Source organism: Mustela lutreola, chromosome 4, assembly GCF_030435805.1.
Source record: "Mustela lutreola isolate mMusLut2 chromosome 4, mMusLut2.pri, whole genome shotgun sequence".
NCBI classification, from domain to species: domain Eukaryota; kingdom Metazoa; phylum Chordata; class Mammalia; order Carnivora; family Mustelidae; genus Mustela; species Mustela lutreola.
In genome coordinates, this window is record NC_081293.1 from 116997126 (window position 1) to 117499565 (window position 502440).

At 38.1% G+C, this 502440-nt stretch overlaps 6 protein-coding genes, 1 long non-coding RNA gene and 2 other non-coding genes across 19 annotated transcripts; 5 read left to right on the forward strand and 4 right to left on the reverse strand.

Moving 5' to 3' along the window:
• Window positions 1-25992: 25992 nt before the first annotated feature.
• Window positions 25993-99281, reverse strand: LOC131829298 (uncharacterized). Its single transcript, XR_009352812.1, has 3 exons — window positions 98862-99281; window positions 31870-32143; window positions 25993-29756 (listed from the first exon to the last, which is right to left on the reverse strand). It is a non-coding gene; the product is annotated as an uncharacterized LOC131829298 (long non-coding RNA).
• A 397-nt stretch (window positions 99282-99678) lies between these two features.
• On the forward strand, window positions 99679-193206 carry PTPN12 (protein tyrosine phosphatase non-receptor type 12). Of its 2 annotated transcripts, XM_059170928.1 has the most exons (18): window positions 99679-99870; window positions 139986-140094; window positions 150901-150977; window positions 153216-153311; window positions 154148-154186; window positions 156196-156267; window positions 161732-161791; window positions 163002-163144; window positions 166435-166501; window positions 169076-169153; window positions 169285-169383; window positions 176826-176914; window positions 181448-182424; window positions 186543-186620; window positions 187509-187576; window positions 188383-188413; window positions 192003-192110; window positions 192343-193206. In XM_059170928.1, exons 1-18 carry the CDS (start codon window positions 99772-99774, stop codon window positions 192402-192404), a joined length of 2352 nt encoding a protein of 783 aa, XP_059026911.1. In that variant the 5' UTR covers window positions 99679-99771; the 3' UTR covers window positions 192405-193206. The 2 variants fall into 2 exon arrangements, with proteins under 2 accessions (XP_059026911.1, XP_059026912.1); XM_059170929.1 differs by lacking the exon at window positions 192003-192110.
• Window positions 109917-326358, reverse strand: TMEM60 (transmembrane protein 60). 4 transcript variants are annotated; one of them, XR_009352811.1, is made up of 7 exons: window positions 325998-326358; window positions 308127-308247; window positions 287164-287292; window positions 246515-246622; window positions 244712-246385; window positions 224182-231231; window positions 222771-224022 (listed from the first exon to the last, which is right to left on the reverse strand). XR_009352811.1 is itself a non-coding variant. In XM_059170931.1 (4 exons), exons 1-4 carry the CDS (start codon window positions 245064-245066, stop codon window positions 110650-110652), a joined length of 459 nt encoding a protein of 152 aa, XP_059026914.1. In that variant the 5' UTR covers window positions 245067-245339; the 3' UTR covers window positions 109917-110649. The 4 variants fall into 4 exon arrangements, 3 of the variants coding, with proteins under 3 accessions (XP_059026914.1, XP_059026916.1, XP_059026915.1); XM_059170931.1 differs by lacking the exons at window positions 222771-224022; window positions 224182-231231; window positions 246515-246622; ... (1 more) ...; window positions 308127-308247; window positions 325998-326358 and adding exons at window positions 109917-110771; window positions 162420-162477 and having other exon boundaries at window positions 244712-244758; window positions 244835-245339; XM_059170933.1 differs by lacking the exons at window positions 222771-224022; window positions 224182-231231; window positions 244712-246385; window positions 246515-246622; window positions 308127-308247 and adding an exon at window positions 261618-261749 and having other exon boundaries at window positions 325998-326346.
• On the forward strand, window positions 217715-218266 carry LOC131829296 (small ribosomal subunit protein eS24-like). Its single transcript, XM_059170934.1, has one exon. The coding sequence runs from the start codon at window positions 217753-217755 to the stop codon at window positions 218143-218145; it is 393 nt and encodes a 130-aa protein (XP_059026917.1). The 5' UTR covers window positions 217715-217752; the 3' UTR covers window positions 218146-218266.
• On the forward strand, window positions 231243-231759 carry LOC131829294 (large ribosomal subunit protein uL23-like). The gene has a single exon (XM_059170930.1). It carries the CDS (start codon window positions 231255-231257, stop codon window positions 231723-231725), a length of 471 nt encoding a protein of 156 aa, XP_059026913.1. The 5' UTR covers window positions 231243-231254; the 3' UTR covers window positions 231726-231759.
• On the forward strand, window positions 245377-313648 carry RSBN1L (round spermatid basic protein 1 like). 3 transcript variants are annotated; one of them, XM_059170925.1, is made up of 8 exons: window positions 245377-245947; window positions 283049-283165; window positions 291573-292216; window positions 302609-302746; window positions 304228-304370; window positions 308092-308259; window positions 309517-309625; window positions 309715-313648. In XM_059170925.1, exons 1-8 carry the CDS (start codon window positions 245377-245379, stop codon window positions 310354-310356), a joined length of 2532 nt encoding a protein of 843 aa, XP_059026908.1. In that variant the 3' UTR covers window positions 310357-313648. The 3 variants fall into 3 exon arrangements, with proteins under 3 accessions (XP_059026908.1, XP_059026909.1, XP_059026910.1); XM_059170926.1 differs by having other exon boundaries at window positions 291576-292216; XM_059170927.1 differs by lacking the exon at window positions 283049-283165 and having other exon boundaries at window positions 291576-292216.
• Window positions 271016-271126, reverse strand: LOC131830952 (U6 spliceosomal RNA). The gene has a single exon (XR_009353482.1). It is a non-coding gene; the product is annotated as a U6 spliceosomal RNA (small nuclear RNA).
• Window positions 326359-326540: 182 nt separating the features above from the next.
• PHTF2 (putative homeodomain transcription factor 2) lies at window positions 326541-446733 on the forward strand. 5 transcript variants are annotated; one of them, XM_059170935.1, is made up of 18 exons: window positions 326543-326728; window positions 355969-356048; window positions 391024-391080; window positions 397538-397607; window positions 398192-398350; window positions 404765-404930; window positions 405850-406014; window positions 416437-416623; window positions 418484-418639; window positions 423335-423553; window positions 430563-430691; window positions 432098-432370; window positions 432580-432711; window positions 436007-436093; window positions 438729-438884; window positions 440076-440171; window positions 443386-443511; window positions 444144-446733. In XM_059170935.1, the coding sequence occupies exons 2-18, from the start codon at window positions 356004-356006 to the stop codon at window positions 444162-444164; spliced, it is 2244 nt and encodes a 747-aa protein (XP_059026918.1). In that variant the 5' UTR covers window positions 326543-326728; window positions 355969-356003; the 3' UTR covers window positions 444165-446733. The 5 variants fall into 5 exon arrangements, with proteins under 5 accessions (XP_059026923.1, XP_059026919.1, XP_059026920.1 ...); XM_059170936.1 differs by lacking the exon at window positions 423335-423553 and having other exon boundaries at window positions 326542-326728; XM_059170937.1 differs by lacking the exons at window positions 397538-397607; window positions 398192-398350 and having other exon boundaries at window positions 326542-326728.
• On the reverse strand, window positions 331499-331637 carry LOC131830899 (U4 spliceosomal RNA). Its single transcript, XR_009353434.1, has one exon. It is a non-coding gene; the product is annotated as a U4 spliceosomal RNA (small nuclear RNA).
• Window positions 446734-502440: the final 55707 nt, after the last annotated feature.

The following is a 502440-nucleotide window of genomic DNA, read 5'->3' on the forward strand; positions in this document are numbered from 1 at the left end:
GGAGTTCACGTGCAGCCAGGGAAGAGGGAGACCACCCTGGTGAGCAGGGGCAGGTTGGGGAGAGTGGGGAATAAGCATGAACAGGCAGGGTATGAAGATCCTTGAGAATTAGGACCTGATTGACAGCAACCACTGAAGTTGCTGGAGTACAAGAGTGCCCGTCTAAAGGTTTTGATTAGGAAAATCAGTGAGACAAAAGAGCGCAGGATGGACCTGAGGGAAATAGATTAGCCCAAGTGACAACCCAGTTTAGATAGTATTAGAGATCCTATTGGCAAACACAGTAGAAAGGAAGGGGTAAATGCAAGTGTCATCTTAAAGCACAAATCCCCAGGGCTGGACAACAGAGGAAAAACCAGGAAACTGAAAGATGATTCAGTTAGGAGCTCTATGTCTAGCTCTAACTATGTCTAAGAGTAACTCCTCGAATTTTAACTTCTAATGCTTGAGGCATAATATTTAATATCTGTTTTATTCTTCCTCTGTAAAATGAGGAGACAGAACCAGAGGTCCCCAAAGTTCTTTTCATCGGGGGAACCCAGTGGTTATGAAATCACAAAGGAAAACATAAAACAATATAAGTGACTTATCCAGTAGGAGGTAGAGAAAGGGAAGTACTCTACTGGATGGCTGAAACAGTTTATTTGAATTATTTTTTAAAGATTTTATTTATTTAACACAGAGAGAGATAGACAGCGAGAGAGAGAACACAAGCAGGAGGAGTGGGAGGGGGAGAAGCAGGCTTCCCACTGAGCAGGAAACCTGAGGCAGGGCTGGACCCCAGGACCCCAGGATCACCACCTGAGCCAAAGGCAAATGCTTAACAACTGAGAGACCCGTTGTTGCCAATCTTTCATACTAGAATGTAGTAATGCATGATGCAAAAGTACTTTAACTCTCCAAGATTTTCACTTACACCTTGGTTTTAAGAACAAGATCTTGAACATAATTTGCTACAACACTTACACGAGTTGGAGTATTCTCTCTTAGAGATGAAAATAACTCTAAAGTTTATTTTCTGATTTTCAAGATAAAAAATGTGGAAATACTTTTTTAAAAACGTTGTTTCACATATATGCAATATCATCAACTTTATCATTACCGTCACATCACCTTTAGCACTAGCTACTTTTTTCCCTAGATAACTATGAAGAAGGTAACATTAAAATGTTATTTTGTTTTCTTTCTTTTATGATTGAAGTATAATTGACATATAATGTTATTTTAGTTCCAAGTGTATAACGTACTGATTAGACAATTCTACACATTACTCAGTGCTCACCATGATAAGAGTAGTCACCATCTGTCACCATACAATATTACAATATTATTGGCTATATTCCCTCTGCTGTCTTTTTCATCTCTGTAACTTATTTATTCTACCATTGGAAGTTTTTTGCTCTTAATCCCCTTTATCTATTCCTCTGCCCCCCCACCCACCTCCCTTCTGGCAACCACCAGTTTCTTCTTTGTATTTAACGGTCTGTTTGTTTCTTTGTTCGTGCATTTGTTTTGACTTTTAGATCCCAAATATAAGTGAAATCTTATGGTACTTGTCTTTCTCTGACCTATTTCACTTAGTGTAATACTGTCTGAGTCCATCCATGTTGTCACAAACGGCAAGATCTCATTCTTCTTTATGGTGGAATAATGTTCCACTGTTAAATATATGTACCACTTTATCCATTAATCTATGGGTAGGCACTTGTGTTGCTTCCATATCTTGGCTATTGTAATTAAGCTGCAATAAACATAGGGGTGTCTGTATCTTTCCAATTTAGTGTTTTTGTTTTCATGAGTAAATAAATACCCAGTAGTGGAATTACTGGATCATACATTATTGCTATTTTTAATTTTTTGAGGAGCCTCCATACTGTTTTCCCCAGTGGTTCCATCAATTTGCATTCCCACCAGCAGTGCATGAGGGTTTCCTTTTCTCCACATCTTCACCAACATGTTATTTCTTGTCTTTTTGATACTAGCCATTCTGATAGGTGTGAGGTAATATCTCCTTGTTGTTTTGATTTGTGTTTCCCTGATGAGTTAGTGATATTAAGCATCTTTTCATGTGTCTGTGGGCCATATGTATATGTGTTTTAGAAAAGTGTCTATTAAGGTCCTCTGTCCATTTGAAAGAGAGAAAGAGAGCAGAGGAAGAGGGGGAGAGAGAGAGAATCTCAAGCAGACTCCCCTGTGAGAACAGAGCCCAATAGGGGGTTCGATCCCTCAACCCTGAGATCACGACCTGATTCGAAACCAAGAGTCCAACACTTAACTGACTGAGCCACTCAGGTGCCCCTGCTTATAATATTAAGAATGCACCTACCCTATGACCCAGCAATTACATTCCTAAATACTCACCCAAGGGAAAGGAAAACAATGTTCACAAGAAAACTTGTACAAAAATGCTCACAGCAGCTTTATTTATCATGGCCCAAATGTGAAAACCCTCAGATTTCATCAATGGAAAAATGGAGAAACTAACTGTGGGATTTCATATAACAGAATACCACTCAGTCAGTAAAAAAGGAACTAATTACTGGTATACACAACATGGATGAATCTCGACATTATGCTGAATGAATGAAGTCTTTCTTGCCCATAAAGCAAACAATAATCCCATCCATAGGAAGTTCTAAAACAAGCAAAACTAACCTATGGTGGAAAAAATGAGAACACTGGTTGCCTGAGGTAGGGGCAAGGTGAATGAGGATCTACTGGACAGAAGCACGAGGAAAGGTTCTGGAGTGATCGTGACGTTCTCTGTCTTAAAAGTGGTTGAGGTTACACAGGTATCTACATTTGTCCCAACTCAGCAAATGGTAAGCTAAATATTTGTACAGGTCATAGATGTATATACCACTTGAAAGAAAAAGAAATTATAAACCAATCTAGAACAGTAGTTAAGATTTGCATGCTGAAACTTTAGAGATGAAGTATATCGATATCAGCAATTTGTTGCATTAAAAAATTATGATGGACTGACGGATGCATGGAAGAATGGATAAAAGCACAGTTGGGTGATAAAGATAATAAAATGTTCATAGTAGAATATATATGTGTGGGCATACATATATTCACTCTACAATTATCTCAACCTTTCTGCATGTTTGAAATTCATCAAAATAAGATGTTGGGTAGAGAAGGAAAAAAATGGGACTTCAATTCTATTTCTTTTTTTTTTTTTTTTAAAGATTTTGTTTATTTATTTGAGAGAGAGCATGAGAGGGGAGAAGGCCAGAGGGAGAAGCAGATTCCCCGAGGAGTGAGGAGCCCCATGTGGGACTCGATTCCAGGACTCCGGGACCATGACCTGAGCCGAAGGCAGTCGCTCAACCAACTGAGCCACCCAGGTGCCCTCAATTGTATTTCTTATTGTGATGTTTGATCAAAAGATAATCACCATTGATAAAATAAATGTTAGAGCAACAGGAAAAGGGAGATTTGGCCATAAAATGAGGTTACTGAACATTTAGTAAGCTCCTGATTCCCTAAGATGTGCCTGGCATTTTATGAAACATATTAGATTTAACAAGTGTTAAAACCATGGACACTGACGTCAGTATCCACCTCTGAAGGGATCTGCAGAAAGAAAATCAGTGTGGGGGTGACGGAGACTACAAAGAACAAAGGAAATAAAGCTGAATTGGAGAGAATAGGAAAAAGCAAATGAATAGAACAAAATGGGCATTTTCATATTGATATATTTCATAATACGGAAAAGCAAGGTGGCCAATTTTGAACTCTACAGAATCATGGTAGTGATGTTTTGTACACATATATTCAGGTTCTGAACTAAGTTCTTCAGTGAGATTTTACGTGCTATTTGAATATTTACTATGCAAAATGACTGTGGCAGAAAACAGGCACATTGATCTTGGTTTTAGTATCTGTCAAGGCAGTAATCAAGGTAAATGTGACTGGAGGCTCCACTTCGAAAACAAAGGGAAGGGCAGAAAAACTCCGCTGACAGAACCGTGGGGTAAAGTGTTAAGGAGGGCACTTTCAGAACTGAAGATGGAAGGTTTCATCATTACTGCAACACAAGTCCGTCTGTAATGAAGTATTTGACTCCTGTCTTTTTGAAAACAGATTTTCTTAGAGCCTTAAACCCTGAATGTGTCCCTAAAGACATCACAGAATGGCCTGGTTTTCACTTGTTAATCCCAGCCCTAAATGCTAATCTTTGACCTCACCTGTTAGAGGACAGTTAGCTTTACTGATCGAAGAACGAGGCACGCTTTTATAGTCCCTTACCAAGCAAAGCATGAGAAATATCTGAAGTATTAAATAAATTCAGAGTGGTGTTGGTAAGGGGTTGTATTTTCAAGCATAACCACAACATTTAATTTCCATTATGCATATTCTTTTAATTCTACAGAGAAGAAAATTACTTGCAATATCGAACCACCATTGTCTGCAGTAGGTAAACATAAAGAATCTCAAATCAATTGATTTAATCAATTTAACACATTGCCATGTCTGTTTCAAGAAGGGAATTCAATATCCTGTCACCCCAACACCCTTACCTGCAGTCTTGATACACAGGTTGCGATCTTTTAGAAGGTAATACTAGAATTTCACCTAGTTAACCTCATTTGAATGTAAGTACTTTAAAAACCTCTTTATTTAAGAATTAACTAATTTGTTTTTCTGGTTATTAAACATTTTCTTTTTTTTTTATATATATATTTTTTAAATATTTTATTATTTATTTGACAGAGAGAGATCACAAGTAGGCAGAGAGAGAGAGAGAGAGAGAGGAGGAAGCAGGCTCCCTGCTGAGCAGAGAGCCCGATGCGGGACTCGATCCCAGGACCCTGAGATCATGACCTGAGCCGAGGGCAGTGGCTTAACCCACTGAGCCACCCAGGCGCCCATGGTTATTAAACATTTTCAAGCTGTATTTATGAAATGGGATTCTGCTAAAGAATTATTAGTCCAGAAAAGCCTTCGAGATGACATTCTGGAAAGAGATCTTACTTGCCACTTAAAGCACGAGTGTAACTTGCCTTCTGCAGTTTTGCTGGGGTGGTCTGGCCAAGCATGGTGGTACTGAGCTGTAAGGTACCTGGTTTGGCCAGTGGCCCAGAGGTCCTGTGCACACGCACGTGAGGGCTGACCAAAGGGCACTTCTGCCAGATGGGCATTAGCGACGGCTAGGGGAGCAGAGACTTCAAATACTCAGAAGCAGAGCAAATGGCTTCTGCCCTACACCCCTATCCTTAGAGTCACCCTAAGAATGACTGAGCCACATAGGAGATGCAGGACGAGGAAGTAAGAACCATTAGGAAGGGCTCTGTAATAGAGAGAGAGATGCAGATATAAAGATAGATAGATACATAGGTAGAGATGGAGATATAGCGATACAGATCCATCGATATCTCACTTCATCGTCACAAACATTTGAATGAAGTAGTTACCATTATTACCTCTTGCACAGATAAGGAAAATAGATGTCAGAGACATTAATTTGTCTAATGCCGCAAGGTGGTCAGGAATGGAACCTGGACTCAAACCCAGGACTACAACACCCTGCATTGAATCATTACACTGTGGAAACAGACCTGAGCCTGAGTTCCCAGGGAGGCTTTCCAGAGGAATAAGACAGGCGGTAGGTATTGCAGGGATTGGATAAGCAGAAAAGGAGGACTTTTTTTTTTTTTTAAGATTTAATTTATTTATTTGAGAGAGGGACAGAGAGTGAGAAAGAGGGCATGAGCAGGGGGAAGGGCAGAGGGAGAAGCCGACTCCCAGATGAGCAAGGAGCCCCATGTGGGACTCCATTCTAGGACCCTGGGATCATGACCTGTGCCAAAGACAGACGCCTAACTCATGGAGCCACCCAGGCATCCAGGAGAGGGCTTTCCAGGCAGGGAAGAACAGAAGCAAAAAGACAGATGTGGGAATGCTTATTGATGGGACAGTGAAGGAACAGGCCCAACTGGACTAGTGGACTGTTTTATTATTAATAATACCGTAAGACTTTACCACTTTAAAGCACATTCATATACATTTCAAGGGTCCTTCTTTTTTTAATTTAATTTTTTTTTTTTTTTCAGAGAGAGAGAGTGAGAGAGTGAACGAGCACAAGTTGGGGGATGGTGACTACAGGGGTAGAGGGAGAGAAAGAATTTTAAGCAGGATCCACACTTCGCACAGAGCCTGGGGTTTGATCTCATGACCCTAGATCCCAACCTGAGCCAAATCAAGAGTCAGATGCTTGAGAGAGGGGAACTCTCTTATACTGTTGGTAGGAATGTAAGCTGGTGCAGCCACTCTGGAAAACAGTGTGGAGTTTCCTCAAAAAGTTGAAAACAGAGCTATGCTACGACCCAACAATCGCACTACTGGGTATCTACCCCAAAGAAACAAATGTAGTGATCTGAAATGGCATCTGTACCCCTTGTGTTTATAGTAGCAATGTCCACAATAGCTAGACTATGGGAAGAGTCCAGATGTCCACTGACAAAAGAACAAATGAAGAAGATGTGGTATATACATATAATGGAATACTAGTCAGCCATCAAAAAGAATGAAATCTTGCCATTCTCAACAACATGGATGCAACTAGAGGATATGTATTATGCTAATTGAAGTAAGTCAATCAGAGAAAGAGAATTATCATAGGATCTCACTCATATGTGGAATTTAAGAAACAAAAGAGAGGATCATGCGGAAGAGAGGAAAAAATAAAATGAAATGAGAGAGGGAGACAAACTATAAGAGACTCTTAATCATAGAAAGCTGAGAGTTGCCGGAGGGGAGAGGGTGAGGGAATGGGGTAACCGAGTGGTGGACATTAAGGAGGGCATGTGATGTAATGCACACTGTGTATTTTAAGATTTTACTTATTTATTTGAGAGAGAGAGAGCAAGCACAAACAGGGTGAGCAGCAGGCAGAGGAAGAGGGAGAAGCAGGCTTCTCACTGAGCAAGGAGGCTGACACAGGGCTCGGTCCCAGGACCCCCGGATTATGACCCAAACCGAAGATAGACATTTAACCAACTGAGTCACCTGGGCACCCCGAACACTGTGTATTATGTAAGACTGATGAACCACTGACCTCTACCTCTGAAACTAATAATACATTATATGTTAAGTAATTGAATTTAAGTAAAAAAATTAAAAATTAAAAATATTACCCTTTCCTTTATGGATTAAAAAAAAGAGTTGGACGCTTAACCAACTGAGCCACCCAGATCTCCTCTTTTTCTTTTCTTTTCTCTTTTAAGTAATTCTTTTAATAATTCTTTTAATAATAATTCTTTTAATAATAATTCTCCGCATATATGTGGAAATTAATGATCAAACCTCATCACATGCCCTATCCACCACAGGGCCTTTGTACATATTTCTCCTTCTAAGAAAGCAATTCTTTTCCTCATCACCTTGGTACCTACAAGCCATCCATCTGTTCAGTTCAACACTGACTTCCTATGAGAGCCTTAGCCAACTTCGCCTGCCTTGGTCAAATCTCTCTTTTGTGTATGCATTCACTGAACCAAGCACCTCTTGTTAGATTTTATTTTACTTATTCTACTTACTAATGGGAATAAACGCAAAATAAGAATCAATAACCGAATACACAAATCCACAGAACCCAGGTCTGCCTAGGACAGTTGCTCCTACATTTTCCACATTAGTACACTATTTAGAAAAGGTCCAGTTAGGAGACCTGAGGCTATCTTACCTGGCAAAGAGAGAATTTATGGGAGAGGATCCGACAGCTGTCCTCAAATGTCTGAAGAACTATGCTGTTGAAGAAGGATTAGACATATTCCACATAACTCCAGAGGGCAGAACAAAGACAAAGGAGGTGAAAGTCCAGGGAGGCATATTTCATTATAGTGTAAGGAAGTCAAATATGTAACAATGAGACCTGTCCAGATAGGAAGTGGCTGTCTGTGAGGGAGGTGAGTGTTCAAACAGAGGCTGGAGACACCTGTCAGGGCTGCTGTAGTGGAAATTCCTGTTCTGGTAGGGAAATATTTAGCTACTTCAGCTTTTCTGAGCCTAATGTGCTTTTATAGGTCTGAGAGGGACTTGAAAGCAAAACCAAATTTGATTTGAACTGACCTCAAGGATAGAGAGATGCAGTGAGTTATTTTGATGACTGACTACTATTGGGCCCGTAAGTATACATCTGCACCTGTGGGTGGCACTTGGGTGCCACTGAGGAGGTCTTTGAGGGCCTGCATTCCAACGGCAGTCAGAGCCTTGCAGCTGCCACTGTGACTAACGGCAGGGAACACTCCAGCGCCAGCTTACAAGGGACTGATTCCAGGGTCACCTCTCCTCCTTCAAGTAGAATATGTCCCTATTTCTCCTCACACCCCCCCCACACACCCAGTCCACTTACACCCAACCTGCGTCTACAGTGGAAGTGGTCATGGTGTGCTGACCGATCTCCTTCCAAACTACTTCTGGAAGATGTTCTTTTCCCCAGCTTCTCAAGGCTACCTGTAGTGCGGAGGGCAGCTTGACAGCCATGTTTCTCTCTCCTCATGCAAATGTTCCGAGAATGAAAGGGGCCCTGAGAGAAAAGAAACTATAAGTCATCTTTTTTTTTTTTTTTTTAAAGATTTTATTTATTTATTTGACAGAGAGAGATTACAGGTAGGTAGAGAGGCTGGCAGAGAGAGAGAGAGAGAGAGAGAGAGAGAGAGAGAGAGAAGCAGGCTCCCCGCCGAGCAGAGAGCCCGATGTGGGACTCAATCCCAGGACCCCGAGATCATGACCTGAGCCGAAGGCAGCGGCTTAAACCACTGAGCCACCCAGGCGCCCCTATAAGTCATCTTTTTAACGCACCGTCTCTATCTTGATTCCACAAAAACAAAGACCTCACAAATTATGTGGAGGCCTACAACTAGGAATCCTGATTTGGAAACCGAGGTCACCAATATTTGGATGGAGGTGAACTGGCAGATCTCTAATTGTTATTCTCAGCGGGTCCAGACCTAGACCAACAATGATGGCTTTTCTATAGAGAAATGTTATCTGTCAGATAACCAGTTAAGCAGATTCTGGACTCCAACCTATTTGTGAGCAATCAAATTCAAAACATTGTAATGGTGTTAAAAATTTCAGGATAATTTATCATTGATATTTCAAACCACAGTGTCTATTTTGCTGTCTGATTAAGACCCTTGATAATCCAATCATGAAATATTTATTGAACACCTACTACGTGCTAAGCACTATGCTAGGCACTGGTTAGGGGGAAGGAAACAAAATGGACACGATCTTTCACGTGACAGGGTTTATTATCTAATTCAGACAATGAAATAAGAAGCACCAAATTAATACAAAACCACAAACTGATCATCCCTAGGAAGGGAAAAGGTCAGCAGACTCCTAAAGCCACAGTAGGCTTTCCTGAGGAAGAGACCTTTCATTGATCAATTAAGAATAAATGAGAATTGGGGCACCTGGGTGGCTCAGTGGGTTAAGCCTCTGCCTTTGGCTCAGGTCATGATCCCAGGGTCCTGGGATGGAGCCCCACATCAGGCTCTCTGCTCAGCGGGGAGCCTGCTTCTTCCTCGCTCTCTGCCTACTTGTGATCTCTGTCAAATGAATAAATAAAATCTTTAAAAAAAAAAAAAAGAATACATGAGAATTAACGGTGTGAACGGTCAGGGAAAGGACATTCCTGGCAAAAGACACAGCCCAAAGCTCTGGGGTATGAAAGAATTTGGTTCCTTTCAGAAATGAAGAGAAAGCCAAGATGAGCAAGGGCGAAAGTCTCGAGATGACGCCAAGGAAGAATGCAGGGCCAGATCCCGTTAGAGCCTCGGCAGCAACCGAAGGTTATTCTAAAAGCATTCGGAAGCCCCACAAGAGAGGAATGATGCAATTTATATTTTTAAAATGATTATTCAAAAGGTCAGACATGTGGAGAATGGATTAAGTGAAGGAAAGAATCACTCTCTTTCTACATAAATTCTCCATTCACAAAGATGACAATTTCCAATTTACAGCCATATTAATGGAACATCCTTAGAGTCATTTCTTTTAAATGATTATAAAAACCTAGGATCCCACACATTTTTTGTTTACTAGGCAACTCTCTCCCAAGGAAACATACTATTGCTAACTGAATGAAAATCACAGTCTTTTTTGTTTGGGCATTATAAATTCTAACTCACATTGAGATGAAGACAAATGACTGTCTCCATGCAGAGGAGGGAGTAAAAATAAATGCCTTTTTATGTAATGTCGCGTTTAGAATTTATCTCTGTTTTATAATCAAGGGAAACTATGCACTTCCCTGAGGATGCTGGGATAGAAACAGAGCTAGAATTAGACATTCTCTATTCTTGACCATTTCTCTGTTTTTGTTGCCCGGTACTATTTCTTTCTGTGGCACATCGTAGGAGTGGGCAGTCAGTCCTCTTCATCGTTCTCGTCAAATTTCAGTGTAGACTCCTAGCAAAAGTGAAAAGTATGACTGGGTAATTTGATACTTTAAAAAATGTGCTCTTCCCTTACTGCTCTGAGAACAGGATCCTTGGCATAGTGAGTTCATGGTATCCATCAGGAAAGCGGGGTGGAAATTCATCTATCTTAAAGAAGGAATGCAAAGGCAAAACAGTTTCTGGCATCCAAAAGTGGATCATGCAGCAATCCAGGCTATTTTCCAAATACCTATTCCCTCCCCACTTTCCAACAAAGCCCAAAGGGCCCATTCTCACCATTTTGTTGGTTTAGTTTGTTAGTTGCTTGTTTCGTTAAGTGAGGTCAATACCAAAGTGAATGCTTTATGGAAGTAGGACATCATATTAGGGAAAGAAACAAAGCTTATTCTTTCTCAATCCTAGGGAATTGTGGGAAGAAGAGAGAAAGAGACCAGGAGCAAAGGAGAATCAGTCAAACATGTATTTTGACGCCTCCTTTCAGTGAATTGCATTAAATCCGTGACTCTCCAACTTTAATGTGCCTCCAATCAACCTGGAAGACTAGCTCAAACACAGTTGTGGAGCTCCACGCTCCCCCTCCCCCCGCCACAGTGTCTGATTCAGTAGGGCTGAGGTAAGACTTGAGAATTTGCATTTTTTACAAGTTCCTGGGTGCTGGTGAGGGTGCTGCTCCAGGGACCACACTTTGAGAACTGGTTTTGAATAAATGAAAGTAATACCAACAGCATAGGAGCTTGTCCTTGATTTTCAGGTAGTGCCTTGGAAAGAGATCACTCCTGTGGCTGACCCTTGCTGAAACCTGATGTGCAGCCAAACCTTTCCAATTCACCCCACATCAGTAGGGACACATAAACCACATCCTCTTCCGTCATAACAGGGCATCTGTTTAAGGCGAGAAACAGGATGGGTGGGGGTACCCCAGAGATTGACCATTTTTTCCTAGAAAGAGATAATGTTGCCCAAGGGACTGTTTAAATTTCCAAATCAAGCTATTCATAAATCATACTGGACACATGGTCAGGTTTCTTTCGCCTTTGCTTCCCTTTCCAATAACCATGTCAGGTTTCATAGGGCCATTGGCTTCCCCCATTTCCCTTTCCCACTGGCTAGGATGTGGACCCAATGGGACTGGTGGTGAGCCATAGTCTGCAGTGTGAATGATAAAGACAACATCTTCAGGAATGGCAAAGCCACAAGTTAGAAGGAGCCTCAGTCCCAGACACTGGGAAACCACCTTATTAACCCTGGAGTTTACCTGTTTAACTCATTATATGTTGGGCCCATTTGATATAGTAGTCTACCCTGCATCCCAACCCATACAAATGGAAGGAGAGGTAGGAGTTGTGTGAGAGTACACACACTCACTGCAGATCAGTGTTTAAGTTGTGCAAACACGGTCCACTCTTCCACAGTGATTGTTAGTGCCCTATCCAGGGCTTCAGTCAGATCAGTCCTTCAGGGCTTCACTTTTCTCACTTCCAGTCTCCCTCTCCTCCCCCATCAGGATTTTAATTATGAATTTGGGAGGGGGGAGAGTGTGCACAAGCAAGGGGAGGGGCAGAGGGAGAGGGAGAAGCAGATTCCCCACTGAGCAGGGAGCCCAATGGGTCTCGATCCCAAGACCCAGGGATCATGACCTGAGCCCAAGGCAGACACTCAACTGACAGAGCTACCCAGGCACCCTAGTTCCCCTCTCCGTCTTGACAGTTCTTTGTCTATCACGGTTGCATTTACTGAGGTCTAGCAATCTATGTAATGTCACCTCATACTTAGTATTTCTTCTACAGCTTCTTTAAAGTCCTTACAAATGTCTCAGGCATTTTTAATACTGCATAAGAACTTTTGAATATCCGAGTAAGTAAATAAATACCCAAAACAATACACTTGTTTTAAACTGTCATTATCAACTTTTCACCTTTTAGTGAGTTCATAGATAATTTGTGAATTTATTAATAACAGATATTTTCATTTAGACAATAATGTGAAAATTATATACAGCTGAATCTTAGCACAGCATATATACATATAGTTATGTATATGTACATACATATAGTATATGTATGTATGTATAGAATATATACATATAGTTATGATGTAGATGTGCATATTTATTTCTATTTATTTTAATTTACTTAAGCGTATATAACAGACACATACCTTCTTTTGAATAAAACAATCTATAAAATACATTCTCAAATCCCTATTCATTTAGCCTTCAAATAGTTTAATCAAGTTTGTCTCTTTGTAAACTCAGTAGGCATCCACATAATGTTGAATATTCTTAAATTTGGGTTTTTGCCCCCAACTACTTACTGTATTATCTGTTAAAAACAAACAAAAGACCTCCCAGACATTGACACTCAGACTGTAGGACCCATATCAATGCTAAGGTCCTATTCAGTCTTGACTGTATATCAATTTTGAAATAGTTTTGGTGTTTATAGAAGTCACAAAGCTTCACAATCAACTGCTCAAAGCAGCCAGTAAGTACTCTTTGAATTCCGTTCTGACCTGTCACATCACTGACTTGGTTCGGCCAAGATTAAACTATTTGAAAAGCAAATAATCACAGCTCATCTTCCTCCTGGGCCAACTAATATAATACTATTTTGTACCTCCCTCCATTCAAAGCACCAATAGCCAGGCAGTCCTCTTTCCAAAAACAAAACAAAAACAAAAGCAAAAACAACCCCAGAGCTTTAAAACGTCAAGTACGGACGGGCACCTGAGAGGCTCGGTCAGTTGAGCATCTGCCTTTGGCTCCGAGATCATAACTGCATCCAGCTCTCAGCTCAGGGGCAAGTTTGCTTCTCTCTCTGCCCCCACCTCCCCACCGCCGCCCCAAGCTTGTGTGTGCTTGCGTGCACGCTCTCTCTCTCTAAAACATAAATAATTTTTTTTAAGTATAAAAAAAGTAAATTACTCAGCATCATCAATACAATATTATACAAACATGGCAAATTTTATTTAAAACATTTCAGAGTGCTTTCAGGGGCACCTGGGTGGCTCAGTGGGTTAAGCCTCTGCCTTCAGCTCAGGTCATGATCCCAGGCTCCTAGGATCAAGTCCGCATCTGGCTCTGCTCAGCGGGGAACCTGCTTCCCTCTCTCTCTCTCTCTGCCTGCCTCTCTGTCTACTTGTGATCTCTGTCAAATAAATAAATAAAATCTTTAAAAAAAAAAAAGACAAGAATTCAGAATCATATATATGGCATGTCACACTGTCCTGTCCATTGGTCATTTGAGTGGATCTAGTTGCAACAATGCTAGTAGGTATATAGCAGCTGAAGGTAAAGCAGTCCCAGCCATTCCTTCCGCCATAGTGGCCTCCCAGGGAGGAGGATGAGACATGCCATTCGTCTTCCCCACTATCCATCAGTTGGGGCTTCAGGAGAAAAACCAGACTGGTTATAGACTAAATGAAGAACTTATACTTTTTCTTTGTGTCTGAGTTGTAGTGTGAGTTACATTTCCACCCTGCTACATTAGCTATTGGCTGGACTTCAAGCAGAATCAAAGGGCAAAGACAGCCTGAAATTAGGCATGGGAATGTCTAGCTAGCCCTAGAAGTACAAGGAGACAAAATTAAATGAATCACATACACCCCTTTTTTCTTTTTTTACAGCTTTATTGACATAACATTCACATACTGTATAATTTACCCGTTTCAAGTATATAATCCAGTGGCATTTAGTATGTTCACAGACTTGTACATCCATTACCACAATCAATTTTAGAACACTTTCATTACCCCAAAGAGAACCCCCTCACCCCAGCCCCCAACCCATGCTCTCACTCTAGGCAACCACTAGTCTACTTTCTGTCAGTATGGATTTGCCTATTTGGAAATTTCATATAAACAGAATCGTAAATATGTGGTCCTTTATGACTGGTTTCTTTCACTTATGTTTTCAACATTCACACATGTTGTATCACGTGTCATACTTTAATTGCTGAATAACATTACATTTAATGGATTTACCACATTTTATTTATCCATTTAGTCTATTTGTCCATCAACTAATGGACATTTAGGTTGTTTCTATTCTTTGGCTGTTGTGAATAATACTGCATGAACACTCACGTACAAGCTCTTGTGTAGACAAATGTTTTCATTTCTCTTAGGTACACCTACAAGTGGAATTGCTGGATCATATGGTAACTCTGTGTTAAGCTATTTGAAGAACTACACCATTTTCCATTCTCATCAGCAGTGTATGAGGGCTCTAATTTCTCCACATTCTTGAAGTTACTTATTATCTCTTTGTCATTATACCATCCCACTGCCTATTTAAAAATCTCAAACAGAAGTTCTAGATTTTTGGATCTGGCAACTGAACCAGTTCCTTGGTTAGTGAAGCCCACCTACAAAAAGCAAAATTCTCGGGTGCCTGGGTGGCTCAGTCTGTTAAGTGTCGGACTCTTGATCTGCAATCCGTTCTTGATCTCAGGGTTGTGAGTTCAAGCCCAACGCTGGGCTCCACGCTGGGCTCCACGCTGGGCTCCATGCTGGGCTCCACGCTGGGTTCCATGTTGGGCATTAAAAAATAAAAAAGGCGGGGCGCCTGGGTGGCTCAGTGGATTAAGCCACTGCCTTCGGCTCAGGTCATGATCTCAGGGTCCTGGGATCGAGTCCCGCATCAGGCTCTCTGCTCAGCAGGGAGCCTGCTTCCCTCTCTCTCTCTCTCTGCCTGCCTCTCCATCTACTTGTGATTTCTCTCTGTCAAATAAATAAATAAAATCTTTAAAAAAAAAATAAAAATAAAAAAGGCAAGAGGCGTCTGAGTGGCTCAGTGGGTTAAGCCTCTGCCTCAGGTCATGATCTCAGGGTTCTGGGATCAAGCCCTGTGTCATACTCTCTGCTCAGCAGGGAGTCTGCTTCCCCCTCTTCCTCTACCTGCCTCTCTGCCTGCTAGTGATCTCTCTCTCTCTGTCAAATAAACAAAATCTTAAAAAAAAAAAAAAAAAGGCAAAATTCTGAGCACACACATACCTAAAGAGCAAAAACAGAAGGAAAGGTCATGGGGGACCCAGGGCACCCAATCCTAAGTATAAACACAAAGGAGCCTGGATTGAGACTGCTTCTACCTGAACTTACTTGAGGCATGGCTAGGGCATGACAAGTAGGTGAGAGAAGATGAGCAAGGGTTGGAACTTCACTTGAAAATTCAATGGAGTGGGGAATATGGGGCCTTTGCTAAACTCACACTATTATCTTCTCTCCTCCATTCCCACTTGGTAATTTTCCACCAGAGTACATACTAAAATCTCTGGGGATCTCCTCTACTGTTAAAGTCCTATGATTCTATGACTTTCTTCCTGTAAGCACAATTTAAATCGATTGTGCAATGTATTGCTTTTATAAATAGAAGGCTTATATCTTAATGAGATTCAGTTTAAGTGTTCTTAATGTTTTTTAAAAATATTTTTACTTTTTGTACACCTGAAACTAACATAATATTGTATGTCAACTACACTTTGATTAAAAAGCTTTTCCTTTTAATGTGTCCTGAAGCTTGTTGAAATATTATAACTCTAGCCATAGCATTAGTGTTTCCTAGAAGTCACTAAAAGTTCCTGTAAATGTACCTAAGGAAAAAAAAAGGTGAATATAGTTAAAAGGGAAAAAATACATTTATTCCTTGGTAAGTACACTGATTATTATTTAGCCAGCTAGAGAACTGTGTTCTTTCACCCTTGAGAATTGTGCCATGGAGTAAATAAATTTCTTTGAATTGTAGTATAATTACCACACCTGAAAATATAGGAAGAAATGAAATAGAAAGATGAAGGATTCGAAATAAGGAGGGCCATTGCCAAACAAAATACCAACCAACCAAATTAGAACATACTACACATGCTCTTCCTTATTTAACATGGAAGGAAACTGCAATTATTATTTGGTTAATAAGGTACTTCCTGGGTCCTAAAGTTACTCGTCCTTCACTTCAACATACATTTGTTGTGTAACGGCTGTGAGCCGGAAACTTGTTAATTGCCAAAATAAATAAGGGAGTCTCTGCTGGCAAAAAGCAACAGAGGGCTTGACCTCTGCCAGGCAGATGCAAACACACATTATCCAGGGGCAATCCATTCTATGACAGACCTATAGGAAAGAAGTTATGATAGGAAAGAAGCAGAGTGGAAATGGTGAAAAGGAGTGATTTACCCTAAACTGGGGAAGGAAGGGGAAGAGAAGAGGGATGACAAAGGAATAAGGGCGTAGGGAACATGACCAGTGAACGTGGCTTTACAAGGAAGGGGAAGGATTTCACCAAGCAGGGAGAGACAAGACATTTGTGAAAACATTCTAGTGGGAAAGCAAATATTTTGGAGACTTATACGGTTTAACCATAAGAAAATGTCAATAGTCTACCCTTTGTGGCCTATAAAAAAATAGCACATTCACATAGTTCCAACTCATACAAAACAAAACAAAATTAAAAAATCCCCATGGATGTGTAGAGTGAAGGCTGAGGACTTGTGTAGGAGAATTAGAAAAGAAGTTAGGGTCAGAGTAAGAAGAGCCTTGAACTGCCTTCTAAGGTTTCAACTTTATCCCACAGGTGATGGAGCAGTCAATTCACAAAAGAACTTCTAACAAATGACCAATAAATTTATTTATTTTTAAAAAAAAAGATTTTATTTATTTATTTGTCAGAGAGAATGAGAAAGAGAGAGATACGACAAGCAGGGGGAGCAGCTGGCAGAGGGAGAGGCTCCCCACTGACCAGAGAGCCCGATGCGGGGCTCAATCCCAGGTACCCGGGATCATGACTTGAGCCGAAGGCAGATGCTTAACCCACTGAGCCACTCAGGCGTACCCCCAAACATTTATTTTTAATGTCCAAAGAATTTCAGGCTTCAATGAAAACTGTATTATTTTTAATACCACAAAGAAAAACAATTTTTTTGTTAAATCTTTTTTTTTTAATTAACAAAGAAAAACCATTTTAATGATAATATTCAATGCTATTAAGGACACAGGGAAACAGGATGCTCCATGCACTGCTCTGTATGTAAACTGGAATGCTCTTTCTGGAAGACAATCAGAGTGCCCTTTGACTAAGCATTCTAGGACTTTATCTCCAAAGAGAGTCTTGGATATCTAAAAAAAAAATTTAGCCACCAAGATATTCCTAATGTCCGAGAACAGCAAATTGGTTAAACCAATCAGGAATCATCCTTAAAACTGAACACTATGAAGCTACTTTAAGTATTTAGATGAATATTTAATAACATGGATGTGCTCATGAACTTTTGTTATGTGAAAAAATTAGGTTATAAAACAGAACATGTGTCAGGCAGGGCTCTGAAGAACTAGGTCAGCTGACCAGGTTTGAGTTTAAAGTCGTGTGGACCCTGAGCAAGTAACCTAACTTCTCTGTAACTCAGTTTCAAAATCTGCAAAATGAAGATAACATCAGAACATTCACGATAAGTTGTAAAAAAGAAATGAATTAATACACATGGAGCATACTTCATACATAAATATATTTTGAAATTTGCCTGGCATACAACAAACACTAAGAGTTGGTAGTTGTTAATATCATTAGTATTTGTTGCCAGGAAATTAAGGTAACTTTTAAGCTAATTTAAGGAGTAAAGGTAGAAAAGACAAACCACTGGGCAAGAGCCACACCCAAAGCACTCTGAAAAAACTGGTCCTGTGAAGTCATGACCGCAGCTGCCAAGCACAGACCTCGTGATTTGCAATGCCAAGTCCTTGGACGCTGGACACTGCACCCTGCCACAGAACAGCTGTCCCTCCTGCCACTGGAAACCGGACGCAGCTGCCATTGCTGCTGTGCCCTGGCCAGAACAGATTCTGCGTCATCCCCTCTGCTTTGAGTCACCGGCTCTTGAATCAAAGTCTAGAGAGGATGCATCTGCTTGGCTGCACCAAGTCCTGAGTTCCCAGATGTTAACAGAGGTCAAGAAAGGGGGCAGTGAGCACTTTTATCATATGGAGAAGGCAGATGGTACTTTAGGAGATAAGGGATTCAACACACTTAGCAAATGCATACACTGTGCAACTAACCAAAGAATAAATGATCCCTCTATTGTTTTAAAAATAGAAATAAAACCTGAATATATTTATATGCAAAGAAATAAAGGACCTGAAGGATATATCTAAGTGTTAATGATTAATTTTGAATTGACAATTATGGTTGATTTAAAATTTTTTAAAGGTTTTATTTCTTTATTTATTTATTTTACAGAGAGAGAAAGAGAGAGAGAGAACACAATCAGAAGTAGCAGCAGAAGAAGAGGGAGAAGCAGACTCCCGGCTGAGAGGGAGCCCAATGCGGGGCTTGATCCCAGGACTCTGTGATCATGACCCAAACTGAAGGCAGACGCTTCACCAACCGAGCCACCCAAGTGCCCTGTTTGAATTTTTTATCTTCTATCTCTGTAACTTTCCAAGTCTTTATTTATAGGTTTTTGAGGCCATCGGAGGTTTTCGAGGATATTAATGACATTATTTCACTTGAATTTTAATAGAATCATTCTAGCTGCTATTTTAAGAACACAGGTAGGAAAAGCAGATGGGTGGCTCTTGTAAATCCCAGGCAGGAATAATGGTGACTTGGACCAGGTACTTGTGACAGTTTCCTCTCTTTTCAGATAGCTACATTTTTATCCTTCCAATATGTCGTACTGAAGTGGGTGGGAAGAGGAAGGAGAGACTATGTATGTAGCAGAGAAAGGAGTACACATCTCTCAACTCTTCTAGCTATATAAATCTAGGCATTTTCACATTTATCTTCAGCCACCCAGAATAAAATGTGTAAGCAACTTAAATACTTAAATTTTGTGTAAATATTTAATATGTTTAAATAGTATGTTTGAATCTTCTACATTATTATAGCTTCAAGGAAATGTTTAAAAAAAACACTAAAAACCATTATCATCACCATGTCAATAAATTTATATTTAGTTCAAGGTAACAATAAAAGAACCTGATAATTTATTTTAAAGACATGAGCAGTATTTTTGAAACATAGAGTCACTGAATAATGACTAGCTCTGAACGGTGTAATTTTAAACCTTCCACTCTTTCAATGCTATAATTAAAACAAAAATGAAAGTGAGATCAGAGAGTACACACACAGACCTGGGTCACACTGGGACATGTAATTTGCTTTTTCTATGGATATGAGACCAAAGGCTTCATTTATTTGCTAAAGATTTAAAGGGATAAACTGATTATTTCTTATTTTAAAATACAAAGGCAGCTAAGTCAAGTTAAATATTGATTGAGAGAAAAGAGTTGTCAACACTGTGTTAATATTACCCTGGACCTGCAGTGGCTTACTGTTTACAAAGCACTTTCGCTGCCATTATCTCATGTGAGCCTCACAATAGACCCATTAATATCATTGTTCTTAATTCATAGACTCACTGAGCTTCAGGGACTTACCCAAAGGCACTCAACTATGTAGCAAGTGCCAGAGCTGGGAACGGAATCCTAACTTCCTAGTCCACAGTTCTTTATGCTATGTCAACCGGTGTTCGCTTCCAAATACAGAAATTGGGGAATATTTTTCTTGTGCAGGAATTATCCAGATCAGCAAGACCAAAGGTGGAAGAGCACTAAGGAAAGGTACTGGGAGGGGGCGAGTGGTAGTTTTATGGTAAATTCTGTCATCCCCATTATATGTTAGAAAAACCAAGGAACAGAGCCTTGTTAACTCAAACAATTACTCTTCAATTACTCTTCAGTAATTGGCTCTTCAATTACTCAGGGGCTGGTGTTATTTGGGCTTACCCTAATCTTTTGCACGATTTCTATTTGCCTTATGGCTTGCTTGATCTCCTGGCCTGCTCTTTAACACCTCCACCAGAGGGCGGGCAGGGCAGGATGAAGAGCATTGGTTTGCTCAAAAAGTCGGAAGGAAACTTAGGGCATTATCTTATTTTGGTTTTTAGAGTCTTTCTAGATTTCAGTATTCATGCAAAATTGGCCTCCTTTCTCCTATGTGGACCTGGAATAAACAACACAGTAAAATGATTTCAGAACTAGAGAATAGAGTTTTGTTATACTTCTTTATATTTCCACTACTGGTTTTTTCTAAATGATAAATATAAAATGTGAAGTCTTTAATAAATATAACACTTAAAACCATTTGGGGAAATAGATGGGTAATGAACCAGAACAATTCACAAAAGAAGGAATTCAACTGGCAGTGAACATGAAAAAAAATGTCTCACTTCACAGACAATTAAAGAGATAACATTTGAAATAAGAAACTGTCATCCTTCATCTGTTAAATTAATAAATATTAAAAATGAGAATTATTGGTAAGGTTGTGGTGAGATGGGCATTTTCACATATTTTTAGTGGAAAAGCAAATTGGTACCATCTTTCTGGAGAGAAATCTAACCATTTAGGCAGATTAAGCCTGGCAGAAGAAAATCAGAGTAATTTCCTACTACCCCAGTTGGAACTAAAATCTGGTTCTTTTTCCTCTAATCAAGTGAGCCCTTACATGAAGAATACAGATGTATGATACATCATAGAAAGAAAAACAAGCTTTGTGCCACCACCTCCCTGCCACAGACTGAGTGAGAAGGAAAGATGAGGGTCCCTACCCCAGGATGCGGAAGGGCTCTAACTCACCATGCCAGGGAAGAGGCAGAGCACTGGCAGTGGAGAGAACTGGGAGCATCTGAAGGCCTGTGGGTCTCCCAAGATCAGGGTTTGCCTCATCCCCATAGGAGAAGAAAGTAATGCTTTTTGCAGGTTCCAGCAGCTGTAACACATCACACTGACCCACATCCTACTATGCCAGGTTGTCCTAGAGAGAGAGCCAGAGAGCCAGAGGGCTCTAATGTTTCTGAGACTCTTGAGATAATATTTATGCATCTTTCTTTTCTTTTCTTTTCTTTTTTTTTTTAAAGATTTTGTTTATTTATTTGACAGAGGGAGACATAGCAAGAGAGGAAAAACAAGCAGAGGAAGTGGCAGAGGAAGAAGCAGGCTTCCCGCAGAGCAGGGAGCCCAATTCGGGGCTCGATCCCAGGACCCTGGGATCATGACCTAAGCTAAAGGCAGACATTTAACGACTGAGCCACCCAGGTGCCCCTGTAAATCTTTTCAATAATGGTCATGCATGCCTGCGCCGGCTTAGCCAAGCACCCTCAACTACACTGCTATTAAGACTTGAGGCGCCTGCATGGCTCAGTGGGTTACAGCCTCTGCCTTTGGCTCAGGTCATGATCTTGGGGTCCTGGGATCAAGCCCCACATCGGGCTCTCTACTCAGCGGGGAGCCTGTTTCCCCTCTCTCTCTGAGTGCCTCTCTGCCTACTTGTTCTCTCTCTCTCTCTCTGTCAAATAAAGAGATAAAATCTTAAAACAAACAAACAAACAAACTTACAGGTCAGGGGCGCCTTAAACATCTGCCTTTGGCTTAGGTCATGATCCCAGGGTCCAGGGATCATGACCCATGTCTGGCTCCCTGCTCAGTGGGGAGCCTGCTTCTTCCTCTCCCTCTGCCTGTTGCTCCCTTTCTCTCTGTCAAATAAGTAAAATATTTTTAAAAAAAAGACTTATAGGTGAAATACAGTTGCCCCTAAATTCGAACAACAGGACTGTTAAAAGACTTGCTCAATCTTGCTTTTAACTTAACATCTACTAGCTCTTGCTAATTTAAGAGACAGTCTAATGGTGAAAAGGAGAAAGAGTCTCACTATAAAAGGAATGTGCTTGGAAGGTCCTGGCCCCACAAAAAGATTCTCCCAAGTTCTAACTACAAACTCATCACAATTTATAACAGGGAAAAACTGGAAACAAATCCCCAACCGAAACTGTGGTATGCACCTGTTAACTATTTAACAAAAACGTAAAGTGCTTATTCTACAACTATGAGATACAGAACAGAGAGGTTCCAGGTCCACATGGGCGACTCCATCCTATGTCTCCCACTGAATGCGGACAGAAGATGGACAGAACACTGAGGACTCTAAAATGAAATGGTAGCAGGCAGTCTGGGAAAGAAGAAAATTGTGGTCCTGCTGAACCAGCCGGAAATCTCCATTTTCTCTTTCCTCCAGCATCTCCTAGCCTGAACTCAGGTGAGCCCAAAATCAGAAGTGGAAACCAGGCCCAGACGGCGAGAACACCAGAAGAATACTCCAGTTTTATCCCAAAGAGCAAGCATGGAGATTTCTAATGCTCAAAGGAAACAGAAGAAAGCAACTGGGTGTGTTTGTTTTTTTTTTAAATCTTTCCCCCCCTTCACCCTTTTCTTATTTCTTTCATGCTCCACACTCCAAGTAAACACTGTGCAGGGAGCAGGGGGCCTCGGTCCCTAAAAGTCTAAGGGAGAGGATACTTATTGAGAGGATACTTACTGTGAGGTTCTGTATCAGGACTGGAATGGTAGACCTGGCATGGGGAAAATGCTGGCCGGAGATTCCATGTGGATTTGGGACGGGGAGTTGGAAATGGAAATCTAGAACTCAGAGGAGAGGTCCGGTTTAGAACTGTAAGTCTGTGAATCATCGGCAGTTTGAAGTTATTTAAAGCTAAATACTCTAGAAGTTTTCTCCTTAGGACTGCGTAACAGCTAATTACTGAGCTTTTCGTGCAGCGTTCTTTAGCATCTGTTTCACTGGAGAAGTAAATAAACTGATTATTACAATTCTAAACATGGAGTCTATGTTACCACTGGAAAAAAACAGTATTTGATTTAGTCCTAGGATCTGGTTCCTGGCTCCTAAGTGAGTGGTCTTTAGACTCTAATTTTGAAAACAATTTTGAAAACTTTATAGTCCCTCGCAATTTCTAAATTTGCACCTAAACTTTTTCATCATAAATTTAAATGGTGGCAAAGGACGTGATTTCTGGTGTATTCTAACTACTGACATGTTTAAAATTAAACTTTTATGTGACTCTTAAATATAATCTAGGAATATAGACATCAGAAAGATTTGATTCCCACATCTTAAAAAAATATATACTGGAGGGCCAACTGGGTGGCTCAGTTGGTTACGTGTCTGACTTGATTTTGGCTCAGGTCATGATCTCCGGATTGTAAGATCAAGCCCTGTGTCAGGCTCCATGCTTCTTCCCCCTCGGCCCCCACTCAAGCTCTGTAAAAGAATATACACATACACACACACATTGTCAGAAATTTCACATTACATTTTCTCCTTGAACTCCTATTTTCATTCCATTTTCCTCACAAAATTTTATCCGAATATGCCATATTTTGATGCTTAAAAGTCCTTGATTGATCATTCTATCAAAATCCTTACAATAGAAATATGGATGCACACTGAAATAGTCTCTGCTTCTATCATGCTATTATTTTTTTCTTCTGTAGCTACTGTCACAGTAATTAAATGACTTCACTGGTTAAACAACACAAATAACACATTTACATAAATGTTAAATGCAGGTTAACATATTACTGTAAGCATATCTTTTAATAAGGTAATGGGACCTTTTTCCAATTAGCCTTTGTATCTGTGGGTTAATATTACTTATGCTAGAATTAGGCTTACACTTAACTCTCTTTTTTAATGGCAGCGCTGAAGAACTTAGTCACATGCATAGAAGAGGAGACTGAAAGTTTTATTACAGCAATGACCTACAATTACTTGAACCCCTTCAGAGTTCTATAATTGAAATCACATAGTAATGAATCATAAAAATTATTTTTTAATGAATCACCAGCTGACCGCTCAATTAGTTCCTCCTTTAATTCTGTTGAAAGTAAAGAATTGAAAACCTCCTGAGTTTCAAAAGGATTATTATAATTACTCCCCCTTCTCCCCATCCAATAATTTGAATTGTCTTCTTGTCTGACTACTCAGAGGTTCTCCTACCCTAAGGCAATGTGCTGCTGCAATTTCCAGTGCGAGGGAGGCCCTTTCATAATGTAGGAGGTGGAGAAGGGATTATGCAAGGGGCAGTGAGAAAGGAGAAAGCACCACACCTCAAGCATATCTCCAGGCAGATCAGTTTTAAGGGGAGTGAAGGAAGCTGAAGATCTAGAAATGACTGGATTCCATCCAGTAAATCTAGGCCCTTGTGCCTCGTAGAAATCTTGTGCACCCTCAGTTGGTTTAGGCTAACTAGCATTTCCTTTCCTGTGTCCTGCCCTCTTCCGGGGTGGGGGAGGGAGAGGTAAGAAAGAAAAGAAAGAGGTCCTCAAGTATTGTGGGAGGGTTGTATGGAAAGTCAGTGTGATCCCTACAGATAAGGAAAATTCCTCAGGGAAAGGGACTTGGGCGGTGGAGAGCAAAGGAAGGAGTGGTGGGTGTCCATAGGCCGGGTAGATCAGGGACTGCACCCTCCATCCCCCCAAAACTGGGAGAACCTTGAGGCAAGGTTCTCTCCTTCCTGAATCAGCACCCTGGGATGGCATCTCATTTATTCAACAAACATATTTTAGGCACTATGTCAGGCTCTGTGCCAGGCCCCAGGGATGCAAAGACCTTGATACTCTTGGTCTTCAAGGAAGGTGATCAGGATTCAGCATCTTCACCCAGCTGTTCTAGTCCACCCAATTACCCTCCCTGCTTCCTACCAAATGCTCCCTAAATCCTGAGATTTCTCCCCAAATCCCTTGTTCCTTGTTGCCTATTCTACCACTAACAAAAGCTATGTTTGTTTCATTTCCTCCATGCTTTCTAGTGTAGAATGGGCCAGGCTACAGTGGGTGATGGAAATGCCTTACAGTGAGTTACAGGGATGCCTGAGATAGTTCTTCAGCCCCTCAGTAATTCAGGATGGGTGAGTGGGGGGTGTTGAGACCTAAGCTTTAGGAGGCCACAGAGACCTCTAGGCAATAAGAAGCTTCTTTCAGTGTGCTGTCCAAATGTTATATATTTTTTAAAATTTTTTAAAAAGATTTTATTCATTTATTTGCCAGAGAGAGATCACAAGCAGGCAGAGAGGCAGGCAGAGACAGAGGGGGGGGGGCAGGCTCCCTGCTGAGCAGAGCCCCGCCCCCCACCCCCCACCCTCCCTTGATGTGGAGCTGGATCCTAGGAACCGGAGATCATGACCTGAGCCGAAGGCAGAGGCTTAACCCACTGAGCCACCCAGGTGCCCTAAATGTTATCATATTTTTATGTGTGCTTTGGTGTCAAATATGTTGGGAAGCACTGTAAATTAATTTGTGAAATTATGAACCAATAGGTCTATCTGAGCAAAAGTCCAAATATGCTGCCCAGAAGCTACATCTGTCCTACATACCTCTTTGGTTTGGCAGAGACAGTGCTGACAATTAAAAAATAACTTATTTTCAACATTAAAAAATTTCACATAAAAATCTAGATATCTGGCTTCTCATGAAAAACTGCTGTGAGGGTGCCTGGGTGGCTCAGTGGGTTAAGCCGCTGCCTTCGGCTCAGGTCATGATCTCAGGGTCCTGGGATCGAGTCCCGCATCGGGCTCTCTGCTCAGCAGGGAGCCTGCTTCCTTCTCTCTCTCTCTGCCTGCCTCTCAATGTACTTGTAATTTCTCTCTGTCAGATAAATAAATAAAATCTTTAAAAAATAAAAAAAAAAAAAAAAAAAAAAAAAAAAAAAAAAAAAAAAAAAAAAAACTGCTGTGAGCTATAACCTCCTTTTGTAGCAGTCAGTCGACAATGAGTCCTAGCTGCTTTTGCCCTTTCCTTTTATTTTTATTTTTTTTTAAAGATTTTATTCAGGGGCACCTGGGTGGCTCAGTCGTTAAGCATCTGCCTTCGCTCAGGTCATGATCTTAGGGTACTGGGATCGAGCCCCACATCGGCTCCATTCTCAGCAGGAAGTCTGTTTCTCCCTCTCCCAGTCCCCTCCTTGTGCTCCCTCTCTCACTGTGTCTCTCTTGGTTAAATAAATAGATTTTATTTATTAATTTGACAGAAAGAGAGAGGGAAATCACAGATGGAGTGATAGGTAGAGGGAGAGCAAAGAGCCCAATGTGGGACTTGATCCCAGGACTCTGGGATCATGCACCACCTGAGCCGAGGGCAGACACTTAATCGACTGAGCTACCCAGGCGCTCCAGACCTTTCACTTTACCTGCTTCTTCTCACCCATGTACGCCCTCCCCAATTCCATCATCACTTGAGCTTCTCTCTACCTTATTGGTGGAATATTCTCTTATTGATAGAATAAGTTGGTGCTCATGCAACCTTCAGACTTACATTGTAAGCACACACACAATGCCTGCTGTCTCAGTAACAATACCCTCAAAAGTATATTTAGAGGGGTGCCTAGGTGGCTCAGTGGGGTAAAGCCTCTGCCTTCAGCTCAGGTCATGAGCTCAGGGTCCTGGGATCGAGTCCCGCATCAGGCCCTCTGCTTAGCTGGAAGCCTGCTTCCCCCCTCTCACTGCCTGCCTCTCTACCTACTTGTGATCTCTCTCTGTCAAATAAATAAATAAAATCTTAAAAAAAAAATTAAATGCAATTTAATTTTTATTATAAAAATACTATTTATCCATCAGAGAAAATTTTTTAAAATGAAAGGAAAAATTAGATATAAGAGATCTTGCTACCCTGAAATCATGTTAATACCTCAGGATGCATTTTTCTGATTTTTTCACATACAAAGCTGCACAGAGCCATACGTAGTTCCAAGTGGGCTTGTATTTTTGTGTACTTCAAAGCCATTGTGATTTTCCTTTGTGTTTAAAACCACGGGTTTTGTTTCATGATGATGATTTCCTATTGAAAGAAATCATCGACTTCTAACTTTATTGTTCAATATATTACATACATCAAACCTTACATATTTTATTTGATATAGAACTCATTACATGCTTAACCTTATATAACATTTCTAACTTCGCTGAACTTGGTTTAAGCTTCTCAGAGAGCACATTAAATGCTTTAGAACTTCATTGGGATCTACCACTCCGTTCTGGTAGAGAGCAGTGTGCTATCACTTTTGTTTTTCACTAGCTCAGATGTCTGCAATAGCCAATTTCAGGTAATTGTCAACTGAGTATGGCCTATAATTTTACCATGTTTGTGTGCGTGTTGAGATGTAGCCGGTTGAAAGACTAAAGAGCAAACACCTCTCCTCCCTGCCCCTCTGAGGTCCGGGAACTAAATGGGCCCCTGGACTTGGAGGATAGAAAAAAGAGAAGTCCAAACTGAGCTAAGATTCTGTCCCCTCTCATTCTGGCCTTCCTACGAGGGCATAGATAGAAATTAAATGTATAGAATGGCAGGCATACAGAAAAATAAGGAAGTACTTCCTGGATGCCCAAGTTTGTGGAGATTAGTCCTTGCTTTGCCTATTGTTCCTCCCTAAGAAAGCCTACTGTGGCAGCCTGCATTTTTCACAGAATTACATTCTGTACATTGCGAATATATAAATAAAATTTTCTAATCATTTTACAGAAGCAGTTGAAAAGGTATACTCAGTAGTTTTCTCTTCTGTTTTAACCGGAACACCTGAAGTTTCAGAGATTTAAATGCCAGTAGCAACCATAGTTTGAGAGGGGAAATCATGAACTCATGAAATTATGAGGGAGGGGGAGGCTTCCTTTTCTTTTCTTTTTTTTTTTAATTTATTATTTTTTTAAGATTTTATTTATTTATTTGACAGACAGAGAGAGAGAGATCACAAGTAGGCATTGAGGCAGGCACAGAGAGAAGGGGAAGCAGGCTCCCCGCTGAGCCGAGAGCCCAATTTGGGGCTCGATTCCAGGACCCTGGGATCATGACCTGAGCTGAAGGCAGAGGCTTTGACCCACTGAGCCACCCAGGTGCACCCCCCCCTTTTTAAGATTTTATTTATTTATTTGACAAAGAGATCACAAGTAGTCGGAGACGCAGGCAGAGAGAGAGAGCGAGAGGGATGCAGGCTCCCTGCTGAGCAGAGAGCCTAATGCGGGACTCGATCCCAGCACCCTAAGATCATGGTCTGAGCCGAAGGCATTGGCTCAACCCACTGAGCCACCCAGTAAAAGAGTATCAGGAAAGGTTGTTGTTTTAGTGGTTCTTTATAGTCAAGGAGAAAATGATGTTTATTATTCGGAGTTATCTGTACTGTTGTGGGTCACATTTCTGTTGTATATTATAGCAGCTTTAGTAGTATTAAATATAATGTGAATCTGTCATAATAATCCCATTTTAAAGTTGTTCCACCTTAAAAAAAAATAGGTGTTCCATGTTGAACTTTACTTTCCTGGATTATTTACATGTTGGTTATTTTAACATACATTTACAGAATGCCTGCTCCGTGCCAAGCACTATGCTAAGTGGTGTGAGAAAAGGACAAATGAGACAGTCCTTCCCTTCCAAGAATCTCAGTGTAGGGAGACTGACAATGGCACTAAATGCAATGATGATATGCAATTTAATTTTTTTAAAGTTTTTTTTTTATTTATTTGAGAGAGAGTGAGTGAGAGCATGCGAGTGCACACACAGGTAGGGGGGAGGGACAGAGAGAAAGGAGAAGCAAAATCCCGGTTGAGCGGGAAGCCCAACACAGGGCTCAATCCCAAGACCTCAGGATCATGACCTGGCTTAACTGACTGAGCCACCCAGGTGTCCCTGAAATGCAATTTGGAGTAAAATGAGTCATGTGATAGGGCATGCACGGGAACACACTGGTGTAACACCCAACCCGAAAGAGTGATTCAAGTTGAAAAAAGGAGATGGTGGCTGAATCTTAATGGATAGTAAGAGCTTCCCAGATAGGAGAAAAGTCATTCCAAGCAAAAGGAGCAGTATGTGCAGTGAAGAGTAATGAGAAACAAGGTGAATTTAGGAAACTAAAATATGGTTCAGCATGACCAAGAAATGAAGCTGGAGAGCGGAAAAGAGTGCTGGCAGGTGAGGCTGAACAGAGGGGCAGATCACAATGGATCTTATAAGTCACACTAAGGGTTTACATTTTATTTTCAAGTTAACGGAAATTCACCTATGGCTTGTTAAAAGAGGAGGATTGTGATCAGACTCATGTTTGAGAAGGTCAGCTTGTTGACAGGATGGAGAATCAATACTGAAACCTGGAAGAGCAGCTGGGAGCTGGTGCAGTTGTCAGGTAAGGACAACGGTGTGAGTCTATGCAGTCACAGTGAAGACATGGGAAAGAGGTTGCAACTGACGATGTTCAGGACATAGGTTGCGTGAGAACTGAAAACTTCCCAGATGTACGAAACGGAGGACTTTCTGTTCACGGACATGAAAAACACTCGTGAAAACGTTCGATCTCCTTCATTGGTGCAAAAATCAGATTAAAGCACCTAAGAATCATTCTTATTTTTGAGTCTTGAAGGTTTAAGTGAAAACTGTTTCATCCTCTTGAATAAAAAAGATCCTGATGGTCTTGTTTCAACCTTCTGTACATCTTTTTCCGAATCATAAAACCACCATTTGCTGAGAAGGTGACAAAAAAATGGGGATGTGGTTCTTGAGAATAGCACCAATTTCACATGTCTGTCACCACAATCTACTACACCTGTTCAGACACCCACTGCCTGTCATTATTAATAGCCTTTTGCTTTCTCCATTTTCCATTCAAACCTGATTTCTTAAAAAAAATAGGTTGACTACCAAATTGGGTGAGTCAGTTTTAAAGTCATTCTTTGGGTTAGCGGAGTTTCGGTTCTCAAATTTGTTTTAAATAATGAATTATCCTAAATGTCCAAAAATGTGGTTGAGTAATACCATCAATGCATCTTAAATGTATTGGAAGGCAGCAAGGGAATTGTAATGCAATATGAGTTTAAATTTAGGACTCAAGTCATGTACTATGATAGGTATGATTTGAAGGAAAATGTAATTGCTAATGTCAACATAAATTTGAATCAAAGGGAAGAGACATTGCTTAACAGACTTCATAGATGGGCGCCTGGGTGGCTCAGTGGGTTAAGCCGCTGCCTTCGGCTCAGGTCATGATCTCAGGGTCCTGGGATCGAGTCCCACATCGGGCTCTCTGCTCAGCAGGGAGCCTGTTTCCCCCTCTCTCTCTCTCTGCCTGCCTCTCCATCTACTTGTGATTTCTCTCTGTCAAATAAATAAATAAAATCTTAAAAAAAAAAAATTTATAAAAAAAACAGACTTCATAGATAAAAGTTGTAAAACATAATATTGCATTAGCTAGAAACTTTGCAAGCTTATTGAATAAGCTCATTATCATATGAGATATATCAGTATGCTTTTTATTAGAACCACTTTTTTTCCATATGCCCTTGAATATAATATTAAATTGCTGTTGTTATAACAAAATACTTAGAATTCTATTACCAGTGGCACTTAATGGTAGTACTAAAGAATTATTGCTAAATGGAGTTTGGGAAATTTCTGACTCCACTAACAATGATATGAGACTCAGAATGTCCAAGACAGAAATTTGGGCCTTGTGGTTTTTTTCCTCCCCTAAGGTTTTGGGTCTTGGTTTACACAATAAGTTCCTGTAACTTGAATTTACAGAAGGAACCACAGAGATTATCTTGATGAACCCCCTAATATTAAGGAACTGAGCACCAGAGGATTATTTGATACAACCAATGAGACAAAACTGGTCGATAATGGCCCTAGAATATAGACCAGAGCTCTCCTCAAGCATTCCTGCTGTCTCTTCCATGACCTTATCACTGACATAGTTGAACCAGAGAATTTCCAACTACAGAAGGAAATCTTTTTCATAAAGGTAATAACCATCCTCTAAATTATACTACATTTTATTTAAATTCTGATTTTCTTATCTGTATTCAGTGTGCTTTAAAGGAAAATAAATTCAAATAATTACATGTGTCAAATTTCAACTAGATGGGTTTGGCGGTTATGGGGAGACATAGTCTAAAGGATGAAGCTTTTTAAATTTAGAAGAATTTCTTTCTTTGGAGTAAAAACAGCATAAATCAAAGTTAACCATGTCTTGCTCAAAGAGATCAGAAATTCTGTGTTAATTATGATACGGCTGAGAGGTGATCAGCACCTGTGGAGCCTAAGCTGAGTTGTTCCATACAATCTTACAAAGCCCAGCAAGCTTTTATTGATTTTGTGATTTTCAGAAGTTTTAATGATGATGTTCCTGTAATCATGAAAAATCTACAGCAAAGAGAAAGAGGAGGCCTGGCCAGAAACTGCATCAGGGGTTTTCGATGCAGCCCCAAACGGGTATATTCTCTTCTTTCTACCTCTTTGTTTCTTCCTCTTATCACGAAATACAGAAAAAAATGGAAGAGACAGTCATAATAAGGGGACATGACATGTAATGAGTGCTGGGAATGTGCTGGAAATCCTGGTCTTCCTAAGCAATATTTAGTTGGAGTTATTTGATTTCTGGCCTTTAAATTCTTTTTACAAATTTGTGTTGAGAGTGCTAACAATTGAGGAACACTTGGCCGCTCAGTCGTGTTCATTTTCACATGGGCTGGGTGGGGCCCTGTGCCAAAGGAAGTTCAAAGCCATAAAACAATTACTCATGCCCTTGTGGCTGAGCCATTGTGATTCAAGCAGCAGGCTGTCCAGAAGACACACTTACCTTCGGAATCGAAGTCACACTGATAAGTCCTTTCATAAAATGGCGGCTACTCCTCGTCAGTAAGGGAAGGGAACTGACATTTGGACACCTGCAATGTTTTACATGTTTCCACATTCTCACAATAGCCCTGTAATAAATGTATTACCCCACTTCACAGATGAAGGAAGAAGTTCTGAGAAACGAAGAAAGTTGCTCAAGGTCACGCAGCCAGAAGACCGGTCTGTTTCAACTCAAAATTCAGGTCCGCTCCATCGTGCTCTCCTTTGTTCCCAATCTAGGAAGAGGTGCTTGGTCTCAGAATCTCCATACAGAGTAAAGATATATTGCAAAATCCCATGTCCTGTGGATATGAAGGGAGTTGCCCTTGCTACGACACCATATTATGCCTCTGTGCATTTTATCTGAAAAATCTGCTGGCTCTCTTTCACTTCAAATAGCCAGAATGTATCTCCGTGATGAACTAACTCTAGGGTAGGTGTTAACGAAATGCAATTTGATGATGACTGTGGGAACACTTGCTTCCCAGCCAACAAACCAGACCTAGGCCCAGTTTCAGCGCGCCAAGATTGGCAGTTGCCAAAGCAAGTGATGACAGGGGGCCAAGGCAGATGTTATTTTAAATTAACAGGGGAGACTGTAGGCCAGGAAAGAGTCATAAGATGTCTCGGGCATACGCTGAAGTATACTTTCAAGTCATCTAACATCACTGACTGAAACAGGCCGTCTGAAAAGTAACAGGGTTCTGACTAAAAGAGCCACAGAGACCAGCCCGCTGAGCTCCCAGGCAGATCTGGTTTTGTCATTAGTAGTTTCGCTGCTATCTAGCTAAGCAGTTGAGCTGGCTTTCACATGCTGAGCGATGGTGTAAGACGGAACATTAGGTCATGGCCAGTTGGCCAGAGCCAGTCAAGTGTGTTCCACATTTAGAGAAGAGGAAGAATTTCTGGGTCTCTGCCCCCTTAAAAAGCCACAGGACAAGCTAGCCTCAATCAGAATGACAACGTCTTGGTTTTACTGACCCTACACCCACATGGAAACTATTTCTAGCACCATTTAGGCCTCATTTTTATATTATTCAATTTGAGAAAGTATCAGTAGCAGAGTATTTTCATCATATTGACAAAGATGAATATGAAAGACCTGCCGAATTCTTTCAATTCACACGCATTAGGGTACACATCACCAGTGCAAATTATCTCCCAAATATGCTGATCACAAAATACAGTGGTGTACTGAAGGGGCTAAAGTACATATGTGTTAAAACAGAAATACATAAAAACAGAAAACTTTTTACTGAAAACCAAAGGACCTGCAAACAGCATTTTAAAACAGGAAAAATGTTCACTGTCACAGATAATCACAGATGTGCAAAGTAAAATTGCAATGAGATCACTTTTTTTAATCTTTGGGATTAAGAAATTATAACATTCAATGCAATAAAGGATACTGTGAGACAGGCTTTCTCATACTGATCTGATAAAGACATAAATTGCTATGAGCTCTCTGGAAAGTAATTTACCAGTATATTTCCAAGGCCCTAAAACGTTCATATGCTGCCAAAAATACAGTGGTATCAGAAATTCTGGGGGTGGGGCCAAGCAATCTGTGTTTTAACAAGCTAGCCAAGTGATTCTGATGCACATTTCTGTTTGAGAACCACCGCCCAGTGGACTCTCCTTCCCTCCAATGGTTAATGACCATCTATAGGCTGATGAGACCTACTATATCTACATCTGTGCCCCAGATGTTTTTCTGAATTCCAGGCCCATAGAACCTACTACCCACTTGATATTTCCTATTGCTGTCTCATAGATACTTGAAAAATAAGTAAGTTTAACATTAGGTTTAGATATTTTGCCCCTAAATATTCTCTACTGACATGGATTCCAATCTCCCTAAATAGCACTATTACTTCTACTCAAGTCAGTAACCTAAGCTCATCCTTGACTGCCCTACCTTCTTCTACCTCATTCCCACATCCAATCAAGCACTATTTCCTAAAGATATCATATATTGCTATGGATTGAATTGTGTTCCCTGAACTCCTTTGTTGAACCCCTGACCCCCAGAGTGACTAACTGGAAACAGGGGCTTTAGGAGGCAACAAAAGTTAAATGAGTTCATTTATAAGAGGAAGAAAGAAAAAGATCTCTGTCATGTGAGGACACAATATAAGCCATATGCAAGCTAGGACTAGAGCTTTCCACCAGAAACCAACCCTGGTAGACCTTTTAATCTGGGATGATTAGCCTCCACAACTGTGAGAACATAAATTTCTCTTGTTTAAGCCCCCCAGTCTTTATTACATATTTTATTATAGCAGCTTGAGCAGACTAAGACAGGTATCTGTGAATCCTTTCCTGCTACCATCCTTGTACAGACCATTTTCATCTCTTGCCTACATAGACTACTGCAATATCCTTCTAGCCGTTTTCCCTTAAGATCAGTTCTACCTACTTCCTTCCAGCCGTTCTCTGTACCCAGTTAGATAGATATCATCAAGACGGGTTTCTATTTAAAATCCCTCAGTGGTGGGGTGCCTCAGTAGCTCAGCGGATTGGGCATCCAGCTTTTGATTTTGGCTCAGGTCGTGATCTCGGGTTCGTGGGATCTAGCCCTGCATCCGTCAGGATCCGTGCTCAGCAAGGATCTGTGCTCCCCTCACCTCTGCTCCTCCTACCCTCTCTCTCATAAATAAATAAATCTTAAAAACAACAACAACAACAACAAAAACCTTCAGGGGCGCCTGGGCGGTTTAGTCAGTTGTTAAGCATCTGCCTCTAACTCAAGTCATGATCCGGGGTCATGGGATCAAGCCCCACGTTGAGCTCCCTGATCAGCAGGGAGTCTACTTCTCCATCTCCCTCTGCTGCTCCACTTGCTTGTGCTCACTCGCTCCCTCAAATAAAACAAAATCTTAAAAAATCCCTTAGTGGCTTTCTACTACCTTTCAGATTAACACCCAATACTTAACATAGATATGTCAGGATGATACAAGAAATATTAACTGATGGCCTCTAACCCCACCCCAATGTACTGATCCCTTGTCCTTCCCACTCTAGACACTTGCTGCCCTCAGTATTTGCGCTGCCTCACAAGCAACCTCCTGGTCAGCCTACCTTTTAGTGTCACTTTCTGGTCACACTGGAAAATACTGGGCTGCTCCCCACAGCCCTCTGGGGATCACCTTCATCTTCTAGGTTCCTTTTCTCAGGTACCCTAGGCAGGTGTTTGGCTTTACTCTCACTTAGTAAGCATATGGTCCCAATTTTTCTACTGTCCAGCCTATTATTTTATTTTATTTTTTTGGCTTGGACTTAGCCAAATATTTAAAGTTTCTGTTATTGATTTTCTTTGAAGTACTTCCTCCACCTCTTAGGGGAATAATCTTGGCTTATAGCCCAAGTGGTGGAGGGTTGACAGTTAATAGTAATACTGGCATTAAAAACACATCAATTAATAACTTTACAAATTACTCCCGTGCATTGGCTAGAAAGCCTTGTACAATTCAGTCTCTATCAGTAGCTCACTACTCTCTCCAGCTTTGATGGGGAAAAGCCATGTTGACTTTCAGTTTCTCAAATAGCCCAGGCCCTCTCCTACCTTTGGGCCTTTACATGTTGTGGCCCATGGACCTGGAATACATTTTTTGCCTTTCCCTTTGCCTAGTCACCTTTTATGTCTCAACTTAAACACCATTTCCTTAGGAAGAACATCCTATACAAGGTTAGGTCTCCTGTCGTACATTCCCAACATACTCAGGATTTTTTTCAAGTTGTAGTTTATGTACTTGTAAATTACTTACAACTTTTTTTTTTAGTGTCTACCTTCCCTGCTAGGCCATAAATTCCATGTGTCTGTTTTCTCTAATACAACCTCGGTATCTAGAATATACTAAGAGTTCAATGAATATTTATGACTAACCCCTGGCAAAATTAAATAATTATAGGGTAGATTTCAGAATTAGGGTTCTGGTACCATATCAGTTTACTTTCAGTATGCCAAGATTGCAAAACATGTTTTTGTTTTTAAGTGTTCATTTGTAACTACTCTTCTGAATGAATGAATCAGGATTTTATCAGACTTGCAAAGACATTTGTTTGCTCACATAGAATGATTGTCCTTAAACCCTAGCTTTAAACTTTTATCTCCATCAAAACAGTCTCACTGTTCTCATGGAACCTAGGCAACATGTTTAGAATGAGTAAATGGTATATATTTGATTTCAATCAAGTATAGTTACATTTCTGAAATACTTTTTCTGCATAAGATTTCACTCAAAGAGGGGCACCTGGGTGGCTCCGTTGGTTAAGCAACTTCCTTCAGCTCAGGTCATGATCCTGGAGTCCCCGGACTAAGTCTGCATTGGGCTCCCTGCCCGGCGCGGAGTCTGCTTCTCCCTCTGACCCTCACCCTTCTCATGCTTTCTCTCTCTCTCAAATAAATAAATAAAAACTTTAAAAAAGAAAAAAAAAAAAAGATTTCACTCAAAGAAAGTTTGAAAACCACTCCTAAACAGTGACTTTAAGTCCTAGAGAAGAAACAGAACTTTTACAGTGGTTTGGAAGAAAAAAATAAAGAGTTCTCCTTTACACAAAGACCTGCGAAACATTTACATTTACTGTTATATCTGCAGTTTTGGGTTTTAATCTCTTCTCTTACATTTATCCTTATAATTTTTCCTTCCCCAATTTACATACCTAATGTATATTTGTCAGCAGGGTAGAGGAAAGGGAAGGAAGGACTAAGGGAGAGAAAAGGAGAGCTCTAAGGGAAAGAGCTGGATCTTAGGCATCTCCTAGGTGACCTATAACACTGGTTATCTTACCATGAATCTTCTCACCTTTCCTTTTACCCAATTTGGTAAAAAATACAAAATATATTTGATTCCATGTCATATTGGAAAGACACAAATAGATGTATGTCATCTTCAGGACAATCATGGTTGTACCACACTCCAGAAATAATTTAGCTGCAGCAGTGATTCTCTGAAGTCCACACAACAGAGAATCCAACCCACTAATCAACCCTCAGACATGAATCATCAATCCATTACAAGCTGCCAACAATATATCATCTTCGTTTGGATGTCAAACCCGACATGTCTCAAGTGGAACTCATTATTTCCTCCACAAACAGGTTTCCCTTCTTAATTTTCCTCTTTGAACCAGTGCTACAATCAGAATCATAGTCATCCAAATTTACAACCTAGGGGCTCCCTTTATTGTCTCTCTTTTCTCATCCTTCACAGAACAGGGAAAAGGGAAGGAGTTAGACCCTAATCTCTGTCCTAACCACTCAAGTGGTTTACACACTAACATCGCAGAATTGTCAAGGTCTAGTATAAGGCCCAAGTGGGTCACAATGCCCTGCTGAGAGTGTTAAAAATGTAGACTTCAGCTCTATCTCAGACCTACTCTTTCAGGGTTGAGTTGGGGAATCTGCATGTTAAATGAGCTCCTCAGGGGACTTCTTAGGCCAAATAAACAGAATCAATGCTCTAAAGGAAATGACCCAGTTACAGGAAGTCACAGTGCGGAGGAGGAGCAAGGGGAGTAAGACACCCTGTCCAAAGGACACAGAAAGAGGGACTAGAGTCCGAAGCAGGTGAGTGGAACACAGAGGCAGAGCAAGGGGAGTAAGACACCCTGTCCAAAGGACACAGAAAGAGGGCCTAGAGTCCGAAGCAGGTGAGTGGAACACAGAGGCAGACAGAGTAGACAGTATGTCAGGGTTTAATTGTTCTGAAGCCACCATTTAGATCTGTCTATGAATAGCCTTCACCAGGGTAAGAGACTCCAGTTCACCAGAACCAGGACCAGTCAGAGCTTGCCAGAGACCAGTTCTGAAAAGTAAAGCACACAGAGGAGAAATAGTAGCAACTCAAGCAGCAACTCCAGAGCTATCACTGCCCCACATGTTAACAGCTGGTTGACAAGAAAGAGATGTAGGGAAAAACGGGAGGCTGATAGGAGGCTGGGAAGAATGAGGGGCCTCATCTGTGTTAGTCAAGATTTGGTTGCCAATAAAAGAAGCTATTCTAGCTAATTTAAACTCAAAGGTATTTATACAGAACTACGTGTTTATAAAACAGTTGGAAAGCATGGAGAGACAGACTTCAAGATGAGCTTCCAGGAATAATCCCCAGAAGTGCCCACCTGTGCAATGGTCAGAGAACTGGGGAATGACCAGAAAGCTGAGCAGTAAGGAAATAGCAGCCTCAACTCCTGGCTCCAGGCACATTGCTTCAGGGCAGATCCATGCCCATCAAAACGGATGTCCCTGGCACCCACAGAAATAGGTGCCAGACTCTGGAGCCTCCTCTACATTGCCAGAGAAAAACCAGAGTCTCCTTATCTCTGCTTGCTAGTGGAAACAGCAGAAAGCGCCACCTCTGTCTCACTTCTGCCTTCCAAATATAACTTTCATATGTCTGCTTTGGCAAAAGCTGGGCCACATATGGAATCTGAGGAAGTCTGGGAAATGGAAGCTCTAGCTCTCTGTCCTCTAGCATGTTACAAGGGGAGAGAGGTGGAGTAGTATGCGCCATACATCTCTCTTGGCATCATACTTAGCCATAAGCTTCTCTACTAAACCGGAAGCTATCAGAGGCCAGGGACCTGATACTAACTGTTTCAGAAGTCTCAGCACTTAGCAGAGTGTCTGATGAATAGGAGGGCAAGAGAGGGAGGGAGGAAGGGTGAGAAAGGTGGGTAGCAAGGAGCTCCAGACCAGGTCCAGGCAGAGTCTACAGATAGAAAACATCGGAAAATTCTGTTTGGGCAATATTTAAAATTGAAAATGAAATGAAGCAAGGGCTGATACTAATAATTCTTATTTCTTAGTAGCTTTTGAATTCAGTCTGCTTCTCTTCATTTCCATGAATATGAACTTGATACAGTTCAAATTCCTTACATCTGGAAAAAAATCAATTGTCTCCTAACTGGTGGCCTACCCAATTTCTCTCCATTCCTCCCCATTATACACACTGATCTCTGACTGGTTTCCTAAAATAGTGGTCTTCAAACTTTTTACTTGCAAACACTTCCAAAATAATTATGTAAAGCTTTGTATCTTCTGGCACATTATTAAGCTGACATCCAAAACTTTTTATCTCAAGTTAAAATACTTGCAAAGGATGTAACTTCCGGGGCACTGTAAATATTATCATTAAAAAATATATACATACCTAACACCACTTACAAGATACACTGAATAGAATCTAAATACCACATCATCTATTTTTTCAAAAATACACAAACAAGTTGTTCTTTAATAATCAGAGATTTTGCATCTTTCCTTTCTCTCCTTGAACTCATATTTCTATTCTGCTTCTACCAAAAACCTCCATCCTAATATGACATATTTTTATTCTTCAAAGACTTTGGTCAATTACCTTATCACAACAAAAGGCATGTATGTTGAAATTGTATTTTTTTATTTGTGGTGACCATGAAGTTGTATTTAAAAATTATTATGGATCAAGTTATCTCAACTACTATTAGCATACTACTGATGAAAACAAATGGGTTGTATTAAAAATTTTGCTAAGTAATTAGACAGAAAAATCACATTCTTTATTTTAGATGCATCTTAATGAGCTGGATGGGGACTGGCTAGTTTTGCAAAAATTATGTCAAGTATCTAATTTTTGTGAAAATTAGGTCAGGTATCAATTTAGCCATATTTCCTTACTACTTGTGGCTAAATTAAGACAGGGTTCAACATCAGTTTTACACTCCCACCTTTTTGTGTTTTGAAAATGTTGAGAAAAAAACTGTTTATGTAAATAGGTTGGTGGGGATAGAAGGAGCTTTGTCCCAACAATGCCCTCAATTCCTTGCACTTTCAGCCATATGCCAAAAATCATGGGGAAACCTAGCACCAAATTTTGTTTTTAATTATCAGTTGACAACTGATTATAGATATTCTTGCGATTTTACTGAAAGCAAAGTAGGAAACCATCTAACTACAAAAGAACTTGTTATTCATTCATCAGTATGACTCCCTTTCTCAACACTGATACCAATACCGATGCTATATTAGAAACATATTTCTAATTATATCAGTGGGGTACAGAGGTTTTTCTACTGTAGGATAATATGCTATAGAAAGATTAGGGTGATAAGGGGGCCTCTCTTCTTTAAAATATGAGATAATGAGGAATGGCTGTGCAGAAGCAGAGCTGGAAATATATCCTCCATGTTTTAAAAATTATCTTCTTCGCTTTATTGATGAGTAACTTACAAATAAAATAATTAGATATTTAAAATGTACAATGTGATGATTTGCTATATTATACATTGTGAAAGGATTCACTCCACTGAGTTAATTAATATATCCATCACATCACTTTGTGTGTGTGAGACCATTTAAGTTCTCTCTAAGCAAATCTCAATTGTACAATGCAGTGTTATCAACTACTGTCATATTACGCATTAGACCTGCAAACCTTGTTCATCTTATAACTGGAGTTTGTGCCCTTTTACCAATCTCCCTCTATTTCCATCACTTTCCAGACACTGTAAACTACTTGCCTACTCTCTGTTTCTATGATTTTATTTTTTAGATCCCAGATATACAGGATGCCATGTAATATGTGCCTTTCTCTCTTTGGCTTATTTCCTTACCATTATACCCTCTGGTCATCTAGATTGCTGCAAATGAAGGGATTTCCTTCTTTTTTAAGACCGAATAATATTGCACTGTATATGTAGACATATACCATATTTTTTTGATCCATTCACAAATAATGAACACTTAAACTGTTTCCCCACCTTGGATATTGTAAATAACACTGCAATAAACATGGGAGTCCAGTTATCTGTTCAAGACAGTTATTTACTTTCCTTTAGATATGTACCCAGAAGTGGAATTGTTGGACCACATGGTAGTTCTAGTTTTAATGTTGTGAGAAACCTCCATACCATTTTCCACAGTGACTACACCAGATTACATTTCCACTAACAATGAACAAGTTTTCCCTTTTCTCCATGTCTTCACCAACACTTGACATCTCTTCTCTTTCAGAGGACAGCCATTCTAACAGGTGTGAGATAATATCTCATTGTGGTTTTGATTTGCCTTTCCCTGACGATTAGTGATGTTGGGTACCTTTTCAAAGTACCTGGTGGCCATCTGCATTTCTTTCTTGGAAAAGTGTGTATTCATATCCTTTGCCTATTTTCTAATTGGGTTATTTCCATTCTTGCTATTAAGTTATATGAATTCCTTATTTATTTTGGATATTAATGCCTTACTGGGTATGTGGTTTGCAAATATTTTTCTCACATTCCATAGGCTGCCTTTTCATTTTGGGGATGGTTTCCTATGCTGTACAGAACCTTTTAGTTTTATTAGTCTCACTTGTTTATTTTTGCTTTTGTTGACTAATTAAAAAAAAAAATCATTGCCAAGATCAGTTTGAAAGAGCTTCCCCCCCTGAGTTTTCTTCCAAGAGTTTTACAGTTTCAGGCCTTACAGCCAAGTCTTTATTTATTTATTTTTTAAAGATTTTATTTATTTATTTGACAGAGAGATCACAAGTAGATGGAGACAGAGACAGGCAGAGAGAGAGAGAGAGGGAAGCAGGCTCCCTGCTAAGCAAAAAGCCCAATGCAGGATTCGATCCTAGACCCTGAGATCATGACCGAGCCAAAGGCAGCGGCTTAACCCACTGAGCCACCCAGGCGCCCCCAGCCGAGTCTTTAATCCACTAACTCCACTTGAGTTGGTTCTGGGGAGGGTGTTAAGACAGGGGTCTAGTTTCATTCTTTTGCACATGGCTGCCAAGTGTTCCCAGCATCACTTATAGATGATACTATCTTTTCTGCTATGGTCTTGTGGGTCTTATGGATGTCAGCTCCATTGACTTTCAAAGGTGGGTTTTTTGGGGGCCAGCCAAGTAGAAGTCTTACGAGTGGGGCACTAAATGTGGAGTCCAAACCCTTCACTCTTCACGGAGAAACTGGGAGTTAGGAGTGCAGAGAGTGGGGGGAGGTTTATGGCAAGAGTGTGTCTCAGCCTTTCCTACCTGTTTTGATGTGGGTATTTTCTTGCTCATCTGATGTGTAGAAGTTGCTTAGCTAGTTTCTGGGTCTCTTTCAGTAAGAGCTGCTCCATGTGTAGCTGTGCTCTCAGTGAGTCCATGGGAGAGGGGAGCTCAAGAGCCTCCTATGTCACCACCTTGGTCCCCTCTCCAGAAGTTATTTCTTCAGATCAATTTTAAGGAATGCTAAGGGAAACGGAATATTCAAAACCTCCATTCCCTTAAAGCTCTCCTTGGCCTTTATATCTTCTGTAAAGTCTTCCTACATGATAGTATAGATAAAGGTAAAATTTGAAGACTGATATCCTAAAACAACTTGCCTAATTAGTATCTCCTTGTTGGCAAAACAAAACAAAACAAAACAAAACCTCACACTTAAAAAAACAAAAACAAAACAAAAATTAAAAGGATGAGAACAACTTTAAATCAGTATTTTAAAAGAGCTTAGTATTAAATGATAACCAGTAAACTTATGTGCAATGTTATCGTTCTAAGAACTGACAGATAGTTTTGCACTTAATATTTCTAAAATTCTGCCCAAAATGTAGGACTTCTTTTTGCACAAGAAGCTGTTGTTAAATCAACAGTGTATCTTACAACTTGAGAAAACAGACTTCTAAAGACTGTCGCGGGCAGGAGTGGAGTGGTGGTTTATTGTTCTTCTTGCCATCCCATAGCCAATTGGAAACTTCCCCTAAAGCTTAGCTGTGAGTCGTTACTGTGTACTAGACAAGTACACAGTACCTGTGCCCAGGCCTTGTGCCCAGGCCTTGCTTCCAGTGATCTGTTCTGGAACGTGTGTGGTGAGGGGCGGCTCTCCAAGCATTCCAAACGATATGTGTGCAAATGAACCTTAGTCACACTTTGGGATACTTTCACCTAAAGGCAAAGGGTCCTGGAAAATGTATAAATTGAAATTTGTAGAGGTGATTTATGAAAGGAAAGTGTTAATTAAACATAATTTGGGCCAAGGAGACCACTACAAAATGCATGTATTATGAGTCCAGGACTGACTCAAATAGGAAGACCACAACCCTGCCCCAATTGTTCATCTCCAGTGGATCTCTGAGGTCAGAAGGTGAGCTCAGACTGGTGAGTTTGCTCGGTGCTCTGGAGTCTGTGGGCTCTCCCAGGGAAGAAGAGGACCCACTGAGTCACCTTACCATCTCTATAACAAAGCATTTTGTATGTTGGAGAGGCTCTGAAGACATCCCATTCTATAAGCTACTCTGCAGACTAAACAGTTTAAATGGCAGAGAGACCTGACTTCAACAAGATCTTTACTGTCCAGGAATGCCTGGAGTTCTTAAAAGTTTTTTTTTTCAATAGGTGGAGGAGGGAACTTATAAAGAGGACAAACAAGTCATTGTAACTTGATACATTGTAATAGAAAAATATCTCTATATTTACATTTGATAATATTTATTCATTAGTGTTCATAGTGCAGAAATACTGTAAAATTAAGAACAGGGACGCCTGGTTGGCTCAGTCATTATGTGTCTGCCTTTGACTTGGGTCATGATCCCAGAATCCTGGGATCAGCCCCGTGTGTCAGGCTCCCTGCTCAGTGGGGAGCCTGCTTCTCCCTTTCCCATGCCCCCTGCTTACGTTCCTTCTCTCTCACTGTCTCGCCCTCTGTCAAATAAATGAATAAAACTTTAAAATAAAATAAACTTAAATAAAAAACAACGATGAGCTAAAATAAGAAGTCAGGCACTCTTTGGGGTAAAAGGTAGAATTTTTAGTATACATTAATTTCTTGTTTTACAGTATATATTTAGTTGCCTACGTAGTTATCTTTAGAATTCCCAAAAGACTGTTTATCAGCATATGAATATATACTAAAATTCTTTATAGCAAAAGGTATTAGAGGTCCTCATAAAAAACTCAAGATTCTCTCAACCTACGGAGGGGATAGTGAACTGATGACATTGAAGTATAGGTGCATCTTTATTTAATTAATTAATTTATTTATTTAATTTGACAGAGAGAGATCACAAGCAGGCAGAGAGAGAGAGAAGGAAGCAGGCTCCCGGCTGAGCAGAGAGCCCGATGCGGGGCTTGATCCCAGGACCCTGCAATCATGACCTGAGCTGAAAGCAGCGGCCTAACCCACTGAGCCACCCAGGCGCCCCTACGTGCATCTTTATATTTGTGAAAACGATTATGCCTTTCCAACCCACAAGTTCAAGATGAAGGGTGACTATAATGTGATTTTTAAAAAACCTTTTATTATTCAAAGTTTTGAACATGTGCGAAAAAAAGATGTGCAGGACCAAATACAATGAACCTCATATGGCTGCCCTCGAATTCATTTGTACTCCCCACACTGCCCTCTCCTCCCACCACTGGATTATTTTAAAGCACATCTCACCTTAGTATTTCAGTATGCATCTCTAAAATATGATTTTTAAAGAGATATAACCACAATATCATTTTCACACCCAAAAATGAACAATATGTGACTATTTTAAAATATACTAGAATTTGCATATCCAAAGGAGTGTTCTCCGAGAATCACCTTAAAAGGCTATAAAATGATGTCAGCACTTCTCAAAACATTTTTGGAATACCTCTCAGGATTATTTTCAGAATGTGCAACATATTCCTCAATCATCCCAAATGATGACAAATCTTTACTCCTCAAGGATAGACTTGACTTGAAAACAGTCACAAGTCTTTGGTAATAAACCCCAACTGATAGGAAGAATAATCAGCCTAGGCAAACTGGTTTTTTAAAGAGAGTAATAGACACTGAGAGGCACAAGGTGTGTCCCGTTCATGAAAAGAGTCTGATGCTCATAAACTAGCCGAGAAATCACCTACTCAACAGCCAGAGATGCTGGGTGAGAAAGAAAGCTCTGTTGTATTGGGGGCTAAAGCAGGAGTAAAACAGGAGAATGTGAGAGGCAGCTGAGAGCCAGCCAACTGGTGAAAGAAAGTTATGCTTAATCTTTGTACCCTAAATTCCAGTGATTCCAGGCCACTTTCAGGATTTATCTTGCATTTCAGGCCTCTGTGCTTTTGCAAACAATGTTCCCTGTGATTGGAATGTCTACTCCCACAGGGGAAACCCACTGAGTGAATCTGTAGTCATCCTTTAAGACCTTGGTCAAATATTACCACATTTCTTGCCTCTCTCTCTCTGGTACAAGAGGTCATTGCATTGTCTGGTCCTGGTGGTCCTTTGTAAATATCTCTTTTAACAACCTCTGATGACTTCATGATTATTCAGATATGTATAAATTTCCCCAATGGGACTGGGAACATCATGACTATATCTTGGGCACACAGTGACTAGTACATAGTAGGTCTTCAGTAATCATTTGTTCCCTACACAGACACAATTAATAATCTGCATATCTTTACATGTTTTAGAACCCAAAATTTCCTCATAATGCAGCAAAGAAGTTGCAGGCTCAAAATGTTATAAAACAAAACAAAGAAGGAAAAACCTTATGCAAGACCAGTTTTTGTAACAGAAACCCTAGAAGTTTCATATGTTGAAGTGGAAAGTTACAACACAGAACTGCCCAAAGAAATGGTAGCGATTTCTTTCCCTCTTTTTAAAAATAAAATTTCCCAGTCCATTTTTTGGGATTGTAACTTTTATTTACTTACTTACTTACTTACTTATTTTTGAGGGCTAAATACTTGAGATTTAGCAAATTAAGCATCAGTTAAAACCGAGTTCAAACTTAGTTGATCCACGTGCTTCTCAAAATAAATTTGGAAGGCAGAATAAAACACATAAAAAATGAATCATCTACTTCAAAGGAAATAGATGACTGACCCTTAAGGTCATCATGTAAAAACCACAGAAATTTGAAATGACTGAAACTAGGACTTAATGTGTTGTCTCCTCCTTTCTGCCCCAGAGCAAGAACAAATCCACCCATTCCTAGGCCACTGACCTGGACCTGGGCCTGCGTGGGAAGCAATGCCACGCCTACCACACCTGTGGTATAGGTCTAGGATGAGGAACAAAGGCGTTTGTAGGTAGCCCAGGTGGGCAGAAAGAAGAAAGGGAGAGAGCCACCTGTCAAGAACAATTGCATTTGATGACACCTGTTCTTGGCTGAACCCGAATTTTACCCAGACAATAAAGCCTGTTTTTTTTCCCATAGTGTCTTCCCAGCTCCAGTGGACTCATGGCATATTTTCAAATTAGTTTTTTTTTTTTTTTTTAATTCAGTAAGTCCACAGAAATTTTTGCCATCCTTCTTGTCAGGTGGTAAATATTCTATGGAACCACATGTGCATGGGAATAACCTGATCTGGATACAGAAGAAACAGGATTGAAGTAGTTGAACAGGTTTGCTTGGTTTTAATGGTTACATTGCACAACCAGGGCAAGGCATCCCATGATATCAAAGGTGGTTCTCATTCAACCCGGAAATCCTGTCAAACTACCCAGGGACTCAACAAAAGCACTTAAGCTCCACAACAAATGCATGATTTCATTGACCTCATAACATGTGGCCTCTTGGATTCTGTGGCCATTCCCAACTGGAGAATATATTAAATAAAAAGCACTTGTTTTTTTGCTAGCTTTATAAGAAAGTTTATTTATTTTTAAAAATAGAAGCAGAATCCAAAATTGGAGTCTAAAATGAATGAATGCACACAAAGTTGAATATACAGATATGAGGCAAATTCAAATAATAGCATCATTTTTATGCTGTTGAAAACAGCATATTTTTTAAAGATTTTATTTATTTATTTGAGAGAGAAAGATAGTGAAAGAAATAGCCAGAGAGGGGCGCCTGGGTGGCTCAGTGAGTTGGGCCTCTGCCTTGGGCTCTGGTCATGATCTCAGGGTCCTGGGTTTGAGCCCCGCATTGGGCTCTCTGCTCAGCGGGGAGCCCGCTTCTCTCTCTCTGCTTGCCTCTGCCTTACTTGTGATCTCTCTCTGTCAAGTAAATAAATAAAATCTTAAAAAAAAGAAAGATTTAATTTTGTTTCCAGATTTCAGGGAAAGCTATATGGTGATACTTAAATTCTCAGGGAAAACAAATTAAAATATTTAAAATGATTCCTAAAATGTATATTTAACAATTTTCTCTGAAGATCAATGTGTTAAATTTGGATCTATCTTTCCTAAAGGTTTAATTTTTATTTGTTCGGTCCAACTTTTACATACGGAAATTCAAAACTGTTCATTGAAACTGCTGCTTTCTAGTTAATCATCAGTTCAGTTCCCATTAATAATGGGAACTTTTACATGCAGATCTACCCATGATATTCTAGTTGCCTGGAGGAACCACGTATTAAAAGGATGACAGAGAAGTCACCACCCTCATTACTTCTTTTAAGCATACTCATGAGAATAAGTCATCAATTATGGTAAATAAATCTTAATAGGATGGTAAAGGCTAAGACTATAAACATTTTCTTTTTTACTTAAGATTTTATTTATTTATTTAAGAGAGAGAAGGCATGTGCACAAGTGGGGCGGAGGAGAGGGAGAGGGAGAAGCAGACTCCCCACTGAGCAGGGAGCCCAATTTAGGGTTTGATTCCAGGACCCTAGGATCATGACCTGAGCTGAAGGCAAATGCTTAACTGAACCACCCAGGTGCCCGGACACTGACTTTTTTTTTTAAAGATACAGTGCATTTGTTTTTACAATATCCTTCAATTTGGATTTCTTTGAGGTTTCTTCATTAGTAGATCAAAATATGTATTTCTGGCAACAACGCCTAATGAGTGGTAATGTTGTGTCTTCTTCAGTGCACACAGAGAGCGTTTCTCTCATTAGTGATGTACCTTGGTCACTTGGTTAAGGTGGTGCCCATTAGCAAAACAAGATAAAGTATTGGTTGCAATAAAGAAATAATTAGATGACATTTTAGAGTTGTTTTGTGTGGGTTGTTTTACGAATATTAAAATTTCCTATTTAATGACAAAATACCAGCCACACAAAATAAGAAAAGATACAGGTCCTGCTATTAAATGAAATGTCAAGGAACAAGGCAAGAAATATTACTTATATTAACAACTAATTTGACTGTATGTTCTGATAAAAATAGCTTTGACTTATTTTATGCATTTTCTCTGTAAAAACATTTTATGTAGATGATTTCTAAGCTTTATGACAGGCCTGAAAGTCCAGCTCCATTTTGCAAAGGAGGAACTTGAGGCCAGAGAATTTAGTGATTTTTGGGGGATTAACAAATAGTAAGAAGAAAAGACAATATTTGAATTCAAATCTACCTGGATCTCAAATCCCTACTTTTTTGAGGATATTACACAGCAATTTTTTTTTAAAGATTTTATTTATTTATTTACTTGACAGAGAGAGAGAGATCACAAGTAGGCAGAGAGGCAGGCAGAGAGAGAAGGGGAAGCAGGTTCCCCGCTGAGCAGAAAGCCCGACCTGGGGCTCGATCCCAGGACCCTGAGATCATGACCCAAGCAGAAGGCAGAGGCCTAACCCACTGAGCCACCCAGGTGCCCCACACTGCAATTCTTTTAAATGAAAAAAATCTATTTCTATATGTCAGCCCAAAACAAATATAAGTATTATTAATTTTTCACCATACAAAAAGATTATCTTTTGAGGAGAATTTTAAAAATAGTAATGGCAAGTTTAAAAAATTATCTTGAGAGCTTGTTTGGAGGTTCTAGCAGGGGAGCGCAGCTACTCGTATACCCTTGACCGAAGAACGGTCCTCTCCTCTATCGGGGAAGGTCGTCCTCTTCGACCGAGCGCGCAGCTTCGGGAGGGACGCACATGGAGCGGTGAGGGAGGAAGGGGACACCCGCCTAGCCAGCCAGATCAGCCGAATCAACCCTGGCGATCAATGGGGTGACAGATGTCGCAGCCAGATCGCCCTCACATCCTAAAAAATTATCTTAAGAATATATTTTAAGGGGCGCCTGGGTGGCTCAGTGGGTTAAAGCTTCTGCCTTCGGCTCAGGTCATGATCCCCGGGTCCTGGGATCGAGCCCTGCGTCAGGCTCTCTGCTCAGCAGGGAGCCTGCTTCCTCCTCTCTCTCTGCCTGCCTCTTTGCCTACTTGTAACCTCTGTCTGTCAAATAAATAAATAAATAAATAAATAACTCTTAAAAAAAAAAAGAATATATTTTAAAATAGGCACTGGAAATAATGGACAGCTGGTATACCAGCTTTAAGAAAGACTTGATGTATATATTAAATTTTGCTTACTTACTCACTTATTGAACTTTGTTTATCATATGTCTCTCTGTTACAAACTTTTTTTTTAATGTTCTCCCATTTAGCCTTATTACTCATGTATATCTTTCTTTCTGACTATTTGGATCTCTAGATCTCTCTCTCTCATTCTGGCCTCTTTTCTTTCCAAATATTTCTCCACCTTTTCGATGTTTCCTTATTTCCAGTATACCACAGCTAATAAGGACTTGGGCATTGAAGACTGTTTTAGAGATCCGTCCTGAACCCTCTGACATTTTGCATTTCCATTAATAATTTAAATGAGGCTAGGGGCGCCTGGGTGGCTCAATCGTTAGGTGTCTGCCTTCAGCTCGGGTCATGGTCTCAGGGTCCTAGGATCGAGCCCCGCATCTGGGCTCCTTGCTTGGCGGGAGGCCTGCTTCCCCCTCTCCCTCTATCTGCTTACTTGTAATCTCTATCTCTCTGTCAAATAAATAAATAAAGTCTTTAAAAAATAATAATAATTTAAATGAGGCTAATTAAAGAGTAATTCCGTAGTGACTGGAGTGGCTACAGCAAAACTGCAATAAAACTAGAATTTCTAACAAGAAAGGAAAACAGATGGATAAGAACAGAAAATGCTTTGCAGGATACTGGTAGCACATTACTCTAGGAAAGAAAAATAAGGGTGCCTGGTTGGCTCAGTCACTCTTGATCTTGGGGTTCCTAAGTTCAAGCCCCAAGTTGGTTTGTAGAGATTACTTAAAAATAAAATACAAATTAAAAATAAATAAGTTAATTAAATAAAATAAATAAACTATGTCTAGATAAAGAGAGTGGGGGGATGGCAGAGGGAGAGAATCTCAAGCAGACTCCCACACGCACAGAGCCTGATGTGGGGCTCAGTCTCAGGAGCCATAAAATCATGACCTGAGCCCAAATCACCAGATGCTTAGCCGACTGTGCCACTCAGATATCCCTAGGCTGTACACATTTTAGAATGTAGGCATCTTATAGAAATACTGGAAAAGCAAATGTTATGGATATATTATAAATTGAAGATTCCAAGGAAAAATATCTAAAACTTTTAAATGAATATAATCAAACCTATAAGGTCAAATTTAAGAAACTGAGCTTATTAGCTGACTATTTCAAAACTATTAATATGGACTGTATTAAAGCACCAAATTCTTCAGATAAGGCCATAGAAATATTATTTATAGGATCAAAGACTATTTGGACTCCAGGATCTGATAATAGTAGGTACTATTTGCTTTATGGCTATAATCTACTAAGCACTTTATCATTATTATTTCTAAACTTCACACAGTCCTGGAAGAAAGGAATATTAGCTCCAACTTCTAATAGCTTTCACTGATAAGCATTTTATTTCTTAATCAATAGGTGCTTGCTTTAAAAAATAAATACATGCTAGAGAAAAAAGGCTTTTCAATCATTCATATCTAAATGAAAAACATTTCATCAGGTAATCACTCTGCTCCACTCAATACCTAGTAAGTAGCTGTTCTGAAGGGGTAAGGGAGAGGAACAGAATAATTTGGGGGTCTTGAGATTTAATGGAACAGCCAGTTTGAGCTGAGCTTCCAGAGTAGAACTACTGGCACTTACAGGTATGGTGGACATGTCATAATTTGTTCTGCCCCTCACCAGCCAACAACCACGCCCTCATGCACTCTCTGCTTAAGAGTTTGGGAAGGCTCCCGGGTGAGTAAATTTCTCTCCAGCTCACTCCCACCATCCCAGCAGGCAGTCAGACAAAATGCAATAGGGATCATATATGGTAGATGCAAAGATGAACTTCCTGCTTACAAGGATGGGTAAGCACTAGAACCAGCTACCCAGAGAGAGAGTCTGTGGAATCTCCAACCCAGAAGAAGTCGATATATCACAGGGAAAAAGCTCTCTAATGGAGAGATGCTCTTGGGACCATGTACACCTGACTAGACATGACTGGGGGTATGGACAGAGGACAAAGCTTTGCTATAAATGAGACATAGGAGTTGCTGTGTTTTACAAATGAAATGGCATGAATATTCATTTCAGTCCAAAGCAAAAAGAGATACTAATCACATTACAAAATTTTTCTTATACTGCAAGAAATCTAGTAGGCCATCTGGAGAACCTTATAGTTCAGGTTTTCAGAGCTAACTTTTCTTTTTATAAACCCCTCCTAATTTTTAAACTTTTATTTAATTATTTTTTAGAAGATTTTATTTATTTATTTGACAGAGAGAGACATAGCGGGAGAGGGAACATAAGCAGAAGGAGTAGGAGAGGGAGAAGCAGACTTCTCATCAAGCAGGGAACCTGATGTGGGGCTTGATCCCAGGACCCGGGATCATGACCTAAGCCGAAGGCAGACACTTAACCGAATGAACCACCCAGGCTCCCCATCTCCTAATTTTCTTAGATAACAGAAGTACTTCTAATTAGAAATTGGTAAAGGGTAAGCCAATTTGGAGGAATTCTATACACCTAAAATATACTCTTATGATCTCTCTAAACTCCCACATTCTCCCAAATTTATAAGCATGTAACAGGAAAACAGGAGGTAAGCAAGGGGAGGAATGGGTGGGGACCACAAAAGTTCAAGCACTAGATTTTGTTCACTTAGTTCCCTGATGTTTGCTCTACTGCCAACAACATCCTTCTCTCCACAAAAAGTTAACAATTATCACAGTGTCCTCTTGTTTATTTATTAAAATGTGAGTGCCAGGGCGCCTGGGTGGCTCGCTTGGTTGAGTGTCTGACTCATGATTTCGGCTCAGGTCATGATCTCCAGTCCCATGTTGGACTCTGTGCTCAGGGGTAGTCTGCTTGAGATTCTCTCCCTCTACCCCTCCCCCTGCTCACCTGCATAATGCACAGCTGAAACCTCTCTCTAAAATAAATCTTTTTAGGGGCGCCTGGGTGGCTCAGTGGCTTAAAACCTCTACCTTCAGCTCAGGTTATGATCCCAGGGTCCTGAGATCAAGCCCTGCATCGGGATCTCTGCTTGGCAGGGAGCCTGCTTCCTCCTCTCTCTCTGCCTGCCTCTCTGCCTACTTCTGATCTCTGTCTGCCAAATAAATAAATAAAATCTTTAAAAATAATAATAATAAAATAAATCTTTTTTAAAAATCTGCCTATGATATATTGGGCAAAGAATTAAACTGGTTCAGTACGTAGTGTGGAACTTTGGGCATGTTACCTAACCTCCTTTGGAGCAAGCCTCCTCACATTATTGCAGCATTACAATTCCCACTTCGCGTGCACTCTGTTGCTTACATTACTTAACCCAAGTCTGTTCCCTCTTGTATGAGATGCCATGGACAGGACCTGAGAACATATGATACCTATAAAAATTATCTAGCATAATGCCTGATACTGTCTCTCCTGTGAGAGCCTCCTGCTATCTTTGGAGAGACTCCTCAGCCATTTCAAACTAATGTCACACATAATTTCCCATGAAAACAAAGGACAGAAGTAGAGAAAATTGTTAGGTTTATACTTTGGAGTTTGACACAGGCTTCTTTGCAGTACAATATTTTACCATTCTTCCTTTATCACTCATTATGATTAAAATCATCTGGCACGTATATTAGCCAAGGCTCAAAATAAATGCATATATGAGAACTTGACCAGGAACACTTGATTTATTAGAAATACAAATGGCTAGATCAAATAGCCAGACAAAAGTTTGAAGGTCTGGAACTTTTTCTGGTTATTTATAATCCCTTGCCTCTTATTATTTTAATTGTTTGTACTAATAATTTTAAATGTTCTATCCAAACTAGATCCATGGAATGTTTTAATTTTTTTCCCATTTAGGTGCATACCATCACTTTACTGAAGATGAAACTTAATCATCTATAGAGTTCAAGAAAACAATAGAATCTAATATGTATGTATCTCAGAGAGTGAGCTGACGGTAAGAACAATTTTCCCTTAGAATCAAGTGGATGTACACATCATAAAAAAATACTTAGGGACCATTTAATGATAAGATATTCATGAACATTCTAGAACACATACAGAAAAAACATATATGTAGTGACATCAATAAATACCTGCGAGTTAACTCCAATTAATTCAAATTAACTCAAATTAAAAGATCTCAGAAGGTTTTTGTCTTGAAACCTGTTGTGTTCAATATTTTTTTTCATTGTAAACTCAGTGGACATTCTAAGAGGCATAGCAATCATTGAGTCTATACTTGTTCATGTTACAATCACCCCCAAAATTACAAAATTAATCTGTATTTCTTCAGCTTTCATATAAATCTATTTATTTAACATTATGTTCTTGAACATCTGCCAAAAGCCTATGCTGACACAACCACATAAGGACTATTTTGGCATCTTACAGAAAATTTTAATTTGATGACACTTTTGTTTACCCTCCATAATGAGATCTGTGTGGTAAGTCTGTCTTTGAATTTAATGCTTGGCAATATTTGTTTCTTTTCACCAACTAGCATGTTTCATCTTAGTTGCTGGTAAGAACTATGCAACTTATATATCCTCCTTTTTTAAAAAAGATTTTTTTTTTATTTATTTGAGAAAGAGAGAGAGGGTGAGAGAGAGGGCATGAGTGGGTGGGGATGGGTAGAGGCAAAAGGATAAGCAGACTTTCAACTGAGCAGAGACCCTGACCTGGGGCTCAACAGGGTGCTCGATCCCAGGACCTTGAGATCATGACCCAAGCCAGAGGCAGAGGCTTAACAGGCTGAGCCCCCCAGGCATGCCTTATACTTCCCTTTTTACCAGGAAGTCCAGAGTTAAGTTTTCTACTCAATTTAAACATCTACTCATTCTTTCCAGACTAATGATCCACTACACCTTTCACGCCCAACAACCTGTTTGAAAACTGACCTCTATTTTTTCTTCCTGTTTTTTTAAATGTATCTGCACTTTATTATCAGCTACTTCAAATCTTTTTGGAAGGAATACAAATATTTTTACACGGTCAAATGAAATATATTTTTTTCTTAATTTAGCAATTATTTTGATTGAAGCTAACATTATGGCTACATATATAATTTTAAGCCTAAATCTGACTCTTGATAAATAATATCTACCATAAAAGCCAAATGCTAGGGATATGTGTTTATTTTTTGTAATCTACTGACACCCTATAGCATAGTAGATATGGTTACCTCCAAATATGTCAAACAGTTCCAAATGGATATACAACATTATTAATGTAATGCCATGTACTCCAAATGCTATAAAAACTTCCTTCATTTATTTATTTAAAAGATTTCATTTATTTATTTGTCAGAGAGAGAGAGAGAACGAGTGCAGGCAGGCAGAGTGGCAGGCAGAGGCAGAGGGAGAAGCAGGCTCACTGTCAAGCAAGGAGCCCGATGTGGGACTCGATCCCAGGATGCTGGGATTGTGACCAGAGCTGAAGGTAGCTGAAGGTGGTTATTACTGAGCCACCCAGGCATCCCTAAACACTTCCTTTAATTAACAGTATAAATCATACGGCTCTCCATATTCATTTAAAAAATTTCAGTCATTCCCTGGATTTATAGTCTAAAAAGAAACAAGCCTGATATACTTCCAGATGTGGTCAAATTTTTATTCCCTTTGACTTTGATTAGCTGAGTATTGGAGCTCATCTTGAAATGGGAACCTTGCCAGTCCAGGAGTTATGCACATTTTATATTTGTCCTAGAGGAGAGGCTAATGGCGATCACTGCAGTAGAGCATTCTCCTTGACTTAACCTTAGTGGTATGCATGCATCAGAAGGGCTGGACTGTGAAAGTCACTATATGAGAACTGACACCCACGAATCATGCTGACATTTCAATAGTACTCTTTGGTTCTGTTAACATTACTGGTCAAACCTTTTCCAGTCACCATTATCTATGAACTCTGAAAGGCTTCCTACAAGTAAGAGAACAGCAAGCCCTACTATCAGTAGCAGAAGTACAAACAGAAGAACAAAAATGAGGAGGAAGTGCCTCCTGGGTGCTGCCCTGAGGTCATTTTTGGCTGCTGGGTAACAAGCTAGGCCTCTTCTGGCTTGGTTCCAAGTGTAGCATGGAAGAAGACCAGCTCTAAAATTAATATTCTGGAGAGTATTGATCATTTCACGAAAACTGAGAAGGAATATATTAACTTCTCTTCCTTTTTGGCCTTCTATTCAGGAACGCAGGCCATTAAGCAACTCTTACTCTTGCAAGAGGAAGTTGGTCATTACTCCAACCCAGAAAAAAACTAGAACAAGTCTATGTGCTGAAAAAGCATAGTCACGGAGATGATCTGAGGGATATGAAATTAATTCATTCCTCTAGATAGTCAGTCACAAAATGAGGTCAATTTAGCTCACAGAAATACTTTATTGGGCCCATGTAGTATCTTTAAAAATTTGAGCTGACACTGAAAAATTCTGAGATTTCAAATACAGAAGGACGGGCAACACCGCACGGGTGTCCCCACATGGCAACATCTGCCAGAGCTGAGATATGGCAGCCATTCCTTTTCATTAGGGCAGGGGCTCTCCAGGTGATCATGGTCCACACATAACTGCCTTTGCTATGCCTACAAATATTCTACGACCAGTGAGGACCAGCAGAGAATGGGATGCTAGGATTGTATGGTGTACTGCCATTCTAGTGTCTGTATGGCTTTTACTGATTTTAATTTTGGTGGCTGTCACCAGCCTACATTTAGGGATGCTATAAAACAGCTTTAGAAACTCTGTATTTGGCTATAGTTAAGAGCATGGATCACATGTTCTTCACAAAGTGGAATCATCTGTGAGGACAATTAGGAGAGATTTTCTTCTGCTTCTATTAAGAGGCCTATGCACATGGTTGGTTCACTTTCTTCTCCTATGGTATCTTGTGTGTCTCATCAGCTTATTCTCTTCTTGGTCAGTATAAAGTCTAAAGACAAGTCTGCAGCCCATTCTTAGCAACTATCTAGGGCTCAATGGTATACGTGCCCCCTTGCCTGCATCTAACAGTTATTTTGTCTTTTGCCTCAGCCTTCATTCTTGCTTTACATAAAAAGTAATATATCTTATACATTAATAGAGGAAAATAAGAAAGAGATAGCAAAAATGGAATATCTAGAGAATTCCTCCTGATATTTATTTAAAAAGAAAATATGTAGCCAAAGTTAGAGAATTCAAATAGTGTAGAGAATAAGTTAAAAATGTCAAGGGGTGGGGCGGAGTCAAGATGGCGGAGAAGTAGCAGGCTGAGACTACTTCAGCTAGCAGGAGATCAGCTAGATAGCTTATCTAAAGATTGCAAACACCTGAAAATCCATCGGCAGATCGAAGAGAAGAAGAACAGCAATTCTGGAAACAGAAAAACAACCACTTTCTGAAAGGTAGGACCGGCGGAGAAGTGAATCCAAAGCGAAGGGAAGATAGACCCCGGGGGGAGGGGCCGGCTCCCAGAAAGCGGCGGAGCAACAGCGCACAAAATCAGGACTTTTAAAAGTCTGTTCCGCTGAGGGACATCGCTCCAGAGGCTAAACCGGGTGAAGCCCACGTGGGGTCAGCGTGGCCTCAGGTCCCGCAGGGTCACAGAAGGATCGGGGGTGTCTGAGTGTTGCAGAGCTTGCAGGTATTGGAACGGGAAAGCCGGCTACAGAGACAGAGCCGACAGTAAGCTCACAGCTCGGTGTTACCTTGAACCGGTCGCAGGCTCGGTGAGCTCGGAGCGCGGCCGGAGGTCAGGCAGATGGGAGTAACTGGGCACTGTTCTCTGAGGGCGCACTGAGGAGTGGGGCCCCGGGCTCTCAGCTCCTTCGGGCCAGAGACCAGGAGGCCGCCATTTGTATTCCCATCCTCCAGAACTCTACGGAAAGCGCTCAGGGAACAAAAGCTCCTGAAAGCAAACCCAAGCGGATTACTCACCCCGGCCCCTGTTAAGGGCGGTGCAATTCCGCCTGGGGCAAAGACATTTGAGAATCACTACAACAGGCCCCTCCCCCAGAAGATCAACAAGAAATCCAGCCGAGACCAAGTTCACCTACCAAGGTGTGCAGTTTCAATACCAAGGAGAGCAGCAGAATTCCAGAGGAGGAGAAAGCAAAGCACGGAACTCATGGCTATCTCCCTGTGATTTTTTTTAGTCTTGCAGTTAATTTAATTTTTTTGTTTTTCATTTTTTGTTTTTTTTTTTCTCGCCTTCTGGTAAATTTTTTTTTTAACTTTTACATTTTTCTTTTTTAACGTTTTTTAACTAGTTTATCCAATATATATATTTTTTCTTTTTTATATTTTTCTTATTTGTTTTCTTTTTTAAATTCTTTTCTTTTATTTTTTTTTCTTTTATCTTTTTTTTTTCTTTCTTCCTTTTTGAACCTCTTTTTATCCCCTTTCTACCCCCTCACGATTTGGGATCTCTTCTAATTTGGTTAAAGCATATTTTCCTGGGGTTGTTGCCACCCTTTTAGTATTTTACTTGTTCCTTCATATACTCTTATCTGGACAAAATGACAAGACGGAAAAATTCAACACAAAAAAAAGAACAAGAGGCAGTACCGAAGGCTAGGGACCTAATCAATACAGACATTGGTAATATGTCAGATTTAGAGTTCAGAATGACAATTCTCAAGGTTCTAGCCGGGCTCGAAAAAGGCATGGAAGATATTAGAGGAACCCTCTTGGGAGATATAAAAGCCCTTTCTGGAGAAATAAAAGAACTAAAATCTAACCAAGTTGAAATCAAAAAAGTTATTAATGAGGTGCAATCAAAAATGGAGGCTCTCACTGCTAGGATAAATGAGGCAGAAGAAAGAATTAGTGATATAGAAGACCAAATGACAGAGAATAAAGAAGCTGAGCAAAAGAGGGACAAACAGCTACTGGACCACGAGGGGAGAATTCGAGAGATAAGTGACACCATAAGACGAAACAACATTAGAATAATTGGGATTCCAGAAGAAGAAGAAAGAGAGAGGGGAGCAGAAGGTATACTGGAGAGAATTATTGGGGAGAATTTCCCCAATATGGCAAAGGGAACGAGCATCAAAATTCAGGAGGTTCAGAGAATGCCCCTCAAAATCAATAAGAATAGGCCCACACCCCGTCACCTAATAGTAAAATTTACAAGTCTCAGTGACAAAGAGAAAATCCTGAAAGCAGCCCGGGAAAAGAAGTCTGTAACATACAATGGTAAAAATATTAGATTGGCAGCTGACTTATCCACAGAGACCTGGCAGGCCAGAAAGAGCTGGCATGATATTTTCAGAGCACTAAATGAGAAAAACATGCAGCCAAGAATACTATATCCAGCTAGGCTATCATTGAAAATAGAAGGAGAGATTAAAAGCTTCCAGGACAAACAAAAACTGAAAGAATTTGCAAACACCAAACCAGCTCTACAGGAAATATTGAAAGGGGTCCTCTAAGCAAAGAGAGAGCCTACAAGTGGTAGATCAGAAAGGAACAGAAACCATATACAGTAACAGTCACCTTACAGGCAATACAATGGCACTAAATTCATATCTCTCAATAGTTACCCTGAATGTGAATGGGCTAAATGCCCCTGTCAAAAGACACAGGGTATCAGAATGGATTAAAAAAAAAAAAAACCATCTATATGTTGCCTCCAAGAAACTCATTTTAAGCCCGAAGACACCTCCAGATTTAAAGTGAGGGGGTGGAAAAGAATTTACCATGCTAATGGACATCAGAAGAAAGCAGGAGTGGCAATCCTTATATCAGATCAATTAGATTTTAAGCCAAAGACTATAATAAGAGATGAGGAAGGACACTATATCATACTCAAAGGGTCTGTGCAACAAGAAGATTTAACAATTTTAAATATCTATGCCCCCAACGTGGGAGCAGCCAACTATATAAACCAATTAATAACGAAATCAAAGAAACACATCAACAATAATACAATAATAGTAGGGGACTTTAACACTCCCCTCACTGAAATGGACAGATCATCCAAGCAAAAGATCCGCAAGGAAATAAAGGCCTTAAACGACACACTGAACCAGATGGACATCACAGATATATTCAGAACATTTCATCCCAAAGCAACAGAATACACATTCTTCTCTAGTGCACATGGAACATTCTCCAGAATAGATCACATCCTCGGTCCTAAATCAGGACTCAATCGGTATCAAAAGATTGGGATTATTCCCTGCATATTTTCAGACCACAATGCTCTAATGCTAGAACTCAACCACAAAAGGAAGTTTGAAAAGAACCCAAATACATGGAGACTAAACAGCATCCTTCTAAGGAATGAATGGGTCAACCGGGAAATTAAAGAAGAATTGAAAAAAATCATGGAAACAAATGATAATGAAAATACAACGGATCAAAATCTGTGGGACACAACAAAGGCAGTCCTGAGAGGAAAATATATAGCGGTACAAGCCTTTCTCAAGAAACAAGAAAGGTCTCAGGTACACAACCTAACCCTACACCTAAAGGAGCTGGAGAAAGAACAAGAAAGAAACCCTAAGCCAAGCAGGAGAAGAGAAATCATAAAGACCAGAGCAGAAATCAATGAAATAGAAACCAAAAAGACAATAGAGCAAATCAACGAAACTAGGAGCTGGTTCTTTGAAAGAATTAATAAAATTGATAAACCCCTGGCCCGACTTATCAAAAAGAAAAGAGAAAGGACCCAAATAAATAAAATCATGAATGAAAGAGGAGAGATCACAACTAACACCAAAGAAATACAAACTATTATAAGAACATACTATGAGCAACTCTACGCCAACAAATTTGACAATCTGGAAGAAATGGATGCATTCCTAGAAACATATAAACTACCACAACTGAACCAGGAAGAAGTAGAAAGCCTGAACAGACCCATAACCAGTAAGGAGATTGAAACAGTCATTAAAAATCTCCAAACAAACAAAAGCCCAGGGCCAGATGGCTTCCCGGGGGAATTCTACCAAACATTTATAGAAGAACTAATTCCTATTCTCCTGAAACTGTTCCAAAAAATAGAAATGGAAGGAAAACTTCCAAACTCATTTTATGAGGCCAGCATCACCTTGATCCCAAAACCAGACAAGGATCCCATCAAAAAAGAGAGCTATAGACCAATATCCTTGATGAACACAGATGCGAAAATACTCAACAAAATACTAGCCAATAGGATTCAACAGTACATTAAAAGGATGATTCACCACGACCAAGTGGGATTTATTCCAGGGCTGCAAGGTTGGTTCAACATCCGCAAATCAGTCAATGTGATACAACACATCAATAAAAGAAAGAACAAGAACCATATGATACTCTCAATAGATGCTGAAAAAGCATTTGACAAAGTACAGCATCCCTTCCTGATCAAAACTCTTCAAAGTGTAGGGATAGAGGGCACATACCTCAATATCATCAAAGCCATCTATGAAAAACCCACCGCAAATATCATTCTCAATGGAGAAAAACTGAAAGCTTTTCCGCTAAGGTCAGGAACACGGCACGGATGTCCATTATCACCACTGCTATTCAACATAGTACTAGAGGTCCTAGCCTCAGCAATCAGACAACAAAAGGAAATCAAAGGCATCCAAATCGGCAAAGAAGAAGTCAAATTATCACTCTTCGCAGATGATATGATACTATATGTGGAAAACCCAAAAGACTCCACTCCAAAACTGCTGGAACTTATACAGGAATTCAGTAAAGTGTCAGGATATAAAATCAATGCACAGAAATCAGTTGCATTTCTCTACACCAACAGCAAGACAGAAGAAAGAGAAATTAAGGAGTCCATCCCATTTACAATTGCACCCAAAACCATAAGATACCTAGGAATAAACCTAACCAAAGAGGCACAGAATCTATACTCAGAAAACTATAAAGTACTCATGAAAGAAATTGAGGAAAACACAAAGAAATGGAAAAATGTTCCATGCTCCTGGATTGGAAGAATAAATATTGTGAAAATGTCTCTCCTACCTAAAGGAATCTACACATTTAATGCAATTCCTATCAAAGTACCATCCATCTTTTTCAAAGAAATGGAACAAATAATTCTAAAATTTATATGGAACCAGAAAAGACCTCGAATAGCCAAAGGGATATTGAAAAAGAAAGCCAACGTTGGTGGCATCACAATTCCGGACTTCAAGCTCTATTACAAAGCTGTCATCATCAAGACAGCATGGTACTGGCACAAAAACAGACACATAGATCAATGGAACAGAATAGAGAGCCCAGAAATAGACCCTCAACTCTATAATCAACTAATCTTCGACAAAGCAGGAAAGAATGTCCAATGGAAAAAAGACAGCCTCTTCAATAAATGGTGCTGGGAAAATTGGACAGCCACATGCAGAAAAATGAAATTGGACCATTTCCTTACACCACACACAAAGATAGACTCAAAATGGATGAAGGACCTCAATGTGCGAAAGGAATCCATCAAAATCCTTGAGGAGAACACAGGCAGCAACCTCTTCGACCTCAGCCGCAGCAACATCTTCCTAGGAACAACGCCAAAGGCAAGGGAAGCAAGGGAAAAAATGAACTATTGGGATTTCATCAAGATCAAAAGCTTTTGCACAGCAAAGGAAACAGTTAACAAAATCAAAAGACAACTGACAGAATGGGAGAAGATATTTGCAAACGACATATCAGATAAAGGACTAGTGTCCAGAATCTATAAAGAACTTAGCAAACTCAACACCCAAAGAACAAATAATCCAATCAAGAAATGGGCAGAGGACATGAACAGACATTTCTGCAAAGAAGACATCCAGATGGCCAACAGACACATGAAAAAGTGCTCCATATCACTTGGCATCAGGGAAATACAAATCAAAACCACAATGCGATATCACCTCACACCAGTCAGAATGGCTAAAATCAAAAAGTCAGGAAATGACAGATGCTGGAGAGGATGCGGAGAAAGGGGAACCCTCCTACACTGTTGGTGGGAATGCAAGCTGGTGCAACCTCTCTGGAAAACAGCATGGAGGTTCCTCAAAATGTTGAAAATAGAACTGCCCTATGAACCAGCAAGTGCACTATTGGGTACTTACCCTAAAGATACAAACGTAGTGATCCAAAGGGGCACGTGTACTCGAATGTTTATAGCAGCAATGTCCACAATAGCCAAACTATGGAAAGAACCTAGATGTCCATCAACAGATGAATGGATCAAGAAGATGTGGTATATATACACAATGGAATACTATGCAGCCATCAAAAGAAATGAAATCTTGCCATTTGCAACAACATGGATGGAACTAGAGCGTATCATGCTTAGTGAAATAAGTCAAGCAGAGAAAGATAACTATCATATGATCTCCCTGATATGAGGAAGTGGTGATGCAACATGGGGGCTTAAGTGAGTAGCAGAAGAATCAATGAAACAAGATGGGATTGGGAGGGAGACAAACCATAAGTGACTCTTAATCTCACAAAACAAACTGAGGGTTGCTGGGGGGAGGGGGTTTGGGAGAAGGGGGTGGGATTATGGACATTGGGGAGTGTATGTGCTTTGGTGAGTGCTGTGAAGTGTGTAAACCTGGTGATTCACAGACCTGTACCCCTGGGGATAAAAATATATGTTTATAAAAAATAAAAAATAAAAAAAAAAGGAAAAAGAAATGTCAAGGGGTGCCTGGCTGGCTCAGTCAGTAGAGCATGTGACTCCTGGTCTCAGGGTCATAAGTTCAAGCCCCACACTATGTATGGAGCTTACTTAAAAAAAGAATAGAAAAGTCTCCCTCCTCATCTCCAATTCCTTTCCTCAAAGGTAAATACCTACAGATAAATATATATATATATATATATTTTTTTTTTTTTTTTTTAAATATCAGGGTAAAGATATGTCATCAAGACTGAAGAAAGAAGTTCCCTTCCTAATACTTAGCATTTTCTGGAAAATAGTTTAGATGTATTTTTAAAGAATTTTACTATCTTGGGGCACCTGAGTGACTCAGTGGGTTAAAACCTCTGCCTTGGGCTTGGGTCATGATCCCAGGGTCCTGGGACTCTCCTCAGCAGGGAGCCTGCTTCCTCCTCTCTCTCTGCCTGCTTCTCTGCCTACTTGTGATCTCTGTCTGTCAAATAAATAAATAAAATCTTAAAAAAAAAGAATTATACTATCTTGCTCTGAATAGTGTAATTCCTTTATAATAATTTATAGTACTAGATTTTCTTTCAAGTAAAAAATGAACCTTCACAAAAATATTTATAGGACAATCAGGAAAATAAGAATACTTACAGGATAACTGATGATACTAAAAAGTTACCATTGTTTTTGAGTCTACAATAATTTTGTGATTATGTTTAAATGGTGGAGTCCTTATTTTTAAATATGTGTAATAAGTATTTACAAATATTTATAAAATATGATAGTTAGGACTTCAAGTAATTTGAGTAGAAAATGAAATTGGTGAATTGATAACTGTCAAAACTGGGTGATGGCCTTTTTAATACTGGGATATTATTATATGTTTAAGACTTTCCATAATAGGGGCGCCTGGGTGGCTCAGTGGTTTAAGCCTCTGCCTTCGGCTCAGGTCATGATCTCAGGGTCCTCGGATCGAGCCCCATATCAGGCTCTCTGCTCAGTGGGGAGCCTGCTTCCCCCTCTCTCTCTCTGCCTGCCTCTGTGTCTACTTTTGATCTCTCTTTATCAAAATAAATAAATAAAGAAAATCTTAAAAAAAAGTTAAAAAAAAAAACTTTCCATAATAAAAAGTTTAAAGACTTCATAGGTCCTATTAGATTTATTTAAAATGTGGTAAAACTGAGTTTTAAAAATATCATCTAATACTTCTTTAAAGATTTTTTTTTAAAGATTTACTTGAGAGAGAGAGAAAGAGAGAAAGTGGGAGGGAGGGGAAGAGGGAAAGAGAAACGTAAGCAGACTCCCCTCTGAGCACAGAGCCCGATTCAGGGCTCTATCTCACAAGGCTTAGATCAGGACCTGAGCTGAAGCCAAGAGTCAGATACTTAATTGACTGTGTCACCCAGGTGCCTCTCTTCGAATATATTTTTTTTAAATATTACCCAAGAAAAATACAAAGATCCTTAGATCATCAAAGGCATTATTTTTTACAGTTCTAGCATGCAAGTGTTGTTTATCTGTTCTATTGAAATATAATTCACATAACATAAAATTCAGCTTTTTAAAGTATACCTTTCAGTGGCTTTTCATATTTTCACGAATTTGTGGAAGTATTATCACTGTCTAATTTTAGAACATTTTTATCACCCCAAACAGAAACTCCATGCCGTTAGCAATCTACCATGAGATCTGACAGCAGACACACTCCACTGTAATCTGGCTCTTTCTTTCAAGATGCCAATACAAGTAAAGCACTCTTCTGCAAAGAGAAATAATTCTTTCTTTCTTCTTTTTTTTTTTTTTTGAAGATTATTTACTTATCTATTTGACAGAGAGAGAGATCACAAGTAGGCAGAGAGAGAGGAAGGGAAACAGGCCCCCCGCCGAGCAGAGAGCCCGATGCGGGACTCAATCCCAGGACTCTGAGATCGGGACCTGAGCCAAAGGCAGTGGCCCAACCCACTGAACCACCCAGGCGCCCCGAGAAATAATTATTTCTAAGCACTTTTCCTTTCCTATCCCAAGAATAAGATCTCAATTGTACCACTTTCTCCTCATCTCCTCATCACACCCACATCATAAAAAAAATATGGCCACGTTCTACAGAAGACTACAAGCACAGGCTTCCTCAAAGATTATGTATCCCCACTTAAAGATGATGGGTCTGGCCAAAAGCACGTGAGCAGATATGATACACATTATGTCTGAGCAGAAGCTTTAAAAGACATTGTGTTCCCACCAGCCACCTTTTTCCTGCCATGAGAAGGGAATTTGTCACAAAGGGAATGCTTCTTTAGCAAAATGAGGAGTCACGTGAAGCCTACCAGAAGGTTAACAGAGGTGCAAGTGACCTACAGGCTAACATGCAATATGAGCAAACAATGAGATAACCTTGTGAACCCAATTTATCTTCATGTGGCATAAAAACTCAGAATAAACACCAGTTTTGTTTTACTCAGTGTATATTTCGGAGTATTTGCAGAGAAAATGAGCTGCTAGTGGAGAATCCTAGAACAAGGCCGAAGATTCCCTACCTCCTAAGAACTTATAATCTTATAATATTATAAGAACAGTAACCTTTGGAGACATTTTGACTTTCATCTTCTGTCAGAAAGCCCACCACAACTCAGTTCTGGTACCTTCAAAGACAGAAAAACTCTGGCTCATCAAGGTCCACAACAGCCAAAATATGGAAAGAGCCCAGATGTCCATCAACAGAGGAATGGATAAAGAAGATATAGTATGTGTATATATACAAGGGAATATAACTCAGCCATCAAAAAGAATGAGATCTTGCTATATGTAATGACCTGGGTGGAACCAGAGGGTATTATGCTAAGGAGAAAGAAAAATACATATGATTTCACTCATATGTGGAATTTGAGAAACAAAACAGATGACCATAGGGGAAGGGAAGGAAAAATAAAATAAGATGAAAACTGAAAGAGGCAAACCATACGAGATGCAGAACTGTAAACAAACTGAGGGTTGCAGGAGGGGCGTGGGGTGGGGGGGATGGGGTAACTGGGTGCTGGGCAGTTGATGGAAGGCACTTGATGGAATGAGCACTGTGTGTTATATGCAACTGATGAATCAGTAAATTCTACCTCTGAAAATAGTAATATACTATATGTTAATTAAATTGAAATTTAATTTAAAAACATTTTTTAAAAAGAAAGAAATAAAAGAGAAATTCCTGCTCAGAAACACACAAAGCTAAAAGACATTGGGATAAGGACAGTGGTTCAGAAACTAAGAGAAAAATCCTTGTCTGTGTCAGAAAGTGAATTTTTCTGAAGCCCTTGACAGTGCCAGGTACTGTAGAGGGTTTCTAAAAGGGCTGGGAGAGGGATCTCTAACGGCCGTTTCCAGTGAGCAAGAACAGAAAAACAACAGTTTTTTTAAATGTTGTTTAAATCAAATTGCTAATTCAACAAAAGAAGGCCTCAATTACTCTAATCAGGGGATCATATTCAGAATTCATATGAGAAAACAGATGTTTACAGAATGAAAAAAATACATTTAAGATTGATTGTTCATTTAAGAATCGAATTCTGTAAATATAACGTATTGTTCCACTTAAAAAACTCATTTTACACAGTTATTGTATAAATTTAGGTGGCCTTGGTGGCATAGGTACTTATATACACAGATTCCATTTTCGTTTGGAGCTGGCTTTCATCTGGTTAAAATGTTAACCATAATTTTACTTGTGAACGTGGCTATCTATACATGGTAGCCTGTTTATTTAGCTGCTTGATTCTTCGGGGAATCTCAAATGCTGGGAGCGGAGGGTGTTTGTTATGCTTTTCTCATTGAAAATGGAGGAAGTCATGTTTTTATCCTGGTTCTACTTCCTGTTTATAGGCTAAAGATGGAATTATCATTATGCTGTGGAAACACCTTATATATTCTTTTCCTCCCACTCTTTCATGAACAGGATATAACATGGAGGAATTCTTGCTCAGTCCTAGGATATCTGAATGTTTATGTATGAACTATGACAAAAACTAAATTTCAGGATAAATTGGTATAGCTTTGTGAAAGATAATTTAGTGGTATGTTTAACTAAAAAACATTTTTTAAAAAAGATTTTATTTATTTATTTGAGAAAGAGAGAGTGAAGATGGAGAGCATGAGCAGGGGGAGTGGCAGAGGGAAAAGCAGACTCCCTGCTGAGCAGGGAGCCTGATGCCACAGCTAGATCTCAGAACTCTGGGATCATGACCAGAACAGAATGCAGACACTTAATTGTCTGAGCCACCTGGGTGGCACTCCGCGCCAAAATTTTTTTGAGTAGGTGTAGGTGCCATACCCAATATGGGGCTGAAACTCATGACCCTTAGGTCAAGAGTTGCATCCTTTACCACCCAAGCCAGCCAGACACTCCTTAGTGGTACCTTTAAAAAATATACATACAAATCCTTTATGATAACAAATTATAGAAACTTATCCACAGAAACACTTTTAAATATATGCAAAGATCTATAAACAAGGATGATCTAAGTGAAAGAAGGCAAGATCCAAATGTCTTTCCATACGATTAAACCAGTTATGGTATATCCATATTGTGAAATACTGTTCAGACTTTAAGTGGTATGAGGTGGTCTTTCAGTCAGTCAACAATGATGCACTGATTACTCTAAGTCTCATTTAAATGACAGCAAAGGAATAAAATAGAATATAAACCCATAATGACAAAGACAACAGAAAATCAGAAGTTGACTAAGACATTTAATGAATATCTAAAGATGATAGAAGAGAGGGAACCAGTGACTCAGCCCATGAGCCATCTTGACGCCCACCCCCCCGCCTCCCCCAGCTGGTCAAGCCTGCAGACCAGGCTAGAGCTTACTTGCACCCTTACGAGCCCAAATCACCCAGTTTTGCCATGCTCGAAGTAACCCACAGAAACTGTGAGATAATAAAGTTGTATTGTCTTAAGCCTTCAAATTTTGGGGTAATTTGTCACACAGCAATAGATAACTAAAATTGAAAAGCCTTAAATTGAAAAGCCTTAAATTGAAAAACTAAGAAACAGCACTCTAAGCATGCTGAGTGGTTTTAGAGGTAACTATTTTAAAACTCCCCACTATTTGATTTCAAATGGCATGCAGGTTTTTGCTGATTAAATTTAAAATTCTTTTTAAAAAGATATAGATTTATATATGTTGAAAATTTTAAGCTGTAGGAGTTTCATATACTTATACACACAGATATGTGCATATATAAGTATCTACACCACATGTACACATATAGATATACACACATACATATAAATGCATATATATGTATATAACACATAAATGTATCTTCAAAAATAGATTGAGAAGTATCTGGAAAAACTGAATTAGAACAGAACTGAAGGGGAGGCTGGGAGAGATGTTCACTCTACATATTTTACATTGTTATTTTAAAATGAGTATATTTTACTTTAGCTATTTTGTTAATTGAAAATTTTTATAGATAGTGTGTAACTGCTGGCATAATCCAAGGGTTAGGTTAAAGGCACTAATAAAGAAGAATTCTCTTTCCTAAAACAGAAGAGTTAATTCTGAATCAAAGGAACACTGCCTGTGTTTGAATCACTAGCTTTGTCACTTAAAATTTGCAGGATCTTGGGGCGCCTGGGTGGCCTCTGCCTTCGGCTCGGGTCATGGTCTCAGGGTTCTGGGATCGAGCCCCGCGACGGGCTCTCTGCTCGGCGGGGAGCCTGCTTCCCCCCCACCCCCCTCTCTGCCTGCCTCTCTGCCTACCTGTGATCTCTGTCAAATAAATAAATAAAATCTTAAAAAAAAAAATTTGCAGGATCTTGACTTCTCTGTTTCTCTGTGTCCGTCCTGTCATCTACAAAATGGGGATATCATAGGGTCCATGGAAAGATCAAGTCAGTATACATAAAGCACATAATACATAAAGCACATAACAGAGTCCCTGGCCAGAGTAAGTGCAACATAAGTATTACTGTAAGTACGTTGTGAGTGGATTCAGTAATAACACCATAAGGAAAGGAACTGTACTTGAAGTCAGAGGAACTGTGGCTTTAACACACTGACGACTCCAAAATTCATACAGAAGAAAGAGATACAAGGGTAGTAATTTGATTCATGAGTGTATAGAAATACAGGTTTTAAGTAAATTCAAGGTGATCTGGGAAATTCCAATAGATTTTAGGGTCTTTAAATTTTGTAGTGTAGTAAACACATTTCTATTTAGACAGTTCAATTCAGGTGGTCGGGAGAAAGGGCATGTAGTAGTAGCAAGCCCTCTAGCCATTCCTTGGCATAACTTGTTTCATCCCATTGGGAGAGCACCGAATCCTAACCACTAGACCACCAGGGAGGTTTCGTCCCATTGGGCAAATCATTTTAACCTCTCGACACATTAGTGTCCTCATCTGGAAAATGAAAAGGTTGGACCACATAGTTTAAAAAGTCTGGTCCAACTTTTGGATTCTGTAGTTCTGACATTTTGTGACATCTTTGGGTGGGGGGCACTGAGGAAGAGAGAGAGAGAGAGAATAGAATTTTAGGCAGGCTCCAAGCCCAGTGTAGAGTGTAGGGCTCAATCTCACAACTCTGAGATCATGACCTGAGCCAAAATCAAGAGTCAGATGTTTAACCAACTGAACCATCCAGGCACCCCTGACATTTTGCGACATTCAAAACTCAGATGAGAAAAACATTAATTACTGGGTCATGGTTATCAACTAACTTTCGAATACAATTTAGGTAATAAATTCTGAATTTTGAAAATTCTGTGAATTTTACAACTTCATTAATTGAAACAATATAGTAAACCATACAAAAAAGCATACAATTAACAATCATTTATAGGGAGGCACCTGGGTGGCTCAGTGGGTTAAAGCCTCTGCCTTCGGCTCAAGTCATGATCCCAAGGTTCTGGAATCGAGGCCCGCATCAGGCTCTCTGCTCAGTGGGGAGCCTGCTTCCTCCTCTCTCTCTGTCTGCCTCTCTGCCTACTTGTGATCTCTGTCTGTCAAATAAATAAATAAAATATTTTTTTTTAAAAAAAAGAATCATTTATAGGGGCACCTGGGTGGCTCAGTGGGTAAAGCCTCTGCCTTCAGCTCAGGTCATGGTCTCAGGGTCCTGGGATGGAGCCCCGCATCGGGCTCTCTGCTCTGTGGGGAGACTGCTTCCCCCACCCATCTGCCTCTCTGCGTACTTGGGATCTTTCTCTCTGTCAAATAAATAAACAAAATCTTTAAAAAATCATTTATATTTAGATAATATATTATAGTATGTGATATTTTAAAGCAAATATGATAATTATTTTTACTCTATTTTATTCCAATGCTAAAATAAATGACACATGTGGGCAATATAATGAACCTGATCAGTAACTGAAAATATGTTTTAAATAAAATTTAAAAATGTAGAAAGCTAAAAGTGACTTGACAGAACATTCCTACCAAAAATAGCAAACATCTTCCATATGTTTTTTTTTTTAAAGATTTAATTAATTAATTTATTTATTTGACAGAGAGAAATCACAAGTAGATGGAGAGGCAGGCAGAGAGAGAGAGAAAGAGAGAGGGAAGCAGGCTCCCTGCTGAGCAGAGAGCCCGATGCAGGACTCAATCCCAGGACCCCGAGATCATGACCTGAGCCGAAGGCAGCGGCTTAACCCACTGAGCCACCCACGCGCCCCTTCCATATGTGTTTTAACATGACCATGAATATATAGCCAACACTTTCAGGTACTTAAGAGCCTGAACTTTCCTTTCAAATAGAACTAAAGTTACTTTATATAAGTTATTTAAGCTCTTTGAACCTCAGTTTCCTGATGTATAAAAAGGAAAATTAAAAAATATTATGTACTTCACAGTAGGCTTATGAGAATTAAATGAGGGCCTGGCATATGGCATATGCTTAAAACAGTTAATTTCTTTCTTTTTAGTGTCCTTAAATACCATATTTACTCAACCTTTTGCTTACTTTCAAATAATATGCCAGTATATTATTTATAATATGCTATAATTGGAGGCATCACGGACTTATGATTAAGAGTTCAGACTCTAGGGGTGCCTGGGTGGGTCAGTTGGTTAAGCAGCTCCTTTCAGCTCAGGTCATCTCAGGGTCCTGGTATCAAGCCCCATGTCCCACTCAGCAAGGAGCCTGCTTCTTCCTCTCCTTCTGCCTGCTGCTCCCTCTGTTTGTGCTCACTCTCTCTGTCAAATAAATAAATAAAATCTTTAAAAAAATAAAAAAAGAGTTCAGATTCTAAAATGTAAATGTCTGTGCTCAAGTGTCAACTCTGCCAATTAAATGCTATGTAACTCTGAGCATCTGTAAAATCAAAATAAAAGATAACTAATTCATAGAGTTGTTTGGAGGCCTAGATACAATAGTCCAAAAAGGATAAAAAAAAATGTCAACCACTACTATTATCCATAAGGCTACAGAAATTAATCATCTAACATTGGATTTAATGGTAGACCAACACTGTGGAAGAGGCAATGCTCTCTTCCTACTTTGTCATTGTCACTGCCTTATTTTGTCTGCAAGAAATGAAGGTGAGGAATACCTTCACTGGGCCATGGGATGGATCCTTCCTCCCCTCTGTCCTTCCCTCCCTCCCTTAAATTTATTTATTTAGGGGCACCTGGGTGGCCTAGTCAGTTAAGCATCTGCCTTCGGCCCAGGGCATGATCCCAGGGTCTTGGGATTGAGCCCCACTTCAGGCTCCCTGCCCAGTGGGGAGCCTACTTCTCCCTCTCCCTCTGCTGCTCCCCTTGCTTCTGCTGTCTGTGAAATAAATAAATTAAATATTTTTAAAAACCTAAAAATGTATTTATTTATTTTAGAGAGAGAGAGACAAAGAGTACATGAGCAGCACAGGGAGAGAGAGAGAAAGAGAGGGGAAGCAGTTTCCCCACTGAGTGGGGACCCATACATGGGGCTGGATCTCAGGACCCCAAGACCATGAACTGAGACAAAAACAAGAGTCGGATGCTTAACTGACTGAGCCACCCAGGTGCCCTAGGATCCCTACTTTGAAGGGACTTTAACATGGATCTTTGAAGAAACATCTATGAAGTTCACTTTATTACAATGATTTTTTGTTTGTTTAAGCAATGAGCCCAGGAATATTTGTTTAGCTGCTTTTTGGAAAAAAATAAAATACACTAACTATGGCAAACAGAAACACAAAGAGCTGTCCAAAGGACATCATAAGCGACTTCTCAAAAGGAAAATCTTTTCCTTTTTTAAGCTGCTCATTTTTTTTGTTGTTCGTTTTTTAAAAAGTAAGCTCTATGCTCAATGAGGGGCTTGAACTCATGACCCTAAGATCAAGAGTCACGTGCTCTATTCCCTAAGCCAGCAAGGCGCCTCCTCAACAGGAAAATCTAGACAACATTAAAACCATCTTCCTTACTCTAATTTTAAAACCTCATCACACTGGCAGCATGCTTTTCCCCCCACAAATGATGACCCATATTATATCCAATACAGAAAAATCCATTTATTTATTTATTATTGTTTCCCTAAAACTTGTATTATGACCAGACTCCTCCCTGCTCTTCAAAGTGCAGCTCCTCTGTGAGGCTGGCACTGAGATTTCTCCTGTTTCCCAGACAGAACCAAGCCCTTTCTGTTTTTGCTTACATAGCACACTGGAGTTAGCAGTAGCCAACATTTATAATCAACAATCATCATTTTTTATTACTTTGTTTTTCCTGTCCAAATGGAGCTCACAAAGGATGTCTTATTCTGCAGTGTACTCTTTGAATTTGGTTTTGGTCCAACTGATTTCTGTTTTGTACCTGGCCTGCCCACCTTTGTGGAGTCTGTTTTTCTCACCTGAGACATCCTTCCCTTTTTTGAAAGAGATTGAGCCTACAACTTGGCTTCTTCGACTCAAGCCAATTACATGGTCTGTTTTCTGAAGGCATCTTCTTGCTTCTTAGCCCTCCTTTATTATGGACAGTGACATTAGAAAAGTCTTTAGGGTTTTTAAGTTTAGAGACCGTGGAAAAAATGGTTTCTTGGTCCCTATATCTATTCTCTCTCTTTCCTATGGCAATAGAGACCCCACTTTTCACTGAGCACATGGTGGTCCAAAGGAAGGATGGCACTTCTTAGCAACCCCACGACTGAATGTGGTCTTACAAATTTATTGTCAATAACCGGTGTCCATGACCTTCATTCAAAGACTACAGGAAAAAGCCAGAAGTTGAACAAGTTGGGTTCACTGTTTGTTGTCAGGAGGGGTAATGCACCTCCTAGGAAACCATGGTATCTCAGTAAGAGGGTGTTAGACTTTAGTATAGAATCTGGCTTGTATTAGGCCATTTTAGGACGTGTTGAAGAGGCAGAGCTTTACTTTGGATTGCATGCTGTCAGGAAGCAGGGGCAATTCTATAATTAGGTATCTTGAAATATTATCAGGAGGAATGAAACACAACCAAAGCTGTAATTGGTAACAAAGTAGCAGTCGTTCCTATTGGGCAAAATAGGGAGATGTCTGGTCACTTTGTGGTTTGGACAATGTTCATTATTTTTGTTTGTGTTCAGGCATAATTATGGAGTAGTCTTGTTTTTATGGCCTGTCTGATGTTGGTGTTCTTTGAAATTGCATGTGCTTAACAGAATACCAAGGCCTGTGAGTGCCAGAGTAGTTCTAGGACGTCATGGACTGCTTTTCTCTTTCTTCTAGGTAAGCAAAGTATGGCACTGAAATCTTTAAAAGATAGCTAGCATGTATCCTTTATACTTGATTCTTCTTTTCCTTCTCCAGACAGACTGGAATGTGGTTGTGATGGCTGTGGTAGTCAGGTGGAACATGAAGTGATCTTGGGAATGGAGCTACAACAGCTATGGACCACCTTACCTCCAGGCTTTTATGGGAGAATGAAGCAAAAGGTCATTTAAACTCCTGTTACTGGGGTCTTTGACTCACAGCTGAAGTTATCCCTAGACACAGGGATCTAATGATCAGTTCTCTTTTCACTGTCTAAGGTTGTTTTCACTTCCTTACAGTGTATAAATTGACAAGTGCCAGAACTAATTACCTTTGTGCAAATGGAAGAATATTAGAAATCTGTACTGTGTAAGCTGAAACACTAGGACAGAGGTCCCAAGCTGGTGTGCTGAGCACTGGTTTATCTCCAGTTTACCTTTACCACAAAGGTGTATTCTTTCTGAGTTTCAACAAACTGTATGAGTCCCTATTGCCTATAGACTCCTTGATGTGTGGCCCAAGCACTTTGATTTCTGTGTCCTTGGCTCCATACAGCTATCAAAATTAAAGTTGAAAGTTTTCTAGGGATCAGCAGGTGTTTTTAGCAAATGGATTCTGTGCTCTAACCTCTCTGAGTTTCAGTTTTCCCGTATTTTTGATGTTTTTAAACTCTTTCTTTATATTTTTTCTTTTCTTTTTTTTTTCTAAAATTTTATTTATTTGACACACACAGAGAGAGAGAGAGAGAGAGAGAGAGAGAGACCAGGAACACAAGCAGAGGGAGTGGGAGAGGGAGAAGCAGACAGGACCCTTGGATTATGACCTCAGCCGAATGCTTACAGTTGAGCCATCCAGGTGCCCATTTTTTCTAGCATTTTTGGTGATTTTTAGAAGATTTAAATAACATAGTCTACCATTAAGAGTCAAAGCATTTATAATGTTAAAACTTTTCCCTTATTTATACATAAATTTTATGCATGAACATGTATTACTTTTGGAATAAGAAAAAAATACAAGTTATTATCAAAGTTGTAATGCTAGAAACAATAATTTCCTTACTATCTTTAAATTCTATTATCCATAATTTAGAAAAGACTTTAATGTGAGCAATATTTGACTTTCTTATGAACTGATTACTTTTTGATCTAGAATTTGGTAAAACAATATTTGATTTATTTTAAAAAATGAGACTGCCTTACACTGTCACTACGTGAATATCATGAACACATTATTACACTGACGAGTAAAGCATTCCTGAGTGTTAGCATGCATTCCCTGTAATAGCCTGTTTATGTTATTGACAAACATCATTTGGGCCCCTTTGATTAAAAAAAATGTTACTTCCTGGGGCGGCTGGGTGGCTCAGTGGTTTAAGCCTCTGCCTTCAGCTCAGGTCATGATCTCAGGGTCCTGGGATCGAGCCCCATGTCTGGCTCTCTGCTCAGCAGGGAGCCTGCTTCCCCCTCTCTCTGCCTGCTTCCTCCTCTCTCTGCCTGCTTCACTGCCTACTTGTGATCTCTCTCTCTCTCTCTCTGTGTAATAAATAAATAAATAAATAAATAAATAAATAAAATCTTTAAAAAAAATTACTTCCTTATCATTTGTACTATTGTAAAGAATTCCTAGAAGAAATCATGTCATACATCCTTACATTCTATATATTATCTCACTCAGTATTTTTGGTATGTAAATTGTGTTTCTAAAGTTTTGAGAGGGACACCTGGGTGACTCAGTGGGTTAAGCTTCTACCTTCGGCTCAGGTCATGATCTCAGGTTCCTGGGATTGAGCCCCGCATTGGGCTCTCTGCTCAGTGGGGAGCCTGCTTACCTCTCTATCTCTGCCTGCTGCTCTGCCTACTTGTGATCTCTCTCTCCCTCTCTGTCAAGTAAGTAAATAAAATCTTTAAAAAAAAATAAAGTTTTGAGAAAGTTTGTTACATAATAATTCTAATATAAAATGAGGTTTACAAGTAGTTTTAAAATTTTAATATACTAATATGCATAAAAAAGTAACAAGGAGGCATTGCTACAATGTAGTTTTCCTTTTTATATCTACGTTGTATTTTGAGAACTAGATACTTTATAGATTACAGAAGAGATTTGTGGGGATTTAAGATTACTTAGTACCTGAGAATCCAGGTTGAAGATTTATCCATATCTCTTCTGCCTCCTGTCTTTTAGACTTATTTCTCATTAATGTCTCCACTGAACATGAGCTAAAGAGAGAGAGAGGAAAGACAGTCAGGTCAGCTGATGGGACTAGTCACTTACAGCTCTGGGGAAAAGTAGGGTAGAAAGGAGTTTTAAATTATTATCTAAGTTATTATTTGAGATGAGACTAAGGAAATACAGCTCTTCCTTATCTGCAGAGCCAAAGACCTCTAATGAATGCCTGAAAGTGTGGGTAGTACTGAACTCATGTATACTGGTTTTCCTATACATACATACCTATGATAAAATGTAATCTGTAAATTAGGCACAGAAAGAGATTGGCAACAATAATAATAAAAATAGAACAGTTATAAAAATATACTGTAATAAAAGTTACGTGAATGTGGTCTCTCAAAATATCTTCTTGTCCTGTATTTGCCCTTTTTCTTGTGATGATGAGATGATAAAATGTCTCCCTGATGAGAATGCCTGGGTGGCTCAGTTGGTTAAGTAACTGCCTTTGGCTCAGGTCATGATTGTGGAGTCCTGGGATCGAGTCCTACATCAGGCTCCCTGCTCAGTGGGGAGTTTGCTTCTCCCTCTGACTTTCCCCCTCATGCTCTCCTCACTCTCTCTCAAATAAATAAATTTCTTAAAAAATGCCTCCAGATGAGATGAAGTGAGGTGAATGAGGCAGGCATTGTGAAGTAGTGTTAGGCTGCTAATGACCTTCTGACAACAGGATCATCTGCTTCTGGGTTGTAGTCTCCCATGGGTAACTGAAAGCACAAATGGAGGAGAGGCACAACTGTAGCTACAGACTGACTAGCTGTACCTGAGACGTGTCCATTTAAACATGTACATTCTAATGGTAGTCGATATTTTCATTCAGAGAGAACTTCGATTAGAGGAAGCCCAAATGAGACAAAAAATTAATTCTTTTTTTTTAAAGATTTTATTTATTTATTTGACAGAGAGACAGAAATCACAAGTAGGCGGAGGGGCAGGCAGAGAGAGGCAGAAGCAGGCTCCCTGCCGAGCAGAAAGCCCAAAGTGGGGCTCAATCCCAGGACCCTGAGATCATGACCGGAGCCAAAGGCAGACGCCCAACTGACTTAGCTACCCAGACGCCCCCCCAAAATTAATTCTTATGTTCAGTGATCACATGCTCCAGATTTTTCAGAACAGTTCCCATTTTAGACAGCGCATCTTATTGTTACTATTGGTACACTACAACATGTCCAACATGTATCCTGATTTGTGACATAAATATATCACCATATCTATAGGTACATTTAAGAAACTTCTAAAAAGTCTCCTGGTAAATTTCATCAAGGTATCTCTGATATCCATTTTGTGGAATCTTTGCAAATGTTCCAGAATACTTCCTAAGCATTATGACTTTGTATAATGTATAGAGCAAAACCTCCATTTCCAGTGAATGGCACCATGCAGTTCATTCAGCGGGAACCTGGGAATCATGACTTTCCTTGCCCCTGGTTACTTGAGTATGTTTCTTTTCTTTCTTTCTTTTTTTTTTTTTTAAGATTTTATTTATTTATTTGACAGAGAGAGAGATCACAAGTAGGCAGAGAGGCAGGCAGAGAGAGAGGAGGAACAGGCTCCCTGCTGAGCAGAGTCTGACGCGGGGCTCGATCCCAGGACCCTAGGATCATGACCTGAGCTGAAGGCAGAGGCTTAACCCACTGAGCCACCCAGGTGCCCCGTGAGTAAGTTTCTTAATCTTGTACTACATGTCCCCCCTTCCCATGTAATGCCTCACCATTCATCCTCCACAGTAAGCCAAAATGGTCTCCTCTAAAAGAGCAAATGAATTCATGTTATCTCTGCCGTAAAATATTGTCCCGTAACTCCCCAGTGTTTAGCAAAATAATAATAATAATAATAATAATAATAATAAACTCAAATATCTGCAGGGGTAGATAGGAAACCTAACTATGTGCTTAGTCTAGTCAAACCCAGTATGAAGAGGTGGGCCTGGGAGACAGGAAACTGGAGGATGTGTGCCTGCTTAAAGGTATTCAAATTAAGAACAATAACAACAAACAAACAAAATCCCACCAAAAAAACCTACACCAAACAAAGCATATCTGTGGACAAGATTCCCCCTGTGAGGAGACAGTTTTAATCCTCCTTCCTTGTTAGTGTGGGAAAACAAACTTTTTGTTATCTTGTCTATAAGCATCCATTCCGCTTTTCAATTATTCTAAGTACCGTGGCTGCTTAACTAAACGAAATTGTAGGAGTTAGTATATTCCAACTGCAGTTTTAAAATGTTCAAGTGCACAGAGTGGAACTGTCTGTCAGAAATGTTTTAATGAGCAGATAAATATTAGCTACCACTGGCATACACGTTTATGTGAGCAAATGAAGCCAAAGATGAGCACCCTGGGATCTACCCTCTCTCATGCTCAACAGAAACAACACAGTAATGACCAAAAGTCTGAACTCTAAACCCGAAACTCCTGTTTGTAAAATGAGCATGATTAGCAGTATTTACTTCGTAGTTTACCATAAAGATTCAGTGAGATAAAATATCCAAAAGCATTCAGTAGAGTGTCCAGTGCATATAAGCACTCAACACATACTGATAATTATAGTAGTATATATTCTGAGATATTTACCCATGATTTTTTCTTCCCTCCATTTTCCTTTTCCCTCTCAAAATTCAAAGAGACAGCTACATGTTCACTCTCTCAGGGAAGGGATCGGAACATGGTTGGAAACTGCTAAGCCAGCAAGTTTTTTGGCTTTTATTTCTAACAGTCCTGGAAATGATGAGAGGATCGAAAGAACAAAATATTATGGCCGTAAAGGTGGGTAAGGATTTCTCCAAGACAGAAACAAACTATCCCCAGGCTGTGAGTGAAGGGTGGGGGGAGGAGGTCTGCGAATAGGTCTGTTTTCAGGAAAATGGGGAACTTAGGTTTTGCTTCCAGAGCACAGAAAATAGGAAGGTACAATCCCAGTGAAAGAATAATTACATGGTGTGTTGGGGGTCAAAAGGGTGTAAGCAAAAGACAATGTTGATATGTGAATGATCTGTGATGTATTAGGTATGCATTGCTGTACAGCAAATTGCCTCTCCAAAACTTCGAGGGTTAAAATAACAACAAACATTTATCTTGCAAAGCATGGCTTAGCTGGGTGCTTCTGGCTCGGGGTCTCTCATGAGGTTGTAATCAAAATATCAGCCATGCCTGCAGTCTTCTAAAGACTCGACCAGGGCTAGAGAATCCACTTCTAAAATGGCTCCCTTACATGGCTGGCAAGTTGGCGCTGGGTATTGGTAGGTGGTCTGTTCCTCACCCCGTGAACCTCTCACAGAGCTGCTTGAGTATCCTTGAGGCATGGTGGCTAGCTTCACCCAGAATGAGACAACCAAAAGAGCTCATCAAAGGTGGCGATGTCTCTTTTTTGACCCAGTCTCTGAAGTCACAGGCTATTATTTCCCTAAATTCTATTCGTCACACAGACCAACCCCATATGATGGGGGAGAGGGTGACACAAGAGGAAGTCAGGAGGTGAGAATCGCTGGAAGCAGGCTACCACACAGAAAACTGGCATGGTAACTGTTTCAGTGGCAAGCTGCTTTGCCTCATCACCTCAACAAGGTGCCAATACCTGACAACTTGGCAATGTGGAAGATACCAGAACTTAGCATAATTGGGGAAGGAACAGAGGTTTAAAGGATTGCTCTTAAGTTTTCTGTCAACCTGGTGGGGTTGGAGGCACAAAGCAGAATTTAAACTGTTATAAAAAGGTAAAGGAGGGGCGCCTGGGTGGCTCAGTGGGTTAAGCCTCTGCCTTTGCTCAGGTCATGATCCCAGTGTCCTGGAATCGAATCCCGTATCGGGCTCTCTGCTTAGCAGGAAGCCTGCTTTCCCCTCTCCCTCTGCCTGTCTCTCCACCTACTTGTGATCTCTGTCAAAAAAATAAATTTTTTTTAATAAATAAAATCTTTTTTTATAAAAAGGTGAAGGAATGTATTTTTCTTTTCTTTCTTTATTTTTCAAGATTTTTTTTTTTTTGACAGAGAGAGAGAGACAATGAGAGAGGGAACACAGCAAGGGGAGTGGGAGAGGGAGAAGCAGGCTCCCCGCTGAGCAGGGAGCCGGATGCAGGGCTTAATCCCAGGACGCTGGATCATAACCTGAGCCGAAGGCAGAGGTTTAATGACTAAGCCACCCAGGCACCCCAAGGAATGTATTTTTCTTATACAGTTTATAAATAATGATAGCAACTGCCATTATTATTGTACATGTGGGAACAACTCTGTCTTATATCATTGTTCCCAAGCAGTTTAAGGTGATTCCAGTTCCACTGGGTCACTAATTCTCAACTTGGGAATCAACTGTAGAATCAACTAGGAATTTTTTTTTTTAATATTTTGTTTATTTATTTGAGAGACAGAGAGCATGAGCTGGCGGGGATTGGGGTGGGTAAAGGGAGAGGGACAAGCAGACTCTCCACTGAGTGCAGAACCTGACACGGGGCTAGACCCCAAGATCATGACCTGAGCCCAAGTCAGATGCTTAACCGACTAAGCCATCAGGTACCCGTCAACTGAGAAGTTTTAAGAAAATACCGACCCACAGAGCAACTGAATTAATTGATCTGGAGCAGAGCTGGGGCAACAGTAGTTTTAAAAGCTCCTCAGATGATTCTAATATGTAACTAGGGTCGAGACCCAGTGGCTTCTGCCAATCCCAGGCTAATTCAGACATCTATGATTCTATCAGGAGTTCACCTTATAGAAAGCTGGGTAAGTTTTCCGGCTAACTGCCTATGACAGTTTTCTTTAGAAACATGAGAATAACTTCTCAGCAATCTACTGGAGAGAGGAGCAAAGGCTAAAGTTCGCTGAAAACAAAATAGGACTAATGGAATCTCAGTTGGCACTGTATTCAGAAACAGTGCAACTCTGCCTGTTTGCCTATCATCCTCAGCAAGTGGTCAAAATTGAAGCCTGACCCATCAACTGTAATCTCTCTCACACGCATACCCCTCCACACTTTCTCTTCTTTTATTCTACCTTATTTGACTTCTTTAAGAAATCTGAGACTTTTATTTATTTATTTATTAAGATTTTATTTATTTATTTGACAGAGAGAGATCACAAGCAGGCAGAGAGGCAGGCAGAGAGAGAGAGGAGGAAGCAGGCTCCCCGCTGAGCAGAGAGCCCGATGCGGGACTCGATCCCAGGACCCCGAGATCATGAGCTGAGCCGAAGGCAGCAGCTCAACCCACTGAGCCACCCAGGCGCCCCAGAAATCTGACACTTTTAAAATGTATTCATTTCTCTGGACTTGAAGGACATAATTGATGTCTAGTTCTCCTACTTTTGTGACAATTTCTTTTTGTCTTTTGCTAGCCCCTCTTTCTCTGCCAGCCCCTTAAATGATAGTGTTCTCTAAGATTCTGTTCCTGGCTCTTGTTTCAACTCATACTTTGTTTTCCATAAGCAGACCCTTTTACCTCAGTAGTTTCATCTACCATCTACTTACTGACAATTCCCAGGTCTTTATTTTCCAGTTCAGGCTTTTCTTTGTCTTTCTGACCTACATTCAGCGGAGGCATCTCACACTCAACATGTTCAGAACGTCATCATCAGCTTTCCCCACGTCACCTCCCAACCTCCTTCTCCTCCTCCCTTTCCTATCTTATTGAATGGCGCCATACTTTCCTACTCATTCAAACTGGAAAACAGGAGTCATCCTAGAAGACAGGCTGCAACCTCTCTGCTTACTCGTTAAAGTTGTTTTTGTCTGGTTCAGAGAGAACTTTAGAAAACTTTGTGCCAACATTTCAGACTTGGAACATTTCCCATAGAAAGACAGATTTAACGTGTCTTCAGAAATCAGAAGATGAGGCAACATCAGGTCCTATCTGCATGGAACAATCAGCTGAGTAACAGATGTCCATGTAGACTCAGATAAGCTCTTAGGTCATACAGTAGTCGTAATGGCCACCTTGGAAGCTGAGGCTCCTTTTCTTCATCTGTGTCATCTGTCTGGCTCTCCAGGCATCCGAGATTGTAACTCTTGTCCTAAATCCTTCCTCTTGCCATCCCTTTACTACAATCAATCAGCAAATCCTATAGATTCTAGCATTTCTCCAATATGTCTCCCTCCCCTTCCTCTTGATTGCTATATTACTACTTCGGGATCTCAATCATTGCTCATCTGGACTGTCTTTAACAGTTTAGCCTCCCCTAGCTCCACCTGTCTAATTCATTGCTGACCCATCAGCAAAGTAAGCTGATGTTATTATCTTGCCGAAATGACTTTACTGGTTCTCCACTGCCCACGAGATAAAGTTCAAATTCTTTTAGTCCATGGAACCAGACCATCCATGCCCTGACCCCCAACCACCACTCCAGCCTGATCTCACTTGACACCATCAGTGGTAGTAGCATATGTTCTCAATCTGCCTGACAATTCTGCTAACCAGGTAGATTGCTGCAAACCTCTAGATCATGCTGCTCTTTCTGCCTAGAATATCTTCATCTCATCCATTCAGCCCATCCAACCACATTCTTAACTCCAGAGAGTCAGTTCAAGTATTGTTTTCCTTTTGAAGACTTTTCTGCCTCATTCCCAGGCCTGCAGTTAGATATGACCTCTACCCCTTCCTGTCCTCTGTAAGACTGCTATCTTGGCAGTCATGGCATTTTATTGTTCCTCTTTGTTTACTTGCTTGTATTCCCATCTATATAATGTTGTTCCTTAAGGGCTGGGCCTCTACCTAACTGGTCCTTATATTTCCAGACTCGTGCTTTGTGCCGTAATTGTAATGTGTGACCACTTAATAAATACTGGATGAATGAATAAATTAATGATTACTTCAAATGATTACTTACAAATAGGTTTTTCTCCTTAAATAGGATGATCATTTTCCTGTAATTCTCTTTACACCACTGATTTGCTTTTGTTCATGAGTCAGGCAAGGGTTAAAAATGTTAGCTCAGGTCAAGCAAATTAACTCAATTTCTGAAGTGGCAGGGGCTCAAATCAATGAGGTATGTTTGTATTAACAATGTTTCCCCAGTTTTATTCTTAAGATACCATATATTGCCTCTGACACCTAGGAGCAAATGATTGATAAGCAATTTATGACTCAGGTTAATTATACCATATGTAGGACACACTTCAATGTGCCTGTGGGTATAGCTTATAAATAACACTAGGTTAGAGCTGTCAATCCTTTTAATGAGGAAAAGAATACAATAGGACCTTTAAAGAACCAATTATGCATCAACCAACTTTTACAGCATAAGGGAGCATAAATGGCACTCCTCCAGGTAATATACTTTGTATTTCTCCCTAGAAAAGTACATTAACATAAAATTAAAAATATTTTAAGTCTTCAAACTTTCAGATAAAATCACACAAAAACACTTCTCTTGGAGTTCTAAAGACATTCATTCAGGAAAAATTTATTGAGCACCTACTATGTGCTGGATACCACTCAAAACTCCAGGAATACTGCTGCCTTTGTAAAATGGGACTAAGGGATGGGGGAAGCCAGTACAATATACCAGGCTACAAGATAAGAAGGGAGCCTAGGGCTGATTATGTAACATGTCAAAACAAATGCCACTTTGCTGGGGAACTGAATAATTTTTTTCACTGGCACCAACCCACATTTTGCAGCTGCCTAATGAAGTTTACATTTTAGTGTGGTTGTGAGGGAGGCAGACAAAAAAATAAACAAGTAAACAAGTAAAATATAAAGTCTGCTCAGAGACTACTAAGTTCTACAAGAGAAATAAGGCAGGGAAAAAACATGAGGAGTGCGGGAGGGTAGAGGTACAATTTTAAACAGAATGGTCAGGGAAAGCCTCACTGAAAAGATGGCATTTGGGCAAAGAGCTAAAGGTAAGGAAGAGGGAATGAGTCATGTGGATAGCCATAGAAGAGCATTCCAGCAGAGGAAATAAGCAGCAAATGCAGACAGAGGTCCAGAGGTGGCTATAAGCCTGGAGCTGTCATGGAACAGCAGGGAAGCCAGTGGCCAATGTGACTACAAGAGAGCACAGAAAACAGTTGAGAGATTTGATCAGAGGTAATGTAGGGGAGGGAAGGGACAGGGGAATACAAAGGACAGTGCTTCTCTAATCTTACAGGCCCAGCATTCTCTTTCTAGAACAAATATTTTGTATTCCTCCTTTACTATCCTGAAATTGACCTCATACAAATGTAACCTACCTATACACTGAACTTCAAAAGAGCCAATACAAATGAGAAATAAATGAAAGAACATATAACATAAATGAGAAATATATGAAACTAATTGATAATAAAATAATTTGTATTGCAATATGTCAATGTTCAGACATGGACTCTACAAACGACATAATGAAATATGTCACCTTACATAGAATCACTATAAATGTGACAGCTACATAGAATCACTATAAATGTGACAGCTACAAGTACAGACTGAGAGAGGAATGTATTCTTGGAAACTCAAATGCCACAAATGGTGATGCTCACGCAGTCTCTGACATGATTTTCCAAAATGGCAAACCTCTGGTAAAATTCTGAATGGCGTATCATCTCCCTTCAATTTACATGATAGCTGCATTTCTGGAAAAGCAAGTGTACACTAAAACCATGCAAAACATATTTTGTATTTATACATAAATGGAGTTAGGTTCCAGGCCCAGATCATTATAAACAGGTTTTCCACTTCCAGAAATGTCCAAAGGATACCCAAAAGTTATGCAGAAGACACACGAGGGAACTTTTTGTACGATGGGAATGGTTTTTATCTTGATTACTGTGGTGGTTACCTGGATGTGTACATTTTTCAAAATGCATCAAAGTGCACACTTAAAATGGCATATTTTATTTTACAGCACTAGTCCTCAAAAATTATACTTATAAACTGTATCTCAAAAATTGATTTTTAAAAATGTCACACATGATGAGAGAGAATTCTTTAAAGTGAGAGAATCTGCAGGATGGGCCAGCAGCCCAGGCCCCCATACACTAAATGTTAATCAGTCATGCTATGTCCAGAAATGTTTGTCAAAGATTTCCAAAATACACCATAATGAACAATACCAGTCCCATTGAGAATACTACCTGCTCTCTCTTAGTGGGTAGGAAGCCACTAGAAGTTTGGAGCGGAGGAGGGATATAACCTGAAATGTCTGAAAAGGACTGTTCTAACCTTTCGGGCAGAGGCAGGCAAAGATCATAAAAGGCAGGTGAGAGAAGAGAGTGGCTTGGCCAAAGGTAGAAGCAAAGTGGAAATATAAGATGTATCATAAAAGACAGTCATAAGTTTCAAACAGAGCACCAAAATGGCAGATGGGAAACAGAACTCAAAAAATGTTTATTAGATTAAACGAAGTAAAGAGTAGTAATTTTCAATACTCTTAACAATACTCCTATAAAACTACTTCACCATGTGATGCAATTAAAAAAAATACCTTGGGGTTCTAGCTATGCCATTTTATATCTAAATATAATGAAGTGGGGCACCTGGATGGCTCAGTCAGTTAGGCCACTGACAACTCTTGATCTCAGCTCAAGTCTTTACTTGAGTCCAAGCCCCTCGCTGGGCTCCATACTGGGCATGGAGCCAAATAAATAAACTGAAGCATTATTTTCTGGTAAAATGAGATTCAACAAAAATGTTTTTTTAAAAAAACTCTGCCAGAAAAAAGAGTATAATTTTTATAAAAGATTCTATGTATTTGTCAGAGAGAAAGAGAGCTCGCGTACACAAACAGGGGGAGCGGCAGGCAGAAGGAGAAGCCGGCTCCCCACTGAGCCAGGAGCCCAATGCAGGGCTCCATCCCAGGACCCTGGGATTATGACCTGAGTCAAAGGCAGATGCTTAACCAACTGAGCCACCCAAGTGTTCCAAAAAGAATATCACTTTCTTAAGTAAAACATTTTATTTTGGGTATTTCTTTGATACTTTAAGTTCAAGGTAATGAATATCAGTTTACTGTCTGAGGTTTTCTAAGTGTAGTAATTTAGTAGATTGTGCTGCAATTGTTTAAAGACTAGAACCTACAAAGTTGAGTATTTTAAGCTCTGAGATCGCAGATCATCTCTTATAATTTGTTTTGTTCTCTTAAAGCTGGAGAATAATTACTTAAAGGCTCAGTTTGGCTGACCCCAGTACACTAAAGTTTTATATTTAATGTCCAAATTTTTCCCATGAAAATGTCAGGAAAGTATTTATGAATGAAATAATTTCTTAGGTTTACTTCAAAATAATCCTGTGGGGAGACAGAATTGAAGGGATTTAGATGAAAGAAGACTAGCCCTATGTTGATCATTGTTAAAGCTGATTAATGAAGAATGGTGATTCACTTCACTATTCTCTTTACTTCTGTATAAATTTACAATTTTTCATAATAATAAAGTTTTAAAAATCCAGGGCCTGATAATTCATTCAATACTTGGGCCAAACTTTTACTGGGCACTTGGGAAAGATTTATTAGCTATAAAGATAACACACATTAAGGAGCTCATATCCTAGATATATAAACAAACAATTATAAAGCAATGTAAGGTTTATGGTATTGTGCTAAATGTATAAAGTGCTATACGAGCAAAGGAAGAGTGACTGATTGGTGAAATCCCAGAATCTTCCCAGAGAACTAATGTTCAGACTGGGCCGTGAAGATTAAATAGGCTTTTTCTCAAACAAAAGGAAGGCAGAAAGGCTCCATAGAGAAGGCAACCTAACTCTGGAAATGGATCATATTCAGGCATTCAGAGGAATACAGAAGACAACAAAAGAAATAAAAAGGTGTCAGATAGTAAATAATATTTGTATTTTTACTGCTGGTACCTAAAACAATGACTAACAATATACTGAGAGATCAGAAATTATCCTATTGAATAAAGTTAATGTCTGAAAGAGCGATAGGAAAAACAGAGCAGAGAAAACCCAAAAGGAGACAGCCTATAGAATGGGAAAAAAATATTTACAAATCATCTAACCGGTAAGGGTTTAGTTATCCCAAATATATAAAGAACTCTTACAGTTCAACAACAAAAAGACAAAGAATCTAGCTAAAAAATTGGCAAAGAACTTGAATAGACAATACTCCAATAAAGATACAGAAATAACCACCAAGCATACAGAACAATGCTCAACATCGTAATAATTGGGAAAATGAATTCAAAACCAAAATGCAATTCAAACCCATAAGGATGGCTAAAGATTAAAAAAAAAAAAACAAAAACTTTTTTTTAAGGAAAATAACAAGTGTTGGCAAGGATATGGAGAAATTAGGACACTGTGCATTGCTAGTAAGAATGTAAAATGGTGCAACCACTGGGCAAAACAGTGTGGTGCTTCCTTACAAAGTTAAACACAGAATTACCATACAAACTAGTGATAGTGCTCGAAATACATGTACTTGTATGTTCACAGTAGCACTATTCACAAAGCCGAAAGACAGAAACAATGTCCATCAATGAACAGATAAACAAAATGTGGTTTATACATGAAATGGAACATTATTCAGCCATAAACAGGAAAGAAAATCTCATCACATGTTACAACATGGATAAACCTTGAGGATATTATGCTAAGGGAAATAAGTCAGTCAGAAAAAAGACAAATACGGTAGAATTCCACTTATTTGAGGTATCTAAAGTAAGCAAATGCATACATACAGAAAGTAGAATGGTGACTATCTGGGGCCATGAATAAGGCAAATAGGACTGTTGTTATTAATACAGTTTTGAAAGATGAAAAGATTCTAGAGATCTGTTTCACAAAAAGGTGAATATACTCAACACCACTGAACTGCACATTTTTAAAGAGTTAAGATAGTAAATTTTTTAAAAAGATGATTTATTTGAGAGAGAGAGAGAGTGTGTGTATGCATACAGAAGTAGGGGGAGAGGTAGAAGGAGGAGCAGATTACCTGCTGAGATGGAGCCTAACTTGTGGCCTCATCTCAGGACCCTGAGATCATGATCTGAGCTGAAGTCAGATACCCCACTGAATGAACCACTCAGGGACCTTAGATAGTAAATTTTATGTCACTTTTTTTTTTTTTAACCACAGTCTTTTTTTTTTTTTTTTTTTTTTTTTTTTAACAAGGCAAGACACCATTCAATGTAACACTGGACATTGCAGCAATAAAAATTCTAAATCCAAGATAATAGTTATTTCTGGGGAGGGAGGAAAGGGAAGGACTACAAAGTCATCTCAATTCTATAAGGAATGTTTTGTTATCTAAATAAAATCCGAAGCAAATATGATAAATATTAGAATTTGAGATTTAAAAAAAAAAACTTAAAAACTCCATTAAATGAACGAAACCAGGTACAAGGGGTCACGACTGTATGATTCCACTTAATTGAAATATCCAGAATAAGTAAATCCACAGAGAAAAAGCACAGATTGGTGCCTGTCAGGAGCTGGGGGGAAATGGAGGGGTAGGAAGTAATTGCTTAATGGATATAGGGTTTCCTTTTAGGTCATGAAAGTAGTTTAGAAAAATAGAGGTGGTAGTTACTAAACTTATGAATGTACTAAATGCCATTGACTCGTTCACTTTAAAATGAACCTCACACTAAAATAAAGTCACCTCACACTAAAAATAAAACTAAGTAAGGGGAGAAATTCAAGAAAGGAAGGAAGGATATTTGTCGATAAGAGTTAGATGCTCCACATGAGTTGAGCAGGGTATAAACTAAGAGATCATTCATCTAGCAAGTAGGAAGTCCATTTAAGAGAAGTGTGCCAGTAGTCAGACTGTTAACAGATCACGATAGATGGGCCAGGGCTCATGGGAGTCTTGAGCATTTTGTAGAATAAAGGGAGCCTGTAGAGAAGTAAAGGCTGAACACAGATAAAGGAGAGGAGAACTTTGTACAGCAGAACTAGAAAGAGATAAAAGAGGGCAGAGAAGGTTCGACAGGGAGAGAGATTAGCTATGGAAAGAACTGTAATAATGGAGAGAAACAAGTAAGTACAGAGTAAATTTATGATCTCTAAATTTTACTTGGAGAGCAGAGAGAGTGAGTAGATTCAAACTTGGTAACTCCTATATTTCTCTAGGAACGAGGAAGCAGGGTGTAGGGCTTGTGGAACCACGGGAGTACCAAGAATGAGTAAGAGAATTGCCTGAAAGGAAGAGTTAATGACTATTCTTCTGAAGCTATTCCAAAAAAATAGAAAAGGAAGGAAAACTTCCAAATTCATTCTATGAGACCAGCATTACTCTGATACCAAAACCAGATAGACGCTACAAAGAGAGAGGGAGAGAGAGAGAAAAAAAGAGAGAAATACAGGCCAATATCTCTAATGAATGTAGATGCAAAAATTCTTTTTTTTTTTTTTAAAGATTTTATTTATTTTATTTGACAGAGAGAGAGATCACAAGTAGGCAGAGAGGCAGGCAGAGACAGAGGGGAAAGCAGGCTCCCTGCTGAGCAGAGGGCCCGATGCAGGGCTCGATCCCAGGACACTGAGATCATGACCTGAGCCGAAGGCAGCGGCCTAATCCACTGAGCCACCCAGGCGCCCCGCAAAAATCCTTTTTTTTAAAAGATTTTATTTACTTATTTGACAGACAGAGATCACAAGTAGTCAGAGAGTCAGGCAGAGAGAGAGAGAGGAGGAAGCAGGCTTCCTGCCTAGCAGAAAGCCCAATGTGGGGCTCGATCCCAGGACCCTGAGACCATGACCTGAGCCGAAGGCAGAGGCTTTCACCCACTGAGCCACCCAGGCACTCCAGATGCAAAAATCCTTAACAAAATACTAGAAAATCAAATCCAACAATACTTTAAAATAATCATTCACAGAGTACTTTGCTGGCTCAGTTGGAGAAGTATACAATTCTTGATCTTGGAGCCTGGGATTGAGCCCCACGTTGGGTGTAGAGATTACTTAATAAATAAGTAGGGGCACCTGGGTGGCTTAGCCGGCTGAGCATCCAACTACTCATTTCAGCTCAGGTCTTAACCTCAGGGTTTTGAGTTTAAACCTTACTACATTGGGCTCCAACATGGGCATGAAACGTACTTAAGAAAAATAAAATAAAATTAAATTAAAAATAAACTTCTTTAAAAATTCAAGTCGGATTTGTTACAATAAAGTGGGATTTATTCCTGGCTTGCAAAAATGAAGAGTTAATGACTATTAATAGTCTAATAGTTAATGACTATTAATGACTATTAATGACTATTATATTCACAAATAAATCAATGTGGTACATGACATCAATGAGAGAAAGGATAAGAACCATATGATCATTTCAACAGATGCAGAAAAAGCACTGGACAAAGTACAACATCCATTCACGATAAAAATTCTCAACAAAATAAGTTTAGAGGGAATATACCTTAACATGATAAAGGCCATATATGAAAATCCCACAGGTAACATCACCTTCAATGGTGAAAACTGAAAGCCTTTCCCCTAAGGTCAAGAACAAGACAAGGATGTGCACTCTCACCACTTTTACTCAACAGAGTACTGGAATTCCTAGCCACAGCAATCAGATAAGAAAAAGGAATAAAAAGCATCCAGACTGGTAAGGAAGAAGTAAAACTTTCACTATTTGCCGATGACATGATACTCTACATAGAAAGCCCAACAGACTACACCAAAAAACATGGAAATCATTTTGCAGGATACAAATTCAATCTACAGAAATATGTTATATTCCTATACAGCAATAATGAAGCAGCACAGATAGAAATTAAGAAAACAATCTCATTTACAGTTGGGATCACAATTTACAATTGCACCAAAAATAGTAAGATACCTAGGAATAAACCTAACCAAAAAAAGACCTGTACTCTGAAAACTATAAAACAATGACAAAAGAAATTGAAGATGACACAAAGAAATGGAAAGATATTCCATGCTAAAGGATTGGAACAACAAATATTGCTAAAATGTCTACACTCCAAAGTACTCTACACATTTAACACAATTCCTATCAAAAAACCAACAGCAGGGCACCTGGGTGCTCAATTGTTAGGTGTCCAACTCTGGATTTTGGCTCAGGTCATGATCTCAGCATCATGGGATTGACCCCTCTGTCAGGCTCCAGGCTTGGTGCAGAGTCTGCTCAAAATTCTCTTCTTCTCCCTCTGCCCCTGCCCAACTCGAGCACTCTCTCTCCTCCCTCCTTCTCTCGCAAGCAAATAAATAAATAAAATCTTAAAAAGAAAACCAATAGGATTTTTTTTTTTTACATAACTAGAACAAATAATCCTAAAATCTATATGGAACCACAAAAGACCCTGAATAGCAGAAGCAATCTTGAAAAAGAAAAGAAAAGAAAAGCTGGAGGCATCATGATTCCAGATCTCAAGTTATATTATAAGCTGTAGTAATCAAAATGTATGGCAACTGGCACAAAAAGACACATAGATCAATAGAACAGGATAGAAAATGCAGAAACAAACCCATGATGATATGGTCAATTAACCTTTACCAAGAAGGTAAGGATATGCAACTGGAAAAAAGATAGTCTCTTCAACAAATGGTGTTGGGAAAAAGGGACAACTATATGCTTAAGGATGAAACTGGACCACTTTCCTACACCATACATAAAAATAAACTCAAAATGGATCAAGGACCCTAAATGTGGGATGTGAAACCACATAACTTTTAGAAAAGAGCATGGATGGTAACTTCTCTCACATCAGCAATAGCAACATCTTTCTAGATATGGCTCCTGCAGCAAGGGAAGCAAAAATAAAAATAAACTTTGGGGACTACATCAAAATAAAAAGTGTCTTCACAGCAAAGGAAATAATGAACGAAATTAAAAGACAACCTACTGAATGGAGGAAATATTAGCACATAACATATCCAGTTAAGAGTTAGTATCCAAAACATATAAAGAAATGATACAACTCAACACCCAAAAAAACAAATAATCCAATTAAAAAATTGTTAGAAGATATGAACAGACATTTCTCCAAAGAAGACATCCAGATGGCCAACAGACACATGAAACAATGCTCCACATCACTCATGATCAGGGAAATACAAATCAAACCCACAATGAGATACCACCTCACGCCAGTCAGAATGGCTAAAATCAAATACACAAGAAACAAGTGTGGATAAGGATGTGGAGAGCAAAGAGCCCTCGTGCACTGTTGGTGGGAATGCAAACTGATGCAACTCTAAGAAAAACAGTATGAAGATTTCTCAAAAAACTAAAAATAGGGGCACCTGGGTGGTTCAGTCAGTTGAGTCTGTCTTAGGCTCAGGACATGATCCCAGGGTCCTGTGCCCCATGTCCGGCTCTGTTCAGCAGGGAATCTGCTCCTCCCTCTGCTCCTGCCCCCACTCGTTCTCTCCCTCTCTCTCTCAATCATTCTCTCTCTCAAATAAATTAATAAAATCTTTTAAAAAATTAAAAGTAGTTGGGGCGTCTGGGTGGCTCAGTGGGTTAAGCCGCTGCCTTCGGCTCAGGTCATGATCTCAGGGTCCTGGGATCGAGTCCCGCATCGGGCTCTCCGCTCGGCAGGGAGCCTGCTTCCTCCTCTCTCTCTCTCTGCCTGCCTCTCTGCCTACTTGTGATCTCTGTCAAATAAATAAATAAAATCTTAAAAAAAAAAAATTAAAAGTAGAATTACCATATGACACACTAATTCTACACTGAGAATACCCAAAGAATACGAAAACACTAGTTTGAAAATGTATGCACCCCTATGTTCATAGCAGCATTATTTGCAATAGCCAAATTATGGAAGCAGCCCTAGTGTTCATCGACTGATGAATGGATAAAGAAAAAAAATGGCATATATATAAATAGGTATATATGTATATATTACTCAGCCACTAAAAAGAATGAAATCTTGCCATATAAGTCAGTCAGAGAAAAACAAGTGCCAGTTGACTTCACTCATATGTGGATTTTAGAAAGAAAACAATCAAATTAAAAAACAAGGGAGGGGAGCCTGCGGCCCAGGTCATGATCTCAGGGTCCTGGGATTGAGCCCCACATCAGGCTTTCTGCTCAGCAGGTAGCCTGCTTCCCCTCTCTTTCTGCCTGCCTCGCTGCCTGCTTGTGATCTCTCTCTGTGTCAAATAAATCAATAGAATCTTAAAAAAAACCAAAACCCGGGAAACCAAAAAACAGACTCTAAACTATAGAGAACAAAGCGATGGTTACCAGAGAGGAGGTGGGCAGGGCAATATGGGAAACAGGTGAAGGAGATTAAGAATACACTTTTCATGATAAGCCCTGAATATTGTACAGATTTGTTGCATTACTATAGTGTACATGTGAAACTAATATAACACTGTATGTTAACTATAGGGGAATTAAAAAACCAAAAAAACCACAGCTGCCCTGTTACCCCTTCCTTCAGCCCCTAGTAATCACCATTCCACTTAATATTTCTATGAATTTGAATGTTTCAATTACCTTACATAAATGGAATCACAATTTATGTTTTTTCTAATTTCACTGAGAAATAATTGGCATACATCTCTATATAAGTTTAATGCATACATCATGATGAGCTGATTTATATATATTGTGAAATGATTACCATAATAAGTTCAACTAACCTTCATTACCTCATGTAAGATAAGAAAAATAAAAGCTTTCTCCTTGGGAAATGAACTCCCAGGATTTACACTCTTAACTTTCCTATATATTATACAGCAGTTTAACTATAATTATCATGTTGCATATCACATCCCTCATACTTATTTAATCTTATTAAGTGGAAGTTTGTACTCTTTGATCATCCCCATCCAAATCCCTTTTTCCCTCACCATCTGCCTCTAGTAACCAAAAGTCTGATCCTTTTTTCTATGGGCTTGGTTTCTTTTTTTCTTTTTTAAAGTCTACATATAAGTGAGACCGTTCAGTATTTGTCTCTGTCTACAATTTATCTTTAATCTAAAATATTAGCAATCACTGAACTGAAGGAATTTTTGCTTGTTTTGTTTTGGGGCTTTCTGTTGATAATTGGGTCTTAGTCCAATCAATACACTGGATGGACTTTATATGGTACAATCATATTTCACAGCCCTTGTAAATGATCCATTCCTGAATACAGAAAGTAAATGTCATTATGTTGAAGGATCACTAATTAGATGCTAAGATACTTCCTAACTTTGAAATTTTTTATAAAATTTTAATTTTTCTTTGAATTTTAAATGAAACCATATAAGAAATATGAGATAAAAAAGTTAAGAAGGTAGATTTAATTACTGCATTCACCTGCAGTTAGTATATATTATGACATTATTTGACCTTTGTTATATAACACTGGAAAATTTTCATTGAGTAGAGAGTCACTTGGATTTTGGTTCCAGTTCTGCCATCTATATGACCTTGGGCAGATCATTTAATTCTTTTAAGCTTGGCATTATTATTCCCAGTAGCATTCTAATGCATAAAGAAAGAAGGAGATAATCATACTTGACTTACCTACTTTAGGACAGAGTTGAGAATAAATGGGGAGGATTATGTCAAAAGGCTCTGAAATATTAGTTTTAGGAATACATATTAAATATTAAAGAAATATCATCCTTTCCAAACTTCTCTCCATTTTTATGTCTTCTAAAACTGTTATGCCATACTAGACTAAAAAGTTATACTGTTATTTTCCCCGGTTCCCCATCTATGGGACTACATACCTCAAAAATAAACTCACAGACTAAAAATGGTCAACAGCTTTTTTGCTGTGAACAGGTCTAGGAATGAGGGAGTAAGGGATACCAAGAATAAATTAGAAAAGAATTTTCCTCCCTTCTTTCTTATTTACTCTCCCATAACTTCCTAGTTAGGAGTACTTTAGTACAGACGACTGAGGGATGTTTCTAATGACAACTTAATATTAGAAGTGCTACTTTGGGAGAATCTCAGGAATGATGTGAATCCTCATCTGTAGTTTCACTTAAATGACACCAGGTATTGAAGCATTGTGACTCAGTGGTTTATGCAATAAGCTGGAAACTCAGGACCTATGGGTTCTGGATACGTGTCTGACTTTTTTTTTTTTTTTTCAACTGAGCTAGTCATGTTCACTCCCATGTTTTATTTAGTTTTTCATCTATTAATGAGGACAATGATGCCAAATTACCTCCCAGAGTTGTTAAAAAGAACAAAACAGAACTCACAAAGAGCTGTAAGGCCACACAAGCTATAACAAAGGTAGTTTTCATGAGAAAATAGTAGTAAAAATACTCTAAAAGTTAGAATTTCTACACAGACATAAAGCATTACTTTTACCTGAGTAAGAGGGGAAAGGGATATCGTGAATATTAAACAGGTAGATAATTCTGAAACCCGTTCTGAATTATTGGTTTCAAACTCTCACTCCAACCCTCACAAATGTACTAAGAAGATAAATTTTGAAACTGGTATTTTGGCTTTCTTTTCATCCCTCAGGTCTTTACCCAGAGTGAAGGTGGCTAGTGAGTAGGGCAAGAGCCTAAAGAAGAGATAGGAAGTTAAAAAAAAGTAAAAGGTCCAGAAAGCATTCATTGCTTGTTTGTTTAACTGGTTCTTATTTTGTGTTTTCTGGGAGCAAGGGTGATGTCTGTTACATTAATTCTGCAACACACTTTCCTGGAAGACGAAACCAAGGCTTGAGCTGAAGTGACACACCGGGCAAGAAATGGAGTGGGCGTTTGAAACTTCCTCTCTCTTACTTCAGAGCCCAGGCTCTTTATTCTTGCCCTATTCTGTTTCAGGAAAAGCGAACTTACTTATGGAATAAATGCCAACCAAACCTGTCCTGAAAAGTCCTCGTCAGTCAAGTTGTCCCAGGAAATCGCCCCATCTCTCTCATGGCTGCAAGGGTCATATCGTGACATCTCTACCTATCTCTACATGCTTGCTTAATGTCCCTTTTGTGACTAACCAGATTCTGTATAATTTCTCTTCTTACAAGGCCTGCTCTACCTAATTGCATCCCATGTCATTCAGCTTCTGCCCTTGCTGTTTAATGGCTTATTCTCCCTAGGTTTCTAAGTTTAGATTCTGAACAGTGAGAACTAACCAGATCACAGGTTGCTGCTGGCCAGTTTACATGGATTGGTTAATGTGGGTCAAGTGCAGCTGTGGCTGAGAATGAGGTGGTCGGTTCTTGAGAACTGTGTGTTAAAAAGGTCGGCATTCCGAAACTTAGCCTGGGCCATTTAAAAAAAATCTCCTAAGTAAGATCTGCTTCCATTTTCTTCATTTGGGTGTTTTTATTAAAGATACTGTCATTCTTCCTATCACCTAGATTGAAGTCTAAAAAAATCTGAACAGATTTAATTTTGTTGGAAAAGTAATGCATACACAGAAAGGTATTTAGAATATAAAAGGGTATACACATTGGAAACGGTCTCCTTTCTACCCAAGATTGTCAAGGACTTCCTAAAGGCAAATACAGCTAACAGTTTTTGAAATATCCTTCAGAAAAACTCTGTGTTCAAGCATTTTATCCACATTCCATTTTACATAAAAGTAAGAATACCATAAACACAATGCCTAGCTTTTCTCATTCAGTAAGTAGATCTTGGGACGTATTCCACATCAATATAGATTTTTTTTTTTTTTTCAGATTTTGAATGGCTTCAAAAATTAATTAGGGGCATCTAGGTGGCTCAGTCAGTTAAGTGGCTGCCTTTGGATCAGGTCATGATCCCAGGGTCCTGGGACTGAGCCCTGTATTGGGTGCCCTGCTCAGTGGGGGTCCTGCTTCTCCCTCTCCCTCTGCCTGTGGCTCCCCCTGCTTGTGCTCCTTCTCTCTCTCTCTGTCAAACAAATAAATAATAAAAACTTTTTTTAGAAAACCTTAATTATAGGTGTGTGATTTTGTTTTTTAACGAGTGCCTTTTGATATGCAAACACGTTGTTTCTACTCTTGCCATTACAAATAAGGCTGCAATAAACATATATGTTTGCATATACAGTTGTAAATAATATCTATAAAATTTTCAGCCAAAACACGCATGATGTTTCCATTTTTGTACATTTATGGCCAGACTCCTTCCAACAGATTTCTCTCACCATTTGTTCATGAAAGTTCCCATTTGCCCAAACCAAGCATAGCCCTGTGTTCCGTCAAACTTTCTGATCTCTTCCAATCTGGTAATTTCAATCCTTTTTAATTCTACCTTCTTTCTTGTCCACTAGGTCAGTCAGTCAGTCACCTAGTTCTGTAAGTTCTTTCCCTGTCTATCTATCTATCTATGTCTTTGTAATTGCAGAGCTATGACCTTAGTTATAGCTTTTGTTGCTTCAAATATTGGCGGCTCATACCTCTTTCCATTCTCTCCCCTTATTAAGTCACAATTTATCCAAAAATGCCAGATTATTATTTTCCTAATTTTTCCTTCTATTCTCAAAAATCTTTGGTGGCTTCCACTGACAATATGAAGTCCAAATCATTAAACAGGCATTCATTCATTCATTCATTTTTTAAAGACTGTATTTATTTATTTGATAGAGAAAGACACAGGGAGAAAGGGAACACAGGCAGGGGTAGTAGGAGAGTGAGAAGCAGGCTTCTTGGGATCACAACCTAAGCGGAAAGCAGCCACTTAACAACTGAGCCACCCAGGTACCCCTAACCAGGCATTTAATGCTCTCCAGAGTCCAATCCCTATCTACTTTAGTATCTTCACACACATATAAAAGTTCTGATTCAAACTTCTGCTTTGCTGTCTTCATGTTTTTTGTTTCAACACTTCTTTTACCTGGGAGTTCTTTCTGTTCAAACCCAATTTCACATGTCCTTCATGGTCCCCTGTGACCACAGTATGTGCTAACCAGTTCACAATTCTCTCTTCTCGGAATTGTTAAACCACTCAACATCTGTATCACTCATTTGGTATTTAGTAACTCACGATATAACTAAGTCTATTGTTTTCCTGTCTCCTGAACCAGGCTATAAACTGTAAGAAGCCATCCCTAAAACATTTTTGTATCGCTCTCACACACACAGCACAACCCCTCATATTCTGAGGTGCTCAAAAATTATCTGTTGGTCGAAATGTTACCTAAGTATACTAAAATGAGGAAAGCATTGGCAAAAGAGTTGTAATACATAAGGATACTTTACATTTGTTTTCCCTAACCTTTATCAGATGCCAAAGGTAGCTGTTAAGAACTCAAAAAACCTTCATGTTTTACAAGAAACAGAGGGAAAATTACCAGTAAGAGGAAAAGTAAAAATACGCCAAAAACACTAGCTAGAATGAGACTCAATAACTCAAAACAAGTAACTCTTTCCATCAGACTGTCCTGACTGTTAGACAACTTGTCTAGCATACAGTCTTTATCACCCTCTGGTTTGTTCAATCTTTTGAGATATCAAAAGTACAGGCACTCCTGATCATCTGTCCATTTTGTTGCTTAGAGTCTAATTTCTTCCCGAGTTCCAGGAGAAAAGGGTTACCTATAGTGAGCTGTCTTAGTAGGTGAGTAAGCCCAGATCCTGACCTTTTCTTATATCCAGTGAAAACTGAGTCTCAGTATCTGATTAAAGTAAAATACCCTGTCTTCAAATAAAGCTTACTTTAGAAACTGAACTATTCCTCTAAGTGAATTTTTAAATACAGAACAAAACTGTATCTTTTTATATGCACGTACAACATATAAATGCATACGATTTAGAAGGGCACATTTGGAAATGCATATTTCAAAATATGCATTTTGGAATGGGGCACTGGATCGGTACACATTAGTTATTATTTTAAAGAGAAATATTGTTCTCTGAAACTAAGAGAAAAAAAAAACTGTGTCTACCTGTTTTCGTCATGGAATTTATCATTAAATTTCATAGTGGTTCTAAACATTCATTTGGGAAGAGGGGGCTAGCACTATATGGTTCCTATTTAACCAAATTCCCTAAGCTTATCCGTAAAAAATGTTTTCTGCGGGTATAGGGACTAAAAGAATTCCACGGATCAAATCCTTCACTTCTGCCACATTACGACATGTTTATCTTCCTAAGTAAGAGGCAATATAAAGTGTTGTACTGAAAGCAACAAGATTTGAGTTCTAGTTTTGGCATTGCTATGAATATGCTGAGGGGACTAGACAAATTGTTTTCTTTGTAAAATAGTGAATTAGACTAAAACAGATATTCTCTGATTACTACAAGACTTGCCAAGATGTATAAAGATTTATACATTCTATGGAGAAACGTCTCCTAACCACTTTTGAAGGGCTGCGAATCTAAGCGCAGGACCACAAATTCCCTTTCATTCAGCAAACACTGAGCCCTCGCCTCCTGCGTGGTAGGTGTTAGGATGGACTCCAAATCTCAGGTGCTCACTCGTCAGGGTTTCGACGGATTTGCAAAGTCCTTTCACTCAAGAAACGTTTCATTTCTCTCGGTCTTAGCCATTCCCTAAAGTGGCAAGGTGTAACCGCCGTCAACAGTCACCAAACCACTAGTAAGATGAAGACATACCTGCTGTGAACGCGGAGGTGACACTACAGTTCCCAGCATGCCTCTCCATCCCACCGCCGCCCTCTCCAGCCCCCACTCCTGGATTCCCGCGGGCGGGGACTTGTAGTCCCAGCCCACAGCCGTGGGCGGGGCGGAAGCACTCTAAAAATACGCTTTTCCCACTAGTAGGCCTGGAGCCCGCAAGTTCCAACTAAAATCTTATGCGACTGACTAGGGTTTACCCTGCTCAGAGGCAAATTCCCTCCTTCCAGACTTCCTCAAATTTACATACAGCTCGACCGAGACCACGCCCCGGAAGTAGAGTCAAGTCTCCCAGCCGACAATTAAGAGTCTTCCAGCCACTCCGAGAGGGGCTGGAACCAGCGGGGCGGGCTTGGGGGAGTGGTCCAGAGGCGAGGTGGACGGGGGCGGATCGGGCGTCCCAGCGCCTGGGGCGGAGCCACAGCACGGGGCCGCGCGTCTGGGTGGCGGCGGGGCCGCGCCCGTGGGGAGAGGCGGCTGCGGCTGCTAGGAGGGAGGGGGGTGAAGGAGGAACCGGGAAGGGGGGGCAGGGCGAGCGGAGAGCCTTGTTCCTGAGGCGGTGGCGGCGTCTCCAACGAAAGAGGAGGAGGGCGGGGAAGGAGGATGGAGCAAGCTGGGGGTTGGGGCTGGCGCTAGCCGCAGCGGCTCGCCTCGTACTGTGGGAGAACGGCGGCTGCTCCTGGAAGTTGTGGGGTCGGGAGCCGGGCTGGGGCCGCCGCTGCCGCCGCCTTAGGCGGTGGGGAGGAGCAGGGAGCGGCGAGGCTTGGCGGGGGTCGAGAGGGAGGGGAAGGGCTGGGGAAGCGAGCTGGGGAAGACTGAGCGGGCTCTGCGCCGGGCGGGCGGGCGGCGGCGGGGGGGCCAGCCACCGCAGCCGGGGGGACGCGGGAGGATGGAGCAAGTGGAGATCCTGAGGAAATTTATCCAGAGGGTCCAGGCCATGAAGAGTCCGGACCACAATGGGGAGGACAACTTCGCCCGGGACTTCATGGTGAGTCGTTCCCCTTGCTGTCGCCTGCTCTCGCCGGCACCGGAGCCCACCACCGCCGCGCCCGTCCGGCCCGGGCCGCCAGCGCTTTGTGTGCGGCTGCGAGGAGAGGGGCGGAGGAGGCGCGCACCGACTCCTAGGGCCGGGTGGTCTCGGAGGCCGGCGGGAGGTGAGACCGCCTCCGTCCCTCGGCCTTCTTTCCTCCCCTCACGCTTTCGCGGCCCCGTCCGCGGGCTGCCAGGGCGCGAAGGGAGCGGCCCCGGCCGAGCCCGCACTGTGCACTGCCGCCCGCGACCACCTATTGTTTCTCGGGCCGGGAGCCGGAGGAGACTGAGGTGCAGACCCAGGGCTGGGGGATTCGTCTCTCCACCCCCCACTCCTCATCCAGCATGCCCCTCCTTGTAGGGTCGAGGCAAGGTGTCCGAGAGCAGATCGCGGCTGATGGAGGAACGTGGGTGTTGAGGTTAGCATTAACCGTGGGGTCCCTTTGCTCAGGCTGGTCTCAGAAGTGGGCAGGGTAGGAGTTCTGCCGTTTTGGGGTTCGCAGTTATTATCTCCAAGGCTTGGGAAAGGATTGTCCGTAGGGAATCCCGTGGCTTGCCCAGTTCCATTTGCCCTCGTCCCATCTCTTGTCTCTTGAGACTCAGGTTTGAGATGGCGTTGGAGTCATGGTGACTTTAGGTTAGAGGGGTAAGTAGTGTGTGTGTGAAGGGGTTGGTTATCCTGAAGGAAGCCTACTTCGGACTCCCTAGGGGATATTGTGGAAGGCGGAGGGGATGTGACTATCACTTCCTATCCGGGGTGGGGGTGGGGAACTTGGGAACAATAGTCCTGGTGGGGCGGAGGCAACGAAACGGGCCGAAGCCCTGAACCGGGAGATAACCTTTTCAGCCCCCCCGCCCCCCCTTTCCGCCCTCTACTTGGGCAGGCAGGCTGTAGGGGAGGTTAACAGTCTTGTTCGTGAAATTGCTCTAGATACATCACTTATGAGGGGGTCAGATCCAAAGGCGTGGGACCAGAAGTCGACTTCCTACATTGCCCCCCCACCTTTTATTTTTCTGCTGGACAATGTTCCCTTTAGGGTTGTTTCTCGGCTTAGGAGGCGGTGGTTGCGGCTGCTGCTCCTACGGATATTGCGCAAGACTGGGGCGTTGGAAACTCTGGAGGTCTGGGGAATGGAAAAGGAAGTGGGACTTTGGGAAGTGGTTGCTCCTTAGCCTTGGCGGGGTTTGGGAATGGGAAATAAGCTGGGGAAAATTTTGCTCCTGGACAAGATACACCTCCAAGAGTAATCACTTAACTCCGAAATTCTTGACTGTAAAAAGGACACACAGTTAATGTCTATAAAAATGAATGAGCAGCAAACATTGGCTAGTTTTTGTTTCAAAGTACAGTTTAATTGTTTACAAGGTGCAGGTGAAATGACTTTTAGCACTGAAATACTTTCTCACATTTTAAAGAGACTAGGTAGGATCTAGTAAAGTTTTAGCATTAAAATTATTAACTGCATATAAAATAGATCATTGACCTTATACAAAATTATAATATTGTTGAGCTTTTGTGATTCCCGCCTTCCTAGACCAATAATAGAGGATAGGAGTAAGATTTCAAATCTTTTGAAAGTGGAAAAATATAGATAAAACAATCTATGCCATATTTTAAACATTTTCTGTTGATATTTAGTCTATGTATTTTTGAAAAAACAATTTTTGATCTGTGGAAGGTAAAGAAAAAAGGACATTTTCTCTTCTTAATAGTGAGAATTTTTATTGTGTTGGTATCTTTTGGATAGTCACTTAACAGTAATTGGATGGAGTCCCCTTTTCGCTACTTTTAAGCAAATAGAAAATATTTACTTAGGATAGTTTAAAAGCTTAAAATTAGTTTACAGTCTTATTTTCGAAGAAGAGGTGGTGTGGTCCTTGGTCACTTCTAGTTTGCTTGCTAGTCATCTTGTTATCCCTGGGCATATCCTGTCAGGAAAGAGCATTGTTTGGTGATGAAGGCCATCAGGACAGGTGCCCAGTCTCTGAACTTCTGTACTGGGGAAGTAGCCTTGGGGTTCATGCTTTGGGGATGAATCAGGGATTCCTATTGGAGATTTCGTTTCTGAAGGACTGAAAGAGTTACTTTTTTCTTCCATAATACTTAGGGATAGCTAGGTGATTCCACATTCGAGATTTGATGACTAAGGCTATTCTTTTATAGTGCTTGCTTTTTTTATTCCATGACTTGATAAGCAATAGCTATAATTAAGACTGATAGATGGTGCTGCTTTTTTCCCTTGAGTAGAAGGCTGGAGGGAAACCATGTTCCCTCTGCCATGGAAAGAGAGTAGAAGATCAGCTAATAATTTTAAGTGTTCTGTTATTTTTAAATTGTTATGTGGATCAAAAATGCATTTTTAAATTTTAGCATTCTAGAACTGAGCCTTAGAAATAATCTAGCTACTATAATTCTATTCAATTATGAAGTACTAGTGTTCATTATTTCAAATTTGGAGATTATAGAATGATAATTAATAATGCCTTACTCTTAAGAAAGTGGGGTGGACATCCAGACTGTGTTCTTCCCATTGTTGTATCCAGCCTTCCCAGTCCCATCACCCAAAGGTGGTCTTTGTTAATGTTTTTATTTTATTTTTTTTTATTATTTTTTTAAAAAGATTTTATTTATTTATCTGACAGAGATTACAAGTAGGCAGAGAGGCAGTGAGAGAAAGGAGGAAGCTGGCTCCCTCTTGAGCAGAGAGCCCAATGTGGGGCTCCATCCCAGGACCTTGGGATCATGACCTGAGCCGAAGGCAGAGGCTTTAACCCACTGAGCCACCCAGGTGCCCCTCTGTTAATGTTTTTAATGCATCTGTATGACCATGCTATATATTTCATTTTATACTGTTGGGTTTTTTCCCAACTTAACATTTTGAAAAGCGTTTTTCATTTGTAAAAATCATTTCAGTGGCTGTATAATATTTTACTTGGCAACTATTTTACAGCTTAACCATTTCCTTGTGGTTGAATGTTTAGGCAATTTATTTTCTATTACATATTATAATTCTCTATTGAACATTTATCGTAAAACTTCCTTATTTTGGATTGTTGCATAAGATATCTTCCAATAGTGGAAGTTAAAGCATATAAACATTTAATACAGGTTTATAAATAACTTTTTGAAGAAGTTGTATCAGTTTATACAATGTCAGTAATGCATGAGTGTTCATTTAATTATCTTGATCTTTGATAATTGGATGGTTGGGAAATGGTATCTTTTATTAATTTGAATTTTTTTGATGACTAGTAAGGATAGAGAATTTTCTACTTGTCATTAGCTATTTTTCGAGTTGTCTGTTCTGGGCCTTGGTGTGTTGTGTACTCCCCAGCCCACCCCTAAAGAAGAGAAAACTGAGATACTGAGATGGTGTAAACTACAGCACCAAGATGATTCTTACATGTTGAAGGTTAAACATCTGATTTATGGCAGATCCAGAACTCAGTTTCAACTATCTTGATTTTAAGTCTTTTTTGCAAGATGGCAGACAGTGATCATGACAAGCAAATGTAGATGGTAGAGTGGTATGTATTCATGTTTGGAAAACCTGGATTTTATCCCATCTCTTTCATTGTCCAGCTGTTTGACCTTGGGCAGGCCACTTAGAAGAAAATAGGAAGAATGATTTGTCTCGCATTTTAAAGAATAAAAATGCAACATACTTCACAGGGCTGAGGTATGGGACTCATATTGATGGTCATCATCTAACACATTTTTGTACTAAGGTCTGTATAGACCTATACAGCTGATTTATGTAGTCAGTTACAGATAATTGGACATAGAAGGCAAGAGGTATCTGGGCTTTTGTTTTCAGTCATTCTCTTGTGCTTTTTAAAGCTTTATAATGTCAAGAGGCACCTGGCTGGCTAATTTGGTTAGGTGGCCAACTCTTTTGTTTTTTTTTTTTAAGATTTTATTTATTTTTATTTGAAAGACAGAGTTCACAAGCACGCAGAGAAGCAGGCAGAGAGAGAGGAAGGGAAGCAGGCTCCCTGCTGAGCAGAAAGCCCAGTGAGGTGCTTGATCCCAGGACCCTGGGAATACGACCTGAGCTGAAGACAGAGGCTTTAACCCACCGAGCCACCCAGGCGCCCTAGGTGGCCAACTCTTGATCTCAGTTCAGGTCTTGATGTCAAGGTCGTAAGTTCAGTAGCCCCCATTCCCCCAGCTCCATGCTATTCATTGGAGCTAACTTAAAAATAAGTAAGTAAATAAAGTAAGATTTATAATGTCAAAAGCATTGAAGCAAGAAGTAGATTTCTTTTGATCAGACTAAAATTTATCTAATTTACTGCTTCCCTTCCTCTCTCTCTGCCTGCCTCTCTGTCTACCTGTGATCTCTGTCTGTCAAATAAATAAAAATAAAATCTTTAAAAAAGTGGGGGGGGGGCGCCTGGGTGGCTCAGTGGGTTAAGCCTCTGCCTTCGGCTCAGGTCATGATCTCAGGGTCCTGGGATGGAGCCCCGCATCGGGCTCTCTGCTCAGCAGGGAGCCTGCTTCCCTTCCTCTCTCTCTGCCTGCCTCTCTGTCTACCTGTGATATGTCTGTCAAACAAATAAAAATAAAATCTTTAAAAAATAAATAAAAATAAAATAAAATTTATCTAATTTACATTTAATACTTGGGTATTTAAAAAAATCATAAAAGATGACACTTAAGCTACAAGCAAATATAGCAGTTTGAGCTTAAAAACCAGTTCTCTCTCCTTTTCTGAAGGTGAAAACAAAAATATAATGAGTGAATTCAGTGGAGTATTTAAAAAACAGGATGCAGTAGAGGTGTGAATTCTAGTACTTTTTTGTGAAATATTGGGAGGAGAGTATATAAGGACATTTTTCTAAGGTTTAACTGAGGTATAATAGCAAGTGATGCATCCTAAGTTAAAATGGTATTTAAAATAATTTTGATGTTTTAAAATAATCTGAACTTAATTTATCAGTGATAGCCAAGAACTAACATAGAAGTTATCCATTTCAAGGGATTATTATATAGAACCATCTGTTCTACAAATAGTAATCCTGACAGAACTATTCAAAACAACCATTCTGCTTTGTTATGATTAAATAATTGTTAGATGGTTTTTATTTTCACTACACTAATGTTAGTGACTTTACAAATTATTTTAAGTAGAGAAGAAATTCACACTCTGAGGAGTTAAGTATTCAGCTTGACTTTAAAGATTTATTTATTTATTTATTTATTTGACAGACAGAGATCATTAAGTAGGCAGAGAGGCAGGCAAAGAGAGAGAGGTGAAAGCTGGTTCCTCGCAGAGCAGAGAGCCCGACATGGGACTCGATTCCACAATCCCCGGGATCACGACTAGAGCCGAAGGCAGAGGCTTTAACCCACTGAGCCACCCAGGCACCCCTCCGCTTGACTTTAAAACCTCTATTCTTGTGGGGTTCCATGGTGTAATGGTTAGCACTCTGGACTCTAAAACCTCTATTCTTTTTTTAAAGTTTATTTATTTTACTAATGTTTATAACCAGCATGGGGCTCCAAGTCATGTCCTGGATACTAAGAGTCACATTTTCCTCCAACTGAGCCAGACAGGCACCCCCAAAACTGTTCTTTTTATTCTGTTTCTCCAGGATACCTCTGAGGTTCTTTGGGACCTGGCTAGGACTAGGGTTGTGGTAGAAGATGCATCACTATGCAGAGGGTGGAGGTTTTAAAGTTGAACTTGTTTGGGGCACCTTGGCGGCTCAGTTGGTTGAATGTTGAACTCTTGGTTTTGGCTCAGGACATAATCTTATGGGTCCAGGGATGAGGCCCATGTTAGGCTCAGCATGGAGTCCACTGGAAATTCTTTCCCTCTGCCCCTCCCTCCACGTGCATACTTTTGTGAGCACACACACACATACACACACACACTCACATTCTCTCTCTCTCTCTCAAATCTTTAAAAACAACAAAGTTGAACATGTTTAGGGGAGTGGTAGGTAATCAGCTATAACGCAGCAGTTAACACCTTTTGGTCTGAGGAGTCCTTTACATTCTTAAAAATTATTGAGGGCTCCAAAAAGGTTATTTATTTGTTGTGCTATAAATTAAAAACAAATATTTTAAAAAATAATCCTTTTGAAGATAATAATAAACCCATTCTGTATTAACTGTATAATAATTGTTTTTCAAAACAAAAAGTAATTGGTGAGAAGAATTATTTTTATATTTTTGCAAATTTCTTTACTGTCTGGCTTAATAGAAGAGAACTGGATTCTCATATCTGCTTCATTCATATGGTTGCAATGTTACATTTCACATAGCATTACATGTCATATACTCTAGAAAATTCCACTGTACACTCCTAAGTGTACACTATAGTGTACACTGTGCACTCCTAAAAATTACTGTGTTGGGGTGCCTGGGTGGCTAAGTAGGTTAAAGCTTCTGCCTTCGGCCCAGGTCATGATCTCAGGGTCCTGGGATCGAGCCCCACATCATACTCTCTGCTTGGCAGGGAGCCGGCTTCCCCCTCGCTCTCTTGCCTGCCTCTGCCTACTTGTGATCTCTCTATGTCAAATAAATAAATTTTAAAAAAATTACTGTGTTAAGGTCTGTGTTTGCAGGGAGGAAACATAACATAATTTTTAAAAATTACTGTGTTAAGGTTCTGTGTGTTTGCAGGTGAGGAAACATAACTTAGGCTTACTAGGAAAAGAGTTTTAACTTCATGGACTTGCTGAAATGGTCAAGGGGTGGGCTGTCCCTGAGTCATACTTTGAGAACCAGTGAAGTAATGCATGGTAAGGGCTATTGCATCATGGTAAGGTGATGCTGAGAAAGTTAGGTAGGGGTTAGATTGTTAAAGTTCTTCCATCTGTGCTGTATTTTATTCAATAGTTCAATACCAGTAATTTTGAATAGTTCTGTACTACAACTCTGAGTCACCTGGACCAGCGGGCAGATGCTAAGAAAATACACATAGTAAGTGAACATTCTAGCAGTGTTTCCCCACCTCTCCCCACTCACCACCCCCCCCCCCCTCAGCCTGCTTTAGTATGAGTCTTCACTTTTATCATTCACATAGGTTCAAGTAGAAAAGCTAAGAATCAGTACTGTGGGTCCCTGGAGAGCCACTGTATGTTTTAACAAGAGTAAGCAGTCATTCAACAGATTCATGTTGTAGAAAGTTGATTCTGGTGGCAGTATTAAGGATGGAATTAGTGATTAAGGAGAGCATTTTGAAAGCATTTGAAATAGAAGAAGTGAGATGAGGGCCTGAACTTAAACTAAGACAGTGGAATATAGAGTGTATGTACGATCTGATAAGGATTAAGAAAGAAGTCTCAATGACTCACTAGATGTGGGTAGTCATGGAGAAAGGAATATTTGCAGTATGTCTCCACGGTTCCTAGTTTGGTATACTATCACCCAAGTTAGAAGATACCATTTGGTATGGTTCGGAGTATGGGAGGAGAAAGAAGTAGAGGGGACCAAGCAGAAGATGTTTGGAGGAAATCTCAAGATAGAAGAGAATTAGTTTAGTTTTAAATGGTAAACTGAAGTGCCTGAGATACTGAGTACAAATGCAGAGTTCAAGAGAGCTGTGATAGGGTGTAGTTAAATATTTGGAAGTTGTCATATAATCATGTAAGAGGTAGTTGAAAGCATGGGAGTGAATAAGTTTATTCAGACGAGCATACGAGTGACCAGCTTTAGACTGGAGAGCAGCAACATTTAAAGAGCAGCCTGAAAAAGAGGTGCCAGTGACTGAAAAAGAGTGTGCTCAGATAGGAGGAAACGGAACACAGAGGATGTCAGAAAAGCCCGGGAGAGTTTCAGGAAAGGAGTAGTTAGCAAAATCAGGACTGGTAAGGTGAGGTTGAGACTGGTAAGGTGAGGTTGAGAATGTCCCTACTCCGTTTGCCAAGTAGGAGTGATTTGGTGACCACAAAAAGTGGTTTGGGTGTGATATGGGAAGAATCTAAATTATAGTTAATTGAGGAAAAAATAGGTAAAATGGGTATAAATTCTTAACATTTTCATTTAACATTCTGAAAGTAGATGGTATAAGCTAGAGGAAGACAGATTGAAGGAGAGCTCCCATCCCACACTCTGCCTTTTTTTTTTTTTTTTTTTTAAAGAAAAGATAGGTACAATATTTTCCATGTTTCTTAACTATGTGTATGTCCTCTTTTGTGAAATGATTGCTATTTAAATGTAATTTTGAAAGATAGATAATAAGAACTTGTCTTTTGGTTGAATGAGACCCCTGAAATTGTTTATTTAAAGTTTGGATTTGAAATGTTAGAAAAAAGGAAGGGAGGAAAGACAGGAAACCTGGAAGATTTTATGCTGCACAGCCTAAATAAGTATAAAAATTTTCATGTTAAGCTGTTTAATATTGTGGCTTGTAGGTATTTTAAAAATCAGCAACAGCTTTTATGAGAGGTTCACCTACTATGAAATTTATTCATTTAAGCTGTATAATTTAATAGTTTTTAGTATATTAAAAAAATTTTACAGTCATCATTATAGTCAATTTTTATCATTCCAAAAGACACCCCATGCCCAGTAGCAGTCATTCTTCCTCCTTTCCTACCCTCCAGCCCTAGGTAACTATTAACCTACCTTCTATAGATTTGCTTCATATAAATGGAATCATACAATATGTGTTGTTTTGTGACTGAGTTCTTTGACTTAATGTAATATTTTCAAGGTTCATCCATGTGTTGCTGGAATCAGAAATACTTCATTTCTTTTTATGACTAAATAGTATTCCATTGTATGGATATACCACATATTGTTCATCCATTCATCCATTGATGGACATTTTGTGACTGAGTTCTTTGACTTAATGTAATATTTTCAAGGTTCATCCATGTGTTGCTGGAATCAGAAATACTTCATTTCTTTTTATGACTAAATAGTATTCCATTGTATGGATATACCACATATTGTTCATCCATTCATCCATTGATGGACATTTGAGTTGTTTCCGCTTTTTAGAATCTTTTCTTTGTATGATAATACGTAAAATAGAGTATTTTGTATTTTTAAAAATGCTACTATGAACACATTTTTGTTAGAATATATGTTTTCTTTGGGTATATATCCAGGAGTAGCATTAATGAATGCCATGGTAACCGTTGAACATTTTGAGGAACTACTAGAGTTCAAATTTTACATTCCCACCAATTTTTCTACATCCTCACTAAGCCTTGTCTTCTTCTTGATTATAGCCATCCTAGTGGGGTGAAGTGTATCTTGTGGTTGGCTTGTAGGTTTTTTTTAAATAGTAAGTTTATATAAATGGTGCTATATGTTTAATATATCTTCCAAACCTAGAGTGATAAGGAAATATTTTCTGTTTTTAGATTTGCGACTGGATGCCCAAGCGAACATACTTTGATTCTAACTAACTTTGCAATTGGAAATAAACTTTTAAGTAACTCTCCCCACATGGTTTACCAGAGACCGCATACTACAAATTTAAAAGTGTTAATTCTCAAGAATGTTTTATTGTATGTATTTACTTTTAGAATACTGTTAGCTTTTTTCCCTTCAATATTTGACATTTAGTTTGGAAAAGGTTTTTGATGGTTGAAACTTGGAAGTAAGACATTAACATTTAGATAGATTAAAAATTTCTTGTTCTTATGTTAAACACTTCTGTGTTTCTATAGCACTCAGTTCATTAGATTCATAAACATTTACATTTCTGACTTCCCCAGACTGAGAGCCTCCAGGGCTAGCAACTGGGACTTAATTATCTCTGTATCCTCATTGCTTAATATAGTGCCTGGCACTTAATAGGCATTAATGGCCATTGCATGAGCAGAAGTTGTAGTTGGCTTTAAACCGTAAGACAGATTTATTCTTCAGATGGATTCTTCAAATGGTCCAAGGGGCTTGTCTTCTTAGATGAGCGTGAGAACTGCTTTTCCCCCTTCTATGTGTATTTACTTGGTGTGTGCTTACACAATGTAGTTGTATTTTCAGTATCCACTGAAAAAGAAAATATGAATAAAGTACTAGGCTGCATTCAGGAAAACTTTTAGATAAATAGGGTTTTATTAATTGTAATATCTTCTGCATAAATATGTAAAATAGTACATATTTTTCTCTGGAAACTGCTTGGTATGCATTAGGATTCAGGGAACCATTTAAAGTAACTGCTTACATATCACCCCACCCCATGAACCCTACTTGGAGAACATGATCTTAGAATATTAATTTTATTAAAATACCTACTTTTAACTTTTGATTTTAGATTTCATTAGTAAAATCCAGATATGGGACACCTGGGTGGCTCAGTCGGTTAAGTGGCTGCCTTTGGCTCAGGTCATGATCCCAGGATCCTGGGTTGGAACCCCACATTGAGCTCTCTGCTCAGTGGAGAGCCTTTTTCTCCCTCTCCCTCTGCCTGCCGCCCTGCCTACTTATGCTCTCTCTATCTCTATGTCCAATAAACAAACAAATAAATCTTGAAAATAAAATAAAATCCAAATATCTTGTTACTGGCATTTCTTCAAAAATAGCAGTATCTTGTAACTTGTGGGTGTTTTGGGAGTGATTACAGCAGTAGCTGTTCTCTTCTTGCCTCATCCAATCCATTCCACATATCATACTCACTTTCCTAAAATACCATTTTCAAGTGTTGGCATCTGTGGGATAATAGAAAGCAAACTGATTGTAAAGTCAGGATATGTGAATTTTAGTCCCTGTGTTGATGTTCAGTTTGTTTTCTTTCATATGTTTATTTAGTACTGTATCAGAAACAGGGTTTTATTTTTGGGGTGTCTGGGTTCTCATTTGGTTAAGCTTCATAACTCTTGGTCCCATCTCAGGTTTCCATCTTGGGGTTGTGAGTTCAAGCCCCACATCAGGCTCCATGCCTAGTGTGTACCCTACAAAAAAAGAAAGAAAGAGACATGGTTTTATTTTTATCCAAAAAATGTAAGTTCAAAAACAACTCAGGGCTCCCTTGGAAGACCATTAAAATGATTAGAATTTTAAATGGCTAAGCCAAATCAGAGCATCAGATCCAAGCTCTGCTTATTTTCAAACTGTAATTATATGCTGTCTTCCCAATTTCCATTTCTCTTGTCCTCCCAATTTTGTAACGTTTGCCCTAGTTTAGAATCACAGCCCAGTAGGATAAAGTCTATGCCTAGCTTGGCATTCCAGAGTCTTCTTAACATAGTCTCATGTTACATTTGCAGTATTAAACTCCTGTACTCTGTAGTATATATCCCCTTACCTCTAGAGTAAGCTATTTCTTGTCCTTGAGCATACCCACTGAATGAATGAAATCTTATCTGTTGTTGTACTATTAAACATACTTTTTCTATTTCTCCTTATTGACCAGTACTTTGAAGATCAAAACACTAAAAATTGGGGCGCCTGGGTGGCTCAGAGGGTTAACTGTCTGCCTTTGGTTCAAGACATGATCTCCAAGTCCTGGGATCAAGCCTTGTGTCAGGCTCCCAGCTCAGGGGAGAGTCTGTTTCTCCCTCTGTCTCTCTGCCTCTCCCCCTACACATGCTCTCTCTCTGTATCTCTCTTTCTCAAATGAATAAACAAAATCTTAAAAAAAAAAAAAAACCCACCAAAAATTTAGAATGACTTTACTATGTTTACCTTGAACTCAGAAGCAAAAATGTAATTAATTCTCACTTTCTAGGGTAAATATTTTAGCCCAGTTTATCTTAAGGACTTCTCCATTGTAATATCTCATGTAATGATATCTCTGTTAATCAGTACTGTAATAATACGTCCATTGTAAAATTTGATTTTTAACGTCATGGAGAAAAGCCTTGCATTAGATTTGAGTTCAAGACTTGCCTACTACAAGTCCAGTAGTACGCAGTTACCCTACACCTTAAGACCCTAAGTTTCTTCCAAGTAGTTGAACTTCTCTTCCAACGTTTTGTGTTTCCTGGGATTTTTATTTTAATTTTATTTTTAACCAGTAGTATTTTTAGATTCTTAGGTTCTTTAAATTCTAAAATAATTTTTTAGATTCATGCAGTCCAACCCTGACAATTATCTCCTTCTCTATGAAATACACAAAAGTCTTGTTTCCATTTCATAATACTATACTATGAACTGATTTATGGCAGATAGAAGTAGTTCATCCCTCAGAGTTTTTCCTAGAGAGTGTGGAACGTGGATCATATTAATCTCAGAGGCTTTGGGATATATGCTACATTACATTTCTTTCTTTTTTTTTTTTTTTTTTTTAAAGATTTTATTTATTTATTTGACAGAGAGAGATCACAAGTAGGCAGAGAGGCAGGCAGAGAGAGAGGAGGAAGCAGGCTCCCTGCTGAGCAGAGAGCCCGATGCGGGACTCGATCCCAGGACCCTGAGATCATGACCTGAGCCGAAGGCAGCGGCTTAACCCACTGAGCCACCCAGGCGCCCCTACATTACATTTCTTATAATAACTGTTCTTAGATGCAATCTGTATTTGAAAGGCTATTTAACAACATTTGAGTAGCTACCCTTCCTTACAGCTCTGAAGGAATGCAAAAATGTATCCCTGTCCCTTTTCCATGATTCTTGCCATCCACTCTTCATATATAAGATATTCCTGGAGTGCCCACTACGCCCTCGGTAGTGTTGTAGAATTGGCAATTGAAAACAGGAGTCATTTTCCTTAAGTTTACCAACTGTGAACAGACTTGGGAGAAGCAGCAAGAAGTTTTTCTGGGGGGTATTGGATAACATTCAGGGGGTCTGAACCTTTTCTAATCATACATAATATTTTGTGTATAAGCCCATTTTGGGAGGTGGGATAGAGAAGGTTCATAGCTCTTATATTCTTAAGGGGCTTGGGTTCCAGATAGCAAGGTTTGGAGCCATACAGGAATTTTTATCCTGGCTGTGCTATGATTATAAGCAGGCTATCTGGGGAAATTGTAGATATTATACCTACCTGGATAGACCAAGAACAAGAGAGTTTGTGTGTAAAGCCACTAACATAGTATATACAAGATACTCAGTAGTAATTCAAAAGGTCTTATTATTGCAGTGGAATTGTATTCAGTATTTAATCCTTAGAGGGAGGATATGGACTATTTCAGCAAGGAGACCACATTTGAGCTGACTCTTGAAGGAAGAGTTTGTCAGATGGACTAGTATAAAAGGCATTTCAGATATGGAAAACTAATAGTGCTTACAAACATAGAGATAAGAATTTTGGGTTTTAGAAGAGAGGAACTGAGTGGCAAAGTATAAATAAAAAATAAGCAAAGCCCATATATTGAAATAAGAGTAGATTTCCAAAGGGAGAACAACTTAAATGCTGAGTATGACATGAATGTGAAGTTGGCCTTTGCATCCCTGAATGTTTTGGTGAAGAGTATTTTGATGTCTTACTATTTTTTTTTTTTAAAGATTTTATTTATTTATTTGACAGACAGAGATCACAAGTAGGCAGAGAAGCAGGCAGAGAGAGAAGAGGAAGCAGGCTCCCTGCTGAGCAGAGAGCCTGATGCAGGGCTCTATCCCAGGACCCTGGGATCATGACCCTAGTCGGAGGCAGAGGCTTTAACCCACTGAGCCATCCAGGCGCCCCTGATGTCTCATTATTATGGTGTAGTTGTTTATTCTTGCAGTGTACGATTTGGTTGGTATGAAAGATCTTTAAAACTGAGTTCAACCATATGATCAGTATTCTTAATTAAATCTGGTAGTTTTACTTTATCTCAGATACATAAAATAGTACTCTGTGTATATAGTTCTTAGATGATTAGTTTAGGGTTTTTCATTGGCTTCTGTTAAAAGTGCCCTGTAAAAAAATTACATTAAAAAAAACTCTTTAGGACCTACACATATTATTTATAGTGATAGACCTCTTGCTTAGTTTGGATTTCTTAGCAGATGTGAGTTTTGCATAAGATAACTCTCAAATTTTGCATAAGATAACTCAAGAGGTTTTGAGACTACACATTTGGGACCAGAATCAAAGTGAGAAACTGAAAGGAGTTCTAGAGTCCATGATACAAACACGTGGAGAATAGCTTTTCTGGATACCTTCTCCTCCCATTATGTACAGTGGATTTATTCATAAGTTATAGACCATTTGATGTTAAAAGAAACATTAAAACTGTTTAAAAATTAAGGAGCTTATTGCATGTTTTACAGTTAGAAGTTGGCAGAGTTGAGTTTGTCCCAAGTTATAAAAGCAGATGCTTTTTCTATGACATGATGTCTCCTAGGCCAACAATTGCATTCTTACTATTTAGGGAAAAGGTCAATGAAAAAAAGTAGGACATGAGAAATACAGAACAATTCTTTATTGGTATAGATTTTTGTTTGCAGGCTACTTCCAAACTAGCGTAAGTGGGAAAAAAAAATGTTGTAATACAATACTGCTTGAAGGACAGGAATCAAGAAATAGAGAGCTCTCTCTAATCTTGCCTTTTCTCTTCACAGCCCCTCTTTCTATAATTTATCAGTTTCTGTGGGTCTAGAGGGCTGTTTGGATGCTTGTCTTTGTTTCTTTGCACCTGTTTTATTCTCTGTGCATTTTGGCTTTCACTGTTTGGGACTGTATATTCTGGATAAAGGCATCCTTTTGCTGTCTAACCTATCTTACTCACTTTATTTCAGGTTAGGGTAAGAGAGCAGAAAGACTAGCGTTGCTGCATCTCATTTTCACATCCCTGAAAGAATCATTCGACTTGCCAGTGAGAGGAGTATTGTGTGAGGTGACGGAGGTAGGGAGCTTGTTCAAGTTTATGTAAGGGAAGGGACTTTTCTTAGGGAAAGAGAATGAGAGTTTACTAACTAGGCAGGCAGTCTGAAGAGCACCTAGTACAAAGATACTTGAAGCAAAACTGAAAAAAATTTTTTTCTTAACTATTAAGGTTTTGGCCCCAAATAAACTTCTACCCACTTTCTTTCAGAGAAGGGAAAAAGAAGCGTAAAGAGTCCTTACGACTTGAGAGAACATTCTTTTGGCTCTGGTAGAGCATTATTTCACATACATGGTACATGTTAAACATTAGACAAGTTTTCGTTCGTGTGGAAACTAAAATTAAGATAGTCTATAAGCTTCATATTTATGGTATTTAAAATTTAAATTGCATTTTTTTAGTGTTAAAGTGTGGAACCAGAACATTACCTTCTTATAAGTAAATACTGTTCCGAAGGTCAGTTTTATTGAAGTACTGTCTAGTCCATCTTGGTTGACTCCTTGACTATAAATCTGAAATATATCACTGTCTGAAAGACCAGTATATTTTCTTCATAATTGTGTATCAATAAAGTAAATCTATAATTCCTTTAGTTCACCAATCATATAAAAATTAAGTATTGTAATATATTTCCTTATTGTCAGTGTGCCTGTCCTGTGTATCTGCTTGCCTTTGTGCCTCTCTCTGCCACCTTTGTCTACTCACCTTTTCTCTACTCTGACAATTGACCTGTGTGTGCCTGAGATTTGTTAATGTGTGTTGGAAATGGCTGTTAGAAATAGATCAGGATGTACTGTGCAATTTAGAAATTTCCTGTTATTTATGCCTAGTGTTTGTAATTCTTTACTTTTTTTTTTTTTTTTTTTTTTTAAATAAGCTCTACTCCCAGCATGGGTCTTGAACTCACAGTCCTGACCTCAGGAGTCCCAGGCTCTACCAATTGAGTCACCTAGGCATCTCTGTAATTCTTTATTTTTAATATAGTAAGTAGATTATACATAAATGCCAAGGAGGAACATAGAGTAGATGGAGATCAATAATAGGATTCTGTAACCGAAGTAACTGGGTATGTTCAAGCACTTAACGCTAAACCTATTCACTGGCATTATTAAATGTTCAAAATAAAAAGTTTTTCTTGTTTAATTTGTAATATGGATAGAGAAGATTATTAAAGTAAGAAAAATGTGGTTTTAATGCTTAATATACCAGATGCTTTAGTCTTTTCATTTTGTGGAAAAGTAAGGAGGATGAGTATTTTAATAGTTCAAAAGCTTGAAACAAAAATTTTGTATTTGTGAAAATCAACATTCATAGGCACTATTATTTCCTTTCTTGGTTGAGGAATTAGGTAAGCATTGGCTAACTCCACATCCTCAGCCTCTTCTTCATTCCTTTAACCTCCCCCATTGTAATTTGATTTCAAGGTCTACCATTTTGCCAAAATAGCATTTACTATGGTTGCCTCACATCCCCTGGACACATCCAGTAGATTCTTTACAGTAGTATGTTTGTCGATGCCTCTTTAGCATTCAGCACTGTTCACTATCTTTTTCTTCTTTAAAGTCCTTATCTTGATGTTGAAGCAGCATTTATACTTTTTTTTTTTTTAACCTACCTCTTTAAGTCTCTCTCCACTAATAGTGGCTCAGATGCAACATAATTTCTATTTTTTAACCCTGGTATGTGCAATGGGAAATATAACAGAATACTTGAATATTTAGAAATGAGAAAGAATCTTACTAATCCTATAAAACTGACTATAGTGATATGGATTACTCTAATGTTGCTAAAGAGTCTTAAAGAAAAATAAAGTACTGCTTATTTTCTCATACTCTACATTCTTGTGATGACTGACAGATTATTTTTAAAGTATTTTTGGAAAATGTAACTTAATCTAAACTACAAGTGTAGGATGAATACTTAAACAATACACTTAACTTTCTGTCACTCTATTATGTGCTAGTTTTTATATTATTTATAAGCCATATACTGGTTGCAAACAGTATATTGTTTACACCATATCTAATATTTTCAAGTATGCCCTAGAATTATCTCACCATTTATTATTTTTCTCATTAAAGGTTTAGAAAATTTATTTCTAACATAGATATATAAATTGTCACTTTTATCTTTAAAATATGTTGTGACTAAGAAAACTAATCTTTGATACTGGTGGGAGGGAATTTAATCATAGAAGGTCAAAGAAGGAATGTGTAGATGTCATGAAAGAAAACACCAGACAGAATAGTAGCATATTTTTATGATATATTTGATTTTAGCAATTTGAGTGTCTGGTGCTGTTATATTGGATACTCTAGCAAATGTAGATCACAAGAGTTTTATCTGGATTAAATTTAGCCATTACTTACATATCTATGTAATTTTTGAGTAAGTTATTTAAGCTACTCTAAATCTGAGTTTCCTTATAAAACAGGAATATTTTGCAGTTCAAGAATTAGTAATAATATGAATAAAGGACATAATTTAGTGTTAGATGTTATTCTAAATAAATAATAGTTAGAAATGAAGAACGTTTAAGGACATTAAGTGAGAAGTGAAATAAACGTGAAGGGAAAAGGCAACCCTTTGCTCTTTTTCTCTTTTGGACCTCTTTGATGATAGAGAAAAAAATAATGTATCTTATGTGATTATCTGACAATATCATTGATAGTAACTTGGGAGTTTTGGCTTTATCCTCTAAGCCAATGATCTCTAAACTTTTGGTTACAATAAAAACTTTTAAGCATGCATCTTAATATAGTTTTATTAATTTATAAATTATGTACTTCTACAACTATGCTGAAATTTATTATTATAAAATACATATAAAAATTAGAATGGGATGAGATAAAGCCTATACAAATAATATTCATAAATTAAAAAAAATATATTCACTAATGAGGGGTGCCTGGGTGGCTCAGTGGGTTAAAGCCTCTGCCTTCAGCTCAGGTCATGATCCCAGGGAGCTGGCTTCCTTCTCTCTCTCTGCCTACTTGTGATCTCTATCTGTCAAATAAATAAATAAATAAATAAATATCTTTTAAAAAATTCACTAATGACAAAGTATATTTGTTAAGTAAAATTACCATATGTTATAAAAGTCTTGATTTTAACACTTTGTGAAATATTGTTTGAAAGAGTAGCTCTGTCTGAGTTTAGTGGCTTCCATAGGTTAAAAAGATACCTGACAGTTGCACCTAGGTGGCTCAGTCAGTTGAGCATCTGCCTTAGGCTGGAGTCATAATCTCTGGGGCCTGCGATCAAGCCCCACCATGGGCTCCATGCTCCGTGGGGTGCTGCTTCTGCCTCTCCTGCTGCCCCTCCCCCCTGCCCGTGCATGCTCTTTCTCTTGAATAAATAAATAAAATCTTTTTTTTTTTTTCAGATTTTATTTATTTCTTTGATAGACAGAGATCACAAGTAGGCAGAGAGGCTGGCAGAGGTAGAGGAAGGGAAGCAGGCTCCCTGAGCAGAGAGCCTGATGTGGGGCTTGATGCCATGATGCTGGGATCCTGATCTGAGCCGAAGGCAAAGGCTTTAACCCACTGAGCCACTCAGGCGCCCCAATAAATAAAATCTTAAAAAAAAAAAAGATACCTGACAAAGATACATAGGTACAGATGGTTTATTAAATCATCATGCTTTTTTAAATTTTTTATTTAATAGTTACTGAATGCCTACTGTGTGCCAGGTTTATTCTAGGCTGAAGACTACAACTCTTCATGGAACTTACATTCTGTTGGCAAGAGTCAGAGAATAACCTAATAAGCAAGTAAATGTAACTAGGTCAGATATTAAGTGCCATGGGACTAGTAAAACAGCAAGGAGTAAAAGGAGTAGAATCTATCAGTTATCTGTTACCACAGTAGTGTTGTATAACAACCACAAACCTTAGTAGCATATGTTAAATATTTTTACATGCTATTGGTTGTCAGCTAAGCAGTTTTGCTGATCTTGACTGGGTTCATTCATGTTTCTGGGGGTTAGCTGGCTGTCAACCCACCTACCTTGGCTGTGGCTGGGATGACTAGGATTGCTTGTCCCTTGTCTACATGTTTCATGTTCCCCAATAGGTTACCAGCTGTTGCAGAGGTACAGGTAAGGAGAAAAAATAGGCAAGACCTATCTAGCCTTGGAACTGGCACAGTGTCACTTTAATCACTTTCTGTTGACCAAGGCAAGCTACAGTGCCATCTCCACTTGAAGGAGTGGGGAAGTAGATTTCATCTTTTTAACAAAAGAACTGCAAAGTCACATATGATTTTGATACAGGAAGGATGAAAAATAGGCTTTTAATATGATCAATCTATCACGATAGGTATAAGAGATACTATTAGAAAAGCTGGTTAGGACATTGAACCAAAGCTTGAAATGCAGTTATTTGGAGGAGAGAGACAGCATTAAGTGCCCATGGACCTGAGTTAAGAGTGTTGAAGGAAGCCATTGTGCTTGAGCAGAGTAGGTGATGAAGAAAGTACTATATTTGTGGTTGGGTTGGGAGTTAGGGCCAACTGTCTAGGTTCTTGTAGGTCATTGTAAGAATGGCTTTTACTGTAAGATGAGAACCTTTGGATTTTACTCTTAGGTATGATGTTAACCTTAACAGATCACCGTGGCTGCTGTGTGGAGAATAAAATGCAGAAAGTTAAGGACTGAACAAGAGATCATTTAAAGCTTTTCCATTAGTTGAAGCAGGAGGGCCTCAAGATAATGCCAGTGAGTATGAGGAAAAGGGATGAATTTGGAAGGTATTTCCTAGATAGCATTCACAAGACTTGGTCATATTAGAAAGTGAGGAAGAGGGGCACCTGGATGGCACAGTGGGTTAAGATTCTGCTTTCCGCTGCCTTGGGTCGTGATCCCAGGGTTCTGGGATCCAGCCCCGTATCGGGCTCTCTGCTCAGCAGGGAGCCTGCTTCCCTTCCTCTCTCCGCTTGCCTCTCTGCCTGCTTGTGATCTCTGTCTGTCAAATAAATAAAATCTTTAAAAAAAAGAAAGTGAGGAAGAACTCATGTAAGCTAAGTTGGACACAGTGATAGTGCTGAGATAGAAAATACAGGAGGAAAGGTATAAGGAGTTGGGTACTACTGAGTTCTGTTATAGATGTATTGAGTTTGAGATGAACATAGATTTCAGATCAGTGTCCTGGTTTCTCCTACAGATCTTTAATTTTTTTGTGTATGGGTAATTACTGAACTCATGGAAGAAGGTGACGTTTCTAAGAGAATATATACCAAGAATAACAGAGAGAAGAATACAGAGCATTAGAGATACATGTTTACTTGAGGTTGATAGATTCTCAGTGCTTGCTAGAGAGTTAGGAACAGAATCTGGAGGTTAGTGTGGAGGCCAAATGGACTGACGGTTTTCAAAGAGAATTTGAATTTAAATGTGGATTTGGTAATTAGGAGTCATGGGTGACCTTGTCAAAAGCACTGAGAAGAGGGTATGATAAATTTGCATTTTTTTGAGAAATAGGAGATACTAAGGGAGTTTTAGGCAGTTTTTAATAGGTAAGAATAGATTTTTATTTTACTTTTTAAAGCAGTAGGAGAATTACCATGTTTGTGAAATCCTATCGTACATAATAGTTGTCCTGAAAGGTAAACCTGCCATAGTCATTTTAAGGAAAAGAAATTGGGGAAGGGAGTGATTGCAGGTCTGTTGATTTGGCTTATTATTATTCTCCATTCTCTAAACCTTAGATCCCTTCTTCTCCCATTTCTACCCTCTGCTGCCATTGTTGTGCTGCTGTTTACATTGCATTCTGCCACTGAAGCAAGGTGGTCATCCATTGCAGCTAGAGCTGGCTTAAATCCCAGAGATTATGGAATCAAGGAAGTGATTTTAAAACCCTACAGGTGTTGCGGTGGTGCCAGTTTTTGCTTAATGAACTCTTATACATCTTACTACAACCCAATGAACAAGGTGTTATGGCCATTTTACAGATGAGGAAACCCTCAAATAGTAGGTAATGCCATGCAGAACTTTTCCCTTTAAAGGTACATCAGTCAGTGGTAATCATTAGATGGTAGCATATATGGCAGAAACTGTTGATAAAGTAAATAGAGTTCGTCAGAGTAAAGGTATAACATATTTATCCTTTCTTTTTTTGCTCCCATGGTACTTTGCATCTGTCTCTATTATAATTCGCCATATCATACTGCAATTACATATTTCTTTTTTGTTCGGTTTCTACTGGGTTGTAAGGACTTCAGTGAGCAGAGATCCAGATTCAGAGATTCTAAGATCCAGTGGCCTGGATCTGTCTTGTCTTTTTATATTTCTGGTACCTAGTCAATGGCTACATGATAGGTGCTTAGTGAATCTTGTTAAATAAATTGTTATAATATACTTGCAAAATATATTTACAAGATAACACAAATAATGGTGTATATATATTAAATGCTATATATCTTATTTATATAATGAACTCTGCAAGAAATGTTACCAGGTTCTTTATATTGGATTCTCATACTGACCCAAGTCCTATTTTTGCAGATGAGGAATCTGAACTTGCCCAAGGTCACATGGGTAGTAAGTGGCAGAACAATCCCAACTATTAAACTTAGGCTATTAACTGTTAGGTTCTATTGCCTCTTTCAGTGCACTTGTTGCCACCAGCAGCATGATCATTCATTCCTAATTTGAGAGAGTGAGTTGTCTGACACCTTAGGATTTGTTAACGTATCTGCTGGCTGACAACTATTTGTCAGAATCCTTTACCTTAAATACACTTGAGCGTAGATTGAACATGTTAGTGTCCCATAGCTTTTAACATGGAATTTTTTTTTACATGCTACGTGTTAACCATTTTTTAAAGAAAGATTTTATTTGTTTATGTGACAGATCACAAGTAGGCAGAGAGGCAGGCAGAGAGAGAAGGGGAAGCAGGCTCCCCGCTGAGCAGGGATGTGGGGCTCCATCCCAGGACCCTGAGATCATGACCCGAGCTGAAGGCAGAGGCTTTTAACCCACTGAGCCACCCAGGCGCCCCCATGGTAACCATTTTTAATTATAATTGGGAGTGGAAGGTGGCTTCCTCTCTGCAAACTTATCAGTCAAAACATTTCTGTTCATATATATTCTCCTAGTTAGTGTATATTTTGATAAATAATATTCAGTGGTATAATGATAAATTATTATCATGTTTTTAAAATCTCTTATCAGTGTAATAACTTCATTGAACCAAAACTCCGTTTGAAAGTAGAGGTTAACACTAATTTAGTATGTAAAAGTAAAGCTAATAGGCTCCTTTTCACCTACCGAAGTTATAAAACATGTTAAGTGGTCCACCTCTGTATTTCTTAATCACATCAGAGTTGGAATGAATTGTATGTAGAATTATCCTAAATTTGATTCATTTCAGAGAGAAGTGAGTTATTCTGAGTTTTTTGGCAAATTCAACCCACTTAAATTCCATTCCCTTTCCTGTATATGTGATCTTTTTCCTAAGGGAATTTTCAGTAGAGATGGGGAAATAATGATGTATACAAATCCCTAATGCAAAAACTGAGCATAATACTATAGAGCAAAGTGCCATAAGGATTCTTTTTTTTTTTTTTTGCAACTTTTAAAAATTGTAGTAAAATGTACATCAAATTTACCCATTTTAACTATTTCTAAAAGTGTATAGTTAAGTGGCATTAAGTATATTCACATTTTTGTGCAATGAAGATTCCTAAAAGGGAAAAATCACATACTGTTAGGTCACAGGATGCTTCATAAGAAAAGAGTTTTAAAGTGAATCCAGAAGGGGTGCACCTGGGTGGCTCAGTTGGTTAAAGCATCCAACTCTTGATTTGGTTCAGGTTGTGATCTTGGGGTTGTGGGACTGAGCCCCACATTGGGCTCTGGTTTGACAAGGAGTCATCTTAGGACTTTCTCCCTCTCCCCTGCACTGCCCCTTCCCCCACACCTGCTCTCACACTATGTCTGCTCTCTCTTTCTCCCTTTCTAAGTTAAATAAATTTTTATTTTTTTATTTTTTAAAGCCTTTATTTATTTATTTGACAGAGAGAGAGATCACAAGTAGGCAGAGAGGAAGGAGAGAGAGGGGGGAAGCAGGCTCCCCACTGAGCAGAGAGCCTGATTCGGGGCTCGATCCTAGGACCCCGAGATCATGACCCGAGCTGAAGGCAGAGGCTTAACCAACTGAGCCACCCAGGTGCCCTTAGGTTAAATAAATTTTTAAAAACGATATGATTACAGGGGATATGCTCTAAAATAATTTAACCCCAGAGATTGTTAGCATACCCACACTACACATTAAATACTAAGGCTTATACAAGCAGTATTGTATGTCTCATAGGAATCAAACTGACAGTGTAGTACTGAATCACGCTGATATCCTCATCCTATTAGAAAGTAGCTGGGTACCTGAGAATTGTCACTTCACAAAGTGATGTAGAAGAATACCACTTTGCCTAAAACTTCTTTTTGTAATATAAAAAGTAGCTGAATCATAAGATTTCCTCATTTTATTTTAAAATAAGCAAGTTCAGGGGCTCCTGGGTAGCTCAGTTGGTTAAGCGTCCAGCTCTTGGTTTCAGCTCAGGTTACAATCTCAGGATTGTGAGATCAAGCTTCAAATTGGGCTCTCTGCTGGACATAGAGCCTGCTTAAAATTATTTCCCTCTTCCTTTGCCCCTCCCCACCTCAAAAATAAGTTCAAAAAAGACATAATATCTACCATATTTCTTTCTTTCTTTTTTTTTTTTTTAAATATTTTATTTATTTATTTGTCAGAGAGAGAGGAGCAAGAGCGAGCACAGGAAGACAAGAGTGGCAGGCAGAGGCAGAGGGAGAAGCAGGCTCCCTGCCAAGCAAGGAGCCCGATATGGGACTCGATCCCAGGACGCTGGGATCATGACCTGAGCGGAAGGCAGCTGCTTAACCAACTGAGCCACCCAGGTGTCCCCACCATATTTCTTTTTTTTTTTTTAAAGTAATAAATAATTGCTTAGAGGAAGTCAGTATGCCTATGTAAGGATATTAGTGGAACATCATTTAGGGGTAAAACCAAGTCTGTATTAGAATGAGCACAAATATAATAAGAGTCAGATTTGACCTCATAAGAATAAAAAAAAAAAATCTATGATAACAAAAGGTAATGCAAAGATAAGCAATAGATTAAGAGAAAATGTTTTCAATACATTTACCAGATGATAGGTTATCTAAAACATGAGTAGCTTCTATATATCAAGAAAAAAGAACACTCCAGAAGAAGAAAGAACATATGAATGGTAATTAACAGAAGAAAAATGTAAATAATTACTGTACATGGAGAAAAGTCATCAACTTCTCTAATAATTAGAGAAATATAAGTTAATCAACATTAAATTTGGGGGAAGATGTTCATCAGATTCGACCAAATTTTGTAAAATCCAAAAATTGATAATTGTAGCAATTCAAAAATTGATACAACAAATGTTGGAAAAGAGAAAAACTGGCATTCTTGATTTGTTGATAGTAATATAAACTGGTGAAACCTTTTTCAAAAGGCAGTTTGGCACTTCTAATAGAATTGTTGTATGTACTCTGACCCAGCATGTCCATATTTTAAAGAATCCTTTCTTTACAATATTTGCTATGTACATAAAATAGTACGTTCAAGTATTTCACTGCAGCAGTTTTTGTGAAACAAAATAAAATATCTGTCAATAAAGAGGTTTAACATGGTTGGCTAATTCTAAGGAAAAGAATATAGAGGAGGAGGAGTTATTTTTTTCATTTTATAATTGTATGCATAAGAGATTTAACATAGCAAGCCTGAAACTGCTGTTCTTAGAAAGGCCTGCTTGCAAGATTGGCTCTTGGAGAGTCTCTGGGAACATGCCCCTTTGGGAGGGTTCCCATCATTCCATGATAAGAGTGGCTCACCATGTCTTTACTGTATGTATATGGTTTATGCTGAACACTTATTTGCTTCTGAGAATCTGGAATTTTGGCTCATGGTAGGCCGGAACCAGCCCCATTGAAAACACCAGGCACTAAATCTCTAAAAAGCTTCCCTGGTAGACAACATTTCACAAATGTTGTCACGACTTGTTACTGGAGGAATTAAATGGGTCTTATGTGACTCCATTAGGAGAGGACTCTTGAAAGCTTATCCCTACTTTCTTCTGGACTTTGCTTTATGTGTCTTTTCCTTCGCTGCTTTGGCTTTGTATCCTTTAGCTGTAATAAATCATAGCTGTGAATGACTGTATAGATAGTCCTATGACCTGTCGTGAATCATTAAACCTGAGGGTGGCCTTGGAAATACATGACACAACTTGTCCGTATGGTTTGAGTGTTTTAGCATCTGCATGTATTGCTTGTATAAATTTTAAAATATTAAATTTAATGTATTACATGTTTAAATTTTAAGTGTGTATGTATATACATAAGGTACATACAAATATGCCTTACCACCTAAGGATATATTGATGGTTTTTGTTTTTTTTTTAAGATTTTATTTGACAGAGGGAGATCATATGCAGGCAGAGAGAGGGGGAAGCAGACTCCCTGCTGAGCAGAGAGCCTGATGTGGGGCTCGATCCCAGGACCCCGAGATCATGACCTGAGCCCAAGACAGAGGCTTTAACCCACTGAGCCACCCAGGCGCCCCGATGGGGTTTTTTTTATATGTGTGTATTATGTGACCCATTTATTTTGCATACCTTCCCCTGGTAATGGAAGATTGAAGCTTTCCTTGGTGACATTGTAGGTAATATAATAAAGAACCGAATAAAAGGGGTTTAAGTATATACTCTACAGTTACACAGACTATATTATCTGAACTAAATGTGTTATAACTGTGATGGTAGGGTGCCAATTTCATTGACTATGTGATTTGAATGTGCTTATCTGTTACCATTATGTCTATAAGACTTCCCATGCTTTATTTGATATATAATATATGGAAAACACTGGGCACTGTCGGGGAATAAAGAGAAATATAAAAAATTGTCACAGACAGGGAATTATCTTGGTTGGCAGCAGCTGTGATAGTGATGGGCTAAACCATATAAATGTATGATGGATATAAAAGGCAGAAATGATAAATGCTTTACAACCAGGGTGTACTTTTGGACTGTATACTACATGAAGTCAGGATTTTGTCCTGTTTATCACTGTAGCTATAGCACCTAAGAGAAAACCTGGCACATGGGCTCGATTAGGAGAAAATTATGTGGGATCAGTCATCCTCATGAAGGTGGTAATTGAGTATCACTCTTCCTTTTGTAAGTGTCTGAATCCAGTATGTCAGCAAACTGAAAAAGAAGATGTTTTTTGAAAACTATAACTGTTCAAACATTCAAGAGTAGAGCCGAATGATCTAATTTTTTTTAAGATTTTATTTATTTACCAGAAGTGGAATTTGTGGATCATCTGGTAATTCAAGTTAAAATTTTTGGAGGAACTGCCCTACTGGTTCTCATAATGGCTGTACCATTTTACACTCCCACCAGTAGTGCACAAAGATACCAGTTTCTCTGCATTGTCACCAACCTTTGTTATTTTATTTTTTTGGTAGTAGCCATTGTAATGGATGTGAGATAATACATCATTGTGTTTTGATTGCATTTGCCTCCTGACTAGTGATGTTGAGCATCTATCTAATCCTGTGTGTGCTGACTATTTGTATATTTTCTTTGGAGAAGTATCTACCCAAGTCCTTTGCCTATTTTTTAATTGTGGTGTTTAGTTTTTGCTGCAGTTGCTGGGTTGTGGGAGCCCTTCATATCAAGGTATTTCTATATACTCATTTTTAGCATTGAGAAGCTTCAATCAGCTTATAAATGTTTGTCAGTCATAATAAAACAAAACTTATGATTCATTTTCTCTCTCTCTCTCTTTTTTTTTTAAAGATTTTATTTATTTATTTGACAGACAGAGATCACAAGTAGGCAGAGAGGCAGGCAGAGAGAAAGGGGGAAGCAGGCTCCCCGCTGAGCAGAGATCTCAATGCAGGGCTCCATCTCAGGACCCTGAGATCACGACCTGAGCCGAAGGCAGAGGCTTAACCCACTGGGCCACCCAGATGCCCCATGATTCATTTTCAAATGCTCTCATCATACAGGATAGTTAGGTGGCATCATATTTCTAGTTTAGTTTTAGTTCTTAAAATCAGCTGAAGTTTCAGTTATTTATTATTTTCCTCTCAAGACTGCTTTACAATTGACATATATTATGCTTGTCTCACTAAAGTTTCTTCTGGTGAATATATTAGTATATTCTCTTCAGTGACTTTGACTACAGTTTGAAAAGTCAAAATACTTCATCTTTTACATAAAACTTTGGCTTATTTTGTAACTTTTTGGTAGTAGCCATTGTAATGGATGTGAGATGAGATGTCATTGTGTTTTGATTGCATTTGCCTTAAAAGGTGAGATACCCATTCTAGATGATACTTGTAAGTTCTTTTTAGTTATGTATTTCATCTATATTATAGGTTTATATATTTTTAAGATTTATCTATTTATTTGAGAGAGAAAGCAAGAGAGAAAGAATGATAGTGTGCATGTGAGATATCATGCATGATTGGGGGAGGGTAGCAGGAGTGGGAGAGAGAATTTCAAGCAAACTTCCTGCTGAGCATAGAGCCCACATGGGGCTTGATCCCAAGACCCCAAGAGATGATGACCTGAGTCAAAATCATGCGTTGGACACTTAACTGACTGAGACACCCAGGTGCCCCATAAATTTGTATTTTTATTTTAGGTATTGCATTAAACAAATCATTTTTGTTTGATTTTACATGTTGGAAGAAAGAGGAGCACATAATAATATCATTATTACAGAGAGAAATTTGAAGACAAACTAATGCCCTAAGTAACTTGGGGTGCATATATTCATTATCTGGCCTTTCAAGAGTAAGGCTAAAATAATGCCGGAATGAAATACTATTTGCAAAGAATCTGAATGTTTGGTATCAAAAATAACCTCCAGTTTGTTTCCTCAGAGAAATATACAAAAGCTTTAAGATTACATATTTGTTTAATTACCAGGTTTGGGTTTAATTCTTTGATTTTAGTCTTCTTTCCTATCTTGGGTTAGAGTTACAGAAGTGATAGCATTTAGATTTTAACCCTAATTTTAGATAGCTTAGCATTTTCCCTCAGCATTTTCTGTTTACTCTCTTCAGCTTAAATATCTAGTCTTCTAGGTTAGTTGTCTAGCTTCATTAGTGCAGTTTGGACATCAGGTTATGTTAAAACCTGTATTTTTTATCTTTCTCACTCATTGTACTTACTACTAACCTTCCCTGGAAAAGTTTCATATTCTAAGTTCACTCGCCAAAGTTTCTAGTAGACCTAATTGTTTGTTTGTACTTTCTTCCTGTTACTCCTATTTCATTCGAATTCTGCATTGTTGTTATGTCAAAATAATATTCTAATGAGAAAGTCTACAGTAAAGAATCGGAGCTTCGCAATATCCATTTTGAGGAAGATGGGTATTCTTTATTACTGGCTGGAACTGAATGCCTTGGTTAGAGTGCTCTGATGCTGTCAATAATTACTATTAACAATATAACCTAACCTCCTTTTAAGGATTTTTTGTAACAGCTTTTGAGGTACATTCACATGTATTGAGATTAATTCATTTATACCATGAAATTTACCTCTTTGAAATACACATTTCAATGGTTTTTAGTGCACCTCACAAAGCTGGACATCTTTCATCACTATGTAGTTTTGGAACATTTCATCACCAAGAGAAACCCCAACCCATTACCAGTAACACCTTATTTCTCCCTTTTCACAATACCGAGGTAACTACTAATCTACTTTCTGCCTCTTGATTTTTCTAGTGTGGACATTTCATATAAATGGAATCATATAAGATACACTTTGTATTTTACATAGTATAACATTTTCAGGGTTCATCTGTTGAGTATGTTATCAGTACTTCATTCCTTTTTATTGCTGAACAGTAGCCTACTGTATGAATAGGCCATATTTTGTTTATTCATTCATCAGTTGATAGACATTTGGGGTGTTTCCACTTTTTGGCACTTATGAATAATGCTGCTATGAACATTGGTGTATAAGTTTTTGTGTGGACACATATTTTTAATTCTCTTGGGTTTATACCTAGGAGTGGAGTTCCTGGGTTGTAACTCTATATTTAACCTATTGAGGAATTGCCAAACTGTGTTTCTATTAGGAATTTAAAACCTAATTCTACAGACAAAAGTTTGGTAACTTAGCATGACTTTATCTCTCCTTGGTCTCTCCTTTTAGAAAAGTGGTAATGATTGTGTTCAAGCAGATCATTTATTATACTTAATTTTTTATATCTCAAAACAAATACCTTTTATTAAACAAAGAGTGTTTTTGTGCATTCATAGGAAAATTGGCAAGCAGATTTCTTAATAGTAATGCCTTATGTATTTAACTAGACTTGGGAAGTTGAAATGGAAAGGTGCAAATGTGTGGCTTGTAGACTTATTCTGATTTGCCAGGTAATTTGCAAGCCTTTGGATATATATAACTATTTGGACTTGTGTTGTCTTTGTATAGATTGATTGTGGAAGGATTAGAGAGAACATCAATGACAGTTTGTTTTGTGCCATTTTAGATATTGGCTTACTATTTATTTTGTTTAATGGGCCTAAGTAGACTTACAGTATACAGTTAAAAATTGCTTACTGAATTTTTTAGAGAGGAACTGGAGCTTCTAATAATCAGTGTGGTCTCAAGTATCCTACTCCGAGTAGGCATCAAATCTTAGGGTACACACAGAAGAGGATTAAAATGCTCTTTAAGAACAAAACTTTGGCAGTATTTGAATATACAGATAAAAGGTAATTTGGTGTCTGCCAATTTGGCTAACTTGAGGCAGCTAATTAAAATTTTCCCTTAAGGGGTGCCTGGGTGGCTCAGTGGGTTAAAGCCTCTGCCTTCAGCTCAGGTCATGATCCCAGGGTTCTGGGATGGAGCCCCCCCATCTGGCTCTCTGCTTATCAGGGAGCCTGCTACTCCCTTTCTCTCTCTGCCTGCCTCTCTGCCTACTGTGATCTCTGTCTGTCAAATAAAAACACAAAATCTTTTTAAAAAATTAAAATTAAATAAAAATTTCCCTTAAATTCCTCATCTATTAGTAAATCTTACACGCTCATTTCAATTTTTCCATATTTAAAGACATGCTGTATGGTAGGTGCTATGTTGGGTGCTTTACACGCATGGTTTAATAAATGGATTTCTTCTGTCTTTACTCCTTGATTTATATTTAGTTTAATCGTCACATTAAAAATAATTTTACAGGGCACCTGGGTGGCTCAGTGGGTTAAGCCTCTGCCTTCAGCTTGGGTCATGATCTCAGGGTCCTGGGATTGAGTCCCGCGTCGGGCTCTCTGCTCAGCGGAGAGCCTGCTTTCCCCCATCTCTCTGCCTGCCTCTCTGCCTACTTGTGATTTCTCTCTCTGTGTGTCAAATAAATAAGTAAAATCTTTTTAAAAAGATAATTATTACATAAATAAATTATTCATTTATTTATAGCATTTATATTGTTATATACCCACCAAGTTTGTTCTTTTCCCTCTTTCAAAGTGTTTCTTAAATCTTTTCATTTTTAATCAAAAGGACATTGTAATTAGAGCAAAGAAAAGTAACTTACTATATCCTGTATTAAAATAGCTTTCTGTCTTCATTGGCGGTGGGACTGGAAAGTAAGGGTCCAGGTTTGGGAGTTGTTTAATGAGCTACACTCACCAGAACTTGAAAATGATTAGGTGCGAGAGGAAGCAAGTGGGATAAGAGGGAAAAGGCTGAAACTACCAGGAGGCCTTAAGCCTGAATGGGTAAGGAGTGCAGAGGTGCCATGAAAAAGAGACATAGGATCATTTGAAAAATCAGGTAGGTTTCTTTTTATCTAGTTAGGTTTGAATTGCTGTTGGGGATGTTCAGGGATGTTCAGTAAGCCTTTTTAATATGGAACTAGAATATGGAAATAGAGATTCTGGAATCGTCATAAATGTACTTGGCTAAAGTCACAATGGGAAGGGGATAAACTTGCTAAAAGATGAAGTCTGAGGAGAGAATAGTTCCATAGAAAACACAACATTTTAGGGGTTGGGAAGCAGAGGAGGCAGAAAAGACTTATTAGCAGGGTAAGAGGAGAATCAAGAGACCATTTTTGATAGAATCTAAGAAAGGAATTAAAAAAGGGGAGGATCATCTGTTTTAAATTTAGAAATTGAGGCTTTGAGACTTTGATGCTGCCTGGAGATTATTGGTGACTTCATAAAAGTAGTTTCAGTAGAATTGGTAAAGAGAAGATTGAAATTTTTAAGGGGTTTGGGAGTTAATGATTCACCAGTAAATGCAGGTTTCTCTTTAGAACTGTGGTCTGTTGACCACAGCTTTGTGACAGTCTGGCTGAGCAAAAAAATAATTTATTTCCATATAGTGGTAAATACATTTTGAACTCTTAAACTGCTAAGGTCACTCTTCCTGTGCTATATTTGTTTTTGCAAAGATGAGCAGGAATTCTGCAACCATGCTATTAATTTGGGGATCCTTCTTAATTTTTTTGTTGGACAATTGATGTTATTGTGGCTTAATGTGTTAAAGCTGGAACTCTGTATTCTCAATTTTACATTATGTTTATACTCTATGTTATGAAATAATGAGATTGGTGACAGATTGCTTTGGAATACTGAGAGCCTGGGCTTGGTAGGGTATACCCCTATGGAAACAAAAGGGCAACAGGGGCTTAATGACAGTGTTTTGTTAAATCAGGACACATCACCAGATCATGGTCAGGAGCCATAGATTTACTACCCAAATTCTGGAATTTCTGAGCAGTTTGCTTTGGAGACAATGGGACAAAATATTTGAATTTGAATTAACCTGTACAACGTAGAACCAATGGTTTCATGAGTTAAATGGCTAGAGGAGCATTAGATAAATAAAGGATGATGATGAAGGAATGAATGAAAAGGTGAGAACCTGTGTGTAGAAACAAATCAAATCTAGGAAGACTTTTCTTTGCCATTTGTTGTATTAAATATCTTCATTTCAATGAATGAAATATATATAACAAAACAATTTGAGTGTCCTCTTAACTCAAATGAAATTCTACTTTATTTCCATAAGAATATAACTTGCAAGTAGACAGAGGATAGATTTTCATTACATCTTCTTGACTTACTTTGATCTTTTTTTTTTTTTTTAAAGATTTTTATTTATTTATTTGACAAGTAAGCAGAGAGGCAGGTAGAGAGAGAGAGGAGGAAGCAGACTCCCCACTGAGTGGAAAACCTGATGTGGGGCTCAATCCCAGGACCCTGAGATCATGACCTGAGCCGAAGGCAGAGGCTTTAACCCACTGAGTCACCCAGGTGGCCCTTGACTTACTTTGATCTTGAGAAAGTACTGCATTTTCTTTTCCGACCCAAGAACAGGAACCTTACCTTTAAGGAAGTATTGCTTGTTGAATAGGCTGTGCAAAAAAAACTCGACAATCAAAAAATTATTATAGACTTGTGAATTTTTTTAATAACCTTTTTTCCTTTTAGTTTTTATGCTTTGCTGTATTTATTATTTTTAAATACAAAGCATATAGTACAAAGTTTTATTCTAAACAAGTTGTCAAGGGGCACCTAGGTGGCTCAGTCCATTAAGCATCTGACTCTTGATTTCCACTGAGGTCATGATCTCAAGTGAGGGGATAAAGCCTTGTGTCACACTCTGTGCTCATGGAGTCTACTTAGGTTTCTTGCCCTCTTTCCCCACTCCACCTGCCCCCGCTGTGGTCAGCTGTGGTCACACCCTCGCACATGTGTGTGCTCTCTTTCTCTCAAATAAATAAATCTTTAAAAAACAAAGACAAGTTCTCAAAACTAAGGTCTGTCGCTACCCCTTCAGGGAGAATTTTTAAAACTACTATGTTGAAGAGATCTCCTTTGCTAGTAGTCGATGGAACTAGGAATTGAACCCCAGCTCCTCTGACTCAAACCTGCCCCATTGTGAAGTACTAATAAAATGTTAAGAGGGCAGAGAAATTTGTTTCTTAAGTATCCTGGTCCATTCTGATTTGTATTAATTTTCTCTGAACATTACCACCAGAGAAGGCCTAAATGGTATATTTACTCTCTACTGTTTGTCATGGATTATGTTGGTAATAGCTGATACTAATAGAAAGAAGACGTGGTCTGCATTTTCAGGGAATTCGTGTTCTAATGTTATATATGCATATGTAAGTAACATTGGGGTATGTCCTAGATTAGAGGTAAATATAAAGGGCTGTGGGTAGAGATGAGGAAGCACTTCGGGAGGAAGTGGAAGATGGGGTTTGGTGCTAGGACTCGTCTCAGGAAATGTTTTAGTGGGAGGATTTCTGTAGTGAGCTAGAAGAAAGTGAGGAGTTTGTTTGATTGTATACTATTAGGAAAATAACTGAAGCATTAAAATTAATCTGAATAAATAATAAAATCATTTTGTTACCCAAAGACTCGTATGATAGGCCCTACTTAAAAATATGTCCTTTGGCCATTAGTCCTGACTTAGCTTCAAGTAAGTACATGCAGCTTGCTCTCCGAAGAAGAATGGCAAACAAGTTTGTCTGTTGTATAGCAGTAGTAAAGCATGAACAAAGATTGGAAAATGCATTTTGAAAGGCAGAGTTGCATGTTTTGCAGTTAAAGGTAGATGTTGCAGTTGTATAGTTTAAAGACCCTTTGGTTGTTTTGATTGATTGTAATGGGTATTACAGATTTGCATATTTTTATATAAATAGGTTTGTAAAGATTTAAGTAAAGCTGGTTAGAGATAGTATACTTTTGGTGGAAATTAGACTCTGATTTTACTACTTGTTGCTGTTACTTTATATTTGGGGTTTTAAAAAATTTGTTTTGTCTTAATGATCATATAACTTCTATAGTGGTATTAGTAATACTACAGTTGAGTGGCTTTTGTGACAGACGGTTACATGTTTCAGGTATAAAACCAGATGAATCTATTCATTTAACAGTTATTACTTAGTGCCACACATGTGCGAAGCCCCCACCCTTTTAAACTTCAGATGGAGGGGTGCCTGGGTGGCTCAGTAGGTTATGCCTCTGCCTTCAGCTCAGGTCGTGATCTCAGGGTCCTGGGATTGAGCCCTGCATCAGGCTCGTTGCTAAGCAGGGAGCCTGCTTCTCTCTTTGCTTGCCTTTCTGCCTACTTGTGATCTTCTCTCTTTCTCTCTCTCTCTCTCTCTCTCTCTCTGTCAAATAAATAAATAGATAGATAGATAGATAGATAAATAAATCTTTTAAAAATTTCAGATGGATTCAGGGCATCTGGGTGACTCAGTTGGGTAAGTGTCTGATTCTTGATTTCGGCTCAGGTCATGATCGTAGGGTTCTTGGGATTGTGATCGAGCCCCACACTCAGCAAGGAGTCTGCTTGAGATAATCTCTCCCTCGTCTCCTACCACCCCCACCCTCACATATGTTCACTCACACTTGCTCCCTCTAAAAAAATTTTTTAAATTAGGGATGCCTGTGTGACTCAGTTGATTAAGTGTCCACTTTCGGCTTAGGTCATGATCCCAGGGTCCTGGGATCAAGTCCTGCATTGGCGGGGGCCGGGGGTCCCTCGCTCAGCAGGGAGCCTACTTCTCCCTCTGCCTTCTGCTCTCCCTGCTTGTGCTCTCTCTCCTTGTGCTCTCTCTCTCTCTGATAAATAAAGTCTTTTTTAAAAATTTAAGAAATAGGGACGCCTGGGTGGCTCAGATGGTTAAGCGTCTGCCGTCAGCTCAGGTCATGATCCTAGGGTGCATCCTAGGATCCTAGGGTCCTGCATCGGTCTCCCTACTCAGCGGGAAGCCTGCTTCTCTCTCTGCCTGCTCTGCCTGCTGCTCCCCCTGCTTGTGCTCTCTCTCTGACAAATAAATAAAATATTAAAAAAAAATTTTTTAGGGCACCTGTAGTTAAGCCTCTCTGCCTTTGGCTCAGGTCATGATCTCAGGGTCGTGGGATTGAGTCCCGTCTTGGGCTCTCTGCTTAGCAGGGAGCCTGCTTCTTCCCTTCTGTCTCTCTCTCTGCCTGCTTCTCTGCCTACTTGTGATCTCTCTGTCAAGTAAATAAATAAAATCTTTAAAAAAAATTTTTTTTTAAATAAAATAAAATTCAGATGGATTCTCCAGTAATTGCCTCAGAAATTTTTCAGATGAGTGGCAAATGCATTACTATTTTATGGGTTGGTATTATATTTTGGTACAGTATAACCTTTAAGCTTCAAGTATAATTTGATTTTTATTTCAATTTAAAGTACAATTTCCTGATTTGTATATTCTTGTGTGCATGTTTACTGAAAGTACTGTCTTATGAAACATACACTGTTTTTTAAGTGTTGACATTGAGGAATTTGGGGCAGTAGTGTGTGGCCTGGTAACAGCATAAGAAGTCTTGAGCTCCAGTATTTAATTAATTATGTTCCATCTGTCTCTATTACTTTTTGTGTCCATTGTTTTCTTAGTTGTTCTGATTTAAAATCCACCCAATTAAGTTTAATACTTATCTCAACATATTCTGAATTCTAAGCACTCAGTGAATATGAAGAGAATTTGATATATTTTAGAAGTGGAGCTAATACAGCATACTGATGCACTGGATATTGTAGGCGAGGTAAAGGGAAGGAATCAAGGATGATTCCTAGCTTTTAGACTAGAGTAGCTGTTGAATGGTAGTGCTGTTTGGACATGTTTGTGATGCCCATGAGACACCCAGTGGACAATCCAGTAGACAGATCTTTGGAGAGATTCAGCAAACATTACACAACACACATTTTTATTAGCTTAAAGCCATAGATAAACAATGAAACTGTTCTACCTTGTTAAGAAACTCAAATCTTGACACACAAATGGATACCTTAAAAGAGGATAGTTACATTGCTTGTGACTTTTAGAAGCTTTTGAGAATCAGTTTATTGATTTAGGATTAAGGGAATAAAACTTTTGAGTTTTAAGAAGTAAAAAATAATTTGGAACTTTAAAACAAGTGCATATTAAACTTCGTTTTTATTTGCATCAAAAATTCTAATGTATTAGAGACATCTGTATGACTTGCCTGAGAAAGCTCAATAAGTTAATGAATTCACCCATTTTTAATGTGATTTGCATTAGATCTTGGTCTGTCAAGTCTAGTAAGATAATCTTGTGTGTGCCTTTATAGTTCAGTAGATGAGACCAGCAAGATTGAAATCTCACAAGCGGTAATACAGCAATGTATTCAGACTCATTGGCACTGGGGGCTGAGGAACCGTTAAGGGAAGGGTCAAGAAAGCTCCACAAAGGAAGTAACACTTTAGCCATGGTTCTACTGTTAACTCACTAGCAAGGGTAAAAATTGTCAAACTGTGATGTTGAGGGGGCGGAGGATTGTTTGTGGTGGTGGTGGTAAGTGATTCTATGTGACTGAAGCATCAGATTCTTAAGAGAGTGTTACGAAAAGAAGTTAGGAAATTGAATAGGCAGCATTCAGAATGTTATAATTAAACAAGGAATTGTTAGTTTATCTTGGAGGTGATGGACCCAGAAGATTTTTAAGTGAGGGACTAAAAATGATCGGATTTACCTTTTAGGACAGTAACTCTGAGATGAGAAATTATTTAAAAGAATTTATTATGTGACTTTCTCAGGATGGTTAAGGGTAGACCGTTGAAAATCTTAGTCTTTTTGTTTTGTTTGCATGTTAAAAAAATCCATATGATAACAGGATATGGTATTTAAAAGTTTATGTAAATAATACTGTTTGGCTACATTTTGCCCAGTTAGGATAGTAAGTGATTAAGAATGCTTTCTTGCTTAGGTTTATATTAAATAATTATGTCAAACTTATTTTTTTAAAGATTTTATTTATTTGACAGAGACACAGCAAGAGAGGGAACACAGGCAGGGGCAGTAGGAGAGGGAGAAACAGGCCCCCCGCCGAGCAGGGAGCCCCATGTGGGGCTCAATCCCGAGACCCTGGAATCATGACCTGAGCTGAAGGCCGACACTTAATGACTGAGCCATCCAGGTGTCCCAATAAATGAATTACTTTATTGGTGTTTTAGTTCAGTGCTGTTTTCACACAGTCTGTCACAGGCGGTATATTTATGAATAAGAGTCCTTAGTATTTTACAGCATTTCTCAATTAATTAATTTCCTAGTAATTAATTTCACCTAGAGACAATGGAATTTGTGGCCAGGAAGTTAAAATGAAATTACATATAGATACTTCCGTTTCATATAGTTATATGAGCTTTGGTGCTACCTCTACTTCTAGCACTATTTGAACATTAACTTTGATGTATTAAAAGAACAAAATCTTTTGTTTAGGCTAGCATTCAAATCTTATTCTAAAACTAATGTATTTAACGTATAAGCAGTTAATATGTTCTGGGGTTCAGGGATATTACAAATATTAATCTGATTATAATCTTACGGAGCTTACAGTTTAGTTGGTAAATACGATGTATTCTCTTTATGTATTTATCATAAAGAGAAAGAAATGATGTTTTAAGAGGGCATATAAAATCTAAGAAGAATTCAAAAGGGAAAGATTACTTTTGCAAGAGAGGCTTAAGAAACTTTGAAGGAGCTGGGACTTAAAAGATGGATAAGATTTGGAGGCTTGTTTACTGAGTGTTATTATCCTCATATTACAGAAGATGACACAGGTTAAATACGTTCATTGTCATACAGCTAGAAAGCAGCAGATCCAGAATTTTAATTCAAGCAACTAACTGTAAAGCTGGATTTATTTTGTTTTGTTTTGTTAGGAAATAAGACCCTACTTGATATCTTTTAAAAACACTTGGGTAGAATTTTTTTTTTTTAATGTACAAAGTTTTCATGTTTAATGGACCGCCATTGTTTTATTTATACTACACCAGAGATGAGTATTGCTGATGAGTATGAAACTTTTTAAGTATACTACTTATGTAGACTTAGTTTAATAGGACATTGGAAGCTTGAAGTAGAAAGCATTCCGTGCTGTGCTGGGCTTTAAGAAAACTGGATATATAAAAATTCAAACTCAGTGTTTATTTGTATACCATAGTCTTCTTAAGTTTATTTGAAAAATGTAGTCATTCCATATAAAAATTTATTTTGCCCATTTCTCAATCAACATAATTCGTCATGTAAAAAAGGAAATGATTGGAGTGATTGCAGGTATTCCAGAAGTGTATTAACATTTTATAATTATAATTTTATAATTATAATTAAATTAAATTTAATTAATTTAAATTAATTTAATTATAATTAAATTAAATTAATCCCCTCTTCCCTTTTACCTAATTCCTTGATAACCTTCTGTAAGTCAGTCACATACAATATTTTGTAACGCATTAAGATACTATAAATAACTGAAAATTAAAATCTTTGAGCAAAAAAATAGAGATTGTAATTAAATATGTAAGATGTTTATGTGTATAACTGGGAGGGTCTTTGTTAATATGGATTAAGAAAATCATGAGTAATCTTTTCTATTTTCCTTTTTTTAGCATTTAATTTTTTAAAACTTTTTTTCTTTTTTTCTTTCTTTTTTTTTTTTTTTAATTTTTATTTAACTACTCTCTACACCCAACATGGGGCTCAAATTCATGACCCTGCATTCCTTCAACTGAAACAGTGAGGTGCCCCTTTAGCATTTAATTTTTTGAATAGACAAGATATTCATATTTTCTAATAGGTAGGAAATAACATATAGTTATGTTTCTTTCCCATTCATTTCCTATAGCTATTCATTTCTGTTCTTCACTCATAATAACAACCTTGTTCAGTTTCTTTCCCAGAGATATTTTGTGCACGTGTACAAGGAAGTGCAAATATATTTTTATTCTTAACACCAGTGGTAGTGTATTATATACACTATTGTGTGCCCTGCTTTTTACACTTAGTATGTATTTTGAGGCATTTCCATATCACTGTCTATAAAGAGCTTCCTTGTTTTCAATTATATGATATTTAATTGTATGAATGAAACAAATCTATTTAGCAAGTCCTCTATTAATAGACTTTTATTTGCAGTCTTTTGCTGTTTTTACAATGCTGCAGTAAATAACTTTGTGCATAATATGTCATTTCACATGTGCCGTTTAAAGGATAAATTTTTAAAAGTATACTTGCTGGGTTAAGGGGTTATGTGTATTTGCAATTGTCAAATTACCCTCCTTAGGGCTTGTGTTAATGTTCTCTTCTACCAACATTGTATTGAAGTTTTGGTTTTCCCACACCCTCCCACATCCCATCTACTTTTAAATGCAGGGTTTTTTCCCCCTAACCTACTTTTGAGAACCTTATTACCATAGAAAATAGCGTCATAAATGTGGGTAATCTAATTTCAGCATTGTGCCAAGGCAGAACAAGATTCTAATAAGTCTTTTTTCTCACTGAAAAAAATGTGCATTTCTGTTTTACGTCTCTGTTATTGTCATTATAAAATTTAGTAGTTTTTCAAGGAAAAAAAGATTGACTATTCTGTGTAAAATTGTCTGCTTATAAGATTATTTCAAGTGCTGTATATTGAAGTGTATCATAACAATAGTAAGTTACGAATCTTAAATAAGTTCTGGGATTAAAAAAAAAAAAAAAGTTCTGTTGCTTAAACATTAGCATCACAAGTAGCAAAAGTAAAATGGTGAAAAAGTTAAATGTTACCAGACTTTTTGTTCATTTCATTTGTATTCAATAATTTGTTGAATAGTAAAACCAGAATGCCTTCAATATGTCTTTAAGCTTGGAAGAAAGTAGGCTCCTTTGAAATTAAATTTCAGCAATGTAGTTGAGTAGTGAATTTAAACAATTCACAATGCTGACTTTCACTGCTTCTGAAAGCAGGAAGTGTATTACTGACACGCAGAAATATTCCAGCCCAAAGAACATCCCTACTGCCATATGTGGTAAGAATTTGTCACTAACTCACAAACCACTTCTGTAATGCAGTGAATAAGCAGAATTGGTCTTTGTTGGACATTTCCAATTCAATATGAAAGAACTTTGTTTTGCAGTGTCTTATAAGTAATTATTAGCTTATGCCTTGGAAGGAGCCTGGCACATCATGGGTGCCCCAGGTTTATTGAGAGAACGAATAAAGAAACTTGTACATAATCTTTTAGGCATGATTTACTTGATTTTAGGGACCCATAGTTAAACATAGAGATTACTTGAGTAAGTTAAGGACCGAGTTAAATATTCTGACTTAACTTATTAATGATTTTTTAAATAAAATTGCTTACTTTTAGTGTCCCTTTTCAATGCTACTTGGAAAATTAATCTTGTGTTTTAGGGTTTAAAAAAAATTATCCTCAGGGTTAATTATTAAAGGATAGGGAGATACTGTGAACTTAGAAAAACAGGAAAATGAGTTGTAAGGAATTTATATTTTATAAATCGTTAAAATTTTGAAAATACTGTTTTTATAAACTTGAATTTTTTTGTTTATATTTTAAGCGATTAAGAAGATTGTCTACCAAATATAGAACAGAAAAGATTTATCCCACAGCTACTGGAGAAAAAGAAGAAAATGTTAAAAAGAACAGATATAAGGACATACTGCCATGTAAGTTTGATATGCTCTTATAGGACGATTGAAAATGTTTATTAGCAGCTTGTAACCTAAACTAGTTTTATTCTTCCTAAGAGTTTGACTGTAAAGGAGTTGGTAATTAACTTCTCTGTTTAAAGTGCACTATAACATAGCTTATAATTGTGCTTCATTGTTCTTCCGAAAGTAGTTTTTGTTTACTTTTTTTCTTTAAGTGTCACGATTACTGATACTAAGTTACTTTTAAACCCCCAAAAAATCCAAGTAGGAATGTCTTTTTTGCACTCCCTGTTCAAAGAAGGTATTTTGTTAAAATAAAATAAAATAGATAATTCAGTAAATATAATGGAATAGATTTTACAAAATACTAAAAACATTCTTATCTGTTCACAAGTAGAACCGTAATTAATTATGCATGAAAAAATGAACAATAAGGTGATTCCTGCCTGCTTACCTGCTTTCTCAGTAGTCTGAATATGTGTCTCTGAGAGTATATCTTAGACTGATACCATTATATTATAATAATATAATTATATTTTTAAAAAGCATGTTTTTTAGCAAAATACCTTTAACTCTAAAAGCATGCATACTTGGAGTGCCTGGGTGGCTCAGTCATTAAGCATCTGCCTTTGGCTCGGGTCACTAATCTAGGGTCCTGGGATCCAGCCCCGCATTGGGCTCTCTGCTCAGCGGGAAGCCTACTTCTCCCTCTCCCACTCCCCCTGCTTGTGTTCCCTATCTCACTGTGTCTCTCTGTCAAATAATAAATAAAATCTTTTTTTTAAAAAAGCATGCATACTTAAGTGTGTTCCTGTTTTATATAAAAACTACATTGTACACGCTCTCTCTTAAAGATGCTAATAGTCTTTTTCTTTTCCTTCTACTGTCTCGAAATAGCTACATTCCATGGTACCATTCCCTCAATTATCATGTTATTTTCCCCAGCCTTAAGTTGAGATATAATTGACAAATCTCATTAATTTTTAAAGGTTCTCTCTAAAATGAATTTGATAAAGTTTCCATTGACTTTCTTTCTTCCAGATTTTATAATCTGGAATTTTATAGTCTTTTTTCAGTGCTTACTCCTTTCTGTTAACTGTTTTGATGCCAGTGCCATTGACTAGTGTCTGTTTCTGAAATTGTCTTCTTCCAATACCCTTCTTTCAAATTGCCTCGTCCCTCTCTTTCTCACTGTCTTTTTTGCATAAATTTAATCCTTCATCTCTTCTTGTTGTTCAGCTGTATTCTCATCTGTAGAAACTAGGTGTCCAGTATTGGCAGAATTACTAAGTGGCAAGTGTACATAGTATACTGGTGAAGAGTTTTGGCTCTGGAAGTTCAAATCCTAGCTTTACCACCCGCTGTTTATTTAACTTTGAACTTTACCACCCGCTGTTTATTTAACTTTGAACTTATCCTCTCTGTGCCTTTTTTTCTTTATCTATAAAATGGAGGTTGAAATAATAAAACATGTACCTGTTAAAAAGCTTAGAATTATACCTAGCACATAGTATCTACACATTCAGCTTTTGGAAAACACAATATACTTTCTTACCATTCCCCCTCAGAATGGTGGGTGGTCTGGGTTTCTGGACAGTTTTGTTAAGCAGCATAATCTCAACATACTCTTAATGTACTCTGGAATTAATGCACATAGTCTTAAAGAGACAGTTTCTCTACTTCTTTTTCTGTCATCTGGGGAGATGAATCTTAAACAGCTCCAGCTTTCTATTTTCATATGTTGTGTTTTATTCATTCATTTTACAGAAAGGTTTTAGCATTATACTGTATGCTGGAGATGCAGCAGAGAACAAACGTCAAAAATCCCTGCCTTTGTGGAATTTATATTCTAGTCAAGGGGGAATGGGCAATAAATACAAATAACCTCTATGGTGTCTCAGATGATGGGTAGTGGTATTGAGGATAATGCAATGGGGATGAGGCACATAGAGAAAGCTGAGACTAGAAGAGGGAAGCTTGACAGTTTTAAATAATGACAGAGGGAGAAGTTCAGTGGTGTGCTATAAAATTGGCCCTCTAATAAATAAAAACCTTAATTTGTATTGTTTGTCAGTCTGTAGTAAATGGATTATTTGCCATAATCAGCACAACAAAACTTTATGGTAAGTACTAGTATATGCCACTTTGCAGATGGGGAACTGAGAGAGAAATTAAATAGCTTGTCACGTAACTAATAGAATAGCTGAAAATTTAAACTCTGGTAATTCCTGTCCAGAACACTTGTTCTCAACAAGGGTGATTTTGCCCCTAGAAGAGACAGTTAGCAAAATGTCTGGAGACATTTTGGTTGTCACAGCTGGGATATGGAATGGCAGGCTGCTACTGGCATCTAGTGGGAGAGGCTAAGGATGCTGCTGCAACCTATAATACAGAGGCATGAATGAGTCACATGAATGAGGGTAATTAATTGGGATTCCTCATTACTGGCAAACCTGGTGAGAGGAAGGAAGCTTCGTGTAGTTACTTAACTCTCATGATCGTAACTACCAAATATTCCCATTTACCAGAAGATCGAGTGAGATAAGAAATAGAGCATTGATAAAAAGACAGACATTCTTGTTTCTAGAAACATAGAAAAGAGATACAATTTTAATTGGAGGCTAGTATGTCTTGTTTCTGTATCTCTTCCTCCAACAAAGAATTACACAAGGCCAAAATGTCAGTAGTGCTGAGGTTGAGAAGACTTGCCCTAGATTCTGAGTTCATCATCATTGTGCTATCGTCAGACTGGCAATGTCTTTCTTCCTTTTAAGTTATTTAAGGTTTGATAAGTCAGTTTCCAGTAAATTTCTAGTCATTTTAATTTGGAAAATTATATTAAAAGCAATTAGACTTAGAGATGTATATTTATTTACTTTCTGTCATAAAAAGAATATAAGTTGGGGTGCCTGGGTGGCTCACTTGTTAAGCATCTACTTCAGCTCAGGTCATAAACGCAGGGTCCTGGGATTGAGCCCCATGTCAGACTCCCTGCTTAGTGGGGAGCCTACCTCTCTCCCACTACCCCTGCTTGTGTTCCTTCTCTCACTGTCTCTCTCTGTGTCAAATAAATAAATAAAATATATATATATATATATAAAAAGTAAGTTGTCAATTTCCTTTACATGTTTAGCATATCCAGTGCTTCCAGACAGTATTTTTTAAACAGTTTTGAAGTATAATTTACATACCATAAAATTTACCCACTTTAAATATACAATTAAATAATTTTTAGTAAATTTATGTAGCGTTGTGTAACCATTGACATGATGCAGTTTTAGAGCATTTCTGGTAGCCGTCCAATGATCATTTATGCCAGTTTGTAGTCCTTAGCCCCAGGCAACCATTAATGCTTTCTGTCTGTAGCTTTTCCTATTCTGGAAATTTCAAGTAATTTTAAGTATACAATATGTAGTCTTTTATGTCTGGATTTTTCGTGAAGCATGCTTTTGCAGTTCATCCATGTCGTAGTATCTATCAGTAGTTCATTCCTTTTTATTTTTAAGCAGTATTGCATTGTAGGGATATCACATTGTGTTTATCCATTCACTGGTTGATGAACATTATGAATAATGATACTATGAACATTTCCACACAAATCTTTATATGGACAAATGGCTCTCTTTCTCTTGGATAGATACCCCAGAATGGAATTTCTGGATCTGTGGTAGCTTATGTTAACTTTTTTTTTTTTTTTTTTTTAAAGATTTTATTTTTTCAGGGACACCTGGGTGGCTCAGTTGGTTGGACGACTGCCTTCGGCTCAGGTCATGATCCTGGAGTCCCGGGATCGAGTCCCGCATCGGGCTCCCAGCTCCATGGGGAGTCTGCTTCTCTCTCTGACCTTCTCCTCATTCATGCTCTCTCTCACTGTCTCTCTCTCAAGTAAATAAATAAAATCTTTAAAAAAAAAAAAAAAAAGATTTTATTTTTTCATTTGACAGAGAGAGAGAGATCATAAGTACACAGAGAGGCAGGCAGAGAGAGGGGGGGAAGCAGGCTCCCCGCTGAGCAGAGAGCCCAATGCGGGGCTCAATCCCAGGACCCTGAGATCATGACCTGAGCCAAACACAGAGGCTTTAACCCACTGAGCCACCCAGGCGCCCCAAGCTTATGTTTAACTTTTTAAGAAACTGCTACACTTTTTTTGAAAGTAGCTGTGTCCATTTACTTTCCCACCACCAGTACATGGGGCTTCCAGTTTCTCCATATTCTTTTTACTCAGTCTTTTTGAGTATAGTTATTCCAGTGGTTGTATATAGGTATCTCATTGTGGTTCTAAGGTCCATTTTCCTAATGACTAACGATGTTGAGCATTTTTTCATGTTCTGTTAGCCACTTATATATCTTCTTCTGTGAAGTTTCTTCAATTTCTTATAATTCCATTAGGGTTTTGTGTGTGTGTGTGTGTGTGAATTCTGTTGAGTTGTGGGGTGCCTGGGTAGCTCGGTTAAGCGTCTGCCCCCAGCTCAGGTCATGAACCAGGATCCTGGGATCTAGCCCCGCATCGGGCTCCCTGCTTGGCAGGGAGCCTGCTTCTGCCTCACCTCCCTGCTTGTGTTCTCTGTCTTTCTTGAATAAAGAAATAAAATCTTAAAAAAAAAAAAATCCTAGGGCACCTGTGTAGCTCAGTGGGTTAAAGCCTCTGCCTTCAGCTCAGGTCATGATCCCAGGGTGCTGGGAATAAGCTCCACATCAGGCTCTCTGCTGAGCAGGGAGCCTGCTTCCCCGCCTCTCTCTGCCTGCCTCTCTGCCTACTTATGATCTCTGTCTGTCAGATAAATAAATAAAAATCTTTAAAAATCTGACTGAGTTGTTAAAGTTCTTTAGTTATCCTAGATACAAGTCTTTCTTTACATATATGGTTTGAAAATTTTTTCCTCCCAGTTTATGGCTTGTCTTTTCATTTTCTTAAGGTGTCTTTTAAAGTGTGCAAGCTTTTACAGTTTTTCAGTTTTATGGATCATGCTTTTGGTACCCTCTCCGTGAACTCAAGATCACAAAGATTTTCTCTGTTTTCTTATTTTTCTTCCAAAAGTATTGTAGCTTTAGCTTTTACATTTAATGGATTACATTTACTGTAATCCATTTTTAGTTAATTGTCTGAAATAATCTGTGTATGTAGGGTTGTTCTAATACCATTTGTTGAAAAGACTGTCCTTTCTCTGCTGAATTGCCTTGGTACCTCTGTTAGAAATCATTGGACCCTAAATACAAGGGTTGTTTTGTTTTTGTTTTTGTTTTCCTGGCCTCTTAATTTTACTACGCTGTTGTATTCTTAAGCCAGTTTCATACTGTCTTTATTATGGTAGCTTTGTAGTGTTTTTTTTTTTTTAAATAAAGATTTCATTTATTTATTTGGCAGACAGAGATCACAAGTAGGCAGAGAGGCAGGCAGAGAGAGAGAGGCAGAAGCAGACTCCCTGCTGAGCAGGGAGCCTGATGGGGGGACTTAATCCCAGAACCCTGAGATCATGACATGAGCCGAAGGCAGAGGCCTAACCCACTGAGCCACCCAGGCACCCCTCTAGTAAGTTTTAAAGGCAAGAAATGTCAAGTTCTCCAACTGTTATTTTTTAAAATTTCTTTTCTTTTCTTTTTTTTTTTTTTTTTAAGATTTTATTTATTTATTTGGCAGAGAGAGAGAGAGAGAGATTGCAAGTAGGCAGAGAGAGAGGGAAGCAGGCTACCTGCCGAGCAGAGAGCCCGACGCAGGGCTCAATCCCAGGACCCTGAGATCATGACCTGAGCTAAAGGCAGAGGGTTAACCCACTGAGCCACCCAGGCACCCCATATTTGGTTGTTTTGGTTCCTTTATATTTACATATAAATTGTGGGATCAGCTTGTGAATTTCTGCAAAAAACATGGTATTTTAATAAGATTGCATTGAATCTATGGATCAGCTTGGGGAGAATAGCCGTCTTAAACCATATTGATTCTTCAATCTGTGACATGAATTGTGTCTCTCCATTTATTTAAATATTTAATTTCTCTCAGCAGTGTTTTATGGTTTTCAGTGCACAAGTCTTGTATTTATTTTTTTAATTCTTTATCTGAATGAAAAAAATTTTTTAAGATTTTATTTGTTTGTGTGAGAGAGAGTGCACAGCTGGGGGAGAGGCAGAGGGAGAGGGAGAAGCACTCTTTTCCCCAGAGGGATAAGTCCCCACTGAGCAGGGAACCCCATGTGGGGCTCTGTCCCAGGACCCTTAGATAATGACCTGAGTCAAAGGCAGACACGTACTTAACCAAACGAGCTACCCAGGTGCCCTTGAATGAAATTATTTTACTCTAATTCTTTATTACTAGCACATAGAAATATAAGTTATATTTTTGTATTGATTTTTTAAAATTTAGTGACCTTCCTAAACTCATTTATTAGTGTAGTTGTTTTTTATGGATCCTTTAGGATTTTTTTTTTAACATACTGAGCCATTTTATCTCCAAATAATGACAGTTTTACTACTTCCTTTCCAATCTGAATGCCTGTTTTGCCTTGTTCTGCTAGTTAGAACCTCTAGTACAATGTTGAAATAGCCAAGAGAAGACTATTTGCTTCTGCTCTATTAAAAGTAGTTTCATCATTGTTCAAAGATTATATAGGTTTTTCTAGAGCTATCTAAGAGATTTGATTTATTTTATAGTAGAATACTAAGGCCAGTTCCAGAATTAAGAAATATCTTGATGCTCTTTTGTCAAGAATGATCTGTGCTTTGTTTGCTAAGAGGACTAAAGTCAAGCTGGCTAGCCTTTAGAAGTGATGCATCAGTGTAATATTGTACTATAATTTAATTATGAAGATTCTTGTTTTTCCCTGAGACCTAGGATTTAATCAGTAGGAAGTTTCAGTTTCTTCAGAGATGACATTATCTAAATATTTTCTTTTTGTTGCCATAGGTTGTTGATGTTTGTTTGGAGGGGAAAAGTTGCTGCTTAGAGAGCCTCCTGTGTGGCCAATCTTGGTTTTATCGGTTTGGAATTGGATTCTTGGGAGATTTTAGAGGCAGTCAGCAAAACCATGGAGAGGAATGATTGTTTTCATTTCTTTAATATTCTTTAAGTTATACACATGTTTATGCTTCATAGGAGTACCAATGAAAAACTGAAAATACATGTGATCATGTGTTATGTTATATAAACAACCTAACATTGTTTTATAAATTATCAGTAATACACTATGCTTATTTAGTATAAAGCAGTGATTACAAAATTTGTGGTTTAGAGTTTAAAATAAGTCATTTTTCTGCTTGAACTTACAGAATCTTGAACTTATGGAATCAAACCTCTTATAGAATATGGTACTCAGGGGGCACCTGGACAGCTCTGGACAGCTCAGTTGGTTGAGTGTCTGCCTTCAGCTCAGGTCATGATTCCAGGGTGCTGGGATCAAGACCCGCATCGGGCTCCCTGCTCAGCAGAGAGCCTTCTTCTCTCTCTTCCTCTGCCTGCTGCTCTGCTTGCTTGTGCTCTTTCTCTCTCTGTCAAATAAATAAAATCTTAAAAAAAAATAAGAATATGGTACTTAGAAATCTTGTATTTTAATTTTCTTTTATCGCCCTCCAGGTGTTATGATTAGAGACAGATGAAGTAAGATTGGCAAAATGTTGAAATTATTTAATATTACACTGTATGTTAATTAACTGGAATTTGAATAAAAACTTTAAAATGTTGACATTATTAAAACAGGGTAATGATTATATGGAGATTTAGTTTGTTATTTTTGTGTATGCATAATATTTTCATCATGGAATATTTTTTAAAAATTAACAGCATGGGGGTGCCTGGGTGGCTCAGTGGGTTAAAGCCTCTGCCTTCAGCTCAGGTCATGATCTCAGGGTCCTGGGATCCAGCCCCACGGAGGGCTCTCTGCTCAGCAGGGAACCTGCTTTCCCCTCTCTTTCTGCCTGCCTCTCTTCCTACTTGTGATCTCTCTCTCTGTCAAGTAAATAAATAAAATCTTCAAAAAAAAAAAATTACCAGCATGGATGTAACAGCCTGATACCAGTATTGACTATCATTTGGGAGCTGCTGTTCTCATTTGTGTTCATAATCCCCAGAAACATTTACTGAGGATCCAGTAGTAAACCAACTATTGTACTGGGTCCTGCGTTTGAGATACTTTAACTGGAGACTAATACCTCACATGAATAAGGGTAGTTAATTGGGACTCCTTGTTACTGGTAAACAATGGTGAGAGGAAGCTTCGTGTAGTTACTTAACTGTCATTATCCTAACTACTAAATATTCCCATTTACCAGAAGATCAAGTGAGATAAGAAACAGAACATTGATAAACATACAAACATTCTCTTTTCTGGAAACACGGAAGAGATACATGATTTTAATTGGAGGCTAATACGTCTGTCTTCTGTATCTTCCTACAAATCCTCAAAGATTTCACCAAAAATTAATAAAATCAGCAGAACTGGGCCTTAGTACTAATGTATAAAACTTGAGTCATTGGGGCATCTGGGTGGCTCAGTGGGTTAAAGCCTCTGCCTTCAGCTTAGGTCATGATCCCAGGGTCCTGGGATCAAGCCCCACATCGGGCTCTCTTCTCAGTGGGGAGCCTGCTTCTTTCTCTCTCTCTGCCTGCTTCTCTGCCTACTTGTGATTTCTCTGTCAAATAAATAAATAAAATCTTAAAAGAAAAAAGAGTCATTGACAAATTAGTTATTCATTAGTTGACTTTTAAGGGTTTGCTAAAAAGTTTTATTCATGTCTGTTACTTTTTCTGTATTTTTCTACTCTAATTGCCTTTAATATTCATCATCCCTGGATTAGACAGGACCATAATATGATAATGGCATCTTATATATTAATTGCTGTGGTTCTTTCTAATCTAGATACTTGTGAATATTAGGCAGTCCTACTGCTTTAGGATTGTATAGGCTCAAAGTATCTCCCCCCAAATATTTATTACTACAAATGGAAAGATAGTAACTTTATAGTGGGAGACAACCAGGTAATACCATATTAACGAAGTATTCAGGATTAATATCACAAATAATATGAAATTGACATCATAAACCCCTTGGTATGTCTTTTCACTGAGAAGGACACGTCATCATTCCCTGGTATTCTTGCTAAAAATTCATAAACCTCATTCCAATCATGAAAAAAAAAATAAAAGCAACTTTTGTAGACTAGAACAGACTAAGGAGAAATAATAACTATATGTAATGTGGGATCCTGGAAAGACCAAGAAAATTTTTAAGAACACAAAGTGAAACAAAGCTATTTGCATTACTTATGACTAAAGACTGATTCTTTTTTTCATTTAAATTGGTAGAAAAACATAGACATAGGTAAAAATGTGTAAAGGATATAAAGAAGTAGTATATGGTAAAAGAAACCTCAATAATCAGTAACTATGAAAATGTGTGACCACTTGCATAGTTCAAGAGATACATGTCTAATTTTTTTTTACTTTTAGAATGTCACCTATTAAAAAGTATAATATCCAGTCACTCTTACAAATGGCATTTGTATTGTGTAAGTTAGTATACAACTTTTAGAAGGCAAGTAGCATTTTTTCTGTTAGGAACTTAGGTTATACCACAGTGAAAGCAGATACATGTACCGCAGTGTTCAGTGTGGTAGATTTTAATAGGAAGAAATGGGCCATCAGAAATGTAGCTGGTTAAATAAATAACAAAACACCCATACAGTGGATTTTATGTAACATGTGAATAAGATAGACCTGTATTATATCAGCTCTAGGAAGAGTTCCAGGATATAGGATTAACTAAAAAGTGAAATAACAGAGAATGGGATGATTACATTTGCATAGTTTTCAAAGAATGTAGGTATATGCATAAAAATTACTTCTGGAAGGGGAAAAGAACATTAATAATGTCTTTATTGGGAAAGAGATACCTGGACTTCAAGGACAGGGAAAGATTACTTTTCATTTTATTCCTTTCTTTAATGTGTGCCTGGGTGGCTCAGTTGGTTAGGTATTTAACTTGATCTCAACTAAGGTCTTGGTCTCAGAGTTGTGAGTTCAAGCCCCACACAATCCTTTAAAATCTGATTTTAAAAAATCATATACATATTTTATTTGAAAAAATAAAACTGCAAATTTATAAAACTAATGAAATTTATATATGTATATTTTAAAGATTTTATTTATTTATTTGACAGGAAGAGAAATAGTGGGAGAGAGGACAAGCAGGGGGAGCAGCAGAGGGAGAGGGAAAATCAGGCCCCACCCTGAGCAAGGAACCCGATACAGGGTTTGATTCCAGGATCCTAGGATCATGACCCCACCTGAAGGCAGACGCCTAACCCTCTGAGCCACCCAGGCGCCCTTATATTTTTTTAACTTTTTGGTAAAGATATTTTTTACCTTAATTTGGTATTACCTAATAATATATATTATTGCCAAGTGCAGTATTTAGCACTTTTTATGCATCATCTTACTTCATTTGTTATAATTTACTCAATATTTGTAATTTCTTATGAAACTTGAAAGTTGCATTTCCTACTAAGGATTTTGGCAAATGAGCTTGTGCATTAGTGGTTAGTGTCCACTACCTCGTATGTTTGTTAAAAAACTGCAGCACTGGGCTCTTGTCTAGCCAATCTGGGATGATGCCCAGGAATTTGTATTTTAAAAGAGTTCCTGAGATTATTCTGATTATGGCTTTAAAACACAGCTTTACGTCAACCAATTTTTGTTTTTATAGACTTACTTTCTATAAATATGATGTCAGAAATTGTTCTTCAATGAAAATATTTTCAAGTTATATAGTTTATTAGAAAACACATGTTTACCAATAGGATGTAGTTTATGAAATCCTTTTTTTTCCCTTGTAGTTGATCACAGCCGAGTTAAGTTGACTTTAAAGACTCCTTCTCAAGATTCAGACTATATCAATGCAAATTTTATTAAGGTATGTATTAACTTCAAATGATGTTTCTCTGCCCCTACTTAATGTCCTCCTACATACTAGTTTTATTAAAGTTTTTTAAATTGCCTAAATATTATACCAGTTGCAAAGACAAAACAAAAAAATCACAGCCCCAACTCTGTGTGGTTTCCTTCCTTCCTTCTAACCTTATTCATAAAGAAAGAGTTTTGCTTAGTTTCATGATACTTGAGATTGCTTTCCATTTTTTTTCTTTTCTTTTTTTAACATTGAAGGCTTATAAACAGTTTACCATTTGATAAATCATCTTCTCCATTGTCCCTTTGGTTTATATACACAAATATACATACATGGTTATTCCTTGTTTTTGAGCTATATAGGTCATTTCCAGTTTTCTTGATGGTAGTATTGCAGTGAACCTTGTTATTCTTTTGAATAATTTCTTAGGATAAATTATTAGGGCTAGAATTACTGAGTAATACTGATATAAAATTATAGAATATAAATTCAGATTAAAACTTCTTGAAAATTGTCACTGTGTTCTAGTGACAAGCCAACTGAGTACAAGATTAAATACAGCATTTACGTAGATAACCATTTTTGAATACTCATATCGAAAGCAGTCAAGTTCTTGCATAGTAGTTACCAATAGACAGATTGAAATTGCTACTTGATTAAATAAAAACTACTTTGTTCCATTAGTTATTCTGGGTTTTTGAATGACAGTATAATTTCAGTTCTTTTATATATGGTATTTATAGATACTTTTAAAAAAATATTTTGTTGGGGGGCGCCTGGGTGGTTCAGGGGGTTAAAGCCTCTGCCTTCGGCTCGGGTCCTAGGATCAAGCCCCACATGGGGCTCTTTGCTCGGCAGGGAGCCTGCTTCCTCCTCTCTCTCTGCCTGCCTCTCTGCCTACTCTCTGTGAAATAAATAAAATCTTAAAAATAATTTTTTTGTTGGGGTGCCTGGGTGGCTCAGTCGTTAGGCCTCTGTCTTTAGCTCGGGCCATGATCCCAGGGCCCTGGGATTGAGGCCTGCATCGGGCTTCCTGCTCAGTAGGAAGCCTGCTTCTCCCTCTCCCACTCCTCCTACTTGTGTTCCCTCTCTCTAGCTGTGTTTCTCTCTGTCAGATAAATAAATAAAATAAAATAAAAAATAAAAATATTTAGTTGACAGAAATATTACAAGTGGTACAACTTACATGGTAAAATTAATATTACCCATGGCAACATGAAACAGTCATGGTTTCATATAGCCCCCCACCAACAAAATCAATTTAATTAAAATTATGACAAAACCCAAAACTAAGAATAAGAAGTTCAACAAAAACTAATATGTAGGTGGTTTGCTGTTTCAGATGTTGTCAATGTTGGTATTCTTTTTATAAGGACATTGTTAGAAGTTCTAGTTTTGTGGGGCACCTGGCTGGCTCAGTCAATGAAGGATGCAGCTCTTGATTTCAGGGTTGTAAGTTTGAGTGCCGCATTGGGTATAAAGATTACTTAGGGGCGCCTGGGTGGCTCAGTGGGTTAAGCCGCTGCCTTCGGCTCAGGTCATGATCTCAGAGTCCTGGGATCGAGTCCCGCATCGGGCTCTCTGCTCGGCAGAGAGCCTGCTTCCCTCTCTCTCTCTGCCTGCCTCTCCATCTACTTGTGATTTCTCTCTGTCAAATAAATAAATAAAATCTTTAAAAAAAAAAAAAAAAAAGATTACTTAAATACAAAATCTTTAAAAACCAAAAAAAGCTCCAGTTTTTAATTCTACTTAGTAACACTGATCTATCATGTGATTTAATTATGTACTAGTTTAGTATTTTAGACTGCTGTCTTATTTGGTATATTCCCAGGCTTGTTATTAGATATATATATATAGTAGACACCCCAAAAACCTTTTAAGTTGTGTAAATAATTGAAGGTAGCTATGGAATAATCTAGCTAAGAAAGAACTATTAGGTAGTTTTACTCTTATTTTTAGAATCAAAGCATGCTTTTTATGTTTCTGTCTAGTTAGCTTTGGTGAGTAGGTATTGGGGCTTTTTTTTTTGAAGCCAGGGAAATAATAATTTGTAAATTAGCAGAAGGCAGTTCAATTATCAATTCTGTGTGCCATTTCTAATAAATACACAAAAATAGTATATTATTTGGAAATGCTTAAGGTGAAAAGAGGAGTATTACTAATAAAATTTGAAACCTTAAAATTAAGTAAGGAAATACTTTTGGTAATTGTAATAAATATGAAATTTCCTTTTAACCATTTTAGGGTGTTTATGGGCCGAAAGCATATGTGGCAACCCAAGGACCTTTAGCAAATACAGTAATAGATTTTTGGAGGATGATATGGGAGTACAATGTCGTAGTAAGTAATTTACTTTTCATAATCTGTTTTGACAATTATTACATGTGATGACATAGGATGTTTTACTGAATAAGGGCTGAGAAGACTTTTTAGCTATAATGATGTGTTAATTATAACTTACGTTATACTAAAAAGACCGAAACTGAAGTCTAGGATGTTTCATTCGATTCTCACAAATTAGTTGAAATATTTTAAGGGGAGAGTATGATAATACTTTAAATCTTTTCATCAGTCAGTAACTGTTAAGATATCTACCAAGTTAGATGGATACAGGGATAGCTATGTGATAGAAAAAGAGTGAAGTGTTAATGGTAGAATATAGATGGTGGCTATATAGTATTTACTGTTAAGACTATTTCAACTTTGCTATATGTTTGAAACATTACATTATAAAATGTTGGGATAAAGAAGCAAATCTAATAACCTTCTTGTTTAAAGACAGTATTAAATGTATTCAGCCTTCAGATAATTTTATTAAATGTATTTAAAATATTTCATAGTGCTATTTGGGTAAATACCCTAAAAGTGATATTTTAATGTAGTTTCAAAAGTCAGAGGCCGTTCTATAAGGATCATAAAATTTAATTCAAATTAAATACATTATGATAATTGAAGCCAATTTAATTTGTTGCTATATAGTTATTCCTTGATTACAAGGTGTGATTTTGATCATTTCTTTAGTTCCTACTTTTAATATTAAAACTCCTTTTTTTGACAGGCTAGATATAATTACGCTCAGTAAAAAGTAATTCTTAGAATTCATATTTTATTTTAAAAGTAAAATTGTGTTTCATTGATACAGTCTTCCTCTCATCCCATCTCTCATTTCTTTTTAGATCATTGTGATGGCCTGTCGAGAATTTGAGATGGGAAGGGTATGTATACCTATTAATACAAAATAATTGTGGAGGATTGTTTTTATCATTTCATTTCTAGGGATATATAGTTCCAGTCCTTTGTTATATTCTGAGCCCAAGTAGATACTTCTTTTTTGTGTTCTGTTACTGGTTTTACTTGATAAAAGAAACATGATCATCTCTAAAAACCACATAAGCTCTTTTTTTTTTTTATATTTCACAGGTATATTTTATGACACACTTAAAATAATAGATACTATATCATTAGTCTTTTGATGTTTAATGATTGTTGTAAGTAGAACACTTTGGACTGAAGTAGAGAGGTATTTTTAAAATAGGAATTAAATTGAGCAAATGAAAATGAGTTCCATAAAATAATTTTGATTAATTATATCAGTTTATAGCTGGAATATTCTTATTTTTCTGAGAGTGCCATTACGTTTTTTTGTTTGTTCATACAGAAACAAAATTCCTTAATCTGAAATTTTTATCATTGGTATTTTTATACTCTGTGCAAGTAAAATTAGTTTTAAAACCGTTGTGATCTCCTGCAGCTTCAAGACCAACGAAGTTTTTAATGTTGGAGGTGCTAATATATTTACAGAGAATAGATATTAAATAAAACAAGTGTGTCTTCTATAAATGTGACACACATCAGACTTAGAAACAAATTATGTGATGATTTCAATTTTCCTTATACTAATGTGGTAGATTAGTTAAAGTAAAGTTTTTTTAAATCTGTTTCACCTATCCCCTCACCCACCTCCCCTCTAGCAAAAAAGTTGTAAAAATTCTTGTTAAATTTTTTTCAGTAAAGAATATATTGCATAAAGCAAAGTAGCGCATCTTTTAGTTATGTGAGACATTGTAATATAAATCATTGGGAAACTTTATTTTTTAACTAATAATTTTTGTCATTCCTCATTAAATCCTTTATCAGTAGTAGAAGTATTACATAATATTGGATAGAAAATTAACAGTCTAAGATTAGAAAATATATAAGCCAGTAAATTAGGTTATCTGTTTAAGAATTGACAGGATGTACTTCAATACCAGTATTAGTAATTGTTTGTATTAGAAAATTTAAATTTCACTCTCCTACTGTTTTTTTGTTACTCTTAAGGTTTAGGATTCATTTCTTCTTTCATTCTGTTAATATTTGCCACTTGTATTTCAGTAGTAATACTTGATGAAAATAGGTCATATTGAGTACAGAATTTTTGAAGCTAAAGATTTTGTGATCATAGTATTTTGTTAGTAATAAATTGTCAGTGAATTAGGACCTACGAATTTATTTCATAAGCTTGACTTTGATTTTGACCTAGAATAAGACCTAATGGAAAGAACATGAGTAATGAAATCAAATAAACCTACACTTTAATAGCATTTTCACCTTGGTGCTTTAGTTTCCTCGTCTCTGAAATGACTGTGATAATATGACTATAGATTATTCAATGTATGAATTTAGCACATAGTTTTTGGTGTCAATTGTTTATTAGTTTATACTTGGAATGTAAATACCAGTATATTCCTTACTTAGTTACAACTTGGGAAATTTTTCTTATAGCAAGTAGAGTTTTCTTTTCTACTATCCCACAGATTTTATACCTAATGGGAATTCAGCTAGATGTTATAAAGGTTGTCATTTTACAAGCATTGAAACTTGCGTGGCAACCTTTATACTAAACAGACTTCCTTGTACCAGGCACTTTGTTTTTTTAAAGTAGTGTTTCTTTTCTAGAGGAGGATCTTTGGAATCTACTCTGTTGACCAAGCAGATAGCAGTGAACAGCTTAGACATTTATATTAATAAAGTTCTTATGAGTAATCTTGGAAAGCAAATAGTAGCTTACCTTTAAGAACAGTTGGGTAAGTCTAAGCTCTTCTAACAATTTGCCTACCTATGTCAGTTTTTCTGTTTTCTGGGAAGAGCAACAAGCTGAACACTAGGGCACAAAATATTTATAGAAGTTCAGGAAAAACTACCATATGGATTACCTACAGGCTTTTTTTTTTTTGTACAACAGAAAAAATGTGAACGCTATTGGCCTTTGTATGGAGAAGAACCTATAACGTTTGCACCATTTAAAATTTCTTGTGTAAGTACTCAGTTATGTATATATTATTCAGAAAATGGAGATGGTAGGGGCACCTGGGTGGCTCAGTGGGTTAAACCTCTGCCTTTGGCTCAGATCATGGTCATGGTCTCAGGGTCCTGGGATCAAGCCCCGCATTGGGCTGTCTGCTCAGCAGGGAGCCTGCTTCCCCCTCTCTCTTTGCCTACTGCCCTGCCTACTTGTGATCTCTCTGTCTGTCAAATAAACAAAATCTTAAAAAAAAAAAAAAAAGAAAAATTGGGATGCTAGACTGATAAATGATTATAATATGGTATGAGGCCAGTTTTATATAAGCCAAGCATTCAGTATTTCCATGTACACTTAATTATAACAAATATATATTAATAATAATGTTTGTTTTTGGCGGTGTCTGGGTGGCTCAGTCAGTTAGTAGCCAACTCTTGATTTTGGCCCCGTGTCATAATTTCAGGATCTTGGGATTGAGCCCCAGGTCAGGCTTCATGCTGGGCAGGGAGTCTGCTTAAGAATTCTCTGTCTCGGGATGCCTGGGTGGCTCAGTTGGTTAAGCAGCTGCCTTTGGCTCAGGTCATGATCCCAGCGTCCTGGGATCGAGTCCCACATCGGGCTCCTTGCTCAGCAGGGAGCCTGCTTCTCCCTCTGCCTCTGCCTGCCATTCTGTCTGCCTGTGCTTGCTCTCTCCCCCTCTCTCTCTCTGATAAAGAAATAAAATCTTTAAAAAAAAAAAAAGAATTCTTTGTCTCCCTCTCCTGCCCCTCCTCCTGGTCTCTCTTAAATATATAAGTCTTCAAAAAAATAAAAGTATTTGTTTTTATACTGGTTTTATCATTTTTTTTTTTAAAGATTTTATTTATTTATTTGACAGAGAGAGATCACAAGTAGGCAGAGAGGCAGGCAGAGAGAAGGAGGAAGCAGGCTCCCTGCCGAGCAGAGAGCCCAATTCGGGACTCAATCCCAGGGCCCTGAGATCATGACCTGAGCCGAAGGCAGCGGCTTAACCCACTGAGCCACCCAGGCGCCCTATACTGCTTTTAAATTTAAAAGTTTTGAAAATTACTTCATAAATGTGTAATTTCCTTTTACTTTATTGTGTTAATTTGCTGTTAGTCTTTGTATATAAGTCGATAATAAATTTTTATGTATATAAAGTGAAAATAGGGTAACCTAGCTATGCTTTGAGTGATCTATTTGGAAATTGGTATTAAAGTTGAGGTATCTGGCTGGCTCAATCAGTGAAGCATGTGACTTTTAATCTCAAGGTAATTGACATAAAATTTCAAGCTGAAATGGGAAAGACCTTTGATGACTAAAGTTTAGTGTATCATGTTAATCTTTCATGTTTGTTATGCTATCCAGAATTTTTGTAATTATATACAAAGATGGTTTTGAGAACTGCTGTCCGAGGAGTAAAGATTGATCTTATATGGCAGATAATTAATTATGAAACTTAAAATATACACCTATTTAATAAGCTCTGGAAATGAGCTAAATTTAAGTTCTAAAACTAACACAGCTGAAAACTGAGAAAATGAATTAGTAAACAAAAATAATGAAGGAAAAGCAAAAAAGAGAAACACAAGTGAGCTTCAGAATAGAACCAGCAATTTGCTTTTAGTATTATACCCAATGGCATCTATCTTAATCACCTGAAAGAAATATGTTGTCTTGCTTACTCAAACTCAAAATTTATGACAATATAGATGAAAATTAAATAACTTCCCTGTATTAGGGTTTTCTAGAGAAATAGAACCAGTAAGAGAGGCATATATATATATAAAGAGAAAATATTTATTATAAGGAATTGGCTGATAGGATCATGGAGGCTGGTAAGTCCAACGTCCGCAGGGTGGTCAACCGAACTGGAGACCCAGAAAAGTTGATGCTTTAGTTTAAGTCTGAAGACCAGTAACCCGAAACTGGGAGAGCTATTGGGGTAGTGGTTCTGGTCCAAAGGCAGGCAGACTAGAGACCCAGAAAGACTAATACTCATTTCCAGTTTAAAGACAGTCTGTGTAGGACCAGGAAGAGCCAGTGTTGCCATTGAAAGTAGTATATTGGAGAATTCTCTCATCTGGGCAAGACTGGTCCTTTTATTCTTTCTGTCAGGCCCTAATTGATTGGATTAAGGCCACCCCCTATAGAGGCAGTCTGCTCTACTCAAAAGTTCACTGATTTAAATCCTTTTTTTTTTTTTTTTTAAGATTTTATTTATTTATTTGACAGAGAGAGATCACAAATAGGCAGAGAGGCAAGCAGACAGAGAGAGAGGAGGAAGCAGGCTCCCCGCCAAGCAGAGAGCCCGATGCGGGACTCAATCCCAGGACCCTGAGATCATGACCCGAGCTGAAGGCAGAGGCTTAACCCACTGAGCCACCCAGATGCCCCCATTGATTTAAATCTTAATCTCACCCCAAAACACATTCACAGGAACATGAAGAATTGCCTGGATTTAATAAGTAGCCAGTATTCTGAAGTCCTGGTTAGAATTAACTGTGGGTTAAACATAAAATTTTAAAAACCTATTGCGTTTCCTGTTAGTTGGAATGGATAAAAATAATACATACCACATTGTGTATTTCTGTGAGGCAACACCTCCTTCCTCAGCAATCTATAAAGTATTCTACAATGTCAAGTTCCTGGACAGTTCAGGAAACCTATTTTCTGTGCAATATAGTTGTATTGAACATTTGTAAGTTTAAATATAACAAGGCATCTACTAAATGTTAAATTTCAACTGAAAACAAATGCTGCTTAACATTCAACAACTAAATGAGTTGAAATTTCCGAAGTGTTGGGGTTCAAGAATAGTAAACAACATTTAAAATAATGACTAGAGGAAAGAAAGAAATAGATTATCATTTGGAAAAACTTGAAATGACTTTTTTGGGTGATTTCTTAAATTGAACTAAAAGATAATTTGAAAAGGCCCTGTGAGAGGTTTGATTTGATTAGCAGTAGCCTTGACTTACCAATATTGGATTGAGCCATTCTAATGAAGCAATTCTTATTCTTAAGTTCTAAATTCTTAGAAGATTTCAAATGGAAAGTAATTTGTATGTCTTTTTTTTTTTTTTAAGATTTTTATTTATTTATCTGACAGAGAGAGAGAGAGATCACAAGTAGGCAGAGAGAGAGGTAGAAGCATGCTCCCTGCCAAGCAGAGAGCCCAATACGGAACTCGATCCCAGGACCCTGAGATCATGGCCTGAGCTGAAGGCAGAGGCTTAACCCACTGAGCCATCCAGGCGTCCCGTAATTTGTATGTCTTATGGCTGTTTCCAACAACTCAAGATTTGTTATCACTGATGTAAACAAAAATCAAGTGTATAGGGACACCTGGGTGGCTCATTCGATTAAGTGTCTGACTCTCGGTTTTAGCTCAGGTCATGGTCTCAGGGTGGTAGCAGCGAACCCCAAGTTAGCCTCCCACACTCAGTGGGGAGTCTGTTTGGAATTCTCTCTCTTTTCCCTCTCCACCTGCATATTCTCTCTCTTTCTGAAATAAATAAATCTAAAAAATTTTTTAGGTTTTTTTTTTTAGATTTATTTATTTGACACAGAGAGAGATCACAGGTAGGCAGAGAGACAGGCAGAGGGAGAAGGGGAAGCAGGCTCCCCACTGAGCAGAGAGCCCAATGTGAGGCTCGATCCCAGGACCCTGAGATCATGACCTGACCTGAAGGTAGAGGTTTAACTCATTGAGCCACCCAGGTGCCCCCCCAAAATTTAGTTTATAATTAGAAAACAGGTTGGTGGTAATGACCATAATAAGTGACTTGACTACTTGACATTCAGTTTTTGAGACTGAGAAAAGACAGTATCAGAAGCTGTCTTGGTTTGGGGATGAGAAAGAGGGTAAAGTATTGATGGGAGAGGGAGGACTACCTAGGAGGAACTCAGTCACATGTTGCTGCATGTAACCACTTAGACCAGATGTTGACACATTATGCATAGGTCAGTGTAACCTGCTGCTTGTTTTGTAGATATTTAATAGAATACAACCATGTCCATTAATTTATATATTTGCTTATCACAATAGCAAAGTTTAGTAGACAAAGACTTTATGGTCCACATTGCCAAAAATATTTGCTATATAGCCCTTCTTAGAAAGAAAAAGTTAAGTGTAGGGGCTCCTGGCTGGCTCAGTTGGTGGAGTATGCAACTTTTTGATTTTTAGGATTATAAATTCAAACCCCACATTGGGTGTAGAGATTACTTAAAAAATAATAATAAAATCAAATATTTTTTTTTTTTTTTTAAAGCAAGTTTTTTTTTTTTTTTTTTTAAAGATTTTATTTATTTATTCGACAGAGATCACAAGTAGGCAGAGAGGCAGGCAGAGAGAGAGAGAGAGAGGAGGAAGCAGGCTCCCTGCTGAGCAGAGAGCCCGATGTGGGACTCGATCCCAGGACCCTGAGATCATGACCTGAGCCGAAGGCAGCGGCTTAACCCACTGAGCCACCCAGGCGCCCTAAAATCAAATATTTTTAAAAAAGAAAAATTTTGGGATCAATGTTTTCACCTATACTCGTTTTTTTTGTTGTTGAAAGTAAAAACATAAACTTTCTCTTAATGTTATTTGAAAAGTTCAAAATGAACTGCTGTGACTTAAAAAATTAAAGCAGGAATATTATTGAATATTCTTTTTATTAAAAAACACCATATCCTATTCTTGACAGTCACTGCCCTAGATTATATGTGGTTTTATTTACAAAGCAGAAAGAATACTTTCCTAAGGGACAAATATACAGTGGCTTTATTCTGATACTTTGACAAATGATAGTAAGAGACTTTTAAAGTGGTTATATTGTCATCAACCAAAATAGTAATTTGAAATTTTATGAGCACATATTCTTCCTTCCCAAGTCTACATCCAGTGAACTGAGAGGTGAGCGTCAGGTAGGGTAAATCAAGCTTTAGGGAAAGATAAAAGAGTTGAAGGTGGTAGTGGGTTCTGAACATTGTATATTTTGTATTATTTCTGTTACATAATTCTGGGAATGACTGTAACTTTGCAACCATGCATGACAGACTCCTGGTTAAGTAATTGGTTAACAGACACTTCTGGATTTTTGTTTTTAAACTGTAAGTAGAACTTAGATAAACAGCTTGGTGACTTTTAGAATGATTTTTATTTGTTTTGGACAGAGAGAGCATGGGGTGGGAGGGGAGGGCAGAGGGAAAGAGAGAATCTTACACCCAGCTCTACACCCAGCCCACAGTCTGTTGCAGGTCTTGATTTCACAACTCTTGAGATCATGACTTGAGCCAAAATCAAGAGTCTGATGCTTAACTGACTGAGCCACCCAGGTGCCCTAGAATGGTTGTTTTTGTAATGACCAGATATACCTGGAGTTTTAATGGTTAATTTTATATTGTGGGTTTTGAATACAAGGTTATTTGTTTTGGTGTGTTTGTCTTTGTTTCAGTGTTCTCACTGACTCACAAGTGTTTTCCTTTATTTTAGGAAGCTGAGCAAGCAAGAACAGACTACTTCATTAGGACACTCTTACTTGAATTTCAAAATGTAAGTATTTTCCATTTAGAGATGGTTTCTAAGGATAGTTTTTAAAGAGAAGACATATAAATTGTATGCCATCTTATCTTGCATAGTTAAGGAAGTTTGTTAATTATTTCTCTTACGTAAGATAATAAAGAAGAAAATCAGAGTATAGTGTTTTATTATTTTTAGCTGTTAGCTTATCCAATTAGATAAAGTAATATAAATTTTAACTTTTAAAACAATTTTCCTAAATTAAATTTACTATACTTGGAATATTTGGTTCTTTGCTGCAAATATTTTTCCTCTATTACAGTTAGCAGATTATAGCATTGTTTACAAAATTATTACCCACTTTTGCTAGTTTACAACTTTTTTAGAAACAAACCACCATCAAAGCTAAGTTTTCATTTAGATATATATTTTTCTTATTTGAGGCCTTTGGCTTCAGTGTGTCAGATCAATATAAAAATGTTAATTTTCTAGGAAGAAATCAAAGAAAATCTGATGGACATTAGAGAATGCTATTGGCTTCTCCCTCGATCTCTGTATTTTTATTTTAATTTTTGAAAGCATTATGAAAAATTAAACATAGCCATCAAGTGCATCAGTCTTCCTCAATTATTATTTTCGTAAACAAATTTATACCTCCTACCTTCTGGTTTACAAGTAGACATGGTTCCAGCACTCCATACTTTGAGACATACGTTGATCTAAAATAAGGAAATGGATTGGGGTTAGACATGTTAGTTTCTAATTTTCTTTTTCAGTTTAAACATTCTGTTAGTCCTCTATTTACAATAGATTTGAATACAAGTCTATATTGCTCAAACATTTACTGTGAATTACTTAAAGAATATGCGTAGTGTAAGGGTTAAAGTGCATACTCTGGAGATGCCTGGGTTCAGATCCCGCATTTGTCACTTGATGTGAAACATTAGGCAAGTTATTTAATCTTTCTGTCTTGATTTCCTTACCTATAAAATGTGGATAGTATTAACAGTACCTTCCTCATACCATCATGTAGAGAATAAATAATTTTTATATGTGAAGGCCTTATATAAATACTTGGTATATGAGAGTCAATAAATGTAGTTATCATTTCTTTTTTTAAAGCATTGTTAAATACCACATAAATATCTTATAAATGACAGTCAAGTGAGATGTGTGGCTTTTCTGTGTGCTTTAAAATGTGTAATATCTTTTTATAACTGCTGAATTTCTGTTATTCTTGAAGGAATCGCGTAGGCTATATCAATTTCATTATGTGAACTGGCCAGACCATGATGTTCCCACATCATTTGATTCTATTCTGGACATGATAAGCTTAATGAGGAAATACCAAGAACATGAAGATGTGCCTATTTGTATTCATTGCAGGTACAAAAGAATTTTCTAAATATTTAAATACTTTGAAATATAAGTGGCATTATTAATATGGGTGATGTTTGATATTTTAAAACCTAATTTATAGAATTGCCAAGTGAGATAGGTCATTATATTGGTTTCCAAATAGTAAAACCTTTCTGAATCCTGAGGCAGTTTTTAATTTTTAATTTACATTATATTTCTTCTAAAAGACTTAGAAATATAGTACATGTTTCAGAAAACTGCTATCAGTTTCTTTAAGTGACTTGTATCTGCATTCACATTTGCTATAAAGAGTGAATGAAATTTCTGAGACTCAGAAATTAACTGGTTAAAGAGTTCAGAGATTTTTTTAATGGAGACAGAATACCAAAGATAGTTTTTCTTATCCAGTAGGTCTGATTGTAATGTTTATTCGTGATTGGAAAGGCTGCTATTTATTTATGGGCCAAAAAGGTGACATGCTGATGGACATGTGGTAATCAGTTGACAACTTGGTTAATTAAAAAATATTTTTCTATAGTTAATTCAGTGGTTAGTTGACGATTTAATTAAGTAGTTGACTGTTTTAAGAAGAGAAAAATCTAATTATAGAAATTGCTTTGACTTGACTTCTTCACAGATTCATCACAATCATTTTTTGTTCTGTGTTGCCCAGTGTACATAGTTCATAAATCCAATTTGATAGGAAGGTTTTCATTTAAAAAATGAAGTAGACCATTTAATATTTTTAAATAGCCCAAAATAGTATTTTAACTGTAGTGACTTAGAAAACACATACATAAAAGGAAGAAGTCACAATTCCAGTAGAGGTGCTCATTGTTAAAATTTCAGTATATGTCCTTCAGTTTGTGTCCACACAGTGTATGCGTGCTTAGTATTTAAAGAATGTTTCCCCACGTAATATAATTGTGTACATTTTTTCCCTAAATCATGTAACTGTTCTTTCTGCAATGAATTATGACTACCCTATATTTTATATTTAACTTTCATTCCTTGGCATTTACTACCCCTCCCCATCCTTTTTCATCTATTTTAACTGTTTAAAACATTTATTTATTTTAAAAGATTTTATTTATTTGTCAGAGAGAGTGAGAGTGCACAAGCAGGCGGGGAGCAACAGGCAAAGGGGGAAACAGACTCCCCACTAAGCAGGGAGCCCAATGTGGGGCTTGATTCAGGACCCTGGGATCATGACCCGAGCCAAAGGCAGATGCTTAACAGACTGAGCCACCCTGGCATCCCCTTTTTTCATCTATTTTAAACAATAGTTTAAATGTCCAAGTGGCTCTTTTCATGGTGCAATCTTTGAGCACATCTGTAATTACTTCATTGGGATAGATACAAGCAAATGTAATTTCTAAGTAAAAGACCATGAACTTTTTCATGCTTTTAATACATATTTTAAATTTTGTTACCCATAAAGCTAATGTTAATTATAATTAGTTTGTGGGGTGGCTGTGTTCCCGTACTCTCCCTAATACTGTTATCTTGTTTGATTTAATGCCGGCATGACAGGCTACCCTTTTTTTTTTAAAGATTTGATTTATTTATTTGAGAGAGAGTAAGAGAGAGCATGAAGGCGGGGAGGGTCAGAGGGAGAAGCAGACTCCCTGCCAAGCAGGGAGCCCAATACAGGACTCAATCCACGGACTCCAGGATCATGACCTGAGCTGAAGGCAGTTGCTTAACCAACTGAGCTACCCAGGCTCCCTTTTTTTTTTTCTTGGTTGTTTATATTCTTTTGTCAATTGCTTGTTTGTATACTTCGCCAGTTATTTCATAGCAGGCATTTATCTCTTAACAATTATGTTATAAACTCTTCATTTATCTTTATATATTCATTTATCTTCATTTATCTATATATATTTATATAACTAAAAGTTAACAACTTTTAGTCGTGTTGTCAGTAGCATGGTTTTTAAGTGGTTTTTATTCTGCCAATCTTTTGCCACAGATAAATTTTAAGTTGTATGAGGTCAGAGTTATGAATCGTCATTTATGAGTTCCATCCATTGGGATGCTTAGAGAGTCCTTCTGTGATAGTAATACATAAACTGTCTTTTTAGCACTTCTATAGGTTTTTTTGTAAACCTAATCCATCTGGAGTTTTTTTATGATAAAGGTATGAGGTACGAATCCAGGTTTTGCTCTTGTTAGGCTTACATTCCCCGTATCATTTATTGAATGGTCTAATCTTTACCCTTTCATGGGAGACTCCACCATTATGTAATACATACATATACTCAGATCTGTTTCTGAATTTTGGCAGTGTGTTTTATCAGTCTGGTTGTGTATATCTTTGTGTGACTTTAGTCACACTTTTAACCGTCAGATTTTAAATATATGTCATTTAACCCCTAGTAACTCAATGCAGTAATCTAGAAATGTTTTGATGTGAGGAATTGATAAATGTATCAACAGTTAAAAATTAATATTATGGATTAGTAAGAGCTTTTTAAAGATTACATTAAGTTGCTTATAGATTTATTTTATCAGGAAATCTTAGATGACATGTTTGACAAACTACTGATATTTCTAAAGGTTCCAAAATATGCATTAAAATGCTACCCAACTTTTTTTCTATCTAAAAACTACTCTGGTGATGTCAGTAATGTCTTCAGTTACTCACAGTGATTCCCAATCCTGAGATGCACGTCTCCTATCTCCCTCTAGTTGAGAGCAGTTGCTCTAATGTACTTTTGTCATATTTTTAAAAAAAAACCCTGCAGAATTTCACTTTACATTCTCTGGGTTCTATTAGTTCTTTAGGAGATGAGTACGTCACTCATCTTTGTTCTTCTGCTGAAATCACTGCTAGTGTTCAAACCAATTTCTAGGGCTTTGGTATTCCTCATCTTTTCTATACCTTTTGCAGATTGAAACGGTGTATTGTTTCCTCCTCTAAGGCACCAGAGCCATACTGGTGTGTGAAATTACATCCATACTGGATGTAAAATAAATTTCTCTCTTCAAGTTATTATGTTGGCTAGACAGGATTTTCTGAGATAGAATTAGATTTCCAAATTAAAAGCTACTAGATATTCTGTGAATCACTTAGGTGTTCTCTGAATGTTAGAAGTTCCCTAAATTAAATAAACACAAGATGTAAATACTAATGTTTAAGATGTTTGCCATGCATATACTTTAAGATATGATTTGTTTACTGAAATAGTAGAATATTGTCAGGTTTCTTAAATGATTTTTTTTTTGCTACTAAAAATTAACATGTTCATCCACATTTATTTTATAGTTATTTTATGACAAAAATCAAATTGTTCTTTCAAACTTTATATTTATAGTGCAGGCTGTGGAAGAACAGGTGCCATCTGTGCCATAGATTATACGTGGAATTTACTAAAAGCTGGGGTAAGAATCATTTTTATATAGCATTATATTCAGTTGATCTGTTATTATTTTCCAACTTAAGGGTAAAATGTAGTAAATTACAGCATGTGTTTCATTATGTTACTTCTTTAGAAATAGCTTTACTATGTAAGAAAAAAGGTAATAGAACTGGAAAAGGTATCAATGATGTATGTTACGTTGAGATAATTTGTGAGGCAGAAAAGTAAACATGTTACCATCCCTTGTTCTATGTGAATTGACACCTAGATTTAGAATGGAAACTCCAGGTTGACTTTTCCAAATACAGAATCCTCATTGCCTTTTATATTTATTCTAGGTGTAAGTATAATCAGTTCAGTAAATATTTATGCCTAAATGGAAATACTATTTTATAGCGGTTAAGGATATTGAGTTTGGAGCCGAACTGCCCAGATTAAAATTCAGTCATTTACTGTCTGTGGGATTTGGGTTCAGTTACTTAATTTCATTGTGCCTCAGTTTTTTCAATATTAAAATATTAAATTTTAATTAACTTAAAATTTAATTAAATTTAATTAATATTAAAATATTAATAACTTGTAAAAAATAAATAAACCTTTGTAAAGTTCCTAGAACTATGTGTGTCCTACAAATAGCAAGTGCTCAGTTCAGTGTTAGTTTTCATTAAAACTGGTGTTAATTGTTGTTACTACCGCTACTATTTCAAAGACGTTGTGTTCAATACTATGGAGGATATAGAGATAAATAAAACATAGCCCTTATTACAGATTTGAAAAACATTAGGTTGTCTCATTGTATGTAGATTTGCTTCTCTTGCTCATTCTGTAGTACTCATTTTCAATGCACTATTTCTTACAGCTTTTTAAAAAAATTATTTTTTTAAACAGTATGTCCAACATAGGCTTGAAGTCACAACCCCAAGATCAAGAGTCACATACTCTACTCACTGAGCCAGCCAGGCTTTCCCCTTTTGTAGCTTTAAGGTGTGTTTCTGTGAATATGTCAATTTTTATTTTATATCAAATAGGATTAATAAAATATTTAGGGTTTTTTCATTCTAACTTCTTTCCTCCCTCTATTCCTTCTTTTTTCCCCTGCCTTAACATTTTTGAGTGTTGCTAGGGAATATTTAAATTTTAAATTTTCTTCAAAAGCCCTCTGGGGTTAAATTTTATTTTTGTATTCCTCAAAAATGTAATCATCACCTGATACTCAAATGAAAAAAAATTTTTTTAAAGATTTTATTTATTTATTTGACAGAGAGAGAGCACAAGTAGGCAGAGAGGCAGGCAGAGAGAGAGGAAGAAGCAGGCTCCCCACTGAGCAGAGAGCCTGATGCGGGGCTCGATCCCAGGACCCTGGGATCATGACCTGAGCCGAAGGCAGAGGCTTTAACCCACTGAGCCACCCAGGCGCCCCTCAAATGAAAATCTTTAATTGAACAAAATTTAACTAGGATTCTAACCCATTTTTAACATGAAGGTCAAAGATTAAAAATGGGATGGAAAGAGGCATTTAAATAAATGCCAGTAAGCAGAATAAACATCTGGTCATTCCAGGGACACCTGGGTGGCTCAGTGGGTTATAAACTTCTGCCTTCAGCTCAGGTCATGATTTCAGGGTCCTGGGATCAAGCCCTGCATCCGGCTCTCTGCTCTGCAGGGAGCTTGCTTCCCCCTCTGACTCTGCCTGCCTCTCTGCCTACTTGTGATCTCCCTCTCTGTCAAATAAATAAAATCTTAAAAAAATTTTTTTTTCAGGATTTTATTTATTGATGAGAGAGAGTGCATGCAGAAGCAGGGGGAAGGGGCAGAGGGAGAAGGAGAAGCAGACTCTGCTATCAGGGAGCCTGATGTCAGACTAGATTTGAGGACCCTGGATCATGACCCGAGCCGAAGGCAGACTCTTAACTGACTGAGCCACCCAGGCACCCTTTAAAAATCTTTTGAAGTATATAAGGACTCTCAAATAGTAAGCCTGGGAACCTTTTTTTTTTTTTTTTTTTTTAAAGATTTTTAATTTATTTGACACAGAGAGATCATAAGTAGGCAGAGAGGCTGGCAGAGAGAGATGGGGAAGCGGGGCTTCATCCCAGGACCCAACTTTCTTAGCTGGTCCTTACATAGCCAGCCCAGAAAGCAGTCACCTGTGGAATGAGTTCAAGCTCTATTATGTTTACAGACTGATTCCAGGTAGCCTTGTCCTCTTTCCTCCTTAAATACCTCTCCTTCTTTCTGTTTTAGGCTGTATCCACAACAAGTTTCTCAATTCCCCAAACCGATTATACATTTAATCTGCTGTGCTTAGGTGTATTTCCTTAACTTTTTACTCCACACACCAATCAGTGCTAGTCAGTGTTTTTATTCCCACTGCACTGCAGTTATACTGTGGCTGGGTACTTACTTGTTCACTACCTCACTAGCTTGACGGCTGAGGGTCCAGATTAACTTTCTGTCTATAATGCCAACAACAGTGTCTGATGGATGGTAGGTCATGCTCAGCAAATGTTTTCAGTCATTCAGCATGTATAGAAGGTCTGTCTGAAACGTTAAAGGTCTATATGAAAGAGTTGATGTATTAAATTCTTTGTTTTAGAAAATACCAGAGGAATTTAATGTATTTAACTTAATACAAGAAATGAGAACACAAAGGCATTCTGCAGTGCAAACCAAGGTACTGTTTTTTGTTTCACTTTATAGACTGTATTTTTTTTTATGCCTTCTTGGTTTGTTTTTTGTTTTTGTTTTTCCAAATGTCTTTCCCTTGTTTATTTTCCCCTGTTTATCATGTCATCTCCCTAATAGGAGCAGTATGAGCTTGTTCATAGAGCTATCGCCCAACTGTTTGAAAAACAGCTGCAACTATATGAAATTCATGGAGCGCAGAAACTTGCCGAAGGAGTGGTAGGTGTTCTTGGCCTATTAATTTTAGAAAACTTCTTTCTTTCTTTTCTTACTTTCTTTCTTTCCTCCTAGAAAACCAGCCTTTCTTTCTTTTCCTTCCTTCCTTCCTTTTTTCTTTTAATTTTTTTAGGTAATCTCTACACCCAGTATGGGGCTCAAACTTGACCCCAGGATCAAGAGTCCTATGCTCTACGACTGAGCCACCCAGGCACCCTGAAAACTTTTTTTACCAAGATGTAATATTTAGCTTTTTAACAGTCATCTATGTTTTACTGACATCAGTATATCTGTGACAGTTGTTCTTTTTATTTGACCTTGATTTTATTAACTCCTTTCCTTCTTCCTGTTTGCATCTCTCAATTGTCATGGATATTTAATGACTCCAGTACAAGTTAAATAATATTCAAAGTAGAATATAGTTAGAAAGATAGGTCTTGGGATGCCTGGGTGGCTCAGTTGGTTAAGCAGCTGCCTTCGGCTCAGGTCATGATCCCAGCGTGCTGGGATCGAGTCCCACATCAGGCTCCTTGCTCGGCGGGGAGCCTGCTTCTCCCTCTGCCTCTGCCTGTCATTCTGTCTGCCTGTGCTCGCTCTCTCCCCCCTTCTCTCTCTGATAAATAAATAAAATCTTTAAAAAAAAAATTCTTTAAAAAAAAAAAAAAAGAAAGATAGGTCTTATGTCAAAAATCTTTACTGTTTCACATACAAATTACTTCTAACAAAATTAACTGCATTGTTCTCTCTTTTCTTCTACCCCCCAACCTAAGTAATTTTAAGTTGATTCTACATGAATTAAATTGTGTTCTTGGTCATGATGATAAAAAGTGTTGTAGTTAATTTTGTAGGCTTTTTAATTAAGCAGAATTATAGCCTACAGTGAAGTCCCTTTTTGGCATGTATTTAGTTGTGTCATTTTAGCCTTAAAGATCTTATTGGACTTTGAGACATTTTGACTTGACAAAAATAGTTTGTTCTCATAGTGTTCTCATGTCTGCCTCTTTAGTTAGAAAAACTAGTTCTTTTATTTGCTGTCTTTCTGTAATCATCTTGTCCTTGAAAGTATTGAGTTATTTTTTTGATAAAATTTCTTTGTTTTTATCCCTGAACCTGATAGCCATCACATGATAAATCAACTTAGTCTCAATAACTGAAGTAAAATGAGGAAATAAGTTGTAAAATTTATAACCTTTGTTTCCTTTTTCTTCTTCACATTGTTTTTGGCATTTTCCCAGACTATATGTTTGAAATTTCTTGGTTTTATAAATGAGAGACTTATTACCAAATGCTGATCTCAGTGTCTTAATTTAATATTGATCCATGAGTTTTAGGGACTGTGTATTTCCTTTATTAGCCAAGTGATAATTATAGATTATTTTATAACTGGAAGCTTGCGTCCTTTGACCTCCTTTACCCATTTCACCCACCTCCCACCTCTGGCAAGCACCAATCTGTTCTTTTTATCTCTGAGTTCAGTTTTTTGTTTGTTTGTTCTTAGATTCCACAGATAGGTGAGATCATATGGTATTTGTCTTTCTCTGTTAGACTTCTTTCACTTAGTATAATGCTCTCAAGGTCCATCCCTGTTGCTGGAAATGCCAAGAATTCTTTCTTTTTTATGACTGAATGATATTCCATTGTGCGTATGTGTCACATTTTCTTTATCCATTCTTTGATAAATGGACATTTGGGTTGCTTTCATGTCTTGGCTCTTGTAACTAAGGCGACAGTGAACATGGTGGTACATGTGTCTTTTTGTTTTCACTTTCTTTTTTTTTTTTTTTTTTTTTAAAGATTTTATTTATTTTATTTGACAGACAGAGATTACAAATAGGCAGAGAGGCAGGCAGAGAGAGAGAGGAGGAAGCAGGCTCCCTGCCGAGCAGAGAGCCCGATGCGGGACTCGATCCCAGGACCCTGAGATCATGACCTGAGCCGAAGGCAGCGGCTTAACCCACTGAGCCACCCAGGCGCCCTGTTTTCACTTTCTTTAGATAAATACCCAGAAATGGGATTATTGGATCATATGATAGTTCTTTTTTTTTTTTTTTGAGGAACCTCCACATTGTTTCCATTCCATATAGCTGCACCAGTTTACATCCCCACCAACAGTGCATGAGGTTTTCCTTATCTCCACATCCTCTCTAACACTTGTTATTTCTTGTCTTTTTGATGCTAGCCATTCTAACAGGTATCCGGTCTCGTCGTGGTTCTGATTTGTATTTCCGTAATGATTAGTGATGTTGAACATATTTTCCTATATTCCTGTTGACGATCTGTATGTCCTCTTTGAAGAAATGTCTATTCAATTCTCCCATTTTTAATCAATTTGTTTGTTGGGTTTTTTTGCTATTCAGAATAGTTCTCTTATTTCATAGTTGCCTTTTCAATTTGTTGATAGTTTCCTTTGCTGTGTAGAAGCTTTTTAGTTTGATGTAGTCCCACTTGTAAACATTTTTGCTTTTGTTGTCTTTACTTGAAAATAATTTTAATGCAGTATTTAGTGTCTTCAAAGCTTTTAAGTGTATTTAAGTAATTTCTAGAAAATGATATGTGATAAATATTGCATTGCTCTTTCAACTTTGTTTTCTCATTATCTGATTGTTTTTAGGTTTTATTCCATAAATTAAACTTCCATTAGTCTGAATTTCACACTAGGATTATAATTGTGTTATAGAATGTTTCTGTCTGATACGTCAGAGGTTTACAGATAAGGAATAGAAGAAAGATGGTACGCATGTTACAGGATGAGATGAAATACCATCTTATGGCAGATTAATGGTTATTTCAAGCCTACTTTCTTATCTCATTGCCTGGTACATAGGAGACACCCACTAAATGTTTGCTAACTGAATTTAAAATGTTAGATTATGTCCTTGCATTTTAAAGCTGAAATGGTGACTGCTGGATTACCTCTGGGCGAGATGGGTTTCTATTTTGTAAAAAAGAAAAAGTTTTCCAAGGAATCGATTCTGAGAAAACTGTATTTGGTAAGAATAAATATATTGCCATATTGCCAAAGGTTGTATACTGTAGTGTCTGACACTGTGTAACTATATAACTCAGTGGATGAGTGGATTTGAAAAGGGGAAGGACAACTGAATAGAAGAAAAGATAGCTTTATCATTCTAGGTAATTTTTTGGTAGTGTCCTCTTAAGAAATCTTGCTTTCTAGGTATTTCTGAATCTAGTTGACTATTTTTATAGCAGGTTTATATGTGGTTGGAGACCATAAATCCCAGTCAGAAAAAAATTGGGATCTAAAAAGTTGGAGAGAATCATCTTGGAACTGTGTGGTTGAGTAAAATGATTAGAAATATATTACTTAATGTTTCTGAACCTATGTTGTGAGATACAGTTATAAATATATTTATTATTTCTCTGATTTAAAGGTAAAGTTTAAAAAAAAAAAACAGACAAAAAACTCTTAAAATGTTTGTTTCAGAATTACTTTCATAGTAATTTTGGTTGGAATGCTGATCAACAATATAAGACTCTACAATAAATGATATTTGCTAGAGATATTTACAACCAAGATGACTTTCCAGAGTAGGAGATCTAAAAAAGTTTATTCTGGAATTGAGTAGCCTATTGATCTGGGATTTAGAAACACTTCAGTAAGCAAATATCTGTAAGATGTACACATGCCTTTTTATCTCTTATATAAAAGACCAGTTATCAATACCAGGATTTTCAATTCTAGAATGATGGAGTAATAGCAACAATAGTTTGTGTTATCATCTTTCTGTTGTTATTGTATATTTTATTTATTTTTTAAGATTATTTATTTATTTATTTGACAGAGATCACAAGTAGGCAGAGAGGCAGGCAGAGAGAGAGAGGGGGAAGCAGGCTCACTGCTGAGCATGGAGCCCAATGCAATGCTCCATTCCAGGACCCCAGGATCATGATCTGAGCCAAAGACAGAGGCTTTAACCCACTGAGCCACCCAGGTGCCCCTGTACATTTTAGATGTGATACTGAATTCTGAGTATTTTTTCCTCAAATATAATGTCCTTTGTTTTTAAAGCACTTTGGTTTAATATTTATTTTGTTTTGCAGTTGGTAATATATCTTTTTAAGTATTTGATGATTAGGTTCATATCTTCTTTTGTGGCCTCTGATATGGCTGTTATGTAGTAAATATTAAGACATAAAATTAGTGAAATGAGTGAAGGTGGTCAAAGGAAAAAAAATAACTTTAGTAAGCTCTTCTTGAAACAAAAGAATATACTAGAACCTAATTTCAGTAGATTATTTAATTGCTAAAATTCCTTTCACCTTCAAAAGTTGGTGATTATTTCAGTTGGTAATAAAAGCCCCTTAAGAGAGCTATATACATTAGGACAAATGAGAAGACAAAAGCTATGTTAATATTGTCAGGAGATCTGAGTAGAGCAAACGTTACTATAGGAAAAATAAGGAATCTAAGAAGAACATTGTCCTATTTTGAAGTCCAGTAGCCAGGAGGATTTGTTCACGCTGTGCAGGCAGTGGTTCCCTGAGCTGCATTTCTATTCTACCACATTGATTTCTTTCATCAGATGAAATAAAGCATGTTCAAAAGTCTTACCTCCCCCCAGAGTTTGTTTTCCTCTTTTGGCCCTTTCTGTTAATGGTTCCACCATTCTCTCATTTATCCAGAATGAGGAATCCTTCATGACGCCTTCTTTCCGTCGTCATATTTGTTTGAAAATGCCCTTAATTTATCTTCTTACTCCCTTCCCACCGATTCCCTTCCATACTCTGTTCTTTTCTTTTTTCTTTTCAATATCTTATCTATCTCTCTTGTTTATTTTTAATGTATTATTTAGTTATTTGAGTGAGAGCGAGCAGGATTAGCAGTGGGGGTCAGAGGGAGAAGCAGACTCCCCACTGCGCAGGAAGCCCAATTTGGAGCTTGATTCCAAGACCCTGGGATCATGACATAAGCCGAAGGTGGATGGCCAACCCACTGAGCTACCCAAGCGCCCCTCTTACCTGTCTCTTAATGTCATTCTACATGCTGCCTTAATACTCTCAACTTCTTAATATTTTTCAGCTATATCCTTTTTTTTTTCAGCTATATTCTTAAGATTCAAGCCTACTTTCTTATCTCCGCTTTCACTACTTTATGATTTTATGATTACCCCTTTACTTCCTAATTTGGTAATATTACTAGACTATACATCTTGGAGTTAAGTACTAGTTACTTGACATTTTTTGTATCCCCTCTAGTGATTACTGTTTAGTGCATGTCTCATATTGATCCACATTGCCTTACCTACTATTCCAGAATCCAAAATGCTCTGAAAACCTAAAGTTGTAGGGAGGAGGGGAGAGAGAAGAGAAGGGGAAAAGAGAGGTGAGAGTGTTGATTTGGTATTACACTCATTTGACAGGAAAACCTGACTTGACTTGAGGCTGTTCTTATTGTACTATAAAAAATCGGTGTGTTTTACAGATTAGAAGCAGTTTCATATGGTTAACCTTTATTCAACCTACTTAATGTAAATGTGTACAGATTTTGCTACAAAAATATTAACTGTTATGGGACTGTGTAAGCAAATGAATTATCTTTATGATGCAAAGAATGTCTAAATTCTGGTGATGTTTGAGGATCTAAGTTTGGCATCCAAAAGACCTGATCTACCTGAGGCAATACCAATTTATATTTGTCTAGGTGTAATAATAATTAGTGCTCCCATTTCCGTTCGCAAAGAGCCCTGATTCGGACAATAGATTACCTGGTACCCTACCTTAGCAGATATCCCTACAAGAGATGCCTTTGTTATGGCTAGGTGACTTTAAGAGTGAAAATAGGTCAGAGTAAGATACATATTAAGATGCATAAAACTCTTCTAATACATCTGATTATGTGTCAGGAGACGGGGTGCACTGAAAATTGTGGAAAAGCTGAGATCTCTGTTTTCCTTAGTTGGGCATACTTAGTTAAAAAAAAGTCACTGGCAAGAAACAGTTACAAAGGCAGAGAAAGTGCTACGATGGACACAGTAAGAGTGTCTTTTGATGTAAAAAAAAAAAAAGGCAACTACAGTTTGAGAGTTCTTTAATCATAGTGTGTGTAAAGATAGCTTCTTTTCTTTAAAATTAATCTGAGATGTTGGCAAGGGTAAAAATCATTGTCTTCTGGCCTGTTAACATATCCTAGCCAGATAAAACTGAGTTACTTCCTTGAGGGTAAAACTAATTCAAGGCAGTGTTTTATGTATTAATTTCACAACTCTTCTATTCACAGTTCTAAACACAACCTAAGATTCTTTAAACTGTATTGACTCTGGAACATCCATGTGAAGGAATATTACTGGTCCTCGAGACCAGCAAGAACAAGGAAATCCCTGAATTGGGCTCTGTCTGCCTTTTTGGGGTTTATTTGGTTAGGGAGTGATACAAGGGCTATATATGCTAATGGAGCAGGGCACTCTGTGGTGATAAAGGGAGGGCAAAGAGTGATTGAAATGCAATCTGGGCCTGCTTAAAAGTACTAGATAGCAAGAGGAATCCCCCAAAATTGGGAAAAGTAAAAGATAGAAGCCTTATTTTGTTGGCTTTATCCCCCCTCTCTGTACATGTTTAGATTATACTGGTAGTGATGTCTGAAAAAGGTGGTATCTTTTTTTATCTTTATATTCTTGGAAATTTGTAGCATTTGAATAGCATTTATAGGAGCATTTGAAATGTGTTGAAAAGCCATGGTACACAATTAAGTTTTCAGTAACTGGAGATAGACTGGGTTTGTTTTTGTTTTTGTTTTAAGTTTATTTATTTATTTTTTAGTAATCTCTATCCAGTGTAGGGCTAAAACTCATGACCCCAAGATCAGGAGTCACATGCTCTTTTGATTGAGCCAGCCAGGAGTCCCAGACTGATTTTTTGTTTTGTTTTTTTTTTTTTAATCATTTAATTTTATTTATTTATTTATTTATATATTTCTAAAGATACATATGTATTTTTTATTAACATATAATGTATTATTTGCCCTAGGGGTACAGGTCTGTGAATCGTCAGGCTTATACACTGCACAGCACTCACTGTAGCACACCCTCCCCAAATGTCCATAACCCCACCCCCCTCTCCATACCACACCCCTCCACACACACCCCCGCATTTGTTGATATTAAGAGTCTCTTATGGTTTATCTACCTCCCAATCCCATCTTGTTTCATTTTTTCCTTACCTACCCTCAAACCCTCCACTTCGCCTTTCAAATTCCTCTATCAGGGAGATCATATGATAATTGATAGACTGTTCTTTGATACTAATTTTTCTCATTGAAGTTTGGCCCTCATTTAATCTAAAATATAGAGAATATAAAACTTTTTGTTGTTTGGGAAAATTGGCATTATTTTAAAAATTGAAAAGCCTAGAGGCAGTTTATGTGAAACATGAAAAAGGAGAATTATTTTTCTTCTAACTTTAATGAAGCATTTTTCCTCCCCTCTCAGGAGAATGAAATTAACACTGAAAATATGGTCAGCTCCATAGATCCTGACAAACAAGATTCTCCTCCTCCAAAACCACCAAGGACCCGCAGGTATTGTACGTCACATTTTCTTTGAAAGGATATTTTTATTTTACCCACTGTTAATTAAATTCTGATTATTTCCAAATTATTTTTATAACTTTTATCATTCTTTTGTCTTGGTTTTGGCATGTACATGGCAGCTGATTTGTTACTGGTGTACTAAAAATTCTGTTGCACTTTGGGTAAAATCTCAGTAGTACCCTGTACCAGAGTAGTGAACATAACCGTGAATTTATAGTAGCTCATATTTTGGTATGTAGTACAATTAAATTTTTAAATACTCTATAAAGATTTCAGTTTTTGCATAATGACTAAAAAAGTAATATTGTCAAAAATTGTATGCACATTAAAGAAATTAATAATATTATTAGCAAAGATGAGTTTGTTTCTCTCAGCATTTTATTACTTTCATACCAAACTCATTTGTAATAAAGTCAAGATATATTCTTGTATTCCTTTTTATTTCTTTTTTCTTTTAGGGTAGCTGCTAAGTCAGTTACGAGGTAGTATAGAAAGAATATAGGTAAAATCAGAAAGCTTTAGTTTCAAGTCCTTTTCACCTGTTTACCACCTTTGAAGTTGTGATTAAGTTACTTAACTTACTTGATCCCGGGTTGGTTTTGTTTTTTTGTTTTTTGTTTTTCCTTTTTTAAGATTTTATTTATTTATTTGACAGATAGAGATCACAAGTAGGCAGGGCAGCAGGCAGAGAGAGAGGGAAGCAGGCTCTCCACTGAGCAGAGAGCCCGATGCGGGGCTCGATCCCAGGATCCTGGGATCATGACCTGAGCCGAAGGCAGACGCTTTAACCCACTGAGCCACCCAGGCGCCCTGGTTTTGTTTTTTTTTTAAAAGTATTGTCCTAAGGATGAAATGAGATAAACTATGTGAAAATGCTACATATAGGACTTGGCACATACTAGATTTCCATTACATATTAGTTTTCTCATGATAGTGTAGAATTAAAATGGTGTTAATTGAATTACTTTTTAATTTTTTTTAAATTAACATAAATTGTATGTTGCCCCAGGGGTACAGGTCTGTGAATCGCTAGGTTTACATACTTCACAGCACTCACCATAGCACATACCCTCCCCAATGTCCATAACCCCACCACCCTCTCCCTCCCCATCACCCTCAGTTTGTTTTGTGACAGTAAGAGTCTCATAGTTTGTCTCTCTCCTGACCCCATCTTGTTTCATTTATTCCTTCCCTACCCCCCCAAGCCCCTCACATTGCCTCTCAAATTCCTCATGTCAGGGAGATCATATGATAATTGTCTTTCTTTGATTGACTTACTTTGCTAAGCATAATACCTGCTAGCTCCATCCACGTCGCAAATGGCAGGATTTCATTTCTTTTGATGGCTGCATAGTATTCCATTTTACACACAAACACACACACACACACCACTTCTTCTTTACCCATTCATCTATTGATGGACATCCAGGTTCTTTCCATAGTTTGGCTATTGTGGACATTGCTGCTATAAACATTTGGGTACACGTGCCCCTTTGGATCACTCTGTTTGTATCTTTAGGGTAAATACCCAGCAATTGCTGGGTCGTAAGGTAGCTCTATTTTCAACTTTGAGGAACCTCCCTGCTGTTTTCCAGAGTGGGTGCATCAGCTTGCATAATTGAATTACTTTTAAAAGGAGGCACAGTAGAAGATCTGTAATAATAAACTATTAGAATGGCTTATCCAGGATCTTGTTTTAAGCAAAGATCTGCCCAAATGGATTGGCCATCCCTCAAAGTAGGACTTCTTTTATATAGGATTCAACAATTTTTTTTCTCCTTAAAAGTTTGCTAGACATTGGGGTACCTGGTTGGCTCAGTCGGTTAAGTATGTGCCTTAGGCTCAGGTCATGATCTTGGAGTCTGAGGATCGAGCCCCATGTCCTGCTCCCTGCTCAGCGGGGAGTCTGCTTCTCCCTCTGCTCCTCCCCCTGCTCCTTCTCTCTTTCTCACTCACTCTCTCAAATAAATAAAATCTAAAAAAAAAAAAAAAAAAAAGTGAGGGGCGTCTGGGTGGCTCAGTGGGTTAAAGCCTCTGCCTTCGGCTCAGATAATGATCTCAGGGTCCTGGGATCAAGCCCCGCATCAGGCTCTCTGCTTGGCAGGAAGCCTGCTTCCACCTTCTCTCTGCCTGCCTCTCTGCCTGCTTGTGATCTCTGTCAAATAAATAAATAAAATCTTTAAAAATAAAATGTGAGTGTTGGACACTATAGTGAACAATCCATATGTTGCATATATTTTTTGTGGCTGGGCTTAGAATAAGTTCTATTTAAGTGTTTTAAGCCTTGTTGTAACCTTACATCAAGGAAGGATGAGGAAAAAAAAAGTCTGTTAGTGTAATTACCAGTCACATTTGAGTAGCCACAAAAACCCACAAAGGGACACAAGGAAACTTTGAGGTGATGGATATATGTTTATTACCTTGATTGTGGTGATAGTATCATGGGTATATGCACATGTCCAAACTCATCACATTATACATAAAACATATTGGTTTTTGTATATCAACTATACCTAAGTAAAGCTATTTTTAAAAATGTGAATTATCAACATATCCTACGCAGACTGCTTCCAAAAAGACTTGATTAAGGGATACCTGAGTGGCTCAGTCGGTTGAACATCTGACTCTTGATTTCATCTCAGGTCATGGTCTCATGGGTTGTGGGATCAAGTCATGTGTCTGGCTGTAAACTCAGCAGGAGTCAGCTTGAGATTCTCTCTCTCCCTCTCCCTCTGGCCCTCCTCACCCACACGCAAACATGTGTGTACACGCTCTCTCAAATAAATCTTAAGAAAAAGATTACTGGTTAAATAAGCCTGCTTGAACACATTTAACTCTGGTCCCTCCATGAACTTCCTAAAATTATAGTGAAGGGATATAAAAATGTATAGAGATTAAAAAACAAAATTGGAGAGGGGTGGCATCAGATACGTCAACAAAATTGTAGAAAGCACATGGCCATTGAAAAGGGACTTAAAAGAGAAAGCTAAAACTTGCTTTCCTGTAGGTGGAGGTAACCTGTAAGAACCAACATGATTTTCTTTTTCTTTCTTTTTTTTTTTTTTTTAAGATTTTATTTATTTATTTGACAAAGAGATCACAAGTAGGCAGAGAGAGAGAGGAAGGGAAGCAGGCTCCCCACTGAGCAGAGAGCCCAATACGGGACTCGATCCCAGGACCCTGAGATCATGACCTGAGCCGAAGGCAGCGGCTTAACCCACTGAGCCACCCAGGCGCCCCCAACATGATTTTCCAAAGAACCCCCAGAAAAGCTCAGAAATTGGAAGGCCTCCTTAAGGCTGGTGTGTAGGATGGGACTAAAAACAAGAAGAGTATTGAAGTACTCTATAGAGTGTTTTGAGTATTAATGAGTTCATGATACCAGATTCCTTACATTAAATTGAGCAAAGGACTGCTTCTCCTTACATCATTTGGACACACAGGAAGGATTTACTCTGGAGCAGTTGAACCAGGGAGTCTCTGGATTCAAGGACATCAGGTCCAGGTGATGGTGGGGTTTGTAGTGCCTTGCTGCAAACAGGAATATGTATGCTGAATGGTCAGATCCTCCAGCTCCCTTGCTGCCAGATTGCTGCTGGGAGAGAATCTCCCTCTGGAAGAACTAACCAACCCAAGAGATGAAATGTGTACTTATTCATGGTCGTGGCCCTCCAGTGGTTTGCAAGGGCGGTACTCAGTTACCATGCAGTTAGATGACCACTTAGCCACAAGCCTCAAGCCTTCCCCCTTACATAATATGTAGACATCTTATAGTAATTTTTAATACTCCATTCTTTTTTTTCCCAAAGATTTTATTTCTTTATTTGAGAGAGAGCAAGAGAGTGAATGAGTAGAGGTGGGGTGGGGCAGAGAAGAGAGGGAGAAGCAGACTCCCTGTTGAATGGGGAGCCTGATGTGGGGCTTGATCTCAGGACCCTGAGATCATGACCTGAGCTGAAGGCAGACACTTAACTGACTGAGCCACCCAGGCAGTTCTGCCTCCTGTATATAGTTCTTAAGGAGCAACTGAGGATATGGCCACCAAAACAAGGAAGTGGAACTAGAAAAACTAAGTTGGGACCTGGAAAACAGAAGGGTCTGACACAGGAGAGAACATCAGCTCTGTGGTGACCTAGGTAGTCAGTGGTACACACTAGAGCACAGGGCCAAGGATCTTAAAGGAACATCTGTGGTATTGAGAAGATGGAAAAGATACACAGTAGGAAGACAATGGAGAATGTGTGAGGGAAATCAAGAAATAGCAATTTATGCATTTTGAAATATTTTGAAATTATGGAAATGAATCTTAGAAGCAGCTATTTAAAAAAGATGAAAGTTCATGTCTCTGGATAGCGGAAGGGCTGTGGGAGGAGACTGCTGTTTTTCATAAAAAATTCTTGTATTGGTAAATAGTGCACATGTATTACCTTATTAACCATTATATTTTGTTTGACAGTTTATAATTTTTTATTCATAAAGGAATGAATATTCTTATTATACTCTTTTCTTATTGTTTTTCAGTTGCCTTGTAGAAGGGGATGCCAAGGAAGAAATACTTCAGCCACCAGAACCTCATCCAGTGCCACCCATCTTGACACCCTCTCCCCCTTCAGCTTTTCCAACAGTCACGACTGTGTGGCAGGACAATGATAGATACCATCCAAAGCCAGTGTTGCATATGGTTTCATCAGAACAACATTCAACTGACCTCAACAGAAACTACAACAAATCAGCAGATCTTCCAGGGAAAAATGAATCAGCTGGTGAACAGATGGATAAGAAATTGGAGCGAAATTTAAGTTTTGAGATTAAGAAGGTCCCCCTCCAAGAGGGACCAAAAAGTTTTGATGGGAACACGCTTTTGAATAGGGGACATGCATTTAAAATTAAATCGACTCCACCTTGTATAGGTGATAAAATCTCTAAGTCACAGGAATTGAGTTCAGGGGATCTAAAAGTTGATGATGTTTCTCAGAATTCTTGTGTGGACTGTAGTGCAACACAGTTGAATAAAGTTCCACTTACTCCACCAGAAGAATCACAGAAGAATTCATGCACACCTCCAAGGCCAGACCGCTTGCCTCTTGATGAGAAAGGACATGTAACATGGTCATTTCATGGACCTGAAAATACCCTACCCAGGCCTGATTCATCGGAAAGCAAATCCTCAGATATCCACTGTCAAGCAGTGAAAACTGTGAGTCTAACACCGAGCCCCGCAACACCAGCTGAGATCCAGGATCTTGCAGATCATCCCAACAGTCCGCCTCTATTCAGAGCACCCCTTAGTTTCACTAATCCTCTTCACTCTGATGACTCGGACTCAGATGAAAGAAACTCTGATGGTGCTGTGACCACAAATAAAACTAATATTTCAACAGCAAGTGCCACGGTTTCTGCTGCCACTAGTACTGAAAGCATTTCTACAAGGAAAGTATTGCCAATGTCCATTGCTAGACATGATATAGCAGGAACAATTCATTCAGGTGCTGAAAAAGGTAATAATAACAGTATCTAACACTTAAATATTTTTATTCTGTGCCAGTCACTGTTCTAAGCATTTATCTGTATTAATTTTGCTCTATTCCACATTTCACTCTAGTACCTACAGCAGAATTTCAGTATCTTACATACTTTTTTCTAAAAGTAAGCTTTTGTATATTGTTTCCTTGATTTGGTTAATTGAATCATTAGTTTTTGTGTTTCCCAGATATTTCAGTTGATGTAACTGAAAATTTTTGTGTTTTTTTTTTTCTTCCTGTGTTACAGTTTTTATTATTTTCTGTGGGTTAAGAGATTTAGCTCACTGAATAATTAGAAATCCTTTGGGGAAGATAGAATGGCTTAAAGTAACAGTGACACAAATAATGTGGGATGGCTTGACTGGCCATTTAATTTCATCCACGTTTATCACAAATACTGGTTAATCATCTTTTTCTGCTTGTTTAACTACAAAACACCTTTTAAAACAATTCTCTTCACAAAATACTTGCAAATGAAGCTACTTTCAACTCTGAGATTAACCAAGAAGCAAAATTGCAACTACTTAGCAGAATACAGGAAATTTAATTAAGTCAGTAGTGAATGTGATATATCCTCCTTATCTAAGTCACTGCTACTATTATTTAATTAATGACTCTCTTTTTAAAACTGTCTTAGGTTTTCAAGGTAATACGTACATTTGGTTCCCAAGATGTATTGTTGGTTGTTGAAACTCATATTTAATCTACTAAAAAAAAACCTGGCTGCCTTCTTAAATAGGCCATAAAGTTGAGAGCTAATGTAATAAACACAAAAGCTATTACGGGTAGATTGATTATCAGTGGTCATTTACTTGTCAGTGAACTTTGGTCTTGACTTACATAGGTTGGTATTTACAAAGTGCAGGCAGAGTAAGTACTGTGAACTTGAAAGATAACTTCGTTTTTCTATTTCTAACCTAATAAGTACCACTCATACTATGGTGCCTTTATTTCCCCCAGCTCCCACATACTGTGTTTTTTAATCTTGAGAATGTATCTGGTAGAGTAAGGAGAATCTAAGTAGTTTCTTAAATTTACAGGATTCTCTGTAGTCTTGATTCTTCTCTCTGTGTGTGTGTGTGTGTTAAATAAATAAAATAAGATTTTATTTATTTATTCCAGAGAGAGAGTGGAGGTGAGGGAGAAGCAGTAGGAAAGGGACAAGCAGACTCCATGCTGAGTACAGAGCCCAGTGCAGGGCTCCATTTCAGGACCCCAAGATCACAACCCAAGCTGAAGCTAAGCGTCAGACACTTAACTGACTGAGCCACCCAGGCACCCCTCTTCTGGATCTTCAGAAGATGATGGTTACCGCCATAAATACTACTTTACCAGTTAGCCATAATTTAAAATTGTTAATATCTTTTTCTTCCTCCACTTTGGAGTTTGAAAAATGACTGCCAAGCTATAACTATGCAAGAAAATGAGTTGAAATTTTCATTTTAGGTTTTTGTAGCATGTCAGGCATGTATCTTGTACCTAGGAAATATATTTCTTTAAACCATTCATGGAAATAGAATTTGGTGTGAGGACAGAAAGGATATGCTCATAAAAAGATATTACTACCTGATGAGTCTTTCTCTGATAATAGAAGGAGTTCCTTTAAAATACAAAATACTGTGTAAGGATAGTTGAAATCATCCTGCTGTATACCACCTCACTTGTATTCTCTCTATTTTATTTGTATGCCAAGGCAAAGATAGTTATAAATGTGATTTATGGTTTCCTTTTGCCCTATTCTAACTATACTAAATGGGTTTGGTATTAACTGAAAATTTTCCTGTGTAAGTATTCCATACTATGACTTGACAACAACAAGGAGTCCTATTTTTAATGTTTAGTTTAATTTGCTTTATAGATGAATCACTGGCATAAGAATTAGGTTTTTGTTTGCTTGTTCTAGAACTTGTTAGGGAGTTAAACAGAATAATTTTGTTTTGATTCCTTAAACACCCTTTTGTGTAAGTTACTGCCTGACAAAAATTCCTGGCTGTGAATTCTTATTTTAATATTGACTCAGGCCTCCTGAAAGATTTCTCCAACTTGGCTACACTAAGTCCCCATTCAGTGTATGGTTTGCAAAAAGCCTGTGTAAAATATGCAGTCCTTGGTTGGATACCCTATAAAACAGAAGTTCATAACATAGGAAAGGCGATCCCGAAATCCAAGGAAAAACATGGAGCTGAGAAGCAAGAGCCACAGTTAGAAAATAAAAGCCTTTAAGAATAAAGATTGTCATGAGAAAAAGAGATACAAAGTTTCTGGAAAGATACCTGATATTTGATGTAAACTAAGCAAGACTACTCTTCCTGATTTGTTCACTTTATTATGAAATGGCACAGTGGGAGTTTATGTATCCCTTCCTTCCAGCAGACATCCCTTCAGTTGTGAGCGGTTACTAATATAAAGGCAAGGGAAGAATGGTGATGGCTGTAATTATTACCACTGGATAAGGTGGATTGTTCTATAGTGGCTTAACTTTATATGCAGGAGAGAGTTCCAGTTCCAGTGATGGACTGTGTATAAAGTAATGAGCTGGAATTCTTTTCTCAGCAGGATCCAGAAGCTGTATTTTCTTTGGTCTTTAGTTAAATAAATGTAGGAAGGATAAGAGCAATCCTACTAGCTCATGCTAGTTGAAACTTGAAAAGGCTTTGCTGATTTTTCAGTCTCATTATACAAAGCCTGTCAGATATGGTTAAATAGCGAAGTACCATGGCAAGATTGTTCTTTTTTTTTTTTTTTTTAAAGATTTTATTTATTTATTTGACAGATTACAAGTAGGCAGAGAGGCAGACAGAGAGAAAGAGGAGGAAGCAGGCTCCCTGCTGAGCAGAGAGCCCAACGTGGGACTCGATCCCAGGACCTCGAGATCATGACCCGAGCTGAAGGCAGAGGCTTCAACCCGCTGAGCCACCCAGGCGCCCAAGATTGTTCATTTTTTAAAGAGAATAGTTGTTGGGCCCAGACAAAATAATACAAGATTCTTGTATTTCCCTTTCCTCACTCCATCCTTTCTAAACTGAGAATAAATACACAGAATTATATCCTCACATTTTCTTTCTCTGTCTCCAGTGAAACCTCAAAAGATCTAATACAGAGACACCTGGGTGCCTCAGTCGGTTAAGGGGCTGCCTTCAGCTCAGGCCATGATCCCAGGATCCTGGGATCAAGCCTACGTCCGGCTCTCTGCTCAACTGGAAGCCTGCTTCTCCCTCTCCCTCTGCCTGTTGCTCCCCCTGATTGTGTGCACATGTGCTCTTTCTCAGATAACTAAATAAAATCTTTTAAAACGAAATCTAATATGGTCTATGTTATAAGTTAACTGATGAGACTCACTTAGTGCATTATCTTTTCCTAGAGTGATTTTGTTTTTACTGGTGAAAAGCTTTAATATGATTTCAGTCAGTATTCTCAGAGTAGGTCATATGCCACTGTTCAGAAGATTTTAGGCATTAAATAAATGAACATTCAAAAAAGTTTAATAGTTCTGTGTATATTAGAAAAATAACACTTCAAATTTGGTATTTGTCGTTACTGTTTAAAATATGACCCAAAAAATTAATGAAATGTGACCAAAGGGCATAGTTAAGTTAAAAATGAGTGGAATTTAAGTTAAAAATGAGTAAATAGGACAGATGGTAGTATGTAATACGGCACAATTCATGAAAGGAATTAAGTAATTGATTCCAGTTTGGGAAACACTGGCTTAAGTCAAATGACCAAAGCTTTCCTTCATGGAACCAAAGCATCATCTGAAAACCCTTGCTTTCTACTGAAAACTGCTTCCGACACAGAGGGCAGAGTGAGTAACATCTGCAGGGTGTCAGGAAAGTCAGGAGAGAATGCAGCAGTGATGGGAGTTCATTTGTTCATTAAGCTTTTGTTCATTAAGCTTCATAATTCTTGATATCGAGTCAGGTAGTAAGGATTTCTTGTTTTTTGCTTTTTTAAAAACTGGCTTTCTTAGATACTTGTGGAATTGATTTTTAGAATGTCAGAGTTTTCTTGGTTAGATAACAGATTGATTCTTAATATTAATTAATATTCTTTAACAAGTTTATAATTGTCTGAATCTTATGTATTTAATATAGATGTTGACGTTAGTGAAGATTCACCTCCTCCGCTACCTGAAAGAACTCCTGAATCTTTTGTATTAGCAAGTGAACATAGTGAGTGTCTTTTCTGCTTTTACATACTTCATACCATATTAATAAAATCCAAAAAACATGGCTGATTTTAGTCTAGTTGCTGCTGAATTGCATAATAAAATTCAAGAGGTTTGAATTGATACTGACAAATGTTTTTAATTCCTTATATGAAAAAAACTTTATTTTTTTAAATACTTGAAAATGATATTTATTTGCAAGATTGCTAAAATGTTACTTAATTTTAGTTAAATTCAGTACAGTTGTATTTGAAAGTTGGTGTCTTTTCATTCACTAAATATAGCACTTATTTATGAAAAGGCATTAATTGCTTCACTGGGTGCCATTTTAGGTAAGTAAATATTTAAATTGGGTTGTAGGTGGTATCAGTTCAGTTGGTGTGAATTGAGGGAGATGTTAGGCCACCTGAGTATTAGTGAGAACAGGGAGAAAGTGATAATATTTCAGAGCCTTGATAATGTATTTCTCCTCTGTCTCTTCTTAAAAAAGAGTATAGAAACAGCTTTAATGTGTTTACAGTGTCTCATGCTTAGTGGGGTCCTCCCTAGTCTTACCTGAGTTATATTTTACCAATATTTTATTAATTTCAGCTGATTTCAAGAATGTTAAAAACCCTGAAGCCATATACTTCAGTACTACTAAATGAGTACATCTAAGTCTATTTCATGTGTAGATTATAATGAGCTTATTTATAGTAACATAATAAACTCGGATGACTGAATTCCTTTAATTAAATCTTAAGAAAGGAAACCTAAGGGGATTTTCTTGAATTAATAGATAAGAGATTATTTTATGGAAGTGACAGTTTCTAAAATATAGGGACTATTTGTGTCTTTAGTGCAAGAAATTTAAGAATTAAACATGTTAATTGTAAGATTTCATTTTTCTCAGATACACCTGTGAGATCTGAATGGAGTGAACTTCAAAGTCAGGAACAGTCTGAACAAAAAATAACCGAAGTGAGTCCTTTTGGGATTGGAACAGCTATATACTCAGTATTTTTGTTCTTTTGTTATTTTATCTTAGTTTGTTACAGAAACTGTCACCTTAAGACCATTAAATACAATTTTTGATCATGACTTCATTTTCTAGACTGTTTCTGAAATTTCTAAATTATGATGTTCTAAATCATTTTGGAGGTGCGACTAGTACAGGAGTTATATTTTCAGGGTCGTGATACTTTCTTAGATGTTCCCTCCCACTAACACTAAGTACATTGTCCCATCCTTTGGTTTGTCTGGTCACAAGACATTTCCTTTCACATTCAGGTAATGTTTGGTAGCTAAATATATTAGTCATGGGAAATACCATTTTTCATCAACATTAATATTTTCCATATTTCCCCCATATTATAATGTCTCCCAAATTAAGGTACATCTTACAGTTGATTAAGAAACATAATATACTTGGCACATAAAATAGTGGTAACCTGTACTAATGATGTTATATCTTATGTTATCATAATTTGATGAATATGGTAGAGGACTGGCAAAATGGAGTTGCATCGTGCTTTGTGTAGTAGCTCCTGCATTTTCCGTTTCATCTAGAAGGAAAAAGTAGTTCCCCTGTCTTTCTCATCTCAGTATAAAATACCATAGCATTTAAAAATTTTAAGCCTAATTGAAAACACCATTGTTTTCTTTCCCTTTGACAGTGAGAATTTTAGTAGATCTTGATTTCTTGGGATATATACTCAGACCAAATTTTTTCTTATTTATTATAAAAGGGATATATTGTAATAGCTATTCAAATATCTTCCTTTTAGGGCTTGATACCCTCTGGCACTGAAAAATGTGGTAAGTTAGATTTTTTTCCTTTTTTTTTTTATAGATTATATAAATTAATCTTCATTAAATAGCATGACTCATGGTGTTCTGAACCTGAACTATGTAGTGTAATTCTTCTAAATTAATTGCTGTCTCAGATATTATTAATCTGGAAAGTGACATTTATAATTGGTAGTTACAGGCTAATGGAGAAAAATTTATTTTAAAAATATTTTTTCTGTGTTTTAATTTCTGTTGCTTATAAAAACACTTAGAATCTGGATCTGACTGTGATTTGAATAAATGTCCCAAATTCATCTAGATTATTGAATGAGGTCCCTAGAAATCAGTTGTTTGGAATTCTTCCTTTTAGCACTTCGCATCCGTGAAGACCAGTAAGATTATAAGGCTTAGCCCAATGTTATAATCCCAAATTAGAAAATTTTTCTGCCACATTTCTTATATTATCCTGGTAAAATATATTAAGGTATTATTATTAATTCCTATAAATCGGTGCCATGAAAGCAGCTCTTCAAACAGCCTAACCTGTATAGTTCCCCCAGTTCATCAGTCATCTCTGCCCTTGCCCTCCCTTCTTTTTTTTTTTTTTTTTTAAATTTTATTTATTTATTTGACAGAGAGAGATCACAAGTAGGCAGAGAGAGAGAGAGGAGGAAGCAGGCTCCCTGCTGAGCAGAGAGCCCGATGCGGGACTCGATCCCAGGACCCTGAGATCAGGACCTGAGCCGAAGGCAGCGGCTTAACCCACTGAGCCACCCGGGCACCCCTTGCCCTCCCTTCTGCTTTAGCTGGCCACTCCCTGCATCTCTGCTTAATGGGGCTCCATTCCCTCTCATAAATGCTTATTACTCTTTGTCTCCTTTTCTGGGGCAACGTATCATAAGGAAAGAACAGAAGCTTTAGAGTCAAGCCTCACCTGGTTTGCAATTTCATTTTTACCATTTTACTTACTGTGTGACTTAGGCCAAGTCACCTCATCTTAGCCCTGTTTGTTGTTGTTGTTTTTTCTCTAAGAAATGGAGGTAATAATTGCACCTACCTGAGAGCATTGTTGTGGGAAGTTAATCAGATCGCATTCATGGAATATCAGTACTGTGCTTGTCACATGATAGGCAACTCAAACGGAAGCCAGGCTATTACTGTTACTGCCTTTATTCTCTTACTTCTGCTGATATTGCTGGATCCCTGTGTCCTTTATTTCTGAATGTATGCTAACTCCTTTCTGAATTCTCTTCTCTAGCCCATCTAGACACTGTCCTCCATTACTCCAGTCACACTCTAAATTATCCTCCACTTTCTTGCTCTTAACTCCCATGCCATTTTATTTTATCCCTTGAAACTCCTCAGTGCTGCTGGGGAACATCACTCTGCTTTACAGATTGGGCCTGCAGTTCTGGATCCTCATCCATAGTTGGGCCTTTAGCTTCGCTTTATCTTATATGTTCTGGTTGGTATCCTTTCCATTTTCCTTGATTTCTCTAAATCTTTAATTTCTTCTGGGCAACCCTCTCAGGTCCCCTCCCTCGTCGGGAGCTTTGTACTATCCCTCAATAAACTTTGCTTTGCTGCCCACCAAAAATAAATAAATAAATAAATAAATAAAATCATCAGTCCTGCTCTTACTTAGTAGATGACCTTTTACTTCACTGAGAGAATCGAGGTGTTTTGACTAGATCCTCATTTCTTTCTAGAACTCAGTCCTGAAGCCACTAGTTTCATTGCCATGCATCTCCTCTCTGTCCCCACTGCACTGTACATCATTTTACTATCAAACTTACCATACCAGGGGTGCCTGAGTGGCTCAGTTGGTTGGGTGACTGCCTTCAGCTCAGGTCATGATCCCGGAGTCCCAGGATCAGGTCCCGTATCAGGCTCTCTGCTTACCAGGGAGTCTGCTTTTCCCGCTGACCTCTCTCCTCTCATGCTTTCTCCCTCTCTTAAATAAAAAAATAAAATATTAAAAAAAAACTTAGCACACAAGTACAATGATAATGTGCTTGTCAGTCTCCTACTAACTAGGCCTCGGCTTGTTTTTGTTCTGACTTTGAGCTGAATTAATTAATTCTTAGGTTTTTGAAGAGTTGTTTAGGGGTCTCTGGCTGGCTCAGCTGGTAGAGCATGGGACTCTTGATCTCAGGGTCATGAATTCAAGCTCCACTTTGGGTTTAGAGCTTACTTTAAAAAAAAAAAGTTTTTGGGCGCCTGGGTGGCTCAGTGGGTTAAGCTGCTGCCTTCGGCTCAGGTCATGGTCCCAGGGTCCTGGGATCAAGTCCCGTATCGGGCTCTCTGCTCAGCAGGGAGCCTGCTTCCCTCTCTCTCTCTCTGCCTGCCTCTCTGTCTACTTGTGATCTCTATCTGTCAAATAAACAAATAAAATCTTAAAAAAAAAAAAAAAAAAGTTGTTTAAAAACAAAGAAACAAGCAAAAATGAAGAATATGTGACAGAGACTGTATGTGGCTTGCAAAGCCTAAAATAGTTATTCTCTATAGCCCTTTATAGAAAAAGTTTGGTGACTCTTGTCTAAACTATAAGCACTTAAGGACAAGGATCTTAAATTCTTCAATCTGTATCCCAAGTTTCTGTAAAAGTTTCTTTAACAAAATTTCTTTTGTTATTAATCTTAGGCATTGGTAATTAAATAAGTAAACTAAAATTTAAGTGCTGTAAAACTTTCAAAGAAAATAATTACAGTTAGAAACCAGTAGTCCAGGGGCACCTGGGTGGCTGAGTGGGTTAAGTCTCTGCCTTCGGCTCAGGTCATGATCTCAGCATCCTAGGATCGAGCCCCACATCGGTCTCTCTGCTTGGCGGGGAGCCTGCTTCCCCCTCTCTCTCTGCCTGTCTCTCTGCCTACTTGTGATCTCTCTCTCTGTCAAATAAATAAAGAAAATCTAAAAAAAAGGTGGGGGGGCGCCTGCGTGGCTCAATGGGTTAAAGCCTCTGCCTTCAGCTCAGGTCATGTTCCCAGGGTCCTGGGATCGGGCCCTGCATCGGGCTCTCTGCTCAGCGGGGAGCCATCTTGCCTTCCTCTCTCTCTGCCTGCCTCTCTGCCTGCTTGTGATCTCTGTCTGTCAAATAAATAAAATTTTAAAAAAACAAAAAAACAAAAAACCTTAAAAAAAAAAGTGGGGGGAGGGAGATGGATAGCAGCTTGAAAAAAAAAAAAAAGAAAGAAACCAATAGTTCAGGAAAAAAAAAAAAGCCAGTAGTCCATTAATTAACTATGAACTTGATTGTCATTGATTTCCATATAAGGCATTTCACTTGCAATTTTTGCCTTAAGATATTGGCACATAGTATAACTACCTTAAGGAAATATGAAATGGCAAGATTGAGATTTATTAAATACGAGCATAAGGAGAATCCATATATTGCAGAACAACTTACAGAAGATTTCTGTGTACCCCTAGGAACCCGTAACACATTTTCTTGTGTTCACTACCATTGCATTTGTATGTATCTGGGCCTCTGAAATTATGATCCCCAAGAGAGAAAACTTGCTCTTTTAAATTAATACAGACATTAAAACAATTAGAGGATTCTACATACGATGCTACAAATGATGGTGATTAACAATGGCTTTATTTTGCATTTTAGATCATCCAGCAGGAGGTATTCACACAGAGACTTGTACAGAATGTCCACCTATTTTCAGTAACAAGAAAGATCAAATTTCAGAAAGTCCAACAGAGGCCACAGATATTGGTAATTTGTTTACTAAATAAGTTTAAAACTTTAGTTCTGTAGTTAATTCTGGCAAAAATGAGAAAAGGTTATTTGTCATCATGTCATGCTTTCCTGAAGGCCAAGCTTACCAAACTTTTTGCTATGATTTATTCAGGTTCTTAAGTGAACTACCCAAATCAAATTAAGAGTTTTTAGTAAATGAAAATACATTTCCAGACACTGACCAGTTACTCTGGTGTTTTGATTACAGGTTTTCGTAATCGCTGTGGAAAACCCAAAGGACCAAGAGAACCACCTTCAGAATGGACATGATTCAGGGAGCTAAAAGACACTTTAAATTATACTGGAAAATTCAAGTGCCACTGAAAGCCAGATTTATAGTATTCCATCTTACAAATGTGGGACTAACAGCAGTGTAGATTGTTACCTTAGTATTTTTTTGCTGGGACCATCTACCTGCCTTATACTACACTTAGGAAAAAGTATTATGTATGGTTTATTTTGTAACTTCAAGTATTATTGCCTTAATGTCTCTTAACCCTGTTACACGCTGCTTGTAGACATGTTAATATAGTAATACTTTTATGATCAATTGAGTTTAAGGACTACTCTTTTGCTAATGTTTTATCATGTATGCATTATTTTGTATATGTACAGGGCAAGTAGGTATATAATTTGATAAAGTTGCAGTCATAAAATATTATTAACAGAAGATGTAAGAAATTCTGCATGGTCTAAATCTTTGTGTACCTTATTTGTAAATTATTTGCCCTGAAGTTTTAGAAAATAGTTTCTGAATTTTAAAGTTGCTGGATTCATGCAGCCAGCTTTCCAGGTTATCAGAGATCAAAGATTGTAATAATAATACATTTTGTAAATTGTAAGCAAAAAGTTATTTTTATATTATATACTGTCTAATTGTCCTCCTAATTGTCCTTGTTTTCATCTAGTCATGGAGATTCAGTAAGTGCCTTTGAACAATATTGAATTCTCTTAGCTCGTGTGTGTTACTTTAATATTTGAACTCAAGTGAGATTAGCAGACTGATATCAAAATACATGTATGTTTCAGGATATTTGACCTGCATTAAAAAAGCAAAAACAATTTTACAGTGCCTACTTGTCTCGGTTTTTCATTCCTCATTCCTAGGAAATTACAGTTAGCATCCACCTTCCTACTGGTTCAGCCTTAAAGTCATGAGTGTGAATGGGGTTTAAACTCTTAATTAAAGAGTAGGGAGAACCGTCTGCAAAATCATAGCTTCACAATTTTAATATTTCTACTAATTCTAATACTTATCCTTAAGTCAGCCCTAGGCAGCCTTCTCGTTATTGCCTACTAAGATACAATACAATAAAACACCAAGCAAAGAGACATGAGGCTAGGAAAGGGAAACTGGTTTCTTCCCACTCCACAACTGGAGCATGGCTCCCATCCGTAAGTCTCAAGGTTGAATTCTGACACCAGGGATTGAAGGTAATGGACGTTTGTATTTTCCCTCTGTATACAAAAGAGAGAAGAAATTATGAGACTAAAGTGAGCCAGAGTGACCTTATATGAATAGGATTGCTGTGGAAGAGAAAATAATACTATAATTTCTTGTCAGTTTTTCTTTAAGCTCAATGGTCTTCATGTTCATTCCTTAGAATCTCTCATTTCCCCCGCATATTTTGGTCATAAGGAAATGTGAATACAATGGACCTTTGACATTCACGAGACACAGACACCTCTGTAGCATATGATTTTCCTAAAAAAACTTTAAACTGAAATAGAGTGTAACTTAAAAAAAATACTTAGCTCCTCTACACACTGGATGATTTGTGTAATATGGTACTAAAATCATTTACAAACATTTTTTTGTTAGGAAGCAGTTGCTTGGAACATCTTCATTGAAAAATAACACATATTCAGAAGAGTGCAAAAATCATATTAATCATCACAAAGTTTACACACCTGTGTGAGTGTGACCACCATCTAGGTTGAGCAACAGAATGGGATCAGCCACTGAGAAGCTTTCCCCTTGGACTTAGATTTGTTTGTTGTCCCGTGCGTAGCAGTTACTTATTTTTCATTGCTATAGAATTTTGCATTGTATGCATGTACCCCTGGGGTACCCATTCTGCTATTAATAGACATTTTGTTATTTCTGGTTTGGGAATATTACAAACTATGCTACTCTGAACAATTTTTTTAAGATTGATATGAGAGACAGCAGGAAAGAATCCCAAGCAGACTCTGCACCAAGCACACTACAAACATTCTTTAATGTTTTATTTGGTGTACATATATACATAAATCTGTTGGCTATATATCAAGGAGTAGAATTTTGGGATTATGATGTATGCATACATAGTCTCCTTTAAAACAATTGTCCTAAGTGGCTCTGTTAAGTATTTCTTGGTATTGCCCTTAATTTTCATTTTAGCCTTCCTAATGGGTACAAAGTGTTATTGGTTAGGATCCGAATATATATTTCCTTCATGACTAATGATGTTGAGCACATGTTACATGCTTGTGACCAACTACACAGATATTCTTTTTTTTATGAACTACCTATCCTAGTCTCAAGGAATTTATATATTTTATCTAAGACTACATTTTTTGGTTCAGGGAATGATGTAGATTTTATTTCCCCATTGATCAATCACCTTTAATGCCCTTGCTCCACTGTCACACAGTTTTGTCAGGTATCCATTGATACCAGTTAGGTGTCTGTTGATATGCAAGTATGTTGCTAGGGCTTTTTTTTTTTTCCTTTGCATTCTGTTGCCTATCTGTAGGATGATCTATATTTTTTCAGATCTTATTTATTTATTTGAGAGCGCACATGTGAGCATGAGTAGGGGGAGGGGCAGAGGGAGAAGGAGAAGCAGAGGCTCCAGTGAGCAGGGAGTCGGATACAGGGCTTGATCCCAGGACCCCGGGATCATGACTTGAGCTGAAGGTAGACACTTAACTGACTGAGACACCCAGGCACCCTTAGGATGATATTTTAAATTCTGCCTTTTTCTAGCTTAAGCTTTCTCTCACAGGTTAATTTTTATAATGCCTGGAACACTTGGTAGAACAGTTAACTCATTTTTCTTCTTTCATGTAAAGCATATGATAAGTTCCTTTCTCTCTTTTTTTTTAAAGATTTTATTTATTTGACAGAGACACAGCAAGAGAGGGAACACGGAGGGGGAACAGCAGGGGGAGGGGGAGAGGGAGAAGCAGGCTTCCCGCTGAGCAGGGAGCCCAATGTAGGGCTCCATCCCAGGACCCTGGGATCATAACCTGGCAGACACTTAACGACTGAGCCACCCAAGCACCCCGGTGATTCTTTTGTATCTGAGTTAAATCACTGCCAAATTCATCCTGCCTCTTTATCTAAAACTTCCACCTTGTATAGCTGAGGCTACAAAGGCCTTTAAATCTTTAAATCTTTCTATTAACATAATAATCAGGTTAGCTTTCCTTTGGAAGCAATTTTTCATAAATAGTACTTTTCACTCTAGTACTTCCTACTTTATGGATGTCTTCTCTATATATTGATAAACAGCAATAAAGTTCTAGGTCCCTGCTGAGCCAGCCTCAGTCTTCAGCTAGGTAACTAAGTATAACAGCCTCAGGTAAGACATGAGGGAAATCAGGTCCTGAGGGACAGGAGGGAAATCACAATCTGTGTTCTAAATTCCTGGGGTCACTTAAAGTCGTTGAAACTGAAGGTTAAATTCTTGAATGTGAAGAGTTTACTGCATATCAGTTTGTCTTTTTATCTTCTCAGACTGAATTTACAAATAAGTAGAGAGTTAAGTTCTTATTCCTATTTGAGTAACTAGATGGATATGAGGGAAAGGGAGGGTCTCTTGGTTCCCAGAATTCTGGTTGGGAAAGGGAAATCTCAATTTTGAATATGTTAAGTTTGAGATAACCCCCAGATCACCCAGGAGGTGATGTTTAGTCCATAGGCAGATTTGAGGTTCATAAGAAGTGCCCAGACTATGGGGCGCCTGGGTGGCTCAGTTGATTGTCTGCCTTCGGCTCAGGTCATGATCTCAGGGTCCTGGGATCTAGCCCTGCATCGGACTCTCTGTTCAGCAGGAAGCCTGCTTCCCCCCCTCTCTCTGCCTGGCTCTTTGCCTACCTGTAATCTCCCTCTTTCTGTCAAATAAATAAAATCTTAAAAAAAAAGAAAAAAAAAAAAAAGGACATGTCCAGGTAGAGATCAATCATAGGGAATTAACACAACCAGGAATGAAACCATGAGAGCACAAAACCCCCAGGAGATTGATATTTAAATGAACTTTTGTAGTAATATTGTAAATCTTCACATATCTATTTGTTGACACTTGATTTAGGTTAAACATGGGCACCATCCACCACCTTGGTGAATGGTGTTTTCATTCTCCCATTACCCGTACTAGTCACCTAGTACCCCATTTATCTGTCAGTGTACTTAAACCTGCTCTACTAACCTAGTCCCTTGAGAGAAATGATCATGATATTCAGTGAAAATGTTGGTATATACGTATATACTTTGAAAACATCTAAATATACAAAGTAGAACTAATTTCAGATATATGTATTTTCTTAAACAATGTCCTGACAGAGTAAAAAATAAATGTCCACTGACTAGGTGAACTGAATCCAAGTCCATAGCACATGTTAAGATAGTTAGTCCACACCTGATTTTGGTTTACATTCCCAACCATACTTCTATTAAGTTTTTATATTTTCCAGCTTCATACCTTTTGACATGTGATTTCAAGCACCCACATAAATACATAAGTGAAGCTTAATAATACGTTGTTTATATACTAGTCCCTGCTCCTGGAGTCAGCTCCAAAGTAAGAGTGGTCAAAAACGTGACCCACTAACTGTGAGTATCTTCCCAAGAATATATCCATAGTTTACAACCAAATAGCTGGCTCTGTTCTGAAGACACTATACATAAATATTAAGGACTTTTTCACAATTAAACTAAAAAAAGACTGTTTTGTGCTAAATGTGAAAGGGAGCAATACAAAGAATAACTGCAATTTGCAATCTGAAGCTTTTGAGAGAAACTCAAGGGAAGAATGCCATCTTAATTATACTGAACCCGAAAATGTATTCTGATTGTAATATTTTTCTTGAAATATGTATTTGGCACATATTTGGTACATGGATTGCAATCCATGAAATCATTCTGGTTCAATCCTAAATGTAGGATTAAATTGAATTAAATCATTATTATGCTAATTTGGGAAAAGGTCTTGCTGCTTTTGTTTTCTTATACATATATCTCCTCAATATCTGATTTTAGTGATGTTACATTGGATATCAAAAATTCTATTAATAGCTTTCCTTTTTAAATTTTTTTTAAGTAAGCTCTGTGTCCAACATGGCACTTAAACTCACAACCCCCAGATCAAGAGTTGCACACTTTACTGACTGAGCCAGCCAGTAAATAAAGCTATTAATAGCTTTCCAAATAATGAAATTTGAATTAATTTCCGATTTTAAATTCTCTATTCTCTGATACTAGATCTTTGTTACACAGCTCTTAAAGGCCTGAAGCTCAGATTTTCATTCTGGCAGATGGAGAATTGCAAAAACATTAAACTTAAGATTTTGGCACATATCCACTCAATAAGAAGCCCTTGCATATTTCCTAAAAGTGCAAAGCAGATGTAGTTTTGAATATAAACTATTTTCTTAACAGATTTGCTGCAATCTGTTTCCTCAGTTACTTGTCTTTAAGGTGCACAAATCCCCTAAGATGTGCAAATGACCAGTATATAGATCATTAAACCAGCAAAAAGCAGTGATGCTTGGGTAGCTCCAGGAGGTATCTCTGTTCTGTACTATAACAAATCTGGGCTTTGTTGAATTAGTGGGGGAAGGGAATTCCAAAGAGTCAGGTCATTTTACATTTTTTAGAGATAGCATGGCATATGTACTGCTATCATGACTTAATAAAGTAGCATTTGTGACTTGAAAATGTGCTTGCCAAAATGTCAATAAGAACATACTCTTAGCTACTACAGAGTTATGCCCAAAGAGCTAAGCAGGAAACAGGAAAACAGTTCTAAATTTCTTTAAAATACTATTTTTAAAAAAAAATCAGTAATTGTTTTTTTTTAGTTAACCTTTTTTTCCTTTTTTACCATGTGAACTTTAGAGATCCACTCTCTTAGCAACTCTCAAATATGCAATACAGTATTAACTACAATCATTGTACATTACATATCCATGACTGACTTTTTATAATCAGAAGTTTGTACGATTGACCCACTTCACCCATTTTGCCTACCTTAACTCTCAATATTACATTTTTTCTGATTGAAAAATTCTTCAGTAGGATTAAGTACAAAAATGTGCAGATTATCTAGACCTCTGTAATATTTTAAAGTACTCTCCCTTCTAAATTGTAGCTTTATCTACTTATATATAACTTATTAGAATATGTTCACTTTTTTTTTAAGATTTTATTTATTTGAGAGCGAGAGAGACAGAAATAGCATGAGTAGGGAGGAGAGGGAGAAGCAGGCTCTCCTCTGAGCAGGGAGCTTAGATATAAAATCTCTTATTGTATTTGAAGTAAGCATACAATAACATTTTCATGCAGCTTCTATGCAAAAAATTGAAACTACCAATCTAAGGATACTACATATGTCATACTTTGAAAGATGTAGAGATTAGCTGAGATTTACATTAGAAAAACATTTTTAAAATTAAAATTTTCTATATACACATTTGTTTCAGAAAAGTGAAATGCAGTTTTTAGGGAATTTCCTATTGCTAATCAGCATAACAAAGTATTTTTTACCATCTTTTCCACCCAAAGTGAGCTGTCCATTTTAACATTACTGTTCCCTCTGTCACTATCAATTTGCCCGTTAACAGAAATAAACTGAAATGTATATGTACAAGTTTTATGTTTAGATGTTACTTTCATCTGAATTTACTTAGGAAGTTAGGACCAAAGATTTTTGAAAGTTGGATTCCTGGACAAAGGATTTCAAATAGAACTTTTACTGTGGCTGTAAGCATTGGACTATGATCGAACTTTTCCCCATTCAACCAGAAGGGGGCAGCAAAGCAAACCAAGAGGAAATGGATGGATCCAAAAAAGTCCGGAAAGGCACTCAAGAAAATTGAGAAAACTAACAGCCTGAAAGCTTCTGTGGGTGGCTTCACTGTTTGAGAATGTTTATCAAGTCCCTAATATCAAGTGTCTCACTTTGCAAGAGGCAGGAGCAAATCTTAAGGCATCAATAGCCTTCAGGCAGACTGAGACTTACCTAATAAAAATTACCAACTTTGCTAAATGCTTACCAGGTGCCAGGCACCCTGATCATCTCTGAACACATATTACCTTGCTTAATTGTTATAAAAACCTTGCCAGGTAAATATCCCTGTTTAATGGATGAATCTGAAGAACACAGACTTTAGGTAATTTTAAGTCGCACAAAGAAGCAAAGCCAGAATTTAAACTGAGCTCCTATTCCCAAATCCTTAACTCCTCAGGATTTAAGGATTTAACTCCTCACTATATGCCTCTATTCAGAGAAGCTAGGGGTGTATAGGCTTCAGCCGGCAAGAAATGTTTGCTCGTGGGGCGCCTGGGTGGCTCAGTGGTTTGGGCTGCTGCCTTCGGCTTGGGTCATGATCTCAGGGTCCTGGGATTGAGCCCCGGATCGGGCTCTCTGCTCCGCAGGAAGCCTGCTTCCCTCTTTCTCTCTCTCTCTCTCTCTGCCTGCCTCTCTGCCTACTTGTGATCTCTGTCTGTCAAATAAATAAATAAAATCTTAAAAAAAAAAAAAAAAAAGAAATGTTTGCTCGTTAACTGACTAGAAAAGGGGCTAGTTACTTAGGTCAAATGTCATTTGTAAGCTTTAAAACCTACGGCCTGAACACCAATGAAGCCTAGAAATCATGGCCACAGTATTTTGCAGCTTCTCCCACGGGGGTGGAGTCTGGTTTCTTACCTTTGGTACCTAGGCTGACCTTCTACCTTGCTTTGGCTAATAAAACACAGCAGATGTGGACTGATTTCTGGACTGATTCTGTTTCTAGACCCTAAGAGGTCAGACTCCTCCCACCTCCTGGAACCCTGCTGCTGGCATGTAAAGAAGTTAACCACATCACTCCTGAGAGACTGTGTGGAGCATCAGCCCCAGCCAATACCACGTGGGAGAGAAGCAACCCGCTTCACGCTTCCTGTCCCCAGAATGGTGAGAAATATTCAAGTGTCTTGAAACTGTTATGTTTTATGGTGGTTTATTATTGTGCAACAATATATAAGTGAATATAAGTCAATATAAGTGAAACAATGACAACAATGAAAAACCAAAAATGTCCCAAGTCTACGAATACTTAATGTAGGTTCGACTTTTTTCCTGTCTACTGTCACTTTTCCACTATTCAGAGGTGTAAGAAATAGCCGTGTGTCCTTTGACTGCCTTTTCTCAAATATGGTTGCAGATGCACAGTGGAAATGTCAAAAGGCTGTAGCTTAAAGCAAAGGAATTTCCAAAGTTTTAAATTCCGCCTTAAGGAATTAGAAATGTACCCAACTTATATATATGTATATATAAATAAAAAATATAAATATTTATTTATATATTTATATAAATACACACACACACCATATATATACATATATCCACAACACATATATTTTCAAGTAATCTCTATACCCAGTGTAGGGCTTGAATTCAAGACCCCAAGATCAAGAGTCTCATGCTATTCCAACAGCCAGTCAGTTACCCTGAAATGTAACACCCATTTAATAACCCTCTGTAAGCAGATCTTAGGGCACGAAAACCAATTTACATGAGCTCTAAAATGAAAGGACATCCTAGGAGTCCTTTTAGGTATTACATTCAAGCTACAATATACATAATTTTTAATAAGAAAAGTCTTAAGCCCATGGTTGGGAGGTAACACGGATCTAAAATTCGTCCTTTTTTTTTCACCTATGCCTCAAAATGATTGAGAACGTTTGACAAATAACTTATTTAACAAACACTCATATGATGCCTCCTATATCCACATACTATTGTGAATGACTCATTGAATGAGGTAGGCACTGTCTTTAATCTCCATTTTATAGAAGAGAAAGTCAGGGTACAAAGAGAGGTTAACTAACTTGTCCAAGATCACACTCACCAAAATTTTGGTCTTTTCCTACTGGATGAAGACCGTGGCGGTGGAGGTGGATATGGGGTTAGGCGGCATTATGTATTCAAATAACAGTCCCCGTCAGTAACCCTGGGAACTAACCATGAGAGCAGGGAGGCCTTTACGCGTTATTTGAGATCCCCGATGTGGCTCCAAGCTTTCTAGCTCCACCTGCCACCACTGGCTTGTCATCCTACACTTTAGCTAGAAAAAGGTAGCCTGCACATATACCTTGGAATTTTTCACCTCTGTGCTTTGTTCTTTGGGTCTCCTCAACACCCAGCCCCTGCATGGAATACCTTCACCACCTTCTTAGCGGGCGTTGGTGGTATAGTGGTGAGCATAGCTGCCTTCCGTCACCACCTTCAAGAGCAGTGTGCACTTGCCTACCTTGCACAGTCCAGCAGCGGTCCTCTCTTCATAAACCTTCCTACTTCTCAGTGCATCAGTGCCATGACTTCTGGCCCAGTCACCTGCTCTTCCATCAAGTCTCCTTAGCTCTAGCATGCTAAGCAATTTTTTTCCACATCATTTAAAATTAGCTGTTTTAGGGGGAGCCTGGCTTGCTGTCAACGGAGCATGCCACTCTTGATCTCGGGATTGTGAGTTTGAGCCCTACATTGGGTGTAGAGATTACTTAAAAATAAAATCTTAAAAAACATATATAATAAAATGAGCTGTTTTGTAAACGTATCTTCTGCGTTATCTTGCAAACCTCCTGAGTGCCTCACCCAGTTTTCTCTCTACATTGTGAACACATTAGTTGCAATAAAATCATGTGAATAGAAGTGGCATTCAGTCAGGGGAAAGAGGAAATCTTTTTCAGGCTCGAATCCTGTTATATACACTTTAGAGACAAGTAGAATGACATTTCTGGTATTACCTCAGCGCAGTGTTGGTTTAAGGGTATGGAAGAGCAAATTCACGTCTTTGGTTCAAGCTAGAAAATTCTAGCAGTTCCATATAAGCAAGGGGGTAAAATCTAGAGGTGTAGGACACTAACTCTAAATTGTTACCTACTAATGGGTTTTAAGATTGTTTGCGAAGCACAAAGTTTAGTAGAGACTAGTGATCACTAGTTAATAAGCTCGCTGTAAGAATAGCTCAAGTTAACTGGGGCTGCAGTTCCCCAAGGGAACTATTCAGACCTCCCTTTAACCAACTGATCCCCAATTATCTGTAAGGCAGAGATGCACAGTTGAAGAAAAGTGGCATTTGGGAGATTAATTTTAGAAAAACAAGGTAGCCTTTTGATTTTGTAAGCTATTTGAAATCTGGGGGGAAAGACGTAATCGCCGTATCCTAGATAAAACATCTTTTGGCCTAAGCCAGTGTCTTAGAAACTTGTTTCTATTATCAGCTCCTCATTACCCTAGGACAGAATTTTAGAATGCATGGGCTAAGCCTATTAACACAGAGATTTGCAAGTTCAAGATTGTAGCCAGCTAGTTCTGGGGGGCACAGATTGCCCCTGTGTCATCCCCTTGGCTGCAGCTGATGACACCAAGGCTCTCATTGTGCTTCTCACACTCATCTCACCTGGCTGGGAGTGTGATTTGGGTTGTTCTTCCTATTTTTTTTTTTTTTTTTACAAAGATTTTATTTTATTTATTTGAGAGAGAGCAAGCATGAGTCAGGGAGAGTGGGGGCAGAGGGAGAGGGAGAAGCAGACTCCCCACCAAGCAGGGAGCCCAACATGGGGCTTGATCCCAGGACCCCGGGATCATGACCCAGGCCTAAGGCAGATAGATATCCAACCGACTGAGCCACTGGGGCCCCTGTTCTTCCTCTTTAAAATGAGACAAAATGTCCTCTCATACTTTCAGGGATAAAAAGAAGAGTAAGAAAATATTTTAAACATCAAATCTAGTGTTTACTCTATATAAATTAAGAAGTCTTAAAAAAAAGAGATATTATCTGATAATTTACTTTCCCTATAATTAGCGGTATTACTTCTCTGAAAGGCTGCCTGCCTTCTTCTTCACTCCTAGACATACCAACTATACTTTAAAATAGACATTTGTGGGGCGCCTGGGTGGTTCAGTGGGTTAAAGCCTCTGCCTTCAGCTCGGGTCATGAACCCAGGGTCTTGGGATCGAGTCCCACATAGGGCTTTCTGCTCAGCAGGGAGCCTACTTCCCTCGCTCTCTCTGTCTGCCTCTCTGCCTACTTGTGATCTCTGTCAAATAAATAAATAATTTTAAAAATAAAATAAAATAGACATTTGTTTTTATCCACTTCCAGAAAGGCTGTGATAGATGTTTCTCTTAATGAACACTATGATTTACCTTCCTCACAAGCACTGCTATAAGGATTAAGTTATTTAACATATGTAAAATGCCTAGCACAATAAACTTTCTAGCATAAAAACAGAGCCATAAATTAATTATGAAAGAAACAATGTATAACAACATGAAAAGACAAAGAGCTTTTTGTAAAAGTGATTGGAGTGATTATTGACATAACTGTAATATCTTTATGCATCTAAAAAATTAACAACTGGAGCACCCAGGTGGCTTAGTGGTTAAGCCTCTGCCTTTGGCTCAGGTCATGATCTCAGGGTTCTGAGATCAAGCCCCACTTCGGGCTCTCTGCTCAGCAGGGAGCCTGCTTCCCCCTCTTTGCCTGCCTCTCTGCCTACTTGTGATCTCTCTCTCTCTGTCAAATAAAAATAAAATCTTAAAAAAAAAAAATAAAAAATAGGGATGCCTGGGTGGCTCAGTTGGTTAAGCAGCTACTTTCGGCTCAGGTCATGATCCCAGTGTCCTGGGATCGAGTCCCACATCGGGCTCCTCACTCAGCGGGGAGCCTGCTTCTCCCTCTGCCTCTCCCTGTGCTTACTCTCTCTGACAGATAAATAAACAAAATCTCTTAAAAAAATAAATAAATAAATAAAATTTAAAAAATAAAAAATAAAAAATTAACAACCATTCTAGGGACGCCTGGGTAGCTTATTGGTTAGGCATCTGACTTTGGGTCATGATCCCAGGTTCCTGGGATCAACGGCCTCTCTGCTCATTGGAGAGCCTGCTTCTCCCTCTGCCTCTGCCTGCTGCTCCCTCTGCTTGTGCTCTCTCTCTCTGTCAAATAAATTACATCTTTAAAATAATTTAAAATAAAAAATTAACAATTCTTTACAATTATTTATTGTGACCAATTATTCAAGTATGTGTTCAAATTCCTAAGTCTCATAAAATGTTTTTGACAACTGGTTTGTTTGAATCAAGCCCCATGCTGCATTTACTTGATATGTCTTTTAAATCCTTCTATTTTCCCTTCCCTGCCCTTTTTTTCTTGCTATGTATTCATTGAGGAATCTGGGTCATTTGTCCTGTAGAGTTTCCCCCATGCAGACTGCACCAGCTGCAACCCTGTGGTGGTGTTAATGTGTGCCTCTATCCCTCTATTTCTTGTAAACTTGGTGTTTGGATCTGGAGGCTCTCAGGTTTGCTGTTTTGAGGCAAGAATGCTTTATAGATGCTGCTACCTACTTACTACTTGCATCAGAAGGGTCATAATATCTAAGTCTCAGGGGTAGTGCTGATCAGTGTGTTCAGATACTGTCAGCCTGTTTGTTGTGACCTGTTCACTCAAGTTTCCAACAGCCTTTCATCTCATGCCATCTTTAGCATCAGGAAGGCTAATAACGTATTTCTCAAACTCCCTTGCAGCTGAATTATAGATATAATTTAAATTCCACCCCCTAGAGGCACTCGTGTACCGTGAAGAATCTAGAATTGTGGGGGGGGGGCAGGTTCTGAGGCATCCTCCTCAATGGGGCATATTACAGTGAAGGTGACACAACTGTAACAGTGGCTGTCATATTACAATGAAGGTGACGCAACTGTAACAGTGGCTGTAAGGGCGGCTTCCCTGTTTAGCAGGTGGCTACCTAATCATGACATGAGCAGCGGTCCTTTTACAGCCCAGTCCCAAAGCATGGACTAGTGAGTCACTCCTGAAGCTCAGGTTACAGCCCTGCCATTTGTAATGTACCACACAGTAAATCCCTTTGGGCTTAAATTACTTAAGGGTGGATTTTGTTCTCTGCATTGAAGCCTGACTAATTGTTGGAAATTGTCAAACAACTGCTTCTCTGATTAAAAAAAAAATGAATCTAGTTAACTTGCTAACAACTGCCCCAGTGTGTAAAATAAATATTCCAGGAGGATAAACATTTATTTAGTTTTAAAATTCCAGTGTCTAACATACAGTGTTATATTAGTTTCAGGTGTACAATCTAGTGATGCAACAATTCTATATGTTACTCATTGCTCATCACCGTAAGTGTACTTTATTTTTTTCTTTTAAAGATTTTATTTATTTATTTGACAGAGAGAAAGATCACAAGTAGGCAGAGAGGCAGGCAGAGAGAGAGGAGGAAGCAGGCTCCCTGCTGAGCAGAGAGCCTGATGCTTCGGGGCTCGATCCCAGAATGCTGGGATCGTGACCTGAGCCGAAGGCTGAGGCTTTAACCCACTGAGCCACCCAGGCGCCCCTTAAAAAATTTTTTTTATAGAATTTATTTATTTATTTGAGAGAGAGAAACAGAGAGAACATGAGCGAGGAGAAGGTCAGAGGGAGAAGCAGACTCCCCATGCAGCTGGGAGCCCGATGCGGGACTCGATCCCGGGACTCCGGGATCATGACCTGAGCGGAAGGCAGTCGTCCAACCAACTGAGCCACCCAGGCGTCCTTCCTTAAGTTTTTTGAGGAAACTCCATATGGTTTTCCAGTTTCCAGTTTGCATTTCCACCAAAAGTGCATGGAAGTTCCTTTTTTCCCCACATCCTCTGCAACATTTGTTTCCAGAGTTTTTGATTTTAGCCATTCTGACAGTATGAGGTGTGTATCTCATTGTAGTTATGATAAACATAAAAAAAATCATATAACTATTTCATAGCCTCACTGTATAAACTTTCTTAAGTGCTTTTTAAACATTTAGAAATTAATCATGTTAAGGAAAATTAATCCATGTCCATTAACAAAGACAATTTTACTGAAATTGTCTAAATGTTTTAAATGTCTAAAAATTTTAATACAGTAATGTCAACTACAAGACATAAATCTTCAGAATCTAGCCAAGAGATTTTTATTCAATATTTTATATAATGTTCCAACCCATATACCTGTCACCAAGATTCTACAATTAGCATTGTTGTTTTTGCTTGACCACAGATCTAATCATCTATGGTAAGATCTGTTTATCTCTTCATACATTAATTCATCTTATTTTTTGGGTATATTTTTTTAAAGTAAGTTGCAAACACAAGTACATTTCACACCTAAACCGTTCCTTCAGCACAGCAAAAGGATTTTTTTTTTTTAAGGTTTAGTATTTGGCCACTGGAGGGCTTCCAAATACCATCAAATGCATCAGGAAATCAGTCAGTCTATAGCATCCTACAGTATCAGAAGGTCTCTGGAAGGGGTTGCATGGAGTATAAACAGCATCAATTAGAGTGAAAGACTTAGTCTGAAATCTAGCCAGGGGTCGCAGTACCTTTTATCTTTACTCTCCTCTTCTTACAGCTACTTTCATTATAGAAGAGAAAACACACAGTAGACCCCTCTCCCCAACACGTGATTTATGCCCCCCTGGTAGCTACTAGCTATTCTTTAGCTCAGAATCTCAGAAAACTTGATGGAAATCAGGATGCTATATTTGTGGAGACGAGCTGGTATCACGGACTCAAAATTAACTGGCTGACTGAGAACTCTCCACAAAATCAGGGGCTGTCTGTTTTCATCAATTACCCGCACGGCCTGACCCAACCTCCCATGGGGACCACTGCCCAGCATATACTAGTGCTCAATAAAATTACTACAAGAATGAGGGGAGGCCAGTGCTTGATGCCAAATATAATCTTCACACATTTAATGTCATCACTAACCAAAGATGCGGGTCTTTCTTTATAAATGACAATAAGCCTTAATATAAAAATAACAGCATTGCTGGGTTATCCTCTGGCCAGACCTGCAACTGAGAAGAAACAACCATGTTTTCCATACGTACTTCAGTAATTCATCATAAACCTATGTTTGCATCCCCCTGGGGTGCAGCCGACTCTGCTGGGCAAGTCCTGCAGAGTCTTAAGGCTGGACAGAAGCAGGGCTGCAGGGCCAAAGGAAAGCTCCGTTGGGGGAGGGCACACAGTTGCTTTTCAGACCTGTCCTGGGGCGTCCCTGAAATAAACGCGAGATTCCAAAATAGGACTGATGCCATCTGTGAATCAGTAGAGGCTGGAGTCAGTGGAATTCGAACCATTAGTGCCAGTGTTCTTCCCCTTTTGTACCTTCAGACTGGTGATACCTGAGGAAGTTAAGGTACTTTGCAATTTTTTTTTTAAAGCAAGCTGTCCTCCCAACTGGGGCTTGAGCTTTCCACCCCAAGATCAAGTCCCATGTGCTACTGACAGCCAGCAAGGTGCCCCTCCATTATCATTTTTAAACTACCCTTTATAAGGTGATAATTTTCTTTGATTCTTCCTTGGCCTGGAAGGGCATTTCCATATTCAGCACAAGTTCATCAAGTTAGCACATTTTTTTTTTTTTTGAAGATTTTATTTCTTTATTTATTTGACAAGGATCACAAGTAGGCAGAGCGGCAGGCAGAGAAGGGGTTGGGGAGAAGCAGGCTCTCTACCTAGCAGAGGGCCCCATGAAGGGTTCTATCCCAGGACCCTGAGAGATGTGGGGCTTGATCCTAGGACCCTGGGATCATGACCTGAGCCAAAGGCAGAGGCTTTAACCCACTGAGCCACCCAGGTGCCCCTACTATGAATTTTTTAACAAACAACAATTTGTCTCTACAGAAGAATGAGAGACAAATTGTTTTTGATTGTGACTGTATAGAGAACATAAATAATCATTTCAAATCTTTCAGTTTTCCTGTTAGAGGTAACATGTGGGAACCAAGAGAGAGAATTGTGAGATTTAAAAACCATAAAATCACCTTGTATTTTCTTCTCAAAATAGGTATGAGAAGGAATTTTAGGACATAAGCTATAAAAAGTTAGAAGTGCCAGCAATCTCTTACTACAGCTAGTGCTGCCCTCTCACAAAAGGATGTTGTGTTGTTGTGTAGTCCCCAAAGACTTTCTTTTTTTTTTTTATTTATTTATTTTTTATTTTTTTATTTTTTATTTATTTATTTATTTGACAGACAGAGATCACAAGTAGGCAGAGAGGCAGGCAGAGAGAGAGAGAGGAGTTAGCAGGCTCCCCGCAGAGCAGAGAGCCCCACGCGGGGCTCGATCCCAGGACCCTGGGACCATGACCCGAGCCAAAGGCAGAGGCCCCAACACACTGAGCCACCCAGGTGCCCCCCCAAAGACTTTCAAATGGCCCAGTAATGCCTGTTGTTAAAGTAAGCCTAGAGAAAATCCACTCTTCTAGATGAGCCAGAAGAGGCTACCTGCCACGTGATGGAAAGAGACACAGCACTGGATATAGGCAGAAGGTGGCTGACTGGGAGCAAGTATTCATTTGTTCTTTCTCAGAACACTGCTTCTCTATGTCAAGTTGCCACCAGTGATGGGTACAGCCCCCAAAATAAAAAACATGTGATGATGACATTTTCATAATGGTAAATTTATCCAATTAAATTAAATTTTATTTTGGGGGGGCACCTGGGTGGCCCAGTTGATTAAGCCTCTGCCTTTGGGTCAGATCATGATCCCAGGGTCGTGGGATGGAGCCCCACATTGGGCTCCCTGTTCAGTGGGGAATCTGCTTCAGCCTCTACCTCTGGCAGCCACTCCCCCTGCTGGTGTTCTCTCTCTGTCAAATAAATACATAAAATCTTCTAAAAAAATTTTTTTTTCTGTAATGATTTTTCCGTGTATTTTGGTGTTAAGATGTCCTTTTATGAATAGTGGTAATGGATGATAGTTTTTGTTGTTGTTGTTTTTTACTTTTCCCATGACACTTACCTTGGCAAAAATTAAAGTATCATCCATGCTAGTTGCTGAAGTTATTTTGGAAATTTTACTTTATCTAAAAGTCTAATGCCTAGAAAGTCTAAAATGTCTCCCCCAAATTAGGATTCTATAATGCAAAACATAAATAATCAACAATTTTATGAATTCATTTTTCCTATGCGGGTATTGGGCATGAAACTAAACAAACTGAAAACTACTGAGGTAGGACAGGAATTCCTGTCTCCCACAAGCATCTCAAATTCTCTCAAGGGATACAGAAAAATTAACTGATAAAAGATAGTTTCTAAAGTGAACTGCCTACATTTAATTCCTAGTTCTGCCATTCACTAGCTACATTATCTTGGTCAAATTACTTACCTACTCTGTGCCTCAATTTCCTTATTCATAGAAGGGGGATAATAGTAGTGTGTAGATCATAGGGCTGTTGTGAGGATTAAATACGATAATCCATATCAGGAGCTAAATATACTGACTAACACATAAATGCATATTTACCTGTAGCTGTATTAATGTCTAGGCTAAGTAAGGTGCTATAATAAAGACCCCCAAAATACATTGTTTTATTTTATTTATTTTTTTAAAGATTTTATTTATTTATTTGACAGAGAGTGAGATCACAAGTAGGCAGAGAGGCAGGCAGAGAGAGAGGAGGAAGCAGGCTCCCCGCTGAGCAGAGAGCCCGATCTCAGTGACCCTGAGATCACAACCCGAGCTGAAGGCAGAGGCTTAACCCACTGAGCCACCCAGGCGCCCCAATACATTGTTTTAAAATAAGATATGTTTCTTTCTCCCTCTTGTAACAGTCTGGCAAAGGAAGACAGACTGCTCCATGAGCTCATTCAAGGACCCAGCTGACAACATATCTCTATCAGCCTCAGTATATGGATTCTAATCAACATCTGAGTAAAATGCAACTGCTTCAGGGGCACCTGTGTGGCTCAGGTCAGGATCTTATGGGTCATGGGATGGAGCCCCACAAGGCCTCAGACTCCATGCTCAGCAGGAAGTCTACTTGAGGATTCTCTTCCTCTACCCCTTCCCCTATTCTTTGTCTCAGATAAGTAAATACATCTTAACAAAGAAAAAAAGCAACTATTTCAGTTGTTTTTTTCTTTTTTAAGTAAACCCTAGCCACAGTGTGGGGCATGAACTCATGACCCTGAGATTAAGAGTCACATACTCGGGGTGCCTGTGTAGCTCAGTGGGTTAAAGTCCCTGCCTTCAGCTCAGGTCATGATCCCAGGGTCCTGGGGTTGAGCCCCATATGGGGCTCTCTGCTCAGCAGGGAACCTGCTTCCCTTTCTCTATCTGCTTTTCTCCCTACTTGTGATCTCTGCCTTTCAAATAAATAAATAAAATCTTTAAAAAAAAAAGTCACATACTCCTCTGACTGAGCCAGCCAGGGGCCCCTTGGGTGTCCTCATCCTCATACCCTGAGGTAGCTCCCCAGTAATCAGGTCTAGAATCTGGCCCATGGGTGAGGAAAAAGAATGTGTGAAGAGTAAGCATTTCATTTTTAAGGACACTGAAGTAGAAATTACACCTATCATTTCTACTTATGTTTACTACTCAAAACCTAGTTTACATGGCCACATTGAGCTGCCAGGGAACCTGGGAAATCTCTCTAGCTAGGCAGTCATGCGCTCACGTCTCATTCAGTGGGTGGTAGGGAGGGTCTTGGAAGAATGGATACTCAGAGATCATAGTAGTCTCTGCCATGTTACATTATTTTTTAATTGTGGTAAAATATCCTTAACATAAAATTTACCATTTACCCATTTTGAAGTGTATAGTTCAGTGACATCATGTGCTTTTACATTGTTGTACAGACATCACCACCATCCATCTCCCAAACTTTTTCATCACCTGAACTAAAATTTACTTAAAAAAAAAATTAAGATTTTATTTAAGTAATCTCTACACCCAACATGGAGCTCAAACTCACGATTGCGAGATCAAGAGTCACATGTTCTACCCACTGAGCCAGCCAGGTGCCCCCGAAACTCTCTACCTATTAAACAATAACTGGAGACCCTGACAACTTCCTTTCTATTTTCTTCTGTGTGAATTTGACTAATCTAGGCATCTCATATAAATGAAATCATATGGGCGCCTGGGTGGCTCAGTGGGTTAAGCCGCTGCCTTCGGCTCAGGTCATGATCTCAGGGTCCTGGGATCGAGTCCCGCATCAGGCTCTCTGCTCAGCAGGGAGCCTGCTTCCTCCTCTCTCTCTCTGTCTGCCTCTCTGCCTACTTGTAATCTCTCTCTGTCAAATAAATAAATAAATCTTTAAAAAAAAATAAATGAAATCATATAATACATACAATGTATTATATAAATATGTGTAATATGGACATAATATATACACAAAAATGTATATAAAGTCATACAATCATACAGTGTCCTTGGAGTCTTATTTCACTTAGCTTAAAATTTCCAAAGTCTATCCATGTTGTAGCATGTGTCAGAGTTTTATTCCTTTCTAAGACCAGTAATATTCCTGTATGTGAATATACCACATTTTGTTTAACCATTACTTATCAATGGGAATTTATGCTGTTTCCACCTTTTGGCTATTGTCACGTTACATATTCTGAATAAATTACTTCAATTATTTATTTATTTAGTTGCAAGAGAGGGTACACTTGTGAGCAGGGGGAGGGGCAGAGAATCTCAAGAGGGAGAATCTCAAGCAGACGCCATGCTAAGCACAGAGCCTGACTCGGGCCCAACCTCATGAGACTGAGATCATGACCTGAGCTGAAATCGAGTCAGATGCTTAACTGACCCTGCTACTCAGGTGCCCTTAGTTGAATTAATTTTTAAATTATATTTTATTACTTTTGTGAGGATCTTATATACAAGGCACAAAATCAAATGAGAACTGACTTTTGGTTTCACATCCCATCACCCCCAAATGAATGGATTGTGCTAATAAAATTACCATAAAGCTGTAGGTAATTCATCTTTTTTGCAGTATCAGTGCAAGTCACTTAAAGGTTCTCGGTTTCATCACTTGTAGAATAAGAATAGATACCAAAAGCAAACAATAAAAGCAAAAATAAACAAGTGGGACTACATCAAACTAAAAAGCTTCTGCACAGCACAGGAAACTATGAACAAAGTGAAAAGGCAACCTGCTGAATGGGTGAAAATACCGGCAAATCAGATATCTCAGGAGGGGCCAAGGTCCAAAATAGATAAACAACTCATACAACTTCATAGCAAAATAACAAACAATCTGATTAAAAACAGAAAATCTGAAAAGACATTTTTTCAAAGACAGAGATGGCCAACAGATACATGTTCAACATCAGTAATCATCAAGGAAATGCACATAAAAACCACAATGAGATATCATGTCATACCGGTTAGAATGACTATTATCAAAAAGACGAGACATAGCAAGTGTGGGGAAGAATGTGGAGAAGAGGAAACCCTTGTGCAATACTGGTAGAAATGTAAATTGGTGCAGCTACTGCGGAAAACACTGTGGAGCTCCCTCAAAAAATTAAAAATTGAACTACCATATGATCCAGCATTTCTATTTCTAGGTATCTGCCCAAAGAAAACAAAAACATTGATTCTAAAAGATACATGCACCCCTATGTGTATTGCAGCATTATTTACAATAGCCAAGATATGGAAATAACGTGTTTCGGACAAAGAATATGTGTCATACACACACACACACACACACACACACACACACGAATATTATTCAACCATTAAAAGGAATGAAATCTTGCCATTAGTGGCAACATTGATGGATGGACCTTGAGGGCAATATACTAAGTGAAAAAGTCAGACAAATATACAGATACAGAGAATTGATTGGTGGTTGTCAGAGGCAAGCATGGGAGTGGGGGAGAAATGGGTAAATGGCTTTTGTTTGTTTAAATAAACTGAAGTTAATAAAAGGGGCCCTTGGCTGGCTCAGTTGAAAGTGCATGCTGTGGTCGTGAGTTCTAGCTCCACATTAGGTATAGAGATTACTTAAATAAACATAATTATTTAAAGAACACTAAAGGTATCTATTAAAGGACTGTTTATGAGATAATACATATAATGCATAGCAGTGCTATATTGCTTTTTTATTATCAGTTTGTCAGAACAGTATTTCGGGCACAATGGACAAAGTTATTTGCCCACTGACTGTCCCTTTTTCTCTTTCTCCTTCTTAACAGATCCTTTCCAGGTACCTATCCCTTGCCCTTGTAGCCCATGAGATTTACAGATGTTAGTCAAATTCCCAGCTCCAGGGATAGACTCTCAGTGGACTAAGCCAACTGTATTTATCTACTTCTTCTTGCTAATAATAGGCAAATAATCCAGTGCTGGTTAATTCAATCCCAGGAGAGCACTGCTGGAAATTTCCAGAAAAATTCTAATTTTTTTAAAATTAAGTTTTTGTTATTATTATTATTTTTGAGAGATAATTTCTGTCATAATGGGTTAGAGAAAGGGCCTAGTGTTGTGGAGCCCAGTGTGGGGCTCAATCTCATGATCCTGATTCATGACCTGAGTTGAAATCAAGAGTTGTACACTTAGCCAACTGAGCCACCCAGGTGTCCCTCTCCTTATTTATTTTTTCTAGAAAGATGATTTTTTTAAAAGATTTTATTTATTTGACAGAGAGATCACAAGTAGGCAGAGAGGCTGGCGGGGGTGGGGGAAAGCAGGCTCCCTGCTGAGCAGAGCCCAATGTGGGGCTCCATCCCAGAACCCTGGGATCATGACCTGAGCCAAAGGCAGAGGCTTAACCCACTGAACCACCCAGCTGCATCCCCCTCTCCTTATTTTTAAAGACAGTGACAGAAAACCAGTCTTGCTAGACAAGGGCGGTGTTGATTTTTCTGCTAATGCTAACAACTTCAAGTGGTATGATGGGGTAATGTGCTGGAAATTGAATCATCAAGAAAAGTGATTCACTGTAACTCTCAAAGGAATAATTTATAATTTAAAGGATCTGCTGATCGAATACTGAAATGGGGGATCAAAGGAAACAGAAGATCCCAGGGAAGGGTAGGATGCAAATAGCGATGTAGGGCTGCTATACAAAGTACCACCAACTGGGTGGCTTACAAAATCAGAAATCTATTTTCTCACAGATCTGGAGGCTAAGTCCAAAATCAAGGGGTTGGCAGGCTTGGATTCTTCTGAGGCCCTCCTCCTTGGCTTGTAGATGGCCATTTTTATGTTCACATGTGTCTGTCCAAATTTCCTCTTCTTATAAGGACACCAGTCATACTGGATTAGGGCCCCACTAATGACATAATTTTAACTTAATCACCCCTCTAAAGACGCTAGCCTCTATAGTCACATTCTGAGGTTCCAGAGGTTATATAGGACTTAAACATAGGAATTTTGTTTTTGTTTTTTTAAAGATTTTATTATTTATTTGAGAGAGAATGAGCAGGCAGAGGGAGAGGGAGAAACAGGCTCCCCACTGAGCAAGGAGCCCAATACAGAGCCCAGTCACCAGGACCCTAGGATCATGACCTGAGCTGAAGGCAGGCGCTAAACCCATGAAGCCACCCAGACACTCCTGTTCTTCAGAATCCTAATGGTAAGAATGCTATTTGGGTTATTAGTAAATAGCTGTTTTCATTTTACATTTAAGTCTGACCTTCGTAAGTTTCCATTTCAAGCCAGGAAAAAAGCTCAATCAACACTTATGAAATGTTAATTTTTTGAATCAAAGAAATGAGCTTTGAGAATAACAGGGATCAGCAGACCAAGGAATGAATGTGGTGGCTGTTGGTCATGTTACAGGATTCCTTTTCCCTTAGTGTCCCTGGTTTCTGGTCACACCTCTCTGAAGAATGAAGAGGTTAACCAGACGAAGTGGTGGGCAGCAAAGCAAAGTTTATTGAGCGATTGTACAAAGCTCCGGAAGAAGGAGGGGACCCGAGAGGGTTGCTGTTGGAGGTCCTAAATCTAGGGGATCTTATGGGCTTGCTGGCAGGCTGTTTTAATCTGATTACCCTCTATGCGCCAGCCATGCAATCACGTTTTTGTCACAGGCTCATCTCCCCATTAGGCAGTTGTTCACGTGGGAAAACGGTGGAAGGCTCCTTCCAGGGCGGTGTAAAATCATTTTAAGGGTGGTTTCCTCTTAGGGCAGGGGCCCCTTGTCCCTGCCTGCCTTTCTTCTGACTATCCTTTATTAGTCATTAGCTAATACTTAGTCCTTAATTAGGAGTTCAAGTTCTGTTGAATGCAATAGGGTAAGATTTAACATAGCAGGGATACTCAGAAAAAGCTTCATGGACACATGGAATAGAATGTGGCAGAATAGAGCAGAAGTTTATTTCAAGGGAGCGTTATATGAGCATAATAAATAGCATAATATAAAAAAGAGCCTGACTTATAATAACAATTCATATTTGTAAGTTTTATAGGAGTTCTGGGTTGAGCCTATGCTCTCTCTGTTCATGCTGAGATTAAGCCATGGATAGGTTTATTTGGAGCACTGTGGAGCCAATGTACCTGAGGATATATTTGCGCGAGGGGCTAAAAAGGCTTTTAGGAGTCAAAGCTCATGCATTTGGTTTAAGGCAATGTCAAGAACTGTAAATAATCTGAGATTTTACTCTACTGGCAAGCTAAAAAGTTAGCCTGCCACATGAATGTTGGTAGAAGATACGAGACTCTTGAGTCAGAAATGAAGCAGAGTTTATTACAGAAACAGGAGTATCCTTAATATCAGCTTTCCTGGGAGGAGGAAGACACCCGTTCGTAGAGTCCCAATACCCTGCACATGCAGTAGGTTGCATTCTAGGAGAGGAACCTTCAGCTTAGGGAACCTGAACCTTTTATGATGGACAATAAGCGTGTTTGCTCTTTGCTCCAGAAGATACTATTTCTGTTTTCTAAGGGTGTTTGCCAAACAAACATCTTGAAGAGACAGCCCAGAACAAAGGGCAGTCAGGGCCACAGTCACCCTATGTGTAGAAATGTCAAATTCATGAAGAATTATCTTCAAATAGGCAACTGGGCTAGTGTCTGAGGGACAGCATCATTCCGAGTGCCTGTTATAGTAGCCTCGCATCCATCCTTGCTCCTAGAGATTCAGGCCAGGGCTCTAATCCAAGGGGGCTGTGATAAAAGAAAAAGAACTAAAGGGACCATGTCATTAAAACCTTGTTGAGTCATTGCAAGTGTAAAGACTTCTTGGCACCGGTACAGTTACTTTGAAGAACTGATGAGTTTGACTTGGGTACCAAGAGGAGGCAGCACCACACTTACACAAACACTACTGCAACAGAGGAAGAGAATGGAAGATGCTACTTAGTAACCAGAATGATGTGTTCATAGATGTTTATGGTATTCCAACAATAGCCTGGATTTTGTCTCTAAGAAATTAAAAACTATAAAGTTCTATCAATATTTAGTGATTTCTGAACTATCTGAAAGAACTTGGGGGTATTAAGGAGCATAGGATTTTTTTTTTTTAAGATTTTATTTTATTTTATTTTATTTTTTTAAAGATTTATTTATTTGACAGAGAGAAATCACAAGTAGACAGAGAGGCAGCCAGAGAGAGAGAGAGAGAGGGAAGCAGGCTCCCTGCCGAGCAGAAAGCCCGATGCGGGACTCGATCCCAGGACCCTGAGATCATGACCTGAGCCGAAGGCAGCGGCTTAATCCACTGAGCCACCCAGGCGCCCCTAAAGATTTTATTTATTTGACAGAGAGAGAGAGGTAGGCAGAGAGAGAGAAGGGAGGAAGCATGAGGAAGCAGAGCAGAGAGCCCGATGTGGGGCTCGATCCCAGAACCCTGGGATCATGACCTGAGCCGAAGGCAGAGGCTTTAACCCACTGAGCCACCCAGGTGCCCCCATAGGATTGTTTCTTAATCATTATGCCACATTATCACAGAGGATGGATGATATTTACCTATGGCACATTCATGGTCACCACCGAAAAAACCACCAAAAAAGAAAAAAAGGAAAAAAAAACCCCAAGCAATTTTGTATATAAATGAAGAAAATTGCATTACAAAATACTTTGTTAAATGTTCATCTAATAATAGTATGAATACAATAATAATAAAATCAGGGGGCCCTGGATAGCTCAATGGGTTAAGCATCTGTCTTTGGCTCAGGTCATGATCTTGGGGTCTTGGGGTCCTGGGATGAACCCCAGCACTGGCCTCCCTGCTCAGCGGGTGTCTGCTTCTTCTCTCTTCCTCTGCTTTCTCCCCACTTGTTGTGCTCTCTCTCCAAGAAATAAATAAGATCTTTAAAAAATAAAATAAAATCAGCCATTTAAAAGTCAAGAAGATACTGCTTGTGTATTTTTGAAAATGTCACAATTCTCCCCAACCTCCATTAACATTATTAAAACAAGTTCATACTATTGAAAACCACATAAATCAACCTTATTTTATTACTAAAATAAAAACATAAAATTGGTAGATTGCACCCTCACCCCCTCGTTACCAATGTAAGAAGGACTTTTACATCACTTTGAGAGCTCGTCTTTGGCCATTGTAACTATTAGGTCTCAATTAATAATAATGCCGAGTGTCCTCTCCGGCTGCTTGAAGCTCGACCGCCATCATGAACGACACAGTAACTATCCAGACCAGGAAGTTCATGACCAACCGACTACTTCAGCGCAAACAAATGGTTATTGATGTCCTTCATCCTGGAAAGGCAACAGTACCTAAGACAGAAATTCGGGAAAAACTAGCCAAAATGTACAAGACCACACCAGATGTCATATTTGTATTTGGATTCAGAACCCATTTTGGTGGTGGCAAGACAACTGGCTTTGGCATGATTTATGATTCTTTGGATTATGCAAAGAAAAATGAACCCAAACATAGACTTGCAAGACATGGTCTGTATGAGAAGAAAAAGACCTCAAGAAAACAGCGAAAAGAATGCAAGAACAGAATGAAGAAAGTCAGGGGGACTGCGAAAGCCAATGTTGGTGCTGGCAAAAAGTGAGCTGGAGATTGGACAACAGAAGGAGTAAAGATGCTGCAGTGGCTTTATCTTTGGTGATTGTGCAGATTTTTCATGAGAGGATTAATAAACTAAGAATGTTAATGTGAAAAAAAAATAATAATGCCTAGAGACATTTTATTTTTGTGTTACTATAGATTTGGATGCATTCATTTGTAATTCCCTCATCTAGTCATGAACAAAAATTTGAAAAGTGACTCAAAACATGAAAGTAGGGGCGCCTGGGTGGCTCAGTGGGTTAAGCCGCTGCCTTCGGCTCAGGTCATGATCTCAGGGTCCTGGGATCGAGTCCCGCGTTGGGCTCTCTGCTCAGCAGGGAGCCTGCTTCCCTCTCTCTCTCTCTGCCTGCCTCTCCATCTACTTGTGATTTCTCTCTGTCAAATAAATAAAATCTTTAAAAAAAAAAAAAAACATGAAAGTAATTCAAAACGGGTGCCTGGGTGGCTCAGTGGGTTAAAGCCTCTGCCTTTGGGTCAGGTCATGATCCCAGGGTCCTGGGATTGAGCCCAGCATCGGGCTCTCTGCTCAGCAGGAAGCCTGCCTCCCCCTTCTCTCTGCCTGCCTCTGCCTACTTGTGATCTCTGTCCGTCAAATAAATAAATAAAATCTAAAAAAAAAAGAAGAAAATAATTCAAAATGGCTACAAAGATAGGCTATGGATTATGTAGAATTCCCTGCATGTCAGCTAGAATTTTAACCCTTTCTTTCTCAGGAACTCGTATTGGAATGCATATGAGTGATTTTTTTTTTTAAGGTTTTATTTATATGTGTGTGAGTGAGTGAGCGAGAGAGCACAAGCAGGGGGAGCAGCAGGTAGAGAGAGAGGGAGAAGGAGACTCCCCATGGAGCAGGGAGCCTGATGCTGGGCTCAACCCCACGACCCTTGGATCATGACCTGAGCTGACAGCAGACCAACTGAACCACCCGGGTTCCCTGAGAGTGATTTTCAAATCACTCATAAACGTGTGTGTGTGTGTGTGTACATAAATCAAAACTCTGATGACTTACTAAATTATTTGTGATTACTTCATATCAGAACACACAAATGTGGGGCGCCTGGGTGGCTCAGTGGATTAAGCTGCTGCCTTCGGCTCAGGTCATGATCTCAGGGTCCTGGGATCGAGTCCCGCATCGGGCTCTCTGCTCAGCAGGGAGCCTGCTTCCTTCTCTCTCTCTCTGCCTGCCTCTCAGTGTACTTGTAATTTCTCTCTGTCAAATAAATAAATAAAATATTTAAAAAAAAAAAAAAAAAGAACACATGAATGTGTTATTTCACCGAGGTTGCAAAACACAAAAAACAAAAACAATCCCACAGGATCATTCAAGTCTTAGTTCTTGAGCCCCCTTGTACTAAATTCACATTTATACCAACTGTTCACAAAACAATCTTTGAAGGAAAACTACGTGGAAGAAATAATTTTATAGACTTAACATTTGGCTTTTATTATGCTACTGAATTGTAACAAACATGTGGAAATACTGGCTAAGAGAGCCGTGGATGAAACAAAGCCAAGTGAGATCCAACAATTATGGCTGATATTAAATTGGATGAGTCTTCTCTGTGTTGAAACAGGAGACAAATGCTTTAGAAGACTGTATGAAGGCTTACGTGTGAAAAAAAGAAGCAATTATTTTTGCTTTATTTGGCGTTGGGCAGGCTTCAGCTGGAACAAACTGTATTTAATTTTCATGTCATGCTGTATAAAGAGAAAAAACTTGGAGAGTGTTCAGAGGAGAGCAGCAACTGATTAAAGGTTTGTAAAATTAGACCTATGAGAAATTGTGAGAAGAAGTGGGCATGTTCAGTCAAATGCAAGACATTCAGGCAGGATGAACAATTACCTACAAGTATGTAAAGAGATGGTTCCCAAGCCTGAGGTTTAGGTTAAACAGAAAGTTAAATCATAGGATTAAGAACACAAAACAAAAACCAGAGCAAGGGAAGTTAGAAACTAAATATTGTAAGAATTAAAAAACTTTTAAGAAACTGATGAATGGAGCAATCTATAGTTTGAACTTCTGCAAAAATGATTATGAAAACAATTCAATTTTGTACTTAGTTAAATAGAAATAATTTAGAGGGCGCCTGGGTGGCTTAGTTGGTTGGATGTTTGCCTTTAGGCTCAGGTCATGATCCTGCCAGCCTGGGATCAAGTCCCCAATCCGGCTCCTTGCTCAGCAGGGAGCCTGTCTCTCCCACTCCCTGTGCCACTCCCCCTGCTTGTGTTCTCTCTCGCTCACTCTCTCAAATAAATAAATAAAATCTTTTGAAAATAATAAAATAAAAAAAATTTTAGAAAATAGAGAAAGCATTCAACGGATAGCATTAAAAAGTAAAAATCTCTAAGTGACATAAGTCAGACAGAGAAGGACAAATCTCAAGATTTCACTTACATGTGGAACCTAAAAAAATAAAACAAATGAACAAACAAAACAAAACAGAAACAGATCATAGATATAGGAAACATACTGTTACCAGAGTTGGAAGAGACTGGAGGGGTGCCAAGCAAAACAGGTGAAGGAAATTAAGAGATACAAACTTCCAATTGTAAAATAAGTTAGTCAGGATGGTGTAATGTATAGCACAGGAAATATAGTCAAAAGTATTGCAATAACTGTGTATGGCGACAGATGGTAACTAGATTTATCATGGGGATCATTTCATAATGTACAAAAATACTGAATCACTATGATATACATGTAAAACTAACAGGGTATTATTGTATGTCAATTCTACGTCAATTAAAAAAAGGTAAAAATCATCAGCTCAGTATGAGGTATTTTTAAGAAAAAAATATATCTGGCGGTCTTCTTTAGGATCCAGGATAACAAGAACAGAAAGGAGCTCTGATAGTCTTTGTGCGCCTAAGGGTAGTTCCTCTGCCTGTGTATGGTGGAGAGGCAGTATATTTAGCAGTTTCTTTGACCTCCTGGGGAGGGGGAGATTTACCAGGAATCCTCACCATGACACAGTGATTCTCCAAAGTGGTCGTGAACTATTAAATTATTGTTTGTCCAGGGGAAATAGTTCTCTCTCTGAAGTATCTTCTGCTTTTTGGCAATCTTCTTGGGCAAAGCATGTAGACAAATATTTACTCCCCAGTTCACACTCTTTTACCCCCTAAATGCAGGGGAGAAAGATGAAACCACAAAGTGTACACCATCTTTTACTTTAAAGTGGTTCTATTAGCCTGATGATAATTTTTTTTAACTTAGAAATATAGATAATCTGGGCACCTGAGTGGCTCAGTGGGTTAAGCCTCTGCCTTCGGCTCGGGTCATGATCTCAGAGTCCTGGGATCAAGTCCCGCGTTGGGCTCTCTACTCAGCAGAGAGCCTGCTTCCCCTCTCTCTCTGCCTGCCTCTCTGCCTACTGCCATTTCTCTGTCAAATAAATAAAATCTTTAAAAAAAAATATATATAGATAATCTAACAATAGTCTCACTTAAGTGTTCTAGTTCCCTCTCTGTGTTTGGCACTTGAACCCTGTTTACTACGATTCCAACACCAATCACAATGTGTGTATGTTTTCCCCACACTAAGTAATTCTCAGACCCCAGCTGGGTATCCTACAGTTAGTTCAACTTCATTCTGACTCTATCTACCTGGGATAGCTTCACATTCCAGTTAAAGATTCTGACTGGCAAGAATGCCCCCCAGTCAATCGTAAGTCCAGGTTGTTTCGTGGGTTTCTGACTGATGAGCTCTCACCTAGAAGTTCCCACAGCCCTGTCATTGGATTCGATTAATTTGCTAGAGTGGCTCACACGAGGAGAAACATTACTTACTGGATCACTGGTTTATTTTAAATGGATAGGACACCTCCAAGGAGCTCTGATTCTTGCCTTCCCTTATGCCAGTTCCATAGGACCTCCCTAGAAGACACCTGACAAGTTACTGATCAATTCAGTTAATGCAGAATTCTGTTGATTATATCACAAAAGGGCCCAGATCAAAGTTGTAAAATCAGGCAACACCCGCAGATGTGCACTATCTTTGAGGATACCACCCCTCCCCCCACCAGCTCTGGTGATAGAACAATTCGTTGCAGGGTTTCACAGGGCAAAGTCCTGTCAGGACATTGTGAGGAGGCTGTTAACAAGATCAAACAAAGTCCCAGACAGCACCCATGTCTGTTGGGCCTAAACAGATCAGTGATAAAGCAAGTATGGTATCTGTAACATATTTAACTACTGCTGAGATCCAGGTTAAGAGTGTTTACAGAGTAGTTCACTGTACTAATCCCTTCATTTTTAAAAATAAAAAGTGGTGGGGCACCTGGGTGGCTCAGTGGGTTAAGCCTCTGCCTTGGGCTCAGGTCATGATCTCAGGGTCCTGGGATCGAGCCCCCCAACAGGCTCTCCGTTCAGCAGGGAGCCTGCTTCCTCCTCTTTTTCTCTCTACCTGCCTCTCTGCCTACTTGTGATCTGTCAAATAAATAAAATCTTTAAAAACAAAGAACAACAACAAAAAAAAAAAAACTTTGGATCTGCTAAAACATTTCAATGAGCAGCTGGTGAAACCATTCCTTGCCATGCCATATGAAAGAGAATTTTTTCAGTAATATACATCAATACATAATATACAATAATACACATCAGACTAAATTAAAAAGTCTAATGTAAGTTTTATTTTAAATATCAATATTTATAATGTTAGAAATTATATCCTCAGTAAATATTTAAACTCATGGTAAAAATTTGGGGATGTCAACTTAAAATTGTATAAAAAGGTGTACAGTTTTTCCACATTCTCTTGGGGTCATGATTTTTTGAGGGTCATTGTTTTAACCCAACCATTTCTGCCTCCGCAGGGCACAGAGAGTGAGTGCTCCATTCTGGGCATCAAAGGGGATGAACAACTAATGGGGGGGGAGGTAGGCAGATTGAGAACTGAGCTGGGGATCTGTGATGCCCCTGTGTGATGTGGTCACATGAGTACCCTCTTCTGGTGGCTACACCTGGTGCTCCTGTCCTTTGATATAACTCAACACTAGTTAACACAGAATGAGGCAGCCAATGAAGCCTAGGGACCTTCAACATCCAACTGAATCATTCCCAAGTGACCAGAGCAGTTCAGTTCTGCATCAAGACTGACAAAGTCAGAGCCTCCTGGGGACATCATGGCTTTCTGCTTTCTCTTTGCCCCCCTTTCCCTTCCCCATTGCCTTTCAGCCTCTTAGAGAGAGCAAGGACATTGCTGTGTTCTCCCAATTTCACCAACATTTAAAGTGAATGTTGACTACCAAGTAAGGGAGTTGTTAAACCCGTCTGCCAGAAATAGAGAATGTGGTGGAAAGACATTTTTCCACCCCTCAGAAGGTGTATGCACATCTTCTCAGGTAGATCTCATGGGACCAGGGACTTGGTTTACAGCAAAGACGCTCAGCTTCTCTGTCATTTCACACTCTCATTCTGAGGAATGATCTCAAGCACTAATGCAACACAACTCATTGCTGTGCAGAGTGCCTAATTTTATTTTTTGGAGGGGCTTCTCCCACCCTGTTGATTTTATTTTGATCACCTCCATTTGTGTTCTGTGTTCCACATTAGGATCCAAGTAGGTCTCTCTGCAGTTGGCCATTTCCCCACAGCCAGGATCCTAGATGCAGACTGTCTGAGGTCTCAGAAGCTTGCTTTGTAGGGGTTGTTTGCATGGTCATCTTGGAGTGGTGTTGCTCCATAGCGTCTGCTGGGTCTGGCCTGGCTGCTTTTGGCTCTCAGCCTACGGCAACGGCTGAAACTTGTGGGCCCTTCTTGCCCTCTTCTTTCTTCTGGAAGTGGTTATAACTTTAGGAGAGTATTTTTTTCTTGAACTCATGTGAAATGATCTTTTTACCTTCTTGTAGATCTTTAGCACCTGGTAAGGCAACAAGGTGAGCCCAGAGGGCACTGAGTTGGGAGGAGGGAATGGAGGCTGGGTGGAAAGTGGAGGGCTAAGGAGGAGAGGGAGATTATCGGGGGGGGGGGGGGATAAGATAAAAGGGGGAGAAGAGAAGCTTGGGTAGAATCATCTGACCTTGCTAGCGCCTCTTGATCTGGACCGAGACTGGTTCTTCCTCTTCCTCCACCGCTTGGTGTTTGTGGTTTGTGACTCCCATGATTTCTCTACCACTTTTGCCATGTTGCAGCTTCTCTGGTGTCTACTCCAGGAGTCCTGTCCTCTGTATATATACCTCTCCAGAGACACTGAGGGTTCACGCCCTCTCAGCTTTGTTTGGTCAGCAGGGCAGGGCGCTCACCACAGCCAATGGTGGCCCCAGGGAGCTTAGACATCACAAAGGACCACTCCCAAGGGGTGGGAAGGCAAGGGCTAAGATACTCTAGCTGGAAAAGGCAAGGGCTAAGGAGCCTTCAAACTCCAACCTGCCACTCCTCTTTGTCTCTCCCAGGTGGATTCTGGTTGTACACATGACAGAGAAGGGTGCTTTCCCCAAGTCATTCCCCATGGTTCATTAGACTGGCTCCCACTCTTTACTGTTACCTAGTAATTTTGAGATCATCTCACCTGAAATCAGCCAGAATGAGATATGGCAGCCTGCTATGAAGAACCTAGGTGTTCTTCAAAGAATTAGGGCACAGTGTTGGAGGCACAATGTCCTTCACTGCCTGGTCAGACAAGAAGGCTGTGAAATGTCAGGGCCAGGGAGTGTGTGTGCATGTGTGTGCACTAGATGACTCATTCATAGGAAAAAAGATTAAAGTTATGAAGTAAGATTAAATTTAGGAATACATTTATATTTACATATATTATATAAGATTATCTTTTGGAGATCAGGTGGAAATCTTTGGAAGAACATCTTCAAAGGAGCAAGAAATTTAACTTCAAGTTGTGGGGATGGTGGAGAATCAGAGAACAGAAGTAGGAGCTCACTTCTGAACCAGGGCCCACTTTTCTCCCCATCTGTACCTGGCCTCTCTGCAAACAGTAGGAATGACATCTACAGAGACGGAGAGTAGATGAGTAGTTAACTAGGGCTGGCAGAAGAGTAGGGGAAATAAGGAGTTACTGCTGATGGGTGTATGGTTTCTATCTGGGGTGATGAAAAAGTTCTGAAATCAGATTGTGGCAGCAGTCGCACAACTTTGTGAATATGCTAAAAACCACTGAATCAAAAAATACTGGGGTGTGATTTAGTTATATTAAAATATGATTGTGGGTGGCTCAGTTGTTAAGTGTCTGCCTTTGGCTTAGGTCATGATCTCAGGGTCCTGGGATCGAGCCCCATATTGGGCTCATTGCTCGGCAGGAGGCCTGCTTCTCCCTCTCCCACTCCCCTGCTGTGTTCCCTCTCTCGCTGTCTCTTTCTGTCAAATAAATAAATAAAACCTTTTAAAAAATAAAATAAAATAAAATATGATCGTAACTACACAGAGAGCAGAAACCAGGTAAGGGCTAAAGCTCTAAACCTCAAATGGATACCTGACACTATGAAATTTGTTTGTTTTTAAGCTTTCATTTATTTGACATAGAGAGCATGTGCAAGCAGGGGAAGCAGGAAAGGGAGAGGGAGAAGCAGGCTCTCTGCTGAGCAGAGCGCCCAAAGCAGGGCTCTCCATCCCAGGACCCTGGGATCATGACCTGAGCCAAAGGCAGACGCTTAACCACCTGAGCCACCCAGGCGGCCCAGAGTCTATGAAATCTGGAAGACACAGGAAAGGATCAGATGAACTAGGCCTTTATTTTTTCCATGGGGAGAGGTGGCATTTCAGGAAGAAAAAAAAAAATAAAAACAACAAAAAACAAGCAGTCTTTTGTGAAAATCTGGGAGGAGAAGAGGTAAAAGATGAAGACTGTGAAAGGAAGGAAGAGAGGGAGGGAGAAATAAGGCAAGAAGAATCAAGTCAGAAAACAAGGAAATGCCCACAGGATCACTGTCTTACAGCTTAAGTCATGAGACCTCTGTCATCTGTTCGCATGCTTATCTGTAAGGAACTGAAGTAGATAGACCAGGGCTGATCCTTTTCCCAGACTGGTGCCTATTCTGCCCCACCCCCCAATTTGGCAAGAGTGAGCTCTACTGGCACCTTCACTGAAGACTACTGGGCAGTAAGAAGTACCTGTCTGCCCACAGCTGATGACCCAGTTGAAAGGCAGACAAACAGTGCAGCTAGGGATAGGCGCTGTGAAGGAGAAAAGGAACAGAGCCTGCTATGTGAACTACAGACTCAGGTTAAAGATAACAGAATCCTGGGACACCTGGGTGGCTCAGTCGTTAGGTATCTGCCTTCAGCTCGGGTCTTGATCCTGGTGTCCTGGGATTGAAACCCATATTGAGCTCCATATCGGGCTCCCTGCTCAGTGGGGAGCCTACTTCTCCCTCTCCAGCTCCCCTGTGCTTGTGTTCCTTCTCTTGCTATCTCTCTCTGCCATAAATAGATAAAATCTTTTAAATAATATATTTAAAAAAATAGATAACAGAATCTCATTCTTCACAGGCAAGAATAAACAGTTTTGCACCTCTCTTGTCACTACCACTGTGAGGTAAATTAAAAGTAAAATAAAGAATGTAAGATTGAATAGACCGTATAGTTGCAATGTACTAAAAAGACATAATAAGATTAGGATCCAATAAAAAATACCAAAATAGGGGCGCCTGGGTGGCTCAGTGGGTTAAGCCGCTGCCTTCGGCTCAGGTCATGATCTCAGGGTTCTGGGATCGAGTCCCGCGTTGGCCTCTCTGCTCAGCAGGGGGCCTGCTTCCCTTCCTCTCTCTCTGCCTGCCTCTCTGCCTATTTGTGATTTCTCTCTGTCAAAATAATCAAATAAAATATTAAAAAAAAAAAACCAAAATAGTGGTATTTTCATGGTTATTTCTACCGACTCACAATTCCCTTATTAGATCTTAATTCCCTAGAAAGCCGGGTGATTACTACTAAAATAGGTACTTAGTAAATAATCTGGTGACTTGCAGGAATGAATAAATGTATAAAAAAATGGATCAGTGGGTTTGTGTTAGTGTGGTACAATTATAGATGTTTACGTTTCTCTCTTTTCCAAATGTGATATGCTTGTACAAATGATTATACATGTTGTGTTACTGTTTCTGGTACAAGCTGGCTCACTGACAGTGCATATTTAGCCCTTCTCCTTTGAGGAGGCCCCAATACATTGATAATAAAAGAATTTCTTATTTTTTAAAAAAGATTTTATTTATTTATTTAAGAGAGACAGCATGCACACACAGAGGGTGTGGCAGAGCAGAGGGAAAAGTATGAGCAGATTCCCTACTGGGCACAGAGCCCAACCCATGTCTCCATCCCACAACCTTGAGATCATGACCTGAGCTGAAACCAAGAGTCAGACACCTTACAGAATGTGCCACCCAGGGGCCCCTAAAGGAATTTTTAAAAAATGGTGTAAGACTACATGAAGAGTATGGCACAGAACTTATATTTCTGGAAGAGAGGAACAGCTCCTGAAGAAAGAGAGCAAGAGACAGTATAGTACAGAATATGCTGAGGGAGAAACAGCCAAAGGACAGCCGCTCTGCTCTGCAGAGGTCAGGAGTGCCTCAGGATTGGGAAGGATCAGGTCCTATCAAAGTCAAGGCAGTGAGAAGATGGGTATCCTAGAACTCAAAGTAGGTAACTTTCTACCAGTTCTGTAAGTGACTTAAGAATGGAGAGGGGGAAGAGAAGGGGGCAGTGATCTGCTTTTCAATTATTTTGGCTAGGGGCACCTGGGTGGCTCAGTGGGTTAAAGCCTTTGCCTTCAGCTCAGGTCATGATCCCAGGGTCCTGGGATCGAGCCCCACATCGAGCTCCCTGCTCAGCAGGGAGCCTGCTTCCTCCTCTCTCTCTCTGCCTACTTGTGATCTCTGTCTGTCAAATAAATAATAAAATCTTTAAAAAAAAATAAATTATTTTGGCTATTCTTCTTCTTTTCTTTTTTTTAAAGATTTTATTTATTTATTTGACAGACAGAGATCACAAGTAGGCAGAGAGGCAAGCAGAGAGAAAGGAAGGAAAGCAGGCTCCCCACTGAGCAGAGAGCCCGATGCAGGGCTCGATCCTAGGACTCTGGGATCATGACCTGAGCCGAAAGCAGAAGCTTCAACCCACTGAGCCACCCAGGTACCCCGGATGGGTCCTTATAAATGTGGTTCCACTACTGGAAAGCTATGCCAAGCACAAGCTCTATGATCAGAGGTCAGCAGCATATTTATTATTCTCTCCTACATAAATTTCTTCTCATTCTGCTAGCAAATTACAGTGAATATTGAAAATATATCCACAAAATATAGAACTTCCAGACTAGATGTAAGAAAAAAGATTTAAAACATTAAGGTATGCTTTTACAAATGGCCAGTCCTCTATGATGGGTAAACTGCTAATGCAGTTATAGCATATTGGGGTTCCACAAAGAAGTTTAAGAAAGGGTTCTATTACTTTAAAAAGTCCAACAGCTATTTGTCTAAAGGATGACAGAGATATTAAAAATACATCTGAATTTTCAGAAAAGTATTAGTACTTCAAAATGCTTTAGTTGACTTGCATAAATAAGACCAGAAATGATCAAATATTTCATACCCTACAAAGACCTAAAATAACAAAAGTATACAAAAGTATTTATATATGTTAATTGTATTAATATGTAAATATATTTTGTTTATAAACACAATAATTTATTAATATGTTAATTAATATATTACTGACCTGGTTTTATATTAATATATTAGTTAATATTAAGTAATATACTAATTAATGCACTGCTGATTTCTGGATTTTGCAGACCCACACACAGGTTTCAAAGACATACATTGAGTTTAAGGTGTGGCCTTGAACACTGTCTCAGTTATACTACTTTGGAAACTCAGGCACATAACTAATGTGTAACTTGTACAAAAAGACTGCTTGTCTTTAGCACTTGAAGATTAAGATAGCCAGAATAATACATGCATGGGCTACAGTCCTCCCTGCACCGATGATCAGCCTATTCACAGCTATGAATTCTGTTGGTAGGGCCCTATTTCTGATTTTGGCTCCACTTCTGCCTAATGGGGTTCTTATATATATATATATATATATATATTTAAAGATTTTATTTATTTATTTGACAGACAGAGATCACAAGTAGGCAGAGAGGCATTCAGAGAGAGGAGGAAGCAGGCTCCCTGCTGAGCAGAGAGCCCGATGCGGGGCTCGATCCCAGGACCCTGGGATCATGACCTGAGCCGAAAGCAGAGGCCTTAACCCACTGAGCCACCCAGGCGCCCCTGCCTAATGGGGTTCTTAAACATAAATTTTTCTCCCTAAAACTGTTGCTTATCACCACCCTGTTTTGAACTAAAGGTCAAATATTTCCCAGTTCCTTCTTCCTCTAACAAAAACTACACCAAACACAAATGTGAACAGATGGTTTTCCAACTATACTGGGTTTAAGAAATAAAGTACTGAGAAGCTAAGAAATCTCTTTAAGTTAAAATAAATTATTAAATACAGAGACTACATAAAGACAGGACATATGTAATGTGGACTCTTAAACATAAACCAACTCTTCGGGGCACCTGGGTGGCTCAGTTGGTTGGACGACTGCCTTCAGCTCAGGTCATGATCCTGGAGTCCCAGGATCGAGTCCCACATCAGGCTCCCAGCTCCATGGGAAGTCTGCTTCTCCCTCTGACCTTCTCCTTGCTCATGCTCTCTCTCACTGTCTCTCTCTCAAATAAATACATAAAAAATCTTTAAAAAAAAAAACAAAAAAAACCCAAAAAACCAACTCTTCAATGGCTCTCATTCTGTAACTCGGGTCTCCAAACTTTCTGACCATGCACCATGTGTTAGTTTTCAAAGGCTGCCATGGTTCTCCTCGTTAGTATAGTGGTGAGTATCCCCGCCTGTCAAAGGCTGCCATAACAAAGTACCACAAACTGGATGGCTTTAACAACAGAAAAGCATCTCACGATTTTGGAGGCTAGAATCCATGACCATGGTATCAGCATGAATGGTTCCTTCAGACGGCTGTGAGAGAAAGATCTGTTTTATGCTTCTCCCACAGCTTCTGAGGGTACGTTGGCCATCTTGGACTTCCTTGATTTGTAGAAGCATTAATCCAATCTCTGCCTTCATTTTCATATGTCATATGCTCTATTTTATAAGGACACCAATTGTATTGGATTAGGGGCCCATACTACTCTGGTGTGATCTCATCTTAACTACCTACATCTGCAAGGACCCTATTTCTAAATAATGTCATATTCTGAGGGATGCCTGCGTGGCTCAGTCATTAAGCATCTGCCTTTGGTTCAGGTCATGATCCCAGAATCCTGGGATGGAGCCCCGCATTGGGTTCCCTGCTCAGCAGGAAGCCTGCTCTCCCTTTCCCATTCACTCTGCTTGTGTTCCCTCTCTGTTAAATAAATAACTAAAATCTTTCAAAAAAAAAAAGTCATATTCTGAGAGACTAGGGGTTAGAACTTCAACATGAATTGTGGAAGGACAAAATTCAACCCATAACACACCATAATACGTGTGTGTATTTACTTATTCATAAATTATTTACGTCCACTACTGCATTAGGAATTACATACATAATAACCAGTTTAATTGGAAAATAAAAAGATAAGGCAAAGGTAAATATATAAGTGGTAATATTTTCTTTCTGAACCCTGACAGATTAAGTCTTGCAGCCTCTCTGGCTTACACATAACTCACCCATCTCAAGGATAAAATCAAGCTCTTTGGCTTAACACACCCAACCCTCTGCCCTCTGATACTTTACCTGCCTTGTCTCCTGTCACCCCCAACGTATCTGGCATTCCAACCTGTCTGAACTATTTGCAGATTCCCACATGTGCAAGGCTCATTCTCCGTTCAACGACTCTGCACATGCTGTTTCCTATTTCTGGAATGCCCTCATTCTCTTTGCTTCCTGTAAACGCACAGTGAACTCCCAATCATTTTCTAAAACTCAGCTCAAATGTCATTTCCTTTGGGAAGCTTTCACTGAGTGTTCTGGGTAGGATGAAGGACCTTGGTGCATACAGAACCTTGTTCCTGTCTCTATCATGGCAAATCTCTGTTCACCTACACGTGGTAGGCTGTGCTGGCATTTGATCATTTTGACCTAAAAAACCAAAGCAGACGAAGATGGCGCCGAAAACTAAGAAGGAAGCCCCTGCCCCTCCCAAAGCCGAAGCCAAAGCAAAGGCTTTGAAAGCCAAGAAAGCGGTGCTGAAAGGCGTCCACAGTCACAAAAAAAAGAAGATCCGCACATCACCTACGTTCCGACGACCCAAGACTCTGCGTCTCCGAAGGCAACCCAAATACCCTCGAAAGAGAGCCCCCAGGAGAAACAAGCTTGACCACTATGCCATCATCAAGTTCCCCCTGACTACTGAGTCAGCCATGAAGAAAATAGAAGACAACAACACACTTGTGTTCATTGTGGATGTCAAGGCCAACAAGCACCAGATCAAACAGGCTGTGAAGAAGCTCTATGACATTGATGTAGCCAAGGTCAACACCTTAATCAGGCCTGATGGAGAGAAGAAGGCATACGTTCGGCTGGCCCCTGACTATGATGCTTTGGATGTTGCCAACAAAATTGGGATCATCTAAACTGAGTCCAGCTGGCTAAATCTAAATACAGTTTTTTCATGATAAAAAAAAAAAAAAAAACCAAAGCAAATTCATGCGGTTCAACTTAACATTTCACTGGATAACAAGTCTGAGAGCAGGAACTGTGTTTTATTCATATTTATATTTCCAGTGGCTAAAATGGAGTTTGGCACAAAGTGCTTAATACATGCTTCTTGAAATAAAGGAAAGTCTTACTTTAACACCACGAACAGTCCTCTTTCAAGATTTTCCTTTTTGAGAGTGGGTTAAGTATTGACTTGATCCCTCCTATAAGTATAAACATTGGTTTACATTTCATTGGCTTTAGTTTAACAGTATTTTAAACCATTTTCCCCTCCTTTGGCATCTATATGTGTGGCAAATATCTCTTCAAAATAGACTTTTAACTTTTAAAAATAGAGTAAAAGAAAGAAGAAGCTACCTAAATACTATTTTACAACCAATGTCAAAGTATTTAATGATTTTACTTTCAAAGTATTTTTATGCTTTCAAATTAAAAAAAGTCATAAATAGGAATATAAATTAGACAGCTAAACAAAGACATTAGTTGTGAATATGACACTTTAAATTCCAACAGTTTTTTTTTTTTTCAACAGTTTTTTAGTGAGAGCAAAAATAAATCTAATTTCAGAATTTCAAATTTTTCCTATTATTATTTGGTTTACAAAAAGCTGTAAGGGGTGCCTGGATGGCTCAGTCTGTTAAGCATCTGACTCTTGGTTTCAGCTCAGGTCATGATCTCTGGGTCATGAGATCAGCTCTGCAGTGAGCTCTTGTGCTGGTCCCGGAGCCTGCTTGGACTCTCATCCTTCCCCATCCCTATCTCTAAATGAATAATAATAATAATAAAGCTGTGATAACTGGAATGGGTGTTTAAGTATCACATAGATAGTCAAAAGGTAAACGAGTCTTACATGACAGGCAGAACTATTCAGCTAAAGTCAGGAAGCAGTACATGGTGAAACCATGAGCAATTAGCAGGAAGTGAAACACAGTTACATGAACATTTTTCACTCTTCCCCATTAAAGCCCTTAAGTTAGTAATAAGACGTGTTCACTGACTCTTCAGCATGCTAAGGTAGTCGCAAACACCTTTCACAATCTGGCCTTAGCCCATTTGAGAAGCTCCTTTCCTTTTATGATAGTTCATGTCCTTTATACTTGAACTATGATGTTATACAGAGAGTATCACATTTAACATATGGCTCCTTATCTTCTTCCAAATGTTCCTTCCTCAGCCTCAAAAGTCCTTCTCCATCTTCTTTGTCTACTAATCTTTAATCGGCTTGAATATTATCTTCTCCAGGATGCTCTTTTCTGTTTCTCCAGCTAGAGTTGTTAATCTACCTTTTCTATCTTCCACATACATAGTTCATGCTACCACTGCATTATTTTAACCACACTGCTAGAATTTACCTGTTATGCCTCTCTCTCTCTCTTTTTTTTTTTTTTAGATTTTATTTATTTATTTGACAGAGAGAGAGAGATCACAAGTAGGCAGAGAGGCACGCAGAGAGAAAGGGCGAAGCAGGCTCCCTGTTGAGCAGAGAGCCCGATGCAGGGCTCGATCCCAGGACCCTGAGATCATGACCTGAGCCGAAGGCAGAGGCTTAACCCACTGAGCCACCCAGGTGCCCCTCTTTTTTTTTTTTTTAAATTTAGAGGCAGAGAGAGAGAGACAGTGAGAGAGAGAGCACATGAGTGGTGGGAGGAGAAGGGAGAAGTAGGAGAGGGACAAGCAAACTCTGTCCTGAGCACAGAGCCCCATGTGAGGGTTGGTCTCATGACCCTAAGATCAAGAACCGAGCCGAAATCAAGAGTCTGACGCCACCCAGGCGCCCCTGTTATGTCTGTTTTCTTAATTATATTGTCATGCTATGCTAGCTACACAGAGATACTCAATACTGTTTGTTGTATGAATAAATGAGTAACAAATGAGACGACAGTCTTGAATAACGAAGCATCAATGAAAGGCTTATTGGAAATGTATCTTGTGACTAGAAAGGAAGGTTTGCTACATGACGACAGGGACCATGTCTGCCTTGTCTACTGCTGTGTTCCAGAACTTAGCCTACTGTCTGGGATCATGCTTAGTAAGTATTTGCTAACTCAGGGTGCCTGGCAATTCAATCTGAGGTTGTGAGTTTGAGCCCCACATTGGGTATAGAAATTACTCAAATAAATAAAAACTTAAAAAAAATAAGCATTTGCTAACTGAACACAATGTACACGGAAAATAAGAAGAAATGGACTAATAATTATTTGAAAATAAACTGAAAAAGAGAATCCATAAAATGTAGTAAAAGAAGTACCTCTAGTTTAAGTGGTAGTAAACCAAGGAATAAAGAAACTGTAGAAAATAATATCAATGATCAGCAAAATAACCCTTTTAAAAAAATTATTAAACACATCATCATAAACATGAGAGATTATTCTGGGGGGCAGAAGAGGCAATGTGAGTTGATATAAGTAGGATTTATAGTTTTACTTATAGAGGGATAAAAGACATTATTAGTATGCCAATAGAAAAAATAATGATGTCCTTCATATCTTCAAACAAATCTGTATCATTTGCCACTAATATATTTGTCTTTTTCTGTTTAATACCTCTAACTGAAGTATCAGTAGTAGTACTGAATCTCAGCTAAGTTATTTATTCATTTATGAGTACCACACATTATGACCATATACCTGTTGTTTACATTGGTGTTGCATTATTTTGGGCTTATTTTCCTGTGATCATCACTGAAGCACTTCCCTTGGTATTTAGAACTCTAATACCTGTGCCTCTGTATTGACAGTTCACCGTGAATAGGTTGAAGAGACTGAACGTCCATACTCCTCACACTTCTGACCTACACCAAGGTGATGAACAAGGGACACTGTTAGTATTTGTGAACTTGGGTGGCAAGATTAAGCCTTAAGGCAAACTCCACCCAAGTTACAACAACTTTACAAAAAGAGAGTTTCTCCTCTTTGGCACTTGCCAACATCTATGTTGGCAAGGTTGGATATGGCAAACTTTGATCCCAGGTTTTGTGCCTTGGTATTCAAGGTTTCCAGGGACCAGATCTACGCCTTCCTTTTTCTGTCTGCTTTATCTAACAGATATAAAACTCCCAGTAACAATAATAAAGAACTTAGAATTTTTCACGCATTAAAATTAAATATAGGCGAAGATCAGGATTCAAATCCTAAGAATAGGAATTACAGAGGCATCTGGCTGGCTCAGCTGGTGGAGCCTGCCAGTCATGGTCTTGTAGTTGTGAGTTCAAGCCCCATGTTGGGTGTGGAGATTAGTTAAAAATAAAATCTTAAAAAAAAAAAAAAAAAAGAACAGGCATTACAATGTAAGCAGATTTAATCATAGCTTGAGTTAGATTTGAAAGTTAACTTCAGAAGCAGTGATTTATTTGATGGTTCTTTAGCTGTTTAATGTTACATCTATTTTTCAATCAAAGATAATAAATACTTATACATCTGAGGAAAGAGGAGCCAGCATGTGAATCTAAGGCAAGATATGTATTATTTCATGGCCCTGTAAATAAATTATACAGGGGCGCCTGGGTGGCTCAGTGGGTTAAGCCTCTGCCTTCAGCTCAGGTCATGATCTCAGGGTCCTGGGATCGAGCCCCACAGCTGAGTAGGGACCCTGCTTCCCCTATGCTCTCTCTCTGTGTGCTGCTCTGCCTACTTGTGATCTCTCTGTGTCAAATAAATAAATAAAATCTTTTAAAAATAAATAAATAAATAATACAGAAGAGCTTTTCAAAGTAAAATCTGTGAAACTAAAATAATGAAAAGATAACTTCGTGATAGTCGTAGCTTTATAATTTCCTGGCTCTAGGTGCAGTATTTGCACAAAACTGTTTTCTTCTAACTGTGGGTCCACCCCCTCACCCTTCGAATCTGTGAGACCTGCTTCAGGATGTTGAGGTTACCCAGAGTTTTTCTGGGTATCTGAATTATAAAGTGTCTCTGGAAGCTGAGGCCACTGTGTCTATAGGTGTATAGTGGGAGAGTGGGATACTCTCCCAATCTCACTCCTTTCCCTAGAAGTAATCTTGGCCTATTCTTTTCTTCCCCTAGAAGTAATCTCTGGCCTATTCAAAAGCACCAGTGCCCTAAGAAATACTGCATCTTTCTGGAATGCCTGTTTTCTGAATATAGCAATTAAATGAACTGAAACTTCTAAAAAGGCCCAGTGAATGTTTGAATTTAAAATTTTGATCTTTAGACTTCTGCTTCCCCTTGCAAGATAGGACATATTAGAAAGAAAACTGGTTTGAGGTTCAGAATGAATGTGGAATTCCAATTTAGTTTTGAAAAGTGCCTTGGAGGGGCGCCTGGGTGGCTCAGTGGGTTAAAGCCTCTGCCTTCGGCTCAGGTCATGATCCCAGCCAGGGTCCTGGTATCGAGCCCCACATCGGGCTCTCTGCTCAGCAGGGAACCTGCTTCCTCCTCTCTGCCTCCTTGTGATCTCTGTCAAATAAATAAATAAAATCTTTAAAAAAAAGAAAAAAGTGCCTTGGAAAACTTTTCAAAGCATGGAATGAAGTGAAATGTCCACAAACATGAGGCTTATATAAGGCACTCAGTAAATATTGTATTTCTACCCACAGTGGTGGTCTGATGGTGTGGCTGAAACTATGAAGCAGAGAACAGTTATTCTGGAGGCAAAGTGCTCCTGTTCAAGAAGAAAGGAAAGGGTATGTGGTAAAGAAAGTTCACAAATTGGGTACAGATTGGTTTTTCAATCCAGACATTCTATGAGTTTATCATTTTTTTTTATACCTCTTTGCCACACCTAGGTTTCAAGGTTTTAATATACTTTACCCTCTATTAGTTAAAATAGCTCCTTCTTCCTAGAGAACTCAAGAGAACAAAATATGATTTTCTTTTTAGAGCTTTACAACATTGAATAAAGCTCCTGCCATACATTTTATAGGCTTCCTATCCCGTTCTAAAATGATCTGATGTTGGGGTGCCTGGGTGGCTCAGTGGGTTAAAGCCTCTGCCTTCGGCTCGGGTCATGATCCCAGGGTCCTGGGATTGAGCCCTGCATCGGGCTCTCTGCTCAGTGGGGAGCCTGCTTCCTCCTCTCTCTGCCCGCCTCTCTGCCTACTTGTGATCTCTGTCTGTTAAATAAATAAAATCTTAAAAAAACGATAATAAAAAAAATAAAATGATCTGATGTCCTTCCATATAAAAGTTCTGGCAACAAAATTAACTCCAAAAGAGACATTTATGGATGTTTTCTATTTACTCTATTCGGCCCCCTATATTCATATCTTCTTTCTGCTTTGTGGTTCCTCCTGGCTCTTCAATGAAGCCTTTAAACTGTGGGCCACTCCCTCCCTTGCAATTTTCAACTTCTTTCCCCTACTTTGCTCTCCTTCTGCTAAACTTGAGTATACACTCAAGCTGGAAAGAAGATTGTGGTTGAGCAAGTAGTTGGCTCATATTTATTGGAAAACTGTATTACTGGTTAAGAGGTGAGAATTCAACTCACCTAAAGTGTTGAATCAAAAAAAAAAAAAAGTATCTATAGGCTGAGAGTTTTCAATCTTGACTAGTTACTGCCCTTTCTTTTTTTTCCTTTATCCAAGTTGCAGGCAGTAGAGAAAGAGGGAAGGGAAAATAGGCCAAGTGCCTCTTCCCACCCCTAAAGGAGCTTCCTGAAAACCTTACCCTAAGACTCCCACCACATCACTGGCATCTTCAAGAGTAAGGGAGGTGGGGCAGGCTATTTTTTTTTTTTTTTTTTAATTTAAACTAGGCACATAGCAAACTAAATGAAATAAAGGTTCAGACAGTAAGGAAGAAGGGGGGCAAACATACACTAGCCATCTCTGCCAAAGACATGTTGCATGTGAGGTGTTTTTGACATAAATGTGGAAGATGCAGAGTAGTCACGTCGCAAACATAGAGGAGCAGTCAGCTTTAGAAGTGTCCATTGGGGAGCTGTTACTATAAAACAATCTATTAAAGTTATGGCATTTTTGAGGTTGACCAGGAAAAAGAATAATGTGAGGCAGAAAAAAGGGTCCTTGAATTGAAACTTGAGGTTTTTTCCTTTTTCAAGATTTTATTTATTTATTTGACAGAGATCACAAGTAGGCAGAGAGGCAAGGAGAGAGAGAGGGGGAAGCAGGCTCCCTACCTAGCAGAGCCCGATGTGGGCTTGATCCCAGGACCCTGGGATCATGACCTGAGCTGAAGGCAAAGGCTTTAACCCACTGAGCCACCCGGGAGCCCTGAAATTTGAGGGTTTCTACCATTTAATAATGCCTGAGGAGAGGAGAAACCTATAAAATATTGTGAGAAGAAACTGTATGATAAATCTGAAATGTTTTTTGAGACATCCAATTGGCAGTTGAATTTAACAGATAATTCTCTCCCAGTCACCCCCTTTGTTTACATGCTGTCTATGGCTGCTTTTCTGCAACTAGTAGTAGTTGCTAGGAAGACCATGTGGTCTGCAAAGCCTAAAATATTTACTACCTGATCCTTTAAAATCAAGTTTGCTGGCCCCCGTACTAGATGTAGACTAAATTAGAACTGACAACACACTAGCTAAAAAGGTCAGGCTTTCCCAAAGCGCAGAACCACCCTTTATAAGCCATAACTCAAGTCAGAAATATACATAAAGATAAGCCGGTCAATGTGGTAGAGGCAGGACTTTGAGATGTTTGAACCAGATGGGTAAAAGAGATGTCTTTAAGGTTCATACAGGGTTTTATAGAGCACAAGGACCTTTACCCAAGGGTGTCAGGAACATGGACAAGGCCAGGGGATAGTGTATTTGTAGAGTGAAGTAGAGTGAAAATGTAGTTCAGCTCAGGAATATTGGACGTCATCATGTATAGAGAAAGCAGATTCTAAGACTTGTAGAGGTCAGCTCAAAGCACTGCTAACAAACATTTATTATGGGTGGAAGTCTAAGTTGACCCCCGAACAATGCAGTGTGTAGTCAAAAATCTGCATACAACCTTTGACTCCCCCAAAACTTAACTACTTATAGTCTACTGTTGACTAGAAGCCTTAACGCTAACAGTCAACTAACACATACTTTGTATATTGTATGTATTATATATTGTATTCTTATAAAAAAGTAAGCTATAAAAAAGAAACTTATGAAGAAAATCCTAAGATAGAGAAAATACATTTATAGTATTTCACCGTATATATGGGGAAAAAATCCACATATGAGTGGACCCACACAGTTGACGCCTGTGTTGCTCAAGGACCATTTTTATTTACTTAGCATCTATTCCAGCAACTGACAAAGGTAGGGCTGTGGATTAACAAACAAACAAAACCCTCAAAAGGTACTTAACCTAAACTGAGCTATTGTTTTCTAGATCAGAAGTCAGACTGGGTTACATGACCCACAGATAAGTTTTGTTTGGCTTACACAGCTTCTTAGGAAACTTCCATTAAAAAAAATCTAGAGAGTTAGCAGGTTGGTCCCCTTCATTTTCATATAGAACAATCAGCTAGAGCTGAGAAGCAAATGTATCTTGTAGGTAAAGCAAGTATTCCCAGTTTTCCGGTCATCACCACTTCCTATTATATTACATTTATCCTGCCTTATTTTATTACTTGTTAGCCTTTCAAGACCATTTGGCATTCAAGTTTGTAACTGTGGGTCCCCGTCTTACTGTAAAGATTACAAACCTGCACTTTACATACTTCTTTTCAACATGCATTTATTGAGCAGTGATCATATACCAAATATGGGGCACATAAATATAAACACAGTATTATCCCTGCTGTAGAGGAGCTCACAGGCTAGAAGCAGAGACCAGTGTGTTAAATGATCCTATGCAGAATGATGATGGCACAAAGGCATGACTAGATTTTGATTGAGAAGTCAGGAACACAACACAAGGGAGATTTTTGAACTAAATCTTGAAGGTTAAGTAGACTTTAGTATTATATTCCAGGCAGAGAACAGAAAATGCACACAGCGACACAGAGTACAACTCTTTTGGGAATTACAATGGTTCAGAATGGATGAAAGAGAGGGAAGCTGTAGGAAAGTGAGAAAGATAGGAGTGCTGGGGTTATATATCAAGAATGGCTTATATCTACACCAAAAAGTGTGACTTTTATTCCACATGCAAAAGGGAACTACTGAAGAGACTGAAGCATAGTCAGGTTTACATTTTAGAAATACAATTCTGGTAGCAGCATGGAGGACAGTTCAGAAGATGGAAGACTGAAGGCAGAGAGACCAGTCAGTAAGGAAATAAATCATCGACAAAGCTCAAGCGACCTGAGACCTGAGGCGTGAAGGCAGGAAGCAGCAGCAAGAATGAAGAGAAACTGACTAGAGATAGTAACTAATTGAATGTGGAGGCTGAGGGAAAAAAAGAAGTCAAAGAAGATTACCAGTTTGTAGCTTGAACGATAAGGAATGTAGCAGATGACACATGGGAGGATGGGCATGGGTGGCATGAACTGAGGTGCTTGTGGTTACATCCCCCTGGCATCTGGAAAAGAGTCAATAATCAGGTGCAAGGTTAAGGCAGGAGGGAATGTGGGAAGAGTCAGCATTCATGAGCTATCAGAAGACACTGTGATGCATAATATCACACAGAAGGGTGCAAAGTGAGATCAAGAGCAGTGACATACACCTAAGAATCATCGACACTTAAATCGAAAAAAAGCAGCAATGCTCAGGAGCCTGGATACAAAGAGCAAGTAGAGGGGTTACCAGGAGCATAGAAGTGAAGAAAATGACAGTTTGAGGAATTGCGACTCTAGCAAGTATTTGGTACCAGTTACATACCATAGGCTCTAGGTCTGAAAGTGAAGAAAGTACAGAAAGGATAGATTAGTGTAGGGCTGTCAGATACGTTGAGAAAATTAAGAAGGGACATCCGGTTAAATTTGAATTTCTTTCTTTCTTTTTTAAAAGATTTTATTTATTTGAGAGAGAAAGCACAAAGTGGGGGCGGGGAGGGGGTAAAGGGACAGAGGGAAAGGGAGAAGCAGGCTCCCTGCTGAGCAGGGAGCCCCACCCAGGGCTTGATCCCAGGACCCCAAGGATCACTACCTGAGCTGAAGGCAGATGCTTAACCAACTGAGCCACCCGAGAGCCCCTAAATTTGAATTTCAAATAAACAAAGAAAAAAAAATATATATAAATGTAAATAGTTATTTTAGTATAAATATGTCCCAAATACTGTATGGGACTTATACTAAAAATTTATTCATTGTTTATATGATATTCAAATTTAACTGGGAATCCTCTATTTTATTTGGCAATCATAATTAGGTGAAAAAGAAAGATCTAGCGTCAAAGGACAAGGGCACGGTATAGAGGGGTAAGGACCCTGAATATTAAAACATTGTAGTTTAGGATTTCAGAGATGGAAGGGCAATGAAAAGGATCAAGGAAGGTCCACTGCAATTTGTGACTGAAATGCAATGGAAATTCAACTCCAAGAAGAAACAGAGGCAAGAATATTGCACAGCTCATTAGCATGGACACTGAGGTTAAAATGTTGGCTGAAGAGTAGAAGGGATGAACTTGAAAAAAGTATCAAAGTCTTCATTAAGTGTGGCAAAATCATCAGGAAGTCGGTGGAGGATGGTACAGCCATACTACAAAAATCTGATAGAAGGGAGGGCTTTTGGCATGATATTGAAAGAGTAATAATAATTTGAAATTCAGTGATGTAGAATTGGGGAAGTGATCCCCAGCTTAGTGAGAACAACTTTCAAATGTATAGACTGTCCTCAGAGTTTCAAACAAGATCGAGAAGCAGAATATACAGTAGTATGTTTCCAAAAAGAGCTGTCGTTATTGAAAAGGGAATAGAAAGGCAGAGATTATCAATGAGCTGACAACAACCAAAAGTGAAAGAAATGGGGATAAAGAGAGCAGGAACAGACAAGATATGAATCTAGTCTTGATGGGGAAGAAAAGGTAGGCTTTTCTAAACAACTGAGACTTGGCTTGAGCTGAGATCCAAAGGATGTGATTATTTCATAGGCACCTCATGTTCATCAGGTCCAAGGTCAAGCAGTAGCCCAAACTTGTCACTCTTCCCCAATGTTTCCTAGTGCAGTGAATGATACAACTGTCCATCAAGGCATGCGGGTTAGAAATATAGGAGGCATTCATGGTATCTGCCTCCATTATGCAAACCATCATATAAGCATCAGGTAAAGAGAAAAGCATTTCAGGTAGTGGAAACAATCCATGCAATATTCTCCCCCCACCCCAAGATTTTATTTATTTATTTATTTGACAGAGAGATAGGAGAACACAAGTAGGCAGAGCACCAGACAGAAGGAGAGGGAGAAGCAGGCACTCTGCTGAGCAGGGAGCCTGATGCGGGACTCGATCCCAGAACCCTGAGATCATGACCTGAGCCGAAGGCAGTGGCTTAACCCACTGAGCCACCCAGGTGCCCCCCAATATGTGCAATATTCTTATGCTGAAAGATAGCACAGTGCAATCTAGACACTAAAGAGCTTTCACCTTGATACAGAAGAGACTAGGGTGGCTCAGTGGGTTAAGCCTCTGCTATCAGCTCAGGTCATGATCCCAGGTTTCTGGGATTGAGCCCCGCATCGGGCTCTCTGCTCAGGAGGGAGCCTGCTTCCCCCCCCCCCCCTCTCTGCCTGCCTCTCTGCCTACTTGTGCTCTCTGTCAAATAAATAAAATGTTAAAAAAAAAAAAAAAAAAGAAGAGACTAGTTCATGATGCGTCAAGTAGGTCATATTAAGGATTTGTGCTTTATTCTTAGAGCAAGGAAAGTTACTGGCATGTCTGAAGCTAGGGAAGTGATATGATCACATTTAGGTTTTTAGGTTTTTAAGAAGAACATTCTGGGTAGAATGAAGAACAGATTTGAGAAAACAAGAATATAAAGAAATGACAAAAAAAAGCCAGTGTAGTCATCCTGGGGAGAAGAGATAGTACTTTGAATAGGGTGCCAACAATGGGCATGGATACAAGTGGATGGTTTTAGTGGTAGCAGAGATGAAGCCAACAGGAATTGGTGATAGTGGTGGGAATTCTCTCCTAGTTCAAAGTCAGGAGGACTGACCTAATTGAAAGGGGATGGCTGATTACTCAGGAGAGAAAACAGATCATCAAGCACTGATAACGGATAAACGAATTGCCCTCAGACCTTGAAGGATCTTCCTCTTATTACAAAGAGCAAGAAGTCTATGAGATTAAGGGGACAAGTCTGCCTAGATCAGAGGGCGGAGAGCTGCTGATTACACATCAGTATTTGCAAGAAGGGGTGTGGACATAAGCTTGGACATGTTAGGTGCTTAGGTGCATGCAGGCATGGTCCCTTCTGGTGTGGTGGGTGAAGAAGCTGGGAATAGGAAGAGAACAGGGCCTGGCTAAGAACACTGGAAGTCTGAGAATTATAAATTTAAACCTGGCCTTCCAGATCATTATTTCAGTCAAGGTGGTAGAGCAGAATACATTTAAAAATTTTTTTAAAGATTTTTTTTTTAAAGATTTTATTTATTTATTGGACAGAGATCAATAGGTAGAGAGGCAGGCAGAGAGGAGGAAGCGGGATCCCTGCTGAGCAGAGAGCCGGATGCGGGGCTCGATCCCAAGACCCTGAAACCATGACCTGAGCTGAAGGCAGAGGCTTAACCCCCACTGAGTCACCCAGATGCCCCCCAATTTTTTTCTCCTAAGTAATCTCTACACCCAATGTGGAACTCAAACTCACAACCTCAAGATCAAGAGTCACATGCTCCATTGATTGAGCCCACCAGGTGCCCCAAAATACATTTTTTATAATTTTATAGTAGTCTGTTATCTTGATTTAGAACTTAAAGATTTAGGCTCACATGGTATGTGAGCCTCCAAACCATACTCTTGCCCAGGCTCTGCAAATTAAGAGTTAGGACTGATAAGGGTGTTTAACAGTATAAAAGACTATATATAGTGCAAGCAGAAACAAATTCATGAGGATGAGAGTACACTTTAGCTGGGGCCTTACCAAATTGGACTTTCCAGGCTTCTATGTGAGAGATGAAAAATGGTGCAAGTTTCCAGGTACTGTATTAATATATATGAGACACATTTATGTATCTGGAAGGTCAACAATTAAGAGGCTATTTTAATTCTAATGGTTTCAGTGTGATTCTGGAAAGCTCCTTGGATATGGCAGAAGTTAAGAGCATGTAAGAGACCTTAGTGGTCATGTAACTGAATTTATTAAAATAAAACAGAGGTTCTGACAGATGAAACACTGTGACTGAGGTTACAAAGCCAGTTACTAGTCAGTGATTTCCAGCCCCATCCTCTGTCCTCTCTTCCAACAATGCTACTTTTCATGAAGACACATGCTGACTTTCACTTTTCATCGGTATGTATTAAAGGTAAATACTTTCATTCCTTTAAAAATTTGAGGCATCTAAAAAAAGTCTATTATTAAATTTTGACTCCAAAGTATTCTAAACAAACAGAAAAGGGAAAACAAAAAATTCCAACATCCTGAAGTAACAAGAATTGGTAATCCTGGAGGACAGTTACTTTTTAACTGTTTTCCAGAAAGTTACAGGAAACATAGGGCTCCTTTTAGAACTTAGAACATTCTCCGACTTCTCATTTCCTTATGTGGCTACTTTTTATTCTTACATCTATCTCTTTGATTTGTTAATCTTATGTGAGACCTGAGCTGAATTAAAATCATGCTTCATGCTTTGGTTGCAACCTGTTACTGTAACCCACCGCGCCCCCCAATTCCTCATTTCCTAAGCTAGAAATGAAAATACACGCTTACAAAACATCGAACATTCAGGGCGCTAACCACTATTTTACCTTCTAAAAAATCCTTCTTTTCAAACATCAATAAATATCGCCAATGGATTTTTCTCAGCAAGTCTCAGTTATAATAATTGCAATAAAATTAAGATCTTTAACACTATATCACTAAAGTTTAAAAGAAAAATTCTCCAAGGAGTCTTACCTCAAGCTTAGAAGTAATCCGAAAATTCTGGGTTTGCAGGAAGTTCTCTCCCTTAAAGCATTGGAGTTGACGATTTTAGCAACAGTAACAAATCTTGTCAGGACACCAAATGATTTTTAGTACCTCCCGTCCAGTAACTGTTGCCTTTCAGAAGGAAGGACTGAATTCCGCATAAAAATTTTCTCCTCTGACTGAGCATCAGCGAAATTCGGCTTTCTGCGCGCGAAGAGACGGGGAGGGACCAAAAGGACCCCGGGGGGAGAAAAGGAAGAGAAGGTGATACATGAAAAAGTCTAACTACATATGAGCGCGCCTGGGTGGGGGCAGGTTTGAGGGTCCGGAGTTGGGGGTTCATTCCGGACACTCCCGGGGCACCAGAGTTCACGCTGGCGACTAGTGAAAGACCCTCCCCTCAGAGCTTGCTCCGCCACTAACCGCGCCCCGCGGAGCTTTGACCTCCAAAACTGGTCCGCTTGGCGATACCGCCTCTTCGGCTCCAGATTGACGCCTTTGGTTGGTTCTCAGAGGGATCCCTCAGCAAGGCTCGTCCAATAGAGAGCTCTGCCGATGGCCGGGCCGCTCCACCCCTCCCCCGCCCCTCGCTGAGGGCCCGCCCCTGCCCCGCGCCCGGGAGCGGAGGAGAGTAAATACAACAGGAGCGCAAAATGGCGGACCCGCCGAGCCCGGTGGACGGCGCTGCTGCCGCCGCCGCAGCCGCTGTCGCCTCGGAGAAAGAACCGTTTGGCAAATTGCAGCCCTCCTTCCGGGACCCACCGGGTCCTCTGTCGGCCAAGAAGGTCCGTACTGAGGAGAAGAAGGCGCCACGGAGACTGAACGGAGAGGGGGGCAGCGGCGGGAACAGCAGGCAGCTGCAGCCGCTGGCGGCACCTTCGCCTCAGAGCTATGGCAGCCCCGCGTCTTGGAGCTTTCCCGGGCTGTCTGCTGTCCCCTCCTCGTCCTCTGCTCGGAGCAGTTTCTCTTTTTCCGCTGGCTCGGCGGTCCCTTCCTCAGCCTCCGCTTCCTCGTCTCAGCCGGTGCCGCGCAAACTGCTGGTCCCTCCTACGCTGCTGCACGCTCAGCCTCACCATCTCTTGCTGCCGGCCGCCGCCTCCTCGGCCAACGCCAAGCCGCGGCGACCTAAGGAGAAGCGAGAGAAGGAAAGGAGGAGGCACGGCCTCGGCGGGGCAGGCGGGGCCGCTCGGGAGGAGAACGGGGACGTGAAGCCGCTGCCGCGAGGTGGGTACCGGAGCTGGGAGGGGGAGGGGAGGGCGTCCCGGGTCCCCGCCACCTCCTCGCGCCCGCGGGGCCGGGGCAGGGGGAGCGCGGGGGCCGCGGGCGCCAGCCTGGAGGGGGCGGGAGGCGTCCCGTTCTCAAAAGGCGATTTTGCAGTCCCCTTGGGGACAGGAAATGGAGCCTGTAATTTCGGTTACAGCGAGGGGAATGGCCGAAACTCTTTATTTTTTATATTGTTTCTCTCTCCCAGTTAATGCGCTGCAAGATTTATAGAATATGGTCTAGAGTACCCGCCTAGGTGTGCTGGTCTTCGGAGGGAGATGGGGGGAAATGGGATCGCCAAGGGTTTGGTCTTCTAAAAGGTGCTTGATTCATTATTAGACGGTTTAGAGGTGATCACAGAATTCGTATTTGTGACACAGGCTCCAACGCCAGAAAATCCTGTCAAAAAAAGGGGTGTGGAGAGCCTTGGCGTCAGCTGGAAGCTACCAGAGGCCTGAGCTTTCATCCCTATTAGGGAAATGAGGTAGAGTGCAGGGCCCGAAGTGTGTGTGCTGTTTCGTAAGGTACCTGTCCTGCAGCCTCCTCCTCATCGTTTCGTATTCTCAAGTGTTCTGAGTGGTCCTGTTTGGAATACCACCACCCTTCAGAAAGAATTTTCAGCCATATTCTTTTTTCCTGCAGCAAATTATAAAATCAGGAGCGTTGACGTTTTTTGGCCAGATCAAGTGACGGCAAAATGTTTTAGCATCAGAAAATGGCAAATTCGTAAGCGTCCTTTTCAGACAGGTCTAGGTAGTTCTCTTTTAAACTGTAGGCTAGCTGTGTAGTTTGCAGAAAGTATTTATTTAAAATAGATCGTCCTATTTATTTAGTTATTGATACACGGTGATCTGACGGTGGTACAACATGGAGAGTGGTTGAAAATTAGATATTGATGTGACCAAAAGCCTAAGGCACGTGATGACCTTTAATATAAATATACACTGAGAATGTATTATGAGAGTATTTTTGTTTTTGAGGAAAAATGACATGTCAAGGAGTTTTAGTATTGCTGTTCTAACTGCAGCTTAAATCGTGAATAATTCTCTATATGTTTGAATTAGAATGGCTGTTTTTACAATTTTTTAAAATACTACACAGGAGCATATAGTTAGCAGGGTTACTTCTTCCCTGCTGGTTGCGGGTAGAAAAGCTTGGACAACTAAGCATAGCCACCAGGTACTCCCGCACAGGGAAAAGTTCTCTCAGTTTTAGAGTTTTGCTTCTAGGAAAGTGGTTTTGAGGATGGAACTTACACTACTTTTAGACTGGAATTTTAGGTGGTAAGTTATTTTAAAGCTATTTTGTCATAATGCTCACCTTTAAAAGTTAAAAGTGCCCGAAAGTCTGTGCCTTTGCAGCTTGGTATTAGTCTTATTTGTGATGTGTAAGCCACGTATTTTTTCTTCCAAGTTCTTTGAATGAGGAAGTGAATGCGGGGTGTAACATTGTCAGGGTAGGAATGGCTGAAAGGAAATAAGCATTCTTTCACAAGTCTAACTTAAAATGTGGAGCATAAAGATGGCCCTTAATGTGAAATGGCTGTTCAAGAGAGATTTCTCCAGTTTTTAAAATTTCATTTAGAATCCTCCTTTCGAAGGCTCCAGCTTATCTTACGAAGCCTTAATATGAGGAGTGATAGCTTCTACGTTAGGATGTGGGGAACGTGTTTTTCCGTGACCTCTGTAGGATGTTTTTGATTAGTGACTAGATACAAAAACCCTTGTAGGATTTTCTTTTTTTTTTGAGAGAGAAATGCTGCTATTTTACTGAAGAAAAACTAAAAATCAAAGAGAAGGATTTTTCATTGTCTTAATGATAATGGTGAAAATCTTAAGTATTCTCCTCCTAAAGTTCAGGTTTAACTAAATTGAGGTTCTGTTTTAATCATTTTAAGAAAATTCGTCAGCAACAGTGTTATTAAAATAGAAAATTATATATTCATTCAATATAAGCATAATTACAAATAGGAAGGTTCTAATTTGTAATACAGTCTGTTTCTCTGGGCTTTATGTAAGAATCTTAGTGAGTGGTTGGGGCATCTGGCTGCCTCAGTCCCTGGAGCATGCAGCTCTTGATCTCAGGTCAGTGAGTTCGAGCCCCACCCTGGGCTTAGCCTTAACTTAAAATTAAAAAAAAAATCTTAAACAGTGGATGTCTTTTGTTTTAAATACATAACTCTTTCTAATGTTGCTCGAAGTTCTATACTTACTTCATGGATAGCACAGGATGATAGAAGTTATCCCATCCCTGGCTGATGGAACAAGCTGAATCAGAACAGGAAGTGAGCTATAAAGACACCTAAGCAAAGAAAATAGATCCTTCCCTCAAAAGGCAAACAGACATCCAAAAAATCAAGCTCCAAATTCCAATACCCAGTTGAGTTTCTGTATGGTAGTAGGATTTTTTTTTTTTTTTTTTTTTTTTGTCTTTAGTGAGAACTGCCTAAATTTTTACATTGGCTACTATCCTAACAGAAATTACTTGTAGTAAATGAAACTGTGTATGAAAAGGGTTGGCAGGCCATTTAGTAAATGTCATTTGAGTCAGAAACATGATGATTTGTTTTTTAACCTCCTAATAAATTAAAAAGTGGATCAGTCCAGATAGAGTAAGGATCGTTGACAGATCTAAAAGTGAAGAGTGATTAACAGAATTACAAAGGGATAGCAGTCCAAGCCCTTTTAGCATAAGAGTTGGTGCCTTAACACACCAAAAACCTGTGAGGTCATCTAGTCATAGTGGGTAGCTGACTTCCATGATAGTCTGAGTCATCATGTAAAAGTTAAATTTATTTTTTTTTATTTTTATTTTTTTTAAAAATTTTTATTAAATTTATTTTTCCTAAAAAGAAAATGTGCAAGACTTTTTAGATTTTAAATGAGAAAAATAACCAGATTTAGTGGTTAGAGAGGTAATCTACTTAAGAGTTCACAGCCAATTTTTCTGTAAGATTGAATAAATTTTTGAATTGGTAAATATGGAAGGTAAGAGTGGACATGTACTGAAGATGTTCGACATTTAGAATTATGTTATGGCAAACAGCAGAACAAACATATTATTAGATAACAAAGTGCCATAAGGATTGCAGTAACCAATAAAACTTGTATAGATCTTATTTTTGTTAGTGCTTTTGCTTTGCATTTATTAACTTATTTTTTTCTTTAGGATGATCCTGTGAAGTATTCCAAGATAAAACCAGGGCATTTCACAGAACGTTTGGCTTGGAAGTATTGTTACAGAATTTAACTGTAATGAAAATAGAGTCTTTTTTTAGAATTGAATAAAAATTACTTTTGTTTCTATTTTAATTCGTTAGTATACAGTGTTATATTCGTTTCAGGTGTACTGTACCATACAGTGATTCAGCAGTTCCATCTATCACCAGATGATCATCATAAGTGCACGCCTTAAACCCCATCACCTATTTAACCTATCCCCCACCCACTCGGAGGAGCCTTTGGTTTGTTCTCTATAGTTAAGAGCCTGTTAGAAGTGAATAGTTTAAGGTATGTAAATGTCAGTGATTTAAGGGGGTAGGTATTGGAAGACTTTTCAAACTAGACTTTTCCCTATCTTTCTATGTTAATTCCACAATTTTAGGTTAAATTTATACTCAGAGGGGTGCCTGGGTGGCTCAGTGGGTTAAGGTTAAAGCCTCTGCCTTGGCTCAGGTCATGATCCCAGGATCCTGGAATCAAGCCCCACATCAGGCTCTCTGCTTGGCAGGGAGCCTGCTTCCTGCGCTCTCTCTCTCTCGCTCGCGCTCTCTCTCTCTCTCTCTGCCTGCCTCTCTGCCTAGTTGTGATCACTATTTGTCAAATAAAATAAATAATAAAAATCTTTAAAAAAAATTCATAGAGGTTTTGTCATTATGACCATATATTTGTCACTGCTGAAATAGTTTACTGTGATTTCATTTTCTTGTGTAACCTTTGTTGTTCATGCCTCATTTTTTCATTTGCTTAGTTTTGTCTGGCAAAGTCTTTCTATACCCTCCAGCAGCTGCATAAAATGCTTCTCAGTACAATTTTCCACATGGTCAAATCTGTCAGATAAACTTATCAGTTCTATTTGTTCCTGTAGTCATCTCCTCTGTAGCTGTCTTTCTTCCTGCTTTAGTCTGGATTGTTTTCTCTTTAGGCCTGCTGCAAAGCTGTCATCGTGGGACTTCCCTTAACTGACATTCTGGGAGTTTCTTTCACTTTCGCTGAGTCCCTTTTTTCTGGACCCTATGCCTTCTTTTGGTTTATTCCTTCATTTTTGTTTCCCCAATTATTGCTGTGATAATGTGTATTGGAAAAACAGTTTTTTAAAATTTATTTTTACGCTCATGCTAGACTGTTGGGCTGTTGAGAGATTTCTATATCGGAAATCATTTTCCCTCAAAAGTTTGGAGGTGTTCCCATATTGCCTGGCTTCCAGTATTGATGTTGAGAAATTTGATCTCCAGAAGTTGTCTTTTTTCCACAATCTGGGAGATTTCAGCCTTTTTTTGAGTTTTTAAATTTTAGCTCTTTTAAAACAGTGTTTTATGAACTTTTGTTTTTTGTTCCTGTAATTGTAACATCTTGTACTTTTTTCATGGGTGCAGCATCTTCTATTATCTCTTCAAGGATATTAATTATAGTTTCTTCATTTCTTGCATGGTTTTTGGTTCCTCTAAAACTTTTTGTTATTGTTGATTTTGGTCTTGTTGGAGGCTTTCTTCAGATCTCTGTGATCCTTAGCAGTTCCTTCATACTCAAGGAATGTTCAAAGCTGACTGAAAGCTCACTGGACATGCATGAGCATGGCTTAGTGACTAATAAACTCTGATGTTTTACTTTTTCTTTAAAAAAAAAAAAAAAAGATTTTATTTTTAAGTAATCTCTACACCCAATGTGGTGTTCGAACTTACAACTCCAAGATCAAGAATCACATGTTGTACTGACTGAGGCAGCTGGTTGCCCCTCCCATATTTTATCTTTACTTCTTTTCTCTGGGTAGTGGGTTGAGAGGGTTTTCAGTTTCTTCAGATAAAGATCCTTCATTTTTCTGTGTGTCTGTATAACTGGAATAATGGAGAGGAGGGGATTTGCAGAGGTAATGAGTTTAGATGGTGGGGCTCTAGTGGTTGGTGGAGGAAGGAAGCTACAAATTTCACTATTCAGTTTCTAAATTTTCACCTACTCTCCCTGTTTCCACATCAACATTTCACTTCTTGCTTTTTCTGTGTGGGATGCACCTGAGCTTGGAGCCATTCTGATTCAGTTTTGCTGGAGATCATACCTCATTCCTGTCGGGGTGAGTTGAACGGGGGTGGGGTGAGGGGGGAAAGCGAGCATAATAGAAGGTTAGTGTAAGTCCCTACAGAGATAGTTTCAAAAAATCCTATTTACTCTGCAGTATCCCTAGAGGGGCTTAGAAATTGGAGGTACTGAAAGAGGCAAGAGGGCAGAATCAATCCCCGCCCCTCCCACCGACACGGACACACATTCACTCTCCCTCTCTCATGTTGCAGCATGTGTCAGAATTTCCTTTTTAAGGCTGAATAATGTTCCATTATATGTATATACCACATTTTGTTTGTACATTCATCCCTTGATATACACTCGGATTCTTCTACCTTTTTGGCTGTTGTGAATAATGCTGCTGTGAACATGGGTGAAAAGATATCTATTTGAGTCCCTGCTTTCAGTTCTTTTGGGTATATGCCCTGAAATAGAACTGCTGGATCATATGGTAATCATTTAATTTAAGGAACTGCCATACTGTTTTCCCTAACTGTTTTCCATAGCAGTTGCACCATTTTACATTGCCACCAGCTGTGCGCAAGTGTTGGGTTAACTATTTAGTATCAGAAAAGTAAATCTAAGTATGCAGACAAAAAAACTCTCAGTAACATTTATTTGGAGCAGGTACTTGTGAAGTCAGGGTGCGGTCAGCCATGACAGCTTAGGAAATAAAATTTGGGGGCTTGGTGGGAGAAAAAAAAGGCATTTATCGAGTGCTTGTCATAAGCCATGGTATTATCTCAATATTTTTAGATTAAAACTCTGAGTTTTTCTTAGCTCACTCAGAATTGCATAGCTAATGTGTAAAGAATTTGGATCAGCCCCATCTCTGGAAGAGTGTGAGCCTAACTACACAACGCTACAGTTAACTTAATTTTTTCCCTTTAGGCTGTGATAAACAGGAAGAAGAAAGAGAAGATGAACTTTAAAACTTTTTCCAAGTTATTTCTTTTTTCCTAACTTTTTATTATAAAAAATTTTAAGCATACAGAAAAGCTGAAAGAATAATACAGTGATCTTATTTATATAGATTTCCTCCTAGATTCAACAGCTGTTAATATTTTATGTTATATATGCAGTGAATCATTTGAAAGATTTCTTTTTTTTCTTAAATTCATGAGAAACAGAGAGGCAGAGAGAGAAGTAGGCTCCCTGTGGAGTAGAGAGCCCGAGCAGAACTTGATCCCAGGACCCTGGGATCATGACCTGAGCTAAAGGCAGACGCTTAACTGACTGAGGCACCCAGGCACCCCAACCCTTTTTTTTAATTTATGAGAGACAGAGGCAGAGGCAGATGTAATGAGTCATTTAAAAGTAAACTATAGACATCATGATACTTTACTCTTTTTTTTTTTTTTTTTTTTTTTTTTAATTTTATTTGACACAGAGAGAAAGAGCATGAGCAGAGTGAGCAGCAGGGAGAATGCATGAGCAGAGGGAGAAGCAGGATCCCTACTGAGCAGGGAGCCTAGTTTGGGGCTCTATCCCGGGACTCCGGAATCATGACCTGAGCCAAAGGCAGATGCTTAACACTGAGCCACCCAGGTGTCCCATGATACTTCATTCTTAAATATTTCAGCCTTCATTTTCTAAAAGTAACCACATAATTACATTAACTTTAAAACATTTAAGAAAATAATTATATAACCAGTGCGTGTTTAGTCTTCCAATAACTCCCAGTTTCCCCCGTTGCATCCCAAACATACTACATGTTTATTTAGTTAGCTATTTTTATAATACCATTTACTTGAGTGATACTTTCTTTCTTTTTTAAAAATTTTTACCTTTTTTTAAAAAAAATACAATTAATTAATTTTTTAAAGATTGTTTATTTATTTGACAGAGATCACATGTAGGCAGAGAGGCAGGCAGAGAGAGAGGAGGAAGCAGGCTCCCTGCTGAGCACACAGCCGGATGTGGGGCTCCATCCCAGACCCTGGGATCATGACCTGAGCCAAAGGCAGAGGCTTTAACCCACTGAGCCACCCAGGCGCCCCTTTACCTCTGTTTTTAATCTGGAACTGTCCTGCTCCCTTTTTCCTTTATATGACATTGACTTTTGGAAGGTACTAGTTCAACATACCTTCTTATTTTGTAGGTTTTTTTATACTCATAATTTCTTTTTTTTTTTTTAAAGATTTTATTTATTTTTTTGACAGAGAAAGATCACAAGTAGGCAGAGAGGCAGGCAGAGAGAGAGGAGGAAGCAGGCTCCCTGCTGAGCAGAGAGCCCGATGTGGGGCTCGATCCCAGGACCCTGGGATCATGACCTGAGCCGAAAGCAGAGGCCTTAACCCACTGAGCCACCCAGGCGCCCCTATACTCATAATTTCTAAACATTTATTTTATCATGGTATTTATTTTTTTTAAGATTTTATTTTTATTTTATTTCTTGTAAAGGTTTTATTTATTTGTGAGTGAGTGTGTGAGAGAGCAAGCTTGAGCAGTGGGAAGGGCAAAGGGAGAGGGATTAGAGATAAGTAGACTCCCCTCTGAGCAGGAAACACAACATGGGACTGGATCCCAGAACCTTGAGATGCTGACCTGAGCCTGAGGCAGCTGCTTAAACCATTGAGCCACCCAGGGTACCCTTAAAGATTTTATTTTTAAGTAATTTCTACATCAGTGTTGTGGTATTTAGCTTGATTCTTTGTATTTATTATAACTAGAAATTAGGTATCAAGATCAAGCCTGATTAATCCAGATTAAATAGTTTTGGTAAGAATATTTCATAAGTGTACTTCATATTGCATCCCCTTTGAAGGCATATAATATTAAGATTGTGCCATTAGTAAATTGGTTGAGGTGACCATAATCCCCATTACACTAGTTCATTTTTCTGTTTACATTTAGTTTGTAATCTGTGTGTTGATGATTTGTGAATATCTAATTTCCTAGCAATTTTTTACTTGATGGCTTCAGTATTAATTAATGATTTTTGCCTGAGTCACCCATTCTTTTCATGCTTAAAGAATGATGCCAAACTATTTCTAAATAAAGGAATTAGATTTGGGAATGGAGAATTCAAAATAATTTGTTACTCTTGTATTTAGATTAAAATTTGGCATTCTATTTTGATTTTGGGTACCAGAGTAAATACGTTCATTGGTATGATTAGAATCTATGGTAAACACTTTTCTTGTATTCTTAATTCATCACAATTTGAATTTTGGAAAGTTACTTGCAGAATGCTTTTCATTAAAGATTGAGTGTAGTAGTCCAGTTACAATAGTTATCGGTTATAATACTAGTAATATGGGCCCAAAATATGAAGTCCTGCCAGTTTTTTTGAATATACTGAATATATATTAGTATAGTGTCTTAAATACTATATATATTTCAAAATTATGACCTCTATTTCATAATGTTCTCTGTTGACTAATATAAATTAACTATATACCTATATGAATTCACATTTAAATAGATTATATGACTTCCTTCAGAGCACGCATCATTTTAGTCATCATTTTATGATCTTTGCCATGTACTCAATAATTGATTTGAAGAAAAAAATACTTTTTATTAAGAAATTAATTCTGTCTGTTCGCTTTGCACTAGAAATTTAAGTAACTATTCTTGTTAGTTTTTTTTTATAGAAAGTGTATATATTTTCTTTAGATATTATTTAATTCAGAACCACTTTCAGTGGTTTGACATGTGGAACCATGTTCTGGAAAGCTGATGACCCAGGGCATTCATTTTCTGGCTGAATCACTGATGAACTTTATACCTTAAAGGAGTAAGTAATCACCAGTTTTCATTTTTCTCCTTTGAGGATGATGAAAATATCAGGATTAGTAAATTCTGTCAGGCTTTTTTGAGTTGGGCCAAAAGTTGATGTAGTGAGTACAGTTTGAGCTAGAATTTATGTTTCTTGAGGACAGAAACAACAATAATAAAAACAATAATAACAGTAATTAACACTTACAGAACTGTACTCAGCACTTTGTATTTTTATTTAATTTTTACATCTTCTTAAAGTTTAGTTAGATATTAGCCTCTTGTAAGTACTGAATGGAAGCTCAGGAAATTTAAGTAACTTGCCCAAGGATATTAAGTATGTAGTCTGTCTAAGTTTTAGATCATTGTGTAGTTTGACTTAAGGGCTCCAGCTCTAAACTATTGTGCAAACTGTGTTAATGTTTTTAAATCTCCTTCATTCAGAATTGTTCCTTACATTATGAGCTAGTTTGCCAAATAAACGAACCAGACTTCAGAGGAAAAGTAGGACTTAGGTAAGTGGAGATGATGGAGACGGACTTGTTAGGGGGAATGGTGTGAGCAAGATCGTAGAGATAGGAGTGTACATTGCCATGTTCTGTGGTCTGTGACTAGAACCATTCAGCTAGGATTGGTGATCTTGTACAAAGTTGGGAAAAAGCACCTCATGCCAGTTGAAAGTTTGCCACAATATGCCTGCTGTTTGCCAGGATAGGGAGTTTGGACTTCATTCTGTGGACAACAGCAAGGCATAGTTTTTTATTTTATTTTATTTTTTTTAATAGAGTAATTTATTCAAATTGGTATTTTAGGAATACTAATTTGTTAGCATTGTGTAGGATGAATTGGCTGAGAGAAAAATTAGAGACAGGGATATTGGAGACTACTGTAGTAATAAAATGGAGTGATTTAGTGGTAAAATGATTGATACTCCTGGACATGGGAAAGAAAAGATTTTGAGAGGGAATGTATGCTTGAGCTTCATGATTATCAAATATGTAGCAAGAAAGGAGGAATTTTTATATTTAATTTTATAGTCTCAGATGGAGGGAATAAAATGTTGGTGGGTCTGCAGGAGAACTAGTTGAAAAAGATGGATAGGAGTTTGAGATACAGGCAAATACCTTTATGTTAAGAGTTCTGTTATCAGGGTGCCTGGGTGACTCAGTGGGTTAAGCCTCTGCCTTTGGCTCAGTCATGATCCCAGGGTCTTGGGATCGAGCCCCGTATCAGGCTCTCTGCTTGGCAGGGAGCCTGCTTCCCCCTCTCTCTGCCTGCCTCTCTGCTGGCTTGTGATCTCTGTCAAATTAATAAATAAAATCTTTTAAAAAGTTTCATAGTGGCAGGCAACAAATACTGCTTTTTCTGTGGGCAGCAATAACCTCAGATCCTCTCTTAGGTAGCCAGCTGTTAACAGCCATTTAAAGGTCTCAAAAAGGGGCGCCTGGGTGGCTCAGTGGGTTAAGCCGCTGCCTTCGGCTCAGGTCATGATCCCAGGGTCCTGGGATCAAGCCCTGCATCGGGCTCTCTGCTCAGCAGGGAGCCTGCTTCCTCCTCTCTCTCTGCCTGCCTCTCTGCCTGCTTGTGATCTCTCTCTGTCAAATAAATAAATAAAATCTTTAAAATAAAATAAAATAAAGGTCTCAAAAAAATCAAGATTATGCATGGTTCCTTAACCTTTACTCCATCCTAACAACTTAGCAATTTACCTTCTATTTGTCTTCCCTCTTCTGGCCTCCCTCATCATTGTCCTTATCTCTCCTGCTACTACTTCAGCCTTTAGATTAGTTTGGGACCTTTTTACAGTCTTCTCTCTGGCTTTGCTAATCATTCTGTTGGTTTTCTAGTGTCTCTCATTAGCACTTGCCAAATCTTTGTTTAGAGTTTTAGATCCTTATATTCAGCTGCCTCTTTGACCTAGTCACTATTAGATGTTTCACCGAACTGTAAAATTAACATGTTCAAAACTCAGCCTTCGTTACTCAAATTTGTCTTGCTGTGTATGTTCCTTATCTCAGTGCTTGAAAACTAGATTCTACACTTTACCTTCATCCAACCTGTAGCCAAATCTTGTTAGTTCCAGTCACCATTTTTTATATCTGTCTCCTTTCCCTGTCCTTTCCACTAGTCTTACTTAGTTCAAATTACCATTATTTCTAGCCTAAATTATTGTATAACTGCCTCCTTATTGGGCTCCCTACTTTAGATCCGTGATCTTTCATTTCATTTTTCATGCTACAGCCTAAGTGATAGCTAGAGATCTGATCACATATTTGATTATATCACTTTTCTCTTTATGAGATGATGTTTAAATTCCTAAAAATGTCCTCCAAGGCTTTTGTTTACCTCTTTAGCTTCTCCTTGGTGCTCCTTGCTGCAGAACTTTGTCTACCCATTATCCCTAGTCCCACCTTTTTACTGCACTTAGCTGTGTCTTCTCATATTTTAGGACTCCACTTGAAAGGGAGGCCTTTGCTATTTCCTAGATGAGGTTAGGTCCCCTTGGTGTCTCTTCCCATGTCACCTTGCCCTAATTCCATCCTGACTTTATTCACTTCATTTTAATCACTTCTTAATTGTCCTCTTCACTAGACACAGAGCCTGTGAAATCTGGGGGCTGTGGTTATCTTGTTTCACATCAGGGTCCTCTGGGTAGTCAATAACTGTTTGGGAAATGAACAAGTTATACTGCAATTCAGCCCTTTCTGCCTGCTGTGAAGAGATATCTGGTGGTTATTCAGGAAAATTTTGGCAGGTATTTCAAAGTAAGATCAGCAGAAAAGTGATAATGGGATGAGAAGTTGATCAGCAGCTCACAGACAATGGTTAAATTGTCAGGTGAACACAAGAGGTAGATATTAATGGCATGAGAACTAGGAAGGAAAGTCACTATGTGGATGATAATAATTGTATTGTGTTTGACTCACCCTGAATTATCAGAACTGCCATTTTGTACACTCCAATCTCAAAAAAATGAAGCTTATCACTATATTATGCAAAAAGGAAATTTTGCTTTTAATCTGCATATATTTACAAAACCCATAAGGGCATTATAAATGGAATTGTAATTTATTTAGACATAAAATTAGATAGAAATTAAGATTAATTTTGTTCCAACAATCAGATAGTTTTTAATACCATTTTAACAGCATTTATTAAATAGTTCATTCTTTGCACTCTGATGTAGAATGCCAGTTTTTATCCTATACTAAAATCATGTGTGCTTGGATTTATTATTATTTTCTAAATTATTTATTTATCTATTTATTTAAATTTTTTTTATTTTTTAAATATTTTTATTTATTTATTTGACAGACAGAGATCACAAGTAGGCAGAGCAGCAGGCAGAGAGAGAGAGAGAGAGAGGAGGAAGCAGGCTCCCTGCTGAGCAGAGAGCCCGATGCGGGTCTCGATCCCAGGACCCCGGGATCATGACCTGAGCCGAAGGCAGTGACTTTAACCCACTGATCCACCCAGGCGCCCCAATATTTTTTTATTTTTAAGTAATCTCTGTACCCTTTGTAGGACTGGAAATCACAACCTGGAGATCAACAGATGCATGATCTACTGACTAAGCACCAGCTGCCTCCTTGGGTCTGTTTTTAGCTTTCCAGTTCTTATATTTATCAGTTCATTTCTGCTCAAGTAACACTCTTATCTTTACTGTATCTTTAGAGTAGATTTGGTATCTATAGGGCAAGGCCCCCCTGCTTCCGTACTCTTTTTCAGAATTTTCTTGGCGTTTTAAAATATCAGGCTTATTGAGGTATAATTTACTTAAGATAAAATTTATCCGTTTATAGTATATGGTTCAGTGAGTTTTTTTGTTTTTTTAAGATTTTATTTATTTATTTGACAGACAGAGATCACTAGTAGGCAGAGAGGGGAAGCAAGCTCCCTGCTGAGCAGAACTCCCCATGTGATGCGGGACTCTATCCCAGGACCCTGAGTTGATGACTGGAGCTGAAGGCAAAGGCTTCACCCACTGAGCCCCCTAGGTGCCCTGAGTTCAGTGAGTTTTAATAAGTGTGCATTGTAGCCACCAGCACAGTCATGATATTTTATCTAAGTTCACGATGTTCCCTTTTGCCACTTGTTGCTCTTACCTCCAATCCCCAGGGGTGATTTGTCTTTTGTCCCACTAGTTTTGCCTTTTCCAGAATGTGATGTAAGTTGAATCTTAATCTGTCTTCTTTATGTTTGGCTTCTTTCACTTAGTATATTGCTTTGAAGACTAGTCAGTATTGTTGCATTAATCAGTTTATTCCTTTTATTTCTCAGTAGTAATTCATTGCATAGAGATATTACAATTTGTTTTTTCATTCTCCAGTTGATGACATTTGGATTGTTTCTGTTTTTTGATGATTGTGAATAAGCCTGCTATAGTCATTCACAGATAAATCTTGTGGTGGACACATGCTTTCATTCTCTTGAGCACATATCCAGAAGTGGAATCACTGGGTTGTATGGTTAAGTTTATATTTAACTTCTAAGAAATTTCTGTACTTTTCTAAAGTGGCTGTACTTTTTTTGTTACCGCCAGCCCTTGATATTGTTATTGTCTACTAAATCTTCATCATCTTAGTGGATATGTAGTAGTGGTTCCTTATGGTTTTAATTTGCAGTTCCCTAATGACTTCTGCTGTTGAGCATCATTTTATGTGCTTATTTTCCATTCCTGTCTCTTCTTTGAAGTGTCTGTTCAGATTATGTGTTATTTTAATTTTTAAATTGCAGTCATTCTTTATATATTCTGTGTACAAGTTCTTTATCAGATACATATTTCACAAATGTAGTCTCCCGTTCTGTGACTTTGCATTCCCTTAATATTGTCCTTCACACTTTCTCATAGCAGAAAAATGTAATTTTGGTGAAGTCCACTTCATAATTTCTTTTATGGTTCCTGCTTTTTGTGTCTTAACTGAGAGAGCTTTGCCTAACCCAGGGTCACACAGGTTCTCTCTTATGTTTTCTTTTAGATACTTTATAGTTTTAGGTTTTTACCTTTAGAACTGTAGTACATTTTGAGAATTTTTGTATTTGAGGTTTGGATCAAAGTTCCCTTACTCTTATTTTTCCTTGTTGATTAAATTGAAATTATTTTGTGAAGTCCACTCTCCTGCCCCACCCCCACTCCCACCCCAATCACCTAGGGGTTTTCATTAAATTTATTGATTACTTTATAATTAAAAGCTACATGTATGCTTTACCTATTCTTATATTCTTTTATATCTTCATAACATTTATCGATAATTTTCAGAAACTTTATTTATTTATTAAGATTTTATTTATTTTTATTTTTAATTTTAATTTTTTTTTTTAGGGACTAACACACCCTTTTAATATGTTTTTAAATATTTTTAAGGTTTAAAAAGTGTTTAAAGTTTGTAGTTCCTAGTAGGAAAACATTATCTGAATGAAAACCCTAATGGCAAACCATTGTAGAATATTTCAGTTGCGTGGGGAGCAGAGGGGTAGGGATTCTCTTCACAGCACCCCAGCTCTCTTCATGAGAAGGTCGGAGGTACACTGGTTTGTATTATTGCGACATCCATTAGGTGAGCGAAGTTGCTTTTCCTTCAGCAAGGGCTTTATTTGTTAGATGGCATTATGCTTGACCTCCAAATTTGGCTGACAATTTACTGATGAGATTCATAACCTTTGGGTGTTCTGATATTTTGACATATTCGCTGGGTTCTGGGCCACATCCTGGAAGGCCACCATAACTTCTGGATCCTGCATGGCTGCAAGAACTTCCAGATCACTAAGAATTTCATTGAGCCCAGGCATTCCTGCCATCCCAGGCATCCCCCCTGCCATTCCAGGCATTCCTCCAGGAAAATTACCAGGCATTCCCCCAGGAAAGCCACCTGGGAAAGAGCCATACTGAGCTCCTGATTGTTGTCTGGCTTCTTCCTCCCTCTGGGCTCTCTCATGTTCTTCCCGAGCCTTCTTTCTTTCTTTCTTTGATCTCTCGCTCTTCACGTTTTCGCTCATATTTTCTCCGATGTTCAGCAATTTTCTGGGCCCTCGGTTGAACTTCTTTCAGCATTGCACTAGCATCTTCATCATAATCCAGTTTACAAGCAAAGGCAAGAGCATGTGCTGCTTCTTCCCAATGACCCAGAAGTCTGTGTGCTTTCCTGCGCCACTTAAAAGGCTGAGCTGAATCAGGATTTATTTCAATAGCTCTGTCACAGTCTCGAATGGCAGCATTTGGCTTCTGTAATTTGATGAAGACACTGGCTCTCTTGGCATACAGAATGGCCAAGCGAGGATTTAATTTGATGGCATCTGTGAACAAGTCAATGGCTTTCTGTAGTTCACCACCATTTAGGGCATCAATGGTAGCCTTTTTTTTTTTATCATTTGCCTGATCCATCATTTCCTCAGTTATCTCTACATTTTCATCTCCCATTTCTTGAGGGGCATCAGTATCTGGTTCAGTCACACCTTCATTGGCAATTTCTAGATCACTCTCCTCACTTGATGGTTCATCTGTCTTTATGTATTCCTCCGCCTTCTTACTATCTTGTTTTTCTTCCTTGATACTGTCTTCTGATTTAGTTTTATGAGTGGCAGGTGGTATTTTACCCCCCATGCTCTCCACCCACTCCCGCGGGAAACGCATTTCCTCGGTGTGCAGAACGCTCGGATCCTGCTTACACATTTTCACGAAAGCCCGAAGCTCGCTGTTCCAGAGGCAGTGGCAGGCGCAGCTGAGGTTGCAAACCGATTCCAGGCGCGGGTACTAGCTCAGCGTGATCCTGTGGAAGGGGGCGGCTCTAAGATTTTATTTATTTCTCAAAGATCACAAGTAGGCAAAAAGGCAGGCGGGGGGTGGGGGGGGGAGCAAGCTCCCTGCTGACTAGAGAGCCCAATGGGGACTCGATCCCAGGACCCTGGATCATGACCTGAGCTGAAGGCAGAGGCATTAACCCACTGAGCCACCCAGGTGCCCCAAATTTATCGATATTTAATATAGATTATGAGTTTTCTTATGGTATTTTGTTTCATTTTGGGGAGTCCCCTCCCCCAGATTATTACGGGTATATAAGAAAGCTTTTGTTTTTTCTGCATATACTTGATAATTGGGTATGTAAGTATATAGTAGTGAAAGGTTTTCATTTCTTCATAATCAGGAACAGGTTTCTTTTCTTTCCTTCCTTCCTTTCTTTCTTTCTTTTTTTTTTTTAAGTAGCCTCTATTCCCAGTGTGGGGCTTGAACTAATGACCCTGAGATTGAGAATCACATGTCTACTGACTGAGCCAACCAGGGGCCCCAAGAAACAAATTGAATCACAATCAGGTACTTTGTGATATTCAGGAAATAATTTCTTGTGATACTTCAAGCATTGTTTGTCTTTGAAATCTGAGATCTCTGTTAGCAGAGTATAACTGTTGAGCTTGACAAACATTTTTAGTGCTTAGGTGCTGTGGTAGGTTTTAGTAAAAATTACAAAATCAATAATACGTTTCTGCCTTAAAGAACCTTAAGCAGTCTAGCAGGATACTAGAAAAAGTAATTATAATATTTAATGCTATAAGTTAAACACCACAAGACGGATGGGAAGTAATATTGGGACTAGTGGAAATGGGAGTAGGCAGATATTAAGAAAGGGGGAAGAGGTGCACGAGGGAGGAGGGGATGTTTGAGAGAACCTTTGAAGGACAGTATGGTAGGATTTCAGTAAAGAAATAAAGGAATTGGGACTCCTGCGCGGCTCAGTCAGTTAGTGTTTGCCTTCAGTTCAGTTTGTCTGGCTCCTTACTCAGTGGGGAGCCTGCTTCACCCTCTGCTGTCACTCCCCCATTTGTGCATACTTTCTCTCTCTCTCTCTCTGTGTCAAATAAATACATAAGATCTTTAAAAAAATGAAGGAGGGGCACCTGGGTGGCTCAGTGGGTTAAAGCCTCTGCCTTCAGCTCCGGTCGTGATCCCAGGTTTCTGGGATCAAGCCCCGCGTTGGTCCCTCTGCTTGGTGGGGGAGCCTGCTTCCTCCTCTCTCTCTCTCTCTGCCCGCCTGTCTGCCTACTTGTGATCTCTGTCTGTCAGATAAGTAAATATAAACAATAACAAAAAAAGGAATTCTAGGTAGAGAGCATTATTTGAAGTGTAACATTCATGAAACTTGATAGGAAAGCAGTGATGCAATGCCGTAAAAGCTAAAGGAAGAAAATAATTTTGAGATGTTTGATTATAGTTCTGACATTATATATTGCTAAGCATCTTTCTCCTAGCCCTTCGCTTCTGATTTTAAAATATCAGTGTGTTTTATAAGACAAATTCTGTTCTGAAGTCAGTGCAAGTTTTGTACATATATAACTTATGAATATATAACTTTGTGAAGGATATATTATCTATTGCTGTGTAACAAACTTAAAACTTAGTGGCCTAAAATACAACCATTTTGTTACATTTGATGATTTTATGTGTCAGAAATTCCAGCAGGATTTACTAGGTGATTTTGCTTCATGCGGGGTTGACTTGGGTTTCTCAGCGGTGGTCAGTTGGTGGCTGGTCTTTTTTAGTAGGTCCCAAGATGGCTTTACTCACTTGGGTGTTTTCTCATCCCTCTGATAACTAGATGCAAAGCTGAGCCCCTCTCTGTCTGTGTCATCTTGGGGCCTTTCCACATAATCTCATCAGGATAGTTGCATTTCTTACATGATAGCTTAGGACTCCAAGAGACCTCAGTGTAAACAGCAAGGCTTCTTATAACCTAGCTTTGGAAGTCTGAATCATTTCCTCCCTGTACACACATTAAGGCATTAATATTTGTAATGTATTACAAATTATATTAAAATAATTAAAATAAATTAAAATAAGAATTTGTAATATATTACATAATAGGTATATTTGTTTTATAAAATTTCTTTTAGAGTACATTCTAAATTGAAAATAGATAAAACACCTATAGGAACATTATTTAATGATATTAATATAAAACTTTTTAAAATTTAGAACTTTAATTCATCATATGAGAAACATAATTAAGAGTATACAGTAAGAGTAGTGGTTCCTATATATGCTGTTATTATTAACTGAAAACTGTATGATTTACTGTTTGCATTATAGAGTATAATAGTAATTAAATATTCTAATTGTATAATGTTGACTTTAGAGATCTAGAATGCCCCATTTTGTGTGTGAATCACATTTTATATAATAGCTGTAGTATAAAATTCAGTGACCAGAGTGTTTTAAGTTTGTGATCTAGATACTGAGTATAATGCCTCAGTACTTTTATGTCTTGCTTTTACAATATTTTGAGAGGAGGAAAACTAATTGTACTTCTGTTTTGGAGGCAGATCTTTTGTGGTAGGTCAGTGAAATAAGCCTGACCTGAACTTTTTGATTACAGTAGGAGAGGGAGCCCAGACCACTATTTCTTGTTATGCCTAGCTTGGCTTTCATGTAGCTACATATATCTTTATTTTTTGTTTTCCTTTTAGTGATTCTGTGTTTTTGTGGCTACTGTAACTGTACTGTTTTATCACTCTATGTGTGTTTTTCTAGATGATTTCTGAATGTGATTCTACTATTTCTATTTAATAATGATAAGTGCCTATGATATATATACTGGGCATAGTGTTGGAAATAATGTACATGTTGCCTTTAATCATAAAAATCTAAAAGATAAGTGCTACTATGTTTGACAGATGAGAATACTGAGGCACAACACAGTTAATAAGTAATTTGTTTTGTGTCACTTAGTGGCAGGAGCAGCTGGTAATTAAGTATGTCTAATTACAAAGCCAGAGTTATTTCCAGTGTATTACAGTATGTTTAGAATTTCTTAATACCCAGCTATCTTAAACTACATCATTTTCAATGTTCTCTTCCTTGGTTTTTTTTGGTCTCAATATGTTAGCCAGAGCAACCTGCTTATTCCTGAATAGTAAAAGAGGAAAGTATTGTACTGTTTGAACATCTCATAATGTCTTCAGGCAGAAACATTTTTTGCATTATTGTATAAAACATAGGACGTTGTTGCTGTAGGAGTCATACTAAATTTTTCCCTTTCTTTAATAAGAAAAGCAGAAAGAAAGAATCATAAAATACTAGCTGAGAAAGATTCATCAGAGATCAGTTAGCATAAGCCCCCGATTTTTACAAGTAGAAGCAGCAGAAGCTCCATAACGCTCCCTCAGTTCAGCAGTTCACAAGTCCTTAATGTTCTTAGTTACTGGAACTGCACAGGTCTTTCATATCTCAGGGTTCTTAACACGGAGCAGCTTTTACAGTTAAGTCCATAAGGACCTTTAACCGTTTTAGCATTTGCCCTAAGTGTGGATGATTTTCTTCTTAGCCTTCCAAGTTTCTGGAACCCATTTCTATGTCATTCCTGCCCCTATTATACAACTTCCTACTGGGGAAGTTTTGGTGCAGAAGAGCTAGAAGTAGTGCTGCTACTAGAACAGGTACACAGAGAAGCAGAATTCAAATCATAAGAGAGGGAGGAGGAAGCAGTGGTCATTTCTAGTTGTAGGGATCAAGGAGTCCTTAATGAAAAGCTGAAATTCAGCTGAATCTTGCAGGATGTATAGGATTTTGGTCTGCAAGAGTTGGGATGGGCATAGGCCTTCTACCTAAAGGGAGTAAGACTTGAGTAGTAATGAATAAAAAAAATCTAGAATCTTGTGTACATATATATATGGTTGGATAGTAGAAGAAATGATTCATGTGTGAGTCTGCACTATACAGATTCTTGAATGGCATAGTGTGGGCATTTTCTTTTTTATTTACAAAAGGTGTATTCATTTGTTTAAAGTGGAAGAGAGTGACATGATAAACTATAATTTCAAGGAATATTTTTTGGCTACTGCTGGGATTGGTGGAGAGGAGAGAAACAGTAAGTAGGAAGATCACTTCTTTCAAAAGAGAATTAATCAATTATGATGATAGTTGTGGAAAGGGAAAGGAAGATGGACATATTTCAGTAGATTGAACTAAGCAAGTGCTTTAATGTTAGGGAAAAACTGAAGAGGAGAGTATAAAGGTTTTGAGAATTTTGAATTTGAATGTTGGGGAATATTAATGGAATTAAAAGAAAGGCTTGAATCTTATTTATATAAGAAAGATGATAATTTTAGTGTTAAATATTTTTTAATTAAAATTTTTTATTCTTTAAAAATTTATTTATTATTTTTATTGACATATAATGTATTATTTGCCCCAGAGGCACAGGTCTGTGAATAGTCAGGCTTACACACTTCACAGCACTCACCATTTCACATACCCTCCCCAATGTCCATAACCAACCACCCTTTCCATACCCCCCTTACTCCAGCAACCCTCGGTTTGTTTTGTGAGAGTAGGAGTCTCTTACGGATTTTCTCCCTCCCAGTCTCATCTTGTTTCATTTTTTCTTTCCCTACCTCCCAGACCTCCCACTCTGCCTCTCAAATTCCTCATATCAGGGAGATCATATGATAATTGTTTTTCTCTGATTGACTTATTTCGCTCAGCCTAATACCCTCTAGTTCCATCCATGTTGTTGCAAATGGCAAGGTTTCATTTCTTTTGATGGCTGCATAGTATTCCTCTGTGTGTGTGTGTGTGTGTGTGTATATATATATATATATATATATATATATATATATATATATATATCACATCATCTTTATCCATTCATCTGTGGATGGACACCTAGGTTCTTTCCATAGTTTGGCTACTGTGGATTTTGCTGCTATAAACATTCAGGTGCATGTGCCCCTTAGGATCACTACATTTGTGTCTTTAGGGTAAATACCCAGTAGTACGATTGCTGGGATGTAGGGTAGCTCTGTTGTCAACTTTTTGAGGAACCTCCATGCTGCACCAGCTTGCATACCCACCAACAGTGTAGGAGGGTTCCCCTTTCTCCGCATCCTCGCCAGCATCTGTCATTTCCTGACTTGTTAATTTTAGCCATTCTGACTGGTGTGAGGTAGTATCTCATTGTGGTTTTGATTTGTATTTCTCTGATGCTGAGTGATGTTGAGCATTTTTTCATGTGTCTGTTCATGTCCTCTGCCCATTTTTTGATTGGATTATTTGTTCTTTGGGTGTTGAGTTTGATAAGTTTTTTATAGATTTTGGATACTAACCCTTTATCTGATAAGTCATTTGTGAATATTTTCTCCCATTCTGCAGTTGTCTTTTGGTTTTGTTGACTGTTTCCTTTGCTGTGCAAAAGCTTTTGGTCTTCATGAAGTGCCAGTAGCTCATTTTTGTCCTTGCATCCCTTACCTTTGGTGATGTTTCTAGGAAGAAGTTGCTGCGGCTAAGGTCGAAGAGGTTGCCACCTGTGTTCTTCTCAAGGATTTTGATGGATTCCTGTCTCACATTGAGGTCTTTCATCCATTTTGAGTCTATTTTTGTGTGTGGTGTAGGGAAATGGTCCAGTTTCATTTTTCTGAATGTGGCTGTCCAACTTTCCCAATACCATTTGTTGAAGAGACTATCTTTTTTCCATTGAACATTCTTTCCTGCTTTGTCGAAGATTAGTGGACCATGGAGTTGAGGGTCTATTTCTGGGCTCTGTTCTGTTCCATTGATCTATGTGTCTGTTTTTGTGCCAGTACCATACTGTCTTGATGATGACAGCTTTGTAATAGAGCTTGAAGTCTGGAATTGTGATGCCACCAACTTTGGCTTTCTTTTCCAACATTCCTCTGGCTATTCGGGGTCTTTTTTGGTTCCATATAAAGTTTAAAATTATTTGTTCCAGTTGTTTGAAAAAAAAATTGATGGGATTTTGAAAGGGATTGCATTAAATGTGTAGATTGCTTTAGGTAGCATAGACATTTTCACAGTATTTGTTCCTCCAGTCCTTGAGCATGGAACGTTTTTCCATTTCATTGTGTCTTCCTCAGTTTCTCTCATGAGTACTTTATAGTTTCTGAGTACAAATTCTTTGCCTCTTTGGTTAGGTTTATTCCTAGGTATCTTATTGTTTTGGATGTAGTTGTAAATGGGATCGACTCCTTAATTTCTCTTTCTTCTGCCTTGTTGTTGGTGTAGAGAAATGCAACTGATTTCTGTGAATTGATTTTATATTCTGACACTTTACTGAATTCCTGTACAAGTTCGAGCAGATTTGGAGTGGAGTCTTTTGGGTTTTTCACATAAAGTATCATATCATCTGCAGAGAGTGAGAGTTTGACATCTTCTTTCCCGATTTGGATGCCTTTAATTTATTTTTGTTGTCTGATTGCTGAGGCTAGGACTTCTAGTACTTTGTTTGCCATGTTCCTGACCTTAGGGGAAAAGCTCTCAGTTTGTCCCCATTGAGAATGATAACTATCTAGCTGAACTCCTGCAACTTGATGTCATTTTAGTCTGCTACTCCTCTGCCATCTTGCCTCTCCAGTTTTTTAATTTTTTAAGTCATTTCTGTACCCAGTGTGGGGCTTGAACTCACTACCTAGAGATCAAGAGTTGCAGGCTCTGCTGACTGAGGTAGCCAGGTGCCCCAGGATGTTAAATATCTCCTATGGAGATGACGTGGTGAAGTTTGGCCAAGCGGCTGGGTTGAGATACTAGTTTGGGGATTCATTTGCCTAATGGTTAACAGTTTAAATCTTGGGAATTCATTTTTAGACAAGTATAGAGAATGAAGAAAGAAGTACACCTAAGATAAAATCCTAAGGAGAATGTGCAGGGTTTTATGATAGGATCCTGAGTTATGGTGTCGTCAGTGCCATTGACCTTAGGAGAAGTTTTGAGTAAGACACTAGTAATGTCTCTTGCAGTGAGGACTAATAAAAAAAAGGCTGTTAAGTGAAATATGTCAATCAGAGAAGACAGTTATCATATGACACTCACATGTGGAATTTAAGAAACAAAACAAAGCATTATAGGGGAAGAGAGGAAAAAATAAAACAGGATGAAACCAGAGATTGAAATAAACCATAAGAGACTCAGTCATAGGAAACTGACTGAGGGTAGCTGGAGGGGAGGTGAGTGTGAGAATGTGGTTACTGGGTGATGGACAGTAAGGAGGGCATATGATATAGTGAGCACTGGTATTATAAGACTGATGAATGTGCACTGAGCTCTACTTCTGAAACCAATAATTCATTATATGTTGGTTATTTGAATTAAATAAAAAGATGGAAAAAATAAATGAGTGCTGACAACATAGCCTTAAAGCAAGTCTTTAAAAACGAGTGTTCTTTTTTTTTTTTTTTAAGAGTTATTTATTTATTTGACAGAGAGAGAGAGGGAGAGATCACAAGTAGGCAGAGAGGCAGGCAGAGAGAGAGAGGAAGGGAAGCAGGCTCCCCGCTGAGCAGAGAGCCTGATGCGGGACTCGATCCCAGGACCCTGAGATCATAACCTGAGCCGAAGGCAGCGGCTTAACCCACTGAGCCACCCAGGCGTCCCAAAAACAAGTGTTCTAAACAGTGCTTCTATATCATACGTAGAATGGCTCAATGATTTGATCAGATAATTAAATATTCTCATTAAATATTTGTATACCAGAAGAATAAATAAAATCTTTAAAAAAAGGCTGAGAAGGCATTAATCCTTTTTTTACTTTATCTTTAATTTTTTCCTTTCCATTTTTGTAATGTTACTTTCCTTTTACCTCCCCACTTCAGTTCTGTATTATTTCTCATCTTCTCCTCTTTCCTGCTTGTTTTAAATTCTGTTTGTAGCTATACCTACTCCTGTTGGGGGAGGGTGATCAGGAAGATCAGTGTTGTGTCTAAGATCAGCTTAGACTAACTGATTTCATAGACTGCATTATTACAGTGTGAATCATGGCACATACCCAAAGCAGGCAAAAATGTGATAGCATAAAGTCTGTTTTAGGTTTGTGCTGCAAAAATATATTGTGGCTGAAAGCTTTAGTAGGAAATTCTACCAATACTTCTTAAGAGGTAAGTGTGGATTTTTATGACACTTTTTTTATTACTATTTTTTGTGTAAGCTCTTCGCCCAATGTGGGGCTTGAACTCATGACCCTGAGATCGAGAGTTGCTTTACTGACTGAGCCAGCCAGGCCCCCCATGACACGTCTTTAAAAAAAAAATTCTAATGAACCTGTATAAGTGTCCTTTTCTGTACAAAAATTTTTGGTTTAATGAGTCGTGGTATAGTATGGGATTTCTGTCTTTTCCTTAAAATCTCTTAAGTCTAACAAACATTGTATGTATTATGTACATATTCAGAATACATATATAATTATATCATATTTTCTCCTTTTGTTCTTTTTACTAACTATAGCATGATCTTGAGATAATGTATATAAAGTGAGGTAGAAATGCACTTAAACAATTTTAACAAAGGGAGTACTTTGTAAAAATTAAGAGTATTTTCTTGTGTGTGTGTGTATTAGGTTATATATTAATTCATTGTTATATTTTGAAGTGCTTTTTTCTTCGTTTTCTGATGGACATTGTGATTTATTTAAAGATAAATCTTTGAAAAAATACTTGTCTGAACATAATTATCCATTCTTTCAGAAAGAGATGTAGGCTAACAATTACATAAGCAATAAATATGAATCCCTTTCTGTCATAGAAATTATAATTAATAATAAGAGTAAATAATTTAGAAGTAAAGGAAATAAAAATCAGGACTTCCTTTTATTCCTTCTACAGGAGTAAACTCTGGTAGGTGTTTTGTGTTCTCCCTTCCAGACTTTTTCCTGTGCATTTACATATATACATAAATATATGTACACACAGAAAAGAATATGTAGCCTATTTTTAAAAACCTAAATATGCTATGTGCATTTTTTTAGAACTTGCTTATTTTACTTAACAGTATGTCTTGGAGCTCTGTCCATTACATAAAGTGAAATTTATACACATATATACACAAACTATGTGTGTCTGTGTTACTTATGTATGTATGTATAGTTGACACACAGTGCCACATTAGCCTCATGCACACAAACTGTCTGTATGTATTTCTTATTTATTTATTTGACTGTGGTTGACACACAGTAGCACATTGGCCTCAGGTATACCAAATAGTGATTTGACAGTTTATACATATGTTATGCTCAGCACAAGTGCAGCCACCATCTGTTCCATAAATATGGAAGGCTTCATGAATTTGCATGTCTTTCTTGCTCAGGGGCCATGCTAATCTTCTCTGTATGGTTCCAATTCCAATTTTTGTGTATGTGCTGCTGAATTAAGCATTGTATTTCTTTCTTTTAAGTTTTGCCTTTATACATTTTTATAAATATAATTTTTAGTAATTCCTTAATTTTAGAATAGTTTTAAATTTAAGAAAAATTACAGAGTACAGAGTGCCCATGTATTGTGTACTTTTTCTTTTTGTATCTTGTACTTTCTCTTACTAAAATTTCACATTTGTATTGTACATTTGTCATAGTTAATCAGTATTGATACAATATCATTAACTAAAGACCATACTTAATACAGGTTTTCTTAGTGTCATTTTTCTGTTCAAGGAATCCCACCCAAGATACTGTATTACATTTGGTCATCATGTCTACCTAGGCTTTTCTTGACCATGGCAATTTCCTCAAACTTTTCTTGCTTTTGATTACCTTGATGGTTTGAGGAGTACTGATCAGGCATTTTGTAAAATGTTCCTCAATTGGGATTTGTTTTATGTTTTTCTCATGATTAGAATTGGGCTACTGGTTTTTGAGAGGAAGGCCATGACTTTAAGAATAAATTTTTTTTTTTTTAAAGATTTTATTTATTTATTTGACAGACAGAGATCACAAGTAGGCAGAGAGGCAGGCAGAGAGAGAGAGAGAGAGAGAGAGAGAGAGAGAAGCAGGCTTCCTGCGGAGCAGAGAGCCCGATGCGGGGCTCAATCCCAGGACCCTGAGATCATGACCCGAGCCGAAGGCAGCAGCCCAAACCATTGAGCCACCCAGGCGCCCCAAGAATAAATTTTACTAAAAAAAAAAATCAAGGGTTGCTTGGCTGGCTCAGGTAGTTAAGTGTCCAAACTCTTCGTTTTGGCTCAGGTCATGATCTCAAGGGTCCTGGGATTAAGGCCTCCCCCACTCACTGCAGGGAGTCCCCTTGAAAAGTCTCTTCCTCTGCCCCTCCCCCGAGTTGCACACATGTGCACACGCTCTTTCTCTCTCAAATAAATAAAATAAATCTTTTTAAAAAAATCAAGTAGTACTGAAAGGTTTATAATGAGAAATGGCCCTGTTTCCATTCCCTGCCCTAGCCACCAGCTGTTAACTCTTTTAGTTCTCATCTCTTAATTCCAAATTTCTGAATAAAGTGTTCATACAGCCTTTTGATTTTTGATTAAAAGTTTTAGGCATATATTGCATTCTTGTTAAGATTAAAAATAATTTAGCATTTTTATAACCTAGCTTCTTTTTTATCCAGTAATTTCATAAAACTTAGTTGTAACATAATAATCAGTGTTAATTATGACTTGGCAAATACTTTTGAGTGCAGATCAGAGATCCTTTTCTGTACAGCCTTCTGGGTTTTCATAATACTTAAAAATTACCTCTCTTTACACACAGATGGTCCCCACCTTACAATGACTTACAATTTTTTGACTTGAGTATAGTGGGAAAGTGACGCAATTCAGTTAGAAATCATACTTTTGAATTGAACTGTGCTTTTTGAATTAGCAATATGTTGTAGGATATTTTCTGGTGATGATGGGTGGGGCAGTGAGCCATAATGCCAGTCAACCATGGGATCACAAGAGTCAACAACCCAAACATTTATAACTCTTCATTCTCCATAAAACGGTTTTGTTTTTCAGTTTTAGTAAAATATTCAAAAATTACTTAAGATACTCAACACTTTTAATAGTCTTTGTGTTGGATGATTTTGTCCAACTGTAGGCTAATGTAAGTGCTCTGAGCCCATTTAGTAAGTTAGGTGTATTAAATGCATTTTTGAGTTAATGTTACTTTGAATTTACAATGAATGGGTTTACTGAGATGAAATCCCTTTGTAAGTCAAGCAAGATCTGTTTATATCTGTTGCATATTCATTTTCTGTCCTGTTCTCTTTGTTGTGTGATAATTCCTCTTTATTCCTGGAGGTACTTTCTGCAGTGCTCTCTTGCTGTCCTTCAGTCTGAACTGGCTGCCCTTTAAGCCAGCTGCACAGCTTTCATACGGATAGTTCCTTGTGTGCTCCCTTCGGCAGCACATATATGGATAGTTCCTTGTGTGCCCGCCTGTGCTCAGTCTCCTATTTCCTTGGTCTCATGCCTTCTTCTTCCTTTGTTTACTCCTTCATTTACTTGAACATATCCTAAAGGGGGATGCATGTGTGGTAAAAATGTTTGAATTTTTGCTTGTCTGATCATGTCTTCCCTCATATTTGATTGATAATTTGGCAGATGAAAGAATGCTAAGTTAAAAATTCTAAGTTAAGGGCGCCTGGGTGGCTCAGTGGGTTTGGCTCGGGTCATGATCTCGGGGTCCTGGGATCAAGTTCCACGTCGGACTCTCTGCTCAGCAGGGAGCCTGCTTCCCTTCCTCTCTCTCTCTGCCTGCCTCTCTGCCTACTTGTGATCTCTCTCTCTCTCTCTCTCTCTGTCAAATAAATAAATAAATAAATAAATCTATCTTTAAAAAAAAAAAGAAAAAGAAAAAAATTCTAAGTTAAAAAGCATTCTGGAGGCACTTGTTTGTTGTATTGCTTTCTAGCATCTACTGTCATATTCAAGAGTTCCACACTATTACCTGATCTTTTGTATGTGATCTGGTTTTCTTTTGTGTTGTTTTAATTCCTTAGGAGACTTTTAGGATCTTTTCTTTATCTCTGGTGTACCTGGTATGTGTGTGTGAGAAGGGGGGCTACCACTGTGAATTCCATTCTTTGTGCTCATCCCTTAATGGAATCATCATTTTGGTGTCTGATCTTTTCAGGGAAAATTTCTTTTATTTATTTATTTTGGTATTTTTTTTCCCTATAAAATTCTGTTTTCCTTTTCTGAAATTTCAGTTAATTTGATATTGGATCTCCTGAATCTTTTGGGAATCTGGTCCTTGAGGTCACCTTATTTTCTGCTGTTTTCCACTTCTTTGTCTTGTTGTTCTTCTTCTGGAAGATTATCTCAACTTTATCTTCTAACTTTTGAGCTTTTCAGTTTTGCTATTTTATTTTTAAATTCTAAAAGTTCTTTTTTCCTAATTCAATTCAGTTTAAGCACTTAGAGAAGTACAGTCAGCTTGTTTTTATCTCCACCCTTTGCCTTACCTGGGGTACCTGAGTTTCAGGCCTGTTCCTTTTCTCCTGAAAAGGAAAAGTGGATGTTCTGCCTTAAGGAGTGAGATTGAGTGATTACTTGACTCTCTGTGACAAGGGTAGGAAGACTGGGAAGTCCAACTATTTTTTATATAAATTTTTAAATGATTTCGATTGTTTTGAGACTCCTGTGTGTGGTGTGTATACAACAGATGTATATGTGTATATGTTTGCATGTACTTAGATCTGTGTACATGACAGATGTGGGATCATTTTATAGATTTACATTTATATATGTTAAATTGCCATTTTCTTCTAACATTTCATGAACATTGTCCCCACTTCATGATATTAACTATTATTCAGTCATGAATTTTTTTTTTTTTAAGATTTTATTTATTTGACAGAGAGAGATCACAAGCAGGCAGAGAGGTAGGCAGAGAGAGGTGGGGGAAGAAGGCTCCCTGCTGAGCAGAGAACCCGAAGTGGGGCTCGATCCCAGGACCCTGGGATCATGACCTGAGCCAAAGGCAGAGGCCTTAACCCCCTGAGCCACCCAGGCGTCCCCAGTCATGATTTTTAATGGCTTTGTATTTTCCCATTAATGAATATACCCAAATTTATTTAATCAGTCTCCCTTTATTAAGCCTTTAAGTTATTTACAGTTTTTTGTAATTGTAAATAATATGAGATGAGGACTCCTGTACATGTATATTTGTGCTGGCTTGTTACTTCCTTTTTATTAAATACTAGCAGTGGATTTCTGGGATCATAAGAATGATTGGGCTTTTGTTTTGTTTTTGTTTTTCAGAGAAGGGGAAGAGGGAAAGAGAGAGAGAGACTCTCACACAGGCTCCATGCCTAGAACGGAGCCTGTCACAGGGCTCCATCTGTTGACTCTGAGATCATAACCTGAGCCAAAATCAAGTCTGAGCCACCCAGGCACCAGGTGCAAGGTTGAACTTTTTTTAAAGATTCTTTTTTTAAAGATTTTGTTTATTTATTTGACAGACAGAGATCATAAGTAGGTAGAGAGGCAGGCAGAGAGAGAGAGGAGGAAGCAGGCTCCCCGCCAAGCAGAAAGCCCTATGTGGGGCTCGATTCCAGGACACGGGGACCATGACCTGAGCTGAAGGCAGAGGCTTTAACCCACTAAGCCACCCAGGTGCCCCAGATTGAACTTTAAAAAAAAAAAAATTATATTTTTGAGAGAAAGAGAGAGCATGAGAGGGGCTTGGGAGAGGGAGAAGCAGAGTCCCCACTGAGCAGGAAGCCCGATGGGGGGTGAGGGGGCTTGATGCTGGGACTCTGGGGTCCTGACCTGAGTTGAAGGCAGATGCTTAAGCGGCTGAGCCTCCCAGGCGCTCCAGATTGAGCTTTTTTTTAATGTTAATTTGACATTAAGAGTTTTTGGAATTTGTTTTATGTCCTTTGCACCTTTTTCTATTTTTTTTTTTAAGCTTCATTTATTTACTAGAGAGGAAAAGCACGTGAATACCCATGCTCCTAGGGGGTAGGGGGAGGGGCAGAGGGAGAAGAAGAGAAAATCCCAAGCAGGCTTCCTGCTGGCATGGAGCAGGAAGCAGGGCTCCCTCTCAAGATTCTGAGACCAGGACTTGAGCCAAAATATAGAGTCAATTGCTGAACCAACTGATACACTTAGGCTCTCCTGCAGTGTTATTTTTTCTAATATTTTTTTCTATTTAAAAAAAAAAAAAATACTATGTTGTAAGAATTTTTCCTATAAAAAGAGATCTATATAAAAAAGAAATTACCACATGGTCTTTTTTTTTTTTAAGTTAATTTTTTAAATTTATTTGACAGAGATCACAAGTAGGCAGAGAGGCAGGCAGAGAGAGAGAGAGGAGGAAGCAGGCTCCCTGCCGAGCAGAGAGCCCGATGTGGGGCTCGATCCCAGGATCCTGAGATCATGACCCGAGCCGAAGGCAGAGGCTTCAGCCCACTGAGCCACCCAGGCACCCCTACCACATGGTCTTTTAAGGAAAATTATTGTTTTTATTATTGAGACTTTACACACAATAAAATTGTGGATCCCTAATGTTTTTGGAGGAGTGGTTTCATTAAATCTTAGGATTTTTTGTTAAAAGCAACCAGGGCAGTTAGAAAAGGGAAATACAAATTTGAGGAACTGCTCCTGAAAGGCTGTAAGGACTAAGAATTTACTTCCTTGCTATGGTATGATAAGGAAAGGAAGGAAGAATTAACAAAGATCAATGTAGAGCACATAAAAGAAAAGAAAGTCATGATGTACTGAAGAAAATAACACAATAATTTCTTACTATGTCACAGGCTCTGTTTCATGACTCAAACATTGAGGTAAAGGCTTAAAAAAAGGCTCTACTTAAAAAACATATATGAGGTGTGCCTGGGTGGCTCAGTGGTTAAGCCTCAGGTCATGATCTCAGGGTTCTGGGATCGAGTCCCGCATTGCGCTCTCTGCTCAGCAGGGAACCTGCTTCTCTCTTTCTCTCTCTCTCTCTCTGCCTGCCTCTCCATCTACTTGTGATCTCTGTCTGCCAAATAAATAAATAAAATCTTTAAAAACAAAACAAAACAAAAAAAACATATATGATACAATGCTTATAAGGAGAAAGATACATTTATAGCAGAAAGAATACAATGTGAAATTTGCTGTAATAAGGCTAGATATAACCTGCCTACTGTATTATACAGGATAGTATCAATGGGCCTGGTTTGATTTTGTAGCACAGAGTGATGAGAATGAGCCTGTTTGTTGGTGATGCCAGAAGTTATAGCTGTCACCTCTCATACGTGGAATGATAAATGATACCTGAGAAAATAAAAATTAAATGATACTCAAATACTGTTTTTTAGTTTTAAACAGGTAAATTTTGTCTTGTTTTTGTATTCATCAATATGAGTATGATAATGAGTTTAAATATTTGTCACAATGAAAAGAATATATTTCTTAGATTTTTTAAACAGGGAAGTATATAATACATTTTTGAAAGTTATTAGAACAATTAAAAAATAGTGGCAGTCTTCTGTTATTTAAAACTATGAATTAATTCGTAAGATTCGAGATAAATGGATTTTTGTTGTATTATGAATCTCTTAAGGGGTGCCTGGGTGGCTCATTTGGTTCAGCAAGTCTGTCTCTTGATTTCATTTCAGGTCATGATCTCAGGGTTGTGAGATCTAACCCCCAGTCAGGCTCCATGCTGGGCTTGGAGCCTGCTTAAGAGTCTCATTCTTTCTCTGTGTTCCTCTCTTATTCTCCCCCTCCCTCTCTCTCTAAAAAAATTTAAAAATTAAAGAAATCTCTTAAAAGGATTCTCTAACAATGCTTTTTATAAGTTTGACTTTCTCCTTACTGAAGTGATTCACCTAATATTTGTGTGTGTATGCTTTCATCTCTGTATTATAATGACTTTAGTACAGGTGAATACTAGTAAATTTTATTATAACCAAATAAAAACAATTATTTGTTTTTAAGAACTGATTTTGCATAGCTTTACCAGCAGTAGGAATCTAATGATATTGTTGATTGTAACACTCTTTAGTTCGCCACTATTATTTATTTTTATCTTTTGCATGTAAGTGCTCAGTAGAAATATATTGCTAAATAAATAGAATATTATATTATTATAGAAAAATCCCTTTTATATCTTATTTGAAGTTATTTTAATCAGTTTTCTTTTTTATATCTTAACTTTTACATACAGTGTATATCTTTAGCACATGTGTATTTTTCCACACATGTAATTTATAGTTTGTTCTGGTTCATAATGACTTAGTCATTTATTCCATTTCCTTTTCTCCATTCTTATATTCCTTCTGCTCCTGTAGGTTCAAACTCTATAATGGGTCTGTTTGTATCTGTTTTTCCTCTGTCCCCTGACCCCCTTTTTATTTTTATTTTTTTAATTATTTACTTTCATTTTTAATTTTTTAAAAAAGATTTCATTTGTTAGAGGGTGAGAGAGAGAGAGAGCATGAGTAGGGAGGGGGGAGAGGGAGAAGCAGACTCCCCTGCTGAGCAGGGAGCCCCATGTGGGGCTCAATCCCAGGACCCTGGGATAATGATAAGGCAGACACTTAACTGACTGAGCCATGCAGGCATTCCTCCCCCCACCTTTATTTTAAAATAAAACTTGTAGTCCTTGTGTTAATTCAAAATAGGTATTTTCTTGTTCTTATGGTAGAGTGATTTTTACTTTTATTCCAATAATTAGCTAAATATTCCTTCCAAACCTTAGGTTAGACTATGAAGGATAAAAATCATACAAATTCTTGGTCATGAAGAGAAATGATTTTTTAAGAATGACAGTTTTTTAAAGAACAGTATGTTACAGTAAACATGGGGCTAGGGAGCTGTTTTCCTTGTGAAAAGATGTAGAAGTGCCTTTTTTGAGTATGAATGCATTATAATGTAATGACAGCAGAGTTGAGATTTTTATAGACGGTGGTGTTTTGAATTGTTATGACCAAAAAATGTTTATTATGGCCCAACACTATGGATAGAGAGCTAGACATAGATAATATAAGGCTTATATCTTTGCAGTATGCTTTTGTATATATTTCCTATTTAATCTTTATATAAACTCCATTTTACAGCTGAAAGTTTGTTATCAAGGTTGCAGAACTTGATCTAGGTCTTCTGAACTTGTAGGCTTTCCACTTTGTTTTAGCTGTAACATGTTTACCTGTAACATATAAACACATTATAACATCTTTGTGTTATCTGTAACATGATGATGAAACATTTAATGGAGGCATTTAAAATTAGCTTTTTTAAAAGATTTTATTTATTTATTTGACAGAGAGAGAGAGAGAGAGATCACAAGTAAGCAGAGAGGCAGGCAGGGGCGGCGGGGGGTGGGGAGGCAGGTGAAGTTAGATTTTGAAAAAGGATATGCCCTGACAAGAAGCAAAAATTCTAGGAAGAGTGAAAGGTAGCTTGAAAGATTGAGACAGGTATGTAGGTTGGGACAGCAGTTATCCCACAAAAATGCTTTTCTGCTATGAATATGTAGGATGACTTGTTTGCTTCCTTTCCTTAGAAGGTTTTGAGTGTGGGGTGGGAGGTAACTATAGTTACGTTGTCCATCACTCTTCTTGTCTTGGCAGTGCCATTGTTTTGTTTCTGGATGTTTGTCATATAACGACTTAATGTCTTCAGTTTATCTTTACATAGCATTATACCAGAAGGCATATTCTAGGACCTTTTTTCCTGTTTTATGAAATTAATATGGATAATATTGGTCCTTTTACAGAGACTTTAAAACTTTTTGCTACTTAAAAATAATGGCTTTTAGGGGTGCCTGCCTGGCTCAGTCAGTAGAGCTTGTGACTCTTGATTTTGGGGTCATGAATTCAAGTCCCACCTTGGGTGTAGAATTTATTTATTTTTTATTTTTTTAAAAAAGATTTTATTTATTTATTTGACAGAGATCACAAGAAGGCAGAGAGGCAGGCAGAGACAGGAGGAAGCAGCCACCCTGCTGAGCAGAGAGCCCGATGCAGGGCTCCATCCCAGGATCCTGAGATCATGACCTGAGCCGAAGGCAGAGGCTATAACCCACTGAGTGACCCAGGCACCCCCTAGAATTTACTTTAAAAATCAATGGCTTTTAATAATTTGTGCTATTATCTTTCAGTCTGATTTTTTTTGAATGTGTTTGTATTATATTTTCAAAAAACTGGGATATATATTGGGGCATCTGGGTGGCACACAGTTGTTTAAGCAGTTAAGTGGCCAATTCTTGGTTTCAGCTCGGATCCTGATCTTGGGGTCATTGGATCCAGCCCCATGCTCAGCATGGAGTCTGCTCAAGATTCTTCCTTCTTCTCCCTTTGCCTCCCACCCATGCTCCTGCTCTCAGAGATAGATGGATGGATGGATGGATGGTTAGATGGATAAGGATGTATAGGTACAGGAGTTGTGTGTAGAAAATCTGTGTGCACTTTCTGTTCAGTTTTGCTGAGAACCTAAAACCTCTCCAAAAAATAAAGGCTGGGAGCCCCTGGGTGGCTCAGTCGGTTAATGTTTGACTCTTGATTTCAACTCAGATCATGATCTCAGGGTCCTGAGATTGAACTTCACATCTGGCTCTGTGAACAGGGTGGAGTCTGCTTGTCCCTCTCCTTCTACTCCTCCCCCTGCATTAGTACATGTGCGTCCACGCTCTCTCTTTCTCTCTCTCTCAAATAAATAAATATCTTTAAAAAATCAGGCCTGTAATTTATAAATATATTTATAAATAAAGTTTATTAGAAATAGGGTAATACCATATTACACTTTTTTCCCTGAAAAGCTAGTTTAATTTTATTTTGAAAAATATTTGTTTTGTGACTGTGATACATTTATATTATATCATAATTATATATATGCCATTATAATTCTACAGTTATTTTAATCTTTGTGGTTAGAAGTCAGGATTGTAGTTACCCTTAGGGATGCTGCATAAAGACTGGAAGGGAAGACAAGAGGGGTCGCAAGGTGCTGTTCATTTGTGTTTTTTTAAAGATTTTATTTATTTATTTGACAGAGAGAGACCACAAGTAGGCAGAGAGGCAGGAAGAGAGAGAGGGGGAAGCAGGCTCCCTGCTGAGCAGAGAGCTGGATGCGGGCTTTGATGCGGGGCTGATCAGGGGCGGATTGGATCGGGGCTGATTGCAGAACCTGGGGATCATGACCTGAGCGGAAGGCAGAGGCTTAACCCACTAAGCCATCTAGGCGCCTGGGTGTTGTTTGTTCATTTTTGTAAAAATTAAGCTGTATACTTACATTTTTTTTCTGTGTTTATATTATGTCTTAATAAACTTAAAAAAGTTCAGTAATTACTGAAATAACACTTTAAAATTAATAAAGTTAATAGGGATGATTGGGAAAAGAAATGTGGAGATAGGTAACTGTTTTCTTCAGTTGTGATTTTTAAGGGATATGTAAATAGTTCATTAAAAAATGTATGTTTACTTAGGAAATATTAACTTATATATGTGTCTAAGCTCCAGCTATTTGCAGTAACACTTTATGGCTGGATGACAGCCTGTGACAGGATTTCAAGGACTTTAGACATCAAGAAGGAAGAACAGCAAACTAGTCTGAAGCATGAGAACAGCTTAATCTATTTCTAGAATTTAAGTTATATATGAACAGACTTCCTGTTTATTCACTTCTATATCCCGAACCCTTTGCTTATACTTAGCAATGCATATTTGTTAAATCAGTCTGTCCCTGTTTTCGTTTGCTCTGCCATCAACTATCCTTTCTTCTGCATTGAGTATTACCACTTTTAAAAAAGCACTTTGTCAGTTTGGTAGGTAAAGTATCTTATTTGAATTTGTATTTTTTTATTATTAATGAGTGTAAGTTTTAAAATGTTTATTAAGTAATGACTTAATTTTTTGAGAATTATCTGTTTAAGTAGTGTAAACCTGATTTGTTCAGTATAGTAGCCACTAGTGTCATGTGACTCTTGAACACTTTGAATTGAGATGTGCTGTTAAAGTATATACTGGATTTCGAAGTCTTATTGTGAAAAACAATGTAAAATGTCTCATTAATAATTTGTTAATGTTGGCTTTATTTTGAAATGACAATTATTAGATCTGTTGGTTAAATAAAATTTATTATTAGTCTTAATGTCACCTGTTTGGTTTTGTTTCCAATGCGACTCCTAGAAAATTCAAATTCACATATCTGATAAGCATTATATTTCTACTGGGCAATACTGATCTAGATGGTAATCTAATATGAGGTGATATAGGACTTGAATTTGGGTAGTATTTATAGAAAGGAAAGTAAGGGGGCACCTGGGTGGCTCAGTAGGTTAAAGCCTCTGCCTTTGGTTCAGGTCATGGTCCCAGGGTCCTGGGATAGAGCCCTGCATCAGCCTCTCTGCTCTACAGGGAGCCTGCTTCCTCTTCTCTCTCTGTCTGACTCTCTGTCAAATAAATAAATAAAACTTAAAAAAAAAAAGAAAGTAAGGAAGGATTTTAAGAAATTCGGCAGTATGCGTATATACTATATAATCTGTCACATTACAAGATATTTTATACTTTTTATGTGTTTCAGTTATGACTTTGTAATCAATTTTAAGCTTTTTTTTTTGAGGGCAAAGGCTACATTACTATTTTGAAATTCTCTACATCTTCTGTTTTGCTGTGTACATAGTAGCTTGATGAACAAGAATTGGATATGAAATAATCTTATAAGCTCAAATTTAAATTTTTAGAATGCAAATCAGTGATTCCTAGAGTTCTTAAGCCTTTTATTTTACTGTATTTATTTATTTAAAAATTTTTTTTCAGTGTTCCAAGATTCATTGTTTATGTACCACACTCAGTGTGCTATCACCAGCTAGCCAGATCAGTCATATCCTTTTTAAAAGGAGTAAGGATAAGGGAACTAACATCTAGTCTTACGTTTACCAGGCTCTGGGTAGTCATTTTATATATTTTTTCATTTAATCCTAATGGTAACCTGTGAGAAAGATAATGACTACCATTTTATAGGTTAAGACACTGCCATTGAGTAATTTTTCCACTGTTAGGATATTAATCCAGATAATGGCCAGTTTCAAAGCTAGCATTTTATCCATTGTAGTTTACTGTCTGGATTGAAGTTAGTTATTTTACGTGACCTGAAGTTAGTTTAATATTGTGGTTGACATGAATTAAAGAATAATCTCAAGAATGAAATGTATAATGATCAATTTTGATAGTTTATGATGTATATATGTTTTATGTTAATACATGACAGGAAATTTGGAAATCTTTTCCCAGACCTGAGAGGTAGAACAAAAGGCATGTTTGTTTTAAATTTTGATTTTTCATGGTGTATTCTAGAAATTGCACTGTAGTTCTTGGGGAAAAATTATAAAGTGGTTTTAAATATTTTCTTTGTTTTGTCTTTCAGATAAAATCAAAGACAAAATTAAAGAGCGAGATAAGGAAAAAGAGAGAGAGAAGAAAAAGCATAAAGTAATGAATGAGATTAAGAAAGAAAATGGAGAAGTAAAAATTTTGCTGAAAAGTAAGTTTATATTCAGTGATTTTAGTTGTACTATATTATATTCCTCAGTTTACTTACTGGCTTAGTGATTCAAATAAGAAATGTTTGTCACTGAATTTTGCTGACAGTAAACTTTAATTGTAAGAATATGGAAAGATCTGTAATAGTGGGGCGTTCTAATCTGTGTAATAATGTCTTTAGTATATTTAATTAGTGAGTTATGAAAAAGCAGAAAAGTTAGGCTTTTAGGTTCCTTTAATATAGGTCATCTAATTCTGTGTTTGCCTTACTAGTCTTTATCCATATTTAGATCTAAAAAGGCTAAAACAGTTTTAATATGGTAGGAATGATAGAAGAAGTGAGCTTAAAAATGCTTGACTGTAATCACCATACCATAGTCTGGTATCAGAGGGAACGTTTTACTCTGAGCTGAATTAGAAGGTACACTGTTTTACTGTGAGTTTTTTGCAGGCTTAAAGAACACCCTCTTTTTGTTTGCTGTTTTTTCTCTGTTGTTACATTTGTTTTCAGTTGCTGTTTATGCATGGTGGGGGGTGGCTGGATTATAATACAAATCCTACCAATAAATCTGAACTTTTTCAGGGAATATGTATGGGAGAAATACAAGTAAGGACAGTTATAAATTCACTCTGGTAACAGAAGCGTCAGTGGCACTTTGGTTGCTAGACAGCTAACAAATTCATTATCTGACCCTATTAAGTTGAGAATTTGTAGATCAGAACACAGTGACTTTGATTAATTTGACACTGAATTTATGTGTTAATAAACCATTATCTCTACATTAAGAAGAAAAGGCTGCAGTATCATATGTGTAATGAAATAACTGGTTAAAATTTATGTTATTTAAGAAACAATACTAGATTCTGTATTTTCATTTCATTCTTTGTCTTGTTTCTTGGTCACACTTTATTTAAGCTCTGTTTTCTACTTGTCAGAACTTTATACTTTATAAAATTCTTTTGACCTTGGAAGAAGTAGTCAGAGCTTAAGATGATGACTTAGTTAGGTGCATGGTCCTTTTATTCTATTTCTTTTGACAATGTGTTTTTGTTATATTCTCTAATAAGATCGTAAGACTTTGAGGCAGGAATCAAATCTAACCATCCTAGTGTTGTACAGCAGCTAATTCATGCTTGAAGTGTTTACTTAACTTTACCCTGTTGGTTTAGTCAAATAGTCATTTTTTACTGGTTTAGTCAGATAGCTATTTTCTTATCCAGTGGAATGTACAGTGATGAACATTCTTGTCGCTTGGTTGAATGTTGGATTCCTTACATACCATTTATGTGAAATATGTGAATCTAGAGATTACATATACAAATAAAATTTTAAATAGCCTCAGAAAATGGAGATTTTTTTTTTAGCAATAGCAATAGTAACCTTGACTTCTAAGTAGATGAAGAATGTAGGAGATACTTTGAACTAAACGGAAAACCCAGTGATGATAAAGGGAGGAAAATGAGGTAGTTTTGGAAATGAATTAGTGACCTCTAAGATGACCAGGGGAAGATGAATTTACTGTAAAACAGAAATAAATAATAATTTAATTACTGCTTTACAGCGTTGTGAAGATTAAAAGAGGTGTAAAGTATGGTGGAAGTTCCAAGTAATGTGTTTGGTCCACAGATAATTCAATAAGTGGCTATGAATTTTTTTTTTTGTAAACATGTATGAAAGATTAACTCCTGTGATTGCAAACAGCACAAAATTATCTCCTACCTGGGTAAGATAAAAATAATTAAATTAATAAAACATGTTTCGTTTGGAAAATAGTGCCTGTCCCATTGTAAGCAGCCAGTAAGTGTTAGCTATTATTATTATCCAGTAAAAACAATTAGCTCTGCTAGTTTATGAACAGGGAAGGGCCTTCTTTATTATTGGTCTCGTGCAACAATAACAGAATCAATATGGTAGGGGTGGTGTGCCGTTACTGCTATGTCCCCCTTTTTCCTTCATGACTTTCAACCCTTATTTTGTCTTTATAATTTTCTCCTTCTGTGATAATGCTAATGTTGCAAGCTGTGGCTACTCGGGCATTGATTGTTTGATGACAGCACTTGAGCATCTAAAATAGATGCTAATTCTTACTTTACACCAGTCTCATTTCCTTCAGGTTTTCATCAAAAACTGCATCAAACTGAGTATGACTAGAGAAACGTACATAATTATATACATGCCAAAAAGGTTATTTATTTATCTGAGAGAGAGTCAGAGAGAGCACAGAGGGAGAGGGAGAAGCAGACCCCTATTGAGCAAGGAGTCCAATTCGGGGCTGGATCGCAGGGCCCTGGGATCATGACTTGAGCTAAAGGCAGCTGCTTAACTGACTAGCCACTTAGTCTCCCCAGAAAGTTTTTATTAATGCAGAAATCCTATAAATGTTTTTCACTGATGAAATAGGATTACTTGCTTTATGAGAAATAGTCTAAAGGAACAAATGAATTTAACACATAAGCTTATTCAGCTCATCCTTTTATAGTTAATGTCTGCCAACTACTTTTTCTGAGCATACTTATATCCTCTAGCCATTTTTATGTTGTGAAAAGTGATAAGAACAGAAATGTTATGATTATAGTATTTTTTTTTTTAAAGATTTTATTTATTTGTCAGGGATAGAGGGAGAGAGAGCGATAGAGCACAGGCAGACAGAGAGGCAGGCAGAGGCAGAGGGAGAAGCAGGCTCCCTGCCGAGCAAGGAGCCCGATGTGGGACTTGATCCCAGGATGCTGGGATCATGACCTGAGCCGAAGGCAGCCGCTTAACCAACTGAGCCACCCAGGCGTCCCAGATTATAGTATTTTTGAGGGTAAGTTTTATCATTATAGTATATCACAGAAGCTTGCTGGTGAGCAGCAGGCATGAGGGTTGGAAGAAGCCAATATCCAAGATTATTGGTAGTATACCAAAGGTCACAGGTAGGTAATTCTTGTTAGGAAGAGTGAAAATAATTGCTATGCAAAAAAAAGCAAAGTCATTCCCGAAAGACCAGAGGTTGAAAATAACTAAGCTAATTACTCCTTTTTTTTTCTATGTATGATAATGGAGTTATATATAAATATTAGTTCTTATATTAGATATGAAATCAGAACCAGTTTTTCTGGACAGCCTTTTTTTTTTCTATTAACACTAAATGTATACTAAGGCTGGTGGTGGAAATAAATGCCAGTGAATTTGTGATTTTATTTTAAACTTTTTTTTTTGTATAATTAGCCATTAACAACATATACTATTTTTGTTTCTGTTTCTGTGTGTGTGAAAAAGAGGGGCTTTTTTTCTCTAGCTATGTGTGTGCACCTTTCTCTGTAGCTGAATCTCTCTTTGCCTTGCTTTGTATTTATGTGTCTGTGGTGCTGTGTGTCTGTGTATGTGTATTTGTGTGGGGTGCACTGTGTGCATAGATCCATGGATCTGTGGAGGAAGGATCCCCTATCAACCTTATACCTTTAGGGTCCAAAGTACTAAGAACCCATCTTTCTTTTATGGGTGGTTATTAGGATCCTTTTAATAAGATATGCTCTGATTTGAAGAATTACAAGATATAGAGAAAGTGTACTTTAAATACTTTTTAGGGTCACCTGGGTGTCTCAGTTGTTAAGCATCTGCCTTCATTCAGCTCAGGTCATAATCCTAGGGTCCTGGGATCAACTCCCTGCATCTATCTCCCTGCTCAGCGGGAAGCCTGCTTCTCCCACTTCTTCTCCTTGTGTTCCCTGTTTCGCTCTCTCTCTCTCTCTGTCAAATGAATAAATAAAATCTTAAAAAAAAAAAAAAAAAACTTTTTAGTGGAAGAGAAGAACATTGATACTCAAAATTATCTAATTTCCTTAAATTATTTCATTTTTGTTTCTCCTTAAATTATTTTAAAATTTTGTCACTATATAACTACTGCATTTCATATGTCATTCTAAGACAGGAAATGAATGTCAGATTATATAAAACTTTAAAAATCTGTAGTGAATGCTAGACAGTTTGGTTTAAAGGTAAAGAGTATATTTTACCTGTGTCCATCAGAGGTCCTGGAGACTACCCATAGGTTTGGTGATTCACTAAGACGATTCATAGGACTGCATATAGATGAGATGTCCTCATGGCTATGAATTACTGTAGTGGAGGATATAAAGTAAAATCTGTAGAGAGAAAAGGCACACGGGGGGATGTCTGGAGGGAACCAGGCACAAGCTTCCAAAAGTACTGTCCGAGCGGAATCACACAAGATACACTTAATTTTTCAAGTACTGAATTGTGCCAACACATGTGAAATGTTGTCTGCCAGGAAGTTCATTAGAGACTTGATACCCAAGATTTCTATTGGAGGTTGATTACACAGGCATCTTCTGTCCAGCATGTATAAAAATTCCAGGCTCTCAGAAGGAAGATATGTTCAATATAATACATATTGCTTACACAAAAAGTTTAGGTATAGTGAGCCACTCTTAACAGGGAGTTGTGGGAACATTCCCAAAGAACAAGTTTCTCAGATGCCAGCCAGGGGCCAACCTTGCAAGCAGGCCTTTCTAAGATTAGCAGTCTCAGGCATGTTACTTTAACTTTCTTCTGCATCTTGTGCTTAGTTTAGTATTTAATTACAGAGTAGCTTGTCTTGGGAATTTAATTCCTTAAGGCTCAAAATGAGACTCTCTTAACTGATTTTTTACTATTTTGCATTTTTTCATCTGACTATTTAATACTATTGCTATTTTCATCCCTCTCCTGTTGTACCTATTTCATTTCAAAGTAACATATATCCTTATGACTGGATGTTTTCTATTTTAAACATGTGTTAGGCATAAAAGGAATAGGATGTTGAGCTTATATTCTCATTCAAATGAAATTGTTTATTTTGGCAGTCCACTTAATGCGTAATTTTATAAGTTTTTTTTTTTTTCATTTTAAGGTTTTATTTATTTATTTGACAGAGAGACAGAACGAGAGAGCATAAATAGGCAGAAGGGCAGGCAGAGGGAGTGGGAGAAGCAGGCTCTCCACTGAGCAGGGAGCCCAATATGGGGCTCCATCCCAGGACCCTGGGATTGTGACCTGAGCCGAAGGCAGTCGCTTAACCGACTAAGCCACCGAGGCGTCCCATTTTACATGTATTTTCAATTTAGTTATTATATTTAGGCCTTTTAACCTTTAAGTTCTGTTTTTTTAATTCATTGCTGTCTTTTTTCCTTGACACATTTAGATTTTGTTTACATATAAAACGTCTTGTCTTTTATTCTGATTACCTATTTTAATTTTTTTATTACTGATTTTGTTCTTAAGATATTAACCTGAATCTAATGTTTTGATAGTTCATCCTAGGTAGCAAGTATGAATTTGTTAATATATTTACTTACTTCAGGGGCACATGGGTGGCTCAGTGGGTTAAGCCTCTGCCTTCAGTTTGGGTCATGATCTTGGGGTCCTAGATCAAGCCCCGCATCAGGCTCTCTTTTTGGCAGGGAGCCTGCTTTCCCCTCTCTCTCTGCCTGCCTCTCTGCCTACTTGTAATCCCTCTCGCTCCGTCAAATCTAAGTAGACTCTTCAGAGAATTTTGTGACTTTACAAATATGTCTAATCAATAAAGTTGAAAGGTTTTAGTTTTGCTTTTCATGATTATACCAGGTTAGTCTTCATGGCATATTTGTGAATTTTTAGAAGTGATGATTTACTGTTCACATTAAACTTCCCCCTTTTAGAATTGCCGTCAAGTTGAGAGAATTTTATTTATTTACTTATTTATTAAATATTTTATTTATTTATATGACAAACAGAGATCACAAGTAGGCAAAGAGGCAGGCAGAGAGAGAGGGAGGAAGCAGGCTCCCTGCTAAGCAGAGAGCCAGATGGGAGGCTTGATCCCAGGACCTTGAGACCAGAGCTGAAGGCAGAGAGGCTTTACCCCACTGAGCCACCCAGGCGCCCCGAGAATTTTTTTGTTTTTTAGTATTTATTTATTAAAGAGAGAGTGTGTGTGTGCACACAAGCTTGAGCTTGGAGCCTGTTGCAGGGCTTGATCTCACCACCCTGATACCACAACCTGAGCTGAAACTAAGAGTCTGATATTCGACAGCTGGAGCCATCCAGGTGTCCCAGCTTGAGAGCATTTTTATGTTTATTGTTTCCAAGATTAGGATTTAGTGGCATTTATATTGTGGAAAGCTTTGACTGAAAGGGAGACAAGGAAAAATTCCATAAACCTCAGTTAGCTTGTTGGTGAGAGAAATCTTCTCATTCATGGATTCATTAAATATTTATCTGTAACGATGTATTAAATGCCGTGATGATTACTGTGACGGGGGAAAAGTATCACTTCACTCTGAATTCCTATAAAAATTACTTGTTTCACTCATACAGTATGTGCAAGGACATCTGATACAGAGGTATCCTCTGAGTGAAAAAAAAATGACTTTATATGAATTTAGAATAAAGTGATTCCAGTTCCTACTAGAGAATTGAGGGAAAGAAAAATGAAGGAAGTGATACGAGTTATTTCTAAGGAATGGGTAAGAAAGAGTTCTTGACAAGGGTATTTTAGGGAGAGGAAATGCCTTTGCAAGTAGTAGAGAGATAAGGCAGGAAGGACTAAGTGTTTTATAAGAAATTGTAAGTAGTGCAGATTGAGCAGTGAATGAAGTGCTTGAGAGTATTGTCTTGGGATTCCATCCTGGGGTGGTTATATTTTATGTGCTAAGTATAGAGAACCCTTGAAAGAAGTTTACTCAGTGGATGAGTATGATCAAAGAATATATAAAATTTATAGGAAGATTGATAAGGCTTCAGCATTCAGGATGCTGGTCATGAAGCTGTTAGACCAAAACGTAGTAAGGAAGTTAAAAAATCAAGGATGAACTGGATTATTGTTAAACCTTGGAGAGATCAGGAAGAGTGACTGAAAGAATATCACTGGATTTGACATTTGAACGTTCTGGGAAAGTAAATTTGAGTAGACTGGATGCAGACCTAGAATTTAAGGGATAAGAGTGATAAAGTAATAAACGGAAGGCACTTGAAATAGATGGTTCTTTATGAAAAGTTTTGTCATAAGAGGAGAGGGAACTATTTTTGTAAGGGCTTTTGGATTTGGTGGGAAGGACTTACTTTGAACAGTAGGCAGGACATCTCACTCACTGGAGACATGAATAAAAGACATGTGAATATAGAAAAATTTAGTTAAGGAGATTGAGAAGATTTAATTCATAACAGGGTTGTCTATAAAAGTGAAATAACAGGTAGAAACACTGAATGCCTTCTTTTCTTAAGTCTTACCTTATTGGCTTTCTCATATTATCTTAGGAAGCATAATATTTTCTTGTGAAGATGTTTACTTTCTCCTTTTTTCTTACCGTACAGAAATATATCATGATAATGTTACATGTTTATATGTAGCTGTATAGACTCCATGGATGATTCTTTTATTTTTTGGAATTCTAAATTTCTGGGTACTTGACTTCAGTTACAGAAGCTTATTAATATATAAGCTTATGGGCGCCTGGGTGGCTCAGTTGGTTAAGCAACTGTCTTCGGCTCAGGTCATGATCCTGGAGTCCTGGGATCAAGTCCCACATTAGGCTCCCTGCTCGGCGGGGAGTGTGCTTCTCTCTCTGACCTCTCCCCTCTCATGCTCTCTCTCTCATTCTCTGTCTCAAATAAATAAATAAAATCTTTTAAAAAAAGAAAAAATATATATGCTTATAATGCCCCAAATCTTTTACTTTTATATTTATCTCTTTACTAGTACATGGTATAATTTATGCCTAGGACATGAGAAATTGTTGTAATTCTGTCATCTTCTTTATGGTGCCTTACTGGGTTTTCATCAGGAGCTGTGCAGACTCCAGTGGACCTGTACAATAGCCCATTTTAGATGTGAGAGTAATTTACTGAGGAAATACAGTAAAAAGCCAAGGAATTGCTGCATTTGTTGCTTTTCTACTATGCAAGTCGCTTTCTCCCTTTATGGTTTACAAGTCTTGACACATATAATTTTGAAGAACTTAGATGAGTAAAAATGATGCTATATATCAGTGGGAAACATCTGGAGGTTGTTATCCATATTGACCTCTGTTTACCTTCCCATTTTTTATTTTCTGCATTTAAATGTGAAGATAATGCTTTCTAAAACTTCCATTTATTACTTTAGTAAACAGTGACTGAGAATCTGCTACATGTCAGAATGGTACTGCACACTATAGGTATAAGTTTGTCCTAGGCCTTTGTGTTCGTTTGTGTGTGTGTGTGTGTGTGTATGTGTGTGTGTGTAGAAAGAGGGAGAGAGACTAAATTATGATTATCAGTACTTTGTGAAACAAGTCCTAAATATAAACCGAAATCTGAGTAAACTGCTTATTTATTGTAAGACAGTTCCTTAAGCATGATTTTTTAAGTAACTAAAATACAGAGACTTTAAAGAAATTTTTTCCAGCAGGTGGGAAGGAGAAACCAAAAACAAATGCCGACGACTTACAAATTAAAAAAGTAAAGAAGAAAAAGAAAAAGAAACATAAAGAGAATGAAAAGCGGAAGCGTCCAAAAATGTATAGCAAATCTATTCAAACCATCTGCTCAGGATTGCTATCTGATGTTGAAGATCAAGAAGCCAAAGGCATCCTAAATGATAATATAAAGGATTACAGTGGAAAGAGTTTGGATAGCAAGAATTATGAGTCCAAAATTCCTGAGAATAGTGAGTTTCCATTTGTCTCATTAAAGGAGCCACGGGTTCAGAATAACCTCAAAAGGTTGGACACTTTGGAGTTCAAGCAGCTCATTCATATTGAGCACCAGCCTAATGGAGGTGCAAGCGTTATCCATGCCTACAGTAATGAACTCTCCCACCTGTCTCCTGTGGAGATGAAGAGGTTTGCAGAAGAGTTTGTGGATCTAGTGTTCAGTGAAAATGAAAACTCTGCAGCTTTCTATGTAATGGGTATTGTTCATGGGGCAGCTACTTACTTACCTGACTTTTTAGACTACTTTTCATTTAATTTTCCCAATTCGCCAGTGAAAATGGAGATATTAGGAAAGAAGGATATAGAAACGACGACTATGTCCAATTTTCATGCTCAGGTAAGAGGTTTTTAGTTTTGTTTTGTTTAAAGCTTACATGTTTAAGACAAGTTTCAGTTTTTTATTTTGCTACAGGTTTGAAATAAAAAGGTAAGGATGTAATGACAACTCTTGTGATTATTAAGAATAAATTACCTTCTTGATGTGATCATAAGAGTTTAAATTTCAGAGTCTGCTTAATCTTTTTTTCTTAAAGATAATTAATGAAATAAGATTCTGCTGTCCTTTCTTGCAAATACTTATTTTGGAAATAGAAGGAGTGAGATGAATTTAGCCATATATTTTCCACATAAGCAGTTCTCTTACCCAAAAATCGCCTAAAGTTGTCTTCTTGCTGTATGTCTTAAAATTGCTTAACACTGGATGTGTCAGATAGTGGGTGCTGAGTAAATGTTAGCTGTTAAATATATTGTGGTACAAAGGAATCCGCTAATTCTATATTTATGTGAGGAGATTAGTGTAGCAGTGCATTTATTGAGCTAACTTCCTTTTCCTACCCTTCTCTTTGGCGTAGAATGTATATTATTTTAGGAAGCAGAGGCAGAATCAAGTTGGTTGGCTCTTGAAAGCGAATGTGGACTCATCTAAAAGGCCATTGCCATTTGTTACCGCTCTCAGATCAGGGACGGCTTAGGCCAGGAGATCAGCCAGTTTTCATATTTATGGGTGCTAAAGTTCCCAGTTTCCTAAGTAATAATCGGCATCATTCTAGTTTGGAAGGAGGGAAAAAAGTAAAGAAGTCTCAAAGAGGTCTTAGTGATCATCTGTCCTAACCTTTCTCACTTTACAGATAAGCAAACAAACATAGATAGAAGTAACTATTTTAAGGTTGGCAGCAGTACCAGGAGTAGAACACAATATCCTTAATCTTCATCCGGAACTGTTTTACTTACTCTGAGTACATTTCTTTTTTTGATATATGTTTAAGTTATAGTCTCCATCTTAAATGATAGTCTGGATATCCAGTCACATGCACACATACTTACTTTTATTTCTGATTTCTTGAGTCATTCCCAGGAAAAGTCCTATCTCTTAATCTAATTTGTGGTATCCCTCCAGAGACTGATTTTTTTTTTTTTTTTTTTTTAGGATTTTATTTATTTACTTGACAGAGATCACAAGCAGGCAGAGAGGCAGGCAGGCAGAGAGAGAGGAGGGGAAGCAGGCTCCCCACTGAGCAGAGAGCCCGATGTGGGTTCGATCCCAGGACCCTAGGATCATGACCTGAGCCAAAGGCAGAGGCTTTAACCCACTAAGCCACCAGAGACTGATTTTTAAAAAATCATTTATAGCGTTTTTTTATTTGGGAAAATGCTTTGTGAATTATAGGGATTAACTTATAAACATAGGTTTAGAGACAGATCAGTTTATAACTTGAGGCTTTTCTTTTCCTGTGAGAACCTTTCTTTCAAATTTGATTTGTAGTAATACTGTATAGTCATTGTAGTGTGACTGGGTTAGTGTGGGTAACTTGATGAGCTCTGATACGGGCTGGATGGAAAGAGAAGGGAGCTTGTCCTTGTCTTGCCATTTACTAGCTGTGATACCACACAGATACTTAAGCTCTTAAGTCTGAGTTTCCTCACCTACAAAATAAAGATAATATTACTCAATTCACAGGGCTATTCGTTAGAAATATTTCCTAGAATATTAACAGGCTATACAAAGAGTGTTGTTATATTGACTTAGTATAGTATTATGACTTCCCATTTTGTTGAATAGGTGATGGCTAGCTTCTGAATGAGGATTTTTAGTGTGTTAATTTAGGGTAGGGAGTTAAGCAAATACTGAAGATCAAAAATTAGCACAAATAAATTATATACAGATAAGGAGTTGACTAAATTATAATATATGGACATAGTGGGAGATTACTGAGCCATAAAAGGAATGAAATACGGGTACATGCTGATGCATGTGGTGTGGATGAGCCCTCAAAATATGTTGAGTGAAAAACTAGATGTAAAAGCTCCCATATTGTATGATTTCATTGACATGAAATAATCAGAATAGGTAATCTATAGAAACAGACTGCAGATGGGTGGCTGCCAGGACCTGGGGGAAAGGGACCTGCAGTAAACATGGGGGGTGCATCTATCTGTTCAATATAATGATTTCATTTCCTTTGGTTTAATACCCACAAGTGAAATTGCTGCATCATATGATAGCTTTATTTTTCATTTTCAATAAAAAATTTTTTTAAAGATAAACTTTTTGAAGCTTTTGTTAAACTGATTTTCTTTTTTAAGATTTTATTTATTTGACACAGAGAGAGAACAAATGCAGGGAGGAAGGGCAGAGGGCGCTGAGCAGGTTTCTTTTGGGTATGTATATAAGATTGGGATATCAGGATCAAAAAGTATGCACATGTTTAGCTTTACTAGATACTACGGGTTTTCCAAAGTTATTGTACCAATTTACATTCCCACCAGCCCTGTTCCACAGGCTATCTTGGTTAGTGTCTGTCTTTTTCATTTTAGCTATTCTGGTCCCTGTGGAGTAATATCTCATTGTGGTTTTAATTTGCATTTCTCTGATGACTAAGGAAGTCAAGCTTTTTTTTTTTATAATTATTGTTCAATTGGATATCCTCTTTCTAAAACCAATGAGTTGAGTGTACTCAACTTTGAGTGTACTCTTTTGTACATTTTCCTATTGGCTTTTCTTTCTCATTAGTTTGTTGGACTTGTGGGTGAGAATCTTGTCAGCTATATGTATTGTAAGTATGTCCTCTGAGTGAAAAAACTCTTAAGAGTGTCTTTTGATGGTATCTAGTGGAGTAAGTATCAGTTTTGCTGTTCTTCCAGATTTTCTTGGCTCTTTATATTTCTGTATAAACTTTACAGTTAGCTTTTCTGATTCCACAGAAAAATCTGCTTAGGATATTGATTGGGATTACACTGAAGCTGTAGTTCAAATTTGTGTAGAATCGGTGTCTTTACAATATTGAATCTTCCAGTCTGTGATCATGGGAATTTTCTTCGTCTTTTTTTTTCCCTCTCAATAATAAGTACTTTTTTTTTTTCATCCTATAGCTCTTACACATCCTTTTGAGTTTTATTCCTGGGTGTTTAAGGACTTCATTTTATTGATCACTCTTTTTGAAAACTTAGAAGCTCTGAGTACCTTTTAGAATATGACATTAACACTCATCTCGAGAAACTGAAAATGTGTCTTGTGCCTTACTTCTCTTCCAGCATCCTTCTTCCCCTTATCTATGCTATTACTGTGCATCATGCATGCATGTTAGTAGAATCACATAGTGAAGCTATGCATTTTGGTGATGGCAAATGAATTAGCCTACAAACTGCTAGGTCAATTTGTTTTCACCAAAACAGTTGGTTGACGTAATGTTAATAGAATTAATTGTGATTAGTATTCTAGGGGAGCAAGGAAAGGAGGTATCAGTCAGTATTGGAATATAGTTTCACTTAATATCAACCATAACAAAGACAAGTTATAGAAAATAAAGCCAAATTCATGTTCCAGCCTGATGATTTGGTCATGACTTTGTGTTAACAAGTTCAAGGGGTTAGAACCTGCTCTATTTGAGAAAGAGTGATTTTTACAAAGCAGAGGAAAGCAGAGCTGTAGAGAAGTTCTGAATTTTAAAATTTTGTAATCCAGTAACTACCCTTTAATTCCCCTTTCTGCCTTTTATATTCTGAAAAACCTTTGATCCAGTCAAAACCAGTCTGAAAAGCATTACTCAAAAGACCTAGAAACATGTGAGAAGAAATTATTGAATGAGTTGATAGCAAAGGATGCACATCTGACCTTGGTTGTTTTTACCTAATCTTAGTTTGGAAAATATACTTAATAGCGTTAAAAAAATCTGTGTAATGAGTTAGCACTATTTTTTAGTGGATTAAACAGTATATATTTTAATGTGTCATTAATAATAATTAATGATTATATTAATTGCACAATTAACTATTATATAATGTATTATTTATATATTGAATAGCTATAGATTTTTATTTATAATAAAATTCTTAAACATTTTATTTATGATAAAAATCTATGATTTATATTAATTATATAATTAATTAATATATAGTATTTATATATAAAATAATTATATAATCAATTACATAAATAATATATCAATATAATAAATGATTATAGATTAATAATTAAGATCTATATTCCAGGGGCACCGGGGTGGCTCAGTGGGTTAAAGATCTATATTCCAAGTTTTCTTGTATTCTAATATTGTGCTCTCTGCATATATTGAAGCTTGAAATGTAAAAAAAGCCTCATTAATTTCAGTGTTAAAAGAGGTCTTCATATGCCCAAGTTTAGATCAGACCCAAAGGGGCGCCTGAGTGGCTCAGACAGTAAAGTGTCTACCTTCCACTCAGGTCATGATCCCAGGGTCCTGGGATCGAGCCCCACATCATGCTTAGCAGGGAACTTTTTTCTCCCTCTCCCTCTACTGTTACCCCTGCTTGTGCTCTCTTACTCTCTGTCAAATAAATAAATAAAATCTTAAAAAAATAAAATAGATCAGACCCCAAGAATTAATACCACCAGCAGGGTAACTGTATATGATGACATAATTGTTACTGCAGCTATTGATAATGCATCCTGGTGATCCTGACTACTAGTGGCTTGTAGAACCCAAACTAAGTCCATCTTCATGAGATTAGTTTCTTTCCTCCTCCCTCCCTCCCTCCCTCCTTTCCTTTCTTCCATTCATCCATCCATTCTTCCTTCGCTCCCTTCCTAATTAAAATCTGTGCAATCAAAATTTAACCAAAATTCGTTTGCCCTCAGTTATGTTGAAACTAAAAGATGACAAATGATGTAGCCATTTCTATGATCTTTATAGTAATAGTGTTTATGTTTGTAATAATTACTCTGTAGTTGTCATAGAAACTCATTTTTGTACCTGTTTAGCTTTTATCCTTAAAACATTTGAGGTTTTTTGGTGGCTATGTGTGTACATATGTATACAGCAGAGTAACACACACACAGATGACACACACATGACAGTGACAAGATCAGGGCATCCTAGTCTGAATTCTTTTGGTTCTGGAATTATTTTTACTTGTATAATAATGTTTTCCATCTTCATCTTTATCCTTGTGAGTTGCCTGAAAAATTTTTAAATGATGTGAAATTATATGTTAATAGGTCATGTCATTTCTCTAATGTTGTAGCTTTGAGGTTAGTGATATAATGTCACTCAAACTGGATGATAAAAGTCTTTGAGAATAGAAACCTATACATGGATTTTTATTTTAAGTTTATAACCTATCTATATCAATTCTTTTGCTGTAGAAAACAAAACCCTGAAAACGTAATAGCTTAAAGTGATTTCTCACAGTTCTTTGGGCTGTCTAGAGTGTTCTTATGGTCTTTGTTATCTTGTCTGGGGCTGGATGATCTCATTCACGTCTGGTGGTTGGCAGGTCAGTTGGGAGATCTTGCTGTATGTCTAGTGGTTTGGTGCAGTGTCACCTGTAGTGGTGATCACATTTCTTTCATCATGTAGTGGGTTAGCCTGGGCTCATACACATGATGGTTGTGATAAGAGTTCCATAGAGCAAAGAGAATGCAATCCCCAGTGACAAGCCTCTGCTTGTGCTGTGTTTGCTAATAATGTCCATTGGCTAAAGGAAGTGAAATGGCCAAACCCGCATTCAGTTCGGGATGATAGGACTGGTGCAGTCATGTTGCTGAGAAGTGAGCATAAATACTTGAGAAGAATTTTTGGCCATTTGCAGCCTCCACATTTGTCCTAGTTTTACTACCAGCTCCATTTTGTTCAAATACTCATTTGATAGCAGGGAAACAAAAAAGGGAAGTAATACAGGAGTTTTGTCTGTCAAGGAATAAATGAGATTTCTTTCTTGTCAGCTCTATATTTAATCAGCATATACTCTGAGCCCTGCAGTTAGAGCTGTGAGAATATGAAAACTGGAGCAATTGTCTTCGAACCATGCTTTCCCTTCCACCAAACTCTAAATCTTGTTTTTATTTTATCCTGGTTCCAAGTTGTTTGTATCAAATAACTTAGGTCAAGGTGTTAACTCATGACTAAGTGGCTAATATTTTAATAGTAAACAATTATTAAATCTGATCTGATCTTTTAAGCTTTGCCCCTCTGCAAAATGAAGAAAGAATTAACTTTTTGCTGGGGTCATTCACTGTGCTAGGGAATAAAGATCATTTGATATGCCATCTTTGAACCATTGGCTACCTTTGCACTACATTCTTATTTTGACCATTTGTGCCTGTCACATCTTCCTTGAATGCTTATGAGCTGACCTGTACAAAATAATACTGTGGCAGGTACAGATGCTCTGATTGAGAAAGGGGAATTTTTCCTTTATTGTACTGATTTTAAAATGAATAATAGCACTTTCATGCCTATTTTAGTTGAAGTTATATGGATATTTTTGAAATAGAATGTTGACTAAATGTTACTGCCTGTTACATTTTGATTTGAAAGGCTAGGCCAGATGTGATGGGAGATGGCTCCCTCTTGTGGCACACTCATTTATGTTAGATTTTAGATGCCTAATAAGAATGTGAGGAGCTGAACTGTTTCTTAAAATAAGACTTTCCCTCTCTTTTTACCCCTCCGCTCAAAACACCTGGCAGAATTGAACCAATAGTCTCTTCTGCCCTCTTTCCCTCAATTTTTTTTCTGATTACTCTCCTTTTTTTGTATTCTTCAGATCGCTCACTATTATTCTGTGGAACTTTTGATGTCTTGAGATGTCGATTGGTATGCTATAACAACTGAGAAAAGCAGATTGGAAATCAGAATACTTTGTGTAATACTGAGCCAAATAAGTTATGTTTACTCTAAGACTTCTCAGAAATGTCAGTAATAGTCAGTGTGTCTGGTGAACTTCCCAAACAGAAGAGTTTTCCAAACTTAACTGGACTATATAGAATCCTCTTTTCAGGGGCTGTGATTTCAGGAAACATATTTTGGGAAACAGCAAGTTGTTTCAAGTGAGTCATTCTTCATGGTTTTTTGAATTACTTATTATGATATTTGCTTCTTCCTTTGTTGTAGCAATTTTTATACATAAAACAGTTTTAAGTCTTACAGATTTTTGGCATTGTATTCTCTGTCAAAAAAGCTATTTTACTCTTTGTAGCAGGCTGACCTCAGAGTCATAGGTCTTTTGTTTTAAAAATCACTTTTCAAGTAATGAATAATGAATAGGATTTTAGTTTATTTTTTAAAGATTTTATTTATTTCAGAGAGTGAGTATAAGCTTGAGTGGGGGAAGGGACAGAGGGAGAAGCAGACTTCCCACTGGGGGGTGGGGGGGTAGCCATGCTAGGGCTCAAACCCAGGATCCTGGGATCATGACCTGAGCCGAAGGCAGAGGCTTAACGGACTAAGCCATCCATCCAGGACTTCCTTGGATTTTAGTTTAAACATAATTGAACAGTTCATTTCTTGTTAACCAAAATTTCTGAGATTTTGTTATTGGCACTTACTGGAAGTGGGTACAAGAAGTCTCTTATTTCCTGTTTTTTCTTTCCCTTTATAACATTTATAGAGAATGTATGAGGGGAAAGATAAACATGCAGTAATGATGTTGGTAGGTGTTTTGGTGGGGGTGGGGAGGGTGGGGAAAGGAGCTGTAGGGAGGAGATTTAGATTAAAAATGGTCTGTTCTTTTTTTTATTTATTAAAAAAAATTTTTTTAAGATTTTATTTATTTATTTGACAGAGAGAGATCACAAGCAGGAAGAGAGGCAGGCAGAGAGAGGAGGAAGCAGGCTCCCTGCTGAGCAGAGAGCCCGATGGAGGGCTCCATCCCAGGACCCTGGGATCATGACCTGAGCTGAAGGCAGTGGCTTAATCCACTGAGCCACCCAGGCGCCCTGGTCTTTCTGTTCTAACAGGCACTATTTAAATGTGAACTATTGAAATATAAGCATTTGCAAGTAATAAATATTATTTCTTTTACTGTGTTGTCTTTTGAAAGAGCTATATTTAAATTGAGAGGAAAAATATGTGTACTCTTTGTAACAATGCATTTTCCTTTTAGGAAGCATGTAGGATATGTTTTAAAGCAGTGACATATTTGGTATTTGGTATTTTCTAGTAATTTTGTAAACTGCATTAGAAAACTGATGGTTTGATTAATGTTTACTGAAGTTAAAAAAAAAAAAAAAGATACAGTAATCTCATGTCCAGTATCATCAGGATGTGAGGTTTTTCAGATAGGTGGTTTTTCTAGATAATGGAATTCTTTTGTTTTGGGTACCAAGATTTTAATGAAGAATCCTTTTTTCAGTCTAGGCTTGTCATTATGATGCTATGTATGCTTGCTTCTTGCTACTCCACCCCCTTCAAATTTGTAGTTTCTTACCCTTTATGATTTTAGAGATTAGTGAGAATTCTACCTAATGTAGAAACACATGTCAGAAGAGACCCTTTTATGAGTCATGGTCTTAAGGCATTTATTTCAGGCTCTCTAGAGGTTCTTTAAACCCTTATCTGTTTCCTCCCCTACCCCATTGTCCTTGAGTTGTAATAGTTGGGTAAAGAGTCTTGAAGAATTGAGACTTTTTATCTTATGATATTGTAGATTTAATTTCTTTCCATGTGAAAGGAATATTTGTTACGTAGTATTTAATAAAATAAATGTCACCTGAATCAAGAACTCTTTATATTTTTCTGAGAGGTATGTGTACTGTATTCTTAGATTTTGTTTTACTTGCATATGTGCCATCTGTATATTTTACTGAGATAGATATTGTTTTAATTTGATTGCATTGTTATATGTAATTTGCCATGTTTAAAACACTAATGATTCCAACTGACTTCCTTTGAATATATTTATTTGAGTATTGGGTTATTAAACTAGAAAGTTGAGTTAAATGGCATATAAGTAAAAGTTACATTACAGCGCACTTTATTTTTAAAGATTTATTTATTTATTTATTTTGAAGATAGAGTGGGGCAGAGAGACAGAGAGAGGGAGAGAATCTCAAGTAGACTTCCTGCTGAGCATGAAGCCCACCTGTGGTGTAATCTCATGATCCTGAGATGATGACCTGAGCTAAGATCAAGAGTTGGGTGCTTAACTTACTGAGCCACCTATGTCCCCCATGAAAGGAAGTTGTTTTGCTTTATAAAGATTCTTGTTTCCTAACATTAGGATATGAAAAGGCATCGATTTCTTTGCAGGTTTTAAATGTGCTCGCCAGAATTCAGGTATCAAGATTCTTTTATTTTATTTTTTAAAAGTGGGTGGGGAGGTGCAGAGGAAGAGGGAGAGAATCTTAAGCAGGCTCCACACCCAGTGTGGAGCCCCATGTGGGGCTTGATCTTATGAACCTGAGATCACGACCTGACACAAAATAAAGAGTCAAATGCTTAACTCACTGAGCCACCCACATACCCCCAGGTATCAAGATTCTTGAAATGCAGGTTGGTTTATTTCAGTTGATACTTGAATGCTACCCATTTGCTAGCATTGTACAGGTGGCTTTCAGCTTTGTAATTATTAAATTTCCTTCAGCAGTCTGAGGTAAATCATTCCACTTAAGGAAACTAAAATTCAAGGAATTCATGTGATATCTGAAGGTCACATAGCTGTTAGATAGTAAAGATAGAGTTGGACCTAGCACTCCTGATTCTCAATCTCTAGTAGCTTTTCACAGAATAGTTAACCACAGAAATGCAAACTGGATCCTAATTAATATGGTATGATCTAGAAGGGAAGATCATTCCTAGTAGCCTTTCAGACATACAAACCACTGGTAATGGTTAAATATAACATCTCAGGGAGACTACTTTTAGAAATTCCAATAAAAGATATGAACCGTGGGCGCCTGGGTGGCTCAGTGGGTTAAGCCGCTGCCTTCGGCTCAGGTCATGATCTCAGGGTCCTGGGATAGAGGCCTGCATCGGGCTCTCTGCTCAGCGGGGAGCCTGCTTCCCTCTCTCTCTCTCTGCCTGCCTCTCTGTCTACTTGTGATCTCTCTCTGTCAAATAAATAAAATCTTTAAAAAAAAAAAAAAAGATATGAACCGTTTAGGAAAATGTAGGTATATAAACTTTTGACTATAAATTTCATTGGCCTTATAGGTCAAATAATAAGCTGTACTATGAGGAGAAGTTATAGTCTGCTATCTAGAATTATGCTGTGTATCTTACCTGTGTTTTCATAAGCAGTGCATAGGAATAGCTAGAGAAGGTAAAATATTTTGCTCTGTATGGATTTTTTTTTCACGCCTTATTTTTGGTTTTTTTTTTTTTTTTTTTTTTTACTGTTTTTAAAGGCTTTTTGTTTTGATTTGCTTACCTCACATTACGTTCTAATATTCTCAGACAGTATAATTTGGTATTACACAATGATAGCAAACATTGTTTTATTTATAACCTTTAATTAAATCCGTATCCTTCAGGTAAAAAGAACATATTCTCACGGTACTTACAGAGCTGGCCCAATGCGACAGATCAGCTTGGTGGGAGCAGTTGATGAAGAAGTGGGAGATTACTTCCCTGAGTTCCTTGACATGTTGGAAGATTCACCATTTTTAAAAGTAAGAGAAAACAATACTAAGCAATCTAGATTGTGGGTATCACTTTCATGCTCTGGGTGACAGAAATCATAGTTGTTTCAGAAATACAATTCTTGTATAGTGTGTGTGCATGTGACTCAGATATTAATTATAATGGCAGAGCTAAGTTTTGAACCAAAAAATAACACTTGCTTGTTGATGCCACTTTAGGATATTAGGTTCCATCTGTATATTGACTTTTTATAAATTTAAGTGCCAGAGGATTTAAGAAGTACAGGAAGGATGCCTACTAAATTAACTGTTTAGGACAAAGAAATGGCAATCTGGCATTGTGGAAAACTGGCTTGGGAAATTGTACATCTGTGTTTCAATCTTGGCTCTACCTCGCTGGGTTGGGCAAGCCATTTAAACTTTCTGGATTTAGTTTCTGCATCCATAAAACATCATGTTTAGGCTAGGTAGCTTTAAGGCCCCTTTGAATTCTTTAAATGATTTCTAGCCAGATTCTTTTTACTTTTTCAGTAATCTCTGCATTCTAGAAAAATTTTACTTCTTGTGGGCTGTTAGGGCTGTCCCACTGAGAGAGAAATTTCTGAGCTATGTAGTTATTTAATTAGTAATTCAGAGGTCAGAATGTGACAGAATACATGTCTCTAATATTTGCCATATAACCTGTTGTAGATCTATTCTTTTTTCACTTCTTGTTCCATTTTCTAACTTTTTCTAACTTATCTTTTTCACTCTAATCCATTCCCCTTTCATTTACTTTTTTATTCATTTTAAACCTTTTGTTACTTTTATTCCCAACTAGTGACATTATGGAATTTGATTGCATTTATTTTGAGTGACATTTTAAAAATACCATTAATTAAACATTTTAGTTTTAGATTTTAATTTTAAAGACAAATGAGCTAAATGCATTCTTTTAAGAAAAATTTCATGTGACAGTCCTGCCCTTTCTTAAAAGGGGATGGGGTGAATGAATGGTTTTCTTAAATACTATTCTCACATTCCATGGACAATGGTCCTTAGACATATCTCTATTTTTTTAAAAGAAAAGTTGCTCTTAGATCAGCAACCTTTTTCAGGAACTACTAAAGAGAAATAAATTTTGATTTTGATTTGGTTTTCCTCTTTGTTTTGTTAGGTTTTCATTATAGCTAATCAAAGAGGTATCCTTTTTTTTTTTTTTTTTTTTTTGAGATTACTATTTTTTAAAACAAATTTTTAATTTTTATAGATTCTCGTGGAGAACACCTGCTTATTTTGCTAGCTTATTAACATCATGTGACCTTGTATTTGGTAGAAGGAAGAATAACAAGTGTGAATATAGTGAAGGAAAATGCATGACTACACAGGGATATATTCAGTATAGGTTTGTATTTCAAATGTATAAGTATAAAGGCATATATGAAAATTTGTCAGGGGGGCAGTATTCTTTCATGTGTATTTGAAGATGCATTTTGAAAATAATTGGTTTCTATGTAATTATTTGCCTCTAGTGTACACTGCCATGGGGGACACTATCTAGTCTAAAATTAGAGAGTCGAAAAGACAGTGATGATGGTCCCATCATGTGGGTACGCCCAGGAGAACAAATGATCCCTGTGGCTGATATGCCAAAGTCACCTTTCAAAAGGAAAAGGTATGTTGAATACAAATTTTTATTGCCAGGGATAGATGTTTATACAAGGGGGTGTGTGTGTTTGTGTGCGTTAGCTGAAAACTGGAGAAGGAAAAAAGGGAAAGTTAAGAGTATTTGAAATGAAAAGGGCTACACATGCTAATGAAATTTTTAATAAAATATCAAATACAAATAAGGCTTGAGAAATGTGGGCAAATGACAATAAATTGTAATTAGGAATGGAAAAAATGTCATTTACAACAAAGACATTGTAAACTTTTAGAATAAGTTTAATAAAAAATATCTAGAACCCATATTGAGCAAAACATCATCTGCAGGATATAAAGTAATACCTAAACAAATGAAAACCCCTACTATGTTCCAGATTGGAAAAAAATGATAGTCCTTTGAAATTTTTTAGCATTTTAGTTGAACTCACACTTCCAGCACTGGGTATAATGATTTTAAAGTTGAGAAGGAAAAATAAAGTCAACAAATAGCCAGGAAAACTGTGAAAGAGAAGATAAGTGAGGAGGGCCTTGTGTTACTAGATATTAAAAATAACTATGAAGCTCAAAAAGGTCATTGGAATAGGGTAGAGGACCCAAATAGGTTAAAGTATATTGAGAACTTAATGTATGAGATAAATAGCAAAAGGAAGATTTATTTAATGAGTAATGCTGACATAATTGAAGTCCATTTGAAAGAAAACAAAGCCATAGCCCCATCTCATATAAGAAGTAATTTTGAGATTTAAACATAATAGATAAATTAAAATATAAGAATAAAGTTTTTAAACCTAGGAGAGACCTTTCTTTTCTTCCTTTCTTTCTTTCTTTTTTCTTTTTTTTTTTTTTTTTTTAAGAATTTATTTATTTATTTGTCAGACAGAGATCACAAGTAGGCAGAGAGGCAGGCAGAGAGAGAGCGGGAAGCAGGCTCAAGCAGAGTCCGACATGGGGCTCAATCCCAGGACCCTGAGATCATGACCCGAGCCAAAGGCAGAGGCTTTAACCCACTGATCCACCCAGGCACCCCTAGGAGAGACCTTTCTAAACAAGATAAAATATGTAATGACAATACTGTTTATAAAAGAATAGTTAACAAAGTTCAGAACTATGATACACTGAACTAAAACATTTGTAATATGTGACAGACTAAAGTTAATATCATAGAGCATTCCCAAATTGACAAGAAAAATGTAACACAACCCAGTAAAAAAATGGGCCTCAGTCAATTATATTAAAAGAATTATGAGATATTATTTTTACCTATTACACTGGCAAAAGAATATACAGCAATAATATTACTGGCTGGGAGTTATGTGAGGGAACAAGATCATTTATATATTGTTGGTAGAAAGGTAATTTAACAATAGCTCATGAAGTTTAACACACAGATGGGCATCCATGCACACACACACACTCTCTCTCTCTCTCTCTCTGATCCAGCGCTACTACTTTTGGAAATCTGTCCCAAGATAGGAAAGCACTAAAGGTAAATGTATAAGAATATTAATTACAGCATTCTTTATCATGAGAAAAAGTGTTCAGGATGGTCTGAATGCCCATTAACAGTGGAATGGTTGAGTTCATTTTGGTACATTCCAATTAAAAATACAGCAAAATAAAATCTTAAAAAATATATATATATCCATTCCTTTGTGGCTCCTAGCTGGCTCAGTCAGTGGAATAGGAGACTCTTGATCTTGGCGTTGTGAGTTCGAGCCCCACGTTTGGTGTAGAGATTACTTAACAATAAAATCTTAAAAGAATATATGGTGAAATAGTTCAAATAAATGAGTTACTTATGTGTGTTGATCGGGAAGGATGACATTTGAAAAGAGCAAAATAATAGAGTAATATGGTACATAGTATAAGTCTATTTGTATGAAAAGAAACGTGTATTTATGTGAACACAGAAAAGTGTGGAAAAAATGTACACTGAGTTAACATTGGTGGGAATGGAGTGGGTAATAGATACCTTTATTTAGATCTGTAAAGATGTTTTATTATTAATTACAGTGATTATTAATCTTGAAAGAAAAAAAACAGCGAAAATGGTCACTAAGTAAACTGTAGGACAGGGGCTATGTTGTGCTTGTTACTTAATGTGTTTTTAGCACATAAACAGAGTGCCTGCTGCTTAATAAATATGTTTTGAATGAAATTTCTACAAGTTAATTTATAAGTTGGTAGTAAATGATAAAATTGTATGTTCCTCAGTGGTTCTTAACTTGGATTTATAAATCATTTTGAGATCCAAAAGCCTCTCCCCAGAACAAATACAGACATCCACAAAGTTTTACATGTCATTTAAGGGAATTCACCAGCCCTCAGAGTAAACTGTTTGTACTTCAGGGATTAAAATCCATGTTAAAATGTGATGATTTCACATCACACTATAGTCTGAGCAACTAATAACACTGCCCAAGGCACGGTGCTAAATGCTTCATATAAAGTCTTAATTCATTAAAATGTGGTGTTAATGAGAACAAAGTTGTAGGCATGAAAGCCTACTGGCTTTCTGTAGGAATCAAGGTCATCATCTAGCTCTCTGAGACCTATAGAAGAACATCAATCACAAAGGTTGAAAAGGTGAAAGGGTGATGTTGTATATCACCTGTGTGTGCATGTGTCTATGTGTGAGTGTGTAATATGACTGTAATACAAGCATACATACACAAAGAGCAGTAAAAGTAGAGATTGGGGGGGATTAGAGAACTAATACGACAGAGTGATTCCAGGTAAACTAAAGAACTAGTAAGAAAAGAGTGATTCTAGGGAAATTAGAGAACTAGTAAGAAAGAGTAATTCTAGTGGTTTAGACGAAGATGAGAGGAGAAAGTTACAGGGGCAGTCTGGAGTTGTCTCTGAAAGCAACAGAAACTGTACAGAAAGGTAAATAAGATGATGACTCCTAGTCAAAGAAATTCTCACCCTTTTCCCCTTCTGTAGCTAAATTAGAGAGAGAGGGTTTTTGCATTGAATGAGGCTAAGTAACAGCTTCCATGTGCATATGTAGGTGAGCAATAGAATAGAGTGCCAGTGGCACTCTTTAAGAGGGAACTAAGGTTTTCTGTCTACCTCCAATAAATTCTGCACATTTTGTGGAAACACTTATTATTTGGTGTTTTCTTGCTATTTACTTGTTGGTCTTTCTCTCACTGGAGTATGAACTCCCACAAAAGTGGGGAACTTGTCTGTTACATTCATTACAATCTTGTTCACTAGCTGCAGTGCCTAGATAGGACCTGGTATATAATAGGTATTCTATAAATATTAATTAATACATTTTTTTTTTAAGTTCTGTTTTTTCCCGGATATGTATCTTACATTAGCCATGTGGCTTGAGTGGGGGCATGGTTCTACAGATAAGACCCAGACAAACCTCAGGTAAAGATTCTGGACAGGGTAACTTTTGGGTAAACCACACCATCTATAATTTAGTTGTCTATCCATCTTACAGCTACCACTTCCATGAAGGGTATGTTAGAAAAAGGAGGGGATTATGTATTTGTTTTTGTTTGTACTTGTTAATTTTAAAGATAGAACCTGATTTGGGAACTGGTGATTTAAAATTTCATTCTGTCTGAATTGTGATTATTAAATGTTTCATGGCAATTAAGCCTCTGTACATCAATACAAATGTTTGAAGGCAATTAAACCTTAATATATAGGGCTGCTTCTCTTTCTTTCCCTACTCCACTTTATATTATATATATGTAATTTTATTTTAACAGAACTACCAATGAAATAAAAAACCTGCAGTACCTACCTCGAACTAGTGAGCCCCGTGAGATGCTCTTTGAAGACAGGACAAGAGCCCATGCAGATCATATAGGACAAGGTTTTGAACGACAGACTACAGCTGCTGTTGGAGTGTTGAAGGCCGTGCACTGTGGAGAGTGGTATATATTAACTACTGCTTTTTTTGTTTATTTTTGAAATACTGTTATTTTAGTGAAAGGTTTTCTTGGGAAGTTTGTTAGTAATATTCCATAAGGAAAGTTTCATTTTTCACTGTTATTTGGATATCCTAATGGTATAATTGCACTAAAAGTTTTCAGTTGTTAGAAAGTAGTTTTATTCTTTTCAGTTTGACTGTAATAATTTCATTTTCTAAGTGACTAGATGTGAAAACAGTTGTCTTAACTAAGGTTAAAGAAAACCTAAGGTTCACTTGGTGCTTACTGTATCGTCATTATCCCTGATGAGAAGCCTGCATCATTCTTACCCTTCTTTCCCTGTGTATTAATGTAATGTATAAGGCTTAGTTTAAAAAAAATTTTTTTTTAAAGATTTTGTTTATTTATTTATTTGAGAGGGAGTGCAACATGAGTGGGAAGGAGAGGGAGAAGCAGGCTACCTGCTGAGCAGGGATCCCAAAGCAGGACTTGATCTCAGGACCCTGGGATCATGACCTGAGAGCCTCAGACTGAACCACCCAGGAGCCCTAATGATTGGTTAGATTTTATCACTGGTTTTTAAAAATCTGTTTATGATTTGCGTTGGTATGATTTTTTGCAGGGGGGCATTATGTTGCTTGGAATTTCATTTCAGAATCCATTTTTGATCATCTTCTGTAAAAATTGCTTATATATTGCTAATTAATTTAAGAATTTGGGGATTTTTTTTAGAATTATATTTAAAGATACTATTAGCCCCTACAAATAGATTGATAGTAGTTTATTAGCACTGTTATAATGAATCTCTCTTAATTTATAAGGGTTACCAAGGAATTTTAGATGTAACTGCAGTTATATATGTCTTTATTAGAAGAAAGTATTTTTTTCGCCCCATATTTACCTCTAATTTTTATGTAGTAGTTTCATCTTCAGCATTTAATTTGTTGAAGTATTGACCTTTAAAATAAAGCCCTTAGTTTTTTGATTTGCATAATTAACCAATTCAAATTATTATAATTTTTAAAAATACGGTTATACATAGCTATAATAAAATGAAGTTAGTTTTATTTATGTTTAGGTCAAAACTCATGGTTTTATCCTTTTGTTTAAATATGTACAGTGATCTTCTATATTACATTTTAACTTTATTTCTAGGTACTTTTGTTTTGACCACAAACTGTTTTTGCTTTAAATTTAATAAGGACTTAACAGAACAAAACATTAATGGAAGATTCTTCATTATCTCATGTTCTTTTTTAGGCCTGCTCAACCCCGAATAACCAAAGATGTAATTTGTTTTCATGCTGAAGATTTCTTAGAAGTAGTTCAACGAATGCAGTTAGATTTACATGAACCTCCACTGTCCCAGGTATATCTTAAACCATTATTGTCTTCAGTTTAATTTTTATTGTAGAAAAGATTTAATGGTATATTCCTCTTTATTATTTTTTTTTTTAGTGCGTCCAGTGGGTTGATGATGCAAAACTCAATCAACTGAGGAGGGAAGGTATCCGCTATGCCAGGATTCAGCTGTATGATAATGACATTTATTTTATTCCAAGGAATGTTGTTCATCAGTTTAAGACAGTTTCAGCAGTGTGCAGTTTAGCATGGCACGTTCGGCTCAAATTATATCACTCAGAGGAGGAGACTGCTCAGAATACAGCTACTCATGAAACAGGCACATCACCAGAATCCACATCATCAGTTCTTGGACCTCACACGGACCACGTGGTTTGTGCTGTAAGCAAAACCTCCTTGGATTCTAATTTTTCAGATAGACTTCATTCTAAATCTGAATTACAGCAGATTAAACATGAACCTATTGCATCTGTAAGAATCAAGGAAGAACCTGTGAATGTTTATATTCCTGAAAAGACTAGAGCACCGAATAATATGGATGGCAAGAATGTTAAAGCAAAATTGGATCATGTTCAATTTACAGAATTTAAGATTGACAAGGACTCTAAATTTGAAAACAGCAACAGAGATTTAAAGGAAGAATTGTGCCCTGGAAGTCTCTTAAGTCTAGTTGATACAAGGCAACATAGTTCAGCACATTCAAATCAAGATAGAAAAGATGATGACATTCTGTGCTAAATTTGTACATACCATTTAAAATTCTTTTTTTTTTTTTAAAGTTAATAATGTAATAAAGATTCATGAATTCTGAAAGCAAGCCAAGTACTTGCTCCCAAGTCTGTTACAAAATAGAGTTTATGTAGCTTTGTAACATTCCTCAGTGCCTGTCCATAACTGTGAAGGATCAAAGCACTTAGGGCCAGATGCACTGTAAACATAACAGGTTTAAACAAAAGGAGTCTTTAAGAATCATTTGATTTGGAATTGTAGGTTTTAGAATAGAGCTGACATTAACATATATATATATATATATATACATATATATATATTTTGTAATATGAGCCAGAATTCTTTTTTGACAATTTAAGGCTTTTCCATAGAGCTTATTTATACCAATTTTTTTTTCATTTTAATGTGTCAGCACTGTAGTGTAAATAGCTTTTTAAAAATCTTTTTAGTGTGATTTATATGGAAATGTGAGCCACTTAATAAAGGTTCATAATAATAAATAGTTTTCTGTTGGGTCTGCAAAAAGACAAACTGACAATTCAGTTAAATCATTTATTTGGTCTGTTATGTTTCTGCTGGTGTATCCATTTAGAGTGGTAATGGAGTGCAAATGTACGTATTCGAATCTAGTGAATATTTAAATTCCCCACACTGTGTAGGCATTTTTAAAACCAAGATTCAGTTATGAAAGCATATTTATATATGTGTGTATGTATGGGAATATATATAGATATGTATATCATATTTTGCATAACTTCTTAAATTGCTGAATAAGATGAGTATGTGAATCTCCCTAGCCTCACTCCCTGGAATACATTTTAAAATATTTATATTCAACATTCAGAAAGCAGTTTAGGTAATAGAAGCAGTTTTATAAAGTTGGGAGAAACAAGGTCTGTTAGTGGTATTTAACTCTTATAACTCATGAAGCTATATGGTCAGATTACATAGCCCTAACATAAGTCGTCTCTATAGTGCTTGGAATGAGAAAAAGTTGAGAATTTTCTTACTAATAAGCACCTGTACTATATTTAATAGTAGCTTAGTAAAAATCTGTAGTTTACAGAATGTTCAGTTGTGAGCAGTTAAAATCCTCTTTTACATTTTTCTCACAGAACAGGAGGAAAGTATGACAAATACAAAATCTTAAGGGCCATGATTCAACTGCCATATACAGAGATATAACAAAATAAGTTGTGTTACCTCATTTTTCTAAGGATCCTTCTCCCTACCCTGGCAAGGTAAAAAACTCAGAGTACTGTTTTGTTTTGTTTAAAAAAAAAAAAAAAAAAGCTCTGGAAAGTAAAATTAGGATAGGAAACAGGATTCCCAGTGCCTAGCTAAAGATTAAAACAAACCTCTTCAGTGACAGACTTCAGCACTATTTGAGACTGCTTCCACTACTGTAATTAAAAGGCAAACAGATGTTTTTAATGTATCCTTTGATAACAGAAACTCTGCTCATTGGACATTTATTTTATTTATCTTTGGTATTTTTCTGGGCTCATACTTTGGTTGATGACTTTTAACTGAGATTCTTTGTGCTGTCTTTGGTTTAGTGTTGCTGTTGAAATTGTTTCTGCTCCAGCCTCATTTGTGGTACCCATAAAACTGCTTATCTTTATGGTTAGGAAGAAGCCACTTAAGAGGCATTTCACCAGAAAAGATCAGTTGCAGCAGTGAGGTCATTTCTCGCCCACAGTTTAAAAGGGTTAGGCAAATACTGTAGGAAATCTCATCGGTTTATAGGAAATCAATATATTTGCAATATAGGAATTTTCATGGGATAAGGAAGGTATAAATCATATTGTAAATAGGGATTTGGTTTTATATGTTACAGTCTTAGTCTGCTCCTCACCACTTTAATCTTCTCTTTTAAGCTAAATTTATCATTTGCATCTACCTTTTGGGGAAAAAGTTCGTAACAAACCAGTATTGAGAAACAGGAGAGCATGTGGTTAATGTTTCTTTTTTTTTTAATTGAAGGGCGATATATTTAACAATATTTTAGTTTTCCAGTAGTATACACATAGATGCACGAGATCATACAGTAATAAAATGTCTTTAGGGTATCCCTCCAAAATATTTTGAGCCTTAAACTTTTAACTAAAAGATGTATCTAAAACAACCACAGTGGTTGCTTTTAGGTATAGTTCCTTATATAACCAGTACTCAAAACTTCTCCATATTCTGAAAATTCAATGTTTTGTAAAATGCATTTTTACATTTGACAAAATGTATGCATTTAACAATATAAATATATGAAATATAAATCAGTGGGCTCAGGATTTCAAGATACAGCTTTGTCACCTTGAATAAGGTAATATCCCTTGTCTTACGGGTTATAATTTTAAAATCCTCTTCAGATGCAATCTAAGAACTTGCTGATTACCTTTGTTAAACACAGATGATTTCTATTTCAATATTGCATTATATTAAAGGTTTCCTAGTTACTACATTCCAGTTCTTTATCTGAACGTAAGTTTTTTTGTTGATATTTCTAATTTCTTGGACCAGAACGATAAAGCACTTGAGATGTAGTTTCTGTATGATCTTACGCTAAATAAACAGTCATCATGTAAATTATTAAACTGATACACAGACCTTTAAAAAAAACTAAGGTACCTCAGTGGTGTCTGCTACAGTGTTTGCTTTTTGTTTTTTGTTTCTTTTTAATTATTTTGATTCATACCCTTTAGCTATGGAAGAAGTAGAATCTTTTCCATTCTCAGGTTAGCTGGTTGGCTAGCAAAAGAATTAAGCATTTGTGATATTTAGTTGAAAACTTGACTGAAGCCATATTCATTATCTCCCTTGTCCTGAGGGCTGCTGACCTTAAATAAAAATTAGGTTGATCTGGCACAACACTCTGTGTGTGTGTGTGTGTGTGTGTGTGTGTGTGTACACGCACGTGAGAGAGATTATTGGAAATACTTTGTTTATTCCCATATAGACTCATTTTCAATCCATTCTGTAATGGGAGGGAGGGGTCCAGAAAGGGTAGGACAAATTTTATTTCTTGTGTTATGTCTTCAAGGTATTTCATTAGTGTTCCTGAGTGTGAATTGGTTTTTTTCCCCCAAATACTTCTTGCGGGTGAGATCATTTTTGTAAATAATAGATTAGCACTGTTTTGGTAAATTTGCATTCAGTTATTTTGTTGGACAAGTTTATTGTCATGTAAAGCAAATATCTAAAAATTCATTTTACACTTAGCAGAGATACAGGATTTGTTTTTAGAGTTTGAGAGGAATTTTCCTTGTCTTCCACCTTCAATAAATACTAAAATTGATAACTGTAATCTTTTTACCTTTGTTTTGTATTATTTTCTTACATTTGACATTTTATTTTCATCTCGTCTTTAAAAGTTCTTGTTTCTGTCTTCAACTGAAACCATAAGACCTTGAAAGTGATTTCAATCTGAAAGTCTTTTTTCTCTTAAAAATTATGAGAAGTTGACTCATATACCAGCTTAGAATATTGAGGATTACCTAAAGCAAGGCTGTTAAACTAGTTTGGTGTGGGTGCTGAGATCACATGCCAAGTCACTTCCCTTCCCTCTAGACAGGACTATTTCTGTCCCAGGAGGGGAAGACAAAAGTGCATTGTTTTCAAAATAACTTTTAAGCTGGTAAAAAGTGACATGATGGATTTTAGGTCTTCAGAGTGATAAGAAGAGCTCTTGACTATTAATCTTCCACCCGATGTAACTACGTTGATATGTAAACAGAATTTTACTGGTTTTAGAATGCTTTGTCTATTTCATGAAAGAGTTATGTTTGACATGTTTGGCTCTGACAGTGTACCTCAGATAAAATAATTAAAAGGATAACTCGAAAGAAGTATAAATTTCTATCTCTGCTCTGGCTTTTCTCTCTTTAACATACTGCATATTGCAGATGGAAACCCATCACTTTTTAGAATGTCAAGCACAAGAGGCTAAAAGCAGAGATGCCTTTTCTTCTTTAAGTTTATAGATGTTGTATGTCATATCTCTACTGGGAGATCAGGGAAAGGAGGGGATAACATTTTGCATTTCAGATTATCTTCCCTCTAGGACTATAGACCTAATCAGGGAGTGTGAATGAGCTGAGAATATAAATGCGGGCAAATATAATTTATGTTAATTAGAAATTAAAAGTAAAATTAAAACATACTACTTATATTTGCCTTCCAAGAACTACACTCTTAAAATACGTCTGGATCCTTCCACATATTTTGAAATTTAGAATTTATGCATCTGTTTTTTTAAAATGTCATATCTGTATGCTTCCCTATAAATTCTTTGCTTTGGTACTATTGAAGACTACAAACAGGCAGATTCAGAGACAAGTCAGCATATTTGCAAATATTTTGCATAATATGGTGCTTAAAAGTTTTATTTGGACTGGCAGTTCCACATCTTCCTTCTACCCAAGTTTCTTCTTTGAAATTTTGTTTTTGTTTTTAACTGAGCCAGACATTTATATGAAAAATCACGAGTCTTTCTTCTTTAAATAAAAAAAAAAAAAGAAAGAAACAAAAACTTTTCTTTAGTCTGGCTTTTGTTTATGCTACTGTTTCATACCTCTTCCTCAATGACAGAGTTCTTGGAAATCTCTGTCTGCCTTCACATCCTCATTTCCTTACAATTTTGTCTCAATCCTCAAATTTAATCACCCAGCTGAAGTGGTTCTCTCAAGGGTCACCTTTTGACTGCCAAATTCAGTGTATTCATTTCTTAATACTTCTGTTTTCCTTATGGCACTTGTTAGCAATCTTTTACCCCCTCAAACATTGTATGTATGACCTATCTGTTCTGTTTTGCTTTTCCATTTCTTTAGATGTCTTCTTTTGCCTTAGCCACCACTATTTAAAGCCGTCTCAGGTTCTTTAGGTCTCTGCACTTTGCCCTGAATTATCTTCATAACCCCATGACCTTAGTCTGCTGCTTGCAGTCCTCTGCCCCTGCCCCCATTCCAATCCATTCTTTGTTACCACCAAGTTAATCTTACTAAGACACATATGATTATTACTCTCTTGCTTAGAAATATTCCGTAGCTCCTTTCCGAAAGAATAGAAGCTAGATGCTCAGCATCACACCAAAAAGCCTTCATGATATGGCCCTTCCTTTCCAGCTTCATCCACTAGTCTTCCATTAGTGTGCTCAATTTTCAGCTTTACCAAGTGCCAGGACTTGCCATTTCCTTTATGTACTTTTAAAATTGTTTGCCTTTGCTGGGGAAATCTCTGCTTGGAATACAATACTGTGGAATCTTTTTTTCAGAACTCTAGTTAAACACCTCTTCCGTGTGTCTTTTTACTGAGTTCATCCCTTACAGCTGTCCCTTTACCCCAAAGCTGGTATAGAACCATTTCTTTGCCCTGCTTCTTGTGTCCCTTTGTTTACATCATTTAATGTACATGTTAGTTAAGTACATGTTGGGCTGTACTTAAACCATGAACTAGAAGTTACAAGTTTTTTTTTGTTTTGTTTTCTGTTTTTTGTTTTTTGTTTTTTTTAAAGATTTTATCTATTTACTTGACAGATAGAGATCACAAGTAGGCAGAGAGGCAGGCAGAGAGAGGAGGGGAGGAAGCAGGCTCCCCGCTGATCAGAGAGCCCGATGCGGGGCTCAATCCCAGGACCCTGAGGTCACGACCCGAGCCAAAGGCAGAGGCCCTAACCCACTGAGCCACCCAGGCGCCCCACAAGTTTTTTTTTTTTTAATCCCTTTGTATCCTTGACACCTAACATATACACTTGGTATTCAATAAATATTTGAAGGAACAAAAGTTGTACCTTAACTTCACTGTGGGTGGGAAAAATAATTACATACGTTTCTATGATATAAAACCTGTCTCTGACTTTAATTCATAATGTAATTCTAGAGTTGCAATAAAAACGTGGAGAAAATTAGATCAGCAGGTGCTATAGAGAGACCGAGTTTCTATTTTGTACTTCAGTCTTATGAGTAAGAAGAATTAAGAAGCTACTTGTTAAACATCTAGGCCCATTGGGCAATGTGGAGAAAATATTACAAAGATTGTTAAACCTGTAAAACTCAACATAGTCGTTACCAATTGAGGATATATTTAAACTAGACCTAAAGTGATTAAAACGGGAAATATATAAGAAGCACCTTAATATCTTATAGTCAGAGTTTTAGCTTGCTAAGCCTTGGCAAGATAAAGTCTCCCTATTGATACAAATATTCAAAAACTGAAAATACTGAAGATGATAACATGCACTTATTTTTTTAAGTCCATATCCATGCTGTTGCAGGAGTGGGACAAGGACACAAAGGTGGCACATTTTCACAGACTTGTAAAGCCACTTCACTTTTATGATACTATGCTGAGGGGATTTGAGTCGTAGAGCTATGGCTAATGAAAGGGGAATACACTTGTGTAATGTGAAGAAATCACTTAGCTTTTATTTCACATCTGTAAAAAGGGGGAGGAGGGAGTACCTACTCTGCTAATTGGTGGTGAAAATTAAAATGACAGAATATGCCCAGTGCTTAATCCATTGGTTTATATATTGTAGACACTACGAACGTTAGCTTCTGATCCTGGAACTAACATAGTAAAAAGAAGAGTCAGAAGAGCTATGTTCTGGGCCAGCCTAATCATTTTATGCCTTTCTCACTAATTACCTTTTCTCTGTATTCCTCTCTCTAATTTTGGGCAAAGGATAGGCATCTGGGAAGAGGAAGATATTTATCAAGGGGTCATGAGGAGGTAGACAGATTTCCAAAACGTACTTCTTCCTAGATCACGGTTTTGCCCGGGGCCAGCAATTCAAAATCATGTCTTGTTACAGACTGCCTTTCCTGATTACAGATTTGGGTTTGTAGTATATAGATAGTGGTAATAAATTTACTTTGTGGTGTAAGATACCAGTATGATTACAGTATGGCAATTTGCACACAGGACAAGCAAAGTGAGAGTAAAATATTAAAGTGTAAAGTAGATCCCTCTCATAAAAGCTTTTAGCCCAGGGTTACCTTATCTGGCATTTGATAACTGGGATATATCTTCCATGGATGCATTATATATTTTTTTTCTTCAATAGCAAACCTATTTTGAAAGTAGCATTTGGAGTTAAAACTTCACCATCTGTCAATGACCATGGACTGATTTCATTGCATTTATCTGTGCTTTAGTTTTTCCATCATTATAATGAGGGTTTTTTCCTTGTTTGTTTTATCCTGTTTCTAACACTGTAATTCCCATATACCTTCACTAACTATGTCATGAATTTTAAGAACCCCAACAACACTTTGAGGACCGCTAACATTTACTACGCAAACATGACCAATCAAGATTAAAGGAAACTCCTGGGGCGCCTGGGTGGCTTGTTGGGTTAAAGCCTCTGCCTTCAACTCAGGTCATAATCCCAGGATGGGATAGAGCCCCACATCAGGCTCTCTGCTCAGCGGGGAGCCTACTTACCACCTACCTTCTGGCCTGCCTCTCTGCCTACTTGTGATCTCTGTCAAATAAATAAAATCTTTAAAAAAAAAAAAAAAGGAAAGGAAACTCCTTTTGTAGTTCGTGGCTTGTTTCTTGATATAATGCTAAAAGGACTCAGGTTAATTTTCTCTCAGTAAAGAGAACTATTCTGGACACAGATACATAGTAATATGCCTGCATATTACATATATTACTATAATAATGAAAATTGTTCTATGGTTTCCTCTTTTTTTTGGCCATCACTTCTGTTCATTAGTCACCATCAGCTTCTCTTACTTGCTGCACTATAAAAAAGCAGAGTGAAAAGCAGATGACCTAATTTGAAGGTTAATAACTCTTAAAATCACAGTAAACTTTAGCCCACAGATGGGCCTTTACTTCTCGAAGCTGTGTGTAACAAAATTTCTTAGTACTTGAAAGCTCTCTCGGTGGATTCATGTTAATGTTTCATGTGGTGGATTGATGGTACCACCATACCCAGCATCTGTGTTCATGAAATACTGCTGAACAAGTTGTGAATTCTTTGAATATTTTCTACTTTTCATATTTTCAAGTCTTAAAAAAAGTTTTGTTCACAAGTTGCTTTTGCTTGGAATTATTTTTAAAAATTTTTAAAGACTTTTTAAAATTTATTATTTGTGAGAGAGAGAGAGAGAGTGCGTGCGAGCAGGGGAGCTGCAGGCAGAGGAAGAAGCAGATTCCCTGCTGAGCAAGAAGCCCAATGCAGGAGTAGCTCCCACAACCCCAGGATCATGACCTGAGCTGAAGGCAGATGCTTAACCAATTGAACCACCCAGGCATCCCTCAGAATTTTTGATAAATCTTTCGCTCCAAACCAGATTAAGTTATGTCTTGTGCATGCTGACCTGGAAAATACTGGCTTCATAAGGAACTTTTCATGTTTAAGTTAAATCTTTGTATTATAAAGATAATATCCTAGAACTAAAGATAAATGTGAAGGTATTTTTCTGCAATATTGTTTATATATTATTCTGTTTTGCTTTTTCTATCTGTGATCATAATTTCATCCCCTTTAATTAATGTTTTAAATGTATTCCAACCACTAAGGCTGTAAGACTGTGATTTATAAGAAATATGAATCTGGTCTTTATCCCTATTCCAGGCACAGGAATTTAACACCTTTGGAATTCCCTAGTAGTGTGATAAAGGTGTCTTTTGAACTTATGTTAACATGGTGACTTGGAAAACTCCTAGGCAACCTAAGGATAGAGGCTGGTTACAGGGAGAAACAACCACGTGATTAAAGGGTTGGAACTTTCCTCCTTCCTTATCTCCCAGAGGAGAGGAACTGGAGATTGAGTGCAGTCACCAGCGGCCAGTGATTTAATTAATATGCTATGTAATCAAGCCTCCATAAAATCCTAAAAGGACAGTGTTCAGAGAGCTTCTGGGATGGTAAACACAAAAAGATGGGGCAAGAGTGGTATATCCCGGGGCGTCTGGGTGGCTCAGTGGGTTAAGCCGCTGCCTTCGGCTCAGGTCATGATCTCAGGGTCCTGGGATCGAGTCCCGCATCGGGCTCTCCGCTCGGCAGGGAGCCTGCTTCCTCCTCTCTCTCTCTCTGCCTGCCTCTCTGCCTACTTGTGATCTCTGTCAAATAAATAAATAAAATCTTAAAAAAAAAAAAAAGAGTGGTATATCTCGTGAGCATGGAAGCTGCTGGCCCCTTCCCCATACCTTGCCTTACCATTTCTTTCGTCTTGCTGTTCTGAGTTATAATATTCTTTTATAATAAACCAGTAATCTAGTAAGTAAAATGTTTCTTTGAGTTTTGTGAGCTGCTCTAGCAAATTAATTGGGAGTAGTGGGAACATCCGATCTATAGCTGGATTTGTAATTGGTATCTCAAATTTGGAGGGAGGAGGGACATCTTCTGGGATTGAACCCTTAACCTGTGGGATCAGATCCTATTTCCAAGCAGTGTCAGAACTCAAAGAATTCCTTGGTGGTTTGGCGATAAAACACACATTTGAATTGGTGCCAGAATCAAGGAGGCAAACATAAGCAAATAACTTATGCTGCTTCAAGTTGTTTACAGTAAGTAAGGTCAGGTCATGTAGTTTCAAGTTGTATACAGTAAGTAAGAAAAAGCTGTACTTTCTGGGAACCTCTCAGATACTACTACAATTAATTGCGCCTCATGGGTCAACAGGTTAGTTACTATGTCACCTTTTAGATATAATTCTTACCCAGTTTCTCTCTTATTTCCTTGGAGACCTCTCCCACCTTTTCTCTTAGAAATCTCATACAGAATTTCCTAGCTTAGGAAATTTTATGTTTTACGGCCTAGCTTAGGGGTGTTTTTCGTATGGCTGTAAGGCAAGAATAGTTTTTATAGTTTTAAGTAACTGGAACAAAGGTCAAAAGAATACTACTTTGTGATATATGGAAATTTTACAAAATTTAAGTTTCATTGTCCATAAAGTTTTATTTGAACATAGCACATGGTTTATGGCTGCTTTTTCATCACAGAAGTGATTTGAACTGTTGAGATAGAAACAATATAGCCCACAAAGCTTAAAGTATTTACTAGATAAACCTTTACAGAAAAATTTTGCCGGGGCACCTGGGTGGGTTGGTGGGTTAAAGCCTCTGCCTTTGGCTCAGGTCATGATCCCAGGGTCCTGGGATCAAGCCCCACATCAGGCAGAGAGCCTGCTTCCTCCTCTCTCTCTCTGCCTGCCTCTCTGCCTACTTGTGATCTGTCTGTCAAATAAATAAATAAATAAATCTTAAAAAAAAAAAAAAAGAAGAAAAGAAAAATTTTGCCGACTCCTGACCCAGCTAATTACATGTGGTGCTGTCCTTTTCCTTTTCCCTGTGAGAGATCATACTTAGTTAATACTGCATAAATACAGCTTTTGCTGAATTTCAGAATCTTCCTATCTGGTTTCTCATAGAGATGAAAGCCTTCTTCTACTTTGAATCTATCATCAGAGAGACCAAATTGTTTGGATCTCTCAGTTGAATTAGGAATATCTAATCAAGCCTGGAACATTATGTTCCCTATATTAACTATCCTTTTCCATCCTATTTTTAGATGCTCATAAAAGGAATATGTACCAATTATAAGACAGAAAAATGCTTGTAACTGATCAATTTTTATTTATTTAGTTTACCTCTGTAGTTTCAAACAAGGAGTTAAGCTATATTAATTTGTGGTGTGTAGCTTAAACTTTTTTGTCATGTTTTCTTCTTTACAAAAGAGAACTAGACCAAAATGCTACATTCAAAGCAATCCTCTCAAGTATTAGCAGCCAGGAATCACTATCATGTGTGTTAGGTATTTTTAAAACAGACAAATTACTACTCTGGGTTCTTACCAGAGCTAAAAGTGAGGGCTGTATAGGGCGAGAACAATCACCTGCTTTAGGGTTATATTGCATGTAAGTAAGACTGTTTGGAATTCTTGTAAGTAATATCACCTATGTTTCACTGGAATGGGCTGAGTGCTTTGGTAGGATTATCCATAAATTCTCAAGCCAGAACACTTTTAAGAGTGAAAGGAGCACTAACTTCCTGAAGCCCAGGACAACAGGCATAAACAGGAACTGTCCTGATTCAACCAGGATGAAAGTTCCCTCTAACTTCAGGAATAGGCAAGCCTCTGCTCTGTTTTAATATTGCCACCTCTAATTCATGGGCCATAAACAGAAGGGAGAAGTAGCAATGAAGTTAGCTTACATAGAAATCTGGCAAACTCCCAGACTCCTTCTGAATATAAACACGAAGTGGCACAACTATTTCAGTAACTAGGTTTTTTCCTCTGTAATTTACAAGCACAAATGACAATTTACTTTGGTCATAATGGGGCTATATTAAACTTCTACCCAAATAATATAGATTAAAGACTTCATATTTATGTACTTTACAAATTGACCACGTACGTTCAACAGATTATTTAAGAGTCAAGTAGAAAATAAGGTCAAAAACAAACTTTATTTATATAGGGATAATAAGGATATTAATAACTGAAATACTGAATAATTAAGCTTTGGATTGACTAGAAGTCCATGATTCACAAAGACTGTTTTATGGAAGCAGTATAAAACTACATTTGGTTATTTTTCTCAGTTCTCTGGTATTCTTCAAGCTTGCAAGGATTCAGAACACTTTAATGATAGCTTGTTGAACAGCAGTAAAATGAAATGATGTCCTTAGAAGTCAGTCTCTCACAAAAAAGACGTTATATCCAAGTTCTATCAAAGCCCCAGCCAGTAAGGCCCATAAAGGAATGAAGACATAGGACAGATTCATGGTAGTAAACTGTTCCAGTTTAGCACAGAGTGCAAGGCAGAAGGCTAATTTAAGTAACATTGCAATGAGGTACCAGGCTTTTTTTTTAATATTGTGCGATCCATGTCGAGGGTCAAAGCCAGACTTACATCGCCCAGCCATTTTCACAATCAGCATGACAAGAAGGATAGTATCAAATATCCAGACTGGAATAAATATGAGGAACCAGTTCCAAGGTGCCTTCTCATCCAGTTTCAACACCAACATGATCAAGAAGAGTAATGTGAAAAGCCAGGTGAGTAGTACTCTCTGAGCCAAGGACATTCTCATTTAAACAGTTTAAAGAGGCTGTTGCAGAGTCGAAAAAAGGAAAATATACCCTAAGAGAAGGAAAAAAAGTCAGGATTGTTTTGATACCGGAAAAAAAAAAATCACTTCCATTCCTGTAAAACAAAGCTGGCTCTTCCCCACTCACAGATTTCTTAATTTTGAAAACATGCTATTCTTCTTCCTTTCAAACCCTGTAAAATTTGTAGCCACCTTTGACAATATTACATTCATAATTCCTTAGCCGATGACAAAATACAGTAAAACTTTCAGTATCAACTGGGCATAAGCTCTATTCAAAATGTCTCAAGAATAGTCTGTTCCTTTATATTGCTGTCACTCAAGTCCAAGTACTCATGACTTCATTCCTGTACTTCAGGGATATTCTTAAATTCTTTTTGTACATCTGTACGTCTATAAATTTTCATTCAATTTTGAGATGTACTAAGAAAAAGCATCCACAATCAAAGTAGCGAAAAAGGAGGAAGTGGTTATCAGGTCAAGGGAGGAGAGTTTTAATAGACTGGGTAACAATTCAGATAGTAAACAGAAGTTAGGTTGTGAGGATATCATTGGGCTAAATAATACAGAATATGTTGATAATACTGGATTTTCACATAGTTTAGTCTGTGGGTCTTTTTAAATTAAACTATCTCACTGCAATTCTTATAAATACCTATTAGTCTGAATTTTTCTTTTTAGTACTACTCATTAAGTATTTTTTGGTTTGTGGTATAGATCCTGATTTTTTTGCTAGTTACTATCCAGTAATCAAGACCACTTAAGCTTTTGACATTGTTATTACTAGATGCTATATTACTCAAGAATTTAGGCTCTTTCTCTTGCTCTCTCTCTTTTTAAAGAATGTAGGGCTTGAATTTAGGCCTCTGAAATCAGTAGTTGCATGCTCTATCAACTGAGCCAGCCAAGCAACCAGAAGTTATTTCTTATATCCCTTATTTAACAATTTTTTTTAAAAGATTTTATTTATTTATTTGACAGAGAGAAATCACAAGTAGATGGAGAGGCAGGCTGAAAGAGAGAGAGGAAGAAGCAGGCTCCCTGCCCAGCAGAGAGCCTGATGTGGGACTCGATCCCAGGACCCTGGGATCATGACCTGAGCCGAAGGCAGCGGCTCAACCCACTGAGCCACCCAGGCGCCCCTTATATCCCTTATTAACTGTATCTGTCTATAGATCTGTCTTACTGACCTCTATTTCTGTTTTTCATTAGTACTATACGACTATGATTAGATGTGTTCTAGGATATACTCTAATATCTGAAAGGACTAGTAGTACCTACTATTCATAGATTTCTTTTCCAGAATGTTTTGCCCTTTCTTTTTTTTTTTACTGCTATAAAATCACTAATTCTTAAAAACTTGGAATTTTGGTTGGGACATATTAATCTATAATACTTAGGTATAAGCATTTATTTAGCCTTCACATACAGGTTGACAGTATAGTCTATACTTGTTCAAGCTTTTTGTATCAACTTTGGGACCATTTGGGAAAAGGGTAAGTAGATGGAAATCAGAAGCCAAACTGCAGCAGCTGGGTGAGGAGTTAACACAAGATAACAAAATGTAAACAGCTGACAATACTTTATTCCTCTGAAACACTTGGAGAAGATAAAAGATAAGACACATAATGAGACTGAGAAAGGGTCAGGAAGAAATTTTTCAGTAAAGGAAGAATCTATGATTAAAATGGAGGGAAATAAACCACAAAGAGTGACAGAGAGAGGACACTTGATGGAAAGAGAAAAACATCAGAAAGTGGTAGGTAGGATAGCAAAAGATGAAGGGTAGGAGTAAAAATGCAGAGAAATAAGGAAAAAGTGAAGGAACTGGCTAGGTGAATAAAATGCCGAAGACTAGCATGTTTAATTAATTATATTTTAAAACTAACTTTGAGGGGTGCCTGGGTGGCTTAGTTGGTTGGGTGTCTGCCCTCAGCTGGGGTCATGATCTCCAGGTCCTGGGATCAAACCCCACATCAGTCTCCCCACTCAGGAGGAGCTCTGCTTCTCCGCCCTCTACCCTTTCCCAACTTGTTCTCTCTTTTCTCTCCAATAATCTTAAAACAAAACAAAACAAAACAAAACAAATTTTGATATTCTTTGCTACACCTCTATTACTTTAAATAGTGGGCTATTATGGAGCAAAACTGCGTATCTGTTTTACTGTAAAGGTGAATAACGGATCTCCTAACTCCCCTTTCCCATGATACCCATCTGCTAGCACCTGTTTTCTTAGCTGGCAGATTGGAGGCTTCATACTGCAGTATGAAAAGCAGATGCTTTTGCTCCCAGGAAGGCTTTTTTCTCCAGGTCTCCTTTCCTGACCAAGGGCTGCTACAGTGGGATACGGGGCTGAATTTGGAAGAAGTGTGAGGGATGTGATTATTAACTGATTATAACCGATTATTAACTAAAATGGGTTTATACTGTAAATCAAGTTTGCTCAAACCTGATCTCCAATCTATCTGGCCGTTTTTGTGAACCTTTAAAAAGTTTATGGTAATACACTTGTTTAAACACAACTTTCCATCAGCCATTGGAGGAGTCAGGGGTCAAATTTTCCCATACAGCGCTGAGTAACAACTGGTCATAGAAACAGCTGCCACACTCAGCATAGGTACTTTAGGACTGGAGACGGAGGGATGATACAAAGAGCACACAGTATTGTGGCTTCAGGTTTTATAATGTGGGATGCCACAAAGTTCTGTAAGCACTTCTACTAAAATGCTCTCAAGTGGGAAGCACTATGCTGATATTTAAATGACGCCCGAAGAATTCTGGATGCTGGGCTACAACGCCAATTTTTACTTGTTCATAAATCTTCACTAATTGAAGTAATCGTACTAGTCTTCTTTCTCCTCAAGAGAAGGGGCTGCATACTCCAAAACAAAAATTTGCTCTACTAAAGTCCTATTCGAGTTGATTACTTCCGGTACCAGGAAGATAGTTAGTTATTAGTTCATATGCTTCCTCATCCATTGTCAAAATCTTCTGCATTGTCCCACAATGGAAATCGAAAGGGCTCTACCCACAGTTCCAGCATCTAGCAGTTGTGTGTGCACTCATTAATTTGCCCACGGTGCGGTCTACACCACCCCCCATTTCCTTCCCTCGCAACTGCCAGCACTCTTCCAAATGAACTTACCCTATCCCGAAGACAATTTTGCTTATGAGTCCACAACAAAATTCCTCTAAATGAGTCGTTTTCGAAAGGCTTCTACGGCCTTGTCGAACTAAACCTCCCTTCAGCGGAACAGCGCTCTGCTTACAACTTAAATGATTCTGGGGCCTACTTGTCCCTAGAACTTCAGGACGTTCATAAACGATAAACGTCAAAGACCTACCGTCCGCCCTAATTGGGACACGCTTTGGGCCCAGTATACTTTGAGAGCTGAACGCGGTTTCTTGCACACGATCCAAAGCGCATGCAGAAGCCTGGTGCCAACCAGGTGTCTGTACGTTTGGCGGGGAGTGTAAGGAGCTGGGAGGCAGCGACAAACCCCCTGAGGTCGGGAAGTCAGCGCCGGGGCACCCGGTGGGCAAATTCACCTCGGGAGAATGCCGGCCCACTGGACCCCGGGACTCACCTGGCAGCGCCGCTGGCCGGAGAGCGGGGAAGGCCGCGAAGATCAGAAAACTCGCCAGTTTGGATCCTTGGCCTTTTCCACGCTTTCTCCTCCATTAAATCCAGAACCCGTCACATGATAATCAAGGAAAAGATCTCAGTTCCGCCTCCCCAAACCACCGCGGTGGAGGCTCCGTGTTCTACCTCAGGGCCACGCCCACATCCGGGGCAGGTTCTCACCGCCTCCGGCTCTACCCTCTCTACTTATAGGTAGAGAGGATGCCAATCTAGGTTCAGAGGCCCTTTTCCCTGAGGTAATTGGACCATTTGGCCACCAGTGCGAACCAACCGACCTTTTCTTACGTTCGGGTTCGTCAAAAAGGCGGCTATAAAAGAAGCCACTAGGCCCGCCTCTCTACCGCTACGGGCTAAGAGGAAAGTCAGTCTAAGCACAGCCTGGAGTACCCGTGGTCCCATTGGGTCCACAGACGCCAATCAGACCAACCAGCGCTCGGCTCCGCCCCCGAGGGGGCGCCCCGCCTCTTTTCTCGCCCTCCCCGCCCACGCGCGGAGACTGCAGGCTCCGGCGCAAAATCCTGCGGGAGAGGGGGTGGGGCGACAGCTCCGGAGGCAGCGCTCCCGCCAGCAGCCTCGTTGTGACTTCTCCGGCTCCCGCAGCGGCGGCGGCACTCGCCTCGGAGTCTCCCGCGCGCACCCCAGCCGCCTCCTAGCGGCGCGGCGCCCGCTCCTACGGTAAGAGCCGGCATCACCTCCGCGCTTGGGCGGGCCGTGTGGAGGTCGTTGGGTTCTGACAGAATCCTGGGGATGGAGCAGGACGAGGGAGGGTAGCGGTGGGCGCGATGGAGGTGGGGGCTCCGGGGCCAACGCATTGCCCTCCGCCGCCAGTGACTTCCTCGGCAGCCGCGGGCACCTGCGCGCCGGGGTCAACCGCGGTCCCTTCCCATCATTTGACCGGTGGCAGAGGCTCAGCCTCCCGCCTCCCGAGTCCGTGCAGTCCTCGAGCCTGGATGGTGAGGTGACGGGCCGAAACCCAGCGCCGCCTCCCGTCCCTCCGCCCCCTCTCGCGGCCCCTCTCCTTGGCTTCCTTCCCTTGGCGCTGTGCTGGGGGCGCGCCGGGTCTTGGAGGGCGTGCGGGGGCATCGGGTGGCCGAGCCCGGGCGTGCAGGAGAGGTCAGCTAGCGGCCGTAGGAGCGGGCTCGGGCGGAGGGGGGACTGTGCGCACGCCGGACGCTGGCTGGAGGGAGGGTCTCTGCCCTGCACCCACTGGGCAGGCAACAGTTTAGTTCACTGATTCCAGCACTGACTGCGGAGCGGGTGCTGAAATCCTCTTGGGGGCCCTGAGGGCTCTCTCCCCTCTGGAAACAATACTGCAGTCCATCAGCTTGCTTTACCTTTTCTTATTTTTATCTGCCTGATGTTGACAGCCAGTAGTATTTTGGTATTGTTCCTTCGAGTCACGACTTTTAAACTCAACACCTCCTTCTTTAACTTTGGAGACCATTCTGTCACTGACCCATCATCATCACTCTTTATTTTTAGCCTGACCAAAAAATAATAATAATAATAATAATAATAATAAAATTTTTAAAAAGTGCTTTATATACCAAGTAGTTTTAAAATCCGTGAATTTTAAATGTATTGTAATGTATACTTACTGTCTTTGTTTATGGTATATCCTGATTACTTTGAGGTTACTTTGTTAATTGTGTGCTTGATTTTAGAGTTTTTGGTTAGCTTGAGCCAACTAGATATTTTAGGGTTTTTTTTTTTTCCCCCTCTAAGACTTTGGGCATAGCCATAGTATTTGATCTTGTTTTTAGATAACTTTTTTTTTTTTTTTTTTTTTTTAAGAAATTTGTTTCCTCCCCACGTGGATTTTTTTTTTTTTTTTTTTGGCATTTTTTTAGCGTGGTTTTTTTTTTTTTTTTTTTTTTTTTTTTTTAGCATTTTTAAAGTTGAAGGGGGCATTCTGAGAATTTGGGAACTATGCACTTTAGCCTAAAGAGCTGTAAAATGGTATAACAATTTGAAATCCTAACTTCTTGGAGTAAACATTGTTAAGCTGAAGAGAAGAAAATTGGTGTCCGCTCTCAGTTGTAGTGGTTCAGCCTCCACAGATTCCAGAGGAAAGCAATCTAGAGGTCTGGAGAGAATGAGCCATGCCTGAGACCAGACATAGGTGATTCCATGGAAATTTATTACTGGGGAAATAGCTTGACTCCCACACAGGTTAGTGGATCAGATAGTATTAAGTTAGGTGTTAGGAAGGTAGGAAGTGTGTTTTGTAACTTTTACCACTTTCTGAGAGGGCATGAAAATGTAGTAAGAGAAAAAAGTATAATGTACAGTGGGGGCACTCTTGTATAGTCAAACTTCCCAGAGTAAAGGTTTTTTTTTTTTTTTTTTTTTAGTCCAGACTGGCAGTGGACAGTTTGTCCTAAAAATGAAGTAGATGGTCTGAGCAATTTTTATTTGTTTTGTTATTTTTAAGTTAGCTCCACATCCATTGTGGAGCTGGAACTCACAACTCTGAGATCAAAAATCACATGCTCTGCTGACTGAGCCAGCTGGGCATCCTGGCCTGAGCAATTTTATTTTATTTTACTTTTTTTGGCCTGAACAATTTTTAAACCAAGGAACCTTTTTGCTAGTCCATATAATACAGAAGCTCAAGGAATTTGTAATTAAAAAGTCTACACTAAACTAAGCCAAAGAAAATTTAGGGTGGCATGTAGGAAAAATGAGAATTGAAAAATAGTTGGATTGCTTCCATACTATCTTGTTTAATCTTTATTATGCTATAAGGTATGTACTATGATTACTGTTCTATTTTATAGATGAGTTAACCACAACTTTGGTTAACTCATTTGTTCAAGATTTCACAGCTAATAAGTTGGTGGAGGTGGGATTCACATCCAGGCAATGTTACAAAGCCTAAATTCCAAGCCAGTATGCTTTACCACCACAGTGGCTTCTTAGATACCTAGTACAAGGAGAATAATCAGTGGAAAATAATGCTGCAAAATCATAAACTGAAGAAGAGTATTGTACATATTGGGTAACACTTTGAGTCTCTGTATGTAGGCACTGTTGAGTATTGCTGGGGATATATGGATGGAGTCCACTTTCCTGTCTTCAGTGGGGGAGAGAAATAAATAATGATAATACAATACAATATATACTATAAGAGAGTGCCATAGAGTCTGATTTTTTTTTAAAAGATTTTATTTATTAATTTGACAGAGAGAGACAGCAAGAGAGGAACACAAGCAGGGGCAGTGGAAGAGGGAGAAGCAGGCTTCCCACCAATCAGGGAGCCCAATGCTGGGCTGGAACCCAGGACCCTGGGATCATGACGTGAGCCGAAGGGAGATGCTTAAGGACTGAGCCACCCAGGCACCCTGAGTCTGATTTAATGGAAGAGAATTCAGTTGAAGTTTAGACATACCAGTATTTGAATTCCTGTTTGGCCTTGTGACCTTTAAAATGATAGGGTAAGCCCTGAATAAAGAAGACTAAATAATATTCAGAGTGGAGAGGGGTTGGAGGAGTTGCGGAGAGCTAGCTCTGGAGCCTTAAAGGGTTAAGTGGTAGTTTTTCACTTCCTTAAAGGGTTAAGTGGTAGTTTTTCACTGTTGGGGAAGGAGGGCATCCCACAGAGAACAGGAGGCAGGGTCAAGGACAGGAATATGGATTGTTGAGGGAATGGCAAGTAATTGTAGCTTTGTGTAAAAAGTATTTGTGAAGGCGAAAATTTAAATGGTAATTGTGTATAAATGTGGCTGGGAAAGGTGAGTATGACCCAATTTTGGCAGTTGGAAGTTGCAAACTTAGATATTAAAATTGTAGGAAATCCTCAACAGTTTGTGCATTGTTACATTTTTATGTACTATTTACCATTTAATACTTATTTCCCCCAGTGACAATTAAAACTTCTTTTCCAAACGTGTCCAACTAAGCACTTTAATTATTTCATTGCAATGTTTCATTCTAAGCTATAAAGGAAGACTTATAACACTACAGGCATTTGCACTTAATTTGTGGAATGTATTTTGGGATTAAAAAAGAAGAATCTTAAAGTGACTGTTGTTTCCCTTAACCCTTTACCTAGTATGTAGCCATATATAGCCAGTATTGTAAACTACCCTTTGATATATGCTGACTGCCTTTTCTGAATCCAAATTTGAGACCTAATGGTGGGACAGAATGTTTTAAATTGGGGCTGTTCTTTAAAAATCTGAGAAAAAACCCCACTTGTGTATCTTCCCTTCAGGTTAGCACAGAACCATAAATAACTTTCATTGGATTTATAAATGTAGATCACTTCATGACCAGAATTATTTGACTAAGTTGAAAATATTAAATGCCATTTAGGAAGGCTGTGTTTTAATTCCAAATTGTTAGCCTCATACAAATTGCTAAAAGGACATAAAATATAAAGATCAGTTTTCACGTGAGAAAAACAGACTGCTTCCTAGAACAGGTAGTTTTACAACACTAGGAACGAAAATATGCTGGACTTCATTCTGAGTAGTGAACAGGAACTGGGCAGGAAATGGCTGTGGCTGAACCACTACCTGATAATAATCATAACATGATTGAATTTGACATTTAATGAGAGGAAGTAAAGAGGGGGAAAAGTGCACTGTATGCAGCTTTCCAGTTTCAGAAACAGTGGGAGAAAAGGGCTGTTAAAAGTGTTTCTACAGAAATTATGAAGATGTGGAGCGGGTACTGATATTTGTTGCATGAATGAAAACACCTTAATAAAACATCCTGTAAAAGGTCTGTTACAGATAGTAAAAAGCTTAAAGTTGCATGGCATGAGTTTTGGTCCTCTGCAGACTTGGGTTCAAGTCTCAATTCTACAGTCCATCAGTTGTGTGACTTTGAGCTCATTATGTAATCTTTTTGAGGTTCAGTTTTATTTAATCATAAATGGAGATATTTACTGTATAAGATTTTGAAAATTAAATGAGCTAATGTACATAAAGCCCTTGACACATTGCCTGGCTTATAAGACATGTTCAGAAAATGGTTGTTGCTGTTATTTGATTAAGTTGAACAGGTGTGTTTGTTTGTTTGTTTGTTTGTCTTAGTGGAGATGAGCAGAGAGGGAGAGCCAGAGAGAGAATCTTAAGCAGGCTCCACGCTGGGTGTGGAGCCTGGCACAGGGCTTAATCTCACAACCTGAGATCATGACCTGAGCTGAAATCTAGAGTCCGAGGCTTAACTGACTGAGCTACCCAGGTGCCCTGTACAGGTCTTTTGTTTTTGTATGTGTGTGTTTTTAAATTTGATTCTCAGATACAGTAAAGAAAGCCAAAAAATGGCAAAGAAATAAAACCTTAAGAGGAGACAATAGGATATTATACAGGCAACAGGCAGAGTTGAATTAAAAATCAAGTCATTGCATGCTCGCTTTGGCAGTATATATAATAAAAAGTCATTGCTGCTACTTACAAAACAATAGAAAAGATAGGAAAGAGCTTCATATTCTCAACTTTTTTTTTTTCCTGACGAAAGTAGGTCAGACTCATTAAACCAGGTAGAGTAAATAAATAGGGTTTTGCTACTCTATTAGCAATAATTGCACCTCGGATAAACCTCATTGGCCACGATACTGCCACTGCGCAAGGCTTAGGTTTTGCTACTCTAAATAACAATAAAAAAGAATACTGAAATTGGATCTCTTGTACTGTGAGTTTAGTATATACACAGAAAGGGGCTTTTTTCTTCAAATCACTTTGCCACATTCTTATCTCTGAAATTCTTTTAACAGATAAAAACCATTAATTTTACAGTTATAGAGAAGGCTTTTAATACAAGTAATCTTGGGAGATAGAGCAGGTTAATTTAACTACATGTATTTCACAAGTATTGATTCTCTATATCCCATTGCCTACTATGTATCTCTTGGGCAGTGAATGTATCATATATTGGAAGGTAAACCTGTCTTCTTGTTCCCAAATCTGTTTCTTCTCTGTATTCCCTATCCTAGTGAATAGTTCTTCTATCGTTAAGCCAAGAGTCATGGAGCATCTTTTCTTCTGTACCTTTCATGTCCATTCAGTAAATACGTCTGGTCTTTGTCTTTATTAGCTATCCATCTTCTAACTATGCCCTGTCCTATCATCCATCCCTCATTGCCACTGACTTACTTTAGATGCTTATCATTTTTTCTCCAGGTCATTAATAGTCTCCTTGGTTTTAATTTAGCCTCATATTAACCAGTTCACACAGCTTCCTTCTAGAATGATGTTGCTGAATACTAATATAGTCAAATTAAAATTATATTCTTAATGCCAGCACATGATGATAGTTAATAAATATTAGATCCTTCAGTGTATCTTGAACTTAAGATAATACTAAGTGACTTGTATACCTATACCTAGAGTTTTCTTTGTGGGAAAGGTTTTAACAACTACTTTAATTTCATTAATAAAGGGCTAGTTTCTTTATTTGTTTTTGAATGAGCATCATTAGTTTCCATCTTTTTTTTTTTTTTAAGATTTATTTATTTGAGAGAGTGAGAGCATGAGCAGAGAGAGAGGGGAGAGAGTCTTAAGCAGACCATGCTGAGCACAGAGCTAGACTTGGGACTCCCTCTCAGGACTCTGAGATCATAATCTGAGCTGAATCCAAGAACTGTATGCTTAAGAAACTGCTCCATCCAGGCACAGCAATTGTTTATCTTTCAAAGAGTTTGTCTGTTTAATCCAAGTTGTTAAGTTGGCATGAAATTGTTCATAATATTCTCTTATTATCTTTTTAATGTTTTAAGATCTATAGCTATGTTCCCTCTTTCATTCCTGACTGTTAATTTGTGTATTTTTTTCCCTTTTTTCCCTTTTCAGTTTGGTTAGAGATTTGTCTATTTTATTGCTAGTCAAAGGAACAGCTTTTGGTATTCCTCATTGATTTTTTTCTTCTCAATTTCACTGATTTCTGTTCTTTATTATTTTCCTTTTGCTCTTTACTTTGCATTTTATTTGCTTGAGTTTTAAAGGTTATTATTGTCTTCTGATATAAGGGTTTAATGCTATAAAATTTCCTCTAAATAGTGCTTTGGCTGCATCCCATGAATTTTGATAGGTTGTATTTTCATTTTTATTCAGTTCAGAAATCCTTGCTGATTTTATTTGTGATGTCTTCTTTGACCCCAATGGTTATAAATGAGTATGCACATGGAAATTTTTGGGTATTGATTTCTGATTTAATCTCACTGTGCTCAGAGAATATCCGTTGTGAAATTTGAAGCATTTCGAATTTATTGAGACTTGTTTTATGACCCCAGAATATGCTCTGTCTTGGTAAATGATTCATGTGCACTTGAAAAGAAAGTTGGGTGGAGTAGCTGTAAATGTCGGATCAAATTGACTAATAGAATTGCTCAAGGTTTCTCTATCCTTATTGATTTTATGTCTACTTGTTCTAGCAATTTTGAAAGAACGGTATTGAAATCTCTAAATATAATTGTGGACTTGCCAATTTCTGCTTATATTTTCGTCAGTATGGCTTCATATATTTTGAAGTTCTGTTACTAGATTGATTCATATTTAAGATTGTTGTGATTTTTTTAATAAATTGGATCCCTTTATCATTGTGAAATGGCTGTCTTTATTTCTGGTAATATGCTTTGCTCTGAAATCTACTTTGTCAGTATTGCCTCTCTAGCTTTGTTTTGATTGATATTAGCGAGGTGCATCTTTTTCCTTCCTTTTACTTTTATCCATTTGTATATATTTGAAGTAGATTTCTGGTAGGTGGCATATAGTTCAGTCTTCGTTTTCTTATCCAGTTTTCTAATCTTTGCTTTTTAGTTTAGACCGTTTATATTTAATGTGATTATTGATATTGTTGGGTTTAAATCTACTATCTTGCTATTTGTGTTTTATTTGTCCCATCTGTATTTTTGTTTTTGCTCTTTGCCTTGTAATTTGTATTACTTGAGTATTTTTTATGACTCTTCCTTTGTATCTTTTTATTATCTATAGGTTTTTTTTTTTAAGATTTTATTTATTTATTTAACAGATCACAAGTAGGCAGAGAGGCAGGCAGAGAGAGAGGGAGAAGCAGGCTCCCTGCTGAGCAGGAGCCTGACATGGGGCTCCATCCCAGGACCCCGAGATCATGACCCGAGTCTTTAACCCACTGAGCCACCCAGGTGCCCCTTTGGGTTTGTTTTTGTTTGTTTGTAGTGTTTCAGTCTATTTTTAGGTAAAATACCACCTCACATATTATATAACAGCCTTATAACACTCTAGTTCCATTTCTCCTCATTCTTGTGTTGTCATACATTTTAGTTCTACATATGTTTAAATCCCACAATATATTTTTAGTTTTTTAGCTTTAAATGGTCAATTCCCTTAAGTGGAGTTAAAAATAATATTTAGGAAAAGGGTTCTTATTTTAACCATATTTGTCCCACTTTCAAGCCTCTTCCTTCCTTTGAAATTCCTTTTCCATCTGGTATCATTTACCTTCTCCCTGACTGATTAACTTTAGCATTTATTTTAAGCTGAATTACTGCTGGGAATTTTTTTAGCTTTTATATGTCTGAAACTACCCCCTTCCCCTTTTTGGTACTTCAGTTTTCAAATGTATTTTTGCTGGGTAGAGAATTCTAGATGGGCAGTTTTTTCTTTAACAACTTTAATGATAAGACTTTTATGATGCTGCACTATCTTCTCACTTGCATTTTTCTGACATGAAATCTACTGTTAATGGTTATTTCTTCATACTAAAAGTGTTTTTTGTCTCTAGTTACTTACAGAATGATCTTTTACTACTGGTTTAAAGCACTTTTATTTTGATATGCTTTGGTGTAGTTTTATGTTTCTTATACTTAGGGTTGGTTAAAGTTCTTGGATTTGCAGATTTATTATTGTCTTCAAATATAGAAAAATTCTCGCCATTATTTTTTCAAATAGTTTTTATCTCTTCCTTCACTCTCTCCTTTCATTTTGGTACTCCAGTTACACATACATTGATGAATTGATAATTGTTTCACACCTAAGTGATACTGGTTTTTTTTCTTTTTTGTTTTTTTTTTTATCTCCCCCTTGCTTCAGTTTGGATAATGTCTATTTCTGTGTCTCTAAAATTACTAACATTTTCTTATACAGATTTCTAATCTGCTGTTAATCTTATCCATTGTATTCTTCTTATTAAACATTGTATTTTTCATCTCTAGAAGTTTGATTTGAATCTTGTATGTGTCTTCCATGTCTTTCCTTAACAGTGCTCATGCTTTCTTCTTTTACTTTCTTAAATATGTGGATTCTAAATAGATTTTTAAAAAAATTATGATTAAAAATACATCTCATAAAATTTACCATCTTAAGCATTTTCACCCTTTTTACTTAACCAGGCTGTGAGTATTAAGTATATTCACATTGTTGTGAAATAACTCTCTGGAACTTTTTCATCTGATAAATCTAAAATATATCCTGTTTTTTTCCTTACCCAAATCCAGATAACTACTCTTCTATTTTCTGTCTCTATGAATTTGACTATACTAGGTATTTTATATAAATGAAATCATATAGTATTTATCTTTTTGTGACTGGTTTATTTCATTTAGCATAATGTCTTCAAGATTCATCCATGTTGTAGTTTATGACAGGATTTCCTTTAAGCCTGAATAATATCTTATTATACATATGTACATCATTTTTTGTATCCAGTGATCCATTGGTAGACGTTTGGCTTACTTCTACCTCTTGGTTATTGTGGATAGTGCTGCTCTGAACATGGGTATGCAAATATCTCTTCAAGACCAAGCCTTCACTCCTTTTAGATATATATCCAGAAATGGGATTGCTGGGTATATGGTAATTCTATTTTTAATTTTTTGAGCAACATCTGTACTGTTTTCCATAATGGTTGCACTATTTTACCATTCCACTAACAGTACACAGGGTTCCGATTTTTCTACATCATTATGAACCCTTGGTATTTCAGTTTTGTTGATATTAGCTATCCTGATGGGTGTGAGGTGATATCTCATGGTTTTGATTTGTATTTCCCTGAAGTTTAGTGATTTTGAGCACCTTTTCATATGTGTGTTGGCATTTGTACATCATCTTTGGAGAAATGTCTATTCAGGTGTTTTGCCTGTGTTTTAATTGAGTGATTTTTTGTTGTTAAGAAGGAGTTCTTAATATATTTGGTTATTGATCCCTTATCAGTTATATAATGAGCAAATATTTTAGACTTTTCACTCTATTGATTGTAGCCTCTGATGCACAAAAGTTTTAAGTTTGAGATGGTTCCATTTATCTGTTTTTGCTTTTGTTGTCTATACTTTTGATGTCATATCCAAGCAATCATTGACAAGTCCAAAATCACGAAGTTTTGTGCCTAAGTTAATCTTCTAGGAGTTTAATAGTTTTAGGTCTTTATTCATTTTTTTGTTAGTTTCTATATGTGGTATAAGGGGCCACCTTCATTCTTTTACGTGTGACTCTCTAGTTCTCCCAGCATCAGTTGTTGAAGAGTGTTCTTTCCCACTGAGTGCTCCTGGCATTCTTTTCAAAGATCATTTGACCATATACATGACCATATACCTGAGGGTTTATTTCTGGACTCTGTTCTTTTCCATTGGTCTTTTTGTCTGCCTTTATGCCAGTAGTACACTGTTTTGATTAGTATAAGTTTGTAATAAGTTTTGAAATAAATTGTGAGCCCTTCAACTTTGTTCTTCTTTTTCAAAATTATTTTGTGTATTGGGTCCCTTGAGATTCTATATGAATTTCAGAATGGATTTTTCTATGTTTGCAAAAAAAAAAAAAAATTTAGCCATGAAATTTTGATAGAAATTGTGCTGAATCTGTAGATCACTTTGGATAGTGTGGACTTCTTTAATAATCCTAGGTCTTCCAATCCATGAACATAAGGCTGCTTTCACTTATTTTTGTCTCCTTTAGTTTTTTGCAGCAATGTTTTGTATGTAATACCTGTTTTAAAGTCCTTCCTTACTTACACTTTTGTCATTTCTGGGTCCATTTTTAGAATTGATTTTTCCTCCTTCAGATGGATTGTATTTTTGTATTTCTTTCCCTGCTTACTAATTTTTGTTTGGATATCAAACATTGTGAATTTTGTTGTTTGGAGCTGGTTTTCTTTGTATTATTTTTAATATTTTGAGGTTTCTTCTGAAATATAGTTAAGTCACTTAGATATAGTTTAATTTTCCAAGGCTTGCTTTTTAAGCTTTGTTAGGTGAGACCTGAGCATCCTTTAGTATAAGCTAATTTGTTCCTACTACAGGCACAGTGCCCTTCTGGGTATTCTAGCTGTTGCCCATTGTTATAGGATTTCTTCACTCTGAACTCTTATCAATCCTGGGTGAACTTTGGTGATTGTTTTCCTTGCTCCTTTCTGGTGGTTCTGTCCCTGGTTTCAGATAGTTTCCCTGCATTCATGTGCTGATCAGTATTTCAGCAGGAGACTCAGGGGGAATGCTCTACAGAACTCCAGAGCTTTCTTTGTGCTGCTTTCTTCTTTCTGGTACTTTGCCCTGGGAACTGTAGCTGTCTTGTTGTCCCTGAACCCCCTTATCAGTCTTCTCAATTTGGGGAGTCTGTCTGGATCTTGTTTTCCCATCTTAGTATTGTATCCTGGAAACTCTACACTTGGGAAGTCTTATAGCTTACTTTTTTTTGCCTCTTTCAGAGATTGTGCTGCCTGTTGCCCAATGTCTGAAAGCTTTTCACTATTGTGTCCATATTTTTAGTTTTAAGATGGGAAGATAAATCTGGTCCTTGATACTTCATCATGGTTAGAAGTGGAAGCTCCTGCATATTAAGTTTTAAAGTTATAACTTTAAGGGAAGGTACATAAAGTACCATTTTTTATTGTTTTAATTAAGTCCCATGATTTCAGAATGTTATTAGCTTTACATATCCAGAACCAAAATTTACCATATGTTTCGACTGGATGAATGTATCTATGTTCATCCTCCTCAGCATTCCTATTTCATTTAAAACAAATGTAGGAACGTATGATGAGTTAAAAGGTGAACAACTAATTGCATTTTCTTCTTTTATAAACCCAGTTCTCATGGCAAAAATTGTGTGAGTGTGAAAAACATGACTAGATTATTACTAGGGGACATTAATGAGAAGTGTTTGTTTCTCTAAGGCAGTAATCATTCAGTTTATTTTTACCACCATTAGAAAATATTTGCAATAATGACAAAAATGCTGCTGTGATCCAGAGTTATTTTTTATATTGTGATTAGTCAATTTAACTTAACCTTTGAAGTAATAGGTATTAAACACTGTTAAAAATCTCTGTGGAGGAAATGGACTTTAAGATATTAGAGGAGTGTATCTAAAAATGTCTCCTCATTGATCACAGGCAACTGAAATGACCTTTGTCTTTTGATGGAGGTGGATTTGTAAATTTGTAAAATCAAAAACATAGGGATAGTTTTCTTGTGCTTATCCTATTCTTATCCATCACTGCAACCACACTAAATGAGAAAATAAACTTAATTATAAGAGGAAGGCTGTTTGTGTATTAAGTTGATATTTTGTATATAGAAAATTAACATGAAAAGGAAGGTTTTAAAATTTGAATTAAAGCTTATTATAGCTATTTTCTTTTTTACTTTGACATAATTTCAGACTTCAAGGAAGAGTTACATAAGAATACTAGGGTGGTCTGGGTGGCTCAGTTGGTTAAGCATCTGAATCTTGATTTAGGCTCAGGTCATGTTATTGGAGTCCTGGGATTGAGCCCTGCATCAAGCTCCAAGCTCAGCAGGGAGTCTGCTTGGGGTTCTTTCTAACCCTCCCCCTCTGCCCCTCCCCTTGCTCATGCTTCCTCTCTCTCTCTAAAATAAATTAAATCTTAAAAAAAAAAAAAGTAGTATAAAGAATTTCTGTGTACCCTTCAACCAAGATTAACTATATATTACCATTTTCCTACATTTGTTTTATCCTTACTTTTATTCATATGTACAATTTTTTTTCCTGACTCATTTGAGTCATGTTATTCCTTTACCTCTGCATACTTCAGTTTTATTTCCTAAAAACAAGATGAGTCACCAACATAAGCAAAATACCAGTGACTAAAAATCAGGAAATTAACATGGATACAATACTATTACTTAATCTGCTCAGTTTACTCACATGTCACCAATTGTCACAATGCTATCCAGATTAACAAAAGAAAATCCAGGATTGCATGCTGCATTTAGTTATCATGTCTCTTTAAGTTTCCTTTAAACTAGAATATTTCATAAACCTTTGCTTGTATTTCATGAAAATGACTTTTTTTTTAAGTGTTGAGATGTTATTTTGTTGAATGTCCTTCCATTTTATGTTGGTTGTTTTTTCTTCCATGGTTGGACTTAGTATATATACTTTGGGCAGAAGTACCACAGATATAATGTGTTTTCACAGGGCATTATATCAAGAAGCAAATACTTTAATTTCTCATTGAGCTCCATGCTGGAACTTAAGAGAGACATAATTTCTCTTTGCATAAGGAGAACTTTGAGGCAGACTCTTAATGGAGTGAGTTACTTTGAAAACTTCAAACTCAGTTATTACCTCTGTAAAATCAGAGGGAAAGTTTGCACATTTTAATATAATTAATTCATGCTGTGAGAAGTTGGAAGTACTTGAAAGACAGCTTAGTATGCTATATTTAGTGGCTTAGTTAATTGTATGTCTCACAAGATGCACCGTGAAGAAAGGATTCTGTTCTAAATAAGTGTAACATAATGTGTACATAGTCTTCTCTTGGATATTAATAATGCACAGGAGAAGTCTCTGAGGCATCCTTAAGTAAGGAAACTTTTATCTGACTTTTTCTAAACTAGTAGATTTAGGGGACAGGTTAGGCTGCAGATGGAATCTATATACATCGTATCTAAACCAAGATACCTGAAGTGATCACCAAGGTACTAAATAAAGCCAGAGAAGATGTCCAAGCACTGAACTCAAGGAGAAGAAAAGAGCCAGCAAAGAAACTGAAGAGTAGCCAAAAAGTTAAAACCCAAGAGAAATTTCCTAGAAGCTAAGTGAGAAAGTGTTCCAAGAGGAGGGAACATAATTGGGTGCATCAAATACTGCAGGTAGATTGAGTACAATGAACAACCGAGACCGGACCATTGGATTTAGCAATGAGAGGTCATTGGTATCCTTCAAGAGAGCTTTCAGTAGTGTGGGGAGTAAAAGCGTGGTTGGATTGGAGTGAAAAGGTGGAGAAACTGGAAGAGATGGCAAAGCTTTGCTGTGACAGAGAGAAGAGAAATGGAATAGTTGCAGTTGTTGAGCAATTACTTTAATCTTTTATTGTTGAAAAGATAAAACAAAAATGAAAATAATAAACTGTGTAGTTGGGCTCATGATTCTGGTTTAAGTAGTAGTTGTAGCATGTTTAGAAAGTACTTTTTCTCCATGGTATGGGTTTGAATGTACTGGAAATTAAACTATTACTTTCCTGATTTATAGAAAATTCTGTCAGATTAGAAGAATGTTGTAAGTTTAGGGACACCCAAGTGGCTCAATTAGTTAAGAAACTGCCTTCAGCTCAGGACATAATCCGGGATCCTAGGATCATGCCCCATATTGGGCTCCCTGCTCACTGGGGAGTCTGCCTCTCACTCTTCCTCTCCCTTGCCCCTCTTCCTGACTCATGTTCTCTGTCTCAAATGAATAAAATCTTAAAAAAAAAAAAAAAAAGAGAGAGAGAGAGAGAATATTGAAAGAATGTTGTAGGCTTAGTGGCTATTAAATTGTGGTGCATTCCTGAGTTTCCAGGTAGTTTAGGTCACTTGGCTTGGTAGTTTGTAGTAATATGGAACAAAGCCCCCCCCTCCCCGATTTCATTTTTATTAATCCTGAGTTGATGATGTGGACATATTAATAATGGTGTTGCGTAAAATAGTGAGATTTGCTGACCAGCAGTATGTTGATCATTTTAAAAATGACTTGGTTTCTGACGATAGCTTGCTCATCGCATAAGAAGTATTCTGGTACATAAAAGCCATGAATCCTAGTTTTAAGTTGGCTGCTGTAACTATAGAAAAAGAAAACCCAAGGAACACAATTTGATTCTCATTTCTACTTTACCATTAACTCTGCATCTATTTTCTGAGAACTAACCCCGGTCACTAAGTCCAATTATAGTTGATTCTTGGTTTTTACAGTGGTTGTGTTCTATAAGGCGGGACAAACATTGAATTAGTAAACATTAAAGCCTAGCTTCAAGGGGAAATACAGGGTTAAATTCCTGTGAGCCACTGGTCACAGCATTTTCATCAACTGTTTAATGCACAGCCTTGTTCCATATGTTTTACTGTTTAAAGACATCTTACTTAGTTTTGGTTTATTAACATTGAATTCATGGTGAATAGCATTGTAACTCATATGTAAATGAAATTTATCTAACACATTTTTCTTCATAAGGTATGTTAAAGCCTTCTTTTAAAAAAAATTTTTTTTGGGGGGGGGGCGCCTGGGTGGCTCAGTGGGTTAAGCCGCTGCCTTCGGCTCAGGTCATGATCTCAGGATCTTGGGATCGAGTCCCGCATCAGGCTTTCTGCTCAGCAGGGAGCCTGCTTCCTCCTCCTCTCTCTCTCTCTGCCTGCCTCTCTGCCTACTTGTGATCTCTCTCTGTCAAATAAACAAATAAAATCTTAAAAAAAAAATTTTTTTTTTAAATTCTATTTAGTTAACATATAATGTGTTATTAGTTTCTGGGGTAGAATTTAGTGCTTTATCAGTGCTCATTCCATCAAGTGCCCTCCTTAATGCCCATCACCCAATTATACCATCTCCCTACGCACCTCTCCTCCAGCAACCCTCAGTTTGTTTCCTGAAGTTAAACATCTCTCATGGTTTGCCTCCCTCTCAGTATTCATCTTATTTTATTTTTCCTTCCCTCCCCCTATGGTTGTCTGTTTTGTTTCACATAAGAGTGAAATCATACAGTATTTGTCTTTCTCTGACTTTTTTAACTTCGCATAATACCTTCTATGGCTTTTTGATTAATATTCCATTCTATGTGCATACACACACACCCCCACATGTCTATCCATCACCTATTGATGGACATCTGGGCTCTTTCCACATTTTGGCTATTGTGGACATTGCTGCTATAAACTTTTGGGGTGCATGTACCTCTTTGGATCATGATGTTTTTATTGTTTGGATAAATAATAGTGCAGTTGCTGTGTCATAGGGTAGTTCAGTTTTTAACTTTTTGAGGAACCTCCATACTGTTTTCCAGAATGGCTGCACCAGTTTGCATTCCAACCAACAATGTAAGAGGATTCCCTTTCTCCACATTCTCCGCAACATCTATTGTTCCCTGAGGTTTAATTTTAGCCATTTTGACCAGTGTTAGGTGGTATCTCATTGTGTTTTTGATTTGTACTTCCCTGATGCCAAGTGATAGTGAGCATTTTTTATGTGTCTGTTAGCCATTTGTATGCCTTCTTTGGAGAAATGACTGTTCATGTCTTCAGCCCATTTCTTGATTAGATTTTTTGCCTTTTGGGTGGTGAATTTGGTAAGTTCTTCATAGGTTTTGAGTACTAGGCTTTTATGTAATGAATCATTTGCAAGTATCTTCTCCCATTCTGTAGTTTGCCTTTTAGTTTTGTCAACTGTTTGTTTGCCCTGCAAAAGCAATTTCTTGTGATGAAGTCTCAATAGTTCATTTTTGCTTTTGTTTCCCTTGGCTTTGGTGATGTGTCTAGCAAGAAGTTGCTGTGGCCAAGGTTAAAGAGATTGTTGCCAGTGTTTTCCTCTCAAAGACTTCTTGCATTGGGAACACTAGACAGCACTTCAGCACTACCCTTGGGGGTCATTTTAAACAAAAATCAGCAACAAAAAGCAAAAAATTGAAAAACTGTCACAAAGCAGACCACAAAAAGGAAACTTATTTATAGTTGAAAGCTATCTTAAGAAGACAGCATCATCTTGTTTGATGTGAGCTGGAAACCTGCACATCAGGCATCTCGAGATTTTTGCTACTCTGTGCATGTCTGGAAACGATTAGGAAAGTACTATGAGTATTGATTTTGAGCTTACAAATTAAAAATTAGATAGCAGGCAAATTTGCATATAGCAGAAACTGTGAATAATGAAGACTACATTAGGTAAGTGGTGGTTGTCCAAAATGTTAAATGAATGTTTTGGAAGATATTTACATAATGAAATCATATTAACGAACATTAGGATTCCAGTTTGCTGAAACTGTAACTATTTGGAAATTGAAATCTAAAACTTGTAATTTTATCGAAGTTCTTCAGATATATGTATTAAGAGTATAATTCTGGTGCCAGTTCCAATGTGTATGTTTTTCCCACACCACCAAGCAATTTTCCAGCATCAGCTGGGTATCCTATAATTCAGCTCAATTCTGGCACTATCACCTGGAGGTAACATTACATCCTGCCAGTTAAGGGCTGTGTTGTACAACACTGCTACCCATCCCGCATGCCAGTCACAAGTCAGGTTGTCACCAGTGCTTCTTACTTACCTATAAATTGGAGGTTCCTATGACCCCCTCCTGGAGTTCAGGTAATTTGCTAGAGCACCTCACAGTACTCAGAGAAACATTTTACTTACTAGATTCCTGGTTTATTACAAAGAGGTGTAACAGGAACAGATAGATATGAGAAGCATAGGACATGATATGGAGAAAGGGCACAGTTTCTATGCTGTCTGAGCACACCGTTCTCCTCCAGTCTCCACATGTTCACCAACCTGGACTTCTCCAGATCTTGTACTTTTGGGTTTTTATGGAGACTTGATTACATAGGCATGATTGATTAAATCATTGACCATTGGCAATTGAACTCAATCTCCAGCCGCTCTCTGCTCGCAGGAGGTTGGGGGATAGTGGGGGTACTAGGACTGAATGTTCCAACCCTTTAATCACATGGTTAACTCCACTGGCAACTAGTACCCTTATATAGGAGCTTTTCAAAAGTCACTTCATTAAAACAAACGACACCTTTACCACTCTCTGTAGGACATTCAAAGGGTTTTAAGAGCTCTGGGCTGGTAATAGGAACGAAGACCGAATATAGAGGACCCTTCAGCAGCAGGGGTTTGAATTCTGTGAGTCCAGTTGTATGCGGATTTTTTTTTTTTCATAAATATGGTACTACAAATGTAATTTTTCTTCCTTACGATTTTCTTTTCTTTTTCTTTTATTCTTTTTTTTTTTTTTTTTTTTTTTTTTTAAGATTTTACTTATGTGTTTGACAGAGATTGCAAGTAGGCAGAGAGAGGGAGAAGCAGGCTCTCTGCTGAGCAGAGAGCCCAATTTGGGGCTTGATTCCAGGACCCTGAGATCATGACCTGAGCCGAAGGCAGAGGCTTATTAACCCACTGAGCTACCCAGGTACCCCTCTTCCTTAAAAATTTCTTAATAACATTTTATTTTCTCTCGTTTCCTTTACTATAGGAGTACAGTATATAATACGTATGACATACAAGATTTGTGTTCATCGGCTCTTTATGTTATCAGTAAGGTTTTCAGTAAACTGCAGGCTATTAGTAAAGTGTTGGAGAAGTCAGAAGTCATATGTGGATTTTCAACTCTGCAAGGGGATCTGTGCTCCAACCCTTGTGTTCAAGGTTCAGCTACATTTCTTACTCTGTATCAAAATATCACAAAGAGATGGTTGTACAAAGTTAAGGAAGAATAACCGCCCTAGAGCACCTTGCCCACATTTTCCCTTTTCCAGAGGCAAGTACTTTCAACTTTTTTATTTGATAAATTTTATTTACTTGTCTTTGTAGAGATACACACATGGCTTTGTCATCTGCAGGAACATGGAGAAATAGTCATGCAGTGATACGCAGTGAGAGTGTGGATTTGCTGTTTTAATAGTTTTCAACTAGATCTGCTGTCTTAATAGCTTTCAACTAGATCTCCCACTTCTAGTGGAACCTGTGCTACAGCCTTTGAAACATTTGTTGGTTTTTATGGTGTAAATTGGGTTGATACTCTCTTTGATGCCATATTGTCTTCTGCTGTCTCAGATCTGCTAGGTCAGTTATTAGTCCTGTATCTTATTTCAAGCTTATTTTTTTTTCTTTATTCTCTCTGTGCTTATATGTGTATGCCTTTGCTATAGTTTCAGTTATATATTGTAAAGGAGTAAAGTTAGATGCTGTGTTTAGTCTGCCTTTTTTTCCTGCTGGTTTGAAATACTTAAATCTAAAATTACTCTTTTAAGTAATTAAGTCATTTGAACACCACTGCTAATATGTTCTCACAATTTAATTTCCCGATGATTGTGCCTTAGAAGAATCTGATATGACTTGTCAAGTAGGTCAGAACAGGGAGAAAGTTATTTTAGGCAGAGAAAATATGGCCAGGACTAGAAGGCAAGCATGAAAATGTATGGTACATTCAGAAGCCCACATGGCTAGATTGTAGGATATGTATATGGATGGCAGATTAGATAGGGTAGGTGAGAGGTTGTTAATGGGAGAAGATAAAGATAATGGATGCTACTGGTTGTAAAGGTGATAAATCTATGATTGGGTTGTTTAAAAAAAAGGGGTCTTTTGTCTACTGATTAAACTATTTTCTTAGGTAATGGGAAATCATTAGATAATTTTAAGGAGGAGATAGACATGTTGAGGTCAGGAGTTTAGAAAGTGAGGAAGTAGTAAAAGACTTAAAATAGTCCTGGTAATAGATGATGTGGACTTGCACCAGGTCTGATAGTGGGTCAGGGAGGGGTTATATGAGAGGTGTTTTGGCAGTATGACAAATAGACAATATTAATTTATTCCTTCATACTTACCGAATGGCTTCTATGTGCCAGATACTGAACAGGTGGTAGTAGGAAAGGGAAAGAGACAAGAAAGATTATCTTGAGTTCCATGCTTGAACAGCAGATTGGGTAGATAGTAAAAGAGGAGTCAGTTTGAGGAGGGAAAATGCATTTTAGTTGGTCCCCCCTCCCCGCCCCTTGGAGTTACTCAAAACAGGTTTACAGAAGAGCTTAATTTATGGTCCTGTATTTTCTGTTTAGTATCTTGAATTTAGAAGAAGTGAAACTGGGTGTCTTCCCTTTACTTCCTCTGTCAGGAATAACAGAAGTAAAAGTGCAGCTGTTGTTAGTTTTGGTAAAACAAAACAAAACAAAACAAAACAAAAAAAATTCAACTGAGTGATTTTGAAAATTCTGTTGGCTTTATTCAATGATTCATGAATTGGGTGGCATCCCATCTAGCAAATAGAAAGGAGCTCCAAAAAGCTGACCAAATGGAATACTTTTATAGGCAGAAGGGGCAGAGACAAGGAAAGAGGAGATTATTTCATCTTTCTTTGTGGTACGGAAGGGGTCTATTAGGCAGATTACCTCACTAGTGCTGAACAGGAAGTTCCAGATTCACTGGTTTAAGGTTATATTTCTAGGAGGGGTTGAAGTTGCAGTTAGGTTAGGTAGTAAGTCTTAGTTTGCTGATGTGGGAGTTAGAACAAGTGACTCCATTTTGAGCTTGTCTTTTGTTGTTGTTGTTAACATTTTACAACTGTATCTTAGAATATTTAAGTTTTACTTTTCAGTTGAGCCAGTAATTTAAACGAATACATTTAGTACTTGAAATAACAGGGTTTTTCTTCACTAAGAAAGAAGGGAAGAGTAGGTGGGGAGAAGAGAGGGCAAAAATTAGAATAGAAAAGGACAAAAAGGGGTATGTGCAACTTAATGCCAAATACTTCAAAAACTAGAAGCCAAGGAAGGAATGAGGAGATACTTGGTGTATAGGACAAGCTTTGTAATCCCAATCCCATATTCCAGAAGCCAGACTAAGGAAAGATAAGGCCTACAAAACAGTGAGCATGCTCACCAATACTCTCCAGGGAGGCAGAGCTAAGAGGTGAGTAGGGAGCAAAAAGTCAAGAAAAAATTCTTGAGAAGTTCCTACACACTAAAGCTGAACCTCACAGAGTGAGAGAAAATTGCCATTTTGAATTATGCTTTGATTATGGGCAAGAGCCAAAGCTGATGAAGGTACAATACAGGACACTCAATGAAATTTTAGCAGTGGCCATACTCAATCTAAGCTTAGGTCTCCCTTTTCCTATTTCCTGCATCTCTGGGCTACAGAAAAATAGATTTAAAAGCAGTATCCAGGGACGCCTGGGTGGCTCAGTTGGTTAAGCAGCTGCCTTCGGCTCAGGTCATGATCCCAGCGTCCTGGGATCGAGTCCCACATCGGGCTCCTTGCTCCGCAGGGAGCCTGCTTCTCCCTCTGACTCTGCCTTCCACTCTGTCTGCCTGTGCTCGCTCTCACTCTCTCTCTTACAAATAAATAAATAAAAAATCTTTAAAAAAAAAAAAAAAAAAAAAAAAAAAAAGCAGTATCCAGTTCTCAAACTGAAAATTGTGTGTATGTATGCATACACATACACACATGTGAGTATAGAAATAAAAATGGTTTCAGCTAAAGTGAGAAGGGTGTTGAGGTTGTCAAGCAGAACCTGTTGGATGTCAGAATAAGCGGGAGCTCAGTGTTGACTTCCCTCTGTTAAACACGATCAAGATTTAAGTAAAAAAAGAAAGCATGGCAGCTCTATAGATATGCCACAGGAAAGAAATGACCATGAAAAGACTGTCCTGCATCAGAATAAAGTGTATCCCTGAAATAGAGATTACAACAAATGAAAGAGGAAAAACTGCTCAGGAATATAATACAAAAATTTCTGAAATGAAACATACATTTGCAAGTTGAAAGGTGCTAACTACCAGGAAATTTTTTTTTGAAATGCTTAAAATTGACTGTACCCCTGTTGTTCGTAACTTTGAAAATGAGAGAATTATTTTGGCATCCTGGCCAGAAAGAGAACATGACCTACAGAAGTGGGACAGAAATTTAGTAGGCTGTAGACTCCTCAATTATGGTCAATTCCGGGAGATGACAGAACAATGTTTACAAAGTTTTGTTGGGAGAAAAGGGTGACACAAAATTATGCCCAACCGTATCCTTTAGATTTGGTTGGCTGCTAATAACTGTAGCTGCTGCCAGTCAGCCATATGATTTATATCGAAGTGATCTTTGAAAGGTGCTTTTTTTTTTTTTTAAGATTTTATTTATTTCACAGAGCGCATGCTCAAGTAGGGGGAGCAGCAGGCAGAGGAAGAGGGAGAAGTGGACTACCTACTGGAGTCGTGACCTGAGCTGAAGGCAGATGCTTAACCAACTGAGCCACCCAGATGCCCCGAAAGACACATATTTTAATGCAGTATACGTTTGTTCAGTTTTGACAAATGCATATACTCTGTAACCCACCTCTGATTTTTAAATCTTGACAGTGTGTTTATGGCTTCTAAACTTATATCGCCATCCCTCATCATTATCTCTGGCTTCAGACTCTTCTTGCTACCTATTTGACTTTTTTATTTTAACGTCTAGTCACTTTAACAGGTGTAACATTTTTGTATGTACTCTCATAAACATTTTTTTTTAAATATGTGGCCATCTCAGAAAATGGCTGAAGCCAAAAACCCAAAAACCTAGATTATTCTTTCTTTCCCCCAGCCTGCCTATCCTAGTCCATTTCCAGATCTTGTTGATTTTACTCACAAGTAAAACAGAATTGCCCACTTTGTGCCATCTCTACTGATTACACCTGAGCCCAATATATTGTTATCTTCTGCATGGGACTAAGACTTTCTTAACTAGTCTCACTGCTTCCAGTCTTAGCTCTTCAGTCCATTCTGTTCTCTATATAGCTGTCAGAGTGGTCTTTGCAAGACAGAACATCACTGCTTTCTAGAATCACTTCAGTAACTGCCTATCTTTGTAATAAAATTGTTTGCTATGACCTGTGACCCCATAGCCCTTAACCCTCTTTCGTACTTCATCTTGAAGTACTGTCACTTAAGTTCATTATACTAGTGTCACGTTGCCTTCCTTTCTGTTCCTTAAAAATACTAAGTTCAGGCTGCCTGGGTGGCTCAGTCATTAAGCCTCTACCTTGGGCTCAGGTCATGATCCCAGAGTCCTGCAGTGGAGTCCCACATAAGGCTCCCTGCTCAGCGGGGAACCTGCTTCTCCCACTCCTACTCCCCCTGCTTGTGTTCCCTCTCTCTCTGTGTCAAATAAATCTTAAAAAAAAAAAAAACAAAAAAAATACCAAGATCATTCCAACCGCAAAGTCTTTTGTGTTTGCTCCTCCCTCTGCCCTCCCTCAATTAATTCTTCATGGAGTTGGCTGTTCTCATCCTTCAGATCTCGTTTTACATGTCATCTCACAGGGTCTTCTTTGACCATTCTTTTCAAAAGTTCTCCACTCTATCCCAGTCTTCTCTCCTTATGTCCCTTAGGACACTTCTTCAGCACAAAATTATCTTGATTTTCATTTTCTATCTTTGCTCTTTACACTGTAAGTTGCATCATGGCAGGGACCTTGTTTCTTGTTCACTGTTGTATTCTCAGTGCCTAGAATAGTCCAGTATTAGTAAGTGTTTGTAAATAGGTATTTTTATTAAATGATCAGACACTGGATTAACTATCTCTGAATGAAGTAATGATTTTCAAATTTTATTCATAGCATTTTTTTTTTAAAGATTTTATTTATTTATTTGACAGAGAGAAATCACAAGTAGTTGGAGAGGCAGGCAGAGAGAGAGAGAGGGAAGCAGGCTCCCTGCTGTGCAGAGAGCCCGATGCGGGACTCGATCCCAGGACCCTGAGATCATGACCTGAGCCGAAGGCAGCGGCCCAACCCACTGAGCCACCCAGGCGCCCCTATTCATAGCATTTTTGATGAGGTATAGTTAGGACTTTTTAATTTCTAAATAAAATCATTTTTAAGATTTTTACATCTTTAAGCCATTTGAGTATTACTTAGTGCATTATTATTTTGATAAAGAGTCCTGGACCACTTATTTAGTTAATGTTTCTACTAGAGGCCAGTAATAACATATCCATATTTGAATGGAGCCTGGTTGGTTGATGGTAAAAATTTCTTGAGAGTAAATGAGGAATTTAAACCTAAGTTAAGTGAATTATAAGTATTTGATATTTCCAAGTGGCACAATAGTTAAATAAAAGTATTAAATATTTTTAAAAAACAACACAAAAGAATGCTTAAGAAATTGTAGACATGTTGTGGGTATATGCTAATGTTAAAAAACCCTGAAGTTTACAAAGTTGGAGTAAAGGACATATAGGATGGGTTAGTTGTACCCATCAGGAAGTTCATGGATGTCTTTGTGGGTACTATTAAGACTAGAACTCTAGAGATTCTCTTAAATTTCACAATAACCCAAAAATGTTTTTGTACATGCAGCTTTAGAGAGAAGTTAATTGCCTGTAATTTTCCTTCTCAGGTTTTATCCTCTAGCCCAGAATACAAACACTATGCATTGGTGCCACGCAAGAAAATAAAAATTATAAATATTCTTTTTACGAACTGGTTGGTGTAAGAGGAAATGCATAGTTCTTTGTATTAGATCTCATTTTGCTTTTCATTCTTCTAAGATTGAAAACAACTTTAAACATGTAGTATGCGGTGTTTATTCTTCACAACATTTCCATGAAATCATATCCTCATTTCAGCTTAGAAATGTTCTAAGAAGTTGTAACACTTTATAGGTCACATGATTAGAAAGTTGCAGCCTTGAAACTAGATTTCCTTCTGCCTATACCGTGTTACCTCTACCAGAGTTTCACTGTTTTTGGTATCAGCATAAAAATTTTGATTTGACTGTTAGCATTTATTATCTTTTTAAGGGCAGACGCACTCTGTTCCTGGTTTCTGAAGTAAAAAAATTGGTTATTTTAGCTGTGGAGGAAGCAATGAGTTATATTTAATTATAGCATTTGGAAATGAAGTTAGGCTAAATGTGGCAGGTTTGACTTCAGCTCTTTTTCATTGTACTTTTTAAATCTACAAATAGTCATATATTGGTTGAGTGACATGTCAGTAAAAACCTGCCATATTTATTATACTTCACCATAATTTTATACCTCTTAGTGTTAGGAAAGAGTATGTTTTTGTGTTTATGCGCATGGTGGTTGTAGTACAAGAGTTGGAGCAGGTAGAATTTTCTGATCTGGTTGTTAAATTGGTTCATCTGTGAGGGTATTTTGGCTAGCAGTTTTAAATTTGGTTTGTGTTTAATATGTACAAAAAAGCTATAGGAGAATTCAGAGATAACGAAGACATTGGACTTCTCTCAAAAAATTTATGGTTGGGGTGGGAGCACATATCAAAAGTACATAAAAAACAAAACAATATATTAAGTATAATGGGAACCTAGAAGAGGATAAGCAATCTTTAGTGGAAGAATTTGGGAGAAACTCATAGAGAAAGTGGAATCTAGGAGGCCTTCTGGAAATCCCCGGTGTTTTGGAAAGAGGTGTTAATTTGGGTACAGAGGTAGCACACTGTAGAATATGTAGTGTGGTTGAAACAGGATTTATGAGAAGATGGTAGCAGTAATATTGGTAAGTAGGTTAGGATGAGATTTTAGAAGGTTTGAGTATAATTCTACAGGGTAGTTGGTCTAAATGGCTTTCTAAAGGCAGTAGGGAGTGATCTAAGGCTGTTGAACAGAATAATACTGAGATCAGGACTTAGGGAGATTTACATAAACTACCTTTTAAAAATAAGTTTTGTTCCATTTTGTCTAAACATAGTTTTTGCTATGTCAACTTCTGTATATGTAATATTGGTTTAACTAATAGTAGTGTTTTTGGGTGAGTTAGTAAAGGAATTCAGAGAAACTCCTGTACATTATTGGAATTGTTAGTTGTGTAGCCTTTCTTGGTTTGTGGAATGTTCGGCTAGATGGCAAACATTCTCTTAAGTGAGAAACTAAGGAACTCAGAAACTTACTCAAAAGCACATAGCATTTAGCATCAGAACTTGGTTCTAGAACCCAATTCTCCTGATGCTTAGTCATAGCTTTTTCTCTGCTCTACTTCCTCTACTGCATATTATAATGTCCTGGAGGATTACAGTCACGAAGGAGGAAAGACTCCTTTTTTTTTTTTTTTTTAACTTTAGGATGTTTATATATAATCAAATGACTTGTGGCTATACTGCTTTTCATATTTATTTGTTTATTTACTTAAGATTTATTTATTTATTCATTCGACAGAGTGCACAAGCAGGGGGAGCAGACAGAGGGAGAGGGAGAAGCAGGCTCCCTGCTGAGTAGAGAGTATCCTGGGATCATGACCTGAGCCACCCAGGTGCCCCTCATTTTTATTTAAATACGAGATTTCATAGTACAGATCAGTGCTGGGAGAGCCATCAGGCTTCAATACTTTTTGTCCAAGTCAACACTAGTAGGAGGCTTCATCTTGGAGTAAGTAGGATTTGAACTGACTTAAAAGGATGGATGAGTGGAGAAAAGGAATGAGAGTGACAGCAAAAGCAAGACGTCAGGGATGGGTGTAATTTGTTTCCGAGCACAGTAAGAGTCATAATTAGAACAGAAAAATTTGTTTCAGAATGAGAGAAATGCATTGTAGTATTGATAGACTGCCTTTTTTTTTTTTTTTTTTTTTTTTTTTTTAGATTTTATTTATTTATTTGACACAGAGAGAGATTGCAAATAGGCAGAGAGAGAGGGGAGGATGCAGGCTCCCCCACAGAACAGAGAGCCTGATGCGGGACTCGATCCCTGGACTCCGGGACCATGACCTGAGCTGAAGGCAGAGGTTTTAACCCACTGAGCCACCCAGGCGCCCCAGTAGACTGCCTTTTTTTCTAATATAGGGAATGGTTAAAAACCTGACCATTTCTTTGGCTACAAAGAGTACCCCTGGGCATTACTATATTTGATAGTGAGATTTCATAAAGGCAGACTTAACATACAATTCTCTCATTGTCCTCCTTTTCCTCTACTCAGGCTTTTGACTTCATAAATGCATTTTGTGTGATTCTTGACATGGTGTAAAGAGTAATTTCAGATGTTTAGACAAGGTGTAACGATTAAAGCAGTGTTAAGGAGAGAATTAGCTCAGAGTAACTGTCTATACCAAGATTTAAATGTGCCTACAGTTAGCTCTGTGGTTTTATAATTGGATTATTTCTATCTTAATACCCATCCTTCTGTCAGATCAGATGGTCAGAAAAGATTAAGAGTCTCAGTTCAAGGTACCCAGTAAGCTTTCTATGCTCCTTTCCCCCGCTGCCCTGTAAATTAACTTTAATGTCATAACTTAGCATTAAAACTGTTGGCTTGAACTGTCATGACAGTAGAGACTATAAACCTGTATTCCTGGACTGCCAGAATCAAAGAAGTTAGAAAGGCTTTGGAAATAATCTTAATTATTCATGAAATCATTTGTTGACTTATTCTTGTTATTTATATTCATGTAAAATTTGGGTGACTTTGGGTGTACTTTGTCAGATGTCTGATTCAGAACTCTATCTCAGCATGTTGTAAAACCTGTTTTAAAAATAGGTATGAGCCACTTGTGTCACTGAAAGGTTGTTGACACAATGGAAAAACTATTAAGTGAGTTTGCAGAGCAAACCTTGCCATTACTGAAGAAAGACTTGCGTAAGTTTTTTTTTTTAATAGAATTTTACTTCTATAGATCCAGATAAATAAAATGTGTATAACATTCCATATACCTTGGGTCCTGTTATAATTGGTTTTCAAAATTTATTTCTAAGTGTAGCTTGGTATAAACCAAAGTATATTAAAAATTATCTTAAAGGATAATAAAAGATCATTTTATTTGAAGGAGGCAATGTTTTCCTCACTTTCATTGAAGCTTTTAAAATAAAATTATTAGTACTTATAAGCAACCACTTAACTATTCCCCAAATAGGTTAAATATCCCATATACTTAATAGATGGAGTGAATAAAAAAACCTTTCACATTTTGTATATGAAAGGCATGTTATTTATACTCTTGGGGGCTTAGGAGAGAGGATCTTTATCTAAGTAGATAATCTGGAATTTTTGTCAGTAAAGATTGGGTGATGTGAAGAGAGGGTAAAGTGAAAAGTCGATGTTCTCCTAGCTTTTGTACCTTTTTTGTAGTGCATTTGGCAAGGGTGAGGGGCAGGAGAGGGAAGAAGGAGAGTTCTAACCAGTTTGGAAAATATGTGTCTTGACAAGCATACATCTTGACAAATATAATGAAGGTGCAATGTCACAATTAGTTTTATAGCAGAACCAATGAAATGTGTTAAAACTGATGAATTACCCCTAGACGTCTCCAGGACAGAAAAACCAAAATGGAAGATTTTAAATCAGTAGAGGAGAGCTTCCCCAAAAACCCTGGTGGGAGAAATGAAAGAAGCCACACCTGACTGAGAAACTTCAGTGGAGGTGAACTTTGAAATCTCTAAATACTCCATATTCATATAGTTGGGAATTGACATTGTGATTTTATGATAGTCTGGTAGCTATTTTTATTTTACATGTCAACAAAAACTGATTGCATGTGTTCCTTTTCTAAACTGTTTGCAATGTTTTAAAAAAGGGAGTACAAATACTTCCAAGTTCCTGGCTTGCAGAATTTTTAATAAATTAATAATAACAAAAAAATTAATAGTAACAGTAATTATAACTGAACAACTGCTGTATATCCTGGACTGTGGTAGGCATTTTAGGTATGATACCTCATCAGTTACGGAAACCCTCCAAGGGATGAATAGGTAGTTATTCCTGTTGTACAAGTGAAAGAAACTGACATTGGAGAGATTAAATGACATCTTCAATATTATATATACTGGATAGTATTTGAATCCAGGTCTTTGACTCTATGCTTCTTCGGTGACAAATGCCAGGAAATTTGTCAGGAATTTCAAAACCTAGCTTGCTTGAATTTTGTCAAAGACAAAATTATTATCTTAGGAAAAGGAATAAAACAATCTGGTTCATAACACTGTCAAAAATACAGGCTTCAAATAAATTCTGACTTAAATTTTATTTTAGAGATTGATCATCTAAACATTTGACCTTCCTGATAGTAATTTTCTTTATATTTGAATCCTAATATGCTTCTGAGAATGATTTATAAACCTCTGGTATTCTGTGGACTCTGGGCAAACTCTGAAGCGGTAGCATCTAGCTGTACAGTAGCAGATCTGCGCGTGCTAGAATCAGCTCATTACGGTGTGTTACTCCCAGGATTGTCTCTGAAATCCTCTGTGGCCTTGGATGATCTTGGTTTGTAATGAGTTCTGGGGCACATGGCTGTATTTGAACCTGTTTAGGCTCATCCTTAACTCCATACCAGAGGCACCCTCCGTGCCAGCCTGGTCTTATGACTATTGAAGTCATCCAGAGTTAACTGGAATCAGCCTGGAATTAATTCTCTCCTGGGCTAAGGAACCATTAGGTTGAGTATGCAAAACTGTTTTAGGCAAACACAAACAAGATGCTTATAAAATGGTCTGTGGTAAACTTCTAAATATTAGCAAAACTGTGATATCTGAAAAGTCTTCATAATAATTTTTCCTGTGTAATTCTCATCTCGGTTTAGTATTTAACATAATTAAGTTTTTCCAGTTACTTGATTTTAGTTCAAATTGGTGTTTACTGAGTGCCATGGAATATTAAATATGATTATAAATTTTGGCATCTTTATCAAGCCATCCTTTAGCAATAGCAATTGGCATTAGTTCTCAGGTGGGAACTATAGCAAAACTGATCTGATACTGAGTGAATGAATTGATTTCTATCATATGTGAATTTTTAGATGAATTTCCAGTATAACCTGGGAAATTCTGATATTTATTTAAAAGGCTTATTTTACAAAATCCACCAGGTTAGAAAATTCAGGTGTTATATTCACATAGAAAGATCCTTTTATTATGGCAACTGATTTTTGTTTACCTAAGAAGAACCTGTTGCTAAAATAGTAATGAGGAAGGGTGTAATATAAGTATAGTCATACACCCCTTGCTCTACAGAGTGCTATGTACGCATGTTGTTCAGTCTCCTTTTGGAAGGTGGAAGTAAAGTTGTCTGTGTGTATTTCTCTCTTGCACAGCCTAAAATGACGAATGTGTGATTGCAGTGGAATAAATGGCGTCCAAAGTCACAGATGCTATAGTCTGGTATCAAAAGAAGGTAAGTTCATAGTCAAAGTTTTCAACCTCTTAAATATTCTTATCTAAAAATGTGTACATTTTCTTTTGGTGCTATGGAGTTATGTAAATTATTACCCGAAATAATGACAAATAGATTTCAGGAACTTTTAAGTGGAAGGGGGAGCAATTTGGTTTTCCTGGCGCTAATTTTACTTCTAAAGAAGTTAGAAAGATGATGCTTAACAATGTTTTTCTCTCTTCCCTTTATTCCACATTATTAAAGTAGCTAGATGAATTATTTTCAGCTATAATATAAGCCAAATTTCCAGGATTCTGAATATAAATAACATTTTATAAAAGCATTAAATTTTTCTTGGGTGAATTTCTTTTGAAGCTAGATTAGCACAGAGCTGTCATAATTTCATAGCTGTTTTATATTGAGAAACTATAGTCTTACTCTGTTTCTTGTTAAGTTACAGTTCAACAGCTGAATCCTTTTAGTGAAATAAAACCTTTGAGGACTCTATTTTGCAAACCAAAATATTAAACTGTTTATTTTGATGTTTTAGGATTAATTGTCATAACTAATTAACTAGCTGTGTCATCCTATGTTTCAAAATAAACTTTGCCAAAGTAATTTTTTATGAAGTGTAAGAGTATAAATGCCTTTTTTGAAAAAACAGTATTTACTACACTTGTGCAGGGGAGTTTACTCCTAAAGAGTGTGGTTTACACACTTTAAGATTTATGTTGTTTTATGTGGTATTTTCAATTTTTAGTGTATATAGTGAATTTTATTTCTTTTCATATTTTAAAACATTTTTGGTGCCTTATTCTTCAGGTCCCCATTTACAAAATATAGTTATTTATATATTGAAAGCTTTTCTGATGGGGGTAAAATCAGACAATTTGTAAATTTAGTTGAATTGGAAGTGATAATTAGAGTGCTTTAAAGATTAAACCTAAGAATACAGTCTGTCTTTGGATGTGTTATTTCTTTTTTGTGTAGAACATGCCACAGATACACACTATCACATTTCATACAAGGTACTGATTTGGAAGTACGGACGTTGATCATACTATTAATTTAGTCTTTTGTAGTTCTATGTTAGTGTCATCTTTGCCTTTAAACTTCCAATCTCCTTAAATGTGAATTAAATAAAACTAAAAATTATTTTGTATTTCCTACATAGGTCTTTGAAAGCTTTTCTCTTAATGTCTACTTACAAGAGTTAGTAATGTTTCTTGAACATCTTATCTATTTGGCTTTTTGTGTTAAACGTTTTGAACTTCTCTGAGGATCATTTGTAGAACATACTAGACTGATCTTTCTTGGTAACAAAGGGTTTGAAATACTATACTTGCATTCAGTTAGCACACTAATACCCTTCTTATCTGAGGGTCATTTACCTAGTAGTTCTCGATATGTGCTACCAAAAAAATTCTCCAGAGCAACCATCACAAATGTCACAAATTATATCTAGCAAATGTAATCATGCATTTTATGGTAGTGAGCCACCAGAACCATTAACCAGATTTTTATTTGTTCTGTTCTTTAATATTGCTTTTAAATTTTATTTTCTTGAAGAAATACATGTGAATACTTAGAAAGATTAGTGTTTTAAGGCCTATTAAAAAAAAAAAAAAAAAAGCCACTGATACTATGTTTCTCTACCTTTATCCAGCCTCTGAGTTCTGCTCCCCAGAGGCAATTGCTTTAAATTCTTTTTTTTTATTTAATTTTTTTAATTTGTTTTTTATTTGACAAGTAGGCAGAGGGGCAGACAGAGAGAGAGAGAGAGAGAGAGAGGGGAAAGCAGGCTCCCCACTGAGCAGAGAGCCCGATGCGGGGCTTTATCCCAGGACCCTGAAATCTTGACCTGAGCCGAAGGCAGAGGCTTAACCCACTGAGCCACCCAGGCGCCCCTAAATTCTTTATAGCTTAACTAAAGTTCTACTACTCCTCATCCCTGGTAGGGAATTGGGAAGGAAGGGTTGCAAATGTGCAGTATGAAGTTTTGGTTTTCTTTATTACTTTTGGGGGAAGGCTGACATTTGTGGGTTAGGAATCAAATATACTAATTGTGCTACAATACTGTAAACTAGGGTTGGCAAACTTCTTCTGTAAAGGGCCATATTGTCAATATTACTTAGGCTTTGAGAACCATAAGGTTTCTGTGACAGTTACTCTATTCTGCTGACTTATAGTACAAAAGCAGCTATAGGTAGTATGTAAGCAAGTGAAATGTATGGGGATGATTATGTTCTAACAAAGTAATATAAAAACAGGCAGTTGGCTAGATTTGGCCCACCCGTCTTATCTGTGCTCTAACATAGCCCCACACAACAAAGAATTGCCCTGCTCAAAATACAGTAGTGCCCTGTTAAATTATATTGACTGGGTTTTTTTTAAGAGTATTTACTTTATGATTTTAAACCTTGCTTTTTCTTTCTTTTTTTTTTTTTTTAAGATTTTATTTATTTATTTGACAGACAAAGATCACAAGTAGGCAGAGAAGCAGGCAAAGAGAGAGAGGAGGAAGCAGGCTCCCTGCTGAGCAGAGAGCCTGACTCAGGGCTTGATCCCAGGACACTGGGATCATAACCTGAGCCGAAGGCAGAGGTTTTAACCCACTGAGCCACCCAGGCGCCCCAAACCTTGCTTTTTTCTTGATTATTCGTTATAGATGTTACTTTTGACTTCTGACTGTATAATAAAGATTTAGTCCCAGTCTTCCTTCTCCTAGTCCTCCCAAATGACTACAAATTTTCTACAGATTTTGTTGAAGTCAGGGCTTCTGTTCGTGTATGCATTGTTTATAACTGCATCATATAATATATTATGATACTTTCTGTCTGTGCAACTTTTTTCCTCTTTCGCTTGATTTTTCTAATTCTCCAAAGTCTCTGATATCCTTTTGTTGTAGTCTGTCATATTCAAGTACTCCAGTAGTTCCTTTTTTTTTTTTTCCCCCCTTTTCCCTTGGAAATGGCCTCCTAGAACTATGCCCCATGCTCCACACCAGGAAGATTGTTCTCTTGTTACACCTCTCATCTGCCATCTTGGTATTCCCTTTTATCATCAGCCTAAGAGTTCCCTTTATTGCTTTTAAATGTAAGCTAACAGTGGGATTCATTTAATGTTTAATTTTAAATGAGAAACTAGCCTGAGTAACATCAGTGTGGCTGACACTTGATATTCTCTACTTTTTTAGTAAAGTTCAGTGTGTGTGTGTGCACGCGTGCGTGCATAGTTCATGGAGCATTTCAGAGTTGCAGAGATGATTAAGTGTTACATCTTGGGGCACGTGGGCTGCTGTTGGTTTAGTGTCTGACTCTTGGTTTCACCTCAGGTCATAATCTCATGGGTTTTGAGAACAAGCCCTCTGCTCTTAGCAGGAAGTCTGCTTAAAGCTTCTCTCCCTCTGCCCCTCACCCCACTTGCTTGCTCTCTTGTGTGCTCTCTCTAAAACAAATAAATAAATCTTTAAAAAAAAAAAATAAAAGGAAGAAAAAGAAGTATTAAATCTCAGCTTTCAGCATGCCTGGATGGCTCAGTTGGTTAAGCATGTGACTCTTGATTTCAGCTCAGGTCATGATCTCAGGATGGTTGGTTCGAGCCCTACATCAGGCTCCATGCTCAGCACAGAGTCTGCTTGGGATTCTGTCTCTCCCTTTGCCCCTTCCCCTTCTCATGCTCTTTCTTGCATGTGTGCTCTCTCTCTCTAAAATAAATTTTTTAAAAAAGAAATGGGCATATATTCTAATTCTGGCTTATGAAATGTGAAGCTTCTGGGACAAATCTGCCATCTCTTAAAAAGAGATCCAACAATAATAATAGTGAAAGTTTTATGACATTTATTGTGTTCCAGGCATTTTCTAATTGCTTTACATTTATGAACTAATTCAACATGGGTAAAAGGATGAGTTGAAAGAAAAGGTCTAGGGGTACCTGGCATCTTGATCTCCAGGTTGTGAGTTCAAGCCCCGTTGGGTGTGGAGCCTACTTAGAAAAAGAGAGAGGAAGAAGGTCTGTTTCCTGTTTCTAGACTTTGCTGGGTGAGGCTTTGTTGCCTGAAGCTATCCTAGTAACTTGTTCCCAGGAGGGAGCTTGTCAGCAGGCTGGGGATGGCAACGGTGACAGATGGAAAGAACCTGAGGCTTTCAGGAGTTTTGAGCCACAGAATTAACTATGGAATGTCCTGCTTGGGAACTTCTTATTGTGAGAGTTAATAAATCCCTTTTTTTTTTTAAGTCACTTGAACCAGAGTTTTTATTTCCTCACAGCTGAAAGCATTCCAGGTGATACACAAGAAATGAATTCTAATGGGATGTGGTTTCCCATGTAGTCATCTTTTGCCTATGGATGGTTATAGTAGCAGATAGCAAATTAAGGCCTACCAAAATAGAAATACTGAGCCTCAGACAAATGGGTTTATTACATTTTCTCTATTAATTTTTTTCTTGAACCGTGTTCTCATATGTACTATTAAATCTTTAATGTGATTTAAGGCTGCTGTGACTCATAGTATGTTATGGTTGAAAGAACATTTGAATTTGATATTGTGACATCTATCAGCTTATAATATTGAACATATTACTTTATCTCTCTGAGCCTCAGTTCCTTCTTTTGTAAACCGAGGATAATCATGCTTCCCCTATGTGCCTCACAGGGTTATGAAGGAGCAAGTCTATTTTTAACTATGATGCTTAAAAAGTTTTTTAAAGTGGTTCATGAGTTCTTTAATAAATATGAAACATCATTCTTAAAAATAATATTTATGTATTTTGTGAGGTAGGATATAATAGATGAAGAATTAGAGTGGTTTTCTGTACTGAACAGTTTCTTTAATAACCATATTTATAGTGCAAGTATTCCTCCTTCTATGTGGCCAAAGAGGTGGCTATAGGGCTACGACACGACCAGAGATGGTACCTCAGCTCTTTGGCCACAGTAGTTGGCCCAGGGATATCTGATAACCCAACTCTCCTTGTACAAATGCTTTTTCGATTTATTTATTTATTTATTTATTTATTAGAGAGTGCACAGGGGCACATGCAGGGGGTGGAGAGCAATGGCAAAGGGATTGGGAGAAACAGAATCCCAAGCAGGCTGGAGACCCAGTGCCGAGCCCAACCCGACGACACTCAGTTGTACAACCCTGAGATCATGACCTCAGTGGAAATCAAGAGTTGGCCACCCAGTCAGCTGAGCTACCCAGGTGCTCCTAACCTTTTTCTTTTTAATTAGAGCTGATGGAAAAGTCCCTTTTGCTTCTTTGAAGGAGCTACAAGGATGAAAGTCTGCAGCAGCCAGAAGAGAATGAGACAACACCAAAGTGGGTCAGGAATTGGTGGTAAAAAGAGACACCACAGGCCAACATGGTGGTCTAGTCCCTGGATTCACTCCACTCTGACATTCACTTCACCCCTGAACTTTGAGTTATTTTAGCTATGGAAGCCAAGAAACCCCCTGTTTTTGTTGATGTGAATGTGTTTTGAATTTTTACTTGTAAAAGAGTTCTGAATAATGCAGAGGCCATATATATATACATTTTACTGAGGTATGACATACTCAGAAGACCACACAGATTTTAGACTTACAGCTTCATGGATTTTGACAAACTGAATACCTGCTTGTGTTCAGGACTGTTTTGTCCTGTTTGTGTAACAGAGCTCAGGTCTAGAAACCATGTTTCCAGCTCTGCAAATCCTCCCCCCCCCCCCCCCCCCCGCCATTCAGTCACAACCTGCCCTCTTTGAGATTGATCACTGTATGAGGCAGTATATCTTCATGGGTGAAAAGAATGTAGGTTTTGTGGTTGGAAAGCTGAGATTTGAATCCTTGTTCTTGAAAGCCAGTATGATTTTGGACAGGTTGCTTAATATCTGAGTTTCACTTTCTTTGTGCATATAAATGCAATATTTTGGTATTTATTTGAGGATTAATTGATGATATATGTAAAGTATTAAGCAAAGTGCTCCACGGGGTAAGCCATCAATAAATGAAAGTTATTTCTATTATTATTACTTCATGTTCCCCTTACTTATCAGATGAATTGCTCCTCAAACTTACCAGAGTGCTTTATTTCATGGATTTTAAAAAATCTCATGAGGCTAAAAAAAGATCCTTGCTCTAACTTATAAATGAAAAACCCAGAATGTCAGGCTTCTGATACTCAGTGCGAGAACAGTGGTATTTGTTGACATTTGCTGTCTAACAGTCATATAGTAAAGTCATGATTAAGTGTAGTTTATAAAGCCCAGCTGTCTTTGCTGCAGTCACTGGTCATGTTTTCCATTTCTTCCTTTTTACTGTCACTTACTTGCCAAAAACAAGACTTTTCCTACCAGAAATAGGTTGGTTAGCTTAGTTACTAAAATATTTGCCTTTTCACTTAAGATCCCCCCCCCCCCCATTTTAGTCATGAAGTTCATTTTCCACCCTCATCCATTTCCAGGTTGGGCATTTCTGGCATAAATAATTTGAGTTTTAGTTCTCTTTACAAGGAAGAAAGAAACTATGCTGTGCAGTAGTCATGATAGTTTGACTTTAGAGATCATCTAGTTTCTGTTAAACTTTTTGCTTTATAGCTAAGAAACCTGACGCCTGTAGATCTAATAACTTGATTGTAGTCATGAATCCGTAATAAAGCCAAAACTTAGGTCTATTGACTTTTCGTGCATTCTTCCTTTTGTACTAAAGTTGCTTTGAAAAATGAGCTAAAGAAACTTCTATAAACTTACTTGTTTAGGGGCGCCTGGGTGGCTCAGTGAGTTAAGCTGCTGCCTTTGGCTCAGCTCATGATCTCAGAGTCCTGGGACTGAGCCCCACGTCAGACTCTCTGCTCAGCGGGGAGCCTGCTTCCCTTCCTCTCTCTTTCTCTCTGCCTACTTATGATCTCTGTCTTTCAAATAAATAAATAAAATCTTTAAAAAAAAAAAAAAACTTCCTTGTTTAATGTGAGACTTTTTTGGGATGACTTCTGATGTGAAGGTGGGGAAGTATACATCTTGTTTTAAAAAAAAGATGATTGGGGCACCTGAGTGGCTCAGTGGGTTAAAGCCGCTGCCTTCGGCTCAGGTCATGATCCCAGGGTCCTGGGATCGAGCCCCACATTGGGCTCTCTGCTCAGCGGGGAGCCTGTTTCTTCCTCTCTCTCTGCCTGCCTCTCTGCCTACTTGTGATCTCTCTGTCAAATAAATAAATAAAATCTTAAAAAAAAAAAAAAATAAAAAAAATAAAAAAATAAAAAAAAGATGATTAGTATCATATATACATATCTATTGATTTAACATCAGTAATGACAGTGATGATGGTAGTACCATCACACAGTTAAATAGCATTTATTTTGCAGAGTACTTCCATTTCTATTTTTATGGTTGTATTTATTGTGATAATGAAATGACTTAACTTAGTGGTTATAGCAAGAAGATATTATAAGAAGTTGTATAAGTTTCCTGGGGCTTTTGTAACACAGGACCACAAACTGGGTTGCTTAAAACAACAGAAATTAAATTTTTTCACAGTTCAGGAGGCCACAGGTCCCAAATCAGACGTCAGCAAGGTTGGTTCCCTCTGCGGGGAAGGTTGAGGGAGAAACTGCCCCATGCGTCTCTTTGGTTTCTGATGAGCACAACACCTTGATGATAACAAGGTGTTCCTTGTAGCTACCCCCAGCTACATGTTGCCTTCTTCACTCTACTTATAAGGACATCAGTCAGTGGATTTAGTTCCACTCTAAATCCAGGAAGATCTCATCTTGAGATCCTTAACCATTTACATCTGCAAAGACCCTGTTTCCAAATGAGGTAACATTCCAAGGTCCTGGACAGACATGAATTTTTGTGGGATACTGTTTTCCCCACTACGGAAGTATGTCTGAAGCATGTGATTGGATTGGTTTGAGTGTATTCTGTGTGGAGATGTGTAGCTTTATGTCCTTTTGTATAGCTTTATCCTAGACCATGAGTATTGAATTGAATAAAAGAAGATTAGGATCCTCATATTTTCTTCATATTCTTAAAAGTTAAGGTTGTGATTTACTTAGCTCCTCCTATATGTAATGTTAAGGAATAAGTTTGTAATAAAATTAGGCACAATTTTCTGCTTCTAGTTCTTACTAAATACATAGATATTTATGGTCTTTATTTAATCTAATTATATGAGGACTAGTGTCTTAATATAAATAATAATAGTATTCTTTCCCTTTAAAAAGTGCATGTAAATGACATTACAGTATGTATTTCTCAATGTTCTAGTCCTTGAGGGTTGGCAGAACTACTTTTTTTTTTTTTAAAGATTTTATTTATTTGACAGAAAGAGAGACAGCAAGAGAGGGAACACAAGGGAAGGGAGTGGGAGAGGGAGAAGCAGGCTTCCCATGGAGCAGGGAGCCTGATGCAGGGCTTAATCCCAGGACCCCGGGATCATAACCCCAGCCGAAGGCGTACGCCCAGTGACTTAGCTACCCATGTGCCCAGATCTACTTTTTGATACATTTTTGACCGTCTCATAAAATACCAATTATTTCTATCAGAACAAACAGTACTGTATGTAAAAGTAAATATTTAAATGTGTATAAAATATTAATCTATTCCAGATAAAGAATTGTAGCAGTTGAGTTAAAGTGTGAAGTTTGAAAAATTGAAACTCTTATTGAATCAAATGTGTGAGAACATATTTTTTTCTATTTTTTCCCCATAATTGCTATAGACGTTTGAACAACCATCTATCTCTTTGATGCTTCAGGTGTTTGTATTTGGGGCTAAATATGTACAACACGTTAGGCTGATTATGTGCTGGAGGACATATTTGGCTTTCCTGAGAGATTATAGGTTAACTCATTTAATTTATATTTGCTTATCTTGAGTTAGTTTCTTAACTTTAGTGAGCTTAATTTGTCTATATTATTGAGATGAGAATCCTTAAAGATCACTATGATAATTAAATGAGATGACATACTAACACCAAGTACATTGTTGATATATAGTAGGTGTTCAGTAAATATTGCTGAATAGCAGTTCCTCTGCCCTATGTTCTCTTTCACTTAATATGGAGTGTTGTCATTAATAATATATTTGGATAACTAAAGGTTTGGGTTAGTAGTTCTTCTAAACTGAACATTTATATGTGTTATATATATTTATATATGTACACATATATGTATACATACATGCATACACACACAATGGAGTATTATGTATCCATTAAAAAACATGAAATCATGGCATTCACAACGACATGGATGAAACTAGAGGGTATTACGCTAAGTGAAATAAGTCAGTCAGAGAGGGGCAATTATCAAATGATCTCACTGATATGAGGAATTTGAGAAACAAGACAGAGGATCATAGGGAAAAAATGAAGCAAGACAAAACCAGAAAAGGAAACTAACTTTAAAAGGCTGTTGGTCTCAGGAGACAAACTGAGGGTTGCTGGAGTGTGGGGTCGGTGGTGGGAGGGATAGGGTGGCTGGGCGATGGACAGTGGTAGTGGTTTGTGCTTTGGTGAGTGCTGTGAATTGTGTAAGACTGATGAATCACAGACCTGTAATTAATTAATTAATATATGTTGATAAAAAATGATTAAATATTAATCCCATCCACCCAAAAAATAAAAAATTTAAAAAGATAAATTAAATAAATAGGACAGGTACAGTTTCTTAAGTTTAAAACTTAAAAAAAAATTTTTTTTTAAATATTTTATTTATTTATTTGACAGAGAGAAATCACAAGTAGACAGAGAGGCAGGCAGAGAGAGAGAGAGGGAAGCAGGCTCTCCGCTGAGCAGAGAGCCCCATGCGGTTCTCGATTCCAGGACCCTGAGATCATGACCTGAGCCAAAGGCAGCGGCTGAGCCACCCAGGCGCCCTTTTAAAAAAATTTTTAAAGATTTTTATTTATTAGAGAGATAGAAATCATAATTAGGCAGAGAGAGGGGAAGCAGGCTCCCCGCCGAGCAGAAAGCCTGATGTGGGACTCTATCCCAGGACCCTGAGATCATGACCTGAGCTGAAAGCACTGAACCACCCAGGTGCCCCCAGTTTCTTAAGTTTAATACCACCTAACTTTACACAGTATTTGCAAACATACTGCACTATTTGGTGAATTTTGGGGTATCTTTCTTTAAATGACCAAACTTTGTTTTATTTTTGACTCTTTTCAAAAGTTCTTTAACTTTCACTGCAAATGGAATAGAAATGGCCTTTTCTAATATTTTCCTGAGCAGTGGTTGTTTTTGTCTATTAATTACAGCTTTGTACTAAAAGGCATTGTGATTTATCTCTCTTCCTTTGCTGTGAATTTTCATTTTCCATGGACTTATCTCCATTTTTTGTTTAATCAAGTAGGAGAATTGTAGGTAAATTAATTACATTGCCCTGAAGCAAAAATCTGAGGGAAGGCTCAAGGAATTTCAATTTGGGTAAAAATTCAAGTACTCCAGTGAATGGATTTTTCAGACAGATCCTTAAAGGGTTGAGAAAACTTCCCTCCCTCTCCCCTCCCCTCTCTCTCTACTCCCATTCCCTCCCATCCTGTCAGGTCTGTTCACCTGAGGCTATCCCTGAGGTTGCCTTGTGCTAGAATCTAACTTCTTACCAAGAAATCATAAATGTAGAGAGGGAAAGGACCTTAGAAAGTAACCATTCTAATATTTTGGGTTTATAGATGAGGACACTATGAGATAAGGAAACAAGGTTTTGTTTTTTAAATCTAGTCTGGAGATCTTGTCAGCTGTACCATGAGTTATAGAACTTCAGTTTTTGAATGAGTAGAACCTATACTTAATTGTGATAGCCAGTTCAACTCCCATGAGTAAAGAAAATGGAAAAAATAGAAAAACAAAAACAAAAAACCTTGCACTGTTCCCTAGCAGTATCCTTCTGGGTTGCTACCCAGTAATGTTTACAGACTCCAAAGGGACCGATATTCAGTACTCCTGAGTATAAAAGTACTGGTTTCACAAAAAACACTTTACATAGAAAATTCTTTTATCTATTTTTAAAGTTTTTGCAATACCTTTTTACCATGTTGAGATACTATGACTACATAAACACATAAATAATATTTATGTTGGTCCTCTTTAGAAAATGAGTATTTGGTAATAGAAGATTTTTGTTTTTGTTTTGCTAGTACTTTGCTATGTCAGAAGTAGGGATTTGTACATAGTATATAACTTTGAAATGCTGTGGTTCACTTACTTATTTGCTTATGACTTTTTTTTTTGTTCTGGATAAATGGAATAAGTTATTCCATTAAGAGGAGACGTCTATTTGCCTGCAGCACTTGCCAAATACAGGGTCCAATAATTAAAATAGTTTTTTACACAGGTATGAGAAAATCTAAAAAAACGATGTTATTTGACAAGCGTTTAAGTTTTTAATGGATAAAGCTTAGTATACCTCTTGGGAGTTAGGAAGAAAATTATTTTATGACATACTGGAAAACTAGTTTCTAACCATTTTCACTTTCTGATGAATAGATTTAAAATAGAAATGTTAGTTAAGGATATAATGTTTGCCAGTTATACTCCAAATATCTTGCAGTCAGTTTATCTTTAACCATAGTAACAGACACAGTGGTAAAATAAGTTGGCAGGTTGCCACTGGCTGCCTAAAATTAGGCAAAATGTACCAGCTTTGAAAAGGCCTGAGTGTCTCAAACACTGGTGTTAACCTGCTGTATGTTTATAGTTCCACAAAGAACAACATTTATAAATTCTGTTTAACAGAGTAACTTAGAAGCTAAATTGCTCTTTGCCATATGGCCTGAAGAGTTATTCAAATGAAAGCTGTTTATTCAGTACCAAGGATTGATTCCTAAGAATAAAATGCTGAAGAAAGTATACAAGCGAAACATTTCTCATTCAAATTTTTGCCTAAAATTAATATCGTTATTAAATGGATGTGTTATACTTGTTCATTTAAAGAACAGTCTTACCCTTACTTCGGTTTGCTTTTTGTCTTTAATGTCTTCCCCACCTCTCCCCATGATGGGATTAGAAATACCAGTAAAGACTTCTGGCTTACCTTGTTTATGGAGAAATGGGTTGGTATGTGGCTGTAACCAGGTACAGGACAGTATTATAAAGAGAAGGTCAGGTGGCCTTATTAAAATTTAATTCTTTAGAACTTTAGGAAATGAGAAGATGAGGTCTTATTTTTCCAACTCAAAATGGTAGCCAGGAGGATATATTTGTACTTACTGCTTTATGAATACTGCAACACTTTGTTATATGATTTATTTTTAATTCACTAGTAGAAAACTAAGGAAATTGCTAGGTGAAGCCATATTATATTGACTTCATCTAGGGAAAATTCAGTACATTTAGTTTTACCAGTACAGTTTGACTTTTAGAATTAAAGACTTTTATCTTTCCCAGGACTTTCTCTCTCTCTCTCTCCAGAAATATAATTTCCTGGTAAAATTTGCATCTCTCTATACTTAAATAACATTTGTGATAGACTTACTATATATTAGACACTGCATACTTATCTTAATACAACTCTGTATCATGGGGGAACCAAAATGCAAATAACTATTACATGTTATGGTAAATGCTACAATAGAATTATTTATAAAGCACTGTGAAAAGTCACATAAAGTTCCATCTAAATTTGTTTTTCCAGTCACTGTTTTGTCACTACTTTTATCTCCTAAATATTTTTCGGATTTGCTATGATCTTCGTTCCTTCATTGTTTTCTTCTTATTGCAGTTAAATACTTTCTCCTCACAACCACCAGGGTGGTTTATCTTAAATAAAATTAGACCTTGTCTTTACCTATTGAATTATACTCTTCTAAGACTTCTTCTCATGGGTGGTAGAAACTCCCAACTTTCTTCATAAAGCCAGTAAGGAATTTTTTAAAAAGTTTTTTATTTTAATTTTAAAAATTAATTAAATCATAATAATTTATAATTATTATAATTACATAATATAATAAATTATGATATATATCATACATTATGATATATTATAAAATATAATATATAATATAATATTTATATTTAATTTATATATAATATAATTATAATAAATAAATAAAATGATTATAATGAATTAATCATAATAATATAATATTAATTATGATAAATAATAAATTATGGTTAACTTATATAATACAATTATTATAATTAATTAATTAATTAAAATACTAATTTGATTTTTAATTTTTAAAAAAATTTTTAAAGAAATCTAATTTCAATTAGCTTTCTAGCCTCATGCAGCCTTTAGTTTTTATTCACTAACTCCATCCTCCACCAGATCCAGATACCAGATCTTTTGACATCTCCCCATGCTGTTTTTCACCTTCCTGCTTGGGATGCCCACGTCTGCTTTTTCTTTCTTTCTCTGTTGTGTGTGTGTGTGTGTGTTTGTGTTTGTGTGTGTGTGTGTGTGTGTGTGTGTGTGTGTGTGTTTAATCTAACTCAGCTTGGTACTTAAAACTCAAAGCTAGTCTTCTTCCTCGAGGATATCCTTCATAATGCGGTGGAGACTGGATTAGGTCCCAAGCTAGTGCTCCTCTACAAAAGTTGGATGTGCTCTGTTCATGGCAGTCGTGGAGTATTCTTCTTTTTTTTTTTTTTTTTAATCTTTATTCTTTCTCTTTTTACTGGTGTACAAAGTAATGTGGTAGTCACCTACCACCCTTCAAATATCAACACTGCTATTTTGTTTGTTTGTTTGCTTTTTAAAGATTTTATTTATTTGACAGAGATCACAAGTAGGAGATAGACAGTCAGCCGAGCAGAGAGCCTGATGTGGGGCTCAATCCCAGGACCCTGGGATCATGCATGACCTGAGCCGAAGGCAGAGGCTTTAACCCACTGAGCCACCCAGGCGCCCCATTTGTTTGTTTTTAATTGTCATTGTGAACTCTGGGCCTAAAGATACTTGATGTGATTCAACCTGGTGCAGTTGTTGATGCTCAGATTATTCTGTCTTGCCACTAGGAACCTGTTCAGGTCGCTTCTGAGTCTCTAGTCCTATTGGTGTTCCTTGGAAGAAACAAATTTGAAATGGGAGCAATCCTTTCTGCGTAGAGACAGGGAAAGCTACGGGGAGATCTTGATCCTTTTTACCATCGTAGATAGAAACATGCTGAGTTGGTGGGAAAGTTACAAACTGAATTCATTCTGCTTCATCTAAAAGCAGTTACAGGGAGCTCGCTCTATAAATTCATTTTCTTCTACCTCTTTTACAGTGGTATTTTGTGTATTTTGATGTTTATCTCTGCTCAACTTGCATTATAATTAATTTCCTCCTGCTAATCTGTAAGAGTAGAAATCATTATTTTTGTATCTCCATTATTCTAGTGCCTTACCTTATAGTTGGTACTTGGTAAATGTTTGCTGCTTGGGTAACAGTGCTGTCAGGAGACAATACTGATATTAAACTTCTATTTAGTTTGTGTAGTTCTTCATTATTATACTGGAGTGCCTAGGAGGTGCCATGTACCAAGCTAGACACTCAGGTAACTTAATTTATTTAGTACTAATATGTGAAATAGTCCCTATGTTGGATATCTATTATATTAAGTGATAATAAGCATAATGCTCTAACCTATAGCAACATTTCCCGAAGTATGTACTGCATAATATTGGTAGGTGTTAGTAGAATAGAGGAATTTTGTTGTCAAAAAGTTTGGGAGATACTGAGCTAGACAGTGATAAGCAAGTATTTGATTTCAGGATTTTATTATACAAATATGTGTAGTGTTACTACTGAAGAGGCAGACAGGGAAGATATCATTTCTCAATTTACTAGACTTAGTTTATTTCCCCTAAGTGTATATAGAACATACTTAGGAAAATGCTGGCCAAGTTACATAAAAGAATGTGGTGCAGTGGAAAGGGCATGGAGTTGTAAATCAGAACCTGGGTTTCTACCCCAAATACTAGGTGTAGGACTTTCTGACACTTCTTAAAATCTCAGTTGTCCCATCAGTATAAGAAGTTAATACTGGTCTATACACATAACACTGCAAATCCTTTACAAAGCATTTGACAAATATTGGTACTTTTGTACAGTCTTAGTGTCAAGATAATAGTTCATTACAAATTTAACAAATGCTGTAAGTGAATATTTCTTCTTCTGCAGTTTTTCCTAAATCTCCATACTGAAGATTAGAGGTGTAACTTCTGTAGACAGACTTGTGTCATAACAGTTTTTTAAAATTATAGCATATCTTTTATTTTTTTCTTTTTATGATTAATTATTTAATTTGAGAGAGTGTGCATACACACGCACGCACGCACATGGGGCAGGGAGGAGGGGCAAAGGGAGAGAGAGAGAATTGCTCAGGCAGATTCCCGAGTGAGCATGAGTCCAATGTGGGGCTCCATCCCAGGACCCCGAGGTCAAGAGAGCCAAAATCAAGAGTTGGCCGCCCAACCAACCAAGTCACCCAGGCACCCCACAGCATATCTTTTCTTGACCAACAATGATGGTGGTCCAACTCCCTTATATTCTTATTCTGGGGAATCTGGACTAAGGACCCAGAAGAAATTTATCTTAAGTTTTTTCTCCATTTTAGTGTTATCCTATATAGTTTAATGGAAGGAAGCCAAACAAATTAATGTATTTGATTTTGAATAATTTAGTTCCATTTCATGGTCTCGTTTTTTATTTCAAATGATAGAATGAACAGCAGTAATGTTAGGTATTTCCTAAAATATAAATGTACTTAAATAAACAATATATATTAATACTCTTGACATTGAAATTGACTTAAAATATACACATTTTTATGCTACTTATAGTACAGTATTAGAAATATGTAAACAAGGAAGGTACTGTCATCTTGATTCGTATTATGTACACAAGGTTTAGTCAGGGTTATGTTTGAGAATAATAAACCAGAGTATATCCTATGATAAATACTGAAAGAATGTAAATAAGGCAATATGTGTTCCTTCCTTGTTTCATGCTGCAGTATGAGGGAAAAGGAAGCACTGGGTAATTCATCCAAATGACATAATGGCTAACTTTTATTGAGCTTTTATGTGTCTGTTACTTTTCTTAGCGCAGTATGTGTTAGCACATTGAATCCTCATAGTTACCCTGTGATTAATACTATTTTACATATTTTTAGGGCTGAATAAGTTGGACTTTGTGAAGTTTTGTGTTTTGCTTTTTTAACAGGGTCTGATAGCTTCCCTACTGACAAGGCAGCCAGGAAGAAACAAGAAAGACATAAGTATCTGACAGTATTTAGGGGTTAAATACCTCCTTTTACAGGCATCTTAGCGATCAGAGCCAAGGCAAGAGAACATAGGTGGGTTTTGTGTAAGGATGTGAATGAAAATACTGGTAGGTAATTACTGGGTCAGTTGTGGAGCCAGTCACCTGGATTTGAATTCCTGTATTCTACTACTTATGTTTAACTTTGTATAATTTAATTTTTTGTGACTATGCAATAGGGATACAATAATATCTACTTTATAGAGTTGGGAGGATTAAATGAGTTAGTACATGGAACATGTGCCTGGTGCCTGACAATAAATGCTAACTCTATTACTATTATTAACAATATTAATTGCCTTGACTGACAAGGGACCAGAAACCAGAGACCCTAATATCTTTCATTGACCAGAAGTGGGGCCTTCCTATCCAGGCTGGGTCCCAGTCAGTCCATGGTTAATTTAGAGATAGATAAGCTCTTATTGCCATCTTGGGTGGTATAAAAGAATATTACCCAATACCAACACTTTTTTACTTTTATTTTCAAGTTACCCATAATGTTTACACATACTATTTCTCAAACAAAGCTCCTGATACAGATGTTGTTTTATGATTTCTTAAGGAGAAAAGTTAGGGGAGAGATTTCTAAAAAACGGGATATTTCGTAAGAAATTTCTCTCTACTATAATAAATGAGAAAACCTGGAGAAGTAAAAGTAATTTGACTGAAGTCATTGACTTAGTAAGTGATAAGGCTGGAATTTAAATCTAGGAATTTAATTCTGTGCCCTTACTACTAATTAGTTCTCCTGCTTTTAAAAAGAAACAATAAAACAAATTATTTTAGAGTGAATATAGATTTTCTGATTTAATTTTATTTGTAAAGAGGGTTATATTTTAAGTTGTCTTGTAATAGGACTAGGTTCCATTTTTTAAAAAATTGCTTTCATTTCTAAGTATATAAGGATATTTTTCTTAAAGCAAATACTATGGAGTCAATAGACTATACTTTATTGTTAGATTTTTAAAATCAAATCAAAATGGAGTTAAATATTAAGTCTGATATATACAGTATCTTTGGTTGATGTCTTTATATGATGCAAATTAGCACAAGACTCTTTTTCATTCACTTGGTGGTATATATTAGAAATTCCTATAAGGAAAATCCTCATTTATGTAACCTCAAGCAAAAGTACCTGCACAGAAATGCAGACCATTAAGGGGTGCTTATGTGCTTCAATCCTTTAAGCATCCTGACTCTTGATTTCAGCTCAGGTCTTGATATCAGGGTTGTGAATTCAAGTCCTGTGTTGGACTTCATGCTGGGCATGGAGCCTACTTTGGGGAAAAAAAAAAAAAAAAAAGGATGCCTGGGTGGCTCAGTAAGTTAAGCCTCTGCCTTCAGCTCAGGTCATGATCCCAGGGTTCTCGGATTATGTCCCGCATCAGACTCTCTGGTCAGTGGGGCAGGGGGGTCTGCTTCTCCCTCTCACTTTCCCTCTGTCCTCTCCCTCCCTCAAATAAATAAATAAAATCTTTTCACAAAAAATGGAACTGTTTGCAAATGCAGCCATTTTAAAGTTTATTTTTGGTAATCTCTATACCTGATATGGGGCTTGAACTCGGGACCCTGAGATCGAGATTGCGCACTCCTCCAGCTGAGCCAGCCAGGTGCCCTGACAATTTCTTTATGTTAATATTTATTTTCCCAGTTGAAGTGAATTATAATTTACACTACGTAATGTTTAAATATCTCAAATCCTGGGGCATATGGGTGGCTTAGTGGGTTAAGCCTCTGCCTTTGGCTTAGGTCAAGATCTCAAGGTCCTGGGATTGAGCCCCGAATGGGCCTCTCTGCTCAGTGGGGAGCCTGCTTCTCCTTCCTCCCCCCTTCCCCCATGCCTGCCTCTCTGCCTTCTTGTGATCTGTCATATAAATAAATAAAATCTTAAATAAATAAATAAATAACGCAAATCCTTTGGGAAGTAGCTCTTACTAATAATCAAGTTAATGTTAGGCCAATATTAAAGTCAATTAATATGCACCCCCCCTCAAAAAAAGAAAGCAGAAGCAGTCTTCTGGATATAGAGATGAAAAGCCTGCGACCAGTCAAAACCTGATGGAGAAATGTTTTTCATTCCAATTCCTCTAGGATCTCAGGTCTTTGAGGTGTGTGCTTGTGTGTGTGTGTATTTCCCTTTAAACACTTGTCATGTTATTTTTATTTGAAGAAATTTTACAGAAATACAGGTAGTCATTTTTTAAAAAACAGTTTTATTCAGTTTTATTGATGTACGGATAAGTGCCATAAAATTCACTTGTTTTAAGTATCTAATTATAATTCTGACTGGGGTGCCAGGGTAAGCATCTGACTCTTGGTGTTGGCTCAGTGCTCTCAGGGTTGTGAGATCTAACCCTGCATCAGGCTCCAGGCTCCTCAGTTGTAGCATGTTTGAGTACTTCAGTCCTTCTTGAATTGCCCAGTAGAATCCCATTGTGCCACATTTTTGTTTATTCACAATCGATGAACATTTGGATTGTTTCTAGTTTTTGACTATTATGAGTAATTCAAGTATAAACATTTATGTACAGATCTTTGTATGAACATATATTTTCATTTCTTTTGGGTGGTTAAATAGAAGTAGAATTACCAGGTCATAACTGTCAAACCGTTTTTCTGCAGTGGCTGCTTCATTTTATATTCCCACAAGCAATGTATGAGGATCTCCATGTCCTTACCAATATGTTATTGTCTGCCTTTTGGTTATAGCCACTTTAATAGGTATGAAGTAGTGTTCCATAGGTTAATTGCATTGCTATTTCTTTTCTTTGATTTTTTATTTTGGGTATTGTAAGTTTTGTTTGAAATAACTGTAGCTTTAGAAATCCTGGAAGAGACTTAAGTTGGCATGATTGTCTTTGCCATGTGAAATACTGGTTTCCCAGAAGATTCCTACTCCATCCTGTGAAATAAAGTCTTTGAATTGTGATTTAAAATTGAGGTCTTAGGCACCTGGATGGCTCGGTTGGTTAAGCAACTGCCTTCAGCTCAGGTCTTGATCCCGGAGTTCTGGAATCGAGTCCTGCATCGGGCTCCCAGCTCTGCGGGAAATCTGCTTCTCCCTCTTACCTCTGCTCTCATGCTTTCTCTCTCTCTGTCAAATAAATAAATCTTCAAAAAAGTAAAATAAAATGAAATTTAAGTCTCTTCAGGTAAAATCAAAAGGAAAAGAGATTACTTGTCACAAAAACAATAATCAGTCTTAGTTGGTTGGCATATTACTGATTATTTCTGACTTTAGATCTGCCATTTGTTTTTGTTGTTGTTTTGTCTTACCTATTATCATTAAATATTACTTCATTTTCCTGAAAGTGTGATGATAATTGATGAAGTAGTCATGGGATTTTTTTTCCCCTTTCTGGTATATCAAAGAAAAAATATCAAATAATAGATGTCACTTGGCAAAAAATACTTTTTTCCATATTCTTAGGTTGGGCAGTAAAAGGTATAGTAAAGTAAATATTTAATCTGCAGTTTGATGCAGTAAAACATTTATGGAATTTTCCTCTTGGTTTTACTAGACTGATGAAACCCTGTTTAAGGAATTTACAAGTTGGGCAGAACTTTGAAACAAGTTACCTTTTTGGGTTAAATCATCCCCAGTACTTGTTATAGTTAAACGGTTCAGTTGAGAGGACATAATAAATATACACATTCATTTTTAGGAAATGTTTACTTTTCTTTTTGTTCCCCCTCAGTCTACCTAAAGTGCCTTGTTGGGGACTTTCCCCACTTTTCCAGGATGGTCCTTACCCTCCTCTATGCACAGAAGTAATAAAGTTGGACTTTAAATTATAATCCCAAATACAAAGAAAAAATGATAGCTATTCTTAGGCATGTGATTAATTAAAAACAGATCTTGGCAAGTGAAAGAATGGATATATATGAAATAGGTGGTATGTTTACTTAATTCTTTTGTAAACAAATAGCTTGAAATGGTTTCTGCTACTGAGATATAGCAGTTTCTACAGATTGCTGTTATTTTGAGAAAAGACCGTTAAGATTTATCTTAGGAAGGTAGCACTGTGTAATGGAAACCAAGACTATGGGCAGCTGTGCCTGGAGATGGGATCCAAATTACGTATCTTAATGGCTGTTTGATCATGGGCAAGTTGTTTCAATCTTTCTGAGACTCCATTTCTTTATCTTTAAAATAGGAGTGAAAATGTTGATTTATGAATAGTTTGTGAGAAAGTTCTAGCATAGTGTCTGAGAGCTTTTAAAATAAACATTCCCTTTCATGTTAATCAGTTTGTATTTGTACCACACACAGACACTCTATGAGTCTTAATACCATAGAAATCAGTCAGCTACAACCCCCCCCCCAAAACAGTAACAAAAACAAACAAACAAACAAACAAAAACCAAGGACCTTGAGGCCAGACATCTTTTGTTTGAATCTGGTTCTGTCATCTGCTGTCTTGTGACTTGGGGCAAGTTATAGAACTTCTCTCTATCTGCTCAATTTTCTTTAAAATTAGAATAACATTGTTTATGTCAGGGATTGTTCTGAGGATTAAATGACTTTGTGTAAGTAAAGTGGTTGGCCCAGAGCTTCCTCTGACACCAGTGTTGTGCTGGGTGAGAAACAACAGGTGAGGGGCGCCTGGGTGGCTCAGTGGGTTAAGCCGCTGCCTTCGGCTCAGGTCATGATCTCAGGGTCCTGGGATCGAGTCCCACATCGGGCTCTCTGCTCAGCAGGGAGCCTGCTTCCTTCTCTCTCTCTCTCTGCCTGCCTCTCAGTGTACTTGTAATTTCTCTCTGTCAAATAAATAAATAAAATCTTTAAAAAAAAAAAAAAGAAACAACAGGTGACATTTATTGAGGACTCACTGTGTGCTACCGACTTTCCGAAGTACTTTACACGTGTGTAATCATCACAACAACCCTTTGAAATCAGTATTCCCACCATCATCCTGATTTTATAACTAAGGAAACTGAGATTCAGTGAAGTCTAATAGTTTCCTTACAGCCACGCAGAAAATAACCTAATAGAGCCAGAAATTTAAACCTAGCTACAACGGGCTATACAATCTACCCTCCTTAACTGATAATGAGTGGTTCCACTCTCAAGGTTATTTCCAAACCTGGTCTATTTCTTCTCGCCTGGCTGTGGGCTCTCAGATGGTTGTAGGTGAAGGCATTAATTTTGCCTTTTGTGCCTCGTTCCCTGCCTGTGCTGTAGCCTGTGAGGGATAGCAAGTGTTGAATGAGTGAAGCAGCAATTACAGTTGATACTACCATTGTTTTAGCTTGAATGTGTTTCTTTATCTATTGGTGGTCTTGTACATATACTGACTAGCTTGGTTTGGGCCAGTGTTATTTAACTCAGTAAATTAATTTTCATAGATGCTGTTCAGCTAAGTGAATTATGATGTCTGTTATTGCCAGAAACTTTTATTAGGTAGGAAGATGAACTTCATGCTGTTTTGATGGTTTTTCCCCCCTTAAGTTCTATATATGAAATAAGAACCACAATGTTAGTTGTAAAATGAAGAGAAAGTAATTTGTGTTTGGTCTTTCACTGAGTTTCAACGATTTAGAAGCTAAAGAAGTGAAATCTTAATTTTTTTAAACTAAGCTGTTCAATAAATAGCTTTTAAAAAGCCATTTTAAATAGTTTTATAATTTATTTTAACTATTTTTAATAAGATTAAATTTTTATTTAATAAATGAATTGTTGAGATAACATTTAATGAAAATTCAAATAATTATTAAGTAATGTTAAATTTTAAGGGTTTGGTTTAAACCTGGAGATTAATATTACACGTTTATTAAATAGAACTTTAGTATTTACCCTGGATAATGTGTTTTGATCTTCTGTTTAATTCATGAAGTAAGGCACATTTGAATTATTCCATATGATTCATAAAAGCCACTAATGATCTTTTTTTCCTCATTAGCAGGGTTCTTCACAATTCATGATGCCAGGTTAGGTTAAGTGGAAAAGCAGAAGTTAAATTATCTTTGCCAAGATGATTTCTTGGGAAAGGTTATTAATTGGGCAGTACCTTGATTAATAAATCCACTGAGAATGTACTGCCATGTACCAGCAAGTTGGAAAATAAACAATCTTCTTAAATTATGCAGAGTGGTGTTGGTTTGCATTAACAGCAATGTTCTCATTAAAGTTGGGCCAGGAAAAAACACCACTGTGTTCTGCTTCTCCTTTTCACTACACACATCAACTGCGCCAACAGCAACAGCCAACACCTGGGAAGGAAAGGCAATCCAGGCATGTGTTGGGCCCCTTAGCAGCAGAATTTCTAGAAACTTGTCTATAGGGCTTTATTTTTATTCTCCTGTGTTAGGCATCCGTCTCTATTTCATTCATCTGACATTTGGAATGGGGAGAGAATCTGATTGGCTCAGCATGAGTCAGCTGTCTGGCTTTGGATCACTGTGGAGGAGGGGTGTGTGCAGGATCCAATAGCACAGACCCAGCCCTTGGCAGCGCCCCTCACCAAATAGTAGGTCTCCAGTTCTTCATGCTTAGTGATTTTATGATTTTACTGAAGTATAAATGAGAGACAGGTATGGAATCAACTAGGTATTTGCTTTTTAATCTTAAATCAAAAATTATGTTCTTATTAAAGATGGCCGCTTGGCATTTGAGGATTATTGAGAGACCCCTGAAATCACACTGTGTTGTGTAAATAAATCTGAAGGTTAATCTTTTTCCTCTCAAGGGAACTGAGGGGGTACAGAGAACAGGTTTTAGATGAGACAGTCCATGTCTGCTTCTTTTTCTCACATGGCCAATCCCTGATGGTTGCTCGGAGAGCCAAAAACTGATGCTGGCCTTCTCTCCTTGGCTTCCAGAACTTGGAGTTCTCCCAGTTCCACCACGTAGCCATTTACTGGTCTCCCTTCCCTCTCTTCCCCTGCTTTCCTGTGTGAACCATGTGAATTCCTTCCATTACCACCTAATGCAGTTTGAGTTACCCTTCTGCCACAAGAGTCCCATTTGGAATGTTTTTGTTTTCTGGGACACTTGGTTGGGGAAAATCATGAGGTTAACAGTAGGGCAGTTGTGTGATTTTACAGTTACCTACATTTTTCACTTTTCCTATGATATATACTACTTTTTTTTTTTTTTTTTTTTTAAGATTTATTTGAGAGAGAGAAGGCGGGAGGGACAAAGGGAGAAGGGAGAAGAGAATTCTAAGCAGACTCCCTGCTAAGCACCAAGCCCAGTGAGGAGCTCAGTCCCATGTCCATAAGATCATTACCAGGCTGAAACCAAGCATTAGATGCTTAACTGACTGTACTACCCAGGTGCCTCAGCATGTATTACTTTTAAATCATGATAAAAATAATTTTAAAAAATCAAGAGAAAATGAAAGCTAATATTGAAGTAATATCAAATGTTAGGTATTGGGCTAGATGCTTTCCAATACATTTTCTCAGGGAAAAGTACTGTGAGAGGGCAAGTCATTAAGAAACCAGTTGCTGGGGGCGCCTGGGTGGCTCAGTGGGTTAAAGCCTCTGCCTTCAGCTTGCGTCTGGCCCTCTGCTCGAGCCCGAGTCGGGCTCTCTGCTCTGCCTGCCTCTCTGCCTACTTGTGATCTGCTTCCTCCTCTCTCTCTCTCTCTCTGCCGGCCTTTCTGCCTACTTGTGATCTCTGTCTGTCAAATAAATAAATGAAATATTTAGAAAAAAAAAAGAAACCAGTTGCTGCTGCACAAAATCAATTTAATTAACCATCATTGTGAAAGTAAACATGGTTTTTTCCTATGAGTTAAAGAATAAAAATTTCAGTTAAGAAGTTACACCTTAATTTTAAAAAAGTTACAATTTAATAACAAAACTGTCAAAGTCTCTTACTGTAGAAGTGCAGATAGATTCCTGCATCCTAGGATATAAGGGGGGAAATGAGTTAAAGACCAAGATGCTAAAATACCAAGTGTCCCAGAAAACAACAACATTCCAAATGGACTCTTGTGGCAGAAGGGGCCCCAGAGTGTATTTAGTTTTCTGTTATCCTGTTTTCATGTAACCTACCAGAAGTATTTTCTCACATCACTGAATATCCTTTTAAAACACAATTTTAGAGTGTAGTACTTTATTGTATAAATAAGCCATAATTTTTTTTTTAAGCCATAATTTTTTAAACCCTTCCTCTGTTTACATACAGCATTCACATCATTGAACTATTTCTTTAATAGCTTTATAGGTAGAGATTTCTGAATAAACAGGGGTGAACATTTTCAGGCTATCGAGACCTCAGTCTCCACATATGTAACCAGTCTCCTTTCTCAGCTGCCATTCCATTCTGTATATGGATACCCTTTTCATCTCGTTAAGACTTTTTATTCTAGACCTCTTCATCTTTTCTTGGGCTCTGACACTCACATTAGTATATTCTGCAATTGAATGTTCTCATCACCATGCATAGGTATCATCTCCCTGTTTGTGCTGGGTTACCCCAAAATGTGGTCATCTTTCTCACCCTGCTTGGGCTCTGAGTCCCCATAACTCACAAGGCTCCCCTTTATACCCCACGTGGGCTGATAACCTCACACCTAGCCCATCCATGTGTCAGACACTGTCACACTCTGTTTGGGGCCTCCATGGTTTGTTCTGCCCTTTTTAATGACTTTAGCCCTAAATTGTTTCAGCAAGGCAGGGGAAAGGGCAAGACCAAGGGAAAATAGAAGATTTCCTGAGGGGCCTTTCCAGGTATGTAGCATTATGCCTTGTGTACTGGAAGTATTTGGTGACAGGGTGTGCATGTGTGTGTTTGATTCTTCCCCTCCTGATCCTAGTCTTGGTGGTAAAAGGAAAAATACAAATATTACCCAGTGGACTGATTCTAATACCAGCTCAGCTGTGTCTGCTCTTCGTGGTATCCCTAATCTAACCCTCTAGTTGACACGCTGGTTCTCCCTGACCTTTTTTATTGCCCCCATTCTCCAGAATCTAGGCTTCCATATCATGGCTAATGACTTTGCCTCCTATTTAAATGAGCTCGATTATTTAACATGAACTACCTACCTAACTGCCTCAGAACATTTCAATATTTCCAGCTCTTCTTATTTTACCTTCTTTCTTGAAACTCTTTTCTCCTTTGGCTTTTATTATAATGTATTTTCCCACTTTTCTTTCCATTCTGAAAAAGTTTTCTAAAGTTTACTTACCTGACTTTGATACATCTCCCCTCCAGGTGATACTTACCTTTCTTTAAAAAAATGATGTTCTTGGGGCGCCTGGGTGGCTCAGTGCGTTAAGCCGCTGCCTTCGGCTCAGGTCATGATCTCAGGGTCCTGGGATCGAGTCCCGCATCGGGCTCTCTGCTCAGCAGGGAGCCTGCTTCCCTCTCTCTCTCTCTGCCTGCCTCTCCATCTACTTGTGATTTCTCTCTGTCAAATAAATAAATAAAATCTTTAAAAAAAAAAAAAAAATGATGTTCTTGATCTCCTGAAGCAGTTCTACTTCCCTGGATTATCATTAACCACAAATTGTCCAAACACCTAGTTTTTGCTCCTCTAAGTTCCAGTTTTCATACCTTCCCTACTCTCTGACTCTAGCCCTGATTCCTAGCTGGCTTAGAGCTCCAGCAGTCTTTTTTTTTTTTTTCCAAATCTGTTGTTTTTTTTTTTTTTTAAGATTTTATTTATTTATTTGACAGAGATCACTAGCAGGCAGAGAGGCAGGCAAAGAGAGAGAGCGCGGGGGGGGGGGGGGGGGAAGCAGGCTCCCCGCTGAGCAGAGAGTCCAATGCGAGGCTCGATCCCAGGACCCCTGAGATCATGACCTGAGCTGAAGGCAGAGGCCTAACCCACTGAGCCACCCAGGCGCCCCTCAAATCTGTTTTTATTCTTTGTCATGTTTAATGATACTACTGCCGTCCTAGGTACTTAAGCTAGAAATTGTCATCTATGTCTTTTTCCCATGGTGGCATATTCAGTAAGTTTCCCAATCTTGTATCTTTTGCTTCACAAATACTGCTATTTTTCAGACCATCTTTCACTTACGTATAATACAGTAGTGCTTACTTGATTCCGCTTTGGATTATAACTAAATCTCTGAATATTTTTCTTTGGCCTGTAACTTCTTAGAGGCAGAGTCTATCATAATCATTTCTTTTTGTTGAATTAAAGAATACTCTTCAAGGCATTTTTCCAAACTTGAGTCAGTGTTTTACTCTATCATTAACTGGTTCTCCCTAGGCAATAGGAACTTGGTCATGAATCATGATTTGATTATATGTATGTGGCCTGTGATGCACTTCTTAGGGTTAGTGCAGGAAAGGGTGTGTTTCTAGATAATGCATAAATTGATAGAATATGTGGGCAGATTTTTAAGTGGCTTTTAACTATTATTACTTATACTTAATGGAATCTGTGCTGATTACCTAGATTTAATATCTGCAGATGATAATATGTTTTCAGACTTCAGTGTTTCTGTCTGAATGTCAGAGGCTAGCTAGATATATATTTTAAAACTGATTGGATTCTAGAAATGTTTTCTTTCTTGAAAAATTGTATTCTTCCCCCCACCAACAAATATTTTAATCTTTTTAAAAGTTTTATATTTTTACTCCAGCAGCTTTTCTTTTCTGTAGTTAACACGTTTGATTATATGACTCTGCTAGAAACTAATAGAAGAAATGAAGGACGGTTGAAGCAAAGAGGCTACAAAGAAACTCTTTGCTTATAATTATTCATATTTATTTCATGATTTAGACTTCTTCAGTTAAGATATCTTAACTTTTAATACTTACCCGTGTCCTCACCAACCCCCCCCCAAATAACACTAGAATTGTAGAAGAACGTTTTAATAGTTAGATTAAAAGGCTTCTATGATTTGGCTTTTCATGTTTTTTAGAGTTCTAATGAAAGAATGATTCAGAAGAATTAAAGATTTGGTAAAACAATTCGGTAGTTGTTACACATTCAAAAGAGTTACTAGCTCTTGCCATGTCCTCAGACCATACCTTTTTGTCTGACATCATCCTTGTTCATAGTTCATATCATATAATTAAGTGATTCAACTTCCTCATTTGTTCCTCATCATTAAAGTCACCTGAGTGTCAGACTTCGATAGGTATGGGTACGTGTGCATGCACATGATGGGCAATCACAAACATTGGGCAGTATTTTGATTAAAATAGGACATTGTGAAGAAACAAGAGAATAGAATAGGAGACCATATAAATGGAAAATTAAGGGGAATTGCTTTCAGGATAGTAGGTTAGAAACAGGGCTCTTCAGGAGCAGTTATAAGGACTGCCTTATAAGCAGTTGCAGAGTTATATGCCAGGCATTCAATAGAGAAATCTGTTTGTAAGGCAGTAGTTATGAACAAAGAATAGTGAAAACCTATTTGATAAACTGTGAGGGCTATACTTTGGAATTAAAACTTAAAAAAAAAAAAAGTCTGAAGAATTAGTTTCTACTAATGCTAGGAGGGATTTATCTCAAAGCTAATCAATAATTCTAATAGTTCAGAGTAACCCTAATAGTTTCTTTAGTATGTTTTAGTGATGTGAATGGAGGTACTAGATCTGATTTCAAAATATCTGCTGTGGCAACATAATTTGGGGGATTATAGATAAAAGTTTTCTTTCATTGGATATCTTCTTCTCAGAGTCACTGTTTTGTTCAGTAACTTGAATTTTATTATATTGTTCAACACTTCAATTTCTCTTTTTTATCAAACTTGTTGAAATGAAACTTACATAATTTAGGTGTCTGGGCACATTAGGTTTTGGGTGCTGACAGCCCTGTTTTCATTTATAAACTGTGAACAGTTCTTTAAAATAAAGTATAACATTGGTTTTAGTTAAGAAAATTACATTTATCTCCACACACGTTATTTTTGTTTTCTTCTTTGCATCTTTTGCTCAGGCATTTCTAGCTGCCTATTATTGGTTTGTTCTTTTTTTCATAGTAGTAATGAGTCTTTTCTGTCCCCATACTCATACCTTCAAAATTGTGGCCATCCAAATCATCATTAGTGAATATTGTTATAAAATTAATTTAAGTATAGGTCAACCTTATCAACTTAAAAATGAGGTATTAAGGGCACCTGGGTGGCTCAGTTGGTTAAGCGACTGCCTTTGGCTCACATCATGATCCCAGAGTCCTGGGATTGAGTCCTGCATTGGGTTCCCATCTCCATGGGGAGTCTGCTTCTCCCTCTGACCTTCTCCCCTCTCATGCTCTCTCTCTCTTTCAAATAAATAAATAAAAATCTTTTTTAAAAAATGCGGTATTAAGGCTTATAGGGACTGACTTACCAAGAAGGGAAAGAGCTAATATTTAAAGAGCACCAACTATGTATCAGACATCACCCTTTTTACATTCTAGTTTTATGAAATATGTTTTGTTGTCCCCGTTTTACAGATGCTCAGAGGTCAAGAATCTTGCCAAGACCCTAAGACTGGTCATGATAGAGGCAGGGTGAAAATCCACTTCTCTCGCGTGGTTTGGTCTTTTCTACTCTTGTCAGCAAACATTTAAAGGCTGATCAACTAAGGCAATGAGGGAACAAAAGATTAAAACCCAACACTCCAAATATAACAAAGGGTATTTTCTGATTGATAACTTCTATTTTTATAAAAAGAAAAAAAAAAGGACTCAAGGTTAAAAATTATCTTTAGTTGTATAGCTATTAAATCACTATTAAAATATGAGACTTGTCCTAAGTGTAAAAGCAATATGACATTTACCTATAAGGGTCTTGTAGTTGATGATAGATGTACAAAAAAATAGTCATAGAAAAAATAGAATGTATTTACTGTCACTTTAGAGATGGGAAAAATCAGCAAGGTCATGGGCATCTCTCTCTCTCTCTCTTCTTATTTATTTATTTATTTGGATGAAGTTGTCTCAAGAAATTCTTGAGCTTTTGTATCCTTGTCATTCTTTTTAACATACACTCTTGCGACGAAAGGTGGACTGCATTTGTCTTGGTATACGATTGGCCTCTGATGTTTATTGAGTGGGCCAAGCTAGGAAGGGATTTGAACTCTGTGTTTACATTTTGAATTAAATTTGATGTTTGTGGGTGCCTGGGTAGCTTAGTGGGTTAAAGCCTCTGCCTTCAGCTCAGGTCATAATCCCAGGGTTCTGGGATCGAATTCCACATCGTGCTCTCTGCTCAGCGGGGAGCCTGCTTCTCTATCTCTCTCTGCCTGCTTGTGATCTCTGTCAAATAAATAAAAAAAATCTTTAAAAAAAATAAAATAGGGGCACCTGGGTGGCTCAGTGGGTTGAAGCCTCTGCCTTTGGCTCAGGTCATGATCCTGGGGTCCTGGGATCGAGCCCCACATTGGGCTCTCTGCTTAGTAGGAAGCCTGCTTCCTCCTCTTTCTCTCTCTCTGCCTGTCTCTCTGCCTACTTGTGATCTCTCTCTCTCTCTCTCTGTAAAATAAATAAATAAAATCTTTAAAAAACAATAAAAATAAATTTGATTTTGTGAGAATAGCTTGCTTTTCATTGTTTCTGAAATGAGGTTCCAAAAAAAGAAACTGAGCCTGATTGAAGTAGGAAAAATTACGATTTTGATATATAGTATTATGGTCTATCTGTTCATTTGCTGAGGAAATGAGGTGCTTAAAATATGTGTCCAAATCTGGGCCTCCATTTGCCCTGCTCATATTTATTTGTGAACTCTAAATCTTTTATCTAAGCACTTAATCTAATTAAACTATTGGTAACTACCTTTTTGAAGCAAGACACCTTCTCTTTAGCCTCTTGATATTTGAGCCACTGCTGTTCTGAATGTGATGACCTAAGAGGTAATCAGATCACCTAAGAGTAGCTTTTCAAATTGTTTTTCAAATTGTTTCTTTTCTAGAATTCCATAGTGATATGTGTTTCCCATTTCACCATCTAATTGTCTAGGTTTTAACATTTGTACTCTTGATACCATCATATTCATCACAAAATTGTTTTTTCTTGGAAGCCTGATTCTGGTAGAATCCTGAACAAAGACAGGCTTTTCTCCATTTACCAATCTTCTACTCCCTCATGCCTCCTCCCATACATTTATATTTAATGTAATATTAGCTACATTAATTTCAGATTTATACAATATACATTTTCCTTTTATGATAGTCTTCAGGTCAGAAAATATCTATAGCATTCATTTAATTGAATTTCAGTTCACTTGCTATTACTATAATATCTTAATTCTCATTTTTTCCTTAAAAAAATTTTTTTTACCACTTTCAGGATGCTTTTCCCTCAATTATTTATTTATTTATTCAGTTTGTTTTTAATCAGCCTTAACTTCTGTAAAGGTGCAAAGTTCATTTGTAAAAATAGGAGGAAAGAAAATACTATAAATAATTGATGAGAAAACAGATACTAGAGATGGAGAAGATAGCAAATAAAGATATTTGCATCTTATAGCTTCAATCTTAGTAGTTGAAGTAGTTGGCTAGATGTTCTGCCAGAAGAGGTAATGCTCATAGTACTTGGGAATTAAAACCTGTGGGAAGGAAATTTAGAATTGTCCTTTCTGTCATTATGGGAAGTATTCTAAGAGATCAATATAGGATTGTCAGACATGCTGTTGAAGATGCAGGAGTAATTTCTAGAGGGCAAAGTGTTGGGTCTAGGACCAGGTTTAAAAAAAAAAAAAAAAAAAAAAAAGGTCAGCTCTAGTTGGGGTAAGAGGACACTGAGGCTTAAGAGGCTTAAAGTGTCCATGGCATCTGTGGGATTAAGAACCAAAGTGCTAATAAGATTGCTTACCATAGCCAGGCACCAGAGAATGAACTTTCTTAATATGTACCAAGCTGTTGCCTGCACATCAAATGTAAATCAGGATTTCAGAGTCTTCTCTCCTAATAAGAGAGAAGCAATGTTTTTCCCTCCTTGAAGCAGATATCGGTTATGAAGAATGGGTTGGAAAACCATTGTACTACTCATACACTATTTGCCTTGGTATTTGTAGGTCTGTCTACTAAAAAAGCATTATTTATACATATATCCTGTATGTCCTTTTGTCTCCATAGAATGTTGGGCACTGTTCTAGACACCCAAATAGTGGAGGCATTGTTAGGGGCAGGGGAGAATCATTAGGAGTAGCGGAATTATGGAAGTAGTCAACATATTACATAATATTCTTTTCCTAGTTGAAGAATGTATTATCTGATTAAAGTTTCTGTTCTCCTAGGCAAATGTTACTGCTGAGATTCCTTTACTCTTTTGTATGGCATTTAAAAAATAAGGAAATTTTTTGTCCTGAGATTTTGCAGAGAACTATAATTGAACTCAGCTTTGTGATTTAATTTTATGTAGAAGAAATAAAAAAAGAAAAGAAAAGAAACAGTTTCAAGTTTAGATGATTTAGTCAGATCTGCCAAGTGTCTGTGTCAGAGGTTGAATAGAACCAGAACCTTTAGAACATTTGTTGAGTTATTTGCTTTTAATTTTGTTAGCACAGCTTTGCAAGTTATCCTTCATCCCTGACCCTAAGTCTTGAGCAGATGGTTCTTAAAGTTTCACTTCTTTTCTTCCTCTGTGTCGACTAACCAGAAGATTGTTTCTTACAGGAGAATAGCTTGACCTCAGCTGCAGGTGTTCTGATCTATCTTGACAGATTTCATTGTGCAATTAAATGAGGCTTTAGATCAGAAGGGGTCTTTAGAATTCCTTCCCTGTCCCCTTCTGGCATCCTGCCACCACCCTGATTTCAGGAGACCTTTGATGTGCCACACACACATCCCAAGAAACAGATAATTTTCAGACACAATTCAGTCTGAATTTATACTTAAGGCTAATTTGTTAATGGCATGTGCATTATTAAGCAGAGCCATGACCAGGTAAAATACCCGTATTTAGGTTCATGGCACCCTCACACTGTTTTTCAAGAAAGTGGTCTATTTGCTCATATAACTGAAAGGTCTATCTGGTAGTGTTTTTAAAACAAAATATGTCCTCTGCAAAGGAAAACTGATGTCTCCCCTGGAAAGACATTTAACTGCTTGTAATTGAAAGTGACATTTATCTAGTTTTAAAAAAGGGGGGGGGTTAAGATCCCACATTCTATTACAGTGAAAGCTGTTCTTCCTCTAACCCATCAAATCTTTGGGGGGAAAAATGAACTCCAGTAAAATAAGCCATCTTTATCCTTTTTATAAGATTGTACCTCACCACCACTGCCCTTTTTTAGAGTTATTTACAAGTATTATTTACAAGTATTGCTATTTACAAGTACCTCAGCCTTCAAAAAGCTTTTCCACTTTTAGCCACCTCTTCCCCACAGGATTTATTAGACTTTCTGAGCCTTTTTAAGTCTGGAGCTATTGAGTACCATGCTGGGATTGCATCATACCTATGTAGTCCAAGGACTGACATGCACTTCTTTTTTTTTTTTTTTTTTTTTTTTTTTTTTTAAAGATTTTATTTATTTATTTCACAGAGAGAGATCACAAGTAGACAGGCAGAGAGGCAGGCAGAGAGAGAGAGAGGGAAGCAGGCTCCCTGCTGAGCAGAGAACCCGATGCGGGACTCGATCCCAGGACCCTGAGATCATGACCTGAGCCGAAGGCAGCGGCTTAACCCACTGAGCCACCCAGGCACCCCTGACATGCACTTCTGATTTGGTCTTTTGCATATGCATTATTTTGTTGTCCAAGGACTGACATGCACTTCTGATTTGGTCTTTTGCATATGCATTATTTTGTTTTCCCTTATTTTAAAATTGTGGGACATAAATTTCCATGTCCATATTCTTGTCATCGTGACATAAAAATAGAATTCTTTTTAAAGAGAATTTAGTGCATTCTTTTGTATGTGAAAACAAAATACTGCCAGAATAATCATTAAAACATATCAGTACCTGTTCTTTATTAGTTTGGGTTATTGTTTCACTAAAAAGCATACAGTGCCATTGAAATCGTTGCACATTTTAAAAATAAGTTTTGATTGAATTAAACTCAGTCATTCTGAATTATCAAGTTAGAGGAGAATTGCTCCTGTAGAATCTGTGTTCCCATATTTATCTTTTTTGATTTTTAAAGAAGATGATTGATTGAATTTAAAATTTAGGAGGGTAAAAGACAACTAGTTACTGCAGGTCAGCTCTGCCATTAAGTCCAATCAGTTGGTTATTGCTAATCTGTCCTGCTTTAGAGAGAGAGACTCCTGGCAATTTTTGTTACATGTACGTGAGTTGTTCAGTCCATGCGGCTTGGTCTAGGTGTTCTAAGATTTTAATTTGCAGGGCATAGTATATCACAAAGTGATTTTTAAAAATAAGAAAGGAGTCACAGGTAGTTGATGAAAAAGAAAAGGATTTAAAGGACCGGAGAAGTTAGTATGAATAAGATGATATGTAAGAGCGAATAATCAAAATGAAAGGCACTTATGGAGTCATGTAATCATTTTATTCTACCCCCTTGATGTCTGTCTTTAAACCAGCTTGGATTCTCAATTTCTCATTTCTTGAAACAAGATTTTAAAGAGTGTTATAGATAAAAATTCTTCTGGGTAGAATGATGTCATGAGTCAGAAAATACTCTTTCCTGAATATCCTTATAATACCTCTGCCTGAATCTGGTCTCTATCTGTCTCATCTAGTAATTAACTGAAGTAATTTTAATTTCTCAGAATTCTAGTTTTCAATTAATGCTAAAAGTGAAAATCCTCAGTTAAAACTATAAGCTAATGACCCACTTCCGTGTCCCGTTGGACACTGGGGACAATCTGTGTTAACAGCAAAGAACTTAGAGACAGACAGTAAGAATGGTTTGTTCATCCTGCCCAGGTGAACGTGTAGTTCGAGAACTTTACAGCATCTGAGAGTGATGGGCATAGAAGCTAAAAGGAATTCTACTTCTCAGTATTTACCCTGCGTCTTCAGTCACTTGCAAGACTTTATTTTCTAGCTTAAACTGTAAGCCAAGTGGTAATTTTGATCTATATGCTTATGAATTTTTAATTCCCTAAAACATTTGTATTTTCTTTTTTTAAAGTTTTTGAAATTTATTTGAGAGAGAGAGAGAATGAGAGAGAAAGAGAGCATGAGAGGGAAGAGGTCAGAGGGAGAAGCAGACTCCCTGCCAAGCAGGGAGCCCAATGTGGGACTTGATCCCGGGACTCCAGAATCATGACCTGAGCTGAAGGCAGTCGCTTAACCAACTGAGCCACCCAGGTGCCCCCATTTGTATTTTCTTTAAAAATAACTCCATAGGGGGCGCCTGGGTGGCTCAGTGGGTTGAAGCCTCTGCCTTCGGCTCTGGTTGTGATCTCAGGGTCCTGGGATCGAGCCCCGCATTGGGCTCTCTGCTCAGCGGGGAGTCTGCTTTCTCTTCTCTCTCTCTGCCTGCCTCTCTGCCTGCTTGTGATGTCTGTCTGTCAAATAAATAAATTAAAAAAAAAAAATAGCTCCATAGGATTTATTATTGGTAGTTTTTTCTTGGAGGTACCTGAGCTATGTTTATTTTAAATAAAGGATTCCCTTAGGGCAGTGGTTCTCAAACTTTAGTAGTGTATCAGAATCATCTAGAGGAATTTTTAAAACGCAGATAGTTGGGGCCACAGCCATATGACTGAGCAGCTTTGGGGTGAGGCCAGAGTGTTGGCATTTTCAGCAAGTTCCCACGTGATGCTAAAACTGCTGGTCCTGAAACTGTACTTTTGAAAACTACTGCAATACAATATTGATCCCAGAAGTCTGAGATAAAGCTGAACGTATTTGGTGCTGAATGAATGCAGAGTTGCTTATAATGCAAGCAGAGTTGTAGCTATTGGACAGGTACCAACGATGATCATTTAATGCAATATTGTATTTTATTTATTTACATAGATTGGAGCATATGATCAACAGATATGGGAAAAATCTGTCGAGCAAAGAGAAATCAAGGTAACAAGTATATTTCATTTCATATATTCTGAAACATAGTTCTATAAATTGATTGTTAACCACATTTTGTCTTATCTTCCCATACACTTTTAAGGTATAAATATTACTTATTCTATCCAAACTTTTAAATACAGAGGCAAACTCTTACACTGGTGGAGTCATGTGTCTTTACCTCTGATGGGTTTTTTTGTTTGTTTTTTTGTTTTGTTTTGTTTTGTTTATTGCTTTTTAGCATCCTCTGTTCTTTTTAAAATTATTTTCTAATGATTATTTTTTATCAGCTCTCTTCCCCTTTCACTTGTCACCTTATACTTCTAGTTTGCTTTTCCTCCCCTTTGATGCTGTCATTGCTCTGTACAGTTTATTAAACTGGTAAGTGTTTCAGGACTTTTCCCGCCTGAGTGGTCCTGTCAAATGCTGCTCTGCTTCATTGAGATCTGCTTTTGGTGCTACTAACAAAATGACTTGGACGCAAGTAGAGCCGCTGAAGAGTTGGTCATTTTTAAAAAGAACTTAAGAACGTAAAGCATTAATAGAAATGTTTTTGTAGTAGGTGGTTTCTTCTTAAACATGTAATCACTTATGCTGATAAGACATTCTCATAGGCTACCTTTCTAGCATGAAAACTATTTTTTCACTAAACTTGTTCTGTTTCTTAGCAATTGCTCCTTTTTGATAATAAGAGTTATATTTTTCATTTACATAGATAATACTAATCTGTGTGTTCCTGCACGAGCTAAATTTAATCTGAGCCCAGAGAATGTTACTTCAGTGGCTTGACATTTTCTATTTTATATGACAAGGTTTATGTTAGATTGGAAACCTGTGTCTATAGTTTCTTAAAAATCTGTCAAAAAAAAAAAATCTCAGTATTTAAACAACTTAGTCATCTATAATAAAGAGCAAGATTCTTTGCCATTGGTCAGTTTTAATCTTTAAACTATTTTCAGGAAGAATATAAGTTACTGTAAGTACCTGCTATGTGTTAAATACAGGATTAAATCATGGGAAAGATGGAATGGATTATAATTGTGTAGATGAGATTCATAATTACAAATGAGATTGATTCAGCTTAGGTCTCTTTTGGGGAGTGCTGGGGGAAGCAGCCCTGGGGAGGTTAGGAAAGATTTTCAGAGGAAGTGACTCATCAGCTGAGTTTGACAAACATTGGGGAGAATGAGGAAAACATTCCAGACAAAATGAAGAGCATATGAAAATAAACGTGCAGGAAAGAAGGAATAGGACTGACTGAGGAATCCTCAAGGAGCTTGACTGGTAATAGGTTGGATGGAGGAAGGAGATTGGGGTGGTTGGGCATGAATCTAGAAAGGAAAATGGGAGTCAGATTGTGCAGGGGCTCAACTGACTCACCTGGGAGAGTCTGAACATAATCTGGAAAATGATGAGGGTTACATTGAAGGATTTTAAACAGAAAAAGTTACCTGATTAAATTTGTGTTTTAGAAACTTCACTCAGGTGTGGTGAGAAATACTAGAAGAGGAGCAGATTTGTAAATTGTGCTTTAGAAATACTCAGGTGGTATTTGGGAGGGAGATTTGGGAGTCCTCGGTGTGAAAGTGGGTGTCTATCAGTATGTATATGTGTATTATACACATTTATTTATAACACATTATATCAATACAACTGTAGGAGTGCAATTTACACTGGCTGATGACAGGAAAAGGCTGAGAACAGAACACTGGGAAACAACATTTAATGAATAGGTAAAGGAAGAGATAAAAGGGAAGGAGGTAAGAGATCCATGAGACAGTAGTCTGGCAAGAATATCGTGCAGAGGGAGGATACTCAAGCAAGCGAAGAGCAACATGCAGGTTTATAAGAGGCCTTGAAACCGTTTAAGCCGCTCATCAGAAAATACTACATTCCTCACTTTTAGAACTATTTTAATGCCTAAACAGAAGTTAGAGTAACAGGATTATGTTAGCCGTTCCTTGATGCACTGACAGGGTGAACTTGGAGAAGGCGAAGATCTGTAATTTTTTTTCTGAAGTATGTCTCCCTTTAAAGATAGCGTTTTATAATAGTAAGTGAAGAAGTAAAAGCAGTATTAAAGCTTACTCTTATTATTTTGGATTAAATAAAGGGGTCACTTTGTTGATAAGCCTGAAACATTCCCTTGTGGAGTCAAACTTTTTATAGTGTAAAATAATTTTGCATTTATTCTAAGGAAGGTAAAGATACAACTGTGGTCTGTTAATATTAATATTTGATTTAAAAAGAAACCCAAAACACTGTACCTCATCCTTAGAAAACACTATACAGAATGCGTTTGTCCTCTCTCTTACTGTCCTCTCTTACTGTCACAGCAGTGAGCAGCAACTAAAGAAACCAAAGAAAGCCATGAGAATATATTACTTGGAAATGTCTATTTTTTAAAATTGAAGACCTTAGTTGATATTGCTAAAGTTTTTTCTAAGTTGCAAATTATTTTTTTTCTTAAACATTTTAGAAATTGTAACCCTTGGGCGCCTGGGTGGCTCAGTGGGTTAAGCCGCTGCCTTCGGCTCAGGTCATGATCTCAGGGTCCTTGGATCGAGTCCCGCATCGGGCTCTCTGCTCAGCAGAGAGCCTGCTTCCTCCTCTCTCTCTCTCTCTGCCTGCCTCTCTGCCTACTTGTGATTTCTCTCTGTCAAATAAATAAATAAAATCTTTAAAAAAAAAAAAAAAAAAAAAAAAAAAAAAAAAAAAAAAAAGAAATTGTAACCCAAAACTTCCATTTTCTGTTTACCTTGACCCAAATTTAAAAGTAAATGGAATTTCTCTTAGTTTTAGTACTTACTAGAGTTATAAATCTTCAATAAAAAAGAAACATGCTAGGGACGCCTGGGTGGCTCAGTTGGTTGGACGACTGCCTTCGGCTCAGGTCATGATCCTGGAGTCCCGGGATCGAGTCCCGCATCGGGCTCCCAGCTCCATGGGGAGTCTGCTTCTCTCTCTGACCTTCTCCTCGTTCATGCTCTCTCTCACTGTCTCTCTCTCAAGTAAATAAATAAAATCTTTAAAAAAAAAAAAAAAAAAAAGAAACATGCTATTTAAAATCATTATAGAGGAAAAACAGGATGGGGAAGCTAAATAGGATTTATGGAAAGTGAAACTGATGGTTATGTCCTTTGGTGGAATCGCAGTATTATAATAGTTCCATCCATGGGACGTCTGCATCGTTGAACAGAAGTACTTTCTAAATTTAAACAGCTGTTATAAGTTTTTTGACTCAACACTATCTGTGTACTTACAGATTTTAAAGAATTCACAATTTCATACAACTTGTGTTATTGTGCCTTAGGAATGTACTCTAAGAGTTTAAGTGTATATTCAATAAAGAATATATTACTTGGATTTCTTGGAGATTAATTATATTTATAGTGCCTGATTGTTTCTACTTTCTAGTTAAGTCAGTAGTTGCTAAGATCTTTTCTTTTGAACTTTGCTTTCATTTTTTGTTTGTTCATGTAAACTTTTTGATGGTCAGTAATGATGGTCCTGAAAGCTATGCCATTTTGGATGAATATAGTGTATTCTAAACCAGCTTAAAATTTTCCAGCTTAAAATATCTACATAGTTAAAATCAGATCTTATGAATGCTTACATATGGGTGCTAATATCTTTTGTGTTTAAAATCATTAATGTTAGATGATATATCAGTGAAGTTTTTCTTTGCTTTTCTTATTTTAAACTCTCTAAATATTCTGATATGTTACCGTGAAGGTGAGTTTTATCAAAGCTGGCAATTAGAAAAAAATATAATAAATAGTTAAGTGTCTGACTCTTGATTTTTGGCTCAGGTCATGATCTTAAGATTGTGAGATCGAGCCCTATGTCAGTCTCTGCTGGGCATGGAGCCTGTTTAAGATTCGCGCTCTCCCTCTCCTTCTACCTCCTCCTTCCCCTGTTCATGTGCACATACTTTCTCAAAATAAATAAATAAATAAATAAAACCAGCAGTTGTGCTGTGACTCTACAATGTAGCTCAAACTAAAGTTTTAATAAAATATTAAATAGGAAATGAACCACATATGAAAGAGGTCAAGAAGAATGAACATGTTGAAAAACAACACAATTGCATAAATCAATTTAATTTACTGTTCCTCTCATAAGAACTTTAAGTTCTTGAAACAACCTGATAAAAATTTTAGGTATACAGCAGTAAATTAAGCTTCAGATTTGTCATAAAACATTGGCAATAAGATTATTTTCAAATTATGTGAAAAAATAATGTATAAAAGAAATAAATCAAAATATGTAGTGCTGTTAAAAATGTTGGCAGTAATAAAGGTTAAATCTCAAATTTCATACCAAATTTAAATAGCTCTCTATTAATGAAATTTTGTTTTTACACATATGTATTATTAGAATTGCTTTTCCAGTTTGCAAAATACTGGGGATGATTCATAGTTTGCGAGCCACTCTATCATGAATTAAAATAGGAAATAAAGTACAGATGCAGTCAGGTCTCTTTAATTCACAGGAGTTATGTTCTATAAAGTCAGCATGAACACTGAATTAGCAGATACTGACCATTTCTCCACCTCTAGTCACACTTTATCAAGTGATCAGTACATATCCTTGTTTTATGTATGTTTCTGTTGAAAGACACCGTATTTAATAGATGTTGTTGCTACATTAACAACTGAACTCATGGCCAATGACACTGTAACTCAAGCCCAAACATAGCTCATCTAGCACACATCTTCTCAGTGAGGCACATCACAGCCTTCTTTACACGTAGGAACACTAGACCACTAGACCGCACTTCAGTACTGTGCTTGAGGTCCATTTTTAAACAACAAAATTACCAACAAGAAGTACAAAAAAAGCAAAACCCAGCATGAAATTGACTGTGAAAAGGATATTTATTTTCAGCATGAGAGCTGAAATAAGAAGGCAGATTGTTGCCTTGTTTGACTGCAGCTGGGAGTGTGCACATTGGGTGACTCAAATTTTTTGCCACTCTTAACTTCGTGCATATCTGCAAATGACTGCAAAAGTGCAGCAAATATTGATTTGGGAATAAAATAAATTTGCAAATAAAGAATCTATGAATATGAGGACCGACTATATATAAAACTACCATGACTATGTCTTCTATCCTCTTTTTTTCTCTTGTTTTTGTACCTCTTGAGTAGTTTCCAACTTCACATGGACAGACTATTTGAAAGGGTTCAACAGTTCATTGCTTCTTGATTTCAGGGTGCATTTGGTTTAAACATCTCAGTTAATTCTGAGCTCAAGTAGTCTCCTCTTCTTTGTTTTGGATGCAAACAGTACTTAACTAAATTTTTACCTTAGGGGTCATCGTTTTTTGGATCAGGACCAAATAGAATTTACTGCTCAGTTACTTGATTAATTGAAGGAATAGTAAACAAATCATCTAAACACCGTGTCTCATATCTCAGCACTTGGCTTCTTGGGGAATTTAGCCTAAGCCCTTCCAATTCTTAACATCCTACTTTTAAGTTGTGTGTGTGTGTGTGTGTGTGTGTATGTGTGTGTGTTCGATGATTTTGATCTCTACCCTTATTCCCATTCTGTACACTGGTGGCAGAAACTTAACCTTAGTGTTCAATAATTCCGAGTTTAAACTAATTAAATTTGTGACTTCCGCTTTCACTTCCTCCTTCGCCTGGGCATGGCGTCTAAGTTCTAAGGTGACTAGGTGGTATCGTGGTCTCCTTAGTGGTTGGCATGTGAACATAGTGGCGATCCTGAGGTATGCATCATCCTCTCTGGGTCTCAGCTAATACCACCCCCACGTGTTGGCATCAGCTGAGAAGTCTGCATCCCTGTCTGTCCCCAGCTTTGTGAGCTACTGCTTCCTGCAGCAGCATCCCCAGCATCACCCCTGAGGGCCTCTCAGGGCCCCTGCTCCCCCAGCCAGCCTCAACATACTCTCCTGTGCAAACCTGGGCTCACACAGTCTCATGGACCGTCTCAGACTGCACATCCAGATTGGGTTGTAGTGATAGTCGTTCTAGAATTTTGCTTTCAGTAATAAACAGCCCTCCCCTGTCCACACATCCCTAAATTGATCCTTTTGGGAAATAATAAAATGTATTAAAATACTATACTTATGTTCCAGTTGTAACAAAGATGTCGTGTTTTATATTTTTCTCCAGTATATTCCTTAAAGTTTTTTTTAGTTGAAATCTTTAGAATTTGATTATTTTTTATTAGCCTGGATTTTAAAATACATCTATTGAATTCCAATACTATTTTTTTATTGAGGTATAATTGACATATGAGATAATATTACTTTTAGGTATTCAGCATGATTCCATATTTGATATTTATATATGTTGAGATATGTACGTATTGAGAAATGATACCACAATAAGTAGTGAACATCCATCCCCATACCCAGTTACAAAGATTTTTTTTTTCTTGTGATAAGGACTTCTAAGATCTACTCTCTTACCAGTTCTACTTTAATATATTGTAGGGTTTAAGGAATAAACCAAAGAAAACAGCACATGTGAAACCAGACCTCATAGATGTTGATCTTGTAAGAGGTGAGTCTTGAATAAATTAAAGCTTAATGCAATTAGAAATTGACCTTGAAGGAAGAGAATTCAAAGTGGGTTAGATATATGTTTGTAGGAATAAAAGCAATGTGAGTGTAAGTGAAGGCAGGACTTGTACAAGAAAGGGATAATGGAGGTATTTAAGTACCATTGACTAGTCTTTACTCCCACTAAAGATCGGTCTAAGAAATAATAAAAAGAAAAGAAAACCAGCTTGTGTTTGCCTAGCAAGCTATATGGCTTGGTTATAAAAATGAAAGTAACTTTTTTTTTTAAAGTAACTTTTAATTCCTAATTGAAACTGACATTTGAACATTGTCTTATATTTATAAAATATGTGGGAGAAATTCTGTTATTTCAGTTAAAAATTGTTTTTTTTTTTCAGAGTACCTGAGTTAATATGATAGCATGAAGAATGTTTTTAAATGTGTCTAATACCCAAAATTGGGCATTTCTCATAGTGTAATGCAAAATAAAATTAGACATAGTTTTTCTTCAGATATTGAAATTTTTTCTCAAAGGAAATTAAAGAATGATAAATGTACTATGTCATTTTATTTTACTTTTTCCAGGGTCTGCATTTGCAAAGGCAAAACCTGAAAGTCCTTGGACTTCTCTGACTAGAAAGGGAATTGTTCGAGTTGTGTTTTTCCCCTTTTTCTTCCGGTGGTGGTTACAAGTAACATCAAAAGTCATCTTTTTCTGGCTTCTTGTCCTTTATCTTTTGCAAGGTATAATTAAGTGATAGAAATTCATTTTGCTTTTAACTTTCAGGGTGTTATGTATTTAGAGTTACTAAGGCTTTTTTAAAAAACACGTACTAATTATACTAAGTGTGAAGATACACATTGATTGTGATATTTCATTTAATAAAATATAGCTGGTTTGGTATTAAAAATGTTTGAAAAAACAAAGCAGTTATTTTCCAATATAATTTAATGAAAATTAGAATCTGTGGATGGCTAAAGAAAAATACAGATTGAGAGGTATTTAACCATTAGAAAGTCTCTTCAAATACACATACATACCACATATACCTACCACCAGTCTTTTTTATACAAGCTGTATGAGTTCATTTTTCCTGTCTCAGCCATGGTTTCTTATTTCTTTTAACCATTGTCTTCTGAGACTATCCTCATTCCATACGGAGAATCTGTACCCCATTTTCTGAGTGCTCTTCAGATTCTCGTTTAATTCTCACAACCACCATGCAGGGAAGTACAGGTTCTGGTGTTCCACCTGACAGAAAGGGATCTGAAGGACCTGAGGGTTCAAAGTCACACAGTCTGCAGGTGCAGGAGAGTCTATATTCAAGTCTAAGCAGTCTGTCTGCAGAGCCACGTGCTCAACAGTCCCAGTATGCTGCCTACCAGCACGGACGCACTTGGGTGCCGAGTCAGAGCCACAGCATATAATGCATAATATATGATGCTGGAGAGCGCTCGGAGGCCTGAGGAAGACACCACTCACATCCCTGTGCTCTAATAAAAACAGTGATTTTAATTTAGTGGTTATCCTTTCAGTCATTCTAATGTCTTGCTTTTTTAAAAACATGATTGTAATCCTGAATGATTGTTTAAATATGTTTTATCAACAAACTCTTTAAGTAAAAAGGTAAATATCTTTTCTTTTTTCAGATAAATGTCTTAAGTAAATGAAAATGTAATAAAACCTATAGACATTTATTTAGGTAAAGTTGTTTCTTTTAAGCCAGGGTACATCTTATATACATGAAAGGGAGTAAACTCTGAAGGTTTGTGATTTTTATCAGTGGAGAGACTATGTGTGTGTTTCTAATTAAAGAAATAATAATATTCTTTGCAGAAAATTTAGAAAATGTAGGAAATTTTTTTTAAAATTTACCTACCCAAAATCTTACCTTTCAGTTTACTTTGCAACATTTTTAAATGTTGAGATTAATCTGTATAAAAATCTATATTTTTTTGCCTTATGTCATCATAAGTATCAGAGTCTTAAAAATACATTTTAAATTATTGTAAAATATTCTGTGCTGTATCAGTGTTGGACATGTAAGCTTTTTGCTATCTTTTGCTATTATAATGACTAGTTTCCATTGTAACTAGAGGGCATATATTGTGTCTGAAATTTACTTACTGGCTTGTCTATGTTAAATAAGGAAGACAGGTTAGATGAGACATGAAAAAGATATTTTTCATTTCAGAACCAAAGTTTGACATTGTAAGTGTTCCTAAGTGGTGAACACTGAATATTCTCCTACTAAATAAAAGAAGTGATTTAACCTGCTTCGAGTCACAGCCAGTGACAAAATGATATCAGCCTTAATGACCCCAGGAATCTGCTGGTACTACTTTGTGCCTACACATTTTTGCATAGAAAAGTATGGTGCAGTGCTCTGAATTACCTTATTCTCTATCCCACCTTTCTCCTAAGAAGTAGAAGGAATCATGTGCAGTCAGATTTGGTTTTGTATAACTTTGTATAGTTTTTTATTTCAATTACATGCCTTTTAAGTATCTCAGCTATGTATTCTCGACTCCATTTATGCTTTTTGCTTATGTCATTTCTCACCCAGATTACTGCCAAGAGCCCTTATATCTTCTACCTTCTGTCCTTTTACCTTTTAAATTGGAAATTCAGACTAGCCACTTAAGGTCTAAATCTCTTCCTAGTTATTGTTGCCTTTAAGAGGAAAACCACGTTTTTAGTCTGTCCCTTGTTGAATCTCTCCCCAGGTTTTGCCAGGCTAAATTAGCTCTTTGCTCTTTCTTTTTTGTGTTGTTTGTGGGGTGTGTGTGTGTGTGTGTGTGTGTGTGTGTGTGTGTGTGTTTTAATTCTGTCTGCCTTCTGTCTGCCCCTTTCTTTGAGTAGCCTTCTTCCCTTATATTTACCTAATCTGCATCTACTTGTTTTCTCAGTTAGACTAGGCATCAGGTGCCACCTTCTTTGAGAATCCTTTCCTATCCACCCTCCCAATATATAGCACTCTTCATAGGTATTGTATTAGTCTGCTTGGGCTGCCCTAACAAAATACCATAGACTGTGTGGCTTAAGCAGCAGAGATTTATTTTCTTACAGTTCTAGAGTCTGGAAGTCTGAGATCAGTGTGGCATCAGATTGGTGTCTGGTGAGGTCTCTCTTACTGACTTGTGGATGGCGGCCTGCTCACTGTGTCCTCACATGGTCTTTCCGCTGTGTGTGAGCAGAGCAAGATCTCTGGTATCTCTTTGCCTTAAAAGGACAATGGCCCTATTGGACTAAGGCTCCATCCTTAGGACTTCATTCAACCTTTACTACATCTATATAGACACTGTAGGGCATCAACGTATGAATAGGGTGGGGGGCGTAATTCAGTCTATTATAGGTATTTTGTTTCTTTATGTGTCCCTCTTTTCTTCTAAATTGAGGAGAGGCAGTGAGCAGAGACTGTGGTCTTATTTGTCTTACTATTCCCAGTGCCTAACATCTGCCACTAAATCTCAAAGATTGACCTAAAAATTAAACTTTAGATATCTTATATTTCTAATGATTATCCCTAGAGTTCTGCTTGACCAGTATGTGAAATCCTGCCTTGGAACTTTCATGCCTAATAAAACATTTTGTCTTAGTTGAGCTCTTAGAGGAATCTGTAGAAGTACTGCCCACCAAAAATCTTCAGTAGTTCTGTCTAGTTCATTGGACTTCATTAAATGATCAAAAAGTATAACTTAACAGTATATAAGAGAAGTGAATGATTTCTTCGTAACCCTTCACTTAAAGGGGAACAACAGGTTGGAGGTTATACCAGAACCACTGTCTTAGGAACTGAGGCCATAGAAGGGATATGGATACAGGCACAACCAGGAAAAAAAAAGGGGGGGGGATAAAGTTGCTCCCTTGCCCCCAGCTTTTCCTGATGCAGATAAAGGAGGCAGGCTCCCAAAAGATAGAGAGACGTAAGGTCGGTCTGTAAAGTATAAAGGATGCTGAGCAAGCAAAAACAAGATCTCTTCTTCATGTGGCAGAATTTTACAGAATATAACAACTTCCTATTAAGATACAAAATACGGTTTGTTGGTTCCCAGCCCCACCAGAGGATGGTGTTGATAGGGCTGAAAGAATACAGATAAATAACCAGAAAGAGGTTATACAAAATCTAAAGTTTTTTTTTTTTTTTTTTTTTTTTTTTTTTTTTAAAGATTTTATTTATTTATTCGACAGAGAGAGATCACAAGTAGGCAGAGAGGCAGGCAGAGAGAGAGAGGAGGAAGCAGGCTCTCTGCTCAGCAGGGAGCCTGATGCGGGACTCGATCCCAGGATCCCGAGATCACGACCTGAGCCGAAGGCAGCAGCTTAACCCACTGAGCCACCCAGGCGCCCCAAAATCTAAAGTTTTTAAAGATGTTCTTGTCTGTGCCCAAAACTCAACCTCTCTTTTTTTTTTTTTCTTTTTAATATTTATGTATGTATTTGAGAGGGAGAGTTGTGGGGGGAGGGGTAGAGGGAGAGAAAGAGAGAGAATGTCAGACTCCTTGCTGAGCATGGAGCCCAATGCCGGGCTTGATCCCAGAACCCAGGGATCATGACCTGAGCTGAAACCAAGAGTGAAGGGCTTAACCCACTGGGTCCATCCAGGCGCCCCAGGAAACTTTGAACCTTTCTTTCTTTTTCCTTTTTTTTTTTTTCTTCTTAAGATTTTATTCATTTATTTGACAGAGAAAGAACACAAGTAGGGGGAGCAGCTGAGGGAGACGGAGAAAATCTGGGGTTTGATCCCAGGACCTTGGGATCATGACCTGAGCCAAAGGCAGATGCTTAACCCACTGAGCCACCAAGATGCCCTGAAACTCTGAACCTCTTAAGTTGCATTTGCATCCCCCTTCTTTTTAAAGGTAGTTAAGTTAATGATAGCAAGTAAAAGTACTATTTGCCAGTGTTAAGTACACATTCACTTCTGTAAGAAGCTTTTTTTTTTTTTAAAGATTTTATTTATTTGATAGATACAGATCATAGTAGGCAGAGAGGCAGGTAGAGAAAGAGAGAGAGAGGGGGAGGTGGAAGCAGGCTCCCCGCTGAGCAGAAGAGCCTGATGTGGGTCTCGATCCCAGGATTCTGGGATCGTGACCTCAGCCAAAGGCAGAGGCTTTAACCCTCTGAGCAACACAGGTGCCCCCAAAGTGTTTTGTATGTATCACCTCACATGAATTTATAGTACCTACATCCTATTTTATTGTACAAAAAAAATAAACCAAGGCTCAAAAAGGTAAAGGGATTTAACAAAGGTCACATCAGAGTTCATATTAAAAACAGCAAAGACTAGAGTTTTCAAAATTCTGGACTCTTATTACAGAACAAGCAGAGATTTTTGAGTTACATTCCTGGGTAATTCATAAAGATGATTGGCATTTTAAGAAATTTAAGTCTTTTTTTTTTCTTTGTAAAGGAACTTATTATTCAGGAGAACATAAAGCTGAGTAGTTGTGTTTATGATACCTTTTAACACATGTGAGGAGATGAACTGGTATTTGAAGCTTATATCTTGGTATGGTAGACCAGGATCCTTTCAGTTGCAGGTGGCAGAAACCAAATGCAAGGGGTGCCTGGGTGGCTCAGTGGGATGGGTCTCTGCCTTCAATCGGGTCATGATCTGGGGTCCTGGGATTGAGCCCCACATCTGGCCTTTCTGCTCAGCGGGGAGCCTGCTTCTCCCTCTCTCTCTGCCTGCTTCTCTGCCTACTTGTGATCTCTCTCTGTGTCAAATAAATAAATAAAATTAAAAAAAAAAAACAAATGCAAGCTAGCTTTTGTAAAAAGTGTTGTTTTTGTTTATGCCGCTGATCATAAAAATTTTCCAAAAACCCAGAAAACTAGATAGACTACTACAAAAACAATAACTGGGATAGCTATTTATTCAGTTTGCTTGGGGCTGTCCAAGTGTCCAAATCTACTTGTGTTGTCCTTGTGCTTTTATTAACAACTCTCCTTTCACTCTCAAAAGAGTCCTGATTTACATGTTACATAGTCATTCTAAATAGCATATGCCCATCTTTTTAATTAAATCATTATATTTTAGAATATGTACTTAATATAGTTTGTTAAATTATATAGATCATGATGTTTTACTCCTGAATACATCAACATGCATCTCTTCAAAATATGCACCTTACATAAGCACATTACAATAATCACAGCTAACAAAGTGCACAAAAATCTAATTTTCAAATTCTCCAATTATGCTGAAACAGAATTAGGATCTCATAGGCCCTGTGTTCAAGCATTTCTGGATCTACCGGCTCACATGATATCTTCACTTTTTATACTGGTGATTTTATTCTCATTGTGCTGGTCTCATCTCTCTTAAGGAGGTGGCTGATGTGGCCCCTGGCAATTTCATATTTCCTTAGTCCTTACTGTTTGTGATGTGGGAGAAAGGCCTTTCTATCTACCTCTATTAATCCGTGAAAAAGATTCTGATTGGTCCTGCTAAGGTTACATGCCCATCTCATTATTAATTCCTGTGCCCACAATTAAGACCCTGGTAAGACTAGATAACACATCTGTCCCTAAAGTGGGAGAAATAAGATGATTTGATTGACAGATAAAGGAGGCAGGCTCCCAAAAGACGTAAGGTCGGTCTGTAAAGTATAGAAGATGCTAAGCAAGCAAAAACAAGATCTCTTCTTCATGTGGCAGTCTTAGCATTGGTGAGTGTTTACTCGTTTCCCTGAAGAATTTACCCAAGTAAATTTATGTTGTTATTTCTGAGCAGATAAATCTCTATTTGAAAAGAAGCTCTTTATAGCCTTATTACACACCTATCATAGATTTCCTTGTTTGTAAAACAAAGCAATTACGTGCACTTGAGGTTAGTGTTTCTTTTGATTGTCTGTGATCTTATCAGGAATGCCCTTGGATTCATATGCAGCTGGTTTTCATTGCAGCATAAAAATGTGTGCTTTAGAGACTGTGTTGGATGTTATCTTGTTCCAGGAGTTTATTGCCGAATACTGTGGTTAGCTAGTGGCAAACAAAAAAATAGTCTGAAAGAGCTTGTCTGCAGTGATGTTTTTAACTAATTTAAAGTTAGAAAAATAATCTGGAAGAAGCAATGTTAATACAGTTTTTAACGTTTTGAAGAGGTGACTGTCAGATCTATAATTAAACATATTTTCTTTCCCTCTTTGTAGTTGCTGCAATAGTGTTATTCTGTTCCGCTTCTAGCCCACATAGCATACCTCTGACGGAAGTGATTGGGCCAATATGGCTGATGCTGCTCCTGGGAACTGTGCACTGCCAGATTGTGTCAACAAGAACACCAAAACCCCCTCTCAGTGCAGGGGGTAAAAGAAGAAGGTACTCTTTTAAAAGCAGCCTTTGTGTGGATTTGTGTAATTTGAATCTAGGATTGTTCTTGACTCGAATAAAATGTTATCTTATAAAGCCACTCTTCCATTAAATAGACCAGGAAGCTTAGCTACCAAATGATTTAGTTTATGTATTTGCTTCAAGGCCATTATGAGACCACATACCTGTTTTTGTTTTCTTTCCTAAAGCTCATTTCCAAGGCACTTGATATTGTAGGGAATATATTAGCTGGAATTGCTGATAATTCCCTCTATTTACAAAATCTTGTACTTACAAGATACTTCAGCAAAAACAATAGCCAGGAAAAAAATTCAGCTAAATTCTGTTTATTAAATACTATTCGAAGTTGTTTAATATTGTCTCTTGATTAAGTAAGCGTAGCAAGTCTCTCTGGCCACTCAGCACAATGGAGTTCTGTTTAAGGGTCTTTTGGAGCAATTCCTCCTTTGAATATGGTTGCTAAGAGATTGCGACATTTGCAGTTTGGGGATGTTGAGATTTAAGCCCTTCTCCTTGTCAAAAGATAATACCGACACTAGATAAATAGCATTGTTGATCAGTTAGATTGTAATTCTCTCTGTCTAAATTTTTTTCTTTCTTCTTCTGCAGATAAGTGGCATTCAAATAGGGAAGAAATGCTTTGTAAAAATCTGTCCAATGATATCGTTACAACCTAATGTTCACTCACCTGTCAGTGTGAACAAGGAACAATAACCCAACATTTATAGAAGTTGCTCTTGAATATGTACCTTAATGTTGACGTTAACTTTTCTCCCGTTAATAACTGAATTTTATTGTGTATTAAAGTTCCTGTCTTTATATTTGGTCATAATTTTGAATGTGCTACCAACAGAGTGGTTGTTAACATTTTAAAGCCACCTTCTGCTCTTAATCTCTTCTGATCAAGGAAATTAAGAAAAGCAGCCCATTTGGAAGTCCATAGGGAAGGAGATGGTTCTAGCACCACAGATAACACACAGGAGGGAGCAGCTCAGAGCCACAGTACCAGCACCTCTTACAGCGTGGGCACTGTCTTCAGAGATCTCTGGCACGCCGCTTTCTTTTTATCAGGGTTTGTATTTATTCAAGGCTTTATATGGCGTAGAGATGCACTGTCCCTTTTCTGGCACTTCAGTCTTAGGTAATATAATATTAATGACTTTAGCTATGATATTCCCATTATGGATTTTGTTTTGATAAATTATAATGCTATATATAGATAATGGAATAATAGAGACCATAAAGTTTACCTTGGAATCTGTGTAAATATACCTGTGTGAGCATGAGTGTGTATACATCAAAGTATATCTAGTTGGGATTTCTTGATTTTTATTTATTATGTGATTTCTCAAGTACCACCTTACTTCTATTAAATTATTCTGTTTTTATCGGCACTATGGTCAAATTGGGCTTTTTGTATAGTTTGTATCACAGTAAACATTTACCAAATAGGAAAATGTAATTATGGCAAATTGCAAAAATAAACCTAACTCAGTCTTGTATTATTATTTTGAAAAGTTAATTCAGAACATTTCAGAGTTATTTTATTAGTTTACATAGACATGTAATAAATGTAAAAAATGTTAAGATGGTATGATCAAACTACTGAGTATACGGAGTAAAACCAAGTATAACAATAAAAGTTGCTAAGTTAATAAGTCAAGAAAAGGGATACTGCACATAACTATTTTGAACACTTTTACTAACTCCTCTCTTAATATAATTATTTCATCCCCTTGTGATTGTGCTTTTATGATCAAGTTTGTCTTATATTGGAAAATTAAGCAGTTGTATCCTGGGGTATTTTCATTGCTTGTAATTTTGAGGGAAATTGCACAAAAACCTAATAGTTTGAAATAACGTGGCATTAAATTGGATCCCTTGACTATTCCAACCACCTCTTCTTCATCCAGAAAAGATTTACGTTTTATTTTGTTGTATTTTGTTCTGAATTTGAATTGCATTGTTTTTTTTTTCTTTTAATAAATAGCTCTCTTTTCTGACAGTAGGATATGATAATTTTATCTCTGCAAAATCAGTGTCTTACACACATATCGCAAGACTTTCTGATGAGATGAGCAGTTATAAAATAAATAGCACAGTGACTGTGTTTTGCTTTGGGGAATCATTTAGTTGTTTTGGTTGTCTTCTGTTACATAGCATTCAAAATGCCCCTAGATCAGTAGGTTTTAGTGCCTTTGGATTTCTGCTGTGTTTCTTTAGTCAAATGAGATTCACACTTCAATTTTCTTCCTTTGGGCTGTAGAATGACCTTGACTACCAGTCATTGATAATGTAATGGCTAAATCCCTTTGGATTTATTCTCTTTAAAGTGACAACTTTATAATCTAAATGTTTTTAAAGTTGTACTATTTTCAGCTGTTTCATTTGGAACTGGTTTGCTAGCATATGAATGAGAATGTTTTAAATATTAGGTACAAAAAGATCTTAAGAAAAATGTTAATTTTGGAAGTTCTAAATCGAGTTCTGAAATCTTGATGATGTCTTGTTCTTTCAAGTTTGGATAAGTTAGAGAGGCCTTAAACTGCAAGATCAGCTGAGACTTAAAATTGTTTCTGGTGATAATAAATTGAAAAGCTGGATACTTCCATTAAGGTATCTGAATTAGCATCACCCATGCAAAAATAAATGTATAGCCCCTCAGATGTCTAAGCTTTGTGTATAGTGTCTTTTGGTTTTCTAGATGTTAGGAAGAAAACTACTATTTTTACATCCTGTGTTTATAAGTTGGAAAGGCTCTATTTATAATTTCTAAGTACATTTCATTCTTAAGATAAAACTATTTTTTTAAACAAGACATGTTTCTCATTTGAAAAAAAATAGTATTTATGTAAAAGAACTCTATGAAACTAAGAAAACAAAACCAAAGAAAATATCAATTTACAAAGATGTAGAAATCAACCATATATCCTAAGTATTTAGTACTTTAGTTTTAAAGAATTATAGTCTCAAATTAGCACAATTATAATATCTACTAAAAAGATTGAGTAGGAAGAATTATATCTAGATAGTATATCTCTTCAGCATAATACCTATTTCGGAATTCAGATACTGGTTTTTTTGCATGTCCTTTAGGATTAATTTCACCATCACAATATCACTGAAAAACAGTCAATATAAATTGACTTGGCAGATTAGAGACAGATGCCAGAGTAAAACCAGGCCACATGTTAACTCACATGCCTAACTGACCTAGCCTTTATTATTATTATTTTAAAAAGACTGGCGGGTATTTGGGGGTTGGGGGGAGTTTGTTTTTAAAAGATTTATTTGTTGTGAGGGGGAGTGGAGGGGCAGAGGGAGAGAGAATCTCACTTAAGCGGACTCTGTGCTGAGTGCAGAACCCAGCACTGGGCTAGATCCCATAACCCTAAGATCATGACCTGAGCGGAAACCAAGAGTCGGACACTTAACCAGCTGTGCCACCCAGGTGCCCCCTGACTGACCTACCTTAAATATTGCTGTCCCACTTAACCTCCATATTGAATGTATTTAACAATTAAATGAAAGTTAAAGATTTAATAAATTGGCTTTCTTCCCATAATGGAGTATACTATATAATGTAAGTAAGAGTGGTATGTAGTCCCACCATAAATTTTTGGTACAGGGATTAAAAATTTGGTTTTTAGTGACTGCAGTTTAAATAGTTCAGTCATTTAAACAGTAAACTAGGTGAGTCTGTCTCCCATAGACAAGGATGAAGACTTTGTAAATGTCCGTATATCCCAGATTTTTAAAAATAACTTATGCCACAACTAGATAACTCATTAATGTTGCTGTAGCCACTCTGTTTTAGAATTGGACTAGTTCTAGAACAGTTACGGGTACCATACATAAATCTGGTACATAATACATAATTTGTTGCATATCTCTCAAACTTAGCTGTTGTAGAGGATACATAGGGAAACATACAAACCCATAAGTCTTTGAAAGTCTTTGTTAGCATATCTTCAAGGTGTATGCATAGCTGCACACAGCTGTGATGGTAATATGTAGGCTCCTGTGTCGTTTTCTTATAACTGAGATGGTATGCATTCTGTTACTCTAGCCCCCCCCCCCCCCCCGCTCTCTTATAGAAGTGAGAGCAGGACTAGAAATTTCATACCATGTTTTAGAACAAGAGTTATTTGCTACTGTTAACTTTCCCCATAACCACTCTCTAATGTCCTTTAGTACTAGAAGGATGATCTTCAGTTGGCTCTATTGATATACCCCTGAGTATTTTCTAGAGCACCAATAAATACTCTCAGCTTCTTTCCCTGATGAGGTTTCTCAAATAGAAACATACTGGTTTTCTTGTTTGATACAATACATTTGAGATTTCACAAGCTAGTAAATTCTTTAAAAGTTATATTAACTCTTCAGTTAAAGTTTTCAATGTTGAAAAACACATCCAGCTTTATGATTTATTTATGGTGCAGGTTGTACATTTATTTGCCTTTTTTCAGACAAGACCAAAATCATCATCCATCTCACAAAGGAACTACACTAATTAGACTATTTAAGTTTCTAAAAGTCATTTCCTCCTATGTGTATTTGCGACATAGAGCTATCCTTCCTGAATGGCAAGCATAATACTTTAAAGAAAATTCTTGGTCATGCCAAAGATTAAGGCAGTAGGTGAGTTATAGAATTAGCTCTGAAGTTATAAAACATGGCAAGCCTTAACCATGGTAGTGGAATTGCACATTGTTTCTTTGCAAATGCTTTTTGTTCAAAATCCAATGCAGGAAATACTTCTTCTATCACAGAATAAGTAAGATCACTGTAGATTTGTATATCTCCTGTTTTCAAGGCAGTACTCACTGCCCACATGCCTGTGACTCATGGTGTTTGGGTTGATCTAAGCAAAAACTGTTAATTCTGCTTTTACTAAATGAGTGTATTACATGCATTCAGTGTAGCTGTCAAAAGGTAGATTTTTTTGTGGATAATACTAAGAAGTACCATTTTTTTCTACACTGCAGTATTTTAATTCCTGATACTAGCTTCTCTCTACCCTGTTTTTAATTTAGTTTTATTTCATTTATTTTTTAAAACAGCCCAGTACAGGGCTTGAACTCATGACCCTGAGATCAAGACCTGAGCTGAAATTTAAGAGCTCAGGATGGATGTCTGACTGAGCCACCCAGGCGCCCTCTTCCCTGTTTTTTATTTTTGGTAGAGAATGATGATTTAGAAGTATATGCTTACTTTAAAACCAAAATGCTCTTCACCTTGCTTTACTTTACTTTTGTACATTTTTTTTTTAAATTATTTATTTATTTATTTATTTGACAGAGATCACAAGTAGGCAGAGAGGCAGGCAGAGAGAGAGGAGGAAGCAGGCTCCCCGCTGAGCAGAGAGCCCGATGCGGGACTCGATCCCAGGACCCCGAGATCACGACCTGAGCCGAAGGCAGCGGCTCAACCCACTGAGCCACCCAGGCGCCCACTTTTGTACATTTTTAAAAGTTGATTTAAACGAAGTAGCTTCCCTTTAAAAAATAGTTTAATTAGAATTTTACAATATTAGTATTTTAAGTAAATCTCTCAGTCCCACTGCCTTTCCCTAGTATCTTTATGCTCTAAAACAAGGGAATGGGTAATTAAACATCTGAGTCTTGGTAACCTATGTTCCTTTTGAGAAATAAATATTGTTCTGTGAGGTTCTTCATTTCAGCTGTTAATGTCACTATGAGCGAAGCAGCACTAGACACCACCCAGAGCAGTCATGGGCTTTAACCCTCTTTACCTACATTAATTGGAATTTAGCTCTCCCAGCTCTTTGTCCTTTCAGCATTTTCCCTATGCTCAAATCTAGAATGTCCCAATCGGGTACAAATCAGTTGTACTTTAGAGAAGATACGATTTTATTTTTAAATAATTTCAAACTTACAGAAAAGTTGAGAGAGCAGTGCAGAGAACTCCCACATGTCTTTCACTCAGAGACCCCATTTAAATTCTGCTGATTGTCCCTATTAATAGCCTTGTCCTTCTCCAGAAGCTCTAATCTGGGATCATGCGCTGCATATAGTGGTCATGTCTCTCTAGTCTCCTTCATTCTGGAGCAGAATCAGCCTTTACTCAATTATATGGTTTTCACATTTTTGCACAAAGTCCCTTAATTTGGGTTTATGCCCCTGGTCAAGATCAGATTCCCTAGTGACTTGTGAGTCTGGAACGTGCTATCTCTTCCCAACTCCTAGGTCCACATTATCAGTTGGTAGTTGAAATTGGCCATGGTGGGGTTATTTACACCATGGAAATCAGGGAACACCACAGACAAGGAAGGACTTTTTACCTCTGGAGAGCTAGTTATTTAACAATTAGCAGCGTAATACTGAGTTAGTAGTGTGATGTTTCTTCATGAAACCCAAGTTATGCAAATTTGGCAGGAATATCATAGAAGTGATACTTAGTTCTTCTCATTGCATCCTATCAAATGGCAAACAACATAAAATTTGTCCCCTTACTGGTATTTACATTAATCACTTGATTAATGGAATATCTGCCAGATTTCTCCATTGTAAATTTGTTTTTCCCTTTATCATCAACAAATGTCCTGTGTGGAGACACATTAAGATTATAAAAAATAACTCATTCCTCATCCCACCTTCACCTTCTAGTTTTAACATGCATTGATGATTATTACCAGAATTATTGCTATGATGGTTGCCAAGTGGTAATTTTTTTTCTAACTCCGTCATTCCTTCTGCATTTATTGGCATTTTTCTGTAAGGATAAGCTTTCCCCTATTTATTTACTCATGGATTTCTATTTTATTCAATTTATTAATGTCATTATTCATTTTGATGATCAGATTGGCCTAAATTGGCCAATGGAACCCTTTGAGCAGTTTGTCTTTTTTGATTTGTCCCTTTCATTCTTTGTTCACTTTCTTTCTTTCTAGGGCTGCACAATGTTTTAGGTTCAGTTTATCCTTCCTCTGCCTCAGCCCTGGAGTCAGTCATTTCTTTGAGGAGGGTGGTAGAAAGAGAGCAAGGTAGAGAGCGAGAGTGCCAGAAGTGCTTATTGCTGTTCCAGTGTTACTACTTTTAGATCTTGGGGCTAGAGCTAGGAAGTTTGTGTGTGTGTGTGTGTGTTCCTCTACATTTATATTTACCTCCGTATTTAGATGTATTATAAGCCATGGATTTGCAATGATAGCTCCAGTTCAAATACAGTACCTCAAAGTTCATTTGAACTTTGTCCTTCTATCTTCCTTCTCTACCACTGAAAAACATGGTTCCCATTTGTCCTCCATATTGATTCAGTTAATCTCTGGATGTAGCCCCTTTCCAACCCCATCGGGCTGCGCCTGATACCTTGCCTAAACTTGTCTTCGAAGCAGGCGCCATTCTTGGTTGTTGCTAGGTTGCCCTTGCCGTGCTGTGGCCACGGTTCTCCTGCGAGAGGTATTACTACCAGCTATAGCCACCTGCCTCAATTTGTATTTTGAGCTACTTTGTAAACTCTGAGGGTGGTATGTATATTTAGTATTTTCTTTGTCCTTTCAGCTTGGTTTGCAACTTACCTGCATTTTCTTGAGAAAAATCAGCAAGAAAAACCAACTTACTGTTCACGCCTGGGAGTGTCCTGTGTGCTTTAAGGAGATAGGAAAGAAACAACCCAGAGGAGACTGCAAGTAGGCAGAGATAAAGAGAGGAGGGGAGATAGCTGAAAGGTGTGTGCAGTGGGTACTACTAGGGCTTACCAGTCTTGACTCCTGTAATGAAGGTGCACATTCCCCTTACAAAATCCCTGAAGCAGGACTTACTACTGATTCCATGCCCTTTTCACAAGGCCCTTATCTTTTTGCCCTCTAGGGTTCTGGTTCACTCTGCAAGTTTTCAGCCACTTTTTCTACTCTGATTACTAGCCTCCGGGGAATGTTTTAAACTGCCTAGTGATCCTAACAGGTTTCCTAAGCCCTTGAGGTCCAGCATTTCTGTCCTTCCTCCAAAATACGTTTCTCCTCTTGCCTATTCTCATTAATGGTTCTACCAACTTTCCAGTCTTCTTTTCCCTTGTTCACCTCCTTTCCCCCATTTTTCCAGTCCAGTGTAATTTCTAAGAATCTTCACAGATCCCTTTCCAGCGCACGCCTTCTCTGTCTTTTGAGTTTCTCACTTCTTTGGGAAATCAGGAACTTTACCTCCCTTGGTCTTTTTCTACATCTGCATGTTGTACAATGTTCAAGCCCAGTGTAATTTCCAGGAAACTTCATAGATACCTTTCCAGCACACGCCTTCTCTGTCTTTTTTTTTTTTTTTTTTAAATAATAAATTCTTTTTTTTTTCTTAAGATTTTATTTATTTATTTGACAGAGAAATCACAAGTAGGCAGAGAAGCAGGCAGAGAGAGAGGAGGAAGCAGGCTCCCCGCTGAGCAGAGAGCCCGATGTGGGGCTCGATCCTGGGACCCTGAGATCATGACCTGAGCTGAAGGCAGAGGCTTATCCCACTGAGCCACCCAGGCGCCCCAACGCTTTCTCTGTCTTTTGAGTTTCTCACATTTTTAAGATATTAGGATCTTTACCTCCCTTGGTCTTTTTCTACATCTACACATTACACAAAGTAATGGGGATAATTAGTAGTTGGTGTTTTTATTTTGTTTTATTGTTTTTATTTCTTTTATTACAGAGAAAAGGTACAAGTTTTCTCTATACCTTTTATTTTCTGTTTTTGCCCTTCCTCCTCTCTAATCCATTTTCCTCCTTCCCTGTGCCACTGTTTTTTGGTTTTGTTTTTGTTTTTTGTTTTTTTAAAAGATTTTATTTATTTATTTATTTGACAGTGAGAAACATAGCAAGAGAAGGGAACACAAGCAGGGGGACAGGAGAGGGAGAAGTAGGCCTCAGCCTGAGCTGGGAGCCCAATGTGGGGCTTGATCCCAGGGTCCTGGGATTATGACCTGAGCCGAAGGCAGATGCTTAACGACTGAGCCACCCAGGCGCACCTCCCTCTGCCACTTTTAAGTGGTCTTTGTTCTGTGGCTCTTTCCCTTGGTCTTGCCATGTCTCTTAGGGTTATATAGAAAGAAAAGGGTCAGAAGACAGGACTTCTGAACCTTGGAACTCTGTTGGGATGTGTTCTGAATTATCAGAAAGCATCAGAGTTCTGTGAAGCATGTAGGAAGTGAGGTCTGTCTGTTCCCTTTAGTAACCTTGCAGGAGAAGGTCAGAAGGGAGGGGGTCTGTTTGCATAAAACAAAAGCTTTCTAGGCTTTGATCAGTGTGTGAAGAAGAAATCCTATCAGGGACTATCCTCAGAATTGGGGGATAGGCAGTTGGAGGTGGTATAGAGAATATAATTAACCTCATGGTCAGAAGGTCTGTATTCTAGTGCTAGCTTTGCCTCTAGGTGGTTGTGGGACCTTACATAAGCTGCTTAGACCTCTTTATATTTCTGATCCATTGTTTCCAAAATGACCATTTAGAATAGGTGAGGTCTACGGTCCTATACAGTTAAAGATTCCAGTAGGACTGAGTAACTCTAGTGTTAAAGGTAATTCTCTTGTGCATTTTTTTTTTTTTTAAGATTATTTATTTATTTATTTGAGAGAGTGGGAGCAGTTGCAAGCATGGGTGGGGAGAGGGGCGGAGGGAGAGAGCTGCAGACTACCCTCTGAGCAGGGACTTCCCCCGCCCTCCCGCCCACCACCACCCCTACTCGGGCTCATCCCAGGACCCTGGGATCATGACCTGAGCCAAAGTCAGACACTTAACAAACAGAGTTCTTTTCTGAGTTTTGAAACTTTTGTTTTTTTGACTTGTATGAAGGCAATCTACTAATTTTTTTCCTTGCAAAATGGATACCCTGCAGAAAATTCAAGGAGATTTATTTAAGTAAAGTTAAATGCAACTGCTTTTCAATAAATTTCATGATACACTTAAACTGCATTGAGCACATTTTAATTTTGTGTGGGGCTTAAACTGTATTTCTACTAACCATTTCTTTTAGATAGCTATTCTTTGACCCACTGTAGTCTCTGAAGAAGACCCCTCCAGCTTTAGCCTATTAATCAAAATGTCTTATTTATTACTTTCCATGCTGTATTTTGTATATCAAAAAAATTAAGTTCCTATAAATGAAGAATGTCATTTGTAGCCTTTTAGGTAATTAATGGCTACATGATAGTACTATTTTTTTCAGGACTATTTCAGTGGGTGAAAGAAGTTACTTCTTTATTTTTTTGGTTTTCTTCATTTCTACTTCTTCCATTATTTAGAAACTTGTATTATAAAATTTTCCTTTTCTTTCATATTTTTATGTTAGAGTAGGTCCTATAGCTCCTTTGTACACTAAAATGAATTTATCAGATATATATATATATATATATATGTATATATATATATATATACATATACATACATACATACACTAAAAATATTTGGGTAAATGGAAGTGTTAAAGCCAAGTTAAACCACTAACTGCAAATTAATCTAATTATAGAAACTGTGTTTAGGGGCGCCTGGTTGGCTCAGTGGGTTAAGCCGCTGCCTTTGGCTCAGGTCATGATCTCAGGGTCCTGGGATCAAGCCCCGCATCGGGCTCTCTGCTACGCAGGGAGCCTGCTCCCCCCCCCCTGCCTGCCTCCCTGCCTACGTGTGATCTCTGTCTGTCAAATAAATAAATAAAATCTTAAAAAAAAAAAAGGAAACTGTTTATTTTTTATTTTTTAAAGATTATTTATTTATTTATTTATTTAACAGACAGAGATCACACGTAGGCAGGGAGGCAGGCAGAGAAAGAGGAAGGGAAGCAGGCTCCCCACCCGGCAGAGAGCCTGACACAGGGCTTAATCCCAGGATCCTGAGATCATGACCTGAACTGAAGGCAGAGGCTTTAACCCACTGAGCCACCCAGGTGCCCCAGAAACAGTGTTTTAAATAAAACGTTACAACACATTGTTACCGTAATAAAACTGGCAAAATTTTGTTCATAGATTTTGCACAAAGACCAAGTGATTTTGACCATGAGTCGTTTGGTAAGTTAGGGCATGTCTCTTAGAATTGCTATTTATTAAGACTTAAAAACCTATCAGGTAAGCTGACTGAGATTTACATTGTACATTGATTTACAATTATTGATTTATTTTATATGATAAGTATTATATTTCTTTTTTTTAAAAGATTTTTTTATTTATTCATTTGACAGAGATCACAAGTAGGCAGAGAGGCAGGCAGAGAGAGAGGAGGAAGCAGGCTTCCCGCTGAGCAGAGAGCCTGATGAGTGGCTCGATCCCAGGACCCTGAGATCATGACTCGAGCTGAAGACAGAGGCTCAACCCACTGAGCCACTCAGGCACCCCTATAAATACTATATTTCTAAGTTACTTATTATAAAAAAATAAGGTAGCCATTAAAATTCTGAGAAATAACTACCAGATTTATAACTACCAGATTTAATTATTAACATCATAATTTCTCTCAGTAATGCATCTAAAATAAGGTCCACATAACATGCTTTTGCAATTTTTTTCTTTTTAGATCAAAGAAAGCAAAGAATTCGATTGATAAATCAACAGAGACTGACAATGGCTATGTATCCCTCGAAGGGAAAAAGACTGTTAAAAGCAGTGAGGAGGGAATCCAAAGCCATGAACCTCCATGTGAAACTGTTCGGCCAGAAGAGGCAGCCTGGCACCCAGGAACACTGAGGAACATTCCCAGCAAAGTAAGTGTGATTTTTAAAATAGTTTGCTTGTATTAAGGAGGGCACGTATTGCATAGAGCACTATATGTTATATACAAACAATGAATCTTAGAACACTATATCAAAAACAAATGATGTATTGTATGGTGACTAACATAATAAAAGAACTAGAAAGGTAAATAAAACACAGGTTTGAACACACACCAAAAAGATTAAAATAAAAATAAAAGTTTGCTTGTATGATTTTACATCAATGAATGGAAAGTGACTCAGACATTGGAATCACCTTTGAATTCTGTATTTGCTCCAGAATTTATTCTGTGAGCCATTACACATCACACTGATAAAACTGGAAATCAAATAAAGTTACATGAATAAATTTGATTTCCTGTGTAACATGGCATCTTCTGAATTGATTGACGCTCCAATTTTTCCAAAATGCTAAGGCACTTTATAATTTATAGTTGATGTTTGTTGAACCTTGTCTTCTCGTTCCTCATTTGTGAGTGTGTGCGAATTTGTTTAAATGGAACATCTACATTACTTTAGAAACTGAACTAGAAATCTGACCTTTCATTCTTATTCCCCATAAGAAAATACTACCTTGTTTTTTCCTACCTTCATTACCTTTGGGGTCAACACATTTGTTTTTAATTTGGAAAAAAAAAAAATCTTATTGAGGATATAGTAGTTAAGAATAACAACTATTTGTTTACTTTTCCAAAATAGTAAAGATATCCTGCATTTATCGTAACAAAGCCTAATGCAGTATCATCTCTGTCTTTGTTTCATTGAATTTTTTGGGTTAAATAGTTTTTTCTTTAAAAATCTTACAGTAAATTGGGGCGCCTGGGTGGCTCAGTGGGTTAAGCCTCTGCCTTCGGCTCGGGTCATGATCTCAGGGTCCTGGGATTGAGCCCCATGTTGGCTTTCTGCTCAGTAGGGGAACTGCTTCCCCTTACCTCTCTGCCTACTTGTGATCTGTCAAATAAATAAATAAAATCTTTAAAAAAAAATAATTGAGTAAAAAAAAAGTTGTGGACAAATTAAAAATGTTTCTGTTAACATGTAGAAATGTGAGCATGAACATTTGTGTTGATTTTTCAATTTGAGTGAAGTATGTGCTAACTACTTGGCAATCAATACATGTGTTTTCATTACCGGTAGCTATACAATCAATAGCATGGGGCTGCAGTGAAATAGAACCCCTTACTCTGATTTTAGATTTTTGAAGCATTTAGCTCTCTGATAATGTGAGCCTCACATCAGTATCATCACTCAACAGATTAGTTTTAGTCACACAGCTTTCAGACACATTTTCAGCTATTTGTTACCTAATAAAGTTATATGAGAGCAACATGAAAATATCAATAAAACTTAAGCTCTGGGGCTCTCAATTTCAGAATTTCCAAAATCTGGATGTCTCATACAAATTGATATGCACATAATGTTGTCTGTGTTACATATACAACTCCACTTCTTCCTGCCTTGTGTCATTATTAAATCACTGAAGGCATTTGGGGTTTGTAGAAATAGTGTAATTAATTCATCTCCTTTTTCTCAGCTTCTTTTAAGTGGTCTCTTTTCTATTTTTATCCTATTTTATATACTTAATTTTCTAAGCTATTTCAGATCCTTTCCTGAACAGAAATGTTATAGGACAGTATTTGACAAATGGCTGTTGAATTATTCTTAAAGTTAAAATAACAGTATAGTCACTAATGTAAAACGTTTTTAAAGAAGATCAGGTAATACTACTCACTTTCAGGTTTTTGAAGATATTTGAAGGTGTACCTGCATATACGTATAATTTAATATTTTACAGTTTTAAAGTTACAGTCATAAATTACCAGTAATTCTCTTTGTGTACTCCCAACTTAGGATACTCAAAGGACAATAACAAATGTCTCTGATGAAGTCTCCAGTGAGGAAGGTCCTGAAACAGGGTACCCCTTACGCCGTCATGTGGACAGGACTTCTGAGAGCATTCTTCGGAACAGAAAGTCACACCATTATAAGAAACATTACCCTAATGAGGTATATACTTTATCCTTATGTATATGCAAACATACCTATTTTATGAGTTACTAATTTACAACTTCTTTCAACAACTGAATATAATTATCAAAGTAAATATTTCCCATCAGTATCAATTATCTTGTTATATTTGTTATATGATCTGGATTTATAGAGTAACAGCTTTAGATTTAGGTATTACACACATGACAGAGTGCTACACATTTGTATTCATTTTGTGCAATATCTCTAAAGACTCATACTTCAGTTTGTTTACTTTTAAAGAGAGCCATCCTAGAGAGACACTTTGTGAACTCCTGTGTTAGTCTTTTTCACAATTTGAAAAGCTTTATAGCTTCTGGATCATAGAGTTATTCTAAGTGACTTTCTTCATGTTACTATCACTAGTTATTAAGTCATCCATTCTATAAAATTCAATTCTTCTTTCTTCTTTGATTCTGTCTTTATTAATATTTGTTTTTCTCTAAACAGTTTTATAACTTTATCACGTCTCTTGAAGTTATCACATCTCTTGAAACCGTTTCAACAGAAAAAGAATTTCATTCAAATGTATTTTCAGTTTTTATTCTAAGGACAGAACATTTCATTATCTCACTTGAAGGCAAATATCACTTATGACACTTTTTTGATAAACATTGCCTTCTCTTTTTAGATGGTATTAGAATTTTTTTTCTTGATGATGTAGGACATCATTTGAAAATGATCATTTGAAAAATCATATATTATGCTGTGCTGGAGTGTGAATACCTTGATTGTTTTAAGCTGAGAAGAGTTACTTGTTCTTCATACAATCTTCTCTGTGGTTGAATCTCTATGCAATCTTAGCGGTGACTGTGGCTGTGTTTCTTCTCTCAGTGGCTGCCATTAGACACAACTAATGCCACTGTGTCTGCTGATTGCCTTCACTGAGATCATCTGATATACTGTCCCCTGTTCCTTGTGAAATTCAGTCTTGTGAATTTCTCAGTCTAACACTAAGTACAGTCAGAAGCCAGTTTGTACTGGAAGGGATTTAGGAGGTCTTCACTCTCCTATAGATAAATTGTTTGGCTTTGGAGGTACTTTTCTCACCCCAGAATCTTTCCCTTCTTGGTTTGCAGCTATACGTTGAACTCTTGAGATTCTTGAAGGGCAGATCAGTATCCTACTGACCTTATCTCTTAAATAAATATGTTGCATAAAATCTTCTGGATTTTAAGCTAAGTAATACCGTTAATTAGCTAGTAGGCATTGATTGTTTTAAATCTTTTTTTAATGATGTAAAAGACTACCTAAAAATAAAACCTGGTCTTCAAATTCTTTATCTGCAAAGTAGGGAGCTTTAGACTAGAAAATATTTTAAAAGCTGCATTTCAGTTCAAGAAGATTTTGATTCTCCAATCAAGCTTAACCTCAGGGTATTTTAAAAAAGCAAAAGAAAAACTCCCTTGAAGAAGTAATATTGAGACAGGATAGAACAGTGTTGTAGTGTTTTTTACAACTTTATGTATTTATTATTCTGTTCACTTCAGATTACTGATGATATTTTTCCTTTAAGGGTGAGACACAAAGAAAGCATTTTGGAAGGCACTTTGTTTCTGGGTAGAACTTGTGGTCTTCACCATAAAATGACTGGTTAGGGCGCAGCCATTTGTTTTAAGGCTCCCATATGTCAGTATCTATAGATATACTTTTAGGGATTTTTAGTTTTTTTGGAAGAATCATCCAATCTTCTGGTGGTGTGGGAATAGTAGATACTATACTAAGCAGCCATGGTGTTTGGCATCAAGGGGTTTGGGGGCATGAGGTGGTGATCTTGCCATTTAGTGTGTAGACTTTCACTTAACCCCCATTCCTTCTACCCCTCAACTCTCCCACCCCGACCCCTGCCCCAGTTTCTTCCCTTTTCTTCTATCTGCTGTGTATATCTGGTTGTCTTCTAGTCTTCTAGTCTCCTGGATGATGGTGGTGGAGTTATTTGATTATCTGGAATAAGAGGTATCCTGTGGAATTAATAACTTCCTTTAAGCATTTACCCTATTTCCTACTCTCTCCTGTTTTGTTCAACTCTACAAGTATCTTTCAGTTTTTGTTCCCTATTGAAACTTAGCTTTTCCTCTAATGGAGGTAGCATTTGTTGGGAAGCATCATGAAGAAACCATGGACTTGGACTCAGAACATTTAAGTGACTTTGGAAAAATTGTTTAACTTCTCTGATTCTGTGTTTCTGTGTCTGTACAGTAGAGAGAGAAGACTGCCCACGTCAGATTCTTAATATTAAATAAGATTATGCACAATTGCCTGGCACAAAGCATTAATGTTATAAATTCTTATTCCCTTCAAATAATTTTTCTCCCCTTAATTCGATTATATGCTCAGTTTTAGCTATCTGTCTAAAGATTTAAAATAAGCAGACCGAACCAAATTAAATGAGCTGTTAACGTGGCTATTTTCTTTAATTCAAAAATTTCTGATTTTTAGCGAAATTCAAAGTGACCATTAATCACCTAAATGTTGCAGGCAAAATTCTGTTTGACATATAAGTGGTTATAGGTCATAAATTTTAGATTTTACATTTGTAAAGTGGCCCACTTATTAATCAGTATTTGGCAAGATACTTTTATAAAGAAAGATATTTCCTTATCCCTGAAATCACCCATTAGTTTCAGTTAAATAATCATGAGGCCTTTAATCTTGTTTTTCTGTATCTGATTAGCAAGTCTGCATCAGAAATTAGTCATAGATAATAAGTTAGCTTTACCAAAATTTTTTAAATTAGCGATTATTTACTGGTTACTTAATACTTTCTGTACCTTACTAACTAATGAAAACAGTTGTGATAAAAACTGTGTTTGCTTCAAGTACTCTGGTTGACATTAATGAATCAAACATTTTTGGAGTGCTTTTTATAAAACAAAGCAGACTCATTCTTACCTTTTTTCTTTCTGAAATTCTTTTCTTTGAAAACATTTTTACTTCTTGTTCAAACTAATTCTCCTCCCACAAATAAATCCCCAATCAACACACTAAATATATATTCATGGTGTCCCATTCTAATATCAGTAAATTAATTATCAATCACCTGTCTCATTCATTCAAGATATTTTGTTACGTATGGTAAAGGTGGCAAAAAAATTGGTTTTTGTCTTATGTTGACTTACAGTGTATTTGAGAGTTACGACTTGAGAATATTAAATACATCAACATTTAATAACATAGACAGTATTATAGATGCTGAATAGCAGTGTAAAATTTATTGTCATGAAGATAAATAATAATACCTCATTTTAGGAACAAAGGGAACACTTTGAATAGAAGGCTTCAAAACTAACATTTGTGGAGCCCCTGGTTTGTATTAAAAACTACAGTCCTCATTTAATATTCAGTGTATCTTTAAGAAAATAGTTTTATCCCCCATGGCCAGAAGACTAAACTAAGGATCAGAAACAAGATAAGCCAGCTAGAAAGGGATAGAAATGGTGTTTTCCTGACACTTGGTTGAGGAGGCTGTAAAGGAAGGTAGGATACAAGGTAGACACCTGATCAGAGGCTAGAGGGACAAAGAACCAGCTGTGTTTAGGGGCCAGGGAGTAGCCCAGTGTCACTGGAGAAGGTTGTGGTAGGGACGAGTGGAGAACAAAGTCCAAAAGTAGCATATTTGAAGACAAGGCTGCTGGTGAAGGAGTTTGAACTTTATCCAGAAGAGTGGTGGAAGCCAAAGGATGACTTTGGTCAGAGAAATGGGGGGGAGGGGCGCAGGACAAGCTCACTTTAGGAAGATTAATCTGGAAAGTAGGGAAGGTCAATTAGGAGGCTCTTTAAAGCAAACAAGGCATGGGTGATAAAGCCTGAACTCTGGTGATATCATGAGCAGAAGAAAGGGATACATCTAGAACATTTTAAAGGTAAAATTGACAATCTTCGTGACAGAGGATAACTAAAAACAAATCTGAAAATTTCAGCATACTTGGCTATAAGGATGGCTGTTACCATTCTTTATTCAGTAAAAGTTATTTTGAATTATTAAATGAAACTTTTTACTCAAAAGTACTTATTTTGTACAATAACAACTTCTAGGAAAAAAAATAAATTGATTAGAAATTACCTAACTTGTGCCTTTTAGTTTTTCACTTCTGTAGCATAGATTATCTCAAAAACATGAATTGGCAGTTATCTTCCTGGTATGGATTACTTATTAATTTTACATTAATTTATTGAACTTCTCTTTGAAAAACTAGAACAGTAGATACATGAAATCTACTCTTGCTAAAAAAAGAGAGTAAGAAAATAACTCCATTAAACACATCAGTTAAAGTTGGTTAATATTCAGTGATAATATAATACCAATATATATCCCGATAAAATAATAACCATGCAAACCTAAGCTAGTCTCTGCCTGCCTGAATTTTGAACTTTGTGTGAAAATTTAGGAGGAAACAGGCACTACCTTTGCACACAAAACAGCACTTGAGCTGAGATGTGCAATCAAATAAATTTTTTTTTCTTTCTTTTTTTTTTCAAATAAATTTTGATATGAGGAAATTTTGTTACTCCTTAAAAACTAACATATTTTTAATGTTTGCTCTCTATTTCACTGTCATTTGACAGTGTGTTTGTTGTTGTAGCAAAAAGTAGCAATGTATGGTTCTGATAGAATCCTTTGAGTTGAAAAGGGTACATAAATTGTATTAATGTCAAAGAATATCTTGATTTCAGGATGCCCCTAAATCGGGTACTAGTTGCAGCTCTCGCTGTTCAAGTTCCAGACAGGATTCTGAGAGTACAAGGCCAGAATCTGAAACAGAAGATGTATTATGGGAAGACTTGTTACACTGTGCAGAATGCCGGTCATCTTGTACCAGTGAGACAGATATGGAAAATCCTCAAATTAATCCAAGTGTGAAAAAAGAATATAGAGACGACCCTTTTCATCAGGTTGGTTTTAGTATTGGGTTATTTGGGGCTCTCAGTCCAGCTTTTTTGAATGTATGTACACATTTTATAGAGGTGAAAAAAAGCTTACATTCAATTAAAATAATATTCCTGTGATTTTTTTTTTTTCCTTCTGGCTTCATTGGAGCATTGAATTTCAGTATTTATATTATGGTTGTATCTCTTGCCTTGCAAACTTATGTTCCTGAGAAGTTGTTGGTAAATGGAGTTTTATAAGTCAGATTGTGTTTGGATGCATTAGTCCTTTTCTCATTCAGCATACTTCATGGTCATATCAGCACCCATGGCCTTATTAACTCTACCTCTAAGACCATAATTCACAAATCTCTATCTCATGAATATCAGATTTCTATCTCTCAACAGCTTTAGCAATGCTATCCAACAGAAATCTAATGAGAGTCATATATATAATTTTGAGTTTTCTGGTAGCCTTCTTTAAAATATTTAAAAAGGTGAAATTAATTTTAATGTATTTCACTTAACCCCATATATTCAAAATGTAGCCAGTATAAAAAATACTAATGAAATATTTTACTCCTTTTATACTACATCTTCAAATCTCTTGTGAGCCCTTTGAGCACATTTCATTTGGACTGGCCATTTTTCAAGTACCCAATAGCAACCTGTGAGTAGGGTGCCATATTGGACAGCACATGTCTATGCCATATCTTTTTTTTTTTTTAAATGTTCCACCAGTATCTCAGATTTAACCAAACACCCCATCTTCCCTCATAAATCTGTTTTTCCTGTAGCTCTCAAAATCTTATTGAATAACCTCTTCATCCATCCACTCACCAGTCGGAAATCCATGGTCATTTAAAATTCTTACTCTTCCTTGTCTTTCTCTTATGTAACTTCTCATCAAATCCTAATAAAACCAACAACTAAGCTCTTAGAAAATTAAAGTAGGAGGGGAATTTACTTAACCTGCTAAAAGGTAGCTACCAAAGAACCTTCTAAAAACCTATCATATTTAATAATGAAATTTTAGGATTATTTCTATTAAATGCAGAAACATGTCAGAGATGCCCAATATCTCTGCTTTTTCTCTCACAAAATTCTACCAGTTATATTTGTCTTTCTATCTGGTAGAACTTAGACTGATTTCAAGTCCACATTAAAGAGCAAAATGTTGAGCATAATTAAAACAATTTTGGAAACAACAGGGAGACTTCCCTTACTGGATATAAAAATTTACTTTAAAAGTATAGTAATTAATAAAGGTAGTATGGTATAGTTGTATGCTATGGTCTGAATGTCCAGCCTCTCCCACCTGTCAGTTCATATGGTGAAACCTAATGCCTAAGGTGATATTTGGAGATGGGGCTTTGGTTGGGGGTGATTAGGTCTTAAGGGTGGAGCGCCCAGGAGTAGGTTTAGTGCCCTAGTAAAGAGACCTCAGAGAGCTCCTTTGCCCCTTTGACCATGTGAGGCTACAGCAAAAAGAGGGTAGTCTTTGAACCAGGAAGTGGGATCTCATCACCAAATCTGCTGGCACTTTGATCTTGAAGTTCCCAGCCTCCAGAACTGTGAGAAATAGACATCTGTTGTTTCTAAGCCATCCAGTCCATGGTAAATGGAGTTTTATAAGTCCAAGCAGACCCAAGGCAGTATGTAAACAAATAGACCATGGGACAGAATAGAAAACCCTGAAGTAGTACATGTCTACACGGGTTCCTCTAATATATGACGTAAGTGACATTATGACCAGTGGGGAAAGGATGGACTCTTCAGTATATAGTTGTAGGTCAGATGATTACACAAAAATATATTCTAGATAGTTCCTAAATGTGAAGAAGCACATGTTAAATATTTACAAGAAAATATAGGAGAAAAATCTGTTACTCTTGATAAGAAAAGAATATTGTATTTTATTTCATTTCATTTCATTTTATATTTTAGACAGAGAGGGTGAGCGGCAGGTGGAGTGACAGAGGGAAAGAGAGAAAGAGAGTCCCAAGCAGGCTCCACGCTCAGCACAGATCCCAGTGTAAGGGCTTGATCTCACAATCCTGAGATCATGACCTGAGCCGGAACCAAGTGTTGGATGCTTATCCGACTGAGCCAGCCAGGCACCCAAAGAGAAGAATTTTTTTTTTTTTTTTTAAAGAGAAGAATTTTTTAAAGAAGATACAAAAAACTCAAGCAAATATAAAAAATGAAGAGATTGATAAATTTGAATATCCTAAAATTTAAAAATCTGGGCTACAAATTAAGCCATAATCTTGTTAAAAGATAGGGAAATAGAATTGAGGGAATATTCTGGTCCCCATTCCCCGAGATGTGAGATATTTAAGTGTATGTGTACATAGGGGAAAACCAGGAGGGAAGGATTGAAGAGATACAGGAGAAGAAGTTCTCGAGTGAGGTTTCTTAAAGTGCAGGAGGGGAAGCATATCTAGGAAGTTTTGCCTTCGGTGAGTAGGAGAACACATCTGCTGCTGAGATAGGAGGAGGAGGAAGTGCACAGAGAAAGTTGGATGATTGAGGGTGCAGGAGGTCTGTTAACAATAAGTGAGATGATAGGATTGGGGGCTTGTAGATGGTGGTGAAGGCTTGAAGTTATCACTGGTGGGCAATGGAGAGTATGTGTGTGCATGTATTCAAGTCAGTGAACGCATTCCATATTGCTGAGGGTCTAGCTGGAATCTGAAACCAGAAATTTGTGGTTGCCAGTCCACACACTTGTGTGATGTTCTCTGGAATATAGTTGTGGTGATAAGTAATAGCAAACATTTAAAAAGTATTCACTGTCTGGCAGGCACTGTGCATAGTAATCTTGATGCGTTATGTCACGTAATTCTCACAACCTATGACAATGCGATTATTTTGTATAGATTTATTTTGTAGATGAGAATCATTGAGAATGAGCTTGGAATTAAATAATGCGCCCAAAGTCACACAGTGTAGGTGCTCAATAAATAGTTGCTATTCAAGGCAGGAGAGGCCAAGAAATAATGGATATGGTAAGCATCTAGATGTGTTAGATTGAGAACGAAACAAAACCAAGAAAGGACTATAGATTGAAGGATGGGTGTGTTCATAAGTATTTTAGAATTGAAGTTTTGAGACACCCAGTAAGAGGAGCTGTGGTTGAAGACTCAGTTCAGAAGCTGAGCAGTTCAGTGTGTTGACAAGGTCTAGGTGGTGGCCATGGGAGTAGCTATAGGTCCCTGGATTTTAAGAAGTGAAGAAAACAGTGAGCAATCCATGAGAATAGGGTGTTGGATGAGTCATCTGGGTATTCACCTACATCACTGAGCATAATAACTGGAATTGAAGTTTAGGAAAATGCCTGAGAGCTATTTTCCCAGCAATACCATAAAGAGGCGTAGAAGCAGGGACCATGTGTTCTTTTGCTGATTGTTGAATCACACAGTGCTTGGTACATAGTAGGTGTTTAAACAAAATTGGGTGAATGAATGAAAGGAAATACATTTTTTTAATGCATGCTATCAGAATAAATTGACCCTAAATCTCTCATACCACTCTGCTCCTTTTCTGATAAGATTTTTAATGCTCTAGTCTGCATATGAATTATAGTATCATAGGCTTACATTGCTTTTGCTTTTGGATTAAAGACTTGATTTTATACACATTATTCTCAGGCTTCTAAAAAATAACATCAATATTTTCAATTTTAATAATAGCCAGGTGGGGCGCCTGGGTGGCTCAGTGGGTTAAGCTGCTGCCTTTGGCTCAGGTCATGATCTCAGGGTCCTGGGATCGAGTCCCGCATCCGGCTCTCTGCTCGGCAGGGAGCCTGCTTCCCTCTCTCTCTCTCTGCCTGCCTCTCTGCCTACTTGTGATCTCTGTCTGTCAAATAAATAAATAAAATCTTAAAAAAAAAAAATAATAGCCAGGTAATGGAAATTAGCTCCCTTTAATTAAAAGCTACCAGTTTTTTTCTTATTTGATTGAGGTCTCTAATAGATTTGGAGGACCGTTTTCTGCCCACCATAAAGACTGAAAAATCCCTCCTTAGGAAGAAACAATGAGCATTCGAATCCATGTGTTCTAGTTAGGATGTTACCAAATTTGTAGTTTTGTTTTGTTTGGCAATAGTAACTGAAACATTTCTACAGCAGAAAATTTCTCTCCTCTAGTCATGGCTGAGTATATGATAAAATATGAGGCCATATTTAAGTGAAATTTATTTTTCAGTAGGCAAAGACAGATTTTAATGGGTACAGCTCCCACAGGTAGAAACTCCATTAAAGCAGTTGTTGTGGTGAATCTACTTAAAACACGCCACCATTTAATGTTAAGGGTTTTTTTTTTCCTTAAATATTTTATTTATTTATTTGACAGAAATCACAAGTAGATGGAGAGGCAGGCAGAGAGAGAGAGAGGGAAGCAGGCTCCCTGCTAAGCAGAGAGCCCGATGCGGGGCTCGATCCCAGGACCCTGAGATCATGACCCAAGCTGAAGGCAGCGGCTTAACCCACTGAGCCACCCAGGCACCCCTAATGTTAAGGTTTTGAGGCAGTTCTGAATGAACACAGAGCAAAGCAGTTGAGCTTTTGAATGAGGATAAAGAACAATCATTAAAAGAGTTCCACATTTTTGGATTGAAAAACTTAACTGAGAAGAACCTATGTGATAAAATTATAAAATGGAATTATTTTCCCTGATGTTTTCCTTGAGCCTTTTTGAAAAAATGTTTCATGTAATGCTATTCATACACTGTAGGCAGTACATGTTTCAACAAGACTGCTATTTCAGAATATATTTCACACACAGAGATAAAGAGCTGGTTTTTTTGTTTTGTTTTGTTTTTGTTTTTCAATTAATTCTTTTTTAAATGTACCAGTTTCTGGTTGCTCTCTTTTCTCCTGCCTTCTGGCTTTCTACTAGAAGTAGGAAGATGGTATCAAATACTGGAGTAACTGCAAAAGCAGCTGGGCAAAATGAATACTTTTTGGAAAGAGGGTGAAGGACTTCTTGAATTTCTATTTCTCTCTCTAGATGGACCTTCTTGATATGCCTTGCTTCATGTAATTGGGAAGCCTTTAATTCACTGCTGACAGACTGAGAGTTTAAAAAGATTAGAAGCCTGTAAATCAGTGGTTAAAAAATTGCCTCTCAAACTGTACACCCTTACACTGTATACACTGAAAGACTATTCACTTTCTCCCACTTGGTCCTGGCTTTGTAGTTCCATTACATTTCATAATTAACTAGATTTCCTTGGAAAATTTGATACATATTTTGGTACAAATTACTTCTTTCCTAGCTAGAATATTGTGGAGTATTTGTGTAATTAAGTAGATAGGTAATAACTAGTATTTTACAGTTTTTAAGGCTCTCCAGTGGTGAAATATATGCTGTGATGGTTAATATATATTAAAATACTGTATCTTTGGAAAAAAGATAAATTTTTAGAGGAAACTTCTTCATAGTCAAATGAACTACATGTAAAAGAGTTTTACCAATAATATGTCTACTCACATTACATAAAGAAAATTAATGTATAAGTCAGAATAATAATTACTTTCCATATCTGTTTTCTTACATATTATTAAAGTGGTTTTGTTATATCTTAAGTAAAAATGAATCAATGCAGTTCTATTTTCCCTACAGGAAAATATTATATTCCTTAAGTTTTCAAAAACATATCTTTACCATATTTTAATCACATTTTTATTCTTCAGAGAATAAATATAAATAGATTCTTCTGTTCATTGTTAGAAGTTATTTTAGTGAAATACATTGTATAAATTAGTTAGCAATACTGTAATGTAAGTAGACTCATCCCATTTTGGGGGTCTATTTTTTTTTCTTTTTTTAAAGATTTTATTTATTTATTTGACGGAGAGATCACAAGTAGGTAGGCGGGGGCTGGGGGGGAGCAGACTCCCTGCTGAGCAGAGAGGCCGATGCAGGTCTCGATCCCAGGACCCTGAGATCATGACCCAAGCTGAAGGCAAAGGCTTAACCTACTGAGCCTCCCAGTTGCCCCTGGGGTCTATTCTTTTAATGTTAACTTCTCTTATCAATATCTGATAATGTAAAGATTAGTGTATTAATTTTATTGCTATCTTTAATCTCCAACTATCCTATTTTCGAAGTTTTATTAATTTTTCTAAAGGTTTATTTTTAAGTTATCTCTGCACTCAAATGTGTGGTTCAAACCCATGACCCCCACATCAAGAGTCACACGCTTCATGTACTGAGCCAGCCAGGAGCCCTGCAGTTTTATTTTTTAAATTATAAAGCTAAAACAAACAAAACAACCCCCAAAGTTAAACATCTGATCCTTTTATTAAGGCTTTCAATTTTTCTTTTCTCTATTCTTGAAATGTTGAGAGATGCTTTTTTCTTGGGAGGGTACTTCTAGTTCATGTGTTTCTATTTGCCATATTTACTTGAAGGGAAAAAAAAGTTAAACTGATTCTTTGGGAATTGCTAGATTAAAATATCAGAAAAGTAATTAAATCAAATACTGAGGCTGAGGTGTGAGGGAGAGTCTTTTGCAGGATGAGATTGTATCACCATTTAGTCTTTCAAAGAGGTTAAGTCATACCTGTCATGTGCTTTTGTATTGAATGATCATAAGCTGGAGAGTCAGTAATATGAACAAACTGGTATCCATTTGTCTTGGAACATTAGTATATTAGTAGCTATGTGAACAGATTGACAACTGAGTGCTTTTGCTGACTCATTTTACAGGATTTTTGAACAGTAGCTTGCCTAATACCTGTTATAGGACATTCCTAACTTACACATTTTTTATAACTGTGTAATTTCATATGCCGACTGCTCAATATATATGCTAATCAATATTAAGACAGAATTTTAGTATCGCTGATACTGGGTGTGTGTAGATACACATATACCCATGTTAAGATATATATATATATGTTCTGTTTATAAAATATGATATATGTATTCACCAGTATGTTTTTTTAGTGTCATTTATTTATGGATTCACTTATTTCTGTTTATTTTTTACTCATGGGTTCACTTACTTCTGTTTATTTTTTCGTAGAGTCATTTGCCCTGGCTCCATAGTTCCCACCCGGGATTAGAAAAAATCAGTGCTATCGTATGGGAAGGCAATGACTGTAAGAAAGCAGACATGTCTGTGCTTGAAATCAGCGGAATGATAATGAACAGAGTGAGTTTTTAAATTCTGTCCTTTTAGTTCAAGAATAAGAGAGCGATTATTAATATATTACATAATTACTAGGAGGTTGTATTTACAACTTACCGCATTTCTTCAACCTGAAAAAGACTGTTATTTGTATTTGGCGTTGTGATTTAAATGGTGATTTATCACCAAACTACTGTCATCTCTTGCTGTTTTCATTCTTCTAACGAAGAGTAGATGGTACAGTCTAAAATTTTCTTCTTTTATGTTATTCTTTCTTTGCTTTCCATGGGTCAAACTGAGGAGCTGCTACATACACAAGTGTTGATGAAGGCTTATTTTCTCCTGTATCATTCCTCCTGCTTCATTTACTTATGAGTACACCAAAAGTTCAAAATAGAATATTTGTCTTCATACTTGCTTGCTCACTTAAATATATAGAAGTAATGCAGCTAGTGCTATAAAAATCTTGAGTAGTTTGTGGAGGTAGAGTACAAAAACTATGGGCTTTAATTTGCATTTCTTTTAAATTGTGTCTTTTATCAGATCATCACAGTTTTTAAATTTTATCTGATTCCTCTGGACAGCTAGTCATGATTTAACTTGCAATTCTAAATTTCGTATCTGTTGCATGAGAACTATGATGCATGCTTTCTGAAGGACAGAAATTAAAGCAACTGCTCTAGAAATTGATCTCCTTCCTATTACTTGTGCAGAAGTCTCTGGAGATTTGGATCTAGTTGGTTTTCCATACCTTAACTGCCTGTGAACCAGCAGGTCATTTACAGAATGTATAATATGATGATAAAAGTTAGCTGGTATTTAAGATCCCTCATAGTCCTACCAGTCTTATATTTCCCATTATTTAATTTCCACTTAATTTTTCTATAATTCTCTTCCCCCCCCCCCTTTCTTAGCCCTCCCCCCATACTCTTCTAAAAAGGTTTTAGAGTTTAAGGAGATATCCATTTGTACTTTGAGCTATTTGAAGAAAAACACAAATTGCAAATTTATCAAATAAGTAGAATCCTTCATTTTTCTTTTTATGAATTGAGCTTCAGTAGATGTGAGATTTTCTCATTCTTTTTAATATTAAAGTGTCTATGAATATTTCTAACTTTTGAAATAATGAGGTACATAGAATTTTTTTTCCAGACCTAGGTAAGACCAACATAGTTTATCCTTTTGCAACTATTTAATGAATTAGAAATCTGATAATGAGCTATTTTTTAAAAATGAAGACATAATGACTTACAGTTTCCATGTAGTGTGCTCTCCAAACAATGAGTCAATTTAAATTTCATTATATGTGTATTAAAACTCATATATTTTAACAAAATGTTTCATATGGCTGTAAATAAAATAATGCTTGATAGGAGCTCATTTTACTACAGATGAGATTTATGCATCTTTTTTTCTCTCTCTCTCTAAAGGTGAACAGCCATATACCAGGAATAGGATATCAGATTTTTGGAAATGCAATCTCTCTAATCCTGGGTTTAACTCCATTTGTTTTCCGACTCTCCCAAGCTACAGACTTGGAACAACTCACAGCACATTCTGCTTCAGAACTTTATGTGATTGCATTTGGTTCTAATGAAGATGTCATAGTTCTTTCTATGGTTATAATAAGTTTTGTGGTTCGTGTGTCTCTTGTGTGGATTTTCTTTTTTTTGCTCTGTGTAGCAGAAAGAACTTACAAACAGGTGGGTATAATACAGAATTCTGAATAGAGAATATTTTATCCTTTTAATATTTAAAGAATTCCTGAAATATTTTAGTATTTCATAAAATCATTTTGACCTGCTAATTATTTTCCTATTTTGTTTTTGTAGTACTTGAAACATATTTTGTAAATTTTTGTTTTTCTGTGGTAATCTACTTGAAAATTAATACATATCCTAATCTTTTTTAGCGATTACTTTTTGCAAAACTCTTTGGACACTTAACATCAGCAAGGAGGGCTCGAAAATCTGAGGTTCCTCATTTCCGTTTGAAGAAAGTACAGAATATAAAAATGTGGCTATCTCTCCGGTCCTATCTTAAGGTAGAATGATGGTGATAAAAGTTCTCTTAGCATGCTTACTCCCTATGAGAGTTTTAGTCTTTTTGTCAATATGCATGTATATCTAAATGTATAGTCACCTGTGTACTAACATCGTGCTATGTGGCCGTACTTCGTGTTTTCATTCCATATACAGAAACCCAAAATCGGTGTTTAACTGGTTCTTTCTAGTAAAATACCTGAGGTCTAAAAGTCTTAAATACATTTTAGGTAGATTATTCAAGATCAGATCCTAAATATATCTTTTTTAAAAAAATGTATTTCTTAATCGAAGCATAGTTAACACACAGTGTTACATTAGTATCAGGTGTACAACATAGTGATTCACCTTCTTTCTATGTTAAGCTATTCCTACCACCAAGTGTGGCTACATCTGTCGTCATACAACACTATTACAATACCATCAACCGGGGCACCTCCGTGGCTCAGTGGGTTAAAGCCTCTGCCTTCAGCTCAGGTCATGATCCCAGAGTCCTGGGATCAAGCCCCACATCGAGCTCTCTGCTCGGCAGCGAGCCTGCTTCCTCCTCTCTGCCTGCCTCTCTGCCTCCTTGTGATCTCTGTCTGTCAAGTAAATGAATAAAATCTTTTAAAAAATTATAAAAAAATTAAAAAAAAATACCATCAACTGTATTCCCTAATCTCTGCCGTCTATTCCTGGGACTTATTCATTTCATAATGGGAAGCTGTACCTCCCACTCTCCTGTACCCATTTTGACCATCCTCTCACTCGCCTTCCCTCCGTCAACCATCAGTTTGTTCATTTGTATTTATAGGTATGATTCTACTTTTTGCTTTTATCCATATGTTTTGTTTGTTTAGGTGTCACATCTTTTTTTTTTTAATCTCACCAACTTCTACTCATTAAAAAGCTTAAAGATTTTGTTTGTACCTAGAATGATTATCAGAAACCAGCAGAGGGAGCCCACTGCTTAAAAAAAGAATTTTTAAAAACTAATCAATGAGTAGCCTCCCTGAAGTGGCCTTATTACTATTAGCTTGTAAAACATTTTATTTTATAAAATAAAAAATATTAGCTTGTAAGTTAAGCCATTCTTTTCATGCTGTTCTGTTCCTTTAATCTTTTAAAATAACTTCCCTAATTATGGAAGTAAGATATAAAAATGCAGGAGAGAAATGGGAAACATCTAAATTAGGTTTAGGAAAGCACTTCTGAGGATTATTTCTTTGCTGCATTAAGACAGTGATTTTCATTATTCATGGAGTAATCAGATCTTAAATAAAGTTGACCCAAAGACCAGAAACCCTCTGATATACCTAGATCTTTACCTTTTTTTGAAGTAACAATGAAAGAAGTAAAAAACAAACAAAAACTTTGCACTATTTGTCTAACCTTCTATTTAAAAAATTCGTTATTCTGTTCATTGATTTAACTTGTTAGTCTCCACTGGGAAATGCTAAAAATTGGCTTTCATTATTTTGCTCACTGTGGCTTTTCTATAGTTTGGAGGGATAAATACCATCTTTGTTATGTAGCTTAGTAAGAAGCCACCTGGAATTCCTCATTATCAACCTTAAGGAGGTCTTGCATTCTTTTGTATATTGTTTTGTATTATTCAGTAAGCATTTATTTATTGTTAACCATGTAATATCCACTACTCAGAACACAAAAGTCTGCGTAGCTTTAGGAGCTTATATTTCAGTGAGGGAGACACGTAACCCTAGACCAGGAATTATCCTTGGTAGTTAGTTCCCTCTCTTACATTTCCAACATCCAACTTACCACCATTTCCCACCTTTTCTACTTCCAAAATATACCTTGGGTCCATTTGATGAAGTTCTAGAATATAGGAGAAGTTCTGTGGGGTGAGGTTCGGAGCTGATGACCAAGAAAGTATTCTTGAGAGATCTTTGGTGCAAAATGGTGGTATATTAAAGCACGGGGACAGAACCTGAGGGCAGGAAGAGCTGCTGCCCCGGGGGTTGTGAGGGGTAGCAGGTACTGTACCATGGGGGTGGGGGAAGTAGGGAAGTGGGAGGTTTCGTAGAACTTTCTTATGCTAAAGAGAACCTAGGAGATACCAGAGGCCAAGGTCATTCTGCCCTTTTTAGCAAGCTATTAAGATAGTTGGGCTGTCATAATATGTCCCACCCAGGAGTGGGGATGGGGGTAGGTTGCTGGGTGTCAGCCACCCAGGAGTGGGGGTGGGGGTAGGTTGCTGGGTGTCAGCTTTTGCTTCGTCTTCAGCCAGCCTTTCCTTATCACATTTGCTTCTCTTTGTTTTCCTATCCCCCCACCAACTGAAACTGTCAGTTATCTGCTTTGGGCTGCTGTAGTTGCCTGTTTCTTTGGCCTCCCTGCATTCAGGTTCCCTCCTTCCAGTACATTCCTCAGCCTGCCACCAGCAATGTTTTCGAAATGTGGATTTTGTCGTATAATTCTTAAAAACTCCTTGGAGTTTCTCCGTAGCTATTAAGCTGAAGAGCAAAATCTGATTAGGGGCTATAGTGCCCTTCATGACCTAGCTCTTGAGGATAGCCTCTCTCTCATTTGATTTTGAAACATTTCCCCCCTCTCCATTCCAGCCATATTAGACTGCTTCAGTTCTGTAATTGCAATATTATTTTTCCTGTTTCATGCTCTTGCACTTGCGTGGCCTTCTGCCAGGAACACTGCCATGTGCCATCGTGCCCTGGCACCTTATTTTGGCGTAAATACCACTTTATCAGGGAGATCTTCCTAAGCTATCTTCCTAACTTGATTAAGAGTTAGGAGTGTGAGCTGGGAAAGATCTCCCTAAGGAAGTGATACTTACACCAAATTTCCTACCAGTTTTCTCAAAGCATCCTTTACCTTTACTTTAATAGCACTCATTAAAATTGATCGCATAGATCTGTGGTTATAAGCTTGATGTCTGGCTCTCGGCTAGTTCCTATGAAGGTAAGGACCAGGTCTGTTTTGTTCTCTGCTGTATTTCCAGTACCTGACACAGGGCCTCATTCTGAGCAGGTGCTCAAGAAACATTTGTTGAATAAATGATTAGTGTTTGACAAAATATTTGGAATGAAATGAAATGAAAAATGTGGAAATTATGCCAAGAATTCCATGCTATGTGTTCACCATCTTCACTGTATTGCAAATCCTCAGGAAATAGTAACACTTTGTAATTAAAATTCATCTGACAAATTAGGTATATTTTTGACACTGTAAGTTACGATCAACTTGCAGGGATGGATCAGCACTCTAATTGAAAGCATGGACTTAGCTGCTAATTAGTAAATATATTTAAAAGTGTTTTCCCTTTTTTTCCCCCAGCGTCGAGGTCCTCAGCGATCAGTTGATGTAATAGTTTCATCTGCTTTCTTGTTGACTATATCAGTTGTGTTTATCTGTTGTGCCCAGGTGAGTTGACTTGCCCAATGTGTAAAAATTAGATAATCACAGCTCTAATTATTTAGCTCCATAAGGCTTTCTAATAATACACAACCAAAGTAATAATACTTACAAGCCTAGTTGTACAGGTTTTAAAATTGACTTTTTGCCGTTCATCTTTTTTTCGGTAGAATGAGTAAATGGGTCTGTTTATCTCTGTGTCGTGAACAGTGGCTGGCATATTCTCAGATTTCTGTTGATTGAATATATAGTAATTAGTTTTTATCCACTATTCACTTGGTTATCTTTACCTCCCAAAACAAACTTACGAGTAACTAGAATTATGAGATTGTTTCAGACTGTTTTTATGAATCTCTGCTTTATTCACATTTAGTATTAATTCTTTCATTTTTTATCTGGATTGTCACTGTGACTTGACTGCCTCAGGCTCTGAAAAAGAACTCTCATTGTCCAAGATTAGTCAGGAAGCACAAAAATATCTCAGGCTATTCTAGGTTATAAAATTAAACTTCCATTTCAAGTAATATGACATACTAGATTATCTGAAGATTCTTATGCTTTAAAGCACTATATAATGCTGGGGGGAGGAAAAACCTCAGCTTTTTAATATACATATATAAACTTTTTAATATACATATTACATACATACCTGAGTTTATAAGACAGTAAGATGCCAAACATGAAGATAAAATTTAAAAACAGAGTAATTAAGTATATGGGTTAATCCTGTGGCAGCCCTTGGATAAAGTGAGGTACGTTGTCAATCTTAGTATCTTAGAGACTTGAGATTTTATGCCCAGAGAAAACAGAAGATGAGGCCTCAGCCTGCATACCTCCTTATACATGCTACCCCTTTAAAGGACTACAGTCTCAGTGAAAATGTAGAATAAGAAAAACAGCATGCTCTCCAGCACAGGAGGATAATAAGAAAGTTCATCTGACTCTCTGCCTGGACTGACAAGAGTGGGGGGGGGGGGGGGGGATAAGTCTCTCCTCTAAGAATAAACCCTCTAAGGTTCAGGGTTTAAATTGTACATTACATGTCTTGTCCTATAACCTCTGTGTCAAGAAGTTAATATGAAAAGTGGTCCTAGGTTCCTGGATACATGGCAGAAGTAAAACCAAGAATAGAGAATACATATTCATTTCAGACACAAGGACAGTTTATAAAACTTTCCCATGTACCTGTACAAAAGTAATTCTCAGCTCAGACCATATAGGCCACTTGATCTAACTAACGCAGTTACAGTAGGAAGCAATGACAGCAGCAAGAAAACTCATGCAGTTGGAAATTTTGAAACATACAAATAATAAATATTGAAAAAGAAAAAGACTATTATTTAACCATAAGTTATTGGCACAGTTGAGAAGCTTTTTTTAAAGAATGCTAAGCCTTCGGCTCAGGTCATGATCCTGGGATCGAGCCCTGTAGGCACTCTGCTCAGCGAGGAGCCTGCTTCCTCCTCTCTCTCTCTGCCTCTCTGCCTACTTGTGATCTGTCAAATAAATAAATAAAATCTTTAGAAAAAAAAGAATGCTAATATAAGTTAACTTTATATCATTAAAGTGGAAAGCTTAGGTGGACAATTTTGTACATATGCATAATTTATTAAAACTGATTAAAAACACAATTGAAAATCTGAGGAGAACTATAACTATAAAGCAGCAGTGATTCAGTTAAAAATTTGCCACCAACAAAAATCCTCTAAACCCATGTGGTTTCACAGTTGAATTTTGCTAATTATTCAAATAAACAGCTAATTCTATTTTTTTAAAGATTTTATTTATATGAGAGAGAGAGAGCACAAGCAGAGGGGAGGAACAGAGGGAGAAGCAGAGTCCCCGCTGAGCAGGGAGCCTGATGTGGGACTGGATCCCATAACCCTGAGATCTTGACCTGAGCCGAAAGCAGATGCTTAATGACTGAGCCACCCAGGTGCCCCTAAACAGCTAATTCTAATCCTACACAAAACCTCTAAGAATAGAAAAAAAGGAATATTCCCCAACTAATTTTAGGTAACTAACAGAATCTTGGTACCAGTTGATTAGAGAGAAAGTACGAAAATGGAAAACTATGAACTAATTTTCCTTGTTAATGTCAATGCAAAAGACTATACTTGTTAATGTCAATGCAAAAGACTAGCAAGATGAAGCCAGCAACTTAATAACAATAAATATGCCATGACCAGTATAGTTTATCCCCGGAATGCAAAGACTTTCAACTTGGAAAATCCCTGAATCTGGTTTGAGCTCCTTTAGTTGATTTAAAGGAGGAGAAAACATCTGATCATCTCAACAGATGCAGAAAACAAATTGGTGAATTTCAGTGGACATTCATAATACTGGCAAGTACTGTTCTTAATCTGATAAAGTATATTTTTCAAATATTAGAGCAGACTTTGTTCATATGATATTTATTACCTTATGGGTATTTACTTTAAATTAGGAATAAGACACCCTCTTCAGTCATGGGTTTTGATTATGTTTTATGTGTTTGAAATATTCCGTAATAAATGTGGTATGTTTTTAAAATGTACTACTACATTCATGATTCATTTGTATGAAACAAAATGTTACTTCCTTTTGAAAAGAAATTGTTTGAATCATATTGCTGCTTCCTGTTGCCTTTTTCATACACTTTTAGTTGCTTCATGTGCACGAGATCTTCCTTGATTGTCACTACAATTGGGAACTAATAATCTGGTGCATCTCGTTAACGCTTTTTCTCCTAAGATTTGTTACCCTTGGATCAGAAACAAGTAAAAAATATAGCAATACCTCAATATTACTTACTGAACAGGTGAGAATGCATGTTTATTCTCTTACAAGTTAATGTCTATAATCTACATATTAAACTACAAATTTTTTTCATTTACTTCAAGTTTTTTAGGAACCTATTGTTAGATTGCATTTGTGTACAAAGCAAAACTTGAAGTTTGATAGAACACAAGCCTCATCTTCAGTGCTCCTGACTTGATGCAGATTTCAAATCTGATCTGCTGTTTTTCTGTTGCACTTTTATTTGACAAGAGGGAAGTACTATTTATAGAAATGATGAATTTTAAACCATTAGTGGAATATATTTGCTTTGCAGTGTGACACAGCCATATTTGAATAAGTATGACTTTTTATTCAATGGGAAGGGTAAAGCATAGTAGTTTTGATGGTTAACTTTATTTTGTGTGAATTTGTTTAACAGTTTCCTTACCATTTCATAGGAATTATTCAAAGAAACTTACAGCCAATGAAACCTTTTTTTAAAAACTTTTTAAATTTTTTATCAACATAGGATATATTTTTATCCCCAGAGGTACAGGTCTGTGAATCGTCAGGTTTACACACTTCACAGCACTCACCATAGCACATGCCCTCCCCAATGTCCATAACCCTACCCCTCTTCTCTCAACACCCCTCCCCCCAGCAACCTTCAGTTTGTTTTGTGAGATTAAGAGTCACTTATGGTTTGTCTCCCTCCCAATCCCATCTTGTTTCATTTATTCTTCTCCTACCCCCTTAACCCCCCATGTTGCAATGAAACCTTTTTTAGTACTTTTTTCAAGGATAGTTTGATTTTATAAAAATTGGTAACCCTGTTACAGGAGCTCAAAAGGAAAGGGGAGAGGAACAAACCAACCAACTGATTTCCTTTACTCCAGTTCTCACTCATTCTTTAGGTTGCTTTGGCTTTGGGACAAAAGTATTTCACCTGTTATTAAATAATGACATCTAGTTTGCCTTTCTTATGTCAGCTTTCATTATACTTGAAAAGTTTTAAAAAGTTCTTGACTTCTTATTATAAAATACCATGTTTATTGTAGGGAATTTGGGCTATACAGTACAGTATGAAGGAGAATATTAATGTCTTCTGTTATCTTAATCACCAGAGAACTGCTGTTAATATTTCAGTAACTATCTTTCAGTTGCTTTTAAAAATGAGTATCTGTTGTAATTTTAAGTATTTTTAAACTATTTTTTCCTTTTTTATAAAAAGATAAACCTCTACTTGAAAATGGAGAAGAAACCTAATAAAAAAGAGGAACTGACACTAGTGAATAATGTTTTAAAGCTGGCTACTAAACTGCTAAAGGTAAAAATAAACTGAAAATGGATATAATGTAGAATATGCTGTCTTGGCACTATATCTGAGTCTTCTGTGCAGATCCTACCTTGTGTTTCGTTTTTATGATTGTCCAGATTGTTTCCAAATTATATTTGACCACATTTATACCATGAGTCACAGTAATCCAAATTTGAAATTTTAATAACTTTTTAAAAAATTGAGACTTTAGTAATGTCTGAAGTATTGTAGAGGTTGGCATCTTTGGAAATTTTGCCTCCTAGAACTTAAAATAGATTTCAAAAAGGAAGATTTTTTTTTTTTAAGATTTTATTTATTTATTTCGCAGAGACAGGGAACCACAAACAGGTTGAGTGGTAGAGGGAGAAGCAGGCCTTCCGCCAAGCAGGGAGCCCAATATGGGGCTCGATCCCAGAACCCTGGGATCGTGACTTGAGCCAAAGGCCGATGCCTAATGACTGAACCACCCAGGTGCCCCTCAAAAAGGGAGAATTTAATGTTAACTTGGAAATTTTTTCATTTTGTATTTCTGAAAGCAGTCTTCTGCTTGGCCTGAGTTAGCTTAAAAAGTAGAAATACATATATAATAAATATGTATTACCAGTAAACATTCGAATTTTTAGATCATTTCTTATAACCATTAAAAAGATTATAATTTCAAAATATCTGATTTCGTAATAATAACTCCTTGGAGGTAATTTGATAAAATATTTTTAGCACTGCTTTGCAGTATTGGTAATGCTTTTCTCTCTTAAAAGAAAATGTCTTTTAAAATCTTAATTTTCATAGCAAATTGAATACAATTCTTAGAGATGTTTGTAAGTGTTCAGAGAATGGTACAAAATTAGCTGTGTCTCAGTGCTACGATTATTTCTTCAGTCAGGTAAAAAGTCTTAATGGGCTCTACTGCCTCACAGCATACCCTAAGCCTGGACAAGGTTCTGAAGAGGTGGGTGGGCTTGTTGGTGTCTCTGTGGGCGGTGTCTTCAGAGTGTAGGCACTGTGCCAGGCAGGATGGGACTTAGGAGCGGCTTCAGTCCCAGAGTAGAGAAATAGGAAATAACTAAAGTACAAAGCACAACAATATGATCCTTTTTGATCGCACAGAGTTGTACACAATCTTCTACTCAGAAACTAAGGACTTAATATCGATTGTTCCCTCTCTCTCCCACTTCACTGCCAAGAAATTTTGAGGTGCATTGATTCAACCTCTCAAATAGCTTCCAGTACATCCCCACTTCCCTGTCAGCTCTGCGCTGGGTCTGACCCTCATTGTCTCTCATTTGAGCTCTGATCCATTGAACCCTCAAGGCCTTCCTGTTTCTAGTCTCCCGCCTCTCCAACCTGTCCTCCACATTGCTTCCCCTCTGCCTGCGATCTTCCTCACCTGCACAGCGCATGCACTTCTCCCCTAGTTAAATTTGCTGGTGCCAGTCTCTCAGTCCAGTCTGCACCAAGAATGACCCTTACCTCAGTAACTGGTTTTACAAATTTGAAGGACTTCTTTCTGTGCACTCAGGCTCTAAAATGTTAAGCAACCTGTAGCGATTCAAAGGAGCATGTTCTCATGTGTCTTATGGAATGCCTGTTATCTCTTCCCACGAAGTTTTAGAAACACCTTCCTCTAGGGCCTGTACCTTTTATATAACCGTCTTCAGGGGGAGACTCACAGTTGAATTGTTTATTTGCATATCTGTTAGACTATAAGGTCCTTGAGCTCAGGAACTGAATCCTAATTTCCCAGAGCCTAACACAGGGCCTGTCCTATAACTTTAAATCTGAGAATCAGTACATCATTTCTTATAGGAGGCATCAAGACTGAGTGTTCCTAGTCCAGACACTTTTCAAGTGGGCTCTAGAAAACATGGTTGTTTCTAACTGGGTTTAAAATTTAGCCTTCTATATGAATTCATTGTTGGACTACAGATCTGCTTAGGAAAGAACCATAATCCCAGTCTAAACTTTTCTGGGATTTTACAGTAATTACATTTTTTCAAGTTAATTGAATTATCCCTTCTACCAGTCAGTGGTAATTTTTGTCATCAAGATAATGTACTGATCTTTTTCATCAGGATATTTTCTTTTACAGTGTTTAATGTACACAATGCCAGTTTTTGTTTTTTTTTTAACTCATGTTCATTATTTTTGTTAAATATGAGATTCAGGATCACATTTGTTTAAAAGAGCTTCCACATATGTATTTGTATATGTATTTTATTATAAGGCACACAAAATAATTTTAAAAGGGAAGACTGTGAAAGATTGAGATTCTGGGAATCTTAAGTATCAAAACTTTGCTTCCTGTATGTAACTTTCCTTTATTACAAAACACTTTTCTAAAAACGTACTATAGGTCCCAGCCATGAAACCATATTTTGTCAGTAGTTGATCAATCTGTTTTGGGAGAGCGCTTCCATGCAACAGTGCGTTTAATTTCCAGAATAAATGTTGAATTGCAGAAAGAAAGAAAAAAATTTCAAGGTGAACTGCCTTCGAGTTTTAACAAAAAATGGCACTTGAACAAAGGCCACATGTTAGATGTTAGAAACTCATGGGGCATCCTATATTTTAGCAGTGGCCCAGAATAAGAAGTGCTTTTTGACTGATCTCTTCCAATGAACTCATAATAATAAAGCATATTAAATCTTTGAATCAGTCAGTTCTTATATTCAAAAAGTAATTGTTGGGGCACCGTGGTAGCTCAGTGGGTTAAAGCCTCTGCCTTCAGCTCAGGTCATGATCCCAGGGTCCTGGGATTGAACCCCGCATTGGGCTCTCTGCCCAGCTGGGAGCCTGCTTCCCTTCCTCTCTCTCTGCCTACTTGTGATCTCTGTCTGTCAAATAAATAAATAAATAAAAATCTTTAAAAGAAAAAAAAGATACTGTTCTCCTCCATATTCTCTTCTTATCTTAGAAAATGTTTTCAAACCTCTTGATAGCTGCTAAACCAGTACTTTACTAGTCATTCTTTTGAGACAGAAATTAGAGTTATAAATTTAGGTTATAGAGTTCTTTTAATGAAAATCACTTCTAAAAACAAACGAAACCCACGAGGTGTACTACTTCTTTCAAGTTTAATCAAGTTTATCCTTTCTAAAAGTACCCATAATTTGAAACTGTTTTTTGAAAGTGTTTTTTGAAAATTCTCTATGTTGCCCTGAATTTATTTAACTGATAATTCTTAATGAGTTTTCAAGCTCATGGATTTTTTTTCTCCTGCTAGGAATTGGACAGTCCCTTTAGATTATATGGGCTTACAATGAATCCACTGCTTTATAACATCACCCAGGTTGTCATCCTGTCCGCCGTCTCTGGTGTTATCAGTGACTTGCTTGGATTTAATTTAAAGGTAAGCCCTTCCTAGTGCTTTTTTATTTCATAGTGCCCTGTTATATTTTGTGACATTTATTTTACCCTATCACTCTTTTGAGATCTCCTGTGTGCAGTGATGAAGTCGTTTTGATAATACTGTACAAAGAGAATGAATAATATTCTTGGTTTATAATGCTGATGGAACTCCTAATTTGGAACAGTGTTCCTACAAATAGAACTCTTTTATGGAATAAGTAAAAGGATTTATTTTTACTTATGTAATCCGAATCTAATTTAAGTGATAAAAAAGGAAAAGAAGAGCCCTATTTCTTTTTTTAGCCAAAAGTGATATTATCTATTACATAGCCATGCATACATCCTCCAACATACACAAAGCTCCTAGTGAATAAGGTGTAGATTATTCATATTAAACCAGAAGTATGTATATACTGCTACTTCCCAGTAAAAGAAAGCAGGGGAAATCTGACTTTAACTTTTTTATTTTAAGGTGAAATCTTCTTTAAAACACAGGGATAAGGAGTTTAAAATAGTAGAGCCTGCCCTTGTTTATGAATGAAATTTAGATAAAAGCATTATGTGACGTAATTTAGTAAGTTGCAGTACTAAAGCTGACGCTAATGGTTACTACTTCTATTATTTTTTCACTAGCTGTGGAAGATTAAATCATGACAATTCAGAGAAAAGAAGATGTAGCCTCTTTTCCAGAATAAGAGTACCAACTAAGCTGCCTGAAAGCAGTCACTGACTCTTTGCTTCAGGAATCTCAGCTGGGAAATCGAAGTGTTTACATCAGACTGTCTTGTGCAATTCTTATATTTATTTTACTTCATTGTTTTTTTACATTTATTTTAGTCTTTATATTTTATTTTTAGCATTGATGTACTTAGTTGTTGTTGCAAGGGTGATAAAACTGATATCCAGATACTTGAGATCCTGGTAATTGTTCATAAATAATTGACAAAATAACAAAATGTGAGACTCAAAGCCATTGCTAAGTACTGTTTGTCCATCGATGCCGTGAACTTGCCTTACTTGAGGAAAACGTCTTTAACATTGGAATATTGCATTGGATTCATCTAAACACAGAAAGTATGTTCTTTGGTAAATCAAGATCCAGTCAGGGTTCTTTTGAATTATTTTGGAACAATGCCAGGATCTACACTGATTAAGCTGCAGTTATGCACCCTTCAGTATTAATATATATGGTATTACATAACAGGTCAACAAGTGCTCTTTGATGATAAAACTCTTAATAGAGCAATAATTGTAAATGGTTACCATACTGTAAGATATTTTGATAAAAATTAACTAGTAATAATTGTATTTATTTGAAACACTGGGCTGTTTGCACAGCTCCAACTGTGCATGCTCAAAATGTGCACTTTTTAAAATTGTTACTTTTAAATGCGTATCTTTATATGGGATATGTTATAGTGTACTAGGGCATGATCTGGTATCCTTTTGAGTGAGGTATACACTCATCTCACAAGTGAAGTGCCTATTGATATTACTGAAGTACATTATGTTTACTCAAGTAAAATAATTTTTCCCTATGGTACACTATAGTGTATACACACTCAAATGAACAACTTAAGAATAAGGTTAAGAACCAGTAGAATATTCCTCTGATTGCTAGTTATAAAACTATATCCATATTTTCAGAAAAGAGCTTCAGTTTGCAAATTCTATCCTCTAAACTTAACCTGGTGCATCCCCCTCACCCTCAATTTTATAAGGGCTATTTTAGATGCTTTTAACCTGGAAAGTTACCTACTCCCGCACCTCCACCCCCCACCACACACACACATGCAATTTGCCAAGTGTCCAAATGAGAATTTATCATGTTGACATGTTAGGTAAGTAGGGCAAATATGATGGTATCTTACATTAGGCCTTGATTTTAAGTTGTTATATTTGTACAATCAAGAATATATTAAGAATTACATGAAACATGAAATGTTTTTGCAGGTTTTTTTTTTTTTTTTTTTTAAACTGGGAATCTAGTTTCTAAAACAAAGAATTTATTTGAAACAGTATAGAATTTTCTTGGTGCAAGGTGTATCATGTTGAATATCCTCACATTTTTTTACCATGTTTTAGGGAATTTAAAATAATTAATTGTAAATGATTTATTTGATTGGTGCAGTTTTAATCCCCAAGTCATAATCTTAAGATCAGGAATGTGTAGAGAACAGAGCCATGTCATAATATCACTTTGCTCTTACCATTCCTTTTGATCAGCCTCAATTCAGCCTCATTGTGCAGTGTATTTTCTTTGTGTAAAAAACAACAAAAGCAATTTGTTTTACTTTCCTATGTTCTCATATGTTTAATAATGACCAAAGTGCATTCTGAGTTTTTTCAAGGAATGTATTACTGGAGCTTTAAGAACATACTTATTTTCTCATGTGATAATTAGGCTTTGTTTGATATGTTTCTTCTTCCTCTATTGTCTAATGTTGAGGTTGTTTTTAGGAATTATATTTTATAAACTTTTTCAGAATAAGGTACATACCTATACAGAACTTAACATTTTGCACAGAATATATCAAATATATTTTGAAAAAAAAAGTACAGCATGAGTTCTGTTAGGAATAAAAGATAAAACTATTGTATCTCACAAAAAAAAAACTTATTTCAGAATGGAAATATTTTTGAGAAAGGTAGCTGAGTATACTGATGTAGGAAAATGCTTGTTTTGGATTGAAGTTCATTTTAACTTAAGAGTTGGGAGTTGATTTGTTGAGTACAGTATACCTCTCAACAACCTATAAATAATATGAATTATGTCACTAATGTGGGCAGCAGTAGAATACCAAAAGGAAAAAAGTCATTTTAAGCAATTTCAAAACATTAATGGAACTGTTTTCAAAGCAGAAATATTGACATTTGCTGCCTTTAAGAATACCGTGAATGTAAGAAATGGAAAGAAATTGTAACATATCACATAATATAGAAAAGGCAGTTCAAAGATAGAATTGTGGCAGATGTTGTGTGTTAACTGTTGTTTCTTTGCCACATGTGTTGTATTTGAAAGTTTGAACAGCAAGTTTAAAATAAAATATTCTATGCTGACAGTGTTAAACTGGAGGTGTTTCCTGTTTGTTTGTTTTTTTCATTTTTAATTCATATGAATTTCTGTGGTAATTTTGTATTTGCTATAGCATGAACTTTAGTTATAACTCTTAGATTTCAAGGGACTGGAAATAAATTCTTTTAAAATCCCTGACATTTAAAATTTTGTTATGATTCTTAACAGGGAAGAATAATACACATGCAGGTCGTTATCACCAAAATGCTATGATATCATTAAATTTTTTTTTTTTTTTTTTGCTTGTTTGTTTGTATTTAAATACAGAAAACTGGCTGTGGCCTGGGATATTAAAACTTATTGTCAGAAGGATAGTGGTATTTTTAATCAAACAGTTTTGCCACATGAGTTCAGCATGAGAGATCATGGCCAAAAATAAGATGGGTAAGCATTCTAATATTTCTATTACCTAGTTGGTACAAGTGTTAATAGGATTTTAATAAATCAGGGACTATTAATTCAAGTGTACTTTCAAACTTACCTTAAGCTTAGAACTGGCTCTTTTAATGAATCTCCTTTCCGACTGCAAAATGGAGCACATGACTAGCAACTCCTTGAATTGCTATATCACTTAGAACACTAATACTCCCACCTTTTTTCATTCACAAATGCTTATCAATAGCACTGGTTCCCTCTCAGAGCTCAGCTCCTGGGGATGAGACTGTGGATCTAGGAGACAGTATATTTTCAAAAAAAGATATTCTCCAAATAATTTGGAAAATTTGTCTCACCTGTCAGTCCTCACTACCATGAGAATTACTACCTTAAGATCAGGAATTCCATGAGATTTTACCTATATTCCTAGCACATAAAATGGTACGTAGTATATAAAAAATCTCAGTCTGTTTACTAAATGAATGAATAAATGAATGACCTGAGTTAAATAGAACCTTAGACACCACTTAGTCCAAAGTTCTTATTTTACCAGATAAAAACACAGACCACAGAAGAGGTTAAGAATCTTGTCCAGGGTTGCTCTAGTTAGGTAAAGATAGAACCCACAATCTCTTTTATTCTCTTTGAAAGTATATTCTGTAGAGACAGGAAGATGGTGCAATAGGAGGACCTTAGGCTCGCCTCATCCCGTGAATACAACTAGGTGATTATCAATTCATCCTAAGTACCCAGAAATTGACCCGAAGACTTGCAGAATAAACTCCACAACTGAAGGTCGAGAAGAAGCCACACTGAAGAAGGTAGGAAGTATGGAGACATGGTTTAGGGGAGAAACAGATCCTGGCTGCTGTGGAGGGGAGGTAACAGTGGTTACACAGAAGGCAGAGAGAGAGAGAGAGAGAGAGAGAGCAGCTCACAGAGGAACGCAGAGAAACATTTCCCTATAGCCATTAGTTTAGAAAGTGAGAGGGGCTGAATTTTGTGAGATCTTGCAACTAGTGAGGCTTAAAGCCTGGAATTTTGTGGGGTTTTTTTTTGGGGGGGGGTTATTTTATTTCTTTTAAGATCTTATTTATTTGGCACACAGAGAGAGAATGCACAAGCAGAGGGAGCAGGAAAGGGAGAAGCAGGCTCCCTGCTGATCAGGGAGCCCAGTGTGGGGCTCGATACCAGGACCCTGGGATCATAACCTCAGTTGAAGGCAGACACTTAACCAGCTGAGCCACCCAGATGCCCCAAGCTTGGAGCTTTAAAGGTCAGCGGGGTTGGATGGAATATAGCCTGAAGAGAGCATGGTTCTGGAGACAAGGGAGGCAAACAACCAGTGGGCGGCCCGGGAGGTGAGGTCGGGGGGACGGGGACAGCATAGAAACAGTGATCTGGAGCACACAATGGGGAGACCATTTGCTTTTCTCAGAACATATCCCAGAGTGGCAGTATTCATGAAGACATGTTTTCGGGAACAAAGGAGCTGGCCAGTACCATTTTCCCTCTCCTGCCCCTCAGCATAAACATAGAGCTACCTGTGGAAAGCAGCACAGTGTAGACAGTGGCTACCTAACTTCCTTGTGGTAAGCCGCATCTGCCTGCACTCTGGTGGAACTGCCCTTCTTAGTTACAGTTACCTCAGTCCCAGCATGGTGGGCCCCTTCCTAGAAAACTAGCACAAATTCATGCCCACCCTACTTCCAACCAATGAGTTTGGCAGGGCCTCAGTTTTGGTGGAGGTGGTGACAGGTCTCATTTCACAAGCAGACCAGAGCACGCCTAATTAAAACTCACCACATTCTGGCCACTCATGAAAAGAAAAAACCCTCAGCAAAATAGGTTTAGAGGGGATTGGGAGGGAGACAAACCATAAGTGACTCTTAATCTCACAAAACAAACTGAGGTTGCTGGGGGGAGGGGGGTTGGGAGAAGGGGGGTGGGGTTATGGACATTGGGGGGTGTGTGTGCTTTGATGAGTGCTGTGGGGTGTGTGGACCTGGCGATTCACGGACCTGAACCCCTGGGGATAAAAATATATGTTTATAAAAAATACAAAAGAAAAAAGAAAAAAATAGAAAAAATAGGTTTAGAGGGAAAATACCTCAACATAATAAAGGCTATATATGAAAAATGGACAGCTAACATCATCCACAATGGGGAAAATCTGAGACCTGTCCCTCTATGGTTAGGAAGAAGACAAGGATGTGCACTCTCACCATTTTTATTCAACTTGGTCCTGGAAGTCCTAGCCACAACAATCAGACAACAAAAAGAAAGAAAAAGCATCCAAATTGGCAGGGAAGAATTAAACTTACACTTTTTGAAGATGACGTGATACTATATACAGAAACCCAAGATTGCAACATAAAACTGCTATAACAGACACCAATCCAGTAAAGTCACAGGGTACAAAATCAATGTATAGAAATTTGCATTTTTGTATGCCAATGATGAAGCAGTGGAAAGTGAATAAGGAACCAATCTTGTTTACAACTGTACCAAAAATAATAAGATACCTAGGAATTAACCTAACCTAAGAGGTGAAAGAGCTGTACTTTGAAAACCATAAAACATTGATGAAAGAAATTGAAGATGACACAAAGAAATGAAAGACATTCCATGTTCATGGATTAAAACAATATTGTTAAAATGTCTATACTATAGAATGTAATGGACACATTCAATGCAATCTCTATCAAAATACCAACAGCATTTTTCACAGAGCATCATAATTCCGGATTTCAAATTATACTACAAAGCTGTGGTCATCACAACAGTATGGTGCTAGTACAAAAATAGACACAAAGATCAATGGAATAGAGTAGAAAACACAGAATTGAACTCACAATTACATGGTCAATTAATGTTCAACAAAGCAGGAAAGAGTAGCCAAGGGGAAAAACACAGTATCTTTAACAGATGGTTTTGGGAAAGGGGGACAGCAACATGCTGAAGAATGGAACTAGACCATTCCCAGTCACCATATGCAAAAATAAACCCCAAATGGATTAAAGGCCTAAATGTGGAAACTGAAATCATGAAAAGTCCTTGAAGAAAGCACAGACAAATTTCTCTGACATTGGCTAAAACAACTTTCTTAAGTCCCTAAGGCATGGGAAACAAAAGCGAAAATAAACTATTGAGTGTACACCAAAGTAAATGCTCCTGCACAGTGATGGAAACAATCAACAAAACTAAAATGCAACCTACTGAATGGCAGAGGATATTTGCAAATGACATACCCCCCCTAAAGGGTTAGTATCCAAAATATATAAAGAACTTATAAAACTCAACACCCCCAAAATATATAATTCGGTTAATAAATGGGCAGAAGACATAAATACACATTTCTCCAAGAAGACCTGAAGATGGCCTGCAGACAAATGAAAAGATACTCAACACCACTTATCATCAGGGAAATGCAAATCAAAACTACAATGATATATCCACCTCACACCTGTCGCAATGGCTAAAATCAGTAACACAGGAAACAGCAGGTGTTGGCAAGAATGTGGAGAAAAGAGAACCCTCTTGCACTGGTGGTGGGAATGCAAACTGGTGCAGTCACTGTGGAGAACAGTATGGAGGTTCCTCAAAAAGTTAAAGTTACAACTACCCTATGATCCTGCAATTACATGATTAGGTATTTATCCGAAGAATACAAAATACTAATTCAAAGGTCCACATGCACCCTGATGTTTGTAGCAACATCTACGATAGCCAAATTATGGAAACAGCCCACATGTCTATCAGCTGATGAATGGGTAGGCAAGACGTGGTATACATACATGATGGAATATTACTCAGCCATTTACAATGGAATGAATAGAGCTAGAGAGTATTATGCTTAGCAAAATACATTAGTTGGAGAAAGAAAAATACCATATGATTTTACTCATGGAATTTAAGAAACAAAATAAATGAACAAACATGAAAAAAGGCCAACCAAGAAACAGACTCTTAAATAAAGAACAAACTGATGGTTATCAGAGGGGAGGTAAACTGGGGGATGCATTGAATAAGTGATGGGGATTAAGACACGTACTTGTTGTGATGAGCACTGGGTGTTATATGAATTTGTTGGATCAGTATATTGTATACCTGTAATGAATATTACACTGTTTGTTAACTAATTAGAATTTAGATAAAAACTTTAAAATAAAGTCAAGACTCCCCTATTTAAAAAAGAAAGAAAAGAAGGTATATTCTGTAATAGTATCTTTGTATCTCTTGACTGATCAAAATACTTAATCATAGGAAGAATACTGTGGAGAGAACAAAGATACTGATAAATTATTCATCCATATTTGTAGTGAAGTCCTATATAAGGGAATAGGCCTTGGCATTAGGAGAAAGTCCGAAGTCATTTGACATTTCCCTATTCAACTCCCGGCAGTGTGGTTTATTGGGAAGTACATATGCTTTGGAGTCACGCTTGTTTTATAATCTTGGGCAGATTCCTTAGCCATGTGTGAGTTTGGTTTTCTCAGCTATAAATTACTGATGGTGATACTAATACTATCTTACAGGGCTATTGGGAGGATTGATGAGAGAACATATGTAAAGCACCTAGCAAAGAACTGACAGGTACGGGTTATGCAGAAAGATGGGTTCTTTCCTCTTCAAGTAAGTAATGGCCTAGGGCAATTAACAAGAATTTCCCAGCTAAACCATTCATATTACATATGATATCATGTGCATTTCTGGCAAATATGAGACATAATTAAGAATTATACATCATATAAATTATCCTACAGGAAGAATTCTTTTATAGGGAGTCAACATTTAATTCATTCATAAGCAGGCATACTAAAATGTAGAAGGGAAGTCTCATTCTTTTTTAAGCCTTTATGTTCTATCCAGTTACGAACAATTTTACCTAATTCTCTGGAACATATCCCATTCATATCTTTTTATTGTTAGTTAGAACTCTGTTTATTTATATGTGGATCCCTCACTAATAACACCCAGGAGCCTTTTTATCTTCTGCCTCGTCTCAACCCTCAAACTTAAGTTCTCTGTTCACTGTTGATGCTTTGAGTTGCTAGCAAACATTTGCCTTGACTTTCTACAAATTGTACTTATGAAGATTTTACCAGAAACTCTGTGTTGTATATTTGGCAGGTGTTGTTTTGTTTTGTTTTATCTCTCGTACATTTGTATGTTCTCTGCAATGGCTCCTTCAAACTTTCTCTGTCATCCTGGAGCTCCGAAATCCCTCTCATCCCAACACTATCAGCATCTTTTTCTTCTATACCACAGAGATAGAAGTCATCTTGTGTGGATTCTATCACTTTCTCCCTTTGTCAAGTCCATGGAACAGGTGTTGCTCGCTGAGGCCAGCTGTCCATCAATACTCAGGACTCTGTCACCCTTCTATGTGATACCTCTTTGGTTTTGCCCTACCATCATCTTTAATCTTCTCCTTTTCTGATTTCATGCTATAAGCTATTTAGATTTCAACAAGAGGCTTCAATCTAGAGTCTGAGAGCACTATTTAAGGCTCGTGGGTTGGTTGGAACCATGGTATACTGGATGATACTGTGTAGGGCTCGTCATACCCTCAGCCTTCATCTAAACAAAGCAGGAAGTTGCTTCTTCATGTTCATCTAGCTCTGTTGGACCTGTGTTCGGGTATCCCCTGTTTTTTGGAAAGTTTGTGTGTTGCCACTTTGCTCTTATGAAGGACTTGCATTAATACCTGTTTTCTCGAGCCAAAGAAATCAAAGAAGATTTTGGCTATTACAAGAAGGGGTAAAAAGTGAAAGTAGCCTTGAGTTTGTTTTTCAGGGAGCCATTATAGAAGCTGCAGGCACCCCGAGCCCTAGGAGTGGCCCTGTCAAGCTCCTTCCAGGGAACGAAAGAATCTCAGCATCAAGGGGTCATAGTTTGGAACCATGTCTGCCAGCGTCTGTGCTTGATCTCGAATTGTTGTGTGCATTGGTTAGCAAGATGAGCCCTAAGGTATCTGAAAAGCCTAAGACAGGTTATTTTTGGGGTCTAGGGACACTAAGAAAGTTTTCTTTATAAAGTAATGGTAACTCCGCTCTACACTATTCAGCTTCCAAAATAGGAATGCTGTTCTTTCAGATAGCAAGAGAACACTCTGTTACTTTTCTCTCTCAGACACAGCTGAATGGGTCAGTGATTGATGCCCAGCCCAAAGGTAGCCCATGATTTTATGGGCCTGTGAGTAACCTCTGAGCCCGGCTGGCACAAGAGCTCTGCCGGGTAGAGGCACCCTGTCCTTGGTGGTGACTTGGTGACCCAGTCAGAATCTCTCTTGCTGCAAGTTTGAGTGAGCAGGGAGTGTTGCCAGAAAATCAGAGACCCCAAGTGAAGCTGTGAATTAATAAGCAGAGTCTTAAAGTAGGAAAGAGGTCGTTACAATGGAGAAGGGAGAAATAACTGACAGAAACGATCCCCAAATGGGCAGAGGCAGAGAACCAGTGATAGCTTGGCAGAATGTGTTGTTGGGTCAGTAGTCTCAGACTAGGGTAGCTTCATTCTGTAGCCTGAATCATGAGGCCAAGATGTCCCCGTTTATCTTCTGATAAATTCACCGCCTGAAGTAAGTGAAGGATGGTTCTCAACCTGAACATTCCTCACACATTTGGCCGCCCGTTTCATCTTAAGCCCCTTTTCTTCTCCAATTTGTTCTCATTCTGTGTCTTTCTCCCCATATCCACTTAAGTGTAGCACTTGGCAGTCTACGCTTTCAGTATATTTAGACATCCTCTGTCTATGCAGTCATTCTCAATCTCCCTGCCAAGAGTTGTCTTGTTGCTTAGTTTATATAAAGTTATTCAGTTCTGTGTATTTATTCAACAGTGACCTGAAATTCAAATTAGTGGCTTGATTTCTTTATTGCCTTTTCAAGTTAATCCAATTCTTACTGCCAACTTTAATCATTGACTTTCTGTAGTTATGTAATAATCTTGACAGGTGGATTGTCAGGAGTTCAAGGTTGTCTTAGTCAAATTCTCATACATGTTTTGATCAATTATTTACATAGGAGAATTTCTGTTTTCCCCAAATTTGGTACTAAGAGGTACGCTTTAAGGCAAAATAGACTTGTTGCCAAAGGCTATGACCAATTTGTGTCCCTTGGGATCTGTACCCAGTGTTAGCAAATGCATTTCCTTGTTTCTACCCAGAAATGCAGATGGGGAGCTAACAGCTATTCTGCCTTCTATTTATAGCCTTCCTCTTGCTCTCAGCCAGAACTGCTGGGTCAGGTTAGTGGTGCTGGAAGAGCCTCACAACACGAATGCTGCTGTTTGGGGGAAGACATGAGCCTTGAAAATGTGGAAGGCAGACCAAATACTTTTAAAATTCTGATGCTATTCAGTTTTTCTTTCACCCATTCCGTGAATACTTTTTGAATTCTGCGTGCCAGGCACAGAGCTGGGTACTAGCTGTACAGAAATTAAAATATAGTCCATCCTCTCATTTAACTTGGAGGTAGGAGGTGGTAGAGTCATGCAAATCAGTTACAGTTTCTGGAGGGTACGTGCTGTGATGGAGTTGCTGGTGTCAGCGTCACATGAAAACAGTAATAGGCCTGGAAGTTGCCTTTATGAAACCAAGGAATTTGAGTTTTATCCTCAAAGATTAAGACAGCTTGTGACAGTGTGGGTATGTCATAGTTGTTTGCTGAATACCAAACTGAGGTGTCACTTTCTTCACGGCGACACTTAGTCACCGGCTGCAGACTGAGAATTAATTTTTGTTGCTTAAAATTTTAGTACATGTTAAGGACTCTTAGAATTTTTATGTAATTAAAAAAAAACAAAAACAAAAACGCTGAGATGTCACAAATTTGTATCCCAGAATGTATATAATTACCTCAGTTTCTTTGTTCACATTTGGATGATTACATTAATTTATAATTATTTGAAAAATGATTTTTTTTTTAAAAAATTACACAATAAAGTGCACCAAAGTCATGTGCATTGTGCTGAAGATTATGGGTTCTGGAATCAGGCAAAGCTCAGATTCTTTGCTTCAGAATGTCCTTGGGCAAGTCACCTGACTTCCCTGATTCTCATCTGTAAAATACAGTGCAGAGCTGCTAATGCTGGAGCCTGATGCAGGTTTTTTTTCCTCTTAAGATTTTATTTATTTATTTATTTGACAGAGAGGGAGAGCCAGCGAAGAGAGGGAACACAAGCAGGGGGAGTGAGTGAGGGAGGGAGAAGTAGGCTTCCTGCAGAGCAGGGAGCCCAATGTGGGGCTCGATCCCAGGACCCAAGAACCATGACCTGAGCCAAAGGCAGATGCCGAACAACAGAGCCGCCCAGGTACCCCAGCCTAATGCAGTTTTTGTGAGTATGAAATCAGGGAGGGTTTGTGTAACGGACAGGACTTGCCCTACAATCCTCCCCTGCAACAAAATATCAACTTATTTGTCCTCTGTCAAACTAAATCTGGCATTGAGCACCTGCTCAAAAGACTATCAAGAATGCAATCTGTTAGGTTTGGAGGAGCCCTTCCTTCCTCAATACAGAAATCCAGGAGATTCAGCCAGCACCTGGGAAGTGTGGAAATGGCCTTGTCCTTATTCTCTGGTGGTAGCTATTCCTCTGTCCTGGTGCGATGTCTGGCTGATACCTCTTGGGTCTGTTGGGCATGGATGCTCCAACCAAGTCAGAGATGCTCCCCATAGAGATGCTCCCCAATCATCTCCTCTGCTTCAGGGCCTTAGATCTCAGTCCCCATCTCCCACACATACCCCTCAGCTGTGCTCTGTGGGGCACATCTGCAACCTCTCTGGAGGAGGAGCCCCTCTCCCAGTAGCTCCCACTCCCTCAGTTTCCACTAGCTTTCAATCCACTGGACTCCCAAGCCAAAGCCTAGTTGACTTGTCTTCTGGGACTTGACAACTTCTACTGTCAGCCCAGGAGCTCCAGCAGCAGTAACCTCCATGGAGGGGAGGGAATCGAGCTCGAGATAGGATTGTGTGATGATCTTCTTGGAACAGTGCTTATTCTTCTGAATCTCTCTCAGCAGCAAATATCCCAGGTTATCTTGCCACTTAGGGAATATGCTTAGTCATCTCACAACAACTATTAACTATTAGCATTATTTTTATTAGTATCCCTTTTTGCTAATAGACAAGGGTTCAGAGAGAGCTCAGTAAATTAAAGAAATTATCCAACTAGAAAATGAACCGGAGAAACTGAAGCCGTCTAAGGAAACAAGCCTACACTGTTAAAGGGAACTGAAAATAAGGCTGTGGGAGAAAGCACGAGGATTTTTCAATATGGAAATCAAACAAGTGGAGGCTTACATTTGTCTTCACGCATGCAACAGGTTTCAGCCAAGGTCCTGACCAGCTGTTCTTCATCAGCCCCAGGATTTAGAGCAAACAGACAGTAATCTGAATTGCATTGTGAGATTTTGGCTGCTCACACTCACACACAGTATCAAGTATTTACTCAATGCAGAATGCTCATAGGATTTGTTGATGCCCTGACCACAGGGAGTGGAGTTCACCTGCTCGTTGACTGGAGGTAGACGGGCTGAGTTGATCCATTGGGTCCCCCTCAACATTATGATCTGCATATGCTTTTGTCACTTAGTGGGTGATCCTGAAAGTTGTGTTTTCTCATGTACAGTTAAAATACGTGGTGATTTGTGTCACAGATGGAAGGTCTCACTCTGAGTACCGGGAACCTAGGCTTGGTGTCTGCTCTTAGACTGATTTCCTGTGCGACCTGGAGTGGCCATTTACCCCATATCTTACCATTATGTATAGGAATGGTTCAGAATTAGAATTAGTTGATCGGTCTATCTGTCCTTTAGCTTTACCATTCTGAGATGTTTTTCTTCCCTTTTCTCTCCACTCGTGAGCAATAGAATTGAGAATTATTTGCAAGCTTTCACTGTGGTTGTAATTTCCTAATACAAATATTTAATTTATAAGCATCTAGTCTCTAAAAGGAGATTAAGAGGTTTCTTGTGGAGAAGTTTAGCTGCTCTGTTATTCCAAGAGCAGTACGTTTTCATCAGTTGTTCTAATTTGAGGGAACCAGTTTTTCATGGGACAGGTAATTACAGTTTTGTTTCTTACCGAGATCCATGTCTTCAGCAAACTGGGCTTTCTCACTACTCCCAAGTGAGTTTTCACTTGTTTGGGGTTGGTAGGATCAAGCCATCCCACTCTTAAACGGAGCCTAGGTGTCCAAGTAAGTCCCTTTTCGGTTTTTGGTTTTCCTGATTCCTTGAAATCAGTCGGTCTTAAGCCATTTTGCAACCTGACCGTGAAGTTAGTTACTCAGATCACATCTCATTAGTAGTTTTATTTTAATACTCTGAGAACAAAAGTTTTTTTTCTCCTGTTTATTTTCCACCCATATCTGAAAAGTAGTTCTTGGTGGCAACTCCTTTCTTATTTTTTTTTTTTTTTTAAGATTTTATTTATTCTTGTGAGGGAAAGAGAGAGCAGGAGCAGAGGAGGGGCAAAGAGAGAAGCAGACTTCCTGCTGAGCTAGGAGTCCGATGGGGGACTCCATCCCAGAACTCCGGGCAGGACCTGAAGCTGAAAGCTGACGCTTAACTGACAGAGCCATCCAGGTGCCCTTTTTTCTTGTTTTCTGTGGAGTTGTCCCATTCTAGATAGGTCAGTTACAGGATTGGGACATAGCATCCTTGACTGATTTCCATTTCATTCTTTCCTCCTCTTGCTGCAGTCCCTACTGGGTCTTAGACAGTGGGTGCAACCTTGCTAGAGGGTAACAAAACCTCTGCACTTGGTTCTTTGTGCATTGTGTATTTGGATCTTCCGTTACAACTTACCTTTTCTATCCTCTTTTAAGGTTAATAGACGTCATCCTCTTTTAAAAGGCCAGGTAGGCATATAATGTAAACCAACCTACTTCTACCTCCATGATGGTAAATAGCATCTATGTAGCTAGGTTCAAAACAAAATCTGTGTTTTACCATTTTTAGGGTAAAATGTACCCAAAAAATGTAATGTAGGTCTTTGAACATACATACTCACTGAGGGGAGGATAAAGGGGGAGCAGCAGAGGGAGATCAAAAGTTTTACGAATAATGTGATGTCTTCATAATGGACTCAATGCTGGCCACCGTGTTTGAATGGCCTGGATGCACACGCACGTGCACAAAAATACTGGTATCTTGGTTCTAGTCCTACACATTCAGAGGGGAGAAGCATTCTTTTACTCCTCACCAAGTTGTTCTTGGAGAGCAAGAATTGCCATTATTAGAACATTGATCTACATTATCAAAAGGATTTAAACAGTGATGAAGACATTGTCAGTGGATACACACACCAAAGTTGTGCTGACAACTTAAAGTTTTGTGTCCTAAATAATGCAGCACTATTTTCCATTATTTACTTACTTATTGGGTAGAGGGCACTTCTCCTGTCCAGAGACCCTGATCCTTGATACATGCTGACAGCACACCCAAGTGATTACTGTTCCTACTTCAAGAACTTAGAGATAAACGACCTGTTCAGACAGTATATGTCAGCTGAGTAGTAGCAGTGACATTTAGCCCCTCTGTGCTCCCCTAGCTGCTCATCAGTTCTATGCAGATACTGCAAGTTTTAGGAACTCTGTTTCAAGAGGATATTTAAAGAGGACTGAGTAGCAGTTCGTGGTGGGAACTGAACCAATCCCTACTACCTACCAAAGCTTGTCTAAATTAGCATGAATCTTCCCTTCCTCATTCTGTCACAGATCCTCTAAGATGAGCTAGGCTGCCAGAATGGCCTACATCTTAGTTGGTAACTTATGTCTTTTTTGTTTTGTTTTGTTTTGTTTTAATTGAATAATTTAAATCAGTGGTTGTCAAAGTATGGTTCCGGGAGCTCTGGGGGTTCCCACAATTCTGCAAGATTAAAATCATGCACAGGTAAGAGATCCATACAAGTGTATTATGGCTTGATGGATTTCAATGTAACAGTATAAAATGTGCATGATATGGTTTCAGATTCCACCCTGTGATTTACCTTCAGGAAAACAACATGCCACCTGAGTGGCTCTTCCAGTTAAGTGTCCTTGATTTTGGCACAGGTCATGATCTCCTAGTTGTGGGATTGAGCCCTGAATAGAACTCCAGGCTCAGCAGGGAGTCTGCTTGGGATTCTCTCCCTCTCTCTCTGCCCCTCCCCCACACTTGTGTATGCATGCTCTCTCTCTGTCTCTAAAATAAATAAATAAAATCATTTTTAAAAAAAAAAGATAACATGCCAAGTTTTGCTACAATAGCAAAGGAGAATATCTACAATTATCAGAAGCCTAATAAACTGTTTCTCTTTTCCAGCAACATACCTGTGCCAAGCTGAGTTTTTTTCTTTTTTTCCTCTTCCAGGATTTTTATTTAAAGTCAAATTACTTAACATATAGTGTAGTATGGGTTTCAGGAGTAGAGTTTAGTGACTCATCACTTACATGTAACACCTGGTGCTCATCACAAGTGCCTTCCTTCATGCTTATCACTCAATTACCCTATGCCCCACCCCACCCATCCCCTCCAGCAACCTGTTTCTTCGAGTTAAGAGTTTCTTATGATTTGCCTCCTCTTCTGTTTTTATCTTATTTTATTTTTTCTTTCTTTCCCATATGTTCATCTGTTTTGTTTCTTAAATTCCACATATGAGTGAAATCATGGTATTTGTCTTTCTCTTATGGACTTATTTCACTTAGCACAATACACTCTAGTTCCATCCACATTATTGCAAATGACAAGATTTCATTCTTTCTGATGGCTGAGTAGTATTCCTGTGCGCACACGTGTGTGTGTGTGTGTGTGTGAGTACACACACCTCATCTTTATCCATTCATCAGTTGATGGATATTTGTGCTCTTTCCATATTTTGGCTATTGTTGATAGTGCTGCTATGAACATTGGGGTGAATGTGCCCCCTTCAAATCAGTATTATTATATCCTTTGGATAGATACTTAGTATTGTAATTTCTGAATCATAAGGTAGTTCTGTTTTTAACTTTTTAAGAAAACTCCATACTGTTTTCCAGAGTGGCTACACCAGCTTGCATTCCCAAGGGTTCCATTTTCAAATATCTTCTCCCATTCCATATTGTTGCATTTTAGTTATTTTTTTTATTATTTCCTTTACTGTGCAAAACTTTTATTTTGATGTAGTCTCAGTTCATTTTTGCTTATATTTCCCTTGACTCAGGAGACATCTAGAAAAAGGTTTTCATGACATATATCAGAGAAATTATTGTCTGTGCTCTTTTCAAGAATTTTTATGGTTTCAGGTCCATAAGTAATACAATTTCATTCTTTTGCATGTGTCTGTCCAGTTTTCCCAGCAACATTTGTTGAAGAGACTATCTTTCCCATTGACTGTTCTTTCCTGCTTTGTTGAAGATTAATTGATTCAGAGTATAGGGATAGAGGGAACATTCCTCAACTTCATAAAATCTATCTACGAAAAACCCACAGCGAATATCATCCTCAATGGGGAAAAGCTGACAGCCTTCCCTTTGAGATCAGGAACACAACAAGGATGTCCACTCTTGCCACTGTTGTTTGACATAGTACTAGAAGTCCTAGCAAGAGCAATCAGACAACAAAAAGAAATAAAAGGTATTCAAATTGACAAAGAAGAAGTCAAACTCTCTCTCTCTCTTCACAGATGACATGATACTTTATATGGAAAACCCAAAAGACTCCACCCCCAAACTACTAGAACTCACACAGCAATTCAGTAATGTGACAAGATACAAAATCAGTTGCTTTCTTATACACTAACAATGAAAATATAGAAAGGGAAATTAGAGAATCGATTCCATTTACTATAGCACCAAGAACCATAAGATACCTGGGAATAAACCTAACCAAAGAGGTAAAGGATCTGTACTCAAGGAACTACAGAACACTCATGAAAGAAATTGAAGAAGACACAAAAAGATGGGAGAGCATTCCATGCTCATGGATCAGAAGAATAAATGTTGTTAAAATGTCTGTATTGCCTAGAGCAATCTATACTTTCAGTGCCATCCCAATCAAAATTCCACTGGCAGTTTTCAAAGAATTGGAACAAACAATCCTAAAATTTGTATGGAACCAGAAGAGACCCTGAATTGCTAAGGAAATGTTGAAAAAGAAAAACAAAAGTGGGGGCATCATGTTGCCTGATTGCAAGCTTTACCACAAAGCTGTGATCACCAAGACAGCATGGTACAGGCACAAAAACAGAGACATAGACCAGTGGAACAGAGTAGAGGGCCCAGATATGGACCTTCAACTCTATGGGCAAATAATCTTCGACAGAGCAGGAAAAAATATACAGTGGAAAAAAGACAGTCTCTTCATACGTGGTGCTGGGAAAATTGGACAACTATGTATAGAAGAATAAAACTCGATCATTCTCTTACATCATACACAAAGATAAACTTGAAATGGATAAAAGACCTCAACATGAGGCAAGAATCTATCAAAATCCTAGAGAAGGCAGTAACCTCTTCGACATTGGCCACAGCAGCTACTTTCAAGATATGTCTCCAAAGGCAAAGGAAACAAAAGTGAAAATGAACTTTGGAACTTCATCAAGATAAAAAAGCTTCTGCACAGCAAAGGAAACAGTCAACAAAACAAAGGTGCAACCCACAGAATGGGAGAAGATATTTGCAAATGACATTACAGACAAAGGGCTGATATCCAAGATTTATAAAGAACTCCTCAAACTCAACACACACAAAACAGATAATCACATCAAAAAATGGGCAGAAGACATGAACAGACACTTCTCCAAAGAAGAAATACAAGGCCACCTGGGTGGCTCAGTGGATTAAAGCCTCTGCCTTCAGCTCGGGTCATGATCCCTGGGACCTGGGATTGAGCCCCACGTGGGGCTCTTTGCTCAGCCAGGAGCCTGTTTCCCTTCCTCTCTTTCTGCCTGCCTCTGTCTACTTGTGATCTCTGTCTGTCAAATAAATAAAATAAAAATCTTTAAAAAAAAATTTTTTTTAAAAGACATACAAATGGCTAACAGACACATGAAAAAATGTTCCTCTTCATTAGCCATTGGGGAGATTCAAATCAAAACCACATTGAGATTCCACTTTACACCAGTTAGAATGGGCAAAATCAACAAGACAGTAAACAAGTGTTGGAGAGGATGTGGAGAAAGAGGAACCCTCTTACACTGTTGGTGGGAATGCAAGTTGGTGCAGCCACTTTGGAAAACAGTGTGGAGATTCCTTAAGAAATTAAAAATAGAGCTACCCTATGAGCCTGCAATTGCACTAATGGGTATTTACCCCAAAGATACAGATGTAGTGAAAAGAAGGGCCATATGTACACCAATGTTCACAATTAATCATATAATTGTGGATTTATTTCTAGGTTTTCTGTTTGGTTCCATTGCTCTATGCGTCTATATTTATGCCAGTACCATACTGTTTTAATTACTACCACTTTGTAATATAACTGCAAATCTGGAACTGTGATACCTCTAGTTTTGTTTTTATTTTTCAGGATTGCCTTGGCTATTCAGGGTCTTTCATGGTTCCATACAAATTATAGGATTGTTCTAAATCTGTGAAAAATGCTGTTGATATTTTAATAGGGATACCATTAAATTTGTAGATAGCTTTGGTAGTATAAACATTTTAACAATATTTGTTCTTCCAGTGCATGAGCTATGGAAAGCCTTCCCATTTTTTTGTGTTGTCGTGAATGTCTTCCACCAGTGTTCTATAGTTTTCGGAGTACAAGTCTTTTACCTCTTTGGTTAAGTTTATTCCTAGGTATTTTATTATCTTTGGTACAATTGTAAGTGGGATTGTTTTCTTAATTTCTCTTTCTGCTGCTTCATTATTAGTATATAGGAATGCAATAGATTTCTGTACATTGATTTTGTATCTTGTGACTTTACTAAATTTATCAGTTCTAGTAGTTTTTTGGTGGAGTCTTTAGGGTTTTTTTTATATATAGTATCATGTCATCTGCAAATAGAGTTCTACATCTTCCTTACCAATCTGGATGCCTTTTATTTCTTTTTGTTTTCTAATTGCTGGGGGTGGCTGATTCACAACACAACATTGAATAAAATCAGTAAGAGTAGACATCCTTGTCTTGTTCTTGACCTTAGGGGAAAAGCTCTCAATTTTTCACAATTGAGTGTAATATTGGCTGTGTGAGATATGTTCTCTCTAGACCTGCTTTGCAGAGGGTGTTCATCATGAATGGATGGACGTTATACTTTGTCAAATGCTTTTTCTGCATCTATTGAAATGATTATATAGATTTTATCCTTTCTTTTATTGATGTGACCTTTTATGAATACTGAAACATCCTTGCATCCTGGTAGTAAATTCTACTTGATTGTGATGTAGAATTTTTTAATGTGTTGTTGGATTTGTTTGCTAATATTTTGTGGAGAATATTTGCATCTATATTCAGGAGAGTTACTGGCCTGCAGTTATCTTTTTTGTAGTGTTTTAATCTGGTTTTGGTGTCAGGGTAATGCTGGCTTCATAGAATGAATTTGGAAGTTTTCCTTCCTCTTGCATTTTTTGGAGTAGTTTGAGAAGAAATAAGTATTAGCTCTTCTTTAAATGTTTGGAAGAATTCACCTGTGAAGCCATTTGTTCCTGAACTTCTGTTTTGGGGAAGTTTTTTGATTACTGATTGAATTTCATTGCTGGTTTTTAGTCTGTTTAAATTTTCTATTTCTTTCTGTATTAGTTTTGGTAGGGTATATGTTTCTAGGAATTTATCCATTCTAAACTGTCCAATTTGTTGACATATAAGTTTTCATAATATTGTTACAATTGTTTGTATTTCTTATTGTTTTTATTGCTAGACTCAATTTGCTAACATTTTGTCAAAAATTTCTGCATCTATGTACATGAGAAATATTGGATCATGGTTTTTCTTTTCTCATTGTATCTTGTCTGGTTTTGTCATTCTGGTCTCATAAAATAAGTTGGGAAGTATTTCCTCCTCTTCACTTTTTTTCTTTTTTTTTCCAGAGGAGACTTGTGTAGAATTGTATTATTTCTTCCTTGAAGGTTTGGCAGAACTCCTCAGTGAAGCCATCTGGGCTCTGACTCTTCTTTGTAAAATATCTTAAACTACAAATTCAAATTTTTTTAGTAGGGGAGATTTTTTTTAAGACTTTATTTATTTTTTTGAGATAGAGAAAGAGGGAGGAAGAGGGAGAAAGAGAGAGAGAGTATGAGAAGGGGGAGGGTCAGAGGGAGAAGCAGACTCCCCACCGATCAGGGAACCCAATGCGGGACTCGATCCCAGTGATGAGGGAGCAGGAGGCTGGCTGAGGACAAAGCAAGAGCTGGCGCCTTGCACCCCCCCCCTTCCATCCGCTCCCCTCCATAGGTGTAGCATTCCTCAGGCACCCCTGACTGCCATAAAATGATAAATAGTTAACTTGCTAAGATCACAATCCTACAAGACAGGAGTCTCCCTTGGTTTGCAAATGTCCTTGAGATTTACAAACAAAGAAGTTACCTTATCAATAGCCCAAATTCCAAAGACACAGAACTCAGTTTCTCAAGCCTAATGTCACCCTCCCCTCCATAAAAACCGAAGGAGGTGGAGGTAGAAGGAAAAGTAAATAAAGTTAAATTTCTTCTAAACCTAAATCTCATTAACAAGGATGCTTGATGGCAGGAATGTAACATTCCACCAGGAGACTCTCAATTGTCTTTACTTGATAGTAACTAAGCCTTCAATATCCTGATAGTATTCTTTGCCCCAATAGCCCTTCTGAATACCCCTTTGTCCTCACCTACCCAACTCCTGCGTATATAACCAACCACCCCTCACAACCCGGGGCAGCCGCATCTCTGCCTGCCCACGGGCCCTGTCCCCGTGCTCTAATAAATCACCTTTCGCACCAACGACGTCTTAAGAATTCTTTCTTTAGTCGTCGGCTCCGAACCTCCTCACCCCACCGAACCTAACTTAGGTTCTGGGACTTCATCAGCAGGACTCCAGGATCATGACCTGAGCCAAAGGCAGTCACAGTCGCTTTACCAACTGAGCCACCCAAGTGCCCCAGTAGGGGTGATCTTTAGTAGCTTGTGTCTTTCAAGGAATTTTCCTTGAGTTGTAGTACTTTGTGTCTTTTAAGGAATTTGTTTATTTCCTCTAAGCTGTTTGATTTATTGGCATAAATTTTATTCATTATTCCTCTTATTTTTCAAACATCTTTAGAATATGAAATGATGTCACCCTCATTCCTGACATTAGAAATTTATATACTCCTTCCCCTCTGATTAATCTAGCTAGAGCTTTATAAATTTTATTATAATACTCTAAGAATCAATATTTGTAGTTGATTTTCCTTATTTTTGTGTTTGCTTTTTGTTCCATCGATAAACATTTTGATCTTTAATTCCATTCTGCTTTTTTCCCCTCAAGCCTCCAAGGGTGCAGATAATCTTTCTATTGTTGATCTTAATTCCATCATGGTCAGAGAACATTCTTTGTATGATTTGGATCCTTTTCTTTATTGAGACTTGTTTTACAACCATGAATATGGCTTATCTTGGTAAATGATTTATGTATTTGTGAAAAGAATGTGTAGTCTGCTATTGCTGGGTAGATTATATGACAAATTTCAATAAGTGGTCAGTAGTGTTATTCAGGTTTTCTACATACTTATGAATTATCTGTCTATTTGTCTATTTTTATATCAGTTATTGAGGAAAAAGATTGAAATCTCCAAGTATAATTATTGATTTACTATTTCTCTTTTTAGTTCTGTCAGTTTTTGCCTCATTTATTTTGAAGTCTTCTTATTGGGTGCATAAATGTTTACCATTGTTATGAACTCTTGGTAAATTGATTGGTATATCGTTATGAAATGGCCATCTTTATCCCTGGTAATATACTCTGTTCTGAAATCTACTTTGTCTAATATTAATGTAGCCACTCAGCTTTCTTTTGATTTGTGTCAACATGATATATATTTTCCATCCTTTCACTGTTAGCCAACTTCTGTCTTTTTATTTAAAGTGAGTTTTTTGTAGCCAGGATATAGGTGGGTCTTTTCTATCTATCTTATAATCTCTGTCTTTTAATTGGGATGTTTAGACTATGTACATAAAATGTGATTATCGATATAGCTGTGGTTAAGTATACCATGTTGGTTTTCTGTTTGTCCCATCAGTTCTTTTTCCTCTTTTATCTTTTTTTCTGCTTGCTTGCTTTTAGATTGAGCATTTTTTAACAATTCCTTTTTATCATTTTTGTTGGCTTGTTGGCTATAGCTATTTGTTTGGTTTGGTCTCACTGGTTGCTTTAGAGTTTGTTTTAAACTTACCACATTCTACTTTCAATTGATGTTATATACTTCACATGTAGTATGAGAACTTCATACTAATATACTTCTATTTCTTCCCTCTGATAATTTGTACTCTTCTGATCAAACATTTTGCTTTTACATGTGTTATAAATTCCACAATGTATTGTAATTCTTTTTACTTTGAATAAATAATGGTAATTTGAATAATTTGAAAGGTATTTAAACAATACAAAGAAATCTTTATAATTATTGACATAATTACCAGTTCTGGTCTTCTTTATCCCTTTGGTGTAGATGAAGATTTCTGTCTATTGATTTTTTCCCCTTTGCTCAAAAGACTGCCTTTAATATTTCTTTTTATGTAGATCTGTTGGTGATAAATTCTTTCAGCTTTTGTACGTCTGAAAAAGTCTTTATTTTGCCTTTGTTTTTAAATTTCCTTTTTTTAAAAGATTTTATTTATTTATAGAGAGAGAGAGATTGAGTATAAGCAAGGGGAGTGGCAGAGGGAGAGGGAGAAGCAGACTCCCCACTGAGCAGAGAGCCCAATGCAGGACTTGATCCCAGGACCCTGAGATCATGACCTGAGCTGAAGGCAGCTGCTTAACCAACTGAGCCACCTAGGCACCCCATTTTGCCTTTATTTTCAAAGGATATTTTAATGGAATAAAGGCTTATGGGTTGTTAAGGATTTTTTTCCCCAAGTTCCATTTGTTTTCTGCCTTGTATTAGGTTCATGACAAAATCTACCTTCATCCTTAACTCTTTTTCTGTATATATTATGTGTCTTTTTTTTTTTCCTGGTTGCTTTTAAGATTTTCCTCTTTACAACTAGTTTTATGCTATTTGGTTATGAGGTAATTTGGTGTAGTTTTCTTCATATTTCCTGTGCTTGGAATTCATTGACATTCTTCGATCTGCAGGTTTATAGACTTCGTTTTTTGAAAATTGAGTTTTTTTAAATCTTGGCCATTATTTTTTCAAAAATTTTTTTCTGTTCTTACCTGCTCCAGGGCACCCAAAAACATGAATATTAATCTGCTTGAAACTTCTCTGCTCTGTTCATCTTCTTTCAGCCTTTTGTTTCTCTGTGTTTCATATTTTATGATTTCAACTGTGATATCTTCAAGTGCACTAATCTTTTCTTCCTCAGTGTCTATTCTTCAGTTAAGAAGAATACTTAATTCTTCCCCAGTATACTTTACATCAGAGACAGCGTAGTTTTCCTATCTAGAATTTCAAGTTAGGTCTTCTTTATAAATCCACAGCTCTACTTAACCTGTTCGTTCTTTCACCTTTTTCCTTAAACATATGGAACATAGTTAGGATAACTAATTTTTTTTCTAGTAATTCTATTATCTGTATCATTTCTGGTTCAGTTTCAATTGGTTGATTTTTATAATTTTTTGTTATATTTTCCTGCTTCTTTGAATGCCTGGTAATTATTTATTAGATGCCGACATTGTGTATTTTACCTTATTGGGTGCTGGATATTTTTGTATTCCTATAAATATTCTTGAACTTTGTCTGGAAAGTAAATAAGTTACTTCGTAACAGTTTGAGCCTTTTGGGTCTTTGTTTTTAAGTTTTGATTTTTTTTTTTTAATTTTAATTTTTTTAAAGAAGAGTAACAACTTTTTATTTATTTATTTATTTCTAACTTTTTAGAGATCTTATTTATTTGTTTGTCAGAGAGAGAGAGCACGCACAAGTAGGGGGAGTGGCAGGCAGAGGGAGAAGCAGGCTTCCCAGTGAGCAGGGAGCTCACCATGGGGCTCAATCCCAGGACCTTGGGATCATGACCAGAGCTGAAGGCAGACGCTTAACTGACTGAGCCACACAAGCATCCTGTTTTTTAAGCTTTTAAAAGGAAGACCAGGGGCGCCTGGGTGGCTCAGTGGGTTAAGCCGCTGCCTTCGGCTCAGGTCATGATCTCAGGGTCCTGGGATCGAGTCCCGCATCGGGCTCTCTGCTCAGCAGGGAGCCTGCTTCCCCCTCTCTCTCTCTCTGCCTGCCTCTCCATCTACTTGTGATTTCTCTCTGTCAAATAAATAAATAAAATTTAAAAAAAAAAAAAAAAAAAAAAAAAAGGAAGACCAGAACAGTCTTTAGGATTAGTTTCAGATTAATTTTTCCCCATAACTGGGACATATTCTTCTGAGTACTCCACTCTGATGCCTCATGAATTATGAAGTTTTCCACTCTGGCTTGTGGGACTAGACACTATTTTCATTCTTGTGTTCACTTCCCAATCTTTTCAGGTGACCTTTACATTATCTTCAGGTAGTTTTCTTACATGGATTCTCTGATCCCTTCTTATCTCAATACTTGAGAGGTGTTCTCTGAGGCCTCTGGAATTTTCTCTTTATGTAGCTCTCTTTTATGTTGTTCTGCCCTGCACACTCTATTCAATTTGACTTACCCATAGTCCAGCTTCATCTCAACTCAGGAAGACCACAGAACTTTACTGGGTTCCCCTCCTGGCACTGCCCCATGGGAACTCTCTCAAGGCTTGGGCAATTTTAGGGCTCATATCATTTGTTTTTCATCTCTCAGAGATCACTGTCTTTCATTGCCAAATGTCTCGAGAATTACTTTTTTATGTATTTTGTCAGGTTTCTTAGATGTTTCAAGCGAGAGAATAAACCTGATTCCTGTTCCTCCATCTTGTTCGTAAGCAGAAATCCTGGCCATCTTCCAGTAAGCTGAGTATTAAAAAGATTTGCAAAAACTTAAAACAATTCTACTCTATTTTGTTTGTTTTGGAAAATAGTTTTTCTAAAAACATTTAGGTTAACTTAAAATTGGCTTTTTACCACTACCATTAAATGAATTAACAAATATTTACAAATTTTCTTTTTCAATTTCACATGGTAAATATCAATAGATATAACCCATGTAAACAAAAGACCTTCGGATTCAGTAATGTTTAAGAATGTAAAAACTGCAAACAAAAGACCTTTTGTTCTGAGACCAAAAAGTCTGAGAACTGTTGATCTGAATGTACTGAAGTGGTTATTGTTGGATCCTTGAACCTAAAAGTTGGGTAACCCGCATGCATTGGTACAAAGACGAGGAAAAAAAACAAAACAAAACCATAAACACAGAAAAGAGGAAGAAGAATGATAAAGGAAAAGTTAAGAATCTATTTGGCTCCTGAGAGACTCAGAGGGTAGCATAGATTTCTCATTTTCCAGTTGTTGTCTAAACATTTGTAAGGCCCAGTTATTTCTCCTGCCTTTGGAATCTTTAAGATAATACTAAAAATAAATTCTGTCTTTTTTTCCTTAGAAAAAAGAAACCGGTGGGAAAAATTGAAACACTATGGTAGGCTTGAAAGGAAGAGATTTTGAGAGCGTAGCGGTCCTTTTGGAGTCCAAAAATCACAATGGTATGACAAAGGCTGATACTGTTCATGATGCTCAAACAGAGACTAACAGATCACTCATTGAGGTATAGAAAAGGATTCTGTGATTTTATGGTGATTTTCAGTATGCTGGTTAGTCTATTGGCAAGACACTGAGGAGAACCAGAACCTTCCCTCATCTTATTATCTAATCTTGGGCAACACCTTGTTGGAACTTAGTTTCTCCACATTTACAAAATGAGGGAAAATTTCTAGGTGTTTGTTTGTAAGTGACAGAAACCTGCATCAGTTAGCTTAAGCACAAAAGAGCAATAATTGCCTCGTGTAATGCGGAAGCCAAGCTGAGCTAGTGCTGGCTCTGACACAGTGGGAGTCAGGTGTTCAGTGTCTCCATGACTTCACTCTATTTTCTCTTCCCTCCTTTTATTCCGTCCCATTAATTGACCATTTCCTTCTGCTTTCTTGTCCATTCACCCACAAAATAACCCCCCAGAAGCTTAAGCATTTAAGGATCTTTGCCATCATGAGCCTGGAGATGGAAATGAAGATGAGCTCTCTCCAGGAAGCTACAAGCCCAGTCCCTTTCTTTCATTGGCTGTACTTGGGTCACATGACCATCATTTGCCCCAGTGACCTTAGAGGGCTATGGAGAACTGAGATCTGCCAGACTGGGCTATGTACCCACACCTTTGGCAGGGAGTGGCAGGCGAATTGCTACTGGCAGTCCTGTCAGAACCACCTAGAATGAGGGGCAACTCAGGACACAATGGGGTGCTGAGCAGATTGCAGTGTACACTCTTGAAGTGTCATGACGCAAAGCAAACTCTGTTATATGTTCATAATTTTATTTTTTAAATTCTTAAAAAAGATTTTATTTATTTGACAGAGAGCTTAAGTAGTTGGAGAGGCAGGCAGAGAGAGAGAGAGAGAGAGGAGGAAGCAGGCTTCCCTCTGAGCAGGGAGCCCGATGCGAGGCTCGATCCCAGCACCCTGGAACCATGACCTGAGCAGAAGGCATTGGCTTAACCCACTGAGTCACCCAGGTGCCCTGTAAGTTCATGGTTTTAAAAAAAGCAATACAGGGACGCCTGGGTGGCTCAGTTGGTTGGGCAGCTGCCTTCGGCTCAGGTCATGATCCCAGCGTCCTGGGATCGAGTCCCACATCGGGCTCCTTGCTCTGCAGGGAGCCTGCTTCTCCCTCTGACTCTTCCTCTGCCCTTCTGTCTGCCTGTGTTCGCTCTCACTCTCTCTCTCTTACAAATAAATAAATAAAATCTTAAAAAAAAAAAAAAAAAAAAAAAAAAAAGCAATACAACCATGTGGCTATTGCAGCGTTGCCTGGAATATGACATTTTCTTCTGAGGCTCTGGTTATCTTCTTAGGAACAATTTCATCCTTTCCTATTGCTTTTCAGGTATTTCATCCATATGGTTTAAATTCCTTCTTGGCTCTGAAGCCTTTTGCCAACTTTTGTTATGTCACGAATAGAGTCTGTTGTACCCAGAGCATTCCCAGTCAGTGGTTCCAGTTCCTGCCAACACCTTCATGCTTCCTTTCGGGTTATCTAACTCTTTTCTACCTGAACCTCTTCTTTAACCCTGATTTGTAACAGAGATGTAGAGTCAGGGTTGGTACAAAAAGACTACAAATCAATAAAAAGCAAAGAGGGTGATCTCTTGCTATGGAGTCCTCATCAGATTTAACATTTAGCTGAATCATCACCTCTAGCCTTCCTGGGACTGCGAAACAGACTGAACACACAGGTGAAGGATTTAGTCCCTGCACCAGCAATGCTTAGTATGCAAGACATACTCTCCCCCTGAAGTGGCAGCCCCTAGTAAAAAGCTCTTTCCGTTAATCCACTTTGGAACTCATTCTTGTTTTTTTCCCTTTTGTCCAGAAGGACTGAATGAAAACGTAAAGTCTGAATCTGTTTACTCAGAAAAATAAGATCTATGAATAATGTCATTTTAGCCGTAGTTTCAGAAAGCAGCTTAGCCCCAACATGCTATATTTAGATCGGTACTATCAAAATGAAAAGGCAACATGCCAGGTGGTTATTATGCTTGAGAATATTCAAGCAAATTTGCATTTGGAATTAAATATAAAGCCTTTGCTCTTCCATAGATCCAGCTAATGCTCATGGTTCAGTAAGGGACAAAAATCACCTGTGTGCCCTTAAATGGCTGGGCTGTAGGAGAGAAACATGAGAAATAGCGGAAGTTGTCTCTGGAGGTGAGAATATGTATGATCTTGATTTTCCTTCATCCCCTCTTTACTGTTCAGATTTTCTGCAGTGAACCCATACCACTTTCATAATATAATTTTAAAAATCCCATCCATGCTGAATTGTGAAAGTTCTTGGCATACACCAAATTATATTTAAGCAACATATACCCACTGAATGAAACAGACTGATGCCCACAAAACTCCTTGGCTTGAACCGCATTCTGGGAATTCTGATTCTGCCCTTGACTCTGCTGAAAGGAGCCCAGTGTGACTTGTATACACGCCTTAGGACCCTTTGCTGTACCATTAGGGCTGCTGGAGTCCTGTCTGCACAGCATGATAAGCCCTCTTAGGACAGACCCAGAGGGGACTCTGGAGCTTAAGTTCAGGTCTGCAGTTCCTAAGCTTTCAGATGAGGTCAAAAAGAAGAGATTTTTTTTTCCCCCAGCCTCTGGGAGTGAGGGTCGAGGTGGAAGGTAGGAGCATATCCCTGTAAGTGTGTGTGTGTGTGTGTGTGTGTGTGTGTGTGTGTGGTAAGAGGAGCCATAAGCAAACTGCCTGAAAAGCAGACCCTTCACTCCCGCGTCTTCATCTCAAGCATTTACCTATTCTACACGGACTACATGCTAGCAGGACCTGGCTCGTCTCTGCTGAGCCCCTGCAAGCTTGGGTATCAAGTTTGGGATAGCATTTGCCCAGCACCTAGGGAGACCCCCGTTGGATGAAGAATGCTCCTGAGAACAGAGCAGTGTGGTAGCGCTCATATCTCTGACCCAGACTGCGGGAACTGCTCTTTCTGCCTCACAGTCCACATGTTCAGAAACAAACTCACACTTTGAAGCCTACAAAGAGCCGTGAGCACCCACCAGTAGCATCAGGTCATGGTGAAGAGTGTGAAAGGGCCTGGGAAGCAGATCGGGTGTGAATCTAGCTGTCACCCAGCAATGGTAAGATCTGGGGGAAGCACTTCTCCCCTCTGGGGCTTGATTTCTTCACAGGTAGAAGCAGGTAGTTTATTCAATTACCAGAAATAAAATGGGGGTGAAATGTTGGCAATAGAAATTGCTCAATAAATGACAAAAATTATTGGAATTACATGCTAAGTCATGTTATATGCAGTAAGTTTACCCCCTCCCAGTCATTTCTGTCACATTCAAAAACCCCGTTCTTCAAGTTCTCTACTGAACCTCTTAGTAAAACCATCAACCATTTGTAGCTCATCTCTGAACCGGCTGTGTCAGCAACAACATAGAAGCTGAAAACGACTTGGGATGATCCTAAAGATGGTTTTTAGCACCTTGGGAGGCCTGGATATATTTATTTGTAGGAAGTGTTCATAGCAGGGAAGATCATCATCATTAATGTTGAAATTGAATGTATCCGTGTTCTTTTTTCTTTTAAATAAAAGGAGAGTGAAGAAAAAAAAAAAAAAAAACCCCTACTGAGTCTGTTGATCCTACAGAGGAAATTAGGGCCTCACTTTTTTGTATATTCATCTATAACTGGATCAGCTTTCATATTTTACTTTTCTCTGATTAATAAGGCCATATTTGACATAAGTCAAAGTCATAGTCACCAAATCAGTCTGTTTCTCTAATAACAGAATAAGATATGGTAAAGATAATGGAAGTCTTAGAGCATGTGATCTTACCAGGAAGTAAACGTAAGGTGGGCCACAGTGGACTGAGGCAAAGTATAATCCTTGGGATTCCCATTGTGTCATAGACATTATGGATAATCTTATTTTCCATAGTATGTTAGTATAAAGAAATGGCTACATTCTATTTTTAGTCTAAGGAAATGGCTACATTCTGTTTTCCCCCCAAATCATAAATCGCTCAATGATTTCATGTGAACAAGTAGTTTGCCGGACAGTGTTTTATTGAGCCCAAGATACCTTCTATTTGAAAGTACGTCATTATTTTGTGTATTGCTAAGAAAGACAAGGCACTGCCATTAAGGGGGATGTTAAAAGTGAGAAAGTGAGTCTGGAAATCAATCAAAAATGGTACATCCTTCTGTTTGATGAGCTCATTTTGACATCTTTTGTGTTTCCTCTTTCCTACTCAGATTTAAAGACATTAGAGGACTAGTTTGAGAGCATTAGTCACAGTTAAAATAGAGGTTCCACTTTATACAACAGATACAACCCGTCAGCCCTGAATGCCTGAATCTTAATGGCATTTTAAGCACTAATGAAATGAGGCTAGTTTATGTTTCTTGAATTAATTAAATAAAATAAGGGCTCAATCATTAGGCAGATCATGATAGATATCACCAGGAGGACCAGCTGGGTTTTAATAATGTTCAAAGGATTTGTGAATGGAAATATCATTTTATCTTACTCCTGGCTTCTTGAGCATTCGTTCTTAACAAATCCTTGGGATAATACCAGATTTTTTTTTCTTTTTCTTTTTTTATATTTTTCCAGAACCAGTCGCAGAAGAGCTCCAGATTTAGGCTAATACTAATCAGTTCACCCTAGGCGGTTATGGCATATTCTTCAGGAGTGTTTTATAGGTAGAACTGTTTCACCAAGAGACTTTCCTAGCAGAAGGCTAAGAAAAAACCCAGCAAGGAAAATGTCAGGAGGGAGATTGGGTTTCTATTCTGAGGACAGTAAAACCATTATGTTTTAATGCATTCAAGTTCAGACTGATTTGTAGCCAATGACCATGCAAGTTCAAGCCAGAAGTTGTACACTTCCACTGAGATGTAGTGAATTCAGTCTCTGTCTATCAGGTCAGAGGATAGAAAGTAGGGGTTTGATCTCTGGAAGCTTCAATTTCCTCATCTAGGCTGTTAGGCCAGATGGTCTCCAAGCTCCCTTACAGTGATAGTGCTGTGTTCCAGCCAGAGGTCATGAGCCCTCCCTTGGAAGAGGGACAGCCTCCTCTAGAAGGACATTAGGTCTGAGTAAGTACACCATGGTGATGAAGACTTCTGGCTTTGGAGCAGTATACAGGTCCTTAGACTTTTGATTCCTGGACCTTGCAAAGTGGTTTCTGAGGTTGTTGTTTGGCTGCCTAATATCCAAGCACCCTTCCTACTGGCAGACAGCCCCACGTTAGGTGGAGTACAGGGACCAGCCACCTGCCACAGAGACTCCTGGGCAGTCAGGACATGGGTGTGTGCCTGGGCCTAGCCAAGAAGAGCCATAGACACAAAGACACAGGGAGAGGTCGAATTTTCCAGGCTGGCCTCAGAGGTAGAGGTGAGCCTGCAGCAATATCGCACAGCACCCCAAGGCATGGTTCTGGCAAGACTGTTCTGGGACAATAGTCTGCCTGTGTTCTTGCTGTGTGTTCTCCCTTTGTCCCCACCTGCTCCTGGAGCCTGTTTCTCACCTTCCTGAAGGTTCTCATTATAGCTCTCTTTGGTGTCCATGGTTTCCTGCTCGTTGCCACAAAGAAGTCTGACTCCCTGATGTCTGTCAAGGGGATGTCTGTACTAAGCTCTGGAAAGCTACAGGTAAGGGCCTAAGTAAAAAGGTGACCAGATAGGAGCTACTGTGAAGGCAGCATGGGAAGACATCTGGAGTGGCATTGTCAGGTTGCCTATGGCTTGGGAGGCTCTTCCCAAGGAACCATGCTACTCAGTAAACTGTCCACGCTCCACGTCTGACCATCAGCCTCTCCTCTCCCATCTCCTCTCCCCTCTGTTCATAAACCATTTCTGATGCCCTTGGGCATGCAATTAAATACTATTTTAAAAAAATCAACTTTATCTAAGCTTCTTATGGGTTATCTCTGCTCCCACAGAGGCGCAGGAAACTGGCAGCACGTAATTACACCCAACTTGATAGGAGGCAGCCTGGGGAGTTAAGGCAACTCTGTTCTTGGCCTGCCTCTCTTGGCGGGGGGCCGGTTCAATGTTTATCTCTTAAGTCACTGAGATTTTCATTACAGTACCCCACCCCCACCCCCAGTATAGATGTTGTGCCCAACATCACAGTGCTGGGGTAAGATGGATTTCTTTCTCATTTAAAAAAAAAAAATCATGCTTATTCAGACACTGGAATATAGTTCCTGGCATTTAAGACAAGGTGCCTGTTAAGCTCTGCATAAGGCCATTTCCTCTGCCATTAGAGACTTTTGGCTCAAAAAAGATCTTTTCCAAGAAACCATAAGTCTGTATTCTGGTATTTCAACATTTCATCCTTCATCCTCCCCTTACTCCTCACTAGGGTTCTTAATGTCCTAGAAATTGAATGCTACCACAAAGCAGTCACCCAAACTGATGCTTCCACTTTGCAAGCTTAGGAAAATGAAGTTAAAAACAGAGAGACCCCAAGAACCTCTAGTCGAGCTTTAGACCTAATATATGTGAAGGGCCATTTCCAGAAGGAATAATAACTAGAAGGCACAAATAAAACACTGAAATAAAAATCCCCCTTTGAATTATGTATAAGCAAAGTAAATTAGTAAAATCCAAATGTGCTTTAAGAATAGAGATTTGCCATTTGCTGAGGCTGGGATTTATTGAGTTACTGAAAAGGAAGGGAAAAAACAGAAATAATAAAGTTAGTTGTACTTCATGTCAAAGGCAAATGTGCTTCACATTTTGATGGTCTTCTTTCGGCCCCTAAGTATATGGTCTGAGCTGCTCCTGGGTTAAAATTGTCTCTAAGAGGAGAGCTGTTTTTTAAAGGGTTGAGAGTTCCCGAAACACATGGTCTGATTTTTTTCTTTCTCTCTTTTGTTTATTTGTTCATTCATTCACTCACTTGTTCGTTATGAAGCTCCTTCTCTGTGCTCCATACTGAGGGGGGATTTTAACACAATAACACAGCTCCTGTGCTTGGGGGGTAGGAGGGCTTCATAGTCTCCTTCGGTATTTAACAGTGAACCTCTTACTAAACGTATTCCTCATTAGGTGGTTCTAGAAGCTATTTAACCAGTGACTCGCTTTCCATTTCAAAAGAGACCACCGCTTCCTGTTGGGGAGGATCTAGGATGAATTCATGGAGAGCAGTGATTCTGATTCCAACTGGGTTTTCAAGGATAAGCAGGATTTTGATAGATGGAAACGGGCAAGACAATGGCACTGGGAGGATGGAGCGCATGGAGAATGGAGGTGAAATGTATCTGGGAGACTCTAGTAATAGTCATTCAGAAAAAGAACCCCTTGGAGTAAGATGAGAAGAGTGATTTGGAGCTGCCTAGTGGAGGCCTTTGAATGGAGAACAGAGCTTTGTTCTGGGCAGAGTTTTGGGCAGGGAGGGAAGCTCTAGTTTCTTCTCTGTCCTTGACCCTTCCTCTAGGAATTGCTCCTCCACTTTTCATTTAATGGGCCTGGTTAAAAAACCGGAAACAAACTGGAAAGCTTACAGTTGGGCTCTCCTCCTTCCACTTTCCCAGCTATTGACTAATTCTGACAACTTCAGTCCTTAGGAGTCTGGGAAGCCAGGAGTCCCTGAGGGGAGTCTGTGTGGTTGAGGTCTGACCATACCACAAGCCTAGGGCTGCTGATCAACGCAGGTCAGCTGTGGGAGGGAAGCCATGATGCAGAAAGGAACCTGGGCCAGGGGCTGAAGATGCACCTGACCTTTCTGAAAAATGAAAGAGTGGGGCGTGCTCATTCCTAAGATGACTTCTTGTCATGCTTGAGTCTACCCTGCATTTGTCATTTGGATGGGGAGCAGCCCCTGTCTCCTTTGACACAAGTTTTATGAGTCTACAGGCTATGGTTTTCTGAGCTCCCTTGCTAATATTAAAGAATTACATTCCTCCTTTTTTTTTTTGTTTCTTTGGATTGCTTAAACTTTTAAAGTTTGAAGAGTTTTTTAAATAGTAAGATTTAAAGTCTCAAGTCATCTTAGAGGCTATAATTCTCCTGTGATTTCAGCTCCCAAGCTGTTCGTGACTTTGATCAAGTCTCCTATTGTGATGGATGATTAAAGGCATGTGAACGTCAGGGGATGAGCAGCCCGGGAATGACATTTGAAAGGCTCGATTAGTCTTCTGTGTAGATCAGGTAAGGTCAGGCACAGGATATCGTTAAAACTCTAAAATCTGGTATTTTGTCGCTGAGTACTGATACTCTCACATTCAGAGATTTTTGCTGCCCTTTGAAAACTGTCAAACTCATAATCTCATGCAGATAAAACTAATAATAGGGATACCAGCCAACTTTTACTGTGTGCACTATGCTAACCCTTGGGCTGGCATTATTAGCTCATGTTATCATCAAAAGACGCCTATACAATGAGCCTATTGCACCCGAGGAAACCACAGTTAGGAAGACTGCATTTGTGCTCTAGGCCACTCACAGGTGAGGGGCAGAGCCTGGTCAGGAACTCTGGGGTGGCTCTTAACCCTTTGACAATCCTACCTTCCTCAGAGAAGTGTGGGACTTCACCCTTCCTACTTTGTGTGTGAGGGTTAAACTAGCCTGAACCACGCCCTTACAGAAGGAGGTTTGGCCTATCTGCAATTTCTAGCAAAGGAAGGACCTAGGCAGGGAGATGAGGGAGGGAAGATGATAGGAGAGAAAAAGTTAGTCTTTTTCTATTCTTATTGTATATTAAGAAATTTAAACAACTGTTTAGATTTGTTTTCTCTAAGAATTTTTTTAATTTAAAACTATAAAGAAGAAATACAAAATTATCTTTTATCTCCTAATCAGGAGGAAACCTTATAAAATTTGTGTACTTGCTATCTTATTTCTGTGTGTACGCATGTGTGTGTACACTGCATTGGGATTTTATATATATATATAAAATCTGTTTATATATGTATCTCTTTATATATATATATGAGTATATAGATAATATAAATTGGGATTAATTATCCCAATTAATTGTTATGTGTGTATATATAATTGGGATTTTTATATATATATATATTTATTTACATATAAAACAAATATATATATATATTTGGTTTGCCAAGTGTGCAACCTCTCTAGTGCTATATCAAAAAAGGGTTTCAGTAATAAATGTGTACTAAAACACATATTTTGTTGCTTGTGCTCTTATTATATTTAAGAAACCACTGCCTATTCTAAGGTTACAAAGATTTATGCCTAAGTTCTTTTTAAAGAGTTTTATTGTTTTAGTTCTTATAATTAGGTCTTGATCGATTTTTAGTTCATTTTAATATATAGTTGTGAGGTAGGTCTCCAACCTCATCCTTCTGCATGAGAATATCCAGTTGTCTTAGTACCATTTGCTGAAAACACTCTTCTTTCCCTATTGAATTGCCCTGGCTCCCTTGTCAAAAATCAATTGACTGTAACTCAGTGGTTCTCTCTCTAGACTCTCAATTCTATTCCATTTATCTATATATCTGCCATTATTCCAGTACTACACTGTCTTAATTACTGTAGCTTTGCCCTGATTTTTTAAATTGGGAAGAGTGAATCTTCCAACTTTCTGTTTTTTAATACAGTTTTGGCACTTTTGGGTCCCTTGAATTGCCATATATATCCTAAATCAGGATCAGCTTGTCAATTTCTGCAAAGAAGCCAACTGAGATTTTGATGGAAATTTTGTTGAAAATATAGGTCAGTGTGGAAGTATTGCCATCTTAACAATATTATATTTCTTTCCATTTATTTAGGTCTTCTTAATTCCTTTCCACAATGTTTTGCAGTTTTCAGAGTATAAATTTTATACTTTTATGTTAAATTTAACCTAAATATTCTTTTTGGATAGTAAATGAAATTTTCTTAATTTTATTTTTAGTTTATTACTACTATATAATATACAATTGATTTTTATATATTGAGCATATGTCTTATAACCTTGCTGAACTTGTTTACCAATTCCTATAGATTTTTAGTGGATTCCTTAAGTATTCCTGTACACAAGAGGATGTCATCTGCAAATAGAAATGTTTATTTTTTTTCCTTTTCCAATTTGGATGCTTTTTTTTTCTTTTTCTTGCCTAATTACCCTGGCTACATCTTCTAGTACAATGTTGGCATCAAAAAAGCAGACTTCTTTATTTTGTACTTGGTTTTAGGTGGAAAGTTTTCAGTTTTTCATCACTAATATAATTCTAGTTGTGTTTTTTTTTTTTTTCATAGATACCCTTTATTAGATTGAGAGTGTTTCCTTACATTCCTGGGCTATTGATTTTTCTTAAATCTGTTGTTGTTGGTTTTTTTTTAATCATGAGTTGTGTTGAATTTTGTCATATGTTTTCTCTGTGTCTACTGAGTTGATCATGTGTTTTCCCCTCCTTTATTCTATTGATATGGTATGTTACACTAATTGGTGTTTTTCAGATGTTAAAGTAGTCTTGAATTCTCAGGATAAATCTCAGTCATGATATATGCTTTTTATGTATTACTGGATTCTATTTGCTAGTATTTTGTTTAGTTTTGCATCTATCTCAATCTATCTATCTACCAGACAAATTGATTTATTGTTTTCTTTTGATTATGATATCCAGTTCATAGAATAAGATAAGAATTGTTTCCTCTTCTATTTTTTGGAGGAGTTTATGAAGAATTGGTAGTAATTATTCTTTAAATGTTTAGTAGAAGTCACCAGTGAAGCCATCTAGGTCAGGACTTTCTTTGTAGGTAGTTTTCAAATTTGTAATTTAATCCCTACTTAGTGTGGGTCTATATGGATTTTCTATTTCTTTTTGAGTCAATTTCAGTAGTTTGTATCTTTCCAGAAATTTGTCCATTTCATCTAAGTTGCTTATAGAATTCTTTTATAGTCCTTTTTATTTCTGTAAGGTTGGTAGTAATATTCCTCTTTCATTCTGATTTTAGTAATTGGAGTTTTCTCTGTTTTTGTCAGTTATGTTGACCTTATCAAAGAACCAAGTTTTAGATTTATTGATGTCCTCTATGGCATGTCTATTCTCTCTTCCATTAATTTCTGCTCTAATCCTTGTTGTTTCCTTCCTTCTGTTTGCTTTGGCTTTCATTTCTCTGTAAATATTTGTTAAATTATAGAATAAATGATATGTTTATATTTCCATTAACAGAATTATACTGGAAGAGCTGAGAAATGGTGCTCTAAATAATAATCATGCATACATTACAGAATAACCAAACTCATTGATAATCCTCAAACTTTATTGATACTGCCTTGAAGAGTGACTTCATTTTGAAATTAGCAGATGTTTCATGTAGGAGTGCTAGGATGCCTTTGGGGTTTGAGGCCACACTCAGTTTGCTCTGATTCATCTTTTCAGTGAGGTTTCTTGGTTTCTTCAAATAGAGAGGCCAACCTCATGGCTAATATTGAGGTTTGAGGAGAAGAGGACTAGAGTCATGGTGGCTTGTAGTAGTCTAACCAGATGTGTGGCCTAACTAGAAACTATGGGTTTGGGTTGGGTTTTTTTTTTAAACAAAAGGGAAGTCCACTTGTAAAGAGTGGGGAATTTTCAAGTTTAAAAATAAGGAAGCTTCTCACCTTAGTACCTAGGGTCTCTAAGGCTCTGGCTTAGATGCTATGGCCCTAATTAGTGACTATATCCTTAAGGGGAATGGCAGCAGAGAAGTTCCAGAAATGGTCCTTGTGTACGCCAACCCTGCTGCTTAACCTTCCCCTAGACTTTTAGTTTGGGGAGACTATGTTTGCTGATTGAACACTTTGAAGTAGACTTTTTGATACTGGGAGCTGAAAACAACGTAACTGACATACCTCCTGCTAACTCTGTGCTTAGTTCTCCCTTAAGTCCCTGAGATGTGTGTCTGAAGAGACGAGATCAATATCTAGGCTCCAAATGCATCATCTTATCTCTCTTCTCACCCCTCATGGTTAACAGAGGTGACATTTCCAGCTGTATAGCTGAAGCATTATCTTCACAGACAGCACGTAATATGCAGGTTCTCAACCTAGTACCAGTAAGAACCACCAGGGTGGTGAGGGGGAAGCTGCTTCTTAAATAAGGAATGTGACTCTGTGTGTCTTGGGTGTGGCACAGAAATCTACATTTTAAAGAAGTTTCCAGTTAATTGTGGTGCGAGTTATATGAAGACCATCTTTTGAAACATCCCTCCCTACCCTAACCATCTTCTTCATTGCTTACTGTCTATTGACCTTACCAGATTAACTTCCTTCCCCCTTCTGGCCTTCATTTAGAGCTTTGTTATTGCTTATAAAGCTTCTCTTTCTAAACTTTTTCGTAGGATAAAAACATTTCTCCATGGGGGCTCTCTAAGAGTTTACAGGAGATGTTCAAATGTATCGTCCATGTGGGCACCTCTGATTCACTGCTCTGTGTGTGGCATTGTGGTAAGTTCTGTCATCCATTTACTCATCCCTTCGTACTTTCTTTCTTTCAATCACAAATATTGATTAAGTGCTGACCACACGGCAGCTACTGCAGTTCTAGACACTGGGGGATCCTCAAGAGGACAAGATGGAGTTTCTAGTTGTCAAGTTGAATAAGGATGTGCTCTTCTCAAGGGACCATAGGTATGATGTTTTCAGACAACTCCAGTAAGGAAGATAGGTCATTAGTCCTGACATCGTGATATATGCAAGTAATAGAGAATAGTGTCTTAAAGATGGCTTTCTTTGTCCTCTATGCCTTCAAAATACTTTATGATCTGTTATTTTTATTTTCAGGATATTGATAGACGGAAACGTGCTGTGCCCTTTATTACTGCCTGCATTTCTCCCGTATCCTGCCACTAGCGTGCTTGCTGCCCCCTTCTTTGCCAGCCCTTTAATGCTGGATTGTACTTCAGTACCAACGCCTGAAACAGGTGTCCTGGCTGGGGTTTTTGGTTGCAGGAAACGGAATCCATCAGAGCTACTTCACACACATTTATTAAAGGAAGTATTTTATAGAATTAGGAGAATTTGAAGATATCAGCTGTAGGTGAAGCTTGACACCTTCCGGACCATGTAACAGAATGAGGCTGCCAGGGAGCTCCTGTCTTGACCATGACCAGGATGTTGTCCCTCTTCTGGCTCCAGGGCCACCCTGCTTCCGTTATGATCTACCGACAGGTCTTCCCACACAACTCGGAGCCTCAGTCTCTTCATTCATAAACTGTGAGTAGCATCGACCTCCTGGTCACATTGGATACATTTTCCGGCTGGTGAGGCAGAGGCACAGACCAATGAGAATGGGTGCAGATTAGAAATCACTCGTTAAGACTTACTCCTGCCAACCAGCTGAATATTGGGCCTCTTGGCAGTATTATAAGTATGAAGTGGGCTTGGCATGGTAATGCCAGGAGGCGAGGGTTATACTAATGGCCCTGTGTGCCTAACAGATGAGTGATTTGGCTGAGAATGCACAGGCACTGGCGGGCACATTGTGGTAAGAATTCTGTGAACACCCCCAGGGCCTTAAAGGAGAGAAAATGCTCTTGCAGATCCGGAGAAGAAACCAGGATGGGGTGGGGGGGTGTCTCGGACTCTGAGGCACCTGGGCCACCTGTCTGAGCACAGCAGCCACACGCAAGGAAGGGGGCCGTCTGGGGTTGGAGTGGGCAGTCAAGGACGAGGCTGCTTCATTTCTCAACTGTTGTTCTAGTGAGACAGGGGATGCCTTTAAGGGTGAGAGGTGATAAGTAAGGAGAGTAAGTGGGAGCGCTAGGCTTTGGGGTGCCCTCTGCATGCGAATGATGGGTACTAAACCTGTCTGAGGGAAAGGTGTGGACAGGATTAAACACACCAGAGATTGGAGTCCAGAACCTTGAAGTTTAATGAGGACAGTTAGTGAAGCAGTGCTCTGTGATTAATCACATCAAAAGCATCACTTAAATCAAGTAACATCATGGTGGACAATGACCATTTAATTGAGCTACTGAAAGGTCATTTGGAACTCTTAGTAGTGCACTGTCAGTGGGACTTGGCTTCTCTATCCAGACAGATAAAAGGTACATTAAGACCCCAGAGTGGAGGACTTAAGATTGGAACCAACTTGACAGGTGACGCACCTGAAACAAGCAGATATATCAAAGCGAAGCAGAGTCACTGAGGGTTTTTTTTTTCTCCTTTTTCCTTTTGTATTTTTTAAGATCTTCTCACTTGAGGCTGTAGAAAAGGGATATGAAGAAAGGCAATAACAGAATACAAGGCTGCAAGAGTGAATAGTGCTGTTGTGTTTCGTGGACAAATAAACATGTTATATAAGCAGCAAGTTTTAAAGGCTCTGCACAAAGAGCAGAGTTTGATACTACCAGAAAATAAAGCTTACAACTGAATGTATCTGATGCATATTTAATGAGGAGCGTAATCAAAGGATATTAGAGCGCTACAGGATCTGGCGGGTTGTCTGCTTCGACCTCCTCATTTGCACAGGCCACGATGATAACCGCAGAGATGACACCTGTGTCCTGACTTTACACAGTCAGCAGGGGTGCGGCAGGGATGAGCACTGAGGCCACTCGACTTTGTCCAGGCCCATCTGTTTCATGTCACTGGGCTGCAGACACACACTTCCCAGTCACTGCAACCAAACAAGACTCGGGGGAGGCAGCTGGGAGAGGGAGAATCCAACCCAGCCAGACTTGTGCAGGAGATCCTGATAGGCTATGGATTTCGAACCCAAAGGGCAGAGCCCTCATCTCCTCTGAAAAGGGGTGTCTAGAACTTGGGCACCCTCCCTGCCCCCTCTTTGCTCCCACTCGTCCACTCACCAGCCAGGAGGCTGCCGTGCTTGAAGACAGCCTGGCTTGTAGGGCAGAGAGGCAGGTGCCCACAAGACAAGGGAAGGAATCCTCTTCCAAATGCTGCAGATCCGACCCTTCCTCCTGGTGACCATCCTAAATGTCACCATTTAAATACACAGCTCCTTTTCCTCATCTTTCTAGACCCTTTTGGGGATGGACTGACTTTCTTTTGTTTGCTTGCTTGCTTTTCTTATTCCATTTCCCCCTCTTTATGGGTTGGGAAGCTTTACCCTCCATTTTATTTATTTGTTTGCTTGTTTGTTTTACTGTTAGTCCTTGAGACCTTACCCGTGTGCTTAACTGACCAAACTCCTATTGAATCACATCGTAATTCCCTTCCTGTCAATATAAGGATATTCGACCTCTTTCACGCAGACCCCCCTCTCCTTACTTCCAAGCTACGGTTGAGGGTTTTTTAACCCTACAGATGACGTATTGCTATCCTTTCATACAGCCAGTGTTTATTTTACCTCCATGTTTACCAATTTCTTTACCTCTAGTCCTTTCTCAGACCTGCCTTTTTTTTCGGAAGTTTAACCCTTCTTCGAGTGTGGGTCCTGTTGGTGGGAAACTCTCAGTTTGGTTATTTCACCTGTGTTCCTGAAAGACATTTTCCTGGATGCATCATTCTGGGTTGATAGTTATTTTCTCTCCGAGATTTTCCTACCCGTCCATGGCTTCCCGTGTAGCCAGTTGCCAGCGGGCTAGTGGTCTAATGGCCACGGCTTGTAACCAAGTTGTCTGTCTTCTGCGCTGGCTTTGGGGGTCATCTCTTGGGTCAGAGTTACTATAACATGCTCAGGTGGGCATTTCTTTTTGTTTATCTATGTGCTTCTTCTGTGAATTTTTAACTCTCCGCTGCTTTGTTTTTACACTTCCTCAACTGTTTCCTTTCAAACTGGACATTTGTTAAACCTGCTTATTCTATCTTTCCTCTCTTTTCACTTTCAGATTTTTCTGTTTCTGTGACGCTGTATGCTTAATTGAGGATAATTTGTTTGCATCTGTCTTCCAGTTTGGTGCTGCTTTTTTCAGTATACCTAATCTTCTGTTTAGCCCACTCTTGTTTTTGGTTTTTGGTTTTTTTTTTTTTTTTTTAGGATTTTATTTATTTATTTGGCAGACAGAGATCACAAGTAGGCAGAGAGGTAAGCAGAGAGAGAGCGGGAAGCAGGCTCCCTGCCGAGCAGAGAGCCTGACGTGGGGCTCGATCCCAGGACATGGGATCATGACCTGAGCTGAAGGCAGAGGCTTTAACACACTGAGTCACCCAGGTGCCCCTAGTTTTTTTTTTTTTTTAAGATTTTATTAGATTATTTGAAAGAGAGCGCACTGGAGAGCATGAGTGGGAAGAGAAGCAGGACCAGCAGACTCCCCACTGAGCTCAGAGCCCAATATGGGGCTGGATCCCTGGACCCTGAGATCATGACCCGAAGTCAGGCACCCTTGTTTTTATTTTTACTTTCTTTTTTAACCTTGCTTTTATTTTTAATAATATTTTTCTTTTCTAAAAATTTCTTAGGAATCATTTTCAAATCTTCCTGGTTCTCTGTTTCTTGATCATTTTCTGATTCCATCTTTTCTTTGAAACATTGTTACTCCTCACTCCCACCCATGTTGATTTATTTCCTTCTGTATTTGGTAATTTTTACCCGAAGGATCCCGTTTGATTGAACTTAATTTGTTCTTCCAGAGACTTGGGCTTGCTTCTGCTCAGGCATAATATAGTACTACCAACCTGACATCACTTTATTATTATTATTGTTCTTAACTTTTACAGTCCCTAAGGGGAGGGAGAGTGAATAGGGAAAGAGACAAGACCAGTCTTCTAGGAACACATGAACACATTTGTGAGTGAGTCCCTCCTGTGCTGTAAGAGTTTATGCTGCGTGCATTTAACCCTGTCAGCAGCAACACCCTTAACAGGCTATTGATGCTTGGTGTGGAAGAGTAGAGTAGAAAAATTAAAAAAAGAAGTCTGGAGCTCTTAGATGTTGCACTGGTTTTGTTTTTCAGAAGGGTGGGGCATCTTGGGAGCTGCCAAATAGGGCAGTAGGTTTGCAGCGAGGCGGGTAGTGGACACCAGGAGAACCAGCTATGTCTTTGACCACTTCTGCACATTCCTGCTGGGTTCCCAGGGTGGTGATGAGACCCGTGTTGGAGGTGTTTGCAGCAGGTGGAGTGGTTATGAAAGAGGCCCGAAAGGAAGGGCATCTGCACATGCTCTGAAGGCTTTGGAGTAACTGTGCTGGTCAGGGGGAGCCACAGGTTGTTCTAGAGGAGAGCAGGGTCACAGCCAGAGTGGCATGAGTTGAGCGAAGGAGTGCTACTTGTGATTAGTAAGAAAATGATCAGTATGAAAAGAAGTCTAGGCCAAATGAAAATACGAAGTTCTCCCTAAAGGGTGTGCTGATTTCATCCTTTGCTTTCAGCTTCTCCTGGAAGCCATACAGGACAGCGTCCCTTTTGCCTAGGTCCTAGGGAGCCCCGGCTCGGCTTGTCCCTGGCTCTTGGTCTTGCTCTGAGCGAGGGGGCAGGCCCAGAAGGCATGGTGCCAGCAGCCCAGCAAGTGTCTCTGCAGCCTCAGAAGGTGACCGCTCTGCAGGTTCCAGCCGGGAGGGGACCAGGCAGGAGCAGCTTGAATGGGGAGAGGAGAGCGCAGTGACCACTGTGGCTCTTCCCAGTGGATCCCCTTGTTTTAATGTTTATGTGAAAGCTTGATAGCGTGGGTTAGGTAAATGCAGTCTCCATCCCAGGGTGAAATAGGGCCTGAGGATGCAGATTCTAAGAAAATATTATTCACCCCCCCCAACCCACTACAGTTTGGATGAAGACAGTTCAAATTCTGGATAAGTTTCCTCTGCTGGGAGGTGAATTATTTTTCTTAAACTTTTCTTAAACTTTCTCATGGGGTGTATTCCTCGGGGGTCCTGGCTCAGTGCCAGAGTCTTAGGTTCACCCCCCTACCTCTGGCCCCCTGCCTTGTGCCCCACCCCACTCCGCTGCCTTCTGGCAACCAGCAACCTAGTCTCTGTTTCTGAGTCGGGTTTTTTTTTTAAGATTTCACATAGAGGTGAGATCATGCAGTATTTGTCTTTCTCTGCCTGACTTAATGTCTTCCAGGTCCACCCATGTTGTTGCAAATGGCGGGACTTCCTTCTTTTCTATGGTTGAATAATATTCCATTACAAATTTATATACCACATTTTCTTTATCCATTCGTCAGTGCACACTTAGATCGTTTCCATGTCTTGGCCATTATAAATAATTTGGCGATACTTTAAAAAAGGATGTTTGTTATCATTAATCCAGGATCTAGTATTCTCAAAGGATTTTATAATAACAATCCATAACCCTACCATAAGAGGAATCCCTACAAGTGCATTGATCTATTCATTTTTCATGCCCACCTAGTTCCAAAATTATTTTAGCTGACTTACAGACAGTGCTATACTGGTGTCATCTTGTGTTGGCTTATGAGAAATTTACTGTTAAATTTCTAGGGATCTTTCAAGTTGTTTGTTAAAAAGCCATTGTTAAAAACTAAAATCTAGAACTTTGCAATTAAATAATTATATTAAAAATAAAAGAAATACTACAATTCATCACCTCCTAATTCTGTTTCACCATTCCTTATACTATTGAGGCTTATTTATTTATGTACCTCATGATGAAAATGCTACAGAATGATATCCCTACTTCACATCTCTTCCTTTTCCTTTTTTTTTTTTTTTTAAGATTTGTTTATTTATTTGTCAGAGAGAGAGCACAAGCAGGGGGAGCAGCAGGCAGAGGGAGAAGCAGACTCCCCACTGAGAAACGCGCCCTATGTGGGACTCGATCCCAGGACCTTGGGATCACAGCCTGAGCTGAAGGCAAACCCTTAACTGATGGGGCCACTCAGGCATCCCTGCACATCTCTTCCAAAATCCACATTCAGCACCCTCATGTTGGCACCTTGAAACTGGCCATGGTGGGAGTATTTATACCATGAGAATGGGCAAACAGTACAAAGCAAGGTTTCACTTATTGCTTTATTGGTTGTCTACATTCCTAAAGGAGTGGATAGAATGGTAACAGTACAGAGTGAACTTAAAAATGTGTCATGTCTGTAGTCATATTCTGACTAGCACAAGAAAAAAAACCTGAGCAAATATTCTTCAGATATTTGGAAAAAGCTAGCTTAGCAAAAAGTCGCTCACATCATGAGGAAAAAGTGGATTTCTAACCTACACAGGTTTTTATTGTTTTACTTTCATCTTCCTTGTTAAAGTGAATAAAAATATCAACCAACATTCATGTTTGAACTACTCTTAATTGATTGCAACTGCAGGTTAACTATGGATAAGCATTTGACAAAAATCACAAAAGCATTCTTTTTTTTTTTTTTTAAAGATTTTATTTATTTATTTGACAGACAGCGATTACAAGTAGGCAGAGAGGCAGTCAGAGAGAGGAGGAAGCAGGCTCCCTGCTGAGCAGAGAGCCCGATGTGGGGCTCCATCCCAGGACCCTGGGATCATGACCTGAGCTGAAGACAGAGGCTTTAACCCACTGAGCCACCCGGGCGCCCCTCACAAAAGCATTCTATGAGAATAATTTGACTGCATGAAATTTACAATAAAGAATATTGTGTATTTTACTATTATTTGCTGATTATGGGTGAGACATCATTCTTAGCAGCAAAATTTGTAATAAATTTGTGTTCATACATGCATTTTTTCCCCCAGAGAACCAGTTGTGAAATATTCACCAGCAGATGTCTGCTTACAGGTATGTACAAATACAATAAAGTAACCTAGATTTACAGATGAAAAAGAGAAATGAACAGCAAGGAGAGGGACCTATTAGAGCTGGAAATGATGTTAATATAAAATTTTCTGTTACAGAGTATAGATAGAGGCTATGATTGGCCAGAGATTTGTCTTTAAGCTTCCTAGAGGGTTTTTGTATAAAGAAAAATTTGATCATGTACGGACTTTTCAGTGTTCTGGTGAGAAAATGTGGAGTTTCTCCTAAGTTAAGTCCAGAAGGAATTTTATCTTGAGAGTTTGTGTAGAACAGTGTGTTTTTATAAATGTCAGTAATGTTCTTAGAGCAAACCCTCATTTAGGGACATAGCGTACTTCCAGCAGAGTCCTCTTTAAAGGCTCAAAATTTGCCAAAGTGTATTTCCAGGTGAAATATGAACTCTGGGTTTTGTTTTAAAATCCTTCACAAGGGCGGCTGGGTGGCTCAGTGGGTTAAAGCCTCTGCCTTCAGCTCAGGTCATGATCCCAGAGTCCTTGGATCTAGTCCTGCATCAGGCTCTTTGCTCAGCAGGGAGCCTGCTTCCTCCTCTGTCTCTGCCTGCCTCTCTGCCTACTTGTGATCTGTCTCTCTGTCCAATAAATAAATAAAATCTTAAAAAAATCCTTCACAAAACACACAAATAATTAAAGTGCGTAACTAAAGCAAGAAGTGTAAAATACTGATACGTGTGTAAGCTGGAATTGGGCAATCAGAAATTCATTATATTCTCATGTCTACTTTGAGACAAAATTGAACCTGATTAGTAATGTCCCTTGTTGCTTTTATTTTATTAACTCCTCCTCCTTTCTTCCTGACACACCTTTATCCCCCTCCGCCTACCAGTTCCCATGATAGTCATGTGGTAGAAAAATTGGGCCATTTGTTCCATAGATTTTCCTACATCGTGAATTTGGCTGTTGCCTTCTCATGGTGACGGAAAGTGTTACCTTGGTGAAATCCACTAAATTTAATATTATCCCACAGGAGTGAGAAGCACAGCAGGAATGCTTTCATGGAAACAAAACTGAAGGGAGATGAGACTATCTGACTATAGGTAAGGAATCACAGGAAACAAGGCCAAACCCACAGAAAGGTAAGGGAGGGAAACCAAAAAGAAGTCCTCCTCATAACCTTCATTTACTCTTGATCTCGATGTGCCTTTTGTCTTCTGGTACCTTCCCTTTCTTACCTTGGCTCCTTAACCATCAAGCAGAGTGGTGGGCACAGGAGCAGCTATGCAGTAAGCTATCAGGCATTCTCCTCCTTCTGGCTGCCCTGCTGAGCTAATTAAGAAGGGATTTAAAAAATTTCTCTTGAACCACATGCTTAAACAAAAGAACAAATACATTTAAAATCAAATGAGTCTTGAAGGGGCAGCATCTTTATTATCTACCCATCGTGGGGATTCATTTCACATTCAAATAAATAGAAAACTACTTGCAGAAAGGCACATTAGACCCAGATTTACCTGCAGGTGGCATTTTATGCCGTAACTTAATGGCACTTCATCAACACCGGCTTTTCTGGGCGCACTGATTAGTGCTGCTCTCTGAAAAGTGCTTTGCCATAATTTTTCATTAGCTCCATGAGTTATGCAATGTGGAGCCATGTAAGATGGCTAACGTTTTCGTGATTTTGAAACACACTTTACAGTCAGGAATTCAAGTACCAAAGGCCAGTGACTCAGGGACCATTTAGACATCTGAGGCACGCCTGTGACTAAAGACGAGCCGTCGTCATTTGGATTTTGTGGTGTCTCTGAAACGGAGGAACACTCAGACAGTCACGATGCTGAGTTTCAGCCCCGTGGTGTTCCTGCAGCTGGGCTCCAAGCACAGGGGGGTCACTCTCGGTCAGGCACACTCATTTGCAGTCTCACAAGAAAATGCCAGCCCCGTCCCCTCAGCTGTCCCATCTGCTGAGTTGCACCGGTTCTGCTTTCTGGGCAGCACCCAGCATGCCCCTGCCATACTGACCCGGAAGAACAATGTCAGTCCCAGCGTAAGCCAAACCAGGAGAATTGACAACACAGAGGTCTGTGGAGAATAGCCCGGAGCGTTTCTCTAGGACCTGTCAGTGGGTTCTACCTAGTTTTTAAGAAATGGACTACAACAGAATGAAGTGGAATGGGAATCCGTGAGAGTATGTTATTTAGGCATAAATGATTTTTGTCAAATGCTTATCCATAGTTAACCTGCAGTTGCAATCAATTAAGAGTAGTTCAAACATGAATGTTGGTTGATATAAATAATATAAATACTATTTCGTGAAAATTTTGTTTCAGTATTTATGTGGGTATATGTGTGTACTGGCACATAAGGTGAAATGTATTTTTTGTTTTAAATTTTACGTGATCTCTACCCCCAATGTGGGGCTTGAACTCACAACCCCAAGATCAATAGTAGCATGCTTCACCGACTGAGGCAGCCAGGCACCCCATGAAATGTATTTTTTGGTGTGAGTCAGGTCTAAAGGTTGAAGAATGCTGCTCTTGGAATTTAGAATTTAACCCTGGAATAAGCCAGACTGGTAAGAAGCTGTAACTTGAACATAACACATTGAACCAATGCTTGAACATTTCCATAATAACAAGTTAAACACAATACGTATGTTTCCTCTCATTTCTTACCTCTCAAAGATATATGTGACCTTAATGAATTCCTCCACTCAGGTAACAAGACCTAGTATTCATCCACTTATGCATTCAATCAACAAACATTTTTTTGAGATTGCTCAAGCCACTGAGAATATAATGGTAGGAAAAAAACCTGACAAAAATCCCCGTCTTAGTGGAACTTACGTTCAAGAGTAGAGGGGGAAGCACAGACAATAAACAAGGTATAAATAGAAAATGTTAAATGACTAAAAGTGTTAAGGCAAAAGAATAAACAGAAAAAGGTAACAGAGAACATTTGGGGAGGTATTCGTTTTCCGTTTTTCTGCAAAACAAATTACTCCAAACTTAGCAGCTTTAAAACAACACATATGTTCCTGAGTCACAGTTTCTGTGGGTCCAGGACTCTGGGCTTTACTGGTTCCTCTGCTCACGGTCTCATGAGGCTGCAGTCCAGGGACCAGCTGAGCTGAATTCTCATGTGGAGAATAGAGAATTAACTAGAGAACTAACTAGAGAATAATCTTCTTCTAGGCTCACTCAAGTTATTGGCAGAACTTAGTTCCTTATGGTTGTATGACGGAGAGCTGTGGCTTTTCAATGACTCTCCACTGGAAGCTGCCCTTGGATCCTCAAACCCTCCCAGTTCTAGCAGACCTCTCACACCATGGCAGCTTGCTCTTCAAGCCGGTAAGGAAAAGCTCTTGTTCTGCTCTGCTAAGATAGAGTCTTATATAAGTCATATAATTATGGGTGACAGTCCAACACCTTGCCATACAATATAACTTAATCAACAAATAACACACCTGTTAAGTTTGCTACCTTTTGTTAGAAGCAAGTAATAGGTTCTGCCCTCAGCCACCAACATTGGAGGGCACCCTTGGTCATGTCCACCACAAGGAGTTATACAGTTTTGGACTGATGACTGAGAAGGTGTCCCTGAGCGGTATGATTTGGGTAAGGACCTGGGAAGGAGAGGGAGAGTGTCTTGTGGCTGTCTTAGGGAACAGCATCTTCCCCAGCGGAAAAAGCAATTGCAGAGCCCCAAGGAATAAAATGCCTGCCATTTTTTAAGAAAAACAGCTTAGTGATTACAGGAGAAATGGGAGGGTATAAAACAGCCACTCATGGGGATGGGAATGTGTGCATCCCTGAGGATGGACCAGGCAATGTCAGCCTTTTGGCTTGGCAACATACTAGGCCCACCTGAGGTTAGAGGTCGTGAATTTTAAGAGAAATCTGTCAGCAAGGGTGGGTGGTTTTTTCCAACCACAGGCAGCAGGTGTGGAGACAAGGCGAGGCATATACAGAGAGCTGGGCTGAGTCACAGCTGGGGTTTGGGTAAGTGAATGCACAGAAGCAGAGAGGGACAAGGTGCAATCGAAGGAGTGTGGTGAATGGCCATGGAATTTAAGCTAGGTCAGATCTAGCAGGGAGAAAATCAGTAAGGACATTGTTGAACTGAATAGCACCATCAATCAACTGCATCTAATTGACATTGATAGAATTCTCTGTCTAGCCACAGCAGAATACTCATTCTTTGCACACTCACGTGGAACACTTCACTGAGACAGAACACAATGTGGGTCGTAAAACATATCTTGACAAATTCAGAAGAATTGAAATCTTACAAAGCATATTTTCAGACCACATGGAATTAAACTAGAAATCAATACCAGAAAGGTATATGGAAAATTTCCAAAAATATCTGGAGGTTAAGTAATACATGGGTCAGAGATGATGCCACAAGAGAAATTTTTAAAAAATAATTTAAAGAAATTTTTTAAAAAAGTATTTTGAAGTAAGTGAAAACTTACTGTGGTGCAGCAAAAACAGTGCAAAGAGGGAAATTGATAGCAATGAAGGTGTGTATCAGAAAAGGAGAGAACCCTGTGGTTGAGTCAGATGACAAGAAATTCAAGGCTAGGCATTTTAGGGAGGAGGATGGAGAAGGGGCTGAGAATGGCAAGGAGATGCAAGAGATTCTCATGGAATAAGAGAAATGGTAGAGAAAACAGCTACCACTTGAGAGGCTATGGGGGAAACAGTATCTACAGGTGAAGTCAGGTTCCAGTGATAGCACAAAGATTCAGTCAAGTTCAGAGAAGATTTGAAGGCTATGAGATTTTGCTGGTGATTTTTGGAGGGCTCAGTGGAAGGGCTTTAGGGCCCTCCTCCTTTAGGGAAAGAGATCAGAAAAAAGAATGTCAGAATGGAGTGGGGATAGGAGTTGGAAGGATAAAGGATGCCCAACCAAAGCAAGGTGAAGGGGCATAATGAGCCAAGCTGTTCCATTGTAGAGGCTGCTGTCAGGGTCTCCTTGGGGGCACAGAACTCTGTTATCAGAGTTTGCTCTGTTGTCAAATTTGCTTTGAGGCTGGCAGGAGAGTGGCTTTCCTCTGTGACTCCTGCCCCCTAGAGCTGCACAGGGCGTTCTTTTTCTAGCAGGAAAAACCATGGACACCTGAGTCCACCACAAAGAGTGTGGGGTGAGTGTTGGGTGGCTAGGGTCTTTGAGCGAGTGACACATGTGGGGTGTCTTAGTCCAAGTTCTCTATAGTTAAGAGTCTATTTTCTGATTTGCTTCTCTCTTTTTTTCTCCCCTATGTTCATCTGTTTTGTTTCTTGAATTGCACATATGAGTGAAATCATATGGCATTTGTCTTTCTCTGACTGACTTATTTTGCTTATAAGGTTGAACATATTTTTTTATGTAATTATTTATCTTCTGTATGTCTTCTTTGGCAAAGTGTCTACAAATATTTCATGCCTTTTATAAGTTGAATTATTTGTTTTTATTTTTTGATTTTCAGACTTTTAAAACATATATTCAGTATGCATCTCCTTTATGAAATTGTTTTTGCAAATATTTTCTACCAGTCTGTGGCTTTTTTCCCCCCCATTTAAAAAAAAAATTTATTTATTTATTTGACAGACAGAAATCACAAGTAGGCAGAGAGGCAGGCAGAGAGAGAGAAACAGGCTTCCGGCTAAGCAGAGAGCCCGATGCGGTGCTCGATCCCAGGACCCTGGGATCATGACCAGAGCTGAAGGCAGAGGCTTAACCCACTGAGCCACCCAGGCACCCCTTTTTTTCCATTTTAAAAAGTGTCTTTTAAACTTTGGGGTTTTACAGTTAGGTCTATGATCCATTTTGGGTTAAATTCTGTATATAGTGTGAGGTATGCTTCAAAGTACATTATTTTTTTGCATGTGGCTAGGTGTTGAAAGAGTATTCTGCCTCCTTTAAATTGACATTAAGCCTTGTTGAAAATTAGTTGATTGTATAAATATGGATGTATTTTTGGACTTTCTATTCTGTTCCATTGATCTGTGTGCCTGTCATTTGCCAATACCGTACTATTTTGATTGTTGTAGCTCCGTGGTTCTCAGCTGGGGACAATTTTGCGCCCTCCCACCCTGCCACACCCCAGGGTATTTGACAATGTCTGGAGCCAATTTTGGTTCTCATAGTTGTGGGTAGAAGTCAGAGATGTTACTAAACATCCTATGATGCACAAGACAGACTCCCACCACAAAGAATTATCCAGCCCAAAATATTAATTCTGCCAACATTGAGACACACTGCATAGCTTTACAGTAGGTCGTGGGATGAGACAGTCTTAACAGAAGCGATTTTGCAGGAGTAGGGAGAATATTGCGAACCTATGATGTTGCTTTCTGGATAAAACTGGACAACATATGTAAAAGGGCTGGGCACACTGCTCATGCTGACTAAATGCTAATTTCCTCATTGTTTGTTACTGTTCCTGATCTTGACCAAGTTTTCTTCTCTTTGCAGTCCCTTCACTGTGACTTCTGCCCTTATAAGGGCCTGCATATTCAATTCTGAAACTCTCACCATGATGTATTCTCTGTTAACAGAGCCCTGTTTGTTTCTCTTCTGCATATACCTGTGGTGCATGGTGCAGGGTCTGGTGTTTGCTGTCAAAGCAGTGTTTCCCCTTTGGTCACCCGCTCATTGAGGAGGTGTGAGCATCAGAGATGTCTGTTTGTCCACAAAATCTATCTTCCCAACTCCATAATGTGGAGTTGTAACTATCAGACAGCTGCACAGTCAAGAACTACATTACCCAGAGGGCTTTGTGTCCAGTTGTGGCCATGTGACTAGCTCTTAACCAGTGGAATGGGATTGGGAGCTACCTCTCATTTGAGACTTTAATGAAGCAAAATAAAAAAAAGGGGGGGGGTTGCATTTTGTACTCACTCCATGCCCCTTTTCCCTATCTGCAGTCTGGTGCAGGGGCCTCTGAGTTCCTAGAGTAGGGCTTCTCAAACTTCTATTTATATGAGTCCCCAGACCTGGGGTTCTTCTTAGAATGCAATGCTAGTGTAGTAGGTCTAAGGCAGGCCTGAGATCTTGCATTTCTAACAAGCTCCCAGGGACGGCAGTGCTGCTGATGCTCAGACCACTGTCCAGATGCAAGGCTTTAGGGAATGGTAGAGTCATAGAGTAAAAGTAACTCTAGCCTCTGAATCACTAAATTAAAAAAAAATCTACTTCTTTGATCAGTAACTCCTGACCTGTCACCTCAGTGAGAAATACATCTTTCTGGGCAGCAGCAAGTCTTCCGGAAATGGTTGTTACAAGTCACTGCTTCTTTCTGAAAACATCATGAGGCTCTTTGATCCTGAGAAATCAGTACAGAGAGCTCAGGTAGTGATGGGAGCCTGGGCAGGAGTCAGATGGGATCTGTGGTGTGTGTATGTGTGTGTGTGTGTGTGTGTGTGTCTCCTTGTGAGTGTGTGTCCTTGTGAAGAGCTGTCACCGGAGCAGAGAGGTAGAGAGAGTCTGGACCAGTACAAGGCCAAAATCCTCAGGGGCCTTTTGCATGTTTTCAGCAAACATTTACAGTGCAGAGGCCAAGTTCATCTGAGGAATGCTGACCAGCTGGACACAGTGTGCTAGATTTCAGCCAAGGATATTAGTGAAAGGTCTCCCTGTGGGTTTTGAGCAAGGACAGCTGGAGCCAGAAGGCCTACCCTATCATCATCGCTCGGGCTGTGACCTTACCTTCCTGAAATGATAGCTAGAGTCAGGTCCTCCTGCTCAAGGCCTCCTGGCTTTGGGATGAGGCTGGGCCCGAACAGGAGCAGGAGGAAGTCACGGGGAAATAGTTAAATGGACTTATTTTGAATAAAGCTCTTGGGTGAGTTGCAGAAGCTAGACTTCATCCCATGCAGTTCTCAAATGATGACATCAAGCCACTCTGTCAGTATTTTGTAAAAATAGCAGCGGCAAATTTGAGAAAAATTGCAAACTGTCCACGCTGACTAGCCAGGGCCACTGGAGAGCCGATCTTACTCAAGGGAAACTATCCTGGAATTAGAGATGAGGCCATTAAAAAAATATATCCAATTTTCAGCAAGTATTCATTGAGTGCCTATTATATGCTAGGCGTCATGAGGGTTGATGGTAGAAGCATGAGATGAGTCTTCAATCCACACCGTGGTGGTGAAGGAGAGAGTGGAGGACCTATAAAATAAGAGTTGCAAGAGAATGTACTGATCAGATAGGAAAGTTCTTTGCAAAGTTGCCAGTGTTGGAGCCAGGGCTCCTGAGTCTTTTGGGAAAGGCCAGCATTATCTACCCGAGACAGAGGATCCAGGAGGCTGAGCTCTGGGACAGAGGACTTAAGGTCAAGGGAGAGAGGCAGGGAGAAGGGAGCAAGAACATGGTGGTCTCCTCTCTAGGCCAGAGCGTTACATACAGGAACCCGTTGTTCTGCCCAATGAAAACCCAAAAGTAGCCTCCTGCTGCGTTTTAAACGGAGACTCAAATCTTGGCTCAGGCCTGTTAGGCCTTGTGAGCTCTGGATCCTGCGGCTCTGCCGCCTCCTGCTGGCCGGTTCTCATCCTCCTCTGTACCTCCGCGGGGCTGGCTCCCGTGGGACCCTCACAATTGCCGGGCCTGGCCACCGGGCCTTTCTATCCTGGTTTGCTGGGGGCAGACAGGTTTGCTGGAACACTGACTCACAGTTTGAAAACAAGGACAGGCCTTGACAAACTGGGGTACATTGGTCACCTCCTTCCCGGAGGCCTGGGATCCTCCGTGCAGCTCCTGCCACCACTCTTCTCTTCTGACCCCTGCGCCCATTCAACCCCTAGCCCGGCCGCCATGTTCCACGCCAGCCCTCGCGCCCCATCAGTCCCTGCACTGGACCACCTCTGGCTCCTTCACTTCTCCTTTGTGGCTCTTATTCCATGAAGCCAGCCTGCGTCTCACATGCATCAGGCTGCTTTGACGGGGCATCTCCATCTTTCGTCTGTGACTATTGGCTGGGTGAGTATTTCCTTCTTTGTAAACGGAGAGCCTGTTGCACTTTGCATGTGAATCATTTACCTTCCTGGCGGTTCAGACACTGTAAGCTCCGTGTCGGGTGGGGATGGCCTGCCTGGTGTGAGGTTACCTTCTCAGACCTCTGCGCTGTGCCCGGCACATGGCTAACAGTCCATAAATATTGAGACTCCTAGCATCACTGAAAATGTTTACATATCCCTCAGTTGATAATAACAATAATAAAAAAATGTAGATATAGCAAATATTCACTATTTGCCAGGCTCAGGTCAGGGTCCCTAGATGATGACTACACATGTGCCTGCTTTGAAACTGAGTAAGTTATTAGTAGGTTTTTATGTACTTTGGGGGTCTGTGTGTTATTTTGTCACACTAAGAGTATTGCAGTTAGAGTCCCTGGGTATATGTCTGTGTTCATATGCAAGTCACATGTGGGTGTACACGTGTGAGTTTGTGTGTGTGTGTGCACATACACAGATATACATGATGTGTGCATATATACACCATACATATATTTTCTTGGTTTTTATCCTACTCATTCGCCCACATGAACTTGCTTTGAAGCACCACTAAAGGCATCTCCAAGGTGGCAATCCAGATCAAGAAGCCAGAATCCAGTGGTTCCCACTAATAAGAGATAACACAGGAGTAATTGGAAGGTATGCCACGGAGTCGTACGACCCCTGCTAATGTTTAATCTGTGCAAAATGTGTGGACAGGACTATTGGTTTTGAAGTCTTCCTTCTGCGAATTTCTCCATGAACCACTCGCTGCTCACTTTCTTTCTCTTCATTCTCTTAAGGACTCAGATCCTACCACGGCTCACATCTTTCCCAGTGGCTCCTGGACGTTAGGTAGAAGGCAAACCTTTCCAGAATCCTTGCTTGCTTGCTTGCTTTCTTAAAATATTTTATTTATTTATTTGACAGACAGAGATCACAAGTAGGCAGACGCAGGCAGAGAGAGAGAGAGAGAGAGAGAGAGACAGGGGGGAAGCAGGCTCCCTGCTGAGCAGAGAGCCCAATGTGGGGCTCAATCCCAGGACCCTGGAATCATGACCTGAGCCGAAGGCAGAGGCTTTAACCAGGCACTCCTTGCTTTCTGTACCGATGCGCTCTGCATGCTGATACGTATGTGGATGTGTTTATAAGGCGTAGGACATCTCCCCTCCCAAACGGTTCCATCTCAGTCAATTATGTCCATCCCTGGGAGTGAGTCGCAGCAAGGCTCTGGGGAGTTGGTGCCCAAGTCTGACCTTAGGCTCAGTCTCTCATCTGAACATCATTCTCTTTGGTGCATGTCCATCTTTTAAATCTACGATTATTGGCTGGATGAGTATTTCCATCGGGGTGACCTGTGAACCCCTCACCCCTTGTATATCAAAAAAATAACGTCCCTTCTAGATCAGTCCTCCCCTCACCTTCTTTTCACTCAGGCTTGGGAGTCCGTGATTGTCCCTGAGTTTGCATCCCGTCAGTCAGGGAGGCCTGCGGCTTCTCCCTCCTTCGAGCCCTCCTGTCTCTCCCCTCCATTCTGGGGGATCAGGTCTCCTTATTTCTCACCTGATGTTAGCCCCTGCCAGTGTCTCCCTCCTCCACTTCACCCTGGACAGGACTGCCAGGACTTCCTCCCACAACCAAGGGCTGATTTTATCTTTTCTCTGCTTAGAAGCTTTTACCAACTCCCAAATGTTCCTAATGGCATTTGTTATCTACCTGAAACTACCTGTTTAATCTTCTTCCTCCTTTTGCCCCTCCCTCCATCTCTCTCTCCCTCCCTCCCTCACACACACACACACACACACACACACACAGAGTTTTAGTCAAAATGAGCCATTCATGGTTTCTCTAACGTATCTCTAAGTTCCTTAACTCTGACCTTGCTCATGTTGTTCTTGCCCTTATACCTCATCTGCCTCTTGAAAGCCCGCCCACCCTTCAAATCCAACTAAAACGCCACATATCCCGGATGACAACTATTCCCACATCCTACCTAATCCCACTCTGTCTTGGGTTAAGTTGTCTTGGTCTCCTAACTAGATGGTAGGCACTCGGAGACTACAGGCTGAGTTCTGTTCCTGGTAATGGTTTTTAGATGCAGACACTCCACACTCTTTGTAAACATTTATGAAACCGAGTTAAGTCAGTTTGTCTTATGGAGGGACCTTGTTAGCATGTGTAGCCCCTGAAATAGTTTTTATAAAAGTCTAGACCTCATTTCATTTTAAAATTAACACCTGCATTTTTTTCCCACAAATTTCTTGCAAAGGATGTATCTTCTCTTGTATGCGTGCTTTAAATATGTCTATTTAAGCCTTGCATTTGCAGACGGGTAACCCATTAATATGTGGAAAACACCTGCCACATAACCCAATGGGCAAAGCCATTCATTGTGGCCAAGCCAGACGGATAGCCATTACACATTCGCTCAGAAAAAGTGTGATTTTTATTTTCAAATTCAAATAAACGTGGGCGCTAAGTTTTAGATGGAAACTCTCTCAGAGCTTCTGGAGGAAGGTAGGCATTACCCACTTGAACATTTCTTACAGATGCTCTACTTTTCTCTCTTTATTCTCTTGCAGGAGGGCGGCGTTCTCCAATCGTCTTTTTTACACCCCGAGGTAATGTACCCGAGTGAAATGCGGGATGGATGAGAAGCCCACCTTGCTTCTCTAATGGAAAGGCACCTTGGACTGGGCAGGTGGTGATAGGGAACTGGTCGTCTCTGGGTTTGAAATGCATAAAAATAGAAGTTGAATTTCTGAAAGTGAATTTCACCGAAGTTCTCCCTGCCTGTGCATGCCCTAAAACGTCTCTTTGTACCCCAGGAACGGGTGCTTCTCAGTGTGAAGATATTTGCCCCGGGATGAAATCACACGGATACACCTTGTTAGGCTTTTCAAAAACGGACCTTCCCCCAAAGAAGGAAAGTCAATGGTCACTTTGTTGCCTTCCCAAGATTCCCAGCTTCTACCAGGTGAAATCGCTCTCTGAGAGGCAGTTTCATCAAAGGAACGATCCCATCAAACTATTAGAACTCTTAAAAACCCAGCCGACTCTCCTGTGTGGATGCCGGTTACTCTCCGCTAAGTGGTAAGACACGCTTACGCTTCTCTGGAGGTCCTGTAACTGAGCTGTCTGGGTGATACGCCCCCCAGTGGCCGGCAAGGGGACGGCTTAATTCTGAGACGTTGCTCCCTTGTTTATACCCAAATGCCGACCACCACAGCATTGCCTTAATAATCATAACCATACCCTTTACCACATTTAATTGGTTCCCAATGAAGTGAACTAAACACAGTTATTCCGGCACGTGTGGACGGAAGAGCTGCACGTTTTTCCATCTCCGGGTTCTGTATGATCCACTGCTTGAAAAGTGAATCAGACCCCGATAAAAGCAAGCTAGAGGTTCTCTGCTGAAAGTCTGGCTGTGGTTCTAAGACGGAGGCTGCAAATCGGGGGCCTGTGAGCCAGACCTGGTCTGCAGGTGGTTTGTGGTCGTAGTGTTTTGTCTTCTTGCTCAGTGTTTCTTAAAAACACGAATTAAGGGGTGCCTGGGTGGCTCAGTGGATTGGGCCACTGCCTTCGGCTTGGGGTCCTGAGATCAAGCCCCGAGTCAGGCTCTCTGCTCGGCAGGGAGCCTGCTTCCTCCTTTCTCTCTGCCTCTCTCTCTGCCTACTTGTGATCATTCTTTCTCTGTCAAATAAATAAATAAAATCTTTAAAAAAAAAACACGAATTAAGCTTGTCAAACCATAAAAACCACAAAATTTCAAATAAAAAGCTGATTTTTTTTTTCTTCTCTTGAGAAACTGAAAGTCTATTCTGGAGTGGACTTGGACCTGACAAAATGACAGCTTTAGAGGAGGGACATGCCTGTCTGTTGGCCCAGTCCCCACCTGGCTCTCTCCATTTTCTCCTATTTCCTGCCTGACCTTGGAGCCATTTGATTCAAGGTAAGGCCGTTGTCCAGGCGGGTGCCTCACTGGCCTCAGCGTACTTCTGCTGTGTCCCTGTTCGAATCCCTTCGGTCTCTGAATTCTAATCTCTTTGATGGCCTAATGATGTTTATATTTTTTTCTTTTAAAATAGTAGTTAGCTGTGCATCATTAATATTTACACCCCATCTTGTTAACCACATTGTTTTATAAGTCTCCTGCTTTTTTGCCGTGCCCCAGGCCTCTTTGATTCATTCATAAAGAATGATTTATATTTATTACAAATACCTTTGCTTTTGTGCTTGATTGCACACTTCATGTCAGCTTCTTCCCTTTTC

What these genes read in the sequence shown, in the direction of transcription:
- PTPN12 (XM_059170928.1), top strand. Translation starts at nt 99,772, where the DNA reads ATGGAGCAAGTGGAGATCCTGAGGAAATTTATCCAGAGGGTCCAGGCC. An exon ending in CCTATTTGTATTCATTGCAG is followed by an intron (nt 163,145 to 166,434) that starts GTACAAAAGAAT and finishes TTATATTTATAG; the next exon opens with TGCAGGCTGTGGAAGAACAG. An exon ending in ATTCTGCAGTGCAAACCAAG is followed by an intron (nt 169,154 to 169,284) that starts GTACTGTTTTTT and finishes TCTCCCTAATAG; the next exon opens with GAGCAGTATGAGCTTGTTCA.
- LOC131829296 (XM_059170934.1), top strand. Translation starts at nt 217,753, where the DNA reads ATGAACGACACAGTAACTATCCAGACCAGGAAGTTCATGACCAACCGA.
- LOC131829294 (XM_059170930.1), top strand. Translation starts at nt 231,255, where the DNA reads ATGGCGCCGAAAACTAAGAAGGAAGCCCCTGCCCCTCCCAAAGCCGAA.
- TMEM60 (XM_059170931.1), bottom strand. Translation starts at nt 245,066, where the DNA reads ATGAACCCCCAACTCCGGACCCTCAAACCTGCCCCCACCCAGGCGCGC. An exon ending in GGATTACTTCTAAGCTTGAG is followed by an intron (nt 162,478 to 244,711) that starts GTAAGACTCCTT and finishes TCCTTATTTTAG; the next exon opens with ATCAACGTATGTCTCAAAGT. An exon ending in GTCTACTTGTAAACCAGAAG is followed by an intron (nt 110,772 to 162,419) that starts GTAGGAGGTATA and finishes CTTTTTTTGTAG; the next exon opens with GGTACACACTAGGCATGGAG.
- RSBN1L (XM_059170925.1), top strand. Translation starts at nt 245,377, where the DNA reads ATGGCGGACCCGCCGAGCCCGGTGGACGGCGCTGCTGCCGCCGCCGCA. An exon ending in CGTGAAGCCGCTGCCGCGAG is followed by an intron (nt 245,948 to 283,048) that starts GTGGGTACCGGA and finishes TTTGTCTTTCAG; the next exon opens with ATAAAATCAAAGACAAAATT. An exon ending in AGTAAAAATTTTGCTGAAAA is followed by an intron (nt 283,166 to 291,572) that starts GTAAGTTTATAT and finishes AATTTTTTCCAG; the next exon opens with CAGGTGGGAAGGAGAAACCA.
- PHTF2 (XM_059170935.1), top strand. Translation starts at nt 356,004, where the DNA reads ATGGCGTCCAAAGTCACAGATGCTATAGTCTGGTATCAAAAGAAG. An exon ending in CAGAAAGAACTTACAAACAG is followed by an intron (nt 432,371 to 432,579) that starts GTGGGTATAATA and finishes AATCTTTTTTAG; the next exon opens with CGATTACTTTTTGCAAAACT. An exon ending in CAATATTACTTACTGAACAG is followed by an intron (nt 438,885 to 440,075) that starts GTGAGAATGCAT and finishes TTTTATAAAAAG; the next exon opens with ATAAACCTCTACTTGAAAAT.